Source organism: Bombyx mandarina, chromosome 18, assembly GCF_030267445.1.
Source record: "Bombyx mandarina strain Sakado chromosome 18, ASM3026744v2".
Classification (NCBI taxonomy): Eukaryota; Metazoa; Arthropoda; class Insecta; order Lepidoptera; family Bombycidae; genus Bombyx; species Bombyx mandarina.
Window position 1 is genome coordinate 6,246,173 of NC_143224.1, and position 529,367 is coordinate 6,775,539.

Here is a 529,367-nt window from a genome sequence, read left to right on the forward strand (position 1 = left end):
TTCACTACATATTATCATTTTTCATGAAAATAAGAATAAAAATTAAAATAATGTAATAATAAAATTATGTAATGTTTCTTAATAATCAACTTCATTTTACTTCATAATATAATTTTTCATAAAAATATATAAAATATTAGGCTTTATGATATGACACTTTTACCTTTCCAGTTGGGAAATAAAACTACTACTACTACTGGACTTTTTGGCGGGAACGCGAGGAGTGAGGTTTTAGGAAATATGCTGTCAACTGTTGTCGTTGCGGATTGAACACAAACTGCAGTACAGGAAGCACTTATTTATTCCACAAGCACCTTAAAATCGTATAAATTAATAATTAACTTGCTTTTTTATCTTTGAACCTTTTAAAAACGTAGAACACAATTTTTTATCATGAAATTTATCTCTATCTGGCAGCCTGTCTTTTTTTCTTAGGGATGTCTCCCGTTGCTAGTGCTGTTTGTGAAAAAACCATTCACCACAAGGTTGTGTGATTTGTTTTATTTTCTCTATTTAGGTAGTGTTTCTTCGGATTCAAATGAGTAATAACGGTGGTTTATTAACTGCTTAGAATCTCTGAAAGTGCACAAATGTGGGAAAATGATACAAAGCCGCTGGACGCAGCTTCTCGGGATCCTCCAAAAAGTCCACTGAAAAAGTCTCAGAAATGACCGGCATTTTACTGAGACTATATTTCATCACATATCATCTCATCTCATTTCATATGATTTCATTTCTTTTCATCTCATTTTATTCCATTTCATAATATCATTTTTCATATATATATATATATATAAGATTAGGCCGTATGGTATGATTCCTTTGCCTTTCCAATTGGAAAATAAAACTACTACTACTTGACAGTTGACCATTACTTAGGTTAGATTTAAGATTTCCAATTTTAATAAAGAGAAAGAAATTAAGATAACAATGAATCAAGCAGAAGTTTCCAAACTTGTTTCCAAACTTCGTATGAATATTAAACCAGAAAACCGTCGGTTAAAAAATCTTAAAGGTCCTGAGGGCAGGATTGATAAATTACGTAAAACAGTAACAGGATTAATAAAATTCGAGAGAATAGAATTAAATATTAACCGAGGTGATGAAGCTCGCCAATATGCAGAAAGGGTAACGACTTTATTTATTCAGACGTTCTCAGTAGTAGAATACTATCATAGCTTTGCTTACTATAACAAATAATTACAAATAAAAGGCACTTTAATGCTCTTATTCAAGGTATAGATGATAATTATTTAAGCTATCTGATGTTAGATGATCAACAGAGCTCATAGTGTCTATGCTCAGCGTGAATGCCGTTATCACTGTTGTCTCTCCTTTATAAATTGGTATTGAAGTTAGATTGAAATTAAATTAGAATTAGAAATAAACTGCTTTAACACTGAAAAAAACTATTTTTGAGCCTACTGAATGAGATATGTACTCTAAAACTAATTAAATAACAATATAAGGCTTCCATAATGTGTAAATACATATACTGGTTCGGCCAATATTTAGTGTTTGTTTATTGATTGGTTATAAAAGAATTTTACTATTTTAATTTGTTTGGAACGCATTGCATGGTGTTCAATTAATAATTATTGATAGGTAAAAAGAGAGAAATCCCTTCTATAGTCTAATGATAAATTATTGTTGATATTGAGTTCAAAAATAAATGTGATGAATTATTGTTAACATTATGTCAGTGTATTTATATTAACTTATTTATTCCAGCTTATATCGGAAGCTATCCGTCATGGTGACTGTCACAAACCAACTATGGACATGGCCAATTTTTGGCTTCTTGAAAAACAGCTTGTTCATAAATTATTCAAAGTTTTGGTTCCAAGATTTGAAAACTCGACAGTTTCTTATACAAAAATGATTAAAGCACCTAAAGCTCAGAATACTGAACATACAAATAAAATTGTATTAGAACTGCGAGGTAATCCATATCCAGATTTAATTGTCAAACAACCAAATAATAGATTATGGATTCAAAATGTATTGCTCGATGCTGCAAAATATGATTATAGGCAATCAAAAATTTCCGAAATTGCTGCAAATATTGGTAAAGATACCCAATTAAGTTCATCAAGTTTAACAGCAAATAGTAAAATGGGAACTCGAAAAGAAGAAAGTTGAAATTGTTTAAATTACCTTGTTAATGATTAATTTAATAATAGAATTTTTAACAATAAAAATTAAAAATTGATGTACTAGAATATTTATTTTAAAGACACTGACCGACTAACTTATTATTAGTGAGATTAATGTAATAAAATATGATACAAGGACTCTATAAACAAAGCATTGGACTGGTATGCAGTGTGTTCTATATCAGGTATTCAGGTTTTTCAATGAATAATAATAAAAGTTTTTATTGTGTTGTGGAGGGGATGAGCTAACTGGTCCATCTGGCGTTAAATGGTTACCAGAGTCCTTAGACCAGTGATTCTCAACCTTTTTTTTTGTTGCGGCACATATTTAACGATTTTATTAATTATTTACTTACTACAACACACTGCATAAATAGTTTATCAAAAAATTTTAATATACGAAATAAACTAAAATATACTATTTTTTTTTTTGTATTTAAATATATATTCATGTTTAAAATATTTTTCTTTTAAAATGATATAATTTAATAATATTAACATTATTATATAGTATTCGCAAAATTTGGCGGCACACTTTTGAAATTTGGCGGCACACAAAAGTGCCGCGGAACAGTGGTTGAGAATCACTGCCTTAGACATTAACCTAAATGCTGTCACCCACCTATCAAGGTCCAATCTATCAAGATGAGTTCTAAGACTCAGTTCTATAATACAATAGCAGCATACTTCTAACCGAAATGCATTACTGCTTCACGGCAGAAATAGGCAGGGCGGTGGTACCCACCCGCGCGGACTCACAAGAGGTCCTACCACCAGAAATATAAAAACATATCTCTTCGACATAATGTACTATAATTTGCACGTAAGTACAAATGACTCTTAACAATGTCTCACCACCCTTCGTATACCACCCCGCCGCCGCACAGTGGGTCGATTCTATGATTTTAGTGACTTAGGGACCAACTTTGTTTTTTTATAATTTTTTTTATGTAGATAGATAGAGCTCGTTAATCTCAATAATAATTGTTTTGGGCAAAAATTACAAAAACTTTATAGTTTGGTCAGAAAAATGTGTTTTGTGATTTTTTTGTATGGAGCGGGTCACATTAAATTAAATTTCTGCTAAGTACCGCGAGGTCCCGCTTTGAAACTTTATTTTCCTTATACCTTGTCTAGTCTACTATCATTTGATGCTATGAACATGTGCATAAAGTTGCAACTCTGCCAAATAAATGGATCGAAAAAATTTAATAAATACATAGAATAAAAACCTTTATATTTTTTTTCGTAAGTGCTTTTAAGTTAAATTTGATATGGATTAGTAAGTAAAAGCACGTAATGATACCCATAATTAAATAATACCTAACAACAATACATTTAGTAGGTCTCTAATTATGCAATCTCTCTAAATATTATATATTTTGTTTCACCTTTCGATCTTTGGGTCAGAAGACGAAAGAAGATTGTGTAAAATATCCTCATTAGTCGACGTTCTACTTCTCATTCTTGAATAACATCTCTCTGTATATTTCCGAAAATCTTTATTGCGAGCTTCCGCTGCCTCTTCCGAGAGCTTACCTATACGAATGGCACCAAAGTTCTTCATTATTATATATCACTGCCATGTGCCAACAATTTATGGATACTGGAAGGCATATATAATACCAGGGATATAAATTAACATACAATTCTGCAGTATATCTAAAAAATTCCGAAAAATTGGAAACGCGCTCTCCAGATGCAACAGAGTGAAGAATCACGTGAAACCTTTACGTATTCCTGTTATGCGGGCTGTTTCTTCTGCATCCCTGAAAAATCTTCTGGCAGTATTGCCATCATTGGTTGTTCCTACTCCTTGCTTGACAACATCTATAAGTAAACCGCATTCCTTTTTAAACGCTTGCTGTATAGCACTTTTTCTGGTTGTTATTTTTTCTTTGTCATCGCCCCTTGCAACTCCATTTCTTGAAGTCCAAACGATAAGACGTAAACAAAAAAAGTGTCATTTAAAAAATTATCTCACAGGAAACTACATACGATGAAAAAATTGTGAAGTAATAAAATTATATTTACCGATATGAAGTAAGCACTCCATGCATTTTATCCAGGCATGTAAAGATGGCATTCCATACTGGAATATTTCTTCATTATTTTCTCTTTGATAAGCAAGTCACTCCAAAAAACTCTGACGGTTTTGCTTTGCAAATATCACAGACAGCAGAAAATGTTTCTGAAAAATATGAGGTTATTTTGCCGTCTATCATCATCATGTGCAATTGATGCTTAACTTCAACTTGTTTGATTTTTGATGGCTGAAGTCTTTCTATTTCTTCTGTTATGCTAGCTTTTATAATTGTCACTGTTGGCTGCGTTTCTTTTGTAAATTTAAACATTATTGGACGGCAATAAAAAGTTGATGAGGGTAGGTCGTTTTCCCAAACAATTGTTCCATCAAATTTCTGAAGCCTTATAGGAACTAGACTTTGACCTGGGGCTCTATCAAAGCCTATTTGCTTATAAGCAGTAGCTCTCTTGCAGAGTCCAAATCCGAAGTAATCACATCTAAAAGCCTATATAGCGCCAAGTTTAGTAATGCTTGCATTTTAATAGCAGCTCCTTCTTCAGTAATAATTGCCTCGTCTTACCCTGGATAACATTTGGTCTTTTCTTGCTTAATTTTATATTAAGAAGGGTATAAATCAGACCCATTTTCACTTGCTGCTTCTCTTAGGTTTATATACTGCCACTTAATTTAAGTGAAACTAATATTGCCTTATCGGGAGAATATGTACTACTTTTCACTTTACTTGTAATTAAATACTTATTAACTTTTTCTAGATCTTCGGGGTGATTTTGACAAGTGGTTCATTATTTCTCCTACATCTTCATTTCTAGTGTTTCTCAAACTAGCAATTGTAGTAGCTTTCATTTCATCCGGGGATAACGAAAGCGATTGGTAAATTTGTTCAATGCGTCTTCGTTTTTGCCTGGATCCCAATTCTTAAAAAGGTTTTCGAGGTGCAAAAATAGATGTCGAGGCTTCTGTAGTACATTTGAGGGTGGTACATTTTCAAAATCTTGTGTATTAGAAATCTCGAGCCTTTCATGTGCAGTGTTGATAGCTTCAGGTATCATTCCTTCGGGCCAGTTTATTGCACATTCTAACCAATCACATTTTTTTCTTATAAACTGTGCTAACATGCGACTACTTCGTTTCCATATTGCACTTATATTTGAACAAAATTGCGTACAGAATTTTTGGAGCTCAACATTTTTCTCTTCGGTCACGTTTATTTGATTTTGTAGGAATTGAAAGAGTTTTTTATTATCAGACAGCGACTGTAGTTGCTCTTTTAAAATCATAAATAATCCTAAATTGTTAACAAAATTACCAATTATAACGGAAACAGCAAGATCACAACGACAATCACGAGATGTTAGTAGTAGTACGAATAAACGAACACTAGTTAATATATAATAAACATGGTCACTTTATACTTCCAGAGACAAACAAATGTTTACTATATTTTCTACTACCCAGTAATGGCTACTTAACTAATTATCCTCATTAAATAATGTTAACTATCTTAATAATTAGAGATTGCTTAATTAGAGACCTACTAAATGTATTGTTGTTAGGTATTATTTAATTATGGGTATCATTACGTGCTTTTACTTACTAATCCATATCAAATTTAACTTAAAAGCACTTACGAAAAAAATATAAAGGTTTTTATTCTATGTATTTATTAATTTTTTTCGATCCATTTATTTGGCAGAGTTGCAACTTTATGCACATGTTCATAGCATCAAATGATAGTAGACTAGACAAGGTATAAGGAAAATAAAATTTCAAAGCGGGACCTCGCGGTACTTAGCAGGAATTTAATTTAATGTGACCCGCTCCATACAAAAAAATCACAAAACACATTTTTCTGACCAAACTATAAAGTTTTTGTAATTTTTGCCCAAAACAATTATTATTGAGATTAACGAGCTCTATCTATCTACATAAAAAAAAATATAAAAAAACAAAGTTGGTCCCTAAGTCACTAAAATCACAGTATCGACCCACTGTGCGCCGTGTACCTGCCTTCGATGACTCATTTGTTTTTATCGATAATGGCGTTGCGCCCGCGCCACACGCTACCGCCCTAGCCGGGCTATGTTTTATGACCCAAATTGCACGGACAAAATAATTCTATAGTAAGCGGCACGTAAGTTGGCAAGGTTTTGGTGTAGTGGGGGTAATGTCGCGCATAGTGCACATTGCAACAAAAAATGGTCACTTTTATTGCCCGCATATAATTTTATTTTATTTTATTTTTTACTTGCCATAATTTGTTTTTAAGCCTGTGTGCTTAGAAGAAAGTTAAAGAAAAGAGAGGGATTCGTTAAGTGTATTAGGTGTTATAAATAAAATACAATTAAAAGTTAAGAAGTTTATTTAAAAAAATATACTTCATATTAAAAATTATGTGTCGCCATCGTCACTATCATTTTCTAATAGTGCTACCCCTTGGATTAAATTTATGGTAGCACCTGAGCTGGTGGAAGGAGTTGGCTCCTCATCGTTGACATAACGAAGAGTCGCTGTCGTCACTGGCGTAAATAATAAAACGCTCAGTGACTGAATCGACTATATGGTAATTGGTATTTGGTCCTGGCATTGCAAACAATTTAAAAAAAATAACACTCGTAACAAAAACTAAATTTAAAATAATAATAACAACTCGTAACAAAAACTCAATATAAACAAAGGGTTCCTACAATTTGGTAGGCGCATGTGTAATCAGGAGCGAACGGAACGTAGACGCGGTGCGGGAACGGAGGGTCGATTGACTCACCAATCGCGCGCTCGGAACGGTGCTACGTCTTTCCCGCGTCCCGCTTGACAACCAAAGAGACCTAAAAAACGACTTCTGCGCATCTGACGATTCTTGCCAAGTTACGTGCCGGGGACTATACTATAGGTAGGTATAATATTAAGTCCTGCATTTTATTTGTGTCTAATAATTTGCTATTTTTACTTTTTAGTTTTGCATGACAACATATAAGAAAATTTAACAGAAAACATTGCCTCGAGAATTAATCATAAGTCTATTCAAGTATTTATTACTCACAAGTTCAGAAGTAAAGCCGTTCAAACAGAAAATAAATTAATAAATCAGATGACATCACCCTTGAAACTTCATACCCATTCTGTTTCTACATCACCATTTAAAGTTACAAGAGGCAATTTCACGTTGCCACATTACATAAACCTTCACCAATCAATCATCACCATCAACAATATCTCTCCAAATTAAATCTATATTAGACTACAGTGAGATGATACAATACTATAGAAAACAGGAGGCATCTAAAATTCTGGAATGTACCTTGCTTAAAATTACAAAGAGCCCGCGATCTTACATTGAAGTTCCCAAAAGCTGTTATTACTTAATTGATTTAATAGAAAAACAAATTGTTTAAGGAAAATTAGATTATATAGTCTATATATAGATAGGTGTTTAAGCTATCATGGCTGATTGTTGTATTTTGTAGATTTATTTTAACAAATAAATCATAAATCTCGTCATTAATATGAAAATAAATACATTTTTCAAAATCCTTGAAGCCTGTTTCATTACCTACATCAATTAGTATATTTTGGCGATACTTGACTACTGTCATCATGCTTAGTGCAGATAAGTAAGCAGAGACCACTCGGCATCAGGTGGATCTTATGCTCGTCTGCCTACGAAGGCTATGAAATAATACCAAAAAATATTGGGCTTCCACGATGCGGACGTATTTGTATTGTACTAAGAAATCAATCAAAGTAGATATAGAGATAATCTCAAAAAATCCGTGCGAAAGCAAAAATATTTTTTTCCATCAAAATAATTCTATCAATTTCACAACAATGCACATAGTGCCAAGGGCAGCGGCTTGGCTCTGCCCTTGGCATTGCTGAAGTCCATGGGCGACGGTAACCACTCACCATCAGGTGGGTCGTATGCTCGTCTGCCTACAAAGGCAATAAAAAAAAAAAAAAAAAAATTAGAGTTAAAGCTATCGGCCTGAGTCTTGAGATCTGGCTTTGACATGCGCAGAAGCCCATTTTTGTGTCTGTTTGAGGGAACGAAGCAAGAACGGGGGTGGCACCGGCCATATTGATTACGTGGTTGGATCTTCCCGCGTCGCGTCACATGCCGTCAGTTGTGATCATAGATTATACACTTAATATGTTGTGATTGATTCCCTGTGTTGTACACGTGCATCACTGCAGCAAACTACACTTTCGTCCATTTAACAACCTCATATAATTTATATTGTTTTTGGTACTTATGTATTTATTAACTTAGTATTATTATCATATTCTAATAATGTAATATTTTATTAAAATGAAAATATATACAGTGTTAGGTAGTAAAGTAGCCAATAAAACTGATATAATTAAAAATAATATCAATGAAATGTTTAACTTTTTTTAATTAACAAAAAAATATCTGTAAATATTGTGTATCAGTAGCTCATGTTAGCAGCAAAAACGTTAGTTGGAGCTTTAAAGCTGTGCCGACCTGATCAAAGAAAAAGTTAAGTTGATGGCTGCCATTGATTTTTCACTTATTTCGTGTATGCTATAGTATGATTAAAACAACATAAGCACATACTTACCTAAAATCTCTATTTATTTATTGCATCCTATTTTAATCTTTTTATTTTATTTTTTTATTGCTTAGATGGGTGGACAAATTCACAGCCCACCTGGTGTTAAGTGGTTACTGGAGCCCATAGACATCTACGACGTAAATGCGCCACCCACCAGTTCTAAAATATATATAGCACCTATCATTAATAGGATTGTTCTCATTTCAAAAAATGTATTAAATCGTTTTCATATCATTTATGACTGATCCTTTATGTGGACACAACAGGCTATTATATTTGATCAGGTTTTTATATTGGATCAGGCTGTAATATTTGTTCAGGCTGTAATATTGGATCAAGCTGTTATTTTGGAACAGGTTACTAGAACTATTCTTTCACTGGAACCCATAGAGTTATCCATGGAGTTTAATAAGTAGTTAAAATAGTAACTCTATGGAGTTAGCTTACCTAGGCGGCACTGAAAATTTCGGGAATTAACGAAGTGACACAACATTACTATTTAAAAATGTATTTATTGCTTTTCGAAGTATTCTCCGCGAAATTTGACACATTTTTCCATACGATGGAACCAATCATTGAAGCAACCATTCCATTCGGAAGTTGGGGTCTCCAAAATGGCCGTTTTGTAGGCGTCCACAGCTTCTTCAAGTGATGAAAATCTCTGTTCACGCAATTTATTCTTTATTTTAGGGAAAGTATAGAAATCATTAGGGCTTAGGTCGGGGCTGTACGGCGGATGGTCTAATAATTCTATGTTTTCTTGCTCTAAGAACTCTTTTGTTCTGTGCGCGGTGTGAGAACTCGCATTGTCGTGATGGAGGATGATGCGGCGGTTGCAGTTCTCTTTACGGAGTTCAGAAACGACCTGTGGCAAACAAATGCTAGCATACCATTCTGCATTAACCGTTCTTTGTCCCTCAAGAGGAATAGTCGTAACATGGCCGGTTTTGGAGACAAACGTGGCCACCATTTTTTTTGCAACACTCCGTGAACGAATAATTTTTGTTGGCTTTAACTCATTTTCGAACACCCAAACTCGTGACTGGTTTTTTGTTTCGGGTTCGTACGCGTATATCCAGGATTCGTCACCTGATACAATGTTGTATACAGCATTTGAGAATCCTGCGTGGAATCTTACGAGAGTTCTGACGCACCAAGTAACGCGAGCCGCTTTTTGCTCTTCACAGAGCGAATGCGGTATCCATCGGGAAAACAACTTTTTTACACCTAATTGTTCATGCAAGATTATTTGTATTTGACTCATGCCAATGTCTAAAGTTGCCTGAATTTCGCGGTATGTCACATGTCGATCTTCCTCAATCAGCTTACGCACAGCATCAACGTTTTCTTGGGTGACTGCAGTTTTTGGACGACCTTGACGGGGATCATGACTGAGCTTGACACGTCCACGTTGAAACTCAGCAAACCAGCGATAAATTGTGGTTTTGGATGGGGCTTCATCACCAAATGCAGAAATCATCCGGTCAACACACTGTTTTTGTGTTAAACCACTTCGAAAGTCATAATAAATCATCGCTCTTGAATTTTCTCGAGTCAATTCCATTTTCTCAACGACTAAACAAGTTTGACAAAACCTCGTGACAAGACCGAGAATCTTTTTTTAAATAAATAAATGGTATTCGATTTTTAAAGCCAAGGAGTTTTCAATTAAAAAGATTTTAATATGACAGGAACAGTGGAAATATTCCATTCCCGATACTTTTAGTGCAGCCCTCGTATTAACTCCATGTTGGAACCGAAACAGATGGAACAGGTCTCTAATATTCACCTGTTACAGAACATCCCTACTGCAGAGTATAACAACGTTGCCCATAAACTCTGAAATATTAAGTGCATTATCTATGGTGGCTGCCACCGCCCATCTTGACTTAATAGGTAGAGTACGCGTCACTTAAAAAGAACGCTGGCGGTCAAGCTGCGCACTAGCCTATTTATCGATGTATTTGGTGGAATGAGGTGCGGCGCGGGGCGGGCGGGTCACCTGCCGCATGCTTGCCCGTGTGCTATTGGTTCGTCAGTCGACCTTTGCTTTCCGCGCTGGGTTCACGTTACGTTCGTTCTCAAAATACTATCGCGCACATAAGTTTTAATTACAAAATGGTTTTACATAGAAAAGTGAAAAAAATTATTTATGACGTATATTGTTTTATGAAGAAAGAGGCTGATAATAATGCAGTTGATAATTTGAAATAATGCATGAAACGGACCGCAGTGGCAACAAAATGTTCCCGAGTCTAATTTAATTTTTAGGGTTCCGTACCTCAATAGGAAAAAAACGGAACCCTTTGATCACTTTGTTGTCCGTCCGTCCGTCCGTCTGTCTGTCTGCCTGTATGTCTGTCTGTCTGTCTGTTCGTATTCAGATTAAACATTATACGCAGAAATTAAACATGTTTTTAATTCTATTTCATAAAATTCTATCTAATATATTATTTTTAATGTACCTACCATGTACGATCTTACCACCGTACAATTTTATTATAGTTAAGGAATGCCGACCAGTACCAGAACGTCATGCTTACTCGCGACGCGATCCACTTTTTGCCGCGTGACAACAAATAATATAATATTAATTTAATTACAGTCAAGAGAGTGCATCACTAACAATCGTACAATTCACATCAAGAGAAATTATCATCTTTATAACTTTACCTAAACTTTAACTTTCATAAACTACTTTAACTTCAAACTTATGATATCTTTCTGCGCTCTCCTGTAACATGTAACTGCATACAGCTACAAGAGTACACAACTACTAAACTGTACATACCAATAACCAATATACGAAGCCGCGAGCGAAAGATTACTTCAAAAATAAAACAAAAGTACTTAGTATTTTCGTGCGCGAGTGTATCCATGCGCAAACACACCCCCTCCACTTTCTTCCAGCGTTCTTTTTACGTGACGCGCGCTCTACTTATAGGTATTAATATATAAAAAATATTATTATATATTGTAGGTACTTATTAACTCCATGGTTATTATTTAATCGATTTTTTTTTCTTGCAATGTATTAATACGATACCTACGTAGGTACTCACTCATCAGACATGGATTTTAATACACTTAAGCTCTCAGTATAAGTTTTTTTTTTTAAAGTAATCGTCCTCAAAATTTTAAATTTGATTTATAAATATTGATTAGTTCGAATCATAATTTTATTTTACATAGTACATATATCTAGTATCTATTTACTTACTCGTGTCAGTAAATAGGTACGACTGACGGTGTATTACCATTTGACTTGTGATTACTGGATTCTTACTATTTTTTATCTGAGTTGGTAACAACCAAACAACAGAACAGATACAATTATCAGAAGTAAACGTCAAATAGATTAGGTTATTTTTCCTCATCACAGTAAAGTAATACGAAATTTCTTTAACAAATCACTTGTGAGTTGTGAGTTGGTAGGTGAGTTTATAAAAAATGGATACCAAAAATGGTTATAAACTTGTAGTTCTTGGCTCTTGTAGTGTGGATTTTACAACGTACGTATTTAAAACTTACCATGACTAAAATAATGTTTCTTGTAACTTTTTGATTGTCAACATCATTGTAATTAATGAGATGTGAATTACGATTAAGATTTTTTAACATTAATGGCATCTATGTAATTTTTATGTAAATTATGAGGTTAATAAGAATTTTGTAGTCACTCCTGCTGTGTTTCAACACCGCGTCTGACCGGGAAGTGGCGTATTGTGTTCATTTCTTACGCCCTAAATATTCTCGACGTCGGAGCCGATTAGTAGGTGGAGGCTACATGGGAGGTACATGATGGTATAGCGCCCCGCCTATATTGAACGAGGATAGTGTTTGTAGCCTTTTCCGGAGCGATTCCTCAAAAGTCCTCTAAAAGGCTCCATCTTCGTGTCCAGGCCTCAGATATGGATCGTAATGTCTCAAGAGTCAGTCCTCTTCCAGTCAAACCTCTAGAGTGCACGGCTTATCCAAGGACGAAAACCGATTAAAAGTATTGCAGCATCGTATTTGTGACGCTACGTGTCCCGAAACCACTTAATTTTTTTTTCTAAACCTTAGCCGAGTAATTCTTCCCCCAACTGCTCCTTAGCTCAGAGCCTAGATGCCGTGGAAAGCAACGAATCGAATTGGTGCGGTGGCTCGAGAAGGAGCTCTCTCTCTATCGGCCTACAGACGACCACTGCTGGATATAGGCCTCCCCCAAGTCACAAATATCGGTCCTGCGCTGCCTGCATCCAGCGGATCCCCCAATCTCAATGGATCGTCGGTCAATCTTGTGGGAGGCCTATCCGCGCTACGTCTTCCGTTACGTGGTCGCCACTCCGGGACTTCCCGATCCCAACGGCCATCCGTTTTACGAGCAATGTGCCCTGCCCACTGCCACTACAACGTCGCAATCCTTAGGGCAATGTCATTTACCATGGTTTTCCTGCGAATCACCTCATTTCTTGAGCTCATTTGATCACGTAGGCTAACTCCGAGCATAGCCTTTGCTCTTTGGGTGACCTTGAGCCTTCTCATAAGGCCCATTGTGAGCGAAGCAGAAAACTCGAAATCGTTAAATGGTTAGGTAATATATTTTTTTCTAAACGCGGGCGTGTCATAAAAGGCACTTACTTGTCATCAGGAAGGCTTAAGGGACCTCTAAAATTTCACGCCTATTTTCTCTCGTCTCGCCAGTCTTCCTTGGGACAGAGCTTGGGAGAGGTAGAAGAAAACCGCGGTCAAGATTGTAACCAGACCCGTGGAGATTACCAGTTTATGTCAGCCATCTCGGTCCGTGGTCAATCAGAATGTCTCGCTGGATGAAGCCAGTGGACACAGAGTGCAATGACTTCTTCTTAATCAGTCGCTTTCTTCTGCGATGTGTTACACTTAAATAAGGCTAGGAGTACTCCTAGCTTATATATTTATATATAAATTTAAACATATATAAGTATGTTTATCAGTCTCTGGCAGCTATAACACAGGGAATCCTAAATTGGGGCCGGATGACTGCGTGATTTGTTCCCAGTTAATATTATTAGATAATATTAAAATAATTCGCTTTAGCTAGAAACTCAACTCACCTATCAATAAATATTGATGTAAATTTTTTGTTACTAAATGGGAATATTTCAATTAATAATGATTACGTACCGCTTTTACATTTGTTTATGCTAGATATGCACCGAAACTGCCTAAATCTGGAGAAACTTTACATGGTACAAAATTCACTACCAGTTTCGGAGGAAAAGGTGCAAACCAGTGTGTTGCTGCTGCGAAATTAGGTGGAAATGCCTACATGATTTGTAGAGTGAGATAATCAATTTTCAAATGCTATAAAAACTCTGTATTGGGTTTATTTAATGTACGAAGTGGTCTTTCAGGTGGGGGATGATCAGTGGGGTAAAAAATATAAAGACCATCTCAAAAATGAAGGTGTTAATGTGTCTTATGTTCACATCACAAAGAATGAAACAACAGGCGTAGCACAAATTGTTGTAGCAGAAAACGGAGAAAATCAAATCGTTATTGTACCGGGAGCTAATAAATGTCTAAGTGTCCAAGATGTAGAAGAGTCAATTGAGTTGATAAAAAATGCTGATGTTCTAATAGGACAGCTTGAAACTCCGTTTGAAACTACTTATACAGCATTTAAGTTAAATAATGGTGTAAGCTCGCTTTACTAGACATGATGCTGATGCACTTGAACTGTTTAAATAAATAAAAAAATTGTCAGTAATTAGAAAATAAGCTTGAGTTATTCCTTAATTTCTTGAGGTTAACCTGAAAAAGATAATGTTGTATATAATGAATTTCAGATAAAACTATTAAATGCCGCTCCAGCGTTGACTGATATTCGGAAAATTTTGCCATTTTGTACTATACTTTGTGTTAATGAATTAGAAGCATCAGTTCTCACTAATGTGGATGTCTCCATTTCGTAAGTACTTATTTTATAGCTCATTTTCATCGGTCGATAGGGCCCGCATGCGGAATGTAGCTTGCCCTGCTCCACACGTATGGAAATACTCTTAAGGGAACTCGATGCCTGTTTTTTCTTATTCGGATGTAGGAATGTTACTTCCCCGAATAATCTCTTTAACCAGGCGACACACCAGACTGGAAGGTTATGTGTCTGGCAGTTACCGTAGGCAAATCTGTCATAGATTTTTGACTAGTCGAACGCTACTAGGTCTATCACTAGCAGCATTCAAAATATACGTCGCCGTATTCGTTCGAAAAATTCCACGTGACATTTAGCCACTTATGAACCCGCTGAGTTTCTCGCCGAATTGTTTTAGTGGGTTGCCATTCCGATCTGTTTGTAGATGCACTCGTGAAGTAGCTGTCTCTTAGTTTATAGGCCTGAATTATGCTCGAGCAGTTGTCATCAAATTCTTCTGCGAACTGTGAGCCTTCTAGATCGTCCACTGGTCACGTTGAAATTGGAAAGGCTTTTTGGCCAAACACTTCTGGAGATATATCTCAAAATGTAGTAGCTATCGCCGCACCTCGTATACTCGTAGTTGAATACAAACCAGTGAATTAAATCGGACATTACACTGTCTGCGAAAAATCTTTGCATGTATTGGCCCGTGAAAATGAGCTATTAAGCGGTATGTTCCGCATATTGTTCAATCCAAAATCACACAAAATTACAGGAATGCTTCAATGGCTGCAAAAAAATTGCTGGAAACTGGCTGCGAAACAGTTATAATAACACTAGGATCTGAAGGAGCTGTTTATATGTCAAAAAACGAAGAATGTCCTAAACATGTTTTATGTGAAGCTGTTAATCCTGTAGATACCACAGTATGTACCAATTTTATATTGATATAAAATTATTGTAAATTCGTATCTTTGGAATTTGAAACGGCCATTACATAAGCCATTAAAATTTCACAGGGTGCCGGCGATGCTTTCATTGGAGCTTTGGCAACATTTCTGGTCGAGTATAAAGATTATCCACTGCACCAATTAATCGGCGCAGCTTGTGCCGTCGCAACCATTTCGGTTACAGTGGAAGGCACACAAACGAGTTATCCTACGAAAAATGATTTCTTTTGTAAAAAGTATGAGTACGTCCAACTGGAATAAAAGAGGGAACATAAAATAATATGTTTATTTGAAAAGCTATTATTAATTAAATACATAGTATTATGTAAATCTATTAGTCCATAAACAAATTACTATCCTAATAGAACAAATATTTAACGAACTTAATAAAATGCCTCAGTATTGTGTCTTAAGTTTAGTAAAAAAAAGGTGTGTACATATTATTTCAAGCTCAATGTGAAAATAGCTTTCTTGAAATATTAAGCCCTGATTACATATTTTGAACAGCAGACTGCTCGCAGCTCATTCGAAAACCATCGTCCGTATCGTTTTGCGTACCTATCGTCTTCCACCGCGGGAAGCTTTCGTGAACTTTGAACAGTAGAAACGTTAAAAAAACTTATTTTAACAAACTCTTCTTACAATGTGCGCTCAGGCTAAAAACATGTCTTATCATGTCGTGCATTTTAATTGGGGAAATGAAATAACGGGAAATTCTGAAATGTAGCTTGGGAAAAGATTTTGATCGCAATAACAGAAATTTATAAAAATTCAGTTTTCGGAACGATGTTGCCAACGTAATTTCGTGGCTTGCAACAAAAACTGACAGAATGACTGACTGACTGAAGAAATATCTAAGTTATTGATGCCTTTCTTTTCTAACCAAGTAAATTGTATTTTAATACAATTTAGTATGTTTTTTTTTATCTTCAAAATGGTGAACAGATAGATGTTCATATTGCCTATATCATAATTTATTTAAACAATATAGTATCAATTGTCACCACCTGCCTACCTACCTACTTATATTTCAAGAATCTATTGATTCTAAAACTATAAATTTCTTTATTACTTGCATAGCATTACTAATCATTAAATGTTAATTTTTTGTTTCACATGAAACTATTATTAAATCTCTACATAAATACATAGAATTAAATCAGTTGAATGAAAACAAGTTAAATATTACTTGGCTGACTTTTATTTTTAAGCGAGTTCTTGAGTGTTGAACTTATGCATTGCAAATTCACTCAGCTCACAATATGTAATATTTATTTCTCTTACACAAAAAAAACATACAATGATAGTACATTAAAAATTATATTTTCATCATTTTTTATTTACATTACATAACGTACATACCTCACTTAAATTCAGTCAAATTGTAACATTTAACCTATAAAATAACTTTGATATAATATAAACTTGCACTACTCTGGTTATAAATGAACAATACGTCATTTAAATGAAATAATGAAGGTATTCAATACCTAGGAGGCACTCTTACACTATGATTTTAAAACAAACATAGTTTCCTCTATTCTACTTTGTAACTAAGAATAACTGTTTCTTCTTCATTGTAGCACATGGAAACTTTTCAATTCACTTTCATTTACAATTTGTAAAAGAATCTGTAAGTCATCTAAATTGGTTATAAATTTTGGTGCTCCCACTAGTTCAACAGATGTGCCATTTATTTGTATGAAGTACATAAGATTCTTTTGACATGTTACAGACTTGCAACATTCCCCGTCTTTATTTTTCTTAAAGATAACTTCAGTTATCAAGTCTGCATTTGCTGATAATTTGCTATTGATGGATAGATCTTCTGATGGGCCTAATTTACTACTATGCTTTTCAGTTTCATTTTTGATATCACTATATATAGTTTGATTATTCGTCACAGGTTCATTATTTAAATATTGTTGGTCATTGGGTTTTTCTGGTATTACTGCATTTTCTTTATCATGATTTTTAGTTAATTCTGTATCATTAGTTATAGTTTGTGGCTCGGGTGGTAAATGTTCCTCAATTCCTTTTTGAAGTGCCTCATCTAAGATTGAGGGGCTGTGAGGATTTACAATGTCACTATTTTCATTAGCTTGCACATTATTAATTGGCTCTTCACTCGGTTGCAATGTGTTGAGTTGAGCAACATCAGCAATTAAATTGCTCACATCATTATTTTCAACCTCCATGGGTGTTGACTCTGTAATTTCTCTTCCTGAAGTAGGCTCGCCAAGTAATATTGCTTCCACATCACTAGATTCCAAATTGGTTTTAGCGTCTGGTATATCGCTTTTCTCAATTTCTTTACTATTTACTGTTTTATCATTTAAAATGTCCATTATTGATGGAAACTCATCTGATTTTTCTTCTGTCTTTAATGTAGTTTTTCCATTGTTCATCAAATCTTCCAATTCTGCAGCAATTCTATCATAAACTTTGTCATCTGTGGGCTCTTCAAGAGCAGGTTTTGGATTATAGTCTATACTCCACTCATCAGAAGGGAGCAAATTTTCATCAATTTTCAGCAAAAGTTCTGCCAATGTTGTATTTGGTTTGGAATCACTATTATCACTATTACTAGGTGTGGAAAAAACAACATGATAGTGTTTAATTTTTATATTATTAGTTATGTTATTGTAGTTAGAATTGCGGTCTTTTATTAAAGATTCTTTTAATCTATTATTCTCTTTGAGGATATTTGCTGCTTTAGAATTTGTAGATTGATTTAATTTCTTTCCTTTGGAACTCTCTTTTGTAGGATAGTCCTCATTACGTACGAAGCCATTTTCGTTACTCTTTAACTTTGATTTTAAATTTGGATTAGTTGATTTTCCTTTAACTGTGCTGCTACTGCTTTGAAACTGAATCTTCACTTTGGTGAATTTTCCCAATATCCTGGCAAAGTCCATTCGTGTAACCACTACAGAACACTCGCGGCATTTTCCTTCTTTAAACAGACGTTCTAAATTTTTTGATAACTTAGATTTTGTCCTCCTGTTTTTCGAAAGAATTGTTTTGGACAACATCGTGTTTTATTACGATTTAGTTATTGGTAACGTTTTTGTTGACGAAAAAGAAACGGGACGCAATCACATTTCCCGCGCAGACTATTATATGTAAACAGTTCACAAAAATATACCAAAATTATGATACACTAGTAACATATCTCATTTGGGCACAAAATATTGTAAATAAACATATGCAGTTATTTTTAATACCATGAAACAATCAAATTTTCAGATACTGTACGAAACACAAGTCAAACTCAACGCAAAAATGGCGTCTTAATAGTGAAGTGAAAGACATGAGCGAATAGTTATGACATATCGACTGTAAAATGCCTGCTCCATCAACGTATTTTAAAAACTCTGCAATTATTAAGTTTTTTATTAATTAAACGATATAATTGAAAAACCTTTAATATTGATATTTTAGAGAGTATAATATATGCACATTTATATATATATAAACGAAGACAAACATTAGTCTTGCTCTCATAGTGTTGGGAAATTTTGTTTCGGGTTGAAATCTAGTGCTATTTAATCTAAGGTGATGAAAATGCACCACAGAAATGAACCATCAAAAGTTTAAAAAAACGTAATGATTATTTGGGCATATTAAGAGCCCACAAAGCTAAGACAGCCATTCTGCCTGTCGTGAAACTGTCAAAACATTTCGGTGTAGAGGGGTTGTACGTTTAATGGCCCCATTCATTAAATTAAATGAGCATTAGGTGACATTCGTGGGGATATTTATCGAAATGAAACTATCAATGTGTATGGGAAACCAAGATGGGTATATATGGATAGACCAAATGGCTTTAGTGGTGCTGGGCCGCAAATAAGAATAAAGCTTTGAGTTACTTCTTATTTTCCTAACCCTGTTTTAATAATAAGCTTAAAAAATTTTTTTTAATCTAATTGGATATAATTACGACATGAATTTAATTATGCTGCTAGTTAAAAATAAATATCATTGCTATAAATATTTAAAAATGTGTCATTAACTTGTGTGTTAGCATTTTGTAGTAGTCTGTAGTGTTATTGTTTTCCGGCACGAATTTCCGGCAAAAAAGCCGGTCCGATCAGGTTATGCTATTTTTTTTATATTCTTAATTCATCTTAAGTTCAGACTTCAACATGTTAAAATGATGGTATATAATTGTTTAGCATCCCTGAAGGTGTACAAGTATGGAAAATGAAAGGAAATAGTTGGACCTAACTTTTCAGGTTCCCCCAAAACATCCACTGTAGTTTCAATGTTCATCTACCATTTTACTGGGATATTTTATTTCATTTTATATTGTGTCGTTTTATTCCATTTGTGATTCGTGATTGATTCCTTCGAAAATACTGAAGTTAATAGGTAGAAATAAATGTTTGAATACAGTATAACAAATTAAAGAAATATAAATTTTAATTGACTTAATTTTTTAAGACTGGTCATTTTCCAATCTAATTTTACATGAAGTTTTTCTTTTTATGCTGAAAAAAGTTAGAGATTTGTATCACAATGTGTTTAGACACATTGCTCTTGACAGATATATCTGATGATTTGATGTATCAGATAGCCTATAGTCAATTAGGTGATTGTCCTTTTTCAGGCTAGAACTGGATTCAGGTTAAGTACTTAAATTTATCTAGGTATATGGTAATAGGTTATTCGTTAGGCAGAGGCTCAGTTGCACTGCAACTACTATCAGCCTTCGAAGGCATGAAAAATATTGCTATTTTTATTTTTTTATCTAAAATATATTATTATATTCGTTTGTAGTGTTTCATCATTATTAAATCAATTTAACACTATGGTGCTCTTTTAAATAATTCTATACAGAAAATATCATTAATGTAGTCGAAGTCAGTTAAATATGTATCATTAAGGATAGCTCGAAAACTAATCTTCAGATCTATCAGATCTTAATAAAATTTAAATGGCATCACATAAAAAGCACCACTATTAAACAAAATAAGAATAATTAAAGTTAGTTCATACAGGAAAAGTTCTGAGGTAACAACACAAAAAAAAATCAAGACGGATTGAGAGCTCCTCATTTTTGAATAGGAGTTAAAAAACATAATTCATAAATACTAAATCAGCGAATATGATACTAAGAGCTATATTCCATATGGATGTGTTAGAATGAAACGAAGTTTCAATACTTCTATATTTAAAAAAAAAAATTGAAACTAAATACATAAAAATTGCCAATATTTCTAAATAAATATAGATTCAACTCAGTAGTTAATAAGAACAGGGAAGCAGGCGGTAGAAATGATTTACAATGATTCAAGCAAATCGATATTTCTGTGCCGTACACAAGTACCTCACTAGCTAAGTTCACTTCCACACAGCCAATCATAGATTATTGTAGTTGCTTTGTCCTCCTAGATAGGCAAAGAAAACAAATCCACACAACACATTTTTGTAAAAAAGCATTGAAGCCATGTTTGTTTTATGAAATCTGAAATAGAACAGAACAAAATGAATTGATTAAGAAATGAAATTGTATAAATTGAAACTGACAACCCAGTAGGTATTGGAAGAGATGAAATAAATGCTTTTTAGTGAAATATTGGTAATTTACCGAGAGTTTAATGGGCTTTTTGGTGGAACCCGAGATAAAGAAGTATTTTGTTTCATTTCGTCGTTCTTGTGCACTTGCAGGCAAGCTAAAATGTTATTATGCTATTATTACATGTAATTTCGATTCAGAAAAAGAACCAAGAAACATTAAATTAAGGAAATAAAGTAATTCACTTAACTTGAAACTTCGCAGCACTCTCAAAACGTCTCATTTAAATAGCTTTTACTTGGTCTATTTTTGCAAATGATGTTAATGTATAACTATCATTTCCTTTGCCTTTGCAATGAACAAAACAAAAAAATATTTGTATTGACTTGACTACAAAATGGCTATTTTGTGGATGCATTAATTTCCGCCATTCAGATTGAAAATACATATGAAACTTGTGGCTATTCAATCAGAATATAACAAACATACCTGTATTTAAAAATTCTATGTACAATTTTAGTGTTTGTTAGACTTATTTTCAGATTAATTGAGTAATATTGATGAAGGATCTCGAAACTATAATGTGATCAATTGTTAAATTTGGAGGCAACTGTATTAAATTCTTATAATAAAATGTCGTGGCCTATGCAACCAGGGCCTTGGAATACTGGGCTAGGTGTTCCGTCAGATATTAATATGGCATCTTATACTCCGGAGCAATGGGCAATGCTTCAACAACAAAATTGGCAGCAGTGGACTCAGTGGCAACAGCAATATGCCCAGTGGCAAAATCAATGCGGAGAAAAGGTTTGTACATTTATGTTAATGCTACTTGGTTGTTTAATGATCCTTAATTAAAATTTTGTAAAAAAAAATTAAATGTGATAGGGATTTAATGTATCGCTGTAGTTGAAATTCAATGTAGTCAAAAAAAATAATATACAAATGAAAATTGTTCCAATACCTCTAGTATATAAATACAGTTCTAACTAAGTACCTAACTAATTAAAACTACTTTTAGTGACTAATCTCACGTTTATTATTATCTTTGTATCAAATCCGAAGTTTTAATTACTTTATTTAAAAAGGATAATTATTTAATTTGAAAGGTCTATGTGTAACAAAGGGAGCCAGTATAATCATTAGACTGAAAAATTTTTTTAATTTGCAATTGTTTAATTTTTAATAAAATGCCTATTTGAAAATATAATCCTCTTGTTGTAGCTTACAGATATTAAACACTGTATACCCTATGTTTTACTTAATACCATTTTGATGTTCTTGCTTTTCATTGTTTATTATTCTTTTAGAATTCTGTGCGGCAACTGCTATTTATTGTTTAGTTATTCAAACACGTGTTTGCATCATCTTATAACACGAGAGGGTTCCTAAGACTTCTTCTAGATTTACTATAAAAGTAAATTTCTCCAAATTGCCATAAGATTTATGAACTATGTGCAAGCTGTAGTGTCGAGTACCCATGTAATTTTCTTATATTCTCAACAGGGCTAAGTGACTTGATGGTGAATATAATCTACAAATAAATAGGGCAAATTGATTCTTCTGCATTGTTTGTTGGCCTAATGCTCAAACATTCTTAAGTTAAAATTTATCTTTTTCAGTATCTTGGACAAATACAGGCAATGCAATCAATGAGTGGCGTGCCTCCCCTTCCACCATCTAATACTGCAACACTGCCAGCACCTCCACCACCAGATAAGCCACCTCCACCACCCCCACCACATGAGAACAACCAACCTTTGTATGGCAGTGTGCCAACCAAACTAGCTCCAGTTCCACCACCTCAGCATAAGCCAGGAACTTATAACTATACTATACCTACAGCAGGTAATAATATCAACTCATCCTCTACTGCAGTCATCAGCCAAGATGTGACATCTTCAGTAAATGCAGACGCCTTAAAAAAGCTTGCAGAGGAAGAAAGACTCTTTGATATTCAATTTCAGAAATGGGAGGAGGAGATTGATAAATGGCGAAGGGAAAATATTAACCACCCTGACAAACAAGCCTATAAGGAATATGAACAAAAGTTTGAAGCATGCAGAGCGCAACTGCTTGAGCGACGTCAGCAAATGAAACAAAAAAAAGCAAGTCTTTTGGCATCTGGAAATGCAAACATTGCAAAATTTCAAAGCAATCCTCCACCTCTTCCACCAACTCCTGTTCGACCACCACCACAAAACACAAATCATAGTAATCTGCAATCTAAATACCAAGAAAATACCAAAAATAATTATTCTTCTCACTATGAGATTAATAGTAATCAGCCAGGCAAAAATCCTCCCTTAAACTACAACAATAGTAATATTAAAGATTTAGAACCACAAAATCAAATCCAAGCGAATGAAACTACAAGATATGATATTTCTACAAATGATTATAATAATACAACAGGAAATACTAATTTTCTGCCAACAAGTAACTCAGTTGAAGGTATACCTGGATTAGATTTGGTACCAGAAAGAGACAAAAGTTTGGCAGAAACTTCTAAAGTAGATTTAACAGTTGACGATCACAATGAAAGTAATACAACACAAGCAAGGCCTAAAAAACCTGATTATACCACAATTTCGAAAGGAATTGACAACATTCTTGGTGATGAAAAAATTATGAACATTCTTTCAATGGTACGAGTCACTAATGCACCAAGTTCATCTATCAACAGTACTTTATGCTCCAATAATAATCACAACTATACACAGAACAATCAAGTGAAGAGCTTAGAGGAAAATAACTACACTCAAGAATATGACAATATTCGTGAGCACTATGAAAATGATCAAGAATATGCTGAGAGTCCATCATACCACGATGATAATGCACAACATGCATACAATCAATTTCACAATCAACAATATCATAATGATCAGCAATATGGCAGTAGTCCACAATGTGATCAACAACAGCAACAACAGGGAAGCACTCAACAATTCAGAAATCAACAGTATGGACATAAACAACAATATGAGAACAATCAACAATATAAAATTAAACAATTTGGAAACAATCAACAACAACATGAGAATAAACAGCAATATGGAAATAATCAACATATTATAAATATGCAACAAAATAGAAACACTCAACAATATGGAAATAATCAACACTATGAGAAGACTCAACACTTTGAGAATATTTTTCAGCAACAAAATGATCAACAGTTCCAGAATAATCAACAACAATATGGAAACAAACAGCCATATTTTAATAAAAATTCTGGCCAAAATTTCTCTATTCCTCAAAATCAACAAATTATGAATAGATTCCCACCTCCAAACCAAGTAAATGATCAGTCTCAACACCAATATTACAATAAAAATTCTTCATTTGATGGTATTCATAACAATGGACCTCGGTTTAACAATGGGCCACCTCCTAGGAATATTGGACCACCTCAAAGGTCTGCTGCTCCAAATTTAAGACCTGTTATACCTCTTCAAAGGTCTGCTATACAATCAACAAGACCACCTGTACCGACTCCAAGGCATGCTTCACTGCCATTCCTGAGAGCTGGTGTTCCACCAGCTAGGCCACCCCTGCAAGATGTATCTACAAGGCAAAATGTGGGTGATAATTACACAGGATTTCAAGAGAGGGAATCTGTTCCAAAATTACCACAAGTCCCGAAATGGGCTGAGGAGCCAATGTTTGCACCTTCAATAGTAGTGGAATATGAACACAAATCTTTAAGATTAAAAGGTAAGAAAATAATTATTGGAGACTTCTTTCATGTACCATATTCAATATTAGTAATTTATTATTCTTATTTCATATGTGGTTGAATGAGGTTTTGTTATTTTTACATTCCCTCATCGTTCACAAAGCTACATGCCTCTCACTCATTTACCACATCCTTATACACTTACAATAAGTTATTTTTTTTCTACACTTGAGTTTCTCTAGAAATCATATAATATGGCAAAACAACGTTTGCCGGGTAAGCTAGTAATAATATAACATTTAAATTCTAAGGAGTAATAAGTGTGATATTCAGTGAAATGAAGATCCATTTTGCATTAGGAAAGGAAAGAAAAGTCTGTTTTTTGTGATTGTGAGACATTTAAAGGTTTGTATTACATTAAATTTAAATAATATTGGTATGTATTAGTTTTGTATATTGTGGTACCAGACAATTAAAGTTTATAATCCATAAGCATTTATAGAGTTGACAAAAAAAGTAAGTCTCATTAGCATCAAATGGACTTACCATAATTTTAAAATAAATGTTTTATTGTTATAACGCAATAAACATTTGCTGTTTATTTAATTGCAATTACTTATTTCAATTTTAGCCCGAGAATTCATTGAACCAGTACACACTTTCGACTACAATCATAAATCAAAAGATGAAGACTTAAAAAAAGATGATTTTGAAAGAGAAGTTGATGAATTATTTTCAAAGAAACCAACAACTTACAGTGAAAATATCGCACATGAAAGAAAAAGAGAGGAAAGATATTCTACTGAATATGAGAAACGGCCAATGAGAGAATTTTTGCATGATGATTACAGAATGAAACCGCGAGATGATTATGAAAGACGAAGATACGACGACAGAAGAAAAGACGATCGTGATAAATTTACAAGGCGTGATGATTTTGCAAGACGCGATGACTTCGCTAGACGCGAAGACTTCGCCAGACGCGATGACTTCGCCAGACGCGACGACTTCGTCAGACGCGATGACTTCGCCAGACGCGATGACTTCGCCAGACGCGATGACTTCGCCAGACGCGATGACTTTGCCAGACGCGATGAATTTGCAAAACGTGATGACTTTGCAAGACGCGATGACTACTCAAGACTTGAAGAGTTTACAAAACGATCTGATGATTTGACAAGACGTGACGATATAAGAAGGTCTGATTACGCCAGGAGAGACGAGCACAGAGATAGGAATAGAGGCAGGGACAGAAGTAGAGAACGTAGGAGAGATGACCAAAAAAATCGCAGTCGAAGTCGCGATAGAGAACCTCGTAAGAGAGCACACAGTAAAGAAAGTCAATCTAGTAATTGCTCAGCAAAAAAATCAAAGGAAGATACTGAAATGAAATGTATTGACAAATTGCAGCACACTATTATGATCGATGACATATTGGAACCACCAGGACGCGACATGAGGCCCGATAAATTAGTAATTATACTTCGAGGTACTTAAATACTTACAGTTATCTAAATGAACAATTTATTAATGTTTCATTTATTTAAGTTATAAAATATACACTTTCAGGTCCACCCGGCAGTGGAAAGTCATATTTGGCTAAGTTAATTAGAGATAAAGAAGCGGAACATGGTGGCACAGCAAGAATAATGTCGATCGATGATTATTTCATGCAAGAAGGAGAGGTAGAGGAGAGAGACCCCACTACAGGAAAAACAGTATGATATTTTGCTGTTATTATTGTGGAAGTTGTTACAATATTGTCATTGTTAAAACCTTGGTATAAATGTTTCAGATTAAAAAACCAACTCTTAAATACGAGTTTGATAAAGACTGTGAGGAGTCGTACGTGAATTCATTGAAAAGAGCATTCAAGAGAAGCATAACCGACGGGTACTTTTCATTTCTGATTTACGACGCGGTCAATGATCTCCATAGACATTATGCTGATATTTGGAACTTCGCAAGGCAGAATGGTTTCCAGGTTTGTAAAAATAATGTGAAATTAAATTAATTCTTAGGAACAACCGCGTAGGAACCGGCATGCTGCCTAAATATTGTATGATATAAAGATCTTTATGTCCTACAATTGAGACTTGGAGTTCTTTGTGGTGGGTTCACACTGTCCATGGGCTCTGGTTGTGACGTCTCATGACCTATGCAAGTCTGTAGTCAAGTGTTCGCTCACACGACCCGCACTACCTTGAAACCCTTTCAATTCAATCCCGTTTTTGCAAGATAACCATCGGAGCACCATGGTTCCTAAGGAATGTGCGTCTCCATGATGACCTGGAGCTTGACTCAATCATTAAGTATATACAGTCGGCATCATTGCGCCACTTTTACTGGTGGTAGGACCTCCTGTGAGTCCGCGCGGGTGGGTACCACCGCCCTGCCTGTTTCTGCCGTGAAGAAGTAATGCGTTTCGGTTTGAAGGGCGGGGCAGCCGTTGTAACTATACTGAGATCTTAGAACTTATATCTCAAGGTGGGTGGCGCATTTACGTTGTAGATGTCTATGGGGTCCAGTAACCACTTAACGAAACACGAAAACCTTCTTGTCGTGGCGTGTCGGGTATGAAATTGATTTTCAAAACTATTAGGCCTAATAAAACATACGTACAATATAAACATTGAGGAATACTTTAAAATATTTTTACTGAATACAATTTTTTTTTATTTCCTTTGTAGGCAAACGAGCATACGCTCCACCTGATGGTATGTGGTTACTGTCGCTCATAGACGTAAGCGATGCCAGGGACAGAACCAAGCCGCTGCCTACCGTAGCTTTATGTTTGTTTTACAAAAATATAAAAGTTGTTCGTTTTTTGATGTTTTTTTTTTATTGCTTGGGTGGGTGGACTAGCTCACAGCCCACCTGGTGTTAAGTGGTTACTGGCATCCTAGACATCTACAACGTAAATGCGCCACCCACCTTGAGATATAAGTTCTAAGGTCTCAGTATAGTTACAACGGCTACCCCACCCTTCAAACCGAAACGCATTACTGCTTCACGGCAGAAATAGGCAGGTGCAGACCCCCGAAGAGGTCCTACCATCAGTAATTACGCAAATTATAATTTTGCGGGTTTGATTTTTATTACACGATGTTATTCCTTTACCGTGGAAGTCAATCAAATTACTTCAAGTAATAAATTATTAATTACTTCCTATTAATTGAAAATATTTCTTTATTGTCTTAAAAAATATAAGTGTCCGTGTACTAAAAGAAAATACGATCAGTGTTCCAGTGAGTACCAGCTCGTATTATGTAATAGAAGTCGAGGCGAACTACGATAAAACTAAATGTTTCTTTTGCGGTGTAATTTGGTCTTACCTTTTATTGTTCACCGCATAGAGAACCGCGTATATTATTTACGTCATTAGTGTAGATCTATTATTATCATTTGATTTTTTTATCGACGATTTCCATTTCATAGATGCAACAATCGCCCAACAGTAATTCATAGTAATGAGTAGTCTGATGTTATCAAAATATCAGTGAAGGCCTACACTTGCTAAAACACACATATCGAGGGGTGAAACTAATTTGGTTTAAGAGACATTTCGATTAATACGCGACATTTTATCTTTCTAATTAAATTTGCGTTTTATTTGGTATTAACATCAACAGTTCGATGTTTTTAATTTAACTTCAATTAAGTTTATTCCATTCAAATACCCGAAGTATTTTTTTTGTTATTATATTTTTTCAAAAATCTTTAAATGACTCCTGTAATGTTGCAAAAATAGCCCACTGAGTTTCTCGCCGGATCTTCTCAGTGGGTCGCGTTTCCGATCCGTTGGTAGATTCTGCGAAGCACGGCTCTTGCTATGGTTCGTGTTAGCAATATCCGTGACGCGGATATGGTCTCTCAAGACCATCAGCTTAGGTAGAAATTTTTTTTGCAAAAATATCTTAACCTAAAACAAGTAGGTACTACTCATAATGTTTGACAACAAAAGAGTATCCATGCGTGTGTGTGTCAAATACATGGTATAGTAACCGGCAAACTTCTTGAGCAAATGACCTTGACTGCGCAGAACCGAATTTTAGATCACTTTGGTGGTGAGAGTGAGGCGCGACGGCAGGGGAAATCGTATTGAGCGCGTTATTGGTAGATCAGTCGAACCTTGCGTCCCGCACCGCGCCCTCGTTCCGCTTGCTCCCAAAAGTACGCTTGCGTATAGTGAAAAGTCTATCGTTATTAATCGTTAAGTTATTTGTTATAATTGCTTGTTGACTTTGTTGCCATTGCTATTTGTCGAGTGTTTGTTGATTTTTTATAAAAAATACACTATGCAGTGACAAACTGGTGTAGTATTCAAAAGAAAGGGTAGAAAAATTATGTACGACGTATATTGCTTCATTATAAAACAGGGGAAGAATGATATGGAAAAAGTAAAACAGACTTCGGAAGCAACAAAAACATCAGTGAGTACTGTTAGGTGCATTATTAACGAAGCTAAAGGCTCTGGCTTGCTCGCCGTGTTTCGGACTCCGGGTAAGAAAAGATCAGGGAAGAAGAAAGTTACCGGAATGGATAGTTTCATTCAATCTGTAATAAAAAGATGTATTCATAATAACTACATAACAAGCAGCGAAACTCCGTACCGTAGAAAGGCTTCGAAAAATTTAAAGAAGATATAAATTTTAATGGCTCGAAATGAAGTTTACGACGAATTATGAAAGAGCTAGGCTTCAGATGGAAAAAAAACAGAAAATAATCGGAAGCTGGTAATTGAAAAAAGTTACATTCGATTACTACGAATCGAATATCTTCAAAAAATAATTAATTATAGACAAAAAAGAAGACCGAACCGAACGAGTTATAAACTACACCGATGAGCACTATGTCGACTCATCACGATGATAGCGACTCTGGTGATGAAAACAGTGACGATGATGATGGTCAAGATTATGATAACGAAAAAAAAATTACAAATACCAGCTTCGCTTCAACTGAACCAAGACCTGGCAACAGCTCTAGTTTTTACTTAATAGAAGGAATATCTATTTTACCCCAAGATTCAATTATTAAAATTATTAACCTATATTTTTGTTCATGTTCTAATAAACATATAAATAAATACATATGTTGATTTTAATAATTTAATTGCATTATGACGCAGAGTAAATAATGTTTTTGCATGTGAGTGTACCATGCGCGAACTTACCCCCACTACGTCAACAAATGCTCAAGAAGTTTGCCGGCTATTATAGTGTGTGTAATGTTTTCTTTATTGATTTAATTTATATTTTATGCATTATTTAAAAAAAAAAATAGCATTGTGCACTTCTTCTCTATATTCTCTATAAGTGTGGAAAATTTCATACTCCTCCGTCCGCGCAATTTTCGTAAAAAGGAATGCAAAGTTTTTGCTTCACGTATTAATATAAAGATATTCTTTTTCCGGTCAATATAGTTGTAACGAAAGCACAATAACAAAAGTTTTTTTTTTAAGGTATACGTATGTACAATGGAGCTTGACCCTCAAGTCTGTTACAAGCGTAACATTCACAACCGTACACTGGAAGACATAGAAATTATATGTACACGGTTCTTCCCGACGCCGAATCACCACATACAACTGGATCCGACCACGTTACTGCAGAGCGCGGCCATTACGGATGTTCACATGGAAGACGTGCAAGACGAAGTTATAGCCGATGATACACGAGAAACTGAGGTGAGGCCTTCAGAAAGCCAGAGGACACTGAAGATAGACAGACCGCAGTGCGCACAACCTAGCTTAAAGTGTATACACGGATTGTTCTCCCTACATTTTATTCTTTTAAAGCAGAGGCTCCCAAACTTATTTTGTCTACTGCCCACTTTGAGAATAAATTATTTTTAGCGCCCCAATTTTTTAACATACTTAAAAACCACTATAGCGAGAGCTCAGTCAGTGTCTAAGAGTCCTCCTAGATGAAATTACAAATCGCCTCCTAAGCTTCTTTACAACGCTCCCTTTTTTTCTGGGCCTGTTACCGCCCCCCTTTAGGTCTGCAGCGCCCACAAGGGGGCGTTATCGCCCACGTTGGGAAAGGCTATTTTAAAGTATTTTATCAACATGTTGCTTTAGTCTACCATATATATTAAGGTATTCAATATGAAATAAGTATTGAATACGAAAGCGTGGCGTATTATTCTAAAAATTTACTTTCACAGCCTTGGATTTGATATCGTCCATTATTTTCATAGTAAAAGGTCATAATAGTACATTCCCATAAATTTGCGTGTGAATCGAGTCAGTTTTTTTGTTTGTTACAATTTAGGTTAGGTCAGGTCTAATTAGTTTTATTCCAGCTTTTTAACTAAACTAGTAAGGTGCTGCTCGATCACAGGTTGAAAACGTTTTTACTTCGAAGTGGGAGAGAATGGACGACGCCGCGCAACTAGGTACGTTCAATGGCAAATCTTAATATATTTTGATAATAGTTTGTGTAAATGTTAGTAATATTTTTCATTGCGGGTAGGACGCACCTCGCACAGGGCGGCGGTGGCTTTCTATGATTTTTTAATGTAAATAACGAAAGGCGTATTTGGACATGTTTTGATAACGTTAAAGTTGTGTTGTTGCAGCGAAACTCGACGGAACCAGCAAACCGCTTCGGCCATCACAACTCTCTATGGAAGACTACCTACAGCTAGACGACTGGACGCCGAACAAGGCGACGCCGGGAAAGAAAACCGTGAGTTCATTGTTTCACTGTAACTTTTCGAATACGTTATTGAGATATCTGCAACGATATGGTTGTGGAAATGTATACACATTTTATTTTTGCTTGTTAAAATTATTTTTAAATGTATTTTTGTGGCAACCCTACGAAGATAGCAATTTTTTTTTGTATCGTTAAGAAAAAATTGAAAAATCACGTGTTTGCGTAAAAATGCGGGTCAATTAAAATTAATGTTCATTTGTAACTTACCAATTTCATAAAGGAGGAACTCTGGCTATCCATATTTATTAGTCTGAGTTATTTTAATCATCGTTACATTCCGTGGAGTGTACGTTATTTACTGCAATTGCATTACGTACGTACGTATTTTGTTACGACTTATTAAAATGTTAAAATTATCTACAGATTTTATAAAATTATAATACGGCATTTTACAATTTTACAACCATATCTTTTATTTAAATTTTTTAACGTTTCTCGTATTACCAAAACGATTGGATGTCGTTATTTCAAAACGATAATATACTTTTCGTTTCAACGTTTTGTTTTATTCCATTTTATGGAAGAATAATTTTGGTGGTGTATTTTAAATAAAAATTATATAATATTTATAAAAATAAAAATAAACAATTAATAAACATTACATTTATTTGTCACTGAAAGGTGAGTCGCGTTTTAATAATGTTATTAAAATTGGGATACGGTGGATTTTCATCATGTAAAATTGAAACAGGTACGCTGGGCGGACATTGAAGAACGAAGACAACAGGAAAAGATGCGCGCCATTGGGTTTGTTGTCGGCCAGACCGACTGGAATAGAATGACCGACCCAACTATGGGATCGAGTGCCCTCACTCAGACTAAATACATCGAACGCGTGCGGCGCACATAATATCTAACTTAGTTTTAAAATTAACTTTTTAATTTAATTCCTTGTTTAGTCGCGTTTATGATTATCTCGTTGGTCATTAATAATTCTCATAAAACGTAAAGAAATCTACTCGTAAACAAAAAAACGGTGCGCGTGCAACTTGGTGCACGTGAATGAAGTGAAACTTCTTTTTCGATTTGTAGTAATATTGTGGTTTTCTTCATTTTTCATCCTTAAATGAGATTGCTCTTGTAACAGGGAATGCTGTGTATAAGAGATGGGACAACTTCAACATTTATATTATTTAAATTATAAATTATAGATAGAAAAATAAATATATATTTTTTTAAATAATTAACTAAAATACTGGACGCTACTCGTTGCTTACGCTCGCGCTGGCCTGCAACAGGTATACTGCGCGCATGCGTTCGAGTGCCACGCATTTACTCTCGCTCTGTCTCTTTCTAGTATGGTAGCGTTAAACTTTTAACGCAACCTTGTTGGAAGTCGCATTAGAAGTTTCACTTCAAAAAAGAGTAGGATAAAACTACGCAGTTGTTTTATTGGAAGTATCTCAATTTTTTGTTATTGCATGCTCCATGTTAAGTTGGCAGACGGCGCTCGTCATATTTCAGCGCTATCAATTCAAATAAGTACTTTGACCTCGTGTCTCAAGTAGGATAGTTTTGTTTAAGATCTCCGGTTTATCTCCAGAAGGCCGAAAGCTCGTCTGCTGATAAAATATCGAAATATCCGACACTAGTACCACTGAGGACTTTAAATCAGTATGCTGTCTTACGTAGGCACGCTTCACGACAGATTTCAAATGAGAAAGAAAGTGTCGTATCGCCTGTGATTGGACATCGTCTCCGTGCTTTCAGATCCTATCAGCTACCGCTGGCCTTATAAGTTATACAAAATTTAAAAACAGTAAATCTTTCCGTTCATAGTAAGTTAAACGAGTAAATATTTTTGTACAATTGCGTTGAGTTTTTAAATGAAAACGCGATATCATGTATGGTAATGAAAGGAATGAGATTGTTTTTTTGTTTGTTTGTGGACTATGTGGTTAGTGCGCGGTTTTTAACTTCTCGATATCGTAAAAGTTAACTCAAATTTGTATGCAGTTGGAGCAGCGCCCCTAGCGGCAAACGTAGGCAAACGTTCCTACTCCATACAAATTTAAGTTTTGCGCTGTCGAGAACGTTAAAAAATTCGCACTAAGCACACTGGTGGTAACGAATACCGTTTGTTGAATACTATTAAGTATATTAATTTTGTGAAACGCGAAGCACGTAATGTTATGAAATAGCCATGCAGCTCCAATAATGAATTTGAGCGTTACTGTAGATTTCTTACAAAATAGGCGTAAGTTGGTTGGGAATATCCGAATAATATTATGGTAAAACATTCAAAAGTTACCTATAAAAGTTTCAAATTGAAATAAATATCGTAGACAAATACAAGTGATTTTTATTTTTCCTTTATTAAACACACACTACACACAAAATTTATTCATAATCTTCCATTGCGTTTATGTGTCCGGAGTGCTTATAATTATCGTTGGGAAACAAATTTTCGTATTTTTGTTTGTAGACATCTTTTGTCTTTGAGAACAAATCAATTCTGGTCAGTTGTTTTTTTGATTCATCATCGTCATAATTAGTTTCATACTTCTCTACGAAAGAGTCACGGTTTATTTCTTCGTTTGTTTCATCGCTTTTTGAATTGGTAACACCGGTTTTGTCGATTTTTTTTATTGCGGCTTTTGATATGTTCTCTTCGCCTTCTCTGCCGGCCGACATCACCATCAATGGAGGCGTTGTCATATCATTCATGTGATCTTTGATGCATTGTTGAAGAATATGCAAGAAAAATAAGAAGGCTAACAGAGTTAATGCTGACATTGAAGCATTGCTTTTCAAACCGGATCCATAGTTACTAAAAAAAAAAGAAATTATCATTTATTCTGTTCAAATATGATTATGAACATTTTTGGACTCTGAACGATCTATGTTTAAAAAAATAAAACTATCGTTATCTTATCTTATACCATTAAACGAGCAATTCTTGTATATATATAATCTGAATCTCGGAAACGGCTCCAACGATTTTCATAAAATTTAGTATACAGGGGATTTCAAGAGCGATAAATCGATCTAGCTACGATTTATTTTCAGAAAATGTTGTTTTATTCGTGTTTTCAATAATCAACTCTTCCCGACATCTATTGGCGAATAATAATACTATTTTTCTTAATTGAGGGCAACTAACCGCTTTAAAGACACAACAAGATGGCGTTATCAAAAAAAAAAACGAGCAAAGCTATAATCTAGGTCATCATCTAGTTTTTAATTATAATACGAAAGATGTTTTTTAATTCAATCAGTTATAACTATACAAACCTTTAAATGTATTTACTACTACTAACAAAACAAACTTTACTAACAATAGTAAAAACTTTAATACAAAAAAAAAAAAAACGACAGACTAAATTTACTAACTGCTTAATTGAAGTGACGTGGCCACTGTGGTCGTGAGGTGGTCCGGACGGTTCGTATGCATAATAAACATGATGGTCGTGCACTGGCCCAGGATGTTCAGAGTACCTATTCATTAACAACACGGAAAAATTATAATTAAATAACATTTTCTGTTTAGATTACTAACAAATTAGTTTTGTTTCGAACGTGAATGCGTATTTATTAACAAAAATATTCACTGTTCGACATATGTAGTTCTTTATTTGCGTCACCGAGCCCGGTCTAGACCTCTTTTCAATTACTTCCTGCTGGGGCTTCCGCTCACAAACTTGTGACTCTTCTTGTTACATCTATGTTATACGTGGTAATTTTACTCCCACCTCAGCTTTTTAATTTTATGAGAAATGTCGCTAACTTCGCTGATTGTAACCGCTTCTGATTTTATTAGCGAACTCTGCGAATCTGTCCGTTACTTTCTGTTAAGTCTGTTCGTATATTTTGTCTGTTAACATTGGTTTAAAATTCGTTTACACTTATAATCCAGAAGAGTAGATTTAATTTACAGTGCAGTCTAGCTGATTTCTTAAGTGCGCAGAACTTTTTCTTATGGTGCGGCAATTCCAATGTGTGTCCCTGCAATTTTCCGATACTAGAGAGCTCTGAGGAATTCGTTTCGGATGATGCCATTATCTCTATTTTAATATCGAACCACTTGCCACCGTGGCTCATCAATACCACCTGGAATCCATAGTTATTTTTTGACCAGAGAGACTACAAGAGACATTTTTTGTCATGTATTCAGATGAAACTCGAGAGTCTTCAGCGAAAGATAGCAGGTGGCTATGCCCCTGGCATTGCTGATATCAATGGAGACAGTGGCTAGTGATTTATTTACTGGCTAAGGTTCGTAAAAACCCTAGTGAATATCTTAATATTTCACTGAGGCACATTTCATTTATAAATTATTATCATAAGTGACAGCCTACTTAAAATTGATAATCGATAAAAAACAAATCTTCAGGCTCCAATGCGATTTTATCTTTTGGACGCGATGATAGAGTGCAAGATCCTTATTGATTCCACCATCAAAGAAGATGAATACACCTTTATTTATTTGATAGTAAAGAAGAAGAGCCCTTGCAATCATTGAGAACAAATCATCTAAATTCCGTACAAATGTTTCACTGCCGAATATACGAAGAAATTGGGCATCAAATCAGGCCAACACCCACACTGTGTAGATGAAAAAGGATAGGTTTTTAGGAGAAGCCTACAAAAGATTTAAGAAAAGAGAAGGTGGCAAATATAAGCCGTGTGTTGAAAGACCTAAAAGAGCTATGAAGCCAAATTGAACGAAGTTTCAAAATCTAAAAATGCCTTGTGCATAGGCAATACAGATGAAAAGCGTGAATCAGTTCATTCTTAAACCTAAAGAACTGGGATAAAATAGGCGTTTGTGATGGCTGCTGCTGTCTGAAGAGGACAGAACAATCAAAAGAGTGGCCTATTTTTCTGCATTTTTCTGAATTGCTGAAAGGTAAGTATGAAGACTGTTCTTTTGAAATATACTTTATCTGGGTGAAGAGATTTTAAGCGCTGGACTAAAGAAAGAAAATAAATTAATGATGATGTACCGCTATTCTTTACACTGAGAAACTATTATCAAATAGAGCAGGTGATGAATCAAAGTTTACGAAAAAAAAAATATTTAAATAAAAATTTAGATAGATTTGGTTCCGAAAGTACCTAGCCATTATTGCAGGCCGAGTTTAAGTAAGTTTCATGTTGAGTCAAACATGTGTTGTTTTATGTTTAAATGTACACTTCATAAACTTAGTTTTTTCCAGGAATGTTTTTTTTTGTTTTATTAAAATGCTACTTCTTATAGATAGGAGATTTAAAATTTGCAACCACGGTATGTCTGCCTACGAAGGCAATGATTTTCTTATTCTATTTTTTCTCGAGGCTATTTCTGACTGCAAAATGTAAATCAATGTTAAGGTATCCACAGCGAGGCTGGTTTTGCTCTTGCTTTGCTCTTGAATAATTTCGAGAAGATAACGCTAACGCAAGTGAGAAGTTATCTCAGATTTTCACAGTGAATGATTCTCGACACAAGGCTTCAAATTAAGAAAACTACTGCTTTGTGTCCATTTCTTCTTAAATGTCAATTAAATTTTTAACATCTTTGCAGTAAACTGTTACTAACCATAAATCAGTGCAATCGCAGATTTAAAAGGCATTGAATATAAACTTCCTGAATACACGTACAAAATTTGGCCTTAAATACCTTTGTACCTTTAGATTTTTTTTGTAATTTGAAACTTGTCATTCTCATCTGAATATACGTTGTTTTCTCATTTTCGTGGCAAACTTTGAATATTCTTGTGATATTAAAATGAACTGAGGTAGTGACACGAGATCGATTTTCTGTGACAGCAGTACACAAAGTGGGTAGGTATAGCCAAAAGAAAAATCTTTAAATCGTAGGGCGTTGATAGTAAGATGCAATATGCTGGCCCGCAGATTTACTGGTTGCGATAGCTATGTCAAACTTACAATTTTTAAAGCTTATTGCCAGAATTTTTACGCCAGTAGTCTGTGGACCACATACACGCGGAGAGCTTACAATGCCCTACGTGTCCAATATAATAATGCGTTTAGGATGATGTTGACACTGCCGCGCTTTTGTAGTGCATCCACAATGTTTGCGACATCTCGCACCGATGACTTCTTTGCAATAATGCGGAAGAGAAGTGCATCGTTATTGCGTCGAGTTCGTGACAGTGGCAACAGTCCTTTGAGAATCATATCGAGCAAGATCGAGGGACTGCTGATCAATAGCCTTTGCAGTAGGCACTTGGAAGGAGAAAAAAAAAAAATGTATATAATGATAGTTATGTGTTAGTTTTTTTTTTTTTAAGTTACTAACATAGATTATAAGTAATTATTACTAACAAAATGTTATGGTTTTAAAAAAAAAAAAAACTGAAATAAAGTGTTAATAATAATAATAATAATAATAAACTATCAACTTTGTATCTATTAGTCGAATATTTGTTTATCGGCACATTTGAAACATCCTCGTTTGTAACAAAAAAATATTTGGCCGTCCGTGTATTAAATATTCGTTGTAAATAGGTGATCAACGCAGTAAAGGAAAAAAACCCCGTCCGAAGGTAAAATATTTTATCTATGGAGCTGAAGATCGCACTTGGAACCAAGCTGCGTACTTTAAAAGATAACTTGGCTCTTATGTTTGTAAGTGCCGCGGCCGTACCTATGATTATTTAACCGATGATTAAACAACAAATAGGGCGGCAAACTCGGAGATTTTTAGACAGCACACAAAAATTATATACTCTACTTTTTAACTATGGAGTAATATTTTAACAGTTTCTCAATTACTCGGTAAGCTACACAACGTGACTATTGTTTCGCTTCAGTGATGGCTTGATGAGGTCAAATCTGTCAAGAAGTGACTAAGTGTGAAAACAGGCATCAAAAAACATCTACCTACGTGATATTGGCACAAGTGATACAATTGTCAAAAACACCGTGTGCGCATACAATTTTCAACCACACAAACTTGGCTGGAAAATGTTTCTTCTTTGAGATGAAGACTGGCAATGGTCTAATCAAGATCCTAATTCGCTTGACTAAGAGATCTTAGAGACAATGGCATGGTCTGAACCACATGATAGTTTGTGGCCCTTATAGAATTCCTTAAGATAAAATCTTCTACGGAGAAAGCGCGTGTTTGAATCGTTAACTGCTTCTAAATTTTAAATGATTGTTTAGAGGTAAATGGAAATAATCTTGAGTGAGCTTCATGTCTTTTGACAATGATATTATAATGATGCTTAAACTAACACACAGCACAGTGATGAATATTTTTAATGTAACAGAAAATAAACAATGTTTTCTATGTAACAATAAAATAATATTTATTTACTAATTTGAGTTGTGTTTATAGCAATACTAGGTTATTTTTACCTACCTAGGGTTATTTTTAAAAAGTTGGACAAAGTGTCTGAACAAATGTGAGTTATATTTAAAACCCCTGGATGTATTACGGTATATTAATTTTATTATAATTTTTTCAACTAACCTTTCAACCATTTGCTTGGTGTCTATACCCATTTGAGACATAAAATTTTCCAACGCCATTTAGTGTCACACGACTTTTTTGTTGAATTTCAAAGATTTATCTGACACTCGGGTGCGCACGTTTGCATGGATGCATTGTTGGCACGCTCTGGTTATCGTTACGATTATTATAACGGATTTCTGGGTACTGTTCCGAGATAATGGCGAGAATAAAAAATAAATAACACATTAATTTTAAATATTTTTTTTAATAATTTACAACAACAATCACACAAGGACGTCCACAAACACACGGTCGCACATTTTTTTTAATAAATACTAATTATTATGTGATACATTTTAAATTACCACATAGAATTACTTTTTACATCAGTCATCATTATTAACGTAACAGGCAGCTTACTTAATTGTTTACAATATAAAGGAATTGTGTCAATTTATATCTTATTTTACGGGGAGAACCTATCTAGGTCAAAGCTACTGCTATTAAATCTCGCCCGACCAAAGATCTCGGTTTTTACTTTCTAAAATAAATTAAATAAATAATTAATTTAAATAAATTAATAAATTACTAGGTGCAAAGCCAAGTAGAATGGAATAATTATGCATCTTATTATAACGGGGCATATGCCTTGTTACAGTAAGAAACCATTTCATATCACTACATCCGAATGAAACTAAAAAGTGTCATTCTACCAACAGTTAAAAGATCAAGTAATTTTCTGCAAAGTTAACTAATTGTCTTCATTTTAAGTTTCTAATCGACATTTCATTCTGAGCGTCAAGTTTCAAGGTATGTAAGAGCTGTAGATTAGACTTCATTGCACTGTAAATATAATTGTCGACAATCGACCCCTGAACGGCCTTTTCTGCCTGCTTCACTGAACTCTTCGAAATTAGCGCCTGATTGCCTCTCCAAAACAAAACTTGCTAAATACCTATAATGATATAAATTAAATAATTAGTATTTTTGACTTTAAAACACTCAATCATGTGATTGAAGCTTATGAAGTATTTTTCAACTTACGTTGCCATTGGACAGAAGATGCTCTTGGGACCTATGTCGGATGAACATTCATTTGCAGCATCGCACATGTTTTTAAGATGGCATTTGTCGTTGCTTGTCAAGAATGACTTCAAGTATGGCTTGGACATGACAAGACCGGCGATTGCTGCATCACTAACAGAATCCTTGCGGCCCATTGATCGGGCAGCAAGTGATCTATGAGAGAATGATGCCTTGAGAGCATCCAGAAGGTTCATCACGATGCTAAAGAACTGTAAAGGAATTGATATATGTAATTTTCCTTAAAAATTTGGATCCTACGATAGTACAAAAAATCAAAATGTTTGAAGATACGAAGTGCTCAAGCACTGATAAATAGTGAATATAAATAAATATATTAAAGGGTTAGGATGGGTAGCGTACCTCTCCAGCCTGCTTTGCCATGGAGGCGACCTGGTCGGGATCTTTTGCACCGAGTACCGACGACAGAATGACAGCCAATATACCCTGAAGCAAGCGAGAAGCGATGCCGTTTCCGTAACCAAAATTTTACTATTTACACTATTAGGAATACCTCAAAGAAATATATGTGGATACAAGGATTTAATAAATTATGATGTATTTTCTATGAGGTAATCCTTTTTGTGTTGTATTGGTTATTTGTAGTGGAAAACTAAATCTACGATGAAATGGTCCATGGAAATTGGCTTAATTTGGGTGAGGATAAAATTATTTGGTGCCTTTTTACACTATTGGGAATGTTTGCAAAATAGAAGTAGGTATCTACAAATCTGTTATGGTTAGTATTTTAATATTGATATGAATTAAAATATAAAATGAGCTACATACTTTATACATCAAAAATAAATAATAAATATATTTTTCGTGATAAGGATATCAATTGCCTACCTGCATTGGTGAAGACCCGTTGTCGACTTTGTCGATGCCATCTGTAGCCGCTCCACCACCGAGAAGAGCGGTCAGAATTTTTAGACCCATAGCGATGAAGTGAGTCCAAGGAGACGGAGCTGATGATTCTGTGTCCAAGGTGTCGCTTTTGTTGGGGCCCGTGACGCCACCGTTGACGAAAAATGTTTGCAAAATTGAGGCTTAAACAAATAAATTATTACTGTACTTTCGGATCGGTTTATGAAAGAAGAACACGTATTGTGACCATAAATACTGTAACCCACAATAAAGAATCATAATAATGTCGCATTGTGATTTTTAACATGCTATTTTGTCAAAATTGTATGGAGTTGGAACGTTTGCCGCTACGGGCGCTGTTGTTCCAACTGCATACAAATTTGAGTTAACTTTTACGCTATCGAGAACGTTAAAATATCGCACTAAACACACAGATTGCAAACCTTGAGTTTAAATTTAATTTCTTAACGGCTGTCTCATCTACTGTTATTTGTGTTTCTTGTTCTTATTATAATGTTATTTCTTCCGGAAATCGTGGGTTGACCTTTGTTAGATTGCTATCTTGTATTGACTTTAAAAATATATATAAGATTCAAAGAATAAGATTCCCTCCCACTGAACTGTGCAATTTTTATAGAAAAATGCACACACAACCAAACCTAACGTATTTTCACGAATAACTTGATGAAGGAATAAAATCGTAGGTACAGTAAAATCTGCTTTTATTGCATCTATTCTGCTTCTTTTCTTTTCTTCTTTATAATTTCTTCTTCATACTTGAAATGTGTATGTAACCTATTATTTGCATGAAATAAAAGGCTTATTATTATTATTATATACAGTAAAGTCAAACCCGTCACCGAGGAGCGTTACCAGGTCTCGCTAGTTTATTACATAAAGTCTGAAACCGTATTCTGTCTTTCGATCTTGTTTGAAGCTATCTGTTTTAATTATTTCTTTAAAAAAATCATACTTATTTTACTGGTGAGCATTTAGAGTGCAGGCAATGTCCCTCCATCGCAACGGAATTGTTAGGTTAGAATTTTTAACTGCTTAATTACACATTGGTTTCAGTACGTGCTTTGTCTAACATGAAATAAAAACTTAAACCGGTAGATTTTTCAGAATTTAATTATATTTTATAGATCGGGGGAATCTATCTTTAACTTTATAACACAAAAAAACTATTAATACATTCATTGGAACTATATGGTACGATGTTGGAAGCAATACATATGCATTGTTTATTATTAACATTATACTTATATACCTAATGCTTAATCTTGACCTTGGGTAATTTTTTATTAGTTTAACTTCTAATTTTTTACACCTACCTACAGTTTATAACAATTTTGGCGGACTAGTATCCAAGACCAAAAGTGCCGCTGCGAATGAAGTTACAAAGACAATATAGCAAAGAACAGTTTACAAGGATGGCTTTTCGGTGTGGGATAGACATGTTTCCATTCAAATGGGCGTCCTCTTGGTAGCATTCTACAAAAATGTGATCGATTCGAAATTCTCTTATTGATTTTATCATAACACACAATTGTAATAACATCAATTTCAAATTATTCCCGTAAAGAGGGTATCGGAGTCGCGTATCTGTTGTAAATCTGAACACCCCGTAATGAATCACAAAAATCACTGCATGACAACACGGTGTTTGGTATAATACTCGCGTAAAGTGTTGAAAAATCACTGCTGCAGAATTGTAAGAAGATATTTAACTAAAACTGTAGCTTAAATTCTGTAAAGTTCACAAAAATACTTATATGCCAATTTAAACTTGAAAAAAATCTGAAATGTTATTGCTTGTCGGAATTTTCATATACAAGTAATAGATGATAACTCTTCGCGCACACTTGAAATGACTTAAACAAACCTATGTCTTCTCCACTGGTCGCCAAATTTAGCCTAATATGTTGTTGAATCTATGCCACCGACTATTTTGTTTTTTTTCGCCAGGGTTGGATGCACTCTAATGTAATCCATCTAATGTAAAATAAATACTTACATAGGAAGTTTGTCCATGAAAATCCATCGGAAATTGAATTAGTTTGAATGTCATCTAGATCATCTAGGGCGACTTTTTTAAGGGCGTTTGGTTTTTCTGCGAATTTACGTTCTTGGACGATCTCTTCCTGTTGTGGTACTGGCAATGAGTTACTGTAGTATTGTGGACCATGCGTTCTGACGTTACTCGTCACCTGGAACATTGAAAATAATATTGAACTGATTTATTGTTACCGCCTGAAATGCTATTTCAAGTTTTCCATAACAATGTGGCGTACCGAATAACATTGTTAATATTAAAACAATTTTTTTAAAAGAGCACTCGATATTGTTACGGTTAAAAGTTGAAACTTGGCAAAGACAATTATCTCAATTATATAGGTACCTGTGATATGAGTGGAAGTTGTTGAGGATATGCGATCGTCTGGAGGATTGTTGATGAGCAGATCAAGGCCACTAAGGCCCAACCTGTGGTTTTCGAATACATCCTGTGGACAAAAAGATCCTGTGTGATATAACGAATGTGACGACATATTTTATTAAATAAGTAAATTTCAACAACAGACAACAAATTAAGCTTAGGTCTTGATGTCCAGATGTTTTTTCCTCTATTGTACTCTCATACACTGTAGACGCAGAATTAGAAAGCGTTCTGATGAGTGAATCATGCGAATTGATCGCCTGCTTTTAGAGTAGGTAGCTTAGAAAGTGGTTCCCTGCGTTGCCTCTGTTTTTTATTAGTCTAGCCGTAATCTAAGGACGCAATTTCTTAGCAACTAAAACTTTAAAAAATCTTGAATGAAATAAATGAAGCTAATTTTTACAATATCAACTTGCGGACAAATATGTACTTTATTAGGTAAAAATTGCATTATAAATTCTTATATGCATTAAAATTATTTAAATTGTTAACCTTCTTTTGTTTGTATTGTAAGTCTTTTACAGTTAAGCTTTTCACAAAAAAAGATTATTATCATTTTAATTAAATTTAATCATGTGTTCTAGCTGGGCGGATACGCACTTGTCCGGTTTACAAATGTTTAAATGGTTACACTAACTCTTCAAATGCAGGTGACCCGGTCTTCACTAACTGTAGTTTGGATGTCAACTCGTCGCCCTCTTAATAAGGTGCTAGTTATATAAATTGACGTAAATTCTAAACGACCGTTAGATGCGAATAGGACCACTTTCTCTGACCGATAAATACCTGATAATTCTAAATATCACGACTTTTGTGGTGATGCTAATTTGTTGCATCACTCACACACTAACCAAGTAAATGAAATGTTGCCCATTCAATAAAGAACTAAAGTGGTAATATTTATGTTCGATGCAAACGCAGAAGTAGGTATGTGAGAATTATCCAAGATTCACCTGTAAACGCATCTTATAATAGTACTATTAGTATAATAGTAATATCCATGTATTTTCATTTGTTTATTTCTCGCAAACGTTTTATGCGTACGAACTTATTTATGTTTAAAAAAAGGATGAAATAAAATCTTTTTGAAAAGACCTTTAATGGTATTTCTTGTGGTTTAAAGTTATATACACAACTATACTCAAGATATTAATTTATAGGGTATGGATACATTGTTCGTATTGACCTCTTGACCCAGTAACATTGTGCGAGTGCATATTATGACGTTTGGGGTATATTGCAAATCGCTTTCGATCTATACGGAACTTTATTTCTCTTAACCATATATGTAGTTGCTTATCTTAGTCTGTTTACGACTAATTATTAATCTTAATTTTTTGTAACTTCGTAATTTCGGAAGGTGTACCTGTACGGAATAAAATTATCGTATTTTATTCTAGGTTAGGATTTTTTTTACAATTCCTTAAATTCCTAAGAAAACACGCATAGTTAGGTGTTAGTTAAATAAAGATTTCCATTACTAAATAAAGCATTCTCGGTGTCGTGTGGCGCATAGCAATCATGTCGATGGGAGAAAGCAACGCGGGCCGATCGCGTGTGCCGCAGCCGCGCAAGGTTATCGTTTTTCTAATTTCGGAGTGAGGACCCAGACCTGTTATTACGATGGGTCCAACTGGTTCCCCACTTTCATTGGTAATTAAAGATGAAAAAAATACGGTGACTTTCACTTGAAATTCAAGAGTCGGAGGGTCTGAGCTCTCAGCTTTTGTAGATAGATCTTATTTCTAGAAGCTCTTGAATATTAAGTCAAAACACTGATTAATTATTTTTATCGTTTTCGCGTACCTAAACTTGGATAAATGGTGTGTGTGTTAACTTGTTTTATTTGTTTTTTCACTCGTTTATCGGTCCAGTGTACAATCCGCTTTCTAAAAGCAGCGGCTTCGACCACTGCGTGCTTCTTACGCGGATATAAGTATAAATTGATGTTTTTTTCTTAGTAATTCATTTTAATTCTTATTTCGTGTAAAACTAGGATTTTAACACAACCATAATGTTATATTCAATTTAAAAGCAAGCGCATAAATTAAATTACTTTTATTGGTTTAAAATTCACTCTTGTAAGTAGACGATTTAGATGTCAAATAAATTTAATAACGTTTTTTAAGCGATTCAAATTAACAAAATGTTAACAGTAATGCATCACTACCGATGCAGTCTACATAATTAAATGAAAATTCCATTGGTTAATAGCATCGAATTTATATTGGACTAATAACTTAAAAAAATAACGAACATAAAAGTAACTTGAAACTATTTATTCGAATACAACAAGACCCGTAATTATTTTAATCAGATTTGTTCATAAATTTATTAATTAATCGTTTTTAAACCAACAATGGAAGCATGTTCCAGAAACAGCGGCGATGTGTACACGGATGCGTGCGTCCACGCTGACCGTTAACGCGGCTTCGATGCAGATCAATCGTACGGTATATGTCGATTGAATGCACATGGTTCTATTCGCGACAGACTCACCTACTTGTATGGTATACATTGATGGGAATGAGATATTGTTATTTCGATTTCTCTCGCTTTAGTGTTACAGCATTAGACAGCATAATCGCGAAACGAACAAAAGGTAGTATTATATACATTTGTTTAGATTTACGTGACCAAACTGCGTTACTAAAGTAGTAGATAGAGTTGAAATTTGCGTAAGTACTATAGAATGTATAGAAATTCGAAAAGTATTAAATTTTTAATATAAACGATACTTATAAAAAGGGTTGTGTTAAAATACTTGAAAACACCCCTTTTTGATAATTTAAGTTGGTCCTAAGATTAAGTCTGTATTTTTTTTATTGAAGATTGTCGATTTCCATCTACTGATTAAAAAATCTAAAACTAATATCGCTTCAGGTAAAATTCAAAATTATGATATGCCATTGGAAATTTTAAGGTGTGCTGGTACAAAACTCTTTTAAATATTGATATGACCGCGCCTTAAGTTCAAGAACAAGAAACGCGACACGGCTTCGCCCGTGTTCTTTTGTAGTTAATTGTACAATATAAAATAATAAAATATAAATATATAAAAATTATGCCGGTACCCTATTGCCTGAAAGATGCTTACCTGGCTATTGCGACTTAGGAAACGTTGAAAAATATGATCAGTTGCAATGAGTATGAGAATGAGTATGAGAAATAACTAATTCACTAAGACGGATTATCCAGAAACTTGCAAATATTTGTCTGATAATCACTTTGTTATTTTATTGTTAACGAATAATATACAATCTAGCAGATCGAAAATGTTTTTTTTTTTCTTCAATAGACTACCGCCGCTTTTTTATCAAGAGCCTCTCGCTAGCAACTTTCACTTAAAAGTTTTTTGGATACTCGAGTACAAGAGTATCAGAAGGCGCCTTCAATATGAAATGATGACACTAATCATTAAAGTCATTTCATTTAAATTAACCTTTTGATAATATATTTTTTCTTCGAGCTTTCTATTGCATAATGCAGTGTATGTCAAACTTTCCAATGATATTAAGCGTAAAATCATGAGTCAACTATGGCTATAAAAATCCGACACACGTTCCTTCTAGACACGAGTTTTCTGTCCGTTAAATTTCAAAGCTGAGCTACCGTGAGCTAACTTGCTTTTCTTAGTAATGATAACATTTATAATGTTGAGAGTGATGCATTAAGAATCATATTCTTTCTAAATCTTCCTTACAATTAGAAATAGTTTTCATATGAAAATATTTTGTTATCAACAACCTGATCTTACTATTGAAATGGAATGATTAATAACTTGTTGCTCTATGAAAATATTCCAACTGATTCTTGTCGTTTTTATATTTCTTCAGTACCTAAATTTTTTTTTTAAATTTTATTGTAAAATTATGTGCTTCTACGATAGTTTTTGTAGCGTTTTAAATACCTACGTTAAAATGCAGTACAAGTCAATCAGACATTAGTGTTTTCTTTCGAAAAGAGAAAACAGGATGACTTAACATTCTCTGAAACGCATCATCACAGTCCAGTAGCAAGTAATCAGATATAGTATGTACTAGAAACATACGTGTTTAGCGTTGCCGTGCAAGTCCAACTACCGGCCATCGCACGTGACAGCTTTCATAGTGATACTTTCAATTCGTATGAATAGACCGGTGAAGTTATTATGAATGATTCGGTTGTTAAAGGAATGCAAATGATAGACATAAAATTGGCGGGTTATTTTTTTAAAATTAAAATCACTAAGTTGTTTAGGTTGTTTAAATAATTTAAGGATAATTAATACAATTTAAAATAAAATGAACCGACCATGATTAGTGTTATAGTATGTAGATATAGTACATAGATTAACTCATGTATGTTGTTATCAAATAAAATTTAACGGACGACTTCCTACGTCCAAATATTAAATATAAAAAAAAAAACCTATGTCTGTAGGAAGCAAATCAGCATAATAATACGTTATTGTTATGTCAGTCTGTTACTCAAGAACCTATTGTTTTCCCAGGCTGTGTCCAATCCAGGGTTGAAACGCGATATATTTGTCTTAACAGTTTAGAAAGTGAAGGCTTATATTTACATGTGTTAAAGCGACTAGCGAAAATAATAGCGAGTGCTGACTGTTTGAAAGAGCCGTGAAATTCTCAAAACACATTTCGTCTATATGGTGTTTAAGACAAAGTCCAGATTTCTTTTGAACACGGTTATGCAACTGAAAGTCAAGACAAATTGTTTCCGGTCTGCATTGATATTTGTTTAAGAAACTTTCCATTTTTTAATGAGCGTACGTATGTGTATGTGAGCGGTTTGTGACTAAGATCTGTCTAATTCGTAAAACATTTTTTGCTTATAAGTATAAAACTGAATCAGTCTTAATGAGACTAAATTAAATACATAAGGAAACTAAAGAATTAAGCTAGCAATTATATTTCATTACAAGTTGTTTTGAATGATTACTTTTGTATATTTACGAATGATTAATTGAAAAAAAAGCGTTCAGATTCCTCACCACCTGAAACTTTAATTTTTAAGTACTATTTATACTGAATGTTTAGCGATTGATATTATCCTTGATCGCCGCAGTAAGCAGCCCGATTGTATTCATAAGTAGGCAAAATAATAAACCTTTAAACTTCTAATTTTCTAATAAGTTATGCTCAATTTAATTCAATTTCGTTAACTGTGACTAATATTATATCGTTTTGAATACACGATTTTCTTTAGATCCGGCTTGATCGTACTCCAAAACGAATACTAGTTATACTAAGTTTTCGATTAAGTGTGTAAAAAAAAATTATAATAAAGGCCTCTAATTACAAATGTTGAAACTCATCTACTTTGTACAAAAAAAAAAAAAAGTGTGATATGAAAAAAATTCATGATGGGAAAGAAATGTTTCTAATATTATAATGTTAACACAATTTTTCTGGAGATGGTATATGGTTTCGATATTTTTAATATTATATTATCCCGCTAATTTTACGATGTCCAATTCCACTAAATTAACGGCTTCACCAAATTCACTTTTGCAACACCTTATTCCCATAGTCCCTTTAACTTTCACGTATCCCGTTGCTCTTCTGTCGCACAGATAAACACTATTAGAAGGGATGTGATCTTACCTTTATTTAATACCGGAACTGATATCACTGAATCACTGAACACAGTCTTCCACAAGGTAGCGCTATAATGTCACCGGTGAAAGTGCGTGTGCGTCGTGCGAGAGTTTGACTTGCAATGAGTGTTGCGCCTTGAACTTCACTATATATATAAGATGACCCAGTTATGGTGGCAGCGATTAACTGTGCCACTTGGTCCCCTTGCCCACGTATCCAACTTGTTCCCATCTAATTGTCTCCACTACGAACCTTGTCAAGGACGCTTTAAGTTGTATCAAAATTTACGAAAGATGCATCTGATATCACGTAACCACACGCCTTTTCAATTAGTTATTGTCTTTAAAGTTACGGCCAGTGTTTTATTTTTTCTTCTATATCCTTTTCAGTTTTATCGTTACTGTAGAGAAATATAACATTTAAAAATGCCAATCAAGTCGTAACTAAGTTTTATTTTTGTTTGTTACAGGTAATAAAAAGAAATGAACGCCGCGGATGAACAATAAATGGCAAAACATTAAAAGTAGATCTCAATAATATTTCAAGAAAGAAATATGGGATAAGTGTAGATACAAAATTTATGGGATAAGAAATTATAGAGCTTCGTTCTGGTTTGTATATTTATCAAGTAAGTAAATGAAACGGTCACAGCAACGTGCTAACTGAAAACAAATACAGAAACGTTGTTTGTCAATAGAAAATAACCTTTCACAGATATCCATATAACGCAATTATGTAAATAGGCCACGTATGAGAAATACGTGAATTTTTTCTTTGACACATAAATAACGTTTGAGTATTTTCATTTTACAAAAAAAAACTAAACAACTATTGTTTGTTATATTATGTGATTTTTTATAATGTTTATTTAATTTTATTTTAGGTGTAATCTTAATCGAAAAAGTGGATAAACTGACAGCAGGTATGGTACCAAGCATACACGCATACACCTTAGTTAAAGGATAGACGGTTAATGGCTCTTAAGTTAACAATCTTGTGTATACCGGGTTGAATCTTTTTGGTTATTATCTTAGAGGGGCAGACGAAGCATACCGACGCCTCTGCTTAAAATCACGACAAAGCTTAAAAATTAAGTCAGAGTCTTAATTGTATAGGAATAACGAATAGAATCCTTTAGACTGGACAGCATGATTGTTTGGTAGTCCGAAGAGACAGGATGGGGGACTCAATTCTACAACACAACAACACGCCTAGTCCTAAGCGGTAATGCGTTTCGGTCTGAAGGGTGGGGCAGCCGTTGTACTGTCAAAACAGACCTTAGAACTCATATCTCAAGGTGAGTGGCGGTAATTACGTTGTAGATGTCTATGCCCTCCGGTAAAAACTTAATACCAGCTAGGTCGTGAGCTCGCCCACCCATCTAAGCAATAAAAAAAATTTCACGGATTTCGTTTCTCAACGAAGGTAATTTTTTCATGATTAGCTCGCCATTGTGACTGTACAAAACTTCTTACTCAAATGACAAGGTAAGTGACAGTGAAAGAAGACATTCCTGAATACTTCATGTTTTGCACATTTGTGTACTCTATAGGAGATTCCAGTCCTGGTGTATCCATGACGGGTTTTCGTTTTCGTGAGTATGAATGTCACATAACTTCGTCTTCCCAGCAGACGACATACCTATAGAATGATTCTTTTACTTTTTTATTTAAAATATTATAGTGAAAATGACCGTATTTATACGTCATAAAACACAATGGATATTGCATCTAATATCGAAAAGTAGTTTGAGCAGAAAAATATGATGGAATGAAATCTGTCTTGGGCTAGCTTCACGTATATATAACATATGTACGCGGTAACAAAGCCTAATCCAAAATGTAACGATGTTTCACTTTGAATGTATACAACAGCTTATTGATTTATAATCTCCTCATTCTCACGGCCGATGGCATTAAGTAGGCTATGTCAGATCAGGTGTGCAGATGAGCTTATGGCTCACCTGCTGAGAAGTGGTTACCGGAAAACCACTACTATGATACGTGATGTAAAAGTTACATTACATTGCAATAACTGCTACGCAGCAGGATGCGGATGAACAATACCCACTATGCCCAGTAATTACGTAAATAATTCAAACTTCTGAATTATTCTAGAGCTCTAATAGACATTGCAATTGGTTTCATGCGAAATTTCACGAAGAACTGTGAAAATAATGGTCCGAACTCTTTCTACTAGAAAAATCTTGTTTACTTTTGGTAGCTTATCAAAATCTTCCTCTTCAAGGTGTAGGTATATCTCACAGATTTCCTTCATCTTTATTAGAAAGTTTCCACATAGTTCATAGAGAAGATTGCAAGATTGTTTATTAAATAAAATTATAATAACACGTTTAGAAGATAAACGACAAACAACTAAAGGGCGGATGAAACTGCTCGATAGACTGACGGTCCAAATTTTGTTCGGAACTTGGATATATGAAAGCTTATCGTGTCCTGTTATATACAATGTCGTTAGCGAGATCCAGGCATCTGTCAAGTATCGTGCGTTCTGTGAACACATTTCTATTAACAGGTAAAATAATACATTCTGATGACGGTAGGTAGTAGAATTGTAAGTACACTTTTTTATGATTGCATGATCGCGGTTGGTCCAGAGACCTTGTCGCTTAGTTAGGACGGAAGGCCGAACTCAAGGGCTCGATCAGCAGGAGAAGGTTTGCTAACAACTGCCCAAACTTTTTAGAAGGAAAGTTAACAACTAAAGGCAACTGGTTTGCAAGTGAATCTATCCTCTGATTAGAATCGTGTTCTTCTGAGAAGACCCGACGAGAAACTCACCAAGCTGATGCTACGGTCTGAGATGCATGTCGAATTTTTCGGCGAGTTCGAGTAGGCAGTGGCTTGGTTCTGCTGAAGTCCATGGGCGACGGTAACCACTCACCATCAGGTGGGCCGTAAGCTCGTTGTCTACAAGGGCAATAAAAAGAAATAAATAAAAGTACGGTGACCTCTTTGGTTGTTACTACCAGTAGCATTAAGCAGCACAAAGTGATTGAGAAAAATCCGTGAGGACTTGTGTCCTACAACCAAGTACATTTAAATGTCTGATAATAGTGAACATTAAAATATTAAAGGATTAAGCTCATTGTGTTTTTTTAGCAGACAGATTAATGTATGTTTCATTTTATACATGAGTCGTCTATTATCAAAGCCGGCAATGTGACTTTTGGACAATTATTGGTAAATCAGAAAAACGAATTATTGACTTTGTATTCCATTGGCAGTCACAAAACTCTTCTGAACGACATCTTAGATAAATAACAGGTTAAGTATTAACCTTTATTTAATGCAGGTTTTGAACCGTATTCTTTGAAGGAGACGATTATATTCAAATCAATCTGTATTGACATATCAATAACATTTTTTTGTCCAAATGCACAGATTGCCACCTTTGATAATAGACGACTCACATGTAACTTGAAACAGTAACAAAAATAATATTATGTACATCAATTAAATGTTCAGGTAAACATAAGATAATGTATCTGAAAAAAAATATACAATTAAAACAGCAAACGTCAAACTTGAAGGATACAAAGAATTTACTTTCGCTATTTTCCTTAAAGAAAGAGGTCGTCGGATAATCGCAGATGTTAAAAAAATGTCGGTTCGCTGACCTAAACGAATGACTCAGTTTAGTTTCACTTTCTTAATTGTGGAATTCTGTATAAACTATATTTGCTCAATGGAACTATTAAAGATATAATACGCGAACACGAATACCTGTAAATCAATTCCCATGATGGCTTTCTCGATCGTGTGAACTCTGTTTTACCTAAGAACTGATTGCATGTCATAGAGTATGTTCAACAATTAACGTGAACAATTAATCATTCGAATAGTTAGCGTAGGCAATGGCTTTGCAATGCCATGACATTGCCGATGTTTATGAGCGGTGGTAAACGCTTATCACCGCTTTTTACTGGTGGTAGGACCTTTTGTGAGTCCGCACGGGTAGGTACCACCACCCTGCTTATTTCTGCCGTGAAGCATTGATGCGTTTCGGTTTGAAGGGTGGCGCAGCCGTTGTAACTACTGAGACCTTAGAACTTATATCTCAAGGTGGGCGGCGACATTTACGTTGTAGACATGTATGGGCTCCAGTAACCACTTAACACCAGGCTGGCTGTGAGCTCGTCCACCCACCTAAGCAATAAAAAATAAATATATGATGAGGTACACCGCATGATATTTCGGACGGTGAGTCGAGCTGGTGTCCTAGATTCTGTGATTGGATTTAGTGGTTTTTTATTAGCTGTTAAGCTGACGGACTACATATATCGTGTTTTTTTATACATATATTTTTATTGCTTAGATGGGTGGACGAGCTCACAGCTCACCTGGTGTTAAGTGGTTACTGGTTATCCATAGACATCTACAACGTAAATGCGCCACCCACCTTGAGATATAAGTTTTAAGGTCTCAATATAGTTAGTTACAACAGCTGCCCTACCTTTCAAACCGAAACGCATTACTGCTTCCCGGCAGAAATAGGCACGGTGTTGGTACCTGCCCGTGCGGACTCACAGGAGGTCCTACCACCAGTAATTACACAAATTATAATTTTGCGGATTTGATTTTTATTACACGATATTTATTAATGTGGATAAGTGGCTAGTATTTCCTTAATTTAGAAAAAAAAAACTATTTGTCAAATTTAGAGTAAGGTCGTCTTGAACACTTATAAAGCGTGAGTGTCTACTGAGAATACGAACAGTAGAGTGTAAGCATGATAGATTCTTCAATCCGACCCATTTTGTCTAAAAGGAATGTTGTACATTTGAGCTCTTTAATGCATTCTATATAGTTTGCAAAATTTTTGTGCTGTCCATTTTTTTACACGGTTCAGATGTGAGTCCAGCAGAATTTAAACGAAGACTGCGCTCTGCAATCGTGTTGTTAGAGAATGATGCTTTTTATAGTGTCATGGGACGAATTCCGTACCCGTACGAAAAACCCGAAAAAGTCGTCACGATGCAACGAATATAGGTAGTTATTTAGATATAAAATCCAATCACAATTAGAGTGACTTAAATTTGACTAAAATTACTTTTACTAAATTTTATCTCGCATTTTTTATTGTTATTTTATTTCCGACGTTCCGAATATTGCACAGTTACCGTGGTAACGCACGATTGACTGACTGATGATTTACATTTGAAATAAAATTCTCCAACATTATTTTAAAATAGTCCCACTTCATCAAACTGGCGGAAATAAATCCGGTTTACGATGGTTTCTATGCAAACCGCAAGCAGAGGAAAATCTTAACTTGTAATAGGTCAAATGTAAAGGTGACTGCACTTGACTTAGTGGTTGAAGTGCGCAATGCGGATGTTGCAATAGGAGCCAATCTTTATTCAGACCTATTCCACTTTATTTAAAAATGTATATTCAATATCCGTAATAAGTTACATACATTCTCAAATATCCGTTTAAAAATGAATAACTTAGTTTTTTCTTTATTCCTGTCTATATTTGAAGCACGCTTGTCTCATATCCAACTCCGGAGACGGGCAATGCAAAGCCGCCGTAGCCCGAAATATGACTTCTCGAATCACCGGATTCACTCTTGGTGTTTCTAGACTCTTCAAGCACTGATCACTGTCCTCGTCGAACTCTTCGATTACGATGAAGAGTTCGACAGGCGAATTAACTCTAATACTTGAGTTTCTCGCGGGACCTTCTCAGTTGATCACGATTCTGACAAGGCGGTAGATTCTTCGAAGCATCACTCTTGCTACGGTAAGTGTTAGCGCATTTTATCGGCTACCTACCAGCCACAGCCTAGCTACAATATACCTTTATGTTACCAGCGAATAAGTAGGAAAAAATGCTTGTGCGATTGACTTAAGACTTGGTGTATTTATCGACACATAAGGGAATGTTCTCGTATAGTCCCATGACGTGCGAGTAATTTCAACAAGTGAGTATATATTATACATTTTACGATAGTCACAGCACAGCATGGAAGTTTTTTACGGTTCCGGCCATAACTAAATATACATATTATAACGGCATGCCTAGTATTAAAAATGCATGAACTAAATGAAAAACTTAATGCAGTTTATAACGGATTGATATATGAATTTAACATGGCAGACAAACATAGTGGTAGTGGGCCAGTGGGACATCAGCGAAATGTTGACTTTCGTTACCGCCAATGACAGCCTATTATCAAGTTGACCTAGAAGGACATCATACGCCGCATTCCAAACGACTTTTAGGGTTAGGCCTGATAATAGCTTTCCATAGATAATCGTTCGCAGAGGATTAAACTAAAAATAGTTTTCAAATAATTTTACTTAATAACAAAACGTATCTAAGTAGTATTTTACTTGTTCGTTTCTACCGCGAAGATGTTTTTCTTTCTGATCTGAAAGACGAGATAGCCTTTATTTTATACCATTTAGACTTACGAGGTATCAAAATGGGCGATGTCTATTGTCTCAAGTAAGAACACCATCGGTCGTGAGTATCTCTGTACATAAAAGGTGATCTAGAAGATTTTACAAAGTGGGAATGAGTTGCTCGCTCGGGGCATTTCAATATTTTAATAATTGTTACGTTATAATACTCATTGTAAAAATGAATATTAAAAAAAAAAATGTAATTTTTTTTTTTTTGTCTAATATAAAAAAAAAAGACATACCCGCTGAGTTTCTTGCCAATTCTTCTCAGGACGGAGGCTAGTTTTTGTGAATTGGCGGTAGTTCTTTTGACGTTCAACAAGTATGTACTTTCATTTATGTTGAATATTTTTTTTTTGATTTGATTTGATTTGATCAATAATAACATTGCACTACTATGATTCTAAAATTAAATTGACAATTTGTTCGTACTTAACGTGTGGATCGAATCAACTTTTCCACTACGATTTCATGCATCAACTTAACGAATGCTATTCATAATATTACAAAGCTAATTTGTTCGCATTTGAAGAAACATATTCCTATCACACGAACGTAATTTCACATAGGCCTACAATCGAACAATGGTCTGATATTAACAGTAATCGAGTCGGTGCAATGTCACAGCCGTAGAAAGTGAAGACTGCTCCCGTTGTGAACCAGAACGCATCACTTGGACTCGACAACAATAGCCAAGATTATTACAGCGACTCCCTATAATTGTGACGAATTATGTACTTGCTGTACAGTGAAATGAAAAAAATTAGATCATTTACTTGGCAAGTGGAGAATGAGTTTATGACGTAGCTTAGCAGAGAAGAATCGCCATCTTGGAATCATTTACTGGTGGTAGGACCTCTTGTGAGTCCGCACGGGTAGGTACCACTACCTTGCCTATTTCTGCCGTGAAGCAGTAATGCGTTTCGGTTTGAAGGGTGGGGCAGCCGTTGTAACTACTCGAGGCCTTAGATCTCATATCTCAAGGTGAGTGACGCATTTATGTTATAGACGTCTATGGGCTCCAGTAACTACTTAACACCAGGTGAGCTGTGACTGCTGTGATCTCGTCCACCAATCTAAGCTAAATAAAAAAAAAACCATAAATATATTTTTGGCGTTATCGTAAAAATTATAAAATGTAGGTTCGCTTAGTGTCCATTTTGTAGATATCAATAAAACACAAAATATGGAATGAGTGATTCACAGACTGCAGAGGGCTTGCCTATCTTTTCAGAACGAGGTTGTCGGATAGTTCTGCAAACATTTGGGTATTGCTTTGTCAGTTTATAGTATCATTGTTTTTGTTTTAATACCAATAATTCAATTGTAAGTAATAGATTATTTTGCTAAGGATTTGCGAGTCGTTGACATAGTTATCCACATTTGCGGCTTAATTTCGAGTTTATTATTTCTGACGTTTCGAATACTGTATAATTTCCGTGTTTACGAACGGTAGAGAGGTAGAAATAGAAGTCACATTTTAAATGGTAATTTTTCCTTTTTTTTTTTCAAAGTAAATGAGGGACCGAGCTCACGGCTAACCTGGTATTGCGTGGATACTGAAGTTCACAGGCATCGCAACTTGAATGTCGCCACTCGCCACCTATAACGAACCTTAAGGTCTATGTTTGTATAGTAATTACGCAATTATTTCTAGGATGGGTTTCATATCATTACCACGTAATATTCATGAACATTAGTTAAGTACGTATTTCCTTAGAAAAAATTGGTACCTACCTTCAAGGTTTGAACATTAGAATCGACGCATCGCTACAGCACATCAGTCGTCTTATCCAAGACAACTTCCAGATCGACTGTTCCAAATAACACACAGCAATGGAAAAATAATTCAATGAGAGTACCACATCAGGCACACCTACGCCTACATTATGTACATAATAATATGTACCTACATACATGAATCAAGGAGTAGGTACATTCCATGGCTAACGGTTCGAACTGTAAACAATCAGCCAAAATAAATTGGGGAATGCAGAGATAATATAGGATGAAAGCTATCGGATGATCTCATGGTTCACGTACGATATTGTTTTTGAATTCGAAATTTGAATTGGATTTTTTTTTTCAATAATTCAATTTAATATTTTTCTGATTAGGTATTGCAATTTAATATTATGCTTATTGTAAAGTTCTACAATTATTTAAATGCTATCTCTCGTCTCATTTTATTTGGAGTTGTACAGGTGAGCGTTATAGTTTATTTTGGCACTTTTTGTTTTGAGTAAATCTGGGTTTTACCGAACGCCCCTCCATCGCTGCACACTTTCTCCGGCGCATTGAAACATCATTGAACATCTCTACGTAAGCCGGCACAAGTCGCATGCACTAGTAAATAAAATTACCACATACCTACCCACTGTAGGTAGGTACCTACATCTGGTGCTGTGGGTTCTGATTCGTTTGTACGGTACGTCAAGATCACCATCCTTCTGCTGTTCGAACAGTTATTTTAATCGTTGTATTCACTACTGCACGTTTACAAGCATTATTCTGAACGACTAAACCTTTTGAAGTTAAATGACTTCGCTAATATCGAGATCTAAGACCGGATTCTTAATTACATTAGACTAGGGAATTGAAATTGGTCACTTTATCACGTTTTTTTACTGGAACAAAGGATTGCTTCAACTTTGAAAAAGATAAGTAGTTGATTTACAATTTGCGCGAGTTCTCAATACGTTTTACTTCCAGTAAACAAAATAAGAATTGATAGAGAGAGCTATAAATTAAACGAATAGATGATGGGGAAGGAGCAGCAGAACCTAATGTGCCCATATTTGCGTAACCCTCTAATATACTTTTTATGATTTATTCCAGTCGGCAACACGTCAATATTTCAGAAAAACAAAAAGTCCTGTGCTTAATCAATGGAAATAAGAAATACAATCCGCTAAAAATTACAATTTGTTATTTGTTTAAAAGTTCTTCGCTTTTTTATGTATAGAGAATATCTCGTCAACGGTCACCTACTTATTAATGCGCAGATGATACGCAGTTTTCCTCGACGCTTTCTCCGCGCTAACGGAAAACAGGAAAAACATGAACTGAATACCTACATCTCTTGATTGTCATTGTTTATAAATGCTTTAGTTTAATGTTGGTAATCTAAAACCAACCTGCTTATTTCGACCGATTGAAACAAGCCAAAGTGGGTGCGTAGTCCGAACTCCGAACATCATACTATCTCTCTTGCACGTTGAAAACTAAACGAGTATGACGTCACGAACCACTGTATGGGTTATTTTCTTGTTATTTAACAATAATTCTCACAACCAGATTTCTAGAATATACCACGTTCTTAGTCTTTCAATCGTCATCATTTACTTCATCAAAATGAGCTACGTTCATAATACAAATCGGTAGCTCATGAAGACGTAATTTCACCAGAACAAATAAATGTATATGAAAGTGACATAATAAAAGTCACTGTCAGTAATTTTTTTATGCCGTAGATATTATGTGGAATAGCTGTGGACTAACCTGGTGTGTCCCGTGGTTACTGGAGTAGGTAAGGTAGGTACATCAAACCGTAAAAGCCGCTACCTTCCTTAAGTATCGAAGTATCTTCCTTCCGAAGTATCGATTTAATTTAAGATAATCTTGAACTACTATTCATGTTTGTTTTAATTAAATCTGTTGGCAATGAGATAGTGAATGTTAAATTAGTGAGATACATAAAATACAGGTTTATCCATATGTAACATAAACCTAACACAACAGGTATGATTATAATATAAAATCATTCGCATTACTAGTTTCGTGTATCTTATAAATCAATCTAAACGATAGATATTATTATTATTATTATATCTATATGAAATCCGAAATATTGTTGCATGTTTGTTATCGATCGCACAAATATAGTATATTTAATATACCGCCACGAATTTGTATGAGATTATGCACAAAGATAACCTGGATCATTAGTCATCTTGCAATTTACATGCATGTACACAAAAAATAGCTAACTGACTTTTGATATCTTTTATCTGTTTGAATGTAACTATATCTACCCATGTAATGTTTTTTTTTTAAAGTAGGTAATATGCTGAAACTGCATTGAGTGAATGTACCTACAACATTATTATTATTAAAGCCAAGGGTGTTTTTTAAGATGAAACTTAACGGTGATTCAATAGTGGATGACAATTAAGAGTAAAATTTGAAGGACGTGTCATCTTCGTCATTCGTTATTTTATTCATTCAAAGTTCTTGTGGCCTAAAAGATAAGACTTTCGGTGCATTCGTATCTAGAGATGAGCTGATGTTCGAATCCTGCAGACGGGTACCAATTTTTCTAATGAAATACGTACTTAACAAATGTTCACGATTGACTTCCACGCTGAAGTAATAACAACGTGTAATAAAAATCAACTCGCAAAAATTATAATTTGCGTAATTACTGACGGTAGGACCTCTTGTCCGCACGAGTAGGTACCACCACCCCGCCTATTTCTGCCGTGAAGTAGTAATGCGTTTCGGTCTGAAGGGTGGGGTAGCCGTTGTAACTATTCTGAGGCCTTAGAACTTATATCTCAAAGTGGGTGTCGAATGTAGGTTGTAGATGTCTATGGGCTCTAGTCATCATCACTTAACACCAAGTGGACTGTGAGCTCGTCCACCCAACTAAGCAATAAATAAAAAAACTTCAGGCATATTTTTTTATAGGTACATTTTTTTATTATCTTTGTAAGCACGCGCCCCGTCCAATGGAGAATGGTTAATTGAATGGATGTGGGTAATTCCTCTTGAATATTAGCAATGCCAGGCGCACAACCCAGGCGCTGCCTACCATTGAGTACTCTCCGCAAAATTATTTGAAAAATGACATATAACAGCGAATAGAATATAATGTATTTGTAAGAGTTATGTATGGAAAAATGAATTCAAAGAGAAATCCTTGGATTTACCTATGTCAAGTAATAAAAGACTTGAGAGCAGCAGACAAGTCACCTAATCAAAAGTAAGCCAATGGGTCACACATACACGCGCTTTTTTGATGGTAAGTGATACTCGCGTCTCAAAGTAAACGCAGACTTGAAACATTAGGACCAAGTTTACCAGTATAGAGTATTTTTAGGTATGTATGGAATGAGCACACATGTGGTCACATGACCACAATGATCTTTGATATAGAATCACACAAAGCCCAAAGCTCACATAGAAACGTATAGGTAAAACTAGTCATTAGTAACAGGTATACCTACGCAGATAAAACAAAATATTTGGGTAGTGAGAAGTCCGTGCTTGAAGTTGTTTATTGGCTAAGACAAGACGAAACTTTGGTTCCTCTGATGTTTCTTCTTCTATATCTTTCCCTCACTGCTGAGGATCGCGCCCACATGTGGCGTTCCTCCATAGAGTTCGATTATGGACCGCATGGTACAGACTACCGCCAAGTGCTTCCTTTACTAGATCTGACCATCTGGCTGGTGTTTAGAGATTACCAAATCCAATGGGCGTACCACTGCCTACCAGAATACGACTATCTACGAAACATTACTGTTCTGTCAAGTGCATTCACACCATAACTATTCTACTTTTAAAACCGGGTTATATAATTGCATTCCTTCAGAAATAGGCCGGATGGAAGCGCCCTGCCTCACTAATATTTTGAAGCAATAATATTTTCCCTACTAATTAACTGTTGTCCACTTTCTTTAACTAAGAGGCCGAGCGGTGATTGCGTAATTCCGCTCACCACCTCGTCCGGTCATCGATCTCCTGCATTATCTAATTGTTATATAATCATTATGAAACATATTCAAATATTGACGCGCTTGTATATTATCAAAGGAGCTAGCTACCATTTGACGTATCTTGTGATCTTTTGATGAAAATTGTTTTTTATTTTGATACAAATGCTTCAAGCGTAAATAATAGATAATAGAATATCTTTTAGATTTTTCTATCGTTTACCTGTAATTTATATATGTAATAATTTAAAATTAATATTTACTTATTCATACAGTTATAAGCTAACCACCTACATAAAGTTCTTAAAATGAATTAGAATAAAACACTCAAACAACTTTAGAATGAATAACATTCTAAGAACTTTATATAACTTTGAATTGTAAAAGACCCATAGAGAAATTTTTAAGGTACCACACGCAAATAAGCCTTAGAGGTTTTTGTCGCATATAATATTGGAAACTATTAACTTGTTTAGAATAGATAATAATAAAAAAAATTTAACTTACAAGTTTCATTAACAATTACAAGTGTTAAAAGGCACCCGACAACGAGCTGCTGTAAGAATTCTAATAATTTTAAAGTGCGTGTTTGTTTTCGAACCAATTAATGATAGTATGAGAACCAAGCACGAAACTAGTGGGCCATGTGTGTGTTTCGTTTTTTTAATTCAACAAAAACTATTTAACTATATTTTTGCTAATGCCATTGATGGGATAAGCATCTCGCATGTGACAGTGTCCATAGCCCAAGGACATCAAATCATAATTCACACGGCCAATGACTTTAAAGTTACGGCTACAAAGGTTTTTACAGGTGATAAGGCGTATTGTGGGCCTACACGGTTCAGTACCATCATCCTGCCTATTTCTAGCGTAAAAAAATCTTGCATTCAAGTTTGAACTGTGGGACAGTTGTAAATAAACCAATTACGATTTACACCTCTTATCTGAAAGTGGAGGACGGTACACCAGTGACATTGTGATTTCTATCGGCACCGGTTATCGCTTAACTACAGGTGGGCCGTCAGCTCAACCATCCAATAACAAAAAAGATACAGCATAAGTAAATCGTTATAAAAATTTATTTGCCTTCCTCTCATAGTACATCTAGTATTACATTTATAGTTTCGGGAACGTTACACCCTGTATAAGAAGAAATAAAAAAATTACAAATTTCTTCGTGTCGTAACAAGATCTAATATTAACCTGTGCATGCGTTGAAGTCTTTTGTATAGCGGATGTTAACCGGTCATTTGTTTTGAAGAAAACATGTGATACTTAAACAACAATATTATTTTTTATTAAAGAATATGCTATATTATTATAGTCTTATTTAAATAGATATACTATAAAGAAATTGTTGTTGGTATACTAGTTTAACATATTTTATCTGGAGTACATTTATTTTTATTTTCTGAAATCGAAATACCAGTAAAATTAAAAAAAAGCGTATAATTTTGTATGAATTTATTGCTCTGATTAATAAAATTCAATCAACAATCATCCAAACTTATGAAACATCAATGGATAATTTTCAGCTGTATATGTGTTCAACGAACAAACTACACTTCTTTTACAGTTTCTTCGATAATTGTCTCATCTTTGTTCACCTCACTAATCCCATAGTTTTTCGAATACCTTCTCATATATCTCAAAATATTACGCTAGAGTTTTTAGGGTTGTCTAAAGGTTAGGTATTAAGTTATTGTGATTCTCTCAACATTTAATTCCGTATTCTTTAGACTTGGTAATAGAATAAATATTCAAATCCGCTTCGGAATTCCTTTCCTTCCTTTATTCTTATTTAGAAGGTATTTTTCTAAAAAAGTTTATTTTATTTGATTTTATGTATTTTAAGGAACTGGAAAAATGAAATGTTGGAATCATCCCTGTTTTCTGTCTACGTTACACATCCCTGTTACTTATATAGCGGTAGGCAGTAGCTTGGCTATGCCTCTAGGTGATCTTTACCGTGAGGCAAACGGCAAACGGCTACCTCCAAAGACTGAATCAGCTGAACAGCCGCCAAAAGAGACTGAATGGTGATATGTTCGCGTATATATATTGCACGTATTTATATAAACTAGTGGTCACGCAGTAGTCGAAATTCGACTATAATTAATTGAAATTATAAGTTTGAACATTATTATGGTTCTATTGTCAAAGTATAGGTACTTCTATAGTCACAGATTTAGCCAAGACTACACTAAAGACGAATATTAATAAAGATAAACAATATCAACCTATTCTCAATTTGACCACAGACTTTAAGCAATAACAAAAGTTTGACAATAACAAAGAGTCTATGTGTGTGTGTGTGTGTCAAATAGATAGTAGTGTGTGTAATGTTTTCTTTATTGATTTAATGTATTTTTAATACATAATTTAAAAAAATATTAGCATTCTGCACTTCTCTATATTCTCTATAAGTGCGGGAAAATGCATACCAATCCGTTCGCGCCATCTTCGTAAAAAGGGGTACAAAGTTTTTGCTTCGCGTATTAATATATAGATAATTTCCGTACGGTTCATCAAGTAAAAAACGTAAAGCCTAATGAGTACCTTTTAAGAATATACAATATCAATAAGAAGTGATAGCGACACGTTTTAAAAGTGTTAAGTGTGAGTGTCGGGGGAACAGGGAGAGGTCATTAACCCACGTTCACTTTCTCCTCATGACCGCCGACGCAGGGAAAATGACGCTAACTACTGTACAGCATACGTCTTACAAATTTATATACCTATATTTATTTGCAAATATATGTTTTAGGTCACTTTCTTTTCGTCTTCGTATTGAAGTTAATGAGAACGATACATTTTCAGAGACGTCCGCGTTTTGCTTTCGTTGTTGCTGTTTTGTAAAACATTTGTAAGACTTTTTTTTTTCAAATCGCAGTTATTATAATTTTGCTCAAAAGTCATGTTCACTATGGTGCATGGTGTTATATACGCATGGTGTTCAAACAAATTGCGTCTCATATTTTTTATGATAGTCAACATCCGTTGAAACTAAGCAGCCTATACTGAAGTTGTTACAGAAAATTAAGATAGGTGGAAGCGTATATACACAGAGTTTTAAGTTTTGAGTAGCGCGCAATGTAAGATAATTAAAAATCAAATGACGCGTGAGGTCAGCTGTCCCGAAGAAACGCGGTCGCCTACTCCTTTGCGGGTTCACTAAACATTAACATGCCTAAGCGACTCGTATATTTTATGATTAGTTCATTTAGTTTAATAATAATATATTTCCCATTATGGCTATTATCCCGTTTTGATGACTTAGGAGGTGTTTATTAGAGATAAAATTGTCTACATCTACGATTATTTATTCGTAGGTATAAATTTGCCATTCTGACCGCTTAACTATATTTAAATTCTGAATTAACTTTTTTTTCAATTAAAATGTAACGCTGATTCCTAATCTGATTAGCTTCCACAAGATGATTAGTATTCACAAGATAGATTGACTTCACTAAAAACGGGGTAGGTGGGTTTTTTAAGTTTATACTGAACCCGTATTTCTTCGTTTTGTTGTAAAGAATTGCTTAATGCTGAATTATCTTGAATGATAGTGGTGACTAACGTTGAAATGTTCGTAAGCTAAAGTAACCAAAACAAAAAGAAAAAAAAATCATACCTATCCTAAGCTTTCGCGAAATAAACAAACATTATTGTCGAAGTGGAGGCTGCGCGATTATGAGTCGCTTCTATTAGTGCTAGGTCCGGTCACCGTCTTCGCCGAACCCGTCGCTTGCGACGAATGGCTCGACCAGTAAATGAACCCATAGACACAGCCCACTGAGTTTCTCGCCGGATCTTCTCTTCTTCTGTTTCCTGGTGGTAGGACCTCTTGGGAGTCCGCACGGGTATGTGCCACCACCCTGCCTATTTCTGCCGTGAAGCAGTAATGCGTTTCGGTTTGAAGGGCAGGGCAGACGTTGTAACTGTACTGAGACCTTAGAACTTATATCTCAAGGTGGGTGGCGCATTTACGTTGTAGATATCTATGGACTCCAGTAACCACTTAACACCAGGTGGGCTGTGAGCTTGTCCACCCAACTAAGCAATAAAAAAAAAATTTGTCTCGTTTCCGATCCGGTGGTAGATTCTTCGAAGCACTACTCTCGGTAGGGCCAGTATTAGTAACACTTCCGATTTCAGCCCCGTGAGTTCACCTACACGTCAAGGCGAAGCTGAAATAGCCTCTCAAGGCTATCAGCATAGGTAGGGAAAAATATGCTAGGTTGATACGAAAATAAGAAATCCTAAAGCTGCTTTATACGTTTAAAGTATGTATAAGTATTTATACCTACAAATAATAATGTTTTAAAGTTCTGAATGTAGCAACTTTTGTTTGCTTTATTTTGTTTTGATTGCCTTCATAAGAAGTTGATCAGTTCACATGGCAATGGCATGGCATGAAGGCAAGGAGCTATTCTCGTTTATGCACATCAGCAATGCCCGGAACACAGCCAGACCACTGTCTATCGCTCTAATTAACTTCAATCTAAACCGACTCACAAAATGACATAGTTTCGTTTAAAAATATTTAAGATCATTTTTAGTACAAAAGGGAAATTCAAATTAAAGTAACATCAAAAATTATTTTTATCTTAAGTGTGCTCGAATGATAATAATAAATTGTTATTCTATGCTACAATCTCTGTGACGTCGTTCACAGATGTCGCTATACTCGTTGATTTCGTCTTGCGTCGGTAGATAGCGGTACATTACCGAACCTACTCCGTTTCTTTGCTGCTCATTTCCTTTCGATTTAGTTTTATCGTTGCGACCGTTGTTACCAAAAACAGCCTCCTGCATCCTCACGATAAAAGGAGTAATCTTACAAACCAACAGACGAATGCAGCCCGTTTCGTCATCAGAACCTTGCCGTTTAATTAAATGTTCGATGTTGTCCGGTAAAGATTCATTTTTCGCAGCGGAAATCATCTCTTGTAATTTACGTGAATTTTTATTCAGTATCCAAGTCATAGGATCGTCGGAGCGCGGCTTTAAAGGGCGATTGGGTCCCGACAGAAAAGTAGAAATCTGAAATTTAAATGAATAATAATTAAAAATGTTGAACATATTTTCGAATCTAGTTATAACTTGAAGTATTACCAACAATTTGATGCTTCCTCTTTATTGTTAACCGTAAACATGTTATTAAGTTAATCTTACCATTTGTGCTACAAAAACGAGTGCATTGACAGCCACAGCAGTTATTTGGTTTGGTTGAAGTCCAAAAAGTTTAACTAAATGTCTTAAGGGTGCCATAGGAATTGGTGTTTTATTCATTTCGGAATGAAGGTCACTTTTCTCAGTGTTTTCTTCATAAGCATTATTTTCGTTACTCAAATCATCCAATGGGTGTCTTCTCTTTGTTTCAGGATTCTTATTACCTTGAAATGCACGTACTACAAATTCTGCTACTTTCAAAGCTACGGATTCTGATCCTAAGAAAAGATAAAATGATTATACTTTTAATTCAGTTTTATGATATTCTACTTCAAAAAGTGAATAAAATTGTAACGAAATTAAAAAATTATAAAAATATTACAAAATCTTTCTTTTTATTTTGTTCAATGCAAATTATACGTACCCAAAAAGTCTTTGGCAAATTTCATTCCATTGTTCAGCTGATCAATTAATCCTTCATTTCTGGGTTCCGTGGCTAAAATGTTATGAACTCCCAATAAAACTAAGCACAAAGCTAATGACGCCATCTCCCGACTAGAGCCGAGACTAAAATGCGATGTGTTCTCTTGTATTCACGGTTCGAATATTACAGTAAGCAGTGCACAAGCGCAACAACCGCAGTAGTGCGTGAAGCCTTAAGATGATTTTGTCTCCAAGACCTACAGACTGTTGTAGTTGTTATATGAAATCCTTTTACTAAATAAAAAAAAAAATTTTTCAATTAAATTATTGTCAAAACAAAAGATATGCATAGAAATTTCATTTATTATTGTAAATACAGATGGCGCTACTAACACACGCACACAAACACGAAATAGTTGTTTATCTATAAAAAGTAGATATTGAAACTCTTCTTATTTGATAACTACTTACTGTATTTTATAGCTCCAAGAAGAAACCTCATTTAAGACCATGCGAGTTCTTGAGTTTGGAGTTAGAGGTGAATTAAGCGACTATTGAATTCCACAGATCGTCTAATACAAATCGTCTTTATCTTTATCTTTTTTTTTATTGCTTAGATGGGTGGACGAACTCACAGCCCACCTGGTGTTAAGTGGTTACTGGAGCCCATACGACATACATCTACGACATAAATGCGCCACTAGCCTTGAGATATAAGTTCTAAGGTCTCAAGTATAGTTACAACGGCTGCCCCACCCTTCAAACCGATATGCATTACTGCTTCACGGCAGAAGCAAGCAGGGTGGTAGTACCTATCCGCGCGGACTCACAAGAGGTCTTACCACCAGTAAACATTTTTGACACAAAAAATCTATATTTCAAGTTTTTTAGAATAACGGCTGCTAGATTATTTCAACCCGAAGGTATGAAATGGCAAGTTTTTGATACTCACCGACATTCGTGACAGGGTTCGCCCATAATTCGCTGTTTTCATGAAAATGCTCCTTAATTTTAACCTACGTAAAATACCAAGCAAATTCCACTACATCTCAGTTTAAGACTACTTTAAAATCGTATGTAATCAAATTGAGATTTCCGTGCCGTTTATTTTATTACAACCATGGAGCAGTTTTATAGTTAATGGTTTCGAGCGCTGTAGGTACTTTTCAATTACCATGCTTCAGAATTGAAACATGCTGTATATGGCAAAATGATGTCTATTGTCTAAAACAAAGTCGAGTCTTTTGTTCCTGAACGAGACTTTCACATTTTTAAAAGAAATCAGTCAATATTGTTTAATTTAATGAACCCAAAAACTTATTTTTTATAAGTTACATAGGGTATTAGGAAACAAAAAGAAAATTTTAGAAAATGTATACGCACTGTTATGACTCCTTGTAGAATCAATGTACCTACGCGGCTAAAACTGAAATGAATAGTAGTTAATTCCTTTTTCATTCCAATTGAAATGATGTAATGAAGAAGCACCTATTTTTACGTTTCAAATGTAAAAAATAAAGGCTTTTTCATTTTTGCTTGTTATTCTAAAGGTTGAGGAAAGTTAAACTTTTGCTACTTGAAAAGTAAACTATAAAAAAATTAGTAATGAACAATTTTTGATATGAATAAAAATTGTAGATTTTTGTTTCATTAATTTGATTGATTGTTGTTTTTGTTGCACTATAGTTGATTTTTTTTTAATTGTCTTTGTAGGTAGACACGCCTACGACCCATCTGATGGAGAGTGGTTACCTTAGCCCATGGACGTCAGCAATGCCAGAGGCAGAGACAAGCCGATGTCTATCGTATCTAACTGTCATGACCTACCTGATATTATATCGGGGGGTGAAAGATTATTTGCTTTAAACAACATTTCGCTTAAAACGCGACATTTACCTTTGTAATTAAAGGTGCGTTTTATTTGATACTATCGACCCGCCCTCGCTTCGCTTCGGAAACTTTTATTTACTATTGATTTCTCCACTATTTAATGGATGTTATTATACACATAAACCTTCCTCTTCAATCACTCTATCTATTAAAAAAAACCGCATCAAAATCCGTTGCGTACTTTTAAAGATTTAAGCATACATAGCGATATAGGGACAGAGAAAGCGACTTTGTTTTATTAAATACTATGGTAGTGATTAATATAAAAAAATTCGATGCTTTTAATTGAACTTGAATTAAGTTTGCTCTATTCAAATAACAGAAGAAGTTTTTTGTTATGATATTTTTTCCAAATTTTAAACATGAAAATAGCTCTCCTGTAAAGTTGGAAAAATGTCGCTTAAACCAAAATAACCTTTCACACTTCCATATGAATAATTGAGCGCTTACACATCATAAGGTGAAGACTAGACATCTTGAGATATGGCCATATTTTTTTAGACCTAGCAAAGGCTTTTGAGTCCGTAAATTGTTTTGTATGCACTACTTACAGATTCGAAGTGCTCTTACTAATGAATTATTAATAATCTTTTTTTGTAGATAAGTAGGTGTATGATAAATAGTCATAGATATAATTTTAGAATTATAATTTTCAATCATTTTCGGGTAAAAAATCTGTAACGATTGAATAGAAGGGCTCTAAAGATCCGTCTTATGCCACTTGGCTACCAAACCCTGAAAAAGTTATTTTTTTACTTTTCACATATTATGTATAGGTATTTTTTTTCCTATAAAAGTAAATTTTTAAACATATGTAATATGTATGTGTATCAGTCTCGGATTCCCCTATTACACGGAATCTTAGTATTGTGTGTGATTTAGTCCCTGATGATTTATCTATTCTAATATATAAATCTACAGTGGTTTTTACGGATGTTCCGTTATAACTACTGAACCATGCATCCGATTGACTTGAAACTTGGTATCCATGTAGAAAATATATGTACTTAATGGATAGGCTAATATTTATATGAGTGTTGGACTCCCTACACCAGTTGCGAGGGGGTTGATGATGAGAATCTTTGTGGGGGTGAGAAATAATAATGTTAATTTTAAATGCCCAGCGAAGCGGACGGGTACAGCTAGTTCATTATAATACTAGCGAGCCCAGCAGACGTAATGCCTTACTAAGTTGCTCGCCGGATCTTCTCAGTGGGACGTGATTTCCAGTGGTAGATTCTGCAAAGCACTGCTCTTGCTAGGGTAGTGGTAACAAATTCTGTCAGGTTGAGCCCGTGAGCTTACCTACCTGTCCGGGCATTACTGAATAGCCTCTTAGGCTACCAGCGAATAGGTATGAAAAAAAAGGCATCCAAAAATCATAATCTACATTCTGATTGCAGTACCATACCACATGGGGACCCCCTCAAATACTTATAAAAATTTATCTAAATCGGTCTAGCCATTTGCTCTGGCCAAAAGAAGAAATAGAAATAGTCCCTCCTTATGCAATGGATATACCACTGGAAATTATAACAAAAGGATTATAATGTACTAGCGACCCACCCTCGCTTCGCTTCGGAAAATGTTATTTATTATTGATTTCTCCACTATTTAATGGATGTTATTATACATATAAACTATCCTCTTCAATCACTCTATCTATTAAAAAAAAACGCATCAAAATCCGTAGCGTAGTTTTAAAGATTTAAGCATACATAGGGATATAGGGACAGAGAAAGCGACTTTGTTTTATACTATGTAGTGAAGATAAGGGCAATAGGAAGAAGGAGTCATTTATAAGGAGTTCGACTATAAACACGTACAGAAGAATTATAAATACAGATGTTTCTTTTTTTCTATTCTATTATTTGCATTCGCGTTTTGTTTATTCGTATATTTATTATCTTTGTTCAGTTGCACATCGGTTGCTTCTGGCAGACTTCCATTAATTTTTAAAAAAGGTGGCATGTTTAAATCATTAATCAATATAATCAAATAGTATCTTTAAAAAAATCCCGTTCAATCGTTAATCGGAATTCAAACAAAATTTATACATCTAATGTAATTCAGGTATTCAAAATATTCGGGATTCTCCGAGAAGAAAAGCATTGACCCGTTTAACGTGACCGCTAGTATTGTCGCGCTTAGCGAACCACAATAATCATATACAACGTTACACGTTTCTTTTCCATACGTCTCATACAGCGATAGACTCCCAACATGTACGTGTTACTTCTCATGGGAATATTACACAGAGCAGCGCTCGCAGATGTGTTAACAGAAGATGTCGAGTTTCTGAACGAGCTGCCTCTGGACAAGCTGTTAAGATTGAAGTCTTCACTCAATGATTTGGCAACTGCGGATAGCGACAATGTAATTGTAACAACTCCCGCTTCCGTGCAAAGGTTTGGTGGAGAAGCGATGTACGTTAAAGGACCTGCTATAAAGCGTGGCGACTACGAAGAAACATATTACAAGAAAGAAAGCAAAATCAGCAATATATTTTCAATGTCTGTGACGACACTCGCTTTTTTGGCCTTCGGTGGATACTTGCTGTGTCTGATCGTGCAAGCGGTGAAAGCGAAACAGAACTACCAATCCAGTTATCCAGCGGCCCAGCCGACTACATTCTTCGTGAGTGCAGGATTAAAGAAAAAGCCTCAAGCACAGTTTGCTTCTTACGGACGCCGAAGAAGAGACAATAGAACTAAAAGAAGTTTACAGAAGCTGGATTTACCTCCGGAACGGCTTTTCGAAGCATTATTGCAGCTATGTGAAGGATATGCAAAGTGGAGTGATAAAGTTGACGCAGCAGTGTGATGATATGTACAATAATTTATTCTTTAACATAAATAAGTTTTATGTAACAGATCCTCAAGTTCTTTGATAAAAATATCATGATTCTATGTATGAATTAATTTAATGCCGAGCGGTGAATGAAAAGAATTTTATATACATTAAAAATATATGAGTTTGTATGAACCTCTATAAGAATCAGCACATAATTCTCAGGAACATATTATTAATATTTTCCGCTAAAAGTCGACCACCACAAAACGCTGTTTATGTTAAACGCAGGAAGCCAGATTGCCGGGCAATATCTGTAAACGTTTTCAAACTGTCAAATAATCACGCTAACACCTAATAATAGCTGCATCTTCGCTTTAAAGATTCTATTGTACATTCCACTCAAGTGAAGATTTGCTTCACACTACAAATAATAAAATATGTTCTCTATTTACAATTGATAAAGTTGTTTTTCGAATGCATGGTATTACTTTTTTATGATATTTTAGTGCATAGCAAGCGTTCAGTTTTGTTTAGAAGAGCTGGTAATGAGGGGTCCTGGCTTAGATCTGTCATCGAGCCAGCTCTACTGTTTACAGACCAGTGCCCACATACAAAGTTAACGCGATGCCGACTACAACTAACGTTTATTATAAAAATAAATTTGTTATTCATATGCCAACGATAATGGCGATTTATACAGACATGTGTTCTAAACTCATTTGAGGTTATAAAATCTTTTCCTAGTTATGTTGCGCATCTGTTTCCCGGATCAATTTTTGTGTATAATTCTATTACGATATATAATTTATTACGTTTTGTAAAATAGCAAAATGTTTGTAGACAATCTACTGTTCGCACTGCTTAATAATCTTCATTAAATTAATGGCCTTAGAAACTGCCTGCTTTGTAATTTTGCTTGACTCCAAAAGAAACTCCATGATCGTGCACATTTTATGTAGATGTTTCCTCGAGATTTAAATATTGTTTTCGTGTCAGCCCTGTAACTGAAAAACTAAATCGTTTATAAATTGGCCTATACCTACTCGTAATTTGGTTAGATATTGTTTAAAATACAACTATTCGTTCAGTAACTATTTACAGTCGGCATCGCTACGCCACTTTGAGAAGGCGGCACGACATGAGAACCCTCTTGTCGTGGCCGCTGGAAACTGCATACCCGATCCTGTAGACCGAATGGTAAACCGTCTACGTCACCCAAAGCACGTCATTACGGATCCTCCTGATCCATTAACGGTGCTCTTAGGCACCACAAGCACCGGTCACCGTCCTCGTCGAACCCGTCGCTTGCGACGAAGGGCTCGACGAGCGAATTAACCCATAGACACAGCCCACTGAGTTTCTCGTCGGATCTTCTCAGTGGGTCGCGTTTCCGATCCGGTGGTAGATTCTGCGAAGCACTGCTCTTGCTAGGGTCAGTGTTAGCAACACTCCGGTTCGAGCTCCGTGAGCTCACCTACACACGTTAGGTTGAAGCTTAAATACCCTCTCAAGCCTATCAGCATAGGTAGGAAAAAAAAAATTCGTTAACAAGTTAATGGTAACCACTAATAGGGTTAGCACTAAAAGAGCGCGCAGTACCAACACGCCGCGCCGCAAGCAACAGAATTTATGTTAAATGCTTCGTCGTTTTCGTTATTTACACAAAAAAAAACTTTGAACATCGTTAAACAAATGTCAGTGACGAACTAGGCTATCTCGCAGTTCAGGAAAGTACTTGAGAGAATATTTAAATTGACAGAATTATTTTTATGGGTATGGTATGGTAAGTCGAATATTGAGTAATTTTATTTTTATATAAGAACTACATTTTAAATTTTAACTTGAAGTCCTCTTAGGCATGTGCATTAAAGAATGAGTGAACCAGCTTACAGCCCGCCTGGTGTTAACTGGTTACCGGATTCAATAGACATGAAGAACGTAAATGCCGCCACCCACCTAGAGATTACAGTTCTAAGTCTCAGTTTTACAGCACAACGGCTAGCTCCCAATTCAAACCGAAATCCATTATTACTTCATGGCAGAAATAGGTAGAGAGCTGGTAGCTACCCATGAAGACTTACAATACGCCCCAACATCATTAAAAAATAATAGTATGGGCGACTAGAAGATCGAGGAATCGGTGTACCCATAGTATGGAATAAATGCAAAATTTAACTACATTCAGTCATCATACTCTTTCTTCTTCTATATCGTTCCCTCACTAATGAGGAATGCGACCACATGTGACGTTCTTCCACTGTGTTCGATCATGGCTGGCATGATATAATGGTGTCATCATACTCTACGGTTCTTGAAATTAGCGATTGATTCATAAGCCTAGTTTGTTCGATATCATTATTATTAACTAAAAAGGGCAGACGAGCTGACGGACAATCTGATCTTAAGCGGTTTGCGGAGCTTACAAATAACATAGATAATGTTGATGTATAATAAAATACAAATAGCTCGTCGAATAACGAAATAAATTTGGAATATGTATTATATATTATTGTTAACACCTACATTTTAGATAGTGGCAATAGTTTCCGAGTAATATTGCTGTGACGGACAAACGGTCAGATATATTTCAACAAATTATCAGTATCTTCCACTCAAATTATAATGTAGATAACCTCGTTTTCACCGACTCTTCGTCAGCTAATGAAAATCTCACTAAACACGCTATAATCAGAATCTAAGGTTAATTAGACACTTTAGTAGATTTTTTGATTTGACATTTATGTTTAAAAAATCTTCATGTTCCATAACATAAGTGTATTTGATAGAAAATTCTGATAAAAATGATTCAATTGTTTACCGATTGAATAATTTAGTGTTTTATGGCAATTTCGATTATAAATGTTAATATGACACGAATGGCCGCAACATAATCGAGTGTGCTTAGGTCAGAGGTTTACGAGGGTTGAGCTGCTAAACTAAATTGAAAACGACTCGGAATCGTATCGTAAAAGATCTCATTGCACGAATTTACTATCGATTCGACGTTATGGGATGACATTTGACGAGAATGTTAAAGAAACCTATTTATAAGCGGACAGCATGTTTTATCGACGAGACGAAAACGAGATGCGTTATCGATTTTTAAAATGTTTATTAGTTGTTAAACATAGCTGGGCGATGTTTGTTCTTAAAAAAAATATAGGAATATTAAAATTTTCAATTTCTTAACGAGCTAACAAGACTATTTTGTACCAAATTAAAACATTCTTAAGGATTTATTCAGTGAACTTAGGTATATTTCTTATAAATCAATCAATTTTTAGTTAGTATAAATTCATTAATGCAGTGAGGACCTTTTGTGAAATTCGTATAGTTACTTAACTGCACAACTTAAGAAAATTCTATCATACTTAAAGTTACATATAATTCGTAATGATGCTATTTACTTCCACAAATAAGTAGACAGGAAACATAAAACTTTACCTTTTGAATAGTTTCCTACCTTTTAAGTATAACAGTTTATCGTCAATTTGATTGTCAACCTTTTGCAAAAGATTTACACAAATATAAAGAGTATATATAAATATAAAAAATATGTATATATTTAATATGTAAATTAACAAGTAAAAATAAATATGGGCATTAAAATAGCATTTTGATTTTATAAACAGCGAAAAGGCGCTACCTCCCGCGTTGAATGAGACTACGGCGTGGATCAGACGATAGACGACTTTACACGTCAGGTGGAACTCACACACCACAACACCGAATGGCAGGCGGCTTGACGCGTTAGTCGATGATCTCGCCTTCGATATCGTCGCTCCGCTTAACCCCGACTCACTACCCGCTAAATATCGCGCATCGCCCGGATATACTCGACATAGCGTTATTAAAAAACGTAACTCTGCGCTTACACTCGATCGAAGTAGTTTCAGAGTTAGATTCAGACCATCGTCCCGTCGTTATGAAGCTCGGTCGCGCTCCCGATTCCGTTCCCGTCACGAGGACTGTGGTGGATTGGCACACGCAGGGCATCAGCTTGGCTGAATCTGATCCACCATCGCTCCCGTTTAGCCCGGACTCTACCCCGTCTCCTCAGGATACCGCTGAAGCCATAGACATCTTAACGTCACACATCACCTCGACATTAGATAGATCATCGAAGAAAGTTGTAGCGGAGGACTTCCTTCACCGCTTCAAATTGCCCGACGATATTAGGGAACTCCTTACAGCTAAGAACGCCTCGACCCGCGCCTACGATAGGTATCCTACCGTGGATAATCGTATTCGAATGCGTGCCCTACAACGCGACGTAAAGTCTCGCATCGCCGAAGTCCGAGATGCCAGATGGTCTGATTTCTTAGAAAGACTCGCGCCCTCCCAAAAAAAAAAACCGCTTAGCTCGTACTCTCAAATCGGATACGGTAGTAACTATGCCCCCCCTCGTAGGCCCCTCAGGCCGACTCGCGGCGTTCGATGATGACGAAAAAGCAGAGCTGCTGGCCGATACATTGCAAACCCAGTGCACGCCCAGCACTCAATCCGTGGACCCTGTTCATGTAGAATTAGTAGACAGTGAGGTAGAACGCAGAGCCTCCTTGCCACCCTCGGATGCGTTACCACCCGTCACCCCGATGGAAGTTAAAGACTTGATCAAAGACCTACGTCCTCGCAAGGCTCCCGGTTCCGACGGTATATCTAACCGCGTTATTAAACTTCTACCCGTCCAACTCATCGTGATGTTGGCATCTATTTTCAATGCCGCTATGGCGAACTGTATCTTTCCCGCGGTGTGGAAAAAAGCGGACGTTATCGGCATACATAAACCCGGTAAACCAAAAAATCATCCGACGAGCTACCGCCCGATTAGCCTCCTCATGTTTCTAGGCAAACTGTATGAGCGTCTGCTCTACAAACGCCTCAGAGACTTCGTCTCATCCAAGGGCATTCTCATCGATGAACAATTCGGATTCCGTACAAATCACTCATGCGTTCAACAGGTGCACCGCCTCACGGAGCACATTCTTGTGGGGCTTAATCGACCAAAACCCTTATACACGGGAGCTCTCTTCTTCGACGTCGCAAAAGCGTTCGACAAAGTCTGGCACAATGGTTTGATTTTCAAACTATTCAACATGGGCGTGCCGGATAGTCTCGTGCTCATCATACGGGACTTCTTGTCGAACCGCTCTTTTCGATATCGAGTCGAGGGAACCCGCTCCTCCCCACGACCTCTCACAGCTAGAGTCCCGCAAGGCTCTGTCCTCTCACCCCTCCTATTTAGCTTATTCGTCAACGATATTCCCCGGTCGCCGCCGACCCATTTAGCTTTATTCGCCGACGATACGACTGTTTATTATTCTAGTAGAAATAAGTCCCTAATCGCGAAGAAGCTTCAGAGCGCAGCCCTAGCCCTAGAACAGTGGTTCCGAAAATGGCGCATAGACATTAACCCAGCGAAAAGTACTGCGGTGCTATTTCAGAGGGGAAGCTCCACACGGATTTCCTCCCGGATTAGGAGGAGGAATCTCACACCCCCGATTACTCTCTTTAGACAACCCATACCCTGGGCTAGGAAGGTCAAGTACCTGGGCGTTACCCTGAATGCATCGATGACATTCCGCCCGCATATAAAATCAGTCCGTGACCGTGCCGCGTTTATTCTCGGTAGACTATACCCCATGATCTGTAAGCGGAGTAAAATGTCCCTTCGGAACAAGGTGACACTTTACAAAACTTGCATAAGGCCCGTCATGACTTACGCGAGTGTGGTGTTCGCTCACGCGGCCCGCACACACATAGACACCTTCCAATCCCTACAATCCCGTTTTTGCAGGTTAGCTGTCGGGGCTCCGTGGTTCGTGAGGAACGTTGACCTACACGACGACCTGGGCCTCGAATCAATTCGGAAATACATGAAGTCAGCGTCGGAACGATACTTCGATAAGGCTATGCGTCATGATAATCGCCTTATCGTAGCCGCCGCTGACTACTCCCCGAATCCTGATCATGCAGGAGCCAGTCACCGTCGACGCCCTAGACACGTCCTTACGGATCCATCAGATCCAATAACCTTTGCATTAGATGCCTTCAGCTCTAATACTAGGGGCAGGCTTAGGGACCCCGGTAACCGTACTCGTCGAACTCGACAAAGAGGTCGACGTGCAACCTAACCCATGCATCAGCCCGCTGAGTTTCTCGCCGGATCTTCTCAGCAGGTCGCGATTCCGATCCGGTAGTAGATTCATTCGCGAAACAATTGCTCTTGAGTTGTTAGGTCTCCTTCGGAGGCGCTCGGGCAGTTGTTAGCAAATCCCACCCCTCTTGGCTGAGCCTTTGCTCGCCCACGTGTCCTGGTGAAACTGGAAAGGCCTTCGGGCCACCAGTAAACTCTCAATCATAAAAAAAAAAAAAAAAAGACGACTTTAATTGTATTACATTGCTTGCAGTTTCTTTTTTTTAATTATTCCCTACCTAATCTTTGATAGCATATGAGGCTATTCCAATTTCACGCGGACCGATAGGAGAGCTCACAGGCTCAACCTGAGAGAATTGCTAACGCTAACCCTAGCAAGAGCATTGCTTCCCTGAATCTACTACCGGATCGGAAATGCGACCCACTGAGAAGATCCGGCGTGAAATTTAGTGTGTCTATGGGTTAGTTCGCACGTCAAACTCTTCGTCGCAGTCGACGGGTTCGACGAGAATGGTAACCGGAGCTTGACGAGCTTAAATTAATTGCAGTATCAATGGCATTCAGATAGTTTTTATGCGGCTTCATCTATCTTTGTTTTATGAAACGAATGACCGAAAAAGTTAAGGCTACAAAAATCTAACTTTGTCTTTCTAAGCATATCATGTACGCAGGCTCGTAATGTGGAGGAAAGACTGGCAGTGGGTGTGGAAAAACATAACATAAGTACATTTCTAACAGCCTCAATCTCTTCATTCAAGTTCATCTTCAATGGGTTTCAATAGACGCCCAGTGTACTCGTATCGACTGATAGGAGTATGATGAGCAAACATTTTAATTTGAGTCCGCACCTACTCATTTTTGCAAGCGAAGGAACCAATGCAGTAATGTCGTTTACTTTGAAGGATGGAGCAGCCGTTGTACCGCAAAACTGAAACTTAGAACTCATGTCTGAAGATGGGTGGCAGTATTTATGGTGTTTGTGCCTACGGGCTTCCGTAACCGCTTAACACCAGAGGGTCCGTTACCTCGTCTGTCCATCTAAGCAATAAAAATAAAAATTCTCGCAACACTCTTGAGCTTGGTCATCCTATTGTCGATCTCAGCGATAAAACATTTTGTTGTAAGTCATATATCTGAACAATTTGAGTTACGGCTATGAACCTAGGTCTAACAAATTAGCATACAAAATAGCACGATGCTTACATGCAGACCATAGTCGTGCCATGTAGTATTGCGACACTATTATTTGCTTCATTGTCATAGGGTTGATAATCGATGCTCGACATTACAAATCTATACTTAATATTATAAAGAGGAAAGATTTGTTTGTTTGTTTGTTTCGAATAGGCTCCGAAACTACTGGACCGATTTGAAAAATTATTTTTCCATTAGAAGCCGACATTGTCCCTGATGAACATAGGCTACTTTTAAAAAAAAAAAAATTATTTTATTTTTTTGGTTTCATGTGTGTTTTAATGTTTCCGAAGCGAAGCGAGGGCGGGTCGCTAGTCGTTACATAATTCTCTGAACAACATAGCTAGCTATAAATGTTAGTACTTTTTAATACACTTTCATTAGCTTAAGATGTACGTATGTTTATTTGTATGTAACGGAATCTTTTGAGCGTCATTTGAATCGATTTTAAGACGTCCTAATAACTAAAAAATTTGTGCACGCATCATGAATCGGCCACAATACGACAATTTACTGGTGGTAGGACCTCTTGTGAGTCCGCACGGGTAGGTACCACCGCCCCGCCTATTTCTGCCGTGAAGCAGTAATGCGTTTCGGTTTGAAGGGTGGGGCAGCCGTTGTGACTGTACTGAGACCTTACAACTTATATCTCAAGGTGTGTGGCGCATTTACGTTGTAGATGTCTATGGGCTCCAGTAACCACTTAACACCAGGTGGGCTGTGAGCTCGTCCACACATTTAAGCAATAAAAAAATTTATTTAAATTTACATCGAAGTATTTTAGTAAATTTAAGTTAATTTGTCTCTAATATTCTGAATGCTACCAACTGTATCGAAAATGTGAAATTAAATGTTAATGCGGTTTGTTATTGCAGCGTGTTTTCGTAGTTTTTAAACTACATAATTATACTTTTAGATGAGCAGATAAACTAACTTACTTGGCGAGTCTCAATAAATATTGGAACACATAGATACCACGGCTGTTGCTGCAGCAGCTACGCTTTGAAATTGAAATGGGAGGTCGAATTCTTTTTCCGTATTCAAGTGTAATAACGCCTTTTTAAGCTTAGAGCCGCAACTTATGATGCTTTATGGAAGAAATAGTCGTAATGGTGCAGAAATACTCCTATAAACAATTATAACTGTTCTCCATGTCAAATATTGTAAATTAAACTATTATTGCTCGTGGCTGACCTGTTAAGTTAATGCTTAGCACATTTATGATACTTCAGGTTTTGGGTATTTTAGAAGTTATCGTGGTCTAAAGGGTATCACACCTGATGCATTCGTATCGTACAATGCGACTGTACTAGTCACGTCCTTACGGATCCATCAGATCCAATAACCTTTGTATTAGACGTCTTCAGCTCTAACACCAGGAGCAGGCTTAGGCACCCCGGTAATCGTACTCGTCGAACCGGTCATACGCACTCTACAAATGTTAACGACTTCTACGACGAAGGAATAACATCGTGTAATATAAATCAAACTCGGGAAAATATAATTTGCGTAAATATAATTACTGCTGTGCGCCCGTACGGGTTGATTACTACATAAACGTTAACCGTAACAGTGTCAAATGCCAAAAAGCACTTTGAGACATGAGCCACCGAAACACCGTTGAGACATGATTTAATTTAGCGGTTGTTTAGACTTTCAAACCGATTTTTTTTTTTTGTCAGGAGGAAATCACCGGACTTCCGCCCTTCACTGGGGATGGAGGGCGGGGCATGTCGGAGTCGAACCGACTAAAACCTCCTGTCTCTCAACAACCAACGTCCAAACCTCGCATGAGACAAAACTCATGAAAAGGCAAAGGGGGGAAAGTGAAGCGTTTAGTGCGGAGCACATCTCTCCCATCACCCTCCCCCTCGGGACGCCGAACTGGCGGTCGTCGGCGCCACGACCACCAGCCCTCTCGGTCGGCAGGCTATCCGAAGCCCGCCTAGATGGCGCCGGTTAGAATGGTCATTCCTACGGAATACCCCGCTGGGTCAGAACCAGCGTGGGTTGAGGATAGCCGGCCTTCCATCACCCGGATGCTCATGCATAAAACGCGTGCAGAGCAGCTTGCACGTCGTCTTCTTAGGCCCCCTTCGCCGGTCCCCAGGCCGACATGTGAGGGAGACCCGAAACACTTAGAGGGCCAGGGCTTGGGCGAGATCCGCCTCCCTGGCCCCCGCTCGACGGCGGCGGGCGTGTGCGTCTCTCACGGCGCCCCGCCGCCTCATTCTGCGAGATGGTGCACTCGCAGAAGTCGAGCATCGCCTTCCACGACTTGTCGTTGCCGAGTGTTGTGGCATCGATGCTCGGATTTTCTATTTTTGCGACGAGGACACGGCGCCACCCCTCCCATGCGGGGCAGGCGACGAGCGTGTGCTCCGCCGTGTCCAAGTCGCAACCACAATGGTGGCACTCTGCCAGACTTTCAAACCGATAAGCATTACTGCTTCGCTCCAAAAATGTATGCACGATTGCATTTCTTCATAACCTTTTGATTATAAAGAAATAAGAGGTGCAACTCCACGGCGACAGTTGTAGGATACGGATTATTAAAATCTATATACTTTCCAAAATGACAAATAATTCATAAAACGTAGACTATAGCCATCCAGTTAGACATTGCATTAAACTAACGGATAATAAATATTACAAGCAACAAAATACATCGCGCATTCTGTTGACAAATCCCGTAATAAAATATAAGCATTTACAATAAAATTAATTATTATTTACACGGTCCGGTGGGCGCGAGAGCTTACGAAAGAATAAACTGGATAAGATATATCGCATATTGGCTGGTTTTAATTTATTTTAATAAACAAAACACAAGAGGAAATTTTGAAATTTTATGTTTCTAAAGAATATTATTATTGGATCTGAATACTCATGAAAGAAATGATTATTTTCGGTAAGATCATAACAAAAAAGTAGAATTGTGTTAACTTATTTAAATACTTTGAATATGTATGATTTCACACATTTATGACAGGCCAAGATTATCGTTTCATATTAAAATTAATTTATTTAAATCTATCATTCTAGTGTCATTTCAAAATGAATTTCATTCGCGTTGTAACTGCAGAACAAATGTTGATTTTTCTAATAATGTAATATGAATGCGAATGTCAAATATTGACAATTATTTGAAACTTTTGTGCAAAAGTAAGATTAACTAAAGATATTTTTCAAAATTGGATATTCCTACACGTAGCTTTACGTTGACAGGGGTAAGGTTCAACCATCTTCCATTATCGATTATCAAATTAAAAAGTACTAGCATATCCATATTATTAAAGGTAAGTTCCGCCATGTTGGAGGTCCGGGGTCCCCGCGGCGCCTTGCTTTATCGCACGCTGGGCGCGCGCCGTACACCTCACGTGCTATCCGTGTAGGGTAACCATAATGTTACTATAGTTCTCAATGGACGCCTACGCTTCGTTTTAATTAAATTGGGCCTTTAATTTTATGACTTCTTGTAATTAAGATTAATAAGATTTCGTTTTTTGTTGTTATAAAATTGTGTATTCAATAATTGAAAAGTCGACTGATTTTGTTTCACATAATATTTTGAATTGACAGTTGGGTAAGTAATTGGAATGTTTATTATAAAATTAATTTTATGCCACAGCTGAGCACTTAAGCTCCAATATATTTATGGTACGCCTGAATTGAATAGTTTACTTTTTTAAATAATAGGATCAGAAATTGTAAAATCATGACGACCCGAAATTTGTATCGCGAAATTTTCATTATAAAAAGATTGAGTATTACAGAAGTGACGCCTGGTATATACATACATTATGTAAATATATAACAAGGCTTTGAAATCTGAAAAAACTTTAATTTGAGGATTTGAGGACAATCAAGGAAATCAACAATCAAAAATGCCTTTATAAATTGATTGCCTTCGCTTTTCACTAAAAAAATACTTTTTACGATTATCCAACAAATTATGACCCGCTCTTTTCACCCACTCTTTACGACCACAAAAGTCCATATTTTCGTATGCAACCAAAATTAAATATCACCTTTAGACTTAGGTACCTCAATATACTCGTATGTCACTTTCTTCGATTCTTAATATTATCTCAGTTACATGATCGAAGTTACGTTTCTAATAATTTTTTATTCGTAAATTGGATACAGTGCTGTGTAACTTTCTAGAATAGATTTATAGATAAATAGATTTAAAGTACTGAATTTCTTCAACATACAATTTATTTGTATATTGAAAATTTAATAATCAATACGTTGTATTTCACCTACCTACATCCTGGTAAAATGTTTTGTGTCATTTGTTTTTTCTGTTATTAAAAGTAGACTTACGGCTATACTAATGATAAGTTTACATAGTAGACGGAAGTTATCAATCGCTAAAGCTTACAATCAAGCCTCATTTGAAGAAGGAGATATGATAGCGCTCATCATATACCATATACAAAAGAGATCTCTGGAAAAGCATTGTCAATGAAAGCTGTGGCTCCAATTAAAAAATGATGATCTGTGCTCCGGTTGCAATGCGTAGTAAGAGATAGAGAAATGATCTTTCTCGGAGCGTGGTGCAAGAGAGATGAACAAAACGTGTGTCTGAGAACTCTTTGGGGCGAGTCTCCGATTGTGGTGAATTGAACTAAGTTCAATTGAATTGAACTAGCCCGTTGAAGACACCAGTTTTCACGTTTACTGCGCAGAAGGATCCCAATAGGATGGTGCCTAAATTCGAAAGAGTACCTACAATGCAATGAGATAACAAAGCCGGACCAAAAGTTTTTAAATTATTACATAGCATGCAACAATTTTAAATTATTGCATAGATGCATTTATCGTGGACTTTGAGTGCGGCGACCGAATCAAAAAATTCCGTAACGAAAATAAAACCTAACACTCCCACTCCACCTACCATGAGCTCGCGTTCAACTCATTCACACGCTGCGCTTGTGTAGTGTTTGTGAATAAGCGCGCGGCGTGACTTCGCACTGCATGAGCATCATGAAAAGTCCGGTCATCTCTCTCGCGCGGTCTATCTTGTGAGTGTGAAGGGGACAGTTAATGTTTTGCTTTTGTTAATATCTATAAATATAGCGTGGTCTTATTTTATTATTGTTTTGATATTAAATTATTATTGTTTAATTATGCTAATTATGCAATAGCTGTACCGTGGCAGTTCCCAAGTGCAACACGTGTTTTTTTTTGTCAATGAATTTTAACGCTCACGTCACTATTCGAACTGCATCTTATAATTAAAGCGCGAATCGAATAAACTAATTAAAATTAACAATATCGATGCATTCTTTTAACAAAGAAAAGTTTTGCAGTCATCCCAGTGCTCATAATTCGCCTCCTCATCCGCTGTGGGTTCGCAGGCGTCGCCGTCGACTTTTATTGTGATTTATAAACGAACTTTTACTCCAGGTGTATCTTTTGCGGGACACGGAGAAAATATACAAGGCTGAGATTGGATTATGAGTTGTGGTTCGGTCGTTGATAAATAAAGCGATAGGTATAGATGGTAAAGGTTATTGTAAGTTTTGAGAGAGTTTTGGGCCTGTAGAAAAATTAATTTGTAGGTTTGTAAAGGATTACAACTATCAGATAGTATTATAAAACGTCTAATGTACAAGAGCGTCATGATGCATGCGTAGGTATTTAAATAAATATAATATGCAGTTATATACTGTTCAAACCAGCGGACCACTTAGCGCTGCACTACACTAGGCAACTGACCGGAACCGATGGAGACTGGCAGCTGAAACGGAGTCACGATCCTCAGCAATGAGGGAACGATGAAGAAGAAGAATAATACTGTTCAGGAAATGTTGCCAATGCTTAAGTGCCTATAGCGATTGCCCTAGTGTAAACATAATAGCTGAAAGCGATTTCATATTTAGTTAATCGATAATTTATGGCGTCCCGCCTCTAGTTCCATTGAGATACGAGATTCGATGGAAAAATATAAGAAGTTGAAAAAAACAGTCGTAAGGTGCTATAAACTGTGGCGACCCTGGTGATTCGCACCATTCCTCTAGATACAAAAATAAGAGTGAAAAGTTTTATTTTCTTGTTTATTAGAAATTTAGCATTTTCTTCGGTTTATGAGAGTCGTAGACATAATCAAAACGATTTCTACGGTTTATTCTCGCATTTTTTATTGAATTAACACGATATTCAAATTATAAAATTATTATTTGCGTAATTACTGGTGGTCCTCTTGTGAGTCAGCACGGGTAGGTACCACCGCCCTATCTATTTCTGCCCTGAAGCAGTAATGCGTTTCGGTTTGAAGGGTGGGGCAGCCGTTGTAACTATACTGAGATCTTAGAACTTATATCTCAAGGTGGGTGGCGCATTTACGTTATCGATGTCTATAGGCTCCAGTAACCACTTAACATCAGGTGGGCTGTGAGCTCATCCACCCATCTAAGCAATAAATAAAAAGTAGCACTTCAGTCATAATTTACTACGAAAACCCTAAAGTATTCGAAATATCGGAAATAATATAGTGACAATAAAAAAACGTGAGGTTAAACTGTAAAAAGGTAGTGCTTTTAATTATATCAATATATTATATAAACCATTTCAAAATCTACCATAATAGAAATTTTTGTGATGCAAGAATATGCTTTGTTTAATTTATTAATTGTTTAAATGGATGAACGAGCTCACGGCACACCTGATATTAAATGTATTGTTTAACCCATCCGTCAAATCGGAACGCATGTCTGCTTGGCGGCGCAAATAAGCAGATTTGTTATATATATCCAGTGCGTGCGTCCCACAACCAGTAATTACAGTAAAATGTATTTTTTTTTTTGCAGGTTTCATTTTACAATATATTGCTTCGTCGTGGAGGTCATCTGTGGAATAGTGTTGAATATACGTATTTCAATACAAAAACGACACATTTTCAATGCGTGAATATCTTAAAGAAATAAAGAGTATTTTACAATTGGTCCAGAATATTGTTCTCCTAAAATAAAAGATACAAACAATTACGGAAAGTTTGATTCTCTAACAAAAAAAATCGATAAATTTAAATTTTATTAAAGTTAAACCCGTTATTAAATTGTTTTTAATTAATTAAATAACTAATCACTAATACTGGATCACTTGGATAGATACAGGCTGCATCATAAATAGGTCAGTGACCTTCTTCTAATATAATAAAAAGAATTGATAAAATCAAGTCGAGAGTCAATCTTGAAATCTCTATTCGTATCGTCAGCAATAAAAATGCTATTTCCTTTTCCAACTAACGCACTATCGAGCCCCGAGACTATTAACAATATTTTTATTGATTGGACTTAATGATTTCGTTCATTTATTAATATTGAGAATTCACCTTAAACATGAATATTAGGCTAATTTTCAATATTAATGAACGATTAATATTTAGTTTCATATTGGATAAAATTCGAAGATACGATTATGCAAATATGATTAGTTCTTAATAAGCAGTTTATGAATTTGATGGGCGCGCCCCGAGAGGCGGCCGCGCCAGCCAACGTGCGCGGCGTCGTCTGCTCTCTGCCTTATTACAATAAATATAACAACACATTAGAATCGATCACATCGGAAAGTTATTTCAGTTATTTATCGGAACGAATAAATGTGATGAACGGTTATCTGTATTGTCCAACGTTAGGGATCAACATTGGAAATTCTTCAACAAGAATTCTAGCTTATTGCTAGACGAATAAAAAAAATACACATTTAAAAACTAACTATTAATTGAATAAACGACTATAAATATATTAACAATTACTCTGTGAAATATATATCAATAGTTACAGCAACACTGTTGTTACAATTGTACGGTAAATTACCACATTAATGCAATCATTTGTTCCTTTGTATCAGAAATAATTTTGAAAACTATATAATGTGCATTTATAGACTTTTCTAAATATCGTTTGCGGGCTATTCTTTGAACTACTCTCAATGTGTCAATTTAATCAAGAAACCAGACAATACGTGTTTATTATGAAATTCCTACAGAACCTGAAAAAAACAGAATTAGCTTAGCAAGTTTTTTTATGATGTTCACAAATGTAAGAGGTTGTTATAGAATCCGTGGCGAGTCTCACACGATCCAGTATTATTTATTGCATTTATCGAACGCGAGCCTCTACACCGATATAAAGCATTTCCCGAGGCGACATACGATGGCGACCCGACCTGGGACCCAATTTGAACGCCAATCGTTATAACCGACTTTGAGTTCTACATTGGCTTAATAAAGTGTTTACAAAAAAATTAAAAGACTCTTACTTAGGATGAGTAATTTCAGTATAGTAATAAATTCTCTTTTATGAAAATTCTATGCGATTAAGAAAGCAAATTAAAGTCTCGATTGTATTAGATAACCACTCTCCCACCTTTCAAATCGGAACGCCACGTAGGTACCTACCCATGTTAGCTCAGAATCTTGCTATGCGATAGACCACGAATTTTTACATTATTTTTATACAATAGCCATTTATTTTCAAATACGATGATTCCAAATTGTTCATTATTAACTAATCTCAATCGTTACAATGTATTTTCTTGTAGCATAAGTGGAATTTAGAATGAATCAAGTACTTTTGCCTCAATCGTTGTCTTGAGTACCTTGAATACTTACTCGGTTTTAAATATATATTTTTACTATGGCTGTATTGTCGAACTGCCTATTTCTGCCGTGAACCAGTAATGCGTTTCGGTTTGAAGGGTGGAGTAGCCGTTGTAACTATACTGAGACCTTAGAACTTATATCTCAAGATGGGTGGCGCATTTACGTTGTGGATGTCTATGGGCTCCAGTAACCACTTAACACCAGGTGGGCTGCGAGCTCGTCTACCCATCTATGCAATAAAAATAAAAATAAACTCTTGTATTATCTAAATGAAAGCAGTCACAAAAGCTCAGTATAGTGAGAGCAGCTGTCAACCTTGAGATATTTGATCTGTGCCTTTCTACTGCCGATTATTACTGTGGTATCAGGCTCTACCAGTGAAGTCAGGTAATAGATGCATCCAAGGGCGGATCCAGCTTTGGTGCCAGGAGGGGGTCACATAGTCAAATTTTCGATGCGCTCGTTCCCAAACGCTTGCCATCATACAAAGTTATTATATTATATTAAATTAATTAAATATTGAAGGTATTTAGTTACATAAAATCTGTATAGTGACAAAATATATAAATAAAATCATTTAGTGGTTCACCTAAGTCCTGGAACCAGCTCAGGGGGGGGGTCATGACCCCATGACCCCCCCCCCCTGGATCCGCCGCTGGATGCATCACGAGAAGCGCTTCGCCTCACTCCCGTTGCCTCCGAGTTTTGTCGCTGGTACAATTAGCCCGCAATAAATAACAAGAATAGTTGATACTAACTCGTGAGTGAGGGGAAGACTGGTGACTTGCCCCTACCTACAAAAACGGTCCTACTGTCCCACCAATGTTACAGTAAATCCGAGAATAAGTCTACGTTTAGACATCTCCGCTAAGAAGTCTTACGAGCACAATTATCGACGTCTAAAATACATTTTAATAATAGTTAGTGATGTGCCTCGCGATCATATCGCGCCTATAATTAAATGTTAATACGTGTTTAAAAGGTCGTAGGCGTGCAGCTCATGAATCAAGGTTTTTTAATGGCCCGTGTTCTTCGCAATGATACGTCAAAGGTGATCAAGTTGATTTATCGGGGAATATTTCAACATGACACTTCTAAATGTTTTTAGGTTTAAAGCAGAGTTACTAAAAGTGCTCCTGGCTTGAGGAAAATACACTGACTATAAAAGTGTTTAGTTATGCCTTCAGTGTTTAATTTAGTTCATTAAGTGATTAGCATCCTGTTAACATTACTATGACAGTATTATTGACGTGGGTAGCTTTTGCATTGTAAACATTCACCGTACTGTTAGCATAAAGTAATTCAAAACAAAATTCTATTAGTATTTTGGTATAGATTTGGTATATATTTTTTGTAGTTGTACCATCTTTTACCATTATCACGTACCTTTTTTTAAATCTTCAATCAAAAAAATGTACATACCACACAAAAAATATAATTAAATACTATGATTTAGACCAAAGAAGTAAGACATAATATTTCTGTTGAAAAAAGGCATTGCATGGAGAAAATGATATTTATGTCCAATTTAAAAAGTGTTTCTTAAATAAACTTTGTATCGGAATAAAATAAAATAAAAATGCACTGAGGACGGGATAATTGTTTACTAATCCAATAAATAAACAAAGCGATTTCGAAATAAAGGCTCCAATTTACATAAAACCAAATGGATAACTGCATATCACTTATTCTCGACCGTGACAGTTCGCGTGTCAAAGAAGGCATATTAAAATAACATAAGGACGCTTATAAACGAAGAAAAACGAATTGATTACCATCTCCCGTGCGTAAACATGTCGGCGGCCGCTCTCGTAAACTGTAAGGGGATATTTTTAACGGCTTCAATATTTAATATTTATTGCGACACGAACACCCAATATGAAAAGGCTATTTGTATAAATAATCAGGGTGTATTGATGGTCTCGCTTCGTACAAGAATATTTGTATGCTTGGCTGTAGCTTGTAGTATTTTATTTTTATTTTCTAACCTAGACTTATAAAATATTTCTTCGACGCTATAAGATCTGGTCCATTGTTTATTTCATTAAAAATTTGATTGAACAATAGGAATAGTACTCTGGTATATTCAGAATATTCGATAAATGTACTAAACTTCAAGTTGATTAAGTATTGCAAAATATTCGTACAATTGTCTTCATTGAATACCTTGAAAGATTTGCGATCCTACTATCGCTAAAACTAAGCCGAAGTCGAGCAAATTGCCCGACTTTAGTGTTGTCTGTTGTTTTATTTATTTTATAACAAAAAAATTGAGTGAAGATCCATTCTAGTCTCATATATCAATCGTTAATAACCAACAACAATTGTCATATGACTAACTAACTTACCTAAGCATTAGATGAGATTCAACAATTTTTGTTGGCGTCTCACCTAAACTCAAGAGCGTTCATTTTGACCCATGTAAGAATGTTGTACTTCATGTTGACCCAGAGCTTAACGTCACAATTTTAATTCAATTAAAACTCTGTCTATAAGACTCAAGGTCGGCGGTGTCATTTACGTTATATGTCTTTAGAATCCCGTTTTTACTGAGATCATCTGCTCACTAACTCACTTTATCTAGAAATAGGTAGAAATTTGAATTTATAAAATTTTTATCCAAAACATATTTCTAGTTCTAGAATTCCACCATAACATGTACCGACCATATTAGTGCGATTTGAAAAATCTAAATCGTCTGGCTTATAGCGAATAAGCACAAATCGGTATCAGTACACCATATTTGTGAGAAAAAGTATGAATTTGTCAGATATATAAATTCTATTTACTATGTAGTTTTACTTATTTATTGCGTAGATGCATGAACGAGCTCACGGCCCTACGTGAATGCTACCACCGACCTTGAGATAGTCGAAGTCTCGACTGTGTCGTATAATGGCTGACCTACCCTTCAAACCGAAACGCATTGCTGTTATAATAGCCGGCAAACTTCTTGAGCATTTGTTGACGTAGTGGGGGTAAGTTTGCGCATGGTACACTCACGTGCAAAAATATTATTTTCTCTGCGTCATAATGCAATTAAATTATTAAAATCAACATATGTATTTATTTATATATTTATTAGAACATCAACAAAAAATATAGGTTAATAATTGTAATAATTTAATCTTGGGGTAAAATAGATATTCCTTCTATTAAGTCAAAACTAGAGCTGTTGCCAGGTCTTCGTTCAGTTGAAGCGAAGCTGGTATTTGTAATTTTTTTTTCGTTATCATAATCTTGACCATTATCATCATCACTGTTTTCATCACCCGAGTCGCCATCATCGTGTTAAGTCGACATAGGGCTCATCGGTGTAGTTTACGACTCGGTCGGTTCGATCTTCTTTTTTGTCTATAATTAATTATTTTTTGAAGATATTCGATTCGTAGTAATCGAATGTTACTTTTTTCAATTACCAGCTTCCGATTATTTTCTGTTTTTTTTTTCCATCTGAAGCCTAGCTCTTTCATAATTCGTCGTAAACTTCATTCCAAGCCATTAAAATGTATATCTTCTTTAAAATTTTCGAAGCCTTTTTATTACAGATTGAACGAAACTATCCATTCCGGTAACTTTCTTCTTCCCTGATCTTTTCTTACCCGGAGTCCCAAGCACGATGAGCAAGCCAGAGCCTTTAGCTTCGTTAATAATGCACCTAACAGTACTCACTGATGTTTTTGTTGCTTCCGAAGTCTGTTTTACTTTTTCCATAATATCATTCTTCCCCTGTTTTATAATGAAGCAATATACGTCGTACACAATTTTTCTACCCTTTCTTTTGAATACTCCACCAGTTTGTCGCGGCATAGTGTATTTTTTATAAAAAATCAACAAACACTCAACAAATAGCAATGGCAACAAAGTCAACAAGCAATTATAATAAAATATAACTTAACGATTAATAACGATAGACTTTTCACTGTACGCAAGCGTACTTTACGCAAGGTTCGACTGATCTACCAATAACGCGCTCGATACGATTTCCCCTGCCGTCGCGCCTCACCCTCACCACCAAAGTGATCTAAAATTCGGTTCTGCGCAGCCAAGGTCATTTGCTCACGATGTTTGCCGGTTACTATACACGACTGAAACAGGCAGGATCGCGGTATCTAACCGTGTGTGCTCACAATATGCAACCACCAATAAACGGCCGTTGACGATTCAGTACGCTATTGTAATATTTAAAGAAAATCTGGCGAATCCATTAGTCGCGGTCTACGATGTCCACGGAGCACATCACAGAGCAAATGGTACTGTGCTACTCTAGGCCGGCAGTACACAGCCTAAATGAGCCTATTAACATGATTGGGAATGCTAAAAACACAGGAACAAGAATTTTATTTAACAGTAACCACTACACCTCTTACGTAAATTACACACCTTTTTTTTTACAACAATTACTATCTTTCTTTAGTATTCAAAAAAGTAGCTAAATTAAAGTAGTTATTAATTGATTTATTATTAAAAACTGTAAAATTATTGTCCTTTGCCAGTCTCGACTGTTGAACCCTTTAAACACCCACATTCGCAAAGACGGAATTTAAAGCTTACAAAATATCTGCTACCACTTTGTCTTCTAAACAATTTCTATTATAACTAATTGTAAAAGATTCTTCAAGTTACAAAAGCTATAAATTACCCTGAGTTACTGCTTAGACTTTCCGTAATATCCGCCGTGTCATCAGAAATAGGATCAAAAGATTTGCAATATCAATTGTCAAGCACACGTGCAAATTACAACTGCCTGATGTAACCGTATTTTCCGCCAAATCATAATCCTGATTTATTTCCTCATAATGGCGCGATATATCTCATGATATCGAAGAAATTTTATAATAAATTAAATATTCAGACATAAAGATAGTAATTACATCAAGTATTTAGAGTAAATGTAAACACTTTTTCGCACCACGAAACAGATTTTTTAGAGATACTTAGTAGTTATTTTTATTCAAGCAATCGTTATTGGGTTCTGGCTACATTCTCTGAGTGGTATTCGATTCGAGTTCAAATTTTATAATTTTATATCACCTCGTTAGTTTAATAGTTGAAAATACAATACCCCTTTCCAGTATTAGGTAGTAACTACCAAAAATAAATTTCGAAGATTTAATTCTGATACGCGAATATTTTTTCATCCTGGAGTTCATTCATTAATCCTTATTTAGTTGTATTTAATTAGAAATGTTGATATTTATACAAACCAATTTAGTCAAACCACAGTACATTTAGTATTGTGTCTAAGCTTCTTACAGGCAGTTGTAGGCAGCGGCTTGGCTCTGCTCCTGGCATTGCTGAAGTCCATGGGCGACGGTAACCACTTACCATCAGGTGGGCCGTACGCTCGTCTGCCTACAAAGGCAATAAAAAAAAAAAAAAAAAAAAAAAAATTCGGTTACTTCGGTTGTAATAAGACACGCGTATAATCGAAAATTATGGTCAAGCACCTATCCCTTTTGCAGTAAATCTCGATTTTTGTTTATTATAACAAACCGAATTAGCTCCACATTAAATCCTATCTTGAGAATCGTATAAAAGAAGGAAAACGGGTGGTTTAAACGACTTCCTTATTCGATTACTATTCTAATGCGTACGGGTGCCGCTCCCGGGAAATCACAACTTAACAGTGATTTATTAAGTCTGCTTTTGTTTGTACAGTAATAAAATATACGTTAATGTCTACGAACGCTTACCGAGTTACGCTTTACAGAGTACGGTGGATGAAAAGACAAAAACGTATAACAAGTGAAGAAATGACATTAATTGATTAATTATTTTGACAGTCGTCGTGGCCTAAAGGATAAGGCGTCCGGTGCATTCGTACCTAGCGATGAACCGGTGTTCGAATCCCGCTGGTAAGTACCAACTTTGAACCAACTAATAAAATATGTAGTTAACAATAAATATCCATAATTGACTTCCACGGTGAAGTAAAAATCAAACCCGCAAATTTATTATTTTCATAATTACTGGTAGTAGGACCTCTTGTGAGTCAGCATGGGTAGGTCCCACCACCCTGCCTATTTCTGCCGTGAAGCAGTAATGCGTTTCGGTTTGAAGGGCGGGACAGCCGTTGCACCTATACTGAGACCTTATAACTTATATATATCTCAAGGTAGGTGGCGGCATTTACGTTGTAGATGTCTATGGGCTCCGGTAACCACTTAACACCAGATGGCCTATGAGCTCGTCCACCCACCTAAGCATTAAAAAAAATATATATTGCGAAACCTTATGACGCTTCTCATATAAAATTCATGATTGAATTTCTTTAGCCGTATTTTAACTTATAAGTAAGCTTATGTATTTACTAGCATCATGCCGAAATGATCCGCGCATCTGGGCTTAAATTATTAGATGGGTAGATATTGACAGTAACATTGACTGTGTGAGCCAAATAAAAAGAGGATAACATCATTGGTAAACCTTCAATCACCAAAGTCAAAATTACCAAAAGCTTGTTCCTACCGTCCATCTAAAAACATTTATTCCAATAATTTATTTAAAGGTGTATATGTATATGTTCATGGATCAAGACAGGTGAATGCACTTAACCAAATTTACAAAGCACAAACAGGGCATCTCCAGTAGGTACTCACAATTCTAAAATTAGTGCATAGTTTATTTGAACATGCAATGATTTCGTTAGGCACACATAATCGATACTTATTGAATAAACATCGATGCGGTGTGCGGTCGAGATCACTGCTCAGTAATGATTGGATCTATATCTGGTGCCACAGACGGTCCGCAGGTGTTTTCTGACAAGCAAAATAAACAAAGTCGTAATCGATTTTAAAGTTTTAAAGCGAACAGTTGTTGTTGAATCGATTGATTCTCTATTATGTTTAGGCAAGTGGGTGTAATCGAGTGTAGTAGAAAGATACAGTCGGGTTTTATTCTCGGAGATGTAAGTACCTACTAATAGTAACCTCTTTCAATGCCGCAAAATTTTAAAACCTTGTTCAAATAATTCAACTTTTTGTTTCTAACTTTTTTTTTAATCTAAGAAGTTTCATTTTGCATCCAATATAGAAACTTAGTTAAGGCCGTTCGCACCCTCCCCCCCACATCACTTTCTGTAGGTATAAAAGCGTTTAAAAGTTTTTTGGAATGTGTAGCAATATTCTTTGAGTATTGTTATTATAATACCTACTCAGAGAATGTATACTACAATTACACATTGATCGTGTGTTCAGAACTTACCTACACTTGATTAGGAACTATCACTTTAAGATTATGAAAGTTAATGTCAATCCCACCCTTCATACTGGAATGCATGATTATTTCACGGCCGAAATCTGTGCTCCACTAATGCAGGCTTGTTATTTATTAGGTATTAGCAGTCTTAGGAAGATAAGGTAAAGTGTGGATACTGCCTACACTTTTGATAAGGAAACAGCAGGTAGTAATTAGGTACTTGAACATTTGATTAATTCGTAATATTAAGACAATATTAATTAAGTGAATAAACTTGTAGTTCTTGCTTGCTTGTTTGTTTTTTATCTATTTCTTTTGACTAGTAGTATAAAGAATTATAAAATAATACTTGATTACGCCTATCATGAAATTAGATTTTTAATTTTTTTATTGTTGATTCATGTGCTTGGACTCATTCTTGAATCAAAAATTTTGAAAATAATAATGAATTAATTCTACCTATCGTGGCAAAGAAACGTTTATTCAGTAGGTAAAACGATTTTTGTTTGTGTACATAACAGCGGAATAAATTCGTTCACAAAACAAGTTAGTTAGGTTTATTTTAAATCTGATGATGATGATAATTTCTTGCATACTTAGGTACGTACACATAATACGACTTAAGTACACATAATCGTTTGTGGCGTTACCGGCATTATGTACCTAACCGACGTGCAAGTGAGACAGAGAAACGTTCCCATTTTTTATTTACACATCTTTAAAACATAACTAGTAGCTCATTTGATAACAATTTCAAAGGTATTTTGACAAAACCCACCTTTTATTAAATTTTGAGGTTGGATTAAACTAAGTAGGTATAGGAAACATCTCTATTCATATTCTTATGCTGTCACCATAAAGAGCTGCAAAAATTCATCTTGTGTTGTCGTTACTATATTTGGGGGTCGGATTAAAAACCTTAACCCGCTGTGGCAATATGAGAAACGGAGTAGGGATCCATTCAATAAGTTACATTAAATTACTATATTATCTAGGTACCTACAGCTTATTAATAACTAGTTTCATATTTATATTTCATTACAAAAACCAGTAGATAGATATACCTTTAAATAGAAATGTGTTTTATTTTATAACAGCGTTTTTGAAGTCTTCTTAACTCCAGTTTTAACCACAGAATATATGTCAGCCTTCTGCGTTATTTTTTTTTATGCGTCATGAAATAAAGATCCTATGGCCATGTTTATTGCATACCTACCTATATGGCTCAGCTAGTTAACGGTCTCTAGATTATTTTTATTGCCCTTGTGGACAGACGACCATACAGCCCACCTGATTGTGAGTGGTTGCCGGCACCCATGGACTTCAGCAATGCCAGGAACAGAGCCAAGCCGCTGCCTACCGTCTTCTTCTTAAGTGCTTAGACCCATAGACATGAATGGACAACGTGAAAGGTGAACCTTTAGACATGAGAACGAAGTCTCCATTAAATTGCATTGCTATCAAACTGGAACGCATGACTGATTGGAAAGGTAATAGACAGGACTTAGTAGGTATACAATGATATAAAACGTAGGTATACTAAAGATTCTTTATTCATATTTATATACCTACACCAGATACTCAGCTATTCAACTGTAAACAATATCCAATAGGCTAATAGATATTGTTGCAACTCGCCACTCATTCTAAGCTTCAGAAAAAATCTGTTATGAGACTGACGAATGACGTAGGCCCGAGGGTAATAAAAATTAAATTCAAAGACCAAAGTCATATAAAACGCATAAAAGAGGCAGTTTATTGTAAACAAGTACACTTGTTGGTAACATCACGATCAGTCAATGCTCGCATACTCCATATCTTTGGTGTAACGCCCAAGAAACCGTGAACCAATAGAATCGCCGCATCGTTCACGGCACGCCTACAGTGTCCTGCTCTCACGCAGACATCCGTTCGAAACATGTTAGTTTATCAGCAGCCTTCGAGGCGAAAGGACTACAGAGCAGCAGTGCAGTTTTATTAAGTGAAATGACTTCTTTAAATAGTGATGTAAACACAAATAAACTGAAGTTTAGTGTAGATAGTATATTGGGGAACAACGAGAAATCGAATTCGAATTCGTCTGCAGAATTGCAGAGACAGCAAGAGCCTCCGTGCGCGGGTTGTGTGGCAGCGCTGTATCGCTGCTGTAGGGATGAACCGCCCTTATTGCAGTTGCCTTTGCCTATTCCATACACGCATCTGCACCCTGCTTTGAGACCGACTACAGGTTAGTTCTAGTAGCTAGGTACTTAAATACTATAGGTATATCTATAATGGAATCATCATTAGATGGCTCATCCACGTACTAAAATAAATATAAAAAAAAAAAACTGATTTCTCTATAAGATTCCTCTTTAAGAGAGCTAATAAGAGCTATTGAATATACCTAAGCTAATGATTACTGGAATTACTTCCTGTATGTCTGTTTGTTCGCGCACATTTGTTTTATGGAAATAAATTCGTTATTCATTGTCAACAAATTTATTTAAATACTATTATGACGACACGCGCATAATCCTACAGAATAGAGAAGATATATAAAGAATAGACCGTAAAAGTATTAATTATGTCTATAACTAGCGAAAACCGAATAAAATATTACACATTAGGTATACAATTTTTCATGTAGTTTTCACAGATAGATACCTACATATTAATTTCAAGGAGATTTTGTTTGTGACTTTCAAGTTGGACGAGTATTAGGTATGTACTAAATTAAATCCTACCTAAACTACCGGTGGTACCTACAAGACTTTATGTAGTAAAAGAATAACGCATTCTGTTTTGAAAGGTACCTACAGCAATAGTCTTCCATGTGATGTTTGAAGGTAGAGGCGAGACTCTGACCTCATGTCTCAAGGTGAGTTGCAGAGTTCACGTGATCGCTATTGGCTCCGGTAACCACTTTAACTTACCTAAGCAAGTACGCAATAAAAGGTGACATTTCTATTGTGGTATATAATAATAAAATAAAAATCATATGGACTGCTGATACAAGTGAAAATAAAAATTTTCAGAAATAAATAAATCAGAATTTTAGTATTCAAATTCGAAATTCCGTTAAAATTATCAACATCAATCTGGTTTTCATATCTATTGACACTCTGAACAAAAATTATATAGGTACCTACCTACATGTTTTTATGGGTTTTTCATTATTCAAATATATTATGGGCTGTTCAAGATCGTGCAAAATATACAATACAATTTAATTACCATCACTTTTTACTAAATCCATTAAATTTTACTTGTAATGATATAGGTACACGGGACTAATGTTGTACAATACTTCACCTGTATAGCTACAGATATAGGTCCTGCTATTTATTGCGCATGTCGGTGACGCTAATTCACAAGATTTTCCGGTACCAAAAAATGCTCAACGCGGCTAAAGAAGTTTTCACTTCAAAAACTTTATAGCAGGTGCTATACCTACTCGTTATCTCGTCTGCTTGTTTAGGTAGGTAGGTACATCAGAAAAAATATTTTTACACGGTTTTCGGTTATCTGTTGCACCAATATTTCAGAGCTCATACGAACGTTTCTGTAAATCTGAACATCTGAAAGTGCACTATACCTAAGTAGATAGGTTGATACAAGTCTTTTTTGTGCCGGGCGGGGGTAAGAAGCTCGGCGTAATCGTTTCTAATGATGCGACCTCAACCGACTTTAATCATGGAGCAAATTTCAACTTTTTAAGTAAATTATTATATACTTATCACATGTTCACTTACATACCCCTTAATTATATAAAAAGTATAAATACTCTGAAAGATATTGTGCAACGATAATGCGCTACTGAAAAATTTTCAATAGAATGTCAAGTTGGAGATCTTTCCGTCTTAAACAAAAGCTTGGATGACATGGATTGTAATGGATGTAACGGTGTACTCCGATATACCACAGACCTATTTCATACTTCAGTGCGATATACCTACACGCTAATGTTGATATTCGCTATACCAACAACGATGTGGTACTGCAGCAATACAAAAAATGAAAATTTAAATGTTTAGTACGAAACCTCGAAAGACATCAGTATAGCCAGCAGAAAACTCTTTAAAACTTAATTACAACATGTTTATTTATCTGTAGTGTATCGTCTTCCTATTCCCTCATCATCACCACCTCAAATAACGCCTCGCTGTGATGTGACATCGAGCGGTAAACGGAAAAGATCATGGTCACGTGCCGTATTCAGCAACCTTCAACGAAAAGGCCTCGAGAGAAGGTTCCAAATACAGAAGTATATTACTAAGCCAGATCGACGGCAATTGGCAGCTACTTTAGGATTAACAGATGCACAGGTAATTTAAGTTCTCTATAAATACGGTATTGAATTTTACAGTATTTACGGAATTTCAATAATTACGGTATTTCAAGTCGTCGTGGCCTAAAGGATAAGACGTCCGGTGCATTCGTGTTGAGCGATGCATCGTCGTTCGAATCCCAGGCGGGTACCAATTTTTCTAATGAAATACGTACTCAACAAATGTTCACGATTGACTTCCATGGTGAAGGAATAACATCGTGTAATAAAAATCAAACCCGCAAAATTATAATTTGCGTATTTACTGGTGGTAGGACGGACTCTCCTGAGTCCGCGCGGGTCCCCCTGCTTATTTCTACCGTGAAGCAGTAATGCGTTTCGGTTTGAAGGGTGGGGCAGCCGTTGTAACTATACTTGAGACCTTAGAACTTATATCTCAAGATGGGTGGCGCATTTACGTTGTATATGTCTATGGGCTCCAGTAAGCACTTAGCACCAGGTGAGCTGTGAGCTCGTCCGCCCATCTAAACTATACAAAATAAAAAAATAGAAAATAATCTGTATATTTGGGATTTATAATGCAGATTCGGCTCAATTAATTATTATTTAAGCTGAAACATGAATTCCTAGAAACTCGAAGTACAGTAATTTTCCGCGAATCACAGCTCGAACTGAAAATACCAACGAAAAATCGGAAATCGATTTGATTCCTCCTCCAATAGTGTATTATTTCAATCGGTTAAATATGCGTAGGTACCACTATTCAAATACGAAAATACATCAAGCAAATGAGTAAAACGATTTTAATGAAATATGGCATTGAAATAATTTGCACCCTGGGAAAGAATATTTCATCCCACTGCTCAGCACGGGTCTTGGACCACACGATATAAAGTATATTATAATCCACGCGGGCAAAACTGCAATATGTTTTGGTATTATTTTGTTATAGGTATTCATAAAGCGTACCTACCCATCTGAAAACGACAACGAGAATGGTCAGTTTTCTTTAACGTGTGACTCCTCACTCCTCCTGCTACTGGGACCAATGAGAATTTATAAGATGTTTAATAACTAACTAGTCAATATACTGAGATCGTAATTCTTATGGTACCTATTTGCTCTGGTACATGAATGTGTCATAATCGGTTGGGGGACCAAGAGAATACGTTATTTCTTACATCCATATTTTATTTACAAGCTTTTGTCCGCGACTCCGTCCGCGTGGAATAGTTGCTTTGGCATAACGCAAAATTTTACCTCCCGCTTCATTTACGTAGAAAGTGAAAATATTTTTGAATTATAGAATGTTAAGGAAGCTATTTAAACCCCTATTTTGAAACATTATTTATTGGTGCTCCACTTGTATTGGGCTTACCGTGGTGTTATAGCCTATAGCCTTCCTCAATAAATGGGCTATTTAACACTGAAAGAATTTTTCAAATCGGACCAGTAGTTCCTGAGATTAGCGCGTTCAAACAAACAAATTCTTCCACTTTATAATATTAGTATAGGTATATAGTAGGTTTATCCTCGATTGTCTTTTTTTAATATCGTCGGAATATATTTATTCTTCTCATCAAATATGTCTCCTCTTCTTACATTCTAAAACTTATTTTACAGGTCAAAGTATGGTTTCAAAACCGACGCATGAAGTGGCGTCACACGAAGGAAGGGCGCGGAGGTATATCCACCGCAACAGGCATTCCAGGAAGAGATCCAGACTCCACAAACGATGACAACGAAGAAGTCGATGTTGATACTCTTAGTGATTAACGAGGAAATTACCCTTTATATATTAGTCAAGTCATAAAATATTCCGTTAATAAATCAATATCAAGGAATTTAGGTACCTTGCGACCAATTTGTTCAATTGTTAATAACTGAGTAATTTTAAAAACAATTATATGTTTCAGTACTTTAATGGCTTGGAGCTGTTTTACTGAGTACTCTCGGTCAGCGTGTTTTTCTTTATATGCCTATAAAAATGTTATTTAGGTATAAGTATATAGAAAGTATAAAATTAAATCATTTTTATAAAATCGTTGTTGATGATAATTATTTATAACAAATGTTAAGACACACCACAAACAGCGGCCCAAAGTCAGTATTTTGTTGTATTAGCCCGAAAAAGTACATATGAATAACCAAAACAAAGCCAAATGAAACGAGATGAAATGAATTAATGTCCCAGTAAAATAGTGGTTTTTATTGAGACTTGAAAGAACCCGAGAAACTAAATCCAGCGGCATTATTTCATTTTTCCACTTTGTGCACTTTCACAGACACTAAATTGTTAATAAGCTACTTGTGAACCTGAAGAAACATAAATTAAGGTAATAAATCAATTCACACAACTTCGCTTCACGCGTTCTTGCCCAAAAGTATAATTAACAAAATAAGACTACCAAGATTATTATTATGAAAACAATTGGTGAGCGGTATCTCTACTATGAAGATAGTAGCCAATATAGTAGCAGTAATTACTTAGGTACAGACAACACAACCGCCGTTTGTTTTCAAATTACTGTCGATATAAGGAGTACGGTATACGAGATCAGCGTCTACCTGGTGTTAAGCTATTACCAGAAACCATAGCCACACAACGTGAACACTATCTCGAGACATAAGTGGAATTTACAATTTCATTGGATTTGTATCCTAAACTAGAACGCACCATCAGAGCTCAAGGTGAAAATTGGTTTGTTAGTTACTTTTTTCCCTACCAGTTCGCTGGTATTTAAAGTATAAAGGTCTATTCCAGCTAGGCTGTGGCTGGTAGGTGAGCTCACGGGCTCAACCTGAGAGAATTTGCTAGCACTAGCCCTAACAAGAGCAGCGCTTCGCATAGGTACCCGATCCACTAACGGTGCTTTTAGGTACCTCAAGCACCGGTCATCGTCCTCATAGAGCCCGTCGCTTGCGACGAAGGGCTCGTTGAGTAAATTAACCCTCAGACACAGCCCACTGAGTTTCTCGCCGGATCTTCTCAGTGGGTCGCGTTTCCGATTCGGTGGTAGATTCTACGAAGCACGGCTCTTGCTAGGGTTCGTGTTAGCAACGTCGTCAGGTTTGAGCCCCGTGAGCTCACCTACTAGTTAAGGTTACGCTGAAATAGCCTCTCAAGGCTCTCAGCTTTGGTAGGATAAATAAAAAATAAAGAGCTTCGCATAATCTACCACCGGATCGGAATCGCGACCCACTGAGAAGATCCGGCGAGAAACTCAGTGGGCTGTATCTATGGGTTAGTTCGCTCGTCAAACTTTTACAGCCTGGCCACGGGACATTCGCCGATACGAATATTCTCGCGGTGCGAACGGCGAGGCGTCTAGCGACTAAAATAAGAGCATAGAAATGTACCTAACAAGCCACGCGCACCGGCGACCGGCGAAATGTACCGAGCGAATCGCGCGGGCGACTTACGATGCGGCGGGCGAGCAAAACAAATGCATGAATAAGGACGGCGCAAGCCACGGAGTCGAGCGGTAGTCGCGGCGAATAGTGCAGTGATTAAATGAGTTTAGTTGTTTTCGCCGCGAAAAATGAACGCCGAAATTTTTATATTTTATATTTTTTATTAATTTTTTTTTTTTATATTTTTAAACTCGTGGCCGAACGGATAAGACGTCCGGTGTTGAGCGATGCACCGGTAGTCGAATATCAGGCGGGTACCAATTTTTGTAATGAAATACGTACTCAACAAATTTTAATGTTCACGATTGATTTCCACGGTGAAGGAATAACATCGTGTAATAAAAATGAAACCCTCAAAATTATAATTTGCGTAATTACTGGGGGTAGGACCTCTTGTGAGTCCGCGCGGGTGGGTACCACCACCCTGCCTGTTTCTGCCGTGAAGTAGTAATGCGTTTCGGTTTGAAGGGTGGGGCAGCCATTGTAACTATACTTGAGACCTTAGAACTTATATCTCAAGGTGGGTGGCGCATTTACGTTGTGGATGTCTATGGGCTTCAGTAACCACTTAACACAAGGTGGACTGTGAGCTCATCCACCCATCTAAGCAATAAAAAAAAAATAGCTGAAATACTAGCTAGACCAGCTATTTGGAAGTCTAGCCACCCAAAGTATTTCTCGTACTTCTTGTGGAATTCTCCATCTATAGGTATACTCCGATTCTTATTCAAATCATGTACTTCACAATATTTTCCAAATAATAGGTCCTGAACCAAAAAACTATTAATTTGTAAGCAATATCGAGATAATTTCGATATAGACATTTCGCTGTCGGACTTCCTTACTAGTCGCGGCGGCGAACGTGAGTACCCGTGGCCTGCAAACGGTGCTGCGCGAATGGTCGCCTCGTCCACCGCTTCGCTGTTCGCACCGCCGATCCCCGTGGCCAGGCCGTTAGTCGTAATCGACGAGTTCGACCAAGACGGCGGACCGGTGCTTGAGGGTCCTAAAAGCATCGAGTGAATTCGGGGGATCCGACAAGACATGTTTCGGGCGAGGCCGACTTTGCGTTGCCCCGTCGTGATCGGATAAGGTTATTATTATATGAATACCCTACTAAGAAATTATGTATAGACTATTATCGTGTAATGTGCTTTCTGCAATTTTTAGTAGTGCTCAGGAGCTCGACCTACATACACCACGTTACAAGGAGATACTTCTCCACTTTGCAATTCAAAAACGAAACTCAGCTAAACGATGTTTTGGGAAGTGAAATTCTCTTGAAAACTGGGAAAGGAGGCGTAGTCGCTATCAGAACCAGATGGATTTCAAGATTTTTTCTATGATAAATGAAATGCGATGGGTTCTTGTGAATTGGCGGTAGTTCTTTTGACGTTCAACAAGTATGTACTTTCATTTATGTTGAATAAAAATTTTTGGATTTGATTTTGATTTCATTTGATAAAGAAAAATTAGATATGAAATGGTTTCAAAGAATCTTTACGTAAATAAAGTTGTGAAATGAAATAAAAATACTATTTTATGTACTATTGAAGTTTTGGGTCATCTTCCACTTTTACGGCTGGAGTTAGTCGAATCCCTGTCAATACTAAAACATTAGTGACGCTAAAATCCAATCATTAATGAAAAATTAAAATACAATTAATTATTCATTATTAATTAAATATTAAAAATTAAAGTTAATTTATGAAACTCTTGTCTATTAATAAGCCATGGGGAAATAAGCAAACAGAAAAATAATTAATTTTGGATAAGTTTTATTTTTAAAAATAAACTACTGAAACATTTCACCTTAAATAAAAAAAAGAACTGAATTGAACCAAATTTACATTAGATATTGTAGATATAATTATCATCATTGCTCAACAGATAGATTGCCTTGACTGAATAATTCAAAAGTAGACAGACATACATCTAAAATCACATCTAATATTGGGCGCTACTTTATATTGTTCGAACAATAGCTATTCAATCGGAAGACTTAGGCTATTTTGATACAATTAATTCCCGGGATACTCTTACCGCGATTACAACAAGATAATTCGAATACTTTAGAACAGTTAGACAACCTACAGAAAATAGATATGTGAAAATTATTAGGTACCTAAAAATTATGCTTCAGATACTAATTTCATTTAAATTTTAAACGTCAGTAGTCTACAAGTTTTACTTTGCTTTTTGAGGAACTACCCTCTTTTTCGTTGGGTTCAGTTCGGGGCCATTTCGATGGACCATCGCCGTGTTCATCTATTGGTCCGTACCCGCTGCCGTGCCCAGAGACTGGTCTCTGTACACCTCGATGGCTAAAAGGTCTCCTGCCGTATCCGTAATTCGTCCTGTCATCGTATTGATACTGGCTGCCGTAATTTCTAGAGTGTTCCCTTTGCTTGTCGTGCCGTTGATAATTTTGAAGTCTTTCGCTCTGATTGTTGCTCGCGTCGGAGTGCTCTGGGTATTTTCTTCGTTCTTGAGACGATGTCTCTCCGCAGTCCTGTATTGATCTGGTGCGGAGCTGGGTCTCTCGGTGAGGCTCCCAGACAGCGATCCGCTTCGCTTCCGGAGACCGACTCTTTGAACGACTTTTTTCTTTAGCCTTCTCTCTGTCGGGCGACGTTCTATCCACATACAACAGTACATTTGAATATGCAATTTCGAAAAGGGCACATGTCGCATATTTTGTCTAATACGTTTTTTCATATACATGTAGTTTTGAGGCTTACCAACCTACACCCATTTTACAATAATTCCAGTAATTTTCAATTGCTAATTAACACTAAAATATATCTCGAAAGTTAATATTTTAAATTTTACACTGCTTTAAAATATAATCAGTTTCTTTTTCATTTCCTGAACATTTTACATTTTCAGAGATGTGCCCTTTCCGAAATTGCATATTCATTTATTATGTTCCTTATTTATCAGTTACACATTAATAAATTTTATTGTGTACCAATTGGATATATCATGTAGCGTATATTAGCATTCAATCAAAGTTAAGTAAAATTTTAATAGTTCTGTTCACCTTGAAGAAGAACCGCTTCGGCTTTTATCGGATCCCTCTTCGCTGGACTGTCTGTTCTGCAGGTGTCGCATTTCACGTTGTCTAAACATATATCGTTGTCAAAACATAGTAAATTGTATAAGCTATTCGTTTAATAAATAATCAAATAAATACAGTAAAATTTTACCAGTAGGCAGCGGTTTGCTGCTGTCCGTGAGCGACGGTAACCACTCATCATCAGGTCGGCCGTAACTCATTATAATCGTAAATAGTTCCGTCGTTTGTATTCGCGAGAAACTTGCTGTGTAAATTTATCGTTATGAATACTATCTGTGTTGTAATTACTGTAAATTTGTACTGGGCATGTATAAGCTCTCGCCGATATGTACCACTGACTTTATATATATATATATATATATATAAATTATTTATTATACACATACATATATTTAATATACATCCATAACCCTGGAAAACACATTTATATTTATCATACAAATATCTTCCCTTGGCGGGATTCGAACCCGCGACCCCCTTGTGTAGTGACTATGTCACTTACCACTACACCAGACGGCCGTTATACCACTAACTGACTTATTTCTCGAAAATTTGTATAACTTTTGAGACTCAATCGACAGTTCGGCCTCTTGTTTCGTGGAAATCATCTCAAGCTAATCTAACTATACTTGAGACCTTAGAACTTATATCTCAAGGTGGGTGGCGCATTTACGCTGTAGATGTCTATGGGCTCCAGTAACCACTTAACACTAGGTGGCCAGTGAGTTCGTCCACCCAACTAAGCAAAAAAAAAAACTTTGGCATCGGCTGTTCGTATTCGAGAAACTATCGTATAAATCCGGACTGGAAACAGACTTGCGCCTCAGTTTGATGGCCAACTCCCTCATCTCTTCATCTCGGCGCGCCTGCCGCCGACTCTCCCGCTCGATGCGTTCCGCCTCAGCCTTCTTGTCTGCCCGGACTGCAATCAGACAATAAAAAAATAAACATGTGTGCAGCTTACATGTAGTAAAGTAGTCATAGTATAAAACTAACACAGTATTGTTAGCTTTTTGTATATCGACGCTTGAAAGGCAAACGTGGTTAAGCGACAATAACTGCTTTGTACATAAATGATGGGCAATAACCATATTCGATGCGCAAAAAATATATATTTCTAGGTCTATTAAAATCATTTCAATCCTACAGCTAGATTCGTTAAAATAATTTTTTTTTTCAGGTATTTCAACTTTAAATTAGTCTACTGTAAAGTGCACGCATTGTCGCTTAGTCACGTTTGCCTTTCAAGCGTCGATATGTAAACACCTAGTGTCATAGAAACAAAACTTATTGTTGTCTATAATATTGTTTTTATAGAGCATTGGGATTTCGTTATTTTAGATTCTGCGAAGCACTGCTCTTGCTAGGGCCAGTGTTAGCAACACACCCGGTTTGAGCCCCGTCAGCTCACCTACACGTCAAGCAGAAGCTGAAGTAGCCTCTCAAGGATATCAGCATAGGTAAAAAAATAAAATAAAAAATAAGCGGCGTATATTTAAGTTTGGATTAAAGCTTAACTTTAGAATGGTCAACTTAAAGTTAGATAAACGTTATAGATTCAGTGACCCCAAGATCTCCAGTTGTGGGTATTTAGCAGAAAAATACATACAAAACATGAATAAGTTCACGAATACCCCAAACATCTATAACGCAAATACTGATCTCTGATCCGGTACCTGCAGTACTACACAAGTAATTACGCTTTTTGTAAATTACATTTCATGTTAAACGAAGTTCCTGATATTTTCATCAATTACTTGATTATTTTACATTAGAAATAATGATTAATTTACATTACAAATTAATGTTATGTTATGAATATATAAAACTCACGTTGCCTTGATAATTGCACCTGCATTTTCCTTTTCAATTTTTCTTTTAATGTAATGGTATCGCGCATCGTTCCCTGAAAAATCATTTGGATATATTAAACTTCAATGTAATTAAATTGTGTTATATTTGTTCTGGGATCAACTCCCCTCCTTGTTATTTTCCTACTTCATTGTTCCTTACAAAATATTAATAAAAAAGTGACTTCAACTGCAGGCTTCGACGACTATGATAAACCTTTGCCATTGCTCATGTCCATAATCAGTGACCATTGACTATAAGATGGCAAATATAGAAAACCTATTCTTTTACAGCAATCCAGTCCTGTTTTAGTGAAAACTAACTAGGTTTTAAAATCTTCCACACTTTTCGAAAGTGATTTGTATGAAATAAACACATATAATAATACATTTGATTAAACTAATTGTATTATAAGTTAAATAGATATTTTATACATTAAAAGGTACTGTGTATTCGACGAGATGAAAAAAATAAGAATGTGTATATTCTTTAAAAAAAAGACATTTAAAATAAAATAAATATAATTTATTATTTTTGGATCAAATTTTTTAATTTCATTAAAGGTTACAAGTATGGATGGATAGATAGAAGTTTTATGTTTTTGTGTTTAAAATTCTGATTCTACACAATCAGTATGAAATAATTAAGATTGCACTCCTAAATTGTATGTCACTTGACATATAAGAATAAATTGACAAGACAATAATTAGACTTTATCATTTCCAAAGGTTTTTTTTTTATTGCTTAGATGGGTGGACGAGCTCACAGCCCACCTGGTGTTAAGTGGTCACTGGAGCCCATAGACATCTACAACGTAAATGCGCCACCCACCTTGATATACAAGTTCTAAGGTCTCAGTATAGTTACAACGGCTGCCCACCCTTCAAACCGAAACGCATTACTGCTTCACGGCAGAAATAGGCGGGGTGGTGGTACCTACCCGTGCAGACTCACAAGAGGTACTTTGAGTGGTTAGTTATAAAACAAATTGAATTGGCAAAATTGTGACTCTTGTCATACTCGAAACTTGTTGGGGAATTAAATTCACAAGAAAACACTAAATTTAAAATAATATAAAATCCTTCAAAACTATTATGAACACAGAATCTTCCTTGGTATTAAAAAATATGTAAAATAAATTGGATTCAAATATATGCAAAATAACTCCAAATTCTCAATATCTTTGTGGACAAACAAAATGAATTAAGCAAAGAATATAGTCATGGACCAGGAGTAAAATTTCCAAGATTGCTAAATTAAAGCATATTTAAATAAAAAACAAATGATTCTTACTGACTTTGGAGCCGGATCCAGACAATCGTAACTGATTCTGGTTTGTATTTGATTTATTTCCAACTGAAGACCTGAAAAGTAACAAATAAATATTAATGTCAAATTCAAGGCAATACGAAAATTTATAGCATTTACATAGTTCCCACAAATTATTAACGAGATGTCAAAATATGCATACAATGAATACAGTAAACAAAAGGTTATTATATATATTATATTTATATATATTATATATATTATTATTATATATATTATATATATTATTATTATATATATTATATATATATATACGTTTACGTGTGAATCTAAAAAAACAAATAATTTTTTACTAACTTGTTAGTGTCATCATCGGTATCGCTGGAGTCAGAGTCCATGGACAGATCACTGGACGACTTATCTTCCTTCCGACGTCCGTAGTACCGAGGTACGGGTTTGCTCGCGGCTTCTCTGTCACTACTGTTATAAATAAAATACATAAAATAAAACAAAATCTTTATCCAGATATGACTATAGCTGTAGGTGACGATCTCACCTACTTTCTTAATACAATTAATTACATTTTCATTTTCACTTTATTTAATGGATATAACATAACACATACCTCAAATTCCTTTATTTCAGATCATGCCTGTATGAGAATGTAGATAAAGGCGGGTTCAATTCGGAGTTAAAAAACCTGATACATACGTGACAGAGCTTCCAGACCGTCTCCTGCGGGAGGCGGGGCTGCGAGACCGCCGCGGAGAGCGAGAGCGTGAGCGGGAGCGGCGCAGGGAGCGTGAGCGTGAGCGGGAGCGGCGCGGGGAGCGAGAGCGTGAGCGGGAGCGGCGCAGGGAGCGGGAGCGCGACGTGGAGCGAGAGCTTCTCGAACTTTCTGAACGAGCCCTCGATTTAGACCGAGACCTGGATCGATAGTCGGGCAGTTGAGGTCCTATCGGCCGTGAACGTTCCCGCTCATTTGAAAATCTGTAAATTTACATTTAAAACAAGTAAATTATTTGAAACAGTCAAATGAAAGTAGAAGCTTCAATTAATAAAAATTATATCAAAACTAGGAATTTTGTTTAGATACATCTGAATGTGTTTCAGTTGTATCTAAACAACAACTATAAAACTTTATTTTTTTTGTTTCGGTTCCACATTTCTCTGCCCAATTTAATTCGTGTTGTTATGAACGGTGCCCTGAGAATTCAAAGTATGCACATTGAGACACGATCATCCAGTGAACCTAGAATAGTCCCTCGAGGCTAATAGGTTGGAAAAAAATCGAGGTCTCAATTTAAGTGAAAAAACAGAAACAAACATGTTATGATTTAGACGACGACGATAATGAGCTTACATGATGATAACAGCTCTGATTTCTTATTAGATTAATTTATTAAATTTAGGTTTATTTATTGGATTTATACAAGTTTCTCCTATTACTTAAGATGGCGTAGAAGTCTATGGAAGATCTAATATTCACCAGAGGCCACATAGCCAACATAACGTGAATACAATTAAAATACATAGTAAAATGTGTCTTTCCGACGGGACACCATATTTCAACAAACATTAAAAAAACTGAGGGCATACCATAAGAGTTAATTTTAATTTAGTTAAATGTTTTTTTTTCTAATTCTGTAAAATTTGTAATATTTTCAAATTATTTCTAATTAAGCCAGTTTTATTTTAAACATAAATACCTGGTTGATGTTTTACGAGCCACTTCAGAATACAGCTCTGTTCGCTTTAAGTTATGTTTTAACTTCTCTGAATACAATTGTTTCTGTGTTGGAGCTGAAAATAAAGGAGGGTAATTTGAAAATAATTGACCATGATCGTCATAATTTGAAATCTACTTTGAAGTCGTCGTGGCCTAAAAGAATAAGACGTCCAGTGCATTCGTGTTGAGCGATGTACCGATGTTCGAATCCCAGGCGGGTACAGATTTTTCTAATGAAATACGTACTCAACAAATGTTCACGATTGACTTCCACGGTGAAGGAATAACATCGTGTAATAAAAATGAAATCCGCAAAAATTATAATTTGCGTAATTACTGGTGGTAAGACCTCTTGTGAGTCCGCGCGGGTAGGGACCACCGCCCTGCCTATTTCTTCCGTGAAGCAGTAATGCGTTTCGGTTTGAAGGGTGGGGCAGCCGTTGTAACTATACTGAGATCTTAGAACTTATATCTCAAGGTGGGTGGCGCATTTACGTTGTAGATGTCTATGGACTCCAGTAACCACTTAACACCAGGTGGGCTGTGAGCTCATCCATGCATCTAAGCAATAAAAAAAAACCTACTTCTAACAACAAGTTTACAGATAAACCTCCTGTAACACGGTAGATACACGTTCCTACAGTCCCGTGTTATCTGAAACCGTATTAAAATAATAATATGAGACTAGAAGCCAGTATAATAAAGAGAGTATTTTTTCTGAATGAAACATCTCACCCGTATGTATTTTACCTATTATACATTACAAATATGCAGTAAAAATTGCTATAATTGGTGTGTTCATAGTGCATAATGAAATTGTATGAACAATTTTAAGCAAAAATCTCATTATCATGTTGTTTTGGGAATTTTTTCTTTTCGTGTTAGAGTGGTACCGTATAATAATACCGTGTTATAGGAGGGTTATCTGTGTAATCTAAATTTAAGAATCATGAAAATAAGTATGAATTAGGCAGCAGCTTGGCTCTGCCCCTGGCATTGCTGAAGTCCATGGGCGACGGTAACCACTCACCATCAGGTGGGCCGTATATTCGTCTGCCTACATGGGGTATAAAAATCCAAATAAAGTGTAGCTAAAAGCTAAGCTTGAGAGAAAATAAACCAACTTAATCATTATTTTTCATTAAATTCATTATTCTAGCTTGATTAAAACAACACTGTTCTTTTTTAAATATTAAACTGTGGCGGATAGCCATCATACAACGTAAGATGCCTGAATCTCGCTTACGACATTTTCAAGATAAGCTTGCATATATACAAGTTCCGAACAACAACATTTGGCCGGTCATCGTTCTCGTCGAACCCGTCGCTTGCGACGAAGGGCTCTACGAATAAATTAACCCTCATACACAGCCCACTGAGTTTCTCGCCGGATCTTCTCAGTGAGTCGCGTTTCCGATCCGCTGGTAAATTCTGCGAAGCACGGCTCTTGCTAGGGTTCGTGTTAGCAACATCATCAGGTTTGAGCGCCGTGAGCTCACCTACTAGTTAAGGCGACGCTGATATGGCCTCTCAAGGCTATCAGCTTAGGTAGGAAAAAAAAAACAACATTTGGACCGTCGGTCTACCGAGCAAATATCACCCGCTGGGTGGAAGATCTTTCCTTTCGTCATTAAGTATCCCTACAAAACTAACATTGATATATTTAAAAGGACGTATGCGATATAAACTCACGCGGTTTGGTTTCTTCGTCGTCTCCGCCGAAGGAGGTGATGAACTCGATATTTTCTGGTGCGTCAGGCGAGGGGCTGCGGCTGACGGAGCGACTCACGGAGCGGCGCGGCTCGGTGCGCGGCGCCGCGTAGCTCGGCGGACTCATTTTGCGACTCGCCAACTTTTTATCACTACAACATACAGTAGAGGTTTGTTTTTGTTTTTACAAGCTCAAGATTGTTTTTATTGCTTATATGTGGGTGGACGAGCTCACAGCCCACCTGGTGTTAAGAGGTTACTGGAGCCCATAGACATCTATGACGTAAATGCGCCACCCACCTTGAGATATAAGTTCTAAGGTCTCAAGTAAAGTTACAATGGCTGCTTCACCCTTCAAACCGAAACGCATTACTGCTTCACGGCAGAAATAGGCAAGGTGGTGGTAGTTACCCGCGCGGACTCACAAGAGGTCCTACCACCAGTAATTACGAAAACAAAAATTTGCGGGTTTGATTTTTATTACACGATGTTATTCCTTCACCGTGGAAGTCAATCGAGAACATTTGTTGAGTACGTATTTCATTAGAAAAATTGGTACCCGCCTGGGATTCGAACACCGGTGCATCGCTCAACACGAATGCACCGGACGTCTTATCCTCTAGGCCACGACGACTTCTGAAATATAGATACAACTGTTCTGCAGTTTTCAATTTTGCGTTCCAGTTTGAAATATAGACATTGTTCGAATGCATTTTAATACGATTTTATTAGCTTCAGACGTATTTATGTTAGTATGTAACGGAATCTTTGAACATGATTTTAACCCCCTTCAAAACGTCGGATTAACGAAAAAAGCGTGGGATGCTTTTCAGGGTATTATCAAAATAACCCTTCTACTCATATCTGTTCATAAAATATTTATAATTACTGATACCATGCATCCCACGCTTTTTTTACAATAAAATCATTTTTTCTTCCATTATTTTTAATTCAAATTTATTAAAATTTAATTTCTATTTTTTATTCGGATTTTCTATAAAAGCGTATTTTTTTAGTTTTTTTTTAACGATTATTTATTTAGATGTACACTTAATACTTTTGTTAAAATATTAATTATATGATATACATTATAATACTTCAGCTTATTGTGTTCAGACTGACCGGCGTGGTAGGGGACTTTGTTGATACCTAGTGATGATTATACAACCATAACACGTCAGATAACAGAATTTCAAGAATACCCTATTCTTTTCCTAAGCTGATGGTCCAGAGAGACCATGTCAGCGTCACCGAGCTGGTAGGTGAGTTCACGGGACTCAAACCTGACGACCGTTAGTGGATCGAGAGGATCCGAGATGACGTATTTTGGGCGACGTCGACTGTTTACCATTTGGTCCACAGGGTCGGTTATGTAGTTACCGGCGGCCACGATTAGAGGGTTCTCGTATCGTGCCGCTTTATACAAATGGAGGAATTCCCAAGCCATTATTTAATGGTACTACAATTGGTTTTGAATCTAATTGTCTCTGAAGTAATAGACATTGAAATGCTGCATTAGAGAATTTATACCAATTGTTTTCGATTCACTGTAATTTTACGACTGATTTTAACAGTAAATACTTAAATGTCTGTTTTTACATTATTGTCTTTTATACACTCCACTCACCGATGCGCTCGTCTTTCTCTTCGGCTTTTCCTTCCGGAGTACATAGCCTTTTCTTTTTCTTCTCTCAACATTTGTTTTTGGTGTTCAGCATCATCAGCATCACCAGTCAGAAATGAGAACAGATCACAGCCTGCCATGCCAAATTGTGGTCCAACTGCATTCAGCTCATGCGCCTAAACTCACATACACTCAGATTTGTTAGATTTATTTAGTGAATATATTACTATCATTAAATTAGTGCTCCCTATACATAATTGAGATACATTGTCTGTATAGAAATAAGATATGTTTAAAAATTTATAGAAAAATATGTTTTCAATAGTATTATTTACAGATTTATTACATCAATTTATTAGTGTGATCAATTAGAAATAATGGTAATGTATTTTACTATCAGCAACTTACCTGTGAAGGTTCCATTTTATTGACATCTATGCTTAGGTCTACATCGATCATTTCCAAATCAGAGTCATCATCAGAATCCTTCTGTTCAGTTTTTTTGACCTCCGGGCCTGTAATGTAACACTGAATGCACTAAGAATACCCAAGAATCAGACAGCTTGTAACATACTACCCCTGAGTATTCAGCAAGCATCTATTGACAGATAACAGATTCTGAATCTACCATTTGAAGTGGAAGGTTGCGAGCCTGGATCATTATAATTGTAAGCTATTGCTGCACCAGTTCCTTTCTTTTCATTTAATTTTTCCTTTTGAAACTCTTTTTCTTCTATTGTTACTCCAAATTGTTCTTCAATTTCTAGTTGTTGGAGGAATTTTTCTTCGGCTAGAAAAAGTTAAATAGTTTTAGTAATCTGGTAGTCAAATACTACCATATCTTCCTGAAACATGATAAAATGTTTCTGAAAGAGTTTTCTTCTTTATGCTTTGGGTACAACTAAGTGTTTAATGCCTGATGCATTGTCTATCAGTCAACCAGTGTTTATTTAGAGTATTGTTGTAATTGTATTGTTTTGGTATAATAATAAACTAACTGTACAACAATGTGGTAACTTATATATACACAATGTAACTCACTTATTCCCAGAAAAACATTTTGTGCAAGAATCCTATAACGCTCATAATTGCATTGTCTTTCTTCTGAACTTAAATCCTCTGGAGGCACATAGGGATATTTAATTTCTGGTATGCAGTCTAAATGAGCTCTCACATCAAATCTATCAATCATATTGCTCGGGTCACCTTGCCATGGCATCCTAAAAAACGTTAATTGTTTCAAATAAAATCTCAAAATTACAAATTAAATTGATTAATGTTCTATTCTATACAGTGAGAAAGTCAGCACTGTAACATCTTAGGAACTACTTTTTTTATGTTTTATAGTATATCACATACTTCACCACACTAAAGAAACAACAATAAAAAAGACCTAACAATAATATTTTTCTACAAACTTACAAAGCATTTTTATATATTTGTTATTTATATATTATGTTATTTATATAACAATAAATTTTCCAGCAAGAAACCAAATTAAATGGCCGTCTGGTGTAGTGGTAAGTGACATGGTCACTACACAAGGGGGTTTGCGGGTTCGAATCCCGCCAAGGGAAGATATTTGTATGATAAATATAAATGTCTTTCCAGGGTTATGGGTGTATATTAAATATATGTATGTGTATAATAAAAATATTATATTTATTTCCGTTATCTGGTACTTGTAACACAAGTTCTTTACGAACTTAGCACAGGACCAGTTAATGTGGCGTGATTGTTAGTAAATACTTATATAAAAAAAAAAAAAATAATGTTATTCATATAAATATGTACAATACTAACATTATAGCTGGACCTTCTCCAGCAGCCGCAATTGTAGGATCCAAATGTATTTTACATGGCCTTCCATGTAGCTGTAAAAACTGTGTTGGCTCTGCTTTCTAAAACATAGTGTGTAATGTAGTAGTTTAATATGTTTAAACCTAACAAAACTTGTTGTGCCATTTAAGGCATGGCATTGGTTGTCAGCTCTGCGGCTTTTAGAACCTATTCTTCAAAGCAATTATATTGCATTTTGACATACATTTCATTGTTCATTAACTTTATTCAACAATGAACGTGGAAGCGGCACTTTTAGCTTCTTAACCATGTTCTCGCCTAGCGTGAAACAAAACCTATTCGTTTTAAAAAACTTGAAGGATAGAAGGTGCCGTTTTTGCAATATAAAAGACTTACAACGACAACAATTTAAATGATAATTGCGTGATTATATGATTCAACAATTCATTCTTGGAGATTGTCTTACGATTTTTTCGTAGAAATCCTTACGCCGCTCAGCTCTTCTACGATAATCCACGATCATTCCACGTATCATACGCTCTTGTTTTCTTGCCTCGTGCCACATAGTCACCGATTAATAGTGTCATTAATAAATGTGACGATTACATAAATTTCATATTAACAAGTTTTTGTATTACTTCTAAAAGTTATAATATATTTTTTATTTTAAAAACCACAACAACTTTAGAGGTAGGTACCACTGAAGTAGGAAGGTATAGGTCTATGGTAGGTACCGATTAGACATGCGTAGTTCCGGACCTAAATAGTTCCTGGAACTATGTCCTCATATGGAACTATATCATTCAATCCGAGTTGTCAAAATTAACATGTTCAGACAGTTCCATTTCCATTCCAAGTGTACTGTTATGCAGGAACTACGAATGCGTTGAACATGACGGACATGCGGACATGATTAGAGCATAGGTACCGCGCGGCGCGGAGGCGTGGCGCGGCGAGTCCACCCGAACGAGTCTCGAACCAACACGAGTCCACGTAAAGAGATAAGGCGACATATGGCACGAATACGAGGGAGTGAGATGGAGCGAGTGCATGAAACTGCGTGTGGAGCTCTTTCATATTACATTTTTATTAATATTGAAGTGATGCTCTACGACCTACGTGTTACAGTCGATAGTTGAATAAATTAAAATGTTTTGCTATGGATTTTGACCTTGACCATGCATCATTCCTACGAGCACTTAACCTTAAGTGTTTGTAGACCATTTCTTAGAAAATCATAATTCAAAATTAGAGAATTTTAAAACATTCACCACTTTCGCTATTCGGTATCTCGGTTATGGGAAAAAGGTTGTAAGGCTACAACGAGCTCAATTTAAGTTGTATATCAGAATAACGTGGTATTTTAATTAACAACTGATAGGTTATAGTTTCCGGTGCATCGTACAATACATTGAAAAATAATGAAAGTAGTAGAGTAGTTGAAATTATGACAAAGTAATTAGAGTACATTAATAAATTATGCAACCAGCTGTAACAATGAACCTAAAACTAAAAACCTTACAAAATAATAATTACAATAATAATTGCCATAAGCGGCAATCTATTTTTATATAGTGCTTTTAAAAAATTGTATTTTTAATACCTTTTTTGAAAAATATTGTGTAATAAATAATAACTTAATACGTGATTCGCTATACTACAAACAGCTACTAGACTTAACATGTCCGCGGAACTAAACAGCTTCAAACAGCTACTAGACTTAATATGTCCGCGGAACTAAACAGCTACAAACTACAAACAGCTACTAGCCTTAACATGTTCGTGGAACTAAACAGTTCCGCGAACATGTTTACTGGAACTAGTTCCGACACTCAAAAGAACGATGTCATGTTCAATCCAGTTCCGAACATGATTAGCGCACGTCTAGTACCGATGCACATACCGTAAAATGGGGCGATTAGGGACAAATTCCAACTTTATGAGCAATTTTAAGGTAGTTGTTGATGTATATAATGCTATATCAGGATCAAAATGATTGAGTCTTGGGGGCATCTTTGTTGTCTAATTTAAAATTATGCAACTAGCATTCCAGTTTAAGCAAAAAATGCAAAAATAGGTGTAATCCCTATTTACCCGAAAATTGTGGTTAATTGGGACGAAATGAGAAATTTGCTAGGGTTGGCACTACTTTTAATTTTATATATAGTTTTAATTTATTTATTTATTTAGTTGCACCAACAAAGTGATCATCAATAAAAAAAATTGAAAAACTGACAAAAGTACATGGCAGACATCACCTCAATTATAGGTGCAATCGACAGTGCTGATATTACTATCTGGGTTAAGAGATTAGGTGTGTCGGTTATTCCATGGATTAATCAGATGAATACCCCCACTCTGAACAAATATTAAATATTTTATTATGTATTACTTAGACATTTTTGTCCACCTTGAGATTTCATTGATCTTGTTACATGTCTCTGCAAAATCGACTTACTTATATTAAATTGCTTATCTATTTCAACTAAAGACTTATTCCCAATTTCGCTTCGAATAAACCAGATATTGTTATAACTCAAATCAAATCAAAAAATTTTTTATTCAACATAAATGAAAGTACATACTTGTTGAACGTCAAAAGAACTACCGCCAATTCACAAGAACTAGCCTCCGTCCTGAGAAGAATTGGCAAGAAACTCAGCGGGCATGTCTTTTTTTTTTAAATATAAAATTATTATTTATTTATTTTTTAATATTAGCTTTTTTTTAAATATGAATTTTTTACACTGAGTATTATAACGTAACAATTACTACAATATTGAAATGCCTGGAGCGAGCAACTCATTCCCACTTTGTGCAATCTTCTAGATAATCATTGACTTTATAGTAAGCTTTATTGCACAGATGTTCTTTAATAGTTTTCTTAAACCTATGTATATGTAGGTTCTGAACATCTTGTGGGATTTTGTTGTACAGGCGCACAGACAAACACCAGAATGAATTCCGTATCTTATGTAACCTACTCATCGGCACAACAAGCTTGTGTTTGTTCCTAGTATTTCTATTATGTATGTCCGACATCTTAGGAAACTCCTCAATATGTTTACGAACATACATCAAATTTTCAAAAATGTACTGGGATGGCATAGTGAGAACTTTAATTTCTTTAAATTTCTCCCTTAGGGATTCCCTTGAGTGCATGTTATAAATAGCACGTATAGCTCTTTTCTGCAGAATAAATATCATTTCTACATCGGCCGCATTGCCCCATAGCAAAATGCCATAGGACATGACACTGTGGAAGTAACTAAAGTAAACTAAACGAGCCGTGTCCGCGTTTGTTAACATTCTAATTTTTTTTACTGCGTATGCTGCAGAGCTGAGCTTACTCGCCAATTTATGAATATGAGGTCCCCACTGCAGTTTGGAGTCCACTGTTATACCAAGAAATACGGCTGACTCAACAAGCTCCAATGATTCCTCAGAAACAATTACATCACTATCCACTTGTCTCACATTTAAAGATGGTTTAATACATTTTAAAGTAAATTTAATACATTTAGTTTTCTTACTATTCAATAATAGGTTATTGACACGGAACCAATGAACTACATAGACAACCCTACAAACCTGTACCTATTTATACTTAGGTCGTTTCCATTTCACGTATTCTCATCCCAATTGACCCCTTTTTCGTTGTTATTTGTACCAAAGACGTCCCCAATATCCCCAAAAACAACAGATTTTTACATGTATTTTTATTTAATCAAATACATTAAAACCAATTACAACTGAGACTTACCTTTAATATATATGCTGGTTCAAACACTAAATAACGTTTATAAATCATAGTCGTCTTCTATTATTATCAAATAAATAAAAGAGAGCAAAGTTTCTAGCACTAAAATAATTACCACCACAGGAAGTTAATTTGAAACGCGATTTTTTATAAGTTAGCAGCTATTATCATGCATATTCAGAGTTGTTTTGTGAACTTTCAACATTCTACTATTAAACTACAAAAAATGGAAGATTTTGCAACGAATATAAAACTTATATTGAGCGTCGAAAGATTTTCCCGGTTTTTTCCCGATTCGCCTCTCAATCCCTAATCGCCCCATTTTACCGGTACGTAAGTCTCAAATATTATGTGTTTAATCTGTGTACGTAAGGCAATCTTTTTGAAGCAATTTTTTAAGGGATTTTATGACCTGGTAACTAAGACCTTTAAGTCAAGTCTTATTTTAATTTTAACGAAAACTTTTTGAAAATAATAATATGAAATGAAATGAAGTTAATGTGAAACATGGCATGAAATGAAATCGAAATGAAAGGAAATGAAAACGAAATGTAACGAAATGAAATGAAATGTAATGAGATGATATGAAGAATTTATGGATAGGAGGTATAGTACAAATATTATGTGTATAATCTATGGTATAGTATGTGTGAATGATGTAGGGATGGGACTTTTTGGCGGGAACGCGAGGAGTGAAGTTGTGTGATTTGTTTTATTTTGTCTATTTAGTGTTTCTTCGGGTTTAAATGTGTAATAATGGTGGTTTATTAACTGTTTAATATCTGTGAAAGTGCACAAATGTGGAAAAATGAAACAAAGCCGCTGGACGTAACTTCTCGGGATCCTCCAAAAAGTCCACTGAAAAAATCTTAGTAAATGACCACTATTTTACTGAGATTATATTTCATCCCATATCATCTCATTTCATTTCATTTAATTTCATCCCAGTTGATTAATGTCTCAAATTAATCGTCTTCATTTCATTTCACTCCATAATATCATTTTTCATAAAAATATGAATATAAATTAAAATAAGACATGACTTAAAGGTCTCAGTTACCATGTCATAAAATCCCTTAAAAAAATTTATGTAGTAGCATGGAGACATATAAGTACCTTCTAATTCTATGTGTAGGAGGGACTTTTTGGCGGGACCACGAGGAGTGAAGTTGTGTGATTTGTTTTATTTTGTCTATTTCGTGTTTCTTCAGGTTTAAATGTGTAATAGCGGTGGTTTATTAACTGTATAATATCTGTGAAAGTGCATGATATCTCATCTCATTTCATTTAATTCCATCGCAGTTGAGCATTTCTCAAATTTTTTTGACCATAGCTGCAATGTTGATATCTCCATACTTTGTTCTTTGATTATTTTTTTATATTATCATTGATATTACTAAATTAACAGAGAAAATATCAAAACAATACATAAACCACACTAACTACAATAAATAATTAATAATCTAAAAACCAACATTTTCGTACTATGGAAAATAAGTTGTCCCATTGAGACCGCAGTGATTTTGAACTCATTTATTTCATTACATTCTAAGAAACTGAATATATGTTAGTCTTAAACCACTACTTGGAGTATTTGAATACATGTTTTATTTAGTATATAGTGAAATACGTCGTAAGTTAATCAGTTTTTGGAAAATAATATTGTCCCTAATAAAATTATAAAATGGAATTCCGATTTTGCTACCGATTTGTATGTCGAAAGATTTTTTAAACTAGGTAATTTAGTTCATCGCCATTTTGTTGTGATATCATATCGGTGGCGACAACAGCCGCGACATAACGTTGTCCTCTGCATTGTGGCGAATTCGATCCGGATTTTGTTACCCTGTGTGAAGATAAGTTCAAGATACTTAATATTCTATTAAAATTAATGAATAGTTAATTTTATGGACTACAATTTGATTTGAAATACCGTTTTAACTATTGAGTTTTAAAGAATATGTATTTTATTGAAATTCTTACCCGTCCTTTCGTTACTTCTGTTTTTATTACTTTTGCGTGGTAACGTATAACCGGAACGAGGAGTAACAAAAAAGGAGTTTTACAACCTAAGTACACATCTCACAAAGTTGCCATACTAGTTGTAGTATATGCCTTTGCCATATAATGGAGACTCAACTGATTCATTAGAAGGTATAAGTTTTGTTTCCTTAATGTTTTGTTTTTGGCATAATATTCGCAATAAATTTTTAATTTTTGTTTTGATTTTTACTTATTTTATTTTCATTTTATGATATTATCAAGTGTGTGTATGCTAAGCCTTACATTTCCAATTTTGTTACCCAAGCTTCTTGTTTTGTTACTGCCCCAAAATTATGCTGATAATTATGATAAATATTTCTTTTTCTTTAAATTGAAACGCTATAATCAGTCATTTAAAAGAATTTCATGATAAATAAAATAGTAAATAGATGAAAACTAAACATTTTGATTGGAAAGTATTCAAATGGTAACAAAAAATACTCCGTACTGCTAAAACAATTTAATTTATTATATTTTTCGCAATTTTAACTTTTCAAGATGTTGTTTAATCTATGATCTAATAGAAAAACATAAATTTATAATACAGTCTGCGTCTTTCTTCAGGAGGAAATCGCCGGACTTCCGCCCTTCACTGGGGATGGCGGGCGGGGTATGTCAGAGTTGAACTGATTAAAACCTCCTGTCGCTCAACAACCAACATCCAAATCTTGTATGAGACAGAACTCATGAAAAGACAAAGGGGGGAAAGCGAAGCGTTTAGTTCGGAGCACATCTCTCCCATCCCCCTCCCCCTCGGGACGTCGGACCTCTCAGTCGGCAGGCTGACACCGGTTAGAGTTAGTTATCCTACAGAATACCCCGTTGGGCTAGAACCCACCAGCTGGCGAAGGTAGGGGGGCACTCCGTGTCGTTCCAGCGCCCCCCCCCCCCATATCACGGACCAGGGCAGGGTGTTAAACGCATTGGCGATATCGAACGACACCGCCAAAGCCACCCTACCCCCGGACACGGCCTCCTCCGAGAGGGCCCGCACGCGCAGGATCGCGTCTACCATTGAGCGGCCCTCTCGGAAGCTATACTGCTCCGCCGACAGGTCGGGTCCCACCCTGACCAGATGCAGGATGATGCGGGCTGCCAAAATGCGTTCTAGCAGCTTGCCCACCTCATCCAGCAATACGATGGGACGGTGCTCTGGGCGGGATCCGCCGGACACCCCTCCTTTCTCAACAGCACGAGTCTGCTCGACCTCCACGACGAAGGAAACCATCCCGACTCGAGGCGGGAGTTGTAAAGCCTCAAGATCGGTCCCCTAGGACACCAAGAGCCAAGGCCCAAACCCGGCCATGGACGCCGTCCGGGCTGGGTGCAGTGTCCTTCGCGCACATTTTGCGCATGGCCTAGATTTAGCTTGCTGTATTTAACATATGTCCTAAATATACATATTATATTTTAAGAAGATTTTTAAAATTACGGTCAACAATTTTGAGAAATGCTCAGTTGATTAATGTCTCGAAAAATAAGAATATAAATTAAAATAAGACATGACTTAAAGGTCTTAGTTACCAGGTCACAAAATAGCTAATAAATTAAAATGTTTTTGAAGTTTGTCATTTTATCTTATTTGTAGGCATAGATTAAACACTTAATATATTTGTAGGTTAAATTTATTAAACGTTTAAATTATTTATTAATTATTAAACGATGTCAGACATTAACATAGGAAACATTAAATACAACCTGCTGGAAATGTTCCTTGAACTTGATGATGATGAATTAATAAATATAGAACAGTGGATCAATAGTCGAGCATATAAAAAAGGTATAGAGTTACAAAAGTTTTTACAACTTTCGGAAATGTATGAATATATCGACAGTAAATATACCGTCCTGCGGAATATGGGGATAATTAGTCACTAATAATAGCTAAATAATACTTTTATTAAAATGATATATTAAGTAACAGCCCGACTTACGCTATCAATTCGGATATAGTACGCGGTATTTGTTTTTGATCAGTATTAGCTTTCTCACTCCGTTTTGATAGTGTTCCGTTTATGACGGGTCCGAATATATCGTACGACGATCTCAGATTCTGGACAAATTGAGAGCATTATTGAAGAATTGGTCGATATTGCCAAACAATTCAATTTTGAGGTCGATAGTGATGACATTCAAGAATTGATGGATTGACAAACAAAGTAATCTTGAATATGAAGAAGATAAGACTAACTGACTTGTTACTATTGCAAACTTAACAAAAGGCCTCAGTTCAATTGAAAAGGGGTCACAAGTTTAAAAAAGAACCAACTACAATGAATTGATTGTTTCTACTACAGCACAGGTAGCAAAAAAGTTACTGACAATGAATGAGGAAATTTTGTGTGAAAAGTAGAAAAACTTTACAGGTGATATTGTTAAAATATATGAGATGTTTGAGATGAAAAAACTATGTTTATGTTGTTTTATTTATAAAAAGTATTGTTTTACTATCTAACTGAATTATTGTTTTCCTTAAGCTGGTCCAGATTCAATATATTGTATTATAAGTATTTACATCTAAGCAAACCTGACTTAAGGTTATAGCTTGGTCCCACTTATTGTGTAAGTCTGGACTATTACTGTACCCATGCATTTATCATTAAAACTAACAGCACCATTTTTATTTTTTAATAAAAAATTTTATATTACTAAACTTTTGTAAAGTTTGATAAGCCCAAACAAATGTTGTAAATGTACATTTTTAGATTTAGAGGAGAAAAGATCTTTGATGAAATCAGAAGAGATTTTAAGAAACATTGGGGATGCCATAAAGAAAAAAGTACCTTTTGAAGCTGTGATGCCTTCTGAAAAAATAAGCCCCCCCACAGTTGGTGATCTTGCAGATTGCACAGATTCCAACACTATACATGTTGATGAGTTTTTATATGATAAGGATGAATTTGAAGAAATGACTCAAAAGAAAAAAATACAATTGCATTATTGTGTAGATTGCAACTCACGTAATATTAAAGTAAGTTCATTAAATTGGTCTCATTGTTTCACTACCACATGTATTGGAGCCATTCAAGATGAAGTTGAGTGTAATTTTGTTTTGAATGATGGTACAGCCATTATACTATAATTGTGACTGAGACGTCGTATTTCACTGCAAGTGATGGCTTTCACATTGTCTATTATCACTTAAGAACACATGGGCAGTGATCTTAAAACACCCAAATTCAATAAAAAAACAAATTCTAGAGTATTAGTTTTCTAAGATAGATAGTGTAGAGTTCTTTATATTATATAAATATTTCATGATTCATTTTATCATTCCTTTCATATAGGTGTAAATGGAAAAATGAGATCAACTGTTGTTAAGTGCTAAGCAACCCTTCACTTATATTGTTTTTAATGTACAAATTTTTTTTTCAGGAACTAATTTATGTGTCACATTCAATGTCTAAAAGTGTCATGATGTTTATCTTCAAAGTAGTATTACCTAAGGATTTAGAAGGCAAAACTTTCATAGATATTGGATCAAGATTAGGAAGTGTTTTATATGGAGTTAGTGCACTTTGATATTTCTGTTTTATCACTGCTGAATAGTGTTTTCAAAAACTTGATTTGGTCTTAATAAAAAATGTTTAATAAAATATGTACCAAACAGTTCATAAATGACAATCATAGAATAAAATTATGTAATAAAATGTAAGACCATAAAGTTTATAAATTTGAGAAATTTTGTGTGGTTGGTTGTATTATAAGTCGTAGTCAAGTGGAGTTCTCTTGTGAAGCAGACTCGAGTTCTGGTGTTACTGCAGTCTGACACTTCAGTTAATTCAATTGCAACTCCAACCTCATGTTTCAGGGTCATGGTCAGCTCTAGAACATTTAGCCCATTTTTGCAATTTCAAGATAACATGAAAATCAATATTAGTCTCATACTAATGAATCTTCCTTATAACCTATATACCATTTCTCAGGGTTGCAAAAAAATTATAGTTTCCTTCTGCTTATAATAATTTCTCCACTTGATTCTTATGTTGTGTCGATCTTGTGTTACTGTGTCATTACATATTGCAAAACAATCTGAATAACCAAATATTCTGTTTACAGGCTTACTATTTATCTAATGTATCTACTATTATGGGAATTGAAATGAACAAAGAATGTTGTGATGTTCAAGAGGAAATTATTGATCAGTTTTCTATGAACAGAAATCGCATAAAAGTTATTCATTCTGATGTTTTAGACAAGAAAGATATTATAACTACTGCTGATATAGTCATATTTAACGCAGTTGATTTCTTCGTTGATAATGAAAAACACAAAGAAATTTGGTACTTCTTAAAAGCAAATTTACAAAAAGGTTGCTTTGTCCTACTAAATCGAAGTATAGCAAGTATATTACTCGCTCTGAACATAATTGAAGAATTTAAAGACTGGTTAACTATTAGTAAATGTAACAACATAGAAAATGAACTGTTTTTTAATGTGGAAGACTACACTGAAATCTTTTTATATACTGTTAATTAAGATATTGTGTTACATAATTTTATACATGTTTTGTTATAACTAAATTTCAAAATATAATTACATAACACCAAGAGCTATGTAGTGTAATAAAGGCCATCAAAAAATGAATAAACACTAGTGAGGGATGTGACTCATACAAACGATTTCCACTTTGATCTATATATCAATAAAATGTAAAACTAGCTAAATGTGGCTTTTAATAAACTTCTATATTTTTAAATATAGTTTACGATCCACAACTAAGTTCTCAATGATATCTAATGAAAATGCAACTTTATTTAAAAAAATAAAGTGATGAATCATTCAATTTATATCTTATTTTTCCTGTTTCTGGCAGAATATACCTTGATGGTAGAAGTGTTCATTTTCTGAGACTATCCACGAAATCGTCCATTCTTTGATGTCAATTTTAGGCGTTCCTTCATGCGAACGGTCATAAACATAGAAATCACCGTCTTTGAAGCTACGGCATCAATCATGACATGTTGTTCATCAACAATCAAACTAAGTTCCACAGTAACATAACCAGTAACACACTAGCATTAAGTGTATTATCCATAGATAGTCCTTATTACACTTAATATGTCTATGGGCTCCAGTAACCACTTAACACCGGGTGGGCTGTGAGCTCGTCCACCCATCTAAGCAATAAATAAAAAATAAAAGAAAACTCGACGTCCCAGTGTAACACAACGCCCTAATCATATTAAGTGTATAATCTATGGCCCTAATGAAATGAAATACCGGTAAAATGGGGCGATTAGGGATTGAGAGGCGAATCGGGAAAAAACCGGGAAAATCTTTCGACGCTCAATATAAGTTTTATATTCGTTGCAAAATCTTCCATTTTTTGTAGTTTAATAGTAGAATGTTGAAAGTTCACAAAACAACTCTGAATATGCATGATAATAGCTGCTAACTTATAAAAAATCGCGTTTCAAATTAACTTCCTGTGGTGGTAATTATTTTAGTGCTAGAAACTTTGCTCTCTTTTATTTATTTGATAATAATAGAAGACGACTATGATTTATAAACGTTATTTAGTGTTTGAACCAGCATATATATTAAAGGTAAGTCTCAGTTGTAATTGGTTTTAATGTATTTGATTAAATAAAAATACATGTAAAAATCTGTTGTTTTTGGGGATATTGGGGACGTCTTTGGTACAAATAACAACGAAAAAGGGGTCAATTGGGATGAGAATACGTGAAATGGAAACGACCTAAGTATAAATAGGTACAGGTTTGTAGGGTTGTCTATGTAGTTCATTGGTTCCGTGTCAATAACCTATTATTGAATAGTAAGAAAACTAAATGTATTAAATTTACTTTAAAATGTATTAAACCATCTTTAAATGTGAGACAAGTGGATAGTGATGTAATTGTTTCTGAGGAATCATTGGAGCTTGTTGAGTCAGCCGTATTTCTTGGTATAACAGTGGACTCCAAACTGCAGTGGGGACCTCATATTCATAAATTGGCGAGTAAGCTCAGCTCTGCAGCATACGCAGTAAAAAAAATTAGAATGTTAACAAACGCGGACACGGCTCGTTTAGTTTACTTTAGTTACTTCCACAGTGTCATGTCCTATGGCATTTTGCTATGGGGCAATGCGGCCGATGTAGAAATGATATTTATTCTGCAGAAAAGAGCTATACGTGCTATTTATAACATGCACTCAAGGGAATCCCTAAGGGAGAAATTTAAAGAAATTAAAGTTCTCACTATGCCATCCCAGTACATTTTTGAAAATTTGATGTATGTTCGTAAACATATTGAGGAGTTTCCTAAGATGTCGGACATACATAATAGAAATACTAGGAACAAACACAAGCTTGTTGTGCCGATGAGTAGGTTACATAAGATACGAAATTCATTCTGGTGTTTGTCTGTGCGCCTGTACAACAAAATCCCACAAGATGTTCAGAACCTACATATACATAGGTTTAAGAAAACTATTAAAGAACATCTGTGCAATAAAGCTTACTGGGGTAGCAAGGGGGCGTGTAAATAGCCCTCCTGCGGCGGGAGCATATAAAGCGGGGTTGTAGAAAGGCGTGTAAATAGCCGTCCTAAGCGGTATGTGACAAATGTTTGTCACTTATATTTAGCGGAGCGGTAAAACTATATAGCGGTAAACAAAAGCTAGTAATCAAACTAAAGATATAAATTAAATACACATAAGCGAGCGGGCGGGCGAATGATTACACGGAAGCAGCAATAAAATGGCAATAAATTAAAAGAACTTGCACTCACCTGTAGACCTTGCCAGTGACTGTTGTGCGGGTGTCGGCGATGGATGCACGCGGGCGGCGGGAGGGGGTGACGAAGCTCACGTAGCTTTTCGTAAGCACAAGCACCACACAATATACAAGTGCCGCCATCTAGGCAGCTAGCGGTAAAGCGTGATCGATCGGGTAGAACCACGCTTTGGATAGTCGCGGTAATTAGTAACTAACAAACTCCAAAGGTGGCGCCATCCCAATAATTCATTAGCATCCCATTACTAATCCGCGCGTAACCATCCTGCCCGCCTTGAAAGTTCGCAGGACTTTCAACAAATATATAAAGATACTAAGATAGGAAGCATAAAGCTTAAATAGCGGGAAGTTATTTGAAAAGAAACAAATTTTAATTAATAATAAGCCATCATGAATGTTTACGAGTAGAGTTGAAGCGGTTGATGACATGCGGTACTCTAATTTATTCTAGCGGTAGCGGATATAATTTTACAACTGGACGTTTAAGAAATCCAGATTTCGTTTTTACCAAAGCAACGCGTATAATGTTATCGGCACCTGGATACACCTCTTGTATAACGCCAAGTGGCCAGCGGAGCGGTGGAATGTCATCTTGATGAATAAGAACTACTGTCCCAACCTTCACGGGGTTATCTGATGTACACCACTTCTGTCTGACTTGCAACGTATGCAGGTACTCTAATCTCCATTTCCTCCAATAGGAATTAACCAAACTATCTAACAACGCTTTGCGATTAGTTAGACTCATCTGATTTGCGGACAATTCAGACGCGGGTAAATACTGCAAAGGAGTGGACATCAAAAAATGTGCGGGTGTGAGAATTTCGGGGTTGGGATCTGCGGATAAAAGACATAAAGGTCTGGAATTCATAAGACATTCTATTTGATTCAACACAGTTAACATCTCTTCGTAAGTGAGAATTTGTGCGCCTATTACTCTATTTAAATGAGTTTTAACGGATTTAATGTTTGATTCCCATAAACCTCCAAAATGTGGAGCCCGAGGTGGGATCATCTTCCAAATGATTCGGTATTTAGTTAATTCATCATTCCATGCGGATATAAAATTATTTGAAACTAGAAGTTTGTACATTTCATCTAACTGAGCCTTTGCGCCAACAAAATTAGTGCCATTATCTGAATACATGAAAGAAACTGGACCTCGACGAGATATAAAACGTTTGAAAGCGGCAAGAAATGAGTCCGTTGACAAATCCGAGGCTAACTCAATATGTACAGCCTTTGTCGTTAAGCATACGAACAGACAAATGTAAGCCTTTTGTGAATGATGACCACGTTTGCGTACAAGCGTTATCTTAAATGGGCCCGCGTAATCTACTCCCGTGTGACAGAAAGCTTTGGCCTCCATTACACGGCTTGACGGAAGGTCAGCCATCATGGGAGTTGGGTGTGAAGGTGATACACGAAAACATGATTTACACATATGCACTCTTTTTCTTATAACGTTTCTAGCGGACAATATCCAAAAGCGTTGACGAATAATGGACATCAAAAGGTCCGGACCGGTGTGCAAGTTTGTATTATGAAAATAATCAACAATAATATTTATTATGTGATCGTGTTTTGGCAATAAAGCGGGGTGTTGCGTTTCAAACGGTAAATCAGAGCTCGAAAGTCTACCCTGAATACGCAAAATTCCATCTTCGTCAATAAATGGACTAAGTTTACGAATATTTTTCGAAGGTAAATCTAATTTTCTAATGCTGGCAATATCATGACCAAAATATTTAGCTTGAAGAGCTCGAATAATAGCTTTCTCAGCAGTATTTAAATCGAATGCGGTTACAAACTTGTTTCGCGGTAATTTTCTTATAAATCGAAGTACATAAACAACACAGCGAAGAAGTTTTGACCATGACGAAATTCTCAACCCAAGTTGATATATTGGGGAATCTTCGACAACAGTTAAAGCGGTAAGTGTTACAGATTTTTTCATTTCAGGTATGTCACTTCCAGATTTACAAGGTACAAAAGGTTCAATAGGCCATTGTGAAATAGGATAGCAGGCCCAAGAAGGACCCTGCCACCAAAGCGAGTTATTAATAATTTGTGACGGTAAAAGACCTCGTGACACACAATCGCTAGGATTTTCCTTACCATTAATATGAAAAAAGCGGTCAGGTGATAAATTCTCCTGAATTTGAGCGATGCGGTTTCCTACAAATATTGACCATCTATGCGGGGAAGATTTAATCCAAGAAAGAGCAATTGTAGAATCTGAGAAAGCGTATATAGCGGTGATAGGATGTAAAGAATTATAAGCGTTATAAATAAGTTTAACTAATTTTGACAAAACAAGAGCGGCACAAAGCTCAAGGCGAGCTAATGTAGTTATCTTAACCGGAGAAACCTTTGATTTTGAGCACAATAATCTTAAAGTAATATTTCCTGTGGGATCTGTAATGTGTAAATAAACAACGCAACCGTAAGCGTTCAAGCTTGCATCACAAAATGCAACAATATTTACTTCACAGTCTTTGGAAACTCCAATATGGCGCGGTATTGCTATAGTTGAAAGCAATGGAAGCTCTTTCACAAGTGAAGAGTAGCGGTAAATAATTGTATCTGGAGGTGTATCATCCCAGTCAATTTTAGAATTCCAGAGTTCCTTAATAAGCAATTTAGCGAACAGTATAACTGGAGCAACTAAACCAAGCACGTCGAACAAGCGTGCGGCTAAAGATAATATTGTTCTTTTAGTGCACTTTTCATTAGTGTTTGAGCTCGTCATAAAAAATGAGTCATTAGCGGGAAGCCACGCAAGGCCTAAAACTTTCATGGTATTATTAGCATCATCAGAGAAGCTTACAGAAGAGCGGTGCGTTTCTGGAAGGCTATTAAGAAAGGCAGTGGAGTTACTTGCCCATTTTGTTAAATTAAAACCTCCTGATTTAAAGAGTGAAATTAGTTGTTTCGATAGTTTGATAGCTGAAATATCTTCGTGTAGGGATGTGACGAGATCATCCATATATAATTGAGACTCAGCTACACTAGCGGCTTCCGGATAACGATAACATTCTTCTGATGCTAATTGACGTATAGTACGCATTGCTAAATAAGGTGATGACTTTAAACCAAAGGGCAGACAGTTAAAAGCGAAAATGCGAAGTTTATCATTTTTAAAGCGGTACAATATTTTTAAATATTTATGGTGGTCTGTGGTCACCCTAATGCGTAAGTACATTTGTTCCACATCAGCGCACAGTGCCACAGGGAACAAACGAAAGCGTAGTAAAAGCAAAAATAAGTCTGCCTGTAAATTTGGACCAGTATGCAAGACGTCATTAAGTGACAGTCCACTAGATGTTTTAGCACTAGCATCAAGAACTACACGTAGTTTAGTGGTAGTCTTGCTTGGGCGGATAACTGCATGGTGCGGTATATAATAACCGTTATCGGTTTCCTTAGCGGTGTCGTTAATTTCAGTTAAATAACCTTTACTAATGTAATCCTGTATAACGATATCGTAATCATCGCGGAGTGAGGGTAATTGAACAAACTTACGTTCGAGCGAAAGAAAACGGCGGTGAGCAACAGTATAAGACTTGCCAAGGTCAGCGGGATTTCTACTAAATGGTAACTCAACCGTATATCGGCCATCATTATCGCGGGTAATTGTAGAAATATATTTGTTTTCACACTCGGCTTCCTCAGGGCTAAGATGACGCTCATGAGGAATCTCCTCTAATTCCCAAAATTTATGTAAAAATGACTCAAGGTCTTTATGCGTTATAGATGAAAAAGTTTTATTTAAAGTGAATGCAGAATTAATTTTAGTATTTTCGAAAGCGGGTGGATTATCAATATAAACTGTACTAGATAGTCACAAAGAGGTATTATTATCATTTATAACAGAAAAATTATCATGTTGCGGTTTCATAATGCCGGTGTAACTCACTTCAGGTACGTCACCCATAAGAACATAACCGAAGGTTGTTTCTACGGCAGGTGGCGCTAGTGAGCCAGTATCTATACGATTACCTAAGTATATATATGGAAATAACTGAGCACCTAACACCATATCAATCACACCTGGAACGTTCCAATTTGAATCGGCAAGCGGTAAATTACGTATATGATTCATATTTGAGGAATTTATAAAATAAGCGGGTAATTTATCTGTAATACAGTCTACTACTAAAGCGTGAATATAATATTTATTAGGAGAAAATCTAGATTCAATATTTAAATAAACATATCCGTGAATCGGGCGAGCGGTTAATCCAATACCTCTAATATAAGAATTATTTAAAGGTATAATCGGTAATTTAAGTAATTTACAACAATTGACAGTTATTAAATTATTTTGGGAACCATTATCTATTAAAGATCTAACTATTTTACGTTCCCCTTTATTCGAGTGAGCGTATATTTGAGCGGTTGATAATAAAATATTACTATTCGATTTTATTTCCGAACTGTGAGTCAACGTGGTAGCGGTCGTATTATTTTGTTGTTGTATCGTTCTGTTAGAGTGTAAACAAGTATTCGAAGCGGCATCATGATGATCGTAACTCTGAACAACAGGTTGAGATTGAACCTGGGACCGACCGTAATCGGGCCGCGCGGCATCACTCGGAATTCCATGTACCTGCGACCGACTGACCTACCTGTCCATATCAGCGTAGTCATCCGATGGACTGGGTACGCTTTTACTTTTTCGATTCGCCCGTTTATTACCAAAACACAACAAAGTATGATGATATTTCTTACAATTATTGCATGTTAACTTTGATTGACATGCTTTTAATGTATGCGATAAGCTTAAACAATTGATGCAACCCTTGTGCGATTTAATAAAATCATAACGTGCTTGCGGTGAAATCATATTTTTAAATTCATTACAACGATATAACTGCGTGTGGTGCGAGCTCGAGCAAAGATCGCACGTAGATAACGAAACCGGTTTGTTAACCCTTTCAGTGCGGACTGGGTCATTATAACTACTAGAAATAAACGATTTGTGATTTTTAGATTTCTCTATGTTACACTTCGGTGCAGAGCGTTCTAATATTTTTATCTGATCCTGTATGAATTTAATAAACATTTCAGTTGTGGGTATTTCAATACCACGAACCGATGCTTCAAACGAATGTAAAGTTTGAGGATCCAACCTTCTCAGTGAGCATTGTAATAAAATAAAATCAGTCAAATCAAGTAAATTTAATTGTTTTAAAGCGGCAATCGAAGATGAAATTTTTTCAATGAACATATTTAAACTATTTGCGGTAGGTGAACAATTTTTTAAATCTAATATATTATTCAGATAATGACATCCTAAAGCTCGTTTATCCTGATATTTACTAATTAGATTCGACCAAATAATATTATAAGTTTCACCTGTGGGTATTATACCAGCGGTTAACTTTAATGCACTATGTGTTAATTTGCCCATTAAATACTGCACACGTTGCGCATCAGACAGTTGCGGGTTATCGTGAATGTTAGCTTTAAAAGCCTGGTAAAATGTTTCCCATCCTTCAAGAGAGCGTCCGTCAAAGGAAGGAAGTGAAATTGTTGGCAATGTTACATTTATGGCGGCGGTAGTTCTCATTACATTTGACGAATTACCAATTGTAATTTTGTTACGAGCGCGTCTTACGTAATTATATAACGTGTCAAAAGACGATAAAGCTGCGTATTCAGGCTCAACTTCGGGGTTTTGCTTCAAATTTAAATCATTGATATCATCCAAATTGCTTTCAAATCTAACACGCATGTCATCAATCGATTCTGATTCGGCAAGAAAAGTTTCAATTAATTCCGAATCAAACTCCGAAATATTTTTTGATTTATTATATAAATCATTAATTTGTGCAAATACTAAATTATTCTTCGCGATAAGTTTCTTTAGTTGTCTATTTTCCATAATGAAGTTATGAAATAACTGACTAAAAAATAACACTAAATGAACTAAGTTAATAAATATAATTCAATATGCGGTTACGAGTTATTACTAATAGCGATTAATGTAATTAACTTTTACATACAATACAATACTGTAACAAAATGGCGAATGGGGGTAATCATAAATTAATTCTAATTCTAATTAAAATTTAAGCTGGATCTAATCCAGGCTCGCAGGACCAAACTATGGGGTAGCAAGGGGGCGTGTAAATAGCCCTCCTGCGGCGGGAGCATATAAAGCGGGGTTGTAGAAAGGCGTGTAAATAGCCGTCCTAAGCGGTATGTGACAAATGTTTGTCACTTATATTTAGCGGAGCGGTAAAACTATATAGCGGTAAACAAAAGCTAGTAATCAAACTAAAGATATAAATTAAATACACATAAGCGAGCGGGCGGGCGAATGATTACACGGAAGCAGCAATAAAATGGCAATAAATTAAAAGAACTTGCACTCACCTGTAGACCTTGCCAGTGACTGTTGTGCGGGTGTCGGCGATGGATGCACGCGGGCGGCGGGAGGGGGTGACGAAGCTCACGTAGCTTTTCGTAAGCACAAGCACCACACAATATACAAGTGCCGCCATCTAGGCAGCTAGCGGTAAAGCGTGATCGATCGGGTAGAACCACGCTTTGGATAGTCGCGGTAATTAGTAACTAACAAACTCCAAAGGTGGCGCCATCCCAATAATTCATTAGCATCCCATTACTAATCCGCGCGTAACCACTTACTATAAAGTCAATGATTATCTAGAAGATTGCACAAAGTGGGAATGAGTTGCTCGCTCCAGGCATTTCAATATTGTAGTAATTGTTACGTTATAATACTCAGTGTAAAAAATTCATATTTAAAAAAAAACTAATATTAAAAAATAAATAAATAATAATTTTATATTTAAAAAAAAAAGACATGCCCGCTGAGTTTCTTGCCAATTCTTCTCAGGACGGAGGCTAGTTCTTGTGAATTGGCGGTAGTTCTTTTGACGTTCAACAAGTATGTACTTTCATTTATGTTGAATAAAAATTTTTTTGATTTGATTTGAGTTATAACAATATCTGGTTTATTCGAAGCGAAATTGGGAATCAGTCTTTAGTTGAAATAGATAAGCAATTTAATATAAGTAAGTCGATTTTGCAGAGACATGTAACAAGATCAATGAAATCTCAAGGTGGACAAAAATGTCTAAGTAATACATAATAAAATATTTAATATTTGTTCAGAGTGGGGGTATTCATCTGATTAATCCATGGAATAACCGACACACCTAATCTCTTAACCCAGATAGTAATATCAGCACTGTCGATTGCACCTATAATTGAGGTGATGTCTGCCATGTACTTTTGTCAGTTTTTCAATTTTTTTTATTGATGATCACTTTGTTGGTGCAACTAAATAAATAAATAAATTAAAACTATATATAAAATTAAAAGTAGTGCCAACCCTAGCAAATTTCTCATTTCGTCCCAATTAACCACAATTTTCGGGTAAATAGGGATTACACCTATTTTTGCATTTTTTGCTTAAACTGGAATGCTAGTTGCATAATTTTAAATTAGACAACAAAGATGCCCCCAAGACTCAATCATTTTGATCCTGATATAGCATTATATACATCAACAACTACCTTAAAATTGCTCATAAAGTTGGAATTTGTCCCTAATCGCCCCATTTTACGGTACATAAATGTAGATCCGAAAAATACCTATTTCATATATTTTAATGTACCTATTTTCGTCGTTTAGAAAAGAGGATGACTAAATTTTAAATTTTTCGTGTATAAAATGTACCGTAAAATGGGGCGATTAGGGACAAATTCCAACTTTATGACCAATTTTAAGGTAGTTGTTGATGTATATAATGCTATATCAGGATCAAAATGATTGAGTCTTGGGGGCATCTTCGTTGTCCAATTTAAAACTATCCAACTAGCATTTAGCATTCCAGTTTAAGCAAAAAAAGCAAAAATAGGTGTAATCCCTATTTACCCGGAAATTGCGGTTAATTGGGACGAAATGAGAAATTTGCTAGGGTTGACACTACTTGGTTTTAATTAATTTATTTATTTAGTTGCACCAACAAAGTGATCATCAATAAAAAACATTGAAAAACTGACAAAAGTACATGGCAGATGTCATCTCAATTATAGGTGCAATCGACAGTGCATTAACAACAAATATATATATATATATAACTAAAACTTTATTACATTTATTTACTTATGATTAATTTATATTTACTTGGGAAATGACCCGTGACAGATTTGTCCTGTAAGTTGTGAGACAATTAAAAAAAACATCTATTTCATCACTTAAAATTAGTTCAGCGCAATCGAACAACTCTGAATGAACATTGACGGAGACCACGCTACCGTAGATATTATTGTAGTCCCAAAGGATTCTGTTTAAGGGAGAGTAAGCACCTAAATTCTAACGAGTGGGCTTTCTTATAAACGGTTTATATTTAATTTTCTTTGTTCTTGGTAAGTACTTAGGGGCTGATATTTTTATCTGGGTTAAGAGATTAGATGTGTCGGTTATTCCATGGATTAATCAGATGAATACCCCCACTCTGAACAAATATTAAATATTTTATTATGTATTACTTAGACATTTTTATCCACCTTGAGGTTTCATTGTTCTTGTTATATGTCTGTGCAAAATCGACTTACTTATATTAAATTGCTTAGCTATTTCAACTAAAGACTTATTTCCAATTTCATAGGCTTCTATTGCTGTTTTTAATATTAAGGGATCATATCACTTATAAGGTTTTGCACTCTTTGATACGTACACGCGAGGCATATCTAAAAATAGAAAACCATACTTAACTGATAATTTAAATATTTACCAAACAATAAAATAACACATTGATAATTTTGAATAAAAGTTCTATACAAAAACATCATGAATAAACCAGATTTTTACCAACAAATTTAAAAAATATTGTTATAACTAGCAACCCGCCCTCGCTTCGCTTCGGAAACATTAAAACACACATGAAACCAAAAAAAAAAATAAAAAAAAAATAAAAAAAGTAGCCTATGTTCATCAGGGACAATGTCGGCTTCTAATGGAAAAAGAATTTTTCAAATCGGTCCAGTAGTTTCGGAGCCTATTCGAAACAAACAAACAAACAAATCTTTCCTCTTTATAATTATATAATAATAATAATAATATTAGTATAGACTACATAGACAACCCTACAAACCTGTACCTATTTATACTTAGGTCGTTTCAATTTCACGTATTCTCATCCCAATTGACCCCTTTTTCGGGATTATTTGTACCTAAGACGTCCCCAATATCCCCAAAAACAACAGATTTTTACATGTATTCTTATTTTATCAAATACATTAAAACCAATAACAACTGAGACTTACCTTTAATATATATGATGGTTCAAACACTTAATAGCGTTTATAAATCATAGTCGTCTTCTATTATTATCAAATAAATAAAAGAGAGCAAAGTTTCTAGCACTAAAATAATTACCCTCACAGGAAGTTAATTTGAAACGCGATTTTTTATAAGTTAGCAGCTATTATAATGCATATTCAGAGTTGTTTTGTAAACTTTCAACATTCTACTATTAAACTACAAAGAAATGGAAGATTTTGCAACGAATATAAAACTAATATTGGGCGTTGAAAGATTTTCCCGGTTTTTTCCCGATTCGCCTCTCAATCCCTAATCGCCCCATTTTACCGGTACCACAGACTTCAGACAGGCTATTTTATTTTACAATAAAAAAAAAATTAATTGATTTCTACCCCACGTAGGTATTCCAATTAGTGCAGTGTTTAGCAATTTAAACTACATTTTCGTTTTGGAAAAAAATCAATTGCTGGTATCAGTAAAAGTGATATCCTAATTCCGTAGAAAAAACTACTACGGTAGAAAACGCGCATAATTTTACTCCTCGCCTTTCCTCTAAAAAGAAGGAGTGCAAATAGAAATATGTTAAATTTAAATTGAAAAAAATCAATTTCGTATTAAAAGACTAGAATCCAGGCCATAAATTACCAATAAAATAAAACTATTGACATCTTGAGCGTGTTGTAGTGCAAAATCGATCTAAATCATATTCCACTATGTATGATTTCGATTTTCGATTAAAAATCGATTGTGTTGTAGATTATCAAAGTACCAATCAAAGTTAGAGCAAGAAGAATCCTTAGCAAAATAGTGTAGCAACCAAAAAAATACCATTATTTCAAATATCGGTTAGTATATTTCAGATTGATTAACAGTTGAAAATAGAGTAATTTTCAAAACTGTTTTGGAAATTGGATGTTATGCCGGCCACTGACATGCGCGCAAATGTTCGTACATTGTACGAATGTTTGCGCGCATGTGAAGGGCCGTCAAACATTCATTCGCAAACCTAGCGGCTATGCAAATGGGTTCGCATACTCAATTTGCGAACCCGTTTGCGCTTCCTCCTACACTTGTTTACGAATGTCTCACGAATTTCTCCTCCCTTTTAATTCGTCAATAGAACATTGAAGAGAAAAAGAGTTTTGAATTCTTTCCCAGACATCATTAACAGCCATGCTGTTTTTATGGGATTTCTTTTGATGAAGATACGCTACACAGTAGACGTCACGAACTATGAAAATGGTGATACGTCCGTTACCTTCGCAATCGTCGGCGCAACTGGGCAAGCAAATGTGTGGGAGACTACGCGAAGGTTCGAGGTTCGCGCGCTTTGATGTCTGTTAAAAAACCGACACAGCTTGGAAAACCACGAATGCAGGGAAAACTTTGCATAATCATTCGCAAATGTCGTCCTACACTTGCGGGTTTGCGTATTCGTGCGCATGTGAGTGACCGGTGTTAAACATTGACATTAATACCTAGTCGACAAATGAAGTATCGATTCTAGCCCTACTGTTTTCATTTAGTTGAGTACAGGGGGGTGCAACTCCCATACAAAGGAAAATAACATACAACTAGCGTCATCTTACTCCTGTGGCGACGTCATTTTTGTAACTTTTAGGCATTAATGATCTAATAAACTCACTAGATGGCAGATATAAGTTCTGACTCAATAAAAAATGTAGCGTACTTTGAAGCAGTGCTTCCACTTTTAGGGAATTCTCCCTTTTTTAGGGAAAAATAGCTGATATTTTGGATGATAAAGACAATTTAAAAAATACCAGGATTTAGGATATTTCGGGGTAAAAAGCAAAGCCTATACTAGTAACTGTTGTGAATTTTAAAATAAACGATAGTTAAAGTAAAACAATGAACATTTTATTTTATGGAGAGAGAATGACATTAAGTCGAGTTGACAAGTAAAAGAATAAAACAGAGTTGTGTATAAAAACTATAAAGGTTTGATTCAACAGTAACCCTCTAGTAAAGTAAATCATAGATTAAGCCACTGCTTTTTCTTAGGGATTCCCCAGAATCCCAATAAGTATAATCCGCCAAATTTTTATTTACCTATTTTCGTTGATGTCACCAGAACTTACTTGTATTGTAATATACAGGTACTTCATGTACCATGAAAGATTATCATGGTAATTTCATTTACGAAAACCTTGTAATTGTCATTTCACTTTTGCTAGCAGTTCCTTCTTCAAAGACTGAGGTGGAAAGATTATTCAGTGTTCTCAAATTTAAAAACTGACAAAAGAAACAGGCTTTCTAATGAAACCCTGAACGGCTTGCTTCATAGAAAGTTCCCAACTTTGCCAGCAAACAATTGCTCAATTTTAGAACCGAACAGTGTTAGGTTGTGCAGCAAAAGAATATAAAAGCAATGCGTCGACTTCCTTGAAAATTCTAATCCTATAGATCTATGATCTTCTGGGGGCGTTTATATTATATATACCTACATTAAATAATATGCTGTGGTTTATTTTCTGTATTTTATTTACGCTTTCTATATGAGTCGTCTATTATCAAAGGTGGCAATCTGTGCATTTGGACAAAAAAAATTTATTGATATGTCAATACAGATTTATTTGAATATAATCGTCTCCTTCAAAGAATACGGTTCAAAACCTGCATTAAATAAAGGTTAATAGTTAACCTGTTATTTATCTAAGATGTCGTTCCGAAGAGTTTTGTGACTGCCAATGGAATATAAAGTCAATAATTCGTTTTTCTGATTTACCAATCATTGTCCAAAAGTCAGATTGCCGGCTTTGATAATAGTCGACTCATATAAAGGATTTATGAAAGTTGTCTAGGAAATTTTAGGGTAAATTCAAAAGAAACTAGGGTAAAATGTGTTAAAAAAAACGTAAGTGGAAACACTGCTTTGAAGTTTTCAAAATTCCAGGGCCGTAAAACAATCTCAAAAAAAAAAAAAAAAGTTTTCAAAATGTCGTAACGATTTAATTTTTTAAATCGTTTTTTTTTGGTCTTGGTGTGAGTTATTTTACGTTGTAGTATTAATTTAGAGCAACTTTTAGCTTTATGAGAATATTAGACGATTAGACATTGAGAAACTCTGTTTTGAATTCTCTTTAGACATAACTTGGCTCCAATACTTTTTTCTTCGTTAGCGTTTCGTAAGCCTGTGTAACTATTTTCATTTCTTACAGAATGTTTATTATTAAAAATCAGCATGCCTCGAAGATCGAAAATGAAATGCTATTTCGGATGCCTTGATAACGGTGAGTTTACACTATTTTCCCGGTATATTATTTGCTAACATAATTATTATTCATAATATAATTAAATGAATTAGCACCAACTAATGGTCCTTCCTATTTCTGCTGCCTAGCTATCATATATGTTAAGTTTTGATCAAAACAGTCGGTATTAAGTCTCGTACTATCACACACACACCTCAGATAATAAAATTGTCTCGAGTGGGTGGAAGTATTTATGTTTTGCAACTCAGCGTATTATATGCTTATTGTCAAGTGGGCCCGAACTAGTTTTTTGGAATGATCAATCAGTCATGCTTTCCTGTTTAAATAAAATACAGCACAATTGATCTCACATCCAAAGTTAGATGATGGCATTCACGTTTTGTTTCCTGGTGTTTGATAACTAAGTTACACCAAGTGGCCTGTGACCACGTTCATCCTTCTACCCAATATAAAATAATGTTTTTATTTTTGTAGACAAAGGTTTGATAATGACAAAATTTTATGGAAAAATTATAAGGAGCACTAAAATGTCTGAAACATGAAAATATTGATGCACTATATTTGAACCAGAACGTGTTATGTAATATATTAATTTGTAAGTAAGATTACATTAACACTAAATTTTTCATGGTCGTATTTTTTCAATATTTGTTACATACTTAAGATACTTTGTTTCTCCGTTTCAGAAGAGAAACTGATTCAGCAAGGAACGTGAACTCTCAAGGGATCTTAATTTTTTTTAAATATGTTTATAATTGATAAATTAATAATTGAAATAGTTCATAAGAACTAAATTGATGCCAATTTTGTTTTAAAATAGGTTGTTTAGTTCTTATAGTTATAGTATTACGTTTGAATAGTTGTAATTAGTAAGTTAGTAATATATGAAAATACTGATATAAATTTTTGTAAATAACCTTTTGTAAATTCTACGAGAAGATGATTTTAATTAATGATCAAAAGTCAACGGTCTTTAAAAGCATTATTTGCAATTATTTAGATTTACTGTGGAATATATTTGCTAAGTTGTGTTTTCTGTATGAGCAGATATAAATGAAAATGCCCAAACATGATTATGTTTCTTACATTTTCATTATGTGAAATCAATATGCTTGTGACTGAGTATATTAATAATTTATTAAAACTTAAGTGATAGACAGCAACCCCTATGGCACTGCTGAAGTTTATAAGCACTGGTGACCACTTATCACGGGCCGGGTTGCGTGCTCGTCTGCTGTTGAGTGCAATAAAAATTTTCGAAACCCTTTCTATTATTTAGATGTAATATTAGTGTACATTTAATTTGGATTAAAAGATAAATTTACATTTTATGTTTGCATGTGTATGTTTATAATTCATTTGCATGTAACGAACACCAGTTTCTTTTTTAACAAAATGTAAACTAATGGTTTGTAATGAATGTAATTAACTTTAAGATAATTTTCTTTCAATCTGCTGTTTGTTTCATCTAGTATTACCAAAGCTAAAGCATCAGAAACGTCAGAATAGAAATAATTTAGATAGGGAATAAAAGTATAACTAATGTAATCATGTCTAAGATTACTATAAGCGTCATTAAGTACAAACTATCAATATTTAAGAGTACTTTAAATCATCATTACATTTTTTAAACATTTTTTGTTTTTCAAATCATGTAATAAAACGTTTGTGCAGAACAAAATGTCACATGTTATGAACATGATTGTGGGTTAATCGTTTCTTAAATTTCTAAATGTTTATAAGAATGCTAAGAATAATTTAGTATTCACTTTAGTGTGTGTATTATCTCTACAATGCTAGTATAAATGACAATTATTGTATGACGAAGCATAGGTAGTGTTTATAGATGTAATATTTTCATACAAGGTCATGATCTGTCACGATCAACTTTAAGCAAGAACTGCTATAGTTAAGAAACAAATTTATTAAATTTAATTCAAATTGTCTACTATGTTTGTAATGGAAAGCTGACATGTTTATATTTCGCACAAATGACTTAAGTGACATTGAATGATTTGATTATCTAGACTTAATTAACTTTTAGATAACTTTCGATTTAATGTTATTAAGTACTCTAGTAGGATTAATCTAGAGGAGTTATTGTTATTCGAAATTTTATACAATTGTACGTTCATACTATCTTTTAACAGTAAATTGTTTGTAATATAGGGAAATTAAATAGCTTACAGAGAATTACAGCTTTTTATTTAAAAAAACTGTTTTCTCTCTGTATGAAAAGGTCTTATCGATTAGAATGCTGAACACAATCAAACGTTCTTTAATATTTCATAAGTACTACCGGGAATTTCAGCGATTCTAAACGATAAGATTTTTTCATAAAGAGAGTTAATTATAAAAAATATTAAAATTACTAAAAAAGCCACCTGGTGGGGGGTAGGGAGATTAATAATCGACAGCAGCGACGCCTGCTGTCCTGGGCTCTAACTAAAGCAAAAATAAAAAATGAGAGTTGCGCATCTATCTCAAATATATTAAGTGTATAATCTATGGTTGAGTACGAAATCCGAATACCTACTTATAAGATTATTGCGATTTACAAATTTTTAGTTAATTAAGTGAACTTACTTGACAACGTTGTCGTGTAGTCGTTTTTAATCTCTCTTTCATTGTTATTCGTTATAAAACCTATTTAATAAATTTCTGTAATACCTAATATGTAGTTCGAAATCTATCGGACTGTGAGTAAACACATCGTTTAATTAATAAAAAATATTTGGCTTATTATGTACACACGTCCATTGAATAAAAATATTTCGCAAAACAACTATTTGGCCACTTATAAATTCAATCAAAAATATGGAAAGTAACTCGTTTAATGAAACGATCGGTATATGGATATCCGACAAAAAGAGCCAAAAACTTAATTGGAAAGAATTAATTAATACATGCGCTGCGTTTAACTATAATGTTGTCAAGGTAAGTTTATTTTAAAAGTTTTTTGTAGGTATATTTTTTTTACTTTATTAGTTATCCTACAAAAAAATGTTACAAAAACGCACTATTGAAATAGTATAGTATAGTACAAAACATACTAATGATATATTTTAATTTATTTAAATGAAGTAATCATGGAAGTGTCATCAGTAGCTTAATATAAAAAAAAATATAGTAACAAATAATACAGAAGTGAGAGTGAGGTGGCCAACAGTTTGCATTAACTGAAACCCAGCATAATTAAAATAATAACTGTACACCTTAAACTACTGTCCAAAAGTTTGGAAACACCTTATTTTCTATACTATATTTAAAAAAAAACTGTAATAATCTCTAAATAAACAAATTATTATTGAAGCTAAAGCAAAACTTCTTATCTCTTAATAGATGTCCCTTATTTTGTAAAAAGACCGAAACATGTGTTATATGATTACAAAAGATTTGACACTACGAATTGCTGATTTCTTTCAATTGTCCAATCTTTTAAATACGCCTTTAAAATTACAAAATATATTACTTTAGAGTTCAGTGTATTTCGTGACGTTGTAATGTGATAGTTACAACAGTTGATACATAAAATGGCAAAAAGGAAACAGATTTCTCTTGAACAGCGGTTTGCTGTTCTTGCTATCTGTACTTTGAACAAGGAAGTATATTCTATATGCCCAATTGTAGAAACGGTTGACGTTTCATTTACATTATAATCTTATATGAAAATGAAGTACTGGAGTAAATTAAGACCGAAAGAGATCTGTACGTCCCAAATCTACCACTACGCAGCAAGATGGTTCATTAAAATGTTATCGAAACGAAATCAACAATTGACTGAACCCCATATTACCGCTACTTTAAATGAAGCATGAGGAAAGCCAGTTTCATTTACAACTGTAAAGAGACGTTTACTATCTGCTGACCTTAAAGGATGCGTAGCAGCCAAAAACCCTAGACTAGTATCCATGAGAAAAATAGATAGGAATGAGCTAAAACGCATAAAAATTGGATGGAAAAGACTGAAAAAAAGGCCTTTGGACGGATGAGTTCAATTTCAGATTTTTGGATCAAACAGACAGACATGTTTTGTGCACTGGTCAAAAAAACAAACAGGCTTCAGAAGCGTATATTGTGCTCACTACTGAGCATGGTGGTAGTAGCGTAATGGTTTAGGATTGCTTTGGTAACAATAAGCCCAGCTTTTTGGTAAAAGTTAACGGCAAAGTAAATAAAGAAAGTTATCTGGAAATGCTTCAGTAAAATGTGATTCCTTCTGGAATTAATGTAATTGGCCAAAATGTTGTTTTCCAATAAGACAATGACCCCAAACATTCAGGAAAAAAATGAGTTGAAGTTACTGGACTCTGAATATTTTGGTAAATTAAATAATAGAATGAGATAAATTTGTGGTCAAATAATAAAAAATTAAGGGGGTAATTTTGATGAGGCAAAAATTTAATGATAAGTAATTTATGTTATTACAGATTTATGCACTAAATATATTTACTGCATAATAATCTAATGTTTCATTCAGATTTCAGTGTAATAAATGTGTTTTAATGAATTTTTTTTAAAATTAATAATTAGTGTTTCCAAACTTTTCAATGGTAGTGTATACGTAAACAGAATATATCTTAGGTATTTATGAGCTGAATAAGTATGACTGAAAATATTAAAATAACTTTTAAAATAATTTTAGATAAATAAATGTACCTAAATGCTAGGCCTAAATAATTAGGTTGAAATAAGGTACCGCAATCTATAAATATGGTAGTGAATTTACTGTCTATTTCACACAGTTAATCAGGCAGAACATTATTACCTTGTAATTACCAGCAGTACATTACCTTGAAGTTGCTTTTTGTAATATTACTTAATAGTCATTGCAATGACAAATACAAAGTCGCATTTTCTTCTATGAATGATATTGGATTTTTTGGTACCTTCATGGTATATGAAATAAATGCTGTAGTTTAACCCTTAATTCAAGATTATGAATGTTCAATTCAATACCAATATTTCAAAATCACAATTTCAATAACACGTTTACACTTTGTTACTGAACTTTTACTAAAATAACCATAGATCATATTATAGTAACAACCACATCTCAGGAATATATATATATATATATATATATATACATAGTCTGATAGCACACAGAACTGACTAAAATAATGGGAAATCTACAATATTTTTTGAGACTGTCCTGTATGTCCAGTAAAAACAAAATATAGAATACACCGTAAGATTCTATAGCCTATTATGATTTGAATCTAATCCTATTTCTGCCGTAATGGTTTTATACTGGTCTGATAATATCACAAAGTTGTAATTTGTGAACTGTGACATTATTTTACTAAAGAAGTTTGATACTAAATAGTATTAGGAACTACATACTGTATCAGACAATAAAGTCATATCTGTTTAAATATATTATGTACTATAATATGTCATCTTCGGTCACCGCCCTCGTAGAACCCGTCGCTTGTGACGAAGGGCTCGACGAGCGTATTAACCCATGGACACAGCCCACTGAGTTTCTCGCCGGATCTTCTGTGTGTCGCGTTTCCGATCCGGTGGTAGATTCTGCGAAGCACTGCTCTTGCTAGGGTCAGTGTTAGCATCACTGCGGTTTCTGCTCCACTGAGTAACGCCAAGTTGTTTTGGGATGGCCTCTCTTCTTTTTGCCAGACATAATTTATATTCATTATTTAACATAAAATGCAAGTGCTGCAGAAATTTACTACAGTTTTCAAAATAATATGTATTATTTTCAGTTGGATTTAGATCAATCTTTAGATGACCAAGCACGAATAGATGTGTTCCTTCACAAACTCACTGATATTATAGCAGCTGCTGATCAAGGGGATCCAAAAGTAAGCCATTTTATTTATTGAAAAATCTTGTTTCTTAAAGTAATATCTTCTTTCACCAACAAAAGGTTGTTGTTAATACACCTTTTATGTTTTAGTGTTGTATAGGTTGTTTGTATGTATGTGTAAATAAATGTATGATAAAGGTTTAGTTGTTTTTAGATAAATTTTTTTAACACAAATTAGTTCAGTACGGCTCTTCTGGCCTTAAAACACAACAGAAACTTTTCAACCGGAATGCATTACCAGCTCGCTGTAGAACTCAGAGGAATTTGAATAGCAGATGCACTTTAATGTCGTTGTTCGATACACTGTACTTTCTGTCTATTTTTTTGATTTCTTTTTGACTGCTGGGTGTTCTTGCTCATGGGCCACATCGTGTTAAATGGTTACGAATTCCAAACTAATCATAATGTAAATGCAGCCAACCTTCTTGAGATCTGACATTGATGTCGCCAGTTATGTAGTCGTGGGTGTAGTCGGCTGTCTTAATTTTCTAACTGGAATGCATGACTGCTTCTGGAAAAAAATAGGATTGTGATACTTGTGAGAGCGGGCTCACACGTCTCACAACCAGTGATTATGCAAAATTAGAAATTAATTGATTAATTAAGTTTTTTTCTTTCTATAATGATTGAAAAGTTTCACAATCTTATATTTGTTCGTATGGTTAGTAAAAAATAAGATTTTATAAAAATTAAGTTATAATGAAAAACAATTGTCATTAAGTATGTGTATATAAATTCAATGAACATTGTTTCAGATATTACAAAAATGTTTTGTACTAAACATACAAATATGTACTTATATGGGGGATATTTTTCCAGTGATATAAAAATAATATAAATGTTGTTTTGTTGTTCCAGGCATCGATAATAATCAACCGAGTGGAACAGTTTTTATCAAATCATCCAGAAATCGTTGTCATCGATCCCTTAGAAAGTGTCAGGATTTTACTGAATAGGTAAACTTAAAGAGATGGTTTAAGTTTTCTGCTTTCAGGATACACTAGATTATTTGTTGCCTTCAAATTAAGACTAGCTTATTGCCTATCTGATGGTACGTTACTCCTGTGGCCAATGTCAGGGTTAACTGCAACACTATGTCATCGTTCTTGTTTTAACAAAATGGCATTTACACGCGCACCATTCTCGCTGAAGTGCTAAGACAGAAAGACGCGCGAGCTCTTAGATACCGAATATTCTATACTAATATATAAATCTACAGTGGTTTTTACGGATGTTCCGTTATAACTACTGAACCATGCATCCGATTGACTTGAAACTTGGTTCCGATTGACTTGAAACTTGGTATCCATGTAGAAGATACATGTACCTAATGGATAGGCTAATATTTATACGAGTGTTGAACTCCCTAATAATAATGACAATAAATAATAATGTTAATTTTAAATGCGCAGCGAAGCGGCCGAGTACGACTAATCAAATATACAAGCATTTATTTCATACATTAAGATAATGACAGTAGATATATCTTGTTATCTTTTATACATTACATTCCATTGCCGACCATGACCGACGGTGACTACTTACTATAGTAGATTTTTTTTTCCGTGCAGTTTGGGTCATATAAAATCGGAGCGGTGAAGCGAGTATTTCGCTCTCTTTTCCACTCACGAGCCTTATGGACGGGCATAGTGATGCCCATTATTGTTTTCGATAAGCGTTATCGATAGTGTATTTAGTTTTGTCATTTTGTGGGTTAGTGATAAAAGTGAAAGAAAGAACACCCGGCGCAGGGTGTTCGTCTACGGACAAAGCCCATAATTTAATATACACTTTAAACGCTCTCAAATATACTTTTTTATTACTACACATAAACCACCCATGAATGAGTTATCTTCAACTGTATAAACAATAGTTTATCAAATATGTACATATGTACATATATATTTTATAAAAATATTACTCGTTTCTGCTTATAAAATATGTAAACAATGTATTTGTGGCGCCGATCGTTGTAACGAGGCCGAAAGAAGAAGAAGAATAAACAATATGTACATTTTAAAACTGTGTTTCATAATTTCAGAAATTGTTACTATTCGATACTCCAGGATGAAACGTCTTTCTCAAACCAAGGGATATTCACACCTAATTTTGCAGAGTTCACGTCTAATGTAATAGAAAGAAATATTGAAATAATGAAACAGAGAGGTGTCACATTTCCATTAGTTTGCAAACCTACATTAGCGCACGGTTCGAAGTCTGCACACGAAATGGTAATAATATTTAATGAAAAAGATCTTGGTGCTTGCAAACCGCCATGTGTTGTGCAAAGTTTTGTGAACCACAATGCTGTCCTCCATAAAGTATTTTTAGTAGGAGATCGGTAAGTATTTTAGAATTTTGCCTTGAAATTTTCGTTATAAATGAATGCACGTAAAAGGGAAAGAATAATTTATATTGATTATTCATTAGTACACTAACTTTCGAAACAAAGATTTATTTGTACAATTGGTTTCAGTTTGTATATTGTACTCTTTTAATTGTTTTTTGTTGACTTTTTGTTACAGTTTTTTTTTTACATTTATATCTATGTTAAAAATACTTAAAGCCACTTTTATTTGTTTCTAGATACCACATCTGTGAGCGGCCAAGCATTAAAAATTTTACATCATCCGAAAATTTGGATCCAATATATTACAGTACTGGGGAGGTATGCAAAGCGGATAGTCAGTCCACGCTCTCTATTCTAGACCCACACGACAACGCTGATATCACGTTGACAGTTAATGAGGAGAAGATAAAAAGCATTATTCGAGTACTGAGAAAAAAGATCGGCCTACTGTTAGCTGGGTTCGACGTTGTCATAGACAACGCGACGGGTAATCATGCAGTTATCGATATTAATGTATTCCCTAGTTACGATAATTTCCCTAATTTCTTTGAACATTTATTAGACTCGATTAATAACATTCGAAAGGCTAATGGACATATAAATGGTGATTGTAATGGTATAAGTGACTTAACAAATCGACTAAATGGTTTGTACAATGTCGGAAGGGATCCTGTTAAATATGGAGTCAAAGGAATGAATGTTGATTAAATGAATAGTAAAAGAAATTTAAAAAAGTGCTTGAATATTGATTTTGAATATTCTTGCTCAGCATAGACAGACATTGGCCACTTGTATAAATGTCTTGATAATAGTTCGACTGATATTCTCACCGTTTTATCAGGTCATCAACTGGATATTTAAAGCTGGTAGGCGTACGAAGTGCTATCCCCATAACATAACCACGTATATTGTCTACAGATTTTAAAATATTGTAACAACAGTTTAAGAAAATCTTGGTTTAATTTCTACTAGTGCAAAAAAGCTTGTAATAAGACAATTTTTAGTATTTTACAAACAAGGGAATGCAAATTGTCTTATTGTAAAAATTGTGTATTTTTAGTGTGCAAAAATTATTCACTCATCTGTGTGCTTAGTGCGAGTTTCTTAACGTTCTCGATAGCGTAAAAGTTAGCCCAATTTTGTATGCAGTTGGAACAGCGCCCCTAGCGGCAAAAGTAGGCCAACGATGCCATTCCATACAAATATGAGCTAACTTTTACGCTATCGAGAACGTTATAAAACTCGCACTAAGCACACTGATCACATTGTTAAAAGTAAACGTAATTATTTAAATGTAAGGGATAGTATTTCGTTCGACGCCTTTCAGACAACAATTATAAGGAATAATTTGGTAAAGATGTTGAGTATGGACCAATTAGCATATTTCCAATGTACCTCCACTATTGATATTATTTATTTGTATGTATTTAAATATATATCTTTTTTGTTTTTTTGTTTTTGTGGTACAGGACTTTCAAGTCTTGCGTTTCATATGAATCAAATAGTTTCATCGATATTCTTTTTTAAACAAAGTCATTTAAAATGAATTATCACTAGATAATTACGTCTGACCCAATAAAATCGCGATCGAGAAATTATGTGAAAGGTATATGTATACTCCAGAATTCACACAATTAAATAAAAAATGGAAGTCGTTTGAGGTCATTGCCCTCGTAAGACCCGCCATCAGTGCTTAGTGCGAGTTTTTTAACGTTCTCGATAGCGTAAAAGTTAAGTCAAATTTGTATGAACTTGGAACGTTTACCTATGTTTGCCGCTAGGGGCACTGTTCCAGCTGCATACAAATTTCAGGTAACTTTTACGCTATCGAGAACGTTAAAAAACTCGCACTACACTGCTAACTACCTTAAGCTTAGCCTTTGCGGGTTCACGAAACAAGTTAAAAAGAAAAATGAATATTGTTTTATAAAACGTGAATATGAATATTGTTTATTGTTCTCTTATTTGAATATTTAAAAATCATTTCGAGGAATGGACTAACTGAACACACAAAATCCATTATTAATGAAAAATATCAAATACCAAAATTATAAATTAAAACGGTTTGGCTATATTTTTATATAATCTGCGTACGACTTACATGCCGGTTTTTATGATTTTACTGATAACCTCAAAACACTTATAATTTCAACTTAAAGCATGAACGAATTAACAATTTTAAGACTTAAAGTCTTATCTATCAACCCGGACGTGCTATCAAAGATACTTACAAATTTTAAATTGTTTATTTTGTGTACAGATGACATTTTAAGAAAGATGAAAGGATTAGTACCATCAAGCAGGTTTTAAATTTTTAGGGCAATGGCTCCACATTTTGTATTCCATTGATAGCGTAATCACATTGAAAAGTGACGCCATTTTCACATAATTATTTAAAAAATGTCTGGAGTGAATATTTTAAGGATTATTTGAATGAGTTTCTGAAATAATTAAAAATAATAATAAGAGATAAAATGAGATGAAACAAAGGCTCAGTAAAATTATGGTTATAAACATTTTGGAAGAACCTCAGAAGCCACGTCCGGGGTTTTGTTTTATTTTCACAAGTTTGTGCACCCTTATAGATGCTCAACAGTTAATAAAATAATGTTGTATTTTTTTTATTGCTTAGATGGGTGGACGAGCTCACGGCCCACCTGATGTTAAGTGGTTACCGGAGCCCATAGACATCTACAACGTAAATGCCGCCACCCACCTGAGATATGAGTACTAAGGTCTCAGTATAGTTCAAGTTACAGATTCAGAACGATATAATATGTTTTTGATCATTTTTTTTATCGGACTCAAGAAATCGGACACCCAAAACAAATAACACACCAATAAAATTTCAGTTATTCATATAACATTGAGAGCAATACCGGGTATATAGATGAAGAAAAAAGAAGTTCAATAAGAAATTACAAATTTACATCAGACTTGACTGATATTAACATTATATGTGGTATAGTTTATTTTACTACAGGGAATAATGTCGCTCATATACTTTAATATCGGCAGAAGTCAATAGCCACTGTAGCCTTTTATAGTTACATCAGAAGTGTAATAAAAATATATGTTTTGGCTACAGGTCTTAAACTCTGCCATGAATTTTCAATCGATTTCGATACGCCTTCACTAAAACTGCAATATTGATAGAACATAATATTGTCTCATTTATTTAATGATTTTAAACAAGTTTAAAAAGGTGAATATCGATATTGTAGAGCACACTGCATTTATTCGATTATTAGAAATATATGACGTGAAATCATGTTGTGGGTAGTTGAAAATTTGTGTTCGTTCTTTTTTGAAATAATGTTTGCATTGAAGTTTTTCCCCACTGACCGATAGATGTCACTATAAAGAAGGGCAAATGAGCTCATTGTTTACTGATTACAGTTAACACTGCCGCCTGATTTGAGACATCAAAATGAAGTTTCTATATTTATCAGAATATCGATGCTGATAGTGCTCTCGAAACTTCTATAAATATGAAAGTAGAATGATCGTACCAAACCGTCCGGACTGAAATTCCCAAGTAATTTAGTCGTCTCAGTATCGATTTTAGGAAAACCATAAAAGTTGAAGCATAGATGTATTTCAATTTGATTCATTAATTATTATTGACTTTGAATTAGATTTGTATCGGCAGCTATCTAACTATAATTAGAGCTTTAAAATGCTCTTCTGAAATTGATCATTCATTGATTCAACATGCTTTTTGTGGTGATGCGAATAACGATATGATAAAATTAGAAAAGAAAATAATGTATCTTAAATAACAAATATTTATTAATAAATATCGCCCAGGAACAACTGATGTTTAAAATATCATGATAATATTTGAAATTATAGGCACAACCGATGTTTAAAATATCATGATAATATTTGAAATTATAGGAACAACCTAAGTTCAAAATATCATGATAATATTCGATATTATTAGCCATTATAAATGGATGCTAGAACGTACTTTAAATCTTATATATTTCTTGTAACAATTCCAATATATTGCTAATTACCTGAAAACATCAATATACTTCGATTAGAATCGTCCATGTTTGCAGACTTACCTCTTGTAATATAAGTTATTTTTAGATATGTTTTGTAAAATGATTTTCTTCTTTTTATTTTTATACATCACAATATTTCCAGCTTATTTGGATCATATACGCAGTGTTATGAGTTTAATAAACATGTAAAAATAATATTAGTAATTTTAATATTCTTGTGGTTCATTGTGAAATGCTGTATGTAATGTCGGTGTGGTGCGAGTACTACTGAACTTTATTTTTGTCAAGAATTCATTAATAAAGAAAGCCATTTAGATTATGTTATTGATTCTACAGTAGGTATTGGCACGCATGCCTCTCGTTTCAGAAATTATTAATAAACTATTATTAAACTAATTAACTTAGGTACTTACGTATTAACGCCACCGCAGCAAAAATTCATTCTTGTAGTGCTAAAAATTGGGCCAAAAAGAAGCAAATAGCAAGACAATAAGGACACTAAAGATCTCTTCTTGCGTGTACAAACAACAAGGCGACTATAGATAAAAAACAAGATGGCTTTTTATTAGTTCATTATTTGAAATTTTGCTGCGGTGGCGTTAATAGGTAAGTACCTTAACTTAAAACAACAGGCCCGTTAACGTTGTTTTGGTACTTACAATGTTATTGGTGACGGTTGTTAGAATAGATTTACAATGGTTGTTATATTCTGGTCTCAGTCTTCAGTTTATGCCGTGATATGTTGATGTAACTCAGATTGGGCATAGTATGACTAAAGCCTCAATCTGTGTAATATTGTATGCAGTACAAACATATATAAATTAACATTGTCTTCTAAAAGTATTTTTAGAATATGTATTAAAATGATAAATACTTTCTAAGACTGATATCTATTATTAAGTACTTATATTACTCGTAAAAGAATAACTGAGGAATTGAATATGAAACTAAAATGTATTTATTTCCTATCGACTTTTGAATAGGAAATTCCGAATGTACCTAATTGAGTTAATTTATTAAACAATCTCGGGTATATTTGTATATTTTTTAGTATTATTGATTGTGCTTTTCAATTTTAGATTGTTCCATTGAGAACCTTCAGGTTATTGTAGAAGCTAGTAGGCATAGCAGAAATAATGTTTAATGAAGTTTTTGTATTTATAATTAAGTGAATTAAATGCCAACTTAAAACAGGTGTCTGGAACTGCAATAAAACTTTTATTAATGAAATATAGATCCTAAATAATATTGCTGTCGTTTGAATTTAACTTACTGTGCTAGCAAAAGTTTGAAGCTCGCACGAGTACTATGTACTATCCGGTTTTTTTTCGTTGTCATTATATTGCCTAATTAATTAGGAGGCCTCATGTCTAGTTGGGTTGTGGCGTACGCGTTGTGATGTCCGTGGGCTTCGATGATCACCAGGTCGGTTCGTAATCGCGTCTATAAAACAATAAATTGAGCACGCCGCTCGATTTTTTTTGTGTTATTTGTGTAAAATCTATTATAAATAAATAAAAAAGTAAGTAATGTCGTTCAAAGTTCAGCAGTACGTGTTAAGATACTCAATACTTTAAGTTTTGGTATTAATATTAGATTCTAAACTATGAAATTGTGATAGTAAACGTGATTATGTCGTAACTTATTCCTGACAGTTTTAACAACAATTGCATACTTCAGTGGAACTTACCATTCACCACTTAAGAACATCAAAGGTGTATCCTTTAGGTACAGACAGACGTTAGGCAAAGACACCTATTTCAAGTGCTTTTATTTATCTTTACTCCAATGGATTTAATGATTTATTTAGTATAATGCTTCGCTGCTATTGTGTAATATATATAACCAGCCAATAAAATCCCAATAAAACTATTTTGAATCAGCATGACATACATTTTATTATGGAAGTTCTTTTATTGTAAACCCACGTACACAATAACGGTTCAAAACTCCGACATAAAGGCGGTAATTGTTAATTCGACACAGTTGTATGCATAAATCACATCTAGTTGCAGAGCGAGAGGTAAATGTGTACAATTTATTATACATTATGGTGTACGGTACACAGTGTGATACATCGGTCTGTTCGAGAGCATCGTCGGTGCGGAAGCCGCGTGCCGCCTCCGCGCTTTCATAAAACGCGGGAAGTCGTGTCATACACAGACTGCACTATTACGAATGGCCTCAGCTGTGTTATTTTATGGTTTCAAATGATGGAATACGGATTAAATGTTATTTTAACAAGCATTCGTTTACATTCGATTCTAAAATCAGATATCTACGATTGTTATCCGTTATATTGTTCCGTAATTTAATTAAAATAATATATGCAAATAGTTTTTTTTTATTGTGATTGTAGTCAGACGACTATACGGCCTGCCTTATAGTAAGTAGTGACTGACTCGTCGATATCTGCAACACTAGAGACACGATCGAGCCACTGCTTACTGCTGAGGACTACACGTTTGACGAAGGATATCACTGTCATAGCGCTCGGGAAATATTTGGATTGGGGGTTCGAAAACCGAATGTTATGTGACATTTTCTGTCTCGAATCGTCGCATCGCCATCTTGTTGCTAATTGGTCCTCATTAGGTTGCAAGTAGTACATTGATTTTGACAAATTTTTATAACTACATATGTGGGATTACCATATACCACTTAGATTAATAAAAGGTTCTTATAAAAGTCCCGTATTTAATATGTAATATGGCTAAGACATTTTTGATTGTACCTTGAAACTTGAATAACTGAATAGGTTTGTTCGTTTCTTTAAATAATCAAAAATCCATTATCCTATTCTCAATTCAATTGTTAGATGCCAATCGTGGGAACCGTTCAAAATTATTTACGCAGCGCTATTATAATTTGCGATGACAATCGTAAATAAGATCTAAGGCCTCACTATTGAGGAATATTCATAGTAGGACTAACGGTGGCTAGCGCGTATAACAAAAGTCGTTAGCGAAAAATTTGAACCGTGTAATTGCAGTGTTGTTTTGAATTGCGATTCAGTCAGCTGTCGGCATATGGGAGCAAAGCACGTGCGTCGCGCGCGCAACTCCGACTCGAACGAAATTTTCGCGCGCTACGTAATATTACGATTAGAAAAATGAAAATATAAAAACCATTTGTATAAAATATATTTGGAGCTAAGCAAAAAGCGCGAATAGATATATATACATATATTATAATAATATTAAGAAAAAATATATTCTGTTGCATGCAGGATGTAATATAATAATAGCCGGTGTTAGATTTTTTGTAGCGTACGATAGTAATCTGAATAATAAATTTATTTGGTGTGTACCTACTTTGTGAGTTCTGTGGTTTGTTTTGGCAAAATGGCAATGTGATTGTGAAAAAATTGTGAAGCATTTGTGTTGTGACTGAGGAAATAAGACGTAAAGCGTTCAAATAGCGGTTGGTAAATTTCATTTGTTTTAATTTTTTTAAATATAGTTCACAATACTGTTGTTCAAACGCATGTTTTAGTTATGAATTTAGCTTGGAAGCTGTGACTGATAACGATTGAAAAGCGGGCAAATGGTTCTGAAATTATTGTCTCGTTCCCAACTTTGTCGACAGGGAAATGAATACAGATAGAACAATAAAATCGTGAGAACTAATACAACTTCGAACAATATGCAAATACGATCATTAAAGAAAAACACTTTATCTTATTTTATGATGCATCGTATAAATTTTGATTTGACTTATAATATCAAACTATATACCAAGAATAGTTTAACACGCAACATGATTTGTATCTCGCTTAACATTGTTGTCGTACGTATAAATCTTTTGAAGATAAGTTGCGATTGATGCCTAATGTTTAAACGACTTGTCAAACTCTGTTTTCCTAGATCAGAAGAACCTTCTATTTGAACTAGTGGTCCCGCAGTAGTCGAAATTCGACTATAATTAATTGGAATTGTAAGTTTTGTTAGTATTATTATTGTATTTTATACTTCTATAATCACAAATTTCGCCAAGACTACACTATAAAAAATATTAACAAAAACAAACAATATTTAATCTATTCTCAATTTGACAACAGACGTCAAGAACAAAAGTTTGACAATAAATAGTATGCATGCGTGTGTGCGTCAAATACACGGTATGTAGTATGTGTAATGTTTTCTTTATTGATTTAATGTATCTTTTATGCATTATTTTAATAAAATAATAACATTTTACACTTCTTCTCTATATTCTCTATAAGTATGGAAAATTTCATACTCCTCCGTCCGCGCAATTTTCGTAAAAAGGGATACAAAGTTTTTGCTTCACGTATTAATTAATTTATAGATATAGATATAAATTCTCGTCATTTTCGAACGGCCGCGGCCTTGCATCAACTGCGTCGAATTGTCACCTCGTGGAAATCACGACGAGTCAAACCGTCCGCGCGTCCAGCGTCATCGGCGAGTTGCAGAACGAATTTCGAATTAGTACCGCCCGAGTTCCCGCGACCTTCGACTGCCTGGCTGCGATCGTCGCAGAATCGAATCGTCTCTCGTAACTGTAAAACTAGTTTGACTTTCGGTCGCTTCTCTAATAGGAGCGAACGTAGCACAGAAAGTGCTCTTTTTCTTTACTTTTTCTTGAAACGTGTGGAGAACAAACAAACGTACAGCGCGATCACCTGCGGCTCTAGGTTGGATCTTATCTCGTATCCGTCTTCGTTTTATATTTATTTTATTTTAGCTACCTGTCTGCGTAGCGAGTGACTGCTCACCTTGACGTGTTCGTAAACGAATCACGCACATACGCAGCAGGTTCCAAACTACCATCGAGTACATGACAAATGATCGAACCGACAATCTATATATTAATACGTGAAGCAAAAACTGTGTATCCCTTTTTTACGAAAATTGCGCGGACGGAGGATTATAAAATTTTCCACACTTATAGAGAATATAGAGAAGAAGTGCACAATGCTAATATTTTTTTAAAATAATGCATAAAAGATACATTAAATCAATAAAGAAAACATCAAACACGCTACATATCATGTATTTGACGCACACACGCATGCATACTATTTATTGTCAAATTTTGTTCTTGACGTCTGTGGTCAAATTGAGAATAGATTAAATATTGTTTGTTTTTTTAAATATTTTTTTATAGTGTAGCCTTGGCGAAATTTGTGATTATAGAAGTATAAAATACAATCATAATAGTGTACAAACTTACAATTCCAATTAATTATAGTCGAATTTCGACGACTGCGGGACCTCTAGTAAAAATAAAACCTCTACACTGAACATGTACACTTTGCTGCGTCAGGTATTTTCACAGCACCTGTTTTGCAATAGAAAGCTCCCATTGTTATATTAATCCTGTTTCTACATTTATGTACACACCAAGAGGACCATGGAATGTAATTTTATTTCCATATAAAACATTTTGTTTTGTTCGTTATAAATCGTTTCTTTGAAACAACATTGTTTGATGCCATGTTTTCATTTAAAATCAGTGGATACCGATAAATATCATCAATGTGTTTTCTTCTTTAGTTCCTAATTCAACCATATATATAAATATACATTAAAAAGGCAAAACATTTCGTATGGTATACAATGAGCTTCCATTATTTAGATCAGGTAATGTTATTTATTTAGCAAAGATGCGAAAGATCAACAAACCGTGCCACCATTTGAGCACTTACATTATTCCGTTCTTGTAGCACAGTTGAGTACAATGAACTCAAATCATTTGGCATCAGCATCAACGTTTCATAAATTTAAGGTTACATTTGCATGGAGGAATCAATAAAATGTATTTCAGAAATTAAAAAAAAAGAAGGTAATATATACGACTTATGACTGTAAATTGAGATAAATTCAAATTCGATTGGTAAGAAGATCGTTAATTGATTGATAGGTATCACAATTATATTAGATGCTACGTTCGTTATTATTTTATACCTTAATTTTTTCATATAAATAACAAACTAATGTGACTTCAACATGTTATTTACAAAAAAAACGGCTTGCGACTATAATTTAAAATCAAAATAAATATCAAGGTCACCATCCTTGAACGGTGGACTTACACAAGAAGCTGTAAATCGATAAAGTTAAGATAACGTATCGAATAAAGAAATCAGTTTCCATAACATGTGTGCCAAATATCGTGGAGTAAACAAGTTTGAGACGTTTAATGGTGTAGGCCTTGTGAGTTAGAGGCACCTTTCAGGTTGGTTCTAAGCGAACTGTGAGGTATGTGTTAAGTTGAGATGTGAACAAATATTGACTTTGCTTATGGAAGCAGTGGGGTGATGAATTGCAAAAAAAAAAAAACTTACTGGGCACACATCGACAATTTGTTTTGTTACGTTTCTTGTATTTTATCATTCGCGCTTGATGAGTTGTAATTTATAATTTTGGAAGAACAATTTCGAAAATAGTTCACTGTAATTAAATATGGCAGCGAATAATTTTCAGACAGTCAGAATTCCATTTCATGATAAATCTTAAAGCACAGATTTACTCCTAATATACGTTTTTAGAGTGAGAAATTTTATCAGAATTTTTTTGTCCATAACGACTGGTTCATAACATGATTACGTTTATTAAATAGTTGACTATTGGTCTGATTAAAGGTTATACATTATATAAAATAACTGATTCGCAAGTAGTGAAAGATAAAAGATAAAATATTATAAATCATTGCCAAAATTTTAAATCATTTTACCTTTTGCACAGTAGATCTGAAATTTTTCCCAATTAATTATGTACACATATGAAATAGAATCTCTAATTTATGTAAGTGAAATTCAATGTTTCCATTTTTTTATAAACTTTGAGCATTACTCAAGGCATATAAATGATCCGTAATAATTAATTACGAATATGAGACACAATATAAATATAATAGTTTTAGTCTTAATATACTGAGCACATTTTATTTCGTTCGATTTCTTTCGACATGCGTAGAAGCCTTAATTAGGAATCGACCTATAAGCTTATAATATAAGGTACAATTTGGCGGCATGTTTACGAGTATTGGTAATCGTACTCAAGAGGGCACCATATCTGGTGTTTGTTTCGCTTCAGGCCTCCGGGGAATGGAGAAATGTTTGAACAATATGTGGGTTTGTTGCCGTTATGACTCTATATTAGGTTTCTGTTTATGTAATAATCTATATCTATATTCTCTACCAAAGAAAATTTCTTTAACATTCATTCTCCTATTGAAACTCTTTGTTTTAAAATAGAAAAATATTGCTTAAAATACACTTAGATTTATCCTTTTTTTTACTCATGTAATTTTTTATAGAATTAGGATCAACCATCAGATGGGCCGTCTGCAAAGGCAACGAAAATAACACAAAACCGACTTTAATAATATGAAATGTAAAAATCATTAATGTAGTCGAAGTCAATTAAAAATACATAATTAAGGATAATTCAAAAACCACAATTTTGAAGCACAATCTTTATATAATATATATTTTTGGAAAAATTGATTTAAAATGGACTTAGCAAAAATTTGAAGGTAGCACATATTATAAAAAAAATACAATCGAATTAACAACCTCTTCCTTTTGTTAAAGTCAATCAAAAAAATAACCATATCAAAGACCATTGCATTATAAGCCGTTCAAGTTTATAAAGTAAGTTTTTAAAGGAGTGTCCGTATTTTCAATGAGTCCGTACTGAATGCTCAGTTATTGCTATCCATAAAGATTATGTTAGGATTATAAAGATTACCTATGAAATTGTCGTTAAGTATACAGAAAGTTAAAATCGACTCTGTTATAAATGCTTTTTATACCAACAATAAAAATATTTACCCAAGATATCGATGCATCGATACAGCACTGGCGCTCTGGCTATTTTCTATTCCCTTCTTGAAGAAGTTAGGTGTACGTGTACCAACAGAGTCTTCAAAGACATTTTGTACTGTCTCTCGGGTATCGATTTTTTTCCCTGCTAAGAAGATGCCGAAACTCTGGAGAAACTAAAAGTCTGTCAGCGCAAGGTCTGGTGAGTATAGCGGATGATGCAAAACCCTGTCCCAATCCTAGCTCTTGTAGCTTAGAGTATCGTCTGTTGTGCAGGTCGAGCGTTAGCGTGTAGAAGTAGCGGGGATAAGCTATTAACCAAGGCTGGTCGGAGATGCGTGAGATTCTCCATCATTGCGTCCAGTTCCTCATAGTATACATCCGCAGTAATGCTGATCCCGTTTGGTAAGAAGCTGTGGTAAACTATACCGCCACTACACTACCAAACAGCAACCACGCATTTTGTGGGTAAGTTTTCTTTTGGGGCATTGCTTAGGTGCTGAACCAGGGTCTAATCAACGTGATGACCGTTTACGAATATTAAAAAGAATCAATCTTACATCGTAAGTAACAATGTGATTCAAAATCACTTCGTTTCTGTGTCTCTTAAGTAACGCAAGGCATACCTTAATGCGTTCATCGCGCTGGCGATCGTTCAGTTTGCCGGTCATCGTTCTTGTCGAACCCGTCGCTTGCGACGAAGGGCTCGACGAGTAAATTAACCCCCAGACACAGCTTACTGAGTTTCTCGCCGGATCTTCTCAGTGGATCGGGTTTTCGGTCCGGTGGTAGATTTTGCGAAGCACGGCTCTTGTTAGGGTTCGTGTTAGCAACGTCGTCAGGTTTGAGCCCCCTGAGCTCACCTACTAGTTAAGGTTACGCTAATATAGCCTCTCAAGGCTAGCTTAGGTAGGATAAAAAAAACGTTCAGTTCGTGCGGTACCCACTTAATAAGTTTTTTTACCTTGTCGATTTGACGCAAATTGAAGAATATTGTTTTAGTATTTTGTAAGTATTGTGTAAGTAATCAATATACAAACGGCTGAATTTGAAAATAGAATTCTATATTTTTAAAATAAAATACTTTGAATTTATAATTTATTGCCAGTCATACACAAATTACGTTTTTAAATACAGGTCTATTATTATAGCAAAATATGTAAGTTTAGTAATTATTATTTATTTGAAAACACAACGTCGAAGTAGGCTTCAGGCTATCACATTTTTTAATGTCTTTAATCATTTTATTTTTTAGATTATGTAGAAGGCAATTAAGCAGGGAGAACATTTTATTTTATTGGTTCTTTTTAGAATGTTGCTTTTTTAGTAACGTTTTAAGCTATTATATAGCTTTTATCGCGGGCTTTGAGCGCGGCAACCGAATCAAGAAATTCCGTAACGAACATAAAACCTAACAACTCCACTCCGCCTACCATGCAGCTCGCGTTCAACACATTCACACGTTGCGCTTGTGTAGTGTTTGTGAATAAGCGCGCGGCGTGACGTTGCACTGCATGCGCATCATGAAAAATCTGCTTATCTCTCTCTCGCGCGGTCTAGCTTATGAGTGTAAAGGGGACAGTTAATGTTTTGCTTTTGTTAATGTTTATAAATAAAGCGTGGTCTTATTTTTTTAATATTAAATTATTATTGTCTTATTATAATTGAATAAGTTGATAAAAAATGCTATGCAATAGCTATACCGCGGCAGTCCCCGAGTGCCACACGTGTTTTTTATTATTTTGAGATTCAGTATCATCACTTCGATGCTGATGATTTTGAATTGAATAGGGCGTTTTATAAACGTTTCGTGGTCACGGAATTTTACGATCATGAGAAGTTTTCTTCACCAACGTACACTGTAAAAACTTTAGAAATTACCTACTACACAGTGCTTTCTCTGTCTCTTGTAAATGAGTTTACTTTACTCGTGAATTAGATTGGGTAAGTTTGGTAATGTGATATGTACCTAAGCTGTCACTCAACTAAAACAGTCCCGGTGACGACTAACCATCAGATTGAACATCGGTAATCTATTTAACTATACAATAAAATATTCGATAGTTAAGTGAACATGATTTTGATGAGTTGCTGTAATTTTACCATTAAGTTAAGTAAACAAAGAAACATGACTTTTTGACTGATGATTACGTCAACTGCTAATCATTTTGTCTCATTTTAAAGTGAAAATGGCATGCTGTATAATTAAGTACGTTTCGCTCCCGGTAGAGATAATATGCTCCTGCATATAATGTACATGTAGTGTGCCTTGTGAGTATTTAATTGCCTTGTGATTGTGAATTTGTCGCTGCGGTTTTGCTAGACGTTTAAGTGTACTAAAGACAAATACTCTGTTTTAGCTTGATTAACAGTTGCGTAATGCCTGAAACCATTGTGATCTTATATCGTGTAAATATATAGTTGCTAAAACGTTTTTCTATGTTGAACTCGAGTAAGATTTAAAATTAAAAGTACTATTGAAGAATCTCATTTACTCAAGAATCATAGTTTTTTGATGGTCAGTAAAATGCTTTTGCGATCATATGAAAGAAATTTTCTATCTTTCTAAACGTTAACGCTCGAAAACACGTTGAGTAATTGTCATCTGTATATTATTATTATTTTTTTTATTACCCTTGTAGGCAGACGAGCATACGGCCCACCTGATGGTGAGTGGTTACCGTCGCCCATGGACTTCAGCAATGCCAGGGGCAGAGCCAAGCCGTTGCCTACCGCTTAGTACTCTCCACAAGCCTCGTTTGAAGAAGAAAATGTTATAGCACTCGGGAAACACCGTGGAGGAGAGCTCATTCCATAGCCTGATGGTACGTGGCAAAAAAGACCTCTGGAAACGCACTGTGGATGACCGCAGTGGCTCCAGGTAATATGGATGAACTCTACTCCGGTGGCGGGCGGTGCGATGGTAAAAACGAGATGCCGGTATCATCTCGAACAATTCCTCAGAGCACTCCCCATGGAACATACGGTACAAAATACAGAGGGAACCGAAGTCCCTCCGCAGACCCAGAGGTTCCAAACGATCCGTGAGAATGAATGAATATTTACATATTTGTATCTATTAAATCAGTGAACGAGTTCACGGCCCACGTGGTTTTAAGTACCTACATGGTTACTGGAACCTATATACTGATCTTATTATACGTACAAAAAAGGCTTTTGAATGTCACGTGAATGTCATTACCCACCATGAGACACGCGGACGATGTATCGATCCTGTTGTATACCTAACAGTTGTGTTATTCTTCAAACTGTACACGACTGCTTTGCTGCACAAATAGACAGTATAGTGGTACATATCCGTGCGAACTTACAATACGCCCGGCCACCAGTAAATTTGGGTTAACAATCGCAGTACTTTGGTATAATATTCAAAGCACGTTGCTTCCCATTCTTTGGAAAATACTTTTGTCGCCTTTTACAATACCCACGGCAAAAGATGAGGCAACTGAAAATATACATACAAGTTTTCTATTAAGAAAACAAAAAGTATAAATTGTTGTATGAAGGGCTCTTAATGGGTAATTCAGAGCGATTTAATCCACATATCTCTTAGTATTTATGGTGTAACATTTAAATAAAGTAAAGGGTCTATTGTATCGCAATCAAATTGGAATTTTATGCTACTTATAATTCCATGTTTACGAGAATAAAATAAAATTGTTGAGTGGCAATCTTAGTCGTAAATTTCGTTTATAATAAACTTAATAACCTAAATATTTACATAAGTGTTTAGTCTTCGCAATTATTAATAATATATTAGAATTAGGATCTTTGTTGTTTATTTAAAACCTATAAACTTCGATTTCATAACTAGACTATTAATGAAGTTGCTAACACTCCTGTGGCATTTAACTAATAGAAGCCGTCACCGACAATTGATAAAATTATTCTCTTGCCATTCGATAACACAGAACCAGACTGGGCACCTGCCATCTCAGGCCATGGGAATAATTTTACGCCTAATGAGCCGATGAGCGCAGCAATTATATATGCCATTGCTACTGACCGTGATAATAATTGGACGGCGTAATTCATTGTTGTAAAACTCGTTTCGGTACATTTTTACTGTAGCTTCAACGTCGGACTGGAAACAGCGTTGCTTATGTTGTTGATTAAATATTTCAATAATTTAAAGGTCATTCAGAAGTCACTTTCTTGGGAATTATTAAGGTTCTGCGAGTGCCAACCGGCATTGACTGGTAGTAGCGTGTTCTAAAATTGCACTGGTACCACCATCCTGCCAATTTCTGTCGTGAAGCAGTAATGAGTTTGTAGTAAGAGTACGGTACACGTTTCTATTCAAACTAGAGGTCCCGCAGTAGTCGAAATTCGACTACAATTAATTGGAATTGTAAGTTTGTACACTATTATGATTGTGTTTTATACTTCTATAATCACAAATTTCGCTACACTACACTATAAAAAATATTAACAAAGACAAACAATATTTAATCTATTCTCAATTTGACAACAGACGTCAAGAACAAAAGTTTGACAATAAATAGTAGGTATGCATGCGTGGGTGCGTCAAATACATGGTATGTAGTGTGTGTAATGTTTTCTTTATTGATTTAATGTATCTTTTATTCATTATTTAAAAAAAATATTAGCATTGTGCACTTCTTCTCTATAAGTGTGGAAAATTTCATACTCCTCCGTCCGCGCAATTTTCGTAAAAAGCGATACAAAGTTTTGGCTTCACGTATTAATATAATAATATAGATGTCGCTAACAATTTACATTACAATTTCGTTCTTTTTCATTGCTCGAAGCTTCCCGTGAAGACTCAAGGTTGAGTGTGGCTACCTATATTGATCATTCCTCGGTTAGCTAACAATTCGCTAATAAACGTATCTGATCTCTGGGTGTGGTCGATAACAATAGGTCGTGTATGAATCGTTTACACAAATAGGTTAAGGGTCGTAGTTTCGTCAGTTATTATAATGGATAGGCTATTTAAAGTTTCAGATTTTGAATGCTTTTAGACATGCCACTGTAATTTACTCTAATGGAACTTTGAAGTCAGTTAGGGGTGCTATGCATCGGAATGAACTGGTGTAATTTTCTTTTGTTTGACAGATTACACTTGTTTTACCGTCTATGGATTTGTAACATTTTTATTTTAAGAATATTATATACAGTATGATATACGACAATATGATACAATGTGATGCGGCGACGTGTTGAAGTGTCATTCAAAGCTTACATATTGGATCCAATTTGATCAAAGACATAGTTTGTAATTCTACATTTTCACTGAATTACATACCTATGTGACCAGAACAACTTGAGGCTATGGACTTGCAGTCAAATTATATTTTTTATTTAGCGTTCGTTCATTTGATTACAAAATTATTTTCCGATAGGTTCAGCACTGAAAAATATGATAAATTTTACTGGATGAAGAAATATAATACAAGTTGTTTTATAATTTTCATTTTATGAAGTTTTTTAGTTCCTCAATATTTGAATTAAAATAAAAAAAGGTTCGTTCAAAATCATCATGTTTATATACAATGCTAATAGTTGGCACAAATAATAAGCGTAGAAACACTGTCTAGTACAAACAATTAGCCACTGAGTTGGATAATACCTGCTAATTACTTATAAGAGTACACATGTACTTAAACTGAAATACGCAACTATGTACAGTGACGCTTCGTAATGATTTAAATTAGTTATGAGGGCTATGTTGGGAAAAATACAGGCAAACAGGCATAGCCTACGGTTTTTAATATGATTTAGTAAATTACCGAATATTATAATATTATTGGAGGAAATTTGACGAGTAAAAGTTAGTATTAGTAGTAGTTTAGTATTTAGATACATATATCTCTGGTGGTCATATATATATTCACTTTTAGATTTCATTTAGTTTAATTAAGGTAGGCTATGTAAGAAATAATTATAATACGTAAAAAGTAACTTAAAAATTTACTTGTTACGGAATTTACACAATATTTCAAGGAGGAAAAAAATATAATATAGTTATTTATTAATTAGATAATACCATATAGAATTATTTAAGCTTGCCACACTGACATACCCATCTAACTTTCACGGACCGCGCTGTGAAGTTACTATTTACAAATAATTACAATTACGACGCCTCGTCGGTACGTTATTGAAAAAAACAGTAATTATTTTGTCGGTACTATAAACGCTTGGTATGCAAGTCCGCCCGAGTCATGTCATGTCATTTCATCAGTTTGCTTCGGGATCCGTTAGCTTTGTAGTTGTAGCAAATATTTCAAGATAGATAATTTTTTAAATAATTTTGAGACGCATTATTGTTACAATTGAATATTATCAGCACACTTATTTTGATAGTTACAATACAGCTCAATAAATATTCATAGGATGCTTACTCGTGTACTCTATACTCAGATAGGTGATATTTATTTAGAAAGCTTAAGCATAAGGTTTGAAACTCACGAAGTATTCATGATTAGCGATGTTAGCGGTCACATTTTAACAGAAAAACAAATAAAGTAATGGTTGACTAGATTTTCAGATACAATTTTTTTATAAATAAGCCTAAAAATATTTGATTATTTGAAAATGTTTTCCTTGTTGATAAAACTTAAATAAATAAATATGTAATAAATATATAAATAAATAATAATAATAAATATAAATATTTACTAACAATCACGCGTAATGATACGCAATGGGACTCACAGATTCTGCAAATGGTCGAGTTTGTTTGGTAGAAATTCATTAACGTCAAGGAGATAAACATCAGCATAGTAAAGCAGAGCACTTCTGCAAGATGAAAATCTACTAATAGGCTTAATTAGATTTTTGACCAACTTCGTAAGTTTTATAGAGATTATATATCAGTAAAACAGCTCTAAAATCGAGGAGGCTGTATTTGTATTTGTTGTACGTACCATTAACGATGAAGACTAAGACCGAATGATGTGAATTCCAAAAGATTGGCCCCAATATCTTGTCTTAACAGGCCAGTCAGTGATCGTAATTATTAACATGGTGAAAAGTAGAAAAGAGAGTACGCTATCCTGACAAGCCTCCACAGCAAGGTCATACCAATACATTTTAATGTTCGTTAATAAAATGTAGTTAAATACTTTTGTTTACCCTCAGGAAGTGAAAGTACTTTGTGTTTCCGAACACTGAACTTCGATATGCGTTTATATTTATATCCCAGTGTTACTATTTAGTTTTATGTGTGATTGCTTACAATCTTTGCCCTTAGGAAGTGAAAGTTCATGAGTGCGGCCTGCGATAAAATCTCGTCTCATTAGCGTCCTTACAACCGATCTAATGAGAGCAGCGACACTCCTACGACGGCTATTCTTTGTGACTCGTTTGAAGTGTTTAATTACGTATGCATCCGGATGATCTATGTTATAGTTTTGATAGTTTTGTTTTTCGGTAGGCAGCGGCTTGGCTCTGCCCCTGGCATTGCTGAAGTCCATGGGCGATGTTAACCACTCACCATCAGGTGGGCCGCGTGCTCGTCTGCCTACAAGAGCAATAAAAAAAAATTGTAAACTATTTTTCAAGCCACCTTAATGGCCTTAGGTTTTTCAATTTATGATGCATTTTTCGGCGTGCCTTTAAGGAGGATATACCACTGGATCGGAATCAACAACAAGGAACAAGGTAGAGGGGGAAGAGATCGACCGAAGACTACATGGATGGAGTGTATAAATGACGATATGAGAGAGAGAGGAGTGAGTGTTGAGATGACGGCTGATAAAAGAGAACAGAAGAGAAAAATTAGCTGTGCCGACCCCACCTAGTGCGATAAGGTGGAGAAAAAGAAGAGACCACTGGATCGGAATTGCGTCTTATTGCGGCTACATTTCGCGTTGAACACTTCGACGAGTATGGTGACTTTGTACTACGGCAGCTATTAGCGTTAGCAACATCTCGCACCAAGAGTGAATTGGATGCATCCGTAATGATGTGTCTAGGGCTACGACAGTGATTGACCGACATCAAATAATTGTAGATTGGTTCGATATCTAAATCATCGTGAAATTCCTCACTCTAACGAGTAACTTAAGAAAGTGACATTGTAATGTTTTGAGATATGATATTGAGTGTATGTGGGTGCAGGAAAGTACCACGCAATTAAGTGATAATGAAATAAGTATTTTGCCGCTGCAGCTGACGTATATAACGAAACCGGATTATAATTGGCTTTCATGTTGTTAGATACGTGATCTATTATGGTTCAGCCATATAAATGTTTCTAAATCATATTAAAGACGGGTGCTTGCTATTTTACAAAACGAACATAAAACCCAAAAATGTAAAAAAAAACATGCTTTACATGTGCTACGTCCAAACGACTGATGCAAAATGAATGTTTATAAATTTTTATATCGTCGTTTTACCTAAGCTTTATGATCTTTGATGGCGCATAGAATTTTCATCACTCCGCCCATAAAATATCTATTTGAAGACGCAAGAGACAATGCATGCGTAGACATGAGGCAGGAAGTTAATGTAATTTAATGCATCGCGTTAAATTATGCCTGAGCATAGCTTCATTTTACTGCGCTGTTTTACTTTCCGGTGACTCCGATTGCGTCTTTCGAACAAAGTCTCACGAATATCTTCATTTGATATAGACTCTACGTTTTATTGCCCGATATTCTATGATTATCTATCATCCACAATTAAGTATAAAATGAGTCGATGTGTGTATGTATGATACCTAAAGACTTCGAAAGAACATAACCGATTTCGATAAAACTTTCAGAACATCTACAGAATGGCCTAGCGGGTGATCTTGTAATGTTTGGTAGCGATCGTCAAGTCAAAGACCCGGTCGGATTTGACTAGTATACCAGACACGAAGGCCCATTATTAGTCCTCTTTAGATCTTATTTATTAAATTTGTATGAGAACGGCAAAATTTTTACGTTTTCAGTAATATAAAAAGATAGTCATGTTGTATTGTAGTTAAGGCCATATCCATAATTTCATTCATATTCACAGAATTACTACTGCTAATGTTGTTGCAAAATTCATTGTAGGACGTGATTACTAACCTACTACAAAGGTGAATTGTTTTGCAAATAAATCAATCAATTTGTTGATTGGTTACCTAATACTGTTACGTATTTTTACTTTTGCTTGCATCGCGTGCTCGTTGGTATATCTATATACCGTTGTTTTATTAATTATTAACTGTAATTCGAGTAGTTTAGAGGTCATTGACACGAAGACTGTGTACCTATTGATGCTGATATGTGTAACAAATTGATTTAGCAAAGCTTCTATTGCTTAGCAATTGGTTGTCGTAAGCCGGTTTTGAGTTAGTTTAACGAGAAAATATTTGTTTACTGTATCGTAATTTTCACACTTTGTTTTATAGCATTTTTATGGCTGTTGTATATTTTAGTATTTTTTAGTCGCGATCTTTCAAAAGTGATGATCTGTTTATGATATTATTTTACCACCGCCTGATATCGGATCAGTTTATCGTTGCTACCTAGAACCACTGTGTTCATCTACAGTACATTTTCAGAGATCTTTTATTTACTATTCGACTTTGAAATATACTGTTGTTTTCCGACTGCTATGACTGATCCTACTTCAAACGAGGCTTTTTTTATTGCTTATATTAGTGGACGAGCTCACAGCCCACCTGGTGTTAAGTGGTTACTGGAGCCCGAAGACATCTACAACGTAAATGCGCCTCCCACCTTGAGATATAAGTTCTAAGGTCTCAAGTATAGTTACAACGGCTGCCCCACCCTTCAAACCGAAACGCATTACTGCTTCACGGCATAAATAGGCAGGGTGGTGGTACCTATCCGTGCGGACTCACATGAGGTTCTACCACCAATAATTACGCAAATTATAATTTTGCGGGTTTGATTTTTATTACACGATGTTATTCATTCAACGTGGAAGTCAATCGTGAACAAATGTACGTATTTCATTAGAAAAATTGGTACTCGCCTGCGGGATTCGAACACCGGTGCATCGCTCGATACGAATGCACCGGACGTCTTATCCTTTATAGTCGGATTTTTTATTAGACGAAGTAAACTGACGTTTACTGTGTTGTCAGTTTTTGATGAAATAAAAATAGTGTTGTGACAAAGTGAACGATTGAAAAAACTCCTGAATTAATGAAATTGCCTCGATTGTCTAGTGAATAGTTAGTGTGCCGAACTGCCGATATCGGGCACGGGGTTCGAATTTTAGCCGTGCTTTGTACATACCAACGAGTTTTCGACGAAACATTATGTTCCTATGGTATCTACCTGTACTGAATACCGAGTGTTTTAAACATTAAGAAAAACATTGCGAGGAAGCTTGTAAGACTGTCCTATTTCCAATGCATCATATAGTTGAAACTATAGATGTATAAAATATAACAATTATAGGTACATAGGTAATGAAAATAAAAAAAACTGATTGTAGTTACATACTACTAGTAACATATTATTATATTGGATCACTTTAATACAATTTTATTGTAAAATATAAATAATATTCTTTTATAGTTTGAAATTAATGAGTAACTCTTCACACTCATTGTTCATTTATGTGATTGAACGAGAACTGAACGCATCACTATTACTTTAAATATAGCAACATTATTTCACAAAGTGACATTAGCTACTGTCAGCTGGCTTCGTCTAATTAAAAATCCGACTATAGGCCACGACGACTTTTTTATAATAAATTTATAATAAAGAGCCACAGTAATTAAACCAGTAAATAATCGATATTATTAAGGATATTTTGTACAAACTCTATTTATAACTTGTCCTCAAACAGCCAGAGACAGTAGCAGTAGCCTTACTAGATAAGAGCTGACAAAAAACTGTCATACATTTAATCATATAATATCGTTTAATATCAGAAATGATGGCGAATTTTAATAATACAACTTTCCTATATGTGTATTATAATTTTAATGAAACAGTAACTATCCGGTTGAATCGTTTTAATCGGTTACAGACTATTTTCATGTGTAATAGAGCGTTAACAAGGGTCACTAGGAACATGGTATTATGTTTGTATTGTTGGCATTACATGCGAACATCTGCGGTACGAATACGTTACTTTTTATTGTAATAGGTGTATAGTTAAATGCTATGTACGAATTAGCCAATATAAAACCAATAAAGTTAATTCATTTCTGTTTGTAGTAGTAATTTTGGTATCTAAATGACATCCTATCTTAATACTCTATTATATATTCCTAATTAAATTCTAATTAAAATAAAGACAACTATTAATATTGGTGACGTAGTAGAACCTTTACTGCGGCACTTATAATTTTTTTTAATTGCCTTTGTAGGCAGACGAGCATACGGCCCACCTGATGGTGAGTGGTTACCGTCGCCCATGGACTTCAGCAATGCCAGGGGCAGAGCCAAGCCGCTCCCTACCGCTTAATACTCTCCATAAGCCTCGTTTGGAGAAGGACATGTCATAGCGCTCGGGAAACACCGTGGAGGGGAGCTCATTCATTAGCCGGATGGTACGTGGCAAAAAAGACCTTTGTAAACGCACTGTGGATGACCGCCGTGGCTCCATGTACTATGGATGAGCTACTCCGGGTGGCGGGCGGTGATGGTATCATCTCGTTTTTACCATCGCGATGCGCGCCAATGAGTGATGATAATCTAAAAATGATATTAGCGGGTATTAAATATTTATTTTTCAATGTAATAATAATATAGGTACCTATACTAAGCTCCTTTCTAGATTAATATTTGTTTCAATAATCATACAAAAGCATGAATCCATATTGAAACGATTTTTGCAAAAATATATCGATATTTGATGGTGAGAACTAATCACAATTTCTCATTTGTTCCGAATGAAATTTATAGTTAATATTACATTTTCCAATTATGTTCCTTTAAAATGGCGGCAGTTTATTCTAATGACTCAAACTGCATTCCTACTATGCAAACATGGCCTTTTCCCTAAACGTAATCAGTTTTACCTTAACTAAAATGTTGTTACAACATCGGTAAACAATAGTGTGTTGGCATTGTCACGTTGTGCGTGGGTTTGACTAATGAACACTGCGCTATGAGTTTTATCTTTGTGCCCATTTTTGTCAACTTATGTCATGGGGTCTTCGTACATAGTTTTCACAATTACATTTTTTTGGTTTATAGAACGTATATCAAATGACCCGCTGACCCGGCAGACTTCGTACTATCTCAATCGATAAATAAAAGACCTAAATTTTTGTATAAAATATACTTAAAACGAACAAAAGTAATTCGTCCGACGGGGGACACATCAAAGGAATAACAAAATTTATTTAATTCCGAGCTTTTTCATATTTATCTAGCTTTTAAACCTTCTCTGGACTTCCACAGATAATTCAAGACCAAAATTAGCCAAATCTGACCAGCCGTTCTCGAGTTTTAGCGATACTAACGAACAGCAATTCATTTTAATATATAAAGATATATAGATTATAAGTAAAGCTATGATAAGAATAATTATAAATCACATCATTTAAATTTAATGATCGTTTCTACAATCAAGTCTAAACTATCACAACAAGCACATTACTATCATCTATGTAGGTGATATTTTTATCACATTTAATTGGTGACTTGGTTGAACATTCGAATCAGTCTCAAATATTCGAGCACTGACTACGTAATTTACGTCAGTGAAAGAAATTTGTATGAAGACGCGTATACCCGAGTTATTTTAATTCCGTCGAAATCAAACAAATCTGCGGTCCACTACTGTAAGTAAGATAAGTATAAAAGATACTATTGCTCAAGCACTTGACCATCGTCATTATCAGCCTACAGAGGTCTACGGCTTGACATAATGTTCTGGAAATAAACTGGTTACGCGCAGCACACATCCAGCTGATTTAGCAGGTGTTCGGTACATATAATAAAAACAGTAGAGTACATTGAATAAATCTATTAGAAATAGAAAAGAATTAATTGAAGAGTGATAATAAAAGATTTTTTGAATGATTTGCTGTCTGTCTGTCGGTTTATTTCACGCTTGTCACCGACACTACTGGACCAATTTTGTTTAGTTTTTAGCGGGAGACAAGGATCATTTTGGAGCAGAAAATAGATTTTTCACTCACTGCTATCCAAGTGATATTAAGTGTAGTCGATATTGGCTATGCTACGGTCGTATGCTAGTCACCAATAATAATAAAAAAGACTTTATAAGTAATGTCGCACTTTTACAAAGCTTTTATAGTCTTTTGGTCACACTTTTAAATGAGTACACAATGACATCACTAATTTCATTACTCGTTTGTCAGCGTTCAACGTTTGATGTCAATGCGCAAAAAATGACAAGTAGTTCTAAAATAACTCTTGTTCAGTTAATCTGGTCTAATTAGCCTTAGGTTGAAATTCGATCAATAGCTATTGATAAATTGAGTGACAGGTTATTTTGGTTTCCGGGTATTTTGGTGCAGTAGGATATTATTATCGCAGGTTATTGCATAAGTTAAATTATACAGGATGCAAATTGTAAACTTACACGTGTAGGTGCTAACTATTCTGCCGACTTATACCCCGAAACAGTCCTCCGTGCCTGTTTGAATAGTGAGACAGAATTATTCAATACAATTAAGACTTGAACCTACCTAACCTAAACATCAGCTCGCTGAGTTTCTCGCCGGATGTTCTCAGTGGGTCGCGATTCCAATCTGGCAGTAGATTAATTCGCGAAACAGCTACTATTGAGTTGTTAGGTCTTCTTTAGAGACGCTTGGGTAGTTTTTAGCAAATCCCACCCGTCCTGGCTGAGCTCTTACTCGCCCACCTGTCCTGGTGAAACTGGAAAGGCCTCCGGGCCACCAGTAATCTCTCAAACATTAAAAATACTTGAACCACATGTTTCATGGTTGTGCTACAAGAAAAAACTATCATTAAACTGCATGCAGTGGAACACAATTGTGATTTGATTCATGTTGTCACCGAGATTTCATGACGTTGCGTAGTCTCGGATATCTTTGCTTTACATTGCGGATTCACTATATAGGAATTTATAATTATTTATCTTTAGCATAATAAATATGTGTTATTTGCCGTTTATGTTGAGGAATTTTTCATTGTTGCTGTTTCCGCTTCAGGAACGGATCTCTACACTTTTTGTGTTCTTTGAGCAAAATTGCTGTAGTGTACGAATTAGACTTATAGGAAATTAGAAGGGTTTTCTGTTTATATATGGCTATAGAACTCTTATGGAAGACGGAAAGTTCGTAAAATCTTGTTTAAATCACGTATTTCGGTACCACAGAGCAATTGCGATTTTATAACCTTAATGTTTAATTACACGAAACAATCTTATTTATGGTTCAAGATAACTACAAAGTAACTGGTCATAAAATTAAAATTGATATTACATTTAAAAACATCACACAGTCGTAAAATCTTTGCTTAATAATAATTTGTTTCCACTGATAATTTTGAATTTCGCATCATAGTTTTATCAGCCCTATAAAACTTTATTTAGCTTTTTATTATGCTGAGAAATTATATGTATGTTCCTGTTTAAAAGATTGGTACACAGTTTCATTTGTCGACTGCCGATGATACATTCATATTATTCAAACAAGATTTGGTTTTGTATTGGAAATAATGTGATCTATTTTCATTGCACTTGATAGGTAAAAAAGCTAATATTACCTACCTACTAAGTGGTTTTTGTACAAATTGCAATTTATATATATTATTTTTCTAACAATAAGTATATTAGTAAAATTCAAAGAATATTGAGAACGACTTATTTTAAAGAAAAGAAGGCTCTTTATTAACAGAATTAAAAAAAAAAAAACTGAACATTTGCTTTTGGTACTTTCGTATTTTATTTGTTATGTAACTTTGACCTCTTTCTGCAAGGCCTTTCCCACATATTTTTTATATTTTATATCCACATTTTCCCACTTCGCTATGGATTCGTACATGATTAATTTATTACAATATACATTAATAAATCATAGAGAAAACTACATAGATTATGTCTTAGTACGAAATTTGTCAACTTCAGAGTAAATAATTTATCTTTAAAATTAATCAGTTATTTCTTTTTAGATATGTGATAGGATTGTTATTATTTAAAATATGATGTTTTGCATGTGATCTTTTCAACGATGCGTTTCTATTGCATTTGCTGTCAAATAGATATTATTTAAGTAAAGTATTATTATTAGTATAATAAAAATATAGTAATATTAGTGTAGTGTATATTATTATTATAGTATATTATTATATTATTCCTTTACCCTCTACTGAGCTCCCGCCCCGAGACCCTCAGGGAAAGGGTGGCCCAGGTTTCCCTCCTACGAAGACTGTATCTCCCAAGACTTTCGTGATGATGCCGACTGTGTGTATGGCAGCTTGTTTCTGCAAGATGTGTGTGTTGATGTTCGCATCTATTTTATCTATGTATCTCTGTAGACTTTTGGCTATTACCATTGGTACTATTTCTGTGTGTGTTTTCCATAGTCTGATTATTTCTGTTTTGAGTGCATGGTATTTACTTTGCTTTTCTATTTCTTTTGCTCCTATATTGTAGTCTGAGGGAACTGTAACATCTATGAGGTAGGTATGTTTTGTTTTCCGTTTTGTTTATGTAAATAATGTCTGGTCCATTGTGGACTATTTTGACGTAGGTTTGAACCGGCATCTCCCACATTATTTTTGATTTTTCATTCTCCGTAACCTGCGGCTACGTAAGGTGTTCTCACCACCACAGGCCGAAGACCTGAAACACGTGCTTTTTAGCTAGCGACCAGAAAACATATTGCACTGTTATTGTGCCTTTTCGTGTAATAAGTTTCAGCAAGCTTTTCACATCCTGAGACAATGTGCTGTGTGGTCTCATCTTTAATGTAGCATAACAGACACCTGCCACCAACTTGGCGTTTCATTATGTCTCTTTCATACTGTCTGGTCGTCACTGCCTGATCTTGAATTGCAAATATAGCTGATTCCAATGCTGGAGACACCGGTTGCCTTTTGAACCATTGGAAGGATTGGGCTCTGTCGATTTTATTTTTCTAGTACTGCTTTGGAAAAATTGACCGTGAAGCGGTTTCGCTTTTATTATCTCTATTTTTGTCTTAACTACTGCATTTTTTAATTCTTTGTCTGTATATTTTTCATTTTGCTGTAATCCTATATCATTTAGATTTGATCGTGTTTCTTTAAATATTTGCCTTTATTTTTATCGTGCTCCACTATCGTTCTAAGTATGTGATCTTTTTAAAATATAATTAAGTTAATTAATTAAAATATAATATAGTTAGTATAATTAAAATTACTTTTACGGGATAATTGGAACGAGGTTCCTTATCGCGCGTTGTGAAAGGGGGCTAGACGGAAAAAATTCTTACGAAAAGTTGTCACGACACTTTTTAGATCCGTCATTCTGACCAATCAACGTGTGGGCGCTTATCGCGTGACATTGCTCGTATCCGATTGGTCCGCGTAACGAGTACAGTTTCTCGAGATAGCGTTTCAACAATAGTAATTTAGTTCATAGTATTGTTTTTTTCTTCTTCATAATGCCGTAATTTATTATTATAACTTTTAAAAAAATTACAATTCCTTGGTGTCCCTTGACAACTCTGAAGTTTTTTATATTATTTTAGATGTTTCGAATACTTTACACTTTACAGTTTTTGAAGGTAACAGTAGAAGTGGTTTTAATTCTGTTTACGACTCGCGAAAACAGAATAAAATACTATATCAAACTGATGTTCACAGGCGACTTTAAGTAATAACCGGGTGGGAATTTAATTTTGTTGTCTTAAACATGTGTATGTATGTGCGTCGTGTTCGCTGCTCACGTGATGTAAGTAAGCGTAATATTATGATAATTTTTCGCATCGTATAATCAATATGCAAATATAGAAATATTGTTATTATGTGTCTCAAAATTATACATTCAGTCATTTTTTTTTCGGAATAATTTCTTGACATTTGGATTTTATATTAAATATGTGTCCGCTTGTTTTTTTTTGTAAAAATTTTTGGAGTTTACTCCTTTAGAATCGATTTACATATATAGGCCCGGGGTATGAAAATTATGGGGACCAAAATCGTACTAGCATGTCACACGAAATGCGTTATGCGCCTGATTGGCTCCTGATTGCGTGATGCGTGCGCGCGCCAATCAAAATCGTACTAGCATGTCACACGAAATGCGTTATGCGCCTGATTGGCTCCTGATTGCGTGATGCGTGCGCGCGCCAATCAAAATCGTACTAGCATGTCACACGAAATGCGTTATGCGCCTGATTGGCTCCTGATTGCGTGATGCGTGCGCGCGCCAATCAGGAGCCAACGCGCGGCCGCGTTATCGCAGGTGACGCCGGGCTGCTGCGCCGGCAGTCCGCCACAAAGCCTCGTACTGATCGCGCGTTTCTCTCATTATTTTATTTGGATATTGACGACCATGGAATAGCACGAATATTTATTTTATAATCGTTCTTGAGGAGTAAACTCCAGTCGTGCGTCGGAGCGGACACACACACTTTTTTTTTATTACAACTTTTTATAGAATGATACATAAATTTTGTGTGAAATTTATGAGTCATGTTTACCAATTTTAACTTTACTCATGATAGTTTACAAAAATGAGTTAAGTATACAAAAGAAAAACGATTTAGGTTTCAATTTATATCACATCAAAGGTTCTAAGCACATGATGAGAAAGAAGGACTTCGTTTATGTACTAAGCAGTAATCTTTTTCGTCCTTGTTGTGTTGCATGTATGATTTGGCTGAAGAAGAAAGAAGTCACGATAAGACCGCTATTTATATAGGTACACATGTATTTAATGTATTATTTAATGTGCAACGCATATTTGATAGACAATAAAGTATCTATCGTGCCCTGAAAACAGTTCTCAACGAATCGAAGCAAATTCTGCATATTCTACATGAAATATACCATAGTATTTTTCTGGCAAAAACTTTCATGACTTGACATAATGGGAGTCGTATGATGGTCGTAAATTTGAAATGAAAACTGTCAATCGTTCATCTAGCTCTAGTATAAAGAGGCGTTGCAATAGCAATTTGTCATGAACGTGAGGAAAGGCGCAATCAATTTTGCGGCACGCGCGTCTATCAAACCGTTAGCAATAAAACGGTAGAATCACTACGGTACGACACGCTTCATAAGCTTGACGAGAACTAAATTTGCCAAATTCTATGGCCAGTGTCATCGTATTGTAAATATCTTATTAAGTTACCAAATGTGTATCTGCCAATGAGGTTTGCTGTGGTTCGATTCTGGGGTAGTTACCAATTTTTCTAACAAACATATTAAATATTTATTAACTGACCAAAAACTATGCAAGTTTCATAGTGCCTAAAAATTATGCAACATCGGGTATTTTCTAGACAGAATAGTCACTAAGCTATTATTTAAGCCTGTGTTTCAAGAACACGGCTTCCTTAAACTTAGGGCATGTAATAAAAAATTAGAAATTACTGTAGGTATAGATACTGGTACCCCAACATGTAATATAATTGTATAATACTCGTAATAATAGGGTAAATGTATTTTTGTCTTGTACATTTAAGTATTGCTTAGTATCATATCAGCTTCTTATCATAAAGATGAAAATTTAAGTCAAACAAAAGGCTTTTAAGGCGTTGTAAGTCTCAAGATACAATCAATTCTTTATGTGTAAAAATAGATATATGAATTACCCAACATATTTTATTTATTGAAAATTAGACGGTAGTTAGCATAATATTCAAATATCAATCATGGACCAAAACTATAATGTATTCGAGACGTCGGAAAAAATAGAATGATAACAAAAATTGCGAGATTAAAACGTAAGAGGTGTTTTAATTACGTCTACTACACCCGAAATCTAAAGACAATAACTAAGTATTGTTAATTAGGATTAATAATTACATAACTCTTAATCCTAAATAAATTAATAATAAAATTGACATGTGTCAATTGCATCTGTGATAAAGGTATACCTTCATGTGATATGATCAGTTAATTTGCACACGTTGTAAGCCAGCACGGATCCATTCCTCTTGCTTATGTCAGAAGCAATGCAATCGTATTTATCGTTTCGCTTTTAAGGACAGCTAAGCAAATCAAATCAAAATCAAATCAAATTTTTTTTTATTCAACATAAATGAAAGTACATACTTGTTGAACGTCAAAAGAACTACCGCCAATTCACAAGAACTAGCCTCCGTCCTGAGAAGAATTGGCAAGAAACTCAGCGGGCATGTCTTTTTTTTTTTAAATATTAGATATTTTTTTTAATATTAGATTTTTTTTAAATATTCGTTTTTAAATGAGTATTATAACGTAGCAATTATTACAATATTGAAATGCCCGGAGCGAGCAACTCATTCCCACTTTGTGCAATCTTCTAGTAGTTAGTATAAGCAGTAAGCTGTTAGTATAATACGATTGAGACTTCGACTACATTCTTATGTTGGAGCTCATAAACCTGAACGCTACCAGATTTTCCCATCTTCGTTAATATGAAAAACAAAACAGAACAACTTAATTATATATATTGAATGTTCATGAATTGCCGCTGACATTTCTTTGAACATAAAGACAATCGGCCCAGAATATACGTTAAGGTTTTGATTTGTAAACCATTTAACAGATAAGTTTTTCAAAACAACAAAGTACCTACGCTTAGATCCGTATTATTTTCCGACATGCAATATCCATTTGTGTCGAGACGTGTAATACAGACGTGGACCTCAATGGCGGTCGTATAGGATGTCACATTTGAATAGATCAAAGTGAAATTGAGGACGCAGAGAGTCGTTTCCGCGTTGTCTTATATTTCCACCGAGCATATAAATTTCCATTGAAAATCAATTTAAGGCGGTTATGCCTTGTACAATGCATTTAATGTGCTGTATATGGCTAATGGCCGTACTACAGTTCTAAATTAATCATGTTCGTGCGAATATGGAAAACGAGGTTTCGCTAGAAATTAATGTCACTGCATATTTGATTACTGATTACTTAATCTTTTCTAATAAATAATAATCAACAGATTGTTTATATTCACCCGGGTCACATTTATACTACGGAGAAAATATTTGTGTTAAAAAATCAGGCTATAAACAAACTTTGTTGAAATTTCATGCAAATCCTTTCAGTGTAATTTGTTTGATAGAGTAACAAATATCCAAGCATTAAAACTCTCGTATTCTGTATTATTAACATTACTTATATGTTTAATTTGCTTGACAAATCAACTTCGTGTCATATCCAGATGTACATACTTGACGCTTTCAGTGACATAATTATTGTTGCTTCTAAATTATATGTCTATCGGCATAAATTTAATCAACGACTCAATTATTATCTTACACAATACAGTAGACGCATTCAAGTACTGTCTACATTTACGGTACAATCAACAAACAAACCGTTCTATGAGCACTCTAGTACCGCGTTAATCCATTAATACCTATTTAGCCATCTGGAAAAATATCGATGTCGATTGTCAAAATAGTGATTTTATCGACTTTTTTGTTTTTTCATTGTATATTGGCGAGTTAATTTACGGACCGCATTCTATAAAGAGGCTATCGGATTTTTCTATTTTAATAATACATATCTTGCTTGAGTACGAGTTTATTTAGAATTTTTTTAACCAGAGTATTTCAACCGCATTATGGTCGCATCAAATTTCAATAGACAAGGGCTTGGCTGTGTCCTGGCATATTCCATGTCCAGAAGTAACGCTCGTCTGCCTACGTATTATATTATGGACGTCTATAGAAGTTATGAACTTATTACTTAACCGTGAAGCGTGCACATCAGGAAAAAATACCAAAAAAAAAAGATGTGTGGTGTCGACGCCGGATAGGAACGAAGTTCCTTAATATAAAAATACAAATTTTAAGTTCTATTCGAGGTATAAAGAAAATAATTATTCGGGTATACATTTTTTATTATGATTTTTTTATTGATAAAAATAAAAATAAACTACTTTACAAAGTTATCAACTTTATTTTATTCAGAATAATTTATAAAAAAAACAAAAAGTTATTATACTTTTTGTATCTTATTACAAAGTTAAGTCGTACATTGTGTGCATTACTAATAAAAATCTTACGTTACGGACGTTTTTCCTGGTTAAGGGGGTACCCCTCTGCATCGTCACATAAGGAACTTCGTTCTAGTGTGGTGAAAAATTCGATGCTCATTGATTCTGGTTTCCTAATCCTTCAAACACTTAAATTAGAGTTCATCATAACTCAAGAAAACAACATAAAGTATGTTTTACGTTCACTAATACTTAGAAAGGAACGAGCAACTTGCAACATGTTCGCGTGTTTAAAACGATATCGCTCAAGCTATTTGCACGACACGAAGTTCATCTGAACTATTGCAGCAAAGAATGTATAGCTTTTTTCTTCGTTTTAATAACTTTAGGCAATTCGTGTCACGTGTTAAACTGTCATAACTTTTTAGATCGAAATTCTTAGGTTTAAACGTGGGGTCAAAATCGATTCCCAATGAAAATAAGAACGCTTTTCCATTCATAGAAAAGCTTTATTTACTTCCTTACAGATTCAGCGGAGATGATGGGTTCAGTTCGTGCGGGCTCACGATTTACCGAAAGCCCTTTTTTCATATTAATGTCACGGCGGTAAACCGAGTATACTACATATTTGTACCATAGTCCTAAAACAGTATCAAAAAATCAACATTCGAATCGGTTATTCACTGTTTCTATCTATAGGAAGTGTCTTACCTCTCTAGACCTGAAAATTTGGCAATTAATTTGAAACGCACATGACAAAATTAAATAATATATTTTTGTTCTAAAATTTTAATTGTACAAAATCGAAAATAGCAAGACGTAATTTAAAATTTAACGATTTAAATTTTTTTTTTTTTTATGACTGAAGGATTACTGTTGGCCAGGAGACCTTTCCAGTTTCACCAGGACAGGTGGGCGAGCAAAGGCTCAGCCAGGAGGGGTGGGATTTGCTAACAGCTACCCGAGCGCCTCCGAAGGAGACCTAACAGCTCAAGAGCAGCTGCTTCGCGAATGAATCTACTACCGGATCGGAATCGCGACCCGCTGAGAAGATCCGGCGAGAAACTCAGCGAGCTGATTCATGGGTTAGGTTGCACGGCGAACTCTTTGTCGAGTTCGACGAGTACGGTTACCGAGTTCGACGAGTACGGTTACCGGATTTAAATCTGATGTTGAGGGTAATTGTAAATAACGAATCAGGAGACAGATAGTGTTGCATGACTTTACCTACGTTGACGTGCGAGAGAGATAGCGAGTTAATAGCACCGTTTTTATCTAGAACAAGCGGCCCGCTCCGGCTCCGCTCGGGTCTCTAACAAAAATTTCAACGATATTTAACGTTGTTTTATTTTTTAAAATAAAAGAACACTTATTGGGGCATAACTATAATAGTTAGACATATGCTGTCGCAACACTTTTTGTAAGTAATAATGTGTTCTACAAAGTCGTAGTACATTATTTTGTTCTATCATCAATAGTTTTCGCACGGCACGCGATGTAAAGAATATTTTGGAATTTTTTTACTTCTTGGGTTACATTATTGGAGTTTTAGTAAGGATCCCTAATTTTTCAAAAAAGATTTAGCCTAAGTCACTCGGGAATAGTGTAGCTTTCAAATAGTGAAAGAATTTTTCTAATTCGTTCAGTAGTTTTGGAGCCTATTCAATACAAACAAACAAACAAATCTTTCCTCTTTATAATATTATTATATTATTAGTATAGATTTTACTGATTGTTAATGCTTTAGTTGTTTGGTATTAAATAATATACTTACTCAATGAACAGTGCACATCCCTAATAAGTCTGGCCTCAGTTCGACAATCTTCACCGCTTTTTGGTCGAATGATTAAGCATGACCAAAATGAGTGACTAGTGTACAGAGTCCAGGTTTCATTACCGCTTGGAGTCAGTATCTCTGTTATGCGAATACAGACTCGAGGTTCAGACCTCAGACTTATTACTATATTGAGTATACTTGCATGTGTGTTTCCGATATCGATAATAAAAAAATATCCAGGTAAATAATTCCAAATGTGTGTTTTATTAATCTATACATATAAATAAAGTTAGAGTGTCTGTTTGTAATATTGAAATAACCGCTTTTTACTGCATTTATATGAATATATATACGGTACAAACACCAAAATAACATTTTTTACAATTTTTGTCTGTCTGTCTATCTGTCTGTCTGTTTGTTCCAGCTAATCTCTGGAACGGCTGGACCGATTTTGACGAGACTTTCACTGATGGGTAGCTGATGATATAAGGAGTAACTCAGGCTCCTTTTTTTAGACTAGCTTCGCCCCGCGGCTTCACCCGCGGTACGACAATAACCGCGGGTAACATCGCGGGAGTCAGCCTCAATAATAAAATTTTATGTTTCCGAAGCGAAGCGAGGGCGCGTGGCTAGTGTTAAATAAAAATATCACAGATTTTCGCTCTAATGTAGTTTTATGTTCGCGATAAGAAAAATTAAAGGTTGTAAAATCGATTGTCTTAAGAAAATTTTGAAGGTACGCATAATGTGCTTTCTCAACGTAATTTAAATTGATTATGAGATGAACCTCCATTACTGTACTAAGTAGCGTTTACTTAATTTAAGTGCCACTTAGCGGTATCTAGTGACGTTCATAGTTTAAACTGAAACGACTTTGTGATTTCGAGAGTTTGCGACGACAACAATTATTTTTTACATCGGCCAAAATCTTTTGCAATTGTGTAGTTCGTTAAAACAAATAGGAGTGTGAAAAGTTTTTATCTGTGCGGTACCATAGCCATGAGAAAACAAAATTGAACTCTCAATTAGCTCATTGTATCTCTCTCTCTCTTCCCAGCTATTTATCCCACATGGTGGTGGGGTCAGCTTTCCTGACTTTACTCCTCCACTTCGCTCTGTCTTCGACATCCTCGTCAGCAACATTGCATTCTCTCTTGTCCTTCAGCACTACGTCCCTCCACCTTGTCTTGGGTCTGCCTCTAGGTCTCCGACCGGGGAGGTCGAGCAGTAGCGCCAAATTTCCGACGTAGTCAGGTGGCTTCCTTTTCACGTGACCATACCATCTCAGCCTACTCTCCTGCATCTTGTCGGCGATGTCCCGTACACCTAGACTTCCACGCACGTACTCGTTGCGGATTTTATCGAGCCTAGTCACGCCGCACATCCACCTCAGCATTTTCATTTCAGCAACTTGAATGGTATGTACGTTCCTTTTGGTTGCCGCCCATGTTTCGCTGCCATGCATAAGAACAGGCCTTATTATGGTCTTATAGATCATACCCTTGAGCTTAACGGGCATCCTCCTATCGCAGGTGACACCACTTACTTCTCGCCATTTTAGCCACGCTGCGGCTATTCGGTGTTGAATGTTGCATTTTAAATTTCCAGATCTGTGCATCATAGTACCCAGATACTTGTATTGATCGCACATGTTTACAAGTTGACCGTCAATGGAAATTAGAAATTAGCTCATTGTATGGGTATGCATAAAATCTCAGTTATTCTCATTTAGATAAATTAAAAATATTGAATTTTGAATGAAATATTGAATGAAATGTTGAATCATGCATTTTAAGAAATATACGCTTTTCTTCGAACTACGTTGCGTTGTTTATTCATTTTTCGCGAATAAATTAGGTAAGATATGTCTACTTGTGTGCACCTACGTTAAGCTTTATCACTAGTGGTGACATTTTTTTATTTTATTTCTTTACATGATATACACAAGGAATACCACCAATATCTACGAATTAGGGGCGCAAAAAAATAATTTCATGAATTCGTATTAAGTACGTATTGTTACGCGCTGGGGTTCAGGATAAATAAAACTTCCATCCATCGTATAATTTAAGGCTCTGTTTAACACTTTTTTTTTTTTTTTTTTTGTCAAGAGGAAATCGCCGGACTTCCGCCCTCCACTGGGGATGGAGGGCGGGGCATGTCAGAGTCGAACTGACTAAAACCTCCTGTCGCTCAACAACCAACGTCCAAACCTCGCATGAGACAGAACTCATGAAGAGGCAGAGGGGGGAAAGTGAAGCGTTTAGTGCGGAGCACATCTCTCCCATCACCCTCCCCCTCGGGACGCCGGACCCGCGGTCGTCGGCGCCACGACCACCAGCCCTCTCGGTCGGCAGGCTATCCGAAGCCCGCCTAGATGGCGCCGGTTAGAGTGAGCTATCCTACGGAATACCCCGCTGGACCAGAACCAGTGTGAGTCGAGGATAGCCGGCCTTCCATCACCCGGATGCTCTTGCGTAAAACGCGTGCAGAGCAGCTTGCACGTCGTCTTCTTAGGCCCCCCTCGCCGGTCCCCAGACCGGCAAGTGAGGGGGACCGGAAACACTTAGAGGGCCAGGGCTTGGGCGAGATCCGCCTCCCTGGCCCCCGCTCGACGGCGGCGGGATTGTGCGTCTCTCACGCGCCCCGCCGCCGCCTTCTGCGAGATAGTGCACTCGCAGAAGTCGAGCATCGCCTTCCACGACTCGTCGTCGCCGAGCATCGATGCCACAACACTCGGCAACGACAAGCCGTTTCCTATTTTTGCGACGAGGATACGGCGCCACCCCTCCCATGCGGGGCAGGCAACGAGCGTGTGCTCCGCCGTGTCCAAGTCGCAACCACAATGGTGGCACTCTGCCGTCGGCTCGGCTCCGATCCGGTGTAGGAACTCACCGAAGCAACCATGCCCAGTGAGCACCTGCGTGAGCCGGAAAGTGAGACGTCCTCTGTCACGATTTACCCAATCCACAAGGACCGGGCGAATCGCCTCGACGGTCCTACGACCGGCCGAAGGATCAGCCAACCGTCTGGACCATGACTCCAGCACGGACCGCCGAGATTGGGCCCTCCGCGCTCTGACCATACTGGGGCTGGGACGCGCCACGCCCCGGGCACGAAGATCAGCCCGCCACTGATAGCAGCGAACGTATTGTATTAAGTACGTATTGTTACGCGCTGGGGTTCGGGATAAATAAAACTTCCACCATCGTATAATTTAAGGCTCTGTTTAACACTTAGAACACTTTACAAGTCGTAATTCACTTCTTCCGCTTCGCTTCAAGTGATCCGTTCGCATTTTCGCTTCGAGTAGTTTCGATTACTAAGTGACTTCGTGTTATCTTTGCAATGCTGTTGTAGTCGATACGACATCTCTACAATTATCGAGGATATTCCCGGCAAGACCAGTCGATTCGATATGTGCGTTTCCGCGATTTGATAATAGATGGTGTTACAATTCTCGACCGTTCTCGATATTACTAGTGCTTTTGATGTTCGTTTCTGCTATTCGATGACAGATGGCGTTACTCTTACCGGCGTGACAGTAGTATCTTAGTTTGAGACCTACTCTAGAATGAGGTCCGCGGCACTGTCCCTGGATCTAAGTATACCAGGATTCTCGCTTATTTCTACAAGTGCCTTCAACTTTATCAATAGCATACGGTCGGGTTAAATCACATGTCAATAATTTTACTGTGCCGTTCGCAGTGCATCCTATAGAAAGTAGTTGTACGTGTGCTTACATACTTACATGTATGTGCTTACCTATATACAATAGCGCGATCCATTCACATCCCACAATAGAGTAGAAATCAGCTTTTCATCAAGGGTGAACGACCTGCGTCCGTTCAGGATGTGAGCAGAGACAAAACACTCTGCGACAAAGGCTCGTCGTATCTGCGTGCAAAACGTACAATATGACACTGACTTTTTAACCAAGATCATGGACGTGAAAAGAATACAAAAATATTCATAAATATAGTGTAAAATCTAAAAAACACAAGCGCAAAACTCAAAAAAAACTAACAATTTCATCATTTTTTTCATCCCACTGTTGGTCAGAATATTATAGCAAATTATAAAATTATTCTAGTGTCATCTGTTCTTGATGCGTGTGATTGTTTATAATTTACTCGGACGTCGGAAAACGACGTTAAGAGATTCCGTTACATACAAACAAACATACATATATAACAAGTTAATAAAAGCATTCTAAAAATAATATAATTAGGTATTGATAAAATTCACGTTGTAATGAGTTTTCCCAATGAAAACTCTTTTGAAGAACAAAATTAGGAAGTTAAGAAGGGCCGAGAAGACATCATACATTTTAACTGGTGGTAGGCGGAATTATGTTCCGCATATAGGGATATACACTACCAATGGTACGTAAAATCATACGCCTTATTTCTGCCGCGAAACATCATGAAGGGTTTGAAGGGTAGGACAAACGTTAGACAACCATATCTCCAGTAACTATTTAAAATCTTTGGAGAACCAGCAACTTGTTTACCATTTATGCGTAAAAGCAAGTATTTTTTGTTCATTTTACGATGGATCGAAATTTAGTCCTATACTCCATAAACAGAGCGAACATTACTGTACGGTAAACCGCAAATGTCAGATAGACGCATTCAATGATACGGTTACTGCGGAATTGGATATAGTTTTGGATCGAGTAAGACTTCTGTTTACTCAAGAAAACTAAGAGTTCAATTTGGACTTTAAGTGACCAAAATTTTTTGATTATGAAGATAAAAGCAAAACAGGTCATGTTGAGGTACGTCCGATGTGGTGATTGGAGAAGATGTGCAGCGTGCTAAAAGCTTCGCTCCTTCTCTACCTCGACCGAAGTTGGTCTTAGGCGAAGGTTCAGACGCGAACTGTTGAGTAACAATAATCAGTGCTTGGTCGGAAGGACCGTGATTTCCTTGTGCCGAAAAAAAAAAGAAAACCATATCTACTAATACAGAGACAGATAAAAAAAAATTTGTTTTTTTTTCCATTTCATACCATTCCACTAATCATCAATTCGTCTTATTATTCAATAAATCACCTCGTAATTTTTTCGTGTGTCTCTTATATTCAGTGTACAGTTGGCGATTTTTTTAATACTTTACAGTTTTCCTGGTCACAGATATCATATAATAAACAAAATCAAATTAAAACTCACATAAAAGAGGGTTTGAAACCGTGAAAGGAGTTTAAAATATTCAAAATAAAGTAATTTCATGAGATAATGAATTCAAATACCGTTCGTTCTCTTAGACTATGAGTACTTGCAGTAGATTCAGATATGTGTGCAGACTCATTGCTCTGAATGGCGCATGCCCAACTTTGAACTTAATTCAAATTTGTTCGTTTGAATTACGGTATATATCTTGGAACATATTCTTAAGGTTTCGATTTGAATAAATTTAATTACGAAGGAAATCCGCTCTTATCAACGGTTTGTGTATCTTTCCCAAGTGCGGTCAACTTAATTGATGAACCATTAGAACCGTAAAGGAAATTGAGTAGTATAATTAGGGATCTTATTTAATTTATTATAACGCTCGTCATGTTTTTTCTTTTGTGCACATTTGTTATTCATTTAAATAATGGTATATTAATTTTATTTAAGTTTTATTTAAAAAAAAACAGATATTCTTATATTATAATTATATGAGATTATACAACGATTTAATTCTATATGATGTCTGTGATGATGTTATGTCTATGTCTAATAAAAAATTAAAAGCTGTAATTATAACAGGACATGATAGATAATACTTTCTATGAAGAAAAGAACGTTTGTTAGTATTAAATATATATGATGTGAATATATTAAAAAGATACAATCGTTAAATCACAAATATTGTGAATACAATTGATTACTAGATTCGTTCAATAAACTTCTCGCCCACTTTCATTGTGGGAGGTTATGCCGAATTCAATATCAAGACCACGGCCAAATTAAAGAATATACTTAGTCAGTTCATTGAGGGCTTTGAAACCAGTTTCATATGTCTATGAGTGAGTTACATTAGAAATTAATTTGAATGGATAAGTTGACTTGCATACGGAATATGTATTGGAGTACAAATTTTCGATATGTTATATAAAAAAAAATTAAAAAAGATCGTTATCGGTCAAATAAATTTGTTTTTCATAGTTTTGTTTTTGGTAAGAAAAAATAATATTTGGAAAATATTTCGTAAACAATTATAAAACTTGAAACTTTTACACCGAGGAAACGAGTAAAATTTAAAGTCTTTCAAATCCCTCACCGACGGTATTATTTTTAATCTTTTCAGAAAGATAACCCTTCATTCACAGTTGCAGCTTGTTACTGCGACGAAGCCATATTAGAAGCCCTGCACGACCCTCGTGTATTCCGTCTAATCCTCTGTCTGATGTAACCCTACCACTCAAAGGTTACCACGAATGGAAAGTCTTAGGTGAATGTATGGCTTTCTATTAAATTAGAGTTACGTTTGTTGGGATTAACGTGGGTAGTTTTTTAATGAATTATTTGAATTTAAAAACTTGTGAACTAAAAATATTTTTAAAATAAAATTACTCTTCCAGTTAATGTTACGTTTTTTTTTTCAATTTCAAATAATCGAATTTATTGTTGTAGATTTAGAAAAAAATTGGTATAGTTTTTCAAACATTACTCTTTACCCATAAAGGTACAATTTGTGAGTAAATTAATTAGTTCTTCGAGTTCATCAATATTCTTATTTTATCTTTACGAGATGATAACCGACTTTTTTTTTATAACGCCATCTTGTTGTGTCTTTAAAGCGGTTAGTTGCCCTCAATTAAGAAAAATAGTATTATTATTCGCCAATAGATGTCGGGAAGAGTTGATTATTGAAAACACGAATAAAAAAACATTTTCTGAAAATAAATCGTAGCTAGATCGATTTATCGCCCCCGAAATCCCCTGTATACTAAATTTTATGAAAATCGTTGGAGCCGTTTCCGAGATTCAGATTATATATAATTATATTAATATACAAGAATTGCTCGTTAGAAGATAAAGATAAAGTTAGGGTCGAAAAATAAAGTTAGCGTTTTGTATTTATTTTTTTGTAAACTGTGCAGATTAGATAGCTGTGATGTGCAGAACAATTATTCAAAGGCACCCGAATCGACATCTGTCGTTGATCGACGTTCAGCCGGATTAATTTGCATCGAAAACAGCTTTGCATAAATCCAAACAAACGAGATACAAACCTAATTGTGTGTCCAGTCTATATGCTTGGACCCCTCCTCTGTTGTTCCTGTGACACTGAACGAAGAATGTTTACTGTAGGATTAGTTAAACTGTGGTGTTGTATAATTTCATATTTGTCTTAAGATCTCTTGTAAGTGTGCAAACAATACTTTGTTTGAACAGTTCCCAACGGTTTAGTGATAAATGTTATTTAAATATCAAAATGCAACGAAATAATTGAATAGGTAAATTAGCATTTTAATCTCGATGCTTTTACTTGATTTTAACGCAGATTCTTTCTTTTAATTTCAGTACTATACTCTGCGCTATTTAATTTATACATATTTGGTTCACTGGTAGAGAATGCTTCAGGCAGTAAATCTCCTAATAAAGATTACATGAAGTGTCATAAATAAATAAATGAATAAACAATTAATATTTTTGCCTTTAAATTGTATTTTATTGGTGGTAGAGCGTCTTAGGAGCCCGCACGGACAGGTACCACCACCCTGCCTATTCTTGCCATGAAGCCGTAATACGTTTAAGTTTGAAGGGTGGGGTTTTTACTATAAAACTGGCTCTTAGAACTCATCTCTCGATGGTGGGTGGCGGCGTTATTGAGGGCTATGGGCTCCGGTAACCACTTAGCACCGTTGGTGGACCGAGGGCTCGTCTACAATCAATCTAAAAATTTATACATCTAAGCGATAAGAATTTAACAATTATTTTCAATATTGTTAGTAAAACAGGAAAACATTAGGAGTACAACTTAAAAACTGTATTCAACACTTAGAACACTTAAAACATTCAACAAACACTTTAAAACTCTTAATTCGCTTCTTCCGCTTCGCTTCAGGTGATCCGTTCGCTGTTTCGCTTCGAGTAGTTCCGATTACTGACTGACTGCGTGCCATCTCTACAACGCTTTTATAGCCGATACCTAATTCCTAGAATTATCGAGAATGTTCCGCACATTTCGAGTATTGTGTACTTCTCGAGCGTTCTAGATGCTACTAGATCCTTCGATATTCGTTCGACTATTTGGCGATAGATGGCGTTACTCTTACCGGCGTAACAATATGTAATTGAAATAAGGAATTGTTCTTTCAAATATGGTCTACTTTGTAGTTGGTATAGTGATAAATAATATCAAATAACATATTACATAACATTGCAGTAGCAGCTAAATTAGCGCATCGGAGTCGGAGGCAAATGTAGTTGATTATTTTGATTATTCGAGTTTAAGTTATCCTATATCATCATTATCCCCATCTTTTATTAAATGAAGAGAAAATTAATGTAGTAATAATATATTATGAATAGTTTATGTTTGGAAACAATTAAAACATTCGTTCATCTAATGGAAAACAAACTATCAAGTATTGTTTATTTGTATATCTCTTTTTGTACTTTTTGCTGTAGCAATGAAAAAGTTACGGTTCTGTTTGAGGCCATGCTGTAAAATCTACAGCGTGGCGCTATGTCGTACCCAAACTATGAGTCACGAGCCCAAGTATTATGTTGAACGGCAGTTGTATTCGGAAAATTATTCTAAAATTTTAAATGATACTTTTTAGTTTCCTCTCTTGGACGAATTACTTTGTAAGACATTTAATAATGCTTATATATATTGTTCGGCTTAAAACCGCAACAAGTTGTCATTTGAGATGATCGGGTTGAACGTAAGCAACACCATCCGTCTTCCATGGCCAAATGGAGGTGAAGTGTATGATTTCATTATTTTTTGTTTTTGTATATACCAGATATAGCTATGAATATAAATTGATTATCACTTAATTTTGCTTTTAGTTCACTTGCGTCTTTCAGACTTGGAATTGGCAGAGATATAGGTATAGAATATAATTACAAAAAAGTAAAAAAAATACTGTGTTAAATAAAAAGATAAAAAAATCATTCAAATCATTCATAGCAATATTTTTGACCATGTAGTGGTTAAAATAATTCAAATTGTGTTTTGTTACCTCAACATTTGAATAGACACAAATCCTGAAATGCTTTTTAAAGCGCTACAAAAGAAATAGAATTCATTGAATTCAAAGTGTTTCTTAATACATTTTTAGTGGTAGATTGCCTGTTCTATTTTTCCTAAAATGTTAGGTACATTGTGTCATTGTTAAAGTTAGTTGTAAACTTACATGTGTGTTACATACAGTCGCCATTGTGAAACATAGTTATAAATATCTAAAAAATATATATAAGTATAATGGGTGATCTGTTTGCATTTTTTGTACACAGAACATTCACTGTCCTGTGATATGGTTATTTTAATGAGTGACATGTTAAGCATTCCCGGGTCGCGGACATTTCTCGCTGGTTCGAAACATATATCATGTTTCACATTATAGAGATGGTCAACTACACGGGGCTTTTGAGTGAATAATGGGAGCTGTCAAGATACACTTACATTAGTCATCGCCGCGGGTCAGAATCTTAGCGCTCGTCGTTGCTTGGAAAACGCAAAACGACTATTCTTTTAAAGCGGCAATTTATCTTCTGCTTTGAAGTACAACAGTGAAGTTTGTTTACATTATACAAATTGAATGTCACTTAATGAACGCTTCCCTGGTCCCATTAACAATGACATAGATTGAAATATTCCCACAAGAGAGCGAACTACACATTATTAAACCCATCAAAATTTATCTCAACCGTTACGTTCCACAAATTGCTGATACAATTAGCGATTCCGTCGGTGTTACTGTGAGATCCTATTGTTTCGTATTCCTTTTAATTATTTTAATTCAGTGTCGTAATTCTGCATGGATACGCACTTATGTTATGCAATTGGCTTTCACCGCTCTGGATAAAGATAATGAGATATAGCTTACAATAAATTACGGACACTGTTACGTCACACTGATCGTGCCGATCGACAAATTAAATCATTTTTCTTCGTGCAACTGTATACCATAGAAATGATAACAATAATTTGAGAACCGGTCTCTGGCGTAAGATATGTGACAACCGAATTGGTAATTGGAAAGGCATTTGGATTAGTGGGTGACACTTATATAATGATCTTAGTAGAGAAAAGAAGTATGTAAATGTGTTTCTAAAATAGAAACATGCATAATTATTGTTAAAGTTGTATTAATTTAAATAATGCTATTTAAATTAATACTGTTTTATACATATCAAAATTTCAGGTTTTTTTTTAAATAAGCTATTTATTGGTCGAGAAATTAAAAATTTTAACATTATAAAATCTTGGGACTTTAAAAAACAATGAACATGAAATAATGTATCATTTACAAATTAGTAAACGTGAATGGAAAGCAAATAGTTTAAATAAAGCAATAATATTATTTGACGTGGGAAAACTTATTTAGAATGAACAGCAGTCGATGATAATGTTAGCACGATTGAGTGTTGCATGCACACACGACTTCCATCTTATACAGTTCTTCACAAGGTCCTCGCGTGTCTGTAATTTGGTCGATGACAGATTTACAATCGCAGTGTTCATAACATCGTTCATACATATCGAAAGCGCGTACTGTCATAGGAGTACCCTTTACTGGATGTGCAATTTAATAAGCCAAGACTTATTATTTTAAAATTACTGCTTTTGAAGGAAAAATAGATATAACTGACGGTGAGTGGACACTGATGCCGAATGTAGCTGAGCCTATAACTTCAGCGTAGAACTCTTTTCAAACGAAGCCTAAAAATACTTATCATACAATTAAGTAATCACCGTGGAGGGGTGGATTTAGAGCTGAAACTTACGCGGCATAATCTATATATTAATACGTGAAGCAAAAACTTTGTACCCCTTTTTACGAAAATTGCGCGGACGGAGGAGTATGGAATTTCCCACACTTATAGAGAATATAGAAAAGAAGTGCAGAATGTAAACGTTTTGTTTAATTATGCGTAAAAATATATTAAATCAATAAAAAAAAACATCACACACACTACCATGTATTTGACACACACACGCATGCATACTATTTGTTTATTGTAAAATTTTCTTATTCCTATAGTCTGTAGTCAAATTGAGAATAGATTGAATATTGTTTGTCTTTATTAATATTTGTCTAAAGTGTAGTCTTGGTGATCTTTGATTATAGAAATATAATAGCAACGATCAACAATAGTAACTGTTGATCAAAGTATAATGTAGCCTTTGACAATAGAATCATAATAGTGGACAAACTTATAATTTCAATTAATTATAGTCGGATTTCGACTAGTTACCGGCAGACCACTAGTATTTCTAAAAATTCAATAGGAAGACAGCAGTGATTTGACGTTGTATAGATGGATAGCTGTTGTGACGTGTCGTCTAATCGCAAATTCTAGTTGACGGTCTTAATAAATTCCTCAGAGCATTCATAAGTCTTTTTTTGTTTACGGTACCTTATTTGTCTTCAATAGTTGTAATGCAGCATCATTGCCCGTTGATGTAGTAAGGCGTATCTGAATATCTGTAAGCATAATAATGGGACTCGGCCCGAGCGATTATGAATAACGAATTAGCACTAATCGATCACTTTATCTATCTTTAGCGTGTACATTAATTGTTCCACGCCTCTCTATCGTAAAGGTGTGGTGCTGTTTTGACACGCTGATAAAGTATATTGGAGCATGTCATATTAGCATATCCAGTTGAAATAATGTTTTCGTATTTATAGTGAAAACTAGCGACCCGCCCTCGCTTCGCTTCGGAAACATTAAATTTTATTGATAGCTGAGTCTCGCAATGTTACCCGCGATTGTTGTCGTACCGCAGGTGACGCCGCGGGGCGAAGCTAGTCTAAAAAAGTAGCCTAAGTGTCTCCTTATATCATCAGCTACCCATCAGTGAAAGTCTCGTCAAAATCGGTCCAGCCATTCCAGAGATTAGCCCTAACAAACAGACAAACAGACAGACAAAAATTGTAAAAAATGTTATTTTGGTGTACGTACTGTATATATATTCATATGCATGTAGTAAAAAGCGGTTACTTCAATATTACAAACACACACTCCAATTTTATTTATATGTATAGATGATTGAGTGCAAATAGTGAAGTTCAGAAGATCGCGGTTATAAACATACCGACATGAAATAAATATACTTGCAAATGCCACGAACTGCGGTTTCGAAATCTTAACGCATCGAACGATCTTTATGCTTTTTAATTTCATGTTTCTTGTCCTGAGGCACACTCTCACGACTATATTCACGATAATTGGTCACTTATCCTATAAATCTGACGAATTCAGACTGACACTGTGTTACATTAATGCAAAACAAGAAGATTGTAACCCATTGTATTTTAATCATTGACGATGCGTTTAGTTTTTTTTTTTGGATATCTACAACAAAAATACTTGACGTTCGTTTGTTAATTAGCAATGTAATTAAACTTTTAATAACGCATTTTTTCTTTGTGAAAAGACACAGAACACTGTATCAATTAAAATCTAACAGAATTAGATTACTACTTACGGCTTAGCACGGACAAACAGGTACATTAAAAAAATAAAGAAAACAAAAACTTATTTTGGTTTTAGTAAAAATAAAATAAATTTGTAGACATATTTTTATTTATTTATATTAATGATATACACATTTACCTGTATGTCCGTTAGGGCATACTCTTAAAGAAGTGAACTTCACTTAAAGTTTGCTCACATCTTGCGATAAATTTTAATATTAATACATAGAAAATACATAGGAAAAAACAAATTGTTTGCATTGCATAAGCTTCAATATAGATCTACAATATTTAGTTCATATATATTGTTCGTTATATGAGTACGTGTTTATGCTATAGCTTGTCTGCTAGCTTGGGCTAATGAAAAACAGTGTAACAGACAGCCCACTGAGTTTCTCGCCGGATCTTCTCACTACTTCTCAATGGGTCGCGATTCCGATCTTGTGGTAGACTCTGAAAAGCACTGCTCTTGCTAGGGCTAGTGTTAGCAAATCCTCTCAGGTTGAGCCCGTGAGCTCACGTACCCCTCCAGGTGTAGCTGGAATAGGCTACTAGCGAATAGGTAGGAAAAAAAACGTCTAACAGCTGCACGAATTTTAATACATTTACATCACTTAATTTATACACTTTAATATATACTAGGTGATGACCGAGCCGTGCTCGGTTTTTTTTTTTGATAACGCCATCTTGTTGTGTCTTTAAAGCGGTTAGTTGCCCTCAACTAAGAAAAATAGTATTATTATTCGCCAATATATGTCGGGAAGAGTTGGATTATTGAAAACACGAATAAAACAACATTTTCTGAAAATAAATCGTAGCTAGATCGATTTATCGCCCCCGAAATCCCCTGTATACTAAATTTAAGAAAATCGTTGGAGCCATTTCCGAGATTCAAATTATATATATACCTAGTCAGGTCATAAATTCTATCACATGTTTAATGTAAAATAATTGAAACAAGTTTATTCATTATGTAACCATTCATATACCAAAATGAACTTAACAAAACATAGATTCTTATGACACTAAAGTTTATTCAAAATGACCTCTGTGATTTTGAATACAGGCCTTCAATCTGCGCGGCCAGTCGTCTATCGCAGCACGAACGAGGTTCATGTCAATATCGGCGGCTGCCTTAATCAAGGATGTCTTGAGTGACTCCAAATTGGGATGAGGCTTTGAGCACGCCTTTTCCTCCAAGTGTTGCCATATCTTGTAATCTAACGGATTCAAATCTGGACTGGAGGAGGGCCAGTCTTCGTGCCGGATGAAGTCGATTTCACGCGCAGCCAGCCAGTCTTGTGTGCTCTTCGCTCTATGACCTGGCGCTGAATCTTGTTGGAATACCCAGTGCCTGTTATTGAACATGGTATGAGAAACAGGTTCCACAAGGTTCGTTAGGACTGTATTTTGATACACAACTGCATTCGTTTTTACACCTTTCTCACAAAAATGTACCTCTGTTAAGCCCCAATAAGAAACTTCCAACCATACCATGTGCGAGGATGGAAAATGACCTCGTTGGACACGCGGAATACGGTTGCTCGCTTCTTCACTACTGTGTGCGTACACCTTATCATTTTGTTTGTTATAGCTCTCTTCTACGGTAAAATTTTTTTCATCCGAAAAAAGAATTTCCCGATATTTTTTTCCCGCGTACCGCTTCAACAAAGCGCGGCATCTCTTCAGTCTCAGATCCATTAGACGAGCATTCAAACGATGTCCTATTTTTCTTCGATATGCCCGAAGCCCTAAGTCTTCATTTAACACCCTTTTCACCGTGGTTCTGCTTAACCCCATATGAAGGGCCAACAGTTTCTGCTTACGTTTGGGATTTCTTTGAATTCGCGCCTTCACAGCTTTTATCACTGCTGGAGTCCTAACAGACCGAGGGCGACCACTTCTTGACCTGTCATCTACACTATAGTCTTCATTGTATCGTTTGATGGTACGACAAACGAATCTTTTGGTTATATTCAAATTTTTCAGTATGTTAAAAATTTGAATTGGCACGTAACCGCAACGATGCAACGCAATAACTGTAACACGGTCTTCTTTAAGCGTCCACTCCATATTGTAAAAATGAGTAAAATTCTAAAAGTATACATTTTTATTTTCATGAACAATTCGAAATTCGAATTCAATAAACTTTTTTGTGGCCAGCATTCTAAAAGAAAAGTTTTTACTGTGTGACAATACTTATGACCTGACTAGTTATATACAAGAATTGCTCGTTTAAAGGTATAAGATAATAGTGGTCGCCCGGTAGTCAAAATTCGACTATTATTAATTTAAATAATAAGTTTGTACACTGTTATGATTCTATTGTCAAAGACTTCTATAATCACAGATTTCGCCAAGACTACACTTTAGACAAAAATATTAATAAACAAACCATAACTAATCTATTCTCCATTTGACCACAGACTTCAAGCAATAAGAAAAGTTTGACAATAAACAGATAGTATGCATCCGTCAAATACAAGGTAGTGTGTGTAATGTTTTTTTTTATTGATTTAATGTATTTTTTATGCATAATTTAAAAAAAAAAATTAACATTCTGCACTCCTTCTCTATATTCTCTATAAGTGTGGGAAATTTTATGGTCCTCTGTCTGCGTAATTTTCGTAAAAAGGGGTACAAAGTTTTTTCTTCACGTATTAATATATAGATGACAGTCTTCGATCAATAATACTACTAGTAGTATTATTGATCGAAGATGACAGTAGTTAATTCTGTCATACTTCTATTTGTAATGCAACCCCAGAGGCTATCTAGTGGACTATAACTTGTTTATTGTTAACATGTGTGTGCAACATCATTACTGTCAGCTAAATCAGCTAATAACAACTCTTCAGAATGTTGTACCCGATCTATGTATAGATATTAAAAGTAACTAATATTAAAATGCCGATTGTTATCAGGCTTTTTGTCTTCCGCATATCATCAATTAAAATGTTTACACGTGGCTAAATGACGCAAGGCGGATTCTTTGGAACCGGTTCTTACAATAGGTTTGTGAGAGTGAACTTCGGGGTAGCGCCACCAGTCTACGTCGACCTTTAAATGCTTCATTTTCAAAGGTCCGTAACGAATTCGTAAGGGGTCTACATGTGATGGTTATTTTGCATGTAATGATCTTGTTCTCAAGGCGACATCTCGTTTTGTATACAATTAAATTAATAATGGGATTTTTTTTGTTTTCCATTCAAGGATTCTTAACTGTCGTCTCTTTGTGGGTCTTGAAAGTGATCGATTGTTTTTGTGAAGAAGATGACAGTTTGCGAAATAGTCACATTATAATATCATACACATGAAGCTGCAGATCCTTTAATTCCAGGGCTAATTTTAAACCTTATAGGATAAAACATAGCACAAATAAGTAAATGCAATAATACGAGTACATATTAAGTCGTTTCACTGTTATATTCAGAAAGTTGACTGAATTTCTTTTTTTTTCATCATCGACAAGTACATAAAATACCTCGCTGGTATTAAGTGGTCATCGGGGCCTATTATATCTATAATATTATAATGCGAATACCCCTACCCACCTTGAAACACATCTAAATATCAATTTATAACTACAATTATTAAACGGCTTCGTACAACGATTTTTGCTTTTAGTGAGTTTTTAGCATCGTGTATAAAAATAAATGTTTTTTTTTCAGATGGGTGGACGAGCTCACAGCCCACCTAGTGTCAAGTCGTTACTGGAGCCCATAGACATGTACAATGCAAATGCGCCACCCACCTTGAGATATAAGTTCTAAGGTCTCAGTATAGTTACAACGGCTGCCCCACCCTTCAAACCGAAACGCATTACTGCTTCACGGCAGAAATAGGCAGGATGGTGGTACCTACCCGCGCGGACTCACAAGAGACCTACCACCAGTAAAAATCCTACCCCCAGTAAAAATGTTAAATGTTATAAATGAAGAAGTTAAGTAAATGAATATTTTCCATTTAGTTACCAGCACGATCCCCATACACCCGGTATTGATATGGGCGACGATTGAGTTTGTGCCGAATAAATCGTCTGCCTGCATAAGTTTATTAAATTATTGAATGAAAAATTATTTTAAGCATACTTTTGATACAAAAACGCTGTTAGTCAAAATTAGTCTTTGTTCTTGTTTTTTTTTATTTCTCACATCCTTAGTCACACAGTACTTCGACCTCTAAGTTTTTGCATTAATTTACTAATGTAATGGCCTTGAGCGGATCTTTGGACGTTTCCTCAATTAACGTTAGCAAATGCCTACTACAAATAATTGGATTTCGAACCAATTAATGGAGGTTTAGAATTTGAATATATTGGTAGATCATAGGTAGTTTTTTAGCTTATTATCTAATCACATAGGTCGCATACGTACAGATCATAATTATCCAATAGTTTAAAATTTGTATAATCAAATTTGAAAGTATTCATACGCCTCGAGCCCGCAATGTATATGCGCATAAATAATACTAGAGGCGACATGTTTTTAATACGCTTTTATTAGCTTCAGACGCATGTAATATATGTTAGTATGTAACGGAATCTTTGAACATGATTTGACCCCCTTCAAAACGTCGGATTAACTCGAAATTTGGTATACTTATTAACGACCAATGACAATTCAATATTAAAATAAAATTGAAAAAATTGAAATTCAACTAAAAAATGAAAAATAAATAATAGTTTAAAAAAACTAAAAAAATACGCTTTTATAGAAAATCCAACTAAAAAATAGAAAATAAATTTTAATAAATTTGTATTAAAAATAGTGTAAGAAAAAATGATTTTATTGTAAAAAAGCGTGGGGTGCTTTTCAGGATATTTTTTGGTTGAATTTTCTATAAAAGCGTGTTTTGTTAGTTTTTTTAAACTATTATTTATTATCCTGAATGTTTATTGAATAAAGATTCAAAAGGCACCTCTAAGAGTAGTACGCGAGTTTGGTGGCCCTTCCCACGGGCAGAAAACTTCGGACAGACGGCTTGACAGTATGATTGGGCGTAAGTATCGGGATCCGTCGATGCCGCGCCTCCGCTGCACATGCTAAACGTTTCCACCAATTACATATGCCATTCGATCACGACCTATTCGACGACTATAAATTAAAAAAAAACAAAAACCCGAACATTTGATGGCTGCAATTGTGAGGTCCACAGTGAACAATGAAACTTTAGTTTCTAAAGAAAACACATAGCAATAACACACATATGCCATATTTTGTCATAGTCAAGCGATAATGTGATGGTAAGTTCCAGCAGGTACTATTTTTACAAGCATTTTATTTTATTTTATTTATTTTTTGTAATACTACAAACTTACGACCCATTAGTAACCTCTATTAATTAATAACTATTAAAACTACCTATTTTTTATTATATTTGCCATTAATGCTATAATAGTGCTTTGTTTTTTTTGTTTCCTTGTAGGCTGCCTGTAATAATCTACATATGTGTGAAAGGCAATAAATGATTTTATTGTTAATAATGGTAGTCTAGTGGTCGAAATTGGACCATAATTAATTTAAATTATAAATTTGAACATTATTATAATTAATAGTTCTATTTCTTTAATCATCATTTCTATAATAATCATTATTCTATAATCACAGATATCGCCAAGGATACACTATAGACAAATAATATTAAAGACACACATTATTAATCTATTCTCATTCTGAACACAGATTGATAAACAATAAACAAAAAGAGTATAAATGCGCTCGCGCGTGTGTGTGTGTGTGTCAAATACATGGTAGTGTGCGTAAGGTTTTTTTCACGATTTAGTGTATTTATTACGCGTAATTAAAAAAAAAATAGCATTCTGCACTACTTCTCTATATCACTACATAGTATAAAACAGTCGCTTTCTTTGTCCCTATATCCCTATGTATACTTAAATCTTTAAAACTACGCAATGGATTTTGATGCGGTTTTTTTAATATATAGAGTGATTGAAGAGGAAGGTTTATATGTATAATAACATCCATTCAATAGTGGAGAAATCAATAATAAATTACAGTTTCCGAAGCGAAGCGAGGACGGATCGCTAGTTCTTTATAAGTGTGGGAAAATTCATACTTCCCCGCCCGTGCAATTTTCGTAAAAAGAAGTACAAAGTTTTTGTGTTACGTATTTTTTATTATATAGAATTAATCGTGATCTGATTATTTAAAGTTAACTACTTTTAGAATAACTGTCCGGCTCACTATCTTCCTTTATACTGTAATCGTGAGTTTTCTGAAGATATATACACAGTCTAAATTAATATAAAAACATATATTAGATAAGCCATTGAAGACTATATATAAGCTTTCGTTCATTTATTTAAACGATCATCTCATAGTATAATACACACTTCTATCGAGCTTAAGCGAACGTGATTACTGTACTTTTAAACCGAACGATCCAATATTCCACATCAATAGACTCGCAGTCAATTCAAAGTAACACGACCCAAATATCCGCAATAAAACATCGGATGTCGCCGAAACGGTACTTCCGAAATGTTAGTAAGACGGCTAAGCTTTCCACTCGACGACCCACCCTCGATTGTGCCCGTTTTATTTCATTGTATGCAAATCGTTTTACCGCGCCCGTTCGCTACCAAATATTTTACGCTGACGATGCGTGGGATGTCCAAATTAAGGGAGCCCACTATCGAACGGTCCCATAAGCATCCCAGAAGCCTAGCGACCACCAATTTGTCCCTTCCGTGCCAGTGATTTTGTCATTCCCGTAGGCATCGGCACTAATAAAGTGTCCCCGAACTATCGGACTACGGAAATAGATTTCTTGATGTGCCCTGAATCAGTGTAATTCATGAAGCGGAACGCACGTTCATTTACCGACGTTAGATGAATGTGTATTTTTTCACATTTTTGGAACGAAGTTCCTTATGGGACGATGCGGATGGGTACCCTAACCGGGAAAAAATGTCCGTAACGTAAGATTTTTTCTATTTAGTTTGTTAGACAACAGATGTCGGTGCACCTAAATTCAACAATTCCTGAATCGCGGTTATATTTATCAATAAAACATCACAATAAAAAATTTATACCCGAATAATTATTTTCTTTATACCTCGAATAGAACTTAAAATTAATATTTTTATAATAAGGAACTTCGTTCCTATCCGGTGTCCCACGACACCATATAACTTTTTTCTTATTCATTTATTGTGGTAATTTAAACAATAAATTATTTGTTTTAAATAAATTCGTATGTGATTGAAATTAAAGTCATATTTAATACATAATTTAGGTTTTCCTTTATTCTACAAGCGCTTTTAAAATAAATCCTACTTAAAAATATTAACTTTTTTCAGCGTATAGTAAATACCCGTTTTGGTGTATATTGATTTGTCTGAAAAAATTTTTTGCCTTCTATTAAGTGGAGAGTGAAGTTTCTCTACATTCTTGCACATTTTTTAGAGCACCTAACATTTATATTTAATGTGATGTTTCAATGAACGAATTAAATTTTCCTGACTCCTCTTTAGTATTGTCCATACAATAGATATCATAAACATGTGCTCGTATGTTTCATACATATTTATTTTAAAAAAGCATCGATCATTTGGTAAAATTTATTAGCCTAAACAAAAAATATTTAAAAGCGATCAGAAAACACAAAGTTTCACTGATTTTTCCATTTTTTTTATTTTCACTTAAAGATAATAAAAGTCGTTTACATGCCCATCGCGGTTAACGATTGTCGACACGCCCACACACATTAATACCAGTATATTTCACTTCAATATTGTGCCGACATGTCTGCAGAGGTGAAATCTTAATAACACGTTTTGTGTCACTCACTCCCACACGTTCTATATCTCGATTCGTGTTCTGTACTTTAAATATTAATAATTATAACATTTTCACACTTGATACATAAATCTTATTTTTTTTATTTTTCATACATATAAATAAGCCAGAAATAGCGAAAAGCCATACAATAATTCTAGCCGGCTCATTGTTCGCACGGTGTCAAAAGTTCAGATAGAATGATATGAAATTTTTGCTTACATGTTGGTTCTTGAAATATAGTACACTTGTTGGTACTTTAGGAAGGCTTTTTTCATAATACCAATAACGTACGATCGGTGGCGCGCGAGTAATTTCTAGTAATGGATAAACCTCATACTCCTAGCGATAGGCAAAGCGGAGCGAAGTCGTGCTTCACTAACGATTTCAAGAGACTTATATCTAAATTATGATACTAACTTGTCCTTGATTCTGTAATGTTTTAATTACTATACTTTATGACAGAAGTGCAAGTGATTTAAATCATCTTTCATTCATGTCAATTACAATAAACTTTGTTCTTTTAATAGAAGGCTAATAATTATTAGTACTTGAAAGATCTTGCTATAATCACAGTCGCACATAAAACACACATGGCCATTGAGATGCTTATATTGTAACCATGCATATGTGTTATACTGGCATCATAGGCAGTGGGAATTTAGAACCGATAAGTAAGTATCTAAAGAAAGCGTAAGAACGCTACATTGAAAAAGCGGCGTATCACGGGAACCCTCTTATCGTGGTTGCCTCTAACTACATAGCTGACCCTGGCGACTGTCGAAACATGTCTTGTCGGATCCTCCGGATCCGCTATCGGTGTATTAGCATTTCCAAGCAAAACTCATATTCCCTTAAGTGTGCAAGTTCATATACACTACCTACTCAGCTTCTCGCCGGATCTTCTATGGATCGCAATTCCGATCAAGTGGTAGATCCAGCGAAGCACTGCTTTAGCCCTAGCACGGCTAACAATTCTCTCAGGTTGAGCCCGTGAGCTTATTTACCAAACCGGGCGTAGTTGGAATAGCGTCTTCGGCCACCAACGATTAGCTGGGGAAAAAATTGGTAATAATGAGTAAAAATACGATTATGATTTAATCTCACGTGTATTTGATACATTGTACCTATATATGTTCTATATTACAGTTGTTGTGTTGGTATTTGAAATGCGAATTTCGCAACTAAATTACACTAATAAGAAAGTCAGTCTTTCTTGACGTTTGTGTATTTTTCCACAAAAAACTATAAGGCGTTTTACATGATTTTTTTTGGAGTTTACCATAATATGCTGCACTATCAAATATTCGCCTTAAATGTAAAAGTATTCGGAAGTACTGTCAAACGATCAAGTGCTGATATTAAATCGTAATGTTTTAAATCGATCATGAATCTTTTAAAGTACATTAAATTCGTTTTAATTGGAATGAAATGAGTAATTAATTTGAGATTCTATATCACTAAGATATGAACGTGCGGCCCACAACGTCGGATTAGCGTATAATAAACGAGTTAAGACTTTAATGCGGTTATTATTCAGGGGCTAGGTCGAGGACAGACAATAGGTGGCCGACCCACGCCTCCTTCGGCCCGGAATTGGGAACTAAGAACAATGGTTCTTTCAATTTGAGACGAAGAATTCTCAAATATTTATAAATAAAAAATATATTCGAATGACGAATGTTTTTATATCGATTAAGGGAATTTCGTAATTGGTAGGAACATCGACATGTCGTGATGCTCAATTAGTTTATTGTCAATCAAATTATTCTGTTTCTATCGGTCTCTGATAAGTTTGTCAAGTTTCAAATCAACGCGACGTTTTGTAGGGGGTGAAAATCATGTCCAAAGATTATGTTACATAGATACATATCAAGGTAATAAAAGCGCGCCAAAAATAAATCAATAAAATCGGTTCACCTAGAAAAAAAAAAAACACACACATAAGAAATAACAATCGAATCATGAATCAAGAACCTCCTTATTTTTTAAGTTTGGCTGTTTAGTATTAAGCGGGTATTACCAACTTTCAGAAACCTACCAGAACTGTTTAAACTTTCTTCCGCTAAGATTTATTGGTTTCCGCGCTGAATCATATCGATAGTTTCAATGCTCCCCAAACTATTAATTGACTAAATTTTATGTAGTATTGTAATCAATGAATCTTTACTGTGTTAATTATTAATATGGTATGTGTTCAAATTGAAATGCTATTTTATTGTTTCAGGAAAATTAGTAAAACAAGGTGCTATCACACATGTTCCTGCACCATGATTCCGGTAAGTAAATGCAACATTTAATTTCACACACATTTATCAAGTATGTCTATATGCACATATATTAGGTTCTTACATATGAAATTGGCATTTGTACGGGAGGAATATAAAGTCCTTTTTTTTTGTAAAATATATTTAACTAATCAAAGTATGCACCGTTGTTATCTATGCACTTTTGCCATCTCATAGGTAGTTCATTGATCCTTTTACTAAAAAACCATGGGGGCTAGAATCAATAAACTATTTGAAGGCAGCTTAGACTGCCGCATCGGAGTTGAATTTTTTTCCTTCTAAGGAGTTGTCCAAATTTTGGAAAAAAAGGTAATCTGTTGGAGCAAGGTCCAGGGAATTGTAGGGTGGATGTCGCAGACATTCCAATTGTAGCTCATCTAACTTGGTCGTTTTTTGTTGTGCAGTGTGTGGTCTTGCGTTGTTGTAAAGCAGCAGTGGCTTAAACGATTGACCTATCTCGGTTGTTTAGCAGCTAGTTCTTCCTTCATAGTTTGCAGTTGCTTTTAGAAAGCTGTAGTGAACGACACCGACGCTAGTCCACCAAACACTTATAAGTAACTTTTTCTGAGTCAATTTTCGTTTAGGGCAGGATTTGGCTGGGTCTCTTGGGTTCAGCCATTGCGACGAGCGCTTCCATTATCGTACAGTATCCACTTTTCATCACAAGTAATGATTCGATTTAAAATCCCTTCATTATTGTGTCGGTTGAGCAAAGTAACACAGCAGCCGACGCGGGTTTGCAAGTTCGATTCGCTCAATTCATGAGGTACCCAGCGTTCAAGCTTTTTTTTGCTTTCCCGATTTGCTTCTAGTGGATTAATACAGTTTTATAACTTATCCCGAAGTCTACAGATATCTCTAAAGTGCTTTGTGATGGATGCGCCTCCACAATAGCCTTTAATTCTTCATTTTCCACTTTGGTCTCCAGCCGTCCACGAAGATGGTTCTGAAGGTCGAAATTTCCAGAACGAAAACGTTCAAAGCAAAAACGTACCGTGCTTTCTTTTGCGACACCAGCGCCGTACACATCATTAATCCTTCGAGCTGTTTCTGCAGCACTGGTGCCACAGTAGAACTCGTACTCGTAAATATGCCGATATTACATGTTTTCCGTTGTGCGGTAATAACCGACGCTAAAAAAATAATAAGGAAAAAACAAATGAAAACTGTTTTCAAAACTCAATCGTACCAGCTAAATGAATTGATAAATTTGAATTTGGATTCTTAATTAAAGAGGAGATATTTCGGAATAAAGTGGTCATTACGACAAAACGCTAATTTCATATGGAAGGACCTAATATTATAATAGCGATATGCGAGCTAAAATCACTGTGAATGTCCATTACGGAACTTTAAAATAATATTGAAGTTTCAATGGAATATTCAATTTAGTGTTTTAATTCTTGCTATTTATAGATACCTATATTATATCATTTGGAATGCACTATGAAGCAAAAGGGAATTATATCTCTCGTAAAAATTTTAGAGGTCTTTCTTTGTAGGTGAATTGTGAAATACCAATATGCAATTTTGTTGCTACTTCGTTCGCCGTAAAAGTGTTTTTAACTTAAAATGTTATGCGATTTTTTTCAAAGAAAACTCTTCTCAGTGGGTCGCGTTTCCGATCCGGTGGTAGATTCTGCGAAGGACTGCTCTTGCTAGGGTCAGTGTTAGCAACACTCCGGTTTGAGCCCCGTGAGCTCACCTACACACATTAGGGTGAAGCTGAAATGGCCTATAAAGGCTATCGGCATAGGTAGAAAAAATTTTTTAAAGAAAATCTAGCTCATACTTCATTCGTTGTTAAACGGTTATTGGAACTCACAGCACACAACTGAATTCACAGCATAGATATCGCAAAACCCAACTCTAAACATAACGTTGAATTTTAACCATTAATCCTGTGCTTCAAACTATACTACATGATTTTATTAAACTAGGCAGATTACTACTAATATTTGTATACAAGAAAACATAAGAATTAATTGTAGGAATCGAGAAAGTTGGTTCAAATTTGATAGTGCTAAAATCAATGGATAGGTAAAATAGTAAAAGCAGCTAATGGACGCCTCATTCGTAGAGTGTAATTAAAGTTGAATTAACTTTTAGTATGTGATATCCACAAACTACTGTGTGAACGTTAATGTACCTACCGGGTAGGCAATTTCACTGTGGCTATCTAAGTGCGGCGCTGTCGCACGTGCACCCCTAGTTCACAACTTGTTAGTGTCCAACACCCGTATTCGTAGTTTCTCGTAGATTGCTTGTTCCACCAACTTACCTTCAGAAATATAAAATTTCACACTTTAAGACAAGATTTTTCTTGCAACAGTTTTCTTCGAAGTACGAAATTGTTTGAAGGCCTTACGTTGAATTTTACAACCAAATCACTTGCGAGAAGCTAAATTGTTTTTAAAGCCGCTTGTTGTATAAAAGTATTATAAAACTTTTTAATAAGCTTAAATGGACAATGATTTTTCAGTCTATCTGATATTAAGCAGATATATTGGCTATAGACTACAACGTGAATATTGCTACGTACTTTGAGAAATAAGATTGAAGTAATTGTAATATTGCAACGGCTTTCTTTCCAACCGGATTCTTTAACGGTGGCTTGGAAGTCCATGGGCGACGGTAACCACTCACCATCAGGTGAGCCGTATGCTCGTCTGCCTACAACGGCAATAAAAAAGTTGGGTAGCCTCCCACACGGGCTTATAAAATGTTCTACCTCTACAAGACTAGGGAGTTACAAACCGGTAGGAAAAATAAATATGTGTATATCTATACTAATCTATACTTAATATTATAAAGAGGAAAGATTTGTTTGTTTGTTTGTTTCGAATAGGATCCGAAACTACTGGACCGATTTGAAAAATTCTTTTTCCATTAGAAGCCGACATTGTCCCTGATGAACATAGGCTACTTTTTTTAATTTTTATTTTTATTTTCTTTTTTGGTTTCATGTGTGTTTTAATGTTTCCAAAGCGAAGCGAGGGCGGGTCGCTAGTTAATATTATAAAGCTGAAGAGTTTGTTTGTTTGAACGCGCTAATCTCAGGAACTACTGGTTCGATTTGAAATTCTTTCAGTGTTATTTCAGTTCAGCCCATTTATTGAGGAAGGCTATAACATCACGCTAAGATAAGAGCATGAATAAAGAATGTTTCAAAATCGGGGTTTAAACAGCTCCTTAGCATCTATAATTCAAAAATATTTTCTTTCTACGAAATGAAGTGGGGTTAAAATTTAGCGTTATGCGAAAGTAACTATTCCACGCGGACGGAGTCGCAGGCTAGTATAAAAGCTAGTATAGAATAAGTTTGGATGCTGTACCTACCGCTCATAGGGAAACTCTAACTAAAAGTTTATTTAGAAATATAATATAACAATAAACTTAAGTAATGACAAAAAAATACTAATATTAACAGATGATAGTGCGGGTGTGGTGCGAGAGCGGCACAGAATGGACGCCGACTCCCGTGCCGGTCACACCGCAGACTACATGTCGTGATGTGCTCGACTGTTGCAGAGATCCTGGCGATGAACCATGCATTCTCTTTAGCGTGCATCCTTTACATGGAGGTGAGTTCATAGTGCACTTAAAATTCTTTCAAGAAAGTACCGGGAAAATATCAATAATACCTAAAAAATCAGCAAGCGTTAAATCAGGGCTCCTCGGTGGCCAGTTGATGTCTCCTCGGCGACTTATCACTCTTCTAGGGAATAAATCTTGAAGAGCAGCTAATGAGTCATTTGTAACATGAGATGTGGCTCCATCTTGCTGGAAAAAGGTGTTGCGGTTGTAGCCATACTGGTTTTGCATTTCTGTAGCCAAAAAGGTTCGTATCATATGGCATCATATGGCAGTAACGAGTAGTCAATTCGTCAACGAAAAACATTCTGAAACACCCTTTATATAATGTATTATGCTCTTTTAGAAACGATACACATATATCTAGCAACGAATAATCCAATTATAAAAAAAAATTGATACGCCTTTTCCGGAATAACTTTAGTTGTCATCGCGAATTCTCCTTTATTTCTTCTAAAAAATGAAAACGAATGCCACGAAGTGATAATTGGAATTTAGAAAAAAGGAAAGAAAACTATTGGAGTCATGCCTGGTGAAAAACGTGGTTGCTCAATATTATGTTTCATTGTTAATCCACAATGATTGCATTGTGCAAAAGTGCGTTATCGTAGTACAAGATCCAAGAATTTGCTTTCTATAAATTTGGCCTTTTTGCGTCGATTTTGCTCTGTTAAACGGGCGATAGTTAAAGAAAACAGTCAATGTAGTCAAGACTTTGGTCAAATTCGGCATGTTTTTTTTTTATTGCTTAGAACGAGCTCACAGCCCACCTAATGTTAAGTGGTTACTGGAACCCATAGACATCTACAACGTAAATGCGCCACTCACTTTGAGATATAAGTTCTAAGGTCTCAGTATAGTTACAACGGCTGCTACACCCTTCAAACCGAAACGCATTACTGCTTCACGGCAGAAATAGGCAGGGTGGTGGTACCTACCCGCGCGGATTCACAACAGGTCCTACCACCAGTAATTACGCAAGTTATCATTTTGCGGGTTTTTTTATTTTTTTTACACGATGCTATTCCTTCACCGTGGAACTCAATCATGAACATTTGTTTAGTACGTATTTCATTAAAAAAATTGGTACCCGCCTGAGATTCGAACACCGGTGCATCTCTCAACACGTATCCACCGGACGTGTTATCCTTTAGGCCACGACGACTTCAACCTTTGCAACCGAGCAACTAATTTTGTTTTCGTGACCTCAATTTTTTTGTTCTTTTTTGTTCCTTTGAGTGAAAATCTGTTTATATCTAATGTGTAATATGTCACGGGTTTTTTTTCCAATTTAATCTAACACATTTGCTATGGAGCCGTAACGTATTTTTCCCACATCGTTAGAACTTAAGCCACGTAGAAATCCTGTTAAGTACAGAGTTCTGAGAATCGAAGTAGTTAGTACCGGTGATGAGATCCCGACAAAAAACATTTTGCCGTTAGTAGTGTCATTTAGTTTTCCCTAACAGTACTTGATGGACTAACTTAAATACCAAAGCCTATTTTGTTTTTATCACAGTTTACTCCCTACGGGTGGTCGCTGCGTGAAATGAAATAGAATTAGAAGTCTTAAGCTATTTTTAATTTATTTACTAGAATGTGGAGCTGTTGAGCTATTATGCATAAAAAAAACTGAAAAATGTAAATTAAAACCTTATAATGCGACAAGAGAGTTGTCTATAACTAAATCGAGCCTGCCTCGCCGAAATCTATCTCTATATTATATAAATGAATTGCTGTTCGTAAGTCTCGCTAAAACTCGAGAGCGGCTGGACCGATTGGCTAATTTTGGTCTTGAATTATTCGTGGAAGTCCAGAGAAGGTTTAAAATGTAGATAAATATAAAAACGCTCGGAATTAAATAAAAATAACAATTTTGTTTTTCCTTTGACGTGTCCCCTGTCGCGTCGGACGGATTCCTTTTGTTTGTTTTAAGTTTATTTTATACAAAAGTTTAGGTCTTTTATTTATCGATTGAGGCACTACGAAGTCTGCCAGGTCAGCTAGTATTTGATAATTAATACATAGATATTCATGGTCGTTAAAAAACAATTAATCTGAAAAGTAGGTTACAAATTCTTTAAGATATATTATTTCATTTAATTTAGTGTTCAGAACTTTGTGCGAGTGTTATTTTTGTGCATCATCAAATAAGCGATGAGTGCATCTGGTCTTAAGTGGTCACCGGAACGCAGACTATGAAGGGGAAGCAGCGTTCTCTGAGTAGTACTATACCAGAATACTTCCCTTATCTGCTCTAAGCTGTGTGAAATTATTATGCGTCCGGGTTTTAAGGGTAGGACAGCCATTAAACAACATTATTGTGGTTCTTGCCCTCATATTTAAAGATGAAAAGTGATATTCACGTTGTAATATCTATGGGATTCGGTAAAAATGTTGTACTCAGTAGGCCGTGAGTTTGCTCACCAATTTACGCGAAACAAATTAAATAAAACAGGCTTATTCTAAAATATGTTCAAGAAGACATTACATGAAACTTGATAAATATCTATAAATACCTATAATAACAACAATACTTGATTGATTATTTGGAAAAATATTTTTTTTATTCATATGTAATTTCCTGATGTCATTTCGTATAAATATTAAAAAATAAAAATGTCCCTGAAAAGAATTTCACAGCTCGATTTGTTTGCTTATACAATTTGCGTAGGCGTTGACACTTCACCAAATAGTTCGCGGGAGACGGTCTTCAATTTGTAAGCGTAGAATTGCCGACCTCGATAGTACCATTCCTAATCGAGTGATGAAATGGAATGGATAGAGAAGGAATGAAAATATTTGTTATCACCTTAGGGATGGTCGAACTGGTGGTACAGTGCTCGGTGTTCCTCATAAACATCATTACTGCCATATCAATCCGCTGTCAACCGAGTATAGTAAGTATTTTAACTTGGTTATAAGGATGTCCAGGATAGGCAGGAGTGGCGCAGGATAATCCAGGAGAAAGTTATTAGAGGAGGCCGCGACCCTTAGCATTGAGGATTAACCCGCTGAGGTTCTCGCTGGATTTTCTCATGGGTCACGATTCCGATCCGGTAGTAGATTCAGCGCTACTCTGCAATTGTCTCAGGTTGAACCCGTGAGCTCATCTACCGGTCCTCGTGAAGTTGGAATAGCCCCTTAGACTACCAATGATTAGGTAGGAAATTATTGAGGATTATCGACGCAAGGAGGAGGATGAGGAAGACCAGGATCTCAACGGGAGTCCAAAACACTTAGATGGACTGTGTCAAAGAAGATATGCATGAAATATGATAGGCCTGAATAGAAAAAGAGGATAATATGTCACGCCGACCCTAAATAGAGGGAAAATGGAAGACAAAGAAAAAGAATATCCATGATGTATGTTGCGAAATTTCGCAAATTTCGGAATTGTTTTTGATACTATAATAACATGTGTGTTTACGAATTGATTCAAAATTATAATCCAGAAGTCACAACAATCGTATGAACGAAGAACGATGGGTTTCAACACATACATTGAAGTCTTCGTGGCCTAAAGGATAAGACGTCCGGTGCATTCATATCTAGCGATGCAACGGTCTTCGAATCCCGCAGGCGGTACCAATTTTTCTAATGAAATACCTACTTAATAAAATGTTCACGATCGACTTTCACGGTGAAGGAATAACATCGTATAATAAAATTCAAACCAGCAAAATTATAATTTGTGTAACTACTGGTGGTAGGACTTCCTGTGAGTCCGCACGGGTAGGTACCTCCACCCCGCCTATTCCTGCCGTGAAGCAGTAATGCGTTTCAGCTTGAAGAGTGGAGCAGCCGTTGTAACTATACTGAGACCTTAGAACTTACATCTCAAGCCGTTATAAATGTCTATGGGCTCCGGTAGCCAGGGTTGTAATGACGATGTAGACGCCGCTGTGGTGATATCTGGCGAGGATGGAGTATTTAGCGTTTGCGATGATAAGTAAATTTAACACCAGGTAGGCTGTGAGCTCGTTCACCCATCTAAGCAATAAAAAAAAAAAAAAATTTTTCAACTTATAAGCTATAGTTTTAAAAATAATACCTGACGAGGCGATAAAAATTCAATTGTTTTCATTAGAAGTGGCCAGTTTATTATTATTGTTATCATCAAACTAAGCCTATGATGAAGTTATGAAACTAGACCATAAAATAGGACATCATTCTCGGAACCGACGTAAAATTAATAATGAAGTGATAAGGCTCCGAATTATTTTTGATAACTATTACCCCTGTTATCTTTAAATTACATTAAAGAAATATATTATTAATCATAAGTTTAACATATGGGTACGCACTACGTGTAGGTTATCTATACATACTTAGTTTGGCCATAAATACTGTTACAATTAAAAATAAAATAAAAACTACTGCAAATAACATTTATTACTTTTACAGTGTGTTGGTTTAATACATAAATATAATACAATTTAAAGTATAAAAAGCTTATTCGAAGTGGTCTCCATTGGCTGCACTACAGCCCTTTAAACGTTGAGGCCAGTTATCAATAGAAGCACGCACTGTTTCCATGGGAAAATTTTTCACTGCCAATCGTACGGATTGTTTTAGGGACTCCAAATTATCATGGCGTTTAGAGCAAGCCGTACTCTCTAAAACTGACTATAAATCATAATCCAGGGGATTAAGATCGGGACTAGACGACGCCAGTCTTCAGCTCTGATGAAGTTCGAAACGTTCGTTTCCAACCAAGACTGCGTAGACCGAGCTTTATGACCTGGCGCCGAGTCTTGCTGGAAGGACCATTCTTGATTATTGAACATGGTGTTGTTAAGGGGCTTCACTACCTTCTCAAGAATGGTATCCTGATAGATTTGTGCCGATGTTTTGATACCTTTTTCACAAAAGTATGGCTCAGTCACTGCTTCATAGTTAATATCCCACCAAACCATCACTGAAGTCGGATAGTGCCCACGTTGCACTCTGTCGACTAATTGGGAAACTTCCTTAGAGCTTTGAGCACAAATACGGTCATTTTGTTTGTTGAAATGTTGCTCAATTGTAAAAAAAATCTCATCCGTAAACAAAATTTTTCTATGACCTCCCTTTGCGTACCGCTTCAGTAGTTGTTTCGATTTTACCACCCTATTCTCTTTTAAATTATCAGTTAAGAAATGACCAGTACGTCTCTTATAGGCTGCAAGTCCTAAGTCATCTTTTAAAATACGCGACATGGTTCTAGGTGCTATCTTCATCTCCCGAGATAAAATCTTTTGCTTTCGGACAGGATTTTTTCGAATTCTTTCCCTTACTGCTTTGACCACCTTTTTCGTACGAATACTACGTGGACGGCCAGATCTTTTTCTGTCACAAACAGAGGAGGTCTCATTGCACCTATTAATAGCCCGGTACACAAACATTTTACTAATACCAAGCGTATGGAGAGTTTTAAAAATTGCATTTGGCTCCATCCTACTTTGTGTAATGCAATCACAGCGATTCGGTTCTCTTTATCACCCCACTCCATTTTAATATCGCAAAATATTGTACAATGTATTGGCGCCAAAATGAGAAAACTCAATGAGCAATCATATAAAAATGACAGATTCCAAATTCAAAAGTAATATTTTGTTTATTTTTAATTGTAACAGTATTTATGGCCAGACTAAGTATAAAAATTAATTGCTGTTCGTTAGTCTCACTAAAACTCGAGAACGGCTGGACCGATTTGGTTAATTTTGGTCTTGAATGATTTGCGGAAGCCCAGAGAAGGTCTAAATGGTAAATAAATATGAAAATGGTCGGAATTAAATAAAAATAACAATTTTGTTTTTCCTTTGATGTGTCCCCGGTCGGACGGCTTCCTTTTGTTTGTTTTAAGTTTATTTTATACAAAAGTTTAGGTCTTTTATTTATCGATTGAGGCAATACGAAGTCTGCCGGGTCAGCTAGTAAATAAATAAATAAACAAGCATGCGATCTCTTGTTGGAATTATTTTGGTGTATTTGAAAGAAGTATATTTATAACACAAAAGTTTGCTTAATACGGGGAATCGAACCCACGACCCTCGGCCCAGCACTACTGCACCCACCGTGTTACTCAATTAAATAAATAATGTAAGAAATTGATTGATCAATATATATAAGTATATATATAGGAGCCAGATTAGGTTCCGCTTATGATTTATTTATTTACTCATTGAATATTTTATACGACTCAGTTTGTTAATGATAGTTTAGTTCATATTTTTTATCGTCCGAAACTGTAATGTGTGTAGACGTGGAGCTGTAAATTACTGCCCCTTTTCTTTTTTTCATCTAAAATATTAAAGTTACAGCTAGTACATATTTCAATAAGGAATTTGTATGATTTCTGATTTGAATGATACCATCAAAACGTTATTTTTAACTTAAACAGCCGAAACCGTAAAAAGTTCTTACTATCAAAATTAATAACGAATAATGTTTGTTTAGAAAACGTACGTCTAACAGCGAGATGGTGCTTGTCGACGTACGTACAGTTTTAGCTTTTGTCAGCTATTTTTATATTTATATATCATCATAATTTTTATATATAGGCAGATGAATTAGGTCGATGTCAGAGTTTTAGACACACGTGCGATTTTTTTTTATTGCTTAGATGTGCGGACTAGCTCGCAGTCCACCTGGTGTTAAGTGGTTACTGGAGCCCATAGACATCTACAGTGTAAATGCGCCACCCACCTTGAGATATAAGTTCTTAGGTCTCAAGTATTAATTACAACGGCTGCCCCACCCTTCAAACCGAAACGCATTACTGCTTCACGGCAGAAATAGGCAGGGTGGTAGTACCTACCCGTGCAGACTCCCAAGAGGTCCTACCACCAGTACGAAATTAGAAAGCAACATTAACCTTTCAGCTACATACCTGATCCTGTGGACCGAATGGTAAACAGTCGACGTCGCCCTAAGGACATAATTACGGATCCTCCCGATCCATTAGCGGTGCTTTTAGGTACCTCAAGCACAGGTCACTGTACTCGCTGAACGCGTCGCTTGCGACGAAGGGATAGACAAGTAAATTAACCCATAGACACAGCCCACTGAGTTTCTCGCCGGATCTGCTCAGTGGGTCGCGTTTCCGATCCGGTGGTAGATTCTGCGAAGCACTGCTCTTGCTAGGGCTAGTGTTAGCAACACTTCGGGTTTGCCCGTGAGCTCACCTACACGTTAGGGCCAAGCTGAAATAGCCTCTCAAAGCTATCAGTATAGGTAGAAAAATAAACCTTTGAGCAATTAAAACGCTTTAGAAAAATACAGAACAGTTTTATAGTAAAAAAGTATATTTATTTGATAGAATTTCAAAATATCCCGTGTAAGGACAAGAAGGGCAAATTAAAAAATCTTTATATTCTAAAATGTACAAAGATTTCCTTTGAGATTATTTTAAGAAACCAGATCGTATCGTCTTACCTTAAATATAATAGATATGATAATACTGTTAGGCATTGTAGACGTCTGCTTTAGACATGAAAACGAACACAAGGTTTTGTTGTGAATAGGGCCAAAGATAAATTTATTATATCTTGTCTTTTAACCAGTGCGACTAAGCCGAACCAATAATTCTTAGATAAATTTCGCTATTTAGAACTCTGTATTCTATGGTTTAACGAATTTATGGAAAAAAATTAAAGGTGGTTAATAAAATTGTTCTTTTTTTTATTTATTTTTTATTGCTTAGATGGGTGGACGAGCTCACAGCCCACCTGGTGTTAAGTGGTTACTGGAGCCCATAGACATCCACAACGTAAATGCGCCACCCACCTTGAGATACAAGTTCTAAGGTCTCAAGTATAGTTACAACGGCTGCCCCACCCTTCAAACCGAAACGCATTACTGCTTCACGGCAGATTTCTTACTTATTGCGAGTTAAAACTTCCATTGCGATGAGACACTTTCATGACTTATGCCGGTGTGGTGTTTGCGTATGCGGCCCGCACCCATATAAGCTTCCAAATTTTAGAATTTGGCTTATATAGGGTTACCGTTAAAGCACCGCGGTACGCCAATCATATAATAATTCACAATGGTCTTTCTCAAACCCACGCGTTTAAGCACTATACGTTAAGAATTATATATTTTATCTATACTAATATTATAAAGAGGAAAGATTTGTTTGTTTGTTTGTTTCGAATAGGCTCCGAAACTACTGGACCGATTTGAAAAATTCTTTTTCCATTATAAGCCGACATTGTCCCTGATGAACATAGGCTACTATTTTTTATTTTATTTTTTGGTTTCATGTGTGTTTTAATGTTTCCGAAGCGAAGCGAGGGCGGGTCGCTAGTATGTAAATAAGAAGAACGCTATTTTGAGACGCGTTTTGACAAAGCTCTAATTGTGGGCGTTGCTAACTCGACTGATCTAGAAACGTCCTGATAGATCTACTTAATCCACTCCCAGTGTTGATGGACGCTTTGCAGACACCATCGTCACCGCATTCATCGAAGTAAGGCTTAGCATCAGGCGTTGAATAACTCGCTGAATCTTTACAGCAGTTTGCGATTTCGATCCGACAGTAAATGCACCCTGCCTATTTCTGCCGTGAAGCAGTAATGCATTTCGGTTTGAAGGGTGGGCCAGCCGTTGTAACTATACTTGAGAACTTAGAACTTATATCTCGAGGAGGGTGGCGCATTTACGTTATGGATGTCTATGGGCTCCAGTAACCACTTAACACCAGGTAGGCTGTGAGTTTGTCCACCCATATAAGCTATAAAAAAAAACTCGAGAAGCTGTCTTTAAGTTAGTAGGCTTCGGGCAATTGTTGCAAAACAACATCTTTGACAGAAATCGATTTTAGTTTCCAATTATGTATTTTCAAAAAGCTTTTGTTTTGATTGTTAGTTTATAATAGTAATAATTTAATATTAAACACCCTTTCAAATATCGAATACTGACAACAACAGAATCGCTAATTAAAGTTTTAATAAATTTTATTTTAATTTAGTTTATTTCATATTTTCCAGTTCATGTTCTGCAAGAGACAGAGCTACCACTAGAAGTAGCTTCAGCTCTCGGGCCCGACGTGCAATTTGTACTCAAATACATCGATATCGGTAAGTTTAATAAAGCAAAATTGTAGAAAAAGACTTGTTTAATTACAACTTATTCGACGCTTGATAGGCAAACGTGACTAAGCGACAATGCGTGAACTTTACAGTAAACTAATTTAAAATTGAAATACCTGAAAAAAAATCTATTTTAACGAATCTAGCTGTAGGATTGAAATGATTTTAATAGACCTAGAAATATATTTTTTTGCGCATCGCATAAGGTTATTGCCTATCATTTATGTACAAAGCAGTTATTGTGGCTTAGTCACGTTTGCCTTTCAAGCGTCGAATGTATAGTAATTTTTTATGCTTCCGAAAAATCAATCTGTTCTTTCGCAACGATGATTCTTAACAAAATATGTATGCTTGACTTTTATGTGAACAATACATGTGCTAATTTCGCAAAACGTTTGTTACCTACGAGATATATATTCGTGTACTTTATTTTGTCAAGTGACATTTTTATTCGCCAAGTGTGATTCACGATCGTGCGACTAGAAAATGTCATTCAGATTATTTAAGGCAAATATGAAACATTTTTGAATATTTTTAAATAAGAAATCGGATTTAAAGTGGTTGAATTTAATCGATTTTTTAAGTGAAATAACGAATTTTTTTTTTAAATATTATGCTTTAAGTAGCACTATATAGTTACCGGCTAATAGGTAGGTACAACAAAGTGAATACTGCTACACTTTTTCAGGCATGAAGCTCTGAAGGCTTAAAAATATGAAAATAGGAAAAGTTCTATGATTTATTCTTATACTTTTTGTCTCATCTGACAATTTGTGAAGCTTACATTGTGACAAAAAATTTACAGTAAACCGTGCACACTGTAAAACCATGAAGTTGTATGTCTGCATCTCACGAGTGCCCGTGACATTTTTGCTATTTTATTAGTTTTTTCTTGACTTAACAAATAAGGTCATTGTACTTAGTTTTTCCTTCGCCGTTACTAGCACGTTCCCTGTCCTCGGGAAACTTAATTACATTATTTTTCTTGGCGTGACAGACACTTATTAGAAACCAATAAATCCACAGTCAAATTATGTTGCGACGAAGATTAATGGATTCGGATCTAACTAGAGACGTCAAGCACATTTTAAAAGTTCTCGATGCTAAAGTGTTGCTTTGAATGTGTTATTTTCTTTTGTAATAAGGATTTCATTAATCAGAGTTATTTATTTTCAAGTACATTGCTATTGAGAGTTCAATCTTACGTTTTGAGTTGGGCACTGATTTTCTGATGGGAAAAACACTTAATACCGGATGAGCCCGTTAACTCCTCTGGCTAAATACACCAGACAAAAGTTAAGAATGTAGTAAGCGACCACAATTTCGAAGCTGAGATCAAGTCAATCGATCTAGACGCGTAATGAACCAATGTTGCCATGACAAAGGAAAACGTCTGCCACATATGAAATTAAAATATTAAAGTTCAATAACTTATTTAAATTTGATTTTATTACTAAAGTAAACATTAATTTGAGTACTTACCAATATTTAAAACCTATAAGGTCAAATAAAATTGAAATGAATGTTCAAATTTAATTGACATGAATATTTAAAACGAAACTGATAAAGACTAAACGCATTCTGGTAGTTCATTACCGTGGTGATAAAATGACGTCGTACAAAATACTACGTTATCATCAAACCACAATCAAGAAAGCATTCACACAAACTAACCCATACTCTTACACAATTCACCTGTTGGCATCGTATTTAGAGGCTTTGCGCTCACGCAGGTTGTATCTCCCTCCATACCGCTGTGACATAGTGCTCGCTCTCTCTAAACCACGGTGTTTGATAGAGGTAGACAATTCAAATATGTCGGTAATGCAGCAAACGGCTGCTTCGTCGACTGGTCCGACTGGATCAACGGTCTTCTCGCGTATAGCGGACCTAACTTAGTTTTAACTTAACATCACGACATGACGATAGTTTGATTTGAATTATTCTGTCAATTCAAGTTATATTTTAATGTATATGTATATATATTAATGAAGGGGACGTTCGAGTGATCATTGTGACGAAAAGTGTCGGGATTTGTTTGTTCAATTACGATTTAGTTTAAAATACAGCCTTTCTCGGAGTGAATGTATTAATCACGCTGTGTACCTCAGTGTTATGTAGGTTCGTTAAAAGTGCCAGTGCGAAGTTGAAGTTCGAATTTGTGTTAAATGAAAAAGGAGGTTTTATACGTTGTACGTTTTGTGCTTATGTGTTTTGTGTACCAAAGTGCTTTCAGAGGATTGAGAGATTAACTTCGTCGCTGCGCAGGGTATGTGTTGGACTAGAACTAGAAGTACATTTAATTTTAGTGAAATAGCATTATACCGTTAGGAATTTTATGTCGATAGATTTTGTGCTCATTTCAAGATGTTGTTAAGTACCCCTCGTGAATATAAAATAAAATTATAATAACCGTAAAGGTTTGACTAAGCTGAATATTATAATATAATTTTTAAATAGTTGAAGCTCCTATTAAAATGATTATCGGTACACGTGCGTCTTAAATCCATTTGATATCAGAGTAAAAGGTAGTAGGTGGGTCGCAATTTAAATTGAAATTGTATCGAACCCGTCTAACAAGTTGGGCAAACGAATGTTATGACTAAATTAACGTTTGGCCAACACGTAGTAGGTATATGCTTAATTTTCATTGAATTTTTGCTATCAGTATAATTTTGGTACATCCACTACAATTCTATGAGTATTATGTTCGATTAATATTCGAGTTATGAAACAATTTAAGAAATATAAAGTATTGTATTAGTATTTTTTAGTAGGATTTGTAATAAACTTGTTACAGCCTAATAAAATAACGGTATTTTATTCCGATAACATCTCTCGAAAAATAATAAAAATAAAAATACTTTTAAGCCATTCCGGTCCTATGACTAAAGTAATGTATGACTTATAATGTTTTTTTGTATTGCTTAGATCTGTGGACGAGCTCACAGCCCACTTGGTGTTAAGTGTTATTGGAGCCCATACACATCTACAACGTAAATGCGCCACCCACCTTGAGATATAAGTTCTAAGTTCTCAGTATAGTTACAACGGCTACCCCACCCTTCAAACGGAAGCGCATTACTGCTTCACGGCAGAAATAGTCAGGTTGGTGGTACCTACCCGCGCGGACTCACAAGAGGTCCTACGTCCAATACGTGTGGACACTGGACCTCAAAGGGTTAAGATTTAGTCGACGGACGACCGTGACCACGGAAACTGTAAAATATTCGAAATGTCGGATATACCTATACTAATGTTATGATAATAAAAAATGTGAGATTTAACCGTAAAAGTAGATTTATATTATAAAACCAAGGACTAGCGCAAACCGCACAAGATGCTCAATAAAACGAAGTCACTGGAATTAGCTAATTAGCACGCATGGATTTAATTCAATTAAAATCTAGTGCTTAAAATCTTTTCAGACTCATTTCATTAAATATGAAGGGTGAGGCAGCCGTTGTAACTAGGTATACTGAGATCTTAGAACTTATATCTCAAGGTGGGTGGCGCATTTACATTGTAGATGTCTATGGGCTCCAGTAACCACTTAACAGGTGGGCTGTGAGCTCGTCCAACCATATAAACAATAATAAAAAAGAAACAAAATTATTACTTACAATTACACATCATACATTCAAGTTAAATATAAATAATAACACAAGTCTAAATTTAAATAATAAGCAGTTTAGAAAACGAAAAAGAATATTTTTAAATTTATTAATATTTAATACTTGTGTAAAAGCCCGTATATTCTTAAAATTTTAAAACAATAAAACGTAATACGTTATTTTTGTACATACTTGAGTGTAATACAAGGTGCTAAGGTTCACTTTCCTTAACAGAAATAAATTGATAGCTTAAGGCTTCCACAAAAAAAGTGGCCATTGCCGACGCGGCACATTCCACGAATGCCTTTAATTAGAAGCAGGTAATGCCCAAAGAGTATTATATATCGCTCTGTTCGACCATGATGGCCAAAATTTAAGGGTTTGTGTTTTTCAATTGGTTTGAGTGAACCGATTAAAAACGTAATGCTTTTTATTTTATGAACCTAGCTAGAACTCTTTCAGCATTAAGTAAACATAGCACTGAAATATCATCTATTTAAATGCAACTCATTGTTGTTAGATTTTATTGATACAAAATATCTAGTATTTACTCTTTTTTTTTCCTACCTATGCTCATAGTCTTGAGAGGCTATATCAGCTTCTGCTTGACGTGTAGGTGAGCTCACGGGGCTCAAACTGGGTTTGTTGCTAATACTGGCCCTAATAAGAGCAGTGCTTCGCAGAATCTACCACCGGATCGGAAACGCCACCAACTGAGAAGATCCGGCAAGAAACTCAGTGGGCTATGTCTATGGATTAATTCACTCGTCGAGCCCTTCGTCGCAAGCGACGGGTTCGACGAGGATGGTGACCGGTGCTTGTGGTGCCTAAAAGCACCGTTAATGGATCGGGAGGATCCGTAATGACGTTTTTAGGGCGACGTCGACTGTTTATCATTCTGCCTACAGGATCGGGTATGAGTGTATTTTACTACAAATTGCGGGACAGTATTACGTTCGCTCGATTAATCTAATTTGTCTGTTTTGAGCTCGTTGAGGTGTTCTGAGTGTTCTGTTGTCGTGTACTGTACAAGCGAATTTATAATCAGGCTTTGGGATGAGCTTCCTTGCGCGTTGTTTCTCCATATTCTTTAGTGATATCAGCGTATACCACTGTCTGGCAGTTTCCTTGGCATTGCCGATGTTTGTGAACGACCGTAACCCCGATTGGCTTATCTACCTTCTTTTGAATGAAAAAAGTTGTTTCTTATTAAATGTTCTTAAATATACCCATTTATCCTAATTTTTATTTGGGTAATAATATAGAATTTTGCCTTTATAATTTTTTTTTTAAATAATAAGAACCATAAAACCTTTTATATTACCAGTTATACTACACTAGAGTGACAAACAGAAAGTTTTTTTTTAAATCAAATAATTAATGCAGAGTATCTGTAAGTGACACTCTTCAAATTGGATTTCCGACGTAAATCAGCAAAAACTTGAAAGACAACAAAGATCTCTAAGGAAAAAAAAGGTGAAAAGTCCACGTTTAAAATTTGAAAGCCACGGAACTTGATTTGCCTTATTTTATTAAATTTTCGTTGTACCACGTAAAGCGGTATTATGTTAGTTATGATTTTAATATATTTGAATTGAATTTCCAAACACCGCAATCTAATTACTTAATTAGATATAATAAATAATACGTTCACGTCGATTGATACGTACGATCATGGAAATTAAGAAATAACCAAGCGGAATTTTATTCGGTCATTGAACTTAAAATTAATTACTTCCCACACAAACAAGCCCAAAGTCTAGAATCATTTGCAAAGTAGTATTCTAGCAAGATTTCGGGCTCGTAATTTAGTGTTTGGATTTATTGATGTGTGTGTGAAGCCGATTGTTATGAATAGTATTATACTTGTTATCTCTATCCAAAAACGTTTTTATTTCTACAAGAATAGAATAATTGGTTAAAAATTTTTGGTCACCAATTTTAAAACGTATGTATTTCTTTCAATTGTATTTGGCTTAAACGTTGTCATTTTGTTCCATGATTTGAATTAAAATATGACATAAAAGTATCAGGAATACACGATTTTTTAAAGGCTCTAAACATAATGGATAATAAAAAACATCGAACAAAGAGTTTGTGTTAAATTTTGCATTTCCAATGGAATTTCGTGTTCGGGGTCACTGAAAATGCCATAGAAGGCGGATCGAAACAGTGAATCGATGAGTATAGTAAGGCGTGTGATTCGTGTGTGATGTGTGGCCCTCAAAAGTGGTCGTGATATGATGGAAGATTTACTTCGCTCTAGTAGGCCATCAAAGTCTGCAACTGAAGTTAAAATTGCAAAAGTGAGGGAAATAGTGACTGGAAATCTTCATTCATGTTTGAGAGAGATAGCTGCTGAACTGTCTTGTGTCTCGCGAGACGATTCGTGCCATTTTGAATACTAATCACTTGGGTAAGAAACGTGTTGCTGTTCGGCTCAATAGAAATTTTCGCCAAAACTGATGAAATGATATGCCAGAACGAGCCAATTCCGACCAATTTCGGCCAATTCCGAACATTCATGTAACGCATAACTAATGGTGACGATGGTTGGATGCTTTTATGGTTTAATTTTGGGATTGTTATTATGATTATATTATTTCGTCGTCTGTGATCAAGAAACTAAACAATTCAAAACGTCATAAATAATAAAATGACAATCAAAACACGAGATTAATCTACAAAAGTAATTTTAATTATGTCTACGACCCGATAAAACCGAAGAAAATACTAACGTTGCTAATTTTATAGTAGATGTTTGCGCAAGAACCGAAAGAACAGTTGCCAATAGCGTGGGGAAATAAAAAAAGTGTGTGTGTCCGCTCCGACGCACGACTGGAGTTTACTGGATATAAAAAATTAAACGAAACAATACGAGAAATAGTTCTATATTACGACAACACGATACACTACAGATTATTAACAAATTAACGAGACACAAAACAAACGACTAACAAATATATGAAAATACAATAATGAGAGAAACGCGCGATCAGTACGAGGCTTTGTGGCGGACTGCCGGCGCAGCAGCCCGGCGCGCATTTCGTGTGACATGCGCATAACGCATTTCGTGTGACATGCTAGTACGATTTTGGTCCCCATAATTTTCATACCCCGGGCCTATATATGTAAATCGATTCTAAAGGAGTAAACTCCAAAAATACACATTTCTCTCATTCTTTACTTACATAATTCGTATGTGCAAATCAGACATTACATTAGATTTACTTTCTCTTGATAATGTTGCTCTCAGAATCATTAGCATGTGTACGTTACTCTCGAACATAAAATATTTAGAGCGTGTTCGTTCAAAAAATTCAAAAGTGAAATGTTTCTTAAATTGCTTTATAATTCGGAATAGTTTTATCTGTAGTTTAAAGATGAAAATCTTAGTATATGAATTTTCAGTATACACAGTTTAGATAATCATACGCGTTTTTCAAATGAATTTCTTGAAATAGCATAGGTTCAATAATGTCTAAGTTAGACGCTCTTAATCTGCTGGTGACCGTATCGGTAAATAGTCGAAGGGGATGTATAGAAATACGTACTTAGTAGCTTATTTCACGAACTACTTCCGCGATGAAGGAAGTATAGCATTTAGTAAAAATCAAATTTAGAGCGTATTGTAATGTCGCACTGGTAGCATTCTCTAAGTATACTAATACTGCGACCGATGGTAGTAGATGACGTCGCTCGAACTTGCTCAGGTGGGTGCCATCGTCTGGTCTGTTTCTGTTCCGAAGCATTCATGCATTCCATTTTGAAGGATAAGACAGCGGTTATAAAACATTACAATCGATCTCTCATCTCAATCTCGATGGTGGCATCCGCATTTTGTCGTCTATGGGCTGCGATAAGCCCTTAATATCAAATGGGCCCTAAAATTGTTCAGTCACATACATTATACACGCAATAAAAAATAATAATGAAAAACCAAACTGCTTACACAATTTAACTTAAAACAGTGTAGTTTTTTAAGCATTTCTTTATAGAACATTAATGATGTTTTCGAACTTTGGTTGTCCAGTATTTAATGGGACCAAGTTTTTTGTTTAAACGTTGAATAGTGCGGAAAACAACATAGTCGGCTGTTGATCGTCTAAATATTGACAGTGTCAGGCTCCATGGCGACCCGGAGCCCGTTTGGAATCTCGAGAAAGTTGACCAACACCAAGATGAAGTGGATGGGTTGCCAGAACCAGTTCTGTGAATCGCAAGTGTAAGCGAGCAATAAGTTAGGAAACCACGATTAAATGGTTGCGGGCTTTGCCGCCAAAAATATGTGTTACAATACTTATCGTTGGGTTGTGTAGGCGTATATGATTAATGTTATATTCGATTTTAATATTATGTAAAAATTATTCAAATCGTATCGTAACACGAACATTTGAGCACAGTCTGTTTTTTAGGTCATTAAATATAAACAAACGCATTTTACAAAAAAAATCCTCACGTCGAGATTACAAGAAAAAATACCCTTCAAGAATAACATAAACTTAATTACCTATCTATTAATTCGGGTATAGTTCAAGCGTTAAACACAACATTCGGAGCCACGAGGAACAAAGTGCCCCATACAAATGAATAGAGAAAAAATCCCATGCCATTCCTCTCACGTGCCATTGTGAATTGTTTCAGCTATCTAAACGCCGACATTTAATTGTCGTGGCCTCATTGTCACTAGTATCTTGGATCTCTTGACAATAGCCCTACAGACGTAGATTGCTGACTTCAGGATTAATGTTAGAATAGATTTGCCTGAATTACTTTCGTTTAAACTATTCGAATTGAGCTTGGCTGAATGCAATTCTGAAGTGACGGTTTATCCTTGAAGCAGTTTGAGGGCTCGACGAGTGAATACTCACTACATAGTATAAAACAAAGTCGCTTTCTCTGTCCGTATGTATGCTTAAATCTTTAAAACTACGCAACGGATTTTGATGCGATTTTTTTAGTAGATAGAGTGATTGAAGAGGAAGGTTTATATGTATAATAACATCCACTAAATAGTGGAGAAATCAATAATAAATAACAGTTTCCGAAGTGAAGGGCGGGTCGCTAGTAAGGGTATAAAGTTCACTTAAGACCGTTTTAAATTTAAGAAAAGCAACGTATTGATAAATAAGCTGATATACTTTATATTCATTTTCATGTCATTTTCTAATGTCAGTTTATTTCGGCAACTAAAAAAATGTAATACGATTCACTAATTCCTATCAATTTCACAGTAATAACGTCTAAGAGAAGTGATGTATAACTTTCATTTGATTGAGCTTCACAAGAAACGTATGCGTATCCATTTCCTGCATTGCCATTGTCTTACAATTCAATGACTTGTTAATGCAAACGCGAGCAATGTGAATTCCAAGTCTGGAACTAAACGAAGACGCTTTGATTTAGAGACACCTTCCGTGTTGAAGGAAATGATGATACCTTTTGTATCCAGCATGTGTGTTTTAATACCAGTACCTATATTGGAGTAGTTTGTACTGATTTTTCAATTTAACGTTTTTAGCGTAATAATTTTTTGACTGCTTTTTGTAGGCATGCGAGCATTACGATGCACCTGATGGTGAGTGGTTACCGTCGACCGTCGCTTATGGACGTCAGCAATACCAAGGGACAGTCAAACCACTACCTAACACTGATACTCTCGATACTCTATATTCGGAGTTGAGATTTAGGCAAACTTACTTGAGACCTTAGAACTTATATCTCAAGGTGGGTGGCGCATTTACGTTGTTGATGTCATGGGCTCCAGTAACCATTTAACACCAGGTGGTCTGTGAGCTTGTCCACCCATCTAAGCAATAAAAAAAAAATACTATTTCGCTGTTTTACTCTTTGTATACATTTTATAAAACACATACTAAATGCAAACTCTAAATGTGTCCTACGGTTGTATTCACGTTTTTACTATACATAAATGGGAATATAAACTTCATGTACTTGCTTGTTTGTTTTTATTTATTTCCAATTCTGTTTACGATTATGAAGGCCACATTTTCCCTCATCAAAAGCCTTAAACTTGTAATTGAATAATTTTCTAACAACCAAACATCTGGACTGCCCTCGGGATTATATTATGTATAGCCCATTTTACTTTACGGCCTTGGAAACTATTTCTTTGAGAAAAGTCATGTCCCTTGCCCCGTTGCTTTTTTGCTCTACTGAAAAACCATATGAAAAAAGCACAAAAATGAATTCAAAAATCAAATGTTGAAAATGGAATATTGATGATGATGCAAACAGTTTTTTTTCTGTTTTTGTTAGCAATTTTAATTTAACGTAAATAACAAAAAAAATGAGCATTTGAAGATAGAATCGTTTAATGCTAAAATTATGTCTAACAACAAATGTAATCGATTAATTAGATTGTGATTAAAGTATATTAATAGATCGAACAAAGGTGCAATGTGTATCGTTTACCGAACATTTACATTTAAATGGTGACCGTTTGTGGTCAAAATAGATTGTATCGTGTTTCAATCGTGAGTACTGTTTCGAACTGTCAAAAGATTTAAATCGATTTAAATTAGAATAGCATTTAACAAAACTTTTTTTAAATAAAGAACTATACTGATACTCTATTCACTTCACTGTCTGAGAAAATTGATAAATACAAAATAGGTATCAATAATCTCTGGTAAACAGAGTGAGGGCCAGCTCCAACAGTATCCTGAGCATGATCGCAAGCAGGCTGGACTGTATATACATGGGTCGCTGTGGTGCCATCTCCCATGGGATGTTACCACAGTAATTCATTGTGATGTAAATATAACTACTAACATAGGTCTAAGTTTTATTAACAATTTATATCAGTCATGGATACTTGAAATAAAAACATTATTATTATTATTATTATTATTAATAAAGTCCACAATATTTCGAATTAGCGAGCCTAGTGACCTTTCATTTGACAGAACGACATTAAATGCTTAGTACACATTAATACTATTCATTTGTATTCAAACCAAAGGTTTTATTTAGAACCATAAAATCAAGATTAGTCGCATGTAACTTAACTTTTGAATGTATGTATGCGTTTTCTAAAAACCGGTTTTTTTTTCGAATGTCAAGTGGTCCTATAAAATTAATAAGGTCAAATTACGCTAGTTATAAATTTAAATGTTTAAAGAAGAATGTGAATTCTTATACACATTTCGAAAAGGTAGCGTTTAACTGTATTTTTCCATAGTTCGTATTCGTAATTTTTAAGACAGCTGTCATGTCGATTATATCAGGCTTAGAAAGTTGATTATATGAAGTCGATATCAGATTAATAACGTGACAAAAATAGGCTTACATAAATATCAATACTAAGCTCTAACACGCCGTATAAACACAAGTATCAGCTCTGTAATCTGAATTAACATATTTTAAATCATTACAACGTATCATACTTATGAAATAATTGCGGTTTACTTTCATATCTTACGGAATAGATCATAAAAATACACTAAATACACAATTAAAAAAAAATAGTGGTGGTAGATCATGTCTGTACGTAGGGTATCATCATCCTGTTCCTTTCTGCCGTGAAGCCATCATGGGTTACTGTTAAAAAGGTTTAACAAATGCCATATAGACTTCTATTTGCTCTAAGACAGTCAGAGCGCATTGGACCCAACCGTTTAGCATGATGTGATTGTAAGCTCGTCTGTTCATATCAACAATTCTATTCTATGATAGAAAAGTAGTCATATTATATAAGCAATTAGGTATTTTTTATTGTTTTAATTGTGTTTGTTACATTCACACAGAAAAATATTTCGTGTGTGAAATTGTTATACTTAATACAGAAATATTTGGTTTTTTACTTGTTTCTTTTATTATTTGTTAATTTTCAAATTTAGTAGTTAATTTAGTGCTAGTAGCTAATTAAAGCATTAAACCAGGACAGAAATATTAAACAGATTCATTGAAATATTTTGATAAGTTTGTGACTTCACTACTGGACTAGACGATTATTTGATGTATTGAATGGGTATCGAAATTTTGAATAATTTTAATTTTATAAACACCTTGACAATCGGTCAAAAACTTGAAGTGCAAGTGACATTTCTTGTAATCGCTTAGCCGCTCGTGCTGTGCAGAACAGCTGAAGGTTTACTGTTAAGGAAAGGTATCTTACCAATTCAACCTTTGAAAAAAGCTGAAGATGATGCATTCTTTATAGAATGCCATATTGCGCAAGTAAAAAAAATTAATAATATTGAGTATTACTGCCATCAATAGCTCAGAAAAATACCAAGTGCTTCCAGTTATAAATTACGGACCGCTTAGAGCCTTATGTGTTTAAAAAAGTTCTTTCTCGTTAGTATTTATATGTATTATGTATGCTACATATTCCGTGCATGGTTTTCTTCTTTTTTCCTATATCTAATCGCTTGTAGTCTAAAGGGTTATTCCGGCTATGCTCGGACGGGTAGGTGAGCTCATGGGTTCAACCTGAGAAAAATTGCTAACACTAGCCCTAGCAAGAGCAGGGCTTCACTGTAGCTACCATCGGATCGGAATCACCACCCACTGAGAAGATCCGACAAGCAACTCAGTGAGTTGTGTCTGTGGGCTAGGTTGCATGTCGTACTTTTTGATGAGCTATTTGAAGAGTTCGACGGGAACGGTGACCGGTGCTTAGACAGCGGGAGTGGATCTGGAGAATCCGGTACAACATGTTTTGGGCGACGGTGGTTATGGGTTGCCTCGTCGCCCTGAGTCGGATACGCAGATAGAGGCGGCCACGATGAGAGGGTTATCATGACGCGCCGCTTTTTCGAAGAATGCGCATGGTATTCCGAGGAATTGTTTCAGATTCCACCATAATTTCTCAATTATTTACATATTACCGTGGCACTGCCCGTTATAAAAACTGATTAATGCATGTTTCCTTTCCCTGAGACGATCGAAATAAATCTTCTGATGTTTCTAAAGCATTCTCGTTCCATAGATTTATGGGAAGACATAGAGGAATGCTACATTAATAGTTTGTTCGACTATTTGTCACGGGTACAGGTGCGGGACCCCGGCCTTCTTGCTTGTATTACATTACCTCAGCTCAACGGCATCAGCGGTATGAATATGCTCCACACAATTAATTACTTTTCCCGCTCTTAATTTCACTGACAGGAGTATGTATTGTAAGTCTATATAGGTGGGGATATCAGCATACTGCCTTTTTTCTAATGAGTCGATCTGAAGGGTAAAATAGTTGAACCAAAAAAATGATTAAATTTCACTCCAACTCACATATCAAATTTCGTTTGTCAAAAACTGCCAACAAACATTACAGTTCTAATTACTTACTTATGCTCTTCATAATGAATTTCTTAAATTATATGGTTTGGAACAACTACTAAAATATTATCGGAAATAAACCGGAATTTTCTGTGGAATGCCTAATTATTATGTATAAGAAGAGAGTATGTTAGTTAAACTGCCAAAAACAGTTTCCGGATTAAATGAAACTTTTTAAATGGGCTGAATAATTATTTCCGAACCATAAAAATGGGTAATTACTTGGTAAGCGCTTATGTAAAATTTCGCTACAGTTGTAATTATTCTAAAATGTCAAGTCAAAGAAAAAATATTAGAGGATAATTAAATGCTTCGTTGTTACTTCTTCATGCCCTTGTCCCACGATACCTTGTCAGCGGAACGTTTATTCGTGTTTTAATTTGATTTGACCTACAATTTTAAGACCGGCGCGTGTCTGACGTCAACTCTTCTTGGGAATAGGCCTGGGATTAGCAAAACAATAGAATGCAGTCCCACGTCGTTCAGGAAAGCGATAAATGTTTAACTGCATATTGTTGACTTTAGAACAAACAACTTTTTTTTTTAAATCTGGAAGTTATGTAAAATGTTACCTACTAAGTACATATATTTCACTATTTATTTTTATGTGTAATATAGTACTGATATAGTATCAGTATAGTATAGTATTATAATTGTGTTAGTGTTTGTATATTTTTTAGATTGGAAAATACACCGTAATAAATATGTTTGCTTAGTTGATTGTTGTTCGTAGGAGCTCGCTCGCGATAAGAACGCTCATTTTACTTTTTGTGTGTTATATTTAGTGCATCGAACACCAGCGGCAACTTCTAGGCGACTGAGTCTGCTGCCGTGGTTGCCAGCGTAGAGTAACTTATTAATATTCATTACAGTGAAAGTATCAAAATTATAAGTAGCATTATGTAATTTTTATGCGATCGCATAATTATAATGGAGTCCGTCCGTCAGTTTATATCTTGAACCTGCCAACTTTTACGTTGTCTATAAAACAAAAATATTTTGAGTTGTAAAATCAGCTGTGTGATTAACGCAGCTGTCCCTATATTAGTAAATTCACACAGATATATAATCGTAAAATCGACCCTGAACAACGTAATTACATATTTGTTTCCACCTGCATAAATTTATTGACGATTTTTGTCGCGTGCGGATACGTGACTCACAATGTGTGGGAACTAATTTAAAAGTCGGGTTTGGTGTAAAGTTTCGTTGAGACAAAACTTGTTGTTATTATTTGTCCTTTTTATAAAAAAAAACAGTTTTTTTATTACTTAGATGGGTGGACGAGCTCACCGGCTCACAGCTCACCTGGTGTTAAGTGGTTACTGGAGCCCATAGACATCCACAACGTAAATGCGCCACCCACCTTGAGATATAAGTTCTAAGTTCCAAATATTGTTACAACGGCGTGTTTACAACAATGTATACGAGTAATAGTTAAAAATAGTAAACAATAAACAAGTTGAGATTTTAAAATAAATAAATTGTCGGTTATGAACTTTAAAAAATATACATTATACTTAAGTTCTACATTTTCGTTATTGGACTTTCTAAGACACTGTAAATAGAGAGAGCCCGATTTAATATTCAACTTACCATTTTTCTTTCCCTGCCGTCGGCGTGACATAAAAATTCTAATGTAATCTTCACACAATAGGTTAAGGCAATAAATCCTTATCTAAAGATAAGCTACTTGTAATAAAAATAACATAATATTTCACGAGAAAGTATAAATTACGAAAGCAGTATTTAAATAAAATTTCTAAAAATACGTGTACGACATTTCTCTTTATTGGTTCAATAATATTTATTTCTGAGCTAGAAAACGCTTTGTTGCTACATATATAAATCTTAAGCTACAGTAAATTTTCTATTTGCTTAAGGCTACCAATTATGAAGACAAGAAAACGTAGATATAGATATATTTTATTTTGTTGTTTAGTTGCTTAAAATAATTTTAATAGAAAACTTCAGCGCTTTGTCAAAGACATCAATATTGAACATACATCAACACGTCTGTTGTTAGGTAAATAAAAATACCTTAAAAATTACTTAAAAAATTTGAGCACTACTCCAAAAACCTTGTTTCTCATATTCTTGAGTCTATAACTATAACCTAAACCGCCATCAGATACTAAATAAAGACTTGGGGAAAAATATGTCAATGTACTATTTCACATCATAATATTCATAATGTACGTTTTGATATCTAAATAATATATAAAAATGAATTGCTGTTCGTTAGTTTAGCTAAAACTCGAGAACGGCTGGAATGATTTTGCTAATTTTGGTCTTGAATTATTATATTTGCGGAAGTACAGAGAAAGGTATAATAGATAAATATGAAAATGCTCGGAATCAAATAAAAATAGCAATTTTGTTTTCCCTTTGATGTGTCCCCCGTCGGACGGATTCATTTTGTTTGTGTTAAGTTTATTTTATTTAGAAGTTTAGGTCTTTTATTTATCGATTGAGGCACTACGAAGTCTGCCGGGTGAGCTAGTGCCTTTTAAAAATTGCAAAGTTTGTGTGTTGAATACTATTGTATACACAGTATTCAACACACACGTATAACTACGTGTGTCTACGTGTGTATGTTTATTGACTATGTACTTTTTACTTTTCTCAATACCTTTGCAATGTGTGCCGCAGGACTAGTAACGAAGAAATAGTAGTAGAATTAAAACATCAACAATACATTTATTGTTATAATGCGTAACGCTCAATTTACTTATACTCGTAATTGGTTTCTAAAAAATCAAATTATCTATTTGGGGGCACTTTGAAGTGAATTGTCGGTAGATAACCAGACAAAACAACGAATATCTTCTCTTCGGCTTATATTCAGAAATTCATTTTGGTTATATTTATAACAGACGTTATAGGTCTTCCGCTCTCGTGAAAGAAATTGCAAAATGTTCACGGAAACAACACAAAAGGTCCTCCGAGAATTGAGCAAGACGAATTCCTACAAAAAGCTATTTATGCAATTACGTTAAAGTCGTCCGTGGGGTTATTGCTAAACTGAGGGGTCAGTCACGCGCTGTTTACGTCCATATTAATACATTATTTGTTTGCATAATAATCACGTTTTAACAATCACAGTCTTGTATATGTATATAAATATAGACCAATAAAATATTGGAAGACATTGATATATTTATGTTTATTGTTTCACTTTTTTTTTTTTTATTGGATACAGATTAGATAGGGCGAGTTTTATATTTTAGTATATTCCATTCCAATTTAAAATTGTTTAACTTTTGGCGTGTGTTGTGTTAGTAATTTGGAAATGTACACTGTAACTGTTCTAATCTTATAACACGCTTTTGAATTTTACTAAAATATTGTTATTTTAATATAAAAAGCACCATTCAAAATCACATTTATTTGTGCTATGGTTACAATGAAGACTTGCCCTAACATCAGTCGAAGTATGCGAGCTAGTCACGACTCTCCCACAGTTTCAAGGACTTTCTTCCATTTCGAAATATTTTAATATTTTCCCAACGTCACTAATGATACCGGAATTGATATCTACATTAAAATATACAATTTGGTATCGAGAGAGCTAATGCTGACTATAATTTTTGTTTTAACAGATTTCGACTACTTCCACTATTAAAATAAGTTAAGAACGGTATTGCGAATTACTGGTGTGAGTTTTGATTCAGGATCCTGCAGTAAAATTTACACTACCGAATCATGTCGTTCCTACGTGTTAGACGACACAACGCGTGCCATCACGCAGTGTCCCTTCACGTCAGAACTGTAGCTTCGTTTAAATAGAGTAAAATATGTACTTTTGAAATCACAGTATTAAAATCTTAAAGTATTATGCGGCCACATAATAATACGAGTAATTTCAATAAGACATTCATCAATTTGAAATTGGAATGCTTAATTTTAAATATAATCCCAAGACATTTGTTTTATAGTGCTGTAAGATTAAACAATAAAAATAATAGATAAACTGTAAAAAACATTATTAATATGTAGATACAGGTTTAAAGGGTGAGACAGTAAATTCAGATTTCGTGTCTCAAGGTGGGTGGCGGGCTGTACAGTATGATTCCTATGGACTCGGGTGCGAAACAGGGCCTTTAGCAGATAGGCTATAATTCGTTCATATACCTACGCTATTAAGAAACTTAACAATCACAGTGCATTAAAATCTTTTATTCATTGAAATTAAACGATTTTCCCGGTGTGAAAATCTATAAAACTGCTATATTTTATAGACCGACAATTTTTATCACCGTACGTTTTCGATCAATTTGGTTTGTGCTTAAAAGCTCTTGAAACTTTGAACGATTTACTCATTTCTCATCACTCAGAGTTTTATAACAAACACGGATTTAAATGTAGTTCTGCGATGAGTTTTCTTTTGTTTTTGTTGTTTTCAGCTTGAACCAGTTACGTAAGCTTACGAAAATCTATCATGAAAATATTTTATTATAATTTTTTAATGTACAACTCATTATTTTTACTTATTAGAAATGATTCAGATTTGTGAGACAGTAAATTAAAAACTAGTTTCCTCAGTCATGTTTTTACCGGTTCCAATTTTAAACGCGAAATTCAAACATTACCAATTTTGGAATTTTGACAATAATAATGAAACTGACCGAAAACCCATATTGAATTTATTTTATAATTCTATTACTAAAACAATATTTATTATGTTGATGTCTTATTTTCATGAACGCTTGCCGTTTGAGCAATAGAGCATTTGACGGAAAAAATTGAGACAGTATATTATTATGACAGTACATTAAAAAATCCACAAAGGAGTACTTTTATATGCAACATAATTTTTGATGTAATAATGGAACTATTGAATAACGTCCGTATAACATTCAACTCAAATACGAGCATGTGTAAAGCAGAGCAGGGAATTTTGAACCTTATATTAAAGTTAGTGACAAAACGAATTTAACCATTGTCCATATACCGGAAGAACGGCTCCCGTCACCGAGGCATTCCGTGACGTCATATTAATATCCGTTACGAGTTCCGCCGGTTTCCGTTATTGTTGCATTTCGTAGAGCCAAGTAATTACCTAGCCAGACACCGTGCAATGCATTCCAAATTCTAATTTTAGATATATTTTCTCATTTCGTTCAGAAAATTGGAATTCACGAAAAGAACGAATTTTGCATTTGAATTATTTTGTTATGTAAGTACTAAAACCTATATTACGATGTAAATATGAGAGTTAGTATTCATCAAACAAATTTTTAATCAATTATTATACTTGTGCATGTTAGTGTCGCGCCTTAATTAACTTCTAACGACAGCCAATAAGTTTTTCCCAAAATAACACCATAATTTTTATTCTTTCTTTAAAAGTTTGTAATTAATTTAAATAAAGGAACATTCTTAACTCATTGTCAGAAATTGAAGTTGTAAGTATCAAGAGATGCTCACTATGCTGGTGCGTACAGGTATAAATTTTTCAAAGGAAATACATATTAGAGAGATACACCCGAACAGCTTCCGCGATAAAATGGAATTCATGGTATGGTAAAAATCAAATATGAAAGATTTATAATTTTGCGCAATTACCATCACGCCTTTTTGTGCCGGGACATACACAATTTTGCGTTCTAATTTAAAGATCGGGGCCGCAGTTATAGAACTCGTATTTGACCATTGAGTGACAGTATTCACGTTGTATTTATTGTCTATGGGACTCGGTAACTACTTAACACCAGACCCTGAAATCGGTCCGTACTTGATCCCAATCATTATACTTTCAGAAATTGGTGATTGGTAAGAAATATTAATTTTTGTAATAAAATTGGAGAATTAACACTTCCTAATTTGCAGAAATTTAATTTCGAACTTTATACAGGCTGAATGTCGGTTGTCAATAAAACAAAGTGCAATATGCAAATGGGTCTCTTTGTTCGAAAGTTCGCGACACTTGCCTGTAGTTCTAAGCGCCATTGTGGTACCATTTACTAATGACTATTGTACTACTCTGTTAAATGTGGCAATTGCAATAATAATAAAGCCAAAGAATTATATATAAGAATATCACATTTTTATTCAGGCAAATGGATTTTATTTATTGCATGAATTATGAGGTGTTTTTATTTAGGACGGAGAAATAAACTCAATGGCAATGCTCACTCGTGCGTATAGAGCACACCTCACCACCACCACTTACTTATGAGGAAAGTTAAGACGGAAATTTAGTTGAGTATACTAACATTACGGACGGATGATGGAGCACTTACTAGCTTAGACCCCATCCAGATCGATTACTGTGTGTTTAACGTTAGATAATTGTCAATTTCTTTTTTTTTTAATTCTTTTATCAATTTGAATCGTATTTATAACGTAATTTTCATGAACATCAAACCGTTGAATTACTTTGAAAGCTTACATCCACGTGAAGGACAGATGGCAATACGATAATTTCATTATTTTGGCTTAATACATATAAGTATTATTTTTTTTTTGGTCAGGAGGAAATCGCCGGACTTCCGCCCTCCACTGGGGACGGCGGGCGGAGCATGTCGGAGTCGAACCGACTAAAACCTCCTGTCGCTCAACAACCAACGTCCAAACCTCACATGAGACAGAACTCATGAAAAGGCAAAGGGGGGAAAGCGAAGTGTTTAGTGCGGAGCACATCTCTCCCATCACCCTCCCCCAATACATATAAGTATAGACTAAGATTACCAGAAAAAACTTATCATTTTTATATTTAGGTTTGTTATTAAAGTGTGCTTCGATTTAAATTTATAACTGTGCTAATTGGCAAAGATGAGCAAGTGGAATTGGTGCTCATGTTCCACTTGTAATAAAAATGAAATAAACAAAATTAATGGATTAGCGTTATTTCTGGTAGGGTAGCGCATATTATGAGTACATTTCTGACATGAACCAATCATATTATATACGTTCCCATTACAATACGTTTGAGACTTAAACCGCATGTGCCAAAATGCGTTGACGTAACCACATTTGGGTATTAATCTCGTCCAATTAATGCAATTAAGAAAATTTCAGTATTATAGATACAATAGTTGTCGCCAATTAAATGAGTTCTCGACCTCATATCTCAAGGTGGGCATCGGCTTTATTTTGTGGTGTGTATTGGGTTCGATAGCCACTTAACAATACATTTACCTAAGTGCTCGTCAAAACTCTCCGGTTTGAGCCCCGTGAGCTCACCTACAAACGTTAGGGCGAAGCTGAAATAGCCTCTCAAGGCTATCAGCATAAGTAGGAAAAAGGAAAACATCGCCTAAGTTAACATAAGTTTATGAAAATATATAATACTTTCAAAGTAAATCAGATTAAACTATACTGTTGTATTTATTATCTTGTTGAAGTGACATCTGTATTGCGAACAATGCAACGATACGATCAATGTAGATTATCTTACGACCTCTACTCTAATCAACGTTTGTTTAGTCAAATGCGGGCTGCAGTATTACATCCTTAACAATCTGTTTATCTTTCTCTTTTTAAAAGAGAATCTCAGGTCTTGGATAAGTAGAGGTAAAAATAAAAAACAAGAGATTTAACCATAAAAGTAATTTCAATTAAGTAAATCTAGGACTCGAAAAAACAAAAAAAAAACAATTACGTATTTTATGTTTTTCTCAGGATCTCAATATCTCTATAACGAGATTTTACATTAAAAATGGCCTGTCTATATGTATAAAAAACATGTGAACAGTAAAATTTAAAGACTTGTAATATCTGTGAGTAAGAGATGTGATGTGTGTGACAGCACATAAAATTAACAAACAAACGTACCGAATACAATTAGCATGCTCAACATTTCCTAGTTAATACATTCTCGACGTGCGATGACGGCGCACTCAGTCCATAATTCCCCAGACACTAGACAGTAGTGTCGTGACACAGGGCTTTAGGTGTCACGGCGAGCGACAAGCTAGTCTGCTCACAGCCTTCTACATAACTATTGTAATTAGAAAATAGGTTGTTCCCGAATAATATCAGACGTGTAGTTTCTAGAATAATTCAGGTCTCCGGCGGAGAACAATGTGTTTTATGATTGATTCAGTCCCACTTTCAACCGCCCACGGTGATGTCGTAATCTCACAGAGGCGACTGTTTTGAAGATGTCTTTCATTTATTTCCTTTATGATTCAACTTTGATATCTTTTATAATATAATATGTATTCGATGGAAAAAAAATTTGTTTACGTTTTTAGAAAACAGCGATTGTCGCATTGGCATAGTTGCTTTAATCACAATATTTAATCTTTTTTTTTGAAGGAGAAATATTATTGTGAAAAAAGTTCTTTCAGGTTTACTTTTTATTACGAAAACTGGTACTAGTTTCGTTTATTGTTAATTGTATAGTTTAGAAAATCATTTTTCGGAGTAATATCATGTAACTGAATACATAAATTATTATTTAAATCGTATTGTCGTAACCTTTAAACATACTAGCTTTATCTCTATATATAAAAATGAATTGCTGTTCGTTAGTCTCGCTAAAACTCGAGAACGGCTGGACCGATTTGACTAATTTTGGTTTTAAATTATTTGTGGAAGTCCAGAGAAGGTTTAAAAGGTACATAAATATGAAAATTCTCGGAATTAAATAAAAATAACAATTTTGTTTTTCCTTTGATGTGTCCTCGAAAAGTTTAGGTCTTTTATTTATCGGCACTACGAAGTCTGCCGGGTCACCTAGTTAATTATAAATATAAGTCCAAGCTTTTTGGTGTTGCGTATATGTAAATTTGGTTACAAATTCTACAATGTTGTCTGTTTGTCAAGAAAACTAAATAAACGTTAACAGTTTACTATATTTCCATAAGAAACGTAATATCACTTTTCCATTACATTCATTTCAATTGGCATCAAGCGGTTCATACACCATTGCTTGGATAGTGTACGTCTGCATTAAACGCAACGCATAGAATGGTAATTGCATATCATCGGATGGTAATACTGGTCTTTGTCTGGTCTTTCTTGTGTGCATGCATTTATGTAAGTCAGTGATTTTGGAGTCGGTGATCGTTTAGCACTGAAACGCATCAAAACATTACCAAATCTTGAGGCAAACTCTGAGAGCGAGATCGCGCGGATATTACACGCTACTCTTCCTATGAACTACTTTTGCAACGTTCAGTGTTGTCTTTAAATATATTCTAACTAATAATGTTAAAATATTTCGTATATTAGTTGAATTGTTAACGCGGTTCGCTTATGTTGAACTAAAACAAGAGCTCGTTCCGCCTATTAATCAATGTTTACTTAGGATCACCGGTGTTAAAGCGATGGAGGGTCAAACGTGCTTTGAAACAATGTGTTTGTTTCCGATCTGTATCACGTTGGTATTAACAGTCATTAAAGCAATAAAGTCTTAATTTTTTATTATTAGCATTCCACAAAAGACGTGACGTTCCTACTAATATATTAAGAAATGATAAAAACCGGCACGTAGTTTTAACGGTAAAACAATGTTTTAATTATGTATTTATACGAGTTTTAATATCTTTTATTTTTATTTTTATTGCTTAGATGTGTGGACGAGCTCACAGCCCACCTGGTGTTAAGTGGTTACTGGAGCATAGACATCTACAACGTAAATGCGCCACACACATTGAGATATAGTTCTAAGGTCTCAGTATAGTCACAACGGCTGCCCCACCCTTCAAACCGAAACGCATTACTGCTTCACGGCAGAAATCTAAATCATTTTGTCGATTATGAACTTACAAGTAGAAGTTTAAAGAAGAGTAATGTAGTAAAAGTATTGTTTTGTACATTGTATTTATAATTATTGTAACACAATTATGTAAAATCGAATAATTGACTAAAGTAGAGAATTTGCGAAGTAGGGTCATGCTCACTTTGAGGATACTCAGTCGAGAATTGATACTTGTCAGGTAAATTTTTTTAACCTTATAGTTCAAATGTAACTTAAATTCAAGAAAACTAGAATGAGTCTTCGTTTTATGTCGCATGTTATAATTGAGCACAATGCCTCTACACATGGAGCTCTTGAAAATTAGAGAGGTCGCGACACGGCTCGTGCTAGCCTTAAGAACTCTTCACTGAATCTTGAAACCACTACCTTGTTACCTCAATTTACGAATATATCATATTAACAAATAGTAAGTAAGTAAGATGTGTTGCTAGTTCGTAAGGTCATCGTCTATCGTCAGTTAGATTAGAGGGATGCAATAGAAAATAAAATGCATCAGAAATGCCGACTTCTTGATTCAAACTGGGCAGCGGCTTTTATAATTTACTAGGTGATTCCCGCGATGTTACCTGCGATTATTGTCGTACCGCAGGTGACGCCGCGGGGCGAAACTAATCTGAAAAAAGTAGCCTAAGTTACTTCTTATATCATCAGCTACCTATTGGTGAAAGTCCCGTCAAAGTCGGTCGAGCCGTTCCAGAGATTAGCCGGAACAAACAGACAGACATACAGATAAAAATTGTAAAAAATGTTATTTTGGTGTATGTACCGTATATATATTCATATGCATGTAGTAAAAAGCGGTTATTTCAATATTACAAACAGACCCTCCAATTTTATTTATATGTATAGTTTATAGCTTTGTCATTTTTATTGGCTCTTTGAACTTCTTTAGGACAATTGTACGTAAGTCAGTATATACATTTACATTTCATAGATATTTGTCAGACTGTTGACAATAAATAAATCGTATTAGAAAATTTAAATAATAATAAAGCTTAAAAAAGAAACTATTCTCAATTGCTTGAATAACCTCAACTTTAATACGTAAATCGACACAATTGACGAGTTGTTCTCGACAACCATTGACAATAACCCTGCGTCTAGCGATAATCTAACAGCTAACCTAGATGACTCAGTCTAGAGTTTAATGCACCCTGATTCATGACTTAACATACACATTCATAGTACTACAGCAACAGCGGCTGTTGTGCAAGCACCCACGTATTCAAATAAATGTGCCGGTAATAACTTTCCTATTGAAACCAAATCGTCTAGTCACGATCGAACAGTGCCATGAAAGCTGTCATTAAACTATATGTAGCATTGTTGATGAAGTAAGTGGAATTTGGACATACTTGGCCATTGTTGTCGGAACGTACAATGTAATCTATATTACTTTTTGGTGTCGTATGAAATTGCATGCTTCTAATTTTAAATATTGACTAGCACGGTAACCCTCTTATCGTGGCCGCCGCTAGTTACATATCCGACCCAGGAAACATGTGTTGGCGGTCCCCCCGGATCCACTATCGGTGTTATTAGGCTTCTCAAGCACAGTTCACCGTCGTCATCGCACTTGTCGATTACGACGAAGATTTGAGCGAACTAACACAGCTCACCAACTGTTGCCCACTGCCCGCCCACAGTTGCGATTCCGATCTGCTGGTAGATTGTGCGAAGCACTAGAGCTGGTGTTAGCCAATTATCTCAGGTTGATCCCGTGAGCTCATCTACTCGTCCGCGGGAGGCTGAAATAGCCCCTTAGGCTACCATCGAATAATTAGGGAATATAATTGCCTAGAAAATGTACAATGCGCTCACTGCTCAGCGGAATCAGGAGATCAAGAATACAATTCACTTCTACGTTTTCAACTTCTTTATAAATAAGTCAAGTGAAAACATTATAAATCTAACGACATCGAGAAAGTTTTCACGTGTTATGGATGGAATACATACAAGTCAACAACAATTTATTTTAGTCCGAACCCGCTACAATAGTATATTGCTGATTTTTTTTTTTTTTTTTCGAATGTAAGACATGCTTCACTTATATTGTTAAAATCATAGACGTTCTTTTGTTATTATAAACCTGTTATATACTCCCACTATTTGACTCTGATTGTGTATATTAAGAGGAACGAAAAGTTCTAATGCATAATAAATTGTATTACATACGAGTGTACTGAATGTGCAAGGTCGTCAAACGAATAGTGTTCTGTGGCGAGTCAAGGGCATTGGATCTGTTGATATTATATTATGTTGATTTACATCACATTGGTTTTACTGAATAAAACTTTGAATAAAAGATTTTAATTTATACGTTGCTAATATTACTGAAAAGTTACACGTTTCTTCCGAAAGACCCTCAAAGAACGAGGTGGCAGGCTAAAATCTAGCTAACTTTGTAAGTAGGGTGATAACACGAAATATCTGAAGATCTATCTACAACAATTTATGCAAACCTCAAACGTTGATGCTACTGTGCTAGAATACATCCCTGCAATGCCAAGAATCTGCTGCATAGTTTCTACTTAATCGGATACATGCAAAGACACGGACAGGAATAGATAAATGAAACCACAAACGGTAGGTAATAGGTTAGATACAAGATTAGATAGTTATTACGTAAGCGAACAGAAAGCCGTATAGAAGTTACAGCTAAATTTTAAATTTGGTTACAGGAATTCCTTAAAGTTTTGAGAGGAAACGCTAGAATGTTCAATGTGAACCAACAGTATGCGACGCAAGACTATTAACCGATTACAATTACACAACAATAATTCACTAGCAAATGGTTACCGAAAGCATTTCGTTGTGCTGTATTTAAAATTTACTCAAATTTGTGTTTAAACAATCAATTACGAAAATACCAATGTAACGCTTGTGTACTTTTTGCTGAGTACTTTATCTGTTCGATCGATTACGATCTCCTTACTAATTCGTGAAAGCAAATGTTAGCTCTTTTTATTTGTTCAGAAGTTTCTGTGAAATCGTCTTGAATTAACGGAATTTTCGTAACGTAATAAGAGAGCTCAATTTGTTCGTTGTCTAACATCGTTACAACGAAATAAACAGCTGATTTATATTTTATGTCTTTTGCTTGTTTATACTTAGAAATGAGCTAGAGCAAAAACGATGGAAACCTTGGTCAAGCTATCAAGAATACCGCGACATTGCTAACATATTGAACATTGTATTAGTGCTGAAACCACAATTGCTGTCTCAGCTAGTGATTGTTGTGATAACAGATTTACAGATGTGATAAAGTTTATTCGTAAAAGAATGCAAAAATACTATGTAATTACGTTTTCTAATGCTGAACAATATAATAGTGACAGTAAATTTAGAGCAGCACTGATGTACAAATACTTTTAAGATTATAAAGAGAACTTCAGACAGAAAATGTGTCACTTAAGACTTAAACTTTATTTGAAAAGCTCTGAAAAATACCGTGTACCCATTTACAACGAGAACCTAAGAACTATTATATAGTTTTGAACAGAAACTATGTTAAGCGTGCAATTTACATGGATGGCAATATATTTTGCATTCGAGAATATAAGAATAGATAAAATTTGCAAGTAACATTTCCGTTGCATAGATGCAAACAAAGTTAACTAACTACATGTCTTTTGTTGTCTTTCAACAAGCTCAAGTACTCCTAAAGTCCGGAGGAAAATGTCAAGACAGTTGACTGAGATTGTGATCAAAATTACATTCGAGTTCAGATCGAAAACATACCGTAATCTTGTATGTCATTCGTGGGTTGGCGGTGTCATGCTGGTTTCTCACGCTAGTTTATTTTTATTGCTCTATATAATATAGATGTGCTTCAAGCCCTCCCGGTGTTAAGTGGGTATTGAAGCACATGGAGATTGTAACGCGAATTGGGCGGGTGTAGGGATTGGTGTGACTGACACCCGTCTTAGGATCTGAGGTTGAGTTGTCAATTGTATTGCATAATAGCTGTTCCGTATTTCAAAACGGGGTACACGACCGTTTTGTTACAGACATTGGCTGGATGATGTTTCAGAACCGAAGGAGAAGAAGAAGTTTTAGAAGTCGTCGTGGCCTAAAAGATAAGACGTTCGGTGCATTCGTATCTAGCGATGCACCGGTGTTCGAATCCCGCCGGCGGGTACCAATTTTTCTCATGAAATACGTACTTGACAAATGTTCACGATTGACTTCCACGGTGACGGAATAACATCGTGTAATAAAAACCAAACCCGCAAAATTTATTTTGTGTAATTACTGGTAGTAGGGCCTCTTGTGACTCCGCACGGGTAGGTACCACCACACTGCCTATTTCTGTCGTGAAGCAGTAATGCGTTTCGGTTTGAAGGCTGGGGCAGCCGTTGTAACTAAACTGAGACTTTAGAACTCTTATCTCAAGGTGGGTGACGCATTTACGTTGTAGATGTCTATGGGCTCCGGTAACCACTTAACACCAGGTGGGCCGTGAGCTCGTCCACGCATCTAAACAATAAATAAAAAATAAAAATAGAACTATTATTATTATTTAATTTCTAAATTTTAGAAATTACATTTTGATTATCTTATGTGTTCCAGTACCACAAAGTTTTGTTAATGTATTACAAACAAAATCGTAAAATATATTGAGACAAAAGAAAAAATCTTATGCGGGCTTCCTTTAATCGAACTTTGCTAATCAGGAATGTCACAAGAAAACGAAATCGGTTCGGATAGGTTTGTTTACTTCGTAGTAATAGTCTCTGTAATCAGGTTCTTAAGTACATCAGATATATTTTCTATCGTTTAATAAGTTTTCTTCAAATATGAGAGTTGAAATTCCCTTACTTAGTTCAAAAGAAATCGTACTCTAATTTAGTATTTAATAATTATGAAATTACATTTGGAAGTAAACACTTCAACTAGGAATTCGATGCAAATCTGAATTAGGACGAGATCCGATCTAAATAATAATAAATAACATAGGTATTACATATATACATATACATATATATGTATATAGACATAAATATGTATATATTATAATTTCACTGTCAAATATTAGTGTTACATAAACGGGCACACAAAAAGTTATCCCTCGGGTGTCATTCAAAAACTATTACGTGCCCCGTAAAGCAAACAGTTTGAGTAAATTTATCAGCACTTTGTTGTGCAAATAAATTTATTCAAATCCATATGATTTTGAAATTATTGATTTAGGCTATGTATGTACAAAGTTTTTGTAGCTGGGCGTTGTTTAACCCTCGATCCTTATAACCACGTATAACCCTCTACTGACTATTGTCTATTTAATAATATGAATGGAAAAATCACTTGGGTTGTCCAAATTCGATATTAGATTGTCCTATTATTTTTTTTCTATCATACGGTTTATCAAATTGTTTCTATATACGAGTAGCATAAACGAGCCTCTAGATTCCAGGTTTCGCGATATATTGCTTTCCGCCTTGGGGCGTTGTACGGTTCCAACCTTTACTATGCGCCTCGAGGGATTGCCGTGATGAGATGGAACCGAATTCCCTTTTGATTCTTCGACAAATACTCTGATGAGTTGACGATTCGGCCTACTGATGTAATCCGAAAATACTTTATTCATGTTCTTTTGTTTGCAATTCGTGTTACATTCAAATTTATTCGACGCGATGAGAAACTTATGCGGAACTTTTTTTTGTCTTATTTAAATTCGGGCTGTATTTTTCAGCTAACAGCAGACAAGGAATAATGGTTATATCACTCTTTAAATCGGAACACATGATCATTTCGGGGTTGTTATGGACTGGACAATTGGCTCAATTGATTTCTAGTAGGAACTTCTCCCTATCAATGGTGAGCTCACCATGAGTTGTTGTTGTAGTGCATTGTAAGCCCTCACAGGTCCATATCATCATCCTGTATGTTACTGCCGCGAAGCTGTTTGAAACAGGACAATAATTACACAATACAATCAAGACTTCATCCTTGGATCTCAAGGGGCATTTATATTGCGATGTAGTAATTATTAGGTAAAGAAATTAACTTCAACTGTAAACATAGTTTGTACAGTAGCATCTAATTAAAACATCATGTGTCTGAAACATTCCTATAGTCCCAATTTATAGTAGGTGAACCCGCGTGGCGTCAACTTAATAAAACTAGCATAGTTATACTTGATACTAGTACAAACGTAAGTAAAAGTAGCTTACACTTAGCCTGTAATCTAGTATTTAACATCGTAATTTATCTACGCTTCGGTTTTATTATCGACGATTAAACTCACCACTGATATTATGCTATATGGAGTGTAATCTAGTGACTGTATTGCAAAACGTGTTTTGGTCTTTGTTGGATATTTGCCGCACGCTTAGTGCTCGATCTGTATCAAGAGAGGATATAGGATCTCAAAGTAAAAAAAGTTTAATTTATGTATCTCTGACTCCCGCTAGCTCCACGGATATTTGATAACATCCTAGCTATTACTGCTACGAACCAAACGTGTTCTTCGCATTGAACGGTATGAGAATCGTAGAAATCCAATCAAGACTTCGATTTTGGTTCGACAGTAGGGCATTCATGTTGTAGGTCACTTCAGATATAAGTTCTAGTATGGATGAATACAAAACAGGACGTGAGCTTCGTCTAACTAGTTCAATAAAAACATAATAATTATAAACCTCAAAGATATATCTTTGATAGGTTTCTTACATATTTTTTTGTAATTGTAACGTTGTACAAAAATTGTAAACGTTCATTTAAAAATAACCATTAACACACAATGGTAAATTAAAGTATGGTATTGAGCCTATAATTTTGAACGAAACGTTCAAAGAGGATCGCCTTGATACTCAAGAGGGTGCGGTACAAAAACTCTGTAAGTACCGACGTGTAATCACTAGCTCCATATTTATGAAGCCGCCGAGCCCGACCGGCGACATTCTTCCACAGATCGCGTCTATCCACAGCTTGCATTACGTCGAGGAAAAATATCATCAATTTCTATTTGCTTTTAAGTTTATGGTCAGCAAATAAGAGGATAGCTCAGTGTTTATATAATTTACTGGAAGTTGCTAGTATTCATTAGTATTATGTACGAATTTATACACGTATTTCAAAATATATAATTACTAAATATTATTTAATGGGTAGCTACTACAATTTTATTTTCGTTTGACAATGTATCGTATATCAGTTTCATTAATTGTCAATCATGTTCTTTTTTTTTGTCCCTGTAATAGTCATATCTACTATTTTTTTCTAGTTCACGAATTTGGTGAAATAGATCGAAATGTGAGATTAAAGTCTCAGTTGTATAATAGCTCCCAGTAGCCTAAAATCGGAATACTCTTTCTCAGAATAAATGGGTAGAGAATCGCGTTACCTTCTATATAAAAGTGCGGGATCAACCCAAACACCAGTAAGTGCCTAAAAATGAGAGGAATTGAGAATAGTGACTGAAATTGCGGTGTACGAACTCAAGGGCACCCGGTTTTAATACCGGAGCCTGATTTTACTATGTAACCACTCGGAAACCATCATCTCAATCGTATAACATATTGCCTGTCCCATCCTTAAAATCGAAACGCATTACTGCTTCGCTGGAAGTACATAATTAGTTACATATTGTAATTTAGGCAACTTCTATATTGCACATGCAATGATAAATTACCGTAGATGACCTTTTTTTTCCACATGAGAAAATTGCTGGATCTCCCCCTACATGGCGGGTGTGAGGGTTGAACCTCACTAAAACTCCTGCTGCTTACAACCGGCACCCTACCCCGGATCGGGCTGGAGCCCAGTTGGGGGTATAGAGACATCCATCCTGTCGTCCCTCAGATGCCGGACCGGCGGCCGCCACCGACACTACCACCGGTTCCCTCAGTCGACGAGCCGGGAATCCGCCTTGATGGCGCTGCGCTACGCTTTCTACCGGAGCGATCGGGGAAACGCGACCTACCATCGACTGGGTTCCTATTACAGGCGAGCTAGACCCCCCCCCTCCCCCTCCTCCCCGCAAAAAGAGGGTGGAGCCCGAAGCTCTTAGGGGGCTGAGTCACGGACGGGACCCCGATTCCGACCTACTATAACATGCGACCTACTTATAACACCCGAACTACTATAACACGGAATCTACTATAACACGCGCTCTACTATAACACGCGGCCTACTACAACACGGGACCTACTATAAAAGTCATCAAAAAGTATAGAACTAATTTATTACATGACTATATCGATTGAATACACCCTTTTTGAAACTTAAAAAATATCTTTCATAATCGCATTTAACCGGTCTGACGAAAGAGAGTGCATTAGAAATTAATTAAAAGCGACGCTTAGGATGAATGTTTCCCTATTCAAAACTTGTTTTTAATAACCAACCTGATAAGGCAATATACCGATTCATTATACTAATAAAATGCTCGTTTAACACATAAAAATTCTTCAAATAATATTTGTTTCTGTATAATACACGTGATGGGCATTCGAAAAATTTTGTTGGCCCGATAGGCATTTAAGTAGACACGAACAACTCGATAAATAACTAGAACCTGTTGCCGTAATTGTAAAAAAAAAACCCGGTTGGACGAGTTAAATGACAGGCGAAAAAACCAGGTACCGATGATGTATCTTGTGATGTGAACTCGTTAGTAAAACAGCAATCGTTGTTGGTTAATTAGTCGCCGTGATTACTACATGGGAAGGTTTTTACTAAACCATCAAAACTTGATTAAAAGGTTGCCTTTCGACAACATGAACCGATCACTGGTGTCATGTAAACATTTGTGTCATTAAGGGATTGATATATTAATATCTTTTTCGCATTCAAAGTGTACAATTTCTAAAAATATTCGAAACTGAGTTAATATGCGTAAACATTTGGTATCACCTAGTATTTTTCTCATAAATACCGTCAAAAGAGCGTAGTTTAGCTTTAGGTTTTTTTGTTAGTTTACCTATGTTATCACTATTATCAACAAAATTAATACATAATTTTATCTTACTTTAAAATACAGATAATGTAAATAATAAAAAATAAAAGTTTGCAAATATGATTAATATTAAAAATATTACATGTTAAACCTTTAAAGCACTCTCCTGTAAAATTAGTAAGTTTTGAGATTATACAGTTTTAATGCGAGAAGACGATATATGAAATAATTATATTATATATGAAACAATTATATATGAAATTACTTATGTCTCATCTATTATGATGATTGATTCTAAATGCCAAGTCCGATATCAATAAAATTTCAAATACTTAAATCGTTTATTTTTAATTTTGTAATTATTTTTACGTTGAATGCAGATCTCAACGGACCGACCGCACTGGAGTGACATATTTAGCATTGAACAGTGGGCAGGTTGAGATGATGATATCCATTCCAATTTTACTAAGGAAATACTCGTAAATATCTGATATACGAGTAAGCTCACTAACGAATTTAACGATGAAGCAACAGTATCGTGTAATAAAACTCAAACTCGTACATAAGCATAGTTATTATATACTCGTTTATATTATACACATAATATGTATACAATACATCTATCCATGTACAATCTAATTAAGATTAAGACCTCATGGCTCAAGGTGGGAGATGGCACACTCGTTGTGTTGTCAGATGGTTGGTGACTTGATTTATATGTACATCTAGTATAATATGATACATCTGGTTTAGTATAAAAAACGTCAATTTCATAATTTGCAATTTTACATCTTACAAGTTAAATAGTTTATGGTAAAAATTATCAACTTATTTGGAATTTTATTGGTATCAGAATTGGCATTTGGAATGAAACATCACACTAATTTAAGACATAAGTAATGTGTTGTAAGAAATTAATTTCAGTATTAGGAGAATTGGTTTTGCAAAAACTTTCAAAGTTTGTTTGATAAGAAGACAGGGTGAACTTGGAGTAATGTAAGAATAATCCATTACAATAAGCAAATACGTATTATATCTAACACGTATTCACAAATATATTCCTTATGTGATTTTTTAATACAACCAAGGGTATAAGTAATTCTATAGTAATATAGGGAATTGAATTTTACGGTCGTCCGTCGACTAAATCTTAACCCTTTGAGGTCCAGTGTCCACACGTATTGGACGTAGGACCTCTTGTGAGTCCGCGCGGGTAGGTACCACCAACCTGCCTATTTCTGCCGTGAAGCAGTAATGCGCTTCCGTTTGAAGGGTGGGGTAGCCGTTGTAACTATACTGAGAACTTAGAACTTATATCTCAAGGTGGGTGGCGCATTTACGTTGTAGATGTCTATGGGCTCCAGTAACCACTTAACGCCAAGTGGGCTGTGAGATCGTCCACCCATTTATGCAATAAAAAAAACATATGCTATTAGTATTTTAATTAAATCTCTCGGGAAAGTGTTTCCTTAAAATATAAATACAATTGCTATTTACAAATGTTTATATTTATGTATCCTTCCCTGGCTTCTTCAGACATAATGTATGCGTTGTGGATTTGTAATCTCAGCATGTTTTATAGCGTTGTCTTTATGATTGAAGTCACGCACAAATACAAAATTCACAAGAGGTTCGCTTAGTTAGGCCGCTATGAATCTCGGGGGCGCTCAGGTAAAGTTAAATTGTCTTGGAGCTGCGCAACGGATACATTCAAAAGGCAAAAATGAGATCATAGATAACGCGGCTTACAACTTCCGTACGGATAAAACTTGATGATGTTATCTCAAATTGATTACAAAATTTTATTCTGTTAAAATTTTTACTACATTACATTACAGCCGTTCATTGGTTCTTTATGAAAAATAATTTGATTACCGTTTCTTACTATTTATACGGTACATAATAGGGTAATTGTAGTACATGGGGAATATAACGTAATACAATCAGTTTCATATTTAAAAAAAAATTGCCTTTGTAGGCAGACGAGCATACGGCCCACGTGATGATGACTTCAGCAAGGCCAGGGGGGGCAGAGCCAAGCCGCTGCCTACTAATATCGGGGGACGCAATTAAAATCACACTATGCCATAAACCTGAGTTTTTGTTCACTCATAACTAACACAGGTCACAATTTAATAAACTTCGTAATGCGAACGAACTATGTCGCCTATTTTAATTAAAACTTAAGCCACTTGTTACAAAATTAGTACGAAAAGCTCCATGTACCTGCTATAAAGTGGTGCAAGAAAGTTGAGAACTTAATTAAAACACCCTTTAGAGGATCCTGTCTGTCAGTCTCGGTCCGAACTAATACTGTTGAACTAAGGTAACATTAGAAAAAAAAAAGGGTTAAAATGTTCAACAAACATTACTTTTAGTGCGCCCGCAGGAGTGCAGTATACACAGTCAAATATTTTCAGAGGTTATGTTGTTTAATTTAAAATTTCTAGAACTTTCTCATTGGTAGGTGAATTTTTAACGATATATCGCGTGACTTCGTAACAATCGGTTCGAGACCAAACAGGTATCGATTATTTCCGATTAAAAGTAAGTAAAGATTAAAAGTACTAAATCCTTTTAAAATATAATAAGGTTTTTCATTTTTAGAAGTCATTTCAAGAAGTATAAACTAGTAAGAAAGAATATAAATAATTCATACTGATAAGTTACGTATGAAATGTTATATCACAAAATATACCGTAATTTATTACGAAGAAAGACAGTGAAATAGTGTCGCTCGAGAAATAAAAAATACGTGTTCAAAATTTTAATTAAAATTGAGTAACCATAATTCCAAACTATAACTAGAAACCTCATAAACCTCTTAAATGGATATAAAAACTTTCACTGTAATATTCTTTTAATTTTACGTTCAAGAATTTTAAGAAAATTGCGTGACGGCGAACGGTCTTCACGAAAAGTGGAGACGCTAGTCTGACCTATTTCGCTTTGCCAGTCACGGAAAGGAGTCGGTAAGGTAGTTTTAATATGGAAATGTACAGCATTTCCTCATATAAATATGTAAAGTGACTCTTATATTTTTATGAGTGCTGTATGAATACGTTTGATTTTGTTAGCGTCAGTAAGTATATTTAGTGTTCACTTTTATGGAGCGTTCAACGCAGAACTTGTTTTTCAAAGCGACATAAAATATGCTGTAGTTGTAGAAGCCATAAAAATGCTGTCAATCGTTAGCTTATTTATCCGTTTTTCTTGTTAACATTGTCGAAACGGACAAGAAAGAGAAAGAGTCGTTGACTACACTTATTAAATTAATGGTTACCTAGTCAAGGAACCACTCATAGAGTATTCATTATGATAATATGTGGTACATCAAGTGAGTTTACGTAAGTAGGTACGTAATTACGTGCCAGTAAATATCGCTTAAATAGTTTGATACTTGTGTGAAAGATTTTGAAGAATTACGTTAAACAATTTTATAAGCAACTAAGTTTATTGACCCTCAAGTTTGTGCACTTTATGTAGCGACTCAAGAAATATCAAATAGCTATATCGAATTATTAGAAAACTGACATTGTTATTCGGTTACACTAACACTAACGTCAAAAATTACTGGTGGTAGGACCTCTTGTGAGTCCGCACGGGTATGTACCACCGCCCCTCCTATTTCTGCCGTGAAGCAGTAATGCGTTTCGGTTTGAAGGGTGGGGCAGCCGTTGTGAGTATACTGAGACCTTAGAACTATATCTCAAGGTGTGTGGCGCATTTACGTTGTAGATGTCCATGGGCTCCAGTAACCACTTAACACCAGGTGGGCTGTGAGCTTGTCCACACATCTAAGCAATAAAAAAAAATTAAAATATTATTACTACTTTTGTTTCGAGAATTCTCTAATACACCACACATATCTTAATACATTAGCTTATCTAGTGTTCCACAAGTTTTACAACTTCAAAATGAAAACTCAATTAGAATTTCGTGATTTGAACAAGTCAGATGTATCCCCGTTTATTTCTCAATATCATTACCACATGGACTGTTCGATTGCCCGGCACAGAAGACAATACAATCGCATAGTCAGGCAATCCGTCAAAACCGAAACGGGAACAATAGCTGTTTTATATAACAGAAAGACATCACTTACGACCTCACAAAGCCGGCAAACGTGACCGGCGGACGGTTGCTAAAAGCCAGTAGCAAGTATTTTTAATTGACAGGGAAAGTTTTGAAAGTTTTTTAGGTGTTGCATAAACCCGTCTTTTACGGTCCGCGAGATTGACCTCGCACGATCCGAATTTAGCGATTCCACTCTGTTCTGTGAGAAATTATTTTTAATAAGAAACTTCTTACTTTTAATAAATTGAATCTTCATGTAGTTTTGGTATCCGTTAAAATTTTACATACTACTCAAGTTGGATTTCAATAATCTTAGGTTCATCTATTTTTTGGACGATAAGTTACTATTTGTTTTAAAGCGCTTGTTATCGCTCTAAACTAGTCAATGAAACATTCTCGTCATTTCCTTTTTTCAAGGTACCACAGTGTTTTCTCATCGGTCATATTTACCAAGTATCAATAGATCTGGAATCAGCTTCCGTTCAATGGGCTTTCGAGCGCTGTGGCATGCTTTTGAATGAGTTGTTTTTTCTTCGCTGCGCTAGATAAGTAGACGATGAGCTCACAGCATACCTGGTATTGAATGATTAGCTGCACCCATAGGTATCACAAGATGAATGGCACTGCATTACTTGAGATGCGAGGTTGAGGTATAAATTGTATTGTACACTAGGAAAACTAATACGTCGTACCAAGTGGTAAACGTAGGTATCGGCTTAGACTATTCCTGCCTATTTCTGCCGTGAAGCAGTAATGCGTTTCGGTTTGAAGGATGGGGCAGCCATGGTAACTATACTTGAGACCTTAGACCTTATATCTCAAGGTGGGTGGCGCATTTACGTTGTAGATGTCTATGGGCTCCAGTAACCACTTAACACCAGGTGGGATGGGAGCTAGTCCAACCATCTAAGCTTTTAAAAAAAAAAGAAAAAAAAAAAGAATCAGGCGGACTTAGGCCGTGTCTACCTTTGATTATTCCAAAACAGTACACTTCAACTTAATGTGAATGAATTGCAAATTGTTTCCGTATCGTGACAAAACTGGAGCTACAGCGTGGTAACGGATTTACTATTGCGGTTACAACCACAACATTCAGAAATCATCAATTAGACCGTATTCAAATCGAATACGGCTTGAAATTGTTTATTTGTAATAATAAAATTATTTTCGATGAGATAATTTACGTGGTCCCACGATAGTGTGGTCTTCTTAGTTTAAATTTTCTTTGGAACGATATTAACAAATTGCGTTTTTTATGCTGCATTTTTGAAAATAAGCAATTTTCCTAATAATGAACATCATCATACACGAACTAAAGAGCATGAATAAAATGTTTATTGTGCACAATCAGTGCACGGCGGTACACGTCATTTCGGATCCTCCCAATCTACTAACAGTGCTTTTAGGTATCTCAAGCACCGGTCATCGTTCTCGTCGAATCCGTCGCTTGCGACGAAGGGCTCGACAAGCAAATTAACCCTCAGACACAGCCCACTGAGTTTCTCGCCGGATCTTCTCAGTTACGGTTACGGTAGATTCTGCGAAGCGCGGCTCTTGCTAGGGTTCGTGTTAGCAACGTCATCAGGTTTGAGCCCCGTGAGCTCATCTACTAGTTAAGGTTCCGCTGATATGGCCTCTCAAGGCTATCAACTTAGGTAGGGAAAAAAAAAAAAAAAAGTGTGTGTGTCCGCTCCGACGCACGACTGGAGTTTACTGGATATAAAAAATTAAACGAAACAATACGAGAAATAGTTCTATATTACGACAACACGATACACTACAGATTATTAACAAATTAACGAGACACAAAACAAACGACTAACAAATATATGAAAATACAATAATGAGAGAAACGCGCGATCAGTACGAGGCTTTGTGGCGGACTGCCGGCGCAGCAGCCCGGCGTCACCTGCAATAACGCGGCCGCGCGTTGGCTCCTGATTGGCGCGCGCACGCATCACGCAATCAGGAGCCAATCAGGCGCATAACGCATTTCGTGTGACATGCTAGGCGCATAACGCATTTCGTGTGACATGCTAGTACGATTTTGGTCCCCATAATTTTCATACCCCGGGCCTATATATGTAAATCGATTCTAAAGGAGTAAACTCCAAAAAAAAAAAGCGCGGCGATGGCTGTTACGTGACAACAGGCGATGCCGTTGTAATTTGAAACTCGAAACGAAAAAGTGACACTAAAAAGAGATATAAACGTACATCTACTAAAGGATAAGAGAGAATGTGATGATGATAACTTCTATAGCATATCAATTGCACCCACTTTTTTTTTGCTATGTTATTAATTATAAGACACGAGTACCTTCACCTTTTAGAAAAATTTGTAGTTTCTTTAGCGATAATTTTTACTAAACTTTTCCTCTAATTCTTATTTTGTAGTAGTAAGGCTAATGTTTGAGTTAGCCCAGAATAGTCTCTAGTCATTTACTTCTACTATGATAAAATCATACATTTCGATTTGCAGGTAGACTAATCGTCATTGTAACTTCAATGATTTTTTGACGTGGCGTTCACACCGCTAGCCGCTTGGCAACAGACGGACAGTGAAGCATGCCTGGACTTGTACGCTCAATAAAAATATGCATAAAGTTCACTTCAGAACTGGTTATTCATATCACGCCTTCGAATCAATACCAATCATATTCATTGATGTTAATCTCGTCTGTTATTCGAACAATCTTAAAAACGACTCTTATTTCACTAGGGTAGGGTATATTTTTGGATATAAGTAGCTGAATAAGTACGGATCGGACTACGTTTCATACTGCGTATGGTATTATGACCGTCACGCAAATAACGAGATCTGATAAGTTTTTGCGTAGGCACTGCACGTAATGCTTCAATTATTGCCTATGTAGTCTACCTACGCAGACGCAGACTTTCTATTAAAAGTTCGTCGAATCGTAACGCTCCCAGATTCTATCCAGGCATCTTCTATACTATACTATAATATTATAAAGAGGAAAGATTTGTTTGTTTGTTTGTTTCGAATAGGCTCCGAAACTACTGGACCGATTTGAAAAATTATTTTTCCATTAGAAGCCGACATTGTCCCTGATGAACATAGGCTACTTTTTTTTTAATTTTTTTTTAATTTTTTTTTTTGGTTTCATGTGTGTTTTAATGTTTCCGAAGTGAAGCGAGGGCGGGTCGCTAGTATTAAATACTTTTCTACTATTTAAGATGTATCCAAACGAAATATTATTTTTAGTTAAAAATATATATTATTAAAGGCGACTTCCTCTTACGTCAAAGTCGATGGGCGGAGCCATTGATGATGAGCACTCACGTGGACTCGTGACGTCATCTGGAGGGGCAACCGACCGACCAGCGGGGACATCACGCCACCTCGGATCACTTTTGCTAGCAGCGTGCGCAGCGTTCACTTGTCTTAGATTTAATATTCTGTGTCCGATCGTTCCTACCCACTTTTGTATTTTTTTTTATTTTATTAAATTATTAAGCCGTTGCTAAAATCAGAAGTGGGATAGGGCTTGTGCCCTATCCGCTTTTGGGTTATCCTGGCGTACAGTTTGTTTTTAAAATTTGCATTAAATTAACAACGTAATGACCGATATACGTGTAACTGGAAGCAGGGTAGGAGGACGCTCGCATTCGCCGAATGTTCGAGACCAATTAGGAATAATATTGGCGCGTTTAATTGCTTAAAACTCAAATGTGAACGTTGCGCGTGAGGCGAGCCCGCTAGGGTCGCAGATAGAAGACGCACGTCCCTCGACCGCGGACGGTGGTGGCGCCGGACCCGTGGTGGCGTTGGGAATCACATCACCGCCGCCGTCAGTCCCGCGCGTACGACGCTACAGACAGGATCATCGGAGCATTAAGTGCACTGTCCAAAGTAAGGTCGAAACATTTTTATATTTCTAATTTTGATCCCAGCGTTAATGATATCGATTCTTGGTGCGAAGTAGATTTTTTGTCGGATACCCTCTTATCAAATGTAATAAATCACCAAGTAACTAGGTCAACGACTTTATCACAACCGACCTTACGGTCTATTTTTATTGACGCGATAGAACATGCTCGAGACTGAATGCTCAGTTTCGATGGGTGGAAATAACATTCGAAGGGTTCAAAATGTTACTAGTCGGCAACACACTCCATCAATACGTCAATTAGACAACAGTCCGACTGTCCAAGTCGGTGATCATGTAAACGGGGTGCCGTCTTGTTCCATCGCCGTGTCGATTGTACCCGCGTTTGAGAATAGATGTAAAATAGTTCCACCACGCGTTGTGACAATAAAGAGGCAACTACCACATCAGCACGGATGTTAACCGAATCCATTAGATTCGTAAATTCAGATCGAACTCATGGTTACCTTATTTCTAAGTTTTACCCTGCCGTGCAATACATAGACACATTGTGTAAGGAAGTAGAACGGGCTAGATCCTTAACTGGGAAGGCACCGAGTATTTGTCACGAGTTTTGGGCTGTCTTAAGAGTGATGAGCGTACTTGGTTACACGTGTGATTGTCTAGTGACCGGACGTGGGGTAACTTCGTAAAAGACTTTAAGCCGTTGGGTCCGCAAAAGTTAGACTATGCCAATATTCTTTATAATGCTATGCAATTAGCATCAGATTGCTTTGCATCATACGTCGAGTGGGCCAGGAGATCGTTGCTCTGTCTTAAGATGGTCAGAGGTCTGACTGACAAACTCGGAACTTTAATAATGATACGGGGCATAATGGGCAGTCTGGTTGACTCGCGAACGCTAGTCTACAGATTCACGATTTTATTTAATTTTTGGTGGAGGTCAGGTAAGGCCGAGTCCTCGTAGGGTTCAGGCACTAGTTGAGTCACCAGTGACGCGTAATGTCAAACATTCTTGGGGTTGACTGCATGCTTCCAGAGATTTACGTGGTAACATAGTTCACGCAGAGATTTACGTGGTAACATTGTTCACGTAGATGTTGTACCGTGGTAACATAGTTCACGCAGAGATTTACGTGGTAACATAGTTCACGCAGAGATTTACGTGGTAACATTGTTCACGTAGATGTTGTACCGTGGTAACATAGTTCACGCAGAGATTTACGTGGTAACATAGTTCACGTAGATGTTGTAACGTGGTAACATAGTTCACGTAGATGTTGTAACGTGGTAACATAGTTCACGTATATGTTGTGACGTGGTAACAAAGTTCACGAAAAAGTGTGACGTGGTAACGCAGTTCACGTTACGAGTGTATTGGCTTGACATGTTAACTTGGCCATGTCAACCAGACTTTACTCTCACAGTATATTATACACCCGATATGGTAACAGTGCCATGTCGTCAGTACATCTAACGTAACTCAACAAGAGCCTACTTACTATACATGAACACACTGAAATGTGATGTAAAATGCTCACAAAAACTACTAACTTTTACTAATGGTTCATGGTACAAAAATCATGATGGTAATGCAAACAATCTATTTCTATGACGATATCATAGAACACCCCGATAGAAACGCTGTGCACACAGTGAGTCCTGCATCGTCAGAGATTGAAGACGGTCATGACATCGAGGTGAACGTGGACGTCCACCAGTCAGGAGAGGCCGTATTAGAGGCGACTTCGTCTTAAGCCAAAGTCGATGGGCGGAGCCATTGATGACGAGCACTCACGTGGACTCGTGACGTCATCTGGAGGGGCAACCGACCGACCAGCGGGGACATCACGCCACCTCGGATCACTTTTGCTAGCAGCGTGCGCAGCGTTCACTTGTCTTAGATTTAATATTCTGTGTCGATCGTTCCTACCCACTTTTGTATTTTTATTTATTTTATTAAATTATTAAGCCGTTGCTAAAAATATAATATTTAATTTTGATACTTTAATCACCCATCTAGTTTGCCAATTCACATAAAAGGAATTGAATAACAGTCAATAAATTATGTTAAACTAACCTAAAATGTTATATTTGAAATGAACATACATGGCGTGTTGATTCGTTAGAGTACAAAAGGCCTGATTGAGTCTGTGTATGACACAATCATTAGAAGCTTTAGAGGCGTTGAATCGAAACAAATTAACCTTATTTGCTCACGACACCAACTTCAACATCCATCATCATCGCCCATTGCTACCAAACTAATCATAGATTGAAAGCGGCTAAGATCATAGCTTTATTTATTTATTTCTAACATGTGTGGACAGCCCGCCTGGTGTTAAGTGGTTACTGCAGCCTATAGACATCTACAACGTAAAATGCGCCACCCACCTTGAGATATAGTTCTAAGGTCTCAGTATAGTCACAACGGCTGCCCCACTCTTCAAACCGAAGCGCATTACTGCTTCACGACAGAAATAGGCAGGGTGGTGGTACCTACCCGTGCGGACTCACAAGAGGTCCTACCACCAGTAATTACGCAAATTATAATTTTGCGGGTTTGATTTTTATTGCACGATGTTATTCCTTCACCGTGGAAGTCATTAGAAATTTCATTAGAAAAATTGGTATACGCCTGCGGGATTCGAACACCGGTGCATCACTCGATACCAATGCACCGGACGTCTTATCCTTTAGGCCACGACGACTTAAAACATTTGCAAGAATCTATGGTGTTCACAACGTAAGGTAATATGTCGAGGTCAATCTTTTTTATCCGTCAGTTGGTTGAAGGGCGAAGAAAATGTCCGTGTCCATATCACTCGGCAGAGAACAAAGCATTGGCGTTCTACAACTTGACCCTACAATTAAACAGCGCTTATGCATTTCCTATTTATTCTTATGACTTATTTTTAATATTGTGGTAGTTAGAAATTACAATACGTAATATACAGCAATTGTTTTTTCAATGGCCTTTATACAAGTTGTAGCGAAAGCTTGTTTCAAATGATTTATAGTACACGGGAAACCAATTTGCGTCAGTTGAACGGTTATGACGGAAACTTAATCAAAACTGATTATAAAATAGTAGTCTAGAATAATTTAAATGGAATTTCGATTACAGTAAATCACGTCCAGTTTTCGGTAGAGTAAAATTGCAGTTAAAACTAATTATTTTCCTTAAAATCAAACAGTTCCATGTAGATAAATCTCAGCAATGCAAAAAAGGCTTTATGTTATACAGCAGAGAATTAACTTTTGCTAGGAAATATTACTTGTATTTTCGACTTAAATATCTCTGCTTTTGTTGTCTCCTGAATCGTGTCCTATTTAACGCCATGAATTTCATTAACGAATTTATTTTGTCCTTTCGCTCATTTTCGTGCTGTGCACAAATTCTTCATAAATTAATTTTATATTTGAAGCGCATATTTCTTGAATAAAACATTTATTTTCTTTCTTGGGCATATTGAGTCTGGGCTCGAACGTTTTATTATAAAAACAAGTACACATTATATCATAAATCTATAACATAAAAACAAACACGATTAGCGGTCAATAAATGTTTAACTGAACATATCTATACTTCTATAATAATATTATAAAGAGGAAAGATTTGTTTGTTTGTTTGTATTGAATAGGCTCCGAAACTATTGAACCGATTTGAAAAATCGAGTGACAGGCTACAATCTTTTTTGAAAAAATTAGGGATCCTTATGAAAAATCCAATGTCATAAAGGTGTAAAAAAATTAACTAAAATATTCTTTACATAGCGTGCCCTGCGAAAACTATTGATAATAGAATAAAATAATGTACTACGACTTTGTAGAACATATTATTATTTACAAAAAATGTCGCGACAGCATATATCTAACTATTATAGTTATGCCGCAATAAGTGTTCTTTTATAATATCGTTGAAATTTTTGTTCAAGACCCGAGCGGAGCCAGAGCGGGTCGCAAGTATATTATAAATAACTGAACTCATTTGTTGAAACAAACCGCGCCTTGTCTACTGTTTGACATAATTATGCCTTATTAGAAGTAACAAAAAGACTGTCTCAAGTTTCACGTAACAGTATAGCACACCAACATGAAGTGTATAATATTTTATTACCTTCGAAGTTAGACATTAACGGTTTCAGGGGTACTGTCTACCATTGATGACTATTTTCAAAACATTTTTAAAGACATTATGCTCGTTTCAGTTGGCAATCGTACTTTGAATTTGAAGTTTCATATCAGTATCTATATATTAATACGTGAAGCAAAAACTTTGTATTCCTTTTTACGAAAATTGCGCGGATGGAGGAGTATAAAATATTCCACACTTATAGAGAATATAGAAAAGAAGTGCACAATGCTAATATTTTTTTTAAATAATGCAGAAAAGATACTTTAAATCAATACAGAAAACATTACACATACTACATACCATTTATTTGACACACACGCATGCATACTATTTATTGTCAAACTTTTGTTCTTGACGTCTGTGGTCAAATTGAGAATATATTATTATTAAATATTGTTTGTCTTTGTTAATAAATTTTATAATATAGTCTTGGCGAAATTTGTGATTATAGAAGTATCAAATACAATCATAATAGTGTACAAACTTACAATTCCAATTAATTATAGTCGAATTTCGACTACTGCGGGATGGCTAGTTTAAAATAAGTACACAAAGCTTAGTTACCATGAAGTAGACATAAAATCATCATTATATCACATTTGGAATTAAGAATTGAAAAGAATTGTTTTAATAGGTTTTCGTTAATTTTAGATGTAATTAAAACTAGTTTTACGGCCTAATGTAACATTAATTGTCATAGATATTAATATGTTACTAGTGATCCCGCAGTAGTCCAAATTCGACTATCAGTGTTTGAAATTATAAGTTTGAACATTATTATGGGTATATTGTCAAAGACTAATAATACTCTATAGACAAATAATATTAAAGATAAACAATATTAACCTATTCTGAATTTGACCACAGACTTTAAGCAATAACAAAGTTTGACAATTAACAAATAGTATGCATGCGTGTGTGTGTCAAATACATGGTAGTGTGTGTAATGTTTTCTTTATTGATTTAATGTATTTTTTTTGCATTATTATAAAAAAAAATATTAGCATTGTGCACTGCTTCTTTATATTCTCTATAAGTATGGGAAATTTCATACTCCTTCGTCCGCGCACTTTTCGTAAAAAAAGGTACAAAGTTTTTGTTTCACGTATTAATATGTGGCGTTTAAGAACGCACCTTTTTATGATGCGTAAGCCGGAACGCACGAGAGGTGAAAAAAAGAATATAGTCTGTGACACGGGACCTTTTTACCGCCGAAAATTTAAAACGTAAAAAATAATTTATAATGTGTTTAATAATTAATATAATAACCTAGAATTGTTTATGTCGCTACATCAATAAAATTTATATTGTTTCAACTGTGGTGTTAATTACATAAAACACGACTTTACGTCGAAATAAATATGGGACTCTATATTAACTCCCTCAAATATATAGATTTTGAAATGAAACCTAAAAATTACTCGAAATAAATTCAAACAGGGAATTTTGTTGTATAAACGCTCTTTACATTCACTTAGCATTCGTTGCTTCCAATTGCTGCGGTAACGTTGCAGGGGATTAGTTTACGGTCACTGATGAGCGGATTCCCGGATTTGAGAGCCCATGGTTGGTCAGACCGGATTTAGAATTTCAATATTATATATACATGGTAAATGGTGTTCTTCGTTATTTTGCTTGCTCTTATTGATTGAAATAAATTGTAGGAGTAAATTTAGGGAACCTTAAAGAGGACATTTTGATTCTTCGTCGAAGCATCGTTGCCCGGTAAATCGACGGTCCAGATGTAGTTGTTCGGACCTTGTATATGTATATGCAAATTTATCTTGAAAAACTCGTTAGCAGATCTCACATTTTTGTCGTATTTCAACCATTATATAATAGCTACTGCTAGAGTTACTGCTAATAATGTATTTATTATGTTACTGCTAGTAATAATATGTAAAAACGGAAAAGACTAGCAAAATTACTAAATTAAAACTTGCGGTACAAATTGGTATTCCTATTTAACATATAAATTTTCAAAGGAACAAAATTATACGTAAATGGTACTGCCCACCGTGAGAGATTCTCAATTGCATTTGGGGGAACCAGTTTAGTAGTACGCGCTCACAATATAACCTAAATTAAAAAGTGAAAATGAAAAAGAAATACTGTAGTAAAATCAGGGATTGCCCTTTAATGTAATTGTGGAGCATTTAATGGTCTGGTATATGTTATGATATCTGTTGTAATATGTAACCAATAACCATTGAACACAAAGTGAGATCGTTCAATCCCCTAAAGAAATGAAAAGTAAGCTAAGACGATTTTGTGTATATAATGGAATTATTGATTTGTTACAGAGACAGGAAGCACGGATAAGAGCAATGGTATGAAGGAACCGGGATCACCTGAGGAATTGGTAAGCATTTATTTATTAAACAAACATGTCGGAGAAGCCACAATATTAACACCATCATCAGAAATCGTAGGGGCGAATAGGGTGATCGAGCTAAGAGAAATATTAAGTACACCAATCACGTTTCTTGTCTTAGAACGACGTTAGCAAACGAAAACGAGGCACCGCTCCTCAAGAAGGCTGGTTGGTAAGTGTGATGGCATCTACGCGCCTCCATCGGCTAGGCTTCGCCGTAGCACGAAGTTAGCCGAGTTTCAACGATACCGCAATCGTGCTGCCATCTCTCAGGAATCGTGCTGCGTTTCGTTCAACTACTAAACTAATGACCGTCTCCGACAAATATAACTAAATAATAAAACGTATCATGTTTTATGTAACAGGGACTTATGAAATAAATACAGTCAATACAAATGTAAAACCCTTATATAAGTAATATTGCAAATAATTTACATTTCTTTTATTGAAGTAAAGGAATCTCTTTTTTCAGTAGCATTTCGTGAAATTTCCCTGGATTCCGATCGAGTTGATCCCTCATACGATGATTTGGAAAAGCTACTAAAATCAAATCCGAACCGATAAGGGCAATACACTTATAGTTCTTTGTGGATTGTACATTCTCTTTGTTAGATCAGTTTGGTATGACGTCATCGATCCTTTTGTTAAGGATATTATTAATAAAATAAAAATAGAGGATGGAACATGTTTTCGTATAAAAGAAATTTTCAATTTTCTTGAATGGCTAGTACGCAATGCTTGGTAATTTTTATTAAGTCCAAAATTGGGTATAAATGGAATACGAACATTAAAAAAGCAATTTTCATAACAGAAATAATGTTGTAAAGCACGTACAGGTATTAGAAACAATAAATAAATAATAAATAAATATTTACTAACAATCACGCCACGTTATCTGGTCCCGTGCTAAGTTCGTAAAGAAGTTGTGTTACAGGTACCATATAACGGATATAAATGTAAGATTTTTATTATACACATACATATATATTTAATAGACATCCATAACCCTGGAAAAGACATTTATATTTATCATACAAATATCTTTTCTTGGCGGGATTCGAACCCGCGACCCCCCTGTGTAGTGACCATGTCACTTACCACTACACCAGACGGCCGTTAACAATGAAGAAACATCCGGAAATGAAACAGGAAAAGGTATTTTCGAGTTTTCGATACACGAAAAGCGAGCAAACCCTAACAATCTCTTCGCATTTAAGGCGATGACACACAGTAATACCAAAAAATCCCGCAGCTCAGTATCCAATTCCAATATTCTGCCAATCAAACTTACTCGTTTCGATTACGATTTGCCCGCGATAGCTGGCTTCGTTGTATTTACCGGATGTCCTGTCAAACCTCCTGAAATGATAGATTACTTTGCTCTTCGCGATTGTTCGTTTTGTTAAATTGGCCTTAATTTTTTAAAATTTATGATGATTTAATTTCGACTGCTGTTTTACTGTTGATAAGAAAATGTAGAATATAATCGTATTGTTACCGTGATTCCAAATGTAGATCCGAAATAAATTTATGTAAAATGTGTTACATATTTACTTGAGAACGCACTTAGTCAACGCATCAACGGTAGGCAGCGGCTTTGTTCTGCTCCTGGCATTGCTGAAGTTCATGGGCGACGGTAATCACTTACCATCAGGTGGGCCGTATGGTCGTGTGCCTACAAGGGCAATAAAAAAAAGTATATTTTTGAATATAAGGAATATTTTGCTTTTATAAAAATAATAATATTACGGTGAATTGGGCTATACTTTCTGATGTACTGGAATGAGATTAACTACGAATTTTGATAGTGAAAATACAAACAATAGCCATGTTGAAATCTCTTTTTATTCATTGCATTACAATAATATTTACATATCGTATTATTTCAACACAGAACGTATAGGAATGAGAGACAAAATTGTATTTTATTGTTAAATCTAAGTTTGGTCTTTGTCAAGATGAATGCCATATCAATAAAATTCACAATTTTATGCGCAAAGTCAATCCGTCTATTTTCGTATGATGCGAGTTCGAATAATAAACAACCAAATGTAAGATTCTGGCTATTTATCAAGAGGCACCGAAGTTTACGTTTCGCAATAAAATTCCTTTTTAAAAACCGGCACTTGGACAAATTCCAAAACATGCTGAGCGACACTTATATAAATAGAAATCAAGAGCAAGACTGTGAGAAAGATGACCATTAAATGTTTCTTCTGAAATATAATATAATATATTAGATTCAGTATTTCATTCTAGAAATAATAATAAAATATAAGTTTCTTGCTCTCCAGTCTGTATATTTTTTGTTCGTGAGAAACCATTTACGAATTATTTACCGTTCATGTGACCCATTGACATTTCGTCTGTTTAAACTGAATTTTTGATGACTTGTTTATGGACATTCAAAGTTTTCAATAATTATGTACTTTTGCGATTAACTTTTGGTGGGCGGCCATATACCAAATTCCCATTTCAAAGTTTAACAAGAGAACAATCACAAATAAATACATAAGATGTCAACACATAAATTTCATTTAAGACTAAGTAGTGGGGACCTTTTACTGGGTTGGAAATTTAGCAACGCGAAATGATAATAGAGTAGGACAGTGGCGGAATGGTGGCTAAGATTAGGTCGTAGAGGTATCGGAAGACTTATGGCACGGTGAGTGATGACATACTCAGAAGGGCGGGGCAGACGTGGAGGAGAATGGGGGCGATCGAACATTATGGCATAAAATAGAGGCCTATACTTAGCATTGGGTCAACATTTTCAGTTCCGATTGCATCGCCTTACAGTCCGGACGTGTTTTTACGAGAAACTGTCGCTGCCGTCGCGATCTTGTGTCTTGAGTTTCGCTGCATTGTCGTTGTCGCATCGATCGCGGCATTGTTGCGAATTCTTGACGCACTATCGCTGGCGTCGCGACCTTGGGTCGTAAAAGCAACTCGAACTTGTCGATTGTGCATTCGTAACGACTTCACATTATCACCCACTCATATCATTTATTAAATTTATTTATTTATTCGGCGAGCAAAACAGTCTCTTTCGAGACTAACCCCCCGCTGAGATCACCGCTTGTTGTGGCATTCTCACAACCCAGTGGGGCCCCACCTTCCCAAACTCCACCCCAATCCTAGCCGACTGCCGTTTTCACGGCAAAGGCACTCCCCCCCCTTGGAGCTGGTAAAGCTCAGGGGGTGAACTCCTACTCAGGGGACTCGCCTTTCGGCGAGTGTGCCTTAAGTCCCGGGGACGCCCCCCCCGGGCAAAAACGTAAGATGGAAGAAGAACTTTTAGGGTTTCTCGGGCTACTTGCCGAAAAGTACCCGGTGTTATCCAACCTCACGGCCGAATTCGCGGCCTACAGGGCCGCCCGCGCGAGTCCCGCCCCGCCCGCGTCCCTCGCCGCGTCATTTCGAGCCGCGCAGTCATGCCCCGCCCCCAAACCCAATTTGAGCGCACGTACGCACGTAGCGACTCACGAAGCGCCTAACGCACCCGCGACGTCATTCTCGCCAATATCATCCGTCGCGTCGTCGGTAATAATTAACTCAGGTTCAGACTCCGATACCGGATCGGAGATGGACTTCGAGTCCGCGACGAGCCCGCAGCCCGGAACCTCGGATGGGTTCCAAACGGTAAAACGCGGGAAAAAACGTACTCGCGCCGTGGAGTCCCGGAGCTCCACGACAAAACAAACCAAGTCAGCGACTGCCTCCCGTCCGCAGGTAGTCGTGACACCGGAGTCGGACTCCGGCCGCCGCGCAACCCCACCGCCGCGTCCCAAGCCCGCATCCGCGCAAAAAACCGTCGCCCCGCCCCCGCTGATTCTCCAGGAGAAGTCAGCGTGGAACCGCGTCTCCCAGGCCCTTCAGGCAAACAAAATAAATTATACCCATGCGCGTAACGTCGCGCATGGGATTCAGATAAAGGTCGCAACGCCGGGCGACCATAGGGCCCTCTCAGCATACCTCCGAAAGGAGAACATAGGTTTCCACACCTATGCTCTTCAGGAGGACCGCGAGCTCCGCGTAGTAATACGCGGAGTTCCGAAGGAACTCGACATAGAGTACGTAAGGGAGGATCTGACCGCTCAGTCCCTCCCGATAGTAAGTGTGCACCGGATGCACAACGGCCGCGACAAAAAACCATATAACATGGTTCTAGTCGCTCTAGAACCAACCCCGGAGGCCAAGAAAAAGATCGCATGTCTCGCGACAGTATGTGGCCTATCCGGGGTTACCATTGAAGCCCCCCATAGACGTGGCACTCCCGGACAGTGCCACAGATGCCAACTATATGGCCACTCGGCTCGGAATTGCCACGCGCGCCCCCGCTGCGTGAAGTGTCTCGGCGATCACGCCACGGTAGATTGCTCGCGAGTTAGGGAAACCGCGACCGAACCTCCAAGCTGTGTCCTATGCCTTAAGCAAGGGCACCCCGCGAATTACCGTGGATGTCCTAGGGCTCCGCGAAAACGTCCGACCCACCCAGCCCCCCGTACCGTCGGCCCAAAGACTTCGGTGCCTTCAGCACCGAAACCCGCCTTCGTACCGGCTGCGGTTCCCACCGTATCGGCGTGGAATAAACCGCTGCCGTATACGAGGTCGGGAACACAAACCGCACCCCAGCCCCCGCTCGCGACACGTCCCGCGCCGCAGCCCCTGCTCGCACCTCCCCCCGCGCCCGCGTACCGTCCCCCGCAACCCTCAGCCGTCAACGACTTCACGCTCGTGCGCGACTTCGTCACGGCGGTCAACTTCGACCGTCTGCGATCGTTCGCAGACGCGTTGCGAAGGGCGGTAAACCCCGAACAACAGCTCGCGGCCGCGTTCGATTACATGGACGTTTACGAGTCCGTGGCCCGTACTTTCTAAAATCACCGGTAATCAATGGCGCAAAACGCTAGAGAGAAACCATATTCCCTTACGTTAGCATTCTACAATGCTAACGGACTCGCGCGACAACGCGATCAAATTTACGAATTCCTCCGCGACAATCTTGTAGATATTCTGCTAGTGCAGGAGACCTGCCTGAAGCCCTCGCGTCGTGACCCGAAAGTCGCGAATTACGTCATGGTTAGGAATGACAGACTCACCGCCTCCAAAGGCGGGACTGCCATTTACTATAGGCGGGCCCTGCACGTTGTCCCTCTCGATACCCCCTCGCTCTCACATATCGAGGCGTCAGTGTGCCGTATCTCGCTGACGGGACACCAGCCGATCGTCATCGCATCCGTTTATCTCCCCCCGGACAAGCCCCTTCTGAGCAGTGACATCGAGTCACTGTTCGGCATGGGAGACTCCGTCATCCTGGCAGGCGATTTAAATTGCCACCACACTAGGTGGAACTGCCACAGTTCAAACATAAATGGTAGGCGTCTCGACGCGTTTATAGACGACCTTACCTTTGAAGTAGTCGGTCCCCCAACTCCAACATGTTATCCGTATAACATCGCGCTCCGTCCGAGCACTATAGACCTGGCACTGCTGAGGAACGTAACTCTGCGCTTGCGTTCCATCGAAGCAATGTCAGAGCTCGACTCAGACCACCGACCTGTCGTTATGCAGCTCGGTCGCCCCCACAACCCAGTCACAGCTACGAGGACCATGGTGGACTGGAAGAAGCTGGGCAAATGCTTAGCCGATGCCGCTCCACCAATCCTCCCCTGCGGCCCGGATTCAACTCCCTCCCCCGAGGACACAGTCGAATCCATAAACATCATCACGGATCACATCTCTTCCGCGATCATAAGATCCTCAAAAGAAGTCGATGTGGAGGATAGCTTCCACCGCATCAGACTGTCCCCCGAACTTAGGAACCTCCTAAGAGTTAGAAACGCGGCAATCCGGGCCTACGATCAACTTCCCACGCACTCAAACCGGATTCGGATGCGTCGTCTACAGCGGGATGTAAAATCTCGCCTAAGCGACGCCCGAAATGAGAATTGGGATAGTTACTTAGAAGGACTCGCGCCCTCTCATCAAGCATACTGGCGACTAGCAAGGACTCTCAAGTCCGAAACTACCGCTACTATGCCTCCTCTCGTACGCCCTTCAGGCCAACCACCGGCTTTCGATGACGATGACAAGGCAGAGTTGCTGGCCGATGCACTGCAAGAGCAGTGCACCACCAGCACTCAATACGCGGACCCCGAACACACCGAGGCAGTCGACAGGGAGGTCGAGCGCAGAGCTTCCCTGCCACCCTCGGACGCGTTACCCCCCATTACCTCTGACGAAGTTAGAGAAGTAATAGACAACCTTCAACCTAAGAAGGCACCCGGCTCCGACGGCATCCGCAACCGCGCGTTAAAACTCTTACCAGTCCAACTGATAACAATGTTGGCTACCATCTTAAATGCTGCTATGACGCACTGCATCTTTCCGGCGGTATGGAAAGAAGCAGACGTTATCGGTATACACAAGCCGGGCAAACCGAATAATGAAACCGCTAGTTACCGACCGATTAGTCTCCTCCCAGCGATAGGCAAAATTTACGAACGGCTCCTTCGGAAACGCCTCTGGGACTTCGTTACCGCGAACAAAATTCTAATAGACGAGCAGTTTGGATTCCGCGCCAAACACTCGTGCGTACAACAAGTGCACCGCCTCACGGAGCACATCTTAATAGGGCTAAATAGGCGTAAACAAATCCCGACCGGCGCCCTCTTCTTCGATGTAGCGAAGGCGTTCGACAAAGTCTGGCACAACGGTTTGATCTACAAACTGTACAACATGGGAGTGCCAGACAGACTCGTGCTCATCATACGAGACTTCTTGTCGAACCGTTCGTTTCGATATCGAGTAGAGGGAACTCGTTCTCGTCCCCGTCATCTGACTGCCGGAGTCCCGCAAGGCTCCGCACTCTCCCCGTTACTATTTAGTTTGTATATCAACGATATACCCCGGTCTCCGGAGACCCATCTAGCGCTCTTCGCCGATGACACGGCTATCTACTACTCGTGTAGGAAGATGTCGTTGCTTCATCGGCGACTCCAGACCGCAGTAACCACCATGGGACAGTGGTTCCGGAAGTGGCGAATAGACATTAACCCCACGAAAAGCACAGCGGTGCTATTCAAAAGGGGTCGCCCTCCGAATACCACTTCGAGCACCCCACTCCCCAGTAGGCGCGTAAACACCTCCGCCGTTAGCCCCATCACTCTCTTTGACCAGCCCATACCGTGGGCCCCGAAGGTCAAATACCTAGGCGTCACCCTCGACAGAGGGATGACATTCCGTCCCCACGTAAAAACGGTACGCGATCGCGCCGCGTTTATACTAGGACGACTCTACCCAATGCTTTGTAGACGAAGCAAACTGTCCCTCCGTAACAAGGTAACCCTCTACAAAACTTGCATACGCCCCGTCATGACGTATGCAAGCGTAGTGTTCGCTCACGCGGCCCGCACCAACTTGAAACCCCTTCAGGTAATACAATCCCGATTCTGCAGGATAGCCGTCGGAGCACCATGGTTCCAGAGGAACGTGGACCTCCACGATGACCTGGAGCTCGACCCCGTCAGTAAGTATCTACAGTCGGCATCGCTGCGCCACTTTGAGAAGGCGGCACGACATGAGAACCCTCTTGTCGTGGCCGCCGGAAACTACATACCCGATCCTGTAGACCGTTTGGTAAACCGTCGACGTCGCCCAAAGCACGTCATCACGGATCCTCCTGATCCACTAACGGTGCTTTTAGGCAATACAAGCACCGGTCACCGTCCTCGCCGAACCCGTCGCTTGCGACGAAGGGCTCGACGAGCGAATTAACCCACAGACACAGCCCACTGAGTTTCTCGCCGGATCTTCTCAGTGGGTCGCGCTTCCGATCCGGTGGTAGATTCTGCGAAGCACTGCTCTTGCTAGGGCGGTGTTAGCAATTCTCCGGTTTGAGCCCCGCGAGCTCACCTACACAAGCTAGGGTAAGCTGAAATAGCCTCTCAAGGCTATCAGCATAGGTAGAAAAAAAAAAAAAAAAAAAAAAAAAGCATTGGGTAACAAAGGGCTGAAAATGAGTGACGATCTTTTTAAATACGAGTGTCTTTATAACCGTTATCTACATTAATGTGACCAATAGGTCATAGAGCAAGTTTACGTTAGATTTTACGATGTAATATAGGCTACGTCGGCTGTACTAGGGTTCCACGCAAATTTCCTATCAAAGTTAATTTCAAGTTATCGGGCATTGTGTACAGGTCGTTAACTGGCGTTGAGCCGCATGTAACCAGGTCCGGTCAGAGCCGATAAATAGGCCCCGCGTAAACATCGTAACGGTCTAATCGACCTCATTGCCACGGGACAAGGTACACGAGTATATTGTTGCGAACAATAAATATTTATATGTATGAAGGGTTTCTAAATTTACAAAAATAAAAATGCTTTTTTAACTTCTTGAGAATTAGAAAGAAAAAAATACATTGTTTGGATTCGTTGCTCCGTAGTTCGGAATTATCATGTGTGAATGTAAGATGACCTTGAAAGAGTTAGCGCGATTCATATTTTTACCACATTTCTTCTACTATGTTATCAATTATCGAAATAATTAATCATTAATTTCTAAAGATCAGGAGCGAATAAGTGAAACTCTAAATATGTACAAGTACGTTTTTACTGAAACGATGTCATTACGTATTCTGTGAGATCTTGCTAGTAAAGCTAAAAATGGAAATGAAAACAGACTAAAGTAGTCTATTTGAAGCATCTTACACGGAATTAGATGATATGGGTGCCGATAATAAGTTAGAACTCCATAGCAATTTATATGAAATATCATTAACATATATTACATCAATGTTTTTTTTTATTGCTTAGATGGGTGGACGAGCTCACAGCCTGATATTAAGTGGTTACTGGAGCTCATAGAAATCTACAAAGTAAATGCCGCCACCCACTTTGAGATATGAGTTCTAAGGTCTCAATATAGTTACAACGGCTGCCCCACCCTTCAAACCTTACTGCTTCACGGCAGAAATAGGCAGGGTGGTGGTACCTACCCGCGCGGACTCACAAGAGGTCCTGCCACAAATAAATATATTATATGTACATAATATATTACTATATGTGTGTATACAATCAATGTACATTTTGTCAATTTCTAGTGCATTCGTTATAACATATATAAGGTATAATAATTTATATAGATTTTGCTAACAGCGACTCACAGCGAGCAATAGCGAACACACTTCACAGTACGTGCATGTTTGACTTTACGAAAACTTTAGAATTGTAAAATGTTAATTGTAAAGCGTTCCTAGTGTGTATATGTATGTTACTAGTCGCTTCTAATGTCACCAAATAAGTTTCATCATTCATCAGATGATTAAAATAAGGATAGCTATGATTTAAAATTTTGCTTTAAATGCTTTTATTTATGTAGATAAAAAAAACTAAATAAGGTGGAGAAACAAATTCGTTGTTTGTGCAATATAATAGGCAGGCAGGTATTTTTGTGACCTCGTGACATTTCGCTGACATATGATGAACGGTGTTAACGGAAGGTCACCTGGAATGCGTTTCGGAGCTCAAAAACACGAATATTATTAAGGTTACGTGCTGGTAAATGCCGACACATTGATGTCTGAATTTAGTGACGTGTTGAATTTAGTTGTATAATTTCTTAATATCCATCCAATAATCCATACGTCCCACCAAACGGACATCATGAATAAACAGAAAACAACATATAAATCTCAGATACGCTAATTTAATAAAAAACGACAAACTTACATACAAATGATCGTATCGATCAATCGAATGAAATGATCCAAACTGTTAGTCTTTTTTCGTGTAAAATAAGTTTCTCACTATACCTTTTCTCAATATACCTATCTTCAGTATACTTAGGTATTAAATTTAAATCCTAAATATGATTAAGATACTTAAAATTAGTTCAAGAGCGTATTTTGTTCCCATTCTGTGTGGGTAGGCATTTCGCTGCTGTGCTGGCATTGTTGATGTCCGTGAACACTGGTGACTACTTTACTACTACTACTTACTACTTGGTGACTACTACGTCAGCTGACTCTCATGGTCATCTATATAAAAAGGCAGTACAAATACTGCATACATTTCCCACATTTATAAGACTAAAGCTTTTAAATAGATTTAGGTCGTTGATAAAAAAATAATTTACTAAGTACTTTGTTGCGTGTACACTAGTACAATAGCGATTTTGTGTGATATAACAAAATAAAACTGGTTAGAATTTTTCAATTTTCAAACTTCGAATCAGTGGTTCTGTTTTGGCGTATTGATTGGCGTGCTTGAATCCATCCAGCACCAAACGACCGGACGTTTCAAACTGTCCGTTCTTTATTTCGACTGTAAACGAATACACTGGCTTGAAAATAGAAAAGAAAAAAATAGAATCGTTTGAAGTTGAATTAAAAAGTCAACCTTTTGACAGAGTTGTATCACAAAAATGTTTCCTCGTCTACCTTTTAAAACATTAAACAGAAATACGTAAACTTTCACTGTATGCACAGTAAATTGGTTCTTATGTTCTGTATGATTTGATTGCCAGTCAGTCTAATGGGCCTAATTACAGTTCCCCCAGCTCCGAGGTCGATTACCGAGCTAAGCCAGTATTTTCAGAATTTTAGTTTTATTTTATTACTGGTGGTAGGACCTCTTGTGAGTCCGCACGGGTAGGTACCACCACCAGTAATGCGTTTCGGTTTGAAGGGTGGGTTTGAAGGCAGCCGTTGTAACTATACTGAGAGCTTAGAACTTATATCTCAAGGTGGATGGCGCACTTACGTTGTAGATGTCTATGGGCTCCAGTAACCACTTAAAACCGGGTGGGCTGCGAGCTTATCCATCCAACTAAAAAACGAAAATCTTAAAGATATTTTCCAAATAGAATATCGTAGTGCATTTTCTTATCATGTATATTTTCGGCACTCATGACCCATCGTAGAAATCACTAGCTCGGGATCGTTGAGCATGGAACGTGTTCTATTCCTAAAAATATCGTTACGACACAAATTATGCAATAACAAAGAGTTTTTTCTTTAAAAACACCGTTGATTTCCACGCGTAGGATGAAAATTGACACTCACCACGTAACCGACACACTTCGGCCGAAGTCAATCGGTCGCGTGCATATGCAACCGTCATTTCACAAGTCAAGCTTGTGCTGTATGTACGTAATAAAACAACCGCAATCTCCTGTGCCGTTTATGCTTTAGTTATGTCGATGTGCTTAGAATCTAGGTAGTCGAGATTAATGAAGACTGTTCTTGACGTTAAGATGACGCATTGTTGCGTTAATGTTTGTTTAGCGCAAGAGGCTATTGAGATTTCACGAATAATCACTAAAGCTTTAGTATATTCGCCTTAGATTCAATATAACATCACGTTATGTTACTATAGTAGTACATACTCATATATACTTGTACTGCCTATAATTGGCGGTATTCATGCTGTAGTAACTCCTCCCGTAACCACTTAATACAAGCTCTGAAATCGTCTACTCTATTACTGAAAGAAAAAAAGAAAAATATTTCTAACTTGCTCCACTCGTAAAAGTCCACTCGCCAGTAAGTTTTTGAGATTTAACGGCGCTCGTGATGAATGGGGGCGAGCCATCAATACCAGATCACTTGTATGCTTCATAAATATGTACACGAGTGTGTGACGTCACTTTTTATGTAGTTAACAGGAGCGGATCTCGTATGATTGATGATGGGGACACCCGAGTAGCAAGGTTTATTGAATCATGTATACACGTATAGGTATTATTGAGGCCTGCGTTTGCTTTGGTGTGGATTTTGGATTAATTTCGTGTTATAATAAAAACAAAGTTTACGTCTTTGCCTACGAAATTGCCGTTTACTAAAAAGTGAAAGTTATTTTTTTATTAAAATGTTTTATTTCTACCATCGCAATATGCACCAATGGTGTTAATGGCTCTGCAGTGTTTTCAATTTCCCTTTTGAAGAAGTTGTAAGGGAGCCAAGAAGCTCTACGAAGTAATTTTGTACTGTCAAAACTTTATGTCGTGGCGTGCAGCATCTTTGACAGGATATACAACCTACGATGACTGGACATAGATTAAGACAGAGACTTCACAGGTAATTCGAAAAGAAACAAAAGAAAGTAGGAACATTCCTGAGCGCTATGACTTGTCCTTTTTCAAACGAGGCTTGTGGAGAGTACTCAACGGTAGACAGCGGCTTGGCTCTGCCTCTGGCATTGCTGAAGGCCATGGGCGACGGTAACCACTCACCATCAGGTGGGCCGTATGCTCGTCTGCCTACAAAGGCAATAAAAAAAAAGAAAAACAAGAAAGAAAGAAGGAAATGGAACGATGGCGAACGTGACTGGCAGCAGTCTTGCAGTCAGCAGTCATGCCTTCCTAAAAGACGTGTGACTAACAGCAGTCAGTATTTTCAATGCCTTCCTAAAAGACATACACGAATGAGACGACAAAGAACGAACCGACCGTTCACATATGTACACTTTGTAAAAGTAGAAGTCTGTCTGCGTAGTCTGGGGAGTACGGTGGATGACGCAAAATTTTCAACCTTAGCCCTTATAGCTTAGAGTCCGTCTGTTGTGACGTATGAGATCGAGGGTTGTCATGTAGGAGCAGCAGAGATGAGCGATTCACCAAGGTTGCCCGGAGATTCGCGAGCTTCTACGTCATAGTATCAAGTTTCTCATTGTACACATCCGAAGTAAACGTCGGAATTAATGACAATAATAAACGCGAGAATAAATCGTAAAAGTAGATATGACTATATCGTTGTAACTATACTTGAGACCTTAGAACTTATATCTCAAGGTGAAGGGCGCATTTACGTTGTAGATGTCTATGGGCTCCAGTAACCACTTAACACCGGGTGGGCTGTGAGCTCGTCCACCCATCTAAGCAATAAAAAATATCTAAGTCTCGCAAAAACAATTCATTTCATAAAAAAAATGACAAAAATGTATAATTAATCTAATATAATAAAGTTTTTAGTTTCTTTTATTAATTGTTTCATAACTCTTGGTAATGTAAGGAAACCTGTGAAAAACATTATTATACAATTTGCCAAACAAATTATAAATTTACAAACTCTGAACCTTTAAATATAGTAGCCGAAATAAACCGTGTGAAAAATGAAAAATTGCGTGTCGTCGGTTTGCGTGTTCGCACACGGCATTAAGTGTTTGGAATGCTAACCTAATTCTCAACTGCTACTGTCTGTAGACTGATGAACGGATAACTAAATTGATTTTTTGTGGAACATCTATGCGAATTCGCCACAAAAACGATAATTTGTCTGAAATTAAGTGAATGATTAGGTAATTAAATTTACATTACCAGATATTGTTATCCTAGTTCATGACAAAATTAAGTAAGGTTGGTCCGTCAGCTCAAAGTCGCTCAGCGAGCCATGGAAAGAGCCATGCTCGGAGTTTCTCTGAAGGATAAAATCCGGAATGAGATTATTCGACAGAGAACTAAAGTCATCGACATAGCTCAAAGAGTCAGCAAGCTGAAGTGGCAGTGGGCTGGCCATATATGCCGTAGGACTGACGATCGCTGGAGCAGACGGGTTCTCGAGTGGAGACCGCGCAGCGGAAGACGTAACGTGGGACGCCCCCTGGCTAGATGGTGCGATGACCTCCGCACGGTGGCCGGCAAGAAGTGGATGAGGAGAGCAGCAGACCGCCCTACTTATTTCTGCCGTGAAGCAGTAATGCGTTTCGCTCTGAAGGGTAGGGTAGCCGTTGTAACTATACTGAGATCTCAGAACTTATATCTCAAGGTGGTTGATGCATTTACGTTGTAGATGTCTATGGGCTCCAGTAACCACTTAACACCAGATGGGCTGTGAGCTCGTCCATCTATCTATCTAAGCGATAAAAATAATAATTTGTAAAGCCAAAATTGAATTAAAGCAGCTATTAAGACTTGCAATATCTGAGAAGTGAGAGTATCAGAGTAATATCAATGTTTGGTCGAAAGATTCCCTGATAATTACAACGCGTACGCTGATTGAATTGGATCGAGTATACGTTCAATTGGTTCAGCCATTTAATCTCGGTGAGAGCCAGCAAATTGTAACCGACAATAAGGAAGGTGCGGACAGGTTTCAAACAAAACAGATTCAATGTGGCTAAGGAAAATTTCTTATAACATTATTTCGTCGTCGGTAATGATCACATTTACACTTCAACAAAATGTTTTATGTTTGCCAGCCTGTATTGGTTTCACTGCAAAAGGCTCGAACTGATTTATTTGTTAAAGTTAAAACGTATGTCAAATAAACATGGTGTCAATGTTTTACAAATACATTTCTACATTTTAAGATTCGATATTTAACGAGGTGTATTGGAAATAAGTCGCTTAAATTGATCGGTTGGTTAAAAAAATAATACAATGTAGGAAGCTAAAACCTTTTTCCTTGAGATATAAGTTCTAAGGTATCAGTATAGCTACAACGGCTGCCCCGCCCTTCAAACCGAAACGTATTACTGCTTCACGGCAGAAATAGGCAGGATGGTGATACCTACCCGTGCGAACTCACAGGAGGTCCTGCCACCAGTAATTACGCAAATTATAATTTTGCGGGTTTGATTTTTATTACACGATTTTATTCCTTCACCGTGGAAGTCAATCGTGAACATTTGCTAAGTACGTAGTTCATTAGAAAAATTGGTACCCGCCCGCGAGATTCGAACACCGTTGCACCGCTAGATACGAATGCACCGGGCGCCTTATTCTTTAAGGCCACGACGACTTCAAAATAGTTCTAGTGACCCAAATACAGAAAAAAATATTACAGATTCGAATAATGTTGAACTTAGAATATACGTATGTTTTGATAAATAAAAATAGAACTACATATCTCTATTTTGTGATTTCTATTATCCCAGCTTGATAGCGAATACAAACATAATATGTTCGCGTATCTGCTAATTATTTCTCCATATGAGTTACGATTTCGTTGTAGGGTTCTCAGAAGCTAATTGTCGGGAAAGTGGGTTCTGAGATTCGGCAAATCAGTTCGGCATAAATGTGAGATAGGATGCTCGCCATGAGTAAGTTCATTTCTATCTAGTCAAAGGCAAAAACTTTAAAGCCTGTGACTAAAACTTCGTTCTTGAAATTTAATGAATAATCTTCATATACTCATATTTATATGAATTAATGTTCTTAATTATAAAGCAGTCTTTGGCTATATACTTAGTTTGTTGTGTGTAGTGGAGATAATAATGTAAAAAAGAGATGTCCTCAACTATTTTATTTTTGAAAAAAAAAAGATCGTCTTGATAATTTTAGTTTTATTGATTAATAAAAGTTCGAAGTTAGTCGTTTAAGGTTTATATAACTTTGAGAAATCTTTTTTTGCAAGTCAAACCATTTTGACAAAGTGTATTCTTCGGTTTTCTCGCGTCATTCAAATTTACTTGTACTGTTAAATCACGCATTTATTATTTTTAAATGATTATTTCCAACGATTCCATTACTTTACAGTTTTCATATTCACTGTTGACGAGGAAGTTCTATTTTATTGAATTTATTGATTACTAGGTTTTGCCCACGACTTCGTCTACGCAGAATAGCTACTTTGGGATAACGCTAAAATATTTTGAATAATAAAATGTTAAGAAGCTATTTAAGGTACCAAAATTATGCTTTTTAACCGACTTCATAAGAGGAGGTTATCAATTCGACCACCATTTTTTTTAAATCTATGTATGTTCACAGATTTCTCGGGAAAGCTTGTATCGATTCTGATAATTATTTTTTTAATTTATTTTATTCGATCCTGGAAAAATCGAGAAAAATTACAATTTTCAAAGCAATTTGGGTGTTTATTGATATTCTTTTTATTCTGTGCCGCAGCGCACCGGCCGGCCGGCACCTTGTACATCATTATTATGCGCTTACTCATTATTTTGCTGCGATGTTATTTTAAAATTGCGATATCTTCTAAGATACTCATTGAAGTCAAATGATGTAAAAATACTTGTAATGAATAACGTATTTATTTGTATATCGTCTTTATAAAAACACTATCAAAAATAATGCTTTGTTTTAGAACAAACTTGGTTAGTATAAAAAAGGTTATAGTGAGCCAACCTTAAAATATAGACATATGCTGTTCTGGACTTTTTTTAGAACTTTTAAAGGGGAACAATTCTGTTATACGTTATTTTAGCGAAACTTTAACCGTTTCCGCAGCGCACGCAGCGGAAGCTCTCCGAAGGGAAAAAAACCCCGATTTTGAAAAATTATTTATTAGTGCTCCGCTTGTATTGATCTTAGCGTGATGCTATATAGCCTTCCTCAATAAATGGGCTATCTAACACTGAAATAATTTTTCAAATTGGACTAGTCCTCAGATTAGCGCGTTCAACCAAACAAACAAAAAAATAATATTAGTATACAAATAACAACTTTTCAATAAACTGTATGGAATATTAGTTTATTATTACCATAAAATCGAAATTTCTAATTAATGCAGAATTTTCAACGAAGCGCTTATTGATTTAATTTTCTGTCTTGCCACAATTTATTAGATTAACCTAGAGATTACATCAAGAGTGATTATCCGTAGGTATGAAAATTTCGATAATGGAAAATCCATTAGCTCTGGTCTGGATCTGGTGAATTATTTATTACCTAAAGGGAGGAAGTTTTCGAAATATATACATATGTATGTATTTTTATTTCGTAATATTGTGGTAAATTTAAGGCGAGGTCAGTTGTTTGACCTCTTTTATGCAGAAAATAATTGGTAAAGATAATTAATTGGTAGCCGGAGTATTGATATGGGAATGTAAATTTATTTCTTTGAGGATTGATTTGGATGAAGGACAATTTTAACATACTTCTACACGAAGCGTTACATTTGCTTAGATTTCATAACGATCTATCATTCACTCAGATACAATAATAAGCCGTCGTCTCAAGCGAAAACCGCAGCCGGATGTCCCGAAATAAATCGGAATGGCAATCAAGACTGCAATATTTCAGCAACCGAAGACTAGTACATTAATGCTGTTAACTTTCCGAGTGATCGCACACAAATAGACATACTGTGCGTGTAAAGAGAAAATGTTAATACCAATGTAGTTTTCTTGGAACAACGTCCTGTAATAAAAATGGAACCCGCAAAATTAATAAAACTTTATAGGTATTGTGCATTTTGTGAGCAAGTTTTTTTTATTTTTTTATTGCTTTGATGGGTGGACGAGCTCACAGCCCACCTGGTGTTAAGTGGTTACTGGAGCCCATGGACATCTACAACGTAAATGCGCCACCCAACTTGAGATATAAGTTCTAAGATCTCAGTATAGTTACAACGGCTGCCCTACCCTGCAAACCGAAACGCATTACTGCTTCACGGCAGAAATAGGTAGGGCGGTGCTACCTACCCGCGCGGACTTACAAGAGGTCCTACCACCAGTAATAAAAAGTACAGTTGTTATACGTAATTGTGAAATTGACTCGTTTCATGTTGGGTGGCCGCATTCACGTTGAGATCTCTATGGGTTCCGGTAAGCGTTTAAGAGCGGCCGTGATCTGGTCTGCCATCTACAGCAATAAAAAAGTTTTAGATGCTATTTGATTGTCGCTTTTTATGTTCTTTTAATAAGGTTGTATTTATTACCGCCAATTACAAAAATGTACAAATAAACTAGTAGTAAGCATTTAAAAACAAAATCTTAACATTTGAAAATCGGTGTGACTAAAAAAATGATATTTCTGAAACATTTTAATATTTAGAAGACTAAGACTCAATTTTGAAGACATTATTTACGATAAATGATACTAATTGATAATATCATCGAAACTGTCCAAGATAATACCTCATAATATTCACTAAATAATTTGTACGCTAATCACACTTTTATAATATTGGGTAAGAATTTTTTTCTCTTCAATGCTATTGACAATTGGCATTTGATCAAGATATCGCGCCGCCGTCTGTGTGAGTCTTGGTCATCACGCAAGGTCATCCTTGTCTATGAAGTTTATATCCTATCGTTAAATTTTTAAATCTGTCTACTTCCTTTCAGCCAAATGAGTCATATAGTATGAGCGATATGCATTTTTGTTTGTAAATGGAAACAGACACGTTGAATAATGAAACTATATAGACAGAGTTTTCAACAGCGAGCATAAAACACTATTTTTCTTGTATTTGTAATCTTTAAGCGTTTTTTTTTCTACATTTTTTCCTTTATGCAACCATGAAAGAGTCTTGGCGCGAATTAACTAAATTCGGATGCCATGCTCGGTTCAAGGTTTTTAAAATTTTTATTATTGATTTTTATTTACTTCCCCGTTCTGCTTACTACTTTTTTGTTTTTGAGAATATCTGTCAGTTTATTAGAATACTAGCGACCCGCCCTCGCTTTTTTCGGAAACTAGAAGAAAATGTAATAATGCAACGTGATATTAATTGTAGACTAGCGTTACAATTGTCCTATTTGTACAATTTGAGGTGAAGGCTCCTCTCGTTAAATCAGCACAGAAACAATTGCCGTAAAATGGTGCGTCCGTTTTCGGTAACTCTAAACATTATGTGCTCGTTTATTTAGAGTAAAGCTATTTATGTAATTTAATTAGAAACATTTTAATACCTCAGATACCTCAAAGTTTTTTAAACAGAATTCACTCATAAATTTAGTATACGCAATTGAAATATGATTTGCAAATATGAAAACTCTTTTCAATTTAATAGAATTGCTATCGTTTTATTTACGTAATAGTTGTAAGTATATGATAAAAGTAAAATGCAAAACTTTAAAAAACGATTTTCTTTAATCTCTCCTCATTTGTTGTGTCAATTGATGAACGAAACCTTGGTTTTTCTATTGCAAAGTGGTTACTGGAGTTCAGAGACATCACAGCAGGAATTCTGCCACTCACCTTGAGACATGACGTCCGGTGCATTCGTTGTTGCAATGCACCGGTGTTCGAATCCCGCAGGCAGGTACCAATTTTTCGAATGAAATACGTACTTAACAAATGTTCACGATTGAATTCCACGGTGAAGGAATAACATCGTGTAATAAAAATCAAACCCGCAAAAATTATAATTTGCGTAATCACTGGTGGTAGGACCTATAGTGAGTCCGCACGGGTAGGTACCACCGCCCTGCCTATTTCTGCCGTGAAGCAGTAATGCGTTTCGGTTTGAAGGGTGGGGTAGCCGTTGTAACTATACTGAGACCTTAGAACTTATATCTCAAGGTGGGTGGCGCATTTACGTTGTAGATGTCTATGGGCTCCAGTAGCCACTTAACACCGGGTGGGCTGTGAGCTCGTCTACCCATCTAAGCAAAAAAAAAAAAAAAAAAAAAAAAAACATGAGGCCTTAGTCTCAATCATATTGTATAACGACAAATAAATTACCTTAATATAATAATACTCATTGTTTAAATACTTGTCTCAATTGACGTTACTTCAATTTTAAATTATTATTGAAAGGTAATTTTTATTTAGAATCTAGAGTATTACAATATTCTGACTTTTCATACTAAATCGTTTGACACAAAAGAATGAGTCACCGTGGATGTCGCAGCCGGGAAGAAAGTGGAAAATATACGCAATATTATTAAAGCCACTTCATCTCAAATTTAGCAGTTCAGTCGCTATTTGTACTCTGCGCAAACGACGCCGCGTGACCGCTCACGAGAATTTGTGTTATAAAATTATTAAATAACATTTAACTTGAGCAAAAAATACTGTGAATTCCTATGAATTACTAGTGTAATATGCGTAAAACGTTCATTATTAAATTTAGTACCGTGTTATAGTGGTCACATTCAAAGTGATATTGATTAGAATAAATATATAGGTATAGAAAAAATATTATTACGACTAATAGAATCTAAGCGAGTTGTGATCAACTATTCATTCCTGATTATATGTAATTACAATTCAAATGCGATTTCTCGTTTTGTTTACATTTCTGTCCATCAATCAGCACGGAGTCAATGTATTTTTAGTGCTACATAAATGTGACAAACGTATAGTGCAATGGAGATTTTATAAATAATTTGTAATATATTTTACATATTAATTGGTCAATGAATCTGTTGTGGGATATTCGGTATCTTTGGACAGTGACTGCGAATGATTCTTCGTATGAAATTTTAAGATGTTTTACACTATGTCATATCCACGAACGAATGTGACTGTCTATCAGTTGATGAAGTAATTATCAATTGTACGATGAAGTTTCATTACAGATTTTTTGAAAAAAGGCAATAGTTCGGTCTCCAATACAAAGATTTCGAATAATCGGTGGGTGGTGCATTTACGTTGTGAATGTCTATGGGCCCCAGTAACCACTTAACACCAGGTGGGCTGTGAGCCCGTCCACACATAAAAGTAATAAAAAATAATAAAAAAGGCTGAGAAACATGAATAAAAAGAGAGCTTGCATAATTTGTCATTGGTTGTAAAAAAACGTAATTTTAGTGAAATTCATCTACTAATTCTTAAATAATTAATTTTTTTTATTATAATATTATTATAATAATTAATTTCAGTATTTTTGTGTGATTTAAGTAACGAATATGCAAACACACAAAACCAATAGATTTACAGATTTGAGGTTATAGTTTAATACATAGTAATACATACATATACATACTTATACACATATATAAGTATGTGTATCAGTCTCTTCTTCCCATAGTGCAGGGTATCCTAGTTTGGGGCCAGGAGACGGTGTTTGCAATGTCCCCAACTATTATATTAAGATCTGAAAAATTAAGCATTCGTCGTGCCGCAGTTAATTGTATTACAATATTATTTCTCAGCATAACACAGGAGACAAGCCCCCCTTAGGGCCCTATAATGTGGACAGCATGTTTTAAAAATATCAAACCCTTTCGAATTTCATATTTGAGCAGGTGCTGAATAATTGGTGTATACTGATCATAGAACACAAGATATTTGAAAGATGCGAGATATACAGGTTCCGAACAATATCATTCGGATTGTGGGTCTAGCGAGCAATTTCGTTCGCTCGACGGAAACGTTCCCTTTATTGTTAAATCCACCAAAGTTGGTGATCATTATAACTAGTAGGTGTTTTGTTAGTCTGCGCTGTCTAGTATATGAGATATCAGTCTTGCTTTATGTTAACTGTCTTTCGTCTGTATCAGATTTTGGTCAATAAGTTCTTAAGGTTGGATAAAAACTAGATGAACGCGTGAACGCGTGAACTCAACTAGATTTCGTTATTCAGTAATTCAGTTGCTGATTTACAAGAATGAGCTCATTTAATCCAGTAGAGAAGTATTGAAATATTCATTTTCTCGACGCAAAAACGAGATTAGAAAAGTTTGTGAACATTGTATCAATAATTGTATCAATAACAGTATTTGTTTTTTTTTTATACTGAGAAATATTCGTAGGAGCCAAACAAATACAAGAGATGAGAGAGGTTAATGACACCGAACGGCAAACGGTTTTGTTGCATGACATTTACCTTTTGGGTTCTCACGTCTGGCACAAGTCTAATTTATTTCTGGTTCCTTCTAAAATGGCACTTAGTTCTCTGTGTAATTTCTTAACTTCAATTACTCGTTTTTCGGGATGCTAAACAGCGAAATAATCTATTTATTTTGTAAATATATTATTACATTAATTAATATATATAATAACTAAATATGGTTGAGCTCGGTGTGTAGTAAAAAAAATATTTCGTTTCTCTAATATTATTTTTCTATTCATATAGCTTAGTTTGAGTTTCGTAAGTTAACACTAACATATCCGTGGCTTCTATTGGCACGTAATATTTTATTTTAGATGCAATTTTTTTTTTCATTATCTTATTAACAACCGCGGTAAAGTTAAAATAGGGCTTGTTAATTAAAATTAAGTAAATAAACACTTATTTCTTATTTTAATGACTATACTTAATTACCTTACCGTCTTAACCTATCTTTATTACCTACGTGTATTAGCGTTTATTTTTAGATGTTTTTGGCTTGGTTGGCTTAGCGTATTGCTGATTGTTATTTTGTATTCTGTAGGTAAATGAATTTTAACTCAGCGTTACAAAATTTTATTCTGAAAAGAATACGAATAATGTTTCGAATGTGCTCGTGCGAAATAAATAAACATACGCACGAATGGAAAGGATTAACGTTTTACGCGGACATTGAATAAAGTTTACCGGCTCTTCTGATATAAAAAGTGTTCTATAAAAAATAGTAAAAATTTAAAAGCGTAATTGTCGAGAGGCAGAGTATTCAAAGGGCGACCAATTAGAGGTACGGTTTCAGTCCCTCTGTGACCCATATCACCTCCCGTTTCAACACCTGTCCGTCGCCAATGGACACCGTTCATATCCTAATTTTTAAAAACGTCAAAACATTTTCATGCTCAACGACTTGTATTCGCAAAACATGTGATATGTTTCGTAAATTCGTTTCGTTATTCATCAGTGCGCAAATTTTTTAAATGTACGTATTTTGTATTAGATTTAAACAATTTATAGATCAATAAAAAGATGCAGACGTAACTGTTTTTGCATGTTGGGCGGTATTCGTGCTTTCAATGTTAATCGTTATGTATTGCAGACAGAAATTCGATATTCAATACGCCCACTATTTGTAGAACGCATCTATCAGTCTGCAGCGTTACGAGCAAATGTTTCGAAATGGATATAATGTAAACAAAACGATAATTGCAGACAAAATGGAATGCGGAAAATTAAATGCCGGGCTACGATGGTCCGCATATTCATCGTCATCTGGTGAAAAGACACCTTCAATTGTGATCGAAGATATTTGTGGCGATGAACAATGTTCTGTGAATGACAATTATGTCATAACTTATCCGGACAGTGAAGGAGAATTAGATGAAACCAAAAAACCGATTTCCGATGACAAAAACGAAGTTGAACTTCTTAAGCGTTGTTACGAGAACCCTCTTTTCATCCCAGCAAGCGAAGTTTTAAAAGACGAGATAAGTGGAGGCGGCGAACTAATGAAGAGCGAGGCAAAAAAGTTTGAGAATTATACGTTTTGTGAAGCTGTTAACGACTTCGACATCGAACTAGAGACAGGGGAAGCGGTGCCCATAGTGTACCTATCGACGAGCCGAATAGCCAAATTGCAAAGAGCCCTCCGTCTTGGCGGCTACAAACAGGTTCGTTACCTTTAATATTGTTGTAATTTTATTTCTCCTTATTTTCAGATTTCCCTTTTTTGCTGGAGTCGAAGTTTGTGACAGCTAATTATTAAAATTTATTCTTATTCTGGGAAACTCTTTGTCTGCCACGACAAAGCGGAATCGAAATATAATGAAATATTGATTTACGGGAAATTAAAAGACGAAAAAATAACTGTCGGAACACCAATTTTTTGCGGACTAGTTCTTTAAATAAGTTAATTATTGAATTTTCTCTAGGCTAGATGGAAAAGGATCAAGTATTAAGTAACAAACAGAAATTTAATTAATACATTATTATAAAATACCGCCATTTTATGGGTGCTCTGCTACAACGAATAACAATATCATTGCACAGAAACATGAACGAACTCACATTTCATTTGGTGTTAAATGGTTTTCCGGTAACCTCATAAAAGTCACAGCGTTGAATAGTAAGTAGTTCGCAAATAATATTTTTGGCGGCTATGATTTTTAATACTCATTGTTAAACCTTCATCGAGGAAGTCATTCGTGAGATTGAGTTAAGTTCGTATTTCATTAGAAAAATTGGTACTCGCGCGCGTAATTTTATCCGGCATCTTATCTTTCAGACGACATTGTAAAGTTACTTTAGGTGGATAATTTTTTTTATTTTATGAAAACGCGGATAAGTCAGAAGTGTTTGGACAGTGCATTAGTTATGTAATCTAGAAACTTTTATAAGGTATTTTACAAAGCAGGATTTGACGATTTTTCAAAATATTTGAACAAGTTCCCTGCTGTTCCGCTTTTCAGAATTAACCCAACGCAATTTTCACAGTATTTTAACAAAGAGAGACGACATGGAAGTCGTCCAATTAGCCAGTGAACCACGGAACCACGTGGCCAGCTTTGTTCCACCGAGCACGTTGTTATCACAAAAATATTACACTCACGCCGTAGCTTTCTGACTTACTGCGTCAAATTTATGATGTATTAGGATGGTCTTTACAAACTGCAGTATATGTTGTATGTGTTATTTGTATTAGGATTGCTGTAGAAAAAAATAATATAGATTTTTATGTTCACCCGAAAAGAAATACTAGTTAGAACTAGTTTTGTTTGATATTCAAAATAAATCGTGGAAGTCTATCGGTATCGCGCGAATTCTTGATATTTTTATAAGATTTGATATTTGTAGTTGGAGTTTTTTTTTTAATTCAGACAAATCCTAGACGAAACGATTTCTAAGTAAGGAAGAGTTTTTACTATTCTATGAAATGCACTCAATCTATTACTAAATTTATAATGTCAAGTCTTTTGTGTTCTATAACAATATTAATATTATTAAGCGCACTATATTAATCACGCAATTTATTGAAATACTTTAGGAGTTTTCAAACTTTCAAATGACGTGCCTTTAATATGAACGAGAATTCTTGTCAGAAGTTTGTCCTATAATTAAAAGCATGTTGTTGTCTGAGCCATGCAGGATAATCAATTGAACATGTGTTAATTTTATTATTGCTTAGATAGGTGAACGAGTTCATACCTCAGTTGGTGTTAAAAGTGTGTTATTGTACTCGCACGGGGTAGCTTAATCAATAAGTACCATAATTTGTTACAAATACGCGGAATATAACCGTCATTTGTGGTACATACATTTTTTACATATCATACTCGTTTTATACGGTGAGGCGGTGTGCGGTGATTACTTCTACTTATGTGGTGTCAAATCATCCTACAGGTGGACAGATAGGTTAGGGATGGACTGTACCGTCTATTTCTGCCGGAAATCAGTCACGTGTTTCATTTTTTTAATACATTGCAATTGAAAAGTCAACGTCTTGTCTCAATGTGACTGGTGATATTCAAATTCTGTTGTCTAAAAACTTCAGTAACCATTGAACGGTAGGTGGGCTATCATTATCCTCATCATTAATCCATCTATTCATTATAAAAACATTAAAATTATTTGATCACGTGGAACACGTTTTCATAAACGAGGAATTTAATTGAATATCCCAGGTATTCCCGCGGCATTGGATGTTCTTGTCTATCGTCATTGCTCTGTCTAAACGTAATCACGGTTTGGGAATAGAATATCTAAATAGTTAGAATGACATGGAATATCTAAAAATTCAAATAATTTTAGACTATAATAGTTTTTTTTTTCGGAAACGAAGCTATTGATACTATTATTATTATTGAGGGAAAATTCTTGAGTACCGGGTGATTTGGAATTCGATGATTCTGGAATCATATTCGAAAAGCTAAATTAAAATGAGAGAAACATAAACACCGATTGGATTAAACCTACGAAAGAATGAGATACAAAATTTTTGCTAGTATGACGTTTATCCAAAATAATGGCCTTAGTAGATATTAGTGCAAACTTGAATACTCAATTTTTCAAGTCAATAGTTGTAGTTCAAATTTCAGAATGTTATTTAATATTGCGATATATCTGACGAGGTAAGAAGTATTTCAATGAAAATCGAACGAGAAAGAGTGTTTTTCATTTAGACCGCGACTCGGAATGTGACACTTCCTGAGTGGAGCCCAGCCAAGCGTCTGTGCCGGAAAAATGGGAACTCATTCATTGGACAAAACTGGGTTGATGGCTGACACACTGCAAAAAATATATATATTTCGACAAAAAGAAGTGATTGTTATTGATTTGACATATACATTTATTTTTATATCTCGTAGATATTTACTGTAGCTGTTTTGTTGTATAAAATTAATTGTTACTAAGAGCCCGGTCTAGTAACATTTGTATAGATATAATTATTGTTGCGTAGATCGTTTAATGAGTAAAATGGTTACTTGTTTCTGTAAATATCACAACGTTAATGTCGCCATTAACGTTGTGATATTTACCTTGAGACATGAGGTTCTAATCTAAATCGTATTGTACAACGTCAGTCCCAGCATTTAAACGTAAGACTGCTTTGCGGAAGAAATAGGATAGTGGTATCCAAGCTTACAGAATAGTAGTAGTTTGAAGTCGTCGTGGCTTGAAGGATAAGACGTCCGGTGCATTCCTATATAGCGATGCATCCATCGGTGTTCGAATCCCGCCGTCAGGTACCAATTTTTCCAATGAAATACGTACTTAAGAAATGTTCGCGATTCCCTTCCACGGTGAAGGAATAATATCGTGTAATAGAAACCAAACCCGCAAAATGATAGTTTGCGTAATTACTGGTGGTAGGACGTCTAATGGGTCCGCACAGGTAGATACCACCATCCTGCCTATTTCTGCCGTGAAGCAGTAATGCGTTAGGGCTTGAAGGGCAGGGCAGCCGTTGTACTGTTAAAAGTGTGACCTTGCAACTAATGTCTCAAGGTGGACCGCGGCATGTTGTAGATGTTTATGGGCTCCGGTAACAATTTAACATCAGGTGGGCCGTGATCTCGTCCACCCATCTAAGCAATAAAAAAATAAAAAGTATACCTCGCCACCACTAAATCGGTTGGCTATCGTGGTACGCTAGCAGAAGAGATGGTCTGATGTTGTTCTGGGCTGACACCGCAATACCATTGATTTTAAATTTACTGTTCCTTATCAGATAAAAAACTACAATTTTGGTATTGGAAATATGTAACACGCGAATTTACTAATTATCGAAATGTTGTTTAAAATAAACTTTAGGAACTGTAGAGCTGACTTACACGGTGCAAACAAAATCAATTCTGCATATCAGTACATTTTACGATTATTTTCATCGTTCTACAAGTTGGATCGTTGAAGTAGCTTGTCCGCTGTATCGATGGTACTCCGGAGACACGATCTCTTCGAAACTTTCTGAGAGACCTGCTCACCGCGTTTATGATACTTAGAGAGTTTATGAATTTTGATAAAGCTAGTGGTTCGGTTTTAATAACTTCGTAAGGAATCTGTAAAGGTATTTTTAAAAATCATATCCTTGATCACTATCAAGATATTATTATATTGTAATTAAAACTTGAACTCTAAAAAGTGCTGAGTCGTTTTTATCACTCAATACAGGGTGGCCCATAAGTCCTTTGAAAAGTAAAATTTCAATAAAACGAACAGGGCGCGCGTGAGCGGTGCAGGGGAAGCGGGGGGAGTAACTTCGGTTTCTGGGAATTTAGTCGCGATGGAGCGTTTTACCGGAGCGGACCGTGCGTTTTGTGTGCGCGAGTTTTATAAAAACGACAATTCGGCAACCGTTGCGCGGCGTAAATTTCGAGAACACAAAGGTTTACACAACTTTGACGACACTCCAACTCTTCAAACGATTAAGAACTGGGTTGCTAAGTTCGAGGAGACCGGTTCGACGTTAGATAAACCGCGGTTGGGTCGCCCAAGGACGTCACGTACGGAACAAAACATAGACACAGTGACACAGTCTATTCGCGAAAATCCGACACAGTCAACTCGTAAGCGCGCCAGAGCATTAAACGTATCCAGGACATCGTTACAACGGATTTTGAAGAAAGATTTACATATACACCCTTACAAAATTCAGTTGGTTCAAGAATTAAAGGAAACTGACGGTATTCGAAGACAAAATTATGCGAATGAAATGTTGAATCGGTTTACTTCCTTCAATAACATAATGTTCTCTGACGAGGCTCATTTCCATCTTAACGGGCATGTTAGTAAACAAAATTGCCGCTATTGGAGCCCCATCAATCCAAAACTTAAGCATCAGAAGCCCTTACATAGTCCGAAAGTGACTGTTTGGGCCGCTATGTCAGCCCATGGTATCCTAGGGCCTTACTTCTTTGAGGATGGCAGAGGGCGCGCAGTTACTGTTACGTCGGAGCGATATGTGGCTATGATCGAAGAGTTTTTCATACCAGAATTGCAAAACTTTTCAGGCTTTAATGCCAGGACGTGGTTTCAACAGGATGGGGCCACTTCTCACACCTCTAACACTGCTATGCCCGTTATCCGTCAACTTTTTCCTGGCAAAGTTATCTCTAAGAGAGGAGACATTTCCTGGCCTCCACGTAGTCCAGATCTGACCCCGATGGATTTTTTTTTGTGGGGCTACCTTAAGGCTAAAGTATACGACACAAACCCGCGGTCAATTGAGGCCCTAAAAGAAAACATCCGCAGAGAAATGACAAGCATTTCAGCAGTGACGTGCCGCGCAGTCATCGACAATTTTAGACGTCGTTTGCAAGAGTGCCGTGATCGCAACGGATTACATTTAGGAGATGTTATTTTCAAAAAATAATTCCCGTTTTTTAAGCTTTTTATGTAAATAAAAATTTAATTTATAATGTAATTAGTTTTATTTTAATAATTTTTTTTTCATATCAAAGGACTTATGGGCCACCCTGTATTTTTATGTTTTTCCTAATAACTTGAACGTACTTTATATTCTTCACGAATGTACCAATAAAGTGGAATTTTACAACGTTTTTAATTGATTGAAAATACAAGATTCCAATTTAACGGGTTTTATGCGTTTTCATTCCTTTAAAACGGGCTCACTGAAAGGATTTGCGGAACTGAAGGCTTCCGATATTGGATGGAGCTTTACACAGAATTCGGAGTGAATGTGAAAGATTGAACCACGATAAAAGACTTTGATTCGGTGCCGTTTTAAGAGCAGTTTCCTATAGTACGAGGTTTAATGAGTTCACTTTCAACTGCATGTAATGAAAAATACAAAATAGTTTCTTTTTAAATAATATGTTGTTTCAACGCTGTAGGTAGTGACTGCCTTTCGTCAACTAATTATATGCACTGGCACTAGCTATAGTCCAGTCAATACGAAACTATATTTATCGCGTATAAATAACGTTCGTAAATTACGATTTATATGCTGCACCTCGTAAATCTAGTCTCTGATTGCACTTCGAGTAAATAATAACTTGATTTTTTATTGAAATAGCAGACCGAACAAGTCTTCAGCACAGCTTACTTGTTGCTCGTTGGTAAGTAGACTATAGACACCATAATATTAATACCGACTTATGAGATCTAAAGTTCTATTGGATTGAAATAACGGCTGACTTACCATGGTAGGATTAAATTTTCTATGGAGCAATATTTTATAGCCAAAGTTAGAATGCAAGCGAAAATGAGGGAAGTGATTACTGTTGCTAAAGAAAATCACTAACGGGGCACATTTCTTAATTGAGTTTAAGCTGAAATACCAAAAACTGAGATACCAAAATTCAACGTTGAAATATAAATGATTACGATATTATTTATTATGAGCGAACTCTAATGGAAACGGATCGTGGAATGGTAAGCAATTTTAATTAAACGTTCTGTATGTCAGTTGAATGGTTTCAACGATTTTGCACTTTAATTATACAGTTAACGTAAATACTGGTATCGTCAGAGCGGAAAGCTTATTTGGCATTCCGTGAATCGTGGAATCGTGTGAAAATTACCAATACTAGTGATCCCGCAGTAGTCGAAATTCGACTATAATTAACTGAAATTGTAAGTTTGTACACTATTATGATTCTATTTTCAAAGACTATTAAACTTCTATAATAACAAATTTCTCCAGGACTACACTATAAAAAATATTAATAAAGACAAACAATATTTAATCTCAATTTGACAACAGACGTCAAGAACAAAAGTTTGACAATAAATAGTATGCATGCGTGTGTGTGTCAAATACATGGTAGTGTGTGTAATGTTTTCTTTATTGATTTAATGTATCTTTTATCCATTATTTAAAAAAAATATTAGCATTGTGCACTTCTTTTCTATATTCTCTATAAGTGTGGAAAATTTCATACTCCTCCGTCCGCGCAATTTTCGTAAAAAGGGATACAAAGTTTTTGCTTCACGTATTAATTAGTTTTGTATCTGCGCATTTATTTGTTTATTGTATTTATATTTCTATTATTTAGGTTCCTATCTTTATTGGCGCATAAATTTTCTATATTACGACTGATTGGCTAACTGGTACAGACTGCCTGATGGCATTTAGTTTCCCATTTGTACTCTTTTTGTACTAAAGTTGAAATAAATAAATAAACTAGCGAAACCATGGTAAAAATGTATTGTACTCTGGTGGCAAGTGAGAAACACGTCAAATTTTATAGCTATATTATTTTCGTGAAGACCTACCAGTTTTTTTTCGATTGTGATATTTTTAAAGGAAGAATCGATTGAATTCAAATCGTTTTTTTATTTTTTTGACTAGATGTGTGGATGAGCTCACAGCCCACCTGATGTTAAGTGGTTACTGGAACCCATAGACATCTACAACGTAAATGTGCCACAGACCTTGAGATATAAGTTCTAAGGTCTCAGTATAGTTACAACGGCAGCCCCTCCCTTCAAACCGAAACGCATTACTGCTTCACGGCAGAAATAGGCGGGGCAGTGGTACCTACCCGTGCGGACTCACAAGAGGTCCTACCACCAGTGATTACGCAAATTATAATTTTGCGCGTTTTTGACTTTTATTAAACGATGTAATTCCTTCACCGTGGAAGTCACGTTTAGGTTCTTTTTTAATTTACGAAATGACTAAATTTTGTTTTAATAAAATATTTTATCCAAAATATTATCTCTAAGTTTCGATTTAGCGAACGATGGCTTAATCGATCAGTTTAAACCAGTTTTAGTGATTTTTATTTCTGTTCTGGTGTAATTCATTTTTACACCGTTTATACATAGACGTTATGTTATTTTCTGCTTCACCTCGAACTACTTCGAATTAGATAATATATATGTAAGTTCTGTTTTGGAACCATTTTTTTAAGTTATTGCATTGTTTATGTGATACTAAATAGATTAAAAACATATCGTTGAAACAAAATTACTTCTTCGCGAATTTTTTGCTCAATATTTAGTTGCTTTGTCATTTAGGCACACTCGTATAATAAAAAATATATAGAATTAATTGTTACTAATCACCAAAAAGATTTGTTATATTAATACATTATACTTTTATTACTCGTTATAATATAATGATAACTTCGTTTCTAATAGTTGCTGGGAACAAAACGAGATAAGACAAAGTTACAGGCAAAGTTAGTTAGATTTCTACTCTAAGACTAATTGCAATTGTGGTTATTGAGTTTAAACTGAGATCGGCGTGCCTATCTAGTACTAGCCTAATAAGTTGGTGAGCTCGTAGCACTAAGAGATACATAATAGAGTTTGGAACAATAGTCGAAATTGATAACTGCGGTTTTGGGGTTGATTGGGTGCCGTGATGTGTTTACTCCGTTCGATAGTTTATTTAGGTTACGTCATGTAAACTATCGAAACACGAACAAAACAAAAACAAAACCATTAACATTTTTAATAAATGTTCCTACTCAAACCCGTTTTGTAGGCGCCAATTATAATTTATTACGATCAAATATTGTTAACTACATGTATTAGTAACTACACATTTCAGATAAATGGCTTTATAGGTTTTAATTTAAATGCTATGGAAACTTAAATTTAATTAAATTATGGAAACGAAGCTAGAATAATAATATCTATTCGTAAACGAAGCAATTCCTAAGCGTCGCCGCGTTGTCTCCTTATATTATATTATTATGACAAACCTAACTCAATTACCTCGAGCCATCTTGAAAGTAGGTACTTAAACCCAACTACGAACGAGGTTTAGTTTTACACCGATTTAATATACCAGTTCTATGTGTATTGAAGAAATTACAGTATCTAGTATACCCTCTATAGTCCAGTATATCAAGTTTACGCTGCCCTTTGCTCGTAATATTTTTTCTTTTGCTTAATTTTCTATTTTTTCCACTCCTTTATTCCTATTTTGGAAATTGTTGGTAGATTGGTACAAGCTCTTTTTGCCATTAAGCTATCCGTTTCGGACTCCAGGCTGAAATTATCGAATACAGATTAAGGTTTGACCTAATTTAATTCACATTTTGGTATCTGTGGACTCCGGTAACCGCTTAACGTCCAGTGGGACTCATTGGCCCAGGTGCGCTAAGGTTCGGAATATGGATAAGCAAAAAGTTTTAAATTTACTTACAATAAGTATCTTCTCTATCTTTTCTATTCTATAACTCTTCTCTATTTATTTATATATTAAATAGCTATTTTTTATGAAGTCACTCATTGATTCAAGTACAAGTTTAGAGCAATGGTCTTTATATATGATTTATATATGATAATATTGAGTTCGCGTTTCCGATCCGGCGGCAGATTCTGCGAAGCACGGCTCTTGCTAGGGTTCGTGTTAGCAACATCGTCAGATTTGAGCCCCGTGAACTCACCTACTAGCCCGACGACGCTGACATGGTCTCTCTAGGCCATCAGCTTAGGTAGGGAAAAAATACATTTAAGATTTTTTTGATACTGAATTTTAGTTTCAAATACAAATCTTGCAGTAGATTTTCGACATTTGTGTATAGGTGTTAAAAATATTGAATTGAAACTTATGTATTACCATCTTCATGTTTTATGTCTGAACCTCTTCTAATTCTATACAATTAATTTCTGATGTCACATTTGTGTGATTTTTTTTTTTTTTTTTTTTTTTTTTTTCCTACCTATGCTGATAGCCTTGAGAGGCTACTTCAGCGTACCCTAGCTTGTGTAGGTGAGCTCGCGGGGCTCAAACCGGAGAATTGCTAACACCGCCCTAGCAAGAGCAGTGCTTCACAGAGTCTACCACCGGATCGGAAGCGCGACCCACTGAGAAGATCCGGCGAGAAACTCAGTGGGCTGTGTCTGTGGGTTAATTCGCTCGTCGAGCCCTTCGTCGCAAGCGACGGGTTCGGCGACCGGTGCTTGTATTGCCTAAAAGCACCGTTAATGGATCAGGAGGATCCGTGATGACGTGCTTTGGGCGACGTCGACGGTTTACCAAACGGTCTACAGGATCGGGTATGTAGTTTCCGGCGGCCACGACAAGAGGGTTCTCATGTCGTGCCGCCTTCTCAAAGTGGCGCAGCGATGCCGACTGTAGATACTTACTGACGGGGTCGAGCTCCAGGTCATCGTGGAGGTCCACGTTCCTCTGGAACCATGGTGCTCCGACGGCTATCCTGCAGAATCGGGATTGTATAACCTGAAGGGGTTTCAAGTTGGTGCGGGCCGCGTGAGCGAACACTACGCTTGCATACGTCATGACGGGGCGTATGCAAGTTTTGTAGAGGGTTACCTTATTACGGAGGGACAGTTTGCTTCGTCTACAAAGCATTGGGTAGAGTCGTCCTAGTATAAACGCGGCGCGATCGCGTACCGTTTTTACGTGGGGACGGAATGTCATCCCTCTGTCGAGGGTGACGCCTAGGTATTTGACCTTCGGGGCCCACGGTATGGGCTGGTCAAAGAGAGTGATGGGGCTAACGGCGGAGGTGTTTACGCGCCTATTGGGGAGTGGGGTGCTCGAAGTGGTATTCGGAGGGCGACCCCTTTTGAATAGCACCGCTGTGCTTTTCGTGGGGTTAATGTCTATTCGCCACTTCCGGAACCACTGTCCCATGGTGGTTACTGCGGTCTGGAGTCGCCGATGAAGCAACGACATCTTCCTACACGAGTAGTAGATAGCCGTGTCATCGGCGAAGAGCGCTAGATGGGTCTCCGGAGACCGGGGTATATCGTTGATATACAAACTAAATAGTAACGGGGAGAGTGCGGAGCCTTGCGGGACTCCGGCAGTCAGATGACGGGGACGAGAACGAGTTCCCTCTACTCGATATCGAAACGAACGGTTCGACAAGAAGTCTCGTATGATGAGCACGAGTCTGTCTGGCACTCCCATGTTGTACAGTTTGTAGATCAAACCGTTGTGCCAGACTTTGTCGAACGCCTTCGCTACATCGAAGAAGAGGGCGCCGGTCGGGATTTGTTTACGCCTATTTAGCCCTATTAAGATGTGCTCCGTGAGGCGGTGCACTTGTTGTACGCACGAGTGTTTGGCGCGGAATCCAAACTGCTCGTCTATTAGAATTTTATTCGCGGTAACGAAGTCCCAGAGGCGTTTCCGAAGGAGCCGTTCGTAAATTTTGCCTATCGCTGGGAGGAGACTGATCGATCGGTAACTAGCGGTTTCATTATTCGGTTTGCCCGGCTTGTGTATACCGATAACGTCTGCTTCTTTCCATACCGCCGGAAAGATGCAGTGCGTCATAGCGGCATTTAAGATGGTAGCCAACATTGTTATCAGTTGGACTGGTAAGAGTTTTAACGCGCGGTTGCGGATGCCGTCGGAGCCGGGTGCCTTCTTAGGTTGAAGGTTGTCTATTACTTCTCTAACTTCGTCAGAGGTAATGGGGGGTAACGCGTCCGAGGGTGGCAGGGAAGCTCTGCGCTCGACCTCCCTGTCGACTGCCTCGGTGTGTTCGGGGTCCGCGTATTGAGTGCTGGTGGTGCACTGCTCTTGCAGTGCATCGGCCAGCAACTCTGCCTTGTCATCGTCATCGAAAGCCGGTGGTTGGCCTGAAGGGCGTACGAGAGGAGGCATAGTAGCGGTAGTTTCGGACTTGAGAGTCCTTGCTAGTCGCCAGTATGCTTGATGAGAGGGCGCGAGTCCTTCTAAGTAACTATCCCAATTCTCATTTCGGGCGTCGCTTAGGCGAGATTTTACATCCCGCTGTAGACGACGCATCCGAATCCGGTTTGAGTGCGTGGGAAGTTGATCGTAGGCCCGGATTGCCGCGTTTCTAACTCTTAGGAGGTTCCTAAGTTCGGGGGACAGTCTGATGCGGTGGAAGCTATCCTCCACATCGACTTCTTTTGAGGATCTTATGATCGCGGAAGAGATGTGATCCGTGATGATGTTTATGGATTCGACTGTGTCCTCGGGGGATGGAGTTGAATCCGGGCCGCAGGGGAGGATTGGTGGAGCGGCATCGGCTAAGCATTTGCCCAGCTTCTTCCAGTCCACCATGGTCCTCGTAGCTGTGACTGGGTTGTGGGGGCGACCGAGCTGCATAACGACAGGTCGGTGGTCTGAGTCGAGCTCTGACATTGCTTCGATGGAACGCAAGCGCAGAGTTACGTTCCTCAGCAGTGCCAGGTCTATAGTGCTCGGACGGAGCGCGATGTTATACGGATAACATGTTGGAGTTGGGGGACCGACTACTTCAAAGGTAAGGTCGTCTATAAACGCGTCGAGACGCCTACCGTTTATGTTTGAACTGTGGCAGTTCCACCTAGTGTGGTGGCAATTTAAATCGCCTGCCAGGATGACGGAGTCTCCCATGCCGAACAGTGACTCGATGTCACTGCTCAGAAGGGGCTTGTCCGGGGGGAGATAGACGGATGCGATGACGATCGGCTGGTGTCCCGTCAGCGAGATACGGCACACTGACGCCTCGATATGTGAGAGCGAGGGGGTATCGAGAGGGACAACGTGCAGGGCCCGCCTATAGTAAATGGCAGTCCCGCCTTTGGAGGCGGTGAGTCTATCATTCCTAACCATGACGTAATTCGCGACTTTCGGGTCACGACGCGAGGGCTTCAGGCAGGTCTCCTGCACTAGTAGAATATCTACAAGATTGTCGCGGAGGAATTCGTAAATTTGATCGCGTTGTCGCGCGAGTCCGTTAGCATTGTAGAATGCTAACGTAAGGGAATATGGTTTCTCTCTAGCGTTTTGCGCCATTGATTACCGGTGATTTTAGAAAGTACGGGCCACGGACTCGTAAACGTCCATGTATTCGAACGCGGCCGCGAGCCGTTGTTCGGGGTTTACCGCCCTTCGCATCGCGTCTGCGAACGATCGCAGACGGTCGAAGTTGACCGCCGTGACGAAGTCGCGCACGAGCGTGAAGTCGTTGACGGCTGAGGGTTGCGGGGGACGGTACGCGGGCGCGGGGGGAGGTGCGAGCAGGGGCTGCGGCGCGGGACGTGTCGCGAGCGGGGGCTGGGGTGCGGTTTGTGTTCCCGACCTCGTATACGGCAGCGGTTTGTTCCACGCCGAGACGGTGGGAACCGCAGCCGGTACGAAGGCGGGTTTCGGTGCTGAAGGCACCGAAGTCTTTGGGCCGACGGTACGGGGGGCTGGGTGGGTCGGACGTTTTCGCGGAGCCCTAGGACATCCACGGTAATTCGCGGGGTGCCCTTGCTTAAGGCATAGGACACAGCTTGGAGGTTCGGTCGCGGTTTCCCTAACTCGCGAGCAATCTACCGTGGCGTGATCGCCGAGACACTTCACGCAGCGGGGGCGCGCGTGGCAATTCCGAGCCGAGTGGCCATATAGTTGGCATCTGTGGCACTGTCCGGGAGTGCCACGTCTATGGGGGGCTTCAATGGTAACCCCGGATAGGCCACATACTGTCGCGAGACATGCGATCTTTTTCTTGGCCTCCGGGGTTGGTTCTAGAGCGACTAGAACCATGTTATATGGTTTTTTGTCGCGTCCGTTGTGCATCCGGTGCACACTTACTATCGGGAGGGACTGAGCGGTCAGATCCTCCCTTACGTACTCTATGTCGAGTTCCTTCGAAACTCCGCGTATTACTACGCGGAGCTCGCGGTCCTCCTGAAGAGCATAGGTATGGAAACCTATGTTCTCCTTTCGGAGGTACGCGGATAGAGCCCTATGGTCGCCCGGCGTTGCGACCTTTATTTGAATCCCATGCGCGACGTTACGCGCATGGGTATAATTTATTTTGTTTGCCTGAAGGGCCTGGGAGACGCGGTTCCATGCTGACTTCTCCTGGAGAATCAGCGGGGGCGGGGCGACAGTTTTTTGCGCGGGTGCGGGCTTGGGACGCGGCGGTGGGGTTGCGCGGCGGCCGGAGTCCGACTCCGGTGTCACGACTACCTGCGGACGGGAGGCAGTCGCTGATTTTGTTTGTTTGGTCGTGGAGCTCCGGGACTCCACGGCGCGAGTACGTTTTTTCCCGCGTTTTACCGTTTGGAACCCATCCGAGGTTCCGGGCTGCGGGCTCGTCGCGGACTCGAAGTCCATCTCCGATCCGGTATCGGAGTCTGAACCTGAGTTAATTATTACGGACGACGCGACGGATGAGATTGGCGAGAATGACGTCGCGGGTGCGTTAGGCGCTTCGTTGGCACTAGGCGCTTCGTGAGTCGCTACGTGCGTACGTGCGCTCAAATTGGGTTTGGGGGCGGGGCCTGACTGCGCGGCTCGAAATGACGCGGCGAGGGACGCGGGCGGGGCGGGACTCGCGCGGGCGGCCCTGTAGGCCGCGAATTCGGCCGTGAGGTTGGATAGCACCGGGTACTTCTCGGCAAGTAACCCGAGAAACCCTAAGAGCTCTTCTTCCATTTTTTTCGTTTTTGCCCGGGGGGGGCGTCCCCGGGACTTAAGGCACACTCGCCGAAAGGCGAGTCCCCTGAGTAGGAGTTCACCCCCTGAGCTTTACCAGCTCCAAGGGGGGGGAGTGCCTTTGCCGTGAAAACGGCAGTCGGCTAGGATTGGGGTGGAAGTTTGTGAAGGTGGGGCCCCCCTGGGTTGTGAGAATGCCACAACAAGCGGTGATCTCAGGGGGGGTTAGTCTCGAAAGAGACTGTTTTACTCGCCGAATAAATAAATAAATTTAATAAATGATATGAGTGGATGATAATGTGAAGTCGTTACGAATGCACAATCGACAAGTTCGAGTTGCTTTTACGACACAAGGTCGCGACGCCAGCGATAGTGCGTCAAGAATTCGCAACAATGCCGCGATCGATGCGACAACGACAATGCAGCGAAACTCAAGACACAAGATCGCGACGGCAGCGACAGTTTCTCGCAAAAACACGTCCGGACTGTAAGGTGATGCAATCGGAACTGGATTTGTGTGACTCGTTTGGGATCTGACTTATTCTGATTCCATTTGGGTGGGTTTCTTAAAAAGCTGTCTCTGTTAGAACTTTTAATTAAAACATTAGTATATGTAATGAAAATCCAAATAAGCTGCTATTTGTTATTGACAAATTGACTTTTTGACTGTTTTCCTCAATAGGCGTACTTACGTTTTAATGCATACTACATAAATATAGAAGCGATGAGTGTACTATCGTATTTTTCAGTTCCGATTGCATCGCCGTACAGTCCGGACGCGTTTTTACGAAAAATTGTCGCTGCCGTCGCGATCTTGTGTCTCGAGTTTCGTTGCATTGTCGTTGTCGCACCGATCGCGGCATTGTTGCGAATTCTTGACGCACTATCGCTGGCGTCGCGACCTTGTGTCGTAAAAGCGATTCGAGCTTGTTGATTGTGCACTCGCAACGACAACTTCACACTATCATTTCACTCATCTCATTTATTAAATTTAATTATTTATTCGGCGTGAAAAACAGTCTCTTTCGAGACTAAAACTCCACTGAGATCACCGCTTGTTGTGGCATTCTCACAACCCAGTGGAGCCCTACCTTCCCAACTTTCCACCCCAATTCCCAGCCGACTGCCGTTTTCACGGCAAAGGCACTCCCCCCCCTTGGAGCTGGTAAAGCTCAGGGGGTGAACTCCTACTCAGGGGACTCGCCTTTCGGCGAGTGTGCCTTAAGTCCCGGGGACGCCCCCCCCGGGCAAAAGAAACCATGGAAGAAGAGTTATTAGGGTTTCTCGGGTTACTTGCCGAGAAGTACCCGGTCCTATCTAACCTCACGGCCGAATTCGCGGCCTACAGGGCCGCCCGCGCAAGTTCCCCCCCGCCCGCGTCCCTCGCCGCGTCGTTCAGAGCCGCACAAACATGCCCCGCCCCCAAATCCATTTCGAGCGCACGTATTCACGTAGCGACTCATGAAGCGCCTAGCGCCAGCGAGGCGCCTAACGCACCCGCGACGTTTACACCGATCTCGTCCGTCGCGTCGTCAATCGCCAACTCCGGTTCAGACTCCGATACCGGATCGGAGATGGACTTCGAGTCCGCGACGAGCCCGCAGCCCGGAACCTCCGATGGGTTCAAAACCGTCACGCGCGGCAAAAAACGCGCCCGTGCCGTGGAACCGTCCACAGCGCCAAAACAGCCCAAGGCCGCGAACGCGTCGCGACCTAAAGTCGTGGTCTCACCCGACTCCCCTCGCCGCGCAACCCCGTCGCCGAAACCCGCGCCCGTCAATAAAATTACCGCGCCCCCGCCCGTAATCCTACGGGAAAAATCAGCGTGGAACCGGGTATCCCAGGCCCTTACGGCCAATAAAATAAATTACTCCCAAGCGCGTAATCTCGCGCACGGGATTCAAATTAAGGTCGCAACGCCGGGCGACCATAGGGCCCTCACATCTTACCTCCGAAAAGAGAGCATAGGTTACCACACCTATGCACTCCAGGAGGACCGCGAGCTCCGCGTAGTAATACGCGGAGTACCAAAGGAGCTCGACGTCGAGCTAATTAAGGAAAACCTAATCGGGCAGGCGTACCCGATAGTAAGTGTGCACCGTATGCACAGCGGTCGGGACAAGTTCCCGTATAACATGGTTCTCGTCGCGCTAGAACCTACTCCGGAAGGCAAACGGATCGCCTCAAGTCTCCGCACCGTTTGCGGTTTATCAGGGGTCACCGTCGAGGCCCCACACAAAAAAGGCACTCCCGGGCAGTGCCATAGGTGCCAACTTTATGGCCACTCCGCGCGCAATTGCCACGCGCGTCCGCGGTGCGTAAAGTGCCTCGGTGACCACGCGACAGCCGACTGCTCGCGGGTCAAGGAGACCGCGACCGAACCGCCGAGCTGTGTGCTCTGCCAAAAGCAGGGTCACACGGCCAACTACCGCGGATGCCCCAAGGCCCCGCGGAAGCGTCTGGCCAACGCGCCACTGAAAACCGTCGGCCCAAAGACTTCGGCGCCCCGCGCGCCGAAACCTGCCTTCGTGCCGGCACCGGTGCCCACCGTCTCCGCGTGGGCAAAACCGCTGCCGCTCACGTTGGCAGGGAAACCACCGGCACCCCAGCCCCTGCTCGCGCCGCGCCCCGCCCTCGCGCCCGGTCCCGCGCCTCGCCCCGGCCCCGCGCGGCCTGCCGTAAACGATTTTTCAATCGTGCGGGATTATATCGCCGCGATAAATATAGATCGCATGCGCTCGTTCGCCGACGCCATGCGCAGGGCGGTCACGGCCGATGACCGCCTATACGCGACGTTCGACCATATGGACGTCATCGAGTCCGTCCAGCGTACGCTGGCTTGATTACCGGTAATCAATGGCCAACAACGGTAGGGTAAAACCGCGTTCCTTAAAGTTAGCATTTTATAATGCTAACGGACTCGCGCGTCAGCGCGACCAAGTATATGAGTTTCTCCGTGACAATCTCATCGACATCCTTCTGGTGCAGGAGACCTTCCTAAAGCCCTCGCGTCGCGACCCCAAAGTCGCGAATTACGTCATGGTTAGGAATGACAGACTCTCCACCCGCAAGGGCGGGACTGTCATTTACTATAGGAGGGCCCTGCACTGCGTCCCTCTCGATACTCCCTCGCTCTTACATATCGAGGCGTCAGTGTGCCGCATCGCGCTGACGGGACACCAGCCGATCGTCATCGCATCCGTCTATCTCCCCCCTGACAAACCCCTCCTGAGCAGTGACCTCGAGACACTGCTCGGTATGGGGGACGCGGTCATCCTGGCAGGCGATTTAAATTGCCACCACACTAGGTGGAACTGCCATCGCACGAATGTGAACGGTAGGCGTCTCGACGCGTTCATAGACGACCTCACATTCGAAATATTCAACCCCCCGACCCCCACGTGCTATCCGTACAACGCCGCGCGTCGTCCGAGCACAATAGATCTGGCACTGCTGAGGAACGTAACTCTGCGCTTACGCTCCATCGAGGCAATGTCAGAACTCGACTCAGACCACCGACCTGTAGTCATGCAGCTCGGTCGCCCACTCAACCGCGAACCAGATACGAGGACCATGGTGGATTGGAAGAAGCTGGGCACGTGCTTAGCTGACACCGCTCCACCAATCCTCCCTTGCGGCCCGGATTCAACTCCATCCCCCGAGGATACCGTCGAATCCATAAACATCTTCACTGATCACGTCTCGACGGCGATCATAAGATCCTCGAAACAAGTCGATGTGGAGGACTGCTTCCACCGCATCAGACTTTCCCCCGATCTTAGGGACCTCGTTAGAATCAGAAACGCGGCAATCCGGGCCTACGATCGATATCCCACGGATTCAAACCGGACTCGGATGCGTCGCTTACAGCGGGAGGTCAAATCCCGCTTAAGCGACGCCCGAAACGAAAACTGGGATAGTTATTTAGAAGAACTCGCGCCCACTCACCAAGCATACTGGCGACTAGCTAGGACCCTCAAGTCCGAAACTATCGTCACTATGCCGCCTCTCGTACGCCCCTCAGGCCAACCACCGGCTTACGATGACGATGACAAGGCAGAGTTGCTGGCCGATGCACTGCAAGAACAGTGCACCACCAGCACTCAACACGCGGACCCCGAACACACCGAGTTCGTCGACAGGGAGGTCGAGCGCAGAGCTTCCCTGCCGCCCTCGGACGCGCTACCCCCCATTACCACTTCCGAGGTTAAGGAGGCGATCGATAGCCTACAACCACGGAAAGCTCCCGGCTCCGACGGCATCCGCAACCGCGCGCTAAAACTGTTACCAGCCCAACTGATAACGATGTTGGCCACGATATTAAATGCTGCTATGACGAACTGCATCTTTCCCGCGGCGTGGAAAGAAGCGGACGTTATCGGCATACACAAGCCGGGCAAACCGAATAACGAAACCGCGAGTTACCGCCCCATCAGTCTCCTCCCGGCGATAGGCAAATTATACGAACGGCTCCTTCGTAAACGCCTCTGGGATTTCGTATCCGCGAATAAAATTCTTATAGACGAGCAGTTTGGATTCCGCGCCAGACACTCGTGCGTCCATCAAGTGCACCGCCTCACGGAGCACATCTTACTAGGGCTGAACAGGCGGAAACCCATTCCGACAGGAGCCCTCTTCTTCGATATAGCGAAGGCGTTCGACAAAGTCTGGCACAACGGTTTGATATTCAAACTGTATAACATGGGAGTGCCAGACAGACTCGTGCTCATCATACGAGACTACTTGTCGAACCGTTCGTTCCGATATCGAGTTGAGGGAACGCGTTCCCGGCCCCGTCGCGTCACAGCCGGAGTCCCGCAAGGCTCCGCCCTCTCCCCGTTACTATTCAGTTTGTATATCAACGATATACCCCGGTCTCCGGAGACCCATCTGGCGCTCTTCGCCGATGACACCGCCATCTACTACTCGTGTAGGAAGAAGGCGTTGCTTCATCGACGACTTCAGACCGCAGCTACCACCATGGGACAGTGGTTCCGGAAGTGGCGCATCGACATTAACCCCACGAAAAGCACAGCGGTGCTCTTCAAAAGGGGTCGCCCTCCGAACACCACGCTGAGCATCCCCCTCCCGACTAGGCGCGTCAATACCCCCGCCCCCGCCGTTCGCCCGATCACGATGTTCGACCAGCCCATACCGTGGGCCCCGAAGGTCAAATATTTAGGCGTCACCCTCGACAGTAGGATGACATTCCGCCCCCACATCAAGACGGTACGCGATCGTGCCGCCTTCATTCTAGGACGTCTCTACCCGATGATATGTAGGCGAAGTAAAATGTCCCTTAGAAATAAGGTGACACTCTACAAAACTTGCATACGCCCCGTCATGACCTATGCAAGTGTAGTGTTCGCTCACGCGGCCCGCATACACTTGAAATCATTCCAAATTATTCAATCCCGTTTTTGCAGGATAGCCGTCGGAGCCCCGTGGTTCGTCAGGAACGTCGACCTCCATGACGACCTGGACTTAGAGTCCATCAGTAAGTATCTGCAGTCGGCGTCCATGCGCCACTTCGATAAAGCGGCACGACACGAGAACCCTCTCATCGTGGCCGCCGGTAACTACATTCCCGATCCTGCGGACAGAATGGAAAGCAGTCGACGTCGCCCAAAACACGTCATCTCGGATCCGCCCGATCCACTAACGGTGCTTCTAGGTACTTCAAGCACCGGTCACCGTTCTCGTCGAACCCGTCGCTTGCGACGAAGGGCTCGACGAGTAAATTAACTCTCAGACACAGCCCACTGAGTTTCTCGCCGGATCTTCTCAGTGGGTCGCGTTTCCGATCCGGTGGTAGATTCTGCGAAGCACGACTCTTGCTAGGGTTCGTGTTAGCAACATCGTCAGGTTTGAGCCCCGTGAGCTCACCTACTAAAGTTAGGGTTACGCTGACATAGCCTCTCAAGGCTCTCAGCTTAGGTAGGAAAAAAAAAAAAAAAAAAAAAAAAAAAAAAAAAAAAAAAAAAAAAAAAAAAAAGTACTATCGTATTAATAATTGTAGTTAAAACAAGAATTGAAACGTTTCTAATCTCAGCATCTTATAATCTTCTTCAACGAAAACACCTTTTTTAGCTTTAAAAATAAAGAAATATGCTATTATACCAGATTTCTTTAATCTAGTGGAACGCGTGCAAAGCTAAACATCATCCATCAATGACAGTGAAAAAATCCAAGGGCCTTATAGGACGACACTCTCAGATATTAAGAACAGCTATATCATCAAAAATTGAATTGAAATTGTGAATATTTGCGTAAACTTTTAGGGGATAATTGAAATCACATCACACAGCACTGGTAGTATTTTTGTGAATCAAATTCAGTCTATTAAAATGCAATTCTAAAGATCTCCCGGACGTATGTACGTATTTGAAAGTTTTCTTATTAATATCACGGCATTTTGGCGGCGCAAATCAAAAAAATGAAGCTATGTACAAAAAACGTAATGGCAAACAAATTGTTTGTTTGGGTCGTTAACAATAATCACTTAAAACTGAGTTATTCATTGTTCCATCTGCATGGAATAAAAAAATGACTGACTAGAAAAGAAAATACAAATTTAATGGCATGCTCTGTATTTTCAAAGCGTACTTCAATTATTATCTGTTCATCTATACTAATATTATAAAGAGGAAAGATTTGTTTGTTTGTTTGTTTCGAATAGGCTCCGAAACTACTGGACCGATTTGAAAAATTCTTTTTCCATTAGAAGCCGACATTGTCCCTAATGAACATAGGCTACTTTTTTTATTATTTTTTTTATTTTATTTTTTTGGTTTCATTTGTGTTTTGATGTTTCCGAAGCGAAGCGAGGGCGGGTCGCTAGTAAAATAAATAAAAGCGGTTTAATAAAGGTAAATAGAGCAAGCGTCATCAATCAAACGTCGATATAAGATAAATGAGATTTCACGTGTGTCTTTCGACCGTCGACGTTTCTATATAATGTCTGAAACAATTAGCCTCCGCTAATGGTGTAAAACATCAATCTCAAGCCTCGAAAGAAAATTGCGTGGAACCCAGCTATAATGGAAGTTCGGGTTTGACACTTATCCTATCTAATCGCTATCTAGAATGTTCGCTCTATTTCTATCTGAATAAATAGTTAAACTAATTTCAATCGCACTTCAATAAAATATGGTTAGAGTTTGTGAATTAACTAGATTATCAGTGGTTCAAGATATCATCTTTTTTTTTTGTTAAGATAAAATCACCGAATTTTGGCCTTTTATTTATTTTTAACGCTAGGAAATTATAGTTTACGAATGCCCGGCCACGCGGGATAATGGGCCAGATTTTGTCGGACAGCGGCTTCTCCAGAGAACAAGAGTGAAAGCACGCGGGTGGAGGTTTTCGATCTCTTCCAAATGCCCCCGGGAAATACGACTTCAGAAAGGCGCGTAGGACGGTGCGCAGCATGAGCCACACAAGAACCGCCCAACAAAACGACTACCAACTAAACTCCATCGAGCTCCTCCACACCGGCTGAGCGGGAACTGCGGTAGCGCCATGTGCGCGCCGTGGGTCCGCCTTCGCCGGCATCCGTCCCGACATACGTTGCGCGGGATTTATCACTGGGGACTTCTTCCCCATCTCTGCTCCACTACTGTAAGGGGCACGCTGGAGGCACAGCGCACCATCACCTTACTAGACCTTGGTGTCGAGCACCGGGTGCCCCCGAACATTACACTCGACAGGCCCCTGCAAAAGTCGGGCAGGGGGCTACCGCCCGCTCCATCGACCCCACATTCACTGCCTACGAACCGAGGACCACGATCTCCTTCTCAGTTCATTGGCGTCCCCAGTTCCTCTATAATTCTAGGTCTTCCCTGTTCCTCCATCCGACTCGTCCCACCGAGTTCGATCCTTAGCCCTTTACAAAGCTTCTTCACAAAGCCATTTCTTGACCGTGAGACTGGTGAAGTTGCTGCGGCAATCACAGCAAGCACTCACAGTCAAAGTTATGCTAGGCACTAACCCAGTAGCCGGGGAACTGGATTAATGAAGTGTGTGTCAAATGTCCAGGCTTAGCGTTTAGGATAATCATTGAAGTATTTTGAATTGAAATGCCGACTTCTTCTTTCTTCTTTTTCATTATATGCCAGCCTCAAGCTTATAAAATCTTCTTTCGTCGTGAAATTACGTAGTTGGTATATGACCTTATGATATTTGAAATGACGTGATGAAATTAGAGAAAATGAGTGGAAAATTAGTAAGACTTTTTGGAAGAACCTAGGAAGCTGTGAATGCCGTCCTCATAAGCGATCTAAGTTTTGGTGTTCGTGGGCGTCGATAACTGTTTAAATGGAGATGGTTTGCCCTACTAACAAATATTAAAATCTCAAATTTTGTGAACTAGAAAAGTAAGACTGTTGCTAAAAATTAAGATTAAAATCTACCTAAATTTTTTGAATAATTTTGCTCAAAAACCTGAAAACCCTGTTTATTATTTCAAAATTATTATTTTTCTCCTCAATTATCTTTTTCCTCCTTCGGACGTCGCAAAGACGGAGCGAAGAGCAAACTAATTAATTTCCACTCATTTACAAGTCTTTTATTTTAAGTGTTATTTTAACTGCATCGTTAAATTACAGATAAGATTTTTACGTCGCGACTTTCCTCTCGAAGTTTTTATTTTATTATAATTCGGATAGCGAGCTTGATTGAAATGTCACTTTATTCCATGCTTCTAATGTTGTTATGTCAACTGGGAAGTAGTACCAACAAGCTTCAACTCATGACATAAACAACGAACATTAGACACGAATCAACAACGAATAAAATTAAGGACTTATTATGAAAGCATTACTGCATTGCGCTAGGAGTCTTAGAGCGTCAGTAGCATAATTTGGGACGGCCGGTTTCTGCCATCGTGCTTCTTTCTGATACGCAAAAATATGCTCCGGTTCTAAAAGTGGGTCGATCTTTATTCCAATCTATGAGACTTCCATGAAACAAGGTGGTTTGCGTCTAACACGTTATGATGTATTCTTATGTGGTGTTGAGGTAAGACACAGACGTGCCGTGAGTCCAACTGTTCTGCTACAGTTCCATGCTAAAGAATAGATCTGGCAAAATATAATATTATTATCATGTACAGCTCAAACTTTGGGAATTTAATGCTCAATAAATTAATTTATTTTGTTTCAGGTATGTTCGAATATGTCCATAGAAATATATTGCTAGTAAGTGAAAGCTTCATATCGGGTCAGTATTCTTTTTATAAATTAAGTTTAGAATAATCGTTACATTATAAAATAGCACAAAGCAACAAAAGGTGAAAATTCTATCAATTTTACAAAGTATACTAAAGTTTAGACTACACTCAAAATCTACACTAGATTAAACTTCCCCTTGAGCATGTAAATGGGCTCACTTCCGCTGAGTTTCGCGTCTCATGTAGACTATGCATTAGTGCCTTGGTGATATTACAAAATGTTACGACAGTTTACTTGATACTTAGGAAAACTGTATCTGTTGTAGGTTATATGATTAACAAAAAAAGCTGTAAGCACGACAATTGAATTGTATTTTTGAAATTAGTAAATAAATAATATATATTGCAATTATAGTTTACATACCTAGTATATTTTTATATTTTCCAGAATTTCTCTAAATTAAACGGTTGTCTGAAAAAGATCGCTTTTATTGATAAGACCGCCTATTGTACAAATATATCTGCTTTTTGACTGTTTTCGAATGTAAATTGTGCTTTGGTGTGAAATAAAGTGTATTCTCTCTCTCTCTCTCTCTCTAGTTTACCTTTACTAAGATATGCATTACATTGAAATCTATACAATAAAAGATTTTCATTGATATTACGTGGCTCACAAGTTTTTCTATGATCATGAATTAATAAGCTTAACATGCATATGTTTCTCTTATACGCATAATTAGTTTTTTTTATCTGTATTATAAACATATATAGATGGCTATAAACATATATAGATGGCCGAGGTCATATGCCGTATTGTATTAATTGATTCCTCTAGTTCATAATTCTAAAGTGTCACAATGTGAATTACATTACCCGCCTTGATGTTCTTTAATCTTTCTCTTTCTCTCTCTAAGCCCTTGTACGTCTACAAAAGGCTACGTTTTATTAAAGCTATATATATTGTGAATCTCTGGTTAAAGTTCTACAGTAGACAATTTTTTTTTATTGCTTAGATGGGTGGACGAGCTCACAGCCCGCCTGGTGTTAAGTGGTTAGTAGAGGCCATAGACATCTGCAACGTAAATGCGCCGCCCAGCTTGAGATATAAGTTCTAAGGTCTCAAGTATAGTTACAACGGCTGCCCCACCCTTCAAGCCGAAACGCATTACTGCTTCACGGCAGAAATAGGCAGGGTGGTGGTACCTAACTGCGCGGACTTTCAAGAGGTCCTACCACCAGTTTTTTTTCACTATTGCGGTTCGCCGACCAGAACATTTACATTGAAAGCGTCAAGGCACTGCAACTTCGTAGAGAGAACTAACATTCCGACTTAATTAAGTTGGTAAACTTTCAATGCGTTAATTAAGGTATCTGATGTATCAAATGAGTCCGCCGTCTCGAAGTGCACGGGGACAGAGTTTTAATTGAAATAAAGCGCGGGCCTCATTCTCGCGCTCGTCTCAACGTACACATATCATAGTGAGGCATGTCTTCTCTGAACTTAGTTTTACACTTCGGTGAATGTACATCAATCGTTAATTTGTCTTTCGGGCTGTGTACTTAGTGTTGCTTTTAAAGTGTTATATTAAAATCGACAATATCGACGTGGATGAGAATGGCGGGCGATCGAACGTTATGGCATAAAAAAGGGGAGGCCTGTGCCCTGCGGTTGGTATCAAAGGACTGGAGATATATAAATAAAAACCAAGCAAGTAAAGTAAAATAAAAGTATGGAGAGTGCTGAATCATGTAGAGTCAATTGAATAAAGGGAAGAAAAAAAATAGATTACCACATCTATTCTAAATATTCGTGTGTCGTTAAATCCGGTTTGGGTTTGATGAGCTCTGGTTGCTACTTAATCCCGTGTTGGTTTTGAGAACTTCTATCATCTGCAGTAAGAAATCCGCGTCTACTTATTACTCCTACTTAGGTATGGATACCGATTGGGGATCAAATACAGAACCTCTGGTCCATAGGTCAGGGCTACTGACCTAAGTATTGAATTATACTAACGGCACTATAATGCCTTCATACCTAAAGTGGCAGTAACACAATTTATGAATATCAGCTATAGAGATAAAACGAAATCCTCTGTACATACTCGTATAGCTATCGAGAATGCGAATGTATTCCCAACAAATTTCCTAAAATTCCATTCTCCATATGATCGCACTGGGAATCCAACAACGTAAGGAAGAATATAAAAACGCGGTATGAAAATTGGGGATATATTCTTTGTTTTAACGTTTGTTAATTCATAACTTTATTTTTTTCATTTCATACGTTTACATTTCACACATAAAGATTATTCCAAAATGAAGTTAAGTTTTCCACCTCGCTTTGATCTTAGTTATTATACACTAAAAACCTTGTAGCTGATTATCAACTGAATATAAATTCTGAATATAGGGGGTAAAGAGCGATGGGCACCTGTTATACTAGTTCAAATCACTGAATATGATATGTATTCAGTATGTGGGATTGTTCTGGCTCAAGCTTAATAATACAATAGCACTTTCTTAAAAGTTTCTGTGCTCAATAATACTAACGTGTATTTTAATGGTAACGCGTTGCATACGCTTGATAAAATTTGCGAAAAAAATTATAAAGCTAGTTTGTATTGTAACATTTTCTAAAGTCATTTTGGAACTTTACTTAAGGTACGTATTGTGATTCAAATTGCTATTACAATACATTTCAGAAACATTTCGTTCAAATCTGACGTAGTTTTACTTGTTATTTACCCTCCAGTCATGGAAGCAATGGGCTGGCCATATTAGCCGGACAACCGATAACCGTTTGGGTAAACGCGTTCTTGAGTGGAGACTGCGAACTGGAAAACGCAGTGCAGGACGCCCTCAGGCTCGCTGAAGTGATGATCTGTGCAACGTGGCTGGCAGGAACTGGATGAGAGAAGCCGAGCATCGTGCTCGGTGGCGAACAATTAGAGAGGCCTATGTCCAGCAGTGGACTGCTATAGGCTGATGATGATGATGATGGAAGCTTCATGATATGAGGCGAGTGTTCTTTTTCTTTTTCCAACGCATACTTGGCTGCGACAAATCACACCCCGAAACCCCAATGAGGTCATAATTTTGTCTTCTTCAATGAACTTCCTATACTACCGCTCCAAAATTAACTTCGCAGAGAGTCCTCACTCGTCTACCTTCTATTTACCCATGATAAATAAATCCTGTATTGTTTGAGAGTTAAATAAAACTGAATGATGAATATTCAAGAAACGGGTTTGTTTTCAAACTTATATTCAAGGAGTTCAAACAACGTTGTGTGGAAATACTTCATTGTTAGCATTCTAGAACGAGACGTACACAAACTGTTATTAACTGTGCTATATTTCACTTCTCGTAAAGGAACATAAGGCTGTAATAATAAATGTGTTTAAAAAAAATCACTTTTAGGGGATTAGTTTCTGTGTATTTTGTTTGGAATTATTTTGTTGAATTCTTTAATGCCGTAGTCTGAATCTTAGTCTTTTTTTTATAACACTCCTCAATAACTATTACACAAAAAAGATAATTATTTGACAAACATGTGAGAAAAAGGTTCTGAACTATTTAGGATTCGCCAATTATATGTAGGTAGAGATTTCGTCATCCTTATTCCTTAACTCTATAATAAATGTAGTTTCTTTGTATGAAATAAAGTTTAACGAGAATGTGAGTAAATTTTATTACGAAATAAAATCTGTATTTGGTGAAACACATTATTTGTTCGAGGGCCACATTTCTCAAGAACTTACAATAGATAAAGCTGTTTGTAAAGTTCTTGTGCGAGCAATTCCAGTATAATATGACATAAACCCCATAATGTTGAATGGGATTAGGGTACTCCCATTCCAGTGCTCCACATAAGTCACCTCATACATATTCGACGATTTAATAATGTTTATGTAAATGCTTGTTCTTGTTTCTGCATACTATTTGGCGTAAAAGTCGCCTTTGAAAATACGTATTGTAGAACATCGACGGCGGTTAAACCTGTCCTAAGTTTTCGTGTGTTTTTAGTACTTTGCTTAAGAAACATAACACTTTTTGAGAAAGCTTCCTATCGTATAGAGTTGAATGCTTCTCGAGTATGAAGTAGCTATTATGAAGTACCTATGCTAGACGAAAATGCTAATCGAAGTAAATGCGAAAAACAAATATAGTCAACTATAGATCTTCGGTTTCTGTTCATCGCAGACATAATTTGAAATATTGACGACTTAATGTCACATCTTTTATTTTAATTTCATTTTCCAACAGTACGAATACTAATAAGTTTTTGTAGTCACACATAAACGAGGTGTTGTTCTATGTTGATATTTTAGAATGGTGCTAACTGCTTTTTTATGTATAAGCGCGGTAACCGGTAAGTGGGTCTTTAGATTGGCTATCCATCTATTCATAATATGATACTTAAAAAAATAGTTCTTTCCAACACAGAAAGAACTATGAAGCTAGTTTCACGGTAGGCAGCGACTTGGCTCTGCCCCTGGCACTATTGAGCGTGCTGAGCCACGGTAACAACTCATCATCAGGTGGCTCGTATGGTCGTCTGCTTACACGGGTAAATAATAAAGCCATGTTTACTTAACAGAATTTGTCGACGGGCTTATTAATAGACTTAACATTAATTTCTAATCGTGTCGAATCTTAAGTAAAGCTTACAACACAATTACAAAACATTATTTCTAAACTATGTACATTGTATTAGTTTTGTAAAAATCAATTTATAGCCGTGTAACGTCTCTAGCGTATGCATGAGTTTTATAAATATTCGTAAAAACTTTATCATCGAAAAAGTATACAGAAAGAACGACCAAAACGAAAAGTAAAACTGGCATAAGTTTGAAAATTACATGAATATTTAATAAAACCATCCTTTTTTATTATAATATAAGGTGACGCGAAGTAACTCGTAATATAGATTTACGTTGCTAAGGTAACACGTTTGCATATTTTGCAAATCCTCGAGCAAAATTTTCCTAAACTTATTCATATTTATGGCTGAAATTCTGTCGCTTTGCTGCCGATCGCGTTCTAACGCTGACAATATCGTTTCCCACGCTACGCGACACTAGAGTGTACTTCACTGGAATCCCTTTAAATTAAAGAAAAATATTACGTTGTAAATAGTTTTTGTAACCCGCTATTTCAATATGTTTTTTTCGAACTAACACCTTTTTACAAGTTTTACCAGTAGCACGCTAAGAACCAGTGGGAGTCAATGTCGGATCTATTTCTAATGCGAAGGAATCATCCGTTTGAAGGGTAAATGTGTCATTCCAAAGATATTGAGATGTATGATTTGAAGTCGTCGTGGCCTAAAGGATAAAACGTCCGGTGCATTCGTATGTAGCGATGCACCGGTGTTCGAATGCCGCAGGCGAGTACCAATTTTTCTAATGAAATACGTACTCAACAAATTTTCTTCCACGGTGAAGGAATAACATCGTGTAATAAAAACCAAACCCGCAAAATTATAATTTGCGTAATCACTGGTGGTAGGACCTCTTGGGAGTCCGCACGGGTAGGTACCACCACCCCGCCTATTTCTGCCGTGAAGCAGTAATGCGTTTCGGTTCGAAGAGTGGGGTAGCCGTTGTAACTATACTGAGACCTTAGAACTTATATCTCGAGGTGGGTGGCGCATTTACGTTGTAGATGTCTATGGGCTCCAGTAATCACTTAACACCTGGTGGGCTGTGAGATCGTACATCCAACTAAGCAAAAAAAAAAAAAAGATATTGAGAGTACGAAATCATGTCCAGGGACAGCAACGATCACGTTATGAGTTAAATAGATACTAAATGTTTATTTTTTAAACATATGTTTTGGAGTCTAAAGAAATGTAAGCAGATGTGTAGAACTGCCCCCATCAATTAAATACCAAGCGTAGTTTTACGGGGCTCGTTATTAAGAACATAAAGCATTTTATTGCTGAACTATCTACGAGACGGTCTTGGCCGTAACTTAGTAGGAGACGATGGCTTAGGGATTAATTAGAACTTACATTTAAATGTTCTAGTTTTTTTTGTCTCTCTAATATTAAATTGTCAATTGTGGTAATTGTTAATTGTCATGTAACATAAAAATGTATAAAAGTTTTACACAAAGTATTTGAAAACTATCTGATCATGAAAATCTAGATCTAGATTTAAAATAAATTAAAAACTTCAAATTAAACTTAAAGTTTTTGAGTAAGAAGCGCTTTGTGTGTGTGTAGTCATAGTGTCAGGTTTAGTTTTGGATGTCTTAATTTTGAAGATAGCATTTAATTGTATCTTGCGGCTGGGATTCCAAGACACAAGGTAGCTATTTTTTTCAATAGAAGTACTTAATGCAAGGTACCATTCCGATCTTATGACTTATATATCTTGACTATAAAATTTAATGCTATTAAGACCTTGCGTTAAAGCCCATCCGAATCGAAGTCTCAATTAAATTATTATATTAATTCGTTACTAAAATAATTCGGTGATCTCGTTTATACTGTGTCTTGAATCACAATCATACTGTTACGAAAAGTCATTGCTTAGGAAATCCTAAATGTTAATTGCAATACGATTGCACTATTATCGGATCGTTACAAAACGTTATTACCCATATATACAATTAGCCATTCTAAAGTTTTTAAGTGCTTTGCGTTTTTAATCGTTACAAAAACAAAAGTATATTTCAACTGTATTAATAACCGACTCAGAATAATAATTTTGTTGCGAGGTGTACTAAAAGAGCCGTAGGTTATCGCTAAATATCTGTTTGAAGAGGTTACGGAAAAGACACAAAATATTATTAAATATGTAATAATCTGCGGATTCTCTCGGCTTTTTTGATCTCAAGTATTTAACATAAGAGGAGAATCTGATTTTAACTACCGGCAAAGATATGAATAGCATCCCTTTGTTAAAATAACACGCAGGTCATATATGACAGAGATTTAAAGACGCAACATTTCTTGAACTGGTTCTCAATTCGAGAAAGATGCAAATAACAGTAATTAACAAATGAAATACCTATTTTAAAAGTAAAGAAATTGATCGCAAACATTATGCGGTATTCTAATGTGAAATTAATTAATAACAGCATAATAATAAAACAGAGGAATCCGGTGTGTTTGTACATTGAAGAAAAGTAATATTTTTTTATTGCATTGGCAGATGAACGATTTCAACTACCCGATATTAACAAGCTACTGGAGCCTATGGACATCGCAACATGAGACATGGGATCTAAGTCTCATTCGTATAATTTAACAACTGTCGCTCCCTTCAAACCAAAATGCATTTCTAGTTCGTAGGAAAAATAGACAAGGCGCAGCTTATTAGTGATTATCCAAATTATAAAGTTTACGAGATTGATATATTTATTATTCTATCATCATGAAAGTTTTCCAACTGCGTGCTAGTAACGTACTTCTTTTTAGATAAATTAATTCTTACATTCTACATTAGGCGTTTTGTCTTTTAAGTCAGGTCGAATTCATTAATTGAATTTATTTTGATCAGCTTTTAGTCTAACCGCGCATTCAAGGGTAATAATTCATCAACTCTATTAAATTTGTGGTCGTCTACAGCTTGAGGATCGATAATGTCACAAACACTTCTACTTCTACAGAACTTTAAATTTTTAAGAAGCTAGGATTCCAGTTATGGTTGGACAGTTTCACATAAGAGCTATAGAGTTTCACAAAGCGCAAAAATGACCGTTTTACTGTTTTCGTCTTTAAAAATAGTTGTTTTTGTTAATATGCCGTAATTCATGTTTTGAACTTCTACTCTCTAATCCAATTGTGGATTTATTTTATTTTTTTCTAAATGAATGACGTCTGTCGTTTTTATATAATCGTATTAATATTTCATTTCTCTCTTTTTATTTCTATAGCAAAATTTAATAGATTTTTTACTTGAACGAATGTTACAAATGTAAGATAATAAATAATTCTTTCTAAGCACGCTTTTCATTTCGCAATGGTTAAGTCTCAGAGATTAAGTAAAAAGTCCTCAGACTTCAGATACGCACAAGTTTGTTTTCGAAATAATATATCACACTTTGCTTGAGATTACTTTAAGCTCCGTATAAGAAGATATATCGGAGGCTTAATACAGGAAGTGTGTAATTTATTCTTTATTGGAGCATGCGCGAGACCTTAGAACCAAAACTACATGAAGCTCAAAAAAAAAATTAGTCTCTATGAATATTAAATTAGAGTAGAACATTCGACTTCTATAACAAGTTCGTACCTTCACTACTTCTAGGGTATATCGTCATAAGCTCATTGAAGACTATCATACATGGAACCGTTTCCGCGTGTGACTTATTCATGTATGTAAATGTTGCTACACCCTCTAATACCTTGTTCGCAATCACGGAATGTTCCTTGTGGATTTTATTTTCGCTTGCGTAATATTTTTGACAAACAAAACACGCGGCGTGTAGCTTTGATTGCGTGTACTTAGATGTGATTGAATTACATTTTATTTTACAAAATACGATAAAACGAAATGTATTCAGAAATCGTTTATCGTTAGTGATGATTGCGCGGAAAATTGCGCTGTTATTTGTTTAATTTCGCAATGAGGATATTAACAAACACTCATGCAAAGAGTTCCTATTTGTGTTAAACCATCAAACTTTATTTACAGAAGTTATTTAAATTGGTCGAAAAATAAAGGCTTAGAAGCTGCTTCGATATATTTATAATTATACTCTTCGTGATACATCAAACAGTACAGTCTTCGATAAAATCCAAAATGGTGTTCTAATGACATTTTAATAGTGACACGCGATGCACTAACAAATGACTAGCATGGCACTGAGATTTATCAGTTCAACAAGTAATTAAAAAAAAAAAATGCATATGGCAATTTGGTTTTAATTAATGATTGATATATTCAGAACGGTAGTTAATTGGGATTTTTAAGCACTGAATTTTATATGCCGAAAGGCTGATATATAAATAAAAAAACGCATTAAATAAACGTATTTTGATTAGCTAACGTATAAAATACACTTTGGCAGTTTCAAATATACTATAAATCTTTGTACCATAAAGCATTTCCTTATAAACCTCTTCATAGATACTTTATAGGTAACGTTATACGAAGATTTATTCTTCGTTCTTTAAGACGGCCTTAATACTGAAAGTGTCAGGTGTCGATATTTACATTGCCTATTAATTAAGTATATTTTTAATTAGAGTCAGAACTTCAGGAAGGAACGGGCGTATATAAGAAGATTATAAATGTCAAATTCGAAGCTTTTACGTATTTTTTATTAATCTCTTGAAAATAGAAATACTTAAATGAATCAATCGTTTTTTGGGTTGCATGGATTGTAGGAGGGGCGTAAACCCATATTGCTTAAAACTGTTCGAGCGCTATCGAATAAGACTAACAGCTCTAGGGTTTTCAAGCGCAACTATCACTGACACAGACGTGTATCACCGTACATCACTGTCAAATCCCATCAAACTCATCAAACCCCATCCTTCATCAGGCCTCAATATTTTATATAAACATATATTTGTCGATGCGATGACATTACATGTGTTACCTGCTAGCATTGTCACCCCTGCTTCATAGGAGTAGGGAGCCCATGCCCAGGCAGAGGGGCTCGCCCCGAAGCCCGGGGATAGTAGTAAGTAGCCTACTTCTTTTACCAGCGAACCAGAATTCGAACAGGTTGCGAAGATCCGGTGGGCAATGGGATGATGTTATGAACCAAGTGCCGGACTGTTCAGTCGCTGAGTTCATATACATACTTACGGATGGGTAATAAATAAATCGTCAATTATTTATTATTCTCCTTATTTCCCTATTTTAAGGCAATAAATAAATTTTTGTTCTCGTGTGTTTTTACATTTAATTAAGAATGTTTAAAACTCAAAATATCATTCCAGTTTTTTACTAGGCGGTTTTATTATCCCGTTTTTGTTCGTATAAGGTAATGAAGCTGGGGACTTGCGACATTGAATTAACTGTCCCCGTCTCGTTCATTTGAGATAATCCTACGGGAAACCAACTTTAATAGAAAAATGTATTTAATGTCGCGAAAATTTTATTACAAATTTAGAAAGTACTGTTAAGTAGTGAAAATGTTTTATCGTAAGTAATATATTTGGTATACACACACATATGTATAAACGAAATGCTTAGATATAAAAATGAAATCTTAATTTTTATTATACAGCGGCTTCCCTACCATTACCAGCTTGCCCTAAACACGTCATTATGGAACTTCCCGATCCATTAACTGTGCTTTTAGGTACCTCAAGCACCGGTCACCGTCCTCGCCGAACCCGTCGCTTGCAACGAAGGGCTCGACGAGTAAATTAACCCATAGACACAGTTCGCTGAGTTTCTCGCCGGATCTTCTCTGGGTCGCGTTTCCGATCCGGTGGTAGATTTTGCGAAGAACTGCTCTTACTAGGACCAGTGTTAGCAAAGCTCCCGGTTTGAGCCCCGTGAGCTCACCATGTCAAGGCGAAGCCTCTCAAGGCTATTAGAGTATGTAAAAAAAACAGCCTAAACTGAACAAGTGTTCGAATGCTTGTTGAAGTTTATTTATAGAACTAGCATAGATAAGCTTTCTAGCTCATGGACATCCGTGTTTAAGTGGTTAACGATTATCGATATAATAGCGTGAATACCATCGCCCTTAAAGCACGAGGTCGAAGCTTCAATTCTGTACAGCTGTACTTGTCATCGGGACGAATTACTGCTTCGTAGTATAAATAGTTAAGTATGGTAATAACTTACTGATACTATCATCACCGCGCAATACTATATGCGACTACCTCAGGAAGACGATGCGAATTTGGTTACATGGAGACTCCTCACCGCTCAGTGGTTTGAGTCTATACAGATTGGTGATAATGTATAACAAAGCTGAATGCGTTTGGCGATTGCCGTAGCATATCTTGTAGATCCTTCCATTACCACACTTTTACCGACGAATGAGATAAAAGCAGTGGAATGGATGGATCTACAAGATCATTATCTACCCGTAATGGTAGATACTCTACTTATTTTTCCACCTCATTTTCATATTCCGAAAGCGATAATATAATATTGCAGTGAGGGCCTATCGCCAAAGTTATTTATTCAGTGTGACCAATGAGAGTTAAATGACGTTCACGAATATACTAGGTAATGAAACAACAATACTGCGATTTATTGTTTGTTGACATACAAATTATACTCATTTCATATAACAACAATGGGTTGTAAAAATAAACAAAAGCCTGAACGGAAATCTCCAAATTGTTCGAAATATTCCGTTGCATTGTTTCCATCATACATATTATGGAATAATTTTAACTAAAGCTATAAGAGGTAAAATTTTTAGGTAAATTAAAGTTCGGATGTGAATTTTTGACATTTGACTGTATGTACATTCATCGCTTGAAAGTTTCCGTGAATTGATTATGAAATTATGTGATTATTAAATTTTGATGATCAAAAGTGAAACGGGAACGATACCGCATTATCATTGCGAAGAGTATTTAGCGGTAGGAAGCGACTTTGTCATGCTCCTGATATTACCGACGTCCATGAGTCACCATAACTACTTACTATTAGGTGGTCGTATGCTCGTCTGCCTAGAAGGGCAATAAAAGACATTCATCTTCATGTAGAACTATAGTACACAAACAAGATATATAGTAAACTAGTCGTGGCGTATGGCTGGGACGCCGCCTTGGGTCCTGGAGGCGGAGGCGCTCGCCGCTGACTATCAGTGGCGGGCTGACCTTCGTTCCCGGGGCGTGGCACGTCCCAGCCCCAGTGTGGTCAGAGCGCGGAAGGCCCAATCTCGGCGGTCCGTGCTGGAGTCATGGTCCAGACGGCTGGCCGATCCTTCGGCTGGTCGTAGGACCGTCGAGGCGATTCACCCGGTTCTTGTGAATTGGGTGAATCGTGACAGAGGACGCCTCACTTTCCGGCTCACGCAGGTGCTCACTGGGCATGGTTGCTTCGGTGAGTTCCTGCACCGGATCGGAGCCGAGCCGACGGCAGAGTGCCACCATTGTGGTTGCGACTTGGACACGGTGGAGCACACGCTCTTCGCCTGCCCCGCATGGGAGGGGTGGCGCCGTGTCCTCGTCGCAAAAATAGGAAACGACTTGTCGTTGCCGAGTGTTGTGGCATCGATGCTCGGTGACGACGAGTCGTGGAAGGCGATGCTCGACTTCTGCGAGTGCACCATCTCGCAGAAGGAGGCGGCGGGGCGCGTGAGAGACGCACAGGCCCGCCGCCGTCGAGCGGGGGCCAGGGAGGCGGATCTCGCCCAAGCCCTGGCCCTCTAAGTGTTTCGGGTCCCCCTCATATGTCGGTCTGGGGACCGGCGAGGGGGACCTAAGAAGACGTCGTGCAAGCTGCTCTGCACGCGTTTTACGCATGAGCATCCGGGTGATGGAAGGCCGGCTATCCTCAACCCACGCTGGTTCTGACCCAGCGGGGTATTCCGTAGGATAGACCATTCTAACCGGCGCCATCTAGGCGGGCTTCGGATAGCCTGCCGACCGAGAGGGCTGGTGGTCGTGGCGCCGACGACCACCAGTCCGGCGTCCCGAGGGGGAGGGTGATGGGAGAGATGTGCTCCGCACTAAACGCTTCACTTTCCCCCCTTTGCCTTTTCATGAGTTTTGTCTCATGCGAGGTTTGGACGTTGGTTGTTGAGAGACAGGAGGTTTTAGTCGGTTCGACTCCGACATACCCCGCCCTCCATCCCCAGGGAAGGGCGGAAGTCCGGCGATTTCCTCCTGACAAAAAAAAAAAAAAAAGTCGTGGCGTATATGGCGAATAATGAGTTACCTTGGAAATTTCCGCTTAGTATTTAGGAAGTTTGTAATTTTTTTTTTTTTTTTTCTATATCAATCAAATTATGCACCTATGATATCGATGCATCTGTGCCAGTGCAGTAACAAGTTTTCAATGTCCTTCTTGAAGAAATCAGGTGTGCTGGAGTCAATAAAACCTTCAAAGGCATTTTGTACGACTTCTCGGGTATTAAAATTGTTCCTTGTTATGAAATTATTAACACTAGCTCTAGCAAGAATAACAGCTTCGCTTAATCTACCACTGGATCGGAATCGTGACCCATTGAGAAGATAAAAAAAGAAACTTAGTGGGCTGTGTCTGTGGGTTAAGTTGCACGTCGAACTCGACGAGTTCGTTGAGAACGGTAACCGGTGCTTGGAGTGCCGAAAAGCATCCAGAGTGGATCGGGAGGATCCGAAATGACGTGGCTTTCAAACCAATAAGGAATCGTGCGTTCGGTTGTAGTGTTCACTCCATACATGTCACTAATATTGTGATCCGTTTGTGCGAGATTGATGTCGCGACGGAGTTTACTCGTATTTTTATCGTGTTCATATTGATAGAAAAAATAGAAATGTAGTATGATCAATAAACTAATGATTGAATACCATATTTCCATAGAAACTGATACTAACGAAATTGACTCTGTCTGTTACGTTTTCACGCCAAAACTACTGAAACCATTTTATCGGAATTTAGTATCGAAATAGTTTAAACCATCAAAAATAAATCAGGTTCCCTTTTATCCCACTGCTGAGTATGAGTCGGTACGGTACGGACCCTTCCTTCATAAAGTGAAAGAAAGTGACATATAAAAAACACACACACAAAATAAATTTTATGATCATTATTGTCTTTTTCTTGTTCAGGCTGCAGTACAAAAATATTATGAAGGTAAGTTTAAACAGAAAAATAATCATGTTAAAATAGGTTAAAATAATCCCTCTCTTTTCTGATTTCTTTCATACAATGTACTCAAGTTGAATGAAAAAGGAAATGGATAGAGGCTTAAGAACAGACGAGGAAGCATAAATTAGGCACCCAAGGCGTGAAATTCCACGGCTCGCCGACAATGCATATAGAAGTGTACGACGGTATTAAAATTCCATCAAAATGCTACTCCTAAGAAGCATAACGTTTTGTGAACGCATTAAAATCACTGCCGTGTGTCACATTCATAAATAACAAAATAATTCTAACAAAAACTAGATACGGGTATTAAGTATTAATATGAAGGAAACTTTAGAGAAGTTTACTTGAGAGACTTGTATCGGAAAGCATTTTTTGTTTTTCGTTTATTTATTATGCTCATGTTGAAAATGGAATATATCGTCGCTTACTGCGCAAGCCAAAAAACCATCTCTGAATGGTAGAGACAAAATGCTAAATACATTTTAAGGATTTTATCAGATACGTCCACAATTTTTTTTTTTTTTTATTGCCCTTGTATGCAGACGAGCATACGGCCCACCTGATGGTGAGTGGTTACCGTCGCCCATGGACTTCAGCAATGCCAGGGGCAGAGCCAAGCCGCTGCCTACCGTACAAATAGGTAATATACAGTATATCTATTTAACGTAGCACGAAATAAATCTGACAAAATCGTTGAAAGAAATCGAAGTGTTTGTTTCACCTAAAAAAATAAGCAAATTTGATTTGCCCGGTATTATTATCTGAACAACGATGTGTACTTAGACGATGATATAGAAAACAGTGCTTAAATAAAGACGACCGTAAACTAAAATGAAATTCGAACATATTGAGAAGGACCGCCGAATCGAATCCTTTTAGTAGCATAAAGTATGCATTATCGTAACTTAAGTGGCCACAGAATTCCAGAAACGTCTTTCTAAATAAACTTTCTGATAAGGGATTTGTGTCAAGGACCTCTTAGTGCGGCATTCCAAATAAGATGGACGTTTAAGAGTTTTTGTTAACATACCTGAGGTATCTTTAGTTGTAATAGTTGAGTAACATTCCCCTACATGTTTGTTGGTTAACGGTAAGTTTCGGTAAACGGTAAATATTTTTTAACAGGTGTAATTAAACTACATTTATTTCAAAATAGTAATATTATGCGTCAACGCCTTAATTTTTTTTTTGACAATGCTTTCGTTCTTAATTTGAAACTCAGCTTTTTTTTAGTTGTGATAAAACGCTCCGTTTAACTTTAAACTGCCAGAAAGAGGATCGTTCAAATTGATTTTCACTAATTTCAATGTAGTTCACGATCTCGGTATTCGTAAAAATAGCTTCGAAGAAATATGTATTAAGGTCACAAAAAAAAAGCGAGGACGTGGATGGAGTAAGCGCTTGCGGGTGGGTGGGTCATCGCTCGTTCGTGGGTGTGTCTTCTAATTTGTCTAGTCAATGTATTCTGCAAACTAATCTCCATAAATTACACGTTTCCGTTCTTAGGACAATTTAGAACAGCTTCGTAAAATAAATGCTGATTAGTCGCAGAGCAAATGATTACAATATTACATACAATATTACCAATTATAATAATATCAGCCGAATAGTTTGACAGTTTTTGAAAATATTTACAGAAAATGTCATTGATCAATCAACGTCGTAGCTAGTCAGCATAATATATTCATAGTAGGCATATTATAAGCCTATCAGCGTGGGTACCTGCCACCATTGGTACATTCGTCTTTACACTGTCTTTTTTGCCACGAAGCAGTCATGTGATCAGGCGAAAAGAGTTCATAATATAATCTTAGCCTATATCTGTTCACTTCTGAACATAGGTTTCTCCAATCGATCTTCAGTGCGGCCGGTCCTTTGCCACCTGTATCCTTTTTTTTTTTTTTTTATTGCTTAGATGTGTGGACGAGCTCACAGCCCACCTGGTGTTAAGTGGTTACTGGAGCCCATAGACATCTACAGCGTAAATGCGCCACACACCTTGAGATATAAGTTGTAAGGTTTCAATATAGTTACAACGGCTGCTCCACCCTTTAAACCGAAACGCATTCGCAACGCCTGCTTCACGGCAGAAATAGGCGGGGCGGTGGTACCTACCGGCGCGGACTCTCAAGAGGTCCTACCACCAGTAATCTATTTGGTAGGTGGCCGTCCCACACTGCGCTTACCAATACGTCGTTCCCACTCAAGAATCTTTCCGCCTCATCGGCCGTCCGATCTTTGCGCTATGTAGCCTGCCCGTTGCCATTTCAGCTTGCTAATCCTACGGGTTATGTCAGCAACTTTGGTTCTTCCACTTTTTTATAGGGTTAGATAGACGTTATGCAATAAAAGAGACACGAATTGCAGTAATCACTTAACACCAACGAGTCGTGAGCTAGAATGCCTATTATTTTAAATTTTTAAATTCGTTTTGCAATTATTTCTTAAATAGAGGTCCCCGCTGTTTCATCTGCATCGACTTGTAATTCTAGAAAAAAAAAGCGTTGCATTTTCTCTGAGTAAAGAGCGCTTCAGGCCATAAACTTATTAGTCACATTATAGACCCCTTGGTAATGAAAATCTTGTACCAATAAACAAATTTCAGTAGATATACCCGGCGTTGCACGGTTAATATCACCGTCATGAAAAGTATCCTATATGTTAAATCAGAATATAAACGATTTGTGCGCGAAATTCCATCTAAATTTAGACACATTAGCGTGATTCAGCAACAAATGTCCAAACAGACAAAATTTCTCATTCATAATATTAGTATAGCTTTTGGGCTAGAAGTTAAAATAATTCTTATAATCCTTGCACAAAAAATTTTGCGCGTTATATTCTATCAAAATTTGAAGCCTATACGCTTATCCTGCTTTACTTTATACATTATATCTCATCAATTACGTTGCAGAAACGTTAAGATACGGTAAATCACGTGTGATATCCCGATGTTTGCAGCTCATTAGAGGATGTAGGCGCTCGATCTTTGCATTTTCACGACATTGCTTCCGTACGTCGTTTTTCCTAAGAAATCTTTTGATTTTGATGGATTTTGTCTTCTTCTTAAGCAGATTATCCTACTAGGTAGGATCTGCATAGCAAGTATCCATATTGCAGTTTGATCTAGTTTTTAATTTTACAATTGGCCATGTCATTGTCAATGTCAACTTTTTCTGAGTATGTGGGTAGGCCGATATTTTACGATGGTATTCTACCAGGAAGAGACTATGCTTTCCATGCGATTGCACAATTTTGTTATCTTAAAAGTTTTAAAAGAATTGATGAATAGTTCAAGAGGAGTAAAAAATAGAACACGTTTTTTTCAAATTACTTAGTGACGAGCTCTTGGGCCACCTGGTACTAATTGTTTACCGGATTCGAACACGTCGTTAGAAATTTTTAAATTATAGTTTCAAAGTTTTGATTTAAAAAACCGCAGTAATAGAACAAACTTAAATAATATTCATACTAAATGTACAGAACGATATTTCAAATTACAACTAGACGGTTTTGTTTCAATTTCATTTTATTATTTAAGTACTTGTACCGCTTCTGAAGTTCCCAACAACTTTAAGACGGCTCCAAAAGTTAAATCAATCAACTCATTCTTCCTTCGATTAATTTGTACGTAAACAGTTTTGTTAACGTGATTTGGCTTAGATTAAATTCTTGTTCATTATTTATCATGGCCTGTGTGACCTTTCAAAAGTTTTGAATAGTGGAAAAACTGTTTGAATAGATATCAATCTCTAAAACGAAATATACAATTTTTGATTCTACTTATTTCTGCCGTGAAGCAGTAATTCGGTTTAAAGGGTGGGAGGCAGCCGTTGTACTGCAAAAACGGAGATTTATAACTCATGTCTCAATGTGGATAGTGGTATTTATGTGGTAGATGTCTATGGACTTCGGTGGCCACATAGATAACTTAAAAATCATCTTTTTTGTGTGTAGCTCTGAATATAAAAGTATATCATTTATTATTACTGAATATTTAAAAATATTGTTTACCTTAAGATCTGTAAATACACTATACTATTCTGTACATTTATTATTATAACTAGTCAGGTCATAAGTATTGTCACACAGTAAAAACTTTTCTTTTAGAATGCTGGCCACAAAAAAGTTTATTGAATTCGAATTTCGAATTGTTCATGAAAATAAAAATGTATACTTTTAGAATTTTACTCATTTTTAAATATGGAGTGGACGCTTAAAGAAGACCGTGTTGCAGTTATTGCGTTGCATCGTTGCGGTTACGCGCCAATTCAAATTTTTAACATACTGAAAAATTTGAATATAACCAAAAGATTCGTTTATCGTACCATCAAACGATACAATGAAGACTCTAGTGTAGATGACAGGTCAAGAAGTGATCGCCCTAGGTCTGTTAGGACTCCAGCAGTGATAAAAGCTGTGAAGGCGCGAATTCAAAGAAATCCCAAACGTAAGCAGAAACTGTTGGCCCTTCAGATGGGGTTAAGCAGAACCACGGTGAAAAGGGTGTTAAATGAAGACTTAGGGTTTCGGGCATATCGAAGAAAAACAGGACATCGTTTGAATGCTCGTCTAATGGACCTGAGACTGAAGAGATGCCGCGCTTTGTTGAAGCGGTACGCGGGAAAAAATATCGGGAAATTCTTTTTTCGGATGAAAAAAATTTTACCGTAGAAGAGAGCTACAACAAACAAAATGATAAGGTGTACGCACACAGTAGTGAAGAAGCGAGCAACCGTATTCCGCGTGTCCAACGAGGTCATTTTCCATCTTCGCTCATGGTATGGTTGGGAGTTTCTTATTGGGGCTTAACAGAGGTACATTTTTGTGAGAAAGGTGTAAAAACGAATGCAGTTGTGTATCAAAATACAGTCCTGACGAACCTTGTGGAACCTGTTTCTCATACCATGTTCAATAACAGGCACTGGGTATTCCAACAAGATTCGGCGCCAGCTCATAGGGCGAAGAGCACACAAGACTGGCTGGCGGCGCGTGAAATCGACTTCATCCGGCACGAAGACTGGCCTTCCTCCAGTCCAGATTTGAATCCGTTAGATTACAAGATATGGCAACACTTGGAGGAAAAGGCGTGCTCAAAGCCTCATCCCAATTTGGAGTCACTCAAGACATCCTTGATTAAGGCAGCCGCCGATATTGACATGGACCTCGTTCGTGCTGCGATAGACGACTGGCCGCGCAGATTGAAGGCCTGTATTCAAAATCACGGAGGTCATTTTGAATAAACTTTAGTGTCATAAGAATCTATGTTTTGTTAAGTTCATTTTGGTATATGAATAGTTACATAATGAATAAACTTGTTTCAATTATTTTACATTAAACATGTGACAGAATTTATGACCTGACTAGGTATAAAGTAGTTGATCTACAAAAAAGGTGTTTCATAAATTTAGAAACTGAAGCAATAATAGTCGTTATCAGTGAAAGTTTCTTTTATGTTCGCATAAATGGAAAACATTTCTTTATTTTCCGAAATGTTATTTAATTACCAACGACAAAAGAGTTAACGCTAATTAAATATCTTCTGATATGTCGTCTGTTAGATTTATTCTGTTGTACTGAACGTACAATATATATACTAGACAGCTTAGGTGAGCTCAAGCAACATTCTTGGCAGCTTGCCACTCTGGATACACGAGTCTACATGAACAACATAACTTGTCAAGTTCGCTAAGTGTGGATATATTTGATATCTATGTTTTGAGAGTAATTTTCAATTATGTTTGTGTATTTTTCGTAATCGTGAACAAAGAAATTTTGGTTTCGAATAATTAATTCTTCAATAAAATGTTGGCGTATTGACAAAAAAGTCGTGATCAAATTTGTAAGCACTTTGACGGTTTTTATGTTTTTTTATTGCCCTTGTAGGCAGACGAGCGTACGGCCCACCTGATGGTGAGCGGTTCCCGTCGCCCATGGACTTCAGTAATGCCAGGGGCAGAGCCAAGCCGCTGCCTACCGCTTAAGCCTCGTTTGAAGAAGGACATGTCATAGCGCTCGGGAAACACCGTGGAGGGGAGCTCATTCCATAACCGGATGGTACGTGGCAAAAAAGACCTCTGGAAACACACTGTCTGAGTCACGGACTGATGTTTTATTTGCCTAAAAATGAATAGCTTACTAAATACCGTATATTATTTAGTCTTAGTCTGGGTGTCCATTTTTCTTCCTCCAAAGAAGAAACCAACAATATCTTAGGTCTATTTTCATTTAGATAGTGTGTCTACAAAATTTTCCACTTCTTGTTTGGTTGTGACTACCATCTACAACTCAAGTATTTCACAGATTTGATCAGGATCAATTTGTTAATCAATAATGAATAATCATATCATAAATATTAATCAATAATTAATTAAATAAAATTCGATCAATTTGCTTACGTACACGTGCAATTTGCTTGCAAGTTCTACCTAAATATTTAATGAACAGTAAAATCAAGAAATTAAATCTATGGTCTGGTTTTTTAGTAGTTTGTATTTCCATCATGGATCTGAATGTACGACCCTTTATGCTTTTCAAAAAAGCTAGCAAGCTCTATCTATGTCAATGAAAACAAACCCTTTAGAAGTCTTGTCATTTCCTTGTAAACTGTATTGGTGGTAGGCCGTATTGTGAGTCCGCACGAGTAGGTATCACCAACCTGCCTATTTCTGCAGTGAAGCAGTAATGCATTTCGGTTCGAAGGGCGGAGCGACCTTTGTACGGTTAAAAGTGAGAACTTAGAACTCATGTCTCAAAGTGGGTGGCGGTATTTATGCTGTAGATGTCTATGGGCTCCGGTAACCACCTAACACCAGATGGGCCACCCGTCCACCCATCTAAGCAATAAAAAAAAATGTTTCAAGCAATAGTTTGCAAAACTGTTCATCACGACGGAACATGAGCATTAATATTGAGTGATAAATAGTTTTCACAAAGGGCCCTCGAATTATATAGCTTTAAAACTTCTAGATTCATTAAATACCATTTCAGGATGGTTTTATAATACTGAGTCATTCATTACTGCTTACTATAATAATTTTAAGATAGTAGCATTTATATCAAGTTGAATGGTCTAGAAATTTATTACAAACCATATGCTAAATTTGTTTGCTGACACTAAATATTAGACACACAATTTAGTAAATACCTTCAATCCTTATTAGGTCATTAAATGTGCTGGGTTCTCAAAGAGACATTAACAATCATTACTGTTTACTACAATAATTTTAACTAGATGATAACGCCATCTTGTTGTGTCTTTAAAGCGGTTAGTTGCCCTCAATTAAGAAAAATAGTATTATTATTCACCAATAGATGTCGGGAAGAGTTGATTATTGAAAACACGATTAAAACAACATTTTCTGAAAATAAATCGTAGCTAGATCGATTTATCACCCCCGAAATCCCCTGTATACTAAATTTTATGAAAATCGTTGGAGCCGTTTCCGAGGTTCAGATTACATACATATAATTAGATTAATATACAAGAATTGCTCGTTTAAAGGTATAAGATAAGATAAGATATAGTAGCATTTATATCAAGTTAAATGGTCTAGAAATTTGATTACAAACCTTATGCTAAATTTGTTTGCTGACACTAAATATTAGACACACAATTTAGTAAATACCTTAAATCCTTATTAGGTAATTAATTGTGCTGAATTCTCAGAGCGGTAACGTAGCAAATTTTATAATTTATTCAGATGTTGTAATAACAATGAAGTTATTGTACACTTCGTTAGCATAATCTGTACACACGGTGCTTCGTTTAAAACTTGCGGGGCTCGGTAAAGGTCAAATTTACGACAGGTGCAAATATACAGATACCGCAAATACCTCAATGATAAAGGCTTTCTCCTTTGCGCATAACGTGTCTTCAAGGCGACCGAGAGACTTCATAATAACATACTTTATGCATCGATAAAGGCCTTATCTGGGAGCACCCTTATTTCAATAGCATTCTTGAGCTTGGAAATACAAAGTATTTTGTCATTCATGAAAATTTCAACCTTTTCTTTTACGAGCTAAGGTTGCGATTTCGGTTATTCCTTCACCGCGAAGTGTCTGATTTACGACCAGATGTGGGTTCTTTGCCGTGTCGTCCGTTCAGAGTTGCACAAAATGGAACAGCCTTTACAGTCTACGTTGAAGGTAACCAGTAACCGATCTATTGATTTCGTTTGTAGTTTATCTACTTCATTCACCCATCTGTTCTCCTGATTACACGTAAGAAGATCAAACATTCAGAAAACATATGCTTCGGACACAATCGGACATTAAATCATAACCATTCGTGTTGTGAATAAAAGTCCAAACAAACAAATTTCAACTTTTCAACGGCTGGTATTATTCAAAGAATAGTCTAAACATCCTTTGCCCGCATCAAATGCATTCAGTGTACAGTCATTAGTTGAACAAATTGCACAGTTTCATCCGAATATCAGTTGAGCCAGATGAGCACTATTAAGGTAATTAATTTACATAGAGATAAACATTTTCAAAATATTGAAGAATTAATATTATTTCTAAGCACATGATCTGTTTTTAAACTTTTAATGAATGTGCAGACTGCAGCGCATGTCAAAGTTTTAACCTCTTTTGTACAGTAAATATTTGACTCAGCGAATTCCGACCCGACTGTCACTCAGATCCGACGCCAGAATTTAAACTTATAAATTTCCATACGCTCTGTCTAAATAATTCCAGGAATAGAAAAAAATATGAAATGAACTAATCTTGTTGACACACTGTGCTCACTACCTAGGTTTTTTTAAAATAGCCGTATTTTTGACATTAATTAATACAGCAGGTACCGCATTCCTATTCGTTCGGAATTGTTGTTTAACAAAAGCTAAAAGTACTTCGCAGAGTAATTATATAGCGTGCAACACTTGGCATTCTTTCTCGAGAGAATTTTTTTATGTGTGCATTTTTGGAATGAGGTGTCGAGGGGTTTCGCCGGGGGGTGGTCGGTTTCATTCTGTAGTCGGTCGCCGACGTGACAGCCAGTTCAGTAGCTCGAAGCCTACGCTAGGGGGTGGGTGCGTGCTCATCCGGTATGCCGCATTACGGCCCCTCACGATACATCCGCGTTACATTTTAGTGAAGTTTTATTTTCCTAGGACATTTTTTGTTTCGGATTTTACGTGAGTTTGTAATGACTGGAAATCTTAATTTTGCTCCAAATATACCCTGTAATTTCTTCGTTACATTATAAGTTTGTTACATTGACTTTAAGAGCAAAAGTTTACAGTGGTCGTTTTCGTGTTATTTGGTTCATAATTTTTTTAAAGCTCCCTTAAAATTTGTAGAGACGCTGTCATAAAATGTTTTAAATTGAATTTCGAATGCTTACAGCTATAAAACAACTTCGTTTCTGGCCAAAAAATACGACAGATTTAATTTGATACTAAAATTTTTACTCATACTCAAATTTTGTATTCACTCTGGAATTGGTATTCCCAAAGTAACTCCCAGAGAGCTCATTCATATTGTGACCACATGTTAACACTTGACAAATGAATTGATGGTGGTATAGACCAACCATTGGAGGTTTTTTTGTGATAGAACAGGGGTCCTTTTTAAAAATACTATTAAAAAAATGTGTCTATATTAATGAAATTTTACCTAATTGCTTGCTGCATGTATCTGCGTAAATTTATCTGCAAAAGTTTTTTGTTAAATATACATATATATTATGTACTACACTATATCAATTTATAATAAGGATAAATCACACATCTACACTATATCAATTTATAATTCCAAGTCTTAGTTTAGTAGCATAACGGCTGCCTCACCCTTCAAACCGAAACGCTTTTTTCGCGGCAGAAATAGGTAAGATGGTGGTACCTACCCGCGCGGACTCACAAGAGGTCCTACCACCAGTAATTATGCAAATTATAATTTTGCGGGTTTCACTTTTATTACACGATGTTATTCCTTCACCGTGGAAGTCAATCGTGAGCATTTGTTGAGTACGTATTTCATTAGAAAAATTGGTACCCGCCTGGGATTCGAACACAGGTGCATCGCTCAACACGAATGCACCGGATGTCTTATCTCTTAGGCCACGACGACTTCAAAATCAAAAAAATAAATCAAAGTTAAATTATCTAAGTATGTGTAACTATATTGACTTCATTTCCTGTTGATATACTACGACGTGTGATTGTTAATATTTTCGAACAATACGAGGGAAAAATAATTTAATTAGATTATTATATTCGTGGCCTTAACGGCATCACATGTGCCCCTCATTCATATGGTTGCAGTTTTGAGACCGGACACGCGCTATTAGTTATGTAAACAACGTAAAATTTCCTCACGAATGCTCACGGCTAGCCATCTATAAACAATGTATGTATGTACATTGCTATTGAAATAAACCACAGTTGCATCGTTTGCTTCGCTCGCTCCTTTGTCCACGTATCTATATATTAATACGTGAAGCAAAAACTTTGTATCCCTTTTTTCGAAAATGCGCGGACGGAGGATTATGAAATTTTCCACACTTATAGAGAATACAGAGAAGAAGTGCACAATGTTAATATTTTTTTAAAATAATGCATAAAAGATACATTAAATCAATAAAGAAAACATTACACACACTACCATGTATTTGACGCACACACGCATGCATACTATTTATTTATTGTCAAAATTTTGTTTATTATTAATTATATTAATTATAGTCGAATTTCGACTACCGGGCGAGCACTAGTACTCATAAAACTTCGAGATCGTCTCTGCTTCTTAATCGGTCTCTTCATTACTGAAGGTCGTGTCTTTACTTGAAGTTTTGATCACTCGATATACTATGCTTCTCCACGTCTTCTTCTCGGCGGTCTTCTCCTTAGAACAATTTCTAGTTAATTAATAAGAAAATCAGCAGTGTCTTGGCGGTGTCCCGCACGTCCTATCGAATCTATCTGATACGCCTTCGGTGCTATTCCAAGCACCGGTCACCGTTCTCATCCAACTCTTCAATGAGCTGCAATAATGCCCATAGAACCTACTGACTTTCACGCTGTATCTTCTCAGTTGACTCCCGTAGTCCCGTGAGTTGAGTGACCTACCGATCAGTGCGTTGTTAGAATTGGCCCGTAGGATATCAACGATTAGCTAGGCAAAAGAAGGCTGTGTTCCTGATATTGCTGAAGTCAATAATCGAAGATAACAAACGAATTAAGCTCATATCTGTCTTTGAGAGCCGAAAAAATGTTTCCCTTTAATAAATAAAAATTTATAATAAAACCTATTTATAGATTTTTATTAATTAATATACAAGTCATATACAAGTTACATCAGTAATGGAAATTTAGCGTCAAACAGCTTATTTCTACTATGAGAAATAAACAAAAAACACCTTGATGCGATATAGAATAAATTAAGTAAATTATAATTGCTACAAATCTACACATTTGCATATGTAGTATATCGTGCACGGTTCTTAACAATAAATTCCAATCAAGCTCAATTCTAATTTAAATTTCCCTCAGATCTTCCACGTAAGTCTATTTGCTTCAAGTTCGTTGAATTTTGTAGCAACTTCCATATTGTAATGTATGTAACCATCTGAGACCTGATTTCAGATTTTACGTAACTCATTTTGAAGTTATTGTATTCTATTCGAAGTTTTATAACAAATTAATAATAATTATTACATGTTTGAGAATAATTAAAACGTGGCTTGTTCGAATTGAATATAAGTTTCACCTATTTTATGTAGCTTAATTAAAGATTTTAGTGATTATATCTTTAAATTGTATTGGTGTGTTTAATTGCATCGATTATTATAGATGGGAATTAACTGAATACGTGTTACTTCATTTTGCGATATAACAACTAAAAAGCCCACCTAAATGATGTTACAGTGGGTAGTGAGGATAAATACTTGCAAGTTAATTGGTATTATAAATTTTATAAATGAACAATAGGAAAGGTCGTTTAGCGTGAATATCGGTGTAGGTGTCGGCACGAGTTGAAATTCTGAGATAGCACACCTGGGTCTCTTGAGGTCAAGCTTTGTTGTTCGGTATTACAGCACTTTGGAAATTAGTCTGCCATTATCATATTTCATTAATATATTTTGGATTCATCTTAAATACATAATTATAAAGATAAATACATATGTACGTATGTATCTCTATAGTAAAAATATTAAACATATTTCTCTGTTTGGTGTCTAAATATGAACATGAATGTATTCGGAATTTTTGTCACAAAAATGTTATGCCATCTTGTTTCAATCCAATTGTAGCGTAAATTTTATTTGAATATGAGCCTTTTATAGTAAAATATTTCGGTGCGGTTAAATATTTAGCAAAATAATATTTAGTCAATAAGTTAGTGCTTAGTAAAAAAGTTTATGAAAATATTTGTCGAATAAACACTATTTCAAATATAATTCAGTAGCACCTTATATTCTAATTAGCACGTAGCTTATTAATATTCATAATGTTTCACAATCAGTAGTGATTGCAATTTATTGTGTTGGCCATTATTGCACTAGATAACATCTATGTTAACGATATACGATACAATCAATGGATATACTCGTATATGTTTAACTTTTCTCATTACTATTAATGGCAAGTATACTTAAAAAAACATTAGGGACGATATTTTAAATGTATATAAATAGATAAACAATTCAAACAAAGAATAAAGATGAAAAATACGAGAAAAAGAGTGCGATTTCGCGCGATTTGGCTTTTAAATAGGCAGTGTTATTCGCATTGGTTTGTTATGTTTTCAAATATATTGAGTTACGAAGTCGTCTGAGACTTAAACAAAGGCTACCCAAGACTATCTCTGTACATGAAGTGGCAAGAAAGGGCCATAATATTTGCTTACGTGACGATTAGTGCAAGTCGAGTCATACCGAAAATCGCGTTGAGAAATTTTGTTCCAATAAAATATTACTAAATAAACTAATTTTATTGGTGTTCATAAAAAGAAGACTGAACTTATCATTACTTTTACCTTTCACGTAGGTAATAAAAATACATGATGTAATTTTAAATTATTAATTCATAAAAAAAATATTATAAGTACGACGTTTGTATTCGACTAATTTAAAATAAATGGAGCAGTCCTTTTTTAATGCTGAGGAATTCGCTTACGGATACCCGATCGAGGGGAGTTGCATCAATCAGTTTAACAGCTTCTAGTGGTCTAGTTTCCCTACCTAAAATGCCAGAGATTCGCCGTTCAATTTCCAGCCAGAGTCCACACCTATTCGATAGAATTTTTGTATGTCGTATACTTGTTCATGTTACATATGCATATTTCCGGCACCCATAACACAGGAGAAAATCCTAGCCTGCCGCCCTTAAATATGGAATGATTATCGTAAAAAACAATTTATACAATAGGAACCAACTACTCGTTAAGTTGGTTGCTAATTTTTTGTAGCGAAAACTGTTATTTTGTAAGCAACTACACTTTTCAATAGTGAGTACTAAAGAACAAACCTAAACGATACATCTAGCTTCTTTTATTCGTTTGAAATATAATAATGTTTATATAACAATAAAAATAAAAGACCAGCTACGAAACGCTAAGTTGGTAATCCGATAATGGATATATACACATGACAATGTATGTACACGGCAGGCGAGTATGAAATTTTTTGAATTCTAATTCTGCTTTAGCCGAGATTACCATCCAAACTGAAATTGGGTAGCTGTGTAAATGCTGTTATGATGTTGTAAGTTTTAATTATCTACGTCTGCCAGATTTATTATCCGAACTTTAGTTACATGGTTAATAACAATAATATGTAATAAAAACCATTGAAGTGTACCTTTTTTTTAATATCCTTTATCCCAAACTCATTAAATAAATTCCTTTATTTTCTGTTTTTTTGTCATTTCAATCATCCATCAAAACCACGAGACTGGTTATATGAAACTTGTTAAAATAATTAAAAAATCCTTTACCTAAATTACGACGCTGGAAATGAGAATCAGAAGTGCACCAATGAAGCCACTTTTTTTTCTTATAAACAATCAGCTAATACAAGATGAGTTATAATTTCATTAGGACATTTTCCTCTGATTAAAACTGAATGCGATTAGATCTACATAACACAACTACTTCAAAATAATAAAACATTATTATAATAATAACTTTTATTCGAATATAGATTTAGTCTTCTTATTTCTTTGCCTTGTTAATAATAATAATAAGCCTTTTATTTTCAACTAAATACTTTAACAGTTATTAACAAGAATGATCACTTAACTAATTTTGTACACTTTGGTAGTTTTATGTAGAAACCCCGTATTGGGTAAAGGCCTCCTCCAAAGATGAGGCTTTGTTGATAATAGTAACTTAATTTTCGTGATTACACATGACGTAGTTAGTAATAAAATTCAATTAGAATATAAGTACCGTGATGCGATCAGATTCGTACCAATAAAGATCTAAATTACCGAAAGAGTTACTTGGAAATATAATATAGTTTCCCATGAACATCGTACAAAAACAGCAAAACTCTATAGAATTAAATATTTCCTCGACTATTTACTGTTAATGACTTTTAGAATAATTTAGTTATTGCGACCCACGTAATTAATAACAATTTTAAATATAATAACTCGCAAAGAAGCTCACACTAACTACATTTACATAATTTTGTGAGTTTTTATTATAAGCTCGTAGTAAGCCGGTTTGTGTTGTTATATGACTCAACGTTATTTCTATGACATCTATTTCATGTTCATTTCTCTTTTAAGGATAAATAATGATGCTAACTAATCAATCTTACTATAATTAATTTCTTAATATACGTAATATTATTAATATACACTATTACGTTATACATATTAGTATGTTGAACCTGAAGTAGTTAGCTTTAGATCGTTATAAGAAAGAAGATTTTTTTAATATGTATGATTAGAATGTGTCATAGATATGGATAAAAATCATGTGTCTCTTCAGATTATTGCCGTTGAAACAAGTCAAATAAAATATCGTTTTTTTTTTTGAGTAATTTGAAAAGATTGCAACTTAACAAGAGGTGATGTTTGGTCCGAGATGTGAGTTCAGTCCATTTTAATTTAAACGTGAAAGCTGTAGATTTATTGTTATCTATAATGTTGAGAAATTTCAAACACCAATATGTTTACAAAAGCATGATTGGACCCATTTAACTGGAACGCATTCGCGGTAGAAACAGACAGTTTGCCGAGGCTCGCCTACCATATAGTAGGATAAGATAGCTAAAACCACAATAATCTTTATTTTCAGCTTCAGGCTATTTAGCCTGAAGATGAAGATAAAGATTAGAATTAATTTTTGATAAAATATTGTTTTGGTATTTACCAAAATAATATTTTATCAAAAATTAATTCTCAACGTTGTAAATATGTGGCTTCATTATCACGCGTCGCTGCTTTATTAAATGTTTTAAACAAACACGTTGAGCAATTTGTAATGTAACGTAAATTAATCTTTACTAGAAATGATAATAGTGGTTTTGGGTGTAATTATAAAAAGGAATATTAAATTGCAATTTCGTTTGGTATTTTTTTTCTATACATTCGTGTGTAGTAGATCAGCCTTTCCTAAAGTGGGCGATAACGCCCCCTTGTGGGCGCTGCAGGCCTAAAGGGGGGCGGTAAGAGACCCAGAAAAAAATGGGTGCGTTGTGTAGAGGCTTTGGTGGCGATTTGTAATTCCATCTAGGAGGACTCTTAGACACCGACTGAGCTCTCGCTTTAGTGTTTTTAAGTAGGTGAAAAAATGGGGGCGCTACAAAATAAATTAATCTCAAAGTTGGCAGTAGATGAAATAAGTTTGGGAGCCCCTGGTGTAGATAGATCTTTAGTGGGAAATTCATCGAACAAATGATGACTTTTACTGCCGCTTAAAAAGTCATTTAGTTTTTTTTAATTTTATTACATTGAACTTTTACTTCTTCTTAATTAGCAAACATATTTCTTAAATACATAGTTATTATTATATGAAAAAAAAGTAGCTAATAAATACATCTGACCCAGTTATCATTCGTTCGTAATAGCATGAACTTCAGCTATTTTTATACATAGTTCTCCAATTCCTAAACACCGAATGGTAGGGCATGTTACAAGTACCCGGTATCGCCACCGACCTTTTTTGCCGTAAAACCATTGTACGATTTTAAACGTATGTATTTTTAAAGTAGGTACAAACTGCTGTGGACAAACACAGCACCGGTCGTTATGAAAAAGCTTGGGAAAGTCCGATGTCCAAAAGTATGTCCTCTCCTGCCTTTCGGCGGGCGATGATGTTGAAAAAAGTTCATGTACAGTACAGCGTAGTTTTATTTATTTCTTGATTCAATGAACACAAAACAGATTAAACTTAAACTTATTTAGATCAACTGCGGCGTCTTTAGCTTTTTAGCTTACCGTAGTGAGTAGTATGAAGATAACAAGGCTTGAATTTGCTTTTACACTGCTTCGCAGGCAAAAACAATACGCGCAAAAATAATGCTTACAAAACCATCTGCTATCTATGGTTGAAACTAGGGATAGGCCAGTTTTGTATCAAAATTTATTTTGTTTTAAATAATGTAATACATAAGCACGACGAATATAAAAAAATACATGTGTGCAATTCACACGTGGTAGAAGTGAAACCTTCCAAAATTAAAATACAATTATCCTAAACGTCTTAAGTATATGTAAAATTTTGTCATTAGTAAATAATTGTAAGGTAGCGCCCTCTGTGAATTGATATTTTAATTTCACGTATAATCCTAAATTAAAATTCACTACAAGAGCTTTCATACACACGTTAGTATTAAAAAATCTCACAGATGGCGCTGTATTAAATAGTATGTATATTTCTGTCTCATTTTTTTGTATTTGTGTCTCTTACCTGTCGTTTTTTCCGTTGCATCCGGTTTGAAATCACAACGATTCTAAAGAAGTTTTCACTTCAAAAATTGTGGGTTAGGCCACTTTTGTGCTGAGAGCCTCAATTATAAGTTACATTTCAATATTTGTACAATCGTAGTATCATCAGCAACGTCAACATTACAATTCAAATGAGACAATAACAAAGATTGCGAATATGACTTCCCTTTATGTCTTCTCTCTGACATTGCCCGTGAGCAGCAATAGAACCTATCTATCTATTGGATTTACATAAAGAGCCGAATGAGTCCGCCTTGAACTCGTATATTTGCCCTGACAATCATAGGTGAAGAGGTAGCACGAATTTGATTTCAATATTTTTATAATCTACATACATGATAGACCGATTTTACACTAATAAAATAAAACACTGGTGGTAGGACCTCTTGGGAGTCCGCACGGGTAGGTACCACCACCCCGCCTATTTCCGCCGTGAAGCAGTAATGCGTTTCGGTTTGAAGGGTGGGGCAGCCATTGCAACTATGCTGAGACCCTGGAACTTGTATCTCAAGGTGAGTGGCTCGTTTACGTTGTAGAGGTCTATGGGCTCCAGTAACCACTTAAAACCAGGTGGACTCTGAGCTCGTCCACCCATCTAAGCACTAAAAAAAAGCAAAATGCTTTTATGCTAGATGTTAAGTTGCATACAAATAGCGATGATTGAATGGATTTTCAATTATTGATTTATGTTTGAAAGTAAAATTTCGTATTCAATTTTTGTCACACAATTCAGAAAAAATGATATTATTTTAAAATCATATACGTTCTTTGGACAAACAAACCATAATACTAGTCACAACAGAATGAACAATGTTCACCTCCCAGACTATATTGGAGCAAAGTGACTTTGAGATACGAGAATCAACACCTCCATATGGAGATTGAATTCTCTTTACATTATATTTACATATATACCCAAAGATTTTTATTTACATGATCATTTGTATAGTAAAATGTAGTAAATATCCCTTATAGTAAACATCCCTTTAGAAGAAAATGTAAATATTATCGTGTAAAGTCTGCAACGTGTAATAGTGTAATATGGTAAATAGTTCTATTACGCAGATAAAACAATTTCTTTGGTTTAATATATGGAAACTTGTCCTCTCTCTCTCTCTCTTCGATCGGTCCCTCACTGCTGAGGATCGTGACTCCGTCCGATTTCGTCAACCAACTGTCTCCATCGATCCCGCCCTGCAGCCCGGTGGATTGCGTCGCTGATAGGTATCCCCAGTTCCTCCGCTATTTGGTCCGACCATCGTTTGGGACCTCTACCCCTAGGCCTTTTTCCCTCTATTTTACCGGTCACCACAAGGCGTTCCAAATTGCTGGTATCCCTACGTGCAACATGACCAAAATATCGCAATATTCTTTGTAGGCAACTTGTCCTAGTGAACGAATAAAAAGTCAGTAGATTATACATATTACAGATTTGTTTATCTTTTTATTGTTATAGTTAGGCAGTCGAGCATACAGTCCGTCTGGTGTTCATCCTTATTAAAACATGAAGTTGAAGTCTCAATTGCATTATGTAATGGCTATCCCACCTCAAACCTTTAAACCTGGTGGTTTTTTTTTACTGGTGGTAGGACCTCTTGTGAGTCTGCGCGGGTAGGTAGGCGCCGTTATAAAAATAAACATTTAAAGAATTCCAAGCAGCGTTCGTAAAAAAAACACACGAGCAATTCGAATACTAAACGTTAATTATGAGTTTCCTTTATTATGAAGTAAACAGAAGAGTTATTTAAAGGTAACAATGAAAATTACAAATTAAAAGCAATTAATTTTCACAGCATTCTTCTTTGACATTGTGAAGTCAGATTTTGTTACCCTGTCATATATGTCCTATCATCTATTCATAAGAAGACACGGATATTATTATTATTACCAGATTATGCCGTTTGAATTTCAATACTCGGTGAAGAAATAACATGGTATAATAAAACGGTAGGCAGCGGCTTGGCTCTGCCCTTGGCATTGCTGAAGTCCATGGGCGACGGTAACCACTCACCATCAGGTGGGCCGTATGCTCGTCTGCCTACAAAGGCAACAAAAAAAAAACATACCCGCAATATTATAATTTGCGTAATTACTGGTGGTAGGACCTATGGTGAGTCCGCACGGGTAGGTACTGGTACTGGAGCCCATAGACAACTACAACGTAAATGCGCCACCCACCTCGAGATATAAGTTCTAAGGTCTCAGTATAGTCACAACGGCTACCCTACCCTTCGAACCGAAACGCATTACTGCTTCACGGTGGAAATAAGCGGGGTGATGGTACCTGCCCGTGCGGACTCCCAAGAGGTCCTACCACCAGTGAGTATTTACCTTAGAATGTCTCCAAAAATTATTCACTCTCACGCGAAGCTTGATACGTCGTGTGTGCGCAGAGCGGTGTAAGTTACTGAGTCTCGACTATTATACTAAAACTTTACACAGCTGTATGAGCGGATCAAAAGGGGCCATTAATGTTCGCATCCAACAGGTAACCCGACATCCGCCCACGACCCAAACAGTTTCATTTCGCGATCCCATCAATGGCTTGAAATTGTTGCTTATCTACATAGATTGCGTAAGCTTGTTAATGCTTCCATTTAATAATTTTAATATGTAACAGTTTTCGTGGTTAGGTTTTGGAAGTGTGTTGCGTTTTTATAAGTGAGATTGAACGAGGTTTTTGTGAACAATCGAAATGCCTACTCAATTTTATTCTGTATTTTAAAGCGGAGTTAAATTTGGCTCGGAAAATAAAAATAAAACTACATTTTAGTACTAGGTAGGACCAATATACCTACAATAACTTAATTAATGCTGTAAGTTAACCATTCAATTAATATTTTATAAAATATTTCAAATGCATAAATTGTATTTAAGTACTACGTATTATTTCGAGGTAGCCTAAACATTTTGAAGAGATAATTATTTTACTTTACTTCGAAGTTTCCCCAATTACTACACGAAAAGAACTTGAAAAAGGGAAAATAGTGAAACAAATGAAAATCGTAACCTTTCATGATATTTACACGCGTATGTAACCACCTACGATAAATTTATTTATTGTACACTCGAACGAGTTTCCTTTCTTTCAGAAGTCGTAAATGTGAGGGGGTAAACTTGAGTAAACATTCTGCTGTTACATCTCAGATTTATTTTCTCGAACCAGCCAGCTATATAGTATAATGAAATAAATAATTATTTTTATTGATGTTACCTTGTATCGTGAAGACAAACTTGTGTTTCGGCGTTTTAAAAAGACCCCTTTTTTATTTATTTTTTTAAAATTATAATATTGAGTTTTACAAACATGCAAGGAAAAGGAATCAAAACATGTTTTGTCGTCATATCATAAATTTCGTCATTTTGCATACGCATATGAATTAGTGCAAGTCGAATCATACAGTAAAATTACACAAAATCGCGAATCATGTGTACATGCCTATTTATGCACACGAAGAGAAAATTACCGAAAATAACGTGCAGTAAACACTATATGGATGTATTTCATGATGAAAATGGACATATTCAAAACCAACACCCGCTTTTTTTTTTGGTCAGGAGGAAATCGCCGGACTTCCGCCTTCCACTGGGGACGGCGGGCGGAGCATGTCGGAGTCGAACCGAATAAAACCTCCTGTCGCTCAACAACCAATGTCCAAACCTCACATGAGACAGAACTGATGAAAAGGCAAAGGGGGGAAAGTGAAGTGTTTAGTGCGGAGCACATCTCTCCCATCACCCTCCCCCTCGGGACGCCGGACTGGCGGTCGTCGGCGCCACGACCACCAGCCCTCTCGGATCACCCGCTAGCTTACGTTTGGTACCAAACTTCCTCATGATATCACAGGCGCTATGATTTTGGAATTTGTCAATACATCGGCGGTCGAAGTATTAAGTACTATATAGAGAGAAAACCGTAAAAACTGAATTACGCGACGTTGCCAATAATTTTTTACGAATAACAGATAATTTGCGTAGACGATACTGGCCAGAAAAAATAATTCTTTTTTGGTATAAAATGATATCTTCCCTTTGACTTGGCCTCTTAATGCTATTAGATCGGGCCATTGCTAAATTGATTTACGGCAGTTTAAAACTAAGGCCGTTTTCTATTAGATTATTTGGGCTTAATTGCCCTAGGATTATCCTGGGATAGCTCGATATCGTTTTACGTGCAAAGTGAATTATTAAGTTGAATTTCGAAAGAGATAATTAAACGATCTATAATTTAAATAAGTTGTTATATATGTTACTATAACATGACCAAAATTTGGAACTTGGTCCGTGGAATTCTAGCTCTCTGTTTTTGGAAACATATGTTCCACAGTGAGTACTCTGAGGAATTGTATGTAATGATTCAGTCATCTCCTGCTTAGCACCGCATTGCCCATCAGTGGAATTTAATTAATCCAAACTCAAATATGATATTATATTTAGAACGCAGTGCGTTCGTAGTGCGTTTCCAGAAATATATTTTGTTATTTACCATGCGGCTTTTGGAATTTAATTTTTTTGACATCTTTGATATATTCTTCTTCAAACTTGGCTTGAGGAAGAGCCTCAGTGGTAGGCTTGTCTGTGCCCTTGGCATTGTTAGTGTCTATAAACGACGGTGACCACTCTCCATCATGGCCCTCTGTTTACAAATTCAATAAAAATCTTATATAGTCAAAGTATTATAGAAATGTGCATAGTTTTTAATTACGTTCTCTCGATTTGTTTGCGATCTTACATTAAGGTTTCAAATACTTTTTTATGCATATAAATAATCGACTGTATCTTCATGTACATATGCACTACTGTCTGTTTCGCTGTTTCTGATTTAATTTAAGTTGACAGTGACGAAGTTCGTTTTTTTCTTAGTCTGGGCTTGTTTCTTTTGTCGAAGATCATTTCTTGTGTTGGAAAGCAAAAAAAAGTGTACTTTTTTGACAAATTGCATTATTTACTAACTCAACATTTACAAAATTTTATTATTTATTTGATATACACACTCGTATACTATTTAAAATCAATTTATAGTTTTACTTAAAAAATATACTTATCTATAAATCTTGATGCGCGTAAATTTATCAAAATAGATTCAGATTTGTTCCGATCCCGAAACACAATACCCCTGATGAATAGTTAACGTATTATCATAGCCTATGAATATTAAATCACCATTGAAGATGTTTGATTTAATAATTGTACGAGATAGGACATCGTTTGACTATGTTACAGCTTGTCACTCGTGTACACGTGTTTGAATTTGATTAAATTTCCATTGACTAGCTTAGTGTTTGAGGGATAAAGTAATAAATAAAAAAGCTTACTAATTTAGTACTACTGATACCCCTTATTAATGTAGTTTTCCGCTGTGCTTGTCTTATTTATCAATTATTATAATATGTTATATTAGATGTTTGAATAACACAAAGGCCATTAAAAATGTTTTCGTGAAAACCGCATTGAAATTAGTTGTAACGTTCTTTCTGTGTTATTTTATAAATGAACATAAGGGTAGGTGATAGCAGAGTCCGTGACGTCATAGAATATTTATTATTCTATTGTCTGTCTCTATCTTCAGTCTGTATTTGTCTCAGGGACATTCAAAAGTCGGTGAGAGTGGACCTTCGTTCCATATTTATATAATTGACACTACTGCTGTGTGTTATGCTGTAGTATCTATTTTAAGATTTAGTCGTCCAGTACTGTCCACTGTTTTTCTTCATCAGATACTGTGATAGAATGTTTGAATGTATCAATATACAATATTTTGTGGTCTTTTTAAATCTTATTCGCCCTTCCCTAACGGTAAGCATTTTGAAGTCGCGATGCAACAAACCATTGGCGCAAACCAAGGAGCATTGGTCGATGCAACAAACCATTGGCGCAAACCAAGGAGCATTGGTTTTTCATTCTAAGTAGGAACTTGTATTCTAAGACGTCTTAATAATTTAAATTGTTTTGTGAACCAAGTGTACATATATTTCGTAAAGTGTTTCTGGTCGATTCTTCTAAGTGGCGAAACAGTATTTCAAATAACTAGCAAAGTCATGAAAAAAGGTATTTTTTGCCTTGAATTTTTTTACCTTTGGTATACCTATTTAAATCATAGCTTATTTGTGAATTAAACCGAAAAAATACTGATTGTCTTGTTAACATTGAATAAGAAATTAAATTTGGGTTTTTAAATTATTAAACCTCAGCGCTCGCTATCGCCGAAATATTTGTAATTTAAATAACCTTGCTTCTATGTTAACGATATTACACCTTCTTGAAATTAATAAATTACGGATCCCTACGTAAAGGTGGATTCACATTCGACACTGAGCGGCTCAATGCGGGCGCGATAATTAAATCTCGCTCTAATTGGGTGAGGATCGATGGCAGCGCCCTCTGTATTTCACGAACACACTTCAGTGCCATCTGCACGTACGGTACACCCTTAAATAGACGATTATCTCAGGCTATACGAAAATCCAATTGGATTGTTATCAGATTAATTTTAAATTTTGGAGGATTTTTTTACTGATATTTTACTCGTTTGATTTTATTTAATTTTAATAAATTTATGATATTAATAAGCTCAAAAAAACAAAAACTTATCGTTTTCGAATATTTAAAAAAAAACATAGAGCCACTTTTTTACTGGTGGCAGGACCTCTTGTGAGTCCGCGCGGGTGGATACCACCACCCTGCCTATTTCTGCCGTGAAGCAGTAATGCGTTTCGGTTTGAAGGGTGGGGCAGCCGTTGTAACTACACTGAGACCTTAGAACTTATATCTTAAGGTGGGTGGCGTATTTACGTTGTAGGTGTCTATGGGCTCCAGTAACCACTTAACCAACAGGTGGGTCTGTGAGCTCGTCCACGTAAGCAATAAAAAAAAAGGTTGAGGCTGATTACCAGAACTGAGCCGTCTTACGAGCCCCGTGGTGGTGTATCTCCATCTCAGTGTCCTCCGGTTGCCAGAAAGTCCCAACTCGGTGGTTTGTACGAGGTGCATAGTCGAGAAACTATGGTAAGCCTGGTTCTGGTTAGGTGAATTGCGAGCGAAGGCGAGCTCTATAGGATTTGTACAGGTGCGGAACGATCAGAACTGTTTCGGGAAATACCTGCACTGAATCGGAGCTGAGTGGACGGCAGTGTCCTTGACAGAATTGAACCCAGTTTTTTGTGCAAAAGTGTTTTAGCAGCTTCAACTCCGACGTATCTTGTCTATCACCTCAAACGCCCAGCGGTGAAGTTGCGATATTTAATCCAAAACACAAGCATTTCAATCAAAGCGCTTGTGTCTTTTTTTATTAAAAGCAAATCAGTTTTATGTAGGGAGTGCATAAAATGAAATTAATAAAATCTCGTAATACGACAATGGTAGAGATGTATATTTTGTGGTATACGTTCGTGAAGTATAGACGTGGGTAAGCTAGGATTAAATATTGTACAGTACGCAGGTCGCTCGACTTACCTTACGACTTATATTATGAAATACTTTGCGAGTTCCGATTTTTCCCTAAGAAATAAACGGGGCCATTCGCAAGAACACCACATCTACTTAAGTATACATATATATTTTCTCTCAAATTAGATTTGCGTTTCAGGCCTTCGCAATTCGAGCATTTGTTTTTGTGAATGTCGCGAAAAGAATAGGACGGTAATCTGAGATTCAATTCGCAAAGATACTTCCATGCTATAAAATGGAAATGAAAACAGAACTTTTTAAGGGGAGGAGCTGTGTTATTCTTTCGCTATAACTTTCAATTAACCGCCGGTGTGGCTCGGAACTTTATGATTGATGTCGTTGCGGTATACCATTCTTTTTGTACAGTAAAACAGAGAGGCTGAATTTTATCTCAGTAATTGATGATCCATGAATACTATTGCTCGTGTGTACACTACATCAAATACGCACTATATGTATATAACTACAACTGGGAAAAAATCACGCACGGTCATTCGGCCCCAATTTAGGATTCCCTGTGTTATGGGTACCAAAAGATTGATAAACATACTTATACACGTTAGAATATATACTTTTCTCTTCTTCTTTTTCTCCACCTTATCTCACTAGGTGGGGTCGGCACGGCTAATTTTTCTCTTCCATTCTCTTCTATCAGCTGCCATCTCAACACTAACTCCTCTCTCATATCGTCATTCACACTCTCCATCCATGTCTTCTTCGGTCGACCTCTTCCCCCTCTACCTTACACTACCATTTCCATACATCTCCTAGTCACATGCATCTTCTCTCTACGCATCACATGTCCATACCACGCTAATCGTCCGCTCTTCAATTTGTTGATTACCGGGGCTACTTTCACACTTCCTCCCCCACACGTTAAAATATATACTTATATAATAGACATCCAGACAGAGGGCAGACGCATCTGTTCATCACACGAATATTCGCATATTAAGGATCTAATGAGGTACTTTATAGAAAGCTAAAACAATTAACGCACTCAATTGTGCAGCTCTGCACTATTTCACAAACAATCGTGCCAGTTTTTAATTTTCCTCTGAAATGCTGATCTGAATAATAATTCATTTTAATGGGGTTTTCCTGGTCTTACAATTCGAAGTTCAGGTTTCAGCGAGAGAATCAAAGTCTATTCATTTCTATTGTATAAATGGACCATTCAAAGCTCAACAGTATCATTTATGTACAGAAGCAACAGACCAGGGCCTTTGTCTTTTCTCATAATTAACAAGTTTGAAGAACTTTAATATCTAACCAACTAATTTAATTCACAACCAACGAAAATGTTATTTTATTTTATGTCTTAATTAAAACATTTTCACGGCCAAAACTCGCGTTACTTTTATAAATTTTCATAGTAACATATAATGTATAATCTATATATATGTATTTTTTTTTTAAATCACGCCACGTTAACTGGTCCCGTGAAAAGTTCCTAAAGAACTTGTGTTACAGGTACCAGATAACGGAAATAAATGTAAGATTTTTATTATACACATACATATATTTAATATACATCCATAACCCTGGAAAAGACATTTATATTTATCATACAAATATCTCCCCTTGGCGGGATTCGAACCCGCGACCCCCTTGTGTAGTGACCATGTCACTTACCACTACACCAGACGACGAGTAAACATAAATTACAAGATCTAAGGGTAATAAACGAAAATGTATGCAGATAATCTTTTATTGCCAATAAAAAAAACAACGTGATGCTAAAATACACTCTTAGATTAATGAATGTAAGCACGATAATTTTAATACATAACAGACCGCAGACTAATTCTGGGAAGATAGACAATGTTAAGGCATATCACGAATGCATTAAAGGACAATGGCCGGAACGGATGGGACAATTGTACCACTATAAAGTTTCATGTTTTTTCATATAGATATAGATTTTGATAGATAATATAATTGTCGAATATAATTTTAATTATCAAGTTTTTTAGAACTTTACAAACATAGGTATTGTGGCAATACACAGCCCATACAGCCAAGCCTTCCAATTATTTTTTAGCAAAAAGTTATTTTCGTAAAATTTGTCTGTCTGTATAGTATCGATTTCATTCCGTTTAGTAAAGCAGTTTTTCCTTACACATGCTAAGTTTCAAAAACTTATAATGCGTTTTGTTATCAACGATCAACGTTTAGTTGCTATCTTTTTTTCAAATAAGTGTTTTTTTTTGTTTTTGCACAGTTTTAAAAATATAATAAATACACGAAAATATTTGGATTGTTACTCTTTATAAATCAGACTACTCTTATAAGGAAACAATAAATAAAAACATGTGTGCAATTCACACGTGGTAGAAGTGAAACCTTCCAAAATTAAAATACAATTATCCTAAACGTCTTAAGTATATGTAAAATTTTGTCATTAGTAAATAATTGTAAGGTAGCGCCCTCTGTGAATTTCACGTATAATCCTAAATTAAAATTCACTACAAGAGCTTTCATACACACGTTAGTATTAAAAAAATCTCACAGATGGCGCTGTATTAAATAGTATGTATATTTCTGTCTCATTCATCCTACACATTTTTGTATTTGTGTCTCTTACCTGTCGTTTTTTCCGTTGCATCCGGTCTGAAATCACAACGATTCTAAAGAAGTTTTCACTTCAATAATAGTGATACAAAAACTGCCGTTCTCCCTTAAATTAGGAATCGTAACATGCGACTTGGTCCGAGCACTTATTTGAATTGAGATTGCTTTAGTTTAATGTTTTCATCGGTTTTCACGAAAGACATAATTAAAATAAAATTTACTACGACTGACTGGTCGTCCTGCTACAAAAACTGTAAACTATTCGAAACCTCAGAAATAGTATAATAACAGTAAAAAACACGAAATTAAACCGTAAATTTACTTTTAATTATGCTTTTGTTTATCTTATGAATAGGTATGAATGATTTATTTCATTATACGGATGAGCGTGAAAATGTTATGCTCATCTTCTATTGCCACCGAAGCGAGGCGAACGTACATAAGGCTTAATTGTGAGTTATTAACACCGTTCACGGGCATTAGCAATGTTATAAGTTACTGTTTGCCAAGTTACTGTCCGCAAAAACGGGTCTCGTACTAATATTTTTCAAAGAATAGTTGCGGTCTGGCATAGTCATATCGATTTGCTTGTTTATAGAAAGGGCCTGTTCGGATTATAGATAATTTCTATCTCGTAATCGTTTGTAGGTTCTAGGCTTACAGAAAGAGTAATTATGTATACTAGATGTCCCGCGGTAGTCGAAATTCCACTATAATTATTTGAAATTATAGTTTGAATATTATTATTGGTTCTAGACTGGTCAAAGACTATACTATTCTATACTTCTATTATTACAGATTTCGCCAAGACTACACTATAAACAAATAATATTGAAAACAAAAAATATTAATCTATTCTTAATTTGACCACATACTTTAACAATAAACCAAAGAGCTTAGATGCCTGCGTCTGTCAAATACATTGTAGTTTGTGTAATGTTTTTTCTGTTGATTTAATGTATTTTTTATGCATAATTTAAAAAAATATTAACATTCTGCACTCCTCTATATTCTCTATAAGTGTGGAAAATTTCGTACTCCTCCGTCCGCGCAATTTTCGTAAAAACGGGTACAAAATTTTTGCGTTAATATGTGGTATTAATTTATAGATTATCATATAGTATCATGATCATGTTTCATTATAAGAACATTTTTTGGGGAATGTTAAAGTTTTTATCACATATATATTTCGTATGTATATTTCATTTAACTCCTTGTGAGACTATGAATTTTAAATTCTACAATACAATACTCCGAAATATTTTAAACATACGCGCTGTTCGATTTAACTTTTCAAAAGGAGCTTTTAGATGTAATAAATTGCTCGGCAATTTGCGTTTCAGAGGCGAGCATATATCAAAAATTTTCTGAAACGTAATAATGTTCACTTTACTATGTAACAGCTATACATACGACGCAGACAAAATCCGATAAACGCCAACTTTTCGCTCAGTTCTGTAGTATGTACTGTTTTATATGTGGTATAAAACAGTAACTGGCTTCAAAACTTTTTCTCCGCATCCGAAAAGGATTTCAGGACAAATGTTTGTGGCGAGTTTTCGGCTTATTTTATTTCGAGAACTTTTACTATAAATAGTGTCCATATACGTGCGATTTGTTTAATGCTATCTAGAAAACTATAGCTGTAACAAAAGTCGGCTAATTTATTTAACGGCTATATGCTTCAAAAGCAAGTCAAAGTATTTTTTGTCTAAAAATATACAAATGTACCCATTTATTATCTGCATTATGCATGTTGGATCTACTTGTTAGCTGTATGACATGAACTCTAAAATTTAATAGCCATAGATGTTCAGACGAAGTCTGGGTCCCTTAGTGTTAGACGGTTACTGGAGCCCAAAGAAAATGATAATGCCGTCGCAATTCTTGACACAATGTGTAGGTTTGTCGCATGGGATTAACGGCCTTCCTGCCTTTTAAATGGAATTGGTTATCGCTTACCTAAAAAATAAGTTGAATGGTAGTGCTAAGTCATGAAGGCTTACAAATTGTCCTAGCACCGGTTACTCAACATTGGGACAAGGGTAGAAATCTGGGTGGGAGAATAAATATTCTCATTTTATTTTACTTACCACAGATGAACCGAAAAGTAGTAACTCGATTTAAATACGGTGGCTTATGTATGTCTAATATGTAGAATGTCGATGTCCAGCAGGTCGACGTCTCTGGGCTGACGAGGATGATGATGATGATCATGTTAAAATATGTATACATATTATATTCACATATCCTATGATAAATAACTAACCAAACATACTGTTTTCACGAAACATCTCTTGGTATTTTATTTCAAAATAGTTCAAATAACTTTTTCTAATCTCTTCAAATTTTTTAAAAATCTAAAATACTAATAATTAATTACGTTCAAGTTTATAGATTTCTTAAGGTTTCCAGTCATTATAAATTAGAATTGTGTTTCTGTAGATATCTAAGTACACCAAAAATGTGAGTGCTAATTGTGATAAGAGTTTCTAAGAATATAAATGACGTAATATAAAATGTTAGCTTGTGTTTCTCAACCTATGGAGAAGGTGTTGCTATTTAAAGAAGGACCACCCATTGCCATGGGACCGTTAGAAACGAGCAAATTACGACATAATCACTCAGGCGCCATGAAATCCATCAAACTCTTTCAAAAATCAGACCGTCAACTCAGTGACGAAACAAAAGATAGTTCTCCGTCACACACATCATCACCGTTACTCATTAACGTTTCTGGAAGTCGTTTGAACCTAAGGAAATTAGAAAACGATAGTAAAGGAAAATCGACGAAGATTCTTGTTAACCCGGTCTGCTCAGACAGCGTCGGCAGTAGCGATGACAGCAATCGATCTAAAAATACAAACACCAAATGGAACGTTAAGAAGAAACGTCTCAAGACTGAAAGTGTCAAGATTCACAAAAAAAGCGAACGCAAAAGTGATAAAGATGATCCAATTAGTAAGGACGAAGCCAAGAAAGATAAGAAATCGATATCTTGTTTCAAAATGAAAAGTTCCGAAGATAAATCACGTCTGGACGAAGATCGAAGATTCGGCAAAGAGAACTGTACAAACGAGAACGCTAGTAATTTAATGAGCTCAACGAAGCCCGACATTATTAATCATTCCAGGAAAAATAGCAGAGAAATCCTAGTCAATGAAAGGACAATGACAGAGCAGACGCTATTAAAAACTGACCAATTGAAGACAGGAAAGACTGATAGTACTGTAGCAATTAAGGAAAATAAGGTAAGTGATTAATGAATGAGAAATCTTTTTTGTTTATGTCTCAGTTAACATCCGATTAGCTCAATGGCTATCATTTTAATATGTTTTAAGAAATTTCTTGTTATTGTATTGCCTAAAAATATTGCAGATTTTAGTATTACTAAGGTCATGAGTTAGTCACAGAAAATAAAGACTTGATTTAGTCAATAAAGGAGTTTGACATTAAACCTCGAATATAGAGGGTCGCTGTAGTCAGAGCGGCATGACTGTTGGTATATCTTACGAGGACGAGCGACGGTAGAGATACTTAATTAGTGCCTTTGATAGTTTCCGACACCAAAAAAGTCACAATATATAAGAAATTGAAAAGTACTGTGAATAGAAACAAAAAAATGAACATGCAAATATGTAGTAGTTCCTGCTGGACCCAGGGTTTTGGGTTTGATTCCCACATCGGGCAAGCAATTCTTTGAATAACAGGTGTGCTTGCTCTTTGTCTGGTTGGTTATTATCTATATATGTATATATTTAAACGTATATAAGCATGTTCTATAATCTCTGGTTTATATAATGTAGGGAATTGTAGTTTTCGGTCAGATGACGGTGTTTGACTACATATTCGCGGCTACATATTATTATTATAAAATGAAAAAACCTATCTATTTCTGTGCGCTCCGTATTCTGGGCCCACTGCGTCATCCTGCCATATTGTATTTTTGTTATAATAAAATTATTATTAATATTTCAATATTATTCAAAATTAACTAAGAATATTTGGTACATTCGAATACAGTTCAACTATGTATACAGATTAATAATTTATTATTTGATCTTAATTTTTACACATATCTATTTGGTTTAAAGCTTGACCCACATTTAATTTTACACACAATATTATTAAAATTTAAAGCGACCGATTTAAAATTCTGCTTACGCAAAAAGGAAATATGGGATTCAAACATGAGTTGTTGAACTCCAAAACTCTGTATCCGGCCTTCGTGCACGGAATGTATGAGACTGCCGTCCTTATTTCGAAGTTATTTCCTTCTGTTCCATTCCATTATGTAACACAGAACGGTTTGTGTATTGTGTCTACATGTCAAAAGCTAATGCATTCAGGAAAAATGTGGTAGATTCGTGAGATCACTTTTAAAATATTCTGATGAACATTGAATAAACAAATCAAATTTTTGGTCTTCAAACTGAAGATATTCATATAATTATAGGTGTTTCATGTACACTTTTTTCGTTTTGTGATCTAGTCCGCTGTATTTAAATTACAATGTGAAGTGGATTTATTGCCAAACATTTTTGTAGATAACATATTGATAAATACTCATTTAAAAGGTGATTTCAATATTTCAATCGTTAAATTCTGAACCGAATATTTAATAATATACTTTGGTAACTAAACATGCAAAGTTTCTATAATAAACAGGTCCACAAACACAAAAGATTATTGATTAGCAATAACGTCAAGGTTAATCCAATGTCAGTCACGGTGCTACAATAAAAACCAAGGTTTCAGTAATTGATAAATGTCATAATATGAAGAACACGCCAAGATTTTGTTTGATCAGTACGTTACTGTCTCGTTAATCGGGTTTTAATATCCGGTGTTCCTTTATCGTTTCATTGTGGTTTTCCCTTACACGAAGTTTGCACGAAGATCGGGGTAGGTTTACCGTATCATGTTTTATTTTGGAGATTTTATCGTGAATTTATTCTGTTTACTGTGTATTCTTTTTTTAATGTTTCCGTTGTCATTGTCCTTATTGCGATAGTCAAAATCAAAGTAAGATAGTTTTATTTATTGAAATAGGGTTTCACAGGCGCTTTTAAATTGTCTGAACTTTAGTTCCGATCCGGAATATGGTTTCACCAGTGAGAAGAATAGTCAAGAAAATTACAAAATATTTACGTACACAAAATATGAATCAATGAAATATACATAATCTTGTAATGAACTTAAAACAATATGTTTCAAAATACTAGATTTGAATTCGTTCGTTTTTAGAAAAACATGCCCTCAAGTTGGCTTACTATTCTCCCTACATTGTGTTAGCGTATCCAAAGGTCCCTGCACGTTTTGTATGTATTTGACGCTTCATTGATATTCCGTGTTCACCGTGAATCGTTCTAGTATTAAAAAATGTATATTTAAATTGCAACCTTGTAATTCGATAAGTTCTTTATTCGCGATGTTTTTATACACGCAATATTAATAACGAATATGGTATTGCTAATTTAATGTTAATAAAAACGGTCATGGCGTTATTTCTCCGAATGAAATTTAATTGGATTCGTAGGACTTTTTACGTTCCATTACACTAATTTTTCATGTTTATATTTTACGTTACCCTTAACGATCCTTAAATTGTAACGCAGTTGACACCTGTCTCAGCGCGTTTAAATTATTACTAAGAATTTCATTTTCAGCGTTCCTCATGAAATAGTGATTCCAAAATAATGAAATGTTTTTTTTTTGTTTCAGGTACGTAAGCGTTTGAATAATCGTCCTCCAGCACAAAGAGTACTTTAAAGGTATTTAATTAAATTCAATTAATGTGTGAATCACACCAACCTAGAGATCTACTAATGAAGAGATCGTAGTAACTAAAATCTTCAAAACGAAATTTGTTTGTGAATTCCATTACAAGCATTTCTAAATTAAGTCAAACCATTAAATCCTGAAATAACTTAAATAGAATTAAAGTCGAAAAAATCGTTCCAATTTAAGCATCAAATCATTGGCGCAGTGTGCGTGGTTATAAAGCTATTTCGTGGCACTCCTGTGGACTTAACGGATTTGAATACAACAACTAAAATAATGTAACAAATATCTACATATCTGTATTGTTTAATTTAGGTACCTTATATTGGACAGTATATTTGCAATCTCAATATTGCGCTAGTTTAGTCCAAAACATAATATTAGCCAACTTTATTAGTTTCTCTGCTATCGCAAAATATGTTTCGTGGTATTTGTTCAAACATTACATGTGTGTCTTTTATTGATCTGCAATTCGATAATAAATTATATACCAAATAATGTAAAACAAGAATTTGAACTTTATTAAAGAATGTATTTAAAGGTATATTATTAATTATATATCTATAATGATATATCGATTATATACCTATAATGATAATAGATTATAAATTATATTATTATACTAATATACTACAAGTTACGGCGTCCGCCTATATAGTGTTTTTCATGTAACAAGGTCACAGCGGCCTAGTAAATCGACTTTTATGTTAATCAAGATATGGTTAATGTATGTACAGTCCTAAACTGTCCCGATTCCAGAGTAGGAATGCCGAATTTTGCAGCTCGCTTACTGCATACTCACCCAGATACAGTCCATAACATCAAATGTTGTTCAAAGGACTAATGATAATATCTCAACTCGTTTTTTTCTTGGCCAATCCATTGTTCTCAATGAAGAAGATTAATAAAACGTCAATTAATTTTGTGCACATAGCAGGTATGCAAAATCGCTCCAGACTTTTACTTTATAACTGTTGGTAGGACCTCTTGTGAGTCCGCACGGGTAGGTACCACCACCCTGCCTATTTCTGCCGTGAAGCAGTAATGCGTTTCGGTTTGAAGAGTGGGGCAGCCGTTGTAACTATACTGAGACATTAGAACTTATATCTCAAGGTGGGTGGCGCATTTACGTTGTAGATGTCTATGGGCTCCAGTAACCACTTAACATCAGGTAGCCTGTGAGCTAAGCAACCCATCTAAGCAATATAAAAAAAAAACTTACTGACCCGGATGAAAGAGTAGATAAAATGTTCCTGCTTCCTCCTTTTTAGGTACATTATATGCTTGCGGTAAAGGTATGTTTAAATTGAAGTAATTCAACTGTGAAACCGTAACAACTGTATTTTCGCTTTCTGAGTATAATGCTAACATAGTTATCCAAAGATTAATCTTGTTTGTGTTTGACTTTTTGATTACGACAAAAATTATGGAACGCGATTGCTAAGCAAGATGTAAGTGAAAATGTAGTTTTCGTATGGCACTTCCGTAAGCAGTGCTCATGAGGTGATGTAAGTAACCACTAAGTCGGCTTACGCACCCCGCTGAGAAATCATGGCCAACAGGCAGTCGATTCCAATGAAGTCACCATTTGCCTAAACCAAAATAAATGTTTTTCCTGTGCTTGGTTTACAAACGCCTTCAATACTGCGTATAATGATTCGTCTTGTACTTTGTCAAGATTAAATTTCGTTCAAAATGATTTGGTTCTTCACTTGGATATGTATTTTATTTGTAAGAATTGTTTGTATAATCTCTTTTGATCATCAACTAAATGCAGTCGCCCGCAAGACAGCACAATCCAGTGCATGCTCTCAGTACGCCCTACTTAAGATAGAATGATTAGGACTTTTTATTGCTTAAATGGGTGGACGAGCTCCAGCTCACCTGTTGTTAAGTGGTTACTGGAGCCCATAGACATCTACAACGTAAATGCACCACCCACCTTGAGATATAAGTTCTAAGGTCTCAGTATAGTCACAACGACTGCCCCACCCTTCAAACCGAACTGCATACTGCTTCACGGCAGAAATAGGCAGGGTTAGTGGTAGTACCTACCCATGCGGCCTCACAAGAGGTCCTACCACCAGTAATTACGCAAATTATAATGTTCAATGCAATGCAAATGTTATTACTTCACCGAGTATAGAAACTCAAACAGAATAATCTGGTAATAATAATAATATCCGTGTCTTCTTATGAATAGATGATAGGACATATATAACAGGGTAACAAAATCTGACTTCACAATGTCAAAGAAGAATGCTGTGAAAATTAATTGCTTTTAATTTGTAACAGCGTTGTGTCAACGTTACCTTTAAATAACTCTTCTGTTTACTTCATAATAAAGGAAACTCATAATTAACGTTTAGTATTCGAATTGCTCATGTGTGTTTTTTTACGAGCGCTGCTTGGAATTCTTTAAATGTTTATTTTTGTAACGGCGCCCGGAGCCCATTTGCGCGAACTTACGAGTCTTTTTTAAGGAAAGCGCGCAGTCACCGCTTTTCAAAAAAAATGAAATGAAAAGAAAGCGGGTGAAGAGCGGAAACGCTCAACATATGTTTGTGGGTCGCGGCCTTGCTTTGTGGTAAGATGGACGTGTATTTGAGTTGTGGGCTATTTTTATTTTCCAGTACATTGATGTTCCAAATAATGTACGGTAATTTGTTACGTGAGAAGGACACAGAAGCAGTATTTAATTTAAAAAGTGAATAGTGCATATAAATTTGCATACGGTATGGAATCATTTCATCTTCAATTTTGAGCCTCAAAATAAATAACAATACACCACCATTATTTTTTATTTGCTTATTAGCGTTACATTTGAGACCATCAGCGCAAAAGTGGCCTAGCTCACAATTTTTTATATTCAAGCTTATATGATGTATATTGGTATTGATTTAAAATATAATAAATTTTGATGCAAAACCGGCCTATCCATAGTTTCACCCATAGATAACAGATAGCTTTGTAAACATTATTTTTGCGGGTTTCGTTTTTTTTACTTACTCAAATTCAAATTCATGAAAATTTAAACCTAATTGCCTCCATACTAAATATGGTAAGCATAGGCCACTTTTGCGCTGACGGCCTCATTTATCGTGAATGTTGAGGGAAAACGTTACGTCCGTATGTATTTTTAAATACAGTAAATGAAATGACCTGAGATCTTCAATGTATTGAGGTAAACTTTTGTTTAACAGGCATTTAAATATTCATGACAAAAACATTGCAAGTTCTTAATTGAAAATTCAGTCACAGTCAATTTAAAGCTAGTCAACGTGAAAATAGAAGCCTTTATCAAGGAAATTTTGTTTTTCAATTAAAACTTTTCATTCGACTGGCAAACAAAGTTATTTTTTTTTCATCCTAAAGTTTCCGTGATTCTTTCAAAAGTTTCTCGGCCACTTCATGACTGGCTTTTATATTATAAAAAAAAAAAACTCAACTTTGCGTCTCCAAAAGGATTTTAATATTTTACGAAGTTCAGCGTCATTAACGTCATTAACAAGAAGCATCATTAACAAGTAAATGGGGTACTGTATATTAAATCACTTAAAAAAAACCTTCGAATGAATTTTGAATAGAATTTTAAAATGGTTGTTTAGCAATGCCTTTTATTACTCATTTTCAAGAGACTACTAATTCAATATTTTAACAAAGCTGCTTTCCGTCTATGTACATACTGTCTAACATAAAATATGTAGATAGCATAATAGTCTGAATACATAGTAAGGCAAGTATTTATCTTTAGCCATAAACCGAGGGTTCTGCAGGCGCACTTGTTTCAAGGGTACAATCATTAACGTCCTGCCTTGCCGGCTACTTATTTATTCAGAGTAAAGTTAAGCTCATACCTAAAGCCGACGTGAACATGCGGATATTCTACATTATACCATTTTATTTATAGAATAACACTATTATAAAACAGTAATAAAGTCTAAGCTAAGACTTTCTCCAGTACTATGGGTGGTATAGCCGTTGTGTAAAACTGAGAACTCATGTCACAAGGTGAGTGGTAGTATTTATGTTGCTGATGTCTATGGGCTCCGGTAACTAATTAACACCAGGTGTGCCGTGAGCTCGTCCATCCATTTAAGCAAAAAAAAAAACCATATGCAAGACAATACAGTATAGCTAAACCGCGAATGTCAACCGCTACCTACTGTCATACGTTCAGGTTTTTATGGTAGGAGTCGTTATGCAATTCAGATTTCGACCTTATGTTTCAAGGTCGATGACAGAATTCACGTTGTGATGTCGATGTATCGATCTATTAAAGCAGGAGGATAAATAAAATCGATATATATAAAAATGAATTGCTGTTCGTTAGTCTCACTAAAACTCGAGAACGGATGGACCGATTTGGCTAATTTTGGTCTTGAATTATTTGTAGAAGTCCAGAAAAGGTTTGAAAGGTAGATAAATATGAAAATGCTCGGAATTAAATAAAAATAACAATTTTGTTTTTTATGTGTCCCCCGTCGGACGGATTCATTTTGTTTGTGTTAAGTTTATTTTATACAAATTTTAGGTATTTTATTTATCGATTGAGGCACTACGAAGTCTGCCGGGTCAGCTAGTCAATAATAAATTACAGTTCCCTCAGCAAAGCGGGGGCGGGTCGATAGTATATAATAAAAAATACATTCTCCCATTTCACCACCGTACCCTTAAAATATTCGTTAAACAAGAAAATAATCGAAATCGCCAATACACACAACTGACCTAAACAAACTTCAAAAATGTTAAAGTGCTATGGATTAAAAAAGGTATACACACATAAAAGTATTAAACTATTACACAATGTTAACTCTTCAGATTTAACTTTCGAGAGCTTTTCTCTTGTATGTTATACAAAAGTGAGATGTGGCGTATCTCTGGGGTTCTGATTCTTCTGTTCCAATAGCGTCGCATATTGAATAGCAGGCATCTGAATAGCAGGAATAGCAGGTTGTCCTCATTTATTATCCATATTTTGTCTGACATGTTATGTTATCTTAAATAATTTTCGAAATCAAAACAAATTGATAGTTTAAATCAGCTTATTTTCTAACCGAAGTATTACCTCATTGCTTTCAAATTTGTTAAAATTATATTAATACGACCTGTACTGGCATCTTGGGATTAAGAAAAGAAAAAAATACATTAATTGACTAAAAAAAAATGTCATTCACTAATCGAAAGTGAACAAAGAGATGTTTGGTCCAAGACGTCAAACACTACTTCTGCTCATATTAAAATTAACGAGTACATAGTTTGTATGCATACGGATTTTAATCTCCACGTTTCCAATAATTTACAGTCGATGGTCAAGTGTCAAATCAAAATCAAATTTTAATGTAGTATGTACTGATAATCTTTTCCATTGTAATGTTTATTTTTTGATCTCACGTCATCGATAGTATTTCGTTCATGTTATTTCTATTCACATACAAAATAATCATCGTTATAAAATGCTTAAAAAAAATAAAAGTCAAACAAAGGCACCGCCTATTTCAAAATACAGCCGCATCGAGATACACAATCCGCAAATCAATACTGTAAAGCGTTGCTAGTTCAGCTGTATACAATTTGAATTCAGAATTTTCTTCGATATTCGTGAGTCGCAAACATAACTAAAACTACTGTTAAGGATTATTCTGAGGTTTATTTAAGTATTAAATAGCTCATTTTCGACGTTTTGAATATTTTACAGTTTTCGTGGCTGAGTGTGTGGTCAAAGATTAAACCGTAAAAGTAGTTCCGATTAAGATTGGATTCAGCTTTTATTGCTACTAGTGGCCCTGCAGTAGTCGAAATTCGACTATAATTAATTGAAATTATAAGTTTAAACGTTAATATGGTTCTATTGTCAAACACTATTATAATTCGATAATATAATCACAGTATTCGCCAAAATTGCACTATAGATCAATAATATTAAAGACAAACAATATTAATCTATTTTCAATTCGACCACAGACTTTAAACAAAAACAAAAGTTTCCCAATTGACAGTAAACAAAGAGTATATTTTATGTATGTGTTGTGTCAAATATATGGTAATGTGTGTAATGTTTTCTTTATTGATTTAAAGTATCTCTTATGCATTATTTAAAAAAAATATTAGCATTGTGCACTCCTTCTCTATATTCTCTATAAGTGTGAGAAATTTCATACTCCTCCGTCCGCGCAATTTTCGTAAAAAGGGGTACAAAGTTTTTGCTTCACGTATTAATATATAGATTAACTTCAAAGCTACAGTATCGTCGAAGCGAATAGCTGATATATAACAATGTTAAATTTTCAATTCAAATCTTCAAGATTTTTTTTTGGTAGTAGTTAAATTTTATTTATGTAACCTAGTGCCGTAGCTTGCAATCCAAAACTTCATCACCATGTGATTCAGCTCTTCACCCCACTAACAGACAGCTGAAAATAATTCAACCGCTTGAATTAGTATATATATTTTAATCAGTTTAACGTTTTAAACTTTCGCGGATATCCATATTACAGACACTATTATTTAGCGGGCTATTACCACAATATTCGCATTTAATGTGTTCCCGATATTTCGCCTGTTACAAGCGGATTAAATGTGAAAATTGTGGTAAGAACCCATTTGTGTAGTATAGTAACAGCGTTTTACTGCATAGTAACATGTTTTGTGAGTACAATTGACAGATACAGACGCATTAGAATCTTCTGTCTTCGCCATAATAGAGACGATAAGAAAACTGCCAAACAGATTCTAAGTGACACAAAATTTATTAGTAAATGGATGTAAGAGAGGCGGCTTCTCATGGACATCAGCTATGCTACAGGCACAGACAAGCCACTCCCTGCTGTTCTCTACATAAGCTATGTAGATTGAGATAGTAACGAGAAATATGAATGAAGTGTAGTTTAACAAAAAAAGTCTAAAAACACTAAATCGCGACCGATTTGTTGATAGAAAGATATTTAAAAGTTAAAATTAGATATGATTCTTAAAGACTTCAACAACTAACGTGGGTCACGTGGGTTGTGTGCTCATGTCTATGTAATAAATAAAATTACGGAAAGACCTTCATAAGTATATATTCGATAGTGTTTTGTTCCTCATATGTGATGTTAAGTACAATATTACATAAATTATAATGTGTTTGAATTTAAAGACTAACATGGCTGGTTATTTAGGTATTCTTCCTTTTCATATAATTCATTTGTGTTTTTTTTCAATAGTAAATTAGTTATCGCAATAACAACTCTTTGTGTAATGGCATCAGAATATAATCAAACGTTGAATTAATTTCGATAAGTCACCGGATATTTTAACATCGAAAATTTTCTTCTCTGGCGCTTATACGTTACTGTTCTGAATAATTCATGGCTTAAGGGCGACTAGTGCGTGGGAGGTCAAAAATAGTAAATGTGAGGGTTCTGTTACACTTTTTCATAGTTATCTTGTCGAAAAAACTACTAACATTGTGTTTACGTAGAACTACATATCGTTTGTGATGATTATTCTAGGGCCAAAGAATATAAAGATCTTTATCGTATTGTATGTCCTCGCTACATTATTTTTGATAAAAAGCAAATGGAAAAAATAGAAGGAAATATAAATATCATTCTAGCTTCAGACTCTTAACATTTGTTTTATTAAACTTTTTTAATCAGGTACTACTTGCAATAAAAACTTATAGATTTCATTTTTTTTGACGTAACAACGTCTTATAATTCGATGGAGCCGGCTTCACGCACGAAAAACATGACTCATGTGGCGTTACCTCGCTCTGAGGCGTTACCTCGCTCTGAGGCGTTCCATTTAAGGCTTGAAGTGCAAGCGAGAGCGCGCAACAAGCGAAAAAGAGGCACAATCGGCCTCCGCGTTCGGCAGCGTTCGACATCTGTCTCTCTCCTACTTGAGTGAGCGATGCATCCGCGTGGACAGCTGCTATACAATAATACATTTACGTGTTTTCGTCAAGTATGAAGTTCAGTGAAAAGTGAATGTGGTGTCAATTGTTTATAGCAACGATAATTGCGATAGTTGAAAAATTACCATTCCATCAGTATTTTCTTATGGCGTTGTCACGTTCAACTATCGTCAGTAAACCGACTTTACCGACAACCGATTTTTTCTAGAATAAAAGGTAGAGCATGACCTCCTCTACCCTGAAATTTGCTGTTACAAAGAAAAAATTACATCTAATTAAATGTTATTTTTTGTCACTTCAAAGGTTCATTTGGCACTTCAAAATATCCTAGTTCAAGTATTCTAATTCTGAATAACTTAAAATGTGATTTTATTTGACCAGTATAGAGCAAATTTATCATAAATCTTATTAATTTACATGCTATCAATGAATTTATAAAAAAAATATTCAAGCTATAAAAACTATTAACTGAAAAGCATGTCGAGTTAATAATATGAAGTGCGATTTAATGAAAGGACGCGGTTCGTATACTGAAATCATTTTCACACTTATCAAAGCTTTCATCTGGCCCGAGATAGTAGGCCGTGGATCCATTAAAATTTTAATTATATTTCGTTACATGCGCCTGTTTACATAACATCGCTAACAGGAATAATCTAAATCAGATTTTGTACAGATTTTTAAAAACCGATCATCTTATTTGGTTCAAGTAAAATTTTCTAGGTTTCCTGTGTCGTAAACAAATTTTAAATTTGATTTAATCTAACTTTTCTTATTTTCATGTTATTATTTCTGACTGTTCGAACATTTTACAATATTTGTAGTCAGGCGTTTGTGATTAATTTAATTTCGAATGACTTAATTAGTCTTCAGCTAACATAAGCCACGTGGACCTCTTACGAAGTTCGAAGTACCTTAAGAAACGAAATTTGTTTTCGATATAGTATTTGATCGTGAATCAGTAAAGAAAATCACTTCGGTAATGGATGACATTCACAATAAAATCAGCAATAAATAGATAATTCATATTTCATGTACTATAATGAGTATTTTGTAAAAACAAAAAGTAGACGAGTTAAGAAGATTTGTAATGAATGACACCTTTTTTTTAACAATTTGACGTAATATTCAAACGAAATATATATTTGGGAATGATATTTTTCGTTTATTTATAAAATAATTAAGTTATTTAGTTCTTAAATCTAATCTAATCGGTAAACGCTTTTAACGGACATCGAAATTTCTTTGTCTTATTTGCTTTAAACCGATTTAGAAGTGCAAGTGTATTTATGATTCACGTGCATTTGCTAAGAAATTACTATGGTGTCTCAATTTTTTGTCAGATATTTTACGATTAACACTAAACATACCGTAGCGGGTCAAATGACCCATTTTGAACTTTTATATTGAAAATTCACATATTATTATGATCTTCTATTATCATGGCTTTTTCGCGATTGACTCCATGACTTTTCTTACCAATTAATTAATCTACAGTTACATACATATTTTCTTTTTTGCGTAATACTTGTCGTACTGGGTAATACCGTTTTCTACCCGCTATGGTAGAAATAAGTACCAGTAAGTGTTGGTATGGTTAGTGTTAAAAAAAAAGTAATTCTTATAACCTCCATTCAAAGCGAAAACTCGTTTCAAAACGTCAATACTAAATATTCATTGAGAGAGCAAACTACAAGAATTCCAAATAAATTGCGTTCGTTGTTGTTATACTGTTTTCGAATTGCAAGTTTTCGGTACTCCCGTCATATGGTTTGGTTTCGGTCTCGTCCTGCGGGATTATTCTACGTGCTCCACAAACTTTGTCCTCGTACGTTTCCTTCTCTAGATAGTTACATTTTACGGCTGTTGTTCGAGAAGTGAATTTAGATTGAGGATAAGGTCATCGAGTGGCAATCTTTGTCAGTCGTAATGTCAACTGAAGTGGTCATCGACTGTCAATCTTTGTCAGTCATAATGTCAACAGTGTGTGCTTTTTAAATGTATTTATGATAACTAGTGGTCCCCGCAGTAGTCGAAATTCGACTAATGAATTTATTTTTAATATAATGAATTTTTTTATTTAATATAAGTAATGAATTGAAATTAAAAGTTTAAACATTATTATGGTTCTATTGTCAAACACTATTATACTTCTATAATAATACAGATATTAATATATTCTATATAATACAGATTTCGCGAAAACGACATTATAGATAAATAATATTAAAGACAAAAAATATTAATCTATTCTCAATTTGACCACAGACTTTAAAGAGTAACAAAAGTTTCACAATTGAGAATACACAAAGAGTATATTTATACGTATGTGTTATGTCAAATACATGGTAGTGTGTGTAATGTTTTTTTTATTGATTCGATGTATTTTTATTGCATAATTAAAAAAAAAATTAGCATTCTGCGCTTTTCTCTGTAAGTGTGGGAAATTTCATACTCCTCTGTTCGCCCAATTTTCGTAAAAAGGGGTACAAAGTTTTTGCTTCACGTATTAATATATAGTTAAAATAGAAATTTTCAATTATTATTTTATTGTACTCTAATCGTATTAAAGCCAGTATTTCCACGCTCGATATCGGAGCAGAAGTCCTTCCTACCCTAAACCACTCTAGAAATTATTTTTGCTTAATAGATAGATAAATAACTCTTAAATCTAAAATAATTAGTTCAAAAACATGAGCATAAAGTAACAGTTAAAATTGTTACAATTAGCGCTCTAAGTGGAAAGGACACTTTCCATTCAAGCCTCTACGGAGGAATACAATTATACGCAAAAGGACGGTGGTTTTTAACACAATATCAGCCAGAGCTACAAACCAACGTGACACATCAAATACTTTACTGAAAAAAATAAAATTATGTAATCATATTACGTACAGTTATTAATATATGCTTACAGATACCATAATACTATATTATAAATATCCAAAATACTATAAGAATATGCAAAATAGACATAAAATACTTAAAATATGGTGAGCTAATTTCCACGTTGCACCTTAGTGATATATAGTCTCATATCCTTGCTTATTTTCTTGAACGACGGCAGTACGGCAGCTGGCTTTGTAAACAAGAAAATAAATGAAAATGTAGGTTTGATTTCTTAAATGTGTTTTTAAGGCTTACCTACCTAAAAAATGTATAAAAATACATAAAATTTCATCACTCGCGATTTCATAGGTTTTCAATCTAAAAAACTTGGAATTTAAACGTTAATACTATGTAAAAAAGTTCACTATAATATTAAAACATCAATCGACCGCTATACCAAGCAAACAGAACAAGTTGTATTTAATTATTAACAGTGCACTCCCAGTCACAGTAATGTAGAAATACTAGAGCGGTTTCAAAGCAAAGAATGAGTACCATGTTCAATATTCCAAATATGTAAATCTGGATTTGAATCTAAGAACAGTGAAGGATGAAATTGAAACATACAGCAAGAATTACCAAACAAGACTTGACCAACACATTAATCAACTAGCTACAGAACTGCAGGGGGAGGGCAGTCAAAGATTCTCTCGCCTAAAAAGGAATAGTATATCAGACCTAGCAATAAGATTTGCAGATAGGAGATGAGAATGGTACCACTGGGGTCACAATTCAGCTAACTCAACTTTTATTGTCAAATTGTATATAAGTTAATAGATTTTTGTATCAGAAAATTTATAAGGATTATAGCTATGTTTGGCTATAAATCTTATTTAGAGCCTATTCCAACACTGATATATGGATTAAGATTACGAAACATCGTTTAGTCTCAATTTTTCTTAGTGATAGAGAAAAATGTTGGCACATTGTGATTTGTAAATACATTTTTTGTAAACAAACAGTTTTCGAGTATGATTTTTATTACAGTGTGTTATTTTTTAAACGTGACAGTCAGTCGTGAACACATGTTAAGTACGAAATTCCTTAGCCTTAGAAAAATTGGTAGCTTCTTGCCGGATGCAATATGATCGTTGGTGAATGTACATGATTCCTAAATGATCGGAAATGCTTGCACTCAATTACAGATAACATTGCTTTATAGCTTTCACATAAAAAAAATTATATTTGTATTTTACAAACAGATAGTTGATTTAAAAAAAAATATAAGTAAGTATTCTAAGCAAATTATGAAGAGACAGATTTAATAAAATCATGTATATTTGGAATTTTTTTTGCTAGCCCTATTCATGGAGAAGTTAGCTCTTCATCCACCTAATGTTTACTAGTGTCCGCCGGAGATAATAATTACAACAATTAGAATACCGCCAATGATATACCTTAAATACGAAACTATATAAAGATCCTTTTAAAAATCGACGGTACAAATATTTATCGTAACAATTTCATCTAACTTATACAGTTCAGAACAGAAGCTAAAGTTATCATTCAATTTTGCTTTATAATGCTAAGAAACTTAATAGTTGTCTCGCGTATATGAAACTTATCTAATTAAAACTTCGTTCGATGCTATCACATACAAGTTGAGTATAAAGTTAATATCTGTAGATCAATAGTTTAATATGTTACTGTGAAAATTTTAACTTCTCACACTTAATATATATCTGACTAATAGCTAAAGTATCGCGTCATTACACAAGAAAATCCCACGTTAAACGAATGGGACATTAACAAATTGCAAAAGAAAGGAAGCCCATAAATTCGTCTACAGTAACGGGTCGTATTAACTTGGAAGTACTTCTCTAATTGCAAAAAGACTACTGAGGCTTTGTTTGACACCGAGCTTTGTATAGTCAAGATCAGAATTATGCTACAATATATTTTCTTGGCAATAAAAACGGTTCACTTCACAGCAACGAATGGCGGTCACATAGTGGCCAGTACAGCTTAAGCGACATAAGTTTCCAGAAAAGCTAAGTGCATAAAAGCGTTGGAAAGTCGAGACGCCACGCGCGTATGTGGTTAAAGATTCTTTGCTCAAAGTGGTGCTTTTAGCTGACACTTTTTATTAAATACCAGCTTTTACGGCTCTAGCTTTATATCCAGTTTCTCTTTGAGTTCATTTTATTTTTTTAAGTGTGACTCCGTTCCACGGAAACACCATTTTATTAATTTGTTTTCAAATTTATGATAAGAAATTAAATTTCAGATTTTACTTATTTAGTAAATACTTAGTAACTAGACTTAGTAAAAAACATAAGTATGTTTTTTCAGTAATCTTGTTTGGTGTTAACGAGTCATGAATTAAATAGCCCAGATGCCTTTTCTACCACAAAGAAATAGAGCATTCTACCACTACCATGCCGTTTCTACCACAAAGAAATAGAGCATTCTGGTTTAAAGGATGGGACAGTCTTTATACTATACAATTGAGACAGTTCTCATGTCTCAAGGTGGTTGTCAGCATTCATGATGTGAACTCTCCGGTAATACACCAGGTGGATTGTGATGTAATGGATAGCTCGTTCACCAGTATATGCTATAAATAAATAAAGACAAAAACAGAGAAGGATAATTTCCACCTAAAGGTTTGTTTGAGACAAGGGAAGCTAATTCCTTTTGTCCCCACTACGGACAATTCGCACATTATTTATTCTAAATGAGGTTTTCATTTAAATATTTCGAAGGTCCTGTTTTTTTTTTACCGAAAAAGCTCTTAGAATTTTTATCAAAGCTACCGAGACAATGGTGCTAATAACGTCAGCTAGAAGAATAGAAGCAGAACAAAACAGGCTGAAGTGGGAAGCCAGGGTCGTTCGATTGTTGCGAAAATATATTTTAGTCACAGCACAAACATGTATGTCAAGTTTGAAAAAAAAAAACGAAAATTGAATTAATTTAAAATGACTTGTGTGATCGAAGCCGGCAATGAAATATGTTTCACATTTTACCATTTTAGTTTCAATCAAACAATTATTAAGGACCACTGAATCTTTTTGAATATAAGTCTACTTGACAATGATATATTTTCATAGTATATCTACTTTGATTTGAGAAAATTCATTTTTACGAGTATTATCATATTTTCCACACGAGCCGGAAAGAATCTGCTTAGCGGTTAGAAAAGGCACTTCGTAGGGATAAGAGCTTTTCGTCTGTCTATTCGTGATTATTTTCTTTTGATCATTCAATTTCCTGTTCCTTATATTTCTTTTGGTGAATTCGGTGCGGGTTCATCGTTCAGTGAAAATAGGCAGGCTTAATCATGAATAATAATTCCTTTAAACGTTATTTTATTATTTATAGTCCACTCCACTAAAGCGTAATCCAACTACGTCATGAATTAATAATAATAAACACAAGGTTTAATTGTAAAATAATCTTTTATGAATGTTGAATTTATATTATTCTTAGTTTTAAATTAAGTTTTGATATTTTGACGTTTTACAAGCGCCATAATCGCTAGTAAGCTGAAGACTGCGGATTTGATATAAAAACAGACGATACACTTTTAGTAAAAATTTTGAATCATTCGGTATTTTACTTAACTAGAGTAATTTAATTTATTTAGGGTGTAACTTGTACGTAACATTTAAGGTATGTAAAATTATTCGAATTCTTACAAATTAAACTACTATAATTATTTTTGTGTGAAATAGTGATGTGTTTCAATTTGGAGGGCGGGAAAGCCAGACGTTATACAAATTAGAGTTAAATCTCACAACTCAGGGTAGACAGTAGCGTTCCTGATTGTTTTGTTGGACTCAAGTGAACTCTTAGCATAAAAACAGACGGTGAGATGAATCTTTTAGTTCGGTTTGCCGAGGTTGAGACATCTGCATTCGGACGACAAGGTTGGCAATAAGTTCGCTTCTGTCTTGGTGGTCACATCGTCACTTATATGCGGTTGCGATCACCGCCCCCTGATTCTAGAGCGACGTCTCAACCACTACCACTCGATTCCTACCTCAAGCTGCGCTTTATTTATTTATTTTTATTGAATGGGCTGGTGAACGAGCTCGCAGTTGACCTCATGTTGAGACTTTATTGAAGTCTTGAACTCTTAGTTACATTGTAAATATGACTACTGTCCAAACTTTGTAACCGGCATGCAAGCCTGCTCCGTGGTAGAAATAGCCAGTTTTTTTTTCTGTGTGAATATGGGCGAACATTGACCGTAATAAGAGCAATGCTTCCCTGAATCTACCACCGGATCAGAATCGTGACCCGCTAAAAAGATCCGGTAGGAAACTTAGTGGTGCGGGCTTAAAAGATGCTCTACCACCCGTAATAAAATCCTGGGCGTTGTACAAAATAGGTTTTCATTACACGTTCAAACGAGAATGGGTTCTCAACTCACAAATAAATTCATGAACCCAATGAACCTCGACGATCCTACAATTGTGATTCATACGTATTCGATAGGGTTCGTGTCACAAACGACTTGAAATTATGTTCGACGTAATTTTGGACATCATCTAATGTAGTTTCGAACTGAGAATTAACTGATTTTGTATGCATTTTCTGGAAATATTTTTGCAGACTGGAAGAATGAAAACGTTGGTCAAATATCTTAAAAAATCCTTGAATGAAGATTTTTTAATAACTGGTTTTTACTGGTGGTAGGACCTCTTGTGAGTCCACACGGGTAGGTACCACCGGCCAGCTTATTTCTGCCGTGAAGCAGTAATGCGTTTCGGCTTGAAGGGTGGGGCAGTCGTTGTGACTATACTGAGACCTTAGAACTTATATCTCAAGGTGGGTGGCGCATTTACGTTGTGGATGTCTATGGGCTCCAGTAACCACTTAACACTAGGTGGGCTATGAGCTCGTCCACCCATCTAAGCAATAAATAAATAAATAACATAGATGGGCGTAGCATAGAGTCCACGACCCATAACTCAAGACTACCCATGCGAGCTTACAATATGCCATTAACACTAGCAGTTGGAGATTGCCATGATACGCTGATATAAAAATTATATAAGAAAACTGGCCAACGTTATGCTGCATTGATTAATAAATAAATGGATTTTAAATTTGTTACTATGAAGTTTCACGTTTTACGAACCGACTAATTATAATTTTAACATTAGATGATTGGACGAAATTAAATTGGATTTGTTTTCACGGTTGACATGACATGAACACGAGGACGCCACCCACCTTGAGACATATGATCGAAATCTCTTTTAAAATCTTATTTATTATTTTTTTGTTTTGCGGCAAATATATTTAATGATTTGTACGTTTTTAGTTAATAAAATTATAAAAAAAAACGAATAAGTAACTCGTAATATAGATTTTTCGAAATTGATTGGAACGAATACTAATAAAAATCAAACTCCTAACAAATTTAAATTTCTTCTTAAATTCTTAATACAAAGCCTATTTTCCTTATATATAGTATTAATCTACGCCTTTTTATGTTATTATTCTTTACGCTCTTTTATGTTCATACGTGTACCGAAACACGCACAGTAGGGCTGTACTTTTAAATTTTCAAAGAAAAACAAAATAATGTACTTAAATTTGTCCTACATTTTGCACCATTCCCGTTTGTGTACGTTACGACAGAATTCACACGTTTCCATGTTTTATTCATGGCCCCATAAACGGTTCTTTACCTCCTTAACAGACCCTCGCTTTCCCGTAGCCTTAATTACTTCGAAAAATTTCAGCGTTTTACTACTTAAAACACTATAATTGAATGTGTTTACATTACACATATATGTAGTGTATGTAGTATGACGACGTTTGCAGCTGAAAGTAAGCATTGTACTTTTTGACGAAGCATGTTGCTGATAACTTTATTTCTGTAATCTGACGAAGCATGTTGCGGATAATAACATGTACTTTTAGGTTAAGAATATTGTGTTCTTTTTTTTATAATTAGCCAAATTAAACAATTGGGATCAAATAAAATTTATTAGTTACACTTACAATAATTATATGTAATACAGGTAATATGAGTATTCACACGTTTCTATTTTGTATTCATAGGTTTATCTACGGTTCTTTACTTTTTGAATAGAACTTAATAGAACTATGCTTTAATTACGTAAAAAAAAACCTAGATTTTACTATTTTGTGAAACACCATAACACGCTTCACAATAAAAGTACTTTCAAGTCAAGTACAAAAGTCAATGTGAGTTCACTGCGTCAGTACACGCTAGTCAATATAATTCAGATTGTAATAAAGGTATTTAGAATTAAATTTTTATATTATCATTAAACACTATACAAAACTTGTGGATAATGTTAAAATATGTTTATTTATTAATATCAAAATAAAAAGTTTAATTTATACAAGCGGCATCTAGTGGTTACAATATGTACTAGTGGTGTACCATAGTCAATTACCAAGAAATAAAGTACTTCATTCTCAATCGTCATCTCATTCGTTTCAATAGATAAAACATATTTTAGTCGTTCGTGACCACGAAAACTGCGAAGTATTCGAAATGTTTAATAAAATGAAGAGAAAAGGGGCTAATTCGTAAAAGTAGTTTTAATCATGCGTGTGTGACACGCGAAAACCGAAGAAAACACTACACTGGGATTATTAAAATGCACAGCGATTGCTTTACCCGAAACGACTAATTAATTCACAACCGGCTATGGAATGAGCTCCCCTCCACGGTGTTTCCCGAGCGCTATGACATGTCCTTCTTCAAACGAGGCTTGTGGAGAGTATTAAGCGGTAGGCAGCGGCTTGGCTCTGCCCCTAGTATTGCTGAAGTCCATGGGCGACGGTAACCACTCACCGTCAGGTGGGCCGTATGCTCGTCTGCCTACAAGGGCAATAAAAAAAAATCACAAGTCTTTGCAGTGCATTTGAAACGAGCCCTTCTCACGAAAAGCTGTCAACAGTTATACCATGATGCAAATGCATGAGAGCAGACAGCGGATGAAGTAGCAAATCCATATTAATGGGCTACGTAGTTGATTAGGTCTACGTTCCGGAGTCTTACCATAAAGCCGGTTGAAAAGTGCTGTGTTTTAATTTAATTATGACGTTCCTATATCTAAATTATATTTCACACATCGAGCAGCGTTATAACGTAAAAAAAGTAACGAAATAAAATTTACGAGGTCCAAACTTTTCGTGTTTCCCCTTTCAATAAAGTAAATGTAGGAACTTTATTATTTTTTCACGAACTCGTTAGTCATAAAACGTTGTTCCTGAAACGGTCGAAAGCCGGCAGCACGCAGCACATTAAACAAATAAAAGAGCGAATACTCGAACAACGGACGCAAATAAAAAAAAAAAGTTAAAATTCGAATTGTTTAATTCAACCGGTATTAAATCAAATGAGCACGCATATTCGGTTCAATGCGTGCGTACGTACATGAAAGGATTTTCCACTTTGACCTCTTACTATATGCCAACTATACCGTTCCATACAGAATTGACCACGCCATTCAAGGAAACGCAAATTGGAACCCAATTGAATAGTCTCTGCAAAGCTTTATCGCTTACTGGATATCGGAATACAGATGAATTTAGATTCTTTATTAATACCGGAACTTCGATTTTAAAGGAATAAATACTTGAAAAAGGTTTAGTTTTCTTTCCGAGAAATTTGATACATCAGGACATTCATTACGAGATATTCCTAACACGTTTTTTTTATCCGCACGTACTACAATAATGTACAATCACTCTCTCATGCTCATCTAACCAAATCTCAGTATTTTTGTAAGAATCATACCTCATTATTCAATACACAACGAATCTAAAGCAAACATTAGAAGTCAGTAGCTTACAACGGGAAGCTTCGATAACATCTGGATGGTTCCCAAACAAAACAAGAGTCAAATGATAAGACAAACAAAAGGCAATAGTTTACCATTAGCCATCTCGAATGTTAATACATTATTCATGAAACTGAAACGAGAGGGTTCCTTCGAATTGGCATTTTTACAATGAGGCCGACACAGAAATTCACTTACTTTCATATGACTGTACATGCTTTAGAGCAGTGATTCTCAACCTTTTTTTGTTGCGACACATATTTAAAGATTTCAAAATTTGGCGGCACACAAAAAGAAAGATAAAAATTATTTAATTACTACAACACACTACGAAATAATCTAAAATATACTATAATTTTTTTTCTGTGGATTTAAATATATATTCATGTTTAAAATATTTTTCTTTTAAAATGATATAATTTAATAATATTAACATTATTACCTAGTCAGGTCATAAGTATTGTCACACAGTAAAAACTTTTCTTTTAGAATGCTGGCCACAAAAAAGTTTATTGAATTCGAATTTCGAATTGTTCATGAAAATAAAAATGTATACTTTTAGAATTTTACTCATTTTTACAATATGGAGTGGACGCTTAAAGAAGACCGTGTTACAGTTATTGCGTTGCATCGTTGCGGTTACGCGCCAATTCAAATTTTTAACATACTGAAAAATTTGAATATAACCAAAAGATTCGTTTGTCGTACCATCAAACGATACAATGAAGACTATAGTGTAGATGACAGGTCAAGAAGTGGTCGCCCTCGGTCTAGTAGGACTCCAGCAGTGATAAAAGCTGTGAAGGCGCGAATTCAAAGAAATCCCAAACGTAAGCAGAAACTGTTGGCCCTTCAGATGGGGTTAAGCAGAACCACGGTAAAAAGGGTGTTAAATGAAGACTTAGGGCTTCGGGCATATCGAAGAAAAACAGGACATCGTTTGAATGCTCGTCTAATGGACCTGAGACTGAAGAGATGCCGCGCTTTGTTGAAGCGGTACGCGGGAAAAAAATATCAGGAAATTCTTTTTTCGGATGAAAAATTTTTTACCGTAGAAGAGAGCTACAACAAACAAAATGATAAGGTGTACGCACACAGTAGTGAAGAAGCGAGCAACCGTATTCCGCGTGTCCAACGAGGTCATTTTCCATCCTCGCTCATGGTATGGTTGGGAGTTTCTTATTGGGGCTTAACAGAGATACATTTTTATGAGAAAGGTGTAAAAACGAATGCAGTTGTGTATCAAAATACAGTCCTGACGAACCTTGTGGAACCTGTTTCTCATACCATGTTCAATAACAGGCACTGGGTATTCCAACAAGATTCGGCGCCAGCTCATAGAGCGAAGAGCACACAAGACTGGCTGGCGGCGCGTGAAATCGACTTCATCCGGCACGAAGACTGGCCCTCCTCCAGTCCAGATTTGAATCCGTTAGATTACAAGATATGGCAACACTTGGAGGAAAAGGCGTGCTCAAAGCCTCATCCCAATTTGGAGTCACTCAAGACATCCTTGATTAAGGCAGCCGCCGATATTGACATGGACCTCGTTCGTGCTGCGATAGACGACTGGCCGCGCAGATTGAAGGCCTGTATTCAAAATCACGGAGGTCATTTTGAATAAACTTTAGTGTCATAAGAATCTATGTTTTGTTAAGTTCATTTTGGTATATGAATGGTTACATAATGAATAAACTTGTTTCAATTATTTTACATTAAACATGTGACAGAATTTATGACCTGACTAGGTATATATTCGCAAAATTTGGCCGCACACTTTTGAAATTTGGCAGCACACAAAAGTGCCGCGGAACAGTGGTTGAGAATCACTGCTTTAGAGAAAGGCTTTTTGCTCCGTCGGATCACACGATCATTGCTAATAGTTGTACTAATATCAGTTCTGATTTCCTATGTGCGCGAATACAAGTAAGCATTGATTGTGTTGTAACTACCGATAGATTGCACTGTTTATTTGTTTTTGACACGTAATTTGAAGGATTTTTTCCCTACCTATGCTGATAGCCTTGAGAGGCTATTTCAGCTTCACCCTAACGTTAGTAGGTGAGCTCGCGGGGCTCAACCGGAGAGTTGCTAACACTGACCCTAGCAAGAACAGTGCTTCGCAGAATCTACCACCGGATCGGAAACGCGACCCACTGAGAAGATCCGGCGAGAAACTCAGTGGGCTGTGTCTATGGGTTAGTTCGCTCGTCGAGCCCTTCGTCGCAAGCGACGGGTTCGACGAGGACGGTGACCGGTGCTTGTGGTGCCTAAAAGCACCGTTAATGGATCAGGAGGATCCGTAATGACGTGCTTTGGGCGACGTCGACGGTTTACCATTCGGTCTACTGGGTCGGGTATGTAATTTCCAGCGGCTACGATGAGAGGGTTCTCATGTCGTGCCGCCTTCTCAAAATGGCGCAGCGATGCCGACTGTAGATACTTACTAAATGAGTCAAGCTCCAGGTCATCGTGGAGATCCACATTCCTAAGGAACCATGGCGCTCCGACGGCTATCCTGCAGAATCGCGATTGAATAACCTGAAGGGATTTCAAGTGGGTGCGGGCTGAGTGAGCGAACACTACGCTTGCATACGTCATGACGGGGCGTATACAAGTTTTGTAGAGAGTTACCTTATTGCGGAGGGACAGTTTGCTTCGACTACAAAGCATTGGATAGAGTCGTCCTAGTATAAACGCGGCGCGGTCGCGTACCGTTTTTATATGGGGACGGAATATCATCCCTCTGTCGAGGGTGACGCCTAGATATTTGACCTTCGAGACCCACGGTATGGGCTGGCCAAAGAGAGTGATGGGACTAACGGCGGAGGTGTTTGCGCGCCTACTACGGAGTGGGATGCTCGAAGTGATGTTCGGAGGGCGACCCCTTTTGAAGAGCACCGCTGCGCTTTTCGTGGGGTTGATGTCAATTCGCCACTTCCGGAACCACTGTCCCATGGTGGCTACTGCGATCTGGAGTCGCCGATGAAGCAGCGACATCTTCCTACACGAGTAGTAGATAGCCGTGTCATCGGCGAAGAGCGCTAGATGGGTCTCCGGAGACCGGGGTATATCATTGATATACAAACTAAATAATAACGGGGAGAGCGCGGAGCCTTGCGGGACTCCGGCGGTCAGTTGACGGGGACGAGAACGAGTTCCCTCTACTCGATATCGAAACGAACGGTTCGACAAGAAGTCTCGTATGATGAGCACGAGTCTGTCTGGCACTCCCATGTTGTACAGTTTATAAATTAAACCGTTGTGCCAGACTTTGTCGAACGCCTTCGCGATGTCGAAGAAGAGGGCGCCGGTCGGGATTTGTTTACGCCTATTTAGTCCTATCAGAATGTGCTCCGTGAGGCGGTGCACTTGTTGTACGCACGAGTGCTTAGAGCGGAATCCGAACTGTTCGTCTATGAGAATTTTGTTCGCGGTAACAAAATCCCAGAGGCGTTTCCTAAGGAGCCGTTCGTAAATTTTTCCTATCGTCGAGAGGAGACTAATCGGACGGTAACTAGAAGTTTCGTTTGTCGGTTTGCCCGGCTTATGTATACCGATAACGTCCGCTTCTTTCCACACCGCGGGAAAGATGCAGTGCGTCATAGCGGCATTTAAAATTGTAGCCAACATTGCTATCAGTTGGACTGGCAAGAGTTTTAGCGCGCGGTTGTGGATGCCGTCGGAGCCGGGTGCCTTCCTAGGTTGGAGGTTGTGGATCGCGTCTCTAACTTCGTCAGTGGTAATGGGGGGTAACGCGTCCGAGGGCGGCAGGGAAGCTCTGCGCTCGACCTCCCTGTCGACTAACTCGGTGTGTTCGGGGTCCGCATGTTGAGTGCTGGTGGTGCACTGCTCTTGCAGTGCATCGGCCAGCAGCTCAGCCTTGTCATCGTCATCGAATGCCGGTGGTTGGCCTGAAGGGCGTATGAGGGGAGGCATAGTAGCGGTAGTTTCGGATTTGAGAGTCCTAGCTAGTCGCCAGTATGCTTGGTGGGAGGGCGCGAGTTGTTCTAGATAACTATGCCAATTATCGTTACGCGCGTCGCTTAAGCGAGAGTGGACTTCGCGTTGTAGACGACGCATCTGAATCCGGTTTGAATGCGTGGGAAGACGATCGTAGGCCCGGATTGCCGCGTTCCTAACTCTTAAGAGATTCCTAAGATCGGGGGACAGTCTGATGCGGTGGAAGCTGTCCTCCACATCGACTTCTTTTGAAGATCTAATGATCGCGGAAGAGATGTGATCGGTAATGATGTTTAAGGATGTTTTTAAATAAGTATAAATAGTTAAGTTCGCTTGGACGATACATAGAGATAATTAAGGTCCAATTAATAAAAGCGAATTAAAAATAGATGATAGATTGTATTTTATACATTAGCTGAAACTATTGTCGCTTTGTTTGTTCTTTTATTTCATTTAGTTTTTAATCTATACAAATAAGACGATACTTTTTTCTTCGAAGGAAAATACTTCTTCGTGTATGAAATGTATGATCTGAGGGAATGAATAATAATATGTGACAATAATAAAATTCCTAACTAAAATATGTATCCTTCGTTCATGTGGTTAGATGCTCGAAAAATAGTGTCGTTATTAATTTAAGTGTAATAAACCTATGTAAAATCTAAACCATAATTTAGGATACGCTTTTTATGACAACGCTCTTCACCGTATTCTTTGAAGGAGACGATTATATTCAAATCAATCTGTATCGCCATATCAATAACATTTTTTTGTCCAAATGCACAGATTGCCACCTTTGATAATAGACGACTCATATGTTTGTTATGAGTTTATCTGCTAAAGTTGAAATATAAAAATACATAGATACGGAAATAAACGAAATTTGTTGTATCAAAAATATTGCTTGATTGATTTTCACGAGCAACAGCTCAAGACATGAAACGTTTTGCAAATTTCGACAACGTTGTTGACATTGAACGACCCTTTCACAAAAGACAAACATTTGTACCAATCAGAGTTTCAATTGAAAGTATCTTCCGCTCGCATTGGAAAAGTTTTAAAGGGGCAAATCGGAAAATTGGCCAATTTGCAGAGTCACAAATAGACGGGCGATTGCAGTTTTGCAGTTACAGCTCTATTTTTTGTTCGGATTGAATTTTACTGGAATTTTTTATCGTGATTAAAATTATATTATCGTTCAGAGGATAGCCATAAAGAAAAATGTCATCGTGATCCTTCATCTTCCTTAGTAAAAACTTAAAAATATTATATATTATCAATTCATCAATCAATCAATTCATACCTTTGTATTTCATTGTTGATCAAACACAAACAAAATGGCATAATATAATAATTTATAATTGTTACGTGGACTTCGAGAATTGAAGCAATTTGTTTGGTGTTTCCTAATTATAGGCTGATAATGTATCTCAAGAAAACCGTGTCTGTATTTTGCTGTTCAGGCAGAACAAAATGAAGCAAATGTCTTACTGGTGGTAGGACCTCTTGTGAGTCCGCACGGGTAGGTACCACCACCCTGCCTATTTCTGCCGTGAAGCAGTAATGCGTTTCGGTTTGAAGGGTGGGGCAGCCGTTGTAACTATAATTGAGACCTTAGAACTTATATCTCAAGATGGGTGGCGCATTCACGTTGTAGATGTCTATGGGCTCCAGTAACCACTTAAAACCAGGTGGGCTGTGAGCTCGTCCACTCATCTAAGCAATAAAAAAAAAAAAAATTCTCATTGAGTAAATACTCAATATTTTTTATTTATTTATCGAATACTTTTTCCTGCTGTACAGGAAAAGCGAGCAGTTCTCGTAGTTGTAATATTTTTCCTATACTGAAGAGTAAGATTTTTCTCCCATTCTCACCCCACAATAATACAATACCAAGAAAATTACAAAACGTCACGCGTCATTACGTTACATTTTTATGAGGCGGCCACACGATTTATCTCTCCGTCAATACATCACAGCGCAGACAGGCTCGGCTATCAACAAGTGTCAAGATACACATAAATCCTGACCGCAGACGGCCCTTAATACGCCCGATACGGTGAAAGGGCCTCAATCTGAGAATTTTATACGAGAAACGTGAATGAAATAAGACATATCGTTTGTAAGCAAACGTTTCGAACGCCTTTGTTGGCCCAACTAAATCATTTCAATACTTTCCATCTCAATTTTCAATGGCCATCCGTCGCTAAGCATATTTTTTGGTAATAACGATACGCCATTGTGGTAAGACCAAAACAATTACAAGTAAAATGTAACAAGATAATTTGCATGCTCAGAAAGAATAGAGGAATTACCGGCATTTTACTGTAGACAATGAACCATAAAAATAATGAATAATGTTACCTAACGCACAACAATACATAATGCCAAGTTTAACTCGTAGAGAATGTCGTTCCATCTGAATTATGGAGACAATTTCAGACAATCGCAGCCCAGTAATGTGGCATTAGGGGCAGCCCAGTGGGTGGATAAAAGCTGTGGCACTTCCTCTACTGACCTACAGCTATCTCTAAAAGACATTCATATTCTCTAACCACATCCGTTAAATCTCGAAAGTGAATGGACAGTTGGGACACAACTAGTATGACCTCTGTTGTAGTGAATAGTCTTGATACTAGATCCAATATATTCTGCTACAATGCAATACAATGTAAAACATATACCTAATATGTATTATGAATGTTTTATTTCAGAATGTTTACACTTATTTATTACGAGCGACGTAGTGAAAAATTCAATTTAACAACTTAGTCCCGTTATGTTGTCTTACCTTTTGTGGATCCAAAGCCAAACCACCTGACCTTTTTGTATTGTGGTTGTGATTCTACAGCAAAATTGTTTTGTTCATTACTTTTAATTTGAAAACAAACGAAAAGGACACTGAAATACTTGTATGCTCAAGTACTACAACTTTTTCATTATCCAGTCAAAAATACGAGTATCTTGTAACGTCTTTGACTGCTTTTCCAAATGAGTACTGATTGTAGGAGGTGTAATGACTCTGAATAGGTTGATATTACGACAAACAACTTTTACAATAAGGCATTTGCATATGCAGAATTGCTTCAAATATCAGAAGAATTCTTTGTAACTACAATGAATAATAATATAAACTGTTATTAAATACATTATTAGTGGTGTCAGCGTTTTAGAGAAAATAAATTTTGAATGCTGTTTTTTTCTACCATAAATCATAATTAACTAACTCAGTAAAGTAATAAAGCGATATGAACAGAAATCAACAAAGAGCTCAAGGCGCAATTAATCGTAATACTATGACGTTTCCAGTCGCTATTTGTTCGAAGTTGTATATCTCGGAGGCCCCGAAGCAAAGGAAAAGTTTCAATTGAGTGTATATCGAAGGAAGGCTGGTTTAAAGTTTTTCCCTTTTACGAGTTGCCTTTATGACAACCAAGATTAAAGTGTTCGTTCTTTTTAAATTGAGTTGAGAAACTAACGACGATTTTTATTTACTTTTTCAATTGACGAATTCATTTACAAGTGATTCCACGTCGACAAATGTTTCATTTTGTCTCTTATTTCAATCATTTATTTGTCGCTTCTTTTCCTCTCTTGTTATTTAATCTGTTTCTTAAATAGTTAATATAGTTATCTTAATATAGTATCTGTCTATACTTATATACTTATAATATTATAAAGAGGAAAGATTTGTTTGTTTGTTTGCTTCGAATAGGCTCCGAAACTACTGGACCGATTTAAAAAATTCTTTTTCCATTAGAAGCCGACATTGTCCCTGATGAACATAGGCTACTTTTTTAAATTTTATTTAAATTTTTTTTTTTTGGTTTCATGTGTGTTTTAATGTTTCCGAAGCGAAGCGAGGGCGGGTCGCTAGTATCTTAATAAAGTTATAGGTAGTAATTTTTTTGCAAATTTTGTACTAGCTGTATCATATTAATTCGTTGTACAATTTATTTACTTCTACATGTTCCTTAACTTTTTTTTTTATTGCTTGGGTGGGTGGACGAGCTCACAGCCCACCTGGTTTTAAGTGGGTACTGGAGCCCATAGGCATCTACAACGTAAACGCGCCACCCACCTTGAGATATAAGTTCTAAGGTCTCAGTATAGTTACAACGGCTGCCCCACCCTTCAAACCGAAACGCATTACTGCTTCACGGCAGAAATAGGCAGAGTGGTGGTATCCACCCGCGCGGACTCAAAAGAGGTCCTACCACCAGTAACCATCACCAGTTTATATTAACATTCGTATAAAAAAAATCATTTTATCTTGTCTTTTTTTTTTTAATTCGCACTTTTTCTTCGTAGTTGGGAGAAGGGGTGGAGTTGACGTTGGGCGAGCTGCGTGCGATGGCGCTGCGCCAACAACAGCAGATCGACACCCAGCACCAGCTGCTCTGCGCTAAGGAGCAGCGGCTGCGGTACCTCAAGCAGCAAGAAGCTAGGCAACATCAGGTACAATACTCTTGATACTTTTCAGTTTCTTTTTTTTTTCAGTCTCGCCATGTATTATATAATAGCACTGTTTATATTTGACTATTGGTGAATTTAAGTAAGTAAAAAAAAAAAATAATAAAAAAAAATACTAACAGAATACGCTTTTATAGAAAGAAAGAAATAGAAAATAAATTTTAATGCTTTTCAGGATATTATCAAAATAACCCTTCTACTCATATCTGTTCATAAAATATTTACAACTACTGATACCATGCAGACCACGCTTTTTTTTATAATAAAATCATTTTTTCTTACACTATTTTTAATTCAAATTTAATAAAATTTATTTTCTATTTTTTAGTTGGATTTTCTATAAAAGCGTATTTTGTTAGTTTTTTAAACTATTATTTATTTGTAATTTTTAGTTGAATTTCAATTTTTTCAATTTCTTTTAAATATTGAATTGTCATCGGTCCTAAATAAGTATACCAGATTTCGAGTTAATCCGACGTTTTGAAGGGGGTCAAAATCATGTTCAAAAATTCCGTTACATACTAACATGAAGCTAATAAAAGCGTATTAAAAAAAAGAATTTAAGTAGATTTTTTTTGACTTTTATGTCATTTTAGTAGTTCTTAGTAATAATATGTGGGGTCAGGAAATAGAAACGCCTTGAATCGTTAACCTACGTACTTATGTGGCACTTGAATCCTAAGTAAGCACCCTTCTCTATTTTCATGGTTCGAAATGCAAGGTAGCTTTACGAGTTATTTACAAAAAAAAATTTAAACTGTTTCATCCCTAAAAATTAAAAAAAAAACTACGTCCAAATACAACTAAGAGATGACTTAAAAAATGAATCATAAATATTTACCATGAATAATTTGGGCACAGAGATAACGCTATTTAAAATTAAAGCCCTGAATTAATTATTTCTTGTCTTACTTATGAACGAACGTTGACATTGAGTAACCCCTCCAGGGATTTCATATATTTAATAAAAGAGAATAATAAAGCTTCTTTCAGGTAGTTCCCTTGTTTCCCCCAGTAAAATAGAACTAATTATGTTAAATTAAATATAGAGTGTTATAAATGTTGAAGGAATAAGAATACCCCGGGTTGCATGCACATATCTGCATTATGAATTAAGACAAAAAATTTTTTGTTCAAAGACTCCTTTACAGGCGGCTTAAAGAGTCATCATTTCAAGCTTCGCAACTGAAGACATGCTCTTACACTGTAAATATCTGATTACATCGCAACACAGAATATTTTACAAAATATTTTAAGTAAATATCAACAAATTGTGTAATTAGAATTAGAAGAAATATGACTACATTATCAAAGTCGAGAAACCACTAATTCTATTAATGCTGTGTGTATCAAAATTTCTAATCTCACTTTCAACAATCACACAGTCGCTAGCTGGATAATAAGTCTTCGCTAATAACAGGCAGGTTATTAGCATTAATATCGTCTGATTTAAAATAAACTATAATAATCATTAATAGTAATTGCTTCACCCCGGATCACAGTAGATATAAATCATTCAACTTATCTATAGACTGTGCGAGTTCACCCCTTTTGGTTACATTAATAATTTAATTAGTACCTAAGTTAATATGTACTATCTACAACTTTTCTAAATTGGATTACTTAATTTTTTTTTAACAGTTAATTTCGCTCATGCGTATTTATCCATTTGAAAACTTAGTTTAGTTTTAGTATTCAAAGTATATTTTGAAATACTCAGTTCAGCATAAACGAAATCATTTGAACTACAAAAAACTATAAAATCATTTTGATCCCAGTGGTATCGAAATAATAAAAATTCAACGAATATTTTGTGTATCCCTAGACGGATTCAGATCTCACCCAAATTGAAAGAAGGATTTATTGTCTTCTTTTTTTTGGTGCTTGCTGAATAATAGGACACAATATATCATCAGCCCTATGGATCAGTTATTGACCGATATAATTAACTATACCTTACCTATCAGAGATAATGATGGCTCATAATTATTAATTCCGTCCAGACCTAACGTTTAAGGTGTATGGCTTTCATCACTCATTGGAAGTTAATCATTCAAAATTCAATCATTGAAAGTTAAGTTCGCATTCTAAAGTTTGGTTTGCTTCTGATCTTTCTTTATTGAACTTATTTAACGTTTAGTTAACGTCTTATTCATAATTTAAGTAAAAATCACCAAGATTGAAGTACATAATTGTATAAATATATAATTTCGTAAGGGAAATAACAAACGCATTCCATAAATGATTGAAATAAAGGAGATCGCAAGTCATTGCAAATTCTTATTCGAAAGTTTTCCGTCACTTTGCTCCTTAAGGTTCTGAGTTTCTATTTCGCAAAAAGGATATTAATATCAGTCCAGTGATTGCCTTTGACAATGCTTTGACGTTGAATTATTTTGTGGATCAAAGAAGGTTTTAGATTAAGATCGTAAAAAACACATTTCGCTTTCATTCTTTGCTTTTAATCAACTTTGTGTTTCCTTAATTTTGTTGTTAGAATTTATGTTTTTTAAATCAAACCATTGAAATTGATGTTGGCTTTATCACGTTTTCATACTCATTTTATGACGTATTTTAACAGTTCATAATATTTCAGCGAGGCCGCAATTCATAATTCTGTTTCGACTGACTTATAACAAAAAACAGAAAAAATATTTTTGTAACTTTCTGATCTCAAGGATGTATTTATTACATTTATTACAATTACCTACGATAAAATCACTTAATGTTATTTAACCAAATCCAAATATCTGTTTTCATTTATTTATAATAGTACTTACGTATTTCTGTAAATTTGTATTTACTGTACTATAACATTGGGCTTTGATGCGCATTTATGGCATTTTATTGGCATATTCTGATATTTTAACATAAAAATATGACTGTAGTTTGATTAACATGATTAATAGTTATGTCGCTCTTTATCAAAACTGTTATATATTCACTTTTATTTATTATCTCGATACTCTTCTGGGGGGTCTGCTGGCAAAGATATCCTAAAAAAATAAGTAACGCCTCCGTACTAATTTTTATGTAACTAACAATTCTTTTTTATCTTTATTTTAGTGACTTCATCGATCTATGACGATGTCGCCCCATTTTTAACAGAGAATACCTATGTAAATAAATATCAACTAATAATTGTTATTTATATGTGTCAGAAATTAAAAAAATTCAATTAAATAATTTGTTACTATTAAAAGTTTTAGGGCTTTATTGTTTTATGACGTAATCCTATGTACGTAGCAAATAAAACTGAAATCAAAGCTTAGCTGAATCGAAACTCCAGTAAAACACATCCATTGGTCCGTTTGCTTAGCTCTTAGTAAACAAGAAACAGCTGGGCGCAGTGTGCAGATCGAGTTTGCAAATAAATCCATTCCGTTTCGCAATTATCGAACCTCAACTGGATATAAAACGTAAAAGGATAAAATTAATTCTTTTTCCGAATGTGTAATACGATACTGAGATTCTGTTATAACCCAATACGTTTTTCACTTACTCTTAACTCAAAATAATGTTTTAAAATACTCACGAACATTGTTTTTTTCACCATATTAATTTTGTAATAAACCTGACTGTCATATTTAATACTTGCATACGCTTGCACATGTTGTTACTGCAAATATAAAACGCGAAATAAGGCTCAAAGAATATCAGAGTTGAGTGTAAATTTAAGAATGACGTTATTTCATTTTAATATATCGGTCGCTCTAGAGGTGAGATGTGGTGGTAGGCAACGGCGTGGGCTCTGATATTGACGACAAGCATACACGATGGTAAGGGCTTATCATATAGTGGTTCGTACGTAGATGGTACGTACAATAAGTTTCCAGGATTTTATGGAACTAGTAGTATATTATATTCAGTATACTAGCTTTTGCCCGCGACTCCGTCCGCGTGAAATAGTTACTTTGGCATAACGCTAAATTTTACCCCCCACTTAATTTACGTAAAAAGAGACAATATTTTTTAATTATAGAATGTTAAGGAGCTATTTAAACCCCTATTTTAAAACATTATTTACGTTACTCCACTTGTATTGGTCTTACCGTGATGTTATATAGCCTATAGCCTTCTTCAATAAATGGGTTATCTAACACTGAAAAAATTTTTCAAATCGAACCAGTAGTTCCTGAGATTAGCGCGTTCAAACAAAGAAACTCTTCAGCTTTATAATATTAGTATAGACTTATACAGTAGTATATTTGTACTACCGTAGATGAAAAGATGATTTCACGGCCCACCACTACATGAATGTCGTTGCTTGCTTTAAGAGTCCTTAAATCGGTAATTACTTAATATGTCAAAGATAGTTCGCCAGCAACAAAGTCGATAGTACGTCGTCAACTAATTGATAACAACAATACTTATTACCGACTAGAATTTCATAAAGATGTTTTATCATAATAATAAATTTTCCGCTAAATGACAATTGGACTTTCTTGGAAATTGATCAGTCAAAGATGTCTGAGTGCCCAGAAACTGTCACTCACGAATATTATAATATTTACGATGTCAGAACTGTAATTATAATCTTTCTCCAGTCTCGTAACGAATAACTTAAACTAAACATTAATTTTATTTTATAACTAGCGACCCGCCCTCGCTTCGCTTCGGAAACATTAAAACACACATGAAACCAAAAAATAAAAATAAAAAAAATAATAAAAAAAGTAGCCTATGTTCATCAGGGACAATGTCGGCTTCTAATGGAAAAAGAATTTTTCAAATCGGTCCAGTAGTTTCGGAGCCTATTCGAAACAAACAAACAAACAAATCTTTCCTCTTTATAATATTAGTATAGATTTCAGTAGAAAGGACCCTCACTTTAAATTTATACGAAATATGAAGGAAAATTTTCTATAACAGACTAATAAAGATTCCGAAGGCAACTGAAAAATTCCTATTGGATACTTCATTTTGAATACTTTGAAGTTTCATTCCGGATCCTTCGTTTTCTTTAATTAAATTCATAGTATATTCTACCTTCGATACTATAATAGAAAATTTACGACACTCAATTTATTTTACCGAGAATTTTTCGCACGGTTTTTTTTTTTTTTCAATTTTTTTGTCACCGTTGAAATTACTTTTTAGGTCTCTTCGATATCAAATAATTAAGTAAAAACGTTGGGTATTCGCGTTCAAAGGAACCATATCATTAACCGGTGTTATCTTTTTAAATCGAATGTTAAATACATTTACAGTTTCATTTTATTTAAAGTTTTTTTTTTATATAACGACAAAGGCCGATACATGAGTAAAGGGAAAGGTGTAAATTTTTAAAGGGGTTTCGGCTAAACAACCCTTGGGGAACACAAAAGAAATGTTTTAATGAATTAAAGCCGACGAGACTAAATGAAATGAAATATCATCGTACAAAACCGAGGGCTTTATTGTTAACTGTGTGTAAATTACTTTTGTTAAAGCTCCGTATTATTTCTTAATTTAAGTACAGCTTTTACTTAATGACTTTTCTCTGATTGATTTCCAATCAAAACCAAATGCTTATTTACTTTGTGTTTTCAAAATAAGTCGACATTATTAAATTTATTTATTAAAGCCGAAATTGCGTATAAATTTTCATATCGAGAGATAAGCGGCTGTAGTACTGAGTATTCATTTTGGATACGGCTTACGTAAATAAATGCGTTAAGAAGAAATAAAAGTAGGGAGACGCAAAAAGTCAATTTAAATGAGATTATCTTTTGAAAGTAAGGGGGATCTTTATTGATAATTTAACCTAAATAGGAAGTTGCTGTTTCAGATTACGTGGGGAATCCGATATTGGGGATAATAGCATTATATTTTACTGTATTTAATAACCATTATGCTAAAAATTAAATTATCAAAAATGTTTTCACTCATAATTCGAGTTATACTTTTTTTTTAAAGAAACAAAATCCGCCAAACACAGCTAAAATTAAATTGTGCTTGTTTAATAAATCTTCCGAGTTCGGCCGCGGCGTTAGCTTAATGCGATATTTATTGCGGCGAAAATAGAAATAAACTCTTCTCACGCAGTAAATAAGCCTATAAAAATAAATAAAATTACAAATCCTGAGTGCCGTGAAGTTTGTTTTAAAGATGTTGTTCTGACCGTACGAGGTCTGTTAAGTTTTTATAATCAACACGTGATCATGAGTTTTGTCAACAGAATCAGGTAAAAACCCTTTATAAACTATGACATGAAGTAGAAAGAAAAATGGAAAAGTCAACGATTTTTCACAGCTTTACTTAAAGTAAATTTTGGGCGATGCATTCCTTGCTTGTAGATGCAAGGTGGAATTAAAAAGGATAACACACCATAATATTGGCGATATACTTGTCTTCTTTTGATATTAATTATTGTAGCATGACATGAGACTGCATATGTGATACGATTAAAAGATCTCGATTTAGAGATCTCATTAATCGTTGTATTTGTATCCGTACTATCGTTGTTACGGTATTAGGTTACAAATTATATAGTTGAAAAGGCAAGCATAAAGAAGAAAAGAGGTTTTGTTTAATTTTGTTGGAGATGACCTTAAACTACAGGAAGGTGAGGCGCGACACCATCAAGGCGGGCTCTCAGCCCATCGACGGAGGGAACCGGTGGTCGTGTCGCCGGCGGCCGCCGGTCCGGCTCTGGGGGACAGCGGGATGGATGTAACATGTTCTGTGTCAACCCTGTCCCGCCGTCTCAGTGGCCCCGACTGGGCTCCTGGCCTGGTCCAGGTTCAGGTGCCGGCTGTGAGCGGCAGGAGTTTTTAGTGAGGTTCTAATCCCACATAACCCACTCGCTGCGCGGGTGGGGGCGGATCCAACGATTTTCTACTGTATAAAAAAAAGGTGGTTCTGTAGCCGATTGACCCACTTCGATAAAGCGGCACGACACGAGAACCCTCTCATCGTGGCCGCCGGTAACTACATTCCCGATCCTGTGGACAGAATGGAAAGCAGTCGACGTCGTCCAAAACACGTCATCTCGGATCCTCCCGATCCACTAACGGTGCTTTTAGGTACTTCAAGCACCGGTCACCGTTCTCGTCGAACCCGTCGCTTGCGACGAAGGGCTCGACGAGTAAATTAACTCTCAGACACAGCCCACTGAGTTTCTCGCCGGATCTTCTCAGTGGGTCGCGTTTCCGATCCGGTGGTAGATTCTGCGAAGCACGGCTCTTGCTAGGGTTCGTGTTAGCAACGTCATCAGGTTTGAGCCCCGTGAGCTCACCTACAAACGTTAGGGTTACGCTGAAATAGCCTCTCAAGGCTCTCAGCTTAGGTAGGAAAAAAAAAAAGCCGATCGACATCTCAATTTATTAGCCGTGACCCAACCGGAGACGTGGAATCGAAATCTAAAAAAACAAAATTTACTAAACTTAAAATTCTCACAACAGGTGGCCTTGGAGGGTGAGCGCCTACGGCGGCTACGAGAACGCGTAGAAGCTCAAGAGCAGAAGCTACGACGTCTACGAGCATTGCGCGGACAGCTCGACAGAAACAAACAAGCTAACATAGCTCTTAGTGAGTTCAAATTATTTACATTACACTCTCACATTCTAACTTAATTTGTGAAGTAAAAACTTACTTAGTGCTGTGATTGGAAGCTCTATAAAAAGAACCAGATAAAATAGACAAACTAACACATCGATATAAGATAGCTTACGCGAGAATGAGATAGCATATTTCCGAAGATTTCACTTCTACCGCATGTGACTTACATACACTTTTTTTAATTAACGTACGAGATAATCGCCTATTTAATGGTAAGCAGTTGTCAGAGGTTACAAAATAACACAAAGTCAATATCTCGTTCCGTATGATGCCACGGGTGTTAGTTTTAAGCCTTATTTAAATTGAGATTTCTCCGAGTACGAGTATGACCTCTTTTTTTACTGCGCAAGGCAGGTAGACTAGACGAGACGAGAGAGCTCACGGCTGATTTAATGTTAACTTTTTATCGGAGTCCATAAGCATGACAGCGTGCTGGCTGCTTCCTTTTTTATGCGGCAGTAAGGTTTCCCTGAGTTCTGTTTCTCGAGCCCGAGAAAGAATACTTCTTTGGAAGAGTCACGGGGTTGATTGTAGACTTTTATAAGCTCACTCGTCCGATCCTAATACATGGCAAAGATCAGGACCAAAAATAGCATATTGATACCGTTTCACCTTTGGAAACGATACCCTCGCACCATGTTCATTATTAATTAACTATTCTATTACAAATATTAATACTTAATTAGTATAGTATCAGTACGGTTCTGTCGGTTGTAAGGTTCTGTCGCACGGTCGTGATTTGATGAGAATCATAATTAACATGTCTGTACGAACCTTTAGAATGCACGTTAATTGAAATCACACAACTTGAGGCGATTAATCATCGTGAAACATATGGCATACCTGAAGGTATGTTATTACAGTACAGCTGAAACTATCTGCACTATTCGCCAACCCGTATTTTGCGGTCAAATCGCGTTAAAATCAGCAACACGATTTCTGTCGTAATTATAGGCCTATAGGTTTGATTTTCAGTAAACTGTTTATCTCTACTTATATATATAAAAATGAATTGCTGTTCGTTAATTTCGCTAAAACTCGAGAACGGCTGAACCGATTTGACTAATTTTAGTCTTGAATTATTTGGGGAAGTCCAGAGAAGGTTTAAACGGTAGATAAATATGAATGCTCTGAATTAAATAAAAATAACAATTTTGTTTTTCCTTTGATGTGTCTCCCGTCGGACGGATTCCTTTTGTTTGTTTTAAGTTTAATTTATACAAAAATTTAGGTCTTTTATTTATCGATTGAGGCACTACGAAGTCTGCCGGGTCAGCTAGTTAAGTATAAAATTGTCTACTTAATTGTTATTTAATAAAAATCCTAAAATTTAAGGTATCCGTTAAACAGCGATGTGTTTTGATTAGAAGGTTGGTGTAGGCGATATACAATACGAAGACTTCAAAAAACAACAATTTGTATGCTTTTTTCCTGTTGCTATTATCATTTTCAATTACCCATACATTATAACTATCTAATTAGAGTACGAATGTTTTAAGTGACGATCAAAATATTATTTTCAGTAAACTATATGTATTGTTTACAATATAGTCGAAACTAGCTTTCCATTTTAATTTCATTTCATTAATTATTGATGAAAAGCAAATATCGGTTTGGATGACTACATTTGTCCGAAGAAGTAAAAATAACGTTGAAAACGCAGATAGATAAAAATGACTTCATAAGTCCCGAGCAAATAGACAATTTTGATTCTACTCTTCCGCGACTATTTTTTTATTGCCCTTGTAGGCAGAGGAACATACGACCCACCTGATGGTGAGTGGTGACCGTCGCCCATGGACTTCAGCAATGTCAGGGGTAGAGTCAAGCTGCTGCCTACCGAAAACTCACTGACTCACCGACTCACTCAGCATTAATTATTTAAAAGCACAATTTAACAACACGGCATATATATTTTTGATTTACCATGAGCATATTATTCTAAGAAAGAATATAAAACTTTAGCGTGATTAAAGTACTTCCATCGCACACGTACAAGGTTAACATCGGACGTTGTTCCTGGCATGTAATCAATAAACATTCATTTATAATGTAGCTGGAAATTTACTCGATCGATGTGTACTGCGGTTCAATTTTTTCAATCTAAAATTCCTAATTTTGTAAACTTTGGTATGGAACTTAAGATACATAAGTAAGGTTGGATTAAAAGACGTTTTTGAAATCATGATTAATAGCGTATTGAATCATTCATCTGGAACTAATGAAGTTCTCTAGGTGTCTTTCTTTCGTTTACAGTAATTCATAAGGGACAGCCTTTTTTTTTTTCACAGGAGAAAATCGCCGGATTCCCACCCGCACGGCAGGTGGGGTATGTGGGAGTCGAACCTCACCAAAAACTCCTGCCGCTCACAACCGGCGTCCTACCCCGGACCGGGCGGGAACCCAGTCGGAGCTATTGAGACGGCGGGACAGGGTTTACGCAGAGCATATTACATCCATCCCGCCGTCCCCCAGACGCCGGACCGGCGGCCGCCAGCGACACGACCGCCGGTTCCCTCGGTCGACGGGCCAAGAGCCCGCACTAATGGCGCCGCGCTACACCTTCCCCCGGAGCGGTCGGGGGAACGCGGCCTACCACGCCGCCCCACGCCTAGGCTCCTCTCCGCACAAAGCAGGTGGAGCCCGAAGCTCTTAGGGGGCCGGGTTACGGACGGGACCCCGATCCCGACCCCCTGCTCGGCGGCGGCGGATTTCTGCGTAGTGAGGAGAGCTTTGCCTCACTCGCAAGGGGCAGCCTTAGAAGCTTTTGGACTGCATTTAAAAATCTATCTAGAAATAATAAGTACTCTTTATCCTATATTTGTCCATAAGCAGACAGGGTTCAAATTACTAATGCGGCAGTCTTGTAAGTCAAAGAACAAAGCATACACACGAACGCAAAAGAATATCGTTTAAATTGTTCAGTTATAATAATGCCCAGTTATAATAATGCCCAGTAATAACGCCCAGTTATAATAATGCCCATTCAGTTATAATAATGCCCATTCAGTTATAATAATGCCCATAATATAATAAATTCGATCGACAGACTCGCTTAGCTTCAATATGATTACATATTGTGAACTCTATTAGCTGGTTTATATAAAACATTTTACGATTTATCGATCTCTTTTTTGGATTTATTTCAGTTATTCTGTTTTATATTTTCAAAACATAGAGAGAGAGAGAGAGAGAGAGAGAGACAGAGAGGCATAAAATATACCCTAACGTTGTAGAAAATACAAAATTCAGTTTGATCTGTAGAGTTGCTTATAAACCGCATCATTGTCTTATGCAAACATCAATAGAATGTCTTAATCTAATAGTGAACGTTCGGAGCGTCTAAGGCTCTATCGGAATGACCAGACGGAATATCTTGAATAGCCGTTCATCCATCTCAATTGGCATAAATTTTCATGAGTACTATGTGCCTGGAATTGTATTATAGTAGACGGCTTAATTGTGGAATGTTATCGAAATGAACTCCTGTTAATTACTTCTAAGTGTTTAGTTGTTGAGTTGACAAGTCCAAAATTAAGTTACATTCATTAAAGGGATCATATACTTTTAAAAACCTATCTGACTCACAAACCCGACATAAAATTTCTTTTTTTTTTTAAATAAATTTTAAAGATTTTTTTCTTCGAGTCATATTATTATCATTATGTTTTCTTCGATCGAAATTATTATAACCGATGTTTTACTTATGTTTTAACAAAATATGAAAATAGGATTTTATATTTCGGTTTACCGTCAATTCATGTATTTTTGACATTTTCAAATTAATCCAAACGTAATAAATAATCAGGGGTAATTCTGACATGAGAATATAAACGTAGCGATTTGAATAATATATTTTTTGATTAGCACAAAATGTATTTAATATAAAAAAATAAAAAAATTGACGCGCATGCTCTCACTACTCGTGGGTGATCGGTTTCAAATATAAAGTTTTTAAAACAGCAAGTAGTTTTTTTAATTTATCAAAGTAAAATGGATATCGCCCACTTTAAAAACATTTATTATCTTATTATGGCCTATTAGCTTTGAGAGTCTTTTTAATTAATATTCCATCTAAGATAAGTCAATTATTGAATCTTAAATGCTATTGGTAATGGTAGTGGTTATGTTGTTCAGTATTCTAATTTAAACAAATAATAAATATATAATATATTTCTACAAAAAAATCGTAATTACGTCGCAAACGTAGACAAGGACCTTCTTCTTATTGCTTTTGAGACGCTGTAACCAACAATCTATCCATGACCTTAGTGTACAAATCTTTACTAAATATGAAGCATTAATTAGTATAATTTGCTTGAAACACTAAAGATCACCGAATGCCATTCAAATGTCAGCCTAGACGTTCCTCAATGAAGACTCGCTTCGGATTCCGATGTTAATTAAGTGCCACCAGTTTAACTACTATTGGATTCTGGTTTGGATTTTATCAAAGATATTAATTTGATTTTGAGGCATTGACACAGAATAATATTTAGCAAAATAATGAGAATTGCTTACTGCGTATTAAAAAGTAATTATATTTAAGTAACATAACCAATTCACGTAGGTATGTAACATGTTAATTAATATAGAAATATATGAAATTTTAAGATAATAATTATTAAGCGGAATCTACTAAGTGTTCCTAAGACGTTAAAAACTATTACTAAAATCACCGTAGGAGATGAGCTTGAAAAGCTTTCGATAAAAATACATACCCTTAAAGGCGTAACTTGTTAAAGTTCCTTAATTTATATTCGACACATCGCGTTTAATGGGGAAAACAAAGTGATTCCTTGGACCCTGATTTGTTAAACACGAGACCAGGTGTGTTTTAGTGAAGATTTCTAAATAATAATTACTACTTTACATTTTTATGATTGAATTACGATAACGTTATAGTAAATTGGAGTGATTTAACTACATACATACAAGAATCACCTTCGAATTTTAGACTATTTTGTGATCTGTTGTTATTGTAATAATCTAGTTTTGTTCACATAAACATTATTAGTATACATATATTCTAGAAAATCATTATGGGATGAAAGGAAAATAAGGCAGAAACTACGATTATAAATTTGTGGAAGTATTTTACGTCATTTTCGAAGAGTCGTCTTCATGACTTCATGACGCACTCTAATGAATAATAAATAATAGTGTTTTAATATATGTATTATACTTCAAGTTACCATAGCACCACCACCCTGAATATTTCTGCCGTGAAGCAGTAATGCGTTTCGGTTTGAAGGGTGGGGCAGCCGTTGTAACTATACTTGAGATCTTAGAACTTATATCTCAAGGTGGGTGACGCATTTACGTTATAGATGTCTATGGGCTCCAGTAACCACTTAGCATCAGGTGGGCTGTGAGCTCGTCCACCCATCTAAGCAATAAAAAAAAAATATGTTTAAATATTTAATTATTATTCAATCCATTATTTTTGTTTAGTATTTTTTATATATAAGAGAACTTGATTGATCATTTAATTTAGAATTTGTTTTTATAAAGTAAAACTTCATTCATTTAGAAATCTTGTTTCAAGCAGGCAGGCGGTATTGATGTTGTTCATGTCTATGGGGTCCGATAAGCCGGTGAAGTGAACAGCAGGTGGTCTGTGACTTCTTTCACCCTCTTAAGCAAAAAAACGGTGTATTTAACGTTATTGTAGTTTGTTTTTTTACTGTCATCAAAGGTAGACTATTATACGCTATTGTTTTTTAGGAACGATTGATTTAGTAACGAAGCTTTTTATTTATTGGGGTTATATGAAAATGTATTAATTCAAAGTACATCAAGTATGGTTCAAGATATCAATTTTTTTCGAGACATCGGAAAAGATTTTAAGTCGATTGATTTTTGTGCTTTTCTTTTTCTAGAATATGTCCCTTTAATACTGTAAATTAATAATTAAGTAACAGTTTCCTTAATTAATATAGGTACCTACATTAATATAATCATGAAATTCTTCGAATGTTTTGAATTGTTTGTAATGTATATTTTATTGTGTTTTAGTCAAAATTAACGGCAAGGAAACGGAGCAAAGCTGTAAGCCCAATCGCTTTACGAAGGATACCATAAGATTGTACGATTTGGGGGCTTATATCAAGCTGGGTTTTATCTCACATTCAACCAAATATCCAATTACTTAGAAAAGCTTCTGTGCTCAAATAAGCATTCTTTTAAGATGGCCGTCGTTATAATAACAATAAAGTCAGCATTTCTAATGATAAATGTTTTTATTTATGTACATTTCTTGACTTTTGCAAATCTCTTCAATACATTTGATTTGATGTTATATAAATAAGAAATTCGTGGTTTATTTTTTTTAAATACGTGTTGTCTAATGTGGGTAGATAGCGTTATTAGATATTTTCAAGGGCTTGATTATTTATACACTCAAAAAGAAACTAAATTGTGTTCGAAGGTTGCATTTTAAAGGTCCTTAAATACCATTAACGTTAGTATGGTGGATGAGCTCTCAACCCACTTGGTGTAACTTTTTTGGAGTCTAAACACATCGAAACGTAAAAAAACGCCGTCCGCCTAAAGATCTAGGTTTAAATCTTTTTTATATAATGACGATATTGCGTTTTTTTTGCATCCACGACAAAAAAAAACAGAACGGCAATCTAGAACACTGGTACGTTAAGCACTAAATAAGTTTTCTCACTGAGTTTCTCGCCGTATCTTCTCAGTGGGTCGCCTTTCCGATCCGGTGGTAGATTCTGCGAAGCACTGCTTTTGCTAGGGCCAGTGTTAGCGACACTCCCAGTTTGAGCCCTGTGAGCACACCTACACGTCAAGGAGAAGCTGAAATAGCCTCTCAAGGCTATCAGGATAGGTAGGAAAAAAAAACTAAATAAGTTACTAAGCTTAATTACGATATTCGTGACTTCGCCAAGATAGAATACATTGTCATCTATTACACAACATTGTCTACTTCGTGGAAGTAATTCATTAATATTTGTTTGACACTTACAAAGTTGCTACCTTTAAGCACAATGTTTAAGTAATGTAAATTAAGTAATCAAGCGGGATATTTATCCTACACCCTCGGAAACTTTGAAAACTATTGTGTAATTCGAAATATTTGAAATCTTCCGTTAAAATACAAACTATGCTATAATTATTGTTCTTAAATATACACAAAGACGCATTATAGGATGTACCGTTGAGTGTTTAATAGTTTTAATGAAGACGTTACTAGGCTCGGCCCAAAGCAACAAGCGCTCATAAAACAACCTTGCCTAGCCCAAAATATAATTACACGGAGCTACCTCGTAGCAAATTTATGTTTACGCCGTCACGAACTAAGCCCGACTAGTAATTGACAGAATGAAGTATTTAAGTAGCCAAACTGGGTATTTTCACTTTTTTTTTATTGAACCTTATTGTAGTTCGGATAAAGTACATATTTGTTTTACAAGTGTAGGGACACGTAAGCGCTTGCGCATGCAATTATTGCATTACGCTGCACCAGTTGCCCGGCGCCGGTCTTTTGGTAACACATGTACCATCTTACGGAATAAACGGTGTCATTCATTACTGTGTATTAGTTCTTTATTATTGACGTCACAATCGGTAACAACATCTACAGAAGTGACCCAAAACTGGTGACACCGAGAACTTCATATGAAACGAAAATTGTGATTAATAATGACGACACTATCAACTCCGGCAACTCAACTAGCATTGTCGCAGACTTCAGCGGACATTATGGCGATCTCACTATCGACACGTATACCAGAATACCGAAAAACAAGGTCCTCTCAATTTTGCTGTTTGTCTATATGTTTGAATAATAATAAAAAACTACTATCTGGAATTTCATATATATACAAATATACGGTACATTTTCCGAGGTCACTTCTCCCCCGTACTAATCCGACTCCCGAATAAATTTTCCTCCGTAGTATCGGAGCAGACGCTGTGTCACCTTTCGAGATTCATGGCACGACGATTAATAAGAGTTCTTTAAATCAACCTGGCTTACCATGTATTACTTTTTTGAATGCATGATATCCACGGATAGCAATAATCATTTCTTACGTCGCCAACTCCAGATAAATTTGACAGCAATTAAAAAACGATATGTCTTCTTCAAAGTCAGTAAACAGTGTATTATTGAGGTGCCAACTATAATTTTTAAAAAGTTTCAACACTCGAAACTTCCTGGATTCACAGAATATGGATAAATAAACAAATAAACTTCTATATTTGTGTAGATTATTCTGAATGAGGAGATATTAATAGATATGTGTAAATGTTATATTATTATAATATGTACAGCGTTGTATGATATATATTATATACACTATGGGTGTGTATGTATATATAAATAAATAAATAAATAATAAATATAAATATTTACTAACAATCACGCCATGTTAACTGGTCCCGTGCTAAGTTCGTAAAGAACTTGTGTTACAAGTACCAGATAACGGAAATAAATATAATATTTTTATTATACACATACATATATTTAATATACACCCATAACCCTGGAAAGACATTTATATTTATCATACAAATATCTTCCCTTGGCGGGATTCGAACCCGCGACCCCCTTGTGTAGTGACCATGTCACTTACCACTACACCAGACGACCGTTTAAATGTGTAATATGTGTATAATAGTTTATTATTCTTATTTTTCTCTTTTCAAAAAGGAATGCATCTACCACAGGACTTTCTACACAGTCCTTGATTGACTGTTAGAGAATGCCTTAGGCATTAAGTCCGCCACTGTACTTTTATGCATAAAGTTAAGTAAATAAATAATTAAAAAATAGATTTCAGGTTTAGTATTGTGCCCGAACACAAAATATTAAATCACATATGTTCACTACAGTTAGATCGCAAAAATTATCCCTTTAATAGTTCAGTCAATAGTTCAGCACATAAAACATAAGGTATATGTATGTATTTACTGGTGGTAGGACCACTTGTGAGTCCGCACGGGTAGGTACCACCGCACCGCCTATTTCTGCCGTGAAACAGTAATTCGTTTCGGTTTGAAGGGTGGGGCAGCCGTTGTGACTATACTGAGACCTTAGAACTATATCTCAAGGTGTGTGGCGCATTTACGTTGTAGATGTCTATGGGCTCCAGTAACCACTTAACACCAGGTGGGCTGTGAGCTCGTCCACACAACTAAGCAATAAAAAAAAGATCTATCTGTATCTATAATGTATCTATTATACACATTCATTAAAACAAATTAAGTTACGTAGCTGGAATATAAAATTATTCTGTTGATCGTAAATTTTCCTCAAAGCCCCTAAAGTTTTTGATTGTTTTTCCTTTAGAAAAACACTGAAAAGTTGGTTTTATATCGTTATCTAATGCCATGAAAGAAAGGTATGCCGTGGCTTCGTACCAGTCAACAAGCGATACCGATGACGCATCGACTATACTTAGGAAAATCGATATCAACCGCTATGTTATTTTGTTATTTAACTCCCTTTAAAGGGTTCGGAGTTGTTATAGAAAATCAAAAGTTGTTATTTTTTCGAAAGCCTGAGTGAAAACTGTTGAAATTTTATAAGAGCTTTGTAGCAATGAAACGGATGGATATTTTATCTTATAATTTGAGCATGATATAAAAACAACAGCATATTATATTGGTATATTTGATGAAAATGCATCTACAGTAAGATTGGTTTGAAATATTAGAACTTCATCTTACAGTTTTATCTACTGAAATAAAAATGCTACTGAATCTATAAAATATTAACGTTTTAAAAACTAATAAAGGATTTAGTAATTTTAATAGCAATTGTTTTAAAATTTGTATTTTTTTAAAAATTGTTAATAAATTGCATAGTAATATTTATACAATGATAATATAATAAATCTGATAAATAATAAAGGTTTTGCTTGTTTGCTCATTGATCAGTGGTATTAGTTGGTGCAAGCCAGTCTTCTTTGACCCTCAAAAATGACGGAGACGTGCCACCAGACAAGATCAAAACGTGGGCTAAAGCTGTTGAGATTCAACCTATATTTTTCTTTAAGTAATCCTATAAAATTGAAGTTCTAATGATGTTTTCGATGCCTCCAATGAACATTACTCTAACTCAAAATTTTGAAATTTTGGTTTTCCACGCAAATCGCTTCACTATGTTAAAAGTATTACAATTAATCATTATTGAACGGGTTCGAAGCAAGAGTTAATCAGCTAGTTACACAAAAAAAACCATAAATATATCTGCAATAATAAAGATTTTATCAACTTTTTTCGTTTAAACGCTCTTCTTGTAAATCTACGAATTTGGAGTTAGCGTAGTGTTCATTGGAGGCATCGTTTCGATGTAAAATATGATAATACAATATGGGAATATTAGCGAAACCGTTGTTTTTCATTTGTACGTAATCGAGTTGAAACTTCCATTTGTTCTCGTCCCTAAACATTAGTCTATGTCAGTAGTGGCGTTTTTGCGGGCGCTCCCATATCTGCTATTGGCCACAGTAACAGTATCCGCAGCGTATCAACTTAAAACATATTGGCCATAAAAAATTACAAGCTCTATTTTTTTAAGTAAATTATTTGGCAAACCTATTTTACATTCCTGACAGGATTGGATTTGCTTGGCTCTAGAGAAATAAGCTTGGGTGTTCAGATTGGCAAACTTAAATACATGTAAATGCACTTCAGGATTATACATCATAATTATGCTCGTTGGAAGTAGTGGTATCGTGAACAATATTATAGTCATGTGTGGTACTGCTGAGAGATATGTAAAAAATTGAGCTTGTGTACTGCAACATTTATTCCTCTATATCAAAAAGCGGGAATTAGCAGAGTGGTTAAGCTTAACGCACTGTTGCGGCTAATCACTATACAAGTTTTGCCTCATTACGCTGATTGGGCGCGACCCATTCCGGTTTGAACTGTTGACTGTACCTGAATATAGGTAATGGGTACATCAATCAAGCTATAAACTTTACCTTTTTCGACTATGTACTTTTTATTGAGGTAGTTAGTATATCGCTACATAGTATAAAACAAAATCGCTTTTTCTGTCCCTATATCTGTCTGTCCCTATGTATGCTTAAATTTTTAAAACTACGCAACGGATTTTGATGCGGTTTTTTTAATAGATAGAGTGATTGAAGAGGAAGGTTTATATGTATAATAACATCCATTAAATAGTGGAGAAATCAATAATAAATTACAGTATCCGAAGCGAACCGAGGGCGGATCGCTAGTATTTTTGTATAAATAACTTTTTAAACTTATTTGACTTTATTTACACAAGCGGTCTCTCCGCTTAAAATTATCGCTGTCGAGTATGCTATGGCACTATGTAATTTAATCTTAGAATAAAATAATTATGAATTAATTAATTAATACTTTGTTTTTAATGAGTTAAATTTGTGTGACCGTATAAACAACAGCTATACACATCTTTTATCAATACTATGAAATTAATAACTCCTATAGACAATATTTAATGCATATCATTTTTTTAAATAACGTGAAAAACGAATTCGTGTGCAAATAAAAACATCTGACTGGCTTTATCTCGCATGTATCAGATGGTTTGTTAATTAATAACGTTTCGATTATTTTAAATTCAAAATCTTATGTGACTACTTTTTTAAATGTTTTTTTATTGCTTAGATGGGTGGACGAGCTCACAGCCCACCTGGTGTTAAGTGGTTACTGGAGCCTACATCCACAACGTAAATGTGCCACCCACCTTGAGATATAAGTTCTAAGGTCTCAAGTATAGTTAGAACGGCTGTCCCACCCTTCAAACCAAAAAGCATTACTGCTTCACGGCAGAAATAGGCAGGGTGGTGGTACCCACCCGCGCGGACTTACAAGAGGTCCTACCACCAGTAATTACGCAAATTATAATTTTGCGGGTTTCATTTTTATTACACGATGTTATTTTTTCACCGTGGAAATCAATCGTGAACATTTGTTGAGTACGTATTTCATTAGAAAAATTGGTATCCGCCTGAGATTCGAACACCGGTGCATCGCTCAACACGAATGCACCGGACGTCTTATCCTTTAGGCCACGACGACTTCTACTACGTCCTCAAAGTATTATTCAATCGCATTTGTGAGGTTCAAAACGTTCACCTGTTTTCGTGTCGATCGCAAATATAACATGAAATACCCATACCAACAAGGCAAGCTTATATCGAAACACTCTCCCGTCACAGTCGTTCGATACTAGTACTATATCAGTTCTCCCCTGAAGTGTTAACAATATCTACAAAAAGTTTTCACTCAATCGAGTGAACGAAACACCCGTGGTCTAAAAAAAAGGTGTGTATTTTGTGTCTAATTATAAATTTGCGAATTAGTAGTGCGTACCGCTAGCCCACACTGATAGGTTTCATCATTGTGGCTACCTCTATCTAGTTTGAAGAGCAGTGCTATTGAGGCTTCAACCTCATATTCAAGAGGCGGCATTCACATCTGTCAGATCCGGTAATTACTATGCAGTAGGTACTACTGGACGAGGACGCAAGGGGATTTAACCGTCTAGTTCAAATAAAAAAAAAATACATGGAAAAACCGACTAAGTAAAAATATTAAAATTAGAATATAAAATTATGTTCATGAAAGTCAAATAATGTCTATAACCGTTAAGGTCGCTTGTGTTTATTTCCAGATAATTTCTATGTTATGTGTTGGCTGCACCGCCGTACCCAAATATCTGTTGTAAAGTAACACGCCGTCCAGTTACTGCTTAGCATGGCATAGTCCGTAAATTCTGCCCATCAATCATCTTCCTCATCTGTCTAGCTAATAAAAAATTAGCTTAAAATCGTTCACCTAGTAACATGTCATAGATTGATTAAGTTTTGCAAATTTTGAGAGAGAATATTACTGTAAATTTTATTAGACGATTTTGATAATTCAATTTGAACTAAGTATTTCACAATAGCTGTAGGAAAACCTAATTTCGTAGAAGCATCATAAAGTTTCTTTTACTAATAACGTCGGCGCTGACCTCATAAGTCTTACAGAGCGAATGTATTGGCTTATTGCGTGACAGTAGAGAACAACTGAAAACACGCAAAGCAAGAAACGAATAGGAAAAACTATTACGGTTTTTAGTGACTTAATGTTGGGCGCAGCTTAAGATCGTAAGATTAATGAATCGTAATATAATGTAATAAGCTTAAGTCTTCAATAATTATAGGAATTAGTTATATCTGTATTTAGATACGCCCTTCGCGTTGACAAGAAATTTACCTTCCTAAACACGTTTTTGGGATGTTTATTATAAAAGGTATGGGTATAAAATCATAGCTTTTTTAGTATTTTTACAAGTACTAAGTCATGAAATGAAAGCTGCAGTGTGTATTTATGCGTTGACGATACGTACCTAGTATTTATTTTTAGACAAAAAATCTTTTCTTGTTAAAATTAATAATTAAAAAGTCAAGAATAAAACAAAATAAAATCATTTAAAAATTTAAGATTCTAAAAAAACTTTCATGACAATACTAACGCTTAGAAATCGAAGATGAAATTAATATTTGTGGACTTCTATTGGTATAATCAAATACTTACCTATACCAATATACAAATTCTTGAAACGTTTTTACGAAATTTAAGGAAATCTTTTTTATTTATATTTCAATTGTTTTTTTAGACATCAAGACAGACAGTACAAGTAGTATAGCATAAGTATAGCACAAGCACAAGAAGTATAGCAGACAAAACGTTGAATTACGTACTAAAAGCAAAATACGTTTCTAGAAGGGTGTTGTTAAATCAATTTGGTAGGGTCCGCGATCCGCACGATCGTGATACATTTGGCAGAGAAATATTCTATTATCCGGGACGCCTACTGGCAGTCTTTTGTTTTTGAATCATCTTTTCGTTCGACAAAAGTGTGGCTTCCGAGGTCTGATTACGTGACTTGACTCCGAGAAGTCTACATTGAAATTATAATTAGATGAATAGCTTAAAATAGACTAAATAAATTGAAACGTTCATTCTAGTGCCTATAATCACAAATTTCGCCAAGGCTACACTAAAAAAATAATATTAATAAAGACAAACAATATTTAATCTATTCTCTTTATTGATTTAATGTATCTTTTATGCATTATTTTAAAAAAATATTAGTATTGTGCACTTCTTCTCTATATTCTCTATAAGTGTGGCAAATTTCATACTCTTCCGTCCGCGCAATTTTCGTAAAAAGGGATACAAAGTTTTTGCTTCACGTATTAAGATATAGATATACGGACGTATAACGTATTTTTTTAACGTATTTAATTTACTATTAAAAGGATTTTTCTTCTGGTTTTATTCATCTTAAAGATAATGCTATTAATACTATCCGTTCGCAATTTCGAAATCTACCAAAAAAAAATCGCACTTAATATTAATGTTTCCTCTTTAAAAACATATTACTGAATGATGAAGTCCTTATTCTGACGAACAGCGCCCCTCCTACAGATGGAGCCCGTTTTATTGTCTTCTGTAATTGAAAGGACTGAGGTATTTCCCTCTTCGCCGCTCTGAATGTGCCCCAGCTGTGTCCTTGCCCGCGCAAATGGCATTTTTGCTGCATAATGTGACATAATTTTATATTATGTTCTTAACACAGAAACTACAGAGTTGTTTAGTTTGTTTACAGCTGACAAAATACTACGCTACCATTAACTAAGAGGTCTACTTCAGACTGATATTATGAAAAGGAATGACTGCCTATGAATAGCTATTAAAACGATACATGAAGCATGAAGCATACATTAAACTTCAAGCTAAAACCCATAGAATTTGAGCTCTTCTTTGTAACTGTAAATAGGTGTAATGAGGAGAAGCGTAGGAAATTTCCGACAAGTAATATTTCGTCATGCGGAACGTGAAGGGAATGAAAAGTAAATTGCTACATTAAGTACAACGAGCAAGTTAGATACGCACTTCCAAGATTTCCTCACTTCACCACTCTCACTATATATTTTTGAGATAGTTTATTGACTTGGAGTTTTCAATACAAAAAAAATGCAGATATTTTCTAACATAAAATCTTTCTTAAAATCTATTTTGCAATTATACAGTGGCCTGCAATTTAAACGTTTTCTCTTCTTATACCCTGGTCAGAGTGGTCGTGATTGCGCTGATGATGCACACGCAGAAGCATTATGTCCCCAATTTTTTCTAGGATTGTCCTCCTCCCGATGCGTTTCCAGATTTGTATTGTTTAATATTTATGTCCTAATATGAACGTTTTATATGTTTATTGTTAATAGGCAATTTATTATAAATTAAAATATAAAGTCTGTTCATACATTTATGGAAATAAAAAAATCGGTTTTTAGTTTAACATCCCGCTGGGAGTGATAAGCGTTGGAGTAGGGAATAGGGTTTTGAAATCTGAATAGGAATCTGGACGTTTCCAATTTTTGTATCTACAGGGAAACCTTAGTGTTTTTTATTTTGTATCGTACGTTTCATTGGAAGTATTTTGACGATTTATTTAAAACAATCCCGTGATTTCATTTCCCCCACCTGAAGCCGTTGCGTCCATCAACAGTCCGTCTGTGGCCTCATTGTTTTCAACGCCCACCTGACTTTGAGAACACTTTTGCATAGTTTTCCCAAAGAGGTATGACAAGTCTTTCAAATGTGATTGGCTTAGGAATTAGATTAGGAAATAATACTTAGAGATGTGGCGTACTTGTATCCTTAGTATCGCTCAACTGAATTACAAATAGAAGCAGTAGCAAAAAGAATATTTCTATGCATATAATCATGTAAGAATTTCTTGACAAAATTATAACTTTAAGTATATTGTATACAGCTAGTGACCTGGAGTCAATACGAGCTCTCTTCAATGAAAAAGAAAAGGAGCTGTCATTGGCAGTGGCCAAAGTGGAAGAGCTGACAAGACAGCTAGAAGAACTGAGAAGAGGTAGAGTCCAGCCGGCACCACCTTCCGCACATGAATTGGATAAGTTGAGGCGGGAACTTATGGTGAGTAATTTCATAGATATAATTTAGTATTACCTAACTATGTAATTTATACGACTAAAAATGCCAAGCGGTGATAATTATAGATCTGAGTTCCATTAAGTCCAGTTTTACTTTAGTTAACTAGCGGACCGCTCCGGCTCCGCTCGGGTCTTTAAGAAAAAAATTAACGATATTTGACGTTGTTTTATTTTTTTAAATAAAAGAACACTTATTGTGGCATAACTATAATAGTTAGATATATGCTGTCGCGACACTTTTTGGAAATAATAACGTGTTCTACAAAGTCGTAGTACATTATTTTATTCTGTCATCAATAGTTTTCGCAGGGCACGCGATGTAAAGAATATTTTAGGTAATTTTTTTACACCTTGGCTTACATTATTGAAGTTTTAGTAAGGATTACTAATTTTTTTCAAGAAATCTTATAGCCTATGTCACTCGGGAATAGTGTAGCTTCCAAACAATGAAAGAATTTCATCATCATTTTCGCAGGGCACGCGATGTAAAGAATATTTTAGGTAATTTTTTTACACCTTGGGTTACATTATTGGAGTTTTAGTAAAGAACCCTAATTTTTTCAAAAAATATTATAGCCTATGTCACTCGGGAATAGTGTAGCTTCCAAGCGGTGAAAGAATTTTTCAAATCGTTTCAGTAGTTTCAGAGCCTATTCAATACAAACAAACAAAAAAAAATTTCCTCTTTATAATATTAATAATAATAGTATAGAAGTATCACAGTGATTACTTGTTTTAACTTAATTAATCCAGGACAGTAACGGCTCTCTGTCTATAAAATGAAATACGAAACGAGCGGCCATTTCGGTTACTGATGCTTCCTTTACCTTGCCAAATTAACTTACATCCTTCATCAAGTCGATCAGTTCATCCCTTGTCAACGTCTATAGCGGATCGGTGAGCATGATTCGGACAATTTAAAACTTGTTATCGATGTTCGGAAATTGAAGTAAAATTTCCAAAATGCGCGTTCGGTCTATTGAGTCTTCCGGTTGTAACCAGATTGATCCGGTTCAGTTAACCGTTATTTGGTGTAAATATCGTGTAATGATTGATTGATGGCTTGATCTGGTGTTTTCAAACATTGTACACTTTGCTTATTCCAGGGGTGTAAGATTTTCATTTTTTTTTAAATATTTAAATAATTTTTGTTTTCGTGATTACTTTTATTTTTAAATTACTTAACCACCGTACTCGCTGTAGTATATACATATAATAGTATAATTTAAATATATGTATACGACCATATACCTACTACTAGTATAGCTTAGAAATTACGTTACCAAACTTGGTTAGATTTAGCCTCCCTCTCTGAAAGATTGTCTTATTACATTTTTGTTTTTGTCTTAATTAAATAACGATATAATATGAGTCCCTTTTTCTTGTATCTACTTTTATGTCATGTTTAAATAAAAAAAAATTGATCATTAAAGATAATTTAAAAGCAATCATTTTTAACTTGGCATGCTAAGTCAAGATGCTTTTTCGAATAATTTCATAAACAAATCGCTCTTTATGAACTAACTTTTTAGACAATGGGTATAATAATATAAAATAATGAGTAAAAATAAAGATAAACATAGCCACGGCCAAAAACGTATTAAAGTTGGGCTGGAAGACGATTCTTCCAAATTCAGCCCGTTTAATCAAATTCGACTCAATTAATGCAAAGTTAGTTACTTCTAGAGCACTTAGGCATCAAGACGTAAATAGCGTTGCCTACTTTGAGACATGTGGTTGTAATTTATACTGTACTAGCTGACCCGGCTGACTTCGTAGTGCCTCAATCGATAAATAAAAGACCTAAACTTTTGTATAAAATAAACTTAAAACAAACAATAGGAATCCGTCCGACGGGAGACACATCAAAGGGGAAACAGAATTGCTATTTTTATTTAATTCTGAGCACTTTCATATTTTTATTTACTTTTTAAACCTTCTCCGGACTTCCACAAATAAGTCAAGACCAAAATTAGCCAAATCGGTTCGGCCGTTCTCGAGTTTTTGCGAGACTAACGAACAGCAATTCAATTTTATATATATAGATATAGATTAGAATAGCTTCGATAGCTGTAAAATACCATGAAGGGAAGGTTTCTCACCGAGCAGACGCCATTGTCTCAGTAGTGTATGTTGATGTTCGGAAATTCTTAAAATCCATTAAGTAAGCTTATCTTGTAAATGTCGTTAACGTTTCTGTCAGATTTCTTCTATTCTATGATAGCTATCGCTACATTATATTGGGATTTTAATAGTATATAATATATTCAAATGTGAATAAATAATTCATTTTTGGAAAAAATAACAGGACGCTGGTACCAACTCGTGCGGTGTGCGTGATCGCAACACTCATTACCGAAATCATAGCGAAGTGACAGGTCGTATATCCGTTTAATGTAATGTTTAAGAGCTAGTCCTTTGGCCCCTTGTATGTTTACATTCAGGTTTACTACGATTTAGGATTGTATTGCCCTTAATCTGGGCTCTGAATGGATTTTTTAATTAGCTAAAGTTTACAGATAAGCTCGTGAGTTTTTCCTTGAGCAGTTACCGAAACCCACTGACATTAAAAATTAAATAACATTGCTCATTAAGATTGAAGTTCCGATTGTATTGCTACAATGGTCCTCTCTACTTTTTATCAGACCCAATGATTAAATCTCTCTCATCTTACATACACGAGGCTTTATGGTCGAAGATGCTTAAGGTGGCGCCAAAAATGGTAGTGTTCTACTCGCTGAACAACTCTCCTGCAATTTCGTCTGACGCTCGATCCCCGCTCGCGACAAAACTCGGGGAAGGTAGAGGTATTCGGTTAAAATTACAACCCGATGCGCTATTATTTGAAGCACGTCTGGCCGACGAAGTTGTCAAAGACGACTACATCAGGTGACACGGCACGGCAACCTGTCAGGCCGCCCCAGTCAGAGCGGCTGGTGCCCCGAAATAAGCGCTAGGCCAGAACTAGCTTGCCGGGTCAAAACGTAATACACCGGTTGCTCTCCAACAGCTATGTTGGTCTGGTATTGCAGTCCAACAGAGTGACGGTACTGCATCACAATGGCCCGAGGCACGCTTGCTTGATTGTTTATTAATGTCATCAATCGATACGATACGATAATCAATTAACAATGCACGCGCATAGTTTAAACTGACACGAGTGCCAAGTAGGTTGAGATCGCGAACGGTCATATCTTGGACTTGAGACATTGGTTTAGTACTATTTCGCGAGATAAGTGAGCTAAATTTGATATAATCAATCATCGTTCTCACTCGATAATAAGTAAATACTGGGGTCATTAATTATTATTATAAATTCTTAAAAATTTAAGTGCCCAGTTCGATTAATGAATACTGTATCTTGAAGGTGAACCAAAGCGCTTATAATCATCTCTAGTGAAAACCTGAAAAAGAAAGTATCAATAGGAATATTAACATAGTATAAGTAGCGTACCGGTCGACCAGAAATTTGACTTTACTGAATCGATTAACTGAAAATTTTGTGCTTTAGTTATTGGTACATACGAGAAAGTGTCTCATATTTGTATAATCAACGTCCAAATGAGTTAGTTCAACGAACAAACGTATTAAAGTAAACAATTATTTCAATAACTTTCTTATAAATTTAATTTTCTTGTAAGACAGCTGGCTTATAAAATACAAATTACATCTTTACATTTGACACTGACCTATTTTTTGTTATGTAGGTATTCCAAAACATTAGCGACCATGAATGTTGTTTATATGCAAACATTGGTTGCCAAAATTATGTTTATAACAACACTATAATTAATGTATGTGAACGCTGTAAATTATATTGGGTTAACGATAAATCTGAGTTCAGTGGCTATGTTAAATTTTGCAGTTTTGTTTTATGCATGTGGAGTTGGGCTGAACACTTAGCAAGGTGAAATAATAATAGATGGAGTAGGACAATGACGGAATGCTAGCCAAGATTAGGTCGTAGAGGTATCGGAAGATTTATGACATGCTGTACCGATGACATAGTTAGGACGACGGGGCACACGTGGTTGAGAATGGCGAGCGATCGAGCATTATGGCATATAAAAGGGGAGGCATATGCCCAGTAATGGGTATCTAAGGATGGTGATTAGGTATTATAAGTATCAAAGGTATTTTTGACCCGATTCTAATTTCTGTTTGAAAACAATTCAGACACGGAAAAAAAACAAGTTTGCGATTTTGATTAATAATAATTTAATGCTTATTTCACATTCCATAACCAATTTAAAAAATGAAAATATTGATGTCAATACTGAACACGGTCATGAAAGCATAAAAAACTGTAAAAATCCAAAGGCATTACTCTAACCTTTTTTTATTTACTAACTTCATTTTTGATGTAGTAAATCTCAAAACTTACCAATACTTTGTCGTCGCTTAATAAATTATTAAACATTTTGGTCCACTTTAACAATTGGTTATATATTTTCCACATTGCAAATCAATGGTCTATTTGATTTTTGATAAAGACCACACCGTAAAGGTTTGATTACAATATCTGATAGTTCAAAATTTTTACCATTAAATGTGGTATTCCAATACTTTTAGCTGCCTGGCTACAATCTTCAGGTAATAGATTTATCAAGGCTGCTTGAAAGTATACTCTTCGAAGTATAGACGCAAACCTAACTAGAGAACCACGTCACAGGTCTAATTTTGTTGTTCGTTACGATGCCAAAGCTTGATCCAAACAACTATTTGACAATTCAGTTATTGATACGACATTCAAGAAGGAATATCGTTTGACGTTGACCTTAAATACATTATGTGTAAAGGAAATATTAGTGCGAATCAGTCGGTATCAAAACTTATACCTTTATAAGATCAAGCCTGTTATAGTGATTGTTTTGTGACATCCTGATCTAAAATAGTGGATAATTGGACAAACAGTAAGTGTAAACTATTTTTAAATAGATTCGAATTAAAACCAGATTTGATTAAAAAAGTAGCATCAAATAAAGTTTTATTTATTAAGTACTTTACATCTACCATCATTATTGTTTTTTCACGAGTTCAAAAAAGTTATTGAATATGCCGGATTTGTACAGTACAACTGATAGAGCAACCCTTTCGATAAGTGTCGTGAAGTGACCGAAAATATCACCGCGTGATCCGGGTCGAGGTGAAAAGTTCAGTGCGACGCAACGCGTTGGGAAATCGTATTATTCTATTTGCTACTTGCAGTGACCGTTTCTGTTTGATTATGTTCCATTTGAGTCTTAACATTAAACCCTTTTCGCGCTTTTATTCTTCACAAACTAATTTGTTTTGTTCTTTAAAAGAAAAAGATTTTAGTAGACAATTACGTAAAAATGGTGTACGTAGTAATCAAATATGTGCAGCAGCTACCACAAAATCATAGACTATGCGGTAGCTGCTGGAATTTTTCAGGGAAAATAAAATTCGGATCGAAAATAATTTATTACATACGAGTATGTTGTTGCCAAATTCGACTTAGTCTATCCTGGTAGTAAAACTTATTGTAAACACGGAAGGGTTTTTATGTGTACCGGTACGAACGATGGCGCAGTCGTATTACAATATTATTGAGAGCACCGCTTTATGGGTTCAAGGCGGGTGGAGGCATTCTCTTGATTTCTATGAATTCCGGTAATTGCCTAACACCAGGTGAAGTGTGAGCTTTTGCGCCAATCTCGTGTAATAAATCAAAATTACAGTTTCACTTTGGGTTATTTATTGTTTGTCGTCGATCCGTTTCAGAAACAGTAAGGTATTGGATTAAGAAAACAAAAGAATAAGAAGGTTATTCACTATTTTTGAACTATTGCGATAAATAATATTTATGACTAGCTCTTGCCCATGACTCCGTCCGCGTGGAATAGTTACTTTGGCATAACGCTAAATTTAACCCCCACTTCATTTACGTAGAAAGTGAAAATATTTTTGATTTATAGAATGTTAAGGAGCTATTTAAACCCCTATTTTGAAACATTCTTTATTGTTTCTCCACTTGTATTGGCCTTATCGTGATGTGATATAGCTTATAGCCTTCCTCAATAAATGGGTTATCTAACACTGAAATAATTTTTCAAATCGGACCAGTAGTTCCTAAGATTAGCGCGTTCAAAAAACAAACTCTTCAGCTTTATAATATTAGTATAGATATAGGTGGTATATTTGAGAGTTCATTATAGTAGAATTACTTAAAATTAATTGATTTATTATTTAAAAGTGAATTCCTCATTAAATTTAACTTTATCAAGAGTCGAATGATTTATTAGGCCTATCTGGCTTTATTTAAGATCACAGTTTGATGTAACAGAGCGAAAACCCCCCAATAGGCTACAGCCATTATCCTTCAGTGCCAAGGGACGGCATATCTTCCTTGCAGATTAATAACATTGCTTTGGATGGATCTTAGCTGCTTAATTCGCTCGTTGTCTAAATATACGGAGCCAATTTACGGAATCACCTAAGAAATTAAAGTGGCTGAAGGGGCAACTTTAAATGAGCGAAAATTTATTTTGAATGGCTTAGATAGATCAGCTCACAGCTGTCAATGTTAAGAGAACAAAATAGTGCTGTTGTTCAGATTAGGAGGTCTCTTTCGAGGTCTCAGCTAGGGAAAATAGTGATTTGAGAATTTTCATAAACACGTTTTATATCTTTCCAAATGACATTCCCCGGCCTATTAATATTAATTATTGCTTATTAACTTTAGTCTATTCTAAGCATGTAAACATTCTGTGTATTTTTTTATCTGCTAATAATATTTATCTCTAAATTAGTTAGTCTAACATATATTTGTTTGTGCTGCTCTTAAAACCACAGATTCGCGTATGGAAAAACCGACCAAGTTTATTTGTATTTAGATTTAGTAATTTTTTTCCTCTCTAAGTACCGGTCATTTTTGTAAATACTTTGACATTGGCAAAATCAATGCCAAAGGCGTTGGAGCCAAATTCTATATAAAAAAAAACACATTTTAGCTGTAGATTTGAAAGACCTAACGTTCTTATTGTTCTTTTGAATACTAAAGTACAATCAAGAAAGTTAGGCTATTGGGATACGCTACGATCCTGGACTGATCCAAAACTTGATTATCGGAAAACAAAACGAAGACGCTTTTACTTTCAAGACCCGAGTATGTGAGAAAATTGGAGGCAAAGTAGGTTAGCTGTAAAAACCCTTGTTAAAACTGAGAAATAATTTGTTTATAAATATAAGTTTAAAATTGATTTCAGTAGTAATATTTGGTAATTAATGATTATGTTATAAACAGCATTTTTTAATGATATATAAGTTATCGAATTCGAACCTTTTTTCAATCGGAAACAGTAAATAAGATCTAAAATCAAAGTTGCAGAATAGTTTTGAAATGTTCGTTGTATAATAACTCCATTACGGGTTGACCCGTATCGAGTTGCGCGTCTGTTTGGTCGTTCGTAATCGCTAAGCAGGTCTTCTATTTTTTTAAGTAATGTAATTTAAGAACACTTTCTACCATAAAAATGGCAGCAAGTAATTACATTTAAAACAAAAGTATAGTGTAATTATTAGGTGCGTACTTGCTTGTGCGCGCGCCGTAGGATTTGCACGGGTATATTCCACTTTGAAGGATAGGTAAACCGTTTTTAAATTGACATTGATTGGTGTTAGGACCTCTTGTGAGTCCGCGCGGGTGGGTACCACCACCCTGCCTATTTCTGCCGTGAATCAGTAATGCGTTTCGGTTTGAAGGGTGGGGCAGCCGTTGTAACTAAAACTTGAGACCTTAGAACTTATATCTCAAGGTGGGTGGCGAATTTACGTTATGGATGTCCATGGGCCCCAATAACCACTTAACACCAGGTGGGCTGTGAGCTCGTCCACCCATCGAAGCAATAAAAAAAAAACTTCAACATCACATGTCAAAGTGAATAACGCTACTTGCGTTGTTGGGTCCAAGGGCTACAATATATAAGTGAAACTTAAATAAAAACACTGCGAAGAAGATACACAAACAGTGGAGGTCTAAATCGATAAACTGTAATCTGTTTCATAATGTTATTTCTCTTTTCAAGTAGCACGATATGAACCAAAAAAAATAAATCGTTCATAATGTTGACCACAGCAATCGTTGACTTGGAAAAATTCATTCACATGGAATTGATTTAACCCTAGAAAGGAATTGCGGTTAAATAGCCTATGATGACTTTTGACTTGGGATCCGGCGCTAATCCTAATTTACGATTGCAACATTTAACGATTTCTTTATAGCGACCTTTTTAGAATTAGCTTTTTGTAATTAACATCTACATCACGACGTTTAAGACTTAATTCCTCTGAGTTCTGTTTAAACACGAATACTACGTTTTCATTACAAAACTGAGCTTGTTTATTGTTTGTTAATAGCTCAATTCGTCTTAAATAAACGGAGGCCTTTAAAGTCTAAACAGAGGCTATCTTCGTAAAATTTCTGTTTGATTTCCCAATAGTATTGAAGCTACGTCAGGGTTTTGTTTCTACGAGGTAAATGTAACTACCTATTGCAATATGTCTATTGAATTGCCATTGGGATTTGGGACGGAAAAACTATCGTTAATATTTAACAAAGCATTTTCTAGGGTTGGAATTGTTTAACTATCTTGTATCTAACCGCCCTACCACCAGCAAATCTTAGAGGTTGTTGTACGCTGGCAACTGGTATTACTCAGATTACGTTGCAGCCCATTGTCAGATGGATTCCTTAGTCACTTTTAACGACCCCCATGGAAACAGATTGGGTGGCGCTATTCTAGCCCGATACACATTTAGATTTAGGTTACAAATAGATTTAGATTTCAAAATCGTTTTTTTGGAACGAAGTTCCTTATGGGACGATGCGGAGGGTACCCTAACCGGGAAAAAAACGTCAGTAACGTAAGATTTTTATTAGTAATACACACAGTGTACGACTTAACTTTGTAATAACGTACAAAAAATAACATATTTTTATTTCATATATATTTTTTATAAATCGTTGTGATAAAATAAAGAGCATAACTTTGTAAAGTAGTTTTTTTTATCATTAAAAAAAACATAATAAAAAATGTATAACCGAACAATTAGTTTCTTTATACCTCGAATAGAACTTAAAATTAATATTTTTATAATAAGGAACTTTGTTCCTATCCGGTGTCCTACGACAACACACATCTTTTGATCTAAATGATGATTTAATGGATTTTTTTTTATTATAGTACCGGAACAAGCTGAATGAACAGCAAAACGGCAGGCTGTCGGCTCAAAGGGCAGCGCTTGGGGCGCGACAAGAAGAAATGCGAAGTATCGATCGACGAGTTTCCGAGCTTCAGGCGCGATTGCTGAGGAAGAGAGCGCTCAACCGACAGCTAGCTGCGGCACACCGTCAGCCCCAACCGCCGAGGTACTTTGTAATTGTTATTGTTTACAAGACAGCATTCGTCAACTTCAAGACTTGACATTGAAATGTGTTTAGTCCTGCCGAAATGTGAGTTATTATTATTATTTGGGAAAATTCATTTTTGGACAATTATGAGCGACGGCTTATTCGATTAGGGATTTAATTAAGAGAAAATCGAGATTTTTTTTACATTTTAAATGAAATAGTACATTAAATTGCAATCGATGTCACTGTGAACTAAATAATACATTTGTTTTACAAAACAGTGAACCTACTAAATCGTAATAAAACGAGAATATCAAATTAAGGAGAGTAGTAAGGACTAGCGGCCAGCCCCAGATTCGCTCGGGTATTGAATAAAAATTTCAAAATAAAAAATTAGAAGACACACATAAACCCTTCTCTTTCGGTCAGGTTACTAAAAAAAGAAAATTATTAAGATTTTTTATTTTTTTTATTTATTGCTTAGATGGGTGGACGAGCTCACAGCCCTCCTGGTGTTAAGTGGTTACTGGAGCCCATAGACATCTACAACGTAAATGCGCCACCCATCTTGAGATATAAGTTCTAAGGTATAGTTACAACGGCTACCCCACCCTTCAAACCGAAACGTATTACTGCTTCACGGCAGAAATAGGCAGGGCGGTGGTACCTACCCGTGCGGACTCACAAGAGGTCCTACCACCAGTGACTCACAAGAGGTCCTACCACCAACCACCAGAAAGTTTGAATACTATTATTTTAACGAGCTTTTATTTTTATTTTAATGATTTTTTTGTTTTTATTTTTTATTTCTTTTTTTTGTTATTTTTGATACGTATTTACTATATTTTTTTGTAAATTGTGATGTGTTCTGCGAGGTCGTTGTACTTTATTTTATTCTATTATCGCAGCGCACGCGGTGTAAAGAATATTTTAGGTAATGTTTTTACACTCTGAGTTACATTGTTGGAGTTTTAGTAAGGATCCCAAAAATTTTTGAAAATATAATGTAACTCCCCAACATAGAAAGAATTTTTCAAATCGGTTCAGTATTTTCGGAGCCTATTCAATGCAAACAAACACTCGAATCTTTCCTTTTTGTAATATTAGAATAGATAACTCAAGTACCGGTCAGATTTTTTACTCAGACTGGTCAGAAACTTAAATGAGATCACATGAGCAGTACCAGCTTTCAAATAAAAAAAGAATCATCAAAATAAATGCACCAAGAAAAAAGTTCTAAAGTTCCATATTTAAAAAAACTGTCAAATTAAGAACCTTCTCTTTTTGAAATTGGTTAAAAAACAAATGAATATTCAGTTTTACGATATCAGTGTCACCTATAATGCGGAGGTGTGAAAAAGATAGCAATAAAGTCCAAGAAAGCCAATTCTTCCGTATCCTTCAATTTAAATATTCATGCCGACGTTATTTAAAAATGAACTTCTTTTTTCACAATTTTTTTGGTATTTTTTGATAATCCCACGATTTATTCTTAGATAAGCTGAGTAAGGATTTTTTTAATTTATCTTTATTAATATCAAATGACCTTATTTTCTTAATTATTTATTAATAATTACTATCGTGACTTTCCAATTCAGGCGTTACTAAAGAGGTTTGATTACACGCAGGAGACTAGTACTAAATAAATAAGTCAATCAGTAAAAGTTCGTGACATATTGCCCAATGACGGTAGTTGGTACATTGCGGATTAGATCCAAAAACCCTTACGTTAGACGCCTTCAGCTCTAACACTAGGAGCAGGCTTAGGGACCCCGGTAACCGTACTTGTAGAACTCGACAAAGAGTATGACATACATGAATTACCCCGCTGAGTTTCACGACGGATCTTCTCAGCGGGTCGCGATTTCGATCCGGTAGTAAATTCATACGCGAAGCAGCTGTTCTCGAGCTATAAGGTCTCCTTTGGAGGCGCTCGGGCAGCTGTTAGCAAATCCCACCCCTCCTGGCTGAGCCTTTACTCGCCCACCTGTCCCGGTGAAACTGGAAAGGCCTCCGGGCCACCATTAATCATTTATAATCATAAAAACAAAACAAATGCTGAGTAGTCTGATGTGTTTCGTTGATTCACGTACTCGTGTATTAGTCGCCAGGTCTATTCGTAGGCATTTTTAGCATGAAACCAGATGAGATGCTCAACTGAAAAAAAAATGCTATTACACAGAAACAGAAACGATACAAGAAAATTCGAAGTATCATTCTATGTATTTAAATCTAATTGTAACATTGTTAAGAGATGCCGAAGAAGTGCTCGTACAACTAAATATTGTGCTGCTTTCATTAACTAAAACATTCTTCGACCTATTAGACAGTATAGCCATTTATAAATTCGTGATAAGCACCACTGATGTTATTTACCTCGTTAGTATTTTTATAATTTCAGCAGAATAAATAATCCTGCACCTATGCAGCAGCTTCCTAGCTACTCTGCAGGGAACACAGCGGTGACCGGTCAGTCAAAGAACCAGCAGGCGAGAGGCAATGTTGCCGCTGTGGAACCTTACAACCACGTCCCACACGCGCAAAGCGTCAGCCATAATTCTAACTTTCAGGTACTACCTATTATAAAATATCTATTAGTGTTTAAAAATTTTTAGCGTCAAAAGAAATATGAGCGTACAATTATATATTGATGAACTAGCTGACCCGGCAGACTTCGTAGTGCCTCAATCGATAAATATAAGACTTAAAGTTTTGTATAAAATAAACAAAAGGAATCCGTCCGACGGGGGACACATCAAAGGGAAAACAAAATTGTTATTTTTATATAACTCCGAGCCTTTTCATATTTATTCACCTTTTAAACCTTCTCTGGACTTCCACGAATAATTCAAGACCAAAATTAGCCAAATTCGTCCAGCCGTTCTCGAGTTTTAGCGAGACTAACGAACAAAAATGTTTTTTTTATATATAGATTACAAGTTTAGAGCAAATATTATAATAAAATTTACTCAAAACAAATAAGCTTTCTTGAAGCAAAAATACGATTTATAAAAAATCGCTCGTTAAATCTTTTCAGGCCATGAAGCAGAATGTTATACAAAACAATGTGCCATTGAAACAGCTCACACAGAGCGATAACATTCAAAGCCATATCACGCAAGAAGCCCATTTCATGCAGCAAAAACAAATGTTAAATCCCGTGTATAATGGTTACACGCAAACACAAATGCAAGAAAACCAATATCAGAACCAATATCCCGTTAAACATGAAAATTTTCACGTGCAACAAGGTATAAGTAATGTTTACGAGCAGAAACTAGACAAGTATCAAGATTATCTGAAGCCACAGTATAGTCCAAACAGTACGAGTAGCTCTAACAGCAATCAGACTGGAAAAGAACTAAAGATTAACGAACAAGAATTCTTACCTGAATTCGCTGCGAGCAAGAATGACCCCAAATATCAAACTTTGCCATACAACACGAAATTTCCACAGAGCAACAACAAGAAACAAGATATTAAAAACAATGACAATAACCAGGACCCTAAAATTAACGTAAACCACATGACCGTGCATTCCACACCCTTGTCAGTTGTAAACAAAAGCCTTGCTACCCCTCTAAGTCAAACTGAAACATATCAGCAAGAAAATACATATCAGCTACAAAAATCAGATTCTTCAAGTAGATGTAATCAAGAAGGTAAAGAGAATCATGCATATCCACCGAATAGGCTAAGTCAAACCAGTCAAAACGATGCGAAAATTAACGGGAAAACCCAACAGAATAGCTCTTTGAAAGGTAGCTCTCCCAGTTTGGGTTCTAGCACAGCCAGCAGCTCCATTGGATTCGGTGTAAGTACATTTTGTTTTAGCTTATCCTATCTCTTGTTCTTATGTATCATGTAAATACCAAAAATTCTTTTCATAACAATGCTTAGATTTTATTCCTTTCGTGCATATTTTCAACAATCCATTTTTAATGTTTTGCTTGATCTGTGTACATACAAATCCAATTTTCGATTTTGTTGCTTCTAATTTCGGTTACTGGATCATATTGTAATAACAAATCATGACTGTTTTTATTATTTTAATTAACATGTTCTATGTAAATACCGGCCTATTATTATATCATCTGCTAAAACATTGTCGCCACTCACATCATCGCACACTGTAAATATCATTCATTGACTCATTCCAGAAGCCTGTGTCGAGTGTAGCACCTACATCAGTGCAAGTGTCGAGCGGCAAACCATCACCCATTTACCAAACATCATCCACTAAGATCCAACCTGTCCAGCCACAAACTGTTCAAACGCAGACCATCACGAATCACGTATCTAGTAATGTGACCTCCCAACCCCAGATTGTTAGGAACACCGCATCAGGGTTGTCGACGAGTGCTGGAAGTAACTTCAGCGGTCAGAACGCATCTTCCCAGAGCATATTGCTGTCTCCACCGCAGAGTGCCAGCACACCGCTCTCTACACCCGACGTCAGTACTGACAAATCGCCTAAGCCAGCTCTACCTCCAAAACCAACAATTAAGGTGAGAAGAAATAGATTCCGCTGTATTTTCGAAAGTAGGTATTTTCTCCGCATGTTCGGTTTGCATTTTGGTACTGTACAGTGTACAATAATAACGCTGATGGTTTAACATCCTTAACTTCACCCCTGTTTCGAATTTATCTTACCTTTGTATTAATTTATTATATATTAATTTAATGAAACGGTAACTTAAGCGGCTGCAGATCTGAATAAAAATATTAAATAGTTATTAATTTAAGACATTATGAAATTTCCAAAATATTATTATAAAATATAATATAAACATAGATTAAACATCGTTTTGTTGATTAATAAGTGAATTACATTTTCTACTTCAGACCCCACCAAGACAATCGGTGAATAATGAAACGAATTTCACCCAACCAGAGATCATGCCCACCATACCGATACCAGAATCGTCCACCGACACCGATCAAATGTCCAGTCAAAAAGAATCGAGTAACGGCAGCAACGATATGATAATAAAAGCACGCCCGTTGACGATCCGAAAGCCGCCAATGAGCGAACAACCTAAACTACGAAATTTAAATCCCAAAAACGGCATAAGCGTCAGCATTAACCGTCGCATCGAAATGCCGCCGGCCTTCTTGTTCCCCGAAATGGATCACTTGAACATCGACACCGAAAACGGCCTAAAAGAGAAAACGAAACAGAAAGACGAAGTCGACAGATCAGTCAGTGACAAAGAAGACAGTAAAGATAACGTTATAGTGTCCGATATTACAGAACAGATCAGCTCGGTGGACTTGAACGGGCAAGAATCTTCTGATAATGTATTGAGACGGGTTAAAAAAGGTAATTTGAAGCAAGGCGGTAAGGCACCGCTGGCCAGACGGGTTAGCTTCGATCCCCTCGCTCTACTGTTGGATGCCAGTTTAGAAGGAGAGTTGGAATTGGTTAAGAAAACGGCAACACAGGTTTATATCACTCTATCAATAATCTATTTTATTAATTTGATTAAATAATTCGAAAGTATTTAAATAAGTGCAATCTCCGATTAAGTCCTTTTTAATGATGAACGATACTTCTATTTCTTTATTAGTTTGCTGAATTGACGTCAAGAGAATTTTTTTGAGCCTATTGTAGATATCTGTTGTATAAAACTGTCCCCTGCGTTTTGTGTCATTTTTAGTTTCATAAAATTACCTACTGTTTTCATCATAATGTGATTAATTAATTACAGGTGCAGAATGCTAGTGCTGCAAACGACGAGGGGATAACAGCTCTACATAATGCCATATGTGCTGGGCATTTTGAAATTGTCAAGTACGTTAAGAAAATTAAGAACAGTTTAATCGTAGCGTTCAAATTAACGTGGTCAAATTATCGTAGCGTTCAAATAAAGAACAGTTTAATCGTAGCGTTTAAATTAACGTGGTCAAATTATCGTAGCGTTCAAATTAACGTGGTCAAATTATCGTTGCGTTCAAATTAACGTGGTCAAATTATCGTAGCGTTCAAATTAAGAACAGTTTAATCGTAGCGTTCAAATTAACGTGGTCTAGTTATTTATAAATCTATTTTCGTTTCAGATTCTTGGTAGAGTTGGGTTGTGACGTCAACGCTCAAGATTCGGACGGTTGGACACCGTTGCACTGCGCTGCGTCTTGTAACAACCTGGCTATGGTTCGCTTCCTCGTTGATAATGGTTCGTATAAAATCATATCGCACATGCGGTACGATAATGTCATTTATGCGAATTATGTAATTTTTCATGAGAAACGTTGGAAAATTCAATATCTTAATATATAATGCTTATATAGTTCTGCTAGACTGTAGAAATAAAATAATATTTAAACTGCAACTTTAAACTTCATCAGTAAAAGCAAACATCTCTCTCGTCTGACAAATAACTATTAACAAATGTATTTTCTCATACTCAGTTCAGTGTTAACAAAAATTGCTTTTTTTATTTTTTTCTTACCTAAGCTGAGAGCCTTAAGAGGCTATTTCAGCGTAACCCTAACTTTTGTAGGTGAGCTCACGGGGCTCAAACCTGATGACGTTGCTAACACGAACCCTAGCAAGAGTCGTGCTTCGCAGAATCTACCACCGGATCGCAAAAGCGACCCACTGAGAAGATCCGGCGAGAAACTCAGTGGGCTGTGTCTGAGAGTTAATTTACTCGTCGAGCCCTTCGTCGCAAGCGACGGGTTCGACGAGAACGGTGACCGGTGCTTGAAGTACCTAGAAGCACCGTTAGTGGATCGGGAGGATCCGAGATGACGTGTTTTGGGCGACGTCGACTGCTTTCCATTCGGTCCGCAGGATCGGGAATGTAGTTACCGGCGGCCACGATGAGAGGGTTCTCGTGTCGTGCCGCTTTATCGAAGTGGTAAAAATTGCATAAATGACTTTATACCACCGTATGTGCGATATATAAATTAAAAAAAAAAAAAAAACTCAATTATTGCTTGAGAGGTTGAATCAAACATTACATTGTATAATTTTTTTTTTTTTTAAATACATTTAAATGTTTTATTTTACAGGTGCATGCATATTCGCCACGACGCTATCTGATCATGAGACAGCGGCCGAAAAATGCGAAGAAGATGAGGAAGGATTTGACGGATGCTCAGAATATCTATACAGTATGTTGAATATTACAAGTAAAAAAATAATTAAAATGAAATAATTATGAGTTAACATCATGAAATATTATTACAGCGCCATCTATGCTGTATACTGCTGTATTTTAAAATGAAACTTTCTATATTCATAATAAGATGTCAGCACCTAACTAAAGTTAAAGTTTACTCTTGTTCGCAAATAGATGGCCACACTTCTAGCTTACTCGTTGATTTTTTTTAGCTTTTCAATACGTATCTTATTTCAGGCGTTCAAGAAAAACTCGGCATAATGAACAGTGGTCTCGTATATGCAGTTTTCTCATACACGGCAGCTCGTAGCGACGAGTTGTCTTTCGAGACTGGAACGAGACTTCAAGTTTTGAGGAAGGGGGATGACAACGAACGCGAATGGTGGTGGTGTCGAGATGATAACGGACAGGAGGGTTACGTACCTAGAAACTTGCTGGGGGTAAGCGCGCCATCTGTGTGTAAAAGATAGTCTTTGTTCGTAATATATACCTACGTACAGTACAGTTTTGGTTGTCCTAGTAATTGCTGTTACCCAATACGGGTAAGAGAACTATGCCCGGTAAATTTACGATTAAATGCTCGTGATTCATTCATAGCTGTGATTAGCATCAGACTTGAGTGTTGGCATAACGGAACAACGAGCCGACAGCGTGCTTTACAATTTTTTCTTATTTGCCTTTTAAATCTGACTTTTAGTACCAAAGCCTAAGCCACTAATTTTCTCATCACAGTTATTGGAATTTTTGTGTTAGAGATCCATTGGTGCTAGATGAATATCTACCAGTTTAATAATTTAGAATCCATTTTTGTTTCAGTTATATCGACGAGTAACCCCACAGCAAGAATAAAATTAACTCACATTTATGACCTGATTATCTTGTAAATACAACTAAGTAGGCTTTTTAATTATTATTTTTTGTATTTATATCAACTGTAGCCTAAATATCCAATATTGTATACAATTTTATGAGATCTAATATTTTGTAAATATTTAACTGTTTTAGTTCAAAAATGAGATTATAATATTGTACATTTTATAAATATTGTGAGTCATCATTGATATTGGTCATATAATTTGTATATTGTAATTAGATGTCTGCGAATGTTGTGAAATAATACACATAAACTGACAATACAAATAAATCATGAAGAATTAAATGGTTTCATTAATATTTCAAACCTAAACAATGGATAATTAAAATTCTTTAATAACGTCCTCTATCGTCTTCAATAGGAAGTTCTCGTAAGAAAAATGACGTCAGACTAAATGTATGTAGGCTCCAAGATCAGCCGTTTTATTACTGTTTTTTAACTAGTACTACTAACTGAAATCTATAGATTTTACAATGTGTGTCTTAACCAGATCAGACCAGCGGGTAGGTAAGCGTCCGCGTGATCTTCTCCCGTCAACCTGTCCAACTACCATCAGCTTCTCGAAGTTATCGGGGCCTCTACGAGCGAATAAATGTGATAAGCAACTTATTTATTTCTAATAGAGAACTTTTTTATTATTCCCATTCCATCACTTATCAGAGGAAAAGACAACCGACAGATCAGAGTCGGAATCAGTATATTTTTTTCTACCTGAACTTGTTGGAAGCGGAGTAGTCATGGTTTATTCACAATGAAATAACATAATAGCGTTAGCGTAAATTTTCTATATCGAAAAGCGCGCGGCTAGCTGTCCCCCGCGCGTCGCCTCTGGCCCCTATGGACATGAACTCGCGCGAATACTAGAGATATGAGTTCTAAGTTGTTGATATAAGTTCTACGACTGGCTACCCTACATTCAAACCGAAACACATTACTGCTTTACGGCAGAAATGGGCGAGGTGGTGGTGGGTTCACAACATGCTCTACTACTAGTTACACAAATTAAAATTTTTGCGAGTTTGACTTATATGTAATACAATATTAAGTAAGGCATTTCACCGAATTTCACGAAAAATTGGTACCTGCCTACGGGATTCGATCACTTACACAGTTGTATTGCTCGATACGAATGCACCAGGCGTCTTGTCTTTTACGCCACGGCGACTTTTACTATTTAATAAAACAAAAGTCATTTTTATACGAAATTTAATAACTAAGATTAATCATGTTCACATCTCTCCTTCATCTGAATCCTCAATATCAGCAAGAGCCTGTTTAGCTTGGTTCTCTGCTTCGGTGGCGAGCTCACGCGGAACCAGCTCATGGCGACCCTTTGTGTCTTTCGAAACCCAAGACAACTCCAGCTCAAACTGCTTATCTTTTAGTTCATCATGTACAAGATAGATACTGAAAAAATATATTTATACAATTTACATCAATACAAAGTAATCACAGCCACTATTGTAAAATACTGTAAACTGATAATAAAATCATGATTAAATAGAAATTTCAATTAAATTATGAAATTACAAAGAAAAATAATTCTTGCAAATTAGGTGACATTTCAAAATGTCTTCATAATTTCTTTTATTACTTTATTCAATTCATATTATATATCTATGCTAATATATAAATATACAGTGTTTTTTACGGATGTTCCGTTATAACTACTCAACCATGCATTCAATTGACTTGAAGCTTGGTATCCATGTAGAAAATACATGTAGTTAATGGATAGGCTAATATTTATATGAGTGTTGGACTCCCTAATAATAATAATATTAATTTTAAATGCCCAGCAAAGTGGGCGAGTACGGCTAGTATATTATATTATTTATATTATAGTTTCATACAACATTTTTATACCTCTAGAAATTCTGACAAGTCATCTGAGCACTTTATCAAAATTTTAATCGAATTACAAGAATAGACTTTTCCAAGGTATACTTGTTTTAATTCATATATGTAAAAAATATCTACTTTACCGTTACTTACATTCTAGCGGCTTCTCTCACAAGTTCCTTCACTGTGAGGTCTCCAAGTTTTAGCTTTTCTATCTCTGTTTTTGCTGCCTGTTTGGCTTTTCCGACTGCGCAACCAAAATATGACTGAAAAAAAAAGTCACATCTCAACAGGCAATGTTATTACAATTAAACAAGTTTATAATCAGAAATATATTTCTTATTTACTTTAAATTTAATTAATTTATAATAGTCTCTCACGTGACTCTTGTTTGACTCTAAATTACTGCCTCTATCATGCATGCAAAGCAATCATGCATTCTGGTCTGAATGGAGGGACTGTTTTTTTTCTCGAAGTGAATGGACGAGCTCACTCCTAGCTCACCTGGTGTTTAAGTGGTTAACTAGGCTCATTGCATTGGAATGTGAGTGCCACCATTCAAGAATTAGACATGAGGTTCAATTTCCAATTATATGGTTATAAAAGGCTCATGCAAATTGGAATACATGAATACTTTGCAAAAATAGGTTGGGCTCACAAGAGACCTCTTCCTTATTGCCAGGTAATAAACAATATTATTCCTTCATTACGGAATTCATTCATTAGTACATATATTCTTAGAAAAATCATTAACTGCCTGCAGGTTTTGAACACAGGCATATTTCGATACAAGATAACCAGGCATCTTGGCCTTTAGGCCAAAAGTCCCTTCATAAAAACTATTACAGAGACTTAAGGGCTGTGAGCTTGTCCAATCATCTAAGCAATAAAAAAAAGATATAACAACTTACAAAAGATACACCACTGGGATCTAGCATATACATCTGAGGGCCTTCATAGTCTGTCCATGTACCCATAACGACTGAGCAACCATATGGCCGAACAGCACTGTATAGTGTGTATGCGTGCATGTACATTGATACTCGTTCATTTAAATACTTCAGTGGTACTGGACTGCCATACTGAGATCTGTAGTTTGACGCCTCTGAACGAGCAGTCTCGACAATTTGTCTTGCATCTGATATGAGCCCTGCGACAGCCTGAAAACAGTTTTTATATTGTGAAAAAAATTTAGATTGACTTGAATGATTTCTTTAAGAGGGATATGGTTACGATTTTTGGAACGAAGTTCCTTATGGGACGATGCGGAGGGGTACCCTAACTGGGAAAAAACGTCCCTGTCGTAAGATTTTTATTAGTAATGCACAGTGTACAACTTAACTTTGTAATAACGTACAAAAAATAACATATTTTTATTATATATTTTTTATAAATCATTGTGAATAAAATAAGGTTGATAACTTTGTAAAGTAGTTTTTATTTATTTTTATCAATAAAAAAATCATAATAAAAAATGTATACCTGAATAATAATTTTCTTTATACCCCGAATAGAACTTAAAATGAATATTTTTATAATAAGGAACTTCGTTCCTATCCTGTGTCCCACGACACCACACATCTTTTTTTGTTCTTTTCATTCCTTTGTAGGTAGATAAGCATGCTACATACTTAATGGTCAGTGACTAACATCGCTCATGAACATAAGCAATGCTAGGAACACAGTCAAGTCGCTGTTTAATGCTGAGTACTCTTCGTACTATGAAGTTAGTTTGTATGACAAACCCTTCGTCGCATTTAATGGATTCACAGAGAATGGTGACTGGTGCTTGGAATGTCTAAACGCACCGATAATAGGATCGAGAGTATCCGAAATGATTAAGCTATGTCAACTCTTTATAACAAATATGTTTAAAAAAAATACTAACATATTCTTGACTATGAATTTATAAATAATATTACTGACCATGCCAACATGTTCATCAATATGGAATATCCTCTTGTTTGCGCCAGGTTCATACAATTTGGATGTGATTAACTTCTCAACAGCAAATACCACTCCGTCTTTTCCTCGGAGGCCAATTACTGTTCCAGAATTTTCTACAGCCTTTGCAGCATATTCCACTTGGAAAACGCGACCATCAGGAGAAAATTGAGAAGCCGATAGGTCATACTGAAATAAAAAAAAAGCAATGACTGGACAGTTTTGGTTTTAAAAAAAACAAACTTCTACGATGAATCATATATTTTTAAGAATATTTTTAATGATTTAAACATTGATTATATAGATAAATTTATTGTTTCAAACATTGTACAAAAACCTAAATTGTTGAAAACTTATTGACCTTCTAACCTCTCAAAATGATTTTTACTTACGCCAGTTCCGATAGAACTCATGTTTACGCACTGTTTAATATATTTCGATTTCTACCAAGACAAATACACTAAAGTTGGTCCAAACTATAAATTATTGTTCCGAAAAGCGGTATTCGAGATAATCACAATTTGACAGTCATCATTAGGTTCACAGAACACTATTACTTCTAGCGAAGATTAGGTTCATACGTTCATAGATTGTTTTTGTTGATTTGTACAGTGGACAAGTAAAGGAAAATATGCTCATAAATCCTAGTATTTTATAACAGAAGCCGAGGTTTTCTTTGGGATATTGCATTAATCTGAAATTATTTTAGAATTAAATCGATAAAAATGAAACGGGATTTTATTCCTGACCTATGCTTTATCAAGCAAGTCATGTCCGGAAATTTTGTTTTATATGAGGCACTTTTATAGATATAGACACTAAAAGGTTAACTAATACCATAGCTATTACCCCACTCTAAAAGTTTAAAAGTATGCTTTCTGATCACAAATAATAGGTAATAAAATTTAACCTTAACGCACTGTTGTTCTAGTACTTAATGTACTTATATCATTGAACATTAAGTTTAGTAGGTAAGCCCACTGAGTTTCTCGCCGGATCTTCTCAGTGGGTCGCGTTTCCGATCCGATGGTAGATTCTGCGAAGCACGGCTCTTGCTAGGGTTCGCGTTAGCAACGTCGTCAGGTTTGAGCCTCCTGAGCTTACCTACTAGTTAAGTTTACGTTGAAATAGCCTCTCAAGGCTCTGCTAGGTAGAAAAAAAATTAGTACCTAGATACTAAAGCTTTTCGATTGTCTCATGAGTAACACAGATTGTCACGATTCGCGCAAAAATATCAAAATTATTGGATATTTTATTCAGAAATAATATTTAAATTATAAAGCTTCAAAAATTATTTATATTAAGGAATTAATAATTAAAAAAAATATTTTTTTTAGCATTGTTACAGTAAGTGTGTGACTTACTGTAACAATCTTTAGTTTGAACTACATACTGCAATTATGATTACGGAATGAGGTGAATGTTTAAATAGAATAACAAAAATTGCACAATTTGCCTAATGAAACTTAATCACTTACCTACTGTAATTATAGCTAGGAGCAATATGTAAACTTATGACATCTACCATAAAGCACTGAAACCATAATTAATTACTCTTCCTCGATATTATTTGTAGATAAAAGAAACAAAAGAGATCTTATGAAACCACAGCTTAATAGAATAATTACACAACTTTGTTAATACTATAAAATTTTAAAATCAGTTCCATTTATTGAATTTTTTATGCATTGAGAATCATATTATAAACTAATTATAAAGAATCAATTCGTGTTTGTACAATCTCCTTCGTACATGACATAATCATAAACCAAATAAACTAAGCTCTGTAGGTATCTACACAAACAATACCTTTACCGTCCTATTTTTTTAAAATTCGTGTTTGTACTTAAAGAAGTACATTTTTTTATTGTGTACAAAGGTACACAATAAAAAAATCACCAAAAATAAACACTTTGTTTCTAAAAAAACGAATACAGTTCTCTTTGGAATCTTTATAATAAAAATAAAAATATGTAGATTGACAGAACGCAGCTGCACAACCCTGATCTAATAAGGTACTTTAAAATCTTTAATAAGTCATTTAACCTCTCAAGACGGTTATTATGTACTACTAAACTATTATGAAAACCTCGATACGAGAAATTATCAAATCAGTCAATCTTACAAATCAATAATATTAGCACCTGTGTAACAGTTTATGGTAAAATAGTAAATGTCCTTTAATTGACTAGTAATATGTAGGCTTATATAATATAGGCATATTAGGGGTTAAAGTATGAAATTGCCGGTTTGACCTGAAAAATTGAAATTCGTTTTTTTTTCATTTAACATATTTATTTAATTAAAATATCTACAGTTATTATCTATACATTGCTACCATCTAATAGAAAGGTCATTTGTGTCTTTGCGATAGAACTCTGGTGATCTAGATTCTACAAACTGTGTGAAAGCATTTTGTACTGCCTCCTGGGAAGAAAAGTTTTTATCACGTAGAAAATTGTCCAAATCCGAAAAAAATGGTATTCCGTTGGAGCAAGGTCTAGCAAATACGGGGGGGTGACCAATGGTTTCTAATTGCAGTTCCTGTAGAGTTAAAACGGTTTCTCGTGCTGTGTGAGGTCTGGCGTCATCATAGAGCAATAATGGTGAAGATCGATTCAGGATTCAGGGCTGTTTCACTACAAGTTTTACTATCATTGTTCGGAGTGCGGCATAGTAGACATTTACCGTTATTTCTTGACCAAATCGGAGAAACCTATAGTGAATAACACCATGCTGAGATCCCCAAACAATTACCATTACTATACATATATTGGTAAGCTTTGCTTCAGGACACTGTTGCGGCGTTTGACCTGGGGTCAGCCATTACATTTTTCGCTTACGGTTATCGTAAAGAATCGCTTTTCATCACATGTCACAATTCGATCCAATATTACTTCGTTTCTGTATCGATTCAACAAGGCAACACGAGGTTCAACACGCGTTTCTTTCTGCAGATCAGTCAAATCATAATGCACCCATTTTTCCCTCTTTTTTAATTTTATTGATTTGGTGCATATGAGTCAATATTGTTGATAAGGTAACATTAAACTATATCGCTAATTCCTGGGTAGTTTGGCTCGGATCAGCTCTCACCATCTCTTTCAATTCATTGTTATTCACTTGTGTGGGCGGTCTTTTCCACGTGGTTCGTTCTTCAAATCAAAATTTCCATCACGAAAGTGTTTAAACTAAATCGCACGCTGCGTTAATTAGCAGTCCCTTCTCCAAACGCAACATTGATGCTGCGTGCTGCTTTTGCAGCGTTAGTTCCGCGTCGGAACTCTTATTAAAAAATCACTCGAATTTTCGAAGTATCCATCTTTCTTGGTCGTCGTGGCCTAACGGATAAGACGTCCGGTGCATTCGTGTGGTCGTCGTGGCCTAACGGATAAGACGTCCGGTGCATTCGTGTTGAAGCGATGCACCGGTGTTCGAATCCCGCAGGCGGGTACCAATTTTTCTAATGAAATACGTACTCAAGAAATGTTCACGATTGACTTCCACGGTGAAGGAATAACATCGTAATAAAAATGAAACCCGCAAAATTATAATTTGCGTAATTACTGGTGGTAGGACCTCTTGTGAGTCCGCACGGGTAGGTACCACCGCCCCGCCTATTTCTGCCGTGAAGCAGTAATGCGTTTCGGTTTGAAGGGTGGGGCAGCCGTTGTGACTATACTGAGACCTTAGAACTATATCTCAAGGTGTGTGGCGCATTTACGTTGTAGATGTCTATGGGCCCCAGTAACCACTTAACATCAGGTGGGCTGTGAGCTCGTCCACACAGCTAAGCAATAAAAAAAATAAAAAAAATATATCTTGTCTAAGCTGAATAATAAAAAAAAAACTGAAAGTCGATAATCGAACCTTACACCTGTTCACTAAAAAATCTCAAACCATAAAGGTTCTATGTCAATTCGAAGTAGGTACCTATTACAATAAAATCGCAATTTTTGATAACCCCTTTTATTTAAAAAAATATATCTGAACTCAAAACTCTTCGGTTAATAGATTTGTTGCAGAATTCGAAATGTTTAACCAAAAATCTCTTCTATTCTCAGGCATCAGAGGTACAAGCTTCTGTATAATATCTACTTTACGATCTGCAGTGATTCCTCTGGGACTATTTTTAGACTTCACCTTAGGAAACTTTTGGGTCTTCACAATTTTAGCTTGTAAAAAATCCAATGATTGAAACATCTCATTATGATCTGTTTTATACATTAGTAATAATGAGCCCTCTCAACTTTAACTAAACACCTTATAATATTTGCAGTAAGTAACGTGTTTACCTAACATGTTCCAGACAAGTCTACGCATAATATGAAGTATTCCTTAATATAATTACAGTAGTGAATCTTGCTGTTGTTACGACTATACATAAAAATATTTTAATTTGCTGACTTATCATATACACTGTAAGTTCAACTTACTGTAGATATGTTAAGGTTTAGTAACTAATGTTTTATTTTCAACAATTAATATAATAATAGTATGTGGTACTTACTGCTAATATGTTTCAGTGATACTTGATGAAAAATACTCATATTTTAAAAATAATAACAGCAAAATTACTTACTGTATCAATACATAGGAAATGGTTTAAACTTTATGAAAAAATCAACCGTATGTGCCCATACTGCAATTATAATAAGTATGTTTTGGCGCAAAATGTTTCTTACTGTAATTATGCTTAAGCTTATTTAAGTTTCTATACCACATTTTAAAATTTTAAAAGTACAGAAATGTAGATCTCAATCTCTACATTCCAAATATATACTTAACTCAATATCGACAAAAATGTGACTTACTGTATTTATCGTAAGCACGGCAGAGATGTAGTTTCATAAAAAAATCTATATGATCTTTAAAGTTGTTTACGTGTTTGTCTTGATTTTAATTCGTTTGGTGAATATTTGTGCTAATATGGGTAACTTTAACCCGGGCAAAATTTAAAAATAAGCCGATGATTGCGTCAAGAACATGCACAAATAGCCCTTCGAGAACAGCTAGAAGCTTTCACGGTGACTAACCTTCCTATTACTAGTTTTTTATCACCTATTCCTAGTCCTTCAAACATAAAATCGACATACTCAGTCGACCTACCTACCAATCAATCATCTTCTATCACCTACCGCTGAATCCTCATTTAATATTGAAGCTACCGTCTTTCGTACGCCACCACCTACTGACGATATCTCATCACTCATGGATCGTGTTACATCATTATCTGAGCAATTAGATTTGGATACTGGATCATTGAATGGTAATTGTTTTAATTCTACCAAAGGATGGACCAGATGGACGGTACTCATATTTAGACTATTTCTATAGTATTTAAAGTCATTATAAAATGTTTAGTCGTCTGTGTATTTTAGCCTTAGTCTTTACTCGTGAGTTTGTGCCTTCCTATTTATCCAAACTTATAACGTCAATAAAGCTACTATAACAATGAACATTAAAAACCTTGGTGATAAACCTTGATTCGATCGATCGAAAAGATACGAGCAGCTTGCAGATTACCATGTCAAAAGAAGTTTACGATCGTATGGTGTCTACACGTTTTACCGTTCATATAACGACGAAAAACCTTCGCGAACTTTATTATTCCGATATGCGTACTCATCCAGTTTGTTGGAACTTTTTATTTTAGGGCTGATAGATGGGAGATTCATACAAGCTTAGAGCCTACACGTACATAACTTGTAAGTGTGTGTCGGAAGCCACTTGATACTTTCATTTCAGTCCTTTATTGAAAATTCTTGATTCGATACCACGAGTTCATGCTGGCAGTTCTCTACTTGGTTCTGTGACACACACACACACATCCAAAAAATGTCAAACAATTTGATCAATTTTCAATCTTACAATTTTAAAGCTTACGGTTTAATTGGAATAAAATGATAAGGTCTAATTTCATTTATTACATTTTTTTACACAATAAACCAAAGTGTAGCCATGATTATTTTCTGAAAACTTTACACATATTTGTAGAGGTGTGGAGGACTGGGTTTCCTTGTTGTCATTTTCTTACACGACTCTGAGAATTCCAGATCGAGGTGACCCCCGTTCGCTTACTGCAAAGGTTAAGGAGAATGCAAACAATAATAGCCCGTATTTTTTAGAGGACTTCAAACACAAGCCACGATCCGCAGTCAAAAGAATCGAAGCCAAGGTTCATGAGGGTGATTTGCGTGGAGCTGTCCGTCTTTTAGTGTCGGAGGATTCTTTAGCACCTTTTAACGATGAGACTTTAAGCGCATTACGTGATAAACATCCTACTCCTTTTCGTCCTTTATCATTGCCGCCAGCGCCTGATTCTAGTTGCCCTTTTTTGACTGTCAACTCGGAGGATGTTGCTGACGCAATTAGTTCCTTTTATAGCGGCTCTGCACCTGGCCTTGATGGTCTACGTCCAAACCATTTAAAGGAGCTCATTTCCCCTTCCGCCGGTGAAAATGGTGTTCGTCTATTGCACTCAATTACAGACTTATGCAATTTCATACTAAGAGGTACGGTTAATGTACAGGTGTGTCCTTATTTGTACGGAGGTAGCTTATGCGCTCTAACTAAGAAGGACGGCGGTGTGAGACCAATTGCGGTGGGGTCTGTGCTGCGTCGTCTCGCTGCCAAGCTTGGGTGTCGGTCTGTAAGGAATGAAATGGCCTCGTACTTGCAGCCCCACCAGCTGGGCTTCGGGACTGCTCTTGGGTGTGAGGCCGCCATTCATGCTACCCGTGCATTTGCTATGAGCAGGGAGAACTGTAACAGTGCAATTGTAAAGCTTGATATAAGGAATGCTTTTAATAGCTTAGAGAGAGATATAATTTTAAATGAAATCAAGGAGAAGATTCCGGCTTTATACCCATTCTTGTATCAGTGTTACAGCTCTTCCAGCAAGTTGTTCTTTATGGAATCTTCCATTGACTCGGAGGTAGGTGCACAGCAGGGCGATCCTCTTGGCCCATTAATTTTTAGTCTTGCTATCCACAGCATTATAAAGACCGTCAAGTCACCTTTAAACCTATGGTATTTGGATGACGGCACAATAGGTGGTCCCCCAGATTCCGTGCTAGACGACATCAGACTTTTGTTTCCGAAGTTGCGAGATGTCGGCTTGGAGGTTAATACTGGGAAATGTGAGGTATACTTTTCTACTGAAGTATCAGCAAGCGTAGTTAAAGATTTTCAGGAGTTGGTTCCAGGTATCAAAGTTTTGACTAAAAGTAATTTCATTTTGCTTGGTTCTCCAATATTTCAGGATGGAGTACCAAGTTCTCTGGAAATAAAAAGGCAGTTATTGTCGTCATTGCGCGGCAACCTATTGAGCTTATCATCTCACGTGGCTCTCGTCTTGCTTCGTTGTTGCTTTTCGATGCCTCGTTTGACGTATTTGGTGAGAACTTGTCCAACGTGGCTCTTCACTCAAGATGTAGCCCAGCTTGATGCTTTGTTGAGGGATACACTGGAGACTATTTTAAACGTAAGCTTGGATGACAGACAATGGTGCCAGGCTGTTTTGCCTATACGTCATGGCGGCCTGGGGGTGCGACAAATGGAGCGTACTGGGCTCGCTGCTTTCCTGGCTTCGTGTTATGGGGTTGTAGACTTTGTTGCTAAGTTACTGGGTACGAATGGTGATGGATCTACGATTCCGTTTGCGAGCGAGGCTTTGGCGGCTTGGGGCCTTTTATGTCCGAATGAGGCGCTCCCGGTGAACAGGAGCTCGCAGAGGTGTTGGGATGATGTGCTGTGCAAGCTGACTTTGTCAACTTTGCTGGGAGACGCCACTGGAGTTGAATTAGCGCGCCTGAAAGCGGTCTCCTGTCCGGAATCTGGTGCTTGGTTGCAAGCATTGCCTTCACCACAGCTGGGGACACTTCTTGATAATAATTCATTGAGAGTGGCCACAGCTTTGAGACTCGGTTGCAGCATTTGCGAGCCCCATCGATGTGTCTGTGGTAGTATGGTGGATGCCGCCGGACTGCATGGACTGAGTTGTGTTAGATCGGCTGGCCGCTTCCCGAGACACCATGCACTTAATGATATTATTCGACGTGCTTTGGTCACCGCAAATATCCCGTGTGTGTTGGAACCACCAGGCCTCAGCAGGTCGGATGGTAAGAGGCCGGATGGTTTGACTCTGATTCCTTGGGCAGAAGGGACGCTGCTTGTTATGGGACGCAACCTGTAGCTGTACGTACGCGGCGTGTCATTTATCTGGGACCCGACAATGTGCGGGCTTTGCTGCTGAGGCGTCGGCTAAAACGAAGCATGCCAAGTACGATGCTCTGAAATCTACATACCTGTTTGTTCCAGTGGCAGTGGAAACGACGGGTGTGTGGAGTTCGGAGGCCAAAAAGTTTATTGCCGCAATTGGCCACCGCCTCAGAGGGCAAGGCCACGATCCTCGGTCTGGGTCGTACCTGGTTCAGAGATTATCCATTGCCATACAGCGTGGCAATGCTGCTAGCGTAATGGGTACTTTCGGGCCGGGTGCGATCCAGAGTGGCTTGTTTGACTAGCCGATGCCTACGCGCGCATTGCTGTTAGCGTGGACCTTTATGTTACTTATGACGACGCTTGCAGCTGAAAGTAAGTATTGTACTTTTTGACGAAGCATGTTGCTGATAACTTTATTTCTGTAATCTGACGAAGCATGTTGCGGATAATAACATGTACTTTTAGGTTAGGAATTGTGTTCTTTTTTTTTTATAATAAATACTAACTATCAGTTTCATAACAAACAATATTTGTAGATACATTACACATTGTTCTACACATATTAAGGCTCCATTTATACAGGTACGTACCTATCTATGAAAATTGGTATGAAGTAAAATAGGTATTTATTTTACCTAACTTCACAGAGATTTCAGATGCAAGACGTACGTTTTTACAAAATCAGGTACGTTGTTAGCATATCAAGCCTAGCCAGCCCTTCCACATTGTCAAACTCTCATCCACTGCTAAATTCTGAACCAAATTGTATAGCTTCGCAAATTTTTTATTGCCCTTGTAACCTTGTAGAGGAGCATACGGCCCACCTGACGGTGAGTGGTGAGTACCGTCGCCCATGGACTTCAGCAATGCCAGGGGCAGAGCCAAGCCGCCGCCTACCGCTGCTTAAGTGGTCTATTATTGGTTGTATTTTATAGAGCTTGGCCTGGCGTCGTGCCAACATTGCAATATCACAATCTGCATTATTAGCAAAGTGCAGGCACCTTGACAGCAGCCGGAAACGGTCATAGGACATCTCCGCGGAGAAATCCGGCGTGTAGAAAATGTATTGTAAGCAAGTTACACCAGTACTCATCTAAACGAGTTTTGATGACCAACCTCATAGTCAGTGTGCGAGTTTTATAACGTTCTCGATAGCGTAAAAGTTAGCTCATATTTGTATGGAATGGGATCATTTGTCTACGTTTGCCGCTAGGGGCGCTGTTCCAACTGGATACAAAATTGGGTTAACTTTTACGCTATCGAGAACGTTAAAAAACTCGCACTAAGCACACAGAACGATGAAAAAATACGTGTAAAGTTCGTTTACATTTGTATCTTGACATCGAGTAATCCGACTATGAGGGTGAATCGTCCCACTCTCCAATATGACCGTTGCCAGCTGCTGTGGGTAAATGTTGGTTTCCGTGACTATCACTTCCATTATTTCATATGGCAATAAATGCTTCGTATGGAGTCGCGAATGAAACCGTTGGACCAGTAATTTGGGAGAAAGGTTCTCGCCTTAAATAAGGTTCGATTTGAGGCAGTGGCACCTTTCTCCATTCAAATTTAAATTTATTATTCGGCTCTATCTCGGATGGCGAAAGAGCCGTCGGTGAGGCAGACGTGGATAGGCGAAGAGGTTGAGGAGGCCACTCAAAATTAAAGTTAAGCCTCCCTTCTCCTCTTTCAACTTCCTCATCCTCTTCGTCTATCCACATCCTTGTCGACCGGGGCACCAGCGGCGGCTGCACAACATCTTCCTCCTCCTCTCCCCTCGACTCTTCTTCGCTGCCTAAAAGAAAAATAGTTATAAGTTGTGTTTTCGATCGTAATAGGTATTTTACTTTCACAATTATTTATAAAAAGGTTACTGGTGGTAGGACCTCTTGTGAGTCCGCGCGGGTGGGTACGACCACTCTGCCTATTTCTGCCGTGAAGCAGTAATGCGTTTCGGTTTGAAGGGTGGGGCAACCGTTGTAACTATACTTGAGGCCTTAGAACTTTTATATCAACGTGGGTGGCGCATTTACGTTGTGGATGTCTATGGGCTCCAGTAACCACTTAACACCAGGTGGGCTGTGAGCTCATCCACCTATCTATGCAATAAAAAATAAGGTTGATGTCATAATGTACTTACCGTAATTGAGCAAAGCCATAATCTCGTCGTCGCGAAGAGGTCGAGAGGACGAAGGGATTCTACAAAATAGAAAGAATATTTAAATCAATGCTAGTAATTATTTTATATGTAATAATTTATTTAAATAAAAATGTTTTTTTACTCCTGAAACTTTGTTTACATTTTTTATCTCGTCTGGTTGGCCTTACTTTATAAATAAAACTGGAGTATCTGTTTGTAATATTGAAATAACCGCCTTTTACTACATACATATGAATATATATACGGTACGTACACCAATATTTTTTTTTAAATTTTTGTCTGTCTGTCTGTCTGTTTGTTCCGGCTAATCTCTGGAACGGCTGGACCGATTTTGACAAGACTTTCACTGATAGGTAGGTGATGATGTAAGGAGTAACTAAGGCTACTTTTTTTAAGACTAGCTTTGCCCCGCGGCGTCTCCCGCGGTACGACAATAACCGCGGGTAACATCGCAGGACTCAGCTATCAATAATAAAATTTAATGTTTCCGAAGCGAAGCGAGGGCGGGTCGCTAGTTGAATAATATAGTTACAGAGCAGGTGATGGCACCAGAAGCTCCATGTCCTGGTCCCTCCTGGTCGAGGACGGAAGGTCCGATCTCCACATTTCTGAACTGAAAACAAAGCTATAGATACTGTTTTGCTGTTAAACCTAAATATATTTAAAAGTACCAGAATACACACCTCGGGTGTTTCGCCACCACAGGAGCGAGCACCCTTACCCTCTTAGGGTGCTGTGGCGTTTCCAGGGGTTGGCCGGGTGGCAACTCCTGGATTGTTATTGAGACGAGTCTGAAATGCGTATTGGCATTAAAATAAAAGATATAAAATGAGCTTGTGTAAAAAGTTGTAGATGTATCTGGGCTCCAGTAACCACTTAACATCAGGTGGGCCGTGAGCTCGTCCACCCATCTATATGCAATAAAACAAACCAAAAAAGTTGTAAATGTATCTGGGCTCCAGTAATCACTTAACATCAGGTGGGCCGTGAGGTCGTCCAGCCATCTATGCAATAAAACAAACCAAAAAATAAGTTGTAAATGTATCTGGGCTCCAGTAACCACTTAACATCAGGTGGGCCGTGAGCTCGTCCACCCATCTATATGCAATAAAACAAACCAAAAAAGTTGTAAATGTATCTGGGCTCCAGTAATCACTTAACATCAGGTGGGCCGTGAGGTCGTCCAGCCATCTATGCAATAAAACAAACAAAAAAAGTTGTGGATGTATCTGGGCTCCAGTAACCACTTAACAACAGGTGGGCCATGAGCTCGTCCACCCATCTATGCAATAAAACAAACCAAAAAATAAGTTGTAAATGTATCTGGGCTCCAGTAACCACTTAACATCAGGTGGGCCGTGAGCTCGTCCACCCATCTATGCAATAAAACAAACCAAAAAAAAGTTGTAAATGTATCTGGGCTCCAGTAATCACTTAACATCAGGTGGGCCGTGAGGTCGTCCAGCCATCTATGCAATAAAACAAACCAAAAAAAGTTGTAAATGTATCTGGGCTCCAGTAACCACTTAACATCAGGTGGGCCGTGAGCTCGTCCACCCATCTATGCAATAAAACAAACCAAAAAAAAGTTGTAAATGTATCTGGGCTCCAGTAATCACTTAACATCAGGTGGGCCGTGAGGTCGTCCAGCCATCTATGCAATAAAACAAACAAAAAAAGTTGTGGATGTATCTGGGTTCCAGTAACCACTTAACAACAGGTGGGCCATGAGCTCGTCCATCCATCTATGCAATAAAACAAACCAAAAAATAAGTTGTAAATGTATCTGGGCTCCAGTAACCACTTAACATAAGGTAGGCTGTGAGCTCGTCCACCCATCTATGCAATAAAACAAAAAAAATGTTGTAGATGTATCTGGGCTCCAGTAACCATTTAACATCAGGTGGGCCGTGAGCTCGTCCACCCATCTATGCATTATGATAAACAAAAACGTAAATAAAAATATACCTATCTTAATTTCGGTTTTAGTTTTAAGAGGTAATTACAATTCAGAGGCTTGGTGGCGACTACCACCACGTGTGCGGACACTTCGAACGCCACCACGACCACCTCTACTTCGGCCACGGGCTGCAGCACGTTGACTGGAAATAAAAAAGTATAAATTAGTTCAAGAAGTCGGCTTATGCAAAGAATCCAATCACTAGTATAATAGCCGGCAAACTTCTTGAGCATTTGTTGACGTAGTGGGGGTAAGTTTGCGCATGGTACACTCACGTGCAAAAACATTATTTACTCTGCGTCATAATGCAATTAAATTATTAAAATCAACATATGTATTTATTTATATATTTATTAGAACATCAACAAAAAATATAGGTTAATAATTGTAATAATTTAATCTTGGGGTAAAATAGATATTCCTTCTATTAAGTCAAAACTAGAGCTGTTGCCAGGTCTTCGTTCAGTTGAAGCGAAGCTGGTATTTGTATTTTTTTTTCGTTATCATAATCTTGACCATCCTCATCATCACTGTTTTCATCACCCGAGTCACCATCATCGTGATGACTCGACATAGGGCTCATCGGTGTAGTTTACAACTCGGTCGGTTCGATCTTATTTTTTGTCTATAATTAATTATTTTTTGAAGATATTCGATTCGTAGTAATCAAATGTTACTTTTTTCAATTACCAGCTTCCGATTATATTCTGTTTTTTTTTTCATCTGAAGCCTAGCTCTTTCATACTTCGTAGTAAACTTCATTCCGAGCCATTAAAATGTATATCTTCTTTAAATTTTTCGAAGCCTTTCTACGGTACGGAGTTTCGCTGCTTGTTATGTAGTTATTATGATTACATCTTTTTATTACAGATTGAACGAAACTATCCATTCCGGTAACTTTCTTCTTCCCTGATCTTTTCTTACCCGGAGTCCCAAACACGGCGAGCAAGCCAGAGCCTTTAGCTTCGTTAATAATGCACCTAACAGTACTCACTGATGTTTTTGTTGCTTCCGAAGTCTGTTTTACTTTTTCCATATCATTCTTCCCCTGTTTTGTAATGAAGCAATATACGTCGTACACAATTTTTCTACCCTTTCTTTTGAATACTACACCAGTTTGTCGCGGCATAGTGTATTTTTTATAAAAAATCAACAAACACTCAACAAATAGCAATGGCAACAAAGTCAACAAGCAATTATAACAAATAACTTAACGATTAATAACGATAGACTTTTCACTGTACGCAAGCGTACTTTTGGGAGCAAGCGGAAAGAGGGTGCGGTGCGGGACGCAAGGTTCGACTGATCTACCAATAACGCCCTCGATACGATTTCCCCTGCCGTCGCGCCTCACCCTCACCACCAAAGTGATCTAAAATTCGGTTCTGCGCAGTCAAGGTCATTTGCTCAAGATGTTTGCCGGTTACTATACAAAATATAAAAAAATCAAGTACCTAAAACAAAAAAAACAAAAATCGATAAAAAAATTAATATGAAATTCAAGCGCCGTATATTTAATTTTATTTGTTCAACATCGGCCATTTTGTTATGCAAAACCCTGTGTTACGAGTCAGGAATTCGGACGCTTGAGTGTGTTCAACTGTTCACATCTTTGAAGTCGAAATTTTTACATTTGTGACTAAAATACACGTCCTTTTTAATACTCATATTTAAGTTCATTAAAATATGTATCTCATTACAAAAAATCGTTTGGATTTTATTAATTTTTCTATTAAAAACTACCAACTAAAGACGACCGTTTGGTTCAAAAAATGACGAGGCCGTTGCTTTACATACTGCTCTTGTCATAAAATGCAAATAACATTTACTCCATGTTAGTAAAATATAATGAATTAATACTTACGATTCCATTAATAAGCAATAAAAAAAATTCACTGAACCGATAATTTTACAAATTCGCAAATACGTGCGACCGGACTGAACTCGAATTTCACACTGATCATAGATTATACACTTAATAACACTGATTCTGAATTTCAGACACAATTCACATTTCACACAGCCCCCTTCACCCTTCAGCTATTTTGTTGTAAATAATGTATGAGAGAGAAAGTCGATTCATTGGGTACAGTTTTAAATGTGTTAAAAAGAATAAACCATAATTTTATAATTAACTGTTAAAAGTTCAAAATAGGGACTACGTGCGTCCGAGATTCGGACGCTCAAGTCAACAGACGGGCAAAAATCGTGGTCCGTCCAAGATTTGGACGATCAATATCTAAATGAATTGTTGACAGACTGTCAAACGTGTATTAACTATGCGTGTGAACATAAACCACACGCATAGTTAATACTAAATTTATATTTATATCATAATATTTAACATTTTCGGGCCCCCTCCCATGTCGGTCTGTGGACCGGCGAGGGGCCCTGAAAAGATGACGTGCAAGCTGCTCTGCACGCGTTTTACGCGAGAGCATCCGGGTGATGGAAGGTCGGTCATCCTCGACCCACGCGGCAGCACGTAGGCAGTGGCTTGGCCAGTAGGCAGCGGCTTGGTCGGTAGGCAGCGGCTTGGCTCTGCCCCTGGCATTGCTGACAACGGTAACCACTCACCATCGGGTGGGCCGTATGCTCGTTTGCCTACAAGGGCAATAAAAAAAAACGCTGGTTCTAACCCAGCGGGGTATTCCGTGGGTATTACGACCATTCTAACCGGCGCGCTAGGCGGACTTCGGATAGCCTGCCAACCGAGAGGGCTGATGGTCGTAGCGCCGACCATCGCCAGTCCGGCGTCCCGAGGGGGAGGGTGATGGGAAATATGTGCTCCGCACTAAGCGCTTCACTTTCCCCCTTTGCCTTTACATGAGTTCTGTCTCAGGCGAGGTTCGGACTTGAGTGGTCGAGCGACACCAGCTTTTTAGTCGACTCCAACATGCCCCCCCGCCATCCCCCGTGGAGGGCGGAAGTCTGGCTATTTCCTTCTAACAAAAAAAATATATAGGTATATGTCGGAGATGGTCATTAGTTTGGTAGCTAAACGAAACGCAGCACGTGTTAAGAATTTATAACATATCTACTATGCATTAGCCTTTTGAGCAACAAATTATAACAATGTGTAGGTATTTGCGCAAATTAACTCATTATAATACACGAACTAAAAAGGCGATTATTATTTATTAAATGTTATTTGAAAACGCAGTAAGTATATTATGGGATGTTTTGTTACCCAAATCATATTATGCATTATAACTAGTCAGGTCATAAGTATTGTCACACAGTAAAAACTTTTCTTTTAGAATGCTGGCCACAAAAAAGTTTATTGAATTCGAATTTCGAATTGTTCATGACAATAAAAATGTATACTTTTAGAATTTTACTCATTTTTAAATATGGAGTGGACGCTTAAAGAAGACCGTGTTGCAGTTATTGCGTTGCATCGTTGCGGTTACGCGCCAATTCAAATTTTTAACATACTGAAAAATTTGGATATAACCAAAAGATTCGTTTATCGTACCATCAAACGATACAATGAAGGCTCTAGTGTAGATGACAGGTCAAGAAGTGGTCGCCCTCGGTCTGTTAGGACTCCAGCAGTGATAAAAGCTGTGAAGGCGCGAATTCAAATAAATCCCAAACGTAAGCAGAAACTGTTGGCCCTTCAGATGGGGTTAAGCAGAACCACGGTGAAAAGGGTGTTAAATGAAGACTTAGGGTTTCGGGCATATCGAAGAAAAACAGGACATTGTTTGAATGCTCGTCTAATGGACCTGAAACTGAAGAGATGCCGCGCTTTGTTGAAGCGGTACGCGGGAAAAAAATATCGGGAAATTCTTTTTTCGGATGAAAAACTTTAACCGTAGAAGAGAGCTACAACAAACAAAATGATAAGGTGTACGCACATAGTAGTGAAGAAGCGAGCAACCGTATTCCGCGTGTCCAACGAGGTCATTTTCCATCCTCGTTCATGGTATGGTTGGGAGTTTCTTATTGGGGCTTAACAGAGGTACATTTTTGTGAGAAAGGTGTAAAAACGAATGCAGTTGTGTATCAAAATACAGTCCTGATGAACCTTGTGGAACCTGTTTCTCATACCATGTTCAATAACAGGCACTGGGTATTCCAACAAGATTCGGCGCCAGCTCATAGAGCGAAGAGCACACAAGACTGGCTGGCGGCGCGTCAAATCGACTTCATCTGGACTGAAGAGGGCCAGTCTTCGTGCCGGCACGAAGACTGGCCCTCCTCCAGTCCAGATTTGAATCCGTTAGATTACAAGATATGGCAACACTTGGAGGAAAAGGCGTGCTCAAAGCCTCATCCCAATTTGGAGTCACTCAAGACATCCTTGATTAAGGCAGCCGCCGATATTGACATGGACCTCGTTCGTGCTGCGATAGACGACTGGCCGCGCAGATTGAAGGCCTGTATTCAAAATCGCGGAGGTCATTTTGAATAAACTCTAGTGTCATAAGAATCTATGTTTTGTTAAGTTCATTTTGGTATATGAATGGTTACATAATGAATAAACTTGTTTCAATTATTTTACATTAAACATGTGACAGAATTTATGACCTGACTAGGTATATTTAAGAGCATTAAAAGGTCATGAAATTCTTTAAACTAAAAATTATTTATAGGTACGCTTCTTACATTTTCGGTAGGCAGCGGCTTGGCTATGCCCTAGGCCCTAGACAATGCCGGGCGACAGTAACAATTCACCATCAGATGAAGAAATGATTATGAAATTGAAAAATTATTGTGGTTGACAATAAAAACTAACCTTTACTGATCTTCATATTGTTCAAGAATGTTATTGTTAATAAACATCCCTTATCCAAAAAAAAAAATCTATTAAAAATCAGTTCGATAATAGGTAATAGTCCGATTAACAAAAAAACAAAACCTATTGTCTATATATATTTCAGATTGTTTGTTTGGACCATTCTAATTGCCCACGTTCCCACATCTTCGAAGCTGTCTGAGGCATAGTGAAATGTGAGCAAACATTCACACCCTTGAAAGGGTTCGGGCGTTCCCTTCGAGTGCTTGAATAAAACAAAATGAGCTTTTCTATTGATCCTTGAGAAGCGTGCTCTTTATGTTAGTAAACCTGAGAATATCAATGAGACTCTATGTTCATGGGCGTGAATTATATACTGAGATTGCCTAGTTGCAAAAAAAACAAAGAATCGTACATAATAAACGCATATTCCCATTCTATTTAAATATCCAGTTCAAGTTTTTGTGCTACAATTTTCCGTCAGCTTTTAATTTAAATATTATTATGTATTTCTGTAATTGCATTGTCTAAAACGGTAAGATATTTTTTTGGGCCGCGAACCCGCACTGCATACGGAATGAGCTGTGTCGAGATTATTATTTGCGTACCCTGACATCCTAATTAACGTGTCTTTTTTTATTCGTTCCTGTAGCGAAATTATCCTCGTCGAGATAATGGAGATGCGGCCTGTAGGTTGAATGAATAACAATGGTATAAGGTGCAATACTGGTTGGCATTTTTGGGACTTCTGCTAACGTATAGACAGTACGTATAAGATATAATGAGGTGGAAAACACATTGTTCTGTTCGGAACATAGGATTTTTTGCATGAAAGGAAACAACGATAGAATTAGTCGTGAGATTTAACAGAATATAAAATTTAGCGTTTATTACAAGAAAATTTGAATATTGTAGGTACAGTTAGATTTCATAGAAATAAAAATAAGTGGCAAGAAAAAAACTTACTGTTTGATATTTTACGTTTTTTAAGCGTTATAGAAAAAAACGCGAGGTTATAGGTACCGTGAAAGTAGCTTTAATTTTATCAAAAACTTGCAAAAAGCGAAGAAGATACAAAGATAAGTAAGTTACCACAAATGCAAGTTCTGAACAACAATATTGGAACGGCCGGGCTATATTGCCAGCTCGGGGTCTACTGAGCAAAATATTCCCTTTGCGTTCACCCCCAAAAGTATTCATAGCATATATGTATAGTGCGTACTTATGCTTTGGAAGATATAAGTTTGAAATTAACTTTGTTGAAACTTTTCGATCGAGAAATGTCATTTCAATTAATTGTATTTTGAAACGTCCATACCTCGAAGTATGACATTCTTGAATAAAGTTAAACCTCGAACAATTAAAACGTTTGATTATAAAGTAGAGAGCTGTTATTAAGAAAAAGTTTCAAAATTTCAAAAGGACGGAATCTGCAGTCCCCTGTAATTGAAAAAAATAATAAGTGACAGTATTTAAATTTCAATTGACAATCTTGACAGTAGCTTGGTACACGCAAAGGGTATACTTGTGCAACTTTACTTTTTATTGAATTTGATTGGTATCTTTTGCTTATGGACATTAAGCAATGCCAAGGCCACAAGGCCTTCGTTATCGCTAAGAACTGTTTTCAAATCCGGTTTTAAGAAGGATATACTGTCAAAATATTCAGAAAGCATCCCGAAGGCAATTTAAATTAGAATGTATTATTTTCTATGATTCAAAATATATAAGTAGTTATTATTTAAGCCGGCATCGCTATAAATTATCAATCAGGTGTTGATACAATACCCTTCGCCGACTAGAGTTAGTTGAATACGAGCCAAGTTGTTCGAGTTATGAAATATTTCGTTGCTCCTATTCATGCGATAGGTAAAGTGCACTTACTTGCACAAATCTGGACCATTCAAACTATTAAGTCTATTTACACTTGCAATCGTTTACCGTTTCGTGTGCATGGAAATGTAGCGTGAATCGTGAACATAAATACTGAAATCTGAATATATGGTTTTAAAGACAGCAACATGTGTGGTTCTATATGTATTTTTTTTATGGCTTATATGGGTGGACGAACTTACAGCCCACCTGGTGCTAAGTGGTTACTGGAGCCCATAGACATCCACAACGTAAATGCGCCACCCACCTTGATATACAAGTTCTAAGGCCTCAGTATAGTTACAACGACTGCCCCACCCTTCAAACCGAAACTCATTACTGCTTCACGGCAGAAATCGGCAGGGTGGTGGTACCCACCCGCGCGGACTCACAAGAGGTCCTACCCCCAGTAATTACGCAAATTTTAATTTTGCGGGTTTAATTTTTATTACACGATGTTATTCCTTCACCGTGGAAATCCGTTTTGAGCAAGCCGTGCTCTCAAAAACTGACCATAAATCATAATCCAGCGGATTAAGATCGGGACTAGATGACGGCCAGTCTTCAGCTCTGAAGAAGTCCGAAACGTTCGTTTCCAATCAAGACTGCGTAGACCGAGCTTTACGACCTGACGCCGAGTCTTGCTGGAAGGACCATTCTTGATTATTGAACATGGCGTTGTTAAGGGGCTTCACTACCTTCTCAAGAATGGTATCTTGATACACTTGTGCCGATGTTTTGATACCTTTTTCACAAAAGTATGGCTCAGTCACTCCTTCATAGCTAATACCCCACCAAACCATCACTGAAGTCGGATAGCGCCCACGTTGCACTCTGTCGACTAATGGGAAGCTTCCTTAGAGCTTTGAGCATAAATACGGTCATTTTGTTTGTAAAATGTTGCTCAATTGTAAAAAATTTCTCATCCGTAAACAATTTTTTTTATGACATCCCTTTGCGTACCGCTTCAGTAGTTGTTTCGATTTTACTACCCTGTTCTCTTTTAAATTATCAGTTACGAAATGACCAGTACGTCTCTTATAGGCTGCAACTCCTAAGTCATCTTTTAAAATACGCGACATGGTTCTAGGGTGCTATTTTCATTTCCCGAGATAAAATCTTTTGCTTCCGGACAGGATTTCTTAGAATTCTTTCCCTTACTGCTTTGACCACCTTTTTCAAATGAACACTACGTAGACGGCCAGATCTTTTTCTGTCACAAGCAGAGGAGGTCTCATTGCACCTATTAATAGCCCAGTACACAAACATTTTACTAATACCAAGCGTATGGAGAGTTTTCAAAATTGCATTTGGCTCCATACCTAATTTGTGTAATGCAATCACAGCGATTCGGTTCTCTTTATCACCCCACTCCATTTTAATATCGCAAAATATTGTACAATGTATTGGCGTCAAAATGAGAAAACTCAATGAGCAATCATATAAAAATGACTGATTCCAAATTCAAATGTAATATGTTGTTTATTTTTAATTGTAACAGTATTTATGGCCAGACTAAGTAGCAAGTTCAGCCATAAGTTCTGTTACAAATGAAAATGCATTTTTATTTAAGTAGTGTAATATTATTAAAATGTATACCGATATGTTTATTAAAGTCTCAGCAAAAATAAAAATAAAAATTCTATTCGAAATTGCCACTTTTAGCTTTTATATATGCCTTTAATCTGCTTGGTCACGAACCTATGGATTTACGCACTGTTTCCAAGGGAAATTTCGCCACCGCTTGCTCCAAAGATTTTTTCAAAAGCCTCAATGTCGCCGTGTTGTTAAAAGCAAGTCATGTCCTCTAAAACTAACCATAATTTGAAGTCTAAAGGGTTGAGGTCTGGGCTAGATGAGATCCAGTCTTCAGCTCTTATAAATTCCGGATAACGAACTCGAAAAAAATATGTGAAATGGCGAAAAATCGAAAGAAGTTTTTATAATATTATAAGTGTTCCAAATTCGAAATAATTAAAAAGTTGAAAAAAAAAGAAAAGTTTTTATGTAACAGTATTTATTTATTTATAACTTTATATAAGTACTTGACAGTATAAAGATGGCCAGACTAATAGTTTAAGAATATGTACGTATATTTATTAAAGTTTTTTTTTGTGTTTATGTGCAGACGAGCTCTTACTGTTAAGTTACTATCGGAGTCTATTAACAACTGAATGAATATTGGAATCCACAATGAAATGTGTGGAAATCTAAAATATCAATATCTAATTCAATTGTGCTGTACTTACTGCAAACCGAATGCTTCCCAGCGGAGACGTACGTAGTTCAGATGCGCCCTGCCAATAATAAAACTAAACGTGATTAATTGAGGCCGTCAGCGCAAAAGTGGCCTAAGCTTACCATAGTTAGTATGGAGATAATGAGCAAAAAATACGCGCTAAAATGATGTTTACAAAGGCATCTATTATCTATGGATGAAACTAGGGATAGGCCGATTTTGCATCAAAATTTATTATGTTTTAAATAAATTGCAATACTTACATAAGCACGAATATGAATTGTCGGATAGGCCACTTTCGTGCTGACGGCCTCATTTATAAGAGAAGTAGAAAATATGGTAGTTCAAAAGAGTCTCGGGCCTGTGGCTTTCTGTGTGGCTTTGACAATTGAATAACTAAACATAATATAACTGCAAAAAAAAAAGTATATTTTCTATATTTGCTCCAAGACTAGAACAATAAAACGGGAACGTAATATGGGTCATCAGATTGCCGGAGAGTCTTGAAGACCTAGCTTCATAAAATTTTATACGAAAACTTCACATACATTGTGGACAAAAGAGGGACATTAAGTGTAATGTATGTGTCGCAGAAACGGAACCTTTCTTTTCATTACACTCTTACCACTGTCGTTTAATGTGGCCATATAAGTTTTAAGTGATTTTCGGTTCTTATTCTTTCTTAATTTCTAATCATTTTAAATAACTTCTGAATTTGTTTTCTGTGCTGTTTATTTGACTGTCTCTCTGATGTTCTATTTTCAGTGTTTCGTTAGTTTACGTGTCTTAAATGTGTGCGGTGTTAAGTTTGGTGATGGTGAGGTTGGTGATACCGTTCTCTCAATTCTGCCGCAAAGCGTTCGGACGTGGTCTAAGCCACCGGTGGTACAGGTACAATTTGTAATACTAAGAACTTAAGCCCACTAAGTTTCTCGCCGGATCTTCTCAGTGGGTCGCGTTTCCGATCCGGTGGTAGATTCTGCGAAACACTGCTCTTGCTAGGGTCAGTGTTAGCAGCTCTCCGGTTTGAGCCTTGTGAGCTCACCTACAAACGTTAGGGTGAAGCTGAAATAGCCTCTCAAGGCTATCAGCAAGGTAGGAAAAATAATAATAATAAGAACTTGATATTGCTTATACGTGTGAACGAGCTCATGACCGACTTGATGTTAAATGGTTACCGGAGCCAATACACATCGACAACGTAATGCCACCCACCCTGGGCTGCTCGTCCCTTCAGACCGGATAGCATTAATGCTACACGGCAGAAATAGGTCGAGATGGTACTTACCCTTACGTCACAAGACGATCTACCGCTGGTAATTACGCACTTTGTAATTTCTGCCGCTTTGATTTTTATTACACGATCCTATTCCTTGTTCGTAGATACCTCTTCTGAAAACGCGTTAGGTACGTTTTTCATTAGAAAAATTACTACAAATACATCTATTGCAATAAATTTAATACTAATGTCATCTATTGATGTCGAAAACATGAAGTGACGGCCCTCCTTGCGGTAAATGCCTACTACCGTCTATAGACACCATCAATGCCAAAGACACCTCCAAGCAAAGTATCCTCGTCAAGTCCTTGATCCTCATTCAACTTCGAACTTATGGTTTGAAATGTGTGATAGCTTGACCATTCGTTCCTTCGTTCCTATTCATTTGGTAACAATTACTTTATCCCTAATTAATTAAAGCACCGAATATTCTCGTGTTTATTTTATCTGTAGACGAGATAGTATTTCAACTGTAAGCCTTACCGACAATACGCCGTGAAATTGGCTCTGGATATATTACCAATCTGTTTACTCGGCGGGGTGTTACAGAGGCTTTCATTAGTACACGTCGTGATCCTGGCAAAAATATAGCCCTACACGTTATTTATTTACTACAATTGATTTAGTGAATTTTTAAATCTTAATTCACTTATTAGACATTTTTTCAAATCGATTTGGAATAAAAAAAATTCATTGATAAATAAACTCCTTACAAGAAAACATTTTACCTCTTCATACAAAATGAGTTGTCGATGCTCGTAGAATTTCTCAACTTCAAAAATTGATAATTCGTCACGACGTGTTGAATGTTAATGGATTTTACAATGTTTTCAACACCTATAAGTTTCTATTATTCTAAATTAATTTTAAATTTACTAGATACTAAATCTACTAAACTTCATTTAATACTAGAACATATTTTTTGCTCTGTGATCACTCAGAGGGAAATGCTCACTTGTTGTAAATGTCCACATCAATGTTAATACGAAAGGTTTTTTGGGAATGTATTTGAGGCATTTTTCGTGTTCACGCATAATTTAACTTGTGACGCAATAAAATCTCCATTAATTTTGAAGATAGCCATTTTCCGGTAGGCTGAGCATCGAGACGTTGGGTTTTTGGGGACGATTTGTCGGTTTCTAAAGATAAATTTTGCATCTTCATCTCGTTTTCCATCTGAGACGTTTCCCGTTTCTGAAAAAGCAAGTTGAAAACATTGACATGAAAACTAAATTTTGTTCAAGTAGGTCTTGCTGAAAATAATAATTACAATTTGTTCTTTAAGCTCAAATATAATAGATTGGGGAAAAAAATTCTTCGCATTTTTTAAGAAAATTAACAACATTTCTTAATATCGTTTATTTACATTTAACTAAAGTATATAGGTACTATTTTGTTCGATAACTTTATGCCATCTTATAGGTTTCTGATCAAAATATCGCGACAATTGGTTTTAGCAGTCCTCTCGTGATGTTAACCTGACACTGCCTAAAGAATTCTGAACATATCGAAATAGGTGGAAATCTGACTATACGGCGGATGCATGAATACCTCCCAGCCAAGCTCTCTTAATTTTTGCTAAGTGGCTAAAGATGTGTGAGGTCTAGCGTTATCATCGTGAAAAACCACATCCCTTCTGTTGATTAATTCCGGTCGCTTTCTCTCGACTTTTTGCTTTAATCTCATCAGTTGTTCGCAGTAGAGTTCAGAATAGATGGTCCTGCCTGGTGGTAACAGCTCATAATGAATAATGCCCTTCCAATCCCAACACAAACACAGCATCAACTTGTTGCGAGTTAACCCGGGTTTCGCCACAGTCTGTGAAGCCTGACCGGCCTTTGGCCATGACCTTTTTCGCACGTTCTTGTCGTACGTGATCCATTTTTCATCACCAGTTATCAGCTTCTTCAAAAATGGTTTGGTTTCATTACGTCGTAATAAAGAATCACAAATGAGTACACGGTTCATTAGGTTTCTTTCAGTGAGCTCGTGAGGTACCCAAATATCGAGATTTTTTGTGTACCCAGTTTTTTTCAAATGCGCTAAAACTGTTTTGGGGTCAATTCCCAGTTTTTCAGCTACGTCGTAACTACTGATATGCGGATCTTGCTCCACTTTTTCAAAAATAGCATAAATTTTATCCGTAATAGGGCGACCAGAGCGACGTGCACCTTTGACATCAAAATTTCCGGATTGAAAATGATTAAACCAAATTTTTGCTACTCTCACAGACACTGCACTAGGTCCATAAGCATCGCAAATTTTATTCGCGGCTTGCGTCGCATTTTTACCTTTTTTGTAGTAAAATTTTAAAATGTATCGAATTTCTTCATTTTAGATTTACTCATCTTGACAGTACGAAAAATAAACGAAAATCACACATTTTCCTAATTTGAATTTGGAATTATCTTCTTTAAAAAATTTAAACTTTTAATGATACCAAAACCAGCCAGATACAAATAGTACAGCCAAAGAGATTTTATTATAAGTTCATACATACTATAATGCGAAAATACTTTTTCCCCAATCTATTAATTTCTTGATTAGTTATATCAGAAAATTATGGCGTTTGAAGATTGTTCTTGAAAGAAAACGACCTCTTCAGAGAGTCGCCACAAAAAAAAGTGGTCCTAAATAACGTGTGAAACTTATTCGTGTACATAGTTTTCAAAGTATTTATTTTAATAATTATTTTTTATACTATATTCTTAAAATAGTAGCAGCGACTTGGCTCTGCCCCTGGCATTGCTGAAGTCCGTGGGCGACGGTAACCACTCACCATCAGGTGGGCCGTATGCTCGTCTGTTTACAAGGGCAATAAAAAAAAAAAAGTAATCCTTTGTGTCATATTTAATTTTATCAAAGTGTTGTTACTAACCTTATACTCTTTGCTAATTACGATATTTTTACTTGTCAAAAGTGAAGTCAGTCGCACAATAAATGTCGTTGCAACCACACACAGTTTTTCTTTACGGATAGTACGCAAACTAAATTGAACCCTAATTACATCATACATATTGGTCAAATTCGAGCGGATTTTTTTGAACATACAAGCTATCGAAAATGGACGCCGGTCAGTGAAAATATTGTTTTCCAGTAAGCCGTAAACCACATTCCAGTGATTTAAAGACAAATAATTTATAAATATTACAATTTTATTCCGTTTTCTGGTTGGACGGTACTATGGATGAACTTTTGAATGTTTTAGAAGATACCGCTGAGCTCTTAAACAAATCTCAAATTAATTTAAAGAAATGTCCAAAAGCCAGATTGACAAGAGGTTATGTAGAAGCAAGAATCAAATGTATCGAAGAATATTGGACTACATTTAAGCAAACGCATCTACAATTGGTAAAAATAACACCGAAAGAACAAAGACAAGAGCTACCATATTTTCAAAATGAAGATTACTTCGTGTTCGAAGATTTGTATCTCGTCTTGTTAGCCGATTTAAAAGATCTTTTGCAATCTTTCACACAAGCAGCCGCGCCGAGTACTTTAACGTCCTCACCAAATAATTCTAAGATTATTGCGGATACCGAAAACCTTGTTCGGTTACCGAGAATCGAATTACCTAAATTCACTGGAAACTATGAAGATTGGCCTACGTTTCAAGACCTATTTACCTCCTTAGTCGATAAGAACCCGGCTTTAAGTGACGTACAAAAGTTACATTATCTTAAGAGTACAGTCAGCTGCGAGGCAGAAACATTATTAAAACCTGTTCAAGTCACGGAAAATAATTATAAAAAAGCATGGAATATTTTGAAGTCAAGGTATGGAAATAAAAGATTAATAATTAACTCAGTTTTGAAGAAATTATTTAATCAGAAGAAAATTAGTTCTCAGTCTGCAAATCAATTAAAAAATTTATTAGACGTCACGACAGATTGTTTGAATAATTTAGAAAATTTAAATATACCTACGACCTCCTGGGATCCTATAATTATATTCCTTGTGATACAGAAGTTGGACCCGGAGTCCCACAAAGAATGGGAGCAGACAGCTTATTCAAAATCAGAGGACGAACTACCAACTTGGGAGAATTTAAAAGATTTCTTGCAGTCAAGATACCGTACCTTAGAACTTGTATTGTCCGTGTCAGGGACTTGTAGCAGCCGTGACAAACCTGTAAGAGAACGTTCACACTTAGTAACTGCCACAGCTACCACGTCACAGCCAAATGAAAGAACTTGCGTGCTCTGTAAAGAAAAACATACATTATACCATTGTAAGACCATATCATTGTAAGAATTTTACCAAACTGCAACCTAAAGAAAGAGCTGATTATGTCAAGACCAACAATCTGTGTTTTAACTGTTTGGTGCCTGGGCATTCTGCTTACCAGTGTAAGTTACAAATGTCCTGTCGCCTATGTAGAAGACGGCATCACACTCTTCTCCACCGCCATCAAGACTCGGCACAAACTGAGGAAAGGAATCAACCGAGTGCATCTCACCACGGGGTAGAAGAGAAAGAAGAGGTTATAAATAGCATGGTGGCGTCACATCACAGTACTAAACAAAGCACAGCACTACTAGCCACAGCGATGGTTTTAGCGAGGAACGAGCATAACCAAACCGTTGTTCTTCGTGCGCTAGTAGACCAAGGTTCGCAGGCTTCATTTTTAAGCGAGAAGGCAGCTCAAATGCTGAAACTTACCAGGCAATCAGCGAGAGGAAGTATCATCGGGGTGGGATCTACTAGGACTAACGTTGATCACGTGGTTCAACTTAAGATTGGCTCCCGCTGGAATCCAAGCTTCGAAATCAACATACAAGCATATGTTATGAGTAAACAGTTGACCACGAAGATCCCCTCCAAAGCTGTAACTGTCACACATTGGCCACATCTAGAAGGACTCAACCTGGCAGATCCAGACTACTTCCAACCAGGTTCTATAGACTTACTTCTTGGTGTTAAAGAGTATGCACAGATTGTGCAACCAACACTTATTAAGGGCCCTCCAGGTTCTCCATGTGCCCAAGAAACCAACCTGGGGTGGATCCTCTTCGGAGAAATCGATAATAACCGTGAAAATGAATCATTTCTGGTCCTTCATCATCAAGTCCATATAGATCATATGTTGAAATTCCTCTGGGAAATTGACAATGATAAAAAGAGAATATTAACAAAGGAAGAAAAGCTATGTGAAACAATATATGAAAGTACACATACGAGAAATAGTGAAGGAAGATATCTAGTAAGGCTGCCATTTAATACAAAGAATCCAATTTCGATTGATGGAAATACAAAAGAAATAGCTAGAAAGAGGTTACTTCAGCTAGAAAGAAGATTTAAGAAAGAAACTAAACTGAAAGAAGATTATACAAAGGTCATGCAAGAATACATAAAAGCTAACTACATGGAAGAAATACTTAAGAATGAAATAACTGAGAGAAAATCAGTATACTTACCTCATCACGCCGTGGTACACGCAGACAGAGAAACTTCTAAGACACGCGTAGTATTTGATGCTTCAGCGAAGGGCTCCAACTGCGTTTCTCTAAACGATGAATTGCTTGTAGGTCCACAACTGCAAGAAGACTTAAGGAATATACTTATGAGATCGAGATTACATCGTGTTTGCTATGCAAGTGATATACAAAAGATGTACCTGCAAATATTACTTTATGAAGAAGACGCCGATCGATATCAACGCCTTTTGTGGAGAGAGAATGATACAGACCCGATTAAAGAATATCGTATGCTTCGTGTTACATTTGGTACAGCGGCGGCCCCTCACCTGGCTGTAAGAACGCTTCACCAGGTAGCTGACGATGAGGGTCGAAATCATCCAATGGCTGTTCGAATTATTAAAGAAGATTTTTACATGGACGATCTAATGTCGGGGGAAAGCAGTGCTCCTGAAGCCATAAAGAGAGCACAAGAAGTAGATAATATTCTACAGAAAGGTGGATTTGTATTATCAAAATGGTCATCCAATTCTGCTGAATTTTTGAAATCTATAGAACCAAACAAACGTACATCTCGAGCACAGTTGGATTTTAAATTGGATGGAAAAGTACAAGCCCTAGGTTTGATATGGAACCTGGGCACGGATCAATTTCAATACAAGGTTAACTTACCAGCAAGGTCAAGCAATATTACAAAGAGAGGCATACTATCTGATATTCAAAGACTTTTTGACCCACTGGGATGGATCGCCCCTAGCTTAATTTTGGCTAAGATACTCATACAAAGGCTATGGCTAGAACCGATTGGCTGGGATGACGATATTAACCAATCGCTGTTACACGATTGGCTGACAATAAGAGAAGACTTTGAACATGTAAAAGAGATAGGTATTCCAAGATGGCTAAACACAGTAAGCACACAGATGGAAAACATCGAGGTTCATGGTTTCAGTGATGCTTCCATGAAAGCCTATGCCGCGGTGGCTTACATTCGTGTGAAGAGGGAAGATGGTTCAGTATTCACCAATCTATTAGCTGCCCGTACTAGAGTGGCACCACTCCGTACCGTGTCTCTACCACGCCTGGAGTTATGTGGAGCACTGTTATTAGCAAGGTTACTTAAGCAAATAGAAAACGCAATGCGTATATCTACTTCTAACATCTATGCATGGACAGACTCATCAATTGTTCTTGCATGGCTATCTGGTGATCCTCATAGATGGAAGACATTCGAGGCGAACCGGGTCGTAGAAATTGTAGAGAATGTAAACACACACCGATGGTTCCATGTAGCTTCGGAAGAGAATCCTGCAGACATCGGGTCGCGGGGCATGCTGCTGGCGGACTTGAAACAGAAAGAGTTGTGGTGGACAGGGCCCAAGTGGTTATGCAAAAAAGAAATAATATACAGTAAGCCTGGAATAACGGAAACAGAATTAGAAATGAAACCAATAAAATTAAATACTTACCACAATGCAGAAGAACTAAAACCTTTAACCGCTCAGTTTGAAGATTTTGATACGTTACCAGAATTACTAAAAACTATTATTTACTGTAAAGGATTTCTAAGATACAAAAGTAATTTAAGTACGAGCAACGAAATAACTACACAAGAATTAGAAGACGCGCTTATCACATGCATTAAGTTAGTACAACAAGAATTCAAAGAAGAAATAGATCGGCTAAGAGATAAGAAACAAGTTAGAAAAAAAAGTAAATTACGATCGCTAAACCCATACTTGGATGAGAATCATATCCTCAGGGTGGGCGGTCGCCTTAAACATACTAACTTACCTGATGACCGAAAACACCCAATTATTATTGGAAATAACAACACCCTAGTACACTTGATCGTTGCTGACGCCCATATCAAGACACTACATGGAGGGGTTCAGTTAATGCTATGTTATCTCAGATCAAAATATTGGATCATAAGGGCAAAATCAATAACAAAGAAGCATGTACATCAATGTTTAATATGCGCCAGAATGAATGCTATTACCAGAACCCAATTAATGGGAGACTTACCGGAGCAGAGAGTAAACCCATCAAGACCATTTATAAATAGTGGGGTTGACTTTGCAGGGCCGTTTCACATATTGATGTCGCGGTTCAGAGGATGTAAGACAGTCAAGGCCTACGTATGTATCTTCATCTGTATGGCTACTAAGGCGATCCACATTGAACTAGTTAGTGATCAAACTTCAGAAGCCTTCATCGGAGCTTTTAAGCGTTTTGTGTCCAGAAGAGGCAAATGCTGTCACCTCTGGAGTGACCAAGGTCGAAATTTTATAGGAGCTGATAAGGAACTGCAAGATGCCTGGAACGAGGCTCAATTACAGTTCCCCGGAAACATAGCAGAAAAGCTTGCTACAGAAGGTACCCAATGGCATTTTATTCCGGCCTACAGTCCTACGTTTGGCGGATTATGGGAAGCGGGAGTTAAGTCTATAAAATTTCATTTAAAAAGGATCCTTAAAACTCACCTTACATTTGAAGAAATGAGCACCATTCTCTGCCAAGTGGAAGCTTGTTTAAATTCGAGACCGTTATGTCCGCTGGATGACACAGATATAGAAAATTTAAACCCATTGACACCCGGGCATTTCCTAATTGGAGAAGCTCCTATCGTCGTACCATCGCCTAACATGAAGGAGGTTCGGGTACATCATTTATCTAGATGGCAACACACACAAAAGCTGGTCAATGATTTTTGGCGGCGATGGCAGGACGAGTACTTATCCAGACTGCAGCAGCGTCCTAAGTGGCTAAGAAGAGAGGAGGAATTTAAAATTGGAGATATAGTCTTAATAAAAACCGATTACTTGCCGCCTGGAAAATGGTCTTTGGGAAGAATAGTCGAGAAGCACCCAGGTCCTGATAATCTCACGAGAGTTTACAGTGTGAAAAGTGGCAGTTCTGTGACAAAAAGATCAATAACAAAATTATGTCGTTTGCCTGTGGATTCCACTCGGTGAAATGTCATCTTGTAATTTTGTCAAGATTCTCTACCAATGTCACTGTAGCAATATTATACTAAGTCTCAAGTTAAGCATATTGTATTATGATGTCTAGTATTTAAGCAACCTTTATTTCGTTTTGTAGAATATTGTTTTGAAGTCACCTTGACGTTGTAATTAGTGCAATAGATTTAGAAAGAACTTAGTAGTCCTTTGGTGGGCGGTATGTTGTTACTAACCTTATACTCTTTGCTAATTACGATATTTTTACTTGTCAAAAGTGAAGTCAGTCGCACAATAAATGTCGTTGCAACCACACACAGTTTTTCTTTACGGATAGTACGCAAACTAAATTGAACCCTAATTACATCATACACAAAGATATGTATAAGTTAGAAGCTAGCTGGTCAATACTTAGTCTCTCAACATTCTCCACCCCACTACGGTTGAGAAATTCACGTGCTTCTCATCCACTGATTCAGCGACCATCTAGACTTTGGTCTGCCTATCTTCTGAAAAACAAAATTAGACTTACAATTGACTAGCACAAAATTGTGATCCCGCACGAAATAAATAAATATATAATATAATCCGGTATGTTTCTGACGAGCAGCAATCAATCGTTCCAATGGCGAGACAGGTTTTATTCAACATAGTTGAGATTTCGATGTAATTTAGTTGTAGGTACGGGATGTCATGGTTTCAATGTAAATAGTTTTTGCGTTGTGACGCATGTGTACTACCACCACCTAATAATATACGGGCTGTGAGCTCGACTTTCCCAGTAGGGCAATAAAAAGCTCGTGGTCCGTAAGCAGGGTATATTAGAAACGGCGTCCATGAAATCAGTGCTTAAAATTATTTTACCTACAGTTCGTAATGAAAATTCCACCGTATACCACACCTTAACGTTGCTCTATAAATAAACCAGCAAACGTTCTTTACAAAGATGAAAACGTCAATGACAAGATCCTTCACCCAATGCCAAAATCAAACAGATAACTTGCTAAATATCGCACTGTATAAGTTATTACGATATTATTCTGAATGAAATATAGCAGGAAACACTCAAGAAGAGTGCTTTTCGAGAAAACTAATATCAGTGTTTGGCAAGCAGAGCGCATTTGTAGAAATTGGGGTGACAGTACAGGGTCATTGGCTATTAGAAGTGCCTCGTCTTTAAGTGACGTTTCTGGAACATAGATATATGAACTCTTTGTAAAATACTCCCGGACATCTTTTATTATATAAAGGCATGTCACTTGAAACTTGCTGCAAGTGAATATGAGACAGGAGAATAAAATATCCACAAATTCAAAAGTACTTGGAAATATGCGATAAAAATTTGCAGCGATATCTATATCGGCTGTGTTTATATAGCAGCTATGTTTAAATAGGTAATTACCCAGTTTAATAACATTTTAAATGTTTTATTTATATCTGTAAATAGTTTTGTCCATGTAGATTTCATAGAAGTGATTCCAATTTGTATTTTGTTCTCAGAGATGCCCCGAATAAGCGTAGTTAACATTTTAATTACAGTTTAATTACATTTTAATTACAGTTAAATATGTTTAATAATTCTCAATTGTAATAAACGCTTGCACTATCTATCCTCTTGTTACCTACGTAATTGCTGGTAGTCTAATGTGGTATTTCACCTACCCACGGACCGGTGCGCTAACTAAGCGATGTGATAAAATATGTATTCTTATGCTATTGTAAAAATTAGGTAGATACTAATAGAACGTATAGGTGATAGGTATTTGTGAGCTACTTGTTAGATATAAAATAAACTCCACATTGTCTTTTGAAATAATTTAATTGTTAATTGATTAAAATGATACATTAAATTATTCTAAGATTTGTAACTCAGTAAACAATTTGATCCTTCATTTTTTGATGCAATGCTTTTCCGTTGGGAAAATCGTAACGGTTTGTTGTTTCTGTAAAGGCGTACTGGAATACAAAGCATTTTGATGACTTATTTTTAGAAGATTTACACTTTTATCTGTCTATTTTCGTCCTATGCCTACATTCGGTTCACAATACGAACGCTTATCGAAGCGGCGCAACGTTATTAAATAAACAGCTAGGTACCGTACAGACACCCTTCTCTTGTTACTGCACGATTCCAACGGATTCATTGAATTCTGTTTTTGTTGTGTTATAATCAAAAAGTGTACTTTCTTTTATAAAATTCAAATAATAATAATTTGTTACTTTATATCATTGTACTTATATCATCTTATATCACGTAGTTTAAAAATTTTCGCCTATTTTCGAAGTTCAATCCCACGGAAGATTGCTTCGCGTCATAAAGCAACTGGATATCTAAGCATGTGGACTATACTATACACTCTGCCGCTAATTAATATGGAACACTAAATTATGTTAATGTAGAATTGGTAAGAATGGAACGTATGAAAAGAGTGTGGAACCTTAACCTCTTTAAATATTAAATGATTTCATCTCGTCATGGAATACCCACTTTTTTCAATGGTTACAATGATTCGTTCCGTATACTAACTAAGTACATAAAAAAAGGCTAGTAGACTCTGGCTGCAACTGAACTTCATAATTTAAACACATGCAATAAAATCGAAAAGGTTTATGTTCGTAATATCAAATAACAAACCTTGATTCAAATATACATATAATGTATTATTTTATTTGTATCAAAATACAGTTTAGCTTTGTAAAACTATAGCAATTGAGTTGCTCTTATAAAGAGAAACAACATTTAAAGCTATTGCTTCACCATTATTTTTATATCTTTTTATATTTTAATATTGCAAAAATGCTCTTTATATGTCTAATGTTCTAATGTCTCAAATATATTAAGTGTATAATCTATGTTCTAATGTTTCAATAATCGAAATTCTATTTATGTCATCTATAGAAGAATTATATAAATAACATATTAATCTCTTTAAGGATTAATCGTATAGAGGTTACATACATTATTGAAGACAAGCGACTTATGCGAATGGCTTGCATCGGTTAAAGTAATAAAACTGAAAGTCTGTCTTAGCAGGATAAAATAAAAGCTGAATATTTTTTTCTAGAAGTAAATCGTTCTATGTAGACCTTTAAATAAATAAAAATGGTAACGTGAATCAGCGTGTTGTTGTAACTTTAGTTTTTAAAGGAAAAGCAATTGTTGAACAGAAACTATGGTTTAATTTATATAGTTATATATATAGAAATGAATTGCTGTTCGTTAGTCTCGCTAAAACTCGAAAGCGGCTGGACCGATTAGGCTAATTTTGGTCTTGAATTATTTGTGGAAGTCCAGAGAAGGCTTAAAAGGTATATAAATATGAAAATGCTCGGAATTAAATAAAAATAACAATTTTGTTTTCCCTTTGATGTGTCTCCCGTCGGACGGGTTCCTTTTGTTTGTTTTCAGTTTATTTTATACAAAAGTTTAGGTGTTTTGTTTATCGATTGAGGCACTACGAAGTCTGCCGGGTCAGCTAGTTTTCTTAATAAAAAAAACAGAAGTAATCGTACAGTTCCGAATTTTAAATAAACCCTATTGAGTGGTAAATCGGGTATCTGATCCAATTTTTTCAACCATGAAGATTCCAATTTAGCTGATAGCAAAAAAAGTGAGTGTCTTTCAAAGAGACGACTTCGGAATGATTCAATCTTTAGCTTCATTTGAACGTAAGGAACAGCATTGAACTATGAGAACGACTCAATAGTAGCAAATGAGGCGCGCTCAACGCTCGCAGTTTTAAGAAATATTCTTTAAAGGAAGCTTTAATTCAACGTCTTTAGAAAGCGCAGCCGGATTTACTTTTAATGAGTTTCGAGAGGGCAACTTGGGGTTTACATCGAGAATGAATGTTGAAGTCGAGTCTACGAAGCTGCAGTGGATTCTATCAAATTTCCTTCAATTGACTTCGCTCCTAGTTGAGTAAGTACGATGAAAATGTTGGACATACACTACATGAAGTTTAGATTATAATTTTACATATCGTCGCTGTCAAACCAAAATCTGCTATGTGCAAAAACTCTATTTTGAATTAACGAGTAAAAACATTTTCGTATAAAATTTTATATGAAAGTGAAGTTTTAAGGACTATAATATCAAATGAAAGCTATAGATAAATATTAAAGCTATAGACACCGTTTCTTTTATACGGTAGATAGGGCTGTGAACTATACGAAAATGTCAAAAAGTAAAAATCTCAAAAAGTGCACATTGCAGATTTTGGTTTGACAACGACGATATACTTTATTGTATTACAATCATTTAGAAATGATGGGACGGTTGGTTTTTTAAGTAACCGTAAAATTCAGTATTTAGTATTAAAAATAGATAATCGTGTTTAGAAAATCTTAAAGAGAATAAAATTAGCATTGTTGACGGTATTATTGTCATCCACGGGCGACGGTAACAACTCACCGTCAGGTATACTGTGTCTGTATAGTGTCTGCCTTCAAAGGAAATAAAAAAATTATAAAAAAAAATTAAAGTATTCCTAAAGTCTCACACCTATAGACTAATAACTTATAAGTTTCTTTCGCTAGCTAGTAAAAAAAATCAGTGTGTGATTATGTAGTTTATGTTAAATGCTTCCTGTAAAAGTAAATGCGTTGTTTTAGTGTCAATAAAATACAACGTTTAGTGTTCGTTTGCCGCAATCATTTCTCGTTTTTATTTTGTTTCGTTGCCTCGTAACAAGAAAATGTACAATATAAAGTTATATTTATTATAACAAACGATACTAGGAAAAGGAGGAAATATACAAGAACAAAATTAAAAGATTACTCATCCAACTGGTGGTAGGACCTCTTGTGAGTCCGCACGGGTAGGTACCACCACCCCGCCTATTTCTGCCGTGAAGCAGTAATGCGTTTCGGTTTGAAGGGTGGGGTAGCCGTTGTAACTATATTGAGACCTTAGAACTTATATCTCAAGGTGGGTGGCGCATTTACGTTGTAGATGTCTATGGACTCCAGTAACCACTTAACACCAGGTGGGCTGTGAGCTCGTCCTCCCATCTAAGCAATAAAAAAAATATATGTAAGCTATTTTTTTAACATTTAGAAAGCATACAAAATGTATCCGTATGCAACTAATTAAACAGATGTCAAGTCACGGAGACGTGTCTATTGTACAAAATTTTAATTTAATACTAAATTGTGGTAGTTTTTTAATGAAAAGGTTAGTTGTTCATCATTTTGATTTGTGTTTCTTTGTATTGATTAAATTTATCAAACACCAAAATTGGCGAATACCAGTCTAAAAAAAAAAAGGAATCCAGGTGCCAACGTATCTACGCTAAGAGATGTTGTAGCGACAATTTTAAGATTGATTGACAGGAGTCATCACGCTTGAAGTGCTAGTACGTGGGAGCAGAATGCACCCATAAATCTTCCATTAAGCCTGGTTTACACGAGCTGTAATTGGAGACCTTAATTTGAATGCTATAGAAATATAGTACAATTGAGACTTTATTATCATTTTTTGCGTTTCGAAGCAACTCTAATTTGTTATGAGTCAGATGATTCATTATTAAACTACTTTCACGGTTTCTTTATTTATTTCATTTACTTCACATTTTGCATCCATATTACATTCATTAACGTTTCATGTAGTATACCAGAATTAAATAAAAACAATAACCACAATTTCGGAATAAAATAAAAACAATAATAATAATAAACAAAAAATAAAAATGAACGTCAAAACTACCTTAACATGCACACGTTTTTTTTTTTTTTTTTTTTTTTTTTTTTTTTTATGATTGAAAGTTTACTGGTGGCCCGAAGGCCTTTCCAGTTTCACCAGGACAGGTGGGCGAGCAAAGGCTCAGCCAAGAGGGGTGGGATTTGCTAACAACTGCCCGAGCGCCTCCGAAGGAGACCTAACAACTCAAGAGCAATTGTTTCGCGAATGAATCTACTACCGGATCGGAATCGCGACCCGCTGAGAAGATCCGGCGAGAAACTCAGCGGGCTGATGCATGGGTTAGGTTGCACGTCGACCTCTTTGTCGAGTTCGACGAGTACGGTTACCGGGGTCCCTAAGCCTGCCACTAGTATTAGAGCTGAAGGCATCTAATGCAAAGGTTATTGGATCTGATGGATCCGTAAGGACGTGTCTAGGGCGTCGACGGTGACTGGCTCCTGCATGATCAGGATTCGGGGAGTAGTCAGCGGCGGCAACGATAAGGCGATTATCATGACGCATAGCCTTATCGAAGTATCGTTCCGACGCTGACTTCATGTATTTCCGAATTGATTCGAGGCCCAGGTCGTCGTGTAGGTCAACGTTCCTCACGAACCACGGAGCCCCGACAGCTAACCTGCAAAAGCGGGATTGTAGGGATTGGAGGGTGTCTATGTGTGTGCGGGCCGCGTGAGCGAACACCACACTCGCGTAAGTCATGACGGGCCTTATGCAAGTTTTGTAAAGTGTCACCTTGTTCCGAAGGGACATTTTACTCCGCTTACAGATCATGGGGTAGAGTCTACCGAGAATAAACGCGGCACGGTCACGGACTGATTTTATATGCGGGCGGAATGTCATCGATGCATCCAGGGTAACGCCCAGGTACTTGACCTTCCTGGCCCAGGGTATGGGTTGTCTAAAGAGAGTAATCGGGGGTGTGAGATTCCTCCTCCTAATCCGGGAGGAAATCCGTGTGGAGCTTCCCCTCTGAAATAGCACCGCAGTACTTTTCGCTGGGTTGATGTCTATGCGCCATTTTCGGAACCACTGTCCTAGGGCTAGGGCTGCGCTCTGAAGCTTCTTCGCGATTAGGGACTTATTTCTACTAGAATAGTAAACAGTCGTGTCGTCGGCGAATAAAGCTAAATGGGTCGGCGGCGACCGGGGAATATCGTTGACGAATAAGCTAAATAGGAGGGGTGAGAGGACAGAGCCTTGCGGGACTCCAGCTGTGAGAGGTCGTGGGGAGGAGCGGGTTCCCTCGACTCGATATCGAAAAGAGCGGTTCGACAAGAAGTCCCGTATGATGAGCACGAGACTATCCGGCACGCCCATGTTGAATAGTTTGAAAATCAAACCATTGTGCCAGACTTTGTCGAACGCTTTTGCGACGTCGAAGAAGAGAGCTCCCGTGTATAACGGTTTTGGTCGATTAAGCCCCACAAGAATGTGCTCCGTGAGGCGGTGCACCTGTTGAACGCATGAGTGATTTGTACGGAATCCGAATTGTTCATCGATAAGAATGCCCTTGGATGAGACGAAGTCTCTGAGGCGTTTGTAGAGCAGACGCTCATACAGTTTGCCTAGAGACATGAGGAGGCTAATCGGGCGGTAGCTCGTCGGATGATTTTTTGGTTTACCGGGTTTATGTATGCCGATAACGTCCGCTTCTTTCCACACCGCGGGAAAGATACAGTTCGCCATAGCGGCATTGAAAATAGATGCCAACATCACGATGAGTTGGACGGGTAGAAGTTTAATAACGCGGTTAGATATACAGTCGGAACCGGGAGCCTTGCGAGGACGTAGGTCTTTGATCAAGTCTTTAACTTCTATCGGGGTGACGGGTGGTAACGCATCCGATGGTGGCAAGGAGGCTCTGCGTTCTACCTCACTGTCTACTAATTCTACATGAACAGGGTCCACGGATTGAGTGCTGGGCGTGCACTGGGTTTGCAATGTATCGGCCAGCAGCTCTGCTTTTTCGTCATCATCGAACGCCGCGAGTCGGCCTGAGGGGCCTACGAGGGGGGGCATAGTTACTACCGTATCCGATTTGAGAGTACGAGCTAAGCGGTAGTAAGACCTTTGGGAGGGCGCGAGTCCTTCTAAGAAATCAGACCATCTGGCATCTCGGACTTCGGCGATGCGAGACTTTACGTCGCGTTGTAGGGCACGCATTCGAATACGATTTTCCGCGGTAGGATACCTGTCGTAGGCGCGTATCGAGGCGTTCTTAGCTCTAAGGAGTTCCCTAATATCGTCGGACAATTTGAAGCGGTGAAGGAAGTCCTCCGCTACAACTTGTTTCGATGACCTATCTAATGTCGAGGTGATGTGTGACGTTAAGATGTCTATGGCTTCAGCGGTATCCTGAGGAGACGGGATAGAGTCCGGGTTAAACGGGAGCGATGGTGGATCAGATTCAGCCAGGCTGATGCCCAGCGTGTGCCAATCCACCACAGTCCTCGTGACGGGAACGGAATCGGGAGCGCGACCGAGCTTCATAACGACGGGACGGTGGTCTGAATCTAACTCTGAAACTACTTCGATCGAGTGTAAGCGCAGAGTTACGTTTTTTAATAACGCTATGTCGAGTATATCCGGGCGATGCGCGATATTTAGCGGGTAGTGAGTCGGGGTTAGCGGAGCGACGATATCGAAGGCGAGATCATCGACTAACGCGTCAAGCCGCCTGCCATTCGGGGTTGTGGTGTGTGAGTTCCACCTGATGTGTTTACAATTTAGGTCGCCCGCCAGAATGACAGAGCTCCCCATACCGAGCAGCGCCTCGATATCACTGCTTAGAACGATCTTAACCGGTGGAAGATAAACGGACGCGATAACGATCGGCGCGTGTCCCGTCAGTGAGATTCGGCACACTGATGCTTCGATATTAGCGAGCGCGGGAGGATCGAGCGGGACGCAATGCAGGGCTCTTCTATAGTAAATGACGGTACCACCACCACGGGCAGAGAGCCTGTCGTTCCTGATCATGTTATAGTTCGCGATTTTAGGGTCACGGCGCGCGGGCTTAAGTAGGGTCTCCTGCACTAAAAAGATATCAATTTGGTGGTCACGCAAAAAGTCAGAAACCTGATCACGTTGATTTGCGAGACCGTAAGCGTTAAAAAATCCTATCGTTACGGATAGGGGCTTTATTCTACTTATATACGCCATTGATTACCGGCGGAGTGAGGGGAGGACGTACGTATTTAATGACGCGTATACGTCGGCGTATTCCTGCACAACGGCGATAAAGTGTTGTGCAGTGGAGGCAGCGCGAATGGCGTCGCCCAAAGCGTTAACGCGCTCAAAGTTGATCGACTGAAAGAAGTCGATCGCTAAAGCGAGATTATCGGACGCGGTCGGAGGGCAAGTCGCGGGAGAGGGACGAGTCGCGGGGGCGGGACGAATCGCGGAGGAGGGAGTTGTAGCCGTGTTCGTGTACGGCAGCGGTTTTGCCCAGGCCGAGACACTGGGCACCGCCGCCGGAACGAACGCTGGCTTAGCCTGCGACGCAGAGGGTGCCGAGGCTTTGATGTCTGGGCCGGAAGCTCGGAGGCGGTTTTGGCGGGCGACGCGGCGATTTATTTTAGGGGCTCGGGGGCAACCACGGTAATTCGCGGGGTGACCCTGTGTTCGACACAGGACGCAGCTAGGCGGTTCCGTCGCGGTTTTTTGGTCGCGAGCGCAGAGGGCCGTGGCGTGATCGCCCAAACACTTAACACATCGGGGGCGCGCGTGACAGTTACGGGAAGAGTGCCCGTACAATTGACAGTTATGGCACTGGCTAGGAGTGCCTTTTTTATGGGGGGCTTCGACAGCGATACCAGAGAGCCTACAGACGGTCTGTGTGTTAAAGATTTTCTTACCCTCGGGGGTAGGCTGGAGAGCGACTAGAACCATATTATATGGCTCCCTACCGCGACCGGTGTGCATACGGTGCACAGAATTCACTGGAAGGCCTTGTTCTAACAGGTCGGCTTTTACGAGCTCTACATCTAACTCTTTAGGGATTCCGCGTATTACAACGCGGAGTTCGCGCTCCTCCTGGAGCGTATACGTATGGAAACTTATACGCTCCTTACGGAGGTAAGAAGAGAGGGCCCTATGGTCGTCGGGTGTTTGAACCTTAATTTGAATGCCGTTCGCGAGGTTACGGGCATTCGTGAAATTTATATTTTTGGCCTTAAGGGCCAGGCAAACTCGATCCCAAGCTGCCTTCTCCTGAAGGATAACCGGGGGAGGGGTCTGGGTTTTATTTTGTGCCACCGGACGCGGCGACGGAGTGGCACGGGCTGGGGGCGCAACGGGAGTCTGAGGGCGGGGGCGCGACGCGTTCACGGCTTTGCTAATTTTAGCGGCCGCGGGAGCTCGAGACTCCGCGGCACGCTTCTTACCCTTCTGTACCAGGGTGAATCCATCCGTCGATGAGGCGGGGGCGAGGTCGACCTCCATGTCCGAGTCAGAGTCGGAGCACGAGGAGGCGGGTGCAGGCGACCTACGAGCAAGTGTAGGTGTTTTAGAGGGCGCGACGGAGGCCGCGGATGATCGCTCAGCTGAAACGATGGTCACGGCGGACGACGCAGCAGCTTTTCTCGCCAGTATAGGCGACACGGGAGCGGCAGGCACGACAGAGGCTGCGGTGCTCAATGCAGAAGCTCTGCACGCAGGTACAGGCGACGCAGGAGCAGCGAGCGCGGCGGAGTCCTCGAGAGGGCTCGCAGTGTGATTGGCCTTGAAGGCCAAAAACTCCGAGGCGAGCTGTGGGTGGCGAAGTCGGAGGAATTCCGCGAATACAGCGTCCATGATCGCTGAGTACCCAGGTGGGGCGGCCCCGGGTCTTGAAAACACTCGCCTTGCGGCGAGGCCCCAACTTCTCGGACCTGAGCGGTTCTATTGAACACAGGTGGCAATGCGGCGCGATTACTACAGGACAAAGAAAAAGCACAGCAAAACAGAAATTACGAAAAGAAACAAAACAAATAAATACTTGCAGGAAACCACTTTGTCGGCAGATGTACCACGAACACAGAAACAACAAAAGGAAACAAAACAAATAAAAACTTCCAGAAAGAGCACTTAGTCGGCAGATGTACCACGAACACAGGCCGCGCGAACAATGGCCGGGCTAACAAAAGCCGGGCGAACAAAGACCGGGCGATCGAGTGGACGATGAGCACGTCCGCACGTGACGGGTGCCTCTATCGGAATCGAACATGCACACGTGTCCAGTGTTGCATTATTGGGCAGTCCAGATCCATCCGCGAGTTTTATTAGTTAGTTAGTTGTAGTAGGTGAATAAAAAATTCAAACTTTATTATAAATAAAAGAACATAATATTCCTAATCTAAAAGTACATGTTATTATCCGCAACATGCTTCGTCAGATTACAGAAATAGAGTTATCGGCAGGATGCTTCGTCAAAAACTACAATGCTTACTTTCAGCTGCAAGCGTCGTCATAGTTAGTTAGTTAGTTAGTGTTATTAAATTATTATGTTTCCGACGGTTAGAATACTTTACAGTTTTTTGTGGTCACGAACTTCTGTACGTCAGCTGTAAGCAGTAGAAATATTTAGTTTTTATTATGTCCACAACTCGCGCAAGTTTCAAAAAATCGCAAGCTTCTAAAACAATCAAATAGATTTCTTGATTTTTGAATAGAACCTCATCTGTCTTTGGCTAACTTTAAATCCAAATGTGTATTTGTACTTGACATTTGAATTGAAATTGTGGCACGTTAATGCAAGTACTTGTTTGACAGAATATATTGAAACAATGTAACGTATAAATCGATGTTTTTTATCTTTTTTTTTCTTTTTTTTTTACCTCAAAGATGTCATGTATCACAAACGTTACCAACTAGGGGTTAAGCGTTGACGTCGATGTCAATTGAGCGAGTCTCGTGATGGATGGAAGCCCCCAGGGTTCAGTTCTGCCCTTCAAATTACTTAATACCCTTACGAGCACAACGTGCGTTATTTTTCACATTTTTGCGATCACAGTATGTAAATTGTATTGCAATTTATATTGGCTTTTTTTTTAGAATTAGAAACCTACCGTAGGTATTACAAATTGTTATAGAATGATTTGAAGCAAACATTTTAATAGACTGGCAATAGAAGAGTCTTACAATTGGATACAATACATAACACAATACACTTTGATATTTAAGTGATATGTAAAAAGCTTGTTATTATATTAACGCTCAATTTGATTTACTAAAAATCAATTTTTTGTTTTACTGATATGAATTATTAAAGAGAAATGTCTAAAAAATGTTGATACATTAACTAAATTCAATATTTATCTATATTATTTTAGTCTGCAAAAAAGTTATAATTCGCAAATTATAGAGCTACTAAAAACAACATTAACTTTAGTATTAAAACAACAGATAGATATGTCGGACAAAGGTGTTTTTTTTTGTGAAACTGGGATCAAATCACGCATAGTCATTCGGTTCTAAATTAGGATTCCGGGTTTTGGGTATCAGAGACTCACATAGGTATACACCTTTAAATATAAACATATATAGATAATAAACACCCTGAGAAAGAGTAAGAAAGCCTGTTCATGACACGAATGTTTACCCAATGTGGGAATTGAGTCTATGAACCTCAGCGCAAGAGTCATAGGCGATAACTACCGCATCACCAAGTCCTTCGGTAGTTTATCAGATATTTATTAGACTTTGCACAATCAAAATGCATCTAAACCGGCGAGTATATTATTAGCGAGCTATCTCATCAACTGTCAGAACCCAATCTTAGTCTAGAACGTGGTAATTAAGTTAATTCAATTAAGACGTACATGTAGTTTGTATTGGGTGTAGGTGGATTCACTTGTATTGTTGTTAACGAATGGGACCATTAAGTTAATACCTAGTGTATTCCCAATGAGATTATTGTAGATAACGTATATTTACAGAAAATGACATTTTCATACTTGTGTAAGAGAAATTTTGACAGCTTTGTGTTTAATATTTAATTTAGAAGCCTGGTCTTACTTGTCTTCCTTGCTCTCCAAGAAATCGCAAGTCCCATTAAATATTATTTTTAGTTAGTCAATCATTGTACTTTTCAATGAAAACTTAATAATCACTGAATAAAAAGTTTCTTAGAAAAATGATGGATTACTTTTTTAACACGGTATAAGTAACATTCGTCAATATTCATGTGGATAGTTCGATTTTTTTTAAATACCGAGAGTAAATTTGTTTTGTTATTAAATGTAATTGAACTAATATTTTTTTTTTGTTCCAGACACTATTTCACTTATTACAGTCATACCTATTTCTATCCCTCACCGAAATAAGGCTTGGTTATTACATATTTAGAACCTGCAGATTTATTAATTGATACTGGTTGTTTACTGTACCCTTCGATATTTTTATTTTCTTGCCCTCATAATTAGTATTTCTTTCTATAATTTCTGTCGCTTAAAATCGTCTAGAAATGTGTTTTGTTTCGATGCGTGGGAAGGCCGCTGTATGGTACAATTGAGAGAGTTTGACCTCATGTCACGGGGTGGGTGGCGACTTTTTTTTTAAAATCAGTGAGCGTGTTGATTCATCTACGTAATTAAAAAAAATCGACAAAGGAATTTCAAGATTCTTCAAAAATATAAATAACCATAAAAAAAATGTAGAAACGACATTGTGTTCACAAATATACACGCAGACTAAATTGAATCCTTACCCTTTAATATGTTATTGTTGAAAAGCGAAAATAACCCACCTAGTAAGTTAATTATTTAAAATTATGGAAGAATTATACATTGAAATGATGAACTGTCTAATGATGAACTTTCCTGCATATGTCTGCTGTTAAATAGTTCTAGTCACCTAACACCTGTGTTAGATTTTATTTAGCTAACACGTGTTACGTTTTATATAAAATATTTTCCTCGGGAATGTTTCAGATCATGATGTTTCATGCAAGAGAGCGTTGGCCATGTTTACTTTGGGGTGAAACATAATTAGCTTGCGTCAAATGTCTTCAAACGTTTCCATTTCATGTTAATATTAATAAGATAATTACTTCATCATACGGTTTAAAAAATTCCTTTTGGATATCCACTTGATTATATGTACTACTCTATATACTCGGCCTGAAGGTTTAATATTGTTTATTACTAAGATGGATGGACGAGATTACGGCCCATCTGGTGTCAAGTGGTTACCGGAGCACATAGACAGCGTAAATGTTGCCATCCTTTAGACAAGAGCTCTAAGTCTCAGTTTCTCAGTACAACCACTGCCCCATCCTTCAAACCGAAACGCATTACTGCTTCACGATAGAAATAGGCGGGGTGGTGGCCTTACCTATCCGGGCTCACAAGATGTCTTATCACCAGTTTCGGAATGCAACGCGTATGAGCGCAGTGGTGAGCAGGAGTTCACTATTGTTACTCTGGCTTCGAATGCTGGTGGCGCGATGGTAAACGAGAAATCTCGAACGATTCTGCAGAATATACCCCTTGGTATATTACTCGTAGTACAAAACACAGAGAGAAACAAAACGGCTTCGTATAATCTGAAACAGGAGACGCTGACTATTTAATAGGTTGTTTGGAAAGTAATTTCGTTTTTTCCCGACAGAGGATTTAATTGTATTTTTGTGCACCCAACTTCACATTTAAAAAAACAAAAAGCACGTCGATCACTTTTTTGCCAGCAAAGACCAAAAATTTTATGAGCGTGGAATTATGCTACTACCAGAAAGATGGCAAAAGGTATTGGACCAGAACGGCCAATATGTAATTTTATAAACTATTTGTTTATTATACGAAAACTGTCTTTCATTTCTACAAAAAAAAAAAACGAAATTACTAATTACTTTCCGAACAACCAATACTTTTGCAATCAAAATCAGATTAATTTGTATAGTGCTCCATTATCAGGGCAAATTCAAAATTTTAAAAATCAATCGTATGTAATGCATCAAATTATATAAGTACTTAATGATCTACATTCCAATTGAGAGATTCGTATGAGTGAAATTTTAAATTCAAAGTCAAATTCGTACTTCCTTAGAGAAGAACTGAAAATATGTCTTAAACAAGAATAGGAAATTATACTGAAGAAAAAAAAAACTTAGAAACAAACAAGGATTATCTTCGCCCCGAGAACTTTTTATACACGTATTTGACCGATGTTTAGCAATTTTCAGTCAGAGAAACTTTTTATACTGTCTTGGGTTTGGTAAAACTTTGTAAGAGCTCGCTCCATTAGAGGCGAACCGACCATGTGCGCCAGAGGAAATACTCACTAGCTAATGCTTAAGTTCCGGGAAGCAGCAAATGCAATATTATGACTGCATTGGAGTGAGTGTTGGCTACAGTTATTTTATTGTATATCTATCACTCTTTTAGTAGCTTGACATCTATATTATTATATCTATCTATGTAAAGGAGCATTTCACAAATACCTTTAAATCTTTTAATCCTGACTCGAATACCAGATTAAAATATATTTATTCTGAAAATTGATTTCTCATTTAATGTATCTTACCTACTTTGAGTTTTTTTTTGCTTGGATTGGTGGACGAGCTCAGGTTCACCTGATCTTAAGTGGTTACCGGAGCCCATAGTCATCTACAATGTAAATGCCACACACCTTGAGACATAAGTTGCAAGGTCTCACTTTTAACAGTACAACGGCTGCCCCGCCCTTCAAACCGAAACGCATCACTGCTTCACGGCAAAAATAAGCACGGAGGTGGTACCTACTTGTGCGGACTCGCAAGACGTCCTACCACCAGTAATTAAGTAAATTATAATTTTGTGGGTTTCATTTTTATTACAAGATATTATTCCTTCACCGGGGAAGTCAATCGTGAGCATTTGTTAAGTACGTATTTCATTAGAGAAATTGGTACCTGCCGCCGGGATTCGAACACCGATGCATCGCTACATATGCACCGGACGTCTTATCCTTTAGGCCACGACGACTTTTTGCACTTGTGGTCAGACTAAGATAGGGGCCTGATTGTGAGTAGTTACCGTTGCTCATGGACATCGTTAATGCCAGGGATACCGCCAAACCCCTGTCCGCTCGCCAGAAGGGCGTATCATAATGTTCAGGAAACACCGCGGAGGCGCGTTCACTCCGAAGCCGGATGGTACGATACAAAAAAGGTCTGTCGACACCATACTGTGCATTAATGCATTGGTTCTAGGCAGTATGGTTGAACTCGGCTACAGTTTCGGGTAGTACAATAGTAAAGTCTCACTTACGACGATTTATATTGTGTCGTGTGTGCAAAAATAGATCTATTAAACAAAGTAAAAAAATAGAACTTTTAATTATCTTGTGCAAATAATATGAGAGCAGTAAACACATTTAAACATTTTCACAGGGAGCTCCGTTAGCTTACCCATACACATTTAAATAAGACGGGGAAACGTAATCGAACCCTTAAACTGGATTTATGAACCAAATATAAAATGGGGTAGCAAAATTTAATACCGTGGAAGTTTACCTAAATCGCCATGTTGAGTAAATCGAAATCGCTTCTCTTGCCGAATGTAATTGCTCTCCCTCAATGTAGCAATCCAATTATTTTTCTAAACCTTGAAAAGATTTACCAGGGTAATGCCGACCGAAAGTTTCTCTTCGAAAACGATATTGTATAACTTGGGCAATCGTTGGCTATTGTGGAGCTCAAACCGGGTTTTCGATTATACTCGTCCTATGAATTTCGTACGTATTGTATTTCATCAGAATTGATAAGTTATTCTCAATGAAAGAAGCTACATAAATAATTTAGTATTAATTCATTGTAGTACTGATTTGAATGTTATGGGCCTATTATGATATACTTGCATCGTTGATCTACTTGCCAGTATACTAAAGAGCATTGAAATTGTGTTCTTTTAAATTTAATTCCTTTTTAGTGCATTGAAGTTGTGCGTTGTATCTGTTACTACTCCTTTTACGAGTATTATAATACTAGGTATTACTATTGTAAAATATATATTCAAATCTTGTATACATAGGGTGTGAATAGACAGTTTCCGATGATTCGTAATACCACAATGAAAATGAACAACGAAATTATATTTTCTGATATCTTTTGTATCACAAAACAATTATAATAATAATTATGGTGATATTAAAATTAGCTGATACCTAGAGTCTACGTGGGGAATCCTGCTTTTGTTACTTCTGGCATATTTAGCATTTTATTGAAAAAAATAATAATTTAATTGTCTCATTAAATTATTTTTCCTAGTTAGTACATATTTTTCCTAGTATGTAGTTTTCGTTAGGGTAGTAATTTAATCCCGTATCTGCCTCTAAAAGAGTCTCTTCACCCAATGCATAGTGCTATTTACTTTATTACAGTTAAACAAGTCCCTTAAATGTCGACCACTGTATCAATCGTGGAGTCTCTTCGCTTAACAGGTAATTAATATATTATATTAGTTTAAATTAATTTAAGCTATCCGAACCTAGTGATCGGTGAGCTAAATCAACGAATGATAGCTGTAAATACAAAATAATACAGAAATCAATCAGTATTCTCGACAGTTATCAAGTAAACCGAAAGTTGGAACACGAACCGGAGTAGGTTTGGTGATTTCCCGAATCCAACAGTCTAATTTAAATATGGTCCGAGGACGGGCGTCAAAGTTTAATCTCACTTCCAATATTGATCCTGACGGAGTGAAGTTTTTACATTTCTAACGAACCGTGAAGGCATTGAGGGAGTAATGAACCAAAATAGCCTGCGGGAGTAACTTAGTATGTACAGTAATTTTTTGGGTGCTATAATCGTAAAAAACGAAAATATCGCTAACCGGTAAGTTTTTCGCGTCTATAGGTATGGAAAAAGATAAGTTAAAAAAACGATTTATCAAAATATTATAAATCGACTTTCAGAGACATAATATAATTTAAGGATGACAATATTGCTTACTATATGAATATTATGTATGTGAGATCAGAATTAAATACATTTTGGAGTGGAACACTGAGTGTTTCGGACTTCAGTAAATAAACCGCAAAAACAAAAAACCTTCGCCTACGTTATCTCTCTTCATTCTGTCATCTGTCATCTGTCAAACTCAGACAACCCTCAGCTTGCCACACGCAAAACGTACCGTACAGCGTTTCTAGATGTATGAGATGAAAATAATAGCTGTAAATATAATAGTTAATGTTAGGCAGTTCGCAGTGCCCTTAAACATCACGATTCAGCTTCCCGCCTCAAGATATAATATTACAGAATCAATGGCAGTGGCGAACAAATGTCGTATACTTTTGATATCGAATTCACTTATTTCATGGTAGATATATGCATAGCAACGATTTATATAATGCAATAAGGTATTAGAGATATAGGAAAGAATTGAGCTGATAGCACGAGCCCTATGGATGGATAAGGCAGTAGTAGCGGTAGATAGCACAGGGACGCCGAGGTCTGATTACTACCCGGATGAACAATAATCATTTAGGCTTTAGACTTCAACCAAATGTGAGATGGGTAACATAATTTTTGCTTTACGTAGTTGAATGAACTCGTGGGCCATCTCAACGGCTACCAGAGGACAAAAAGTTGAAGTCTTGAATTGAATTATATAACATATGTCCCACCCGTCAAGCCAGAACGTACGACTGATTCGCAAGAGAAGTAAGTAGGATGATGATAGAAACGAGTTTCTATCAAGATACACGTTACGTTCAGACGTGGATTTTTTATGTCATGCTCGAATTTATAGAGGAATATTTTCATAATTTTCAATCGCCAGTTTATTTCACTTAATGAGAATCCAAACATTTTAAACGTCAATAATTTTAATGTTTTTGGACAAGCGAACTGTTGAAATCTACTTATCGAATAAATTTAACCACATTTTATATTTTGCGGTTAGTTAATTTGGTTCATGTTGTGAAATATATTCGAAATGCTATTGAAAGAAAATAGGTATCATATAAAATGGGCTTATAACAAGGTAGTAGTTACTTATGTATCGCATCCTCGTCGTTAATGTTATTTTCGGATGTACGGAGACGTGATACATCATACATACTGTTTGGTATGGAGCGTGCGACAGAAAAACAATCCGTCAAATGCAACGTTGCAACGATAGTTGCATAGATACACTTAATATTTGACAACGTTGAATATGCGACTCTTGACGTGGCGGATCACAGTACTCGCTGTTCTTATATATTTACATATATATTATGATTTTAGTATTATTTATATTAAGACGAATTGAGGTCTGAAGCTGGCAAGTATCTTTGCACCGGTTGAAAATTGCACTTAATTCTGAATCTGCAGTTTCTCATTTGTATTTGGTGGATACCGATAGATGGCGCTAGCGGTAACAAATTAAGTTCACAAAAAAAAATTCGAGCTTAATGAGTATTTTCCACAATCGTCACGTTATTATCAAAGCGTTTCTCATGATTTGAGTAGTATCTATTATGAGCAGTCACTATTATTCTTTTTATCCTACTACAAAAATAATTCACTCTGTTCACCCATTTTAACTGCATAATTTTAAGTATCAGATATTGCTCTGTAGCCTAAATTCATCCTCGTTTTTATTTGTCTATGTATAATAGCTTTCTATCTATTTAATGTGCTACAATGAAGTAATAAAAATATAAACACGTTAAAGTCCGAATATCGTCCTGTTTAAAAGCAGGTTTAATTAATTACCATCCACGGACGAATTCCGAACTTAACACATAAATTTGAAATTATACAAATTAAACAGGGAAATTACAGAGGTTCACGTCTAGGAGTCGTATATTTCCTACAACTTTTGACTGTGGGAATGGCCGCTCCGAAGAAAAATGTGCTCGAACAATTCGGTTGCTACACTACGTGTACATAGTGGATGAAATCCAAGGAACTTGGGAAATAAAGGGGCGCTTTGCCGAGACAAAGGTGGGGGCTTATTGCGAATTCCTGCGCTCACCTTCCGTCGCTATTAAATCTTCTTTCGCGATACAGCCACGTTTTTCAATTTGACGTGCAATATTTGTTATTTAATGTAAAAAAAATCGGTTGGCTGTAAAGTCGGTTTACTAACGATAGTTGAACGTGACAACGTCATAAGAAAATACTGATGGAATGGTTTTATTTTTCAAAAGAAAATTTTAATTTTATTTGTTTGATAGATATTCTGTATGGACAATTGACACCACATTAACTTTTCACTGAACTTTATACTTGACGAAAACATGTAAATGTATTATTGTAGCACCTGTCCACGTAGATGCATCGCTCACTCAAGTAGGAGAGAGACAGATGTCGAACGCTGCCGAACGCGGAGGCCGATTGTACCTCTTTGTCGCTTGTTGCGCGCTCTCGCTTGAACTTCAAGCCTTAAATGGAACGCCTCAAAAAGTCATGTTTTTTCGTGCATGCAGCCGGCTCCATCGAATTATAAGACGTTGTCACGTTAAAAAAATCTATATGCCTTGGTAGCTACCCAAGAAGACAATACTTAGATATCTGCAGTCATTATGATTTTATTGAGAAATGCTAAATACGACCTTGACTCATAGAAGACTAACGATTTTGGTTTAACGATGCAAGAGGCTAGTGTTTATATAATTATAGCACCTTAAACAATACCAAGCAGGAGGCCTTCTAAAAGAATTGGGTGGTATATGTGAAAGAGGATATGCGAGAGAAGGATATGCGTGGACACACATAGTGGTATAAGGACAAGAGCTCCTTAAACGATTATGTTTGTATTTATTTATGTTACAAAGTGACAGATAATATTAACGATCAAGCTCAGGGTGGATTGACTTAGTTAGATAATAAAGCAAACAAATGTTAAGAAATGAAAATTGAAGGGTATGTCTATAAATTAAAGGCTTCATTGTCACTGCCCATACTTTAGTAAGTTACCCTCCTGGGTGAGCCTCCCTCCTGGCTGAGCCTTTGCTCGCCCACTTGTCCTGGTGAAGCTGGAAAGGCCTCCGGGCCACCAGTAATCTTTCAACCATAAAAAAAAAAAAACTTTAGTAAGCACGATGCGTACAATTATAACCGGTCGCGGTATGTCTCGTACTCTTATCTTTTTTTCATTACTTATATGGGTGAACGAACACAAAGCACATCTGATGTTAAGTGGTTACCGGAGCCCATAGACATCTACAACGTAAATGCGCCACCCACCTTGCGATATAAGTTCTATGGTCTCAGTATAGTTACAACGGCTGCCCCACCCTTCAAACCGAAACGCATTACTGCTTCGCGGCGGAAATAAGCAGGGTGGTGGTACCCACCCGTGCGGACTTACAAGAGGTCCTACCACCAGTAATTACGCAAATTATAATTTTGCGGCTTTGATTTTTATTACACGATGTTATTCCTGCACGGTGGAAGTCAATCTTGAACATTGGTTAAGTACATATTTCATTAGAATAATTGGTACCCGCCTGCGGATTCGCCCAGTCACCGTTCTGTTTACAGACCAAGGTTTACTGTGTTTATCAGGTATCAATTTAGTTTTTTGCGTATGGTATTTAAAATGAGTTTAAATACGCGTATATAAATACATGGCCAATTTTGTCTTTAAAGAAACAAAGTTCATTCCACGAATGGTGCGCGATGGTCTAGGAAATAAATAATCACGCTAACATTAATAGAAAAAATAGTTGGCGCTTCTCTAACATTTAGGTCCTTTTTTCATGAAGTTAAAAACTGAAGTCATACAAATATGTAAGATACTGTTTTGTGTTTTAGTGTGAAAAGCAACTTCAGAAGGATTCAAGATTTTTTTATAGAAAACTATAGCATCGTTAACACGTTATTCAAATGTCGACGATGCCTATGACTCGCGATAACCGATGAATATTTTAAATTACAAAACATTAAAATACCAGGGACAAGGGAATCGTTCACGATATCAGATAAGATTTATTACAGAACTAGTGATTCACGACAGGATATTATAGAGAAATTGCTATCATGCTCAATTATGAATGTACTGACGTGGTATCCAGTCTTTTGCTCCCGGTTTAGACTGCTTTGAAATATTACTAAGCGATTAATATGTTCTACGCATATTAGCTTCGAAAAGTATCTTTTTACACTCTGTATACGACCACCACATATATAAACTTATATGTATTATATATATTAAATAAGTATACTTTGACGAGTAGGTATAGATACCTACTCTTGATCTAGTGATACTCGTTGAAAGTCACGCTCGATAAAAAGAAATAATAACTAATCAAGTACGAACTGTAGACAAAAGCAATTTGCTGTTTGTATACAAAAAAAAACCGTAAACAAAACATATAGAAAAAATCCACAATCAGCGAAAGCGGTCCCCGGAGGCATATTGTGGTACACAGTTTTCATTAAACACACAAGCTGGTTTTTGTCCAAAAAACGCGTGCGTGGCCGGGAGCGCTACCCTGGCATATAAGGAATGTTGTCTCAGGGAAATTAGTTCATAAAATTTTGTCAGGCCCACACGAAATGCGAAAGCCTCCTATTCTTTCCTCACGAGCTAAATTTGTGTATTTTTTTTTTTACTTTTGCGTATTATGAAACGGGTCTTTTTTATAATATTACATAAAACTAAATTTTTGTTTAATAACCTTGATTATTCTTTGAAATCAACACGGCTACATCACTAAGTGATTACTTAGTACTTCATTGAGCATGCCGTTTTTGTAAAAGGTAGTGTATAGACAACGTGTTTTTCATTTATGTTTATTGTTACAATTTTTTGAGACACAATGAATTGTTTACCTTCATTTGGTTATACATACAAATAAAAAGGATATTTATAAATCGTTGAATTATGAAAATTAGATTTGTGGTTCACAAGAAAAGGCATTTCTTTTCATTATTTGCAATGAAATAATTGTATTCGATAATCGAACCAAGACATCGTACAGTAATACAAAAAATAAATCAGAACCGAACAAAGTTTGCCTTATGAAGTCACGTCACTAATATCAATCATCTGAGCTCTTATATTCAATAATTATTACCAGTAAAAATTGAACGTGCGTCATGTTACAATTCAATAAACGAATCGTGATACGAGCTCGGTCAGGGATGGGGTCAACCCGGGCTGGTAATACGTACGAATAACAGGGGACACTTACCAAAATTGCTTACACAGAAAACTAATATCAGTGTTTGCCAGCCGTCCTCATTCGATTCGGGCACAAGTTATGGGAAATCGACCGTCGACACAATTATAACCTTAATTTCAATCACCGTTTACCATTATCTGAATAACATAAGTTATATTTGCAAAATTAGTCATTCAAACATAACCCATTATATGTTGACTGCAACATGATTTTAGACTGTTTTGTTGAAATTGGATCTTAAATAATTAAAAAAATAAAATAAAAAACAAAGACAAGATCGAAAGTTAATAATAATCATAGGGACCGTTTGTAAATTAGAATCACTTGTTCAATCTTTCCAGTTTCAAAGGTGGGATAGTCGATATTAAAAATAATTGAGACTATGACTTTATGACTGATTTAAGACTAGATATATCTGGGAATTGGCTGCCTATCTGCGACCATAAATTAATAAGGTACAAATTTCTTTAAATCGCTTTCTTTTTAGACTTATGGTTTGATTTCCAGGAATTTCTCCACCCACCTTATTCTAGAGGATTGTGCCTATCTAGCGGTTTTCAGATTTAACAAACCACTCATGACCTTTGTCATAATATAAATGGAAATAAAATGGAAATATTTTTAAAAGATATTTGCTTCTTTTTTCTGAACAAAAATTTTCGGCTTGTTTTAGTACAGTGATTTTAATACAGGTTAGTGAGCGTTTTGTGCAATATGTTATGTTAACAAACACACACTTATTTTAACAGTGCGTTGCCAAGTATAATTTTTACTGTGAAGCATGTCTCTTTATTGAGCTTGAATCCATGTCATTACTATTTGTTCTTACCTATTCGCTGGTAGCCTAAACCTGTTCCACTTATACTCTGGTTGGTTGATGAGCTCACGGGCTCAACCTGAGAGAATTTGCTAACGTTGCCCTAGCAACACGATTACTTCGTAGAGTCTACCACCGGATCAGAATTACGACTCACCGAGAAGATCCGGTGAATAGCTCATTGGATCATGTCTATAGGTTTGTTCGCTCGTCGAACTCTTCGTCCTAATCAACGAAATTGACGAGGACAGTGACCGGTGGTTGAAAAGCCTAAAAGCACCGAGAGCGAATATCCAGGGGATCCGATAAGACATGCTACGGGTGACGGCAGCTTTGTGTTGCCCCGTAGCCTGGGTCGAATATGTAATTAGTGGCGGCCACGATAAGAGGGGTATCGTGTCGCGCCGCTTTTTTAAAGTAGCGTTCTAACGCTTCCTTTAGATACATACTTTGAGGTCGTCGTGAAGATTGACATTCCTCAAATACCATGGTGATCCGATGGCTATCCTGCAAAAATGGGATTGGATGAGCTGGAGAGAGTTCATACTATGTGTGCGGACTACGTGAGCGAACACTACACTTGCATAACTGAACGTATGCAAACTATGTAGTATATCAACTTCTTGTGAAGCGGCAATTTACTTCGCTTGCAAATCATCGGGTAGAATTTCATTATTAATACATATTTCTTCAGATAAGATTTGAAAGAAGTCCATATGCAATAGTCAATAAGTTCTTGCCATTAGTAATCTTATACCTTTAAACGAGCAATTCTTGTAGTTCTTGTACATATACATAATATATACCTAGTCAGGTCATAAATTCTGTCACATGTTTAATGTAAAATAATTGAAACAAGTTTATTCATTATGTAACCATTCATATACCAAAATGAACTTAACAAAACATAGATTCTTATGACACTAAAGTTTATTCAAAATGACCTCCGTGATTTTGAATACAGGCCTTCAATCTGCGCGGCCAGTCGTCTATCGCAGCACGAACGAGGTCCATGTCAATATCGGCGGCTGCCTTCATCAAGGATGTCTTGAGTGACTCCAAATTGGGATGAGGCTTTGAGCACGCCTTTTCCTCCAAGTGTTGCCATATCTTGTAATCTAACGGATTCAAATCTGGACTGGAGGAGGGTCAGTCTTCATGCCGGATGAAGTCGATTTCACGCGCCGCCAGCCAGTCTTGTGTGCTCTTCGCTCTATGAGCTGCCGCCGAATCTTGTTGGAATACCCAGTGCCTGTTATTGAACATGGTATGAGAAACAGGTTCCACAAGGTTCGTCAGGACTGTATTTTGATACACAACTGCATTCGTTTTTACACCTTTCTCACAAAAATGTACCTCTGTTAAGCCCCAATAAGAAACTCAACTATAACATGGTCAGGAACGACAGGCTCTCTGCTCGTGGTGGTGGTACTGTCATTTACTATAGAAGAGCCCTGCATTGCGTTCCGCTCGATCCTCCCGCGCTCGCTAATATCGAAGCATCAGTGTGCCGAATCTCACTGACGGGACACGCGCCGATCGTTATCGCGTCCGTTTATCTTCCACCGGATAAGATCGTTCTAAGCAGTGATATCGAGGCGCTGCTCGGCATGGGGAGCTCTGTCATTCTGGCGGGCGACCTAAATTGTAAACACATCAGGTGGAACTCACACACTACAACCCCGAATGGCAGGCGGCTTGACGCGTTAGTCGATGATCTCGCCTTCGATATCGTCGCTCCGCTAACCCCGACTCACTACCCGCTAAATATCGCGCATCGCCCGGATATACTCGACATAGCGTTATTAAAAAACGTAACTCTGCGCTTACACTCGATCGAAGTAGTTTCAGAGTTAGATTCAGACCACCGTCCCGTCGTTATGAAGCTCGGTCGCGCTCCCGATTCCGTTCCCGTCACGAGGACTGTGGTGAATTGGCACACGCTGGGCATCAGCCTGGCTGAATCTGATCCACCATCGCTCCCGTTTAGCCCGGACTCTACCCCGTCTCCTCAGGATACCGCTGAAGCCATAGACATCTTAACGTCACACATCACCTCGACATTAGATAGGTCATCGAAACAAGTTGTAGCGGAGGACTTCCTTTACCGCTTCAAATTGTCCGACGATATTAGGGAACTCCTTAGAGCTAAGAACGCCTCGATACGCGCCTACGACAGGTATCCTACCGCGGAAAATCGAATTCGAATGCGTGCCCTACAACGCGACGTAAAGTCTCGCATCGCCGAAGTCCGAGATGCCAGATGGTCTGATTTCTTAAAAGGACTCGCGCCCTCCCAAAGGTCTTACTACCGCTTAGCTCGTACTCTCAAATCGGATACGGTAGTAACTATGCCCCCCCTCGTAGGCCCCTCAGGCCGACTCGCGGCGTTCGATGATGATGAAAAAGCAGAGCTGCTGGCCGATACATTGCAAACCCAGTGCACGCCCAGCACTCAATCCGTGGACCCTGTTCATGTAGAATTAGTAGACAGTGAGGTAGAACGCAGAGTCTCCTTGCCACCCTCGGACGCGTTACCACCCGTCACCCCGATGGAAGTTAAAGACTTGATCAAAGACCTACGTCCTCGCAAGGCTCCCGGTTCCGACGGTATATCCAACCGCGTTATTAAACTTCTACCCGTCCAACTCATCGTGATGTTGGCATCTATTTTTAATGCCGCTATGGCGAACTGTATCTTTCCCGCGGTGTGGAAAGAAGCGGACGTTATCGGCATACATAAACCCGGTAAACCAAAAAATCATCCGACGAGCTACCGCCCGATTAGCCTCCTCATGTCTCTAGGCAAACTGTATGAGCGTCTGCTCTACAAACGCCTCAGAGACTTCGTCTCATCCAAGGGCATTCTCATCGATGAACAATTCGGATTCCGTACAAATCACTCATGTGTTCAACAGGTGCACCGCCTCACGGAGCACATTCTTGTGGGGCTTAATCGACCAAAACCGTTATACACGGGAGCTCTCTTCTTCGACGTCGCAAAAGCGTTCGACAAAGTCTGGCACAACGGTTTGATTTTCAAACTATTCAACATGGGCGTGCCGGATAGTCTCGTGCTCATCATACGGGACTTCTTGTCGAACCGCTCTTTTCGATATCGAGTCGAGGGCACCCGCTCCTCCCCACGACCTCTCACAGCTGGAGTCCCGCAAGGCTCTGTCCTCTCACCCCTCCTATTTAGCTTATTCGTTAACGATATTCCCCGGTCGCCGCCGACCCATTTAGCTTTATTCGCCGACGACACGACTGTTTACTATTCCAGTAGAAACAAGTCCCTAATCGCGAAGAAGCTTCAGAGCGCAGCCCTAGCCCTAGGACAGTGGTTCCGAAAATGGCGCATAGACATCAACCCAGCGAAAAGTACTGCGGTGCTATTTCAGAGGGGAAGCTTCACACGGATTTCCTCCCGTATTAGGAGGAGGAATCTCACACCCCCGATTACTCTCTTTAGTCAATCCATACCCTGGGCCAGGAAGGTCAAGTACCTGGGCGTTACCCTGGATGCATCGATGACATTCCGCCCGCATATAAAATCAGTCCGTGACCGTGCCGCGTTTATTCTCGGTAGACTCTACCCCATGATCTGTAAGCGGAGTAAAATGTCCCTTCGGAACAAGGTGACACTTTACAAAACTTGCATAAGGCCCGTCATGACTTACGCGAGTGTGGTGTTCGCTCACGCGGCCCGCACACACATAGACACCCTTCAATCTCTACAATCCCGCTTTTGCAGGTTAGCCGTCGGAGCTCCGTGGTTCGTGAGGAACGTTGACCTACACGACGACCTGGGCCTCGAATCTATCCAGAAATACATGAAGTCAGCGTCGGAACGGTACTTCGATAAGGCTATGCGTCATGATAATCGCCTTATCGTAGCCGCCGCTGACTACTCCCCGAATCCTGATCATGCAGGAGCCAGTCACCGTCGACGCCCTAGACACGTCCTTACGGATCCCTCAGATCCAATAACGTTTGCACTAGACGCCTTCAGCTCTAGGAGCAGGCTTAGGGACCTCGGTAACCGTACTCGTCGAACTCGACAAAGAGTTCGCCGTGCAACCTAACCCATGAATCAGCTCGCTGAGTTTCTCGCCGGATCTTCTCAGCGGGTCGCGATTCCGATCCGGTAGTAGATTCATTCGCGAAGCAGCTACTCTTGAGTTGTTAGGTCTCCTTCGGAGGCGCTCGGGTAGCTGTTAGCAAATCCCACCCCTCCTGGCTGAGCCTTTGCTCGCCCACCTGTCCTGGTGAAACTGGAAAGGCCTCCGGGCCACCAGTAATCCTTCAATCATAAAATAAAAATAAAAAATAAGAAACTCCCAACCATACCATGAGCGAGGATGGAAAATGACCTCGTTGGACACGCGAAATACGGTTGCTCGCTTCTTCACTACTGTGTGCGTACACCTTATCATTTTGTTTGTTGTAGCTCTCTTCTACGGTAAAAATTTTTTCATCCGAAAAAAGAATTTCCCGATTTTTTTCCCCGCGTACCGCTTCAACAAAGCGCGGCATCTCTTCAGTCTCAGGTCCATTAGACGAGCATTCAAACGATGTCCTGTTTTTCTTCGATATGCCCGAAGCCCTAAGTCTTCATTTAACACCCTTTTCACCGTAGTTCTGCTTAACCCCATCTGAAGGGCCAACAGTTTCTGCTTACGTTTGGGATTTCTTTGAATTCGCGCCTTCACAGCTTTTATCACTGCTGGAGTCCTAACAGGCCGAGGGCGACCACTTCTTGACCTGTCATCTACACTAGAGTCTTCATTGTATCGTTTGATGGTACGATAAACGAATCTTTTGGTTGTATTAAAATTTTTCAGTATGTTAAAAATTTGAATTGGCGCGTAACCGCAACGATGCAACGCAATAACCGCAACACGGTCTTCTTTAAGCGTCCACTCCATATTTAAAAATGAGTAAAATTCTAAAAGTATACATTTTTATTTTCATGAACAATTCGACATTCGAATTCAATAAACTTTTTTGTGGCCAGCATTCTAAAAGAAAAGTTTTTACTGTGTGACAATACTTATGACCTGACTAGTTATAATCTGAATCTCGGGAACGGCTACAACGATTTTCATAAAATTTAGTATACAGGGGATTTTGGGGGCGATAAATCGATCTAGCTACGATTTATTTTCCGAAAATGTTGTTTTATTCGTGTTTTCAATAATCAACTTTATGACTCTTCTCGATATCTATTGGCGAATAATATTACTATTTTTTTTAATTGAGGGCAACTGACCGCTTTAAAGACACAACAAGATGGCGTTATAAAAAAAAACATCATGTAGTGTCTAATTAAATGTGGAATATTTTACAGAAAGTAGTTAGTATTTTTATTACTCCATAATTTAATTTAAAACAGAAAAAACAGAGTGCTTATCAAAATGTTTTTAATAAAACGTAAAAGTTCATAATTTCCAAGCAAACTCGTCAAGGGGACCACTTCAAAAGGAATTATGTGAGAAGTTGCTAAGTTTGAGTTGATCAGTTTGTTTTTGGAGTTGCTCTAGCACCGCTGGCCCTCCATCCCGGAGCTCACCTACAGTATTATAAGGATTTTAATTTAGTTCACTTTAATTACTTCCCGCTTTGTTTCCGTCTATCGGCTTGCAAGACGAAATCCGGACAACAAAATGAAACATTCCCGCCGAATTTTCGATGAAAATTATTTTGCTTCTTTTTTGTGTGTGTTTTTTTTAATTAAGTGTTCACGGTTCAACTTCGGTCTTTTCGAAAAGAATAAAATTAACTAAAACAAACATAGCATTTGAATACAATTGGCACTGACAAATGGCGGGTCTTAATTTAAAAAGAAGTGGTTGTCTGTGACAATGACATGGAAAAAAAATCAGGAATGAAAAAAACAAAAAAAAAGGAATAAAGAAAACAAAATATTTTTATTCATTGGATTCCCACATAATACTACTTTCTGAAATCGTATATGGTAATGTGTTTATCATACACATAATAATATGTCATTTTATTGCTCTAGAAGAGCTTAAAGATATCGAGTTCAAGTCGTCGTGGCCTAAAAGATAAGCAGCCCGGTGTATTCGTATCTAGCGTTGCAATGGTGTTCGAATCCCGCAGGCAGGTACTAATTTTTCTAATGAAATACGTACTTAACAAATGTTTACGATTGACTTCCACGGTGAAGGAATAACATCGTGTACTAAAAATCAAACCCGCAAAATTATAATTTGCGTAATGACTCTTGGTAGGTAATGAGGTGGTAGGACCTCTTGTGAGTCCGCACGGGTAGGTACCAGCACCCCGCCTATTTCTGCCGTAAACCAGTACTGCGTTTCGGTTTGAAGGGTGGGGTAGCTGTTGTAGCTATACTGAAACCTTAGAACTTATATCTTAAGGTGGGTTGCGCATTTACGTTGTAGATGTCTATGGGCTCCAGTAACAATTTAACAATTCTTATTTTAAATTATATACTTATTTTTATGAAAAAATGATAATATGGAGTGAAATGAAGATGATTAATTTGAGACATTAATCAACTGGGATGAAATTAAATGAAATGGGATGGGATCATATGGGATGAACATAATCTCAGTAAAATGGTGGTCATTTACTGAGATTTTTTCAGTGGACTTTTGGAGGATCCCGAGAAGTTACGTCCAGCGGCTTTATTTCATTTTCCCACATTTGTGCAATTTTACAGATATTAAGATATTAAACAGTTAATAAACCACCGTTACTACACATTTAAGCCTGAAGAAACACGAAATAGACAAAATAAAACAAATCACACAACTTCACTCTTCGCGTTCCCGCCAAAAAGCCCTTATTATCAATAATATCTTTCGCTTCTAGTAGTACCTATCAGATTATATAAAAATCGAAATTATAATAAATATAGCAATTCAAAATTCTGAGAGCAAGCTTCCGGAAAATATTCAGGCATCGCACCGGTCCTATTATATAAAAGAGGTGCTTTAATCTCACAAAATGGAGATTTGCTGCCCCGGGCGTTCCAGAGCTACCCACCAACTTTTTTCTTTACGTTACCGACTTCCATAAAATTGGACTTTCCTTAAAATAATAGTGGTTTTTCCTTTTCATTTCTCCCTGACAACCCTCCTATCACTAACTTAGATTCGTTGTTTCGTTTTCTTCCGGAGAGTTTGATTAAAATATTTAGAAATAAAACATTTTGATTTTGTATAAATTCTGGAAACAGAAAAATAGATAAAGGACGTTTATCCAAGTGCATTTCACTTGCAAGATTTAAATTTATAAAGAACACATGCTCGAGATTTAACTTTTAATTGTAGGTTGAATTGTATCAATCACCTCAGGTCACACCTATTTTCATTTTCTTATACTCGTAGCGTCGAGACATACAAAAGCATGATTACCATCAATCCACGCATCTTTAGACGTGAAATAATCAAAAAGACTTTTACGGTTTAAATTTTTAATATTTTACTTTTTTATATTTTTTGCAGTTTTAAATATAGGTACTGCGACTGGCGAAAACTGACGAAATATGTTAAGAAGTTATCTCAGTTATATTGCCCTCTGGCTGTTGGACAGCATAGATAGGATAAAACTTTAAAGGTTACTAACTTATTCTAGGCAAAGGATTTCAGCTTTTCGTTTGGCATTTTTTTTGTTAGATTATATTGGTATCCTTGTGAACATTATATTATGTGTTATGAATAAATATTACCAAGAATAACAAACTTGATCTATTTCCAAATCCACAGAAAGTGAAAATCTGTATTTATTTTACAAATACATTATATTATAACTTAAATAGGGTGTTTGAAGAAAAAAAAGGAATTTAAGGTCTACTAGAGAACATCTACAAGAACGCTTCAAAATTTCTTAAATCTGGTGACATACATATAAATGTAGACGATTGAATAGTTACTAAAATTATTGAGTTTCGAAATTTCACCTTAAAATCCGTACGAATTTTAATATCCGTATGAAATCATTTTGCCGCTTGTATTTGTTTGAATGAATGGATTGTTAAAAAAGCCGTTGGAAGTTTAATCTTGGACAGAAGGCAATAAAGTAAGGGCGCGAATTTTGTGAGAAGTCGGCGCTGAACCTGCCACTCGCAGACAGCTATTGATAGGGTTCAGAATGTAATTTCACATATATAGAGCTGTAAGCAGCACACAAGATTTTTTAGGATTGGTAATTAGCACTTAGTATTGGTTATTGAGAGATATCGGCACAGCGGATAGTTTAGGGTACCGATTAAAATTTGACTTTGTCACCTAATAACCTATTAGTGGTTTTACTGATAAGGCGTCTAGTGAGTCCGGACGGCTTAGTATTATCTTCTTACCCATTTCTCTAGTGGAAGACGTAGCGGAGGTAGGCCTAGGCGGGCCGATGACGAAAGTCGTGGGGATCCGCTAAGTGCGGCGCGGAATCGATCGTGGTGACGAACCTTGGAGGAGGCGTATGTCCAGTATTGGATGTCTGTGGGCTGAAAGATAGATAGAAGAAGACTTATTTCTATGGTGATGCTTTCACCAGGAATAAACCAAACAAAACAAAGAACAAGCTGCTCATATAATTTTGTGAAATATGTACAGTTGTCAGCATTTATAATTTTTTAATCAAAAACACTAGCACCTTTATTCATGATTGATAATGTAACTTTTTAAACTTCCTTTACCTATTTATGTCTTATTTGTTTCTTATTGTGGACTTCCAAAGAGGTGTAGATCCAAAGATAAAGTGCAATTAGGTGTAGCGGTGATTCTTAAATTCGAGTATTAGATGATAAGCTATAAGCAATTCTAGAAATATCTTTATTTTCTAATGTATTGCTGTACCTAATCGAGTTCAAATGTACAATGACGTACTTTTGAAAAAATTAAAATACTTCGAAATGTTACGGATCATCAGCTCTGTATAATTCCAACGAAAACCGTTTCTCTCTGTCATAAATTTGAATAGAATCGATTGCTGTCTGCGCCTCCGGGAAAGTTAGATTTCCCTCAGGACTTCCACGACACCTGACCAAATGTAAAATATATTCCATATTTTATTTTATACTAAAAAAATGACGTGTGTTCATCTAGTAGGGGTGCAGTCGATTCGTGTTATTCAGTCGAAGATACATTTACGATTTCTCTTCCATTTAAATTGTTTCTTTCAGTTGTGTGACGTTGTATGTATTCCGTGACGTCATTCACTATTTATATTTTGTACTAGCCAGAGCTTTTAACTCTTCTGATTTTAAAATATATTGCTTAACATTATTATGAGAATAGATTTAAACATTATGTACAATGGTTTCAGCATCTTAGTTCTGTGATTTCTTGTTGATTCGTAATTCTATGTCGAATGTTAACTGTTCAGCATATTAAAGATTCGATTTACCGACAATGTCTATAAACAAATTTCATTCTGGAATTCACATTTAGTCTTAATATTTTAGGCATATACGCAAAACAACTATAAAGGCGTGACATTGACAATGTGAAAGCAGTTAATTCTATTCGAAACAACGGACGAGTCACCTCAAGATACCAAAGCTATGTGTCGTAAAAATGAAATTGAGTTTTAATTAGTATTTTAGTGTATAGTTTTATATATTCTTTGCGTTTATAACTTTTCTATTACGTATAAAGGTGAACGAACTTACGGTCTCTCTGGCTAAAGAGTATACCGGGGTGCATAGACACGATAATGCAATCCATACTGAGCCATCCTGAGTCATGAAATCGAAGTTTTAATTGTATTGTACGAGTATAACAGTTACTCCAACATTCAAACTGCAATTCTTGGCTATTGCGCGCTAGAAATAGGTAGGATAGCTAGGAGAGTCTGAAATACCCCCTATCGCTAATAAATACCTACTGGCGATCGATGTAGGCTGGTATAGTACTTTAAGAACACCGCTGCCTCTTTTGAGATACTTAAATTCCGCGGGAAGAAATGGGTAGGGCTAAGAATTCAGAACTCTTTATTTATAAACTCTTTATATAAAGAGATAAGTTTGCATTTTAACGGTAGTAAGTACCACAATTCCAATGCAATTGAGACTAACTTCAGGCTTCAAGCCGGCTTAAAGCATTCACTTCGTGGCGTCAATAGCTTTCAGTAACCCTTTGTCGTTGTGAATTCGTGTTCCTTATTAGCTTATTATAAATAGGATAAAAAGGAACATTACATGAATTAAATAATAAAATAAAAATCGTTTTACCGACGAAAGACTTGATTCAGATTACAATTCCAATACAAGTATACACATACATACAAATACATCATATAAGTATCAGAAAATTTCTTCGCAAAAACCAGTAATATAACTAGAAATAAAAATATGACTTTAGTATATACCCTGGTATAGAATAGGGAATCCGTAATAAGGGCGGCTTATGGCGAATAACATCTGGGCCCCGAGGTTGGCAAACAGTTGCCGGTAAACACGAGGTTACAAGAAAAATGTTTCTTGTTTTTATAAGGCTCCTTTCGTGTTTTGTCATCAAAATCTACGATAGGAGACAGAGTTGACAAACAAATTTACCGTGAGAATTTTTCGCGAATTTACGCCGGGCTAACCGTTTTTGATGCTTTAGTGCAACATCTTAATTATTAACGGTAAATGACTTACGTAAATTTGTAGTAATGGCAAAAACATTATGGCGAAAGAAGGTTTCATATTACTACAGTTTTATTGTTAGACTCATAGACCTATATAATAGGGACACGACATATTGTTCTATACGTACAATTGCTTATATAAATAGCACCCATTTTGAAGGCACATACATAAACATATATCTATCTCGTTCTTACTCAGCACTTTAACTCGCAGGAAAACAATATAATAGTATTTCAGTGCGTACATAAAATGAAACATGAATATACGTAAATATCTCCGTCTCCGTCTAATGAGGCCGAAAATCCGCCATGTTTAGCGCGCCAAATGTCATTGTCACGTCAGTTCGGCCGTCTGTTTTGGGTTGTACATTATTTATTGACTTTGATATCGATTTAATATGATTGATTATATAAAATTTCATAATTTATCATGCTTAAAACATACAAAAATAATAATTAAAACGTATTTTATAGGATCTCAAGAAAGTCGATGCCCTAAAACTATTATCTATATGTATTTAAATTCATTATGGAGCCCTCATCCGAAAAATCCATTTTTCGGTCGGAATCTATTGATCATGACACTAATCATAAATAACACTTTAAAATATGTCATCAAAACATATTTAGACATTCTGTTTAGATATTTCGGGAAAAAGGCTACCGACAAAATCTCTTCGGAACTATTTAAATAAAATAGTTTTATTCCGCAGTGAGTAAAACACTATTGTAAATTTGTTAAATATTTAATAATTAAGTGATTTTAGAGAGGAAGTCACAAGGAATGACGTTTGTAATTAATGAATAAATGTTCTGTAGGTGTTTTTTTTTTCACGCTTTCCCTTGATAAGTTTAAAATTTGAATCACTCTCAAGCGAAAGTGATTCAAATGGTGCGGCGCACCTTCCTTGGGGTGCGCTGCGGTAGTATGTTACGGACTTTAGAGTCAGCAAAACAATTAAAATAGATTGTAATAGTCTAAGAAAAACACGTACTCAAAATACGATAACATTTAGCATGCTAGAAATGGGCTGATGGCTTTGAACTACGCCATATCTTTGTGTTTTGCGACAAACGACAACTTTATAAAATCAGTGTAGCAACTTTTAAAAATCATCATATCGTTTACTTGGCAAATTCGAAGGACGAACTTGTCTTAGATTTCACCCATCTAAATCATATCATATTTGCGCATAACAATATACCTACTTACTTCCCATTAAAGTATAAATTCTACAAATAAATAATACTCAACAATATTTAAAATAAAATGAGCCAAGAACGTTTATCGATAAAACCTGATAATATTGAAATCTTTTGTACAGCACTAAAGCCGCCATGTTTTGTGGCCAGATGACGTCACAGTGGCACGAAATTTTGGTTGACGTTTCATTTCCATAGGTTTCCTACTTCATTGGTTAGACTAGATTCGGGTTTGATAAGGATCGAAAAACGAAGCAGCCTCTGGTACTTTAATCAGTTTTTGTCTATGCTCTTGGTATTCCCGACGTCTATAATAGATGGCGACCACTCACCATGCGGTGTGCAGTAAGCTTGTTTGTCTGCAAAGGCAATAAATATTATTTTTACCTCGGGAATGTGTTTCTCTTTTTACTTAATTAACAATTGACACAAATACATGATCTCCAGGAGATTTACTTAATGTGTAATAAATGTTTATATCTTTAATTTTAATGTTTTTTTTTATGCATGTGTTGCCCTAGATTTTCTTAGAATTAAAGAAAAATAATTTTAAAAATGTAAAAAATTTACATTCTGAAAATCAAACTGATAACTACGGCAAACTACGATATGGAAAACTTCGGTTAAACATAGTTATTACGATGTTTCTCTATATTTACTACATTGTGCTGTGTATTTTGTTACTTTGACTATCCTTGATGCCTATTGATATAGGATCGATGTAGGAGTATCATAGTTTATTTAAAATTGGACAAAAGGGTTTTACAAAAGAATTAAAGGAAACAACGCGATTTTTACACTGTTCAAATCAAGTTGCACTATTTGTGTTCACTGATACGGTTGAAAAAGATCATAAAGGATATAGAAAAATAATGTTTTAATTTTTGTGATTATTGAATACAGTACGACAATGCTATATACAAAATTGCAAATCGTCAACGGGCTACGTCTGTAATGGCATCTAAAAATTATCAATAATTTTCGGTACTAGTAATCTGTTGGTTACTTAAAAAAGTGATTGTCTGTAGCTGTCTTTATGAAAATAAATCTCTTCGAAAAGGTTCGTTGTATTCCATGCGACGTACCAAATATTACGACGCCTAAAAATTATTACAGTTTCAATTTATTTGTTTATTCAGTATAGTAGGTAGCGTGAATATATTTTTATGTACGTCTTTGTATTCTCGGGACGTTCCGCCCTGCCCCATAAATGTTGTTAATGGCTTTACTTGTCACCTTAGCAGTCTTTATCTGAGGGGAGTAAATTAAGAAATACCTTGGTTTATAAACGGTTAGACTTCGCATATAGCTATAATACATTGTGTGACTTGTATGTAACACATTAAGACCATTATAACATGGTGTAAATTTTTTTATGGTTTTTATACGTCTCAACTGTTATATTTACGACATTTAGTGTTAAGCTTTCATTTTCTTTAAAAAAATTCAGACAGCCAGACACTATTTTCATTTATTAATAATAAAAGATTCTTACAACATAAATTTTTTAAAAGAAAACTCCTTTTTATATCAACTTTTTGATTGCGTATAATTTTTATGCAGTCGGAGGCAACTGATATGAAGCTCATTCCATTTCCATTCAAGAGCTGCAAAATAGATCTTTAGAAACTACGACTTGAACTATGAATAGTTAAAGGTAATACGGATGATGTCTATTCCGGTGATTGGTATTGTGATGGTGGAATAAAAATTACGAGATCAAGTCAAAAAATTGTTTACTACTCATCTAACAAACGGTACGAAATACTTACTACACATAGATAGTCTTACTCTACTACTCTTTAGTTTTACAGTTTTCCGGATGCTTCATTGACTTTGTTAGTATTCTTTCTGGTGGTAGGACCTCTTGTGAGTCCGCGGGGGTGGGTACCACCACCCTGCCTATTTCTGCCGTGAAGCAGTAATGCGTTTCGGTTTGAAGGATAGGGCAGCCGTTGTAACTATACTTGAGACCTTAGAACTTATATTTCAAGGTGGGTGGCGCATTTACGTCGTAAATGTCTATGGACTCCAGTAACACCAGGTGGGCTGTGAGCTCGTCCACTCATCTAGCAATAAAAAAATAAAAAAAATTACTTACCTATTTGAGAACTTTTTTAGAATATCTTATATGATTCGTACATTACAAATTCAAGCACGTATTCTCTTTGGAGAACGCAATTCTTCTTTTGTATTTGTACTCCATACCAAGATGGCTACGGAACGGGAGTTTTCCATAAGTTTAAGATTTTCTTAGATAGAAGACCATTTAAATTTATTTTTTATAAACTCCGTAGATAGTCTAGTTGAAATTGCTTAAAAAATATTTCTATAACGCAGCTTCTATGATAAAATTTGAATTAAATATCAATACCACATTTGAATTTTAATATTTTTAGAAGATGCATAGCTTAACAGCTACTACGAGAAGAAGTTTTCAACTGCTTCATAGTTTTTTAGCCGTTGACATATATATACATATGAAGTACATATGAAGATAAATAAGGATAAGGGCAAATATAAAAAAAAAAATAGCTCATACTATCTCAAATATCTATGTAATGAAGTTTATAAAATATCTAAGACATTTGTCAGTTGATTACCTGGGAGGGTGGCTCCCCTAGTACCTACCTGCGGATACCAAATTTGAAATTTCAGCATCCTCCCCTCTTGCAATGCTTATGAATATAAATTTAGTTTTCTATCTAGTGGAGATTGAATAATATAACCTCAATATATTATTCTGTATGTAAATGGATTCATAAGTTATTTTCTTTTTATTTTAACTTAATTTGTTGAAAAAAGTCGTTTTGATTACTACAAAAAGTAAAATATAGTAATTTTGCCACTTAAAAAGTTTTCAGCATTTTTTTCTTTTATTTACCGGCATTTTTTCTTGCAATGTGATATCATATTAAGAGCTTCATTGATTTTTTTTAATTCTCATCATTTTTATAGATTAAGTCGCTTTCACCCGTATAGGCAGACAGGAAAACTTTTGAATACAAACATAATAAAGTTACACTTATATGAATCATCGGTCTATTAAAAATATATCACTTAAACCTGTACTACTAAATAAAAAAATATAAGTTTATTTCGTGGAAACAGAAAAAGGAAAAAGTTTATTTTGTTTGCAAGAGTTGGATAGGCCAAAAATTTGTGATTTTGCGGAACACAAAGTGAATCCAAAAAAAACAGTAACGTTAATAATTTCAACTCCGGAATGTACAAAATTCATTTGGTTATTGCTTACAAAATGCTTCTAATCGTTGGCCGGTCCGTTATATTTTGAGACGAAGTTATCCCGAGTTGAGGAAAGAATTTTAATAGGGAATAAATTGCCAAGAGGTTGGTTGTGGGTCAAAGCGTTCCGGGCCTTATTCGTTACTGAAAGCGCTTGTCTTCGCGTTCTTTGTCGAATACTCTAGAAACTTCATGTTTCAATGGATCCCTTTGCTATTTAAATAACTTCAATATTTTCTTTGCGACCGCGAATCAGACGACGGAACAATAATCTTGAATACTTTTAGAGGATAAAGCTTTGTGATTTAAATTGTAATTGTGTTCCTAATTGTTCCCAAGCTGTAATGAATGTTTTAAGTTAATTCATATTATAAATTAATATTTTATAGAAGAATAGTATTCTATTTAACTATTCTACATTAATATATTGTTTAATTTATCCCTTTCAAAATAAATAAGATAGCAATAAAATTTTGGTACTTCAATACAATTTTAAAATTAGAATAGTCGTTTTGAAATTTTAAAACTAAGATCCTGATTTATAGTTTTTTGTATTGAAGTATATTGACACATAACATATACATATATTATACAGATACTATTTTCGTAAACTGCATTCGTTTGATATTCTTATTATTATTATTTTTTATTTTTTTTATTGCTTAGATGGGTGGACGAGCTCACAGTCCACCTGATGTTAAGTGGTTACTGGAGCCCATATAAATTTACAACGTAAATGCGCCACCCACCTTGAGATATAAGTTGTAAGGTCTCAGTAGAGTTACAACGGCTGCCCCACCCTTCAAACCGAAACGCATTATTGCTTCACGGCAGAAATAGGCAGGGCGGTGGTACCTACCCGCGCGGACTCACAACAGGTCCTACCACCAGTAATTACGCAAATTATAATTTTGCGGGTTTCACTTTTATTACACGATGTTATTCCTTCACCGTGGAAGTCAATCGTGAACATTTGTTGAGTACGTATTTCATTAGAAAAATTGGTACCCGCCTGCGGGATTCGAACACCGGTGCATCGCTTCAACACTAATGCACCGGACGTCTTATCTTTTAGGCCACGACGACTTCATAATTATTATTATTCGATTGACACGTGACTATTTATATCTTCTGTATGTATAAGATATATAAATTATATAAATGACCATTTGCATCATATATAAATATAAAATGTAAAAGATTTGTGATTATTTTTTTTATAATTTCTCTAGGGTGTTGACTACATTTTTTGACTAGTCTAGATTATTGGTATTTACTAACGATATTTTAATTTGCTAATTGATTGATCACCTAAACTAGATTTCTTCTAGTTCATCGTTCGAAATTGGCACAACGTCTTACTCGATTTCGCACACAGATTTACAACCGACTGCTTGCGTGACATCAGCCAAGATTATATATATGGTCATGTTAGATTTTGGTTTCATAAAATAGGATCGTAATGAGAGGATTACATTGAGAATAAAATTAACGTATACTATAACCATTTTCAGAAAATGGCGAAATAGTTGTAGTCGCACATTAATGCTTACCCTTACCAGACCTACAATTCATGATCTATAATCGAATCCTCGCATCATTACTAGAGTGCGTAGGCTATAAAAATGCGAATGTGTGTACGCTCCATAACGCTAATTCTTGGCAATTTAGTTCAAATGGTAATTTAAAATACATTCAATGTGGTCGTGAATAGCAAGCAGTGAACTACTGTAGAAATTTAAAGTATTATATTTTTTACAAAGTGATATTATATTAGTCATGTATTTCGTAAAATAATCGTAAAGAGTGTATTTGTAACGTATTTTTTTTTATTGCTTAGGTGGGTAGACGAGCTCACGGCCAACTTGGTGTTAAACGGTTACTGGAGCCCATAGACATCTTCAGGGTAAATGCCGCCACCTATCTTGAGATATAAGTTCTAAGGTCTCAGTATAGTTACAACGGCTGTCCTACCCATTAAGCCGAAACGCATTATTGCTTCAAGGCAGAAATAGGCAGGGTGGTGGTATCTACCCGTGCGGACTTACAAGAAATCCTACCACGAAATATTATGTACTTTTACCATGAAGGTTTAACTTTTTTATTTCAATCACTTCAAATAAAAAAAGTAGCATTAGTATAAGAAGAATACCATAATCACGCTGAAGATGATGATCTGTTGCTAAATTATAGAAGACTTAACATAAAAGAAAGGATTCTTTCTAAGTGATTCTCAAAACACCTCACCCTCAGCGTCTTTGAACGAAATGTTTTACCAAATTGACGTTGAACATGAGATCATGCGTCCTTTTGATATGGTAATCCGTCTTTACCCTCGGGCAATAATCGATTATTAAATAGGCAAGAATTGAAGGATCAGTAGTCCCTCACAATTCAGTAAGGTTCTTAAACAGATTCTTTTTGAAATCATCCCTTAGAATAGATAGTTGTTTGTAGCTTTGTGGAGGATTTAGCGATTTTAATAATAATTTATATCATAACGTAAATGAGTTAAATGAAACAATACACATTATCTCCTTAATAACATAGTAACATCCGCGCAAAGTTCAATTCTAAAATCACCGGGTTCATCTACAGTACAAGTGCTAAAATCATTTGTGAAGTGCACTCTACGAATCTCTCAGGAATCAACTCAGTACTTCTTGTGTGTTATAAAGTTCTTCTCCAAATGAGGCTTGAGGAGAGTCTATAAAGGTAATTAGTGGCTTAGTATTGTCTCTGTCATTCACTGGTCACCTCGGTAGATCACCATCTGGCAGGCCGCATGTTGATCTGCTTGCAAAGCCAGTTTAAAAGAGGTAAAGGTTCTTCGCTCTCTTGATGCTTGATACAAATAATGTGATAAAGGCACTGTTCATTAAAAACATTTATTTTCAATGGTTCTTTCAATTCAAGATCCAAAGAAATTTCTGCGCTTTGATGTATAATTTCTCTTAAAATATAACGTAACTTTTCTTAATCTTAAGCCACTTAGTGTACTTTTCAATTTAAATTTATATTGAAACGTCAGCTGAGTCTCAATTCAAAACTTTCTTTAAGTATATAGAATGAATTTTCAAAATGAAATTCAGAGTTCTCGTGCTGGAATCGTGAAGGTTTTAATTTTATGTTATTCTCAATGTTAATTTACGTTATTTGTTAAACCTGCGAAAATTCCACTACAAAATGTATTTTTTTTTCTAACAAAACCATCCCAAATCATTTTAAATGCGTAACGAAATTTCACATTACGAAAAAGTGAGGAAAGCAGAAAATATTTAAACGTCTTTTGACAGAGGGAGTTCCTCATAAGCGCCCTTAGATAAGATGAAGTCGGCTCAATAAGGCTTAAAATAAATACTTTAAGTGGCGCCTTGGGAAACAAACAGACCTTTAATTTCCTTTTACAAATTGAAAAATATAAATGTAAAGAAAACATCTTAGCTGATCCTTATTTTCACGTCGATGTTTTTGTGAGATGCCTCGTAAATTTAAGCAAATAAACTGAAATGTTTGTTTATAGTCAATTTAATATTGAGTGCTCTCACGTTTTAAGAAGTTCATCCAAGGCGACAAGTCATTGCCCTTTCAAGATACTCCGTCAGATCATATCTAAAGACTCGTGCTCGGTGAATATGACTTTTACTTTTTGCAAAAATCCCAAGCGATGTCTGAAGAGCACCGCCACGTAGGCGAGACTGAGACCGCCAAAAAAATGCAAAACGACGCTCCATCATTAACATGATGGCGGATAAAAAAACGACTTTTCTGTCACTTTAATGTCGCTTTGCGAAATCTAGGTATATATGAAATAATGTAGGTATAACTGTTTTTTTCAGATTCTCTCATTACTTAAAGAAATGATATTCACGTTTTAATCAGGGGATTCCTTCACTTGTGAAACTTCAAGTTTCGATTTAGTATTATCTTGAGGCTTTATTTAATTTTAATGAAACCTTTTTGAAATAAATTTTTTTTTTTTATTGCTTAGATGGGTGGACGAGCTCACAGCCCACCTGGTGTGAAGTGGTGCGCCACCCACTTCGAGATATAAGTTCTAAGGTCTCAAGTATAGTTACAAATGAAGGTAGGCAGTGATTAGACAGTTTAATGTGTTGTAGCATTTGAAATGTCCATAAGCGATGGTAACTATGTACCTTCTACCTTTTACATATGTAAATTGTTAATATTTTGTGTGTTTTTGACATTATGGGCACGGTTCGCCTGACGGTCGACGGCAGGAATGCCAGTACGTGTGCCCACATGTGCTCTTTACCCTCAAGCTGATCTCGTGCTTTCTTTGATTTTAATTGTGCACTAAAAAAATGATAAACGTAGAAGTATATTTCATCTACCTCGATGTATGTATTTCTATGGAAGTATAAGAAATTTAGAAGCTCCTAAACTCGTTAGTGTAAATACGTAGCGAAGTCTTAGCACATTTAGACGTGTGGCAACAGCCGCAACATTGATGTAGCGGGTATAAAATAAGTTTCCACCGCACCGTGCGGAATACACGAAACAAAATAAACAAACATTGACGAAGAGTCGGAAGAAGCATCCCAGTCTGATCGGAAATTTTGTTATTCGCACAGGGAATCGACTAGCGCAGTCCGTTTGAACTTTAGAAGAGTTTGTATTGGACTATAGTAAAAATTCTAGTAGATTTACGTTAGGTTTCGTCTGGAGACTAAATAATGTTTGTTTCTAGTTTTCATTCGTTACTTTCATGTCAGAAATAAAATTTAAAGATAACTGCTAGATTCTCATGAATAGTGTTGCAAATTAATAATTTATGCATAGAAAAAACACATAATAATTATTATAAACTAGCTGACCCGGCAGACTTCGTAGTGCTTCAGTCAATAAATAAAAGACCTAAACTTTTGTATAAAATAAACTAAAAACAAACAAAAGGAATCCCTCCGACGAGGGACATATGGGGTCTTCTGCGTGAGTCTTGGTTCAGACAATATGGGGTTTAGATCCGTTACCGGAATGATTATGTCCAATTTCACACACACAGCAATTTATTACATAAAAACGATCAGAAGGAGAAAAGCGACAAGCACAAGCACAGTTGAATAGTTCACAGCAAACAGTAAGAAAAAGTCCAGGCAAAGAAGGAGACGTAAAACTATACACACTAAACATTCAACATAAACTTAGTCAATCGAGACAGGCGTGTGCGAGTAAATGTGACGTGAGCTTCGCGGTCAGAGGTCTGCGGACGACTGGCGCAGGAAACTGCGACGGCGCACCTCGCGCCGTTCACACAAAGACTTGTGAACTACGCAATCATGTGTAAGTCACCACACCACTCCCCCTCAGAGACCACCTCAGGATGGGCGATAGTAGTCTGGAAATGTGACTTTTCTACCCGATCTTGTTCTGTGAGACGAGCGCGGCGATTCCAGACTTTCTTTTTCATCATAGAGTTGCTTAGGTATTTTTTCTGTGTTGCTATCTAATAAGTAAGCTGGTTTGATCCTGTCTATGGAAACGTTGATCTCTTTTCCGTTTATTAACAGCTTGTACACTTTGTTGTCTCTGTTAATAACTTTGTAGGGGCCTTTATACGCCGGTTGAAATCCACGTTTGACTGCGTATTCTCTGAGGAATACGTGCGAGCAAGATGCAAGATCTTTGTAGATAAATATCTTCTGGGTAGAATGATGTGATGTTGGGACTGGCTGTAAATTGCTGGCAAATGACCTGATGCGGGCTGAAAAATCAGTTATATCCGTGTCATGCTTGTCAGTTTTATGACCAAAAAATTCTCCTGGTAGGCGCAGGGGTTCACCATATAGTAATTCGGCTGACGAGCACTGAATGTCCTCCTTAAAAGCACTTCTTATGCCGAGGAGCACGATTGGTAAAGTTTCGGTCCAGTTGATGTCGGCATGACATGTAATAGCAGCCTTCAGCTGCCGATGAAACCTTTCAATGAGACCATTGCATTGAGGATGGTAGCTGGTAGTTTTGCGATGTTTAAACCCTATGAATTTGGAAAGTTGTTCGAATAGTGCTGATTCAAATTGTCTGCCGCGATCAGTGACGATGTCAGTGGGACAACCAAATCGGGCAATCCATCCCGATAAGAAGGCTTTTGCTACTGATTCGGCCGTAATATCAGTCAGTGGTATAGCTTCAGTCCACCGGGTAAAACGATCAATTGCTGTTAAACAGTACTTGTAATCACCGGAAGGAGGTAACGGTCCAATGATGTCTAGATGTACATGATTGAATCTTGCTTTTGGTAAATCGAAGGTGCCTAACGGTGAGCAAACATGTCGATTTATTTTTGAGCGCTGGCAAGATAAACACGCTCTAGCCCAGTCACGGCAGTCCTTCCTGAGTGAAGGCCATACAAATCGTTCAGCTACTAGTTTAGCACTAGCCTTTGTACCGGGATGGCTTAATGAGTGCAAGCTTTCAAATATTTGTTTCCGTAAGTGCTTTGGCACCAGAGGCCTGGGAGTCGGCGTGCTGACATCGCAGTACAGTTGTTTTTGACTTCCTGGTATATTTAGCTTCACGAGTTGTAACGAAGTGTGCCGTCTTAAGAAATTCACTAGTTCAGTGTCCGTATCTTGCGCTTTGGCTAATGTTTCGAGATTGACAGGATTTTGCAGTTCTTCAACTTGACCAGCCCTGGAAAGAGTGTCAGCCACAACATTGTCTTTTCCGGATATATGTTGGATGTTAGTCGAAAACTGTGATATGTAGTCTAAATGTCTATACTGACGTGGACTACAGTTTGCCTTCCGCTGATGGAATGCGAAGCATAATGGTTTATGGTCAGTATAGATGGTAAAAGTTGTTGCTTCTAACCAATGCCTGAAGTATTTGATGCTCTCGTAAATTGCCAAAAGCTCTCGATCGTAAGGTGAATATTTTTGTTGCGATGGGCTTAACTTACGAGAGAAGAATGCCAGAGGTTGCCAATTTCCGTCCTTCAGCTGTTGTAATACTCCACCAATAGCAAAGTCAGACGCATCAGTCACTAAGCTCACCTTGGCATCACAGTCAGGATGAGCAAGTAAAGCTGCGTTACAAAGGCTTTCCTTACAGTCTTCAAATGACTTTAGTGAGTCCCCCGTCACCTCAATTGGATGTGATGCTTTTATAGAACCTGTCAGCAAGGAGCTTAGAGCAGCTTGAATATTTGCAGCTTTGGGGATAAATCTACGATAGAAGTTTATCATGCCCAAGAATCTTCTAAGCTGCTTAGCTGTTTTAGGGACAGGAAATTCTTTGATGGCTTGTACCTTGCTTTCCAGAGGTTTTGTTCCATTCGCGTCAATATGGTAGCCAAGAAATTCTACCTCCGATGCACCGAAGACACATTTTGCAGTGTTGATGAGCATTCCATATTCTTTCATTCTGATGAAAAGCTGATGTAGGTGCTCCAGGTGCTCAGATTCATTACTGGAAAATATGAGAAAATCATCGATATAAGGGAAGCAGAAATCTAAGCCACGTGTCATCTCATCGACAAACCTCTGAAAAGTTTGACTTGCGTTTCGCAACCCAAACGTCATGTACGGAAATTCAAAGAGTCCAAACAGGGTTGTTATCGCTGTTTTTGGTATATCGTCTTCAAAAACCGGTATTTGATTAAAAGCTTTAACCAGGTCAATGGTGGAAAATACACGACAGCCAGATAGGCTATGCGCAAAGTCTTGGATATGGCGAATTGGATACTTATCTGGTATCGTGCGAGCGTTTAGCATACGGTAGTCGCCACATGGTCGCCAACCGTTCTCCTTTTTAGCAGCGAGGTGTAGTGGTGCGGACCAGGGACTCTCAGAGGGTCGCGTGGTGCCGTTAGCCAACATTGCTTCGAATTCTGATCTTGCAATCTTCAATTTTTCAGGTGCCAGTCTTCGAGGAGTACAAGCAACCGGGGGGCCTGGTGTGGTGCGGATATGATGAACTGTGTTGTGTTTTGGTGTATGGTATATGCCTGCCGGTCGTGTTAGCTCTGGAAACTTAGAAAGCAAAATATGATATTTAGAATTGCCGGTTACGACCTTTACACTAGATATTAAACTATCAGTTACAGCAGAAGCAGCTACGGTTGACAATTTGGTACTAGAATCAATTAAAAGCTTATTGCGTATGTCTACGATAAGGTTAAAATGAGACAGAAAATCTACTCCAATGATAGCTTTAGTTACATCAGCTACTGTAAAACGCCACACAAAATTTCTACGCAAGCCTAGGTTGAGATTAAGTTCAATGTACCCGTACGTGTTAATCGTAGAACCATTGGCCGCGCATAGCTCGTATTCTGTCTTTTCCCGTCGTTGACGAAGCGCAGAGCGAGGAAAGACGCAAACATCACTTCCGGTGTCGACCAGAAACTGAAGATGTGATCTTCTATCCGTCACGAAGAGGCGACCGGTGTTTAATGGGCAATCTTCAGTCGCCATTATCGACTGCCCCGAATGTTTTCCGATGGTGTGTAATCACAGGGCTGGATACATGTCTTTGCTTGTTGACCAAATTTGAAGTGGTACCAACAAAGGGGGAACCGCTTATAGTTGGACTGGGATCTTCTCGTAGGGGTTCGCCTACGATCGTGGAGCTGCTGACGATTGCGAGAACGGGACCGGGTGTGCACTTCCATCGTTAGGGCGCTGACTTGTTTTGTTAGTTCGGTTATTTGTCGAGCCATGATTTCCAGTGCCGAGTCTTCTCTTGAAGATGTTGCTGCCACCTGAGGTGCACTAGGTGCGATGTCATGGACTCTGTCAGCCAGATCTGCCAGTTCAATGAGAGACAAAGTCATCTGAGACGCGATGATAGTTTGTAGGTTGTCTGGTAGACGGCTTATCCATATGGACCGCAGAAAATCGTCTGGTATTGTAGGTCCAGCTAGTTGTCGTAGATGTCGTAAGAATTGTGAAGGCTTACGGTCACCTAACTCTTCTGATTGTAAAAGCTGTTTTATCTTTTTCTCTTTAGACACGGAGAGCCGCTTAATCAGTTCGCTTTTGAGGTACTCATATTTTTTTGTAGCCGGTGGTGAGGTGATGACGTCTTCCACTTCAACCGCGTACTGTCTGTCCAAGTTTGAAAGCACGTAGTAAAATTTAGTTAAATCGTCAGTTATTCTTGCCATGGTAAATTGGCCTTCTATTTGACAAAACCATATTAATGGTTTTTCCGGCCAGAAAGGCGGTATCCGTACACCAACCCGAAAAAGTTCCGCTGGATTACCGGATGGATCAACGGAAATAGGTACTTCATTTTTCGATATTTTTTTGTGTGGGGTAGTTTGCGAAAGAGTTGTGTCACTATCTTCACTGCTCATTTTGCTAGAATGTTCTTCTCGGGGTCACCAGTTATGGGGTCTTCTGCGTGAGTCTTGGTTCAGACAATATGGGGTTTAGATCCGTTACCGGAATGATTATGTCCAATTTCACACACACAGCAATTTATTACATAAAAACGATCAGAAGGAGAAAAGCGACAAGCACAAGCACAGTTGAATAGTTCACAGCAAACAGTAAGAAAAAGTCCAGGCAAAGAAGGAGACGTAAAACTATACACACTAAACATTCAACATAAACTTAGTCAATCGAGACAGGCGTGTGCGAGTAAATGTGACGTGAGCTTCGCGGTCAGAGGTCTGCGGACGACTGGCGCAGGAAACTGCGACGGCGCACCTCGCGCCGTTCACACAAAGACTTGTGAACTACGCAATCATGTGTAAGTCACCACAGACACATCAAAGGAAAAACAAAATTGTTATTTTTATTTAATTCCGAGCATTTTCATTTTTATCTATTTTTCATATTATCTACCTTTTAAACCTTTTCTGGACTTCCGCAAATAATTCAAGACCAAAATTAGCCAAATCGGTCCAGCCGTTCTCGAATTTTAGCGAGACTAACGAACAGTAATTCATTTTTGGATATATAGATAGAAGATAGATTATTGTATTGTATGTTGAAATAAACGAATAAAACAGATATATATTATATACCTATAATAATAATATAATGTAATATTGTAGTAATGTATGTTGTTTATAAATTAAAAAACACGCCTAAACAGCGTATTGAACGAACAATTAATTTCATCTTTCTTTTATCCTGTTGATACTTTTTCAATTCAAATGCTGAGCTCTGTAAAAATCAGGCCCAGATTTTCCGAGACCGATAAGTTTTAAAAAAATGTTGTCAAACAAGTAATTCATTGGAATATCTATTCTCTTCAAGTTTGAACTAACGTAATGTTAATGCAATAGGATATTAGCACTGATGACGTCACATTATTCATTATTAGTCCTATGTTGCCTTTATTGTACAAATGTTAAAAGCCACACAGATTTTCATTGTTTTTCCGTTACTGCTGTTAAGGAGCTAGTGGCCATCGCTCACGGAGGACATATCGACAAAGACCATGAAATTACAAGTCGTCTTAAGTTTTCAAAGAAAAAGAGACGTGTGGTGCCGTGGGACACCCGATAGGAACGAAGTTCCTTTTTATAAAAATATTAATTTTAAGTTCTATTCGAGGTATAAAGAAAATAAAACTGGTGGTTTCGCAACAACCCACGGTCAGTCGGTAACGTGCGAACTTATTGTGGTACACTTTATTCATGGTTGTTTGCATAAGAGTGAGTGTATTGCGCAAACGAACGCTCTGAGATCGTGGTTAATGAATGATAAAAAAATATGTTATTTTTTGTACGTTATTACAAAGTTAAGTCGTACAATGTGTGCATTACTAATTTGTACGCTATTACAAAGTTAAGTCGTACACTGTGTGCATTACTATTATAATAAAAATCTTACGTTACGGACGTGTTTACCCGGTTAGGGTACCCCTCCGCATCGTCCCATAAGGAACTTCGTTCCAAAAATAGTAATTAGTTAAATTTTAAATGATTCAGTTTTTATGCAGTAAAACACCCCGAATATACTAAACAACGTGGCGTGTCGTGAGTCATCTAGTATAACGTGTTAATCAAAACTTATCGCGGGCTACTGTCGAAGAAAATTGTTCAATCAAAGATCGTTCAGTTTAGGTCAAACGTGACTTGCCCCATGAACGCGTAACATTGGCTTTCATAGACCTGTATATTGATCCGTGAACTTTTAATTCTTCAAGAGAGAGAGAAAGAGAGAGAAAACACTTTATTGCAGACCAAAACACAATTTACATTCAAAAAAGCAGATATGTTTGTACAATAGGCGGTCTTATCGCTAAAAGCGATCCCTTTCAGACAACCGTTTAATTTACAGAAATTCTGGAAAATATAAAAATATAGCAGGCACGTTGCGGTGTACTAAAGACAATACATTATTATAGAAAATATATACATACAATAAACAGATATATATTATTATATCGTTTACATATAATATTAAATATATAGCTAACCGATTTATATACAAATATACATACTTACATACACATAATAAATCAACAGTATGGAAATGATAAATGATAATGATGCAAACAAACAGCACTAAGCAGATAAGTAGTGTTCCTTCACCATTCAAAATATACACCACCACCTTCAAAATATACATATTGTAAATAGTTTTAAGGAGAAGTTTCTATTTTGACGTAAGTAAATTTAGATTCACTCTGTGACACAGAAATGCCATGCAGTTTTATAGGTTCGAAGTTATGTCACCAAAATTTATGGAACGTGTAATATTATGCAAACTAATACGCTGTATTAAAAGCTAAGAGAAAAGTTAGCTTATTATTATTGAGTTTATAAGTAGATCTCGATACTAATCGAAAAACTTAAAATTTATTAGGATAATTTTAACTTAGGTTATTTTACTTTACTTAGGTTACTTTCACACTCCAGTAAAGAAAATAATAGCGATTCTGATATGCCCCCCCCCTTTGCCCCCCTGGCCCCCTTCCTTTTGAATTACTTAAAAGGGCTTGGTTAAAAGAGTTGGGTTAATTTCAGGAGTATTTTTATTTGTTTATAGCATTCTATTACTGTTTAATACGAAACAGATTTTGGTGATATAATCAGGATGGAGAGGGCATTAATCTAACAGCCATTTTCAACAGAATCAATTAATGATGCTGGACTATACGAATAATACTTAAGCAATAATAACAATGTTAACAAATAAAGCTTTTGGAATGTTTTTCTAAATTAAGAACAGTTTTGACTTGCTATGTCTTAATTAAATTTGACTGAGAAGATTTACTTGAATTTTAGAAAAACATTTTCGTATTAATTATTTGTGTAGCCAATTTTCATGTGTAAGTATGAAATGTAGCTTATCTGTTAGTAGTTGGTTTTCTCTCGTTTCTCCAGTAATACGGTTTGTTAGGTTTCATTTACTCAAAGCTATACGCTATCTCGTGACCTGAATTTCCAATTTCTTCTAGGTACGTTAAGAGATGTTCTAATGATGATATATCGTAAAAACTAAAATAGTTTTCAAACCTTCCGACATCCATTTCGGATTATGAAACCAGCTCTGAAACGGAACCCTTAAGATACCGTCTATCTGAAAAGATTATATTATACGGAGTTTTTATTATTGGCAGATGAGCTTATAGCCTACTGGTACTAAATGACCTGCTTCCACCTCCTTTGAGACATACGAAATTGATAAAACCGAATAAATAGAAAGACAATAACCCTGTGCTCTAAACCGGAATGCATATTTACTTTGGGGCAGTTGTGACGGTATCTTTTTAAGCTTTTCACAGATCTTTCGTATACTACTTCACAACAGGATGTCTTGGAAAATCTTGGAAAATATTAAATGTAATTACTATTCATTCTAATTTTACCTATTATTGTTATCTCTGGAACGGCTGGACCGATTTTGATGAGACTTTCATTAATAGGTAGCTGATGATATAAGGAGTAATTTAGACTAATTTTTTAGACTAGCTTCGCCCCACAGCGTCTCCCGCAGTTATTGTCGTACCGCGCGCAACATGACGGGACTCGCCTCTATCAATAATAAAATTTAATGTTTCTGAAGCGAATCGAGGGCGGGTTGCTAGTTTTAAATAAAACTATAATGTGATACTCTGTGAACTTAAATCGAGGCGATGATTATTTATATCATCATATCATCAGTCTATAGCAGTCCACTGCTTGACATAAGCCTCTCTAATTGCACACCACCGAGCACGATCCTCGGCTTCTCTCATCCAGCTCTTGCCAGTTACTCTGCATAGATCATCACTCCACCGAACCTAAGGGCGTCATGCATTACGTTGGCCAATTCGCAGTCTCCACTCAAGAACACATTTATTTACAACTACGTGATTCATTTGACGTGAATTTTTTTGCGACTCAGAAAACCAACCCCAAACAACATCAAACTAGTGTGTCGTTCCATCAACGTTTCTTTGGGACAAACTTGAGTAATAAGACGGACCAGTTCTCCATAACAATTACGGCACTCGGAAGTAATAAAAGTTCTCCTTTCGGTGTACGTGACGTTGGTATCAGCCGACTCTTATGGACGTGTTCCGCATAGACTTAAGTTTTCCCCTTTTATTTTTCTCTTTTTACCTACTTGTCCTCCATTAAGGTATGAACACCCATAAAGCGGGAATTACACGATCCCTAAACGGTTGAGTTGGACATTGAATTGAATTTCCTATTGTTATGCTTTTGTTTTTTCGGTCCGAGTGCTTCTTTGTGATTTTAAGCCATTTTAATGGAATTGCGGAAAACATTAACGGTTTATGTTTTGAATTTCAGAAATTTCCGACCAGTGGACAGCAAACAAGACCTAAAAGTTGATTTTGTTTTTGATCAAAGAAATAAAATGAATTGTACAAAGTAGAGCTAAAATTTTGATTTAGTTACAGCTTATTTAATTTAAAGAAAAGCGTGGACAGATTGACAAGTGAGTTCGCGGTCTACTCGATTGAATATTGTTTTTTTTAATGATGGTGAGTGATTTCATGGTGCATTCAGTTTAAAGAGATTACAGGAGTCTATAGACATGACAAGGTGAACGCTACCATACCATGCAATTCTTGACATCGAATTACTTGTATCGTATAACGATTGTCCTACCCTCCAAATTGGGACGCATGCCTACTTCGCGGCAGAATTAAGCCGAATAGCAGTACCCATATTTGCTGCTCTTCAATCACTACCAAAAGTAAATGCCAATTGGCGATCACCGTCCACTGGTAGGTACTATACTCAAAGAATGATGACGCCTATTATGACACAAGAACAAATGAAGCAGTGCTATTCTAAGCCACCGTGCAGATTGTAGACGCCGCGAAATTGTGAAATTTAGTTGAAGTCTCAGTTGGATTGAAATAACATGGCTATTCCGCCTTTAAGACCAGAACACGTGATTTTTTGGTAGCAGAAGCAGTACTTAGGACGCATGGCTCTGTATCCGAAGTATACGTCTCTGTATACGTCCGTTGAAAAGAAATTGAACAGCTGTTTTGGCCATAAATTGCTTACGTTAAGCTAGTCTACCTAAACCAATTGTCTCCGTAAACAATGTTTGCGATCAACGAAACGCAGAAAGGGGTGGCAGTTCCTCTCGCACGTGTAAATCGGATTTGTTTAATTTATTGCCGTCTTTAAGCATCGGTACGGTTACTTAGCTCCCGACACCTTACTGTAATAATGGAATCTATAGAAGCATCCGAATAAATCCTCTCGCTGCCTCCCCCGTTATTTCGTGTTTTAGCAAAATAACGTTCTTTGAAAATAGCGCAGTTTTATTTATGATTTTGTTGATCGATTTGTTGGTCTAGTATAGTCTACTCAAGTTTAACTAGAAGATGGTGACTAAATTTTTGTGAAAGCTTAAATTGCAACGAAGCATCTATGGCCATACATAAATATGTCTATGTATTGGTATGGTGCTATATTTGGGACAATTTTTAAACTAAGTACCTATGTAGGTACAAGTATTATCTTTCAACTATTAACGAGTTACGTCCATGATTACGTAATAACATTACGTTATCAAAATAGAACACACATTTTTTATTTAGATAACTAGCTGTATATTGTACGCCCGCATGTGTACCTACCATCATCCTGCCTATTCCTGCCGTGAAGCAGTCATACGTTCGAGTTTAAGGAGTGGGACAGTCGTTACAATAAAATAATTGAGACTTCAATTCATTATGTCTGCAATTTTGAGAGGGTCATTTTTCTTCTTAAATTATTGTTTGTTGTAGATAGGATGCTCAGATGTCATATTGATCTCTCACTTTTGTTCTGTTTGGTTTTATAAACCTAATGTTTTTTTGTTTTTTAAGAAGTCAGGTTTAATGGTGGTCTATATGCCTACCCAGTTCACTAGGACCGGTGGACGACCACGGGCTCAGCCAGGAGGAGTGGGATTTGCTAACAGCTGAGGAGCTGCGGAGGAGACCTAACTACTGAACTGCAGTTGCCTTGCGAATATAGAAGAGTAAGGATTGGTTTAAAAGTGTGGTAAACATTCTCAGATATCCAACTATCCCATTCAACCTACGCTGATTGATCACCAAAAGAGTCACTTGGGCAGTCCAACGTTCGTGATACAAAAATACCTATATAATATTATAATAATCCTTTGAGAGGCATGAGAACCATAACGAGGTATGTATTTTTTGTAAAAATCATTGTCATAATCTTGTATCTTTTGGCTAAAATTTTAAAGTCGAAAATATCTTATCCGAAATGTTCGCAGCGATATTTATACATCTATTAAATTAGAACTAATTAATGATAAATAAAAATGTACATCGTGAAAAGTTAAAGTCATGAAATTTGGCTTTATTTAAACAACAATTCCGCACTGCTTGGTACGTGTAGACTATACTTTAAATCACGTGGGCGAAGACCCGTACTCAACAATAGAATGAAAACAGTAGCAGTAATCTGTATTCTTTCCCAAGTTACAAACTATTTTTATACCGAATTTCATCAACATCGGTTCTTTGATTAGGGCGCGAAAACTTAATAGACAGTTAATTTCGTATTTATTATATTTTTTTCTTTTCTGTACAAATAATTAAATACAATAACAGTATTTGGTTTATGGTGGGAAAAAACTAAATCCTTAGATATTTTCACCACGGCGGTGCGCTGATTCTAGTATCTAGAAGGTTCCCGCGGGGGGCGAGTATCACCAAAGAGTGATCAGAAAGAGGGGCAGGCTGAGGCTAGGTAATTTTGATATGAGTAGTAGACGTACCTGCCAACTCGGCTTCTTGTAGACTGTAGTGTCTAGGAAACGTGACGGGCGGACGACTAGTAAAGGCGGCGGTCGGCTTGACGGCTGGAGAGCTCTCCTCTAAATTAGTTGTGTTCACTAAAACGGGTATGACACGCGCGCAATGACGAGGATGATCGTCCGTAGGAGTTCGTAGGGGAAAATTAGCATAAGTTCAAAAATTGAGATGTAACAAGCGGCGGGTCCGCGTACAACGCGCGCGGTGCGGTCGGCGAGTCTTTTCGAGTAACTGGTCATGCGATAGGTTCGATGACCGGTCGTGAGTTGACAAAAAAGAAATCAACCCTCAGAAAAAAAAAAGAAGCGGCTTAAATAATTTGAATAATGCAAACGCATTAATCTTGTCCACGACTTGTAAAAGTCCTCCATATTAAAATTAGGAAGGTTGCCCATGCAATGGACCGACTAAGTCAAGTCGGCAGTTGGCGGCTGTTAGCATGAGTGTACCAGACTCACCACAAACCGGGAGAAGTGGCGATTGGTCATAAGGCGCATAACATCTACCCACAGCAATGATACCGAATGACGACCACGACCGCTCTAACAAGAGGGATACGACAAAGAAGAATCTTCCGCGAAAAATTGAATCGAACTGATCTTCGCGATCTTTACGGACAAACACAACACTCCAAACTTAATTTACCAAATAGTTTTCACTAGTAATAAAAAAGGCAGTGTATGTTTCATTTACCCGTCCACTATGTATCAACGGCAGACGAGGGTGTGAAAGGTCTGACGCCAAAATGAAAACAAACGTTGGACGATCGTTTATGTGCCTCCCCGACCTGACGGCTGAAACAAAGCAAAGTCACTTTAAATTATTCGTATTTAGATTTATTTAGTGACGCTTAAAGTCTTAGAATTAAAGTGTGTACCTACTTATAAATGTTTGAAAAAAAAAACAATGTTTTTGGGCAAGCGAACAGGTTTTACTTGTTAGACTTAAAATTACTTGTTAGACAATTAATGTTATAAAAATTGAAATACTAAATACAACAATTCTACGATTTTTTGCTAAGTTATTTAACTATAATATAGTAGCGTAAGTTAACAAGACTCAGATCCAGAATACAAAATATATTTCTCGACGACATTGACTTCGTCGTATATCAGTCAGGGTCAACAACCACTTGGCCAATGATAAAGATTAGTATGGCCTAGGCTAAAATTAAAATTAGCTAAAATTTCAAAATTTATTTTTAATACGCCGGAGCAATTTTTTTTCGTAAACGAAATCGTGTATACCGCGTACGGTCAGCAATTTTACAACCAGTAGCTCAAGTTTAATGGGCGGTAATTGGTTTTCTAGTGTCGGCCTACAATAGCACCAATCTATTTAGTTTCGACCTCATCTCCCCACGACTTAATTTGGATAAAGGTATTCAAGATGTATCTGCGAAAAAAGTACCTATGCCTAAAAGGCAAACGACCCCACGCTCTGCAAGCTATAACTGCTCTCAAACTATACTCTATGTAAATATCTAGGGTCTATATAATAAAATTAAATTTAGTACTGTACCGATGCGATACAAAGATGTGATTTAATTCAGAGACCTCCTCGAAGAAGGAGCGTAAAATTTATCACGTGTTTTTCTGAAACGATGTGTTAGTCTGTTTTTAGTGTCGATTTAACGATAAATAGTACCATTTGTTTGTTCCGATTATGGCTTGACGGCGCATAGAATGGGCACTTGAGATTGTGTGAGGCGAGTTCGGCGGAATAAACTGCGGTTTCCGATGGGTTTCAATTTTCAAATATTTTGTGTCTACGTAAAAATTTGGTTTATGAAGAAAACTTGGAGATGATGTTGCTTAAAATGTCCATAAATGAATAAACCATTTTGTGTTATAAGTTATAACAAAAAAAAATGTTATTACTTTTATCTATTTTTTAATTTTGTAAATATACGAATCACATTTAATGCAATTGATAGGCTGACGATCCCAACATATAGTACCATAGTCATTACCATCTATATATTAATACGTGAAGCAAAAACTTTGTATCCCTTTTTACGAAAATTACGCGGACGGAGGAGTATGAAATTTTCCACATTTATAGAGAATATAGAGAAGAAGTGCACAATGCTAATATTTTTTTTAAATAATGCATAAAAGATACATTAAATCAATAAAGAAAACATTACACACACTACATACCATGTATTTGACGCACACACGCATGCATACTATTTATTGGCAAACTTTTGTTCTTGACGTCTGTTGTCAAATTGAAATTAAATATTGTTTGTCTTTGTTAATATTTTTTATAGTGTAGTCTTGACGAAATTTGTGATTATAGAAGTATAAAATACAATCATAATAGTGTACAAACTTACAATTATAATGAATTATAGTCGAATTTCGCATACTGCGGGACCGACGAGATATATGCTCTATTAGTTTGCTATAAGGCTTCAGATCGAAACGCACAAATAAGTATATTTGGACTGAAATATATAGTAAGTAAGATTATAGTAACCGCTTGTGCAGATTTAAATGCCCTCTCACTAGTAAATTTGACGGCATAGTAACAACAACTACAGGTACCTGGGATTGCGTTTCATCTCTCTTATCAACTAAAATCCCCAAATATAAAATCAAATTGTACTCTTTTAAGAGAAAAAAAATCCAAGCGAAGTTAGAGACGTGATTAAATTAGCGTTTTTCCATCGCCTCTTGTCCCGATTCCAACAAAGGAACGATAATTTCGGACACCTATTATTCATCTAATAGACTCTAATATAGTTTGTGGATCGCATGATTTCAGTTCAGTGACTGAATTGTCGTTAGGTACCAAATTGGTATCAATTTATTCCCTGTCGGCGTTATCACGATTTTCTGTGTTAATTGAGACATTTGCACAGAAATTACTGGCAGTAACAGCGTAAATGGTAGCCGTGGACATTACGATAACGGTATAGTTTGAACAGGGAAAAATTATAACCGCTTAAAGGCAGGCCGGTTCGATGTTTACTGAACATGCGATGTAAATTTAACTCGAGCTTTCAAATTATGTATTTACGAGTAGTTCATAGTTCTTATTGCTTTATAAACTCGATGAGAATATGACACATCTGACGCTAAATTGTCGTTATCTTTCAAAAAACAACAGCAATACTGTTGAGGAGGACTCATCTTGGTGCTCTAGAAACAACACCAGTGTCTGAGTCCAGAAACAAGAGCAAACCTCTAGGTCAGGTGCAATCTGCTTTATTAAGAGTTAGTCTTTGTCCACTTGCGATATATTGCTCCCTTGAAGACTCCCAACGTCTTGAAACCCACTTTGGCCTTACCTTTCAAATGATTTCAATATTGAACCCCGCTTGAAATAACGAGTGTAATAATTCCAACAACCATAGAAGACTGCGTGGTTAGTTTTTGAAATCTCGGCGTCATAACATATTATTTCTTAGTGTCTTATTCTGTGTTGCACTAGTTAGCGCTCTACTGTAGGGTTGAAATTCGATAGCCCCTTTTAGTAAAGATTAGTCTAACGAAGAAGCTTGTTTGCTCTGTTTTCTGGATGTTTAATAACTATTTAATCCTATGTTGGGGACAGATGACCGTATGCAAAATGACCAGAATTTAAAAAATATGTTTAATGGAGTCGCCAGCCTTTGTCTTAACCCCGTACTCGTCTATATTGTACCTATATAATCTCGAGAGCTCTTTCTATACATCGGAACAAACAAATTGTATTTTGTTATCGCGCGTTGTGAAAGGGGGCTAGACGGAAAAAATTCTTACGAAAAGTTGTCACGACACTTTTTGCTATAGTAAGCTATTGTAAGCTGTGCGGCGTCGCATGTTTCTCTGTCTGTCTGTCTGTCTGTCTCTCTCTCTGTCTCTCTCTCTCTTATACAATTATATTTATGTATATGTAAAAAAAAATTTTATTATAAAATATTACTGATTAAGTTTATATAACATTATATTTGTTAATAATAAAAAAAATATTATTATAACTTAAAAAAAAAAATTTATTACTATTCCTTCACTAATTAATCGAAAGGAACTTCGTTCCATCCGGGTGTCCCTTGACACTTCTCAAATTTTTTATTATTAAGACGACACTATAAACAGAGCACGTCAATTATATGTATACTAATATATTTTTAAGCAAAATTTAATTTTCGAACCTTACTAGTACAAATATAGTTAATACAATTCTGCGGAAAATCTAGTAAACGTAAGCTACAAAACTCCATGGCGCACTAGATGAATAACCGAAAACAGAAATGGTCTAAAAGCATCCTAATTTATGTTCAAGGCTCATCGCAAACCATTAACACGTAGTAGGAGCACAAAGTACAGCGTAATACATTAAAATGTCATGACACCGTTTGCTGTGTTATTTACGATGTCCGTATTAGCAATTTTCAATTATTTTATGTTCCTTTATGAGCGGCAGGTGCGGTGTTAGCTTTTCTGAGACCGTAACATGTGCTAGTAACGTTTGAGTGACCGCTATTAACGTAAAGCTTGGGTGTTGCAGTTTAAAGGCTAATTTTAAAATCATTTTTGAAACGGGACTTTAAAAAATGTAACACACACTATTAATGCTTCATTTAAGGTCGTATTTTTGCTTTCCAAGTGTTGTCAAATAATTTACAATACTAATTTTTAAAGATTGCGTGATTACTACAGTTTGGTAAATGTGCGTCAGCACGATTAGTTTTCAGTAATTATTCATGTTGTTTTTTTTTGAAGAGTAGGGCAATGGTTACAACGATACAATTGAGATATCGACATCATACGACTGTGACGTTAGTTTGTGAGCTCTCAAAACCTAAAAATATGACTGTTCTACTGCACATTTATAACAATTAAAATTTCTTCACTGAGCCAGAAACCGTTTTGAAATTCAATATAACCTGATCCAATTGTTAGCTGTAGCCTTGAAAGTTCTTTTTTTGACGTCAAACGAAAAGCGAAGGGAACAGAAAGAGATAATAAAAGGCAAAACTTTGTTAGACGACTTTTGTAATTAAAGGAAAAAAAGCCTTGCCGCGCATGGAGAGGAAGTTGTATAAAGTAGACTTTTATTAACAATGAAAAATGTAGATGAACCGAAATTCTTTTGATTTGTTTGGTTAACGAATCAATTATTTTTTTTCATGAACAAAGTCGTTCCTTTGCTGTCTTTGCTAAAAGATTTACTTCAAGTGAAGTTTTAATGGTATTCAAGACTTTATATCGGAATTATGTTAATTCGAAACTGTTTACTCCCATTAACAAAACATAAATTACAATGCATTTATAAAACGGAGAATCTCTTTTCAAAAATAATCATATCGTCCTCTCGTATTAAAACTGTATAATCTCAAAACTTATTAATTTTACCGAAGAGTGTTTTATAGGTTTAACATGTGATATTTTTAATATTAATCATCTTTGCAACTTTAATTTTTTATTTTTTACCACTTACATTATCTGTCTTTTAAAGTAAAATAAAATTATGTATTAATTTTGTTAATAGTAGTCAAAACATAGGTAAACTAAAAAAAAAGCAAAAAAACTAAACTACGGTCTTTTGACAGTATTTATGAGAAAAATACTGGTGATATCAAACGATTCCGCATATTAACTCAATTTCGAATATTTTTGGAAATAGTATACTTTTAATGCGAAAAGACGATATATTTTCACGTCGTTGGAACTGCGAGAAATAAGGAGCACAGTAAATTTGAATACCGTAATCTGGACTTCAGTAGCACTCGTCGACCGTAAAATAAAATAATAAGTGGTAGTTTAGAACGTGCGTCGACCGTCCTTGTGTTCGTGCGGTCCTGTATAAAGACGCGCTTACACTGGAGGGAGAGAATTTATAAGTAAATAGATGTTCCAGATTGAACGGGACCAAGCTAGCACTTTCTCTTGTTGCGGTTGTCGGCCAAATTTATTTTATAACTAGCTGACCCGGCAGACTTCGTAGTGCCTCAATCGATAAATAAAAGATCTAAACTTTTGTATAAAATAAACTTAAAACAAACAAAAGCTATCCTTCCGACGGGGGACACATCAAAGGAAAAACAAACTTGTTATTTTTATTTAATTCCGAGCATTTTCATATTTATCTACCTTTTAAATCTTCTCTGGACTTCCACAAATAATTCAAGACCAAAATTAGCCAAATAGGTCCAGCCGTTCTCGAGTTTTAGCGAGACTAACGAACAGCAATTCATTTTTATATATAGAGATTAAATCAAATCATTATAATTATGCATGAGCAGAACCGGAACAAGTCTACGTTACTGAGCACTGGCGAAAATCAGTAAAGTCGCTGTATGATGTACAATATCAAATCCACGCGGTTTTCTTAACTCATACAGTCGATAATACAGTACTTTTGATTTTAATGTTCAAACCGCTAATACTAAGCTAAATAAAAAGTTTAATTTTTTTGTAAGTTCAGCTATCATAAAACGGCAATGTAATACGTAGTGTAGTCAACAGCGGCTTCTCTTTGAGGTCGTTGACTCCGAGCGTCTGCTGGTTCTATATTGTGTTACATTGTTTAAAATGCAAAAACATTACTAAAATATTTTTTAACGTGATTTTCTTACTATCTTATCTGGAATATCTAGCACTTGTTTTTCATTCTGGAGTTCGACACGGCGGAGTATATGTTATGGTCTAGCCTACATGGAAGGAGCCACGCTGTTTATCCGTCGTATAAATGGTGTCGTGGTGATAAATGTTGTGGCTGCGATACTATGCGGGAACGAGATGTGGCAGGGAATTTTCGAATTTTACAACTGGACGATGTGCAGAACCAATACTTGGACCGTGAGAGAGAGCATACTTCTCTCTCCGTACTCAAAGATTTCGCTCCCTTTCTTATACCATTTTAAGGACCAGCGACGAAGACTGAAACAGCCAACGAGAGATGAAATACCGCATGCCCTGACCCCATCTGATCCTGTTTCACTGGATGTACCTACAACCTTGACCCTGTAGTTAATGAGAATAGAAGTATTTTTTTTATTGCTTAGGTGGGTTGAGGAGCTCACAGCCTACCTGGTGTTAAGTGGTTGCTGGAGCCCATAGACATACACAACGTAAATGCGCCACCCACCTTGAGATATAAGTTCTAAGGTCTCAAGTTTTGTTACAACGGCTGCCCCACCCTTCAAACCGAAACGCATTACTGCTTCACGGCAGAAATAGGCAGGTTGGCGGTATCCACCCACGCGGACTCACAAGAGGTCCTGCCACCAGTAATTACGCAAATTATAATTTTTACGGGTTTCATTTTTATTACACGATGTTATTCCTTCACCGTGGAAGTCAATCGTGAACATTTGTGTAGTACGTATTTCATTAGAAAAATTGGTACTCCCTCCTGAGATTCGAACACCGGTGCATCGCTCAACACCGCATGCACCGGACGTCTTATCCGTTAGGCCACGACGACTTCAAAAGTAAGCTATTAAAACAACTATTAATTCAGTTACAGGTATTGACAAATACGTTTTCGTCAGAAGCTATGAAGCTTAGGGAACTGTAAATAACCGTTACGCTAGTGTGACATCACCTCAACATGCACCTGGCGAACAGGTCACGACCTAACTCCGGCCCTCAGTTCTGTAGATCGGGAACAGCGAGATTCATTGATATCGGAATATCGGCCTTTCTCTTAGCTTTACATTCTCTTCAATTTATACGAATCGGGTCATTCTCACCATCGTAAAATTGATGTTTTGTATTATAATACATTATAACGTACATTTTTTTTTTTTTTTATTGCTTAGCTGTGTGGACGAGCTCACAGCCCACCTGTTGTTAAGTGGTTACTGGAGCCCATAGACATCTACAACGTAAATGCGCCACACACCTTGAGATATAGTTCTAAGGTCTCAGTATAGTCACAACGGCTGCCCCACCCTTCAAACCGAAACGCATTACTGCTTCACGGCAGAAATAGGCGGGGCGGTGGTACCTACCCGTGCGGACTCACAAGAGGTCCTACCACCAGTAATTACGCAAATTATAATTTTGCGGGTTTCATTTTTTACACGATGTTATTCCTTCACCGTGGAAGTCAATCGTGAACATTTGTTGAGTACGTATTTCATTAGAAAAATTGGTACCCGCCTGCGGGATTCGAACACCGGTGCATCGCTTCAACACGAATGCACCGGACGTCTTATCTGTTAGGCCACGACGACGACTAAAACATTATAACGGTAACGCTAATAATTCAATTAAATCAAATCTTTCCTCGCTAAAATCGTGTGTTCTTAATAGTCTTAAAATAAAAAAGCTGTGTGGTGTCGTGGAACACCGGATAGGAACGAAGTTCCTTATTATAAAAATATTAATTTTAAGTTCTATTCGAGGTATAAAGAAAATAAAACTGGAGGTTTCGCAACAACCCACGGTCATTCGGTAACGTGCGAACTTTTGTGGTACAATTCATTCACGGTTGTTTGCATAAGAGTTAGTGTATTGCGCAAACGAAAGATCTGAGATCGTGGTCAATGAATGATAAACAAATATGTTATTTTTTTGTACATTATTACAAAGTTAGGCCGTACACTGTGTGCATTACTAATTTGTACGTTATTACAAAGTTAAGTCGTACACTGTGTGCATTACTAATAAAAATCTTACGTTACGGACGTTTTCTCCGGTTATGGTACCCCTCCGCATCGTCCCATAAGGAATTTCGTTCCAAAAAACAATTGTCGTATATGTACATATTCTCTATTAAAGACGTGCTGACATTCAAATAGGTATACCAGTACTAAAAGTTACAAATAAATCTTAGTTATGTTTGTGTCCCACCAGATTACTACTATTATCGATGAACTTCTTGAGTGACTCCACTCCCAGATCTCGGGTGCTACGTCATCGATGATCCGTCCAGCTAAGACTATCGTGCCTAGAGAAAGGTAGGTAGGACCTGTAACTACACCCGCGTTTACGGCATAGTGAAGTGACACCAAGGCATGCGTAAGCAATCAGAAACGGATATGCGTCTTGTTGTAGAATTACTGGCGGTAGGACCTCTTGTGACTCCGCACGGGTAGGTACCACCACCCTTCCTATTTCTGCCGTGAAGCAGTAATGCGTTTCGGTTTGAAGGGTGGGGCAGCCGTTGTAACTATACTGAGACTTTAGAACTTGTATCTCAAGGTGGGTGGCGCGTCTACGTTGTAGATGTCTATGGGCTCCAGTAACCACTTAACAACAGGCGGGCTGTGAGCTCGTCCACCCATCTAAGCAATAAAAAAAACAAAAAAACACCGAGTATCCTGACCGGCAACCTGGAATAGACCAACCATAGCATCGGCCGTTTTGCATAAACCTTTAGAATTATTAGGGTTTTTAACTTTAAGATTAAGGTAATAAAAAAACTACTCATGCGGCTTCACACATGACGATGCGTTACATATTATAAATTTTGCGGATGGCATCCGAGGCTTCAGAGGTAAGCAAAAGGATCTGGGCGCTGCTTTGCGCTTCGAAGCGGATTCACAAATTCTAAACTTAACGAAGTCACGTGTAAATACTCGGTTTGTGCTTAAATATATGGTATGGGGTAGTATTATTGTAATACTTTTTTTTCCATTAATATCGTTACCACATCAGTTTTCCAAAAAGCAATCACCGAAATATTATATCATTCGTTTTAGGTTTCGATTTCAGAAATGAAATATGTCACAAATTTGGACACACTATGGAACAATAATTACACGGAAGACTGAGCCTTCGATAAATATGACAATACTTACCAAGAAACTATCTAAACAATTCAATGAGATGAGGAAGTAATATCCGAATTATTAGTCACGAAACAATTCTATTGAAATGCCAAAGATAGTACGAGAGTTTTATCAATCCGGTCACGACTTATTCTTAATGAAGTGAGCCCTTTGTCACGTAACAACCTCTTGGATAGCATTTGAAATCGCGATAAAAGGGAAATTTACTGCTGCCCTAAACAGAGTAAAAGGGAGCTATATTTTTAACTTGTGGCCTCTTAAGAAAATTTGTGTTTTGGGGTATCTCTTAAATTTCAACAAATACTATTTAGTTACACTAGTATTTTTCAGTTTCCGTTTTTGCTATTAGACTAGACTATTGTTCTGTTTTTAAATATTATCATTAAATTTGTGGGATGCGTGGCAGTATAATTCAATAGTCAGATATAATTAAAGGAAATTTAGTAAAAAAAAAACATCTAGCATGCGTCTTTTTTATGTTTGAGAGATTACTGGTGGCTCGGAGGCCTTTCCAGTTTTACCAGGACAGGTGGCGAGCAAGGACTGAGCCAGGAGAGGTGGGATTAGCTAAAAGCTACCCGAGCGCCTTCAAAGGAGACCTAGCAACTCAAGAGTAGCTGCTTCGCGAATGAATCTACTAGCGGATCGGAATCGCAATCCATTGAGAAGATCCAGCGCGAAATTCAGCGGGCTGATGTTTAGGTTAGGTTGCACGTCGAACTCTTTGCGGATTTCGACGAGTACGGTTACCGGGTCCCTACTCCTAACGTTAGAGCTGAAGGCGTCTAATGCAAGGGTTATTGGATCTGATGGTTTCGTAAGGACGTGTCTAGGGCTACGACGGTGACTGGCTCCTGCGTGATCAGAATTTGGGGAGTAGTCAGCGGCGGCAACGATAAGGCGATTAAAATGACGCATAGCCATATCGAAGTTTTTTTTTTTTTTTTTATTATTGCTTAGCTGTGTGGACGAGATCACAGCCCACCTGATGTTAAGTGGTTACTGGAGCCCATAGACATCTACAACGTAAATGCGCCACACACCTTGAGATATAGTTCTAAGGTCTCAGTATAGTCACAACGGCTGCCCCACCCTTCAAACCGAAACGCATTACTGCTTCACGGCAGAAATAGGCGGGGCGGTGGTACATACCCGTGCGGACTCACAAGAGGTCCTACCACCAGTACTGGTCCGACGCTGACTTCATGTGTTTCCAGATCGACTGAACGCCTACGTCGTCGTATAGGTCAACGTTCCTCACGAATCACGAAGCTTCGACGGCTAATCTGCAAAAGCAGGATTGGAGGGTGTCTATGTGTGTGCGGGTCGCGAGAGCGAACACCACACTCGCGTAAGTCATGACGGGCCTTATGCTAGTTTTGTAAAGTGTGAACTGGTTCCGAAGTGATATTTTACAATGCCTTCAGATCATGGGGTAGAGTCTACCCAGAATAAACGCGGAACGGTCGCGGACTGATTTTATATGCAGGCGGGATATCATGGATGCATCCAGGGTGACTTCCAGGTACTTGACCTTCCTGACCCAGGGTATAGGTTGGTCGAAGAGGGTGATCGGGGGTGCGATATTTCTCGTCCTAATGCGGGAGGAAATACGCATTGAGTTTCCCTGGGTTGATGTCTATGCGCCACTTTCAGAACCGCTGTCCGAACGGTTGCGCTCTGGAGTTTCGATTAGGGACTTTTTTCTACTCGAGTAGTAAGCGGTTGTGTCGTTGATAAATAAACTAAATAGAAGCGGCGAGAGGACGGAGCCTTGCGAGACTCCAGCCGTAAGTGATCGCGGTGAGGACCGGGTACCGTCGACTCGATATCGAAATGAGCGACTCGACAAAAAATTCGAACGCTTTTGCGACGGCGAAGAAGAGGGCTCCCGGGTATAGCTTTGGTCGGTTAAGACCTACAAGAATGTACTCCGTGAGGCGGTGCACCTGTTGTACGCATGAGTGATTTGCGCGGAATCTGAATTGAAATCATTGAGTTCATCAATGAAAGTGTCCTTAGATGAGACGAAGTTTCTGAGGCGTTTGCAGAGCAGACGCTCATATAGCTTGCCTAGAGACAAGAGGAGGCTAATTGGGCGGTAACTCATCGTATGATTTTTTGGTTTACTGGGTTTATGTATGCCGATAGCCTCCACTTCTTTCCACACCGCGTGAAAGATACAGTCCGTCATAGCGGTATTGCAAATAGATACCAACATCACGATGAGTTGCGGGGGTAGAAGCTTAATAGCTCGGTTAGATATACCGTCGGAACGTCGGCCTTGCAAGGACGTAGGTGGTATAGAATTAGATCTGCTACGCGCTGGGGTTCGGGATAAATAAAAATTCTACCGAAGTACAGACTAAAATTCTATTCAACACTTAGAACATTCACAGAACACTTTACAATTCGTAATTCACTTCTTTCGCTTCGCTTCAGGTGATCCGTTCACTGTTTCGCTTCGAGTAGATCCGATTTCTAGCTGCTTTCGTGACATCTCTGCAATGTTTTTATAGTCGATACGACATCTCCACAATTATCAAGAGCATTATTGTTAGGTCGCGTAGCTTCGATATGTTTTTCCGCTATCTGACAATAGATGGCGTTGTAATTCTCGAGCGTTCTCGATTTTACCAGTCCCTATGATGTTCGCTTCTGCCATTCGACGACAGATGGCGTTGCTCTTACCGGCGTAACTGATCCTTAACTTCCATCGGGTTGACAGCGTGTGTCTAAGATTAAGAGTAATGTTTTAAAATAAATTAAGCCTACTGACATGGTGTATACATGTTACATCTTACCACGAGCTGCGGCATTTATGTTTTTTTTTTTAATGCTTGGATGCGTGTACCAGCTCACAGCCCACCTGGTGTTAAGTGATTACTAGAGCCTATAGACATCTAAAATGTAAATGCGCCACCCACCTTGAGATATAAGTTCTAAGGTCTCAGTATAGTTACAACGGCTGCCCCACCCTTCAAACCGAAACGCATTACTGCTTCACGGCAGAAATAGGCAGGGTGGTGGTACTTACTCGCGCGGACTCACAGATGTCCTACCACCAGTAATCACAGAGGTCCTACCACCAGTAATATACTTAGCGTCTGTGTGCTTTGGTTGCCAAAACTTATTTGATGCTGAATTATTATTGTTTTTATAATCTATAATATCTTTTTATAAATATATAGATGATTGAAAATGTCTGTAATTTGAATTAAAAACTGAATTTACAAACGTATGTAAATATTATAGTACTTTCGGCAGTAAAAACATTCATGTTTGAATATTTTTCCACACAGAAATACTTTCATATTTCGGAACACGCCGAAATGCGCGCATGGAAAAATTCATCCCGTCTGAAATCTTTGCTTTTAAATTGAATTTACTAAATCAATGGTCAAAACGAGAAACCTTTTCAATCTTTTTATATTTGAAGTGTTTCAAATGTGCATTCCCCCCGTGTCTCAAAATTGTTGATTATACCTAGTCAGGTCATAAATTCTGTCACATGTTTAATGTAAAATAATTGAAACAAGTTTATTCATTATGTAACCATTCATATACCAAAATGAACTTAACAAAACACAGATTCTTATGACACTAAAGTTTATTCAAAATGACCTCCGTGATTTTGAATACAGGCCTTCAATCTGCGCGGCCAGTCGTCTATCGCAGCACGAACGAGGTCCATGTCAATATCGGCGGCTGCCTTAATCAAGGATGTCTTGAGTGACTCCAAATTGGGATGAGGCTTTGAGCACGCCTTTTCCTCCAAGTGTTGCCATATCTTGTAATCTAACGGATTCAAATCTGGACTGGAGGAGGGCCAGTCTTCGTGCCGGATGAAGTCGATTTCACGCGCCGCCAACCAGTCTTGTGTGCTCTTCGCTCTATGAGCTGGCGCCGAATCTTATTGGAATACCCAGTGCCTGTTATTGAACATGGTATGAGAAACAGGTTCCACAAGGTTCGTCAGGACTGTATTTTGATACACAACTGCATTCGTTTTTACACCTTTCTCACAAAAATGTACCTCTGTTAAGCCCCAATAAGAAACTCCCAACCATACCATGAGCGAGGATGGAAAATGACCTCGTTGGACACGCGGAATACGGTTGCTCGCTTCTTCACTGCTGTGTGCGTACACCTTATCATTTTGTTTGTTGTAGCTCTCTTCTACGGTAAAAATTTTTTCATCCGAAAAAATAATTTCCCGATATTTTTTTCCCGCGTACCGCTTCAACAAAGCGCGGCATCTCTTCAGTCTCAGGTCCATTAGACGAGCATTCAAACGATGTCCTGTTTTTCTTCGATATGCCCGAAGCCCTAAGTCTTCATTTGACACCCTTTTCACCGTGGTTCTGCTTAACCCCATCTGAATGGCCAACAGTTTCTGCTTACGTTTGGGATTTCTTTGAATTCGCGCCCTCACAGCTTTTATCACTGCTGGAGTCCTAACAGACCGAGGGCGACCACTTCTTGACCTGTCATCTACACTAGAGTCTTCATTGTATCGTTTGATGGTTCGATAAACGAATCTTTTGGTTATATTCAAATTTTTCGGTATGTTAAAAATTTGAATTGGCGCGTAACCGCAACGATGCAACGCAATAACTGCAACACGGTCTTCTTTAAGCGCCCACTCCATATTTAAAAATGAGTAAAAATTCTAAAAGTATACATTTTTATTTTCATGAACAATTCGAAATTCGAATTCAATAAACTTTTTTGTGG

At 36.5% G+C, this 529,367-nt stretch overlaps 20 protein-coding genes and 5 long non-coding RNA genes across 44 annotated transcripts; 13 read left to right on the forward strand and 12 right to left on the reverse strand.

The window, feature by feature from the left end:
• The first annotated feature begins 846 nt into the window (after positions 1-846).
• Positions 847-2,212, forward strand: mRpL17 (mitochondrial ribosomal protein L17). The gene is made up of 2 exons (XM_089734793.1): positions 847-1,128; positions 1,732-2,212. The coding sequence occupies exons 1-2, from the start codon at positions 931-933 to the stop codon at positions 2,140-2,142; spliced, it is 609 nt and encodes a 202-aa protein (XP_089590919.1). The 5' UTR covers positions 847-930; the 3' UTR covers positions 2,143-2,212.
• Positions 2,211-2,780, reverse strand: LOC149500962 (uncharacterized). Its single transcript, XR_016324613.1, has 2 exons — positions 2,748-2,780; positions 2,211-2,439 (listed from the first exon to the last, which is right to left on the reverse strand). It is a non-coding gene; the product is annotated as an uncharacterized LOC149500962 (long non-coding RNA).
• Positions 2,781-3,641: 861 nt separating this feature from the next.
• On the reverse strand, positions 3,642-5,577 carry LOC149500963 (uncharacterized). Its single transcript, XR_016324612.1, has 2 exons — positions 4,191-5,577; positions 3,642-4,081 (listed from the first exon to the last, which is right to left on the reverse strand). It is a non-coding gene; the product is annotated as an uncharacterized LOC149500963 (long non-coding RNA).
• A 6,433-nt stretch (positions 5,578-12,010) lies between these two features.
• LOC149500964 (ribokinase) lies at positions 12,011-15,898 on the forward strand. 2 transcript variants are annotated; one of them, XM_089734796.1, is made up of 6 exons: positions 12,011-12,286; positions 13,944-14,076; positions 14,150-14,434; positions 14,585-14,706; positions 15,428-15,578; positions 15,672-15,898. In XM_089734796.1, the coding sequence occupies exons 1-6, from the start codon at positions 12,225-12,227 to the stop codon at positions 15,861-15,863; spliced, it is 945 nt and encodes a 314-aa protein (XP_089590922.1). In that variant the 5' UTR covers positions 12,011-12,224; the 3' UTR covers positions 15,864-15,898. The 2 variants fall into 2 exon arrangements, with proteins under 2 accessions (XP_089590922.1, XP_089590923.1); XM_089734797.1 differs by having other exon boundaries at positions 12,011-12,209.
• Positions 15,899-16,903: 1,005 nt separating this feature from the next.
• Positions 16,904-18,637, reverse strand: LOC149500965 (uncharacterized). The gene has a single exon (XM_089734795.1). The coding sequence runs from the start codon at positions 18,635-18,637 to the stop codon at positions 17,177-17,179; it is 1,461 nt and encodes a 486-aa protein (XP_089590921.1). The 3' UTR covers positions 16,904-17,176.
• Positions 18,638-21,501: 2,864 nt separating this feature from the next.
• On the forward strand, positions 21,502-66,617 carry LOC149500966 (uncharacterized). 10 transcript variants are annotated; one of them, XR_016324563.1, is made up of 11 exons: positions 21,502-21,930; positions 22,746-24,843; positions 25,437-26,294; positions 26,375-26,523; positions 26,601-26,789; positions 30,270-30,494; positions 31,153-31,207; positions 31,391-31,500; positions 49,392-49,550; positions 49,806-54,690; positions 66,463-66,617. XR_016324563.1 is itself a non-coding variant. In XM_089734620.1 (9 exons), exons 1-9 carry the CDS (start codon positions 21,757-21,759, stop codon positions 32,378-32,380), a joined length of 4,017 nt encoding a protein of 1,338 aa, XP_089590746.1. In that variant the 5' UTR covers positions 21,502-21,756; the 3' UTR covers positions 32,381-33,825. The 10 variants fall into 10 exon arrangements, 3 of the variants coding, with proteins under 3 accessions (XP_089590746.1, XP_089590747.1, XP_089590748.1); XR_016324565.1 differs by having other exon boundaries at positions 49,806-49,844; XR_016324562.1 differs by having other exon boundaries at positions 49,392-49,533.
• LOC149500967 (uncharacterized) lies at positions 33,813-39,101 on the reverse strand. The gene is made up of 3 exons (XM_089734639.1): positions 38,954-39,101; positions 34,864-34,968; positions 33,813-34,300 (listed from the first exon to the last, which is right to left on the reverse strand). Exons 1-3 carry the CDS (start codon positions 39,010-39,012, stop codon positions 33,871-33,873), a joined length of 594 nt encoding a protein of 197 aa, XP_089590765.1. The 5' UTR covers positions 39,013-39,101; the 3' UTR covers positions 33,813-33,870.
• Positions 39,185-49,080, reverse strand: LOC149500968 (uncharacterized). 2 transcript variants are annotated; one of them, XM_089734633.1, is made up of 7 exons: positions 48,929-49,080; positions 43,287-43,389; positions 42,903-43,095; positions 40,868-41,067; positions 40,382-40,465; positions 39,980-40,230; positions 39,185-39,890 (listed from the first exon to the last, which is right to left on the reverse strand). In XM_089734633.1, the coding sequence occupies exons 2-7, from the start codon at positions 43,386-43,388 to the stop codon at positions 39,764-39,766; spliced, it is 957 nt and encodes a 318-aa protein (XP_089590759.1). In that variant the 5' UTR covers position 43,389; positions 48,929-49,080; the 3' UTR covers positions 39,185-39,763. The 2 variants fall into 2 exon arrangements, with proteins under 2 accessions (XP_089590759.1, XP_089590760.1); XM_089734634.1 differs by lacking the exon at positions 40,382-40,465.
• LOC149500969 (uncharacterized) lies at positions 65,496-66,874 on the reverse strand. The gene is made up of 3 exons (XM_089734638.1): positions 66,675-66,874; positions 66,254-66,528; positions 65,496-66,121 (listed from the first exon to the last, which is right to left on the reverse strand). The coding sequence occupies exons 1-3, from the start codon at positions 66,796-66,798 to the stop codon at positions 65,717-65,719; spliced, it is 804 nt and encodes a 267-aa protein (XP_089590764.1). The 5' UTR covers positions 66,799-66,874; the 3' UTR covers positions 65,496-65,716.
• Positions 66,875-70,561: 3,687 nt separating this feature from the next.
• On the forward strand, positions 70,562-72,110 carry LOC149500970 (uncharacterized). Its single transcript, XM_089734879.1, has one exon. It carries the CDS (start codon positions 70,787-70,789, stop codon positions 71,384-71,386), a length of 600 nt encoding a protein of 199 aa, XP_089591005.1. The 5' UTR covers positions 70,562-70,786; the 3' UTR covers positions 71,387-72,110.
• A 24,330-nt stretch (positions 72,111-96,440) lies between these two features.
• Positions 96,441-100,841, forward strand: H2.0 (Homeodomain protein 2.0). The gene is made up of 3 exons (XM_089734778.1): positions 96,441-96,751; positions 98,620-98,831; positions 100,418-100,841. The coding sequence occupies exons 1-3, from the start codon at positions 96,511-96,513 to the stop codon at positions 100,568-100,570; spliced, it is 606 nt and encodes a 201-aa protein (XP_089590904.1). The 5' UTR covers positions 96,441-96,510; the 3' UTR covers positions 100,571-100,841.
• Positions 100,842-103,969: 3,128 nt separating this feature from the next.
• LOC149500972 (uncharacterized) lies at positions 103,970-116,158 on the reverse strand. Its single transcript, XM_089734630.1, has 15 exons — positions 115,737-116,158; positions 115,274-115,371; positions 114,512-114,690; positions 114,099-114,260; positions 113,879-113,985; positions 113,474-113,646; positions 111,829-111,998; positions 110,117-110,210; positions 109,119-109,397; positions 108,765-108,887; positions 108,436-108,502; positions 107,121-107,193; positions 106,104-106,209; positions 105,252-105,332; positions 103,970-104,844 (listed from the first exon to the last, which is right to left on the reverse strand). The coding sequence occupies exons 1-15, from the start codon at positions 115,833-115,835 to the stop codon at positions 104,379-104,381; spliced, it is 2,277 nt and encodes a 758-aa protein (XP_089590756.1). The 5' UTR covers positions 115,836-116,158; the 3' UTR covers positions 103,970-104,378.
• A 2,685-nt stretch (positions 116,159-118,843) lies between these two features.
• On the forward strand, positions 118,844-120,877 carry LOC149500973 (uncharacterized). The gene is made up of 2 exons (XR_016324570.1): positions 118,844-119,814; positions 119,850-120,877. It is a non-coding gene; the product is annotated as an uncharacterized LOC149500973 (long non-coding RNA).
• LOC149500974 (uncharacterized) lies at positions 120,551-121,110 on the reverse strand. Its single transcript, XR_016324571.1, has 2 exons — positions 121,014-121,110; positions 120,551-120,876 (listed from the first exon to the last, which is right to left on the reverse strand). It is a non-coding gene; the product is annotated as an uncharacterized LOC149500974 (long non-coding RNA).
• A 1,543-nt stretch (positions 121,111-122,653) lies between these two features.
• On the forward strand, positions 122,654-125,859 carry LOC149500975 (uncharacterized). Of its 3 annotated transcripts, none has more exons than XM_089734635.1 (4): positions 122,654-122,853; positions 123,779-124,044; positions 124,449-124,580; positions 125,133-125,859. In XM_089734635.1, the coding sequence occupies exons 1-4, from the start codon at positions 122,736-122,738 to the stop codon at positions 125,550-125,552; spliced, it is 936 nt and encodes a 311-aa protein (XP_089590761.1). In that variant the 5' UTR covers positions 122,654-122,735; the 3' UTR covers positions 125,553-125,859. The 3 variants fall into 3 exon arrangements, with proteins under 3 accessions (XP_089590761.1, XP_089590762.1, XP_089590763.1); XM_089734636.1 differs by having other exon boundaries at positions 122,732-123,439; XM_089734637.1 differs by having other exon boundaries at positions 122,732-123,375.
• A 67-nt stretch (positions 125,860-125,926) lies between these two features.
• On the reverse strand, positions 125,927-133,552 carry LOC149500976 (uncharacterized). The gene is made up of 3 exons (XM_089734951.1): positions 133,174-133,552; positions 128,321-131,517; positions 125,927-126,088 (listed from the first exon to the last, which is right to left on the reverse strand). The coding sequence occupies exons 1-3, from the start codon at positions 133,550-133,552 to the stop codon at positions 125,927-125,929; spliced, it is 3,738 nt and encodes a 1,245-aa protein (XP_089591077.1).
• A 6,557-nt stretch (positions 133,553-140,109) lies between these two features.
• Positions 140,110-142,541, forward strand: LOC149500977 (uncharacterized). Its single transcript, XR_016324569.1, has 3 exons — positions 140,110-140,366; positions 140,823-140,943; positions 141,035-142,541. It is a non-coding gene; the product is annotated as an uncharacterized LOC149500977 (long non-coding RNA).
• A 320-nt stretch (positions 142,542-142,861) lies between these two features.
• Positions 142,862-154,424, forward strand: LOC149500978 (inositol-tetrakisphosphate 1-kinase). 2 transcript variants are annotated; one of them, XM_089734632.1, is made up of 6 exons: positions 142,862-143,285; positions 146,075-146,173; positions 147,037-147,134; positions 148,220-148,519; positions 148,765-149,015; positions 149,370-154,424. In XM_089734632.1, the coding sequence occupies exons 1-6, from the start codon at positions 143,166-143,168 to the stop codon at positions 149,387-149,389; spliced, it is 888 nt and encodes a 295-aa protein (XP_089590758.1). In that variant the 5' UTR covers positions 142,862-143,165; the 3' UTR covers positions 149,390-154,424. The 2 variants fall into 2 exon arrangements, with proteins under 2 accessions (XP_089590758.1, XP_089590757.1); XM_089734631.1 differs by having other exon boundaries at positions 148,765-154,424.
• Positions 154,425-155,455: 1,031 nt separating this feature from the next.
• LOC149500979 (apoptosis-stimulating of p53 protein 1-like) lies at positions 155,456-311,708 on the forward strand. Its single transcript, XM_089734641.1, has 6 exons — positions 155,456-155,964; positions 205,833-205,884; positions 209,324-209,477; positions 218,463-218,552; positions 264,467-264,525; positions 310,993-311,708. Exons 2-6 carry the CDS (start codon positions 205,876-205,878, stop codon positions 311,026-311,028), a joined length of 348 nt encoding a protein of 115 aa, XP_089590767.1. The 5' UTR covers positions 155,456-155,964; positions 205,833-205,875; the 3' UTR covers positions 311,029-311,708.
• On the forward strand, positions 284,168-425,636 carry LOC114249098 (Ankyrin-repeat, SH3-domain, and Proline-rich-region containing Protein). Of its 6 annotated transcripts, none has more exons than XM_089734629.1 (15): positions 284,168-284,357; positions 287,211-287,668; positions 384,291-384,437; positions 391,838-391,964; positions 407,788-407,960; positions 417,184-417,368; positions 419,752-419,920; positions 420,388-421,164; positions 421,511-421,858; positions 422,196-422,795; positions 423,062-423,144; positions 423,411-423,526; positions 424,368-424,469; positions 424,715-424,917; positions 425,294-425,636. In XM_089734629.1, the coding sequence occupies exons 2-15, from the start codon at positions 287,216-287,218 to the stop codon at positions 425,324-425,326; spliced, it is 3,516 nt and encodes a 1,171-aa protein (XP_089590755.1). In that variant the 5' UTR covers positions 284,168-284,357; positions 287,211-287,215; the 3' UTR covers positions 425,327-425,636. The 6 variants fall into 6 exon arrangements, with proteins under 6 accessions (XP_089590755.1, XP_089590750.1, XP_089590749.1 ...); XM_089734624.1 differs by lacking the exons at positions 284,168-284,357; positions 287,211-287,668 and adding exons at positions 333,717-333,929; positions 354,111-354,916; XM_089734623.1 differs by lacking the exons at positions 284,168-284,357; positions 287,211-287,668 and adding exons at positions 333,726-333,881; positions 354,111-354,916.
• Positions 425,637-426,540: 904 nt separating this feature from the next.
• Prosalpha7 (proteasome alpha7 subunit) lies at positions 426,541-429,701 on the reverse strand. The gene is made up of 5 exons (XM_028182571.2): positions 429,530-429,701; positions 429,120-429,326; positions 428,105-428,353; positions 427,347-427,459; positions 426,541-426,758 (listed from the first exon to the last, which is right to left on the reverse strand). Exons 1-5 carry the CDS (start codon positions 429,548-429,550, stop codon positions 426,581-426,583), a joined length of 768 nt encoding a protein of 255 aa, XP_028038372.1. The 5' UTR covers positions 429,551-429,701; the 3' UTR covers positions 426,541-426,580.
• An 847-nt stretch (positions 429,702-430,548) lies between these two features.
• LOC149500980 (uncharacterized) lies at positions 430,549-437,735 on the forward strand. Its single transcript, XM_089734952.1, is given in 3 exon segments — positions 430,549-430,553; positions 435,135-437,295; positions 437,297-437,735. Coding segments are annotated over 3 exon segments (2,535 nt in total). The 3' UTR covers positions 437,666-437,735.
• Positions 437,736-438,661: 926 nt separating this feature from the next.
• On the reverse strand, positions 438,662-456,072 carry LOC149500981 (uncharacterized). The gene is made up of 6 exons (XM_089734953.1): positions 455,964-456,072; positions 441,531-441,626; positions 440,208-440,382; positions 440,057-440,137; positions 439,504-439,562; positions 438,662-439,158 (listed from the first exon to the last, which is right to left on the reverse strand). Exons 1-6 carry the CDS (start codon positions 456,070-456,072, stop codon positions 438,809-438,811), a joined length of 870 nt encoding a protein of 289 aa, XP_089591079.1. The 3' UTR covers positions 438,662-438,808.
• Positions 456,073-456,167: 95 nt separating this feature from the next.
• On the forward strand, positions 456,168-460,013 carry LOC149500982 (uncharacterized). The gene has a single exon (XM_089734954.1). The coding sequence runs from the start codon at positions 456,168-456,170 to the stop codon at positions 460,011-460,013; it is 3,846 nt and encodes a 1,281-aa protein (XP_089591080.1).
• Positions 460,014-506,545: 46,532 nt separating this feature from the next.
• Positions 506,546-507,800, reverse strand: LOC149500983 (uncharacterized). Its single transcript, XM_089734955.1, has 2 exons — positions 507,254-507,800; positions 506,546-506,664 (listed from the first exon to the last, which is right to left on the reverse strand). The coding sequence occupies exons 1-2, from the start codon at positions 507,798-507,800 to the stop codon at positions 506,546-506,548; spliced, it is 666 nt and encodes a 221-aa protein (XP_089591081.1).
• Between the last annotated feature and the right edge of the window lie 21,567 nt (positions 507,801-529,367).

What these genes read in the sequence shown, in the direction of transcription:
- mRpL17 (XM_089734793.1), top strand. Translation starts at nt 931, where the DNA reads ATGAATCAAGCAGAAGTTTCCAAACTTGTTTCCAAACTTCGTATGAAT. An exon ending in CTCGCCAATATGCAGAAAGG is followed by an intron (nt 1,129 to 1,731) that starts GTAACGACTTTA and finishes TATTTATTCCAG; the next exon opens with CTTATATCGGAAGCTATCCG.
- LOC149500964 (XM_089734796.1), top strand. Translation starts at nt 12,225, where the DNA reads ATGGATACCAAAAATGGTTATAAACTTGTAGTTCTTGGCTCTTGTAGT. An exon ending in ATGCCTACATGATTTGTAGA is followed by an intron (nt 14,077 to 14,149) that starts GTGAGATAATCA and finishes GTGGTCTTTCAG; the next exon opens with GTGGGGGATGATCAGTGGGG. An exon ending in AATGTGGATGTCTCCATTTC is followed by an intron (nt 14,707 to 15,427) that starts GTAAGTACTTAT and finishes ACAAAATTACAG; the next exon opens with GAATGCTTCAATGGCTGCAA.
- LOC149500965 (XM_089734795.1), bottom strand. Translation starts at nt 18,637, where the DNA reads ATGTTGTCCAAAACAATTCTTTCGAAAAACAGGAGGACAAAATCTAAG.
- LOC149500966 (XM_089734620.1), top strand. Translation starts at nt 21,757, where the DNA reads ATGTCGTGGCCTATGCAACCAGGGCCTTGGAATACTGGGCTAGGTGTT. An exon ending in AAAATCAATGCGGAGAAAAG is followed by an intron (nt 21,931 to 22,745) that starts GTTTGTACATTT and finishes TATCTTTTTCAG; the next exon opens with TATCTTGGACAAATACAGGC. An exon ending in CAAATCTTTAAGATTAAAAG is followed by an intron (nt 24,844 to 25,436) that starts GTAAGAAAATAA and finishes TTTCAATTTTAG; the next exon opens with CCCGAGAATTCATTGAACCA.
- LOC149500967 (XM_089734639.1), bottom strand. Translation starts at nt 39,012, where the DNA reads ATGGCGTTGGAAAATTTTATGTCTCAAATGGGTATAGACACCAAGCAA. An exon ending in ACCAAGCAAATGGTTGAAAG is followed by an intron (nt 34,969 to 38,953) that starts GTTAGTTGAAAA and finishes GTTAATGAATAG; the next exon opens with GTACTCTGAACATCCTGGGC. An exon ending in CACGTCACTTCAATTAAGCA is followed by an intron (nt 34,301 to 34,863) that starts GTTAGTAAATTT and finishes TTTTTTTTTTAG; the next exon opens with TAACTATGGATCCGGTTTGA.
- LOC149500968 (XM_089734633.1), bottom strand. Translation starts at nt 43,388, where the DNA reads ATGTATTCGAAAACCACAGGTTGGGCCTTAGTGGCCTTGATCTGCTCA. An exon ending in AACTTCCACTCATATCACAG is followed by an intron (nt 43,096 to 43,286) that starts GTACCTATATAA and finishes TCAATGTTCCAG; the next exon opens with GTGACGAGTAACGTCAGAAC. An exon ending in TTCATGGACAAACTTCCTAT is followed by an intron (nt 41,068 to 42,902) that starts GTAAGTATTTAT and finishes TATTTGTTTAAG; the next exon opens with CCTCAATTTTGCAAACATTT.
- LOC149500969 (XM_089734638.1), bottom strand. Translation starts at nt 66,798, where the DNA reads ATGGCGTCATTAGCTTTGTGCTTAGTTTTATTGGGAGTTCATAACATT. An exon ending in ATTTGCCAAAGACTTTTTGG is followed by an intron (nt 66,529 to 66,674) that starts GTACGTATAATT and finishes ATCTTTTCTTAG; the next exon opens with GATCAGAATCCGTAGCTTTG. An exon ending in TCGTTTTTGTAGCACAAATG is followed by an intron (nt 66,122 to 66,253) that starts GTAAGATTAACT and finishes TTTAAATTTCAG; the next exon opens with ATTTCTACTTTTCTGTCGGG.
- LOC149500970 (XM_089734879.1), top strand. Translation starts at nt 70,787, where the DNA reads ATGTACGTGTTACTTCTCATGGGAATATTACACAGAGCAGCGCTCGCA.
- H2.0 (XM_089734778.1), top strand. Translation starts at nt 96,511, where the DNA reads ATGACTTCTTTAAATAGTGATGTAAACACAAATAAACTGAAGTTTAGT. An exon ending in TGCTTTGAGACCGACTACAG is followed by an intron (nt 96,752 to 98,619) that starts GTTAGTTCTAGT and finishes ATTTATCTGTAG; the next exon opens with TGTATCGTCTTCCTATTCCC. An exon ending in TAGGATTAACAGATGCACAG is followed by an intron (nt 98,832 to 100,417) that starts GTAATTTAAGTT and finishes CTTATTTTACAG; the next exon opens with GTCAAAGTATGGTTTCAAAA.
- LOC149500972 (XM_089734630.1), bottom strand. Translation starts at nt 115,835, where the DNA reads ATGTGGCACGAGGCAAGAAAACAAGAGCGTATGATACGTGGAATGATC. An exon ending in GCAACCTTCCACTTCAAATG is followed by an intron (nt 113,986 to 114,098) that starts GTAGATTCAGAA and finishes GTTACATTACAG; the next exon opens with GCCCGGAGGTCAAAAAAACT. An exon ending in CGAAGCGGTTCTTCTTCAAG is followed by an intron (nt 104,845 to 105,251) that starts GTGAACAGAACT and finishes GTATGTGGATAG; the next exon opens with AACGTCGCCCGACAGAGAGA.
- LOC149500975 (XM_089734635.1), top strand. Translation starts at nt 122,736, where the DNA reads ATGTCAGACATTAACATAGGAAACATTAAATACAACCTGCTGGAAATG. An exon ending in GCAACTCACGTAATATTAAA is followed by an intron (nt 124,045 to 124,448) that starts GTAAGTTCATTA and finishes TTTTTTTTTCAG; the next exon opens with GAACTAATTTATGTGTCACA. An exon ending in TAGGAAGTGTTTTATATGGA is followed by an intron (nt 124,581 to 125,132) that starts GTTAGTGCACTT and finishes TTCTGTTTACAG; the next exon opens with GCTTACTATTTATCTAATGT.
- LOC149500976 (XM_089734951.1), bottom strand. Translation starts at nt 133,552, where the DNA reads ATGCGTGTTAGATTTGAAAGCAATTTGGATGATATCAATGATTTAAAT. An exon ending in CGCTGGTATAATACCCACAG is followed by an intron (nt 131,518 to 133,173) that starts GTGAAACTTATA and finishes TTTGGGAATTAG; the next exon opens with AGGAGATTCCTCATGAGCGT. An exon ending in ACATTATACGCGTTGCTTTG is followed by an intron (nt 126,089 to 128,320) that starts GTAAAAACGAAA and finishes ACTTAATGCTAG; the next exon opens with TGTGTTACTGGTTATGTTAC.
- LOC149500978 (XM_089734631.1), top strand. Translation starts at nt 143,166, where the DNA reads ATGGAAAGTAACTCGTTTAATGAAACGATCGGTATATGGATATCCGAC. An exon ending in CTGATCAAGGGGATCCAAAA is followed by an intron (nt 146,174 to 147,036) that starts GTAAGCCATTTT and finishes TTGTTGTTCCAG; the next exon opens with GCATCGATAATAATCAACCG. An exon ending in GTATTTTTAGTAGGAGATCG is followed by an intron (nt 148,520 to 148,764) that starts GTAAGTATTTTA and finishes ATTTGTTTCTAG; the next exon opens with ATACCACATCTGTGAGCGGC.
- LOC149500979 (XM_089734641.1), top strand. An exon ending in CGTGCATCCTTTACATGGAG is followed by an intron (nt 209,478 to 218,462) that starts GTGAGTTCATAG and finishes CATATTTTCCAG; the next exon opens with TTCATGTTCTGCAAGAGACA. An exon ending in ACTCAAATACATCGATATCG is followed by an intron (nt 218,553 to 264,466) that starts GTAAGTTTAATA and finishes GATTTGTTACAG; the next exon opens with AGACAGGAAGCACGGATAAG.
- LOC114249098 (XM_089734624.1), top strand. Translation starts at nt 354,185, where the DNA reads ATGTTAGCTTGTGTTTCTCAACCTATGGAGAAGGTGTTGCTATTTAAA. An exon ending in CTCCAAAACCAACAATTAAG is followed by an intron (nt 421,859 to 422,195) that starts GTGAGAAGAAAT and finishes TTTCTACTTCAG; the next exon opens with ACCCCACCAAGACAATCGGT. An exon ending in TTAAGAAAACGGCAACACAG is followed by an intron (nt 422,796 to 423,061) that starts GTTTATATCACT and finishes AATTAATTACAG; the next exon opens with GTGCAGAATGCTAGTGCTGC.
- Prosalpha7 (XM_028182571.2), bottom strand. Translation starts at nt 429,550, where the DNA reads ATGAGTTCTATCGGAACTGGC. An exon ending in TTGATGAACATGTTGGCATG is followed by an intron (nt 428,354 to 429,119) that starts GTCAGTAATATT and finishes AACTGTTTTCAG; the next exon opens with GCTGTCGCAGGGCTCATATC. An exon ending in ATCCCAGTGGTGTATCTTTT is followed by an intron (nt 427,460 to 428,104) that starts GTAAGTTGTTAT and finishes TTTTTTTTTCAG; the next exon opens with TCATATTTTGGTTGCGCAGT.
- LOC149500981 (XM_089734953.1), bottom strand. Translation starts at nt 456,072, where the DNA reads ATGCACTCGGTTGATTCCTTTCCTCAGTTTGTGCCGAGTCTTGATGGC. An exon ending in GTGGTGGCGAAACACCCGAG is followed by an intron (nt 440,138 to 440,207) that starts GTGTGTATTCTG and finishes CTTTGTTTTCAG; the next exon opens with TTCAGAAATGTGGAGATCGG. An exon ending in TATGGCTTTGCTCAATTACG is followed by an intron (nt 439,159 to 439,503) that starts GTAAGTACATTA and finishes TTTTTCTTTTAG; the next exon opens with GCAGCGAAGAAGAGTCGAGG.
- LOC149500982 (XM_089734954.1), top strand. Translation starts at nt 456,168, where the DNA reads ATGGTTTTAGCGAGGAACGAGCATAACCAAACCGTTGTTCTTCGTGCG.
- LOC149500983 (XM_089734955.1), bottom strand. Translation starts at nt 507,800, where the DNA reads ATGGCAAGAATAACTGACGATTTAACTAAATTTTACTACGTGCTTTCA. An exon ending in TCGTCAGCAGCTCCACGATC is followed by an intron (nt 506,665 to 507,253) that starts GTAGGCGAACCC and finishes TTGCTTTCTAAG; the next exon opens with TTTCCAGAGCTAACACGACC.